This window comes from Rhinolophus sinicus, linkage group LG05 (genome assembly GCF_036562045.2).
Source record: "Rhinolophus sinicus isolate RSC01 linkage group LG05, ASM3656204v1, whole genome shotgun sequence".
NCBI classification, from domain to species: domain Eukaryota; kingdom Metazoa; phylum Chordata; class Mammalia; order Chiroptera; family Rhinolophidae; genus Rhinolophus; species Rhinolophus sinicus.
The window spans coordinates 86,203,406-86,780,121 of NC_133755.1; the positions used below are offsets into that span (position 1 = coordinate 86,203,406).

Consider the following 576,716-nt stretch of genomic DNA (forward strand, 5'->3'; position numbering starts at 1 on the left):
TCCAAGGTCTTTCCCAGCTCTTGCGTCTCCAAGAACTCCACTGCTGTGGTCTTCAGCAAGAATTGCATTGAGGCAATCATGTCCACATCTGGAAAGTCATTTAAAAGGAAAGGCAACTTTGCAACATGTTCTTGACTTAGCTATTCCAAAGATGGAAACGGCAAGGACAAGTTGACAGGATTTGATCCCCTCACACGTTTGGGGGAGCTGGCCAGAGTGCTGAACTGACCTTGCTGGTTGCACAGCTCACCGCGCCCACACCCCGCGGCTCAGCAGCAGTACCCCCAAGACAGAGGCAGACAAGTGTTCTCAGCAAGCTCCAGACTTATGACATCAGGCATATAAACAGCTAGTGGAATTTCGGAGTACATTGCATTTGATAGTTCCCAGACCTGTTAGAGCTATTTTTTATTTAGGAGAGTTTGGGAATAGCTTTGGCGGGAGTGCACTGCAGTTCAAATGAATATTAATAGTGGTCTTGGAGCAAAGAAAATATTTCCTTCAGTTCAGTATCTGGTATGTATCCAAGAAGGAGAAATTTCCTTAGTACTAAAAGGCTTGGGGCACGGGGGTGTGACGAGCCTTCTGAAATCAGGAATCACCAGCATCAGTTGGGAAAAGAACTCTACTTACAGTTTAAATCAAATTGTCTGAGCTTCCCAAGTGCCTCTTAACTGAACACTCTCCCCACAATTCCTCCCCTCAACAATTTATTTCTCACAGATAATACCAATCTCTCTCTCTTTGTCGCTGTGCAGTGTATTAATGATTCTCAAAATCTTTCAGTTTATCCAAACCTGAAACACCTGCGCCAGAGCTGTGCCATTCACTCCCCAACCGTTAACCCACCAGTGCTCATCGCCCCTTCCCCACTCCAAAGAGAAAGCCAAACGAGTGATGCCCGTTGGGAAGCCTGCCTTATCCTGGGGAAGCAGGAATGTCCCTGCCCTGCACCTTTACATTTTCTCTGTCAAGGAGGCAGTCTGCACAATTCCTTTCTTTAGCCCGAGGTCCCACGTCCCAATTAACATAGACACTTCACTGAAGCTGAAGAAATTTTCTGCTTGATGTGTTTTATGTCCCATCATTATTTCCCCTGCACATCACATGCCTCTCTGAGGGGCACAGGAGAATGTGTCTGGTGCAGGCTACTGGGGGAGGGTTCCCCACCACTTAAAAAGGAGGAGATGGACTCACAAAGGAATTCATCCAAAGCCTCTCCCTCTGACTTCCCAGGAGGTCGGGACTCCCAACAGTTCTCTCCTGCTTTGGAAACTTCCTTTGCATCCATACCGCTCATTTCCTGCCTCGCAGGGTTGGCTGTTTCCCTCTCTCTGTGTCTCTACAGTGCTGCTATGTGTCTGCTTTCTCATCATGGCTGGGGCAGGAGTGATAGGTTCCTCACTATTTATGGGGTGAGACTGGAGGCAGAGCAAACATTCATTGGCTCAAAGTGTGGAGGAGTGCAATCAACGACTACCCCCCCCCACACACACACACCACCGCAACCACAATGATTGAGCTTGTTTTCATCAGGTGGGAGACATCAGAATTGTACATGAGCACATACAGACTATTCACAGCAATAAAGAAAAATGAATAAAGTCTATACAAGCTCCCAGGTGGGAGGATTTCAAAGGGGAGGAACCCAGGGCAGGGGAAGCCTGCCTCTATGGTAACAGTGGGGACTGGCAGTTGTCCCACAAGACTCTCTTCTTGGTTACATCCCCTAAAGTTAGAGGACGCACCCAAATGCCCATGCAAGATACAGAATCTGCTCTGAAATGAAAAGTATTTCCATGGTGAGGTGGAGACACTTGTCTCGACCCTTTGGGTTCCCAACAGTGGCAGGTAACCTATGCCCCAGGTGCAGACTCTTTCCTAAAGTTCCCCAGACGGGCCCCAGAGGATTCTTGAGCATCTCTAGAATAGAATTCAGAGCTCATATGTGTATGCAGGGCAAGGCTCCTCAGCAGTGGACCTGCTCTGGTTCCCTGGGCATGGCAGGGGCAGGCACCAAAGCCACCCAAATACCCAGGGGAGAGAGTGGGCACTGGCAAAGGAAACCTTCAGGCACCTGCTCAATGTGCATTCTCGACATCGCCCACAGCCATTTCTAGGAAGAGCTGCTGGCCGTGGCCCCAACAAAGCCTCCCAAAGAGAAGCTGGGTGCTGAGATGAGGGGGCAAGCTGAGGGAAACAGCAACCCGGACATGTGAACAGCATCCCTTGATGAGGAAGCAGATGGGGGTGGTGACCCCAACCCGAGGCAAACCCGAGCTCTGTGTGTGGCTGAAGTTCTATCAGCCTCCTTCACAATCACCTCCTCTGACAAGCCACAGTCCCACTAATACGCCATTGACCTCGAGTTTGAGTCTGGGGCTGATTTGCTGCTCTGTCTGGGGGAACCCCAGGGGCCTGTGGCTTAACGGGAAGAAATCCTCATTTTAGCAGCAATCGTTTTTCCTCTCTTCCCGCCACAGTGATCAAATTACCAGGCTGCTTCTCCTCAGAGAAAATGGATCGACGGGTCCCAGGAGGCACTGCCCATTTGCCTGTCTGATGGGTTGGGGAAGGGAAAGCAGGGATGTATGTGTACGTGTGACCCTCCCTCCCCCACCTGCGATGGCCACCCAGCAGCAGGGACACCATAGGGAGGGCGGGCGCTGGAGTCTCAGCTGCAGGAGGCCTGGCAGGTGGCTGCATACACACTGCTGCCCACCATGCCCCCACTGCTCAGGCTGCTGGTGGGACACTTGAGGGGCTTCATGCTGCTGTCCCTCTGGATGTGCAAGTGCTCGAGCCGCCAGCGCTCCCAGCTCTTCCGAAACTCCATCTGGACCTTCCGTGGGAAAAGGAGGGAAACAAAAGCCATCATGCAAACCGACTGCCCACAAAATGGCCCCATTATTACATTAGTAGGGAAGGGAAAAAATCCACTGCATTATATTAAGAGACACAAGTCAAGGCCTTCGGGCGCCTAAATTAATATCCCAATAAAATTGTTTATTGTTGTCTCCTTTTTTCCGCCTCTCCTCAGGAGAGAGATGGGCTTGATGATTTAATTGGTCGCTTCCATCTCTAAACTCTGTGACTCAGCTAAGTACCTTTTACAATCCATCACAGTATTATTTAACGGAAGAGAGTGAGAGAGAGAAATGCGGGGAGATGGGAGAGAGAAGTAGAGTGAATTGGACTTTAGAGCGCACTCTCCAGGTCGCAGCCTGGATGACTGAGAAGAGGGACAGCATGCCCCTAACCCTGGTGGCGCCCACACTGGACTCTTACCCAGGTCCCAGTGCCTCACGGGAGGAAGGAGGACAGGAGGCTGGGAGTAGCCGCTGCAGTGAGGAGGGGGCTGCGGACGAGGGCTTATCAGCCTGGATTTGAACTAATCCCATCCAGGGACTAGTTCCAACCCATGGGAGGTTCAGCCCAGGAGAGTTCAGTCAACCAGAACCCCTGCTGTGCTAGGCTTCCCCCCATCAGGAAAAGCCCTCTCAACAGGGCTGATGCTTGGGGACCAGGTTGTTGGGCAGACAGATACAAATCCAGCGAACACTGTGGAGCCCCACGTCACGTGAGGCCCTGAGGTGGAGCCGTGGCTCCTCGTGATGGCCAGTGATTCTGGTCCGCCAGAGGGGGCTGTTGGAACCAGCACATCTAGCCCAGGATACCTGGAGTGCTCTTCCGGGGGATGTTCCCCATAAGTCTGATTTCCAGAGCTTCTCTGAGGCCCCCCACCCTTGCCCCCAGGCCTCCCCACACGGGAATGTCTGGGGCCTGAGCCCTCCCTTTCAGGCCATGGCCACCAGGACAGCCAGCTGCCAGAAGCTCATTAACAATGTCCCCATTAGTCCCTATACAAATACCCCTCTTCTCTGCCTCCTGCAGGGGCTGTCACTCATATAGCTAAGCTCATCACGACACCTGGCGTGGCCGCAGGCCATCTCTTAAAAGAGCTTCTGTGCCGAGTGGAGCTGAGAGGCCCAGTGTCTGCCTGGCAAGATGGCCCCAGTATCGCAGGCAGTGTCGCGGAGCCCAGGCTGGAGGAGGGAGGGAGGTGGAGTGGACACCGCCAATAGTCCCCCTCCTCTGTGCCAGCTTGCTGCCCAGCTAAGGGTGTGTGGTATGTGTGCTGACAGATGGGGAGGGGATGCCTGAGGACAATGGTGACCTCTGCTTGTGCAGCAGCAGGGTGGCCAGTCTTGCCTCACAGCCCTTTACTGGTGAGGTGGGGAAGAGAGATGGTAAACTGAGGCACACCCATAGGAAGCCACCTTTGGGACTAAAAAGGTCTCATGGATACCAGCAGGAAATCGGACAGGACTGGGACTTCTCAGAGTGCTGAGACAGGTGTCCCCTCTGTCCCCACCTCCCTCAGCACTTTCTCTGAACCTCAGTTGTGGACCCTGTAATAACAACTGTCATTCAAATCTATCATGTATTGGGAACTTATTGCATGCCCAGCATTTTCCACGGATTATTTTAGTTAACTTTCACAGCAACCCTGTGAAGTAGCTCCTGTTATGACTCTCGCATAAAGGTGAGGAAACCGAGGTGCAGAGCATTCAAGTATTTCTCCCAGTCTCAGCCAGGATTTGAACCTAGATCTTGACTAACTCCAAAGCTGGTCCCCTAATCACTGGCCCTCTGTCTCCCGTGACTCTTTAGGTCATGCTTATTTCTGGCCTGGTCTCCCCCCAACTCAGCTGGGAGTACCATGAAGGCGGGCACCACATCTTCCTCATCTCAGGTGCCCTGACCCTGGTACCACGCCCAGCACACAGTAGGTACTTGATAGGTGTTTGTAAAATGAGCCGAATGAATGAACGAGTAATGAAATGAGCATCTGACATCGGGCTCCTTTGGTTACTGTGTTATTACAATGAAACACCAAAGACAGTAACGCAAATCCCAGACGCCCACTCCAGCACTTAGTCAGTGCACTTTCATTCCTGCCTCCCAGAGCCTCTCGTCAGGCATCAAGCCAGGCTCTGGAGTTTGGGATGAACTGGGAAAGCTCATTCACCTCCATTTGCACTTGGGGAGACAGGCCAACCGATTGCCTGGGTCACACAGCCAGGCAGTGTCAGAACTGGATCAGGCTCCGGAGTCAAGAGCCCATGAGAGGCCATGAGCTGCCACAAAACCATCCAAGTCTCTCCTCTCCTGGGCCCACTCCGCACCCACTGGCAGCTGGTGCAGGCCTTGGGACCCACACAGCACCAACATCCAAGCCCGCCTTTCTCTTTGGGTCACAAGTACCTGGCATTGCCATGGCAACCCGAGTCTGGAGAACAGCTCTGGGAACAGAGGCCTCAGCCCAGGAGCCACATGTGTTTGGTGACGTGTGTGTCCTTGTACCTGGAGGAGCCAGGGCGTAAGGCATTTCCAGGAAGGTTTCAGGGAACTAGGCAGTGCACTTAAACAAGGCAGACACGATGGGTCCTCAGAGCTGGGCTGGACCCCGTGGCAGGAGCCTGTGAGAACCTGAGGGGAGAGGCCACTGGGGACCTGGTGATTCAGGGGTCAAGTTATTTGCCAAGGGCAGAGTGAGGATATGTGCCCATCGTCCCTCCTTACAAAGTGGGGCCAGCCTGCAGGGTGGTGCAGGCAAGAGGGTGGGTGACAGGGTGAACAGGCTTTGAGGAATGGAATCAGGAGAAGAGACTGAGCCAGGGTCCAGGTGAGACTCTCTGCAGAAGTGGTGGGGAAGCCATTGCATAGGTGAATGCAAGTGGTGTGTGCGTGTGCGTGTGTGTGTGTGTGTGTGTGTGTGTGTGGTGGTGAATGTGTGAGGCAAGCATGGCTTTGGGAGAAGGGGGAAAAGTGGGAAAGGGGGTTGGGGTGTTGAGAAGGTGGCAGTAGGGAGCCTCACTCTCTTCATAGGCCTCTGCCCCGTCTGCCCCTCTCCCACCTAGGGATACCTGACACCCCTCCTGTCCCCCAGAAAATACAGCATCAGAGCTTAGGGCCGGGTAGCACATCACCCCTCTGGCTGAGAACCATTACTGAAGGGAATGCCACCCGGAGTGTCCTCTGCACCTGCCTTCCCTGCTTCCCTGGCCCATCCCACTGAGTCTGGCCAGCCCTCTGAGACCTGCCCATGGGAATAGCTTATTAACGGGCCACCCTTTGCATGGTGCTGCCTCCACCTCCCGAGCCCCAGCAGCCCTGAAACATTCGTAGGAAGCCCTCCCACAACCGGATAGCTCTACCACCTTCTAGCTATTGAATGGGGTCTGTTCATTTTACTTTGCTGAGCCTTAATTTTCTCATCTGTAAAATGGGGATAGCATCTGCTACACAAGATTGGATTTAATAAAACACTTGAGCACCTTTTACACAGTAAGTGCTCAGGAAATGTTTCTCTCTCTTTTAGAGATCTAAAGTCCATGTAGTCTGAGCATTATTACTTCCATTTTGTAGATGAGGAAACTGAGGTTCAGAGTGGGCATGGAGCTTGCCCAAAGTCACACAGCTCATTAAGTGATGGGGCCTGGAAAGGAGCAGAGACCTGATGCCAAAGCCCACATCCTGGAATCTTTCCTACTACATCACACTGTTTCTTTGAGCCATCTCACAGGTCCCTGAATCACCAAGGTCCCCAGCCACTGCTCTCCATGTCCCCACACCCATAGCAAAAGTAAAATTTGTATTTATGAGCTGACTTTTAAGATCTCTGAGCTCCGGGATCCCAGATTCAGTGAATAGAAGCCACAGAGTGCTGGGTCTTTGACGAGCAGTACCCCTGGGTCATCTGAGCTCCAGCCCCAGTGACACAAACCCTTACCTGGGCCTGAATGGAGTTAACAGAGTCCTCAGTTTCCCCCCTAGACTGTGTGGTGGGGGGGTGCCTACGCATTCTTCCCTGCTGGGGGTTAATCTTCTTGTAGAAATTTCCCCAGGTGGCCCTGGTGCTGCCTGTAGGACTGTTATTTGTTCCCCCTCAGGAAAGAATTGGTGGGGGCTGTGGTATGTGTGATATCCACTTTGAAGGCTTGGGGTTACTCCAACACAAGGCTGGGTACCTCGGAGCAAGGGGGTTGTCCCCAGGCACCCACAGACACATACAGCTTCTTTTCCCAGGAGCTGACCACCCCAGAGAGGGGAGGGCTGTGGTCCTGCAGGGCCTATAGGAGAGGGTGCAGGGGTCAGCAAGAGCCCTCTTCTCCCAGACTAGCACCCAGGAAACCACAGGAGGAACGCACCCCCTTTCCACAGTGGACCGGGGTCCCTGCTGGCCTGCACAAAGAACAAGGTGCTTTCTTCTTTCAGGTAGACTTCATTTGAATCCTGGCTCTGCCACTACTTCAGGCCAAACCTGGGGCATGTTTCTTACTCTTTCTGATCTTCAGTGTTTTCATGTGTGAAAAACGGGAAACCTGAAACCAGAATTTTACCAGGGATTTTTTGGGGAGAAGCAGTGACAATGACATGAGACAGTGATTATGAAAGCCCAAGGCTGTGACTTGGGCATGTCTGTTGAATCACCTTATAACAGTCACCACTATCTGTTCACTCAGGACCTCCTTAACATGAGGCTCGTCTTCCCCGAGCTCACATATGGTTAAGGTATGCGTGTGTGTGCGTGCGTGTGCGTGCATGTGTGTGCAGGCATGTGTGTGTGCATGCATGTGCGTGCATGTGCGTGCGTGTATGTGTGTGTGCATGTGTGCATGTATGTGTGTGCACACAGGTGTGTGCGTGCATGTGTGTGCGCAGGTGTGTGTGCGTGCATGTGCGTGTGCATGTGTGTGCACGCATGTGTGCACGGGGTGTGTGCATGTGTACGTGTGCATGTGTGTGCGCACATGTGTGTGTACAAGATGCCTCCAACTCTAGTGCCTCAGTTGGGTGGGGGGGGTTTGAGCTGAAAAGACTGATGGAAGTCCCCACTGCACTACTCCAGAACAGCCAATGGCAGCAGCCCAGCAGGCTCCCCACGTCCCTCCTCGGGCCTTACCTCATTGTTGACAAAGCAGTACAAAATGGCCACCATCAGCCCCTGGAAACGAGAGTCATGTCAGCAGGGAGGAAGCGGGAGGGAGGCACCCTGCAGGCAGGCCCTAAGCTGAAGATCCTTGGGGTCCAGACTCAACATCCCCCTCCTCAGATTGGGCAGCCCCAGAGACGGGGCTGGTGGGCGCCTTCTCCTTTCCTTTCTAGAGGAACAAGAAGGCCCCATGATCAGATATGGCAGAAGCTCTTCAACCATCCTCTCTTTGAGGAGGCCTGACCTGAGAAAGTACACCACCTCTGATCGCGGGGAACTTTCCCTGCCCCAGCCCCAGCCCCAGCCCCATCTGTCCACTCAGGAGACACAAGGCTCCAGTGCTGTGGTGTGTGTGTGTGTGTGCGCATGGCTGTAAATGCACACATGGGCCCACATGCTGGTGGCCATCCCATAAGCCTCCTGAGTGGCTGGGACCGTTTCTTATATTTCTACACCCCCATTGACACTTGTACCCCCTCAGCAGCATCTAACACTAGTGAAGAGGATCAATTCTTGGCTTTGGAAACCACGTGACCTTGCAAATCTTGTTTTAACAGCTCTGAGCCTCAGTTTCCTCCTCTGTACAATGGAGATAATCGTGCAAACCTCCTGGGGTTCCATGAGGATTGTGCACAATGTGTGTAAAGCAGCTGGCAGGGCACCCACCACCCACCCAGGAGCAGCCCAGTAGATGGCACTTGGAATGCCAGGCTCGGTGCCCACAGCTACATCCGGGATGGCTTCTTGTCCAATGTGCTTATCGAAAAGACTGGCCTGGGTGTCAGGACATCTGGGGGTTCCAGCTCAGGCTCTGCTCCAACCACATAACTGTGGGCAAAGGTCACTTTCCCGGGGGCGTCAGGCCACCCATCTGTGTGGTTCAGGCTAGTCTCTGCCCCACCCTCACCCTGGGACTTTGAGATGGGCCCCCAGCTGGGAGGTCACCTGGAAGGAGGTGAAGGAGAGCTCTGTGAGCAGCTTGATGAAGCGCAGCGTCCCCCGGGCGTGCTCGTCCATCACGAAGGCAAAGATGACCTCATGGGTCCCCAGCAGGGGGATGAGTGTCAGTGTGGACTTGGCAAGTCTGGGGGTGGGGCGGAAATGTCATTCTGGACCTCTCGCACGGACTCTTCTTCCCTTTCTATGCCCGCAACCCCCACCAAGGCCTGGGTCACAGATCCTCCCATCCCAAGTACCCTGGGACAGGCTGCTCGGAGGGCAGGAAGTAGAGGTAACCCCAGAAGTCCAGGAGCTACCCAGGTACAGGGCTGAAGGAAAGGCTTGGGGTCCCAGGCCAGGCCTGGGTGGGAGAAGGTCATGCAGTTCTCCAAGCCCAACACCCCAGGATCTCTGTCTCTGCTGGAAGGCAGGGCTGAGGGTTCCAGCAAAGCCAGCTCAGTGACATCACCTGCACTTGATGTCCGTCTTGCACATGAGATTGGCTTTCAGTTTGGACACCACAATGCAGATGACCCGGACGAAGATAAGGAAGTTCACCTGCAGGGCAGGTGGGTGGGTGGTGGGGGCTCTCCCCAGACTCCTGGTTCCCCAGGGCTCCCCACAGCACCACCCCCAGGTTCGCCATGACTCCCTCTCCCACCCCTACACCGCCACTCACCCCAATGGCAAAGAGAATGGGCAGCCGGATAATGAGCCAGTAATTCATGTTGGAGTTCCTGGTCCAGCAGCTGGACAGGGGAGAGACACACAGACTCCAGCTCACAGTCTAGGTACAGGCGTCCACAAGTATACCCGGGCATACAAAGTGACACATACAGAGCCGCCAAATACTGCCCCAATCAGTCCCACAGACACACACAGACACACAGACACACAGACACACACACACACATGGCCCCTTCATGAACCTACAAACACAATCTTTTGTACACTCAGCATCATACACAAAGTAACAAACATTTTATTCACAGTCATTGTAGAAGAAGCTGCAGTGGGGTATCATGTACCCAGCACCATTTGTCATCATATGATTCGGGGAGGGTGGAGAGGGGGAGTTAGAAAACTAAAGTCATAAATTAAGCTCTGGTCCCTCAGTTTCTCCTCCCAGGGGCCAAGGAACCCCATGGGGTTTGAAGATGGGGACCTTAGCACACTCACCCCGTGGAATAGGACTCACCCCTCATCCTCATAGAGGTACTTGACAATGCCCCAGGGGATAACAAACAGCAGGGGAACACCTAAGAGGAAAGAGGGAAAGAGAGAGGGGAGAGAGGCTGGCAGGCCAGAGCCATCGACCACGCACACCAAGGAGCCTCTCCACCCCTCCTCCCCGGCCTCTCCCACCGCCAGCCCTTCTCCCTGCCTGGCCCCAAACCACTTTCTAGTAGGTATGGAACCAGGCTGGTCTGGGTGCATGAAGAAGGCAGGCTGCAGGGACCACCCTCCTGCCTCCGACTCCCCAGACTTTTCCCTACAGAGAGGTCCCCACCACGTGTGGCTGTGTTAGTCGTCACCAGTCTGCCCCTTCCGTGGGCCAGGCACACTGCCAGTGTTTGCCCCTAGGGTTGTGGCTGCAACACAAGGATACAGACACCTGAGCAGCAGAGGGACAGGGCCATGGAGCAGATATGCTGGGTGAGGGGGGAAGAGGCCAACTCTCTGATGCCCTCCCCCCTCTGCCTCAGTCCACACGCCCAACTTAGACGACAACTTCAGGCACCGGAAGCCCTACCAGTCATCTGTTCCCTGCCCGCACGCACCTGCAAGTGGCTGGGCGGAGCCTGCAGTAGAGAGAGGAGCCTATTCTTGATGCGGCAGCCCAACTGACCCCACAGCAGCCCAGCGTAACAGCTCCAGTAACAACAGCACTTTCTAATTTGCTGAGACTTGACAGATATGGTAGCAGCCTCTAGGACGGCCCTCCCAAACCCCACCTCCTGGAATTCCCACGCTGGTGTAGTCCACATTGTATCAGGCTGTGTGACCAATGACACACAGCAGAAGTGTGGCGTGCCACTTCTGAGATTAGGTTATAAAAGACTGTCTTAAAAGGTTAGAAAAGGTTTGTCTTGGGCTCTTTCTCTCTCTCAATGTGATCACTTTCTCTGGGGGACACCAGTTGCCAAGTTGTGAGGACACTCAGATAGCCTATTAGGAGCCCCTGTGGCAAGGAGTGGAGGCCTCCAGCCAACAGCCAGCACGGTGCTGAGCTTCCTGCCAACAACCTGCTGAGCGAGCTTGGAACCCGATTTGCCCACCGCAGTAAAGCCTTGAGATGACAGCAACCCTGGTTGATAGCTTGACGACATCTCTGTTACAGACCCTGAGCCAGAGGCCCATAGCTGGGTTGAAGCCAGATGCCTGACCAGAGAAACTTCAAGATAATAATTATTGTTTTAAGCAGCTAAATTGTGGGGTTATTTGTTACGCAGCGATAGGTAACTAATATAACTGGTTACCAGTTCCTTGAGGGTAGAGACTCATTCATCTTCAGAGCTTCAGTGTTCAGCTCACCCCAAGAGCTCAGTATGTGTTTGTTGACTTAAAATCGGATTGTTCATTCTCACGTGACAGATGGAGATGGATTCAGAGCTCAGGAGGGTACAGGTGGGATTAGAACACAGGCCACAATCCCACACCCATACCAGCCCCCTCAACGGCTTTCTGCACCAACTCTCTCCATGCCTGTCTCTATTGGTGCCCCTCTCAGGGTTGGAGACGGGGGTGTCTGGGATAGGTAAAAGTGCATGGACATGGGTGTGTGTGTGGTTTGGGGGGGTCTCCCCCAGGAGCACATTTCCAGGGCAGAACCCACTTCATAGCCTTTCCTGCCATCGATCACCTGGAGCCTCAACACGTGATGTCATTCAGCAGCAGCTACTGGGTAGCTCGTATGCCTGCAGCTACTGTGCAGAGAGGGGTGGACGAAGCGGCAAAGCTCACAGCTGACCAGCATTCATCATCGGATAGCTCTCTCCTTGGCCATTTAGTTTTACACAAACCATGATGCTTTAGTAACAGACCTTCATGAGACTGGACAAGGAACGGATGCCCTCCAAAGGCTCCAGCACAGAGTGCAGAGTCCGCTACATAGAAGATACTCAGAGAGAATGGAATGAATGAATGAATGAATGAATGAATGAATGAATGAATGGACGAGGGAGTCAATATTTCAATGAGAGAAGGGAAACTCTCCAGGCAAGAACATGCCAACTCCTTGAGCCACACACATGTTCAGAAACCTCCTTGGGCATCCCAGGCACACGCTATCCTTTCTCTCTGAGACCCCACTCCGGGCCTGGGGAGCTCACTCATGTTACCAGCCAGACCTGGTGAACTTCATTCACTCATCAGCATTTCCTTAACAAAGTCCCTTTAAAAATACAGGCACAGCTCTGCCTCATGCAAACATTACACACTCCCTGCTGGCTTCATCTTTCTCCCATTTAGCAAATCAACAAGACAGACAAGAGAAAAAAAGCTCAAATTCAGACACAGAACCAGCTCCAAGAATTAATGAGGCCCTCGTCCGTCACTTGCCTCCCTCCTGCGCAGCCCCCTCGTGGTGGGTTATGGGGGTACCCGGCCACCCAATGACTGTGGCAGCAGCTGATGTGCCTTTTGAGGCCTCCCTCAACAGTGTTGGAGTCCTAATTTTAATTCTTCTGCTCGCACATGAAGCTAAACATTGTTTCCTAAGCACGCCAACTTGGCCCAGGCCTCCTGGCAGCTCAACAGCGCCGTTGGCTCTCTGTGCTTCTCTCTGCCCTCCTGTCTTTGTCCCTCTGTCTCTCCCTATATCTCCCCATCCAATTCCTCAAGAAAAGGATGCTCTGATTAGGGAAGGGGTCCTCCAGGTCCTGCCTTTGTGCCGCCCTCAGACCCTAAGCCCTGAGCTGGGGAGTGAGGTGGTGGGAAAGGACTGACGCCCCTCCCCCATTTCCCACTCCTAGACCTCAGGGCACCAACCATCCACCAACCACCCTGGCTCCTACGCACAGCACAACGTCCCTTTGATTGTTCCTGCCTTCAGGTCACCATGGTGACAGGCACTACGGGTGCTGACGTTATTTCCCAGAATGGACGGACGTGGTCCCCCATCCTGAGGACAGCCTTCCCAGAGCTCTCCGGGCGGCCTAACCCCCTCCCACCGCTAGTTAGCTGCAAGGGCCTTCAGCTGGCCACTGCCTGTTTGACAGCTCTAGTGGGATGAGGAGGCCTCAGAAGGGCAGGAAGGCTGAGCAGGGAGGGGCTGGGCACTGGGGGAGGAGAGAGGACAGTGGGGGTGGGAGCAGAGAGCTGAGTGCAGAAGCCAGGCCCCCCTGCCCACCTGTGCAGAGGCCTGAGCTTGCTCAGCTGGGCCCTCAGGAACTGAGAGATACAGCCTAGGCTAGAGAACTTTGTATGGCAGGAAGCGGGGCCCAAGGCCTGGGAGTCAGGAGGCCTGGTTCCGGCTCCTGCTCTGCCTGTAAGGCCCTCTCTGGGCCTCGGTGCCCTCAAGACACGGATCACATTAAAGCGCCTTTAGAGGTACTCTTCCACAAGGGGCTACACAGAAACACCAGCAAAAAGGGATGCGTGTGAAGACGGGCAGGGAAGCTGAGAGGTGCAGAGAGAGCACAGAGCCAGGGGACCAGTCAACCTGAGCCTCTTCCTGAGGGGGGCGGAACAGCCTTGCAAAGGGCCAGGGACAGGAGCCAGGATGGGATGGGGGACTTCCAGGGACAAGCTGGCTGCAAATGAGGAGGGAAGCTCCTGGAGGTTAGAGCAGCCAGAGGCAGGCAAATGAAGGAATGAGAAGAGAGAATGGATGAGTGACTAGCTGGAGGTGGAGGGCAGGTCCTGTGGTGTGTGTGGGGAGGGACACTGGTAGATTAGGGAGGGCCAGAGGGCAGGGCCTTCTTTGGCTCCATCCCAGGGGGGTTCCTGTGGGCCCTGCCAGAGTAAGCACTGTTGCACCTGTTTTCCCCGTAGTGGGGTGGGGGTTGGGGGCTGCTGCTGGTGGGTGTCCCAGCCCCTGCCCCATCCCACCCCTTTCTCATTGGAATCCCACATGGCGAGAGGCAGAAGCACAACCAGAAATGTTCCAGCAAAAAAAAAGACACAATGGTTCTCAGCAAACTTTTTTGGCTAGAACATTTCCAGCTGGGCTCCAGGCATATCCACGGTCTATCCTCTCCTCACCCGGCTTCCGGCCGACCCACCCTGCCCTACTCGGCTCTCCTGAGAGCCCTCTTCTTCATCATGTGACAGCCATAGCCTTCAGCCCCCACCCCAGTGACTTCCCACCCTGCGGGTCCTTTCCCTCAGGACCTGGGCTGCCCAGGACTGAATGAATGTGGGGCTCCATCTCCAGAGGGTCTTAGGATTGGGGGTGGGGAAGGAGGTTTCGAAGACAGTGCCACGACTGCCAACGGTATGGGAGGTGTACTTGGCCAGATAGAGTGGAGCCTCTGTTTCCATTAAGGGAGGAGGGTTATACAAACAGGGGAGGGTAACCATAACCCCTGTAGTATCTTGACAGCCCCATGGGCAGTCAGTGCTGTGCCCAGGAGAGAGTTATCCAGTGGGTCCTGTCCCTGGGCCCAGCTGTGTGTTCTGAGTACCAAGGTGGCCTCATGGGGGTCGCCTAAAGGCAGCAGTTTGAAGAGGGGCCAGGGTCTCCCCCCACATACCACAGGTCGGGGTGGTGGGGAGAGGTGAATGACAGTGGGCCTTACCCCATCCTATGCTCAGGTACAGCCTGAAGATGCGCTGCTCGGAGAGGACTGAGAAGGCCAGCAGCGTGTACAGGTACACACCCTCCACCAGAAGCCAGTAGTAATTGGCCGCCACGCAGTACTGCATGAGCAGGAACACCAGGCGGCAGCTCAGAGAGTCCTGAGGGCAGAGGAAGGGTCCCCCAGGGACGACAGCTCTGCCCCCTGACCGTCTTCCCCTCTCCCGGTCCCGCCCCAGCTGCTTGTCTACCAGGCTGAATGCAGGACAAGAGAGCTAACACCCCTGGGCCAGGGCTGGTGCTGAGAACTTGACTTCCTGACCTGTTTTAGCCCAAGGAACCCTCACTCTCCTGGGTGGAAGAAAGAATACTATCCTCAGTCAGGTAAGAAAACTGAGGCTCAGCTGCCCAAATTAGCTAGTAAGTGGCAGAACTGGGATTCAAGCCCAGGTCTGTCTTCAAAGACGACTCCCCTGCATCAGGCTGAGAACTCCCTGAGGGCAGGGTCTGTGTCTCCCCCCGAGGTTCCCCAGGGTGGACTGTCTCTCCCATCAAACTGGGGGCTCCCTGAGGACCAGGCCTGGGCAGCTCTTGCCTTTCTTTGTGCCAGGCCTGGGTGCGGGGGAGGCCAGCCTTCCCTGACCTCCCGCCCTCTCCAGGCCCTTCTTGGACACACCACACACCTGGTAGGAGAGGAGCCCATCCCACTGGTGCTGCTGGGCCGCTGTGCTGTACATCCACTTGAGGGCTGCGTCCTTGACGAAGACGGACAGTGCTCGGAGGATGAAGGACGCAAACAGATTCAGGTGGATGTAGTTCCGGGTACAGTGCAGGTGTCTGTGGGAGAAAGCAGGGCCCTTGCCTGGCAAGATGACCACCAGTTCTGCTCCACAATCCCTAATTCTCAGGCTAACACGCACTGTAGGCATGTTTCTGGCTCTGGGACTGTGCTCCTCTCTTCCTTTCTCTAAGAATGCTCTTTCCCCCCATTACCTTGAAAATCCTTTTGTTTAATTCAAGTCCTGCCTCGCCATGAAGGCTTAAACTGTGTGGTCACTGCCACCCGCCCTCCCTCACCCCCCATCCATATTTTATCCTTTTGTCTGTGGCATCTTCTTTTCTACAAAGCATGTGTATATAACCCAAGTGATTTATATGTGAGGACCGCTTTCCTGAACGGGGACTTTGCTTTGCTTTTGGATGACAAGGCCCATGTCTTATCCGCCTCCAGGCTGCCTTACAGAGGCACGCTGGGACTTAAGCACAGGGTAAGAATTCAAAAAGCATTGGATACAATTTCAATATCCTTTCATGTGAAAATGCATAGCAAACAGGAAATATGAGGGCATTTCTTCACCTGAAAAGCGCTATTTACCCAAATTGGGAGCAAACATCATTCTTTACTGAGAAATTTTAGAAGCATTCCCTTTAAAATCAAGAAAAAAGAAAGAAAAAAGGATCATCTAGCCTTAAGAAACTATCATCACATCTATTTAACATTTTACTACAGATCCTCGCCACTATAATAAGGCAAGGGAAAAATGTATTAGAATTGGAAATAAAGAAACAAAATTGTTCTTATTTATAGATGATAGATGATCTTCATAGAAAATCCAAGACAACTGACCCATAAATTACTGGAACTACTAAGAAAGTTCAGCAAGGTTGCTCATCTGTATGTTTATATACATACAATAAACAATTAAAAAGTAAATTTTAAAAATTCATTGACAATATGTATATATTTTAAACGTTTATTTACTTAAGTGTGTTTTTCCAGGACCCATCAGCTCTAAGTCAAGTAGTTGTTTCAATCTAGTTGTGGAGGGTGCAGCTCACAGTGGCCCATGTGGGGATTGAACCAGCAACCTTGTTAAGAGCACCACGCTCTAACCAACTGAGCTAACTGACCACCCCTCAATGACAGTATTTTTAAGTGGCTACCTAAAAATACGTCTAAGATGGACAAGGTCTCTACGAAGAACACAATAAAACTTGCTTAAAATCATTCAAGAAGACTCAATGGAATATAACACCACATTCATAGGTAGAAAGACTCACTATCTTGAAGGTTTCAATTCTCCCTACATTAACTGATAAATTCAATACAGCTATAACAAAAATTCCAACAATGTTGGTTTTTTTTAAAATAAAATTTAAAAACTTATTAAGAAGAGCCGAAGGCCAAGAATCATTCAGACACCCCTAAAGAAACACAAAGTAGGGTCCCTTGCTACACTGAGAACCAAAAATGTTAAGAAATATATACTAGCTATGGCACCATGGTATTGGTGAAGGGACAGATAAAGAGACCCAACAGATGAGGATGCAAATGACAGAAACGCACCCAGGCAGAGATGACCTTTGCTGCTTGGCAGAGTAGGCAAATGGAGGGGGAAGGACGGGCTGGCAGAAAATGGCCCTGAGACAATTAGCTATATGTATGCATGGGAAAATGAAATTAAATCTTAATATTCACCATAGAGAAAAATACATTCCAGGTGCATCAAAGAACCATGAGGGATGAGCAACACTTATGACCCTAGGATAAGGAAAGATTTCGCAAATAAGACCATGACGAAATTTGGTCTTTGGGAAAATTGATATGTTTTTTGATCAATTGACAACATTGATTTTTATCAATTGATAACATTTATTGTTTATCAATAAAAACAGATAAATCGCCATATTTCATTCCATTAAAATTAAGGACTTTTGTGTATAAAAGGCACCATAAAGTGAGTGAAAAAAATCAAACCATAGACTAAGCGAGGCTATTTCCTGGATTAGTATCCAGAATATATAATGAATGCGCAAGATTAAAAACAAAAAAGCCAGAGGGTAAGGGGGTTTGGGGGTGGGAGATGAGGGTAAGGGGGATCAAATATATGGTGATGGAAAGAGAACTGACTCTGGGTGATGAACACACAATGGGATTTATAGATGATGTAATACAGAATTGTACACCTGAAATCTATGTAACTTTACTAACAATTGTCACCCCAATAAATTAAAAAAAAAAGCCAAATAAACCAATAAAAAAGTAAGCTAAGGCTATGAGCAAGCAATTCTCAGAGTAAAACATAAAAAAACATGCTTGATCTCTTTAGGAGTCAGGGATATGCAAATTAAAATCATAATGAGATATTTCACACACTTCAGATTAGCAGCAACTCATATGTCTGAAAATACTAAGTATTGGCGAGGATGTTAAGCAAAGGGAACTCACGTTTATTACTGGTGAGAGGGCAAACTGGTATGATCACTTTGGAGAACAAGTTACCAACACCTAATAAATTTGCAAAAGCACGTTGTATTCAGACTAGGCAATTCTACCCACAGGGACATGCCCCTGGAGAAATGCACAAGGGGGTCACAGGTAAGAACGTTCATTGTAGTAAGGTTTACAATTCAGAAAAAAACAACAATCTCCAAATGTCCACTAAAAGGATAATAGATAAACTGTGACATCTCATATAGTACAGTACAGAGTGACAGTTAGCACGAATGAAGCAGAACTACCTGTATCAACGTGACCGAGTCTCACAAAAACATATTGTGGGGCCAAAAATAATATGTCTAACAGGAGACTATATGTCCAACATAACATTCAAAGTAAGCAAAATCCACGCTATATACTTTTACAGATACTTACAAATGCAGTAAAAGTACAGAGAGCTGCATGGGAATTAGAAGCAGCCTCGTTAGGGGTTCCTTCTAGGGGAAAGGGGCAGGGAGTGAGCGTTACCCTGGGAAGTATAACTGTGTGGTCCTTAGGCCGGACGGGGGATCTCAGTATCAGCCACTGTATATTCGGGTCACTGAAATACTTCATAATAAAAGGGGGTAATATTCATTGAGTGCTCATTTATTGAGTACTGACTATGTGCCCAGAATTGATGGCGCCAGCTGCCATGGGGTGACAGGAGGAACGCAGCTTTCCTGTTCCTGATAGTGGGTGTCTGAGCTCCCTGCCCTCAGAATCCCTCCTGCCCTTGAAGCCAGCCTCCAGGCTTGCCCCCACCAAATGCAGAGGTGGTGGGAAGAACTTGGTACTCTGGAAGGAATGGTTCGTCTAGGAAGACCTTTTCCACGGGGGCTGCTATGCTCCAAAGACAGCTGAATCTCTAAAACCCCGAGGTCTTGTCTAGAATCACACAGAATTCCTGATTATTTCGGTTACACATGTTCACTAGAGAGGAATTCCCCTAATCCTATCATCCACTGCTAAGGTTTGGAGTGTGTACTTTGTGGGTGTGCTTGTGGTGTTTGTTTTTCCTTTTTTGCAGTATTATACGCACACATTTACCCAGTAGAGGTTCGACTAAGTACACAGTGTCTTATCCTGTGTTTTCAGCCTCATATTTGAAGGTGTGGGCTCACTGGAGATCTTTTAAGACCCTGCCGCATTGTTCTTTGGTTTGGTGCCCCCTCCTCTATTTGGGGACAGAGAGGGAGTGAGGATGAGGCCGCACCCTCTGGGCCCTGGGTCCCCTACCTGAAGCCGAGGAGGATGGCCGAGGCGATGACCAGAGCAGAGAAGGACAGAGCGTAGCCCACTGTGTAGATGATGTAAAGAGACAGGAGCTGGTCCTCCGGGGAGCTCTGTGCAACGGGGACACAGTGTACACGGTGCACCCCATGCCCTCCTCTCCCACATCCTTCTTTCCCATGGGATAAGGTAGATGTGGGGCCCCAAGTCAGGCCCCACCAGGGATCCCAGAACTAAGAAAGAGAATAACCAATGGAGATGGTTCCGATTTCCACGGCGCTGTTCCAAGGCCAGAGAGGTGAACACACACCACCTCTGTCCAGAAAGCACTCTGTGCAAAGCCCCCAGAGGCCGGGGGACGGACAAGATGACCACAGCCCAGCCCAGTCAATGCCCAGGGTCCTCACTCTAATGAAGCTGGGACCCTGCTACCCATCGCTGGCTCAGTGTCCCCATTTTCAACTCACTCTCTCCCCTCGCTTGGACTCTTCGCATTCCGACAGGTCCCTCCAGGGCAGGCTGGAGTTGTCCTTGTACAACCACAGGCCATCGGCTGTGCAGAACCGGTACACGTGACCCTGCAGCACTGAGGCGAGAGACGTGGGAGCTGAGCCTTGGTCCAATGCCACATGCCTCTTATTCCTCTCCACCCTGGGGTCACCACGCTCCCCCAGGACTGACATATTGGGGTTAGTTACACCTCTTACACATACACACACAAACCATATTACCCTCCCCCCCCACACACACACACTTGGGCCTTCCTGCCCTGTCATATGCCCATTTGGCCCAGGGACAGGAAAGGCAGTCACTAAGGTGAGGGCCACCCAACCCCACCCTCAGCCTTTCCTCTCGGCTACCCTGCCATGCAGTCTGATGAAGCCATGTCTTTGAGATGAGATGACTCGAGCCCATTTGCACATCCCTGCCACAGCCTCAAATCACACTACTGACAAGGTCAGGCATGGACCAGTGTGGCCCTACCAGCCCACAGCCACCTGCTGTGACTTCTGATTTTCAGGACTCAGTACTCCCCTCCCTCCAACACTCCTCAAGTACAGCAGATCCAGGGAACAGAGTGGGCAGGGAGTTCCTGAGAGGAAGTGAGAGACACCACCATGCCTCAGTGACCCCAGTTTGAGGGAGGAGACACCACCATGCCTCAGGGGCCCCAGTGTGAGGGAGGAGACACAGCTCTGCCCTCGGGAAGCCCCAGTCTGAGGGGAGACATGGCCCTGCCTCAGGGAGCCCATCTGAGGGGAGACACAGCCCTGCCCTCAGGGGGCCCCAGTCTGAGGGGAGACACGGCCCTGCCCTCAGGGAGCCCCAATCTGAGGGGAGACACAGCCCTGCCCTCGGAGCCAGTTTAAGAGAGATACAGCCTTGCCTCAGTTAGCCCCTGTCTGAGGGGGGAGACACAGCCCTGCCCTTAAGAAGTCCTAAGCTGATGAGAGAGACACAGTCCTATTCTCAAAGACCACCTGATTTAAAAGGAATACATAATCAATGGTAGGGACACAGCCGTTGGAGACCCGCCATTAAAAGGCAGTGAGACTCAGCTCCTTCCTTCAAGTATCTCCCAGTACTTGGAGATGGCGACTATCCTTAGGGATCTCCCAGTTTGAGAGGGGGGGAGAGATCCAGCTGCAGTCCTCAGGGAGATCCCAGTCTGAAGGAGAAAGGAAGCATTGTCCCTGTCTAGGGAATAAAGACTGTCCCAGAAAAAAACCCAAAAAAGTGCTCAGAAATGCAAACCAAGAGAGATCAAACACAGGCCCCGCAGAGCTGTGCCCATTCACATTGCATCTGGGCATCTGGATGCTGAGGCCGTCTCCCTGCCATGCCCTACTGTCCTCCTACCCAGGGAGGTGGGTGACCTGTGGCCCCCAGGTTTGCTGAGGGGTCACAAGAGGGGATGAAAGGCTTACCATCTCCCTGCAGGAAAATGTGTCTGAACCCAGGGCTAGAAAACTGGGGCCAGCGGGGTGTGTGTGTGTGTGTGTGTGTGTGTGTGTGTGTTTGTGTGGTGGTGGTGGTGGGGCTAGTATTGGGGGAGCAAGGAGGGAAGTTAGAACCAGGGCAAATTTTCAAAGATTTTAAAATTCTAAGGGACTGAAAATTTTAAAGACCAGCTTTCCCAGCTGTGGGAGGAAGGTGCAGTGTGAGGCAGGTTAGAATGGAGAAGCCGCCGAGGCCCTGGGTGGCAGTGGCTGAGCAGAAGTTTCCAGGTGGAGAGGTAGCAATAAAAACTCTGTGGGAAGAGGCTCATTACATGTGTGCGTGATGGGAGCGCTGCCAGCCCCAGGGCCCACCCCGCTAGGGCACAGGAGGGACGCTGCCATCTAGGAATAGGGGCTCTAGTTTACAGTTCACAAAGCCTCCGCCCGCTCACCCACCGTTGTGAAGTGCAAGAGACCTTTACTGCAGCATCTGGTGACAGCCCTGTTCCCACCCTGTCAGGCCCCTGCAGGGTCTGCCCGTCAGACCCTCGTCCTTCGTGAACGCTGATTTCCAGTCACCCACTGCAGCCCCCTGCTCGCTCTTCTCTGTTCTCCTACTCCCTGCCATGAACAAACCCTGAACCAGGCCTCTGTTCAGGAGACAGAAGTATCTGGTAATACAGTGACGTAAGTCAGCTTGCAGCATCACTCCTTCTAGAAGGACCTGCATTTTAAAAGAGACTTCACCTGGAAGAGAAACAAAAACCTGAAAGTCTAATGGCGGGACTTCCGGCAGGCAGTGGGAAGAGCCGTGTCCCCAGATCCCCCCACCCCCAATGCATTTATGGACAAAATCAGGCAAGGTCAAAGGCAGAAAAGGGAAGGGACCTGGTCTCATTTTAGCCACTGGAGGGCCCCTCTCAGGCTCCCGAACGTGTCTGTTATCTGCTGGGTGGATGCCTGGGATTCTTCACCAGGGGACAAGTCTTCTGACACGTGGCCAAACCAGTGGTCGATAACCCCAGAGCAGTGATGGGGACTCCATGGGGAATGAGATACACTGATGTTGGAGCCTCCTCTGGCAGTCCGTTTTGAGGTGAGAAAAGAGGGAGGCAGAGGGGCCATGGAAGGGAGAGACATGGTGGCGGGGGCACAAACTGTCAAACTACCCATTTACCCAGGACTCGGCCCACGGCAGTGTGGCCCTAATGACACCCACTTGCCACAGCTGGATCAGGGCCTGCCACTCCGTGATTGCTGCTTCCCGCCCTTTGTGCCCCTTATACACACCCTCCCTGCAGGCTCTGCATTCACAGAATATGTGTTTGAGCTCCTGCTGTATGTCTGACACCGTTGCACACCACAATAGGCACAGTTAATCCCATTTTGCAGATGAAGAAGCTGAGCCTCTACCAGGCCAAGTGACCTGCCCAAGGTCATCCAGCCAGGAAGTAGTGTCAGGATTCAAACCCCCAGCTTTTTGCCTCCAAAGACCAAAAGTTAGCAGCCATTCTCGCTGCTGTCAACAATGGCCATGTGCCATTTCTCCACTGCCCTTCCCGTAGGCTTGGATTGGCCAGTGTCCTCCCAAAGGTCAGAGCCTCTGTTCAGGGCCCGCTGGGGGGACGGGAGGTGGTATGTGAACAGATGTCTGTGTTACTGGCAGAGTGTCAAGGGATCACTTCGTCCCTGAGTCTATATGAGTGCATCTGTCAATTATCCTTCATTAGCACCAAATATTAAAAGCCAGGCCTGGCTCCTGGCTGGGCTGAGGTCCCCAGACGCCCATTTTGGCTGGAGGTAGAGTGGGTCAGGGCACAGCCCTGCTTATCAGCCCAGCTTTATCTGGCCCAGGAGCTGCTGGTAAATCAGTCAGGGGTTTGGCTCCGGTCTTGTCAACACCAGGAGGCAGCCGGCCACATGCCAGGAGGCCCAGGGATACTTCATTAAGTCAGACCCTGGTGCTGGAAACAAAACCCCCAATTAAACAGTTCCCCTCCCGGAAATTGCAGCGGCGTCTGTAATCAAGCTAACAGCCACCCTTCCACGTGGATGCGGGCACACGGGGCTGAGGAGAGCTGCTCATGAATCCATTAGCTCCTGCATCCTGGCAACAACAGTGGCTGGCAAGGATGACTGGGCCCCCATCTTACAGACTGGGAAGCTGAGATTAAGGGAGGGTAGTCACAGGCCCTCCTCAAAGTGGTGGAATGCAGGTCCATGGCAGGGCTCGAATGGAAGGCATCAGCTTGGGCTGAGGCTAAGAGGCAGTGCATTGCGTCATGGCCCATGAGAAGGCACTCAGGTTCTGAACCACACAGACTCAAGTTCAAATCCTAGTTCTGCCTTCAGCCAGCTATAGGATCTTGGGCAGACCTCCCTGGGCCTCAGATTCCTCGTCTTAAAATGAGAACCATTATGACTTCCCCGTTCTGCAGTGTGAAGATTAGGAGATAAAGCACTCGAAGTGCCTGGAATATTGGGAGCCTTCAAAAACATTGTCACCATGGGAGTCCTGCTGCTGCCCCCACCCTGATTTCTCAAAAAGGCACCCCTTCTCTGAAGCTGAAGCTCAGGACACCACCTCAGCCAGAACCCCTCCAGCGCCAAGCTCCGGCCTCAGTCTCCCTTCAGCAACCCCGGCCTGCCAGGAAAGCTCCCAGTTCAATATTACTCAAGAGGCACCTGTCAGAGTTTCCAAGAATTGTGAGTGATAGACTGACTACTTTGAAAGCATTTTATGACTCTCGTGTAATTAGAACTAAGCTAACAAACAGGTAGAGCTCAGGAAGGAATGTAGCTAAAGAGAACAGAATGATTCGTAACAAACAAATCAGCTGTTTGTGGGTAAACAGAGGCTGTGGGAAGGCCCCCAGGCAGCAACTGAAGCCACTCCAGCCGACTGGTTTACAGAGAAAATCTTGTTGACACCAAGCATCTCCTTTGAACTCATTCCTTCCTTGACTCATCTGCTCCTGCCCTCTCCATGCAATCCAGAGTCCCAAATTCTAAATTATAGGGGTCTGAATTCAAGAGCTGCCTTCCCTAGGCCATTGTGTAGCTCAGAGGCCTGAGGCCTGGCCCCACCTCCAAGGTGGTGCCTGGATGTCCTCCCTTCACGCAGGGCCCTCCATCCCCCTTCTCCACCTGCCTGTTCTTTTAGGCCTGACCTCATGTCACCTCTCTGGAAGCTTCCCTGATGCCACACCCCAGGCAGAAAAGGTGGCTCTGACCTCCCTCAGCAGCACCTCCTGCGCCCTTGAGTTGACCTCTTCAGCCTCGTGGCGAGAGGTCATCTCTTCTCCCCAACACACACACACACACACACACACACACACACACACCTATGGTCTCACTGGCATTCCTAGCTCCTGACACAGACCTAACCCAGGTGTCTGGTAATTGTTTGGAATTTAATTATTTCACTCATTCCTCTGCCCTGCTCTGTACCCAAGAAGGCTCACCCCTGTGGACAGCATCGCTTGGCTCCCTGCGCTCTACTGGTTTGACTAATGGAGGACAGTGGCAGAAAGTAGGAGAGTGGAAGGAGAGAAAAGCTGGGGTATCTCTCCCTTGTCCCTTCCTACCTTGATTCGGAGGTTCCGGCAATGGCTTCACCCCTCTGTGGCCACAGCCCTGCTGGGTGACCTTTCCATCACCATGACCACCAGCTGTCATGGGAGCCCCACAGTCCCATTCCTGCCCCACTCAGGTCTAAGGATGCTAAGCTTCCCACAGACATAGTCCAAAGACCAAGGTGCTTTATGTACCTTATTGGCCCTTTAGCCCTGTCCAGCCTCTGAAAGTGGCCCCTCCAGTAAATTCTCTTCAAATTCCCAGCTGAGTATGTTTTCTTTGCCAGGACCCTGTTTGCGACACCCCCTGTAACTTCTTCCCACCCCTAACTCACACTGAAGTTTCTCTACAGGCTCCTCCATTGATCGACCCAAGAAAGCTCCAGGACTGCCCCCTTCCTGCTCCCACATGCCCTGGGTGGGGTGAGGGAAGCTCCCATGCCAGCCTCTGCCCAGGGGATGGCCAGGCCAGACCAGAGACAGTAATTATGCTGAGGGAGCCCGTGCTCGGTGTCTCTGTGGATCCCTAACTCAGGGAGAGGGGAGAGGGAGGCAGAGACGGTGATTCTGAGTGTCAAAAAAGGGAGTGAATTAGCTTGGTGACTGGGGGGGTGGTGGTGAGGAGGCTGGCAGGGGGCCTGTGCAGTGGCCGTTATCTTCATATAGAAAGCAATAAAACTGTGTTCGCTCATAAACGGGCACCACCAGGACCTATTTCCTGCTCAAATAAAATTAAAGGTGATGGATGGAGCCCAGAGCAGCAGGCAGAGCTGGGGGCATCTTAGTGCTGAGTGATGAACCCTGTCCTGCGCCTGGCTCCCAGGGGTCTAGAAGGACAGCGCAGGCTGGCCAAGGAGCCAGTCTCAAACCTTTGGGAGGCAGGGAAAGTGGGTATTGCGGGAGATGGGTGAGGTAAGTAGGGTGAGCAGAAAAAATTAACAGCGACCATTTTCCAAGGATCTGTAACCCCCATCACCTGGCTCTGTCCCATGTCCTAGGTGAGCCAGCTGAGGCACAGAGCGGTCTGGGAATTCACTCAAGCTCACACAGCCACTTAGAACACTAGCAAGCAGAACCATCAGATCATAAGACTCAATTCTTCCATCGACAGGGAGAGGGCAGGCAGCTCACTGCCAGCAGAGGCCCAGGCCATTCAGCTGTCTCCATGCCCAGGAACACGTATATGCATACATATACACACACACAAACACACACACACGCATGCATACACATTCAAGGAAGCGTGGTGTAGCAATGAAACACTGAGTCTAAATCATACTCGTGACTGAGTCCTGGGTCTGCTACTCACAAGCTGTGTGAGCTTGGAAAAGTCACTTAGCATCCCTGTGCTCAGTTTCCATCTCTATAAAATGGGAGGATAATCAGAGTACTGGCCTCATAGGGTTGTTGTGAGGATGAAATGAGTGTAGGTATGTAAAGTGCTTACAGCACTCCACAAAAGTGCTGTGTGAAGGCACCCTCTGTGTCCTAGCCAGGTGCCTGCCCATTTTCAGGCTGACTCTCCCAGCGCCCCTTCAGGGAGAGGCGGGTGTCCTGGGAGGGTGGAGAAAGAGAGAGTGCCTCATTAGGACTCCTGCCGGCGCTTCATCTAACCTGAGTCCTGAGCTCTGAGGTGAAGCTCAAGCCAGGCCCGTCCAGGTGACCTAGTGTTCCACTAAGGGGCCACCTCCCCCAGGAAGACAGCTGGCTTTCCACAGTATGACCTCATTCTCACACTTGCTTCTGGGCTGGTTTCTGCTTGGTCCCTTCAAGGCACAGTGGTTAAGAGCACAGGCTGGGTTCAAATCCTGGCTCTGCCATTTACCACGTCATTTGGAGGAAGTGGCTTATACTTTCTGGGGCCTATTTTCTCATCTGTACAAGAAGCATAACCACGGGGTAAAGATGAAATAAACAGCCGGCTCTTAGGGCTGTTTGGCACAGAGCAGGTGCTCCATAAATATTAGCTATTATTGTAATTATTAGTATTATTATGAGAGAGTGTCTTTTTCCCCCTCACCGAGCTCCTTGAGGCAGGGTGCTTGTCTCCTGTTAGTCTCTCTGGTGTCTTAGATAGATGGGAGGGGTGGGGTGGGGGGCCACACTAACTACTCCTCCAGTCAAAGGTCCCCCTGCAGCTCCTGTAAGTCTCTGTACTCCAGTGACCCTCTCACTTACCTGGTCACACCTTTCCCAGTGCAGGGTGTCCCTACAGTCAGGAGTGAGGTCCTGAGGGACAACCCCACCATTGCCCTGGTCACTACTCCCACCTGGGTTCACCTGACTAGTGAACCTCTGAAGAGTCAGGACGTGGCCAGGTAGGGGGCACCTACAAACACCCACCATACATACATATATATACATCAGAGCAATGACACCTCTGGGTAACGCCCCTCCCTGAACCCCCAGTATCTGTTCCCACCTGGCTCCTTTCCTGACTACTGGATGAGGGGTTCACATTTCTCTCTTAAGTCAAACCCCACACTTCCCCCCACCCCACCTGTTAGCACAGGCCCCAGGCCCAGGTTACACCTGATACCCCTCCCTCTCCCCTCAAAGAAAGACAGGCCGACCACGCATAAGGAGACCGAAAGTCCTTCTGGGGTGGGGAGGGCTGTCTCAGTGGAAAGGAAGCAGCATGCCCCCGGCCCCAGCTCCACACCCCACCCTGGCCTCCTGGACTTGAAGAAAGGCAGTCCATGTGCAGGGGAAGGGACTCACCGCTGTTGGCCCAGGGCAGGTACCAGGGGCAGCTGACATTCACGAAGGAGCCGGGCAGCCCGTCTGGCCAGCAGGCATAGTCATCAAAAGTCCGGTTGCAGAACAGTCCTGGGTGCAGGGTAACAGTCCTGAGTCCAGGCCTGACCATGGCACTGCCCCTCTTCTCCCCTCCCCACCATGGAGGCTGGCTGGCAGGGCAGAAACCTGCACCCTGTGAACTGCTGCTAGCACTTGCTATATGCCACTTTCCTCACCCGGCAGGTGCCAAGCAAGGGGACTTGGCCACTTACCAACAGTGAGACTTTGAGCACATTATTTAATGTCTCTGTTCTCTCATCTGTAAAATGGGGGCAATCCTGGTCCCACAGGGCTTTGTGGGGACAAACAGTGTATGCTACATAGATGCCTGAGAATAGTAAGTGCTCAATAAACTATAGGCCTATTCTTAAATTATACATCACAGGTGAGGAGGAAATGGTACCTCACATGGCTGGAATAAGCTTCCTAAGATCACCGTGTTATGATTGTGGGTCAACATTTAAACCCAGGCCTGTCTCCAATATTGTGCTCTTTAAAAACTACTCCCCTCCCCAAATACATTTACTCCTATAAATATGTTGATTGGGTGGGCCTCCAGCCCCTGCGCAGGCCGTGAAGTGCTGAAGAGGACACAGAATGGAAAGGCCAGGTCCCTGCTCCTGAGGGACCCAAGCCGGGGACAAGGGGGAATAGACAGCAATGAGATGGCAGCCCAAGGCAAAGGGCAGACATGGCATCCCAGAGAAGCAAATGATGCCCAGCCGTGGCTTTGGGGTCTTCAAGCCTTCAGGGAGTTGGTTGGTTGAGGGCCCCACCTGGACTCACCTGTGGCTGGGGGTGGAGCCTCAGTCAGGAAGCGTTGGCACTGGCGGCGATATTCTCGCCATTTCTGCACTGTCTCTGAGAGGGACACAGTGGCACCCTGGGGGGAAGGGCAGAAACGGGGGGCCTTTGGATGCAGCCAACCTCTCTTCTACCCCTGCCCCACACACTGGGTTTCTTGATCTTCCAGGGACCTCAGAGCCCCAAACTCCACCAGGCATTGGCATCTCTGAGAGAAGGGGAGAACAAATTGCCGCCGCAGAGGGCTCCGGGGAAATGTTTTTACATCTTTATTCCTCCCAGGGGACCGGTGCACAGCCTGTGTGTAGCAGTGCCCAGCAAATGTCTACTGACTTGATGCTGTTGGGGGTGAGTGGGGGAGGGGGAGGGGAGAGTGTCGCATCATGGTCTCATCTGACCTCACCTAGGACAGAGCTCCTGAGGGCCTCGAGCTTTGTGATCGCCATGGGCTCCTTTCCCAGGGCCCATCAGCCTGCCTGTAAACTTCTCACACTTTCAACCATTCTAGCAGGGGAAATGCAGGCCCAGAGTGGGACAGGGACTCAGTGAAGGTCACACAGCACCCCAAGGAGAAGAGCTGAGGCCAGATCCCGGAGTCCCCCAGATCAGTGACTGTGATGGAGTGTTGGAGGGTGTGAGGTGTGGAGGGATTCAGTGCCTCAGAGCCTGGTAATGCGACTCCATTATATCCCTCAGACACAACCAATGATGCCAGTGGGGGGCCAACACGGACCCCCCCCACCCCATTTCCCCTTTTAACATAACAACACAGATCAAATATTCAAATCAGCTTCTATCAACTGGAGCAGGAGGAGTCCTGAAAGTTCTAGAACACGGAGACCAGGCCTACAATGGGCGGGATCCCCCGATCTGTGAACAAGGGAATATAACCTCAATTTTCAGATGAGGTGGTAACAGAACTGGCTTTTTAGCAGAGACCCTAATGGAGAATGGTCCCTTCTGAACATTTTTGTGCACTTCCTTTAGATATGTCTTGGGACTGTGTTTCTTTTTCATTCGTATTTTTTCCTGACTAGGCTCAAGATTATAAATATTCTTCATGTAGAGGCTGCAGATGCTGAAATGACCAGGGAGCCTCTTGTATAAAATTTAGGGCTTATACATAATTTAAAACAAAATTTGACTTTTTTGAAATCACAAAAATATACACGTGTGCTGAAATCTAAATAGCTTGCTTTTGGCCTGGTGGTGCTTAATCACTTGCCGGATCTGGTTTCTGAGTAACCCTTCCCCAGTTTAAGCTGAGTTCTGTTTTATAAGACACCACCTGTAAAGACACCTGCTGCCATGTGCTGGTCCCTACAGATTAGGAAGCCCCAAGGAGGGGACCAAGCTTGCTTAAGCCCCAGACACATTCTTGGAGTGAGTGTGCTGAGGCCGGAGGTGGGGCTACCTGAGGGCAAAGTCAAGTGTAATTGTTAAATAAATAAGTTAAGTAAGTAAATAAATAAATAAAATGAACAAGAAATCAAACTCAACAACAGTAAAGGCAGTGGCATGATTTTAGCTATAACTGAGGGGTCACCGTCTTCACCAGAGCCAGGCCTGGTGGATCAACCCCCACCCCACCCAAACCCCTTTTCCTTCTTCTCCTAGTCCCTGAATACAGCAGCTACTGGTGCTGGGAGCGGGGAGAGGCTGGGGAGATTGCCCCTTGGTCTCTCTTTCTAGGAGGAAAGCAGGCAGGAATCAAGGTCACTGCTGGGAACTGGGGCAGAAGGTATACCTGGGCCAGGGAGTGGGGACAAGGACACCCATGGAAACCAGAAGTCTCAGGGTGGGGGTGGGGTGTAGGGTTAAGGCTAAGGTCAGCACCATGAAGGCCAGCCTGGCCCAACACCCAGGGAGCTTCGAGACAGAGGCCTCCCTGTCACCTGCTCTGAGCAGCGCTTCAGATATGAAATTATCTTCAGACTGGGGCTCCCTGAGGGCAGGGCTATGTCTCCCCTCAGACTGGGGCTCCCTGAGGGCAGGGCTGTGTCTCCCCTCAGACTGGGGCTCCCTGAGGGCAGGGCTGTGTCTCCCCTCAGACTGGGGCTCCCTGAGGCAGGGCTGTGTCTCCCCTCAGACTGGGGCTCCCTGAGGGCAGGGCTGTGTCTCCCCTCAGACTGGGGCTCCCTGAGGGCAGGGCTATGTCTCCCCTCAGACTGGGGCTCCCTGAGGACAGGGCTGTGTCTCCCCTCAGACTGGGGCTCCAATTATAAAATGAATAAGTCATGGGGATATAACGTACAACATAAGGAATATAGTCAATAATATGGTAATAACCATTTATAGTGGCAGATGGTCACTAGACTTGTCGTGGTGATCACGTCATAAGTTATATAAATGGTGTATCACTACGTTGTACACCTGAAACTAATATATATTATGTCAACTGTAATTAAAAATAAATTAAAAAATAAAGTACTATGAGAACACACACACACACACACACACACACACACACACACACACGGCTGTGTCTCTCTCCTCAGAAAGAGAGCTTCCTGACAACAGGGTCCTCTGTCTTCTTCTTGCACCAGCTGAGTCTCGAAATACTGCTCATCACTGCCCCCTGCCCCCCAGCACAAACTACCCAGACCTCAGGCCTCTCCCCAACCTGGTGTTTATGGAAGCTATGTTGAGCCAGGCTCTGGGTGGTGGTGGGGGGTATGAGGGGACACAAACATACAGGACACAGCCCTGGCCTAAGAGAGTCCCCAGGCCACCTGTGGCGGGGTGGGGGGGTCAAATGCTTTTCTGAACAGAACGGAGAAGGCAGTGGGGGAACATGCGCAGGGAGGGATTGGGGCAGGGCTCAGTGTAGACTCCAGAGCCCTGGGGGACTCTGAGGACAGTGAGCTGGGGTGAAGCGGGGTGGGTGGGGGAGAGCCTGGGTTAGCAAGGGTGGAGGGTGGGCATTTCAGCAGAAGGCCTACACGGATGCTCCATGGAACAGAGGAAAGCCTTGGACTGATATGCAGGAGGACCTTCTGGGTCAGGGAGAGAGCGGCGGGCAGGAGCTGGGACAAAGGCCTGGATCTGGTCTGGGCAGGGCCGGGGCCACCAGGGCAGCAGCGCCCGGGAGCTCAGGTGAGCACAGAAACACAGAGGAGGCGGAACAGCCCTGGCTTTGGACTCAGACCTGGGCCTGACCCGGAGTTAATAAATAAGTCCCTCATAAACTAAATGTGTGACCTTGTGCAAGAGTTTTAACGTCTAGCCTCAGTTTACACATGTGCAAAGTGAGAATAATAGTCCCTCCCCACCTAGGCTTGTTGCAAGGATTAAGTGAGCTAATGCTTAGAACAGCCCCTGGCACATGGAAAATGTATAGTCAAGGATTAACCAACTCCCAAAAGGAGGAGATGAACACATCATCTGCTTAATTTGTGACATCTTCCAGCAGCGACCAAAGGTGGTAGCAAAGCCAAGTGGGATGCTCGGGACTCCACGCTGATGGACAGGGAGCTGCAAGGAGAGGCAAGGCCCTGTTCAACCAGCCCCTCCCCCATGACATTCTCCTGTGATGTGACTCTCTGCTCCAAGCCTGGTGAGGTGGTGCTGGGGCTGTGGAGTGGTGGGGAGGACACAGCAGGGGGTGACCCTGTCCCTCACAGGGCAGCAGAGCTGGCCCGGAGAACAGGGCGGCAGTGGGGGCCTGCAGGGCCAGGGTGAGGGCATGTTGGCAGGTTTTAGAATCGGGACTTAACCAGGCTTCATGGGATCTCTCTGAAGGGGGTGAAGGCAAATGGCAACAATGCCCAAGGTGGAGGTTACAATAAGGAGAGGGCGTCTCTCAGATTCAGGAGTTTGGAGAGGAAGCAGGAGGTGAGAAAGAGGATGCCAGGAGGGAGTGGTGTGCAAGCACTGAACAGAGTCACAAACTACCCAGACCTCTGGCCTCCTGGTTTAAACCCCAGCTCTGTTTGTTAATATGAGACTGACTGATTAGACACCCTTTAATCTTCAGGGGCCTCAGTTCCCTCACCTATAAAATGGGCACATCATTCTTCTCAAAGAGTTACTGCACAGATCCATCAAGCTAAAGTAGGTGAAAATCTTTATGAATTGACAAGCCCTGTACAAGTGGGCAGTGTGGGGAGGAAGAAGAGCAGAAAGGGAAGTAGATGAGTAGTCGCTTCGAGGTGATGGCCTTTCCCACACCCTGGGAGGGCATTCTCTCTCCAAAGACTGGCTGATAACCTGAACAATTACTCATACAGTTTTAGTTCGCAATGTGACTGCATCAGATTCTTTCCTTTTCTGGGAACTTTTTTGATTGAAGGGGAGGAGGAACGAGACCTTGCCTCTCTGGGCCACTGAGGTGGGAATAACGGGAGAGGGCCTCCCAAAAGGAGAAAGACGGCTCCGAAGACAACCATCTTCCTCGAGGGCTCTTCCTGGGACTCCAAGCCTCCTCCAGAGCCCAAAGCATCACCCCAGGCCCCTGCATCCTGGAGGGGTGGGGCTCTTAGACCTCCCCCCACTTTTTTTAAGAGCTCCTGATAGGTGAGTGGAGGGACAGGGAAAGGAAAACTGCACACACATTCTCACCCACGCTGTTGAGCACTTGCTGACACACTGACACATTACCTAGAGTCTCTCTCACACATGCAAACCCACACAGATGTCAGGTACACACTCACATGCAGAGACTTTGCCCCTAAATACACACACACACACACACACACACACACACACACACACACCTTGACTGACATACACTTAACTCACCCTGTCACATACATATATACAGAGAAACAGCCACTCATTCTGTCACAAGCACCTCTCTCACCCACACACGGACACATACTGGAAGACACCCAGTCACACACTGTCTCTCTCACACACACACACAGACCTTCCCATAGGTACAGCATCACACATAGGGTCATAAACACACATACACTGTCACAGACAATTATATGCTGAGATGTTTCACACACAGTGACACATACAGGCAGACTGCCACACATAGGATTATATACAACTACACAGAGAAACAGGCTCATACCCCTCACCCCTTGGTCTCTCTCTTTCTGTCTCTCTCTACCTGTCTGTTATTGTATCTCTATATCTCTCTAACACACACACACACACACACACACACACACACACACACACGGGAATCTGCCTAGAGTAGAGGCAGGCCACAGCTAACGCACTGGAGAGCAGGATGTGACTTCCTGCTTGCTCCTGCCCCTGCACCCACCGGCCGTCCCTGTCCTCACTGACCACTGTGCACCCTGGACTCCCTCCACCCTTCACTGGAGTGCAGAGGCCAGGCCCACAGCCCTACTCTGCTGTCCTGGAGAAGGCTTTCAGATTTCCGAGGACAAACAAGTCAGTTCCCCCAAGCGACTGAAGCTGCTGTCTCAGGGCGCCAGTGTCTCAGTCCTCTCCATAACCCTGTATGGTCGAGCTGGTGACACCTATTTCTGGATGACAAAACTGCGGTTCGGACGGTCAAGTGTCCAGCTAACAAAGGACCCGATAGTTGAATTCAGGTTTGTCTCGTTCTAATTTTGGGTGTCAAAGGACTGCCTGTCTCCTCAGTAGAACAGCTCCCTCAAAGGGGTCTTGGAGAAGGAATAGGGCTAGAGGGTGGGTGGTCCTTTCCAGCAGCAAGAAAGTGGCCCAGGTCTGCTTCTTTAGAGCTCAATCAGCCATCGCGCTGCCTGCAGGAAGCTGCTTCCAGCCTGGTCAGGCCTGACAGAGGAGAGCTCACTCTGTGATCTTCCTTCAGTCCCGCTGGGATAGGCTGGAATTAGGCACCAGCCCAGCCCTGCACCCCTGGTTCCTCTCTAAACCACTGGGTCACTTTATACAGAAAACCCTTCTTTTCTGAGCTTTTGTCCCCCCCATCAGTGACACGCAAGGGAGAGGGGAGTCTTACAAATCTCATGAACAGAAAATAGAATGTGAAATTTACCATTTTTAGAGTCTTATACACGGGCATGAGGTTGTGTCATAATTATTGCAGTCTAACCTCAAAGTCCTGGTCGCTCAGATCTCCACGGTGGCCAGGGATGCGCAGGGTCCCCAAGGAGAGCATGCCCCAAAGCTCCCCTCTCTCTGCTCAGAGACCAGCTCATCCTGCCCTTCTCTGCTCCGCCCCTGCCCCACCTGTTATGACCTCAGGATATTCGGCTTTTGCCCTTGGCCCAGGGCTGAGAATTGAGGGGATCAGAAGACATGGCAGGTTCAAGAAGCCTGACTCCTCTGGGTAAAGGAGGAGCAGACAGGCAGCCCCCAGAACCACTCCTCTTCCCTTAATCCAAACCAGTTTTCAAACTTGACCTGGAACAGGATGGGACCCCTAGCCCAGCCCAGCCTAGAGGAGGGCTAAAGGTGAGAGAGAAGCAGGTAATGGGTCTGCAGTCCTGGCTCCAGAAATATCCCAAGTGCACAGGGAAGCCAAAGCCTGGCTGAGGGGTTGGGGGAAGGTGCTATGGGAGGGAGGGTGTCTCCTGCGGCTGTCCTGGGGTACAGGGAGAGGGAAGACATCTGGAAAAGAATTTGGGGCCTGAAAATGGCCTGGCCCCTTAGCTGGGAGTTACATCCGTCCACATTTGGATTCTTAAGGGGCAGAGTCATCCTCGGCCAAGGCAATGGCCCCTCACCCTGCCTCCCACCTGTGCTGGGACACATTTCAAAGCCTGTACAGGTCCACTCCCCAAAGCTCTCGGTGTTTTAGGTCTGAGGGTAGGGATGGGAGGCAATGGGAAGAGCCAGTTCCCTGACACAGGACAGGCCACCCAAGCCTGTACCCCCTCTCTGCTCAAGCATCTCACAGCAGCTTTGCACAACTTCCCTGTCCAAAAGCAGGCTGACCATGGATGGCCCCCAGCCCCGGAGCCTGGAGGAGGGAGGACAGTGAAGGCCAAGGAGAAGGGCTTTGGGGTCCACCCTGTGGCCTGCTCTCCAGTGACACGGAGGAGGTTACGGTATCTGTGTGTCCCAGTATGTGCTCTGGTGTGTGTTGTCAATCAGGGGGGCTCAGAAGGAGGGCTCAGGCCAGTGTGTGAGGGGGGCCTGGCTGCTTCCAGAGGAGCAGGAGCCTCCGGCGGTGTGTTTGCCGCAGGGGCTGGGGGTGGGGTGGGGTGGCACTCGAGTTCCATCTGGGAGGTCACAAGGAAGGACAACAAGCTGCCACCGCAGGGTCCCTGGGGCTATGAGTTAAAGGCTGTGCCGGGGGGCTGGTGAGGGGGTAATGGAGCTGGGTGTCCACACCCTGGCTCTCTCTGTCCCCCAGAGTCATCTCAGGGTCTTTGACCAGCGAGCGGGCAGGCTGCGGGGAGGCACTGCGGGGCAGGGTCAAGGCGCAGTGGGAGACGTTGAGGTCAGGAAGGGGGCGAGCCTGGGCTGGGGCAGGGCGGCTGGCACGGGTTTCCGAGGAGAAGGAGTTGGGAAAGTGTCTGGGGAGCCGCGGCACAGAAGTCAGCGCCAGGCGGCCGCGGGGCAGCTGGCGCCCTGGCAGAGGGGCCCCGGCGGACAGGAAGAGGGTGCCGCGCCCGGGATGGGGGAGCCTCCCGCGGGCTAAGCCGCCTCGGTCACCCAGCCCAGAACGCCAACTCCCCGCTCCCTACTCCCCTCGAAGCTTCGGGTCCGTCTGCCTGCGGTCGCGGAGTTTCGCTCAAGTCCCGCCGCCCCAGCCAGGACCCGCCACCCGCTGCGCTCCCGCCTCCCCCCTGCCCCGGGCTCCTCGGCCTCACCTGGGGGCGGGGGCCGGCCCTGCCCACCGCCCCGAGCAGCAGCAGCGCCAGGCGGAGCGGCCCGGGGGCGCCGGCCATGGCGGGGCGCTCAGGACTGAACCATCGCTGCCACCTGCGGAACCGCGCGCGACGACTGATCCCGGGCAGGCGGCCAGCGGCGGGCGCGGGGGAGGAGCCGGCGCGGGGCCGCCCCGCCCGCGGGAGGGGCCTGGCGGGGTCCCCGGCCTTCAGCCCCGGCCGGCGAAAGCCTCCCGGCCACCCCGTTGCGCTGCTCAGCCTGTCCCGGCGGGTTGCCGCCCGGCCCTGCGCCCCCCACCGCCGCACTTCCTCCCAGGTGCCGCCAGCTAAGGAAAGCCCAACCGCCCCACACCTACTCAGGGTACGGAAACTTAGGCCGGGGGAGCCCATGGGACTGGTCCAAGGTCACACCGTCACTCAGACCCTTCCCAGAAAGTGTCACGCTAAGAACTGCGAGTGACTAGAAAGACTAGCCGGGTTACTTAACCGTTTTCCAAGACCTCTTCTTATTCCCGAGCTCTGTCCCGCAGGCAGCCCTGGGACAACCAAGGTTGGGGAAGGAGAGGGGAGACAACAAATGGATGGATGGAGCCCTGATGGTGGGGAGTGGTTCTCCCACTTCTGCAGCCCCCACGGCCCCTGCTCTGAATCACTGGGCTCTGAGAATCCTGTGTCGGTGCGATAACATGTGCCCATGGCTCTTCCCTGTGATTCCTGCGTCTTTGTCTCCTCGTATTTTACCTGCTCTTGTGTCCACCCCACCCCCAAACGCAGCAGGCTGTGGGAGAGCGTGCTAAGAAGATAAGGAGGCACTGACTTTGTTACCTAGTAGTGCCTGTGAGGATTGGGGGTGGGAAAGAAGGATTACCTTCCACACCCCGCAAAGAACTTCGATGTCACTGTGGGGAACAGGGGCGGCAGCAGCCCTCAGCCCTGGACCTGCCATGGGACATGTCTGGAGCATTCCAAAGGGAGAGGGAATCTGTTGGAGTAGCTGTTCCTCAGGGAAAGAACAGAACTTTTCAAAGCCCAGAGGAGGCTGGCTCTGTCAGGGGAAGGGGCGAGGGGACTGGGAAGAGGTGGGAGACAGCTAGTGGCATGAGCCAGGGACTCCCGTTCAGCAAGAGGGGCTTCCTCCCCAGCTAGCTCTGTCTCCACTACCCTGGAGTCATTTATTCCCTCCTCTTCCCAGAAGTCAGTTTGACAGTCACCTCTGTGTGTCATTTAGCATTAGTTTGTTCATCTGCACTTGACAGAAAAGCCCAAACCACAATGGCATAACTGAGGGCGGTATCATGTAAAGCTAGGCCAGAGGTTCAGCTCAGGGTTGGAGCAGTGGCTGCCTGGTCCTCAGGGTCCCAGGCTCTTCTAACTTCCACCATTCTCATGGTGCAAGGCTTCCTTCCACGTGGTGATCCATGGTGGCTGCTCCAGCTCTGACCAGGATATCCAAATTCCAGCCAGCAAGGAGGAAAGGGGAGAAGATGGGTACACCTCCACCCATAAGGCACATCCTGGAAAATGCAGTTGTCAGTTTCGCCCACTGGGCAGAACTAGACACGTGGCACCCTTAGCTCCAAAGGAGGCTGGGGAAAGTGACTTTTATTCTAAGTGATCTCTGGCAAAGTTAATATTAGGGCTTTTATTACTCTAGAGGAAGGCTAATGCGGCTGAGCCTCGAACAACGCTGGGGTTAGGGGTACTGACCCACGCTGTTGCAAATCCACGTATAAATAACTTTTGACTCACCAAACACTTAACTCCAGTCATCCCTCCGTATCCACAGGGGATTGGTTCCAGGACCGGCCACAGTTACTAAAATCCATGGATGCTCAAGTGTCTTCTATAAACTGGTATAGACCAATGGGTACAGTTGGCCCTCCGCATCTGTGGATTCGCAACCGAGGATAGAAAAATAGTTTTCTTTTTCTTTTTTTTAAATTAAGATTTATCGGGGTGACAACGGTTAGTAAAGTTACCTAGGTTTCAAGTGTACAATTCTGTAATAGTCAGAGGAGAAAAGTTGAGAACCGTATGATTTCACTGATATGTGGGATATAAAACTGAAAGCAACAAAGGAACAAGACAAAGAAAGAAAAATACTGTCTTCGGTCTGCTGTTGGTTGAATCTGCAAATTCGAAACCTGGAGATGTGTAGGGCCGACTGTATATTTATTGAAACAATTCTGTGTATAAATGGACCTGTGTAGTTCAAACCTGTGTTGTTCAAAGGTCAAGTGTATATATCTAGATAGATAGATGGATGGATAGATTATAGATAGATGATAATAGATAGGTAGGTAGATAGATAGATAGATAGATAGATAGATAGATAGATAGATAGATAGATGTTGGGAAACAACTTGCCGGCTCTGTGATACCAGGGTTGGGGCATGGGGAGAGGAGAGGAGAGCGGAAGCTAAGGGGCTAGAGAAAGTATTTACACAGAACTCTGCCTTTACTATGAACATACCAACCTCCAAATTACATTTAATCCAGAAGTACGTATCTATGGAATACCTGTCATGTGCCAGACACTGAACTAGGCCCTCAGGGGTAGAGTGGTGCTAAGTGGTGCCACAGCATCTATCTTCAGGGAGATTCCATTCTAATGCAGGAGAAAGACATTAAATAAGTGTTTTTTGGAGCCATTTAGCTTACAATTACACTCAGAATTAGCACTGCTGGGATAAGCAGATGCTGTATAAGTCCTGCCCTCCGCGCTTTAAAAGACCACTTTCTCTCTGCGGGGTCGGGGCTTTCTGTGACTGGGAGGAGACTTTTGTGTTCAGCCATTGCAGGGCAGGCACCCCTAGGAGCAGTTCTCAAGCGTGAATGGACATGAGTGGATGGATAAACACCCCAGTTCCTCACCACTTGGACAGGACAACTCAGGTGTGTACGACAGTCTCCCAGAGGTCCCAGAGGGGTGGAGCCTCAGCTTCCCACAGTGCTAACCTGCCCCGTAATGCACCCAGTGTTGGCTTCCTTCCCTGGCCAGTCTCACTTTCTAACAGTAGGGGACTAGTGCTTCCTGAGGACACCTCCCAAATAAAAGTAAACTACTCGTCTGAAATCCTCATCTCAGGGTCTGTTTCTGGGAGAGCCCAGCTGAAGACAGTGGGCATATGAGAGTATCCAGGGATGGGAGCTGGGCCCCTAAGCCCAGAGGCATTTGGGTGGCAGATTATTTAACTTCTCTTTTTAACACTTGGGGGTCCAAAGCCTCTGAGTTTGCTCTGAGGCTGCCCCTTATTTCGTATGTGCCAATGTGGATTGTAATTGTCTCCTTCTTATTACACCGAGGCTCCAAGAGGGCCAGCATGCTGTATTTCAGCACTGGCACAGGTCTGTGCCTCGTAAGTGCCCAGTGTTCACAGACACTTCCTGGTTCTGTCTCCGGTATGACGGGTGATACCAGGCGCCTGCCATGCCCTGGTGCTTCTGTGGATGTGCCCTGCAGCTGCTGGGAGCTTGTGTATTAGGCATTTGTCAGTATTATTCCTCCAACTTGTAAGGTAAGTAAGCTTCAGAGCAGGTCCAAGGTCTGGTTCCGTTTTTCAAACAGCTGCTCTCCCTCCCTCCTTATCCAGTCTCCTAGAGGATTGTTTTCTCCAACCCTTATCTGACCTTGTCCCTGAGCCTAGCGATTGTTTCCCCAATCCTCCAAATTCCTTAACATCTACGGATTCTCCTTAGATCTGCTCCCCACTTAACCTCCCAACTGTACCTCTTGCAAGTAATTCTCCCATCTCTTTGCACACGTGGTACCTTCTGTCTGAAGTGTCCTCACCCACCCTGCCTGCCTGCGCTCCTGCTCATGCTTTAGGACCCAGCTCAGGCAGCTGCTCGTCTAAGAAACCTTCTCTTATCCCTGCCCCTCAGTGCCCCTTTGGACAGCATAGATGCTTTAGTCAGCAGTGAGAGCCCTGGAAGTCTCCCTGAAACATGGTTCTCCCTCAGGGTACCCCAAATCCTACCCACCCTCAGAGCCTCCGCGGAGGGGTCACCCCCACCTAGAAGCTTTCCATGATTGCACCCCACACCCCAATTTTGCAGGGCCCTGGTCCCTTGTGCTTACCGCCATCTGGGCACTTTGGAACCCTCTTGAATGCTGGTTAATTCCTCGGCTTCCCTGAGTAGGGATCTTGTTTTACTCACTTCTATACCCACAGTACCCAGTGCCGTACTTGGCACATACATACGAGGTGTTCAGTGACTCTTGTTCAAAACAACAGATGGAATGAATTGAAGCACTTACTGTGTTCTGTCACTATCTCATTATGACTTTCCCTCATTGGATTGTGGGCTCCTTGAGGGAAGGATGTTTCCATCTTCGTCTCTGGATATCCAGTGTCGGCACAGGCCCTAGCTCATAGCAGGTGCTCAGTGATGTTTTCCCCCATGGAAATGTGTCAATCCAAATATCCATTGAAGTGTCTGGCACATAGTAGGCGCTCAAAAACTTATCAAAAGGAGGATGTGCTGGGAGAGAGAACAGATTATATACTGGGGAGTACGGTCCTCTCCTCTCCCCACACTGTTATCAGGGCCTCTCGCTCAGGCCCTGCTGTAGTCTGAATGTTTGTGTCCCCCAGCCCCCAAATTCATATGTCGAAATCCTAACCCCCCAATGTGATGTTATTAGTAGGTGGGGCCTTTGGGAGGTGATTAGGTCATGAGAGCAGAGCCCTTGTGAATGGGATTAGTGCCCTTATAAAGCAGACCCCAGAGAGCTCCTGCGTCCCTTCCACCATGTGAGGACAGAGAAAACATGGCCATCGATGAACCAGGAAGTGGGCTCTCACCAGACACCAAATCTACTGGTGTTACGATCTTGGACTTCCAGCCTCCAGAACTATAAGAAATGCATGTTTGTTGTTTATAAGCCACCAAGTCTATAGCATTTTGTTGTAGTAGCCCAAATGGACTAAGACAAGCGGTCCAAGAAGAGAGGGCAAGAAGCTCTGTAAGAACAGAGATTTGAATGGATGCAATACTATTTCCTAAAGTAACAATAACCATGAATAAAAACAATAGCTACCGCTTCTCAGCCCCCTCCACCCCCACCCCTGCACCGAGCCAGGTGTTGCTGAGTGCTTAGTGTGCCCAATCTCCTCCGGTGTTATGACCAAGTACTGTTATGCGCATTTTATGGCTGAGGAGACCAAAGCTCGGGGATGAAAAGTGAGTTGCTCACAGAGCAGGGCTGGCATTCGTCGTAGGCCCACCTGCCCCCAAAGCTGGTGCAGCAGCTCCAGCTGGGTCTGTGGCAGAGCAGAGGGTGCCAGTTTCAGCTCTGCCAGGCTGTCTTGGGAGCACCTCCCCTGTGGCTTCCTCCTCTGCAGCCCCGAGTTCTGGGTCCTGCTTCTGAACCCCCATGCCCACAATGCCCACAGCTCCTCCTGTGGTCTGAAAGTGGGGCATCTGCAGTTTCCATTAAGAAAACTTGGTTTGACATTATCTTCAGAAATGGGAAGCGGAGCAACCGATGTGTGCATCTGAGGGAAAGGTCCTGCAAGGCCCTGTCCATTTGGAGACACCCGAGAGCAGGCCACCCACCCTCCTCTGTCTCTGGCTGAGGGAAACCCACTCCTTAGTAGGAAGTCCCGGCCAATGGATAGGACAGAACCTTTCACATGGGGGAAGATGGAGAGGGAGGAAGGCGGGAAACTGAAAGAACAGGCAGAAAGAAAAAGGGAAGGAAGGGAAGGGCAGGGGAGAAAGAATCGCTAAAAAATAATCTTTTCCAAGTTCAAGTTACTTTCCAAGCTCCAAGTTCCTAAGAAACTTCTTTATTTTCCAAAAGTGAAGACCATACCCCTCTTCTGGGTGACTGGACAAGGAAAGAGCCCACATCTTTTAGTGGAATATAAACACGCGCGTGTGCGCACACACACACATTTTAGAGTCTTTTGGTCTTGGGTTCAAATCCAGTTCAATCACTCACTGAATATTTCCAAACCTCAGTCTGACGATCTGTACAATGGGGATAATAATAAAGGCCAACTTTAACTGAGCACCTGCCTTGAGACAGGCACTGTCCTAGGAGCCCTGTGAGTGTTCCTTTAATGCTCACCACCGCCTTCACCTTAGTCATCACCAGTAGTGAAGACCTGCTGCTGGGAGATGGCAGAGACCACAGGAGTGAGCTCAGGAATCTGCCTTCTGCCAGGAGCCAAGAGACCATGGCTGCCAGCAGCTCCCGGGGTCAATGGCATGTGTTGGGAGGATTCCCCTGTGGGCAAAGGCTCCGCCCTCTGTCTCCTGCTTCTTTTCTCGGACCATGTCCTTTGCCCCTGACCCAGGTCTTCTGGGAGTAGCCCTGGGTTGCAGAGTGGCATCATTTGAATCCCGATTTTTCTAATGAGGAACCTGAAGCACAAAGCAGTGAAGTAACCAGCTTTGAATGAAGATGGTTCAAAATAGCCCAAGACAGCCTAGATGCAAACCCACCTGCAGAATTGGGAGACAATCAAGAAGATCTCTGGCCCAGAATCTGGCACAAAGCAGTGTTCAGTAAATGGCAGCATTGCTGCCACTGGTATTTCTCCGGCCCTCCATCTTCCCAGCTGTTGGTGCACCAGCTGGGCCAGACCTCAGTAAGGCCACAGGTACAACTGCTGATGCCCAGGGGCTCCAGCTCAGTGCATCCCTTCCTGGCCCAGGTGGCCACAGCCTCGTCTCCTGGCTCTGGAAGAGCCTGGGTGGACCGAAGAGGCCCTGTCTCCAAGACAGTATCACGATCATAGCCCCTATTCACCAATCCAGCTGAGTTTCCCAGGTGCTGGGTCCTGTCCAGCTCTGGGCAGTCAGTTGGGAGGATTTACGGCCTCTCCAGCTACGGTGATTATTGCTGTCTTAGGTGGAGGCAGCACGCTGTATATCCCAAGTGTCACGGCATCGTTTTCATTACTGACTCCTCTGTTGAGAGGAGAGGAATGCTCCCTCAGGGAGGGAAACTAAGTCCCACAGAGTCAGAGGATTTGCTTGAGGTCAGTTAGTAAAGTGTTGACAGGGTCTGTACCCCTCTGGACCAAGGAAGAGAAAAAAACATGTGGTGAGAACAGTACAGGTCCTCTCTCTTCTCCACATGGGGAGGAGGTGAAAGAAAACCCAAGAGAGGGAGACAGTCATGGGGAGAGGGCCTTGCTAAGAGTAGTAGAACCAGTGAGGGTGTCAGGTGTTACCCTAAGAGCCATCTGTTCTCTGAGCTGGCCGAATGCTTCCCAAATCTGGGCACACACAGCTTGTGTTGTTCGTTTCCTGGGGGCTGCCATAACACAATACCACAAACTAGGTGACTTAAACAACAGAAGTTTATTCTCTCTCAGTTCTGGAAGCTAGCAGTCAGAAATCAAGGTGTTGGTAGGGTTGGTTCCTTCTGAGGGCCGAGAGGGAGAATCTGTTCCAGGCTTCTCTCTGAGTTTCTGGGAGCCCCGGGCACTCCCTAGCCTGTAGATGGTGTTCTCCCCATGTCTTCACATCGTCTTCCCTCTCTGTGCATGTCCGTCTGTGGCCACATTTTCTTTTAGTGTAAAGATGTCAGTCATATTGGATTAGAGCCCGCCCTAAAGATCTTATTGTAATTCAATTACCTCTGTAAAGACCCTATTTCCAAACAGGGTCACGTTGTAAATTACTGGAAGTTTGGATTTCAAGACATCTTTCTTGGGGGATACAATTCAATCTATAACACACTGAGACCACATCTCCCAGTCTCCCTTGATGTCTAGTGACCAATGGAATGTGCAGGAAATTGATACAGGCCATCTCCAGGCTTGGCCCATAAAACCTCCCACACAACTGTCCATACCCTGTCCTCCTCCACCTTCTAGCTGGACACATACGGTCCAGTGGAGACCTCTAAGGCTCCAGGGGACAGTGGAACCACAGACAGAAGGAGGCTTGGTTCCTGAATGACTATGCAGGGCAGTTTCCTGCTGACCTGCATTGGATTGTATCATGTTAAGCCACTGAGATTTGGGAGCTGTTTGTCACTGCAGTTAGCTTGCCCTGACAAACATGGCTGGCACGTGTCCTGTGCTTGTCTGGGGCAGGACTAGTCAGTCCAAGCAGAGGCTTCTGAAGGTCCTCTCTTTGTAGCTGCCGTTAGGTGAACGGGACTCCTTGCTCTGGGCCCATCTCCTCCCCCACTCCCCTCATCTTTGTCAGTGGACAGCAGCATCAGAAAGGAGATTCTAGCTCTGTGTGGCCGTGGCTCCTGGGCCTGGAGAGCAGACCTGTTAATTTGTATCCATCTGGCTCCTCTCTATCCTTCACCTCTGGCTTTTCCCACCTGGCTGCCTTTTTCTCTGGAGAGAGGGAGGGGGACCGGGGAGGGCGTGGTTATGACAGAGCCCACATTGTCCCTTCACAGAATTAAAACTCTGTAGGAAAAGAGGAAATGTGCCAAATTTCACGCATTTGGAAATCAAATGAAAAGGAAGCAGCACACCGGCTCTCTCACTGTGGCCTTTCAACACGTCTGTCCTGGCTGAGAAACCCACTGCGACCAAAATGAGAAATGAAACCCACGTCAACCTCAGTCTAAAATAAGAGGTGTCATCAGACTGACATGCTAACCGGCCCACCGGCAAGCAGCCTCCTTCTTAGAAACTCCCCAGCTGTTTCCCTCTCATCGCATCCTTCAGACCAGCCACAGGCCTCAGGTCTGGGGAGGAAACGATCTGCAGAGGGGCCTGTGGGCCCCAGAACTTCTGTCTGGAAAGAATGGCTCTGGAGCCGGATTGGGGAAGTTACACTGGCTTTCAGGAGCTGGGGTTACCTCCAGGGCTGCGTCTAAGTCCCTGCAAAGCCTCATCACAGTCCCCCAAGCCAAGGGACAGTCAGCACGCAGGGCAGGCAGGACACCCGGAAACAGCCCTGACTCTCGTCTCAGAGTCTTCTGGACCTCACTCTTGCTGACACTCAGGCTGGACAAAATCACCTCCCTCAGTTCTGTATGAAAGGAAGGTGACAGCCCACTCACTTCCTTCTCCTAAACAGAAAACAAACACGAAATAGAAAATTGGAACGTTGCTGAGCTGACTCCCCCCAGTAAGCTGCACCATTGCACCTTGGTTCTCTGAATGTGAGCTCAGTGGTCCTCTCCAGCCACCAAGGACCTCACAGGTCTCAGTCGGGAGCCAGCTGGAGGCAGCTGCAGCCATCTAGGACTGACTCTGCAGATGTCTCCTATATCTCCACAGGATCACAGCCCAGAAGTTTCCACTCCAGTCTGTGGTCATTTCTCTCAGTCTTGTCTGACCTGTGACATGGTAATGCTTCAGAATTCGAGACGGGCCTTGGGGGAAACTCGGAGTCACCCTCTGTTGTTGTGGTCTGATCTCTAGACCTGGCCTCCAGTGGACCTGTGGCTTTGCCTGGCAGGTGACATTTTCTGAGGACTCAGGCTATTGCATTCTTTCCCCTAACAAGGCCAATGCAAGAGTCACTTCCTTCCCTGTTCTGAAAGCCCTCATTCCCAATGCACTCTGATTTCTGGCTCATTTGCCAAACGGGATGTCAAACAAAGCTGATGAGCCTACCCAGCACTTAATGGCTCAGAAGTCCGATCCGCTGTCATCCAGGTGCTCTCAGGGGGAGCTCCTCAGGGGTGTGGGCTCGCAGAATTAATTCCAAGCATGGCAGTTGTGCCGTATGAAAATGCACAAACACTTCTCCGAGACGAAAGCTGATGGCACTGGTGCTGTGGGAGGGGCGGGACGCAGCAGGCGTCCTGGAATGAGAGGGTGTGGAGGCTTGGGCAGCGTCAGCCAGGGTTGGGGTCTCAGCTGTGGTCAACACCAGAGCTGGGACCCTGGAACGTGTGGCAGCAAATCGAGGACAAAGAGTGGGTCCTTATCATCAAGCCAGGTCACCAGGTCCAGGACATGAAGATGAAGTCCCTGGAGATCAATCTCTTTTCTCTGGCCTTCAAGGAGTTTCAGATCATTGACATTTTTCTGGGATGCCCCTCAAGGGCAAGGGTCTGAATATCACGCTTGTGCAAAAGCAGACCAGGTTCAAGGTGATGGTAGCAACTGGTGACTGCAGCGGTCATGTCAGTGTGGGCGTCAAGTGGCACAAGGAGGCACCCACTGCCATCTGCCTGGCCTTCATCCTGGCCATGCTTTCCATCATCCTGGTGCAGTGGGACTACTGGGGGGATGGCAGTAGCCAGCTCCACATGGTGACACAATACTGTGGCTCTGTGGTAATGTACCTCATCCCTGCCTCCCAGCATTGTGTTGGACCCTGTGCCCAGGAAACTGCTGCTGATGGCAGGTCTTGGCCAACTCTGCCAGCTTTGCCAAGGTCATTTCAATGTCACGCCCACGACCCACAGCTCTGACCTCTGGAAGGAGACTATTCCCCAAGTCTCCCTATCAGGAATTCACTGGCCCACACCAGAATATCCAGGGCAACCTCATGGTGCTTTTACACAAGAAAACTCAGTGTATTAAACCTGAAAGTAAACCAACGAACAAAAATTCCACAAGCATGCAGTATGGGCCGGGACTACGCAGCAGGTTCTCTTGCAGGCTTCCTACTACCACCTGGGTTAGGGGAGAGGCCTGGGTCAGGGCTTGGGAAGACCTGGGCTCTCACTCTAGTCTTCCACTCTTTTTCTTGGTGCCCTAAAGCAGATTGGCCCAACTTCTGAGTCTCACTTTCCTCACCTGTATGACAATCTCTGCTATTGCCCGCTTGCATGTGTGCTCTGAAAGTCAAGCGAGCTAATGTGTGCAACCAAGCACATTAGCTTGGAAACTACAAAGTGCCATTTGGATATAAAGAACCGTCACGGTCATCCCCACACCGGTCTTGACCCCTCAGGGAGCTGGCATTCCTCCCAGTTCTCCCCCTCCCGTGTCCCGTGCTATAGCCAACGTGAATTTGTTGTGGTTGTTTAAACTTGGCCTGACTTTGTTCACATCCGGCTTTTGCTTCTGCGGTGCCCTCCACCTAGAATGTTCTTCTTCCCTGTTTCCTTTTGGCAAATCCCATCCATCCTTCATGGCTCAGCCTAAATTCTACTTCTTTCAAGGATCTTGCTCCATCCTCCCCAAAAAAAGTCCAGTCTCTCTCCTCTGAGTGCCTATGTCACTTCACCTTTAGCACAATGACCCTTCTCTGACTCACGTGTCTCCGCCATAGCACGCGCCTGAGGGCACGGTCCCTTTTGCATCTCACCTGAGGGTTAGTATGGCACTTGTGCACAGGAAGCGCTGACACCATCATCTTGGGTTGTGATGAGTTGGAAAGGACCTCAAGAGGTAATCAGTGTGATTGGGGCCCGGAGGCAGAAGATTAGCGGCCAAGCTCGAGGGAGCAGGTCTAGAAACATTTTTTGACAGAAAAGCCCAACTTCAAAGCCTAGCAATTTTAGATTATATTTGCACTGGAGGCTTTTAAAATAACAAAACTTTAGATTTATGTCTCCATGAACAGATGTAGAAGGGAAATCAATTCCTCATAGGATTGGCTTATTTGTTTTTTATCGCAGTGCTAAATATTAGGCACCAAGTGATGAATTAATACATCAATTGACATAGGGACACATCTCTCCACTCCCTTTGATGAGAAAGGAGTAAGGAGCTGCCCGAGTTTCTTCTCGTGGCTGGATGTGGCAGATGTCTACGCTGTGTTAGTCAAGTCAGAATTGCCCTAAAAGACGCTGATGAAGAAGACAGCTGTAATCAAGACGGCTCTAAAAGAGCCCAGACTTCTCCCCAGAAGAAAAGAAATGCTCACACACATTGTTTCGGGGGACTTGTAGTATGGAAGCTGGCACCAGCTTGCCTCTGGCTCTGGAGCTTTTCTGGGGCTGTGGAAGGCTGACAGGAGAAAGGGCTTGGGAGCACCCTGGCCCCTTCCAACCCACGTCCTCCTCCAGGATGGGAGGCAGAGAATGGGGAAAAATCCCAGCCTGGTGCTGAGGGAGGTTCCCTCTGGGCTGACAGGGGCCTGCCCTCCCCAGGTGACCACCTGCCACCCTGCCATGGCTCCTGGAGTGAGTAATGTAAGCAAATGAAGCATGAGCATGACCTTCCTCCTGTGATGGTCCGTCCCTGCCCTGGAGGAGCTGAGGGCAGAGCGGGCAGGTGAGCCTGAGAGGCAAGGGTGGGACTCATCTGCTCATCCCTGGGCCACCTGTCCCACAGCCCAGGGTTCCATGGGCAGGGGAGGAACCTGAGAGGAAAGTGAGCTGTGGAATCCACTAGGGGACACCGTAGCTGACGGCTGGCAAGGACTGCTTGGGCTTCCGGAGAAAGCAGACCAGGCAGAAAGAGCAAGTCTATTCTCTAAAATGTTCCATAAACATGGAAAAAAACTAAAAGTGTCTGCTTTTCCCAGGAGAGGGGATGACACATGAAAGACAAAGCTTCTGACGTGGTCTAGCAAAACGCCAAACCGTTGGTTCTGAGAGAGAGAGAGAGAGCTATTTTCTATTTGTCTGGCAACCTCTCATTCAGGTTCTTATCACGATGGACACTGGGTGTCCTTTGGGAGGACAATATAAGAGAAACAATAGAAAGGGGAAGGGTTTGAATAATCAGGAAGGAATACATGGAAACCACAAATGACAGATGGGTGTCCTTATCCCCTCTGATACAGGTAGAAATCCCCTATGACATGTCTGCGGAGGCTGAGGCTCCAGTGACAGAAATACCCATGAATCTGTCATTTGAGAGACTGGAAAAGAACCCCCCACATTTATAACCCCATCTTGAAGAAGCTGTGAAGCTGCCGGGAATTTAGAGGCTCAAGCATCGAATATCTGCATCGGGTCAAATGAGGATTTTGCCCGGAAATAGAGAGGAGGGGCCGTAATTAATCAGCCACAGCCTGAGTAAGAATGAGTCGATCGCAGCTTCTGTTGGGAAGGCAGGGAGCCGCCAGGGCAGCACACACGTGTGAAGCGAAGAGAAATTTCACTGCTCCTGAGGACACCTGTTCAGTTAAAACTGTTTGTAAACAACTGTCACCCTGTCACCCTGACACCTTCCCAAGGAGGGTGATTTTGCAGGCACTGTAGTATAAAAGCAGCGGTGAGCCCCTCCCTCCCTGGCTCCTTTTGGGGAGAATGGAACAGGCCACAGGAAGCTGCTACACCAACAGCTTCTAAGGAACTGGTATTGATTCAGGGTAGATGGAGAACGTTTTCATTATTTGAGCATTACTCCAAAGGATTTATATTTATCGCAGAAGGTTGTATGTCAATCAAGGGTTGAGTGTTCAAAGACTATGCTTCCCTTTTGCATTCAAAGCCAGATGTTGGAGGAAAGAAACAAGGGAGTTGACTAATTTTCTTCCATGTGCTCAAGGTACAAAAGACATTTTTTTTTTCTAAGGCAAAGCACAGTTGTAGCCTTCAAAGATTTTTAGGGAATTTATGGCTATGAGAAAAACAGCAATTAAGTCAGATGCTTTTAGATTTCAGTTGTCTTTGTGTTTGGGGTCTTTTCAGAATCTGTCATCAGGCAGAGACCCCCCACTTCCCTAGCCACTAGGAAGGCACAGGAATCACACCTTCCTCTGGTCTCTTTCCCGCCACTTCAGGCACTCCAGAAAACTCTCTTCACTTCGAGGGTGTGAAGTCTGTGTGCAGATGTCAGAAATACTCTTGCTGAATTTAGGCTCCTCTGAGGAGACCTTTATAGAGGAAGAGAGGGAACACATGTTCATGATTTGTTTTCAGATCCAAGGAGGTGAGGAAAGAGGATGAGAGATGAGAAGGAAGAGAGTGCGGAGGAAGAAAGGCAGTGCCATGGATGGCTGCCCCGGTCTCCCCTCAGGCCTCAGACTCTCTTTCTCCAGCTGCCAGGAGTATTGGCTGCGATGGGTGTCCAGCTGCCTGACCCCCTCAGCCCCCTCACCAATGTCAAACCTTTTGCAGGGCCAGCTCCGTTCCACAGTTCCTGGGGGGTTGGATGCGGCGCTTGCTGTGACTACATCGCACCCCACTTCTCCCTCTGCCCAGGCCTGCCTCCTTCACTCCCCCACAGGCGTTGTTCCCAAGAGCTCTTCCTAGGAAATCTGCACACAAATCTCCAGCTCAGAGTCTGTTTCCAGAGAACGTGACCTAGGGAGAGGGGTGACATTTTTAGTGTTTTTAATAGGTGGACAATTTTTATCAAATATAGACAAAACTCACACACCCATGTCTACATAGCCCTGGATGACGTTTGGTGGATTCATTACCTAGTCAATATTAGGCATGGTTTTGGATTGATGCTATACAGGCATACCTTGTTTTATTGCACTTCGCTTTGTTGTGCTTTGAAGATACTGCATTTCTTACAAGTTGAAGGTACGACCCTCCACCAACAAAAAGATTATAACCCGCTGAAGGCTAAGAAATGCTAAGCATCATCTGGTTAGCATCTCTTAGCAATTAAGTACTTTTTAATTACAGTGCATACATTGTGGTTTTAATCACGAGGCTGTTGTCAACGTAATAGACTACAGTATAGTGTGGTATAGTGTAAACATAGCTTTTACATGGGGGACCAAAAAATAGCTAGGGGACCAAAAAATTCGAGTGACTCACTTTATTGTGATACTCGCTTTATTGCGGTGCTCTGGAACCGGATATCTCTGAGGCGTGCCTGTATGTCACAACTATTCCTAGAATGTTGTCATGTGACATCTTTTTATATCGAAAGCAGGACCATTTTTATTTATTTATTTATTTAAACACACCTTATTTATTTATTTATTTTTTAAAGGAGGGCGCAGCTCACAGTGACCCGTGCAGGGATGGAACTGGCAACCTTGGTGTTATTAGCACGATGTTTTAACCAACTAGACCACGTGTCTTCTCACTTGGAGTCTAGAACTAATTTCTCCAGCTTCTTCCAGGGAACAATGCACCTGCTGGTCTAGAATGTTCAAGAACTGCCCAGAAACTGCATGTTACATGAACATACTAATTCAAGTTCAAAATCCCTGAATTTTAAATGTACATTTGTTTGCACACATATAAATGCTGGTATCTACCTGATAATCTTTTTTCTTTGCACGTTACCCTTTCCATTCAGATCATGGAAGCTGCTCACGTTAACAAGGCAGAGAAACATAAATGTACTACTTTCTATGCACAACTATGAATTTTAGAGGTTTATGCAACAGACTCTGGCTTTTTAAAAACTCTAGTGCTGCCTTGCAAAGGTCATCAGGGCATGGACTGAAATCATTCAGTGTATGTTCAAATCCCAGCTCTGTCTCTTACTAGTTGTGAGAACTTGGGCAAATTATTTAGCTTTCCTGTGCTTCGGTTTCCTCATCTGTGAAATGGAAAGATAATATCAGATCTCCTAGGGTGAGAATATGAATCACACAGGTTAATTCATGTCAAGTGCTTAGGCCAGTGCCTAGCACATCGTAACCCTATGCCGTTGTCACAGACCTCATCGTGAGTACACAGACCTTCGAGTCTTTCTTCAGAGACCCTGGCAGTTATTTATAAGCACTTGGATAGGAAAATAGCTCTTTCCCCAAATTGTAATGACAGAAGAAACATCAAACCAAACTTCCCAGGCTATAAACTGCTGTATCTTTAAACCCTTACTGTTTATTATTCATCTCATCAACCTGGTTTTGGAATTCCCAAACTTTACCTCCACACGGTCTTTCAAATGACTTGCTTTATGTCCATTCTAATTGTCTTCTCTCTAGTTCCAATCCTCACTTCATCTTGTTTGGTCTAGAGCAATAGCCTCCTAACTGACCTACTCACTTCCATTCCTGCAGGAGTCCAGAACCACCCATGGTTCCCCCACTGTCCTCCCATGGAATTCTAGACCCGCCCAACATGGCCCCCACTTGACATTCCTTCCTTCTCCATCATTTGCCTGCATTTACCAGTCAAAATGGGTTACTTGCTGTTCATTCATTCTTTCATTGAGTCACTATTTATCGGGGTGACAAAAAGCCAGACTCCGCTTCCAAGAAGCTAGCTACAGAGTGGGGAGACAGATACATGTTATTAATTCTTAGGATTAAAATTGCTAAATTCAGTTGCAACCAAAATGCAGAAGGAGCAATAAACCCTGCCTGAGGAAGTGGTGAGGGGTTTCACGGTTTCACCCTCACAGAGGGTGAACAAAAAATCGGGTGGTAGAGAGAACTTTACAGCTTTATTGAGGTATAATTAAAGTACAATCAACTGTATATGTTTAAAGTGTACAATTTGGTACATTTTGACACTTGTGAAACCATCACCATAATCAAGAGAATGAACACATCTATCATTCCCCAAAGTTTCCTCCTGTTCCTTTACAATCTTTCTCATGCCTCCCCCGCTCCTCTTATAAACACTGACCTGCTCTGTCTCTATAGATTAGTTTGCACTTTCTAGAATGTTATGTATAAATGGAACCATATATATGCACTCTTTTTTGTCTGACTTCTTTCACTCACCATAATTATTTTGAGATTCAGCCATATTGTAGTGTGTATCAGTTGTGTCATATTGCTGAGTAGTATTCTATAGAATGGGTGTACCACAGTTTGCTTATCCATTCACCTGTTGATGGACACTTGGGTTGTTTCCAGTTGTTGGCTGTTAATAATAAAGTTTCTATAAACGTTCACATGTAAGTCTTTGTATGGACATCTCCCATTATTGCTCTTGGGTAAGTATCTAGGAGTAAAATGCCTGGGTCATATAGTACCTATATGTGACTTTTAAGAAACAGCACACCTGTTTCCCAAAATATTAGGTTGGTACAAAAGTAATTGTGGTTTAAAAGGTTAAAAATAATTGCAAAAACCGCAATTATTTTTTGCATCAACCTAATAGTTGCACCATTTTACGTTGCCCCCAGTGTGTATGGAAGTTCCAGGTGCTCTATGTGGGACAGCTTTCCTTGATAAGAGAACAACGTGAGGATGAAAGTAGGTGTGCTGTTCATTAGACAGTCCTGATGGCAGAAGCAAACGAGCAAGTTGAGTGATGGTAACCACAAAATGGAGATATTTTAGGTGAGCTCATGATGGGCTTTGGTATTGGGAATGTACAGTCCAGTGACAAAAACTCACCGACGGCTCCTGAGACTGGGATGATGTGGTCTGGCCTCTGCCTCTGGATGTTTCATGCCGTTTACCATTTTCTCCCTCACGCTGTTCTCTTTCTTAGAATATATCATCTACTGTCTTGTACCAGCTTGGTACCATCTATGGGAAGATCAAGACCCAACTGAAATGTGACCTTTGTTCAAGTTCATCCCTTGCTCCTGAATTTCTTTAACCATTCTCTTGTCCTTTACCCAGGGCCCTGAGTCACAGTCACATTATAGGTGAGTCCCTCTACATCTCAGACCTCTGATGGCAGAGTGGGGCTTGTTCACGCAACATGACCCACTAGATCAATCCCTTTCAGAAGATGTATCTTTTGATGCTTCTCTTTGGGTCTAATTTTTATGTGAAGACTAAACAAAAATAATATTTCAAATCTTGTTCATTTTGCAGAGACCAAGATGAGAATATGTGGACTGCTTCCAAAGAGGAAACAAAAATTACTCTGCCTCTCTCCCTGCTTCAGTTGGCTTAACCATCTTGTCCCCAATTCTTTGCTTTTTTATGCTCACCAGGTCTCCCTCACTCAGTGCGGCAAATTATGTAATTAGCGAAGAGCAACAATTTTGCCGAGAAAATGATTATGCGCTGTGGACATTCAATGGCTCAAAATGTCTAAGGAAACCATTTAATGGGCCTAAAGAAAGAGAACAGAACTGAGCCCCAGCCATCTCTGCAAAACTAGGGATGGTGGAGAGGAACCCACCGTAAAGAACACCATTTTCTTGGTCTTGGGTGCCAGGTACCTATCTCCGGGGGGCCCTCTGCCTCTGTCTCTCTCCTCTGTGTAGACACAGAGCAAAATAACCAGTAGTAGTGAAACATTCCCAGGAAATGGTCTGTGGCTTTAAACAACCTGATCTCTACCCTTGCTAGATTCACTTCTTTTCTATCTCTTTCCCAGTTTTCCATAAAATAGTCAAGTTATTAGAGAACATTACACCTAATTGTTATGCTCTGCAAACTTACTGTGATATCCAGGGGGTTAGATTATGCAGTTTGCCTTCAGTTGTTTTAACAGACAGGAATATGAATAAAACGTGTGTTTTATTTGGGGGCCTGCTCTTACGTTGCACTTCCTCTGTGCCCATCCGGAGCAGCATGGGGGTCCAAATTCTAGCCTCAGTTCAGGAGGACATTCTTTCCAGAGAGTGCCCTTAGTTGCCTGTTGGCCAAGGAAAATACCAAAACTCTTAGGCGGGGCTGGGTTACTTTACTTTTTAAACTGCTCTGGAGAGTTCTACGGCTTTGATGTGGAATCAGTATCAGGAGCACACCAGAAGCCGCTGCTATAATTTGCATTTCATATCATATTTTCTACCGTTTGCAAGTGCATTAGACAATGGTGGAATTTCCCCTGGGGTCTTCCCTAGACACCTCACCTGGGCTACTGCTCGGCCATCTTATTTTGTTTATCACTGGCATCTCTGATCAGAGCGACAGAAGGATGAGAGGGGAGCAAGAAAACGTGAAAGGCTTCCCTCCTTCGGAACTGACAGAGGGAATGAAGCTTGTGCATTTAGCTGGGGGCAGGCAAGAGGATTCTAGCTGGGAAGACCAGCAGAGACGCTTCTTTGCTTTCCTGAAGCTGCGTGAGCATTCAGTATAGGACCTCATCTGTTTTGTTAAATTGACAATTTCCTTCAGCAGGAAATAAAGGTTCAAACTGAGCTTCAGACCTAGCTACAGAGTGAGAAATAGCTTCACTTTTTAAAGACTTTGCTCTTTAAGGGCATTTGGCATGTAACCTGATTTCACTTGATGAAGTTTGTTTTTCTGTCTCCATTTGCTGCCTAGAAATGTGTGCTTCATTATCTCCTGCAGAGTTGGGGTTGGGAGGGAAGGCTGGAGACTCCGAGTTCCCTGGGCCTCCAAAGCACTTACAAAGTAAGACAATATAATATTAAATAAAGTTAAAATAAGTGACAAGAGCCATCATCCAGGTGGGTTTTCTGCCTCAAACACTTCAGACCACAGAGCTGTAAATCTAGGGGTACTGAGAGGACCCCTCTAGGTTCCGTTTCACGAGCTCGGAGAGAAGACCAAACTCAAATGAGCAAAGGCTAACACATTAGCCCTAACACAGACATGGGTGGATTTTATTGGCGGGGAAAGTGGTTTCTATTTGAGAGAAAAGTTTGCATCTACTAGCTTCCCATTAGGACGCAACAAAGGAATACTTTTCAACTTTAAAAAAAATTCAAACCTTCCAAAGTGTTCTAACATGAAGATAGGACTTTATCTAAAAAACAATGATAATGGAATACAATTGCCTAGAATAACAAGCATGACTTGAGAATTGTCTGTTTGACTATTGACATGAGGGAAAACACACACACACACACAGCATGATAGAAGACCAACTTTTTAATGTAGAAAGAGTAACCAAGCAACGAGCAGGGCCGGGAGACACCAGCTTTGAGGGTCTCGGTAGCACTGCCCATCATTCGTTGTGGCTTCTGGTGCCTCCAGCAAGCGGAAATGAGCTTACTTGATGTCACACAAAAGGGCCACTCCTCTCAGGATCCAGTGATCAGGGGACAAGACGGTTCGCAGATACACCACGGTGATGAAGGTCAGGTCAGTCCGCCTCGGCTTCTTGTAAATGGGGCACACGTACAGCTTGGGGTCCTTGGGCGCGATGGAGTTCACGGCAAAGACGTGCAGCACAGGCAGCTGCGTGAAGAGCACCTTGGGCGTGGACTCCGTGATCTTGCTGTTGCGGCGGTCCCAGGCCGCGCCGTCCATGTACAGCCCGTAGATGTACACACCTTCCTGCAACAGGCAAGCGGAAGGGAATCGAAGTTTTAAAAAACGAGGCGCTGTGAGAGGAGCATCCATTACCGTAATAAAGGCCGTCCGTTTGGAAAGAAAACACACGCCAGTTTCAGATGCTACCAAAAGACGAAAACAGCGCGGGCACCCTGCGTTAGGGACATGGGGAGCCCAATTTCCCCTGCTGCCTGTCTTGAGGCTCTGAGAGCTGTAGAAATGGCCCTGTTATTGGTTATTTGAGCCTGGAGGTGGCCTGCCTGGGACAACAGAGCCAGCGGAGCCACATCTCCTCTGCAGGGAGCGACGGCTCCCAGAGGCCTGGTCTGAGTTAAGGAGCACGGGAGCACACAACAGGGTTTGGAGCTAAGTGCCACGGGGTGTCTCTGCCTGTGACCAACCTATGGCTCTAACTTCATCTCTGTCACAGGATGAAGTGAGCTTTGTGCCGCTGGGCCTGGCAAGCAGGAGAGTCAGAGCCCCCTCCCCTGACACACACACCAGAGGCAGGTGTGATAGAGCAAGAGGGGGTGTGATGGGCAGGGAGGGGAGAGTTGGGTCCGCATTGGCTGACCATCATCCCCTGCCTCTCTCTCACCCAATAAGACCTGCCCCTGAGGGCCTCATCATTAATGTGGGAGACAAGACACACACAGAAAAATGTTTTAAAAGACATGAGTGTAGCAGCAGCACACACTTGTTCGAGGGGCTGCCTGGTGAACAGCACTGAGGCTGAGCTCAGTGCCTTCTGAGGTGAAAGGCCCCTGTGGGCTGGAGTGTTCAAGGGCCTGTGTGGGGGGTATGGCCCGAAGGGTGGGGGCATCTGGGAAGACAGAAGAGAGGGTGGGCGTCCCAGGCAGGAGCAATACTATGAAGAAAGGCGGTATGTGTGTGAAAGCCGACCCTGAATTTCACATAGCAGTGCGTTCAATGGTGATAAAATAAGTTAGGGCTCGAGCAGGGTAGTCTAGACACCAAGATGAAGGGTTTGAACTTTGTCTTGTGGGCAGAGGGGAGCCGTAGAACATGTATTCAGTAAGACAAGAACGGCTAACGGGAATCCTGAGGGAGAATCCTATCATCACGTACGCTCATAAAATATATTTATGTAGAAGATGGTGACCATTTTTTCATTTCCAGTAAGGACGGATAAAGGGAAGCAAATGTAGATTATAATAAAAGAGAATGGATTTAATTGTAAAGTGTTTTCTAACAGGATGAGGACCATATTTTTTGAACCAAAAACTGAGGAACACGAATTGACACGAAAAGCATGGGCAATCCCAGAAAATCAGGACATATGATTCCCATCATTAGTTACTGTGTGACAATTACTACGTGAACAATCCGACAGTAAATTGTGTCCCTTCTAGGCTCCTGTCCCAAGAAGTTATAGTTAGAGGGTGTAGTGGGTTGAATAATATCACCCCAAAATTTGTGCCTGTCTAGAACCTCAGAATGTGACTATTTGGAACTAGGGTCTTTGCGTATGTAATTGGTTAAGGTCATACTGGATTAGTGTGGGTCCAAATTCCAACATGGGTGGTTTCTTCTAAGAAGAGGAGGGGACACACAGATACACACAGGGAGAGGGCCACGTGACAATGGAGGCAGCGATTGGAGGAACGCCAAGGACGGCTGCCAACTAGTGAAAGCTAGGAGAGAGGCATGGAGCAGACTGTCTCTCAGGGCCTTCAGAAGAAACCAACCTGCCAATATCTTCATTTCAGATTTCTGGCTTCCTGAACTGCGAGAGAAAAAAATTATATTGTTTTAAGTCACCCAGTTTGTGGTGCTTCGTTACAACAGCCTTCGGAAACGAATACAGATCTTGGTAGTCAGAAATGGGGTGCTGCTGTAACACATACCTAAAAATGTGAAAGTGACTTTGGAATAGCATAATGGGGAGAAGCTGGAAGAACTCTGAGGCACATGACAGAAAAAGCCTAGATTGTTGGTGGAAATACAGAAATTGAAGGTGCTTCTGGTAAGATCTCAGATGGAAGGAAGGACCATGCAGTTGGAAACTGGAGGAAAGGCGATCCTTGTCATAAGGTGGCAGAAAGGGCTAGAAGTTGGAAATCATGTGGTCCATCCCCTTACTTGACAATTGAGGGAATGAAAAAGAAATGATAAGGGGACGAAGATTTATTGAGTGTCATGGGCATCTGCCACTAAAGTTTCAATGATCCCGTTTAATCTTCATAACCACCAGTTGAGGCTCAAAAAAGTTAGAGAACTTGCTAGAGTTCATAGAGCTGGTAAGTGTCCAAACAATGGCTCCCAATGGTGTCTGCTCATCTCGAGCCCCCCTCCCCCATCTGGGGTCCTGCAGCTAGGAAGGCCCCAGCACTCAGGACCGCTGGTCCTGGTCGCCTCTACAAGTGCTCTCAACACTCCTCCATTCTGTGAGCAGCCCACAGCAGTGGCTGCAGATGTGTGGAAAATCCTTTTCAGCAAACACAGGTGTAACTTATAATTATAAAGAAACGCAGCCTGGAGAGTTCCCTGCGTTTGTCATTCATCCCCACTCCAGCAAATGGAGGCAGCTTTGACATGGAGGTCTTCTGGTTACCACCAAGGGAGCCCTGACTGCAAAGCCAGGGGACTACCCTGAGGCACTCACGGGTCAGTGTTAGGCAGAACCTGACTTGCAGGCCTGGCTCCAGCACTGTCCCCGCCATTGCCGGGTGGTGCCTACCACAGGGGGTGATGTGATCTCCTCCTTGGTCTGGCGCAGAACTTCATTGTGGATGGTCACCGAGTCCAGGGCCCAGCCTTTGTGGGCACGGGTTACCTCCTGCCTCATTGCTGTGAGGAAGCCTTAAAAAAACAAACAAATAAAGAAATGACTTCCATGCTTTGTTATAGTTCACTTTCAAAATCCGAAGGGGGCACTGCTAATTGTTATTTGCTTATCAATCTCTAAAGCCGTGCCCATCCAAGAGGAGTTGAGATCAAACCCCAGGGGGGACATTTCTTTCAGTGTTTTGTTTCTATGGGGACCTGTGATGAGCTAAATAGTTCTTGTCAGCTGACAGCAGGAAAGCAGCACCCTCTCTGCCTCAGACAGAGCCTTGGTTTGAAATTCTCCTGGGATTTCAACCACTCAAATCCTGTAAGGGTTGTAACCCAATCCTAGCTCATAGCATCTATTTGAAGATACAATATCTAGGAATAAGACCGGAATGGTAAAATATTCTGAGAACAGCATTCTGATTAAAACTTGAATCAAACCATTATCAAGCTTCTATTTGCTATAATGGAACAATTTCATTTAGTCTAAGGAAATAAGGCGTAATGCCAAAATAGAAAACCCGACTTTCAATTTGATCAAACAAAGCAATCACACCGGAAAGGAAAACTGCATGTTTTAATATGCGTAATACAGTTATTTTAAGACGATACATGGTTGCGCATACTGTGGCCTTTCTTTAAACTTAATATTTGCAAACCATGCCATTCAATTCAATAAGAGAAAACTTTCTTGGAGAGTAGTATTTGATGTTAGAAACTATACCCTAAACCTCAAAATGGACTTCAAAATCTTAGGACAGTTTTTCTGTGACTTACATATTACATCTAGGCCTCCATGTTAATATTGAAGATCATGCCATGCCAAGTTACGAGGCATAATTACAGGCACTGAGCTAATATCCCTTGGAGTTGGAAAGAAAGAATAGGCCCCTAGCCTGGCTTTGGGAGAAGGTCAGGTTTTCCCTGTTGCCAAGTCCCTCTCAGGTTATTAAATTAGACACTTGGGAAGGCACTCATTCATTTGTTCATTCCTTAAATCTCTTGGGAGTGGCCACTGTGTACCAGGCACTGGTCCAGGTGGGATGACCACAAAGAGGCAGAGGCCTTCCATGGACTTGGCATTCAAGCAGCTCAGTCCAGAGGGAATGTGGAGGGAGGCAGGACATGTAACACAGTGTTGGCATGAGCAAAAGTGTGAACGAAATGAACCACTCAAGAATTGAGAAAATGCAATTGGAGGTGACCCTTGAAAGGTCCTTAGGAGATGGCCAGGTGGGACAATTCCAGTTGGAGGAACAGCCTGTGTGAAGGCATGGAGGTCTAGGCTAAAGGTGAGGCAGTAATGGCAGATGAGGTTAGAACCAAGGGAGACGTCAGAGTCTGGACTCGATTTTGTGGATGATGGGAAGCCACTGAATATTTAAAGTAGGCAAGTGATTTGCTTGTATTTACATTTTATAAAATTAATCAGGGTCATCACTAAAATAGGATTTAGGCACTAAAGGAGAGTTCTTGCATTAATCCAAATGAAAAGTTAATCAACCAGAGTAGCTGATTGAAGGACTTTTATAGCTGATTCTGATAAAGCTACAGTTTCATGAAACCAAGAAGGCCTAGTAGGCAAGGATAATTTTGTGACATGAAAGGTTAACTGCAGCGGGCAGGAAACACGCGGAAGTTTGCCTGGCAGCAGCTGGCCAGTGCCCACCCACACTCTATGTGCGGAGTTCCTTTAGGTAATTTGATCAGCATGTGATTATGTGGACTTCTCTTTTAAACACTGGAGACCCCATCCTTTAGTAGCAAAATAAACACGTTGTGTGTTTGCCAGGCAGTGGTATATATATATGACCACAATAATAAAATCCACTTCCCCCTTCTATGTCACTTCATGAAAATGTCATTTTCATCATTTCACATTAAGCGTGCATCCATGTACTGTATTGGATTCTGTGTATCCAAGTAGAGTACTTGGAATTCAATTTTAGGACATTTTGAAATTCATCACTGGTCTACGCGTGTACAAGGTCATCACGTACGAGACACAAATCCTGCTCTTCACCGTCCATCTGCACAAGTGGAATAATTGAATTTTTCGCAAACATTTTAAGTTCCAACTAAATTGCAAACTTGACCCCACTCCATATGGCACTCAGGTCGATGTCATGGGTGCCAGATGAGGACTGAGCAGGATTCTCTCTTATGTAACAACCGGTGACAAAGCCTTCAGTCTTTGTCAGAGAGCTCTGAGAGACTGTAGTGCAGTTAAGGAGAGGCGCTCTGCGGCTGCTCCCTCCTGACTTTGACAACAAGCCTCCTCATGTTTAGGAAGCATTCTCAGTGTGCCAGTAGGTGGAATCTAGAATACACATTACCTTGAGCTATTAAGAAAGGAAAATGTTAAATAAATGTATCTGAGGCCTGAGAGTGAAGGAGGAGAGAACTGTCCCCTGGGCCATCCCTACCAGAGAACATGGAGAAGATACTATTTATTTCAAGTCTTGATAGTTTCAATTTGGCTTCCTAAAAAAAAGAACACGACCTTGTGGAATTCAAACTGTAGCGAATGCCCTGAATTGTTCATTATTGAATTTAAAAAATGAATGACCATCTTTTCTGCAGACTGATATCAAGTCTAATAGAATCAAAATTTGTTTTCTGAAGCCTGTATGATTTAAAAATACTTGTTTGTTTTTCTTTAAAGCTTGAAAAGCAGTACTTTTGTCTTGGCACCTTTTTGTTTTAATAATTCTTAAACCAAATTTCAATCATCCATAGTGGAAAAGTGATTCATACACTCCTATGTCTGCCTCTGAAGTGAGAAACAAAAAGTTGGGGAAAGTCTTCAATCACAATAACCTTTTATTTTTCCTGAGATTTAACCACCCACCTGAAAATAGGTGATTTGATTATTCAAACATCGGAGTTACATGTGGTCTAAGTGAGGTGCTTAAAAATTTTTTTTCCCTTCAAACTCATACAGCATAATGATTTCTTAAAACACTTGTCAAGCTTGTTCTTTAAAAAATTCACTTTTAAGCCAGGATTATACTCTGGAAACAGATCTAAAGTCATACTTGGTACTTCCATAATAGCAGTACCCCAATATTTCAGCAAAACAATGACTGACATTTGACTTGTGCAATCAGTTGGCGTACAGAAAGCTGCAAAATGCATTAAGCATCATTTCAAACAAGGTTTTAGAAAAGATGAAAGAAATAACAAATCAGGAAGATTGCTTGTCTTGATTTTGTGAGGAGTTGGTTGGCACTTTGTAATGATGGTGCTATAGGCAATGCATCGTTTTTCTTTAGTAAACGAACCAGTCTTTACGTAATGGGCCTTAGGTTGTGCAGTATTTCCTGTCTTATCAGCTACCAAGCCTCCCAGGAACATCTGTGAAAATGAAGAGGAATGATGTTCCTGCTAAAGTTCACGACAGGCAGTCTTTCCCCCAAACGAGAAGCAAATGGAGTTCATTGGTAAGTTGAATCAAAGGTCATAAATCATTAAACAGAGATGGGGTTGATCCATCTAGTTGAGTAAAAATGCACTGGGCACCTTTCGTTATCTTTGCTAGATGCTGTAAGGCAGGAATCTTCAATTGATTAAACATTAGACATACCAGGGCAGCCTTTAAAACTCCTCAGTCCCAGGCCACAGCCCAGATGAATAAAATCAGAGTCTCTAGAGGTGGGACCCAGGCATCTGTACTGTTTCAAGGCAGGGCTTCTCACACGTCAGCGTTCATAGGTACCTCCTGGGCAGGGAGCTCTTAGTACAAGGCAGGTTCTGATTCGGTAGGTGGGTCATGGGTGGGGCCTGAGATTTGGGGTTTCTATCAAGCTCCCAGGTGGTGCCACTGCTGCCGCTGATGGACCATAGAACTGGGCAGCAAAGGTCTAACACCGAGGTTCTGCACACATTACAACCACAGAGGGAGCTTTTAAGAAAATCAATTGTACAGACTCTGGAGGCCTCCTCCCCAGAGGTCTGGGGCCCCAGGCGTTAGTGTGTATTTAAAGCTCCCAGGTGATTCTTCTGCACAGGCAGGGCTGAGAACCACGCTCTTTTCACAAAGACAAGCCATTGACAGGTCACTGACCCACATCTGTTTTAAGAACAAATGTGACAAGTGGGAAGAGAAATGCCTCATGATACAAGCAAAATATTAAGAAGGCTGTCAGTAGTACAAGCCAACTCTTTCCAGAGTCCTGAGACTCATGTCTTCTCTGAAATGTCATTTATCTAGTTGGCTCCAGCAAACTCTGAGTACAAGCGGGAGAGCTACAGCTAATTCTCTTGGCCAGGTTGGGATCAGCTAAGCCCACCGTGTCTCATGTTCCAAAATGTAATTTCCTGCACTGCTCTATCTTCTCCATGTGCTAACTTTATGCTTCCTTCCCCTCGACCCAAACTCACACTTCTCCCCTCCCTCCAAACCTTTCCACCGTTCCGCCTGGAGTGGTTCTGTGGTTAACAAACTCTTCAGTATTTTCCATCTCTTCCTAGAACATCTTGCCGCAGAACCTGGTTCAACTCTGAAGACACTGTCCTTCCCAACTGTTCCTCCATCCTTTATGAGAATCTCCACTGCTTTGACAACCATTCCCTCAGGCCACATGTCCCGCCCCTCACTGTCGCTGCCCAGTGCCCATCTGGCCCCATTCACTGAGCATCCTGCCATCATCTGGGTCTCTTCGGTATCCCATTGGGCACCTTGACCTGTCAGTTCCCTGAACTTATAATTTCTGAAGACCTGTTCTTGAATTCCACCCCTTTATTCACTTTATTTCCTATTCTAGAACCATCCTTTTCATCACCTGCCCAGCAAAACCCCAATCCTGGATGAATCCAAATGCCCCCTTCTTATGCCTATAGCAGCTGCTGAACAACCCTGAAGCAAACACACAGCTGCCATCACGGTTAACCGTCAGCAGCCGCGATGGATTCTCTAACCACCAGCAGTTCTTCCTCGTCCCACGCATTAGCCCTCTTTCTCAAACGTCAGCCACTCTCCTTAAATCCTTCTTCCAACACTTCACCTCCTTCTTCAAAGAGAAAATAGAAAGCATTAGGTGGCAACTCCCATATTTTCTTGCCACGAAACCTACAAACTCTCTTGCATCTACACTAATTCTTTCTTTATTACTCTTGTTACAATGGGTGAGGGGTCCCTGCACCTGCATGAATTCCCTTGGGCCTCTTTAACCCCTCTGAGTATCTCCTCTCTCTCTGTCTCTCCCTCTCCCTCTCCCTCTCTCCTGGCTCTGCTCCCCTTCTTACCAGTATTTGAGTAAGCTCAAGCTTCTATCATTAAAAGAAGAAGAAAGAAAATCCTTTCTTCTTACAAGTAATCCTCCAATTTGCTTCTCCTCTTCCAAGAGAAAATTCTTGAGAGAATTTTGTCCACACTCACCCTCGGTCTCTCCGTCTGCTGGTCTCTCACTCATTCACCCTGAAATCTGCCTCTACCTTCCCACCCACTCCATGGAGGCTTCTCTTGCCAACAGTCTCCTTGCTGATAAAGCCATCGGACCATTTTTGGCCCTATCTTACCCGACCTCTGGAGGCATCTGTCACTATTTCCTACCCTCTCCTCTTGCCTCCTATGATACTATACTCTCCTGGTTTCCTGCTTCCAAGCTCTTTGGACGTAAGGGGACCATTCGCAAGAGTTCAGGTGATCTGGATGATGGTGATACACAAGCAAATAGAGCAGAGTCCTGATGAGGCTGGCTGGAGAGGAAGACGTCCAGGGGTAGCACTGGTGAAGCCCACAGGAGGATGGAATACGCTGCATTAGCACTTGGAAGTGAGGAACCAGAATCTCACTCTGGGACTTTTGATGAGCCCGCTTTCTCAGTCAGAGGAAGAGATGAGTAGTTGCATCTATAAGAATGGCTGAGGTCATCAACGAAGGGCCGGGGCCAAGGGCAGAACTCGCCTGGGAAGAGCCCACCAAGGGATGAGAAGCAGCCCTCTGAGAGGTGGGAGGAGAACCAAGGGAGGTGCTGGACAGAAGCCGAGGTATGAGAGAGATTCCAGACCATCATCTTAGTCTAGTCCAGGGGCATGAAGTTGGCAGGAAGGTCACTAGCTTTAGTGGCCTTGGAGAGAGCAGTTTCAGTAGGATGGCAGAGGCTGGCCAGATCTCAAAGGTCTAGGTGGTGGGTGAGGAAGGTAACCAAGTGCAGAAACGAGGACTATAAAGGGTGTGGTTGTGCCCAAAGCCGGTGCATCGGATCCTTGCACACACAAGGGCCAGGAAGATGGGCTGTTATGCATCTGGAGGCATTTCTACGATGTCCCTGTCGTTCTGCGATCTGGGGACAGGCAGGTGAGTGCTGTCACTCAGATTGAGGTCCATTCTCTCGGATTCCCTCAGATGCTAGGGGCAGCGCATTCAGCAAAAGGTAGCTATGGGGCATGCTTAGAATTGCGACTAGATTAGAAATCCCCAAAGTCCCTTCAGTTCTGAAGCTCTATTAACCTTTGGTGCACTCTTCTACCCAACAAACCTCAGGCTTTTATAACTATCCTCAAGACAAGCATTCGGAAATTGCTGCTAGCTGATGACACTGCCCTGAAAACAAACACACAGGCAAGAGGTTGTCGATGATTTTTACAGTAACAAAAGAGAGCAGGACAAAAATTATCCATCTCCTTGCCTCAGCAAAATCCCATGAAACCGCAAATCATGATTTGTTCTAGTCAATGAGAAGCTGTCACCGATATGTCACAAATGACTGGCGTGCCCTATCAAGTCGCTGAGAACAAAACAGAAAAACTAGCGCCATTTGGCATCCAAATGGCGTCAAGCTCCAGACTGAGACAAACATTTGGAAAATAATGATACCGCATGACCAACCTAATCGAGAGGTGTAAGACCTGGAGAACACGGTTGGCCTCTGCCTCCATTTCATCAGCAGCACTTGTCACACTAAACAGCAGATGGCAAAGCATGGCTATCAATTAAGAGGTTCTGAAAGGCAGGTAATGCCCTGGCTGAAGTCATACTCTTTACAACTGACAGTCTTTGGATTTAAACACATCCACACATATCTCACACACACACACACACACACACACACACACACACGCGCGCGCGCGCGTGCATACACACACACACCAGAATCTAATTCATGTGTGCACAATACTTTGAAAACGCACACCTGTGGGAAAAAGAGACCAAAGAAATCCTTTGAGAAATCCAAGAAGCATAATCTTAAACAGTATGGGAATATGTACCAATGACTGCTGGGAAAACCCAGTAGAACACAACAGGTTCTCCTGGGCCTGAGTAATCCGTCGGGAGGCAAATCCATGCATTGCCAAAAGCTGCGCCACTGAGCAAATATTATAGGGTCATGGGCACAGACAGCTTGTCCATTTTAATAATCAAATCTAACCGCCACATGGCTGAGCTCATCAATTGCTACAGAAATGATTGTGGAAGGGGCTGAAAATACTAGATTAGCTCCACGGTGGCTGACTCAGCCTCTTCAAATATGACTGACAAAATATCAGGCCATCAGCACGCAACCAAGCAGCACGGCAAACAGCATGAGCTCAGACATGGAGCCGGGGGCCAACGGGGCCTGACACCTGTCCTTGCGGCAGAAGCGCGATGGGAGACACATCAGACACTATGAGATGCACACCGCATTACACGGACACAGAGTAAATGGTCATCTATGAACAAAACATGTCAAGTATTTTAAAACATTTCAAATATCCACAGGTGATTTTGGCTATACACATTTGTAATGCAACTATGGCCTCTTTGCAAATTGTACTGTGTTTTAAGTGTGTGCTTCTTAAAATAATTAAGTAAACATTTATTCAAATATTTGGAGCCAAAGAAAGAAATTATTTCATTAATGGGGACTGGGTTAGAAGATATAAAACCAGAAGGTACATTCATGTTGAGAAATCAATGATTGGTATTAAAATAGTAGCCAGAGAGCTTCCAAATCGAAGGGACTTCATCTGCTTGCACACCGCCTGTGAGCATGCAGCAAGTGGCTATAATCTTTATGTTTCCCAGACTTGGCCACGTGATACAGAACGGAACGTTTTAGGGTGGTGCAAAAGTTATTGCGGTTTTTGCAATTATTTTTAACCTCTTAAACCGCAATTACTTTGGCACCAACCTGAAATTTTGTCTCTCATGTCAAGGGAAGGAAAAGGAAGCAGAGAAGTGATTAGTATGCAGGGAAAGTCGTCTCCACTCTTCCATGTGATGAAAGAAAGCAACCCTAGATAAGAGTATTTGTGTCTGTGTGCTCGTGTGTGTAAAGGGTAGGATGCTTGAATAAGCCGGGGGCTTGCCAAGACATGGGGTGCCATGAGACGAGGAAACAAACTAACTTGAAACCAGAAATGAAGAAAAGTGAAAGGATTAGGACTATTAACAAAAAAAGATAGGTTAAAACAAACAAACGAAAAACCGAAATGGGTACCTGCATTTGTATTTAAGTATTGCTCTGGCTTGTAACACTTCTTACCAAATAGTAACAATTAGTTCCTGTTAATGCTTTGCTATTGTAAGTCACATTTTTAGTGAAAGAAAATCACAGAAGGAGGTTGTGATCAATGACTTAGTCATCTGTGTCTGTGGAAAGACGGGATGAACCAATCCCATGCCCCTCAGTTTCTGAATATCAAAAATACACTTAACAACCCCGCAGGGTTTTAAATCACTGCTCCTTACCCCTTCCCCAAACTGCAAGACTGCCAACACACCCCACCTAGGTGTCCCAATAGCACTCGCTGACAAACACAGTGTCCTGCCTTTCCTCCCAACCAGTCCCTCGTGTGCTGCCCTCAGCCCAGCCCCTGCCACGCCCTGCTCTCTCAAAGATTCCCATCTCATCACTTTACCACCTCTGTTCCCTCATCTGCACCTGGTTACCATCCCAGGCTCTCTCCCTTGGACCTGGTAAGTGTCTCATTGCTCTGGGTCCCCCTCTTCCAGTCTACCCTCTACCTTCTCCAAGAATGATCTGATCGTTGGTGACTTCCCATTGCCTGTGTGATGCAGCCCAAACTCCCCTGGAGGACTTCACGTTCCCGCCTCACTCCCCACCACCCTGCTCCTGCTTCCTGAGCTCCAGCCACACCATCTCCTTCTTGCCCTGAACAGTCCTTGTATTTACTCAAGCCGCTGCCTGGAATGGCCTTTTCTTGCATCCCTGCCTCTGCAAACCCGACTCTCTGCTTCCTGTAGGAAGTCCTCCTTGGCAAAATTCATCTCTCTGCTCTCAGTACTAGTGTGGTACTTAGTTCTCAACGGGTGGGTTTTGGGGGGGTGACATTTATTACATCACATTAAAGTTGCTGATGGATCTGTCTTACCAACCAGATCATGGGCTCCTTTAGGGCAGAAATCAGGTCTCAAATCTCTATCTACTGAAACATCGACAGAGAGGCTGGCAAACAGGAGGTGGTTAAACAATCCTAATTAAGTTAAATGCTATTTCTTCAGGCTGCCAAGCTGGGAATTACCTGGTGACAACTTACTGAAATCGAGGGCTGGTAAGGAGGAAAGAGACTCATAAGTAGACCCATGAAGTCTGAGAACCATAATAAAAAATTTTCCTCACTAAATTTAATGGAAATTCTGGGGGGAAAAATAGATAAGTGAAATCTGGAGGCTGTCTTTTACAAATCTAAAGTCTATTGACATAATAATAATATTCTATGCATAATTTGATAAGCTCATAGAAACCACCATGGTTAAGTGTTGTAAATTTAGAAAATGTTAAGGCACTTGAAAACGCATGATGTGAATGAATGTATGTATACAGCTACAATTAAATGCAAATTTTTAAGATATACGAAAGTATTATGCATACGAAGAAAAGTGCACGAGTCATAAATGTACAACTCAATGCATTTTTACCAAAGTAACCAATATCCAAATCGAAGAGTGGAACATTTCCAGACCCCGAGATCTCCCCTGCGCCCTTTGCAATCACTGCCCTCACCCTCAAGGGTAACCACACTCCTGCCTTTTCACACCACAGATCTGTTTTGCCTGTTTTAGTTCTTTGTATAAACGGAATTGTAGAGTATATACACATTCCACATACATCATAATGTATACGTTCTACATACATTACAACGTATACTATATACATACATTGCCACGTGTTCTGATTGGCTTTCTTCATTTAACATCATTTTATGAGATTCCACCAGATTGTGGTGAGTAGCACCTACATCCTAAAGCTGTAAGTGTGAATGTTTCTTAAATTGTACTAGTGGAGCTATAAGGTGCTGAACTGTAAGGAACCCACCATCTCTTCATTTTGACCAAGAATTACTTGAAGTAAACTATTCATATTGTAGTCAGACAAAAAGTTACTGTGTTTCTGGACTTTATGAACTCTATGACATCCAGTCAGTAACTGACTCAGTAAATATATCTAGAATGAAGGAATAAATGCGGCAGAATCACAAAGCACTTTTTCAAAGGAAAAAAAAAAACGGGGTGGGGGGGACAGATTCCGGAAGTTTACCGAATTAAATTTTGCCACATGATCATTTTTGAAATCAATCTAATTTTCTGAATTCTAGGAACAACTTTTACATATTTTGAGGCTTCATTTTTGTTATTTTCATAAACATTTAAAAACGAAGCCTTGACTCAAACTTGGTTTTACTATTTCACGTGTCCTAACCATAGACTGATGGCTTGTTGACGTGAGTGAGAAGAAAAATGAAGGTTTGGCTACCATATTGTAGAAGCAATGTGGTAGAAAGAATTTCAGAATGCATTTATAAAACAAATATGGAAGGGTCATCTGTGGTCTCCAACCTTTGAAAGCACGTGTCCAGCTCTCAACAGGCTAACCTGCTATATGGTGTTGTGTAGGATACATACATCACACCGTGATACTATACAACCGCCCACATCCTCCAGGTTTGTCCACTCTTCTATGAGCACATACCTTGGGGATTAAAGAAACCAGTCATCCAGAACACATTGGGCCTCCCTTCAAATATCCAAGTAGAAAACTGAGCATTTCTTTCCAAAAATTCAGTGAACCAGAAGCCCAGCGTGGATGAGTCCCAGGATACTCTTCTCCAGATCTGAGGGATGCGAGCATCGTACATGTTGTCCAGGGCGTCTCTCAGGTTCTAAAAGAGATCAAGTTGAAATATGAGGAGAAGCAACATCCACAAAAGGGGGAAATAACTATTGAGATAAAAACAGCTCACCTCACTCATAATGATTGTTCCTTCGATGGCCAATTTTAGGTCACTCAGGCTACTGCGAAGTATTGAGATGACTTTTTGCATTCTGTCAATTTCTTGTCTCAGAAATATATTCATTGAATTAAGATGTCCCATCTTTATCAAACGAGCTTTCACCTAAAACAAAATAGACAATATAATGAAGGAGATTAAAAAGTAATCATCTGTCACTTCTCTTTTAATAACTTCTCCTTTCGCTCTTCTTTTTCTTCCTCTAGATGTATCTCCAGTGGACGAAATGAACCCTAAAGAACCAAACTTGCCATTAAATCCCCCCATTTTCTGGGCTTCCAAAACTACTGGTCAACTGAAATGATTTTTATTTCCTAGTGATTGTACTTAGTTGATAATTGGAAATATACTTTAAAAAGATGACATAAAATTGTACCTTTTCCCCCTTTCAAATGATTAAGTACTAAGTGTCAGGTAATTATTCTTTTGTAATTTTAACATTCATAAGAGTACAGTTTGCAATACTTTTTTCACAGTGCTTACAGAGTCGTTATTAGAAATGTCACAGAAAATTAATACAGCCCAAATCTTTACAGAACAGTCACCAGTGAATGTGACTGGCTGCCGTTTCCTAAGATCATTGCTGCCTGGGCTAGGGTGACGAAAGTGAGGCTTTCTAATCTAACCAATGAAAATATTTGATTTTGCGGGCGGGTCATTAAGCACCTATCATTTGTTCCTTTTGGTTTCCCACTTATTGACCATTTTGAAGAGATCACTATAAAAGCCTCTGGTTGTGGAAACAATAAAATACAACATTTACTGGAAAATAAGCCGATACATATACACATTTCAATTTAGTGACATCTGCCTAAGAAAAGATTGACTCTGATTACTGGCAAGAACGCATAAAGAGATTTGAACTTTCTGCTGGCCACACTTGAAGAGCTGCTGGCGTAGGAGGGGTAAGGATAAGCACAGGGAGTGAGAGACAATTTAGTGATGATCCAGCCTGAAGAATCACCAGAGACCAGTAAGCTGTGGGATTCTCTGCTGGAGACACCCACTGCCCCTTCTTGAGTCACGGAACGTTACAGATCGGTGATCAGCTTCCGACTTGTCTGGACCACCCTCCTCATTTTTCTGGCGTGACACAGAAGTTCCCAACTCAGCAATGGACACCTGTGCTTTATGGCAGCTGGGAAGCACTTCTAGTAAGCGAGAGGTGAAGAGGGGATGCACAAACTCAGAGGGAAGCAGTGATGTAAAGCTGAACAGCCAGGACGGGACTATCTGTGTAGGTAGCGCAAGTGATACTAAAATCCTGAGCAAACACGCCAGTGGAGGTCCCTTACTCTGTCCGCATACCAACCTTCTGGCATTCTCCTAAATTTGGTTCTAGAACTTATTTTTTACAGGCTCCACTATCCTGTTCTCATCCTGAGCCCTTCAGCCTCAGTGGCATATACATCATTCCCTTTAAATGTAAATGTCGTGACTACTCTGTGCAAACTCACACTTAAGGAAAGGGGAAATTATGGAAATACTTTTGCAACCCTCACAAGTGGGAAAGTAAGCCCAGGTATTGGTGACAATGTCAAATCAATAGCCCAGGTAACTTTAGTACCTAACAGCCCAAACAAGCAGGGCCTTGCCCTACTTAGGGTTTTAAAAGAGAAACTTGACTTGCAATAGAGACATGCTTAAGAAAAACTTAGACTCTAGAAAATCTGATTTTAGCACTGATTTTATATTGAGTATGATTATTGTTCTAGCCTGAAATTGTCTTTTTCTTAATAAAATGAAAGATTTACTATAGTCTCGTATAAGATTTCCTCTATGTTTCTGGGACCACATAGTAATGTAGTTTCTACAGTAATGTGGCTTCGTGTTTACTACGGAAGTCAAAAGTATAATTATATTCCAAGTTGCAAAATTCACTTTACATTTCTTCTAGAAAATAAAGGATATTAAAAAGTAAGTGGAGTAGAGTCAATGGAATTGTAACAACTATATACAATGCCAAAGGGGCAGTAGATTGGGGGAGGGAGGTTATCACTTGGTGAAGGGTGTAAATATCTATTATATTGTTTTGTACACTTGAAACTAATAATAAAAAAAAGTAAGTGATCTTGAAAGAGGAAGCAGTTGTTGATCTCTTAACACGAACTCTCTCCCATATAGCAACTCACTTGGTGACATCCCTCAATCTCAGTTCCTGCCAGGATAGTGCCAGAACAGAGATCTTGGTGAAATGGCCTCCACCAAACCCGGACAGCTCAAATTGTCCCAAGGTTTTGAAACCCTCCTCTGGTGACATCAACCTGTGGTCTCGTCGTACAGAGTAAATTTTATCTCTCTTTCACATGCCAGTTTTTAAAATCTTGGAAGGCAGGTATTATGCTTCATCTGTCTTCTGAAGGTCATTTACAATGAACCATTGAAAATATGTACTTAAAATATTTACTCACTTAAAAAAATATTCTCACCTCACTATAACTATCTATGTGAAGTCATTGATTTCAGAATCTTGGCTAAATGTCTTGGTACTCATCTACACAATGGAAACAAAAATTGTGTTAAGAGGCAAGAAAATGTTTTGTTTTGTTTTTAATTGTTGGGGGTACTCATTACAGGTTGGAGGACTAGGGGCTCCTAGCTGACAAATTTTTTTTCTCAAAGCCGGGGATGCAGGACAGGACAGATATAGGACCACAGTTACACCTGCTATAGGGCATCAGCCTCTCACATTTTGGTTGAACAGCTAAACTCGACTCAGCCAAGCCTAGGACTCAGGTGAAATTCTGACCATCACCAGTGAGGGGTGGAGGCTAAGAACAGGAGAGAGGAGGCCAGAGTCACACCCATGTCCTCTTGCATGAAGACGGGACCATGTTGGAGGACCTCTCACAGAACTTTCAGGTCATCCAGAAATTTGACCACAATTAAAGATTTATTTAGATCAGTAGTTCTCAAAGTGTAGTGTGGGACCCCTGAAGGTCCCTGAGATCCTTTCAGGGGGTCCACAAGGTTACATTTTTTTACAGTTATACTTAGGCATTATTTGACTTTTTTACTCTCCTCCTTTCAGTAGTGTACAGTGGAGTTTTGCAGAAGCTATGTGACAACAGATTGAATGCAGAAGCAGATGTAAGGGCCCAGCTGTCTTATATGAAACCAGATATTAAAGAGATTTGCAAAACTATAAAACAACCCCACTCTTCTCAATTATTTTTCTGTTTTTTAAAAAAATATATGCTTTTTAAAAATAAAAATGTCATTGATGTTAACATGTAATGGGTTTATTACTGTTATTTTATAGTAAACTAATAAATATTTTTGAAATTTTCCAGTTTTGGTTTCTAATATATTAAATATCAGTAAGTATAACCCACATAAAAAAGCTATTTGGGGTCCTCAATTATTTTGTAAAGGGTCTTGAAATAAAAGAAATTAAGAAAAACCCCAAGATTAATAAATAAACACCTGCGAGGTTCAAGAAGTAGAAAATTATTGCCACCCAAACTGGGGAGTGAATTCATTTAAATAGCTTGCTTTCCTATTACCTGGTTGAGGGGACTGGAAAATGAAAAGTATGGAGGGCAGGAAACAAAAATTAGGGGTAAATTTAAAGGATGAACAGAGCAGGCTTAGGTAAGAGAGGGAGGGAGAAGTTTTGTGGGGACAAAGCCCTGGAGAGAAGTTTCCAGGCTCTCGGCCTCACATGGAAAGGTGCTGGCTCGGGTAGTAGATGGCTGTCAGCTGTAGCCCGTTAGCCAATTGGCTACTGATATAACTGCCTTGGTTGCGCTGGGGAGTGGGAGTTGGTAGAAAAGAGGACAGAGGGTTGCATGTCGTGTGAATCCAGCCTCCAGTGAGACCATAGTGGTATGACTCCCCTATCTATGGCTTTGTGGGTGTTCCTTTTTGGCCTCACCACATCCTGCGTTCTTATGTGGGGAGCGGGAGCAGAGACCCCGCAGGCCGCCCCGCACGACAAGTTTCCAGCCTAGAGGGTTAAGATATCTGGGGATCCAAAGACAGAGGAATCCAAAGATGGGAAAAAGGTACAGAAAAAACAATTGAAAGAGAAAGTGGGGTAGAAAGGAAATGGAGGAAGGTGTCAGAAAAACTGCAGATCATAATTTGTAGGATGCTTGAGAAGGGTAAGGAAGAAAAGACCAAAGGGTACAAAGAAAGAGCTGAAAATGAAGAAGGAGTGAGCAGAGAGGAAGGGACTGAAACACACTGTCCCAAGATTGGGCTCAGCACCGTGGAACCCAAAGGTGGCCCTGTACACGGGTGTAAGGGCACAGCTTACCTCGTGAGGAACGTAATCAGGAGGCAGTTTGCTCAGCATATCTTCAGATAATCTATAAACAATGGCTTCCCGGGTCTCTCCTATTCCACCTCCGCTCTCTTTGGGTTGAATGTTGGTAATTGTTTCAAGAACAGCAGAAGCAGTGTTACTCTGATACCTGATAAAAAGAAGGAACTGTTCAGAATGTAGTAGGGAAATGCACCTTCAGAGATAATTAGCACAGCTAAATGAGATGATGAATCACTCAAATCAAATCCAGCCCCCAAAAGGGAAAATTTACCACCAACCTATAGGAATAAAAAACTAGCGATCCATTCTACTGTTTCTAATGGGACATCAAGAACATCACAGAAATGTAAAGCTCTCCCTCTTCAGGAAAAGAGATTCCACAATCGTCCTTGATAGGCCAAAGCAGTGCTATATAATCTTGCTTGTAGCTAACCTGAATACCTCATGCTGGACAAAGCCCACCTCCTTTTATTTTCCCCGCCTTATGGACTGGTCATAAGACACTACCATTGTATGAAGGTTGGATGATTAAGTTCGCAAACGTTCTACCGTGTGCTTACACAGTGGAAAGTTCACAAACTTAATTGTCTGACCTCGTATGACAGCTTGTTAGATCAAAGAGCACCGTTCATAGTTCCTCACTGAATTATCAATTATTAAGATTTCTTTGGTCTTTCAGTTTTATTTTCTCACTTTCCACTTGCTTTATGATTTCTAAGGTGTCTTAAGTGCAGCCACCCATCTTTAAAATAATCCATATATTCAATAAAGATTTACTATATACCAGACATTGAGCTAGGTGCTGGGATATGGCAGTGACCAGGTCCCCCCGCCTTGGTCCCTTTCTCTAGTGGAGAAGGGGGACCTTAGACAATCTCATCAGAATAAGTGCTGTGGAGAAAAGAAGAGGATGCTTTTAGGACACTATTGTCTGTCTCTCTCTCTTTTTCTCACTCTTGCTTTCTAGCTCTCTTTGGGTCGACCAGAGGCTTTGAGGTACATGAACTTAGTTTTCATCCCACAGTGGTTGAGTCAACCAGCAGTTTTGACACACAGATGGTATATGCATGTGTACGTGTGTGTATATGTGTGCATGTACATGGATATGTGGGTGTTGGAAGTGATTTACACTGGAAGACCAGGGAAGCTCTCTCTTCAAATATCATATGTAAGCTGAGACCTGAAAGATGAACAGGTTGGCCAGGCAAAGTTGGGTGGGGTGGGAGGCTAAGAAAGGACATTTGGGTAAGAGGTAAGGCCTGAAGGTGAGAAGGACTTTGTGAATTTGAGGAACAGAGACAAGGCCCATGAGGTTGTAGCCAGTGAGCTAGGAGGAGAGATAAGGATGGTGATGGAGCAGGGGCCGGATCATGCAGGTCACATGGGCTACTTTAAGGATTCTGAACATTACCCTAAAGGTAATAGCCAAGCACTGAAGACACCCCAAGCAGGGTGTGGCATGAGCACATTTAAAATTTTCTGTCTTTTCTGAACGCCTAATTTGCCAACTATTAACATCACATAATTAGTTTTGGGTTAACTATTTTTTTTGTTTCTAAATTTTCTCTCTTGTCCAGATGTAAATTATATTTGTACCTCCTTTCATAGGTGTTAGAGGCAAATCTAAAAGGAATTCAATAAATGCTTGAGATTAGTAATTTGTTTTTACGTTTTATTTTCTTGGACATAAGATAAGACTTTATGGCTATATATATCAAAAATTTAAAGGACAGACCTTTAATTTAGCAATTTTACATCTAAGAGTTCATCCCAAAGAGAAAATCAGACATTTCCATTTCTGACTGTATAGTGCAATTGTTACTCTGAACAACTCTATATAAAATAACTAAAAATTCTGGATAAGATATGAAGAACAGCTTTTTAAATACATTACTGAACTGGCAAGAAACTAAGAAGTCCTCAGGGTCCAATGAAATACAAAGTGAAAGCTGGAATTCAGAGAGATATGCCAGATTTTACCCTGGAGACATCATCTAATCCCTGGTGTTCTGGAGCTGCTGTCTGGATAGTACAGTGAGAGAGAGGGAAGCCCTAGATCCAAGGTGGAAAGTCTAATAGGAAACTCCTACATAAATCTGGGACACCCATTAGGCTATACATTCAGTATAAGGGTAAAGTATTAATGACCCACCTGTTAGAAGGGGATTGTAGGTAAATTGGTCTACCTAGCTTGACACTGAGTAGGAAAAAAATCTTTCCTGAGAATTCTTAATTCACCAGATTTGTGACATTAATTAACATGCATTCATATTACCTATGTGATTTGAAAAACCTCAAGCCAAACATTTATTTTAAGATGGACCCAGGAAGTCCCAGGTGGCACCTGGTGGAAGCAGACACAAATCTTCCCTGCAACAATATGCCTTCACTCCAGGTCTCAAAGAATATAACAGTTAATTTCCAATAGACTTGAGCTCATAGTCAAAGTTACAAAACTGACAAAGAAACAAGGCACTGTGAGCAAGAGTCAGTAGAAAGAACAGAAAGCAGAACCAGACCTGCAAAGATCTCAGATAATGAATTTTCAGACGCACATTATAAAATGTTTTTGCTACATTGAAGAATTTTAAAAGGTGACTGAAAATGTAGAAACCATAACATGAATAGCACATTTGAAAAAGAGCCAAATAGAACTTCTGGAAATTAAAACAGAAAATAAAATTTAAAACTGTATTATTTTTTTATTGATGCTACAAAAATTACCACAAAATCAGTGACTTAAAACAATACAAATTTATTCTTATAGTGACACAGGTCAAACTGGGCTAAAATCAAGGTGTCAACAGAGATGGGTTCCTTTTTGTAGGCTTTTGGGGAAGATCTGTTTCCTTTATTTGAGTTGTTGGCAGAATTCACTTTCTTGTAGGACTGAGGTCTCCCATTCCTTGATGGCTGTCAGGTGAGGGTTTTTCCTAGCTTCTAGAGGCCAGCTGCATTCCTTGGGTCATAGCCCCCTTCCTACATATTTAAATCCAGCAAAGGGAGATTAAGTCCCTCTCTTGCTTTGAGTCTTTACTCCTTCTGTTTCATCTCTCTGATCCACTTTTTTGTCTCCCTCTTCCATTTTTAGGAGTTCATGTGATTAAACTGGACCCACTTGGATAATATAGAAAAACATCCCCATCTAGGGATCCTTATGCTTAATAATATCTGTAAAATTATTTTACCACATAAGGTCACATGTACAGGTTCTGGGGACTAGGACATGGATATCTTTGGGGGTCCACTAATCTGCCTACTATAACAGTTAATAGTGGATTAAACAGCAGATTTAATAGAGCCAAATAAAGTATAACAAAACTGGGAAATAGATCTGAAGACATTATCTAGAATGCTTCAGAGGGGAAAATAAATAGGAAATATGAAAGAGAAGTTAAATATGTAGGCTAGAGTGATGAGCTCTAACATACATCTCAGAAAAGTTTCAGAAAGATAGAAGAGGGGGAATGAAAAAGCGATAATATGTGATGAAATAACAACTGAGAATTGATGAAAGATCTGAATTCTCAAATTCAGGAAACTCAGTGTATCCTAAGTAGGATAAACAAACAAACAAACAAACAGATAGATAGAAATCCATATAAAGACATATCACAATGAAACTGTAGAACCCCAAAAAACAAAGAGACTGTCTTAAAAGCAGTCAGAAAGAAAAACAGGTTATCTAGAAATAAATGACAATTAGACTGATAGCCAATTCCTCAAGAGCAGAAATAGAAACCAGAAGAAAATAGACTAGTGTATTCCACCTGCTAGGATAAAAATAACTACAAACATAAAATTGTATTCCAATCAAAATTATCTTTCAAGAATGAGGGTAAAAGATTTGAATAGCTATTTCACCAAAGAAGCTGTATTAATGGCTAGTAGCCCATAAAAAAGATGCTTACTTCATTATTTATTACGAAAATGCAAATTAAAACCACCATGAGATACCACTTCACACCTACAAGAATGGTTATAGTAAAAAAAAATAGACAATAACAATTGTTGGCAAGGGTGTAGAGAAACTTGAACCCTCATACATTGCTGGAGGGTATTCTAAAATGGTGCAGCCACTTTTGAAAACAATTTGGCAGGTTCTTAAAATGTTCAGGATAGATTAATCATGACTCAATAACTACATTTCTAGTTATCCATCAAGAGAAATAAAAAGATGTGTCTAAACAAAGACTTGTACATGAATGTTCATAGCAGCATTATTCATAATATTCAAAAAGTGGTCACTACCCAAATGTCTACCAACCAGTGAATAGACTAACAAAATGTGGTCTATTCAAATGTTGGAATACTATTTGGCAATAAAAAGCAATAAAGTACTGATACATGCTACGACATGGGTGAGCTTCAAAAACATTATGCTAAATTAGTGAAAGAATCCATCCACAAAGACCACATGATATATAATTCCAGCTATAGGAAATGTTCAGAGAAAGCAAATCTACAGTGACAGAAACAGTTTAGTGGCAGCCTGAGGCTAGGCGTGGAAGTGGAAATTGATTACAAATGGGTACAAGGATTCTTTTGGGGTGATGAAAATGTTCTAACTGAAATTAGATTGTGGTGATGGTTGCACAACTCTGTAAAGTTACTAAGAATCATTGAACTGTCCATTTACAATGAGTGAATTTATGATAGGTAAATTATATCTCAATAAAGCTGTTTTTCAAAAAAGGAGGGCAAAATAAGACATTTCACACAAGAACAAAAGATTTTACCATCAACAGGCCCTCACTGAAGAAAATGCTGAAGGATACACAGAGGGTGCCAAAAAAATTTATACACATTTTTAAAAAGGAAAATTGTATTAAAATTGTAATACTCAATGTATATCAATAACAAAAGATGAATGCAAGTCACATTTGACTTCTGCAATTAAAAGAGGTGCTCAAAGTGGTTACCATCAGCACCAAGACACTTCTGATTACAGCGAAATACTGCTTGAGCAACGTTGACCGAAGTGTCCACTTGTACACATTTTTTGGCACCCTCGGTATTTCAGAAAGGAGAATAATTATTCTGATGGAAGGTTTGAAGTGTAGAAAAGAATGGGTCAATGCATGGGTAAATCCAAGTAAACATTATGGTATAAACAAGTAATGTGTTTAATGGTGGGGTTAAAAACAAGATAAAATTAAAATACTGAAATAACAGGAGGAGAATGACTGTAGTTCAAGTTATCTGAGAGGTTTTGATTGCGAGGAGGGTAAAGATACTACCGTATTTTGCCATATATATATATATATATATATATATATAAAAATAAATATATATATATATATATATATAATGTGCTCCCGTGTATAATGCGCACCCATGTTTTTGGCCCAAACTTTCAGGGAAAAAATCTTTTGTTTTAATTTTTTAATTCAAATTTTTATTTGTTGACATTTAGGTATTTGCTTTTGTATTATAAAGGAATTTTAGCATTTATTATTTTAACATATTATGGTACAAGAAATTTTATGTACCGGTAACAAATTTATGATATTTATGCGTTATAGAAGGCCAAGAACTCTTCATCGTTGCAAGTTCACTGTAAGTTCAACAAAACTGATTATTGTATTCCAGGGTATTTTTCATATGGATATCATGATTGACTTCTAGAGTTACACTTTCAACTCATAAGTATAAACAAAAGGATTAAAAACACTTATGTAGATACGGAACTAGTGCTACCCATGTATAATGCGATTTGGGCAAAAAAGTGCCCATTATACACGGCAAAATATGGTAATTTTAGGCTTAATTTAAAATGGATGTTAAAATGTCTATGGTAACCAGTAAAAGAATAGAAACAGAGTTACATAACTTACAAATTAGCAAAGGGGAAAAACAGAATAAGAAAAACTCATATTTAGTAAAAAGTCAAAAAGGAAGAAAAGAAACAAAACAGAAATAGTGGTGCGAAAAAGCAACATTCTATATTTATTCTTTATATTTTATACACATTATAAATACTCTTGTACTTATACAATATGTTCTCAAAAAAACAGATAAGTGTACAAAGATAATATACAAGACTGTTTAGAGCAGTATTTATAATAACTCCCAGTGACACTCTATAAAAATCTATATAACTAGTAAAAATGATGTACCTCTATGTTTATTGATAAAATAAGGTTACTGAATTGAGATTATTGACTAAAATAGCATGGTACAAAAAACAGGTATGATCTAATTTTTTTTGTTGATAATGCTGTGCATATAGACAGAGAAAAAACCTAGAAGAGTATTTTGATAGTGGGATTTTTGTATAATGAGCTTTTGCTTCAATTATTGCTTTCTATTTTCTGCATTGGTTATTTTTATCAATGAGAAAGTACAATTTTTGTAATAAAGAAGATTAAAAGCATTTACATTTTGAAAAATAAGGGAAAAAAATAACCCCCAGAAGCAAAGCCAACCACAAGTGTCAAGAACTCAACGGAGATGAATTAGTGACAAATATTTCAGGCTCACTGGAATGCATTTTACAAATCCCTACTAATCCCACCCACCCCTTCTGCATTTTCTCACAGCATATGGAATGAGAGAATTATACCTCTTTCTCTCTTCATCCCCAGGTGTGAGTTAAACCACCTTTTGTGGAAATGGCCCTAACAGGCAAAATCCTAAGGATAACTGCTCAAGTTTTCCAGGCTTCTTTGCTTATGAAAAAGACACATTTTGTGCAAACTGGGGGAATCCTGAATTGTTCAGCTGACCTCTAATTTATTTAGGAAATCAGCTGAGCAGCAGAGGAGATGCTTCTGTCTTCAGCATTTTTATCTGATTATCAGGTAGAATACCACATCTGGACCCAAACCTGCGTATCCAAACAACTGAAACCTTTCCAAAGTCATGGCTAAGGTCAATGCACCTGCCACATGCTTTATTTACATGCTGGACTTTCAGTCCATGATGAACAGTGATTATGAGGGGCCTGCATCAGACCTAGTAAATGTTTGCAATCCAACCAGACTTGGGGAATTAACTCCACATTATCTTTAAACATAGGAATTTCACAATAAAGACCAATAAGGTAAAGACTGATTTTTAATAAATTAAAATTGACTTTGTGTAATTTTACATATAATTTTAAATTTATTTTACTATTTTTTGGTGAGCCACCTCTATTCAGATGTTGGGGTTTTAAAATGTCCCAAAGGACATTTATTTAATAAGTTGAAAGATAAGTATATCAAGCACACATACAATTGAATGTATGAATAGAGAACAAAACGTTCTAGTAAAGTGGCACAAAAAGGCATTTGCAATCCATTACTGATTTTTGAAGTATGGCACTGTTCCAGCTTTTAAAAGTCATATAAAGTATACACATAACTCTAAGGGGGGGAAAATCTTATGAAAATAGCTGATGTGACAACAAAATGAAGTTATCAAAAGCCAAGGATCCAGATGTTATTATGTAACAGAAATTTATTCAGAAATTTAAATATGTATGTGACTCGTCGTACCCCATAACCTCATTCTAGCATTACGTTCTAGTACACAGTAAAGACAGAATATGTGGGTGAATTGCTATGTTAGAGAAGATGTAGGTATCACCATCGGCTGACATCTTACAGGTAACGTTAAATCTCTGACTTTATCATGAACTCCGTGTATCCACATTTCCACTGACGCCTAAGAGCTCTGTTTCTTAAACAAATTCCAAACGCACTTGGTTGTTTCAATTCTCCTGTTCCCTCCCCTGAACTCTTCCCTGTCCTATCTCCTTGAACAACATCAATGTGTTCACTCAGCTGCCCCCAATCTACAGACTTCAGACATGGCCTCCTCCTTCATGTCACTCTCCGGCTCTCCTTGGTTTCCAAGTCCTATTTTCAAATCCATCTAGAAATTTCCAGCACCTTCATCCTCCCTGCCTTTAGAACTGTCCCAAGCTCATCACACGATGCCCCAAATCTCCAAAAGCTACTTTCTGCATTGGCGTCAGCATCATGGGTAGGTTACTTTTTTCTTCAAGCCCTTCCCCCACCAGACTCCAGGCACATTGGACTTGTTTCCCCAAATATACCACACACTTTGTATCTTCATGCCCCTTCCCTCCTGTATGTGCCCTAATCTATGTCTTATTTTTCCACTTGTGCTAAAAGTGTCTTATTATTTTTTAAAAATTATATGTATTTAAGGTGTATAATGTGATGATCTGAGACACGTATACACCCTCACTGCTCTTTGTCTTCCTCTTTCCTTGCATTCTGTTCTCTTGTCTCTGGCTGCAGTCACTTCCTCCCAAGCTTTCTCTAACCTGAGAATTCCTGCACATCAGTTAAGGCACAACTCAGATGTGGCCTCTCTCACTAGCTTACTTTGAGCCCTAAATTGAAATGTATTGCTCCTTTGCCTTTGTTTTCATAGTGTGTGTGTGTGTCCTGATTTTAGAGCTTACCGTACTGAATTACATAGTACTATTTGCCATTCATTTCTTTTCCCTAATAGATGATGAGCTTCAAGGGCAAGGATGGCATCTCACTAATCCCCAACGTGGCTAGAACGTAAGTTTTCAATATTTGTTTGTTGAATTGAGGCCAGTTGGCTTGAATTTTATTAAACCTCAAATATAAAGCAGAGCAATTCTCCAATATTTAAAGGGCATGAAAATTTAATGATTTTTTTCTTCTTATGGTAAAAGTAGAGTATATTGTCATTACTATTTGTCTATTCCCTGGCACCTTTCCACAAGCAAAGATATATATATATATATGTATCGCAGATCTTCAAAGGTTCAATAGAAGAAAACCACAGTAAACGTCCATATTCATACTAAGAAAATCAGAGTTCATTCTTCCTACCTGTTCTAAGTACATATAAAAAGGGGAAAGACCCCATATCTGGGGTTCTCAGGTGCTCTCTTGGCTCACCTCCAGCTTGAATCTCTCTGGAAATGCTCGGCACCAGTGGCTGGGTGCCAGCAGTATACAGCGCCGTGGTCACGGCCACCCTGCTCTTGGCTGGTGGGCACTGGCCGCATTCACCGGCGCCCCAGGGAGGGGCCAATGGAGATGCTGCTGCTGCTGGATGTGACCTAAGAAATCACTTCCATGGTGGGTCATTTAATTTATCTTTCATGAGGTGATCTGAGAATAGCCCTTAAGACCTGGACGTGGGGAAGAATCCCTGAAAAGCTGACCCAGATCTTCTCCCCACTGCACTCCAGGCACAGAATGCCAAGGCTGTGTGTACAATTTACATTTCCTTTTCCACAATGTGATTTTATGTTTGCGAAGACAGAAAAGGCAGAGAAGCCTACTTAGCTAGCTATAATGGAGAACTGCAAATATCTCGATATGCCTCAAAACCCAAGGCCTTTCAGGGAAACAGTTCCCATAAATAAATGCTCTGAGATAAAGAACAAGAACTGTAACTCTCCCTTAGCTCTGGTCCCGAGTTACTTCTAGAAGAATTTCTCCTTTGAGTAAATGTACGAAGATGCTCATATTGGTCTTGCGGTTGGTAGTTTTGGGCTTATCCAGGTCATCTCTGTTGGGTGGTCATGGATATAAATGCGATGAGCACAATTTTTTTTAAAATCTGAAATTCCAAAGTGTCAGTTAACACATAAAGGACCACAATGAAATTTAAACTGCATAGAGATGAATATAAAAGTTGTAATACAACATTTGATAAATTTCACAAGGTAGAAAAATATGCATAACTGCTAATGAGAAAAGGAGTGAAAAATAACTGTTTTTGACACTGAGATAGTTGCATATGCAATGTCCTTGGTACCTTATAAATCTAGATAATACAATGTGATTAAACTATGCATTTTATGGTTCCTGTCACCAAGGTACCTAAGCTCTTGGGAGAAATTTTACTTATTTTAAATAATTTATTCAGCTTAATTTCCCACCTTACCCCTACTCAAGGATTCTGCATTCTTAAGCAAGGACTGAGGAGAGGGACTTGTGTCCCCTTTCCCAAATCTCCCTCTCCTCTCAAATTTACGGATGCTAACGTGAAACTGCAGATTTTGATAAGCAGGGACATAGATTCTTTCCAGCAGCCCAATGACAGCCCCTGAGCATATCTGGAAGCAAGAATGCTATTGAATGATGCGAACAGTCAGGTACATGAATAGGAATTTCTCTAGCTGGAGACATTCACATAGATTCAGCCAGTATATCTCAGAGAGTCTGCTCCCTCTCGTGTCTTCAACTGTTATCTCTGCACAAATGCACCCAACCCTCCCACCTGGGCTCCAGTCCACATTTCTCACCCCCCTCAGATACAACTCACTGTCTTTCCTAACGCAACACGCCCCAAGCAGGACTCTAACTCTTCCTGAAATACACTCCTGTTCCCAGCTCCTCCATCATCCCAACTCCCAGACCAGAAATGGCAGGGAAACATTTGATTACGTCCTTCATGTCACACACAACTTGGAGGTTTAGTTACATCTTGCTGGAGTGGGAAGGGTGTATTTGGGAGTGAGACACTAGGGGTAGATTTTAGCTGGGAAGCTGCGTCTCTTGTTGCTTACTGCCTCCTTGTGGCTAGTGAGGGAACAACGAGGGATTGGAGAGCAGCCCTCCAAGAAGAAGGTTCACTTGCCAGGAACAGTGAGGCTAGGATTCCAGGCACCAGGTATTTCAGAGCTCAAAGGAAGGAAGCATCAAACCCAGGACAAAGCTCACCCAGGGACCGAGAACATGACCAAACGTAGAGCTGCAAAACAGAGCCTACTGCCTAAGCAGGAGGCAGAAGAGGGCCAGGTCTCTGGGAAGAGGAGAGCAGGCGCGGGTGGGGAAGACCCTATGACAGACCAAGTGGGAAATTAAGAATGGAGATCCGAAGAGGAGAGCCACAGGTCTTACAGGCCAGCTACCTGTCGGTAACAGAAATAATCCTCCATTTGAGGCAGAGGTCTAGCACTTTTTATTTGACCTCACTCAATGTGATGAGAGATTGCAAGATCCTGACACTTTATTTTGAGGAAAGATACCTGCCAGCAATAGCATATTGGTCTGTGGACATAGTTGTGAAGAGACACTTGCCAAAAGACAATGAAGGCTGGCTGTGCCCTCTCTACCCCACAGGTAGCAGCAAGGCATGAATGAAAGCTGTAGAAGGGTCTCAGCCATTGCTCTATTCATTAAATCTTATCAGTTCCCTTTTTGGACGTGCCCTGCAGCTTCATTCTACCCTTCCCATCCCATCATCATCCCTAAGCTGGGCCTGGATCATCACACACAGAGTCTTCAAGATGGTCTGTTAGTCCAAATTGCCCTTAAATGTAGGAAAATGTGCTCAATTTCACTCAAAATAAGAGAAAATCAATTAAAATTATGCTGAGATACCACTTGTCATGTCGGCAAAAATTCAAAACTTCACAGATACTGTTGATGAGACTGAAGAAACAGGCACTGTCACCTTGTTGGTGAGAGTGCAACATAGCACAGCGCGAAGTAAGGGACTTTGGCGATGTTCACTAATGCTTCATTTAGCAATCTCACCCATAGCAATTTACTCTGAAAATACATCTTTAACAATATGAGAAACCACAAGCATGGGATTATTAACTGAGAAATTGGGGTGGTGGTGGTAGCAAAGTATTGGAAATGCATAGGTAAGTGCCCATGCAGAGGTGAATGGGTGAATGAACCATGACACATACAAACAATGGCGGAGCCCGCAGCCCTGACAGCCACCGGCCCCGCTGCACGCCTGCCTCGCGCCTTCCCCAGCGCTCCCGCCGCCAAGATGCCTGCACCCGTCGTGCCGTGGCGAGTGGCCAGGTGCTCCCGGCCGTCCTGCTCTGCTTTGCACTGCTGACCATCAAGCTGTATTTGGTGGCCGTCATCACTGGCCTGGTGAAGCTGCAGAAGAAGGCTTTTGCCAACCCCGAGGATGCCCCGAGACACGGAGGCCTTTGGTATTGCCGGGGCGACAGGACGCGGACTACTGCCTCACAGCCCCCCGAAATGACATGGGGACCACCTACCCCTTCCTGTTCCTGGGCCTCATCTACTCCTTCCTCCACCCTGTGGAGGCCGGGGTGCACTGCCTCCCCGTCTTCCTGTCCGCAGGCACACACCCGGGCCTACCTGGGAGACTCCTGGAGTCCACCCACTCCCTGGCCTGCAGAGGGGCCAGCTCCCCTGCGCTCCAGTGCCATGCAGATCATCTGGGAAGCAGCCTGTCACAGGCTGACACCGCCTGGGCCGCCAAGACGCTGGCCACAAGCCATCGGGGCTGTACTTGGAGGGCTGGGCGTCCCTTCTAGATTAGTCCCTTAAGGAGATAGTCCCCGGGACCTGGTTTCCTGGCAGCCTACTGAACACCGGCTCCTAGTCCAGCCTGCCTGTGTGTGTGTGTGTGTGTGTGTGTGTGTGTGTGTGTGTGTGTGCATACTCATATGTGTGCACACACGTGCAAGTGTACCCTTTGGATTCATAAGCAAAAAGAGACACAGAGAAGATAAACCAGAAACTAATGCATTTGGTTGCCTGTAAAGAAAGGGGGAAATGGGGTGGAAATGAGACTTCTCTAAAAACACCTTTCATCTAGTTGTGACTTTTTAGTATATGTGCTGCCAAAGCGAGCACTAGTTGTGACTTTTGAATCGTGTTCATGTTCCATATATTTAAAACAATCAACAAAATGGGAAAAAAAATCTAAAATGTAATACAAATAGAAACAAATGAATGTACCTGTATCAATTGATAGCACAACCACACAAGAAAAAAAATCTGAGTGATTTTTGAACATAGTACCCATAGTACCCTGTGCACCCTCAATGAGATCTATTCTAAGGGCAAAAAGAATAGCAAAGAGATCTTGACCTGCACTTAGTACATTTGTTGTTGGTAGTGGTTTTGGTGGCGTTATTTCGGAGAAAGCGAGTAAATGTGTTGAAGTTGGTGGGAACCGGAGCTCTCACGATGGGAGAAGACGATATCAATATGGAATGAAGGAAAACAAGGAGGAGCCCTGATTGGAGTTATTAGTATTAGCTTATGATATTTTTAAAAATACCTATTTCCTAGCTCTGTCCACTGAGAGGGGCTACGAGCGTGCGTGCGCACACACACAAATAGATGTGGCTATACATGGATATAGCTGTAGATATATAAATATACAGAGGTATAAATATAGAAAAAGAAAAAACAAATGGAACAAAAAGTTAATAATCAGTGAATTTAGGTAAAGGGCATATGAGTGTTCCCTGTACTTACAACTTTTCTGATGGTTTGTAGTAGTTTAAAATAAGTCAAGGGAAAAAAAATGTTTTGTTTCTATCATTGCCTCCCATCTGGAGTCCATTTGGGTTGCCCTCCTTTGGACTTTTTCTAGCTCTGGTTTCTTTCTTGAGAGCTGGTGAGCCAAATTGGCATGGTAACCCAGGCACAGGCATGCCATCCCTTTAAGGCAGGGTGAGCTGGTGTCAAGCTTGTTTTATGTACTCCTTGGCAGGAGCCTGTAGCACCTGACAGGATCAGATTTCTAGGAACCAGCTCTCATGGCTCCTCATGCTCTTGCCAAGGATGGAATCAAATTTCAGAGCCCTGTATGTGAACCACTTCATCTGCTAATTTTCAGGTGCATTAAACGTATTGGCTGTTTTTCTGCCCACTCACAGGAACCATCCCCCATTCACTGGATTCTTCACGATGTAGAAGAATTTAGTATTGCTGACCCATTCGACAAACACTCCCTGAGCATCGGGCACTGGTTAGCACTGGAGGAACAGTAGTGAACACAGACAGAAGTTTCAACATAACGGAGCTGATGTTCAATGATGGCAGATAGACGACAGCAAACAAGTTAGTAAATACAGAGTATTTCAGTTGATGATAAAATCTATAGAAAAAAACAAGCAAGGAGGATGGAGACAGATGGGGCCTGGGGAGTGGTTTGCAATTTTTAAATAGGGCAGCCAGGGAGGGCTTCTTGCAAAGGTGACAGAGCTTTAAGCAAAGACAGGAAGAGGTGAAAAGTTGAGCCACAGTGTTATCTAGGGGAAGGACTCGCCAGGAAGTGCAAGTATCCTGCGGTGGGAGCTATCTGGCCTGAGTAATAGGAAGCTAGTAGGAGCTGGAGCTGGTGGCCACAGGGGGAGGGCAGAAGGAGACCAGGCCGAGAGGTGGGGTGGATGGAATGATTGGGCCTGTAGGTCACTGCTGGTCTTTGACCTTGACTTGGAGTGAGACAGAAGCCTTGGGAGGGTTCTGAGCAGAGGAATGACATGGTCTGACTTACGTTTTTAAAAGTCAACTAAAGCAAAACTATTTCTCTGGGTTTTCTGTTTCAGATGTTTAAGTTGATTCTCCAACGAATCCCTGATGAATCCTTTTTATTTCTTCACTGTTTTCCTTTCTCTAGCTAACTTATGACAACTGTTATTTTTCAAATAACAGCTAGAGCTGCCACCAAAGAGCCATCGTGATTCTGTCATGGGGTCTGAAAGGAGTGTTAACCATGCGTGGGTCTTTTGAGAATGAAAAGAACATGAGAGAGATTAGAGGAAAGGAGAAGTTAGAATCAATGTGGGTGACAAGAGAGGCCAGATGGCCAAGCCTCATGCGAGAGTCGAGGTGCGTGCCCAGGGGTGGAGAGACAATGCAATGGTAGCACCCTGGGACCCGGGAGCTGCCTGGCGAGGGCAGAGAACCAGGTGAGAATGTCCATGCCCCATTGCAGGCTTGTGAAAATTGCAGCAGCAGGTAAGTGACGGAGAGAGACACAGCGGACTCCTTCTCAGTCATTACAGGTTAGAATGACCAGAGGAGTCTTGGTTTCTTTCCATTTCCTGAAATCACTCTCCTGGACATAAACTTTGTGGTCTTTCATCAATGGGCCAGAGGCAATGACCATCCAGAGGAGAATCTGAATTTGAGCTTCTGGGAGCCCTCTCTGTGGAGCTGGGTGGTCCTGCTTTCAGGTAGGGACCTCTAGAAAGATGAGGGGTGAGACCTCATCAAAAGGAAGAGTCTGAGAAGGGGCTTCGGACTCAGTGTGTTTCTTTATCCCTTCACTCATTGCCTTGCACCTCAGTGACTGGGGCAGGGACCTCATGCTGAGCTGCAGCCCAACCCCCACCCCCCAGCCTTTCCTCCCAGGCTCTGCATCTGTGCCCTGTGCTCCTCTGCTCACTGCACTGTGTCCTCCACGGGCAGTTCATGACAGATGGTTGCTGGTGACAAGTAAGGGAGACGGACCATGAGAGGGCGGATCAAGCAGGAAGATAACTCCTCATCCTCCTCTTTCTACCCTCCTGGCCCTTTTAGATTCTACTTATGACTATTATTTTTTAATGGATTTTCTTGGAGGCAAGAGACAAAGAGCTGGGAGACTACTGTCCTATCAGTGGAGATCATCAATACCAATAACAGCAAATGGTTTTATGACACGACAGAGGAGAAGTAATCAATGCAAAAATTAGAGCTTTAATGCTGTCATCAACTCCTGCGCACCAGGATTTAGTGAGGGGAGAGCAGCCAAGATATGACAAGGTTGTAATTGGGAGACAGGAAATGACACTATTTTTCACAGTAAGATAAAAAGAAGAGAAAGAAGAGAGACTAGGAGAGAAAATAAAATGCACCGTCTTTACCAGGCTGAGTTACAAATGAGTCCTTCAAATTAAAAAAATGCCAGGAACTTACGTGATATCAGCATTGGGGTGAAGCCCAAAGACTTCGGGGTTATCTAGGGAGGGCAGTGACTGGATGTATTCAAAATACTGGTCCAAGGTTTTGCACAAGGGAATTTTATATCCAGTATAAAAGCAGAATGATGGTTCAAACATCTTCTCACTGAACCAGACCTATATGGGAGAGAAAATAGAAGAAATAAAAATCAATAAATATCTTAATGAAAACTGCCACTGTAAAAAGAGGAAGGGTCACCTTATTTCCATTTTAATCATTTTTAATATCGAGGTTGAGAGTGCCTAAACAAAACCACTAATAGAATAATTAGCACACAGATGAATAAAAGAGAGAGGCCCCAACAGAGAAACAGCGAAGCCCAGGCCTGTGTTTAACACCAACGAAGCTATTCACTAAGGGTGGAGAGCAGAGCGCCGGCCTTGCAAATCTACTTTCCGCTCTAGTAACCTGACAACCCTGGACCCTAGTTTTGAACAGGCTGCGGAGTGGATGGGGCCACAACCACATGCAGAGAGGATCTGGCATTGTCAGCACTCCCCTTCTCTCCCATCAGGGGCTCCCATCAGGGGCCAGGCTTCTGCTCACCTCGGCTCACAGCGGCACTGAGCACTGCAAGGCCAGGACAACATCTTACAAATGTCTCTCCTCCCTCCCTGAGCCAGAGAGCTCCTTCCCTTAATTAAGTTCTGTCCCTGGCCCCAAGAAGCAAATGTGTCCAACCATCTTATTGTTCGCCATGAGGACATACTTTTCTCAATCCATATGAACTGATTATCTGTAGTGTAACAGTGAGAGAACAAATATGTACTTGGTGTGAATAGACTTATTCCGAAGAGGGAGAAAAAAGTGCTGAATGCCTGTGAGCCAGATCTGAGGCAATGACTTCAGCACCTAACAGAGCAATTTTCCCAGTTGGAAGGGAAATAATGGGAAGATTGGGGGAGCAGAAATGCAGGCAGGCTGCCTGAGTCACTCAGAGGACTCGATGTGGAAAGAGATGGGGCCTGTGACTTATTTCCGTCAATCACATTTTCTCTAGTTCCTTTCCTCCACACCCTCTTCCAGCTCTTTTTCGGCCAAGTGATTGCTCTGAATATGGAATACGGTGTACTGGTTCTCTCTTTTGCTTTACTCGCCACACTTCTGTCCTATTCAACTCCTGTGCACAAGGCACTGAGCTTAGAATGGGGACAAAAAGCAAAGATGAGACACAGACAGTCCTTTCCTTCAAGGAGCTTGTGACCCAGTAAAGGGATAAGCCAATTACATAATAGCCACAGTACAAAGTGCACTGAAGTAAGAGCCAGAGGAAATAAAAATAAGCAAAGTGCTAGGGAGGCTTAAAACAGGAAGAAAGAACAGGCAGAAGGATGTCAGGCAAGGCTTTATCTAGGAGGTGATTTTGGAGCTCAACCTGGAAGGATAAAATTTTGACAGTGGAACTTGTGACTGGGGAGAGCACACAAGCTAAGGCATAGGACCACTGATGCACAATGTGAGGCAGGTCAGGGAAGTGATGAAGTCTAGGGTAAATATATGTGATGGGAAGAGATAGGGCAGGAAAGGGGAAGTGAGGTCATATTATGAATGACTATGGATGTCGGGATGATTTAAGGAATGGGGAGCAGTTGAAAGTTATTAAAGAGAACAGTGCTATGATCATGGTCATTCATCAGAAAGATTATGCTTTTAGTGATGTGGGAGGTGAAGGCCGTGGGGTCTTTGGCACATAAGACAACAAATGACCACAGTGAGTTCTGTGTTGCCAGATGACATAGATCTATAAAAGCTAATCGAAGTATCTTCCTGTTTTTCCATTACTTTATATGCACATAAATAGCTAGATTCACAAACACATAAATAGCCGAGTTTCATCCAATTTGAAGGACATTTTGGGGGTATAATCAAAATACAGAATCTGAAGAATACCTGGAATTACTTGGGAGACATTAGAAGAAGGTACCTTACAAAGATAAGCAGTCATATTCCAAGGACAAGAAACAAGGTCCACTATTGTTGGCTTTAGGGAGACACACCATAAGATGTTGAGAACAGAAAAAATGAGTAGGCTTCAAAGATAAGCCCCAAATTGTAAGTCATAGGAATGGAGGACCCAATTTGAAGGCATTGATATACAATACAATTACTGATTCATATAGGGCAACCCTAGGTAACACGGTCAGGGTACAGTGGCCACAAAGAGCTTAGGTCAGCTGCTTAGAAGATAAGACTGAGGCTGAAATTGAGACATCTTTTTTTCTCCTTTGAACCTCAGATACAGAGGTGAGTTTATCATACTCCTTTATTTTATTATTCTCATGAGTTTAGGCTCCTTTTATTTTACTTTTCCCCCTTCAGCCTGATATCCACTCCGTCTCCTTCCCTCTGGGGGCATGTACTTGACATATGCCCTTGAATATGTATTTATCCTTGTGAAATACACATGTATTACTTTATAGATCTCATTTGATCTTTTTAAGCTCCGTGCTCAACAGTAATTTTTTAAGAACTATGCATGATGTCATGCAGATCATTTCTTCCAAGGGCTGCATTGTATTCCACATGAGGCATTTATAACTTTTAATTCATCTATTCCCCAGTGACAGACTCCTAGGTTGCCTTCAACTTCCCCCACACAATATCACCATGACATTTTTATACATATCCATTTGTGGACTATTTCTAGACATTTCTGGGACGTAGCTACCCAGGATACTTAATTTCAGTCAATTTTTCCCAGTTGCCTTCCAGGAGGTCTGTACCTGTTTAACCTCCAGCAGCCAGGATGCTGCTTTCATACATCCTTACAGACACTTATTATCATCCGCCTTTCTCCACATATGGCTTCAAGAAAAACTTGCAAAAGTAAGTAAGGGTTGAAAGAAAAATCAGTGTTCTGGTCAACTTCCAGTTTACCAAAATATTCCCAAAGCTTTAGCTTTTAATTTTGTTGAAGTTTTACTTTTGTTGAAGTTTTGTTTAGGGGGGAAAAATCGTTGAAACAGAGAATTACCAATACAGATTCTAATAGAATTCAAATAACCATAATATACTCACACATCTGATTTTCTCCTACTAGGTAATGTATACTAGGTAATGTTTCTTTAACATGTAAACATTTTAAGAAGAGTTTGAGTGTGGTGGGTTATTTATACTAGTCATGCTTGATGTGAAAGCTATAATTGCTAAGGAATAATGTTCTCTAGAAAAGGTTTACCAATGTGATATAAAATCCACATGGGTTTTACTGGGCACAGAGGGAAAAAAAAGAACACTTCATCAGTTTTCAATTATCCTAATGGAAGAGATGAAAAAACTCAAATTATGTTCATTTTCCAATCGCTTATTTTAGGGCTTGGAATCGCTTTGCACTCAGAGGAAGAGGCAGGGAAATTATGTCCAGTGTTTTCATTGAGGAGGGGAGGTGGGGAGAGGCCCCGGCCATGAGCAGCTCATCTGCACAGGAGAAGATTCACAGGCCATTGAGAGTGGACCACTGTTCTGCTCTGGACAACAAGCAGATTGCTAGTAGGTTTGGTTTAGGGTTAGGTTTTAGTTTTGTATTGTTGGCTGATTCTTTGCAGCAGCTTGGCTGTATTCATTTTTGCCCCCTTAAGTCTGGCTAACCTATTACAAACAAAAAATATTCTTGTTTCAAAGGAAACTGTAATAAAATGTATGTTCATGCTTTTTTGCCCAAATAGACTTACTCTAGCAAAGCAATTAAGTAGCCTTTTGTCAAAGTCATCTGTCACTCTGCCTCCATATTGTACTTCTCCAATCATATACCGAACTGTACTCCATGACACACCCTTTATTAAAAACACAAAAGAATTATTTATTGTCAATTCACACAGATAATTCTAAACATTTCAGGTCTTTCCTAGAGGAAAGATCTGGAAAAAGAAGCACTAGCTAGGCTGCATTTAAAAGTACTCATTATGTATATTAATAACTCTTTTGCTGTTACATGACTGGAACTGCTAGGGTTTGTTCAGCAAAGAAAAATCTATAGCACTAAATATCAGTGAATATGTTGCTCATTGATTATTTAAAATAGAGGGGAAAAAACTTTTCTTTTTTTAAACTCTGTAGATGTAATCAACTATAATGCTCATTACAGTGATGCCAAGATGTCAGAGAAGAAAAAAAGTTGTGTTTAGTGAAGAAAGTAGAAAAAAAACAAGTCATCAACATTTCACTATGCTTCCTTATACCTTCTGAATCAGTATGAGAACAACTAGGAAATTACTCATTCACAAGAGTATTTTTTACAATGAAATCCTTTGATGTCTCATTCTGTGAGCTATAACTACATCAAAGTATTTTTTAATTTCCATGGCAATTTTATACTAGTAATACATTTTATATATTAATAGCTTTTATTTAAAAATCACTTCAATACATTTGGGGTAGGAGAATTAAGAATGCTTGATTTTTCTTTATTTTATCTTAGTTAAAATTTTGTTTTTCAGCTTTGTTGCCTTTCAAAGCAACTATTTCAAGATAATTCATATTCGTATACACCAAAATGATGATCACAGAATATGAGCCCAGGTGATACAATTTTTCATCAAAATGTCATACTCAATTTATTATCCCTTTGTAACTTCAAGGAAAAACTGATGGCTTGATTCCAGGTTTCCCACCTGCCCAAGTAAAAATTAATCATGGCTTACTATCACCATACTGGTACTAAGGTATCTATAATTATCTTCAAGACCTACTGGGAGAAGAAAGAGAAAGACAGACAGTAGGAAATGGCTATTTACTGAGCCCTTATTATGCACCATATACTGTGCTTTCACGAATACTAGTTCATCTATTCCTCACAGAAACCATGGCCGTTTTATAGATGAGGAAACAGGCTCTGAGAGACGCATAAACTTGCTCAAGATTATAGAGAAAACAGATTTCCAACCCTTATAACACATTGTGAAAGGACAACTGGTTTTGCATTCTTACTTCTGCGACTTTGAAGAAGTCCCTTATTCCCTCTTGTCTGTTACCTCATCAGTAAAATGGGGATAATCGTAATGGCTTCTGTGTCTACCTCACAGAGCTGTGAAAATAAAAAATGAAATTCTGCCTATACGAGCACTTTGAAAACTGACGTGCTATATAATGATCAGTGACCATTATTAGAAATTGTCGCTGTTTATATACATAAGCTTAAACATCTTTAAGATATGCGTTAGGTGAAAAGAACTTTCATATGAGCTAGGAGATAGCACTTTCACTTCTGAGGAGGTACGAGTGAGGTGAAGGAAGAGAAGTTGGATTTAAGGTGTACACGTTCTCTTTAAGTGCACTGTGACACTTGGGTGTGATATGAGAAAGGCTGTGTTTCTCAGCACACTGAGTTTTTTCATTAGTGGTTTGCCTCTGTTGTGTACGTGTGCAGGAGAGGAGCCGGGGGAACACATGTGAGATAGAGTTCAAATGCATTCCTATGGGCAGTAGGGGTGTGAGTGGAAATGGCTGGACCAGTAAATAGCTGATTGGAATGAGCAGTCCCTTTTCAGGTAGGTGGGGGGACCTCAACAGGTTCACTGACTATCACAGATTGAAAATGTCTGTAGAACCTTGATTTAAGGACAGAATAAAAACAGAAAAAAGAAAATTTCACTCACTTTTTTAATATCGCATTCATCAAGGTGATTCTGAATAAACTGAACACTGGCTGTAAAGTCAGCAGAATTGAATTCATAGGGAATATTCCATCCTAAGGGACCAAATTTGCGTCGCTCCTTAAAAACACCAAAGAAAAGTAAGTACACATACTGAGACTTTGAAATTGTATGCAGCTGATTCTTTTTTTTAAATTATCATTGAAATATAAAGTACAGTAATATTAAGGCGCTATATTGAAATAAGTTGATGTCGTAAAAGAACAGTACACAATTTTAAATATGTTAACTATTCAAAATATCATTCCATGGCTCTATAGCCAGATGGCTTACAAGAACAAATCTCCAAAGATTTGCCAAATTGGAGTTCTTGGGTTTAAAAAAATAAAGTCCAGGTCTCTATTGCCAACTCCAAAAAAAAGAAAGCATTAGGAGCTCAATAAATATCTGCTAAATGACTTTATTTAGTGTAAATTGGACTCTTGCTTGGAAGTTTCAAATGTTAAATGTAAGGGTTTAAATTTTTGTTTTTCAAGTTGAATAACTTAAGCACTCAAGAGCATTTCGACTCCCTGCTAGTTTCACTTTGTAATTTTGCAATTTCAGATTTTGAAAACTAAATAGTTCTACTGCAAAACGTGAGGCATCTGTCTTAAATTTTTCACATTGTCTTCATTTGTACTGTCCTATGAAACACTGGTTAACTGTTTCAGACTTAGCATAAATTTTAGATTTAGCATATGCCAAATTAAGCATAATAATCAAATTGATCTCAGATGAAATGATTCAATTGCCTTGGTATTTTGGAGGCCATTTTAAAGTCATGCAAGTGTTCAAACTGGTATTTCCAGGTCCTGATCACCTAGCGAACCACATAGATGAGCTCAAATGTTGCTATACCATCAGCTTTTCCTGGCCTGGCACACAACCAGACTCTAGGGATGGTCCAGTGATTTCTTCAGATTAGCTCCTGGGCCTTTGACCCTAGTGCCTTAGGTTAGAACCCATGTGGAGAGTAGAACCCTGTGTATATAGGGGAAGTTGTAATTATACTTCTCTACTTCTAAATATATACTTTTCTGTCTCTTCTGCCTTCCCCAACATGCACACACATGCACATCCACTGTTTTCATAAACCATTCCAAGCCTTTTTTCTGTAGCTGCTTAATGCTTTACATCCTGAAAATACCACCAGGCAAAGGACTCTAAATGAGTTTTAGTTTGGAAAAGTTCATGGACAGGTCAAAGATGAACTTCAGAAAGCAAGAAGGTTTTAATTACTGAATTTCAGGATACCATTTTAAAATATTAAGTAAACCATGAAAATTAATTTGGGTCCAGGGGTCTGGCCCTGGGAGATGAGACTGAGGGCAAACACAAAACTCTTGAAAATGTCTACTACCATTACTTCTAGACCTGTACTTCTTTAGGTTAGGTTGTCAGGCCTTAGACATTTGTACGGTGTGACTTCCACAGCTATCCCTTAGCTAATTCCATCAGAAGTCAACAACTAGCCCAAGAAGAGCCAACCAGATTCCTTCTCCCAGGAACTTGGACTTAGGGTTCAGAATTGCTGTTGGAGTTTATCCTAGTCAGAGCTTAACTTAGGAGACTTATAAACTCGGGCACTGCGAAGCACAATCTTCCACCTTGAACACAGAGAAGGTGAGAAGGAGCAGAGGTACAGCCTCAACTGAAGGAGAGACTTGTGTTATCCCAGGTGCAAGAAGAGGAGCACTGGCTCTTAATGGTGTCAGCTTCTCTTGATGGTTTTCTGCTTCCTGCTCTCAGCACTCATGTTGCTGCGATGTGTTTTCCTAGTTGTTTCATGTTGAAATATTTGTTTCTGTAACCAGATTTTGAGCCTTGACAATGAAAACATGTCTCCCCTTTTGTACCTGTATTTTGGGGTAAGGACCATAGCTGTCTAATGAACATTAGTGGATAATTATCAGAATGAAAGGCACTTTTCCTCTCACCCTGGGGGGGTGGGTGTCAATTATGAGGCTGTGACAGGGTTTTGAATTTCTTGAGTGGGTCCCAGAAACACTGAGGTCAGCCTCCTCCAGGTTATTCTGAGAGCAAGGGTGGGTTGGGAGAAATGAAAATGCATTCCCTGGAACTTCTCCTACTGAGATCTTCAAAGAGAAGAATGTTAATCTCCTATTGGTGAAATGCAAATGTTTGCTCATTTTTAAAAAAGAGATAATCAAATCTAAAATAGCTTTACCTATGTTTGACTTAATTTTTAAAACTCACTGTTCAATTAGACAGGAGATTGAATAAAGAATAACTTCCCTTTCAATTACTGAAGCTGCTTAAATTGGCTCTATGGAAACATTCCCATTTATATGCACTGAGCAATTGCAATTCAGTTGCTCCTTAAAATGTAATCTTTGAAAATTGCCCCAAATGCTGAGATTTGCCTCGCTTTGTGCTACTTGCTGTCAATTTTCATTCACAGTATAGGTTGGGTCACTAAAGTTATAGACGGTTTAGTTCGTCTTGGGAAAAAAAATTGGTGGGTGTCTTTTCTTTCACAAATAAAATCATTTCACTTTTCTTATCTTTTTTTTTTTTTTGTATTCATTGACCTCTCTAAGTGACAATAAAGAAAAAAAACTCCGAATTATTACCTTGGGATACTATCAGGATAGTATCAACTACTATCAAACTACTGGGATCTAAGAACTCATTTGAAAGCTCAAAAGCAGGAGACTTTGTTAAAATTTGGAACATTTGGAATAATGAATCTCTTCAGCCCAATTATTATTTTTGAAACTATGGAATGAGTCTTTTGTGATACAACAGAAAAATATTAAAATCGATGTGTTTTCCTAATTCGAAAAGATATATGCACCCCTGTGTTCACTGCGTCATTATTCACAATAGCCAAGATATGGAAGCAACCTAAATGCTCATCAATAGATGATTGGATAAAGATGATGGGGTACATATTTATAATATTACTCATTCATAAAAAGAAATAAATCTTACCATTTGTGACAACATAGATGGACCCAGTGGGTATTATGCTAAGTGAAATAAGTCAGAATCAAAAAGACAAATACCATATGATCTCACTTATATGTAGAATCTAAAGAATAAAATAAAAAAACAAAACAGAAACAGACTCATAGATAGGGAGAACAAATCAGTGGTTGTTGGATGGAAGAGGGGGTTGTGGGCAGGGTGAGAAAGGTGAAGAGATTAAGAAGTACAAATTGGCAGTTACAAAATAGTCACGGGGATATAAAGTGCGGCCTAGAGAATATAGTCAATAATGTTGCAACAACTATGTATAGTACTGGGTGGGCACTAGACTAATTGGGGGGATCACTTTGTAAATTATATAAATGTCTAACCACTATGTTGTACACCTGAAACTAATATAAAATAATATTGAATGTCAACTGTAATTGAAAATTTAAAAAAAGACAAAAAAAATGATGTGGTTTCATGAAGTTTTAACCTAGTTGAGAAAATAAGACCAAGAAACAAGGGAAGGACAGTGTGATAGTGAGCATAATTAACTGTCAAAATTTAACAGATAAGAAACCTGAAGAAGACATGCAATCAGAGGCTTCCGGGAAGAATAAAACTGAAGAATGAAACTGAAACTGGTCTCTGCTGAAGAAGGAAGAAAAGACTGCCAGGCTTGGCAAGGGCCATGAGCAGACAGGAACGCAAAGCTTGTGCTTCATCCAGAAGGAGGTTGCTGGTAAATGCTCTCCAGCAGCAGAGGGCAACCTCTGGTGAGCAGCCGGGACACATGCCCACGGGATGATTCAGGGATGCAATATAGGCCGATAGGAATGTCAGGATGAATAGCTCAAATCTGACTCAAAGGAAGGGCGTTATTACCCGTTATTAAGTTGGAGAGTGAAGATGGTAGCAAGACTTTTCTACTCACTACTTAATTTAACCAGTACAGTGCCCTCTTTTTATTCCAAAGAATATACACAACACAGAACTACTAGTGAATTATGGGAAACTCAGAATCCTCCTTAGAACACTAAAGAAGAGTTGCTCAATGGAGTCATCGTTGTAATGATGTCAAAACTATTTCCAATTTTATGTTAGATTCTGCCTCATCTCAATGATCCCACTTTCTATGGTCCAATGCAGAAACCCTTCACTCACACCTGAAAAACAAGGCTCTCTTTGGAGCATCACACTCTACTGATTTAACACCTGGACCGAACTCAAAATGAAAAAAATGCAATCCATACTAGACAATGTAAGGGAAACTTTAGTAGGTAAAAGTAATTAACAGAAATGGCCAGAACCACTGGGAAACACTACAGAGGAAAATGTGAAAGATCTTTTCAAAAATCTGTATCATAATATTGTAATTATGTTGAGGACATTTAAACTAAGAACTTTATGATCACACCTCCCAAAGCAAGAACTTTATACAGACTATCAAATTTGAAGGGAGTGTTTGTCAAGGCTCAAACTTTGAGAAAGAAAACAAAATGTAGGAGAAGGAAACACTTTTCTGAATGAAGAACTGCTGACAGTGGAATTTCCTGGGCCATTTTTATTGAATAGTTAAATTATTTTTAAGAGCTGTGATAAAACTTGCAAGTTTACAACTGCCAGTGCAGGCCTTTAGAGCTCCTAATCAATGACTTTAGCAAAAACCCTCAGAGTTGTGTGTAAGCCATTAGAAAAGTCCCAAATGTGATCCCAAATCAGTCCCAAATAGAAAAGTCCCCAAAGTCTCAAATGTGTGCAAGCCAAGGTGAGGGGGAGAAAAACTCCAAACCATGAAAAGGACATAAAAATGACTGAAGACAGGTCTCCCTTAAAGGCAGTGGTTGTTTGGCAGTTATTCTCAATTCCGGTTGCATATTAGAATCATTTGGGAGCACCACCCCCCCTCCCTGCCACCACCTCCCAGGGACTCGGGGGCCCAGAAAATGGCCGAGAACCATCGCTTGAGATGTTCACTAGGTTCAATGCACTGGGCAAACAAACGGTGGTACACGGACCCTCAATAGGACAGAACCAGAAAACATTATTCTGAACTTCTGTAGGGCGTGTTGCGAAGAGACTAGAAATGCAATTGCTGAGTTTCAAAAGACCAAGACTTTGGAGGAAGATATATTTAAAATTCAAATCCTGAAGGGGTAAAGGCGAGCTTGCTCTGAAACCCAGCATGGTGCTATGGTGGATTTCCTGGGAAACCATAAAGAGATCATTTTGAGGCCAGAGGGAAGCTTCCCTGGAGAGTCATCTTCAGGAGGATGCGGAAATGTTCTCAGGGCAGAGTGGCCAAATGAGCTGAGGCGTGCGCCCGGCACTGGGAATGAAAGGCTCCCACGGGGAGGGCAGGCGGCTGCTGGCAAAGGCAGAGACCTCACCCGAATGCAATGAGAGTGAGCGGCCGCTGCTGTAGTAACTTCCTGGCCTACACAGATGGTAAGTTCCTGGAGGAAAGGGGAGGGAAGCCAGGGGTCATTTGGAGGAGCAGAGCTTAGTGCAGACTGCCCATTCCCATGGTGCCACCCAGGACACCCTCTTACTGGGTAAGCCTGTTCCCACCTGGACGACAAAACAAACTGTACCCTCCGCTGCTCTTCTGCCCAAGGAAGTTGTCCTTGACCAGCCAATTGACTTTCCCTTCTTATCGGAGAGCACGGGTGTTCATTGTGCCTTCTGCAGCAGGAGTAGGGCCACATAACACATGAAGCCCTTGAGCTGTGGTGAGGTGATGGCATGATGCCAAACCATGATTCAGTAAGAGAAATTATGTCAGGGAGCAGGCAGGTTGGCTATTTTACTACTAGGTGCTGCATTCTGATGTGTGATAGACTCCAGCATGAACTGCTTCCCAGCTCAGAAGCTTCAGATTATGTGACGTGAACCATTTTTCTGTTCTTTCTATCAGTCTCTGCAAGGATAAAAGTATATACATCATGTTTGCATAAAGCAAAGTGTATCTGGGTTAATTTAGGGGAATCAATTAATCAATGAACAAATCAGGTATTCGGCTATTATGTCCAACACGAGAAAAATATAAGTTACAATGTATCCAGTTCAGAACAGACCTTCCTATTATCAGCTGTGTCTGGAACGCTAACGTTGACATGCATCCCTTGGGCATCTTTACTACAATGCAGACTCTGACTCAGCAGGTCTGGGCTGGGCCTGAGGGCCATCTCTTAAAAGCTCCCGTGTGAAGTGGTGCTGGCCCAGGACTGCAAGCCCCTAAAGAATTCCAGATTTTTCTATCAAGCTGGCTCTACCCTAACCAAGTAAGAGGAAATATTTAGCCAATAGCACAGTAAACATTTCTGAAATTGATAAAATAAAAAATGAACAGGGTTAAATATGCTTGAATTATCTGCACTCCTTGTGTAGTCATTTTTCCCATTTCTAAAATTCCCATTTCTAACAGAATTTTAGAAATGGGAAAAATCTTGAAAGATCACCTCCTTCTGCCTCTAAATGCACAGATAGGTAGGTAGAGGCCCTGAGAGGAGCATAACTTCACCAACTTCACAGAGCTAATTGATTTCAGAGAAAGTAGTCAAGTCTAGGCCGCCTGACTCTCAATGAAGGGCTCACGCTAGCACTACTACGATTGGATTTTAAGAGATTTTCAAGCTTTTTTTCAGAGACATGCCATTGTTAGCTTCATGGTCCTAGCAACGGAGGCTTTTTTTTTTTTTTTTTTCTGTTTTAACTCCAATAGAAGTATTTTAAGTGCAAGCACACCTCAGCCCCATGACTGGACCATGGTCCGTTGTTCTTCTGACTAACACTTGGATAATGGCCACTAAAAACACAGGATGCCGCGCTGACCATATGGAATATATCCCAGTCATCTCTCCGTGATAAGCATGATGGAAGAGTTGAATCATCACTACTAGGCACAGAATCATAAAATATGTTATTTGTGAATTGGGAATTAAATAACAGCGTTAAAGCAATATTTGTATTAGCGTGTGATAAGGTCCAGCAAAGCGAATAATTCCCAGATAAGAATGCATGAAATAGGCTTTGGTGTCATTTACAATCTGAAGGCCACAAGGGGACTTGCTATAAATAACCACCCACAAAGAGTTTTACCTGATTTTAACTCTCTCAGGGTTCAGGGACAGATAAACACCAGCTGTCCCCTCTCCACAGCCCTCTCTGTTGGGCAGTATGGAACCCTATAAAACAGTAGTGACAGTGAACCTGAGAGCAAATACACCCAGCATTTTGTGGGGTGAGCACCCAATTCCCCTCCTCCCTTGGGCAGGGCAGGGAGAGAGGAGGCGAGCTTCCAGCACCACTGTGAGCAGCTAAAGCACGGCGCCTGGGACAAGCCAGTTGATTCATTTTGTCCTCACTCCAGTCTCAGGGAGGGAGAAATGCAGGAAGGGGTTAAAGGAGCCTTTTCCTCTCTCTGGGAAATGTAGGAGTGAATCAAGTACATTAACATTAGACGGCTTTCGAATACAGAACAAAATTCAAAATTCACATGGAGAACAAAGCATGTGATATACAGATGATGTATTACAGGGTTGTACACTGGAAACCTATGTAATTTTACTAACCATTGTCACCCCAATTTTAATTAAAAAAAACGTAGAACAAAGCAATGAAATGAAAAGATCCCATAGACAAGTTGCCGCGTAGCCATAAAGTCAACAATTACTATTTAAGTACATGGGAAAAGCAGACAGCAAACAACCTGGAAAAAGACAGATGACACTGTGACTTTTCCTCCCGACTTCACTTTCACTAGTGGGGAGCAGGGTCAAAACATACTTGCATCTGAGGTAGCCACTGTGGGGCTTAACTCTGAGATCTGCTGCCTACCAAGTGAACTTAACCTCTCTGACTCTCGATTTCCCCAGGTTTGAAATGGTGATAATCCTGCCTTGAAATGTGGTTGTTTGTATTATATCAGTTGGCGTATGTAACACTCCTGACCAGTATCAGCACTTTGGAAACCAAGCTCCTACCTAAATCATCTGTTTGTTCAACCCGCAAATGTTTATTGAGCTCTGGCAATGCCTCAGGTGGTGCTGTGAGACAAGGGAGATTCAGCTGCTACAGCAGGACAAAGTGTTGGCCCTTGAGAGGCTTACACTACAATGGAGGTGGGGGAGGACATGTGAAGTGCATACATGAACATCCCAGGGCAGGTGGGGAAAAGTGGCATGAAGGAAGAAAAGCAGGGTGAGGGGATGGACAGTGCAGCAGACACCCCCTCACGGAAAGCAATATAACATTATTAGCACCCCTGAACGTACAAACTGCTCTCAGACGTTACCTGCACCGTGGAGTGTAAAAATGCGACTGTGTAAAGCATTGGCTTCCACATGGGTAAGTTACTGATGTCCAGAAGGTCTTGATTAATTCCGGCAAAGGTTCTTTTCAAACCTGCTCGGACGCCTTGGGGTGGCTCGTTAGTGAATTTGAGAGAACTCTGTCGTAAAAAGCAAATGGTAGTATTGTTTCTATAAATTATTGTAAAGGATAAAATAGGAATTACAATACGTCAGACAACAACATGCTTATGGTACATAAAATGTGTGCTGAAATTCAGCCCTGTGTAAACTAATATCATTGATCAGAGGTGAAACCCAATAAATGAGTCCCGAGTGTTAGAATTCTTCTATAGAAATATATTTGCTACATAATCTTGGTGATTACAGTATAAAATTTTGCACTGCAGATTCTACTGGACCAAAAAGCCCTGTTGTGTTTCCATCTTTCGATAATGCCAATTACGCTATCTTAATTCGTATAACTTTCAAGAAAAAGACACTTATTTCATAGTAACAAACCTGCAGCAATGTAATTGGAAATCGATCGTGGGGCTCGGTGGTTATCCATACTCGGAAAGAATCATCATTGGCTTCAGTGGTAATTATTGTCTCTAGCAATTCTTCCATGAATTCTAGGCCAAGGTGACAATTTTGCAGTAATACCCAGCCACCCTGCATTGCAAAATAATTTAGTATTAATTTCTTATAACCTTTTTGCTATGATTTTAATAAAAACAAAACGTACAAATTACTTTTAAACCTTTGCTTAGGGCATGTGAATACTGTTTTGAACATATATTTTTAACAAAATTATTATATGTCAATACAATAATTTCTTCTGCTATTGGTAAAGCTGGTTACTTGGAATCAAGTGGGTTCAACATGATTTTACTCTGCCACCCATGGTTCATAAGAAACAGAAATGAAAACTTGCAGTCAGACTTGAATAAGTACAGTGTGTGCACCATCTAATGGTGAGAATGGAGATTTTGGAATTTGTAACTTAAATTGTCCTGCGTAAGGTAAATCAGAAATGACTTACCCCAATCCAAGTCATCCACAGTCACAAAGAGAGGTACACATTCCTTCATGAAAGTTGGAGACAATACACTTGGTAACACTTGCTACCATAATACTAAACCTCATTTCTTTGTCATCACTCTTCCCATACATTCCTGAAACCACAAAGCTTACTAAGCTATCTAAATACTTGATAACACTATCTTTAACAATATAAGTCACATAACCATCACTGCTGTATGAGAAAATAGTTTATTAACCAGACGACATTTTCATACCCTTCTATAATGAGATCAGGTAAATACAGCTACAAGACATTGAGCACAATAAGATTTGTGTATTATGCTTTCTACTGCAAGAGAAAATACAACATAGTCTGGCTTAAGCAGCAAAGGGGACATGTTGGTCTAGACAACTGGGGTGTCCAGTGGAAGATGTGGACTTCACAGTTGGTTTGTGTCAGCATGGACCCTGTTACTTTCTGGTTCTCCACTCTGCATTCTGCATTGTCAGCTTTATCCCAAATCTTCATGTGACAATGTGGCTGTACCTGTTCACATTCTTTTTTCTAATAATGTCATTATCATCAGTACCATCCCACCTCAAGAAATAGAACATGGAAGTTATAAAAGTTAGTATACCAAAGAAGGTTCATGTGAATGCAGTACTTAAATTAAAAAGTTTCTCACTCATGGAAACTAAAGAAATTACTTAAGGCCCAAAGTTCAACTGTCAAATCACTCAATAGAGTGAATCATTTGATCTGAGTAAAAATAATTATATATAATTGCTTTGATATATATAAATTAAAGACAATATATCATTGGAATTAATTAAGTGATAAAGATTAAGGCTTAGGGCACTTGAGAATTAATGACTAGCTTAAAAATTTGATGGCCCAAGTAGAGTTTTAGCTCATTAACCCTCTCTAGTCATTAATTCCCGGGAAAAGCTGCACCAAAGTTGCTATGGACGTTATGAGATCAAAAGCTTAAAAATAAACCAAGTTCTTATTTTATTTTCATAAACGGTACAATTTCTTATTACAGCTGAAATTGCTATCTACCAAGCATTTCTAGAAAATTAATGTCCTGTGTATTTATTAGATGTGACAAAAAACATTTCTCAACATTCCATCCAGCTTGCAATAAAAACCATTATCAATATTTAAACACCACATCCTCAAATATTTATCTGCCTGAAACTATCCATTAATTAAAAATGAAAGTCTAACCAAAAATTTGAACTTAACTGTCTCAATCTGTCACCTCTTAAGCACTATCTATTAATATTGATCGTGAAATTCCAAGACAGCTGGAGCTGCATACTTAGGAAACAGAAAGTGTGTCTGCCAGATTGTCAAAAAAATTTAGTGAAAATAAAATGGAGCATATACTACACAAAATGGAACATGCTTTTTGTGGGCTGACAGGAGCAACCCAGCTTGAGGTTTAAAATTCACAGGTAATCACAGGTTGACTCTATATACATAAACAAAAATGGCAAGAAGGATTGGGCATCACAGGCAGAATGCTTCACCCCTCGCTGTGGTGGACCCAGGTTGACCAGATGGCCAGAGAAACAGCACGCACAGTGCGTTAGGAGTCGCGAGCCCTCGCTGCGTACCTGCTGCATGGACATCTGAATCAGCTTCCGAGCATGTACTTCCTGTCCTTGCCCCATTGAGATAGTTCTGCATTCTGTAACACAGGAGAAGGTTCACTCTGATCAAACAAAAATTTTATAATGATTGGGACAAAAATAATTTCTGAATGGTCATAGTCTCTAAGAAGGAGCCTATTCAAATGGGTCTGACCTCTGGCTGTGTTGATGAGAGAGAGGAGTGGAGCAGAAACTGGAGGAACCACCTGGAAAGGTAAGGGCAAGGAGAGAGAGACAGACAAAAGGCACAAGCTTGGGCTTCTAGAGAGTTCTGGGGTCTTTGGAGATAATGAGAAGAAAGACTGATGGTGGGAGAGGCAGCTACAATACGTATTATCAAAGGTATTCAGAGGATTTTTAAATTTTGCCGTATGTTTTGACTATAAACCTCCTTTGGTGTTTTATAGATGCTTCAGTAAAGATTTAATTGGCATTTTATTCTTTTAAGATGTCAGGCTTGCAGTGTTGTCTGTTTTGGTTTTGTTTGCATGTTTGTCCATTTTCTGAGATGGAACTCGAGGCAACTCAGCCCTGTGAGGGGTAACTGCTTCTCAGATTAAATCACCACCTTGGAGCTGAGTATGGAGAGAACGTGAAGATCACTCTGAGATCAGAAGTGTGATTATAATTCAGGGGACAAAACACTATTTAGGCTTATTAGTAAATGTGATGTCCCAGGCAGAGAACCACATTTGTGTCCTGCCACATGAATTTACTAAATTGAAGACGTCTATGAATCATGCTTATGAAATTCGAGTTGGAAATTAACTTTTAAGCAAATCTTTGTGGACCTGGATTTTCTTGAGTTTGAGAGGCATGACCTCAGCACAGGGAAAGGAGGTCGCTGCAGGCATTGTGAAACAGCATATGTTTTTACCCTGCTTTATGGGATGAGTTTGAATCCTCAGAAAATTGGGCCACGGTGGCTGGGCAAGCAATGAGGCTGGTTTGAGAACTGCTCATAGAGGCTACAAGGACTGGAGAAATTCATGGGATGGGGAGGGAAGTATGTCAGGAACCAGAAAAAAAGTTTTCGGGATACACCATTAGGGTTTGCAGGGTGCAATATTAAGGGTTATTTGTGGACTCAGGGCCACAAGAAGAAAGTTGGCAATGGGCACCTGACTAAGGAGAAGAAAGGGAGGTGGGACTCGAATGGGAGGATCCTCTGCATTGTACAGAAAGACAGTGAACCCTTCTCATTTTGGAAGAACACACAAATGCTGAGGAGGTCACTGGGGAAAGGCGATATGGACAAAAAGTATTAACACAGGAACGTGAGCCACACTCTATCTCCTTTCTTTCCAACTCTTCTGAAATACACCTTCTGAGAGGAAGAACTGTTTTTTTCAGGTGTCCTGAGTTCTTTATATTGATCCAGGTAAGGGGTCAGGAGGAGACATTGCTTTAAAACATACCGAGAATCTGACCACTTCACGACATCTCCACTTTTATTCCCCTGGTTCAAGTGACCATCACCTCTTGCCTGGAATTTTGCAATAATTTCCTAATCTCACTCCCACTCTAGTCCCCTACTAGCTTTTATTCCCACTGCAGACAGAAGGATTCTGTCAAGCCCTAAGTCAGATTATGTCCATCTGCTCAGAACCATCTGATGGCTTCCCATTTCATTCAGAGCATAATCCAAAATCCAATCCAAAGTTCTTACCTACAGCCTCTAAGGCCCTACACAATCAGCCCCCACAGCAGCCACACTACGCAACACACACACACACACACACACTCGCACACACACGTTTCTTGTCTCACAACTCTTCCCCTCATTCATTCATTTTTCTCCAGCTGCACTGGCCTCCTCACAAATGCCAGTGTCACTGCTGTTCCCTCTGCCTGAAATGGGTTTCCTTGACAGGTGTGTTGACTCACTTCCTTTACATCTCAGGTCCTCATCATACTTTCAATGAGGCCTTCCCTGACCATCCCATCTAAAAGAACACACCCACCCCATCACTCGGCCCCTTAGCCTGCTTCTTCCTTATATGCTTTTCTTAGCTTATTACATAATTGTTATCGATTATTATCTGTTTTGCCCCCACACTAGAATGTCAGTCAGTTCCATGAGAGAAGGGACGTAGATCATGGTGTCTTACCCAGCACATAGTCACTTAGTAGACACTTAGTATGGCACTTAGTAGATACTCAATAAATATTTTCTTAGACTTTTAAAATTGATATTATAAATTTATCCTTTTAAAGTATACAATTCAATGTGTAGTACATTCATGAAGTTGTAGAACCATCACTACTATCTAATTTCAGAACATTTTCATCAGCCCAAAAAAGAAACCCCACACTCATTAGCAGTCACTCACCATCACCCTCTCCCACCGCAGCCACCACTAATCTACTTTCTGTCTTTATTCTAGACATTTAATATAAATGGAGTATACAACATGTGACCTTTTGTGTCTGTTTTTACTTAGCATATTTTTTAGGTTCATCCATGGTGTAGCATGTATCACAACTTCATTCCTTTTGATGGCTGAGTAATAGTCCATGGTATGTATAGACCACATTGTGTTTATCCACTCATCAGTTGATAGGCATTGGGTGATTTCCACTTTTTGCCTAGTATGAATAATGCTGTTATGAACATTCATGTAGAAATCTTTGTGTGGACATGTTTCCAGTTCTTCTGAGTACATATACTTAGGAGTAGAATTGCTCAATCATATTATAACTCAATGTTTAACTTTTTGAGGAACTGTTTTCCAAAGCAGCTTCACCATTTCACAGTCCCATCAGCAATGTATTAACATAAAGGTTCTGATTTTTCCACATCCTTGCCAACACTTGCTATAATCCATCTTTTTCTTATTAGTACAGCCATCTTAGTGGGAGTGAAGTAGTATCTCATAGTTTTGATTTGCATTTCCCTAATAACTAATAACACTGAGAATCTTTTCATGTGCTTATTGGCCACTTGTGTATCTTCTTTGAAGAAATGTCTATTCAAACCCTTTGTTCATTTTAATTTCTTAATTTTTTTGACATTCAATATTATTTTATATTACTTTCAGGTGTACAGCATAGGGGTTAGGTATTTATACAATTTATGCAGTGATTCCCCTAATTAGTCTAGTATCCACCTGACATTATACATAGTTGTTGCAACATTATTGACTATATTCTCTATGCTGTACTTTACATCCCCATGACTACTTTCTAACTACCAATTTGTACTTCTTAATCCATTCACCTTTTTCACCCAGTTCTCTAACAAGCCACTCCTCTGGCAACCATCACTTTATTCTCTGTATCTATGAGTCTGTTTCGGTTGTTTGCTTGTTTACTTTGTTCTTTAGATTCCACGTATAAGTGAGACCATATGGTATTTGTCTTTCTTATTCTTACTCATTTCACTTAGCATAATACCCTCTAGGTCCATCCATGGTGTTGCAAATGGTAAGATTTCATTCCCTTTTATGGTCTAGTAATATTCCATTGTATATATGTACCACATCTTCTTTATCTAGTCATCTATTAATGGGTATTTGGGTTGCTTACATTTAATGGCTATTGTAAATAGTGCTTCAATAAAGATAGGGTGTATATATCTTTTCAAATTAGTGTTTTGGATTTCTTCAGATAAATACACAGGAGTGGAATTGCTGGGTCATAAGTTAGTTCTATTTTTAATTTTTTGAGGAAACTCTAAACCATTTTCCATAGTGGCTGCACCAATTTGCAATCCTATCAACAGTGCATGAGGGTTCCCTTTTCTCTGCATTCTTGCCAATACTTGTTGTTTGTTCACTTATTGATGATAGCTATTCTGACAGGTGTGAGGTGATATCTTATTGTTGTTTTGATTTGCATTTCTGTGATGATTAGTGATGTTGAGCATCTTTTCATATGTCTATTGGCCACCTGTATGTCCTCTTTAAGAAATGTCTATTAAGTCCTCTGCCCATTTTTTAAATTGGATTTTTTTTTTTTTTTTTGGTGTTAAGTTGTATCAGTTCTTTATAAATTTTGGATATTAACCCCTTATCAGATGTATCATTGGTGAATATCTTCTTCCATTCAGTAAGTTGCCTTTTTGGGTGAGGTTATATATCAGGGAGTCACCAGGGTGGAGCAAGTGGGTAGAGTGAGCAGAGCTCACGAGGCTAATGCAGATTCAGATTTGGCCATGTCGGGGAGGGCTCAACATAGGAAAGGTGGTGTCTGGTTGCCAGCTGCATGGAAAGAAGATTCCACACAGGGAAAATGGCGACTTTTCATCCAGTCCTCACCTTGAAGCCAAAAAACTCAGTCTCTCCCTCTGTGTCTCCGACTCCTCCAGAGTCATTTTACCTCCTCTGTAGCCCACAATGAATGCCTGTGAATGAATCTGTGCATAGGCCCTTTAAGAGGAACATCTGGGTTTCCTGCAGCCTTTTGTCTCACCCAGATGGACAGAATGCCTGCTGATTTTCACAGCCAGATGTTGTGGGGGCTCCTCTTCCCGGCACCGATACTTCAGGCTGGGGAGTCTGGTGTGGGTCTGGGGTCCATCGCTCCTCCAGGGGGTAGATCTGTGGCCAAGACATTATTCCTGATTCTCAACTGCAACATGCAGGTCGGGGACCAGCCTGTTTCATGTCTCTGCACCTCCTACCAATCTCATTGTGGCTTCTTCTGTATATTCTGAGTTATAGGACTTCTGTTCAGCTAGATTTTAGGCAATTCTCAAGGATGGTTGTTCTATAGTTTAGTTGTAATTTTGATGTGGTCGTGAGAGAGGAGGCAAGCACAGTGTTTATCTACTCTACATCTTGGATCCTCCCCAGCCCTTTTGCTCATTTTTTTTTTTTTTTAAAGATTTTATTGGGGAAGGGGAACAGGACTTTATTGGGGAACAGTGTGTACTTCAGGACTTTTTTCCAAGTCAAGTTGTTGTCCTTTCAATCTTAGTTGTGGAGGGTTCTGTTCAGCTTCAAGTTGTTGTCCTTTCAGTCTTAGTTGTGGAGGGTGCAGCTCAGCTCCAGGTCCAGTTGCCGTTTTCTAGTTGCAGGGGGCGCAGCCCACCATCCCTTGCGGGAGTCAAACCGGCAACCTTGTGGTTGAGAGGACATGCTCCAACCAACTGAGCCATCCGGGAACTCAGCGGCAGCTCAGCTCAAGGTGCCGTGTTCAATTTTAGTTGCAGGGGGCGCTGCCCACCATCCCTTGCAGGAGTCAAGGAATTGAACTGGCAACCTTGTGGTTGAGAGCCTGCGCTCCAACCAACAACTGAGCCATCCGGAAGGCAGCTCAGCTCAAGGTGCCGTGTTCAATTTTAGTTGCAGGGGGAGAGCCCACCATCCCTTGTGGGACTCGAGGAATTGAACTGGCAACCTTGTGGTTGAGAGCCCACTGGCCCATGTGGGAATCGAACCGGCAGCCTTCGGAGTTAGGAGCACGGAGCTCTAACCTCCTGAGCCACCGTGCCGGCCCTGCTCATTTTTAAATTGTGTTATTTGAGTTTTTGTTGTTGAGTTGCAAGATTTCTTTATATATTTTGTATACCAGATCCTTATCAGATGTAAAATTTGCAAACATTTTCTCTCAATTTGTAGGCTGTATTTTTCACTTTCTTGATGGTGTCCTCTGAAGCACAAAAAGTTTCGAATTTTGATGAAGTCCAATTTATCTATTTTCTCTTTTGTTTCTTATGGTTTTGGCTTCATATCTAGAAAACTACTGCCTAACCCAAGGTCACAAAGATTTAGACCTATGTTTTCTTTTCAGAGTTTTACAGTTTTAGCTCTTACATTTATGTGTCTGATTAATTTTGAGTTAATATTTGTATATAGTGTGATATAACAGTTGAATTTCTTTCTTTTGAATGTATCAGTTTTTCAGTACCAATTATTGAAAAAATCCTTTCCCCTACTGAACAGCCTGGCACCCTTGTTGAAAATCAACTGGCCAGATAAGTAAGAGGTTATTTCTGGACGCTCAATCCTATTCCATTGTTCTATATATCTATCTTTATGCCAGTACCACATTGTCTTGATTATTGTAGTTTTGTAGTAAGTTTTGAAATTGGGACATGTGAGTCACACAGCTTTGATCTTCCTTTTCAAGACTGTTTTGCTATTTTCGTTCCCATGTATTTCCATATGAATTTTAGGATCAGTTTGTCAATTTACACAAAAAAGGCATCTGGCATTTTGATAGCTGTATGTTAAACCTGTAGATCAATTTGGAGAATACTGCCATCTGAACAATATTAAGTCTTTTGATCCATGAACATCGAATGTTTTTCCATCTTTTTAGTTATTCTTTAATTTTTTTCAACTATGTTTTGTAGTTTTCAATGTACAAGTCTTGCAGTTATTTGTTAAATTCATTCCTGGGTATTTTTTATGATATTGTATATAGAATTGCATTTATAATTTCAATTTTGGATCTCTCTTGCTAGTATGTAGAAAAACAATGGATTTTAAAATATTAACCTTGTGTCCTGAAATTTAGTTAAACTGATTTGTGAGCTCTAATAGTTTTTTGGTGGACTTCTCAGGATTTTCTACACACAAAATCATGTCATCTGTAAGTAGAGATGATTTTACTTATTTTCCAGCATGGATGTCTTTTATTTCTTCTTCTACTCTGATTGCCCTGTCTAGAACCTCCAATACAGTGCTAAAAAAAGTGATGAGAGCAGACATCCTTGTCTTTCTTCTGATCTTTGGAGGAAAGCATTCAGTCTTTCACTATTAAGTATGATGTTAGCTGGGTTTTTTGTAGGTGCTTTTTACCTGGTTGAAGAAGCTGCTTTTTAACCCTAGTTTGTTAAGTGTTTTCATTATAAAAGAGTCTTGAATTTTTTTTTTCAATACTTTTTCTGTAACTATTGAGATAATCATGTGGTTTTAGTCCTTTATTCTATTAATATGGTACATTACATTGATTAATTTTAATGTGTTTAACCAACCTTGCATTTTTGGGATAAATCTGCCTTGTCATGATATATAAATCCTTTTTGTATAGTGCTGGATTTAGCTTGACAGTGTTTTGTGGAGGATTTTTTGCTCCTGTATTCATAATACTGGTTTTCTCTTCTTGGATGTCTTGGTCTAGATTTGGTAGTAGTGTAATATTGATCTCACAGAATGAGTTGGGAAGTGTTCTGTCTTTTATTTTTTGGAAAAGTTTGAGAAGAATTGGTGTTATTCTTTAAAAATTTGGTATAAATGGCCAGTGAAGCCATCTGGTCTTGGTATTTCCTCTGTGGGAAGATTTTCATTACTAAATCAATCTCTTTACTTCTCATAGCTCTATTCAGATTTTTTATTCTTGAGTCACTTTCAGTAACTGCCTCTTTCTAACAATTTGTCCATTTTATGAAGGTTATCTAATATGTTGGTGTATTTGTTCATAGTATTCCCTCACCAATATACCTTCCTAGAGATTGTCACTCTAATCTTTTTTAATATGCACAATCCACAATCCCTTGCCTCATTTTAAAATTCAAAACACTCTGAAAACTAAAAGGCTTACCACAAAAACATTTTAGTGGCAAAAGCTGACCTCAGTGAACATGAAGCTATTTATCATTATCTTTATGGATATTAATATTCTTGTCTGCAATGTATTATATAATATATGAAATATTACCTTTCTAAAAACTGAAAAACTCAGATATCTGAAACATATCTGGTCCCAAGGGTTTTGAATAAGGGATTGTATACCTATTTATATTAAAAATTATATATATAGTTATAAAAATTAATATATGCCAAAAAATGTATATCCATGACTTGTATTCATCTTTTGTTATCAGTATGTGTTGAGTATTACAATTTTAATACAGCTTTTTCCTTTCTTAAAATGTGTATACAGTTTTTTGTCACCCTCTGTATATAGTATGTATTACATACACATACACTCATATATGGTACACTCTACCTCTTAACAGTATGTTGTGAGTATTTTACTGCCATTAAATATTATTGAAAGGCAGTTTTTAATGGCAGCACAGTGTTCCATTATGCTGATTATTCAATCACGACCCTTTTGTATATTTAAGACATTTCCAATTTTTAAACATTATAAGTAGCACTATATTAAACATATCTGCATATAAATCTGATGTGTATCCCTCAATATTATCTTAGGAGAAATTCACACATGTATAATACTTGGGACAAAGCATACAAGCAATTCTAAAGAGTATTTGTGATATATATGTATGTGTGTGTGTGTATATATATATACATATATATGTGTGTGTATATATATATATTGCCAGAGTTTCCAGCTGAAATGGAATGTTGTAATTTCTAACCCATACCCTTATCTTTGTCTGTGCTTTAATTTTATTTATCATGCTTTTGACATACAGAAGTTTTAAAACTTTATCCAAACTATCTATCTTGTCCCTCTGGTATTACGATGAAGAAAATCTGAGCCACCACAATAGTACATAAATACTCAATACTTGCTTTTCATTCTTTTGTAGCTTAATTTAACCATTTAAAACCTTAATCAGAAGATGGGGGAGTAGATAAATGCTGTGCTTACCTTCTCTCATGACCACATCAAAATTATAACTAAACTACAGAATAACCATAATTGAGAATACCCTGAAGTCTAGCTGAACCAAAGTCCTACAACTAAGCACACGCAGACGATCCATCTTGAGACTGGTAGGAGGGGCAGAGACACGGAACGGGCTGGTCCCACATTTGTGTGTGACCATTAAAAATCAGGAGGGATATCTTGGCTGTGGAGGCGCCCCCCCAACCCCCCAGAGAAGCAAGGAGGTCTAGCATCACATCAGGATCCCCTATCCAGGGTTTCAGAGCCAAGGAGAGCAGTCCCCATAATACCGGCTGTGAAAAACAGCAGAAATTGTGGCTGAGGAGGGTGACTACAGTTCCAGGAGTTCCTCTTAAAGGGCCTGTGCATGGACTTACTCACTGATGGACGCACTTGCTTGAGATCCAGTGCCAGGGCAGCAATTCAAAAGGTGCCAGGGACATACGGGGAGCAACTGAATTGTCTGGCTTCAGGGCAAGGACTGGAGGGGCAGCTTTACCTCAGATGGAGGAGCTGATGGAAGCCATTGTTTTTTTTGTGTTTTTTTTTTTTTGAGCCCTCCACATCCCATCATGCAGACACAGGCAGCTGCCATATCTAAGTCTCCATCTACCTGGCTCACTCTGTTCTTTCACCCTGATTCCCTGAGACTCCATCCCACCCAAGCCACTTCTAGTGGCTTTTCCATACAAACAACTTGCTTTGGCTTATAAGATGGACATTCCTAAAATCTCTCAAAGGTTCACAAAATCCAAACAAGCAGCATCTGGCTTGAGTGTGTCCTGTACATCTGGCTGAGCAGCCCTTAGCCCGGCATTAGTGACAGCCAGCCTTGGTTTGCTGTTTGGCCTCTCAAGTCACCTCCATGCCTGTGTGGGTGGCAACCATCTGTGGATTGCTTTGTGGCTCATGTCAGGTTGCTCTGGGCAGGGCACAGGCTGCAGCTGAACTTGGCCTGCAGTGGGTCCCCTCCCAGGAGGCCCCAGGGCTGGCACGCCTGGTGGCCATCTTTGGACTCAGCCTGAGCATCACCCAGACACTTCCAGGGATGCCACACCCAAAAGGAACACTGGGGAGGCACTAGAGCCCTGCTAAAGTGAATCCTGGTCTGCAAGGCAGGCCCTGAACAATAGCTCCTCCACTGTAGTCATGGCCAGTCCTCATAACCAATCATCCTAAGGGTCAGTCCCTACCATTTAAGGGAAAATATCAAGGCTCAACTACAACAGGAGGGCACACACAACCCACAAAACAGACATACCTGGATCACCTGGCTCTGGTGATCAAGGAGTCTGCACCACTGGGCCTCACAGGACACCTATTACATAAGGTCACTCTACTAAGACCAGGAAGCATAGCAGCCTTCACTAATACATAGAAACAAACACAGGGAGGAGCCAAAATGGGGAGACAGAAAAAACATGTCCCAAATAAAACAACAGAACAATGTTCCAGAAAAAGAACTAAACAAAATGGCAAGCAATCTACCAGACGCAGAGTTCAAAACACTGGTTATAAGGATGCTCAGTGATCTCAGAAAGAACTTCAGCAAAGAGATAGGAAACATAAAAGTAGAAAACATAAGAACCAGTCAGAAATAAAGACTACGATAACTGAAATAAAGAATATATTAGAGAAACACAACAGCAGATTAGATAAAATAGAGGATCGAATCAACAATTTAGAAGATAAGGTAGCAAAAGAACAGAAAATAAAAATCCAAAAAACTGAGGATAGTTTAAGAGGCCCCTGGGACAGTTCAAGCATATTAACATTCACAACATATGGGTACCAGAAGGAGAGGAGAGAGAGTGAGGAATGGAAAATCTATTTGAAGAAATAATGATGGAAAATTTCCCTAACCTGGCAAAGGAAATAGACATGGAAGCTCAGGAAACACAGTGTCCCAAACAAGATGAATCCAAACAGGCCCACACCAAGACACATCATAGTTAAAGTGCCAAAGATTAAAGACAAAGAGAAAATCTCAAAAGCAGCAAGAGAAAAGCAGTTACTACAAGTGCGCTTCCATAGACTGTCAGCTGAGTTCTCAACAAAAACTTTGCAGGCCAGAAGGGAAATAAGGAAATATTCAAAGTGATGAAAAGCAAGAACCTACAACTAAGATTATGCTACCCAGCAAAGGTATCATTTAGAATCGAAGGACAGATAAAGAGCTTCCCAGACAAGAAAAAGCTAAAGGAGTTCACTGACAGCAAACCAGAATTATAAGGAATCTTAGAGGGACTTCTTTAGGAAAATAAATAAATAAATAAATAAATAAATAAATAAATAAATAAATAACCAATAATAAAATGGCAATAATTACATATCTATCAACAATTACTTTCAATGTAATGGATTAAATGCTCCAATCAAAATATAGGGTGGCTGAATGCATAAGAAAAACAAGACCCTTACATATGCTGCCTACAAGAGACTCACTTTAGATTGAAATACACACATAGACTAAAAGTAAAGGAATGGTAAAAGATATTTCATGAAAATAAGAACAAACAAAAATCTTGGGTAGCAATACTTATACCAGACAAAATAGCCTTTAAAACAAAGGCTAATAAAGAAGAAAGAAATCTTACCATTTGCAACAACATGGATGGACCTAGAGAACATTATGTTAAGTGAAATAAGTCAGAAAGAGAAAGACAAATACCATATGATCTCACTTATATGCGGAATCTAAAGAAAAGAATAAGTGAATGAACTAATCAGAGACAGTTTTGTAAACATGGAGGAAAAACAGAGGGTTGCTAGAGGGGCGGGGGGGTGGGGATAAGGGGAAGGTGAGAGGTTTTGAAAAATAGTCGGTAACCACAAGATGGTCATGGGGGTTTGAAAATTAATTTGGGGAACGTACAGAGGGATAGTGGATGGGGGGAGGGGGGTGCACAGTGTGAGGGATATAAATGATAAACGTCTAAGTTTTGCTTTGTCTTGTGCACCTGAAACTAATTAAAAAAAAACAAAAAACAAAGGCTAGGGCTGGCCTGGTGGTGGCTCAGGTGGTTGGAGCTCCATGCTCTTAATGCCGAAGGCTGCCGGTTCAATTCCCACATGGGTCAGTGGGCTATCAACCACAAGGTTGCCGGTTCGACTCCCACAAGAGATGGTGGGCTGCACCTCCTGCAACTACCAACGGCAACTGGAGCTGAATGGCGCCCTCCACAACTAAGATAGAAAGGACAACAACTTGACTTGGAAAAAGTCCTGGAAGTATACACACTGTTCCCCAATAAAGTCCTGTTCTTCTTCCCCAATAAAAAATCTTTAAAAAACAAAACAAGATGGTCATGGGGGTTTGAAAATTAATTTGGGGAACGTACAGAGGGATAGTGGATGGGGGGAGGGGGGTTCACACAGTGTGAGGGATATAAATGATAAACGTCTAAGTTTTGCTTTGTCTTGTGCACCTGAAACTAATAAAAAAAAAAACAAACAAAACAAAGGCTATAATAAGATACAAAGAAGGACTCAGTAATCCTACTTCAAGGTATTTATCCAAAGAAATCCAAAATGTTATTTCAAGGTGATGTGTGCATCCATATGTTCATCGCAGTATTGTTTACAATGGCCAAGATGTGGAGGCAGCCTGGGTGTCCATGGATGGATGAATGGACAAAGAGGAGGTGGTACATATACACAATGGAATATGTCTCACCCATGGAAAGGAACAGGTCTTTGCCATCTACAGCAGCATGGATGGACCTGGAAGGTATTGTGCTGAGTGAAGTATGTCAGACAGAGAAAGACAGATGCAATGTGATTTCCCTTATATGTGGAATATAAAGAACAAAACAAACAAAGAAAACAGAAACAAATTCATAGATACAGAGAACATTTTGATGGCTGCCAGATGGGAGGGGAACTGGGAATGCGTGAAAAGGGCAAGAGATTAGGAAGTACAAATTGGTTGTTACAAAATAGTCATGGGGATGTAAAATAAAGCATAGGGAATATAGCCAATAATATGGTAATGACTATGTATAGTGCCAGGTGGGTATTAGACTAATCAGGAGGATCACTTGTAATAAATTATACGCATATAAATGTTTAACCACTATGCTGTACTCCTGAAATTAAAATAATACTGAATGTCAACTGTAATTGAAAAATAAAAAAGGGGGGAAAAGATGAAGGGGAATAAGAGATTCAAATTTCTAGGTATAAAACCAATAAGACATGGGGATGTAATGTACAGCATGGGGAATATAGTCAATAATATTGTGATAGCGTGGTACAGTGTCAGATGGTTGCTGGATTTATCATGGTGATCACTTCTTTAGGTACATAAATGTTGAATAACTATTGAGAACACCTGAAACTAATACAATATTGTATGTGAGCTATATTTTAATAAAAACCTTAAAAAGAAACCTTATTCTACTTAGAATTAACCTTGAGGTTTAATGTGAGGTAAAATTCTTACTTTTTTCTAAAGTTAACCGGCTGTCCCAACACTGTTTATAGGCTAATTCATTTCCCCCCATTGATTTGAAATATGAATCTTGTCATAGACTAAGCTATTACATACACTGAGTCTAATTTGGGGCCTTTTATTTTGCTTCATTGATCTGTTTATCAACTGAGCCAGTTTAACACTGATCAAATTATTGCCATTTGATAAAGTTTTAAAAATCTGGTGGTGTTCATTCCCCATTATTCTTTTTCCTTTTCAAGCTTTCTTGACTATTCTTGTCCATTTATTGTTCTAGATGATCTAAGACCCCTCTATTATCCCATTAGAAAAAAAATACTGTTGGAATTTCAATTAGACTTGCATTCAATTTATAGATTAATTTAGAGACTATTGACATCTTTACAATATTAAATCTTTATTCTGAGAATGTGGTTTAACTCCCCATTATTCTATCCTACTTTTATGTCTCCAAGAAAGTTTTATAGTTTTCTTCTAATGAGTATTTTAAAAATTATTTCTTAGTTTTACTTTTATTGCTATAGTGAATGGGATTTTTACATTTTATTTTACAAGTATGCTCCATTGATTTTTAATATATTTATTTTGTGACCAGCCCTTACTAAACTATCCTGTTAAGTTTAATAGTTTTTCACTTGATTCATTTGTGTTTTTTAGTTAGACGATTACACTGTCTGAGAATAATGATGATTTTTTGTCCCTCCTTTCCAGTAGTTATATCTTTTATTTATGATTCTTACAATACCCTAGCTATATTTTCCACAACAATAGTAAATAGTAGTGGGTGGTGGTAGCAGACATCTTTATCTTCTTCCTGACTTTAATGGGCATGTCTCTAGGCATTCATCAATAAGTATGAGGTTGATGTTTGAAGTTCATATTCATTATCACATTAACAAAATATTCTTCTATTCTTACTTTTTAAAGGCCAAATACAAATGTTGAATTTTTATAAAATGCTTTTTTACACCTGGAGAAACTAAAGTCTGGAGATAAGGCCTTTTAGCATCTATCAAGGTAATAAAATGATAGCTTAAGGGAAAGTCACTTATTGTTGTGATAAGATTTCTTACTATGATATCTGTCTTTCTTATTTCACCCATGCATTCCTACTTGGTCAAGGCACATCATTAATATTATTTTTGTGTTATTTTTATAATGTTACACTAAATTTTTCTTGCTTGCATTTACTTAAGATCTTATATTTCTATAAGTAGGATCAATCTGTGGTTTTCTTCTTTTATCCAGTTATTATCTTAGTCTATTTTTGATATCAGGTTAATACTATTCCCTTAAAAGGAAGAGGAAAATGTATCCTTTTTTTCTACATTCTGAAATGGAATATAGCATAGCAAAGGTTTTTTTTAATTAATTAGGGTGACAATGGTTAGTGAAATTACATAGGTTTCAAGTGTATCACATTGTATGCTCACCCCCACCCCAGAGTAAGCTCTCCTTCCATCACCACATATATGACCCCCTCTACCACTCCCCCTCCCCACAACTCCCTGGTAACCACTAAACCACTGTCTGTGTCTATGAGTTTTTGTTTCTTTGTTTGTCTTCTTCCTTTGTTGCTTTCAGTTATATATCCACATATCAATGAAGTCATATGGTTCTCGACTTTTTCTGTCTGACTTATTTCGCTTAGCGTAATAATCTCAAGATCCATCCATGTAGTCGAATGGCAGTATGTGAAGGTTTTAAAGGATATATATATATATATATATTCATCCAAATCCAGTCTTTGCTGAGGTAAAAAATTTAAAACCTCTAATTTTTCTCATCTTGATTTTTACTGGTTTGTTTAGGTTTTTCTATCTTTTCAAAGAAAATGTTGTAAATTTGTTTTTTTATAAACTTGTCAATTTAATTGAGATATTTCAATTTATTACCATAATTACATACCATTCTCTTATTATTTTAATTTTTCATCTGTATACATTGTTATGCCCATTTTGTAATTTATACGTTGGTATATTTGTGAGTTTGTATTTCATTTGGTTATTCTCTTTTATTTGTGCTTGGATTCTACTTTCTTTTTTTAATTTTTTTTTATTATTATTTTTTATTAGTTTCCATGCACAAAACGATGTAATAGTTAGACATTTATCATTTACATCCCTCACACTGTGTCAACCCCCTCCCCCCATCCACTATCCCTCTGACATTGCACACAGCCATTACATTTCCACTGTCTCCATTCTTGGATTCTATTTCCAAAGCCACCTTCCTTTCAGCCCCTTTGTCTTCACCCAGGCTCCTAGTAGGGTTCTTACGCTAAATCCATCTGTTTTCTACTGTTTGCCCAGGTACCCAGAGCTTTTGTGCAAAATTATCTCCCATCCCTCAAGTTGCTGTCAGGTAACTAGTTAATTCATCCAATAAAGGCAGTGAGAGGGAATTAAAGAGAAAGACTACTGAAGTGGGATTGGGAAGCCCTGAGATGAGTCCTGAAATGGATTGGTCACCAACTATCTTTCTGGCCTTATCTCCAGATCTTAGTTTCTCCAGGTGTATAATGAGGTAAATGGATTTCAAGATTTCCAGAGTCTTATTTACCTTGAGTATTCTATGATTATCTATTATCCATATATCCATATGAAATATTTCTAGTTGGGACTAGATTAACATGTTATTCCATCTATATAATAGTTTCATTTTCACACCTATTTGTGGGATTTTTAACCCAAAGCAATGAACAGGGTATGAGTTCCTAACATTCCTAAAAATGATTTACCTATGAATTCTGTATAATTCATTGGGTCCTTCAGTGTTAAAATCAAATCTACTTTGTTTCTGCTAACAAAGTAACCAATAGAAGAAGCTTGAACAATAATTGGAAAAGCAAAGTATTAGCAAGAAATTACCAACTTGCCAAGCAAAGCAGTATAACATGTAACAACACTAAAGGTGATAGCACAATTCTGGCCTTACGTATTTATTTAAGGTCATAATTTCTCAGTTACAATTTCTCCCACAAAAGACCTTGAATTTTTAAATTCTGTTGTCTAAACCTTTGTCTTAGACAAAAACATTACTAACATCTGAAATGGTAACTCTAGTGGAACATGCTCTTCTTCTAGAAACAGTATCTTCTTCTAAGAAATGCCCCCTACTCTAGCTCCATATATGTGATTCCTGCTATAAACCCATCTCTACAGCAACAGTTCATTGATTGGCACAGAGAGGAGCACATGATCAAAAAAACCCAATGAATTTCTTCCCTAGATATTTGGACTTGTGACTAAGGGAATAAGGGGAGTTTCCCTGGGAGTGCTGAACTTAGTGAACATGTAAGCCCACGAGCCACCAGAGGCCATGAGTTCTGTCACACAGAGATTGCTTTGTGGCAACACAGCAAAAAAGTAACCTATATACAGAGAGAACTGGGGCATAGAAGCTGCTGGACAAAGACCCATAGATCCATACAAAGATTTGTAAATTACAAGGCTGTAAGAGAAGCACCACTCTTAGACCAATGCAGAAGACTAGCATGCTGCAGTCCTCTAAATATCAGAGCAAAACAGCCTACTTTAAAGGTGGTTAATGAGACTTAACCATGAGTAGTTGCCAAAAGAGCCATTCAAACATGGATCCGTATAGAACATAGAATGGTGTGGTAACAATGACCAGAACAAAGTGAAGATGACAAAAGTGTGAGTGAACACAGATCATGCTTATGGTAATAAGCTAATGGTTTCCAGTAACTTGTTAGTGGAGAGGGAGATGGCAAACATCTGGAGATAACTGAATTGATTTTATATCATGTTCATATTAACTATATAATAAACACAGTGTAAGTTTTATTGCATAGGGTAGATTTAGTGATTCATAATCAATCACTTTTATAATGTTTATAAAGACATGAATGAATTAACCTGACAAGTTATTGTTTTGCCAATGAACCTGGAAAATCCCAATGGCACTTCCAACAACATTCAGCTTTTCAGAGGATGAAGAGCAGATTAAACAGCCATCGTAGAAGAGGATGGCTCAGTCCTATCAAGGTGGTTTCTGCATCATGCAGGTCCTTGTCTTTTAGTCCTGATGACCCAATCACTGCTCTCACCACTTATGTATTTATAACTCCTTGCCCTGTCTCCTCCCTCCAGAATAATTTTCCTTCTATTTCCCACCAACCCACCTGGTAAAATGTACTTAACATATCATCAGTGTGATGCTTTCCCCTCTAGCCCTGCAGTCTGAGTAGTTCTGGATCTTGGAACCGGGCATGACTACGGACCTCTGTTGTAGTCCTCACATGGTCTTCAATTACATGTTTCCATGTCTATCTTTCCCAGCTACACTGTATTCATCTCTGAATGAATACTCCCGGAATCTACCACACTGCCTGTCTGCTTAAATGGTTATTGAATGAAAGCACGAATGAGTGCATCCCCAATTACTATGCATTACAATAATGGTTATAGTGTTTTAATTTGAGACAAAAAATAGACTTTGTTGTAATTTTATATAGACATGGCAATAAAATGTGCTCTTGTATGTTCATTCTTGCTAGTATACAATCCACATAGCACAGCCACCTGCTTACAACCTAAAGAAAAATAGGATGTGGTAGGTGAGTGTGTTCCTTGCTGTACAAAGATATTGCTATCAGTCCCTTACTCTAGGAGCTCTGAAAAGGGAGGAAAGAGAAAGGAGTTTACTGTTTTTTTCCTAACTCAGTTTTATGGATCTATTTCTAGAATCAGGTATGAAATTATGAAAGGCAAAATTTGAGGCAAGTATGTGAAGGTTTTGCTAAATTTCACAGATTGCTGACCATACCCAGCTTCAGTTTCTTGGCCAATGCGTCAATTTGAACCGTGGGATCGGAACCCATGGACAGGAAACATATTAGAGGTGTTCGTGTATCACTTTCTTCCCAAGTTTTCTCCAGATTTAAGATAACCGGTTCTGTGTACTTATCCTCCAAAGATTCTGCAATATACTTTCTTGCTTGAAAAACAGTACGGTCTGGGCACCAAGACCTAGAAATGAATACAAGTTAGAGGAAAAAATTTAGTCTGTTCGGTTTTTTATTCCATCGAATTTTAAGCATGTAAAGAACCTTTTCATTAGCAAAGGACAAAAACATAATTCTCTCTTATGCAGATCTGTGTAAGAGGGGGATGGCAAGGTTTTCTATCCTTGGGTGAGTGCGAATTTAATCGTGTGGTTTGGGGCTAAGCATTGGCAAGAAGTAGGGCAGAGCCAGTGACAACATTGGTCTGTTGCCAGTCTGGAAGGGAACTTAGAAGTCAGCTTAGAAGTCTCATTTTCAGAAGCAGCAGCAACTACTCTGAAGCATTAATTGGTTATTTTTTAAAAAACACATCGATGATGATCCCGGGTGAGCTTCGGATAAGCAATTCCTCATTGAAACTAATAAAAGGAAGGGGCACATTTATCCTTTGACAAAGATTTACCAAGTGCCCACGACACATTAGGCCCCATTCTAGGTGCTGAGGACTCAGCAGGATGCAAAGGGAGCTGTCCTCTGTCAGCTCCGCACTGCAGTGGCCGACCAGCCGCACATGCTGAAGCTCTGCAGTCTTAGGGGGAGGGGGAATTAATGTGTCAAAGGGGTCAGAAGTAGGTTGATCAGAAAGCATTTATTTAACACCATCTGTGTACCTTGCACTGTAGTAGGTTCTAAACACAGCGACACATTAAACAATGCCATTTCATATTTGATATCTTAGATCACAGACAAATTCTACAGATTACACTATTCACTTGACAGAGATTCAATTGTAACATAATGGATAAAAGATAGATATAGCTATTCCAATAAAAACAAGCAGCTCTTTCACACGCTGTAGACCATGAAGTCACCATTGCTGACTGCTGTATGTGATCACTCTCAGAAAGTGACAATATCCAGGAAACAACTTTTTGTAAGAAAGACAAGCTCAGGTATGTAACATTAGGAAAGACGAAAACGGATCCAAAATCATCCAGCATCTTTTTGTTATTCTTTTGGTGGTCTCATCTCCTCCCAACTCCAGCCGCCTGCCTTGCCCACCAATCTCACACACACACACACACACACACACACACACTCACACACACTCACACACACCACACTGATCTTCTAATACAGAAGCCTTCTTTGAGCTACTGGATATTGAGAAAACATGACAAGTTGAGAAAGAAAATAAAAGAAAAAAGAATTTTCTTCCCTAACATCAGTTTCAAAGTTTTACTTCCATTTTAATAGTCAAAACAACATTTATATATTTCAATAGTGCAATATTTATGCTTTTTTCTCAGATGAAATTGAATTTCAGCTTATAAACTAATTGCTTTGTGACTCTGGGAGATGTATTTTTTAAAGAAGTAAATTCAACAATAAATAATGAATGAAGTAAATAATACGAGCATATTTTTCATGCTTTTTTCCTAAAAGCACTATCATCCATACGATGTCAAAACATACCATTCCCTGCACCATCACCATTTTAGTTGCTTGTCACGGAACTAAAGAATTGCCATCCAAAACTGCAATTTGGGAGCACACACATTTCTTATAATAACTACTGGGACACAGTGAGGTAAAACTCACCGAGGTAAGATCTATGATTTGACAACATGATAAGTGATGCTTCTAGCTCTGCTAATACCTATTCTCACCTGATAAGTAAAAGTTTGCGGCAGGTATCCAGTGAATCATTATATCCATCAGGGATAATTTCTTCCTCTGGAGCATCTTTATCAAACCAGCTTTTCCATCCTTTCTCATTACGAGATATCTAAAATAAACAAGTTCAATTTTCAAGCCATAGGAATATGTGCAATTGGAATATATTGGAGAGGATTCTGATTAACATTAGAGGGTCATTATAGGCACATAATTTTTCAAATATAACCACACAATTCATATTGTTCTTCGGAATCAATGACTCAAATAGCATGGATATTACTATTCTCCTTTCAGTTAACCATTGTTTTTCTACATTATTCACTAAAATTAGGACCATGAATCAATTACACTAAATGATTGGGCAGGAAAAAAAGACAGACCAGGGTTTCTCAACTTCAGCACAACTGGCATTTGGGGCCAGATTCTTTTTTTGTTGAAGGGGCTGTCCTGAGCATTGTGGGATGTTTTGCAGCATGCCTGGGTTCTACGCTCTCGATGCCAGTAACAGTCCTCCCCCAAGTTTGTGACAATCAAAAATGTCTCCAGACATTGTCCAGTGCTCTCAGGCAGGTGGGGAGTGGCACTCAGTTGCCCTTGAATTGAGAACCACTGATATAGACCATTCTGATTGCTGTACCAGAAGTCATGTGTGACATGGAGCCTTTCTGTTGTGATCACAAAATACCTGCCTTTCCATTGGATGCCGAGTGCCATACAATGGAAAGGCAGGATCTTCAATATGGGAAGTAGCGCCGCAAAACTTAGTAACAATATGTGACAAGTTTCAACTTGTTCTGTGTAGTCAGTCAGGTGTGAGCTACGGTTGAGAGAAGGTGTGTTTTAAAGTGTGCCATCACTTCTGGTTCCGTGTCACACATCACTTCTGGTTCAGTGGCTCTCCCCACTTGCCTGCTCCCAAAGAATCTGCCTGGCATGCAGCTCCCAGGGCCTGGGTACTGCTGCAGCTCCCCCTACTGAGCTGGTACCTGCTCATTGCTACCCACAGCGCACTCTCCACAGTATTTTGGAGGCCTCCTCCCCAATAGTGGCTAGAGAGAAGGAGGTACAAGAAAAAAGGTGTTTATTCCCAGCCTACTAGCCTTCCATCTGCTGATTTTGACTCTACCACAGTAGAGCTTCCAGAGCGAGCTGCATCTGTGATGGGCAATGGGATAACTTCCAACCCCTTGCCGACCACTTCCATTTCCCACTCCCTTTCCAGCCAGTCCTGTTATCAAAACTACTGCCCGGTGTTAAACAGTTGGCCTAAGATGACATGGCAGGGCAGCTGCTGTTTGAGGCTACTTTTGTTTCAAGTCCCAACACCCACTCAGCTGGGAGATTGATCTTCTTCTACTTCCTCCCTTCCTTCCCATAGACAGGCCCAAACCACCGCCAACTGATGGCAGATCCCCAGACAGAGATGCACGTTTCCTGAGAATGAATCCTCCCCTCATGTCTGGCCCACCCAGTGGTGTGAAAGGAGTTAGAGAGCAATAACTCCTGCTGTCAGGGAAAGAGCATGAGGTCAAATTACAGCTTTGCTACTTATGGGCCATGTGGCTTTGGGCGAGTACTTAACCTCTTCGAATCTCAGTTTCCTCATCTCTAAAGTGGCGTCAATAATATTTCCCTTGCACGGTGACTGTTGTTGCAAAGTACTTACCTCATAGTAGGCAGCAGTAGCTATCAGATTCTATACCAGCAGTATTTAACATCTAACTGACAGTGGCAAACGATAATGCATCTCTCTATATCAATATAGCTTGTCAGCTATGGGTTTTGAGTGACTTTTCCAGTGATGCGTGAAGGTCTCCCTTATCCAGTCTCCCAGCAGATTAAGACCACTTTGGTTTTCAAGGTTATTTGTTTGGGCTTGGGGGACCCATCTGTGGCTGTGCTACAAAACAAAGCTTACTGTCCACCACAGATGGAATCCAGGGACTTTATCCATTTGACTCTGATCGAATCAGGTATAAATAGGTGGAGTCTACCCAATGTTCCAGAGAGACCACTACATGGACACACCTAGTTTACACTGGGGGAGGGGTCGAGGGGGAGGGAATCACATGATGACAGCATGAGGCCTCTGCCAACTTGCAGTCTACGTACCACCTCATTTGTCCATAACCCCCAAGCACAAAAAAGATGACTATTAGCTACGACACTGGAATGGTAGGCCCTCCATCAGTGACAGGGCAGAAACCAACAGACCCAGGTAATAAACAACTATCTTTATTTTGAGTTGCATAATTGTTTTCCAGTTAGAGTTGAATGGACAACTAATCCACAATAACCAACTTACATTTCAAATAAGAAAACAACAGTAAATCAGGACTTATTTTACCATTTTGTATTTTCACCATTAAAACAATTGATTTTTTAAAAAAGGACCTCAACCTCTTAATTTGCGTGAAGTTCAAATGTGCACAAATTATTCAATCATAGGCAGAAGTGAAAATGTAAAAACGTCAATAGTCTACAATAAAGGGGTCCACCCACTGGGTCTGATTCTGACAGCAATTCAAGCAGGCTTATGAATGCCCCCCACACAGAAGGAAAAGGCAGCAGCCTGCACCTGTGAAAAGGTTCCTGTGACATCCCCAGAGAGCCACAGAGCCTTTGAGCTACACTATCGTGTTAACTCCTTTAGGTGAAGGACTCATCACCAGGAAGCCCCAATTAAACTGTCCCAGATGTGGGTGTACACATCTGTACTTTTATCCATCACTTTGTTACCTGGTTCATAATTTCTGCAAATTGTGGGAGTTTACTCAGCTCTACGAGATTCAGCCAGGTCATATCGAGGATCCAGCGAAACGGTTTGGGAGGACAGGCTTTCAGATCCAGAGCTGCGCCCCCTGGGGAAAGGCATCAGTGGGATCAGGTCAGATTGTGCTTCAGTTTTAGAAATTTACTTTCTAAGTAATAAAAACGAGATAACCATATTACAGAAAACATGGAAAAACTGGAAAATAACCACATTACAGAAAATGTGGTTATCTTTTTGTGGTACATTTCCTTCAAGTCTTAGTGTTTTATTTACTGATTTATACCATGTTATAAGATACAGACTGCAACTCAGGTGATTGTGGTTGTTTTTTATTTATTATTATTTTTTTAACAATCTGAAATGTATAATTTTGATATCAGTGAATAGGCTGATCTTTTCGAGTGTGATTTTAAAAATCTCTTAGTCATCACTCCTCCAGAAGTTTGGAATTCAATACTAATTGTTACCAGGTCAACAAGATGGGTAGCTGAATAGATTGATATAATATACCTGTACATTTTTAAGGGGGTAACTAATGTTCAAATCATTGATTTATTAATTTATTGAAAACATATTTATTGAGCACCCTCTATATATCTGGCATATTCCAGGCACTGGGAAAGCAAAGAAAGCCAAACAAGGCTCTTGCTCTTACACAGCCTAGTGGAGAATGTGAATTATAGTGTTGGATCATATTTTGAAGCAAACCACAAGTCAAATGAGCATACCCAATGTGACAGTCTTTCACCAAGATACATGGCTATATTTACAATGTCAAAATTCCTCCATTGCATGTCTTTAGTAATATTTCATTAATATCATAATAGTTCCAGCTCTGTTTTTTAATTCAGATGTATGCAAAATAGTGATTCTGGAACTTTTAGTTTGAATATTTTAAAAATATTTTAATTAAAATATAGCTAACATACAATATTATATTAGTTTCAGGTGTACACCACAGTTATTCGACATTTACATACCTAAAGAAGTGATCACCGTGATAAATCCAGCAACCATCTGACACCGTACCACGCTATCACAATATTACTGACTATATTCCCGATGCTGTACATTACATCCCCATGACTTATTTGTTCTATAGCTGGAAATTTGAACCTTTTATCCCCTTTTACCTTCCCCCTCCCTTTAAAAATTTTCAACTACAGTTGACATTCCACATTATTTTATATTAGTTTCAGGTGTACAGCATAGTGGTTAGACATTTATATAATTTATGCTGTGAGTCCCCTGACGAGTCTAGTACCCACCGGGCACTATACATAGTTACTACCACATTATTTACTATATTCCTTATGCTGTACTTCACATCCCCATGACTATTTCACAGTTACCAATTTGTACTTCTTCATGATTCCAGAACTTTCAAATCCTGAAGAACTTCCTGAAGAACTAACTCATTGACTCCCTCCACTTCATATATCAACTCTTGGGCAACAAAAGCGGTGGCAGGAACTGCAGGGCTCTGCTCCCTGCTCGGGCATCTCCCTGAGAAGGTGAATGAGCTGCAGTACTCCTTTCATGAAAATCCCTTTGCCCCACCAGTGGGGTTAGTGATTCTGAGTGCCACACGTTTAGAACATGCACACCTTCCTCCCACCACCCCACCCCATGCCACCTAGTGACAGAGAAACATTACTCTGCACTGTTTCTGCTAAAACTGAGTATACTATAGAAGCGACCTCTAGAGTCACCTGCAGACTTGAGAGAGTCTGCTTCTCTAACACAGGGACAAACTCTTCCTTTTCTTATTGGTTGTATCAAAAAATGAAACAAAACAAAAAGTTTTCATGTGACCATAAGCTTTAAAGACATCAGCAGAGGACATCTGAGCTACAATAGTGTTTGCAAACATACTGTGCATCTAAACCAAACCAGAACGATCACAGTCCATCCTGTTCTCCCCAAATATCCTGGTTCTGACACTTGCTGGCTGCATAAACTTGGACAGAGAACTCAATTTCTCTGTTTCCTCTTCTGTCACATGGGTGCAATAATAGCATCTACCAGACTGGTTGCTATGAAGATTAGAATCAATTATTGTATGCAGAAAGCTTAGGACAGTCTTGGCCCATGGTAAAAGCTATGTAACCATTGGCTGTGATTTTGACATTAACTCTCTCTGTTTTCAAAGGCTCAGGTCCCATCCAACCCAGAAGCAGAGCACACCCCTAACGTGTCTTTTGTCCATGGTTGACAACAAAAGAAAGATGATATCTTTCTAAAATAACCAGGCAGGGGAAACAGGTATATCAGTTACTCATGATGCAGGATTGTCCCTGGTATTTATTTCATTTTTCAAAGTGTCTGACATTCTCAATTGAAGCAGAAAATCAAAGGCACCTACCAAATAGTGCAGAAAAAAAGGAGGAATTGATACAAAGTGACAGTCACTCTTAGGATATCAAATATTTCTCCTATGATAAATCTGTCTTTCTTCTTTCCCCCATAAGCACTGAGTTCAAAATGATAAAAAATATCAATGATCTAAGGACCATATTTATTAACTTTGTAAAAAACATTAAAAACCAAATCATGTCATGCTTTAAAAAATAATTTGGTCAAAATGTAAGCCAGTTCAAAACTAATACAAACGGTACAATAAGCCAGTTTAGCTTTTTTTTTTTAAACTGTTTTACTCCTGAGCTGACTATACTTCTGTCAATCAACCTATTATACAGTCCAAATTAATCTTCCTAAAGATTAATTTGCTCTATTCATGCTACTTCCTTGCTCATAAAGCATTCACTGGCTCCCTATTGCCAAACAAATTAAATCCAAACTCCTCTCCCTGGCTCTCTGCGTCTTGTACAGTCTGGTTCTCCCTGACTCTCCAGGTTTATGAACTGGGGTCACAGATGTGCTCTCACCACAACCCAGACGTGCAGCTCGCTTTATTTTTCTGCCAAAGACCATTCTCCTCACCAATTCTTTCCCTGCTCTGTTGCTGTGTTTCTCATCTCCTCTGATTTACATACTTTGTTTCTTTCAGGTAATAGCTCTGGTTTGGCTAGGTTTGCTGGGTGGGGAGAGGTGAGGAATGATGGGACTATGTCTTGATGTGGACATGCCTTAGATCTGCATGCTACCCTCTAGTCGCCACTTGTCTCAGTCACAGGCTGGATCCCTATACTGTATTCCCTGAGCAAATCCTCTCTGACCTGTGGCAACCTGGGGCTATTATCCACACAGATTGGTCCTTTGTCTCCAGTTACAAAGTCTCCTAAGCTTTCTGGTTTGAACTCCCAGCCTCTGCTGTAAGCCAGGCCTCTCAACATTTCCACATCCACACTCCTGCTTGCCAAAGCTCAGGCTTACCCATCTAGCCAATCCCTTCACCAACGCTGTAATGCAGCTTCCATGTTGAATGTGGCTCTGTGCAGAATGCAGGGGCATCTTCTATCTGGATGCTTCTCGAGCACCCTCCTCTACCCACCTGCCTCAGGAGACAGGGAAGAGACAAGGATCTTTGCGTCGGACCTCCTTCCGCTCTGACTTCCTTGTCCTTTCCACGACCCACTGTGGACCAAGAGGCCACGTTTCCCACCTCTTTCTGTGTCCTAGCTGTCTCCTTTGCAGGGGTCATAGCAGATGGGATTCAGGAAGCAAAGCCAGCTCACCAACAAGAAAGGATCCAAACGTATACTTCCCATCCCACTTACATCCCACAGATAGATAGGAGGCTTTCCTAAGTTGTGAGGCCCATTTTGCTCCCATTGCTGCCTAGATTCCCACACTCTTTAGTGCCTCAAACACTAAGGATGTGGCCCCAAGTCCAAGTGAGGGCTTCAAGATGACTGAAGTGACTCAAAATAGCTTTCTAGATTTGGTAAATTCAGGCCGATTTTACTGAAATGTTACAGACACCACACGCCCGTACATCTAGACCCTTTCTCTAGAGCCTGCCCCATCTCTCCCAGGTGGCACTTATCGATTCCCCTGGGCCTGCACAGCCTCTTGCACATGGAGGTACCAGGTGCTCACTCTCTGGGATCACACTGCTAGTCAGCGGCAGAGTCCATTTCGTTTCCCTGGTTCCTAGTCCTGCACATACTTTACGGTCTCACTCCTACATACACTCTAGGACACCAACTTCTCCAGATGTATTGGACCCGAGGGAAAAATATGAACCAGATAACATATTCCATTTTCTTTTGAATGACAAGAAATAAAACATCAAAGAAATTTCAGTGATTATGCAAAATTCTTTACAAAGTTTCCAAAATGGAAATTAAGAAGTAAAGTAAGAATGATAGAGTAGGGGTGGCTGGACGGCTCTGTTGGTTAGAGCACGAGCTCTGAACAACGGGGTTGCTGGTTCGAGTCCCACATGGGCCAGTGAGCTGCGCCCTCCACAACTAGATGGAAGGACAACGACTTGGAGCAGATGGGTGCTGGAGAAACACACTGTCCCCCAATATTCCCCAATAAAATTTATATAAAAAAAGAATGATAGAGTAATAAGAAGTTACAGGTTACTGCCTCTTGTTATAAATTGGATGATGAGGGTAAAAGTGTATCACGTCTTATCACCTTGTAGTATGAACTTGGCAATACTCTACATTTTCTTCCTAGATGATATCTGTTCCCATGGCTTTGGTTATTTCTATGCTCTATCTTCTGACTTCTAAATTGTCTGGCCTATCCTTTGCAACCATCTGCTGGCTATCTCAAATGCAATATGTCTGTGTAGTCATCAGGCCTGTTCAAAACATTCAGTTTCCCCTTCTCCCAAGCAGATGGGGGATTGCATTTCTGTGCTCTTTCTGAAGTTGGATGTGGCCATACGTCTTGCTTTGGCTCATGAAATAGAAGTGTAAGTGATATGTGTCACACATGGGGTAACTTTTAGGAGCCAGCATCCCACTCCTCCACCATAGTAATTATGAAAGCAATTTCGATTCCTGGGTGACCATCACAAGCATGTGGGACAGCGAGTGAATGAGAAGTATGCCTTTGCTGTGTTAAGCCATTGCAATTTTGGTATTGTTTTTATGGCCACAAAACCTAGCCTGCCCTGACTAAACCGAGGTCACAAAAATCACATTCTTTATTTCCCTACTCTAACACTCCTCAAACAAGTTCCTCCTTCAACCAACCAGACTGGAAGTCTTTGCACAGACCAGAAGCCTTAGACTCATTTCTGACCCATCTCTTGGCTCTGACATCCAGTCCATTCTACCCTTATATCTGTTTCTTCCTTTCCATTGCCATTGTTTTTACCCAATGGATGGGGAGATTAGAACAGACTCCTTTGATCCTCTTTTCTCTAATCCTATACTTGTCTGCAAAAGTCATCTTCCTAAAGGGCAATAAAAGGTTGCTAAAGGACCACACTGCCACCTCACACAACTCATTATTTCACCAAATCAAGAAAATCCTTCCTTTAGGAATCAAGGCTCACATTTACGTACTGTACTCGTTTCTTCTCTCATGCTGTTCTGTCTCAGTATGGGATGGTCCCTTCATTTCTATCTATCCTTCAGGGTCCATTTCAAATGCCACTTTCTTCCTTTGGGGGAGGGGACAGCCAGAAAATGATTTATTAAACTACATACAAAGAGCAAAAAAATAATAATTGGAACATTTTCCCAATGTATCACATAATCAGAAAAATTAATGGCTTAACCTGCAAAGCTATATTTTCTAAGGAGCTTGTATTGATCTCATGAACCACAAGTAATCTCTCCCTCCTTTAAACACTAACACTTTGTTCTTAGCTCTCTAATAACACTTAGTTTATTTTGCCTCATTTTGCAGTTATTTTTTAAATTATCTTTATTCCCATTATGAGACTGTTACTTCTTTTAAAGCAATGTCTGATTTATACTTGTATCCTGAACAGTAGCATGGTGGGTTTGCATAGTATGCTCAATAAATATTTGTTTCACTGAATTGAATGAAAATACTTTGGTCGTCTTAATTATACTTTTAACATGGAGATAAGCAATGAATAGGATTAACTTCAAATCTGAAATACAAGTGCGCCGTTTTTACAGTTTTAGAAGTCATTATGCTCCCTTGCTTAAGGAATTAATTGCTCTTTTGCAACAAAAAGCATATCATCAGCATCACTGTTCCTCTCTGAAGATCGATCTTCAGTGTCATGAGGAGTATAAAGAGGAATTTGTGATTTTCGTACAAGCCTCTGACGGAGTATATGAAAACTTCATATGTCAGGTACTCAATAATATTTGTAATTCTCTTTTGAGGTAGTGGAGACTTCTCAGATCTGCAAGGCATTTTAAAAACCAAAGAAGTGAAAAGCTTTTTCTAAGCAAGTATGTACAAACACACGTTTTAAGTGACTGCTCTGGAGCGAGGCCCCACCTGGCCATGGACTGGTCAAACAACTTTAGGAACTGGGCCAGGGAGGTCTGGTACATGACGTTGACCATGCTCATCTCCGTAATGAGGAAGTAGAGGATGCTCCCGCGGGTGGCCGCGGGCCGGAACTCTTCCTGAGCGGTGTTTATCTTGACCTCCGTTTCCGCGGCCACATGTAGCTTTTCACTGACCTCAGCTGCTGTCAGCTTCGTGGTTCGGAGGACACCAATGAGAGATTCATCATCTACCAAGGAACCTAAAAACCAAACAGGAAGACTGTAGATCATGAGATGGGCAAGCCGAAAGGCGAGATGCATTACTTCTGAAAGCATCCTGTTAATTTTCAACTCCACTTCTTCAAAGCCCACGGGGTAGTGGGCAGAATCTTAAGACACCAAAAGGCTTCTAGTACAACTACTATCTGATGCCTGAATTCTTCTAAACGTAGTTGGCAAGGGGTTCCCCCCAACTCTGCCTGGAAATCTGCAAAAAGGCGTCCTCAAGGCAGCCCATATGACTGGTCTTCAAATGTGTGAAGACAAAATCATGTCTCCGTTCACCCCGGTGGTTTCAGCTGTTCCTTATGTGCTGTGGCTTTCACCTCCATTATCACCGTATGGGTTTCCTCCAAAGCGTCATTGGTTTGTCCAGCCAGCTTTTCTCATGGTGGGAGTTGACCCAAATGTTACACACCAGCTTGCAGCTGAATGGTACACTCTCTGCTCCTGCTGTAGTGGAACAGTCCCTGCCACTGAGGACTCTGGTCCCTCTGTGCCTCTAACAAGAGTAAATTGGGGGCTAGTGGAAGTGTCTCACCAGGAACAAAAATCCTAATTTTAGTTTTAGCCTTCATTAGTGTTTTTAATAGAAATAACACATCTATGATGATAACTTCAATTTTAAGATTCAGAAAGACACTTTGGACATGCTGAGCTAATGGTTGCGATATCTGCAAATAGCAGTGTTCCGGTCTACCCTAGAATGAGTGCTATGGGAAGGTGCTGAGTCACTCTGGCGGGCCTGCTACAGGTATTATGGAAGTCCAAATTGTGATTAACCTCCAGCACACTCTGGCTGGGTTGGTGAGGAGCCCTCAGCTCTCCTTGCTAGTATTTAGAATACCCAGAGGTATCCAAATGGTGGGAGAAGTCACTGGACCAAGAGATGGACAACTTCACCAGCTCAGGCAGTGCAAGTAAGGCAGAACACAAGGACTTTTCCCCAAGGTCACCTTAAAAGTGGTGCTAGAGAGTGTTGTGAGACTGATGCAGAATGTACTTCGAGGAAGTTAAGATTTTTTTTTAATCCAAGGATTAAAGTGCTGTTGGCAAGTATTCATTATGAGACTGCTAATCAATGGTGGACTTCAGGTTGCTCTAATTTGTCTACTATAGAGCAATATAGTGTTTGTTGATTTTTTTTCTTTGGATAAAATATTTTCAAATATTCAGAGAGAGTCCATCCCCAAATCAGAGTGTGGTATGATGATCTGACTGCCCAGAGGAGACTCTATTCCTGACTTCTAAAAGGGAGGCAAGTCAGATCAGAGTAAGCTGGGCCTTGGGTGCTTAAGTGCCTTCAATTGAGTTTACAAACGTCATAACCCACTGTGGTAAATGCATTTCAATGACAAATGAAAGAGTCAATCTAAAAAAAACGTAGATTGAGCACATTAATTTCCTTTGGGCAAGCAAATTAGCCTATTATGAGCTACCTACCTCTACTGGGAGTCCTTATTTTTCTCAGGAGAGAGCAATTATATCAAGAAAACTGTTGTTATTCTCAAATGCTCAGACTCCATTTGCTAAGTCAAAAATCAGATTCTCTGTCATCCCTCTTTAATGTCTAGATGGAAATTGCCTCACTGATTTTTGCATTGACAACTATTTCCTAACATCTGTAATCATAAGGGCATTGAAAAGAGGGCATAACATACCCCTATTCAGAACCTATTATTTGCTTACTTCTTGATAACACACTACCTTTTGTAGCACTTAATTTGTAGAGGAGGTTATCTTCAAGTTCTTTCATCTTCCGCTTGTTAAAAGTCACATCCTCCAAAAGTTTAACTCTCTCAGACTCTAATTCCTGTTATTAAGAAACAAAAAGTAACATTACAACTTTAATTACCAGTTATTATGGCAAATTCAATTTACTAGTGTTTATTATCAATTTTTAAAAGTTTAAACCAAAGTGCCTTTTGCATGACAGAAGAAATTACTATTATTAGGCAGGCAGATCTATCTTTCTGTATCTTTGTTTCTCTGGACAGTTTTTAATCAATTATCAAGAAGCCAAGAGGCTATGCAAGCCAAGTGTGAGCTCTTGGCTGGGTACCTGCCTATGGGTACTCCAGGTACCTGGTTTGCCACAGCCAGTTGCCAATACAAATCCATTTTCCATTGCTTTGCAGCTCCTTCCTCCAGCAGAGTTAAACTGATGTTTGGAAGGTATTTTTTTCCTACATAAATTATGTGTTTTTTAAATTATATTTTTTTTAAATTTCAGACTTTCAGAAAAGTTGCAAGACTTATCAATGAATTCTCGTATACCTGTCACCTCAATTTACCAAGTAACATTTTGCTTTATTTCACTCTTTGTGAGATATATATGTATGTATGTGTATATATATACATATATATGTATATATATATATATATCTTATCATTATCGTTATTATTATTATTGCTGAACTATCTGCAGATGTTATGATCCTTTATCCCTAAAAGCTTTAGCCAATCTCCTAAGAACCAAGACATTGTCTTACACAGCCATAGTGCAATTTTCAAACTCAGGAAATTTAACATGGATATAATGTCTTTGTTATATACAGTAAACAGTATATACAGTATACAGTAAACTGAAATTGGCTCTATAGCATTGTTTATAGCACTGTTTTTCTGATCTTATACACATCATATATTGTACTTAGAATTATATTAAAAGGTGTTTTTAAACTACTTAGTTGAGAATGTTTCTTGAAAAATGCTTCAAAAATCCCACCACTTTCAGAAAGTCTTCCTAAACCAGTTCGTCAATCAAAAGCCACAGCACACCATTCATCTGCATATCTTCTCTGACTTGCATCACAATCTGTGTGTAGATTATGTCCCTCTAATTAGATTCTGTGCACCTAGAGGGCAGCAACTTCTATTCGTTCTCGTACCCTTGCCAGCCCTTGTCTTGAGGCTTTGCAGAGAAGGGACTCAACCCAATAAACATTTGTTAAATTGAAGTGTGCTGAATATGGTTCAACAACTTCATTTTACATTTGGAGAAACGGAAGACCCAGAAATATGAATTCCAAATAACATCCCAATGTAATAGGCCCAGCTAGTTACTGGCAGAGACAGGCCCAACACCCTTTGTTCTCCAACTCCAAGACCAGTGTACACTGCCATTGTACTATGAGGTTTGCAGGATTTTGTTGGGTGGCGAGGAAGGTCATGGCTGTTTGCAGGGAAATAGCTAATGAATTGTTTTCATTAAAATAGGCACCCCAGATGGCAGTATAAAAATATGTGCACAGAAACAAGTGTCATGGTACAGTGGACATCTGTGAGATTTACAGCATGACTGGTCAAGTTTATCCAGGAGGTTTGGCAGGGTGGGAAGTCCATGTGCTCTTATAGGTTAGGTTAAAACCCGATTCTCTCCAATCTTCATTTATTCATCTGTAAAACGGGAGTGTAAGAGCAGGAGTCAGGAGGGTTACACATTATGGTCAGGATGTCCTCCTGCAGATTACGTGCGCATTTTGTTCCTTCCAGCAGGTTGGTGTGAGCACCTTAGTGTATCTCCTGAAGAAAAAGCTAAGGCCCAAAAGAATGGGTGTGGGATGCTCTGGGGACATGGACTGTAGCCTTCCTTACACAGGGGAGTGGCCCGCCTGACAGAAGTTAGCACAGCCTGCATGGGGGTTCCGACCAGTGTGGCATCACCCAGAACAGACCACAGCACCAGGCAGACCATGAAGGAAGGACTAATTTTCAACAGTTGACACCATGTAGCCCTAAGAGGTGATGGAGGCAATGAATTGAGGGGCCCACGTCTTCTCTGCCTGGTTGTGGAAGTGGAACGTATTTCCTTTCTGGGCTGCATAAGCCTTGAATTGTTTGTTGTTAACTAAGATCAAACAGCAAGTCAGAGTGGAAGCTGGGACTGTGCCCCTTTCCTTCCATCAGGCTGGCCGCCTTCCTAGGGCCTGCCCCAAGCTAACCATCTCTATTAACGAGGTAGCATTTTCCACCTCATTTTACTGAGTCTCTCTCCTTCTTTGGTGTATCATTTCTCTTTCCCTTTTTGAATGTCTTTCCTCTGTGCTTGTGACCATCGATTCATACCTTTTGCCTTTCCTCCTTTCCTTGTCCAGTCTTTCTCACCCTCCCAGTTTATGCCTCTCTGGTCTTATTATTTCTAATCTTGCCTTTTCCTTGAACCCTTACTACTAAAATTAATCATATTTAAGCAAATATAAACATTCTCTGATATTATGCAAATATATTTTATATGTGCAAATATATGAAATTATATTTTATGCAAGTATATTTTATGCATAACATTTACTATTTTCTGAGCTTTATCTTAAAATTAGTTTAACCTTGTAAAATAATTTCCCTGCTTTAGTGCAAATTTCATGTAATTAAAATAAAAGATTGGCTCTCTATATTATTAGATTCTCAGGCAGTAGTAGTTGAAACTACTGTAGTGGTAATAATACTCATTCAGAGGAATTTCTTTTTCTCCAGGATCATTATGTTATTGAATTTTTCAGGTATAGCACAAACTATCCATCCACAGGACTATAGATATTAATGTCAATATACCCAAAGGTTTAAAGACAGAAGTAGGAAGTGGAAAGAGTGGTGTGTGTGAGTGTGTGTGTGTTTGGAGTTGGAGAAGAGGTGAGTTGGTTACATGATTTCTTGACAGGACTTGAGACTGTAAAACAAATATTTATGTTAACAAAGGTAAATAGGAGTTGCTTAATTATTTTCCATATGCGTAACAATTTCTCAATACATTTAAAACATTTATTATAGTTTATTATAAGTCCTAAGTTCTTTACCTTGAGAGATTTATTACCTGTTTCTCTGTTAGAATTACTCTCCTTAGTAATTGATTCTCAAGTCCTTTCATCGTAACGGTAAAATCAATGACTGATGTTTTAGCATTGATCTCAGGGGTAAAGGCAGGGTTTGGTAACTTTGTAGTAATATAAAGTTTAAATGTATCCATGATATCGCATTCCTTATCACCGATTTTTACCTATATCAATTCAAATATAAAGTTTAAAAAACTTAAAGGACAGGACAAGGAATATAGGTTCAATTTAGGAAAGAATTTACCATAGGTCAGTGCTGTGAAACTTGAATGAATTGCAAAGGAAAGTTGTAAAATTTATACTAAAGCCTATTCCTTTAGAATAATTTAGATTTGTGGTCCTGCTTGAAGATGTTTTTAGTCATGACACCAAGCAAATTAAATTAAAAATTTATCCCAAATGTTGAATAAAGGAAAACTCAGTCAAAGATTTGACTGTTTTTCTCCACTTGAGAAAATTGTTTCTTATTATGGAAATTATCATGTGAATAGACAGTGTTATTTCTTTTTGCATTTCAGTCATATCTGAAGCAGATTTGACAACTGAAAGGGTTAATGAAATTTTCAAAGAAAAATTGACAACATATTTTTTCAGAAATATAGCATTTATCTTAAACACTACAATCTGCAGTATATTGAAAAACAACAGGTTTTGCTATGGAAAATTCTGATGGAAATTATAACATTTTAAAATGACTTAAACCTTTAATTAACCTTAATCCTGCACGTGAATGAAAACCACACCACTAAGGGGCTGCCACACTCTCAGGTACCCATGCTTTCACATTGCAGAGAAAAATATGGGGTCTTTGAAAAGACCTTTAGAAACAGTGATTTTACAGCCTTCTCTGGCAGTTAAGTATGGCATACTTATATAAAAGAATCCACACTATGAAGAATTTTTTCTAAATAAATCTATCTTTCTTTAATGAGAAAACTTGCATTCGTTACTTAGTCACTAATAATCATAAAATTAAGTTGTCCAAAGTGAAATATGCAATTAGAAATGCTGTCATTCAATAAAAAAAAAAATATAAGCCAAAGAAGCCTAAAGGTAGAGAATGACATCAACTAAAAAAGAAACACATACTGCAAACAATTATAACCAATAACTAGGAACAGTATTCCATTGCTTCCAGCAAAGTCCATGACTTTAGACTGAAAGTTAATAAAGAGAGAAATGAACAAATCAATGTCCACAGATTTTATTAAAATGCCATTTTCTCCAGTGAGAAAATACAGGTTTTATTATATAGATGTATATATGGCTTGCAAAATCAATTTTATTGAAATTGCTACTCTATGTGTGTATATATATATGCAAATTAGTGTGTATATATATATGCAAAGTCATATATATATATATATATACACACACATATAGTGTGTGTGTGTGTCTGTGTGTGACACTCATATCTTATTATTATGACTAGACAATGTCTTTCCTTAATATGTTATTTAGTTTTGGCCAAATGGCTACTCTTACCAAGATACTATGTTTTTTGCATAAACACTGAATATGAGTTTGGAAATTATTTATTTTCCAGTGTACCAAATACTACCACCTGAAAGAAATTGCCTTTACTGCTATGCTCAAAAAGGTAAGTAGATGTCACCATTGTTCTTTTTTCTTTTCTTCTTCTTTTTTTTTTTCAAAGCTCACCTTGAAACTGGTGCCTGATTTAATGAAATTCTTTTCTAATACATTATCCAGGGCTGGATCCAGCTCTTCACGAATGTCCTCAATGAGAAGGGGTCGGCCCAAGGAAAGGCTGTCCTCCAAGTGTGTGCGGAAATATTTATGGTTCAGAGATGTCACCTAAAAATAAAGAGTTCATCACTATATAAATGTTAGAAAGAATGTGCCCCTTTCTAAGTGGAAACTGAGAGGTGACTGAGAATTTTGAGGACTATATAAGAAGCTTTGTTTATAAAAAATAAAAGTAACAAATGAACATTAATTTTCAAAACTTGGTGAGTCATGATCATGATTTATGCAAGTCCTGGAGGTATAATGGGTTCTCTTTGATTGAAAGAGGAGAATCAAATGGTATTCCTCAGCAGAGTTACAGATGGAAGAGCAGCAATCAAGGATCAATCCTTTTAAACTTACATAGCTAAAATTACTCAGCGAAAGCAAAGTAATTTGCATATTTGTGATATGCACTTACCTTCTCAGCACTTCTATGAGATGAGTAAGTGATAAGAAAAAAAGAGCATAAAAGTCAGAAATGATATATTGAGTCAAACCAAGGGTCCATCCAGGTATCCTGTCTCTAACAGTGGCACAATGGAGGAGTATGATACTTTCCATAAAATCAACCTAAAAGACTACATATTCACTTTTTATATGTTTGTAAGATATAAAGAATATTCTTATAAAATATAAGAAAAAAATTTTTAGTTAGAATTTTGAATGCCTGGCAGACTCTCCCATTTGTAGATCAATGTTTGTTATTAGTTAAAATAGACACACTGGGCTGGATGATCTTTGCATGAGCCAGTTGGCTTTGAACTCTAACTTCTCCTTTGATCCTTCTGCCTGTCTAAGTGTGAGGATTCCCAAAGGTTCAGTCCTCAACTATCTATCTCCTTATAGTCTATCCTCTGAATTTAAGTACAGCCTTTATGTTACTGTTGATGCTGATCTTAAGACACAAGGAAGATCCATTGGGAGAGCAAGTGATGAGGAGAGTGAAATTAAAAGACATCATCTCTCACTTGCTATGAAAAAAAGATGTGGAATTAAAAAATTAAATAAGTCTACCTTCTTCCTATTTTGGTTACAAAGGAAATAACAAAAAACCCTGCACATGAAAGAATTTTTCCCCTGTATGGATAGCATTTTTAATACAAATGCTATGCTGTGAAAGGCCTTTACTATGAGTTAATAAGGTAAATGAATCTGAACAAACAGCTTTAACTAGCTTATTAAACAAGACAAAACAAGGTCCCAATAAGACTAAATGTTGTCATGCTCATTTTTCCAAGGAGTAAATTCTATTTTTGTGATTTCCTTCCCAAGTGTGATGTTTCATTTTAGGTATCAACTTGACTGGGATAAGTGATGCCCAGATAGCTGGCAAGCATTATTTCAGGGTATATCTCTGAAAGTTTTTCCACAAGAGAGTAGCATTTGAATTGGTAGACTGAGTTAAGGAGATCACCTCCACCAATTTGGGTGATCATCTTCCAACTCACTGAGAACAAAAAGATGGAGGAAGTGTAAGTTTGCTCTCTGCTTGAGTTGGGATGTCCATCTTCTGCACTTGTATATCACTTCCTGATTCCTGGGCCTTCTGTCTCAGACTAGGACTCAGACCTTTGGCTCTCATTGTTCTCAGGTCTTTGGTATTTGGACTAGAACTGCACCACCGGCATTTCTGGACCTCCATCTTGCAAATGACAGATCATGGGACTTCTTAGCTTCTATAATCCCATGAGCCAATCTCTCATAATACATTTTTTATATATATCTATATATTTATACCTATACATAGTTATGCTATTATTTCTGTTTCTCTTGTGAACTCTAATACAAGTAAAGAAATAATAATTTTCAGATTGTCAATTTATTTAAGATTATTTTTTACCATCTTCAATATCTTTTATAAACTTGAAATAATATTTTAGAGTCATAACTTCAGGTTCAGTTCACTTGATTTTTCTTGTGTAGAAACACTATGTGGTAGTCACCACCAGAGCCTGGGTCATCTGCACAAATACTCAAATGTTGGGATCTTTACAAGGTAGTGAATTCTTTATAGGGAAACCTGGGAATACCTTCTCTTTCCAGAAGTCAGAACTGTAGGTTCTGGAGATGACATTGAAGGTGGCCTTGGCAAAGCTGCCCAGGTGGAGTGTGCCGTGGACATACAAAACTTGTTGCTGTTGTTTTTCACTTATTTCTGTTTCTCTGAAGAATTTTTGCTTCATTTTTCATTTTGTTTTCCTTCTCAAGTTGAGAAAAAATAATTTTGTTTCATTTTGTTTTTATTTATATTTTTATTTATGTGCTGGTCCATATAGTTAGAAAAATAACATCTTCTGAGTAAGAAGAATATAGTTCTGTCTGCTTATATTCCAGCAGTTAATAGTTTTTAAAATATGGAAGTGTCTCCAGCATATTTCTGTTACTTCTTAAAGAGGAAGTGTCTCCAGCATATTTCTGTTACTTCTTGGGTGTGAGTTGCATCGGGAAGGACATTACTGAAGGCTAGCAGGAGGCAAGAGGAATGGAATAAGGGGCATGTACAGTGAGCTGGATCCAGACAAGGTTAGGACTGGCATGAGCTCCTGTGTGAACACAGCTCCTCAGAAGCTACTACATTCCATGGCCTCTATTTCCCTTCACTCTTCCCCTTTATTTCCACTCTGATCCTTACTAGGATTCCTCCAGGTTTTCTAAGTAAACATAGACTGATGCATTGTGTTTCAAAGTATTAATGAGGTGGGAGTATCTAGGGGTGCTCCTGAGCACTGAGCAGTGTCCACTTTCTGGCTAAGCACTGATCTCAGAAGGAAACCTTTCAATATCCCACGATTAAATGCAGTGTATTTTGTAGGCTTTATATACATACTCTTTACCTGATACTCTATTCTTAGTTTTCTGGAAGTTCTATCATGCATTGGTATTGAATTTTACCAAGTGTTTTTTCTGTATTTATCAAGATGACGAGGGATGACATCACAAAAATTGCAGTGTGAGGTGAGCCTCTTGAAATCTCACCTGGAATTTACAACAAATTGAACAACTATAACTCCACAGAGGACTCCCTGCAGAGCAGACAGGCAAGACAAAGAGGCACACTACTGAAATCACCTAAAGGTGGGCAAATTGCCTGAGTGGGGGAGGAGGGAAGGGAGAAGTGCAGAGACAGGCCATGTGAGTGCAGGACGTAGACTTAGCTCAGTGCTCCGAGCTCCCTGCATCCCGGAACTACCGCAGCTGTGGGAGAGGGAAGAACTTGGACTGCTAGGGCTCTGCTTATGGCCCACAGAGCTGAGGGGACAACATATAACACAGCTGAACCCAATGCTCAGGAAGAGACCTCCGAGCAAAGACTGAGGGAAGAAGACTAAAAACGGTGGTTTAAGCCCTCACTGCCACAGAGAACGGAAGCCTTAAGCACTGAGACTAGCCGTCCCCTCCCTACCCTCCCAGAGCATGCCCTGCCCCCACCTGCCCAGTGCTAGAAACGGAACAGTAGCAGTGTCAGACCAAAAGAACAGAATATTTGCAGCTCTGAGAACTGTGGTCCACAGACACGGAGTCACAGCCCAACTAGTTCAGACAAAGGGGAGAGAGCCATGGAAGCAGGACCGGCTGTGGTGGTGGTCGCTGCCATTGCTCTGGGCCACCTCTCACAACTCACCCCGCCCCTGTCCCTACCTATCTGGGCGGACCCCTGCAGGAGTAAACAGAACTGCTGAAACACACGGGCTCTGAATCTGGTGCAGTAAGAGATTTGGAACTTCAAAAGCTCTCCACATGAAGGTGGCGCCCTATGACACACGTGAACAATGTTCACAGAGGAGAAGCCCACCTTCCAGGAAATTCCACCATTGTGTGAGGAGCTGGAATGGTGCACAGAAAATATAACACTACACTGTGAGAGAGAATAAAAGACCGCAGTTGGACAGAAAATAAAACATTCAACCAACACCTACTGGAAAACAAAAGAAAGACTCTTTCTATCAACCTGTTGGAAAACCCACTCCTGTAGATGTCTAGGAAGAGAAATAATAAATCATTAATTGCCATGAATAACCAAGGTAACAAGACAGCTCAGGAAGAAAATGAAAAATCTCTAGAAAGTGAACTTAAAGACATGGAAATATGTGACTTAAATCTTAAATATGAGAATTCAAGATTGCAGTTCTTAAAAAACTCAACGAGATGCAAGAAAACACAGACAGGCAGTTTAATGAACTCAGAAACACAATCACAGAACAAAATGAACATTTTACCAAAGAAATTGAAATTTTAAAAAAGAACCAAATAGAATTTCTGGAGATTAAGAACTCAATAGAAGAAACAAAGAATGAAATAGCCAACTTAGGTAGTAGAGTTGACAAGATGGAGGAAAAAAATCAGTGACATCAGTGACAAAGATAGAAATTTGGAAATGACATGGATGGGAGAAGAAAGAGACTTGAGACTTAAATGAAATGAAAGAACTCCACAAGAACTTTCTGACTCCATCAGAAAGAGCAATATAAGAATAATGGGCATACCAGAAGGAGAAGAAAGAGAGAAGGGAAAAGAGAGTATATTCAAGCAAATAGTCAACGAGAACTTCCCAAACATGTGGAAAGAAGTGGATCCTCGACTCCAAGAAGCAAATAGAACACCTAATTACCTCAACCCCAACAGGCCTTCTTCAAGGCCATTGTATTGAAGCTGTCAAAAATTAACGACAAAGAAAGAATCCTCAAGGTAGCCAGGGAAAAGAAGACAGTAACCTACAAAGGAAAGCCCATTAGATTATCATCAGAGTTTTCAGCAGAAACTCTACAAGCCAGAAGAGACTGGAATCAAATATTCAAACTATTGAAAGAGAGAAATTATGAGCCAAGAATAATATACCCAGCAAAGATATCCTTTAGATATGAAGAAGGAATAAAGACCTTTCCAACATACAGAAACTGAGGGAATTTTCTAACACATGACCTGTACTACAAGAAATATGAAGGAGGCTATTTGACCCGCATCAATAGGGATAATTTGTGGCAACCAAAACATATAAGGGGGGAGAGTAAAGGCCTGACTGTAATATGGGAATGGAGAAAGTAAACATTCTGAAGAAAATGGAATATTCTAAATATCAAACTTTCTTTTACATAAACTAAATGGTAACCACTCAAAAAAAAAAATCAGAACTGAAATATATAATGTAATAAAAGAGGGGAAAATCATAGAATACCACCAGACAGAAATAAGAGACAACAACAAGAGGCAAAGAAACAATGGAGACACAGTCTTACCAGAAAACCAAAGACAGAATGACCACCATAAATACAAATGGACTGAACTCACCAATAAAAAGGCACAGAATAGCAGATTGGATCAAAAAACTAAACCCAACCATATTCTTCCTCCAAGAGACACATCTCAGCTACAAGGACAAACATAGACTCAAAGTGAAACGTTGGAAATTGACACCCAAAGCAAATGGAATCCAGAGAAAATCAGGTGTGGCCATACTGATATCAGATGAAGTAGACCTCAGGATAAAAAAGGTAATAAGAGACAAAGATGGACATTTCATAATGACAAAGGGGACTATAAAACAAGAAGACGTAACAGTCATCAATATTTATGCCACAAATCAGGGATCACTGAAATAAATATACCAAGTAACTACTAACAGAACTAAAGGGAGAAATTGACCAAAACACAATTATACTGAGGGACTTAAATACATCATTGACAGCTATGGATAGATCATCCAAACAGAAAATAAATAACAAAATAGCAGCCCTAAATGACACATTAGATGAAATGGACATAATTGACATTTATAGAGCACTTCATCCTAGCACATCAGACTATACATTTTTTTCTAGTGTACATGGAACATTCTCAAGGATAGACCATATACTGGGACATAAAACTAGCCTCAGCAAATTTAAGAAGACCGAAATTATACCAAGCATATTCTCTGATCACAAGGCTTTGAAATTGGATATCAACTGCAAAAAGGAAGCAGGAAAAACCACAAATATGTGGAGATTAAACAACATACTTTTAAAGAATGACCAATTCAAAGAAGAAATAAGAGGAGAGATCAAAAGATACATAGAAACAAATGAGAATGAAAACACATCCTACCAAAATTTTTGGGATGCAGTGAAAGCAGTTTTAAGAGGGACATTTATATCATTACAGGCCTATCTCAAGAAACAAGAAAAAACCCAGATAAATAACCTCATACACCTTAAAGAACTCGAAAAAGAAGAACAAACTGAAACCCAAAGTCAGCAGAATAAAGGAAATAATAAAAATCAGAGCAGAACTAAATGAAATAGACAACAAAAAGACAATAGAAAAAGTAATGTGACAAAGAGCTGGTTCTTTGAAAAGATTAATAAAATTGACAAACCCTTGGCTAAACTCACTAAGATAAAAAGAGAATAGACACTAATAAACAAAATCAGAAATGAAAGAGGGGAAGTTATCATGGATGCCACAGAAATACAAAGGATCATCCAAGAATACTATGAAGGACTATATGCCATCAAATTCAATAACCTAGAAAAAATGAACAAGTTTTTAGAAACATACAGCCTTTCTAGGCTGAATCATGAAGAAATGGAAAATCTAAATAGACCGATCACCAGTACAGAAATTGAATCAATCATCTGAAACCTTCCAAAAAGCAAAAGTCTGGGACCAGATGGCTTCATTAGTGAATTCTACCAAACCTTCAAAGAGGATCTAATGCCTGTTCTCCTCAAACTCTTCCAAAATCCTGAAGAAGAGACAATACTCCCCAACTCATTTTATGAGGCCAACATTACCAATACCAAAACCTGGTAGGGATAACACACAAAAAAGAAAACTACAGACCAGTATCTCTGATGAATACAGATGCAAAAATCCAAAACAAAATTCTAAGAAATCGAACACAACAATGCATTAAAAAGATTATTCATTACGAACAAGTGGGTTTCATCCCAGGGGCACAAGGATGGTTCAAAATAGGCAAATCCATCAATGTGATACATCACATAAACAAAATAAAGGACAAAAATCATATGGTTATAACAATTGATACAGAAAGAGCATTTGACAAGATACAACATCCATTTATGATTAAACCACTTAATTAGGGCCGGCCCGGTGGCTCAGGTGGTTAGAGCTCTGTGCTCCTGACTCCGAAGGCTGCCGGTTCGATTCCCACATGGGCCAGTGGGCTCTCAACCACAAGGTTGCCAGTTCAATTCCTCGAGTCCCGCAAGGGATGGTGGGCTCTGCCCCCTGCAACTAAGATTGAACATGGCACCTTGAGCTGAGCAGCTGCTGAGCTCCCAAATGGCTCAGTTGGTTGGAGTGCGTCCTCTCAACCACAAGGTTGTCAGTTCGACTCCCACAAGGGATGGTGAGCTGTGCCCCCTGCAACTAGCAATGGCAACTGGACCTGGAGCTGAGCTGCACCCTCCACAACTAAGACTGAAAAGACAACAACGTGAAGCTGAATGGCACCCTCTACAACTAAGAGTGAAAGGACAACAACTTGACTTGGAAAAAAACTCCTGGAAGTACACACTGTTCCCCAATAAAGTCCTGTTCCCCTTCCCCCAATAAAATCTAAAAAAAAGAAAAAAAAAAAAAAGAACACTTAATAAAATAGGTATAGAAGGAAAATACCTTAACATAATAAAGCCCATATAGACAAACCCTCATCTAATATCATAATTAGTGGTGAGAAACTGAAGCCCTTTGCTCTACGTTAAGGAACATGACAGGGCTGTCCCCTATCACCTCTGCTTTTCAACATAGTGTTGGAAGTCCTCGCCAGAGAAACCTCAGGCAAGAGAAAGAAATAAAAGGCATCCAAATTGGGAATGAAGAAGTTACTTCATTGTCACTCTTTGCAGATGACATGATGCTATATATAGAAAACCCTAAAGACTCCACCAAAAAGCTATTAGAAATAATCAACAAATACAGTAAAGTTGCCGGCTACAAAATCAACATGCTACAAAAGTCCATTGCATTCCTATATACTAACAATGAAATCTCAGGAAAAGAAATAAAAAAACAATTCCTTTTGCAATTTCAGGAAAAAGAATAAAATACCTAGGAATAAACTTAACCAAGGATGTGAAAGATCTATATGCTGAAAATTACAAGATATTTTAAAAAGAAATTGAAGAAGACAAAGAAATGGAAAGACATTCTGTGCTCATGGATTAGAAGAAACAACAGTTAAAATGACCTTATAACCCAAAGCAATATACAGATTTAATGCAATCCCCATCAAAATACCAATGGCATATTTTAAAGAAATAGAACAAAAAATCATCAGATTTGTTTGGAACCACAAAAGACCCCAAATAGCCAAAGCAATCTTAATAAAAAAGAACAATAATGGAGGTATCACACTTCCTGACTTTGGCTTGTACTACAGGGCTACAATAATCAAAACAGCATGGTATTGGAAGAAAAACAGACACATAGACCAATGGAATAGAATTGAGAACCCAGAAATAAACCCACATAAATATGGACAGATAATTTTTGACAAGAAGCAAAAAACATACAATGGAGAAAAAGCAGCCTCTTCAATAAATGGTGCTCGCAGAATTGGAAAGCCACGTGCAAAAGAATGACACTGGACTGCTATCTGTCACCATGTACCAAAATTAATTCAAAATGGATCAAAGACCTAAGCATAAGGTCTTTGCATAGAAGAAAACATAGGTACTAAACTTATGGACCTTGGTTCAAAGAGCATTTTATGAATTTGACTCCAAAGGCAAGGGAAGTAAAAGCTAAAATAAATGCATGGGACTATATCAAACGTAGAAGCTTCTGCACAGCAAAAGAAACCATCGACAAAACAAAGAGGCAACCCACTGAATGGGAGAAGATTTTTGCAAACAGTGCCTCCGATAAGGGGCTAATATCCAAAATATACAAGGAACTCATACAACTCAACAACAAAAAACAAACAACCCAATTGAAAAATGGGCAGAGGACCTGAAGAGACATTTCTCCAAAGAGGACACATAAATGGTAAATAGACATATGAAAAAATGCTCAACATCACTAATCATCAGAGAAATGCAAAGAAAAACCACAATGAGATATCACCTGACCCCAGTCAGAATGGCTATCATCAACAAGACAAACAGTAAGAAGTGTTGGAGAGGTTGTGGAGAAAAATAAACCCTCATACACTGTTGGTTGGTGCAGCCGCTGTGGAAGGCAGTGTGGAGGTTCCTCCAAAAATTAGAATAGGTTTACCATATGACCCAGCAATCTCTCTCCTGGGTATCTACCCAAAAAAATCTGAAAACATTTATCCATAAAGACATGTGCGCTCCAATGTTCATTGCAACTTTATTTATGGTGGCCAAGACCTGGAAACAACCAAAATGTCCTTCAATAAATGAATGGATAAAGAAGTTGTGGTATATATACACAATGGAATACTATTTGGCAGAAAGAAAAAATGAAATAGTACCACTTGTGACAACATGGATGGATCTTGATATTATGATGCTAATAAGTCATTATGAAGATTATGAGATTATGAAGCAAAATAAGTCAGACAGAAAAAGTAGAGAAGCATAGGATTTCACTGACATGTGATGCATAAAACTGAGAACAACAAAAGAACAAGACAAACAAATAAAGGAAAAAAAACTCATAGACATAGACAATAGTTTAGGGGTTAACAGAGGGTAAGGGGGTGGGGACTCTAGAAGAGGTTAAACAGGGTCTAATATATGGTGATGGAAAGAGAACCGACTCTGGGTGGTGAACACACAATGTGAGATATAGATAATGTATTACAGAATTGTACACCTGAAATCTATGTAACTTTACTAACAATTGTCACACCAATAAACTTTAATTAAAAAAAAAAAAAAAAAAAAAAAGATGACCAAATGATTCTTCTGGCTTTTTCTTTCTTTCTTTCTTTCTTTTTCTTTTTAATATTGCAATGATATATTTTGGTTAATTCCTTTAAATTCAATAGATATCTGAATTTCTACTCTATATAAAGAACTGTACAGAAAATATAAAGATGGTTTAAAACTATAAACCTGGTCAGCAAGAAGTTTGTGATACGGGGTTTTGAAAATTAATTTGGGGAACATACAGAGGGATAGTGGATGGGGGGAGGGGGGTTCACACTGTGTGAGGGATATAAATAATAAACGTCTAAGTTTTGCTTTGTCTTGTGCACCTGAAACTAATAAAAAAAAAGAAGTTTGTGATATAGTAGAGATAGAAGACAAACATGCAAAGAATAATTCAGGAAAGACATTAAGTCTAAATCCACAACAGAAGTGCTAACAATACACTGTGAGGATTCAGGACAGGCTTTCATTTCAGTACCCAGAAAAGTCTTGATTAAGGTAGTGTTGGATGTGGACTTTGAAGAATATTTAAGATTTTTATAAGGGATGTAAATGAAGTGGGCAGTAGGGTGGAGCAAGATATTCTCGTTAATGGAAATAGTACAAGCAAAAATATGGATCCAGGACGCTTAGAATTGGGAACGGTGTTTAGGAAACAATGAATAGTCCATACTGGTAGCTGAATAGAAATATCAGTGGTAACAGGGTCCCTAAGGGAGCCAGGAGGGCTGGAATCCTGCCCTTTGTCTACCCCTACCTTAAAATGAACACCTTCCTAGACTCCAACCCCAAACCTGGACTCTAGTATGTTACGCAGTACCAAGTGTCTGAGCTAGGTCAGCACAAGGGGCCTAAATCACAAGTTCTTCCTTTGCTGCTTTCCTATAAGCCAAGACCCCAGGTCCAGAATAAAAGCCACATGTAATACTGGCAAAAGGAACAGAGCCAGGGAAATGGGCAGGGGTGGAGGGATGGGGGTGAGATCAAGAGAGAGCACAAAAGAGAGAAAATACCAAAGCCTTTGCCCTAAATCCCTGTTAAAAAACTCAAGGGTGTATAATCAGCAAACAATTGTAGAGGTGACAATTTATGGCTGGTAGATTCAATTGAAATTTTGGGAGAATTTCAAGATTCCTTTCCCATGCCTGGTACATACCTGCAGGTCATTTTCCTTTTCCTTTGATTTAATCCAAGTTTTGCCTTGAGTTTGTGGATCTATGAGGAGTGGGTATCTGGTGGCCTTTGTCACAATAATGCCATTCTGAATTGAGAGGTCATCTCCTGGTAATCCCTGCAGCCCCCACTCGCCAATCTGAATAACAGGAAATGGGTATGGCCATTCGAAGGAGAACAAGAATGCTTTCATTAGTAATTAGAAGTATCACAATCTAAAAGAATTTAAAATTTGGACATATTTTTTTCCACTGAGACTATGCAACAGTTTACCTAGAAAAAAAGATGAAATGTGAACCCAATAATATTAAATAAAAACAAAAAACAAATTTATCATCTAATAAATCCTTCCTCTAATAACTCAAGATTAGGTTTAGTCCTTTATGCTGAATTTTCATACTTACAAGGAAATGCTGTTAAATTGATTGCATATGAAACCTGATTTGAGGAGTTTGAAGCATGGTTGCTGAACATTCAGAGAACATAGGGGCTTGAAATACGGCGACTCTGAGTGGGTGGGATCCAGACTGTCGGGGCAGGGGAGATAATGACTATATGGAATGAGAGGTCAGAGAAGATAAACCCTGGTATAAGCCTCTGAAACTTCCATTTCCTGCCCTAGGTTCTGCTTACATGGGGTACAGGGGATTGCATAGCTGGGGACAGAGAAATTAGGGGAGATGAGATATTATATTGGCAGGAGCTCATCAATGACATTAAAAAAATTTTTTCCTTGCCAAATTAAGGGGAATTGCTAGCCTGCTTCCACACGGTCAATAAAATCACCCAAGATCCAATGAACCAACCAGCCTACACCTTCGTTAAATTATCCCAGCACCTCCAAAGGCCGTAATTTATAAAGAGCATCCTGGCCCACTTTGCCTCGCCAGGGTCCCATTGTAGCTCCAGTGCATTATCTAGGCCCTGTCAGGTTCAGCTCAACATTGTTTGAATTGGAAAAGATTAATTTTTTAACTTTGAAACAGAGATAATACTAAATTAACAGCATGGCATCTCTAAGGAAACAGCAACTGGGGAGTATATTCACAAATCAGAAAAGCAGCTCATGAATACAAATTGCCTGGAAAGCATTTAATACCACAGGAGCTCTGCAAGATATAGTGAAAATTGACAGAGACATCAAATTCCCAACAAGGAAGGTTAGTGTAGCAGGACACGCTGTTACTCAGTGACACCAGAATTTTCTGTTGTGTTCTGCTGCTGGACCCTAAAAAAGAGATGGTTAATGATCAGAAGAAGATTAACACCAGTAGTCATGGCTTCGTTAATGTCTACATTTGCCTAGGATGTTTGAAAGAGAGTGTGACTTAACAGGACTGCTATAAATAATGGAGGGCTGTCAGAGGGGTTCAGTATCAGGAAGTCAATAACTCACAGTGACCTTCTAGCTCATAACAGCGCAATTGGTATTAATATGAAAGCAAGATGTCCAAAAATGCAAAGGAACGTTTATACAACAAAGAAAATTCATTTTTGGAGCTCTTAAGCATTTTCAAAACCACCTTTTTAATTAAATGGAAAAAAAAAGAAAGAAAGTGTACTTTGATTTCTTCGTAAGTAAGAAATAAAACAAGACTGAAATTCAAGTTAATACTATGAGGAAAGTAATACTTACTGTTGGAGGATCCACCAACATTGAAATAAGATTCAGGTTTTCAGTGAAAGGAATCTTCCGTGCCCTCAACTCTATCTCCCACTGATCTTTAAGCAACAGGTTCCTAAATATCTGATTGAAAGGCCCAAGGTAGGAAAGGAATCCGGTGCACAACAGAATATCACCTACGAGTCTGTTAAGAAAAAACAGAAACTGAGTCACCTGACACAGTTTAAGCTCTCCCATTGAGGAGTGTGAAAGGCCACAGTGCAGTTTTGTTGTTACGAGGTGAAATTCTTCTTTACTTAATGCATAACACTTGGTGGCCAGACATAAAGAGACCATGCACAAAGGAGCCCCCAAGACCGACAAAGGATGGAAGTGACCACATTTGGGGACCATCAGGGAACAGGAGAGAAGGTCCTGCCTGCAGCCTGTAGGTCCAGAGCCTCGACACACAGAGGAGACACACAGAGGAGGCAATTGTGCGGCACCCACCGCATGCCTGGCCCTGCTCGGAGTCAGTCTTGGTTAAACTGTTTTTCCCTTCTCATTCCCCTCTTAAAGTTTTCTGAGGACACCCATAGGGAAGAGCTGACAATTGGAGCAAAAGCATCTAGGTTGTTCTGGCAAAACCAAACCATAGGAGGAGCACTCTCGTACTGAAAATCCACATCGCTGAACCAAAATTGAGATTAAAAATGTCTCACAAAATTTTCTTCCCTCTCTGTTTTAAGTGCCTAACTTAAGCTGGAAGCACTTTCTTAGGTGACAAGATTCAGAGATGGATATATAGAAGTGAAGGGGAAAAGCACTTCACAGGGAGATGGATTTTATGTTCTCTAATGTCACACGCAGGTGGTATTTGGGGTGGTGACTAAGCAGGAGAACAATTATAACAAAGACCAACATTTATACCTATTAATCTGAGCTTTGAACTCTTTACTTTGCTGAGTCCATCGGATTTTTTCTCCACTCAGTCCATCGATGAGAGCGGAAGCAGCCTGCATCTTTTTCCGGCACATATCAGCATCATTAAGCAAATCCTACGTTCATAAGGGAAGAATGTTTCAAATAACTTATTTAAAAATATTGTAATCAACCTGAAGCTGAAGCTGAACAATAATGAATGTCAACTACAATTAGTTACAAGAAGCGGAGTACAGCATTAGGAATAGAGACAGTGGAAATGTAACGGCTGTGTGCAATGTCAGAGGGATAGTGGATGGGGGGAGGGGGTTGTCACTGTGTGAGGGATATAAATGATAAATGTCTAACTAATACATTGTTTTGCGCACCTGAAACTAACAAAAAAATTGCTTAATCAAACATCCATTATATTCACATGCAAACATACACGGAGGAATTTCTTAATGTGCAAAATAAATATAATCTAAAAATACAGTGTGAGTGAAACTTTACATATTAAATTTTGGTAATTCATTCAGAATATTTTACCTTATAAAATTTCAAGAAAAGCAATTATGTAAGAGAGAATCCAAATCATATAAATTAAAACAGTATTTCTATTAAATATTTTCAAAACAGTGTCAAGTCAATAAAATATACCATTGTAAGTCTTGGGTTTAATAATAATTCTGAGTTCCTTGCAGTTTACAAAGTATTTTCCCCCAGAACACTTCTATACAACAGGAGTGTGCTGCAGCCAGCTCTTATCAGCTCTCAAGAGCCAATTGCTAAATTTTCAGGAAATACGTGAGCTGGTGTTCAACACAGCCATTATTAACAATTAAGTTATATAAACTTACAATTAAATAAATTATATTAAAAGAAAAGGTAACAAATAACCCAAACTCATCACTTCCTAATTATTTACTATGTTTTAGTATTATCTATTTAAGTCCATTGTGTCCGCATGGTGGAAATAATGTATAATGGTGTGCTGCTGCATATTTTTCCAAATCTGTGTTCAGTGTCATCACATTGATGGCTTAAAATGGGCAGTGATGGGAATACCTAGACCATGGGAATCAACAAACCCGGTGAATCAGGGCTTTCTTCTCCCCCTGGCCCCTGCTCCCCACAAGCTGACTATGGAACATTTATCAAACCACCACTGATTACAACCAATCCCATGAGGTTGTATTAGGATCCCCATTTGACAGATAATTCTAGCTCAATTGCCCTCAAATGCACAATTAATAAACGCATGAGCTGGATCTAAAACCCAATGTTCTAACTCCAAAGTTAGTACTCTTTGGTATAACATCACAGCTTGCTCATATAGAAAATGATTCTTTAAAAAACACAAAAAAGAATTTGAAGTGTCAAAGATCCAAAATAAGTAGACATAGTTAGTAAGGGCATTCAGGTAAATATTTTTTTCATCATAAACATTTGACTAATTTCTAAATACAACACATACTGTATAAAATTTCAGTATGTCATTTCAGTAATTTTGTGTTTTTAATCTCACCATTTTCTCATTCATTGCTGCGTCAAATTTTGCTTGTACTTTATCCAACTCGGCTTGTTTCTCATCAAGCAGTGCCTGTGCCTTCCCCAATTCAGCATTAGCAACTGCTAAGCGGCCTTCTTGCTTGGCCAGGTTAGCCTTGAAGGGAAGAAAAGGTGATTAGTGGAGAGCTGTATTAGCGCTGCGAAACATTTGCTTTTAATTGATAAATACATAATTTGATTTTAATCGATAAATGTATCAAATTTAAATTAGATTTTAATTGATAAATACATAAATGAGATAATTTTTGCCCTAGATGGTATTCTGAGGTTATCTGTTGCAGTGTTTACAGCTGGGAAAACCAAAGGTCTTGGAGATATTTCATTAAAGTTCTTTTATTTATTAATGTTCAATATAGAAAACATGGAAAACACAGCAACATATAGGAAGGAGAACAAAAATTACCCATGATACTTCCCAGAGATAGTCTCTGAGTATTGTGTTAAGAAGTTGATGACTGGCATTTTGATATATTTCCCTACCTAATGTAGTCTATAATCAGTTCCCCATGTCCTTAAACACCTTTTCACAAACATTAGTTATATGGCTGCATAATATCCCACAATTTGGATGTATTATCATTTACTTAATCTTTTCTATACCTTCAGACAGTTCCTTTTCCCTCCCATTTTAAATCATTACAAATAACGCTGTGACAAATACTTTTGAGTATGTAAACACTTTGGATGGTTTCTTTGGCAAAGATTCTTTGAAGTGACATTACTATAACAGTTTTTCATCCTTTTTCTAAGTCCTACAACATGGTAATTATCTGTTTCTTGTAAATTTAAAGTAATTAATCAGCAAAGTAAGATAGCCCCAGAGCCTTCTGGTGTAGATTTTGGATAACTTTCTCATTCTCTTTCTCAATATTTCATTTATTTGAATTTAGCCTTTTTTTCCCAGGAAATTCTAATGTATTTATATATATATCTGTAAAATTTGCTTTTCAATTATTTAAATCTATGTATCTGTGATTATATGGATTTATCTTTCCATTCTCATTTGTTCTTCTGTATTTTCTTCTTGGTTAGACTTTTCAAGAACATATCTATTATATTTTGTTTTTGCAAGGCATCAGTTCTTAGATTTACTCATAAATTCTGCTACTTTTCTCTAATTTTTAATGTTACTTTTATTAGCTCTATTTTGCTTTCTTCAAATTTTGTGTTTATGTATAAGTGAGTATGTAATGGAGTGTTTAGTTTCTGTGATTCATTTAAGGGCTAAGAACGTACCATTTTGGCCACATCATAACTAGCTTTGGCAATCAGTTTTTTGTCATCACTTTCTAAATAGAAGTGACTAGCTTTTCTAAATGTAAACTTTAAATTTTATTGCTTATTATCAGAGAATGAGGCCTCAGCAATTTTTGCTTTTGGAAATTGGAGCAAGGTCTTCTTTTTAATATTCAATATGATCAATTTTTCTAAATGTTTCTTGGATACTAGGAGTAATTTCATATTCTTTGTTTATATTGAAGCAAGTCAATGGAACTATTGAACCTTACAAATAATATAGTATAAAATCTCTATATAATTATTAATTTATGTCTACTCAAGACTGGCTACATAATTTGCAGGGCCCAGTGTAAAATGGAAATGTGGGGTCTCCTGTTAAAAAATTATTAAGAACTTCAAGAGGGTGACAGCAGAGCATTAAGCCAAGCGTGGGCCTTCTAAACATAGGACGCTCTGTGCACACCGATAAACGTAGCCCTATGCCTAGCAGATCTGTGGTAGATTGATAGTATGTGCCACTAGCTCAAATTACAATAGTATTTTTATTAATCCCCACTTAAAATATTAATAGGTTTTGCTTTATGTAACTTGATACTATTTTATTTATTGCATAAACATTATTAGAATTAAGTCTCGTCGTGGATCAAAATTTTTATCAATAAAAAAGAATGGCTCTTACAAGTGCTTTTTTTCTTGAAGTCTACATTTATAGTAATATTTCTCTCTTGGTATCTTTTTGTTTGGGTATATTTGCTATATTTTCTCATCATTTCCCTCTGTTAAAACTTTTTTCTTAAATTTATTTTCTATTTGTCTCAAAGCACAGAGTTTAAAGAAGCAATTGCTTATTGTGAAAACCAGTAACCCCCTGCCCACCTACTCACCATTTTCCATTCCACAGAGCAGCTACTTTCAACAATTTTAGCTTTATGGGGCTGGGGGTGAGCAGTGGGGGTAGTGTTTGTCTAGGTGGTATATTTTATGACTCCTTTGCACTCCTGAGAATGGCCTTCTGTTCCCTCAGACATGATGGATGGTCTGGGCCAGTATATATGAGCGTGTGTGTGTGTGTGTGTGTGTGTGTGTGTGTGTCCTTCGATACTTAAATTGCTTGCTTGAGAATGTCTTTTCTGTTCCCTCATACGTGAAGGGCAGCTTGACCAGTTTTTGAATTTTTGCATCCCAGCAATTTCCTCCTCAATACTCTGCACGCGTTTTTTCATTATCTCTTAGTATTAATACTTAGGGTTTTGGGATAGCAGTGACATCCTGATTTCTCCTCTTCTCTAAGCAACTTTTAAAATTTTGTTTGTTTCTTAGATGCATATAAGTTTCTCTTTCTGTCTTTGAAATTGAAAACATTCCAGGTGTTGTTCCTAATTTTTATAAATTCTGTTTGGAATACAGCAGTCAAATCCAGTTTCCAAACCTCATCTCCAAATTTTAAAGAAATGGCAAGTTTTCTTTCATGACAGCTTGATTATTATTCCTGATAAATTCAGTCCCTATGTTAACAAGTTGGTTTTGGTTTCTTGTCTGCGATGCCAGGAAACACGTAACAGATGTAAAAAGAATGAGAAACTCTGAGAGTACATACAGAAAAAAAGAAAAGCTGGTAACAGGGACATCTACCTTTGTTAGTCAAAATTATGCTTTGCCTTTTAATGACTAATTTTATTAAACACTTATTTATTGGGAGAAGGAGGGAAACTTTTACCTTCAGAGGCAATACTTCTCTATTGATACCATAAAACGTTGCCATAGCAAGTGTCCAAGACAGCAGACCAGCCACATTCCCACAGACTTTTTTGGCACTTTCAAAAGAGTAATCATCCATATTAAAATACGGCTGCAGGAACTCAACTGTCTCTTCATTTATTGTGTCCTTGGGGAACTGCTGAAGGCTCCACAGGAAGCCTGTCGCACTCATCAGCTGAAAAACAGTATTACAACATGTAAGTTCTGGAAGAAAAGAAATACTTTTTTTCTGAGTTAGTATGTACTTCTAAATTGAATTTTTTTCAAAGAAATAATAAGTGATTTGCTCTAAACATACAAACCAAGACTATGGCATTAGTAAACCAAATCTGTAAATTGTAAACTGTTTTCCCATTTCCATGGTGAAAGAGTAACAATAAAAGCTACATAAGCTTCCTGCCATGTGAGTGCACCTAAATGCCACTGACGACACAGATCTCCTTTTGGAGACTAGGTTGGGTTGACATCAAGACTGATTCTGAACAGATTTTATAAAAAAAAAGCATTCAGTTGTAAAATTTTTCCGTAGTTACATTTTGGGGAGATGCCGATTAAGATAAACTATTCAATACACAATGAATGAGTTTTGTCTGCCAGCTTGTCTGGTCTATATTAAGTACCCTAGGATGAGGGCACCTGAGGCCCCTCATAAGGCTTATAAAGATGGATTTTACTTACTTTTAATGACTCTGCCCATGATGGCTTGCAGCAAGGCTTTTCTGGATCCATAGTAACAGGGTCAATTTTCTTTTGAAATAGCAACAGAACGCAGTCCATGATTCTCATAATAAGATGCGGGGGCTTTGCAAGTTTCCTGACTGTGGCAATATCATTTGGCTTGATAGTCTGTATTTGGGTTTAGAAATCAATATTGTTTTATTGAGTAGTATTCATAGTCATATGAAAATCTAATACTTGTATCTTTTTCATTAGTTTCAAGTGTACAAAACAACCTAGTGATTAGATATTTATATACCTCACAAAGTGATAACTCCAATAAGTCTGTTACACTTCTCACACTGCACATAGTTATTACAATGTTATTGACTATCTTCCCTATGCTATACTTTATACACCACGTCTATTTTTCAAAATTATAGTTGACATTCAATATTGTTTTATATTAGTTTCAGGTGTACAACATAGTAGTTAGACATTTATATAATTTTTCTAACTTATGAAGTGATCCCCCCTATAAGTTTAGTATCCATCTGACATTATACATAGTTTTTACAATATTACTGACTATAGTCCCCACACTGTACTTTATATCCCCGTGACTATTTTTTAAAATTATAGTTGACACTCAGTGTTATTTTATATTAGTTTCAGATATACAGCACAGTGGTTAGACATTTACAAAATTTATAAAGTGATCCCCCAATAAGTCTAGTAACCATCTTAAACTTAACCAAAACACAAACCTAATCCTAACCCTAATGCTTTTTCTGCATCTTGACATGATCACATGATTTTTATCTTTCATTTTGTTTATGTGATGTATCACATTAATTGATTTGCGGATATTGAACCAACTTGAATACCAGTAATAAACCCCACTTGATCGTGGTGGATGGTCATTTTAATGTATTGCTGAATTCGGTTTGCTAATATTTTGTTGAGAATTTTTGCACCCATGTTCATCAGGGATATGGGCCTATAGTTTTCTTTTTTTGGTAATGTCTTTGTCTAGTTGTAGAATCAGGGTAATGGTGGCCTCATAAAACGAGCTTGGGAGCATTCCCTCCTCTTGAATTTTTTGGAATAGTTAGAGAAAAATAGGTGTTAAGTCTTCTTTGAATGTTTGGCAATATTCACCTGTGAATCCATCTGGTCCAGGACTTTTGTTTGTTGAGAGCTTGTCGATTACTGATTCAATTTCATTAGTAATAATCAGTCGGTTCAGATTTTCTGTTTCTTCTTGATTCAGCCTTGGAAGATTGTATACTTCTAGGAGTTTATCCATTTCTTCCAGATTGTGCAATTTGTTGGAGTATAATTGCTCAGAGTATTTTCTTTACATTTTTTGTATTTCTGTTGTGTCAGTTGTCACTTCTCCTCTTTTATTTCTGATTTTATTTATTTAGGTCTTCTCTCTTTTTTTCTTGATGAGTCTAGTTAAAGACTTATCAATTTTGTTTGTATTTTCAAAGAACCAGATCTTGGTTTCATTGACCTTTTATTTATTTTTTTAGTCTCTATTTCGTTTAATCTTTGCTCTGATCTTTATTTTTCTTTCCTTGTATTCACTTTGGGCCTTGTTTGCTGTTCTTTTTCCAGTTCTCTTAGGTGTAAAATTAGATTGTTTATTTGAGATTTTTCTTGTTTCTTGAGGTAGGCCTGCATTGCGATGAATTTCCCTCTTAGGACAGTTTTCGCTGTGTCTCACACATTTTGGGTCATTGTGTTTTAATTTTCATTTGTCTCAAGGTATCTTTTAATTTGTCCTTGATCTCATTGTTAACCCATTCATTGTTTAGTAGCATGTAATTTAGTCTCCATATGTTTTTATGTTTTTCAGATTTTTTTACTTGTAATTGATCTCTAGTTTCCTATCATAGTGGTCAGAAAAGATACAGGTCTAGTGTGTCATTTAAGACTGCTGTTTCCAGGATCCAGATCAAAATGGCGGCTTGAGGTGAGCCTCCATAAAGCTCCCCTGGAATTTACAACTAACGGAACAACAAAAACTCCACAAAGGACTCCCTGCACAGCAGACCGGCAACACGAAGAGGTCCACTACTGAATTCACCTAAAGGCGAGCGAATCGCTCGAGTGGGGGAGGAGGGAAGGAAGAAGTGTGGAGACTGAGCCGCGCGGGCGCAGGATGCAGACAGCTCAGTGCTCCGAGCTCGCTGCTTCCCGGAACTACCGCAGCTGCGGGAGAGGGAAGAACTCGGACTGCTAGGGCTCCGCTTATGGCCCACAGGGCTGAGGGGGCAGCATATAACACGGCTGAACCCAATGCTCACGGCAGAGACCCCGGAGAAAAGACTGAGGGAAGAAGGCTGAAAACGGTGCTTTAAGCCCGCACTGCCGAGCAGAGAACGGAAGCCTTAGGCACTGAGACTAGCCGCCCCCTCCCTCCCTTCCCAGAGCTCGCCCTGCCCCCACCTGCCCGGTGCTAGAAATGGAACAGTAGTGGTGTCAGATCAAAAGAACAGAATATTTGCTGTTCTGAGAACTGTGGACGGCAGACACAGATTCGCAGCCCAATTAGTTCCGGCAAAGGGGAGGGAGCTGTGGAAGCAGGACCGGCTGTGGTGGTGGTCACCGCCATTGCTCTGGGCCACCTCTCACAACTCATCCTGCCCCTTGCCCCACCTATCTGGGCGGATCCCTGCAGGAGTAAACAAAACTGCTAAAACATTCGGGCTCTGAATCTGGAGCTGGAAGAGCTTTGTAACATCAAAAGCTCTCCGCATACCCACCGGGACACTGCACGCTGTGACCTAGATGAACTATTAACAGAGGAGAAGCCCGTCTCCCAGGGAATCCCCCTATTGTGTGAGAAGCTGGAATAGTGCAGAGAAAACATAGCACTACCATGTGGGAGAAGAAAAATAAGCTGCAGTTAGAGAAAAAATAAAACATTCTACCAACAAGTACTGGAAAACAAAAGAAAGACCTCTGCCTATCAACCTGTTGCAGAAGCAACTCCTGTAGATGTCTAGGAAGAGAAATAATAAATCAGTAATTGCCATGAATAACCAAGGCAACAAGACAGCTCAGAAAGAAAGTGAAAAGTCTCCAGAAAAGGAACTTAAAGATATGGAAATATGTGACTTAAATGACAGAGAATTCAAAATTGCAGTTCTTAAAAAACTCAATGAGAAAACAGAAAGGCAGTTTAATGAACTCAGAAACACAATCAAAGAACATCATGAGCATTTTACGAAAGAGACTGAAATTTTAAAAAAGAACCAAATAGAATTTCTGGAGATTAAGAACTCAATAGAAGAAATTAAGAATGAAATAACCAGCTTAGGTAGTAGAGTTGACCAGATGGAGGAAAGAATCAGTGACATCGAAGATAGAAACCTGGAAATTACACAGATGGAAGAAGAAAGAGACTTGAGACTTAAAAGAAATGAAAGAACTCTACAAGAACTTTCTGACTCCATCAGAAAGAGCAATATAAGAATAATGGGCATACCAGAAGGAGAAGAAAGAGAGAAGGGAACAGAGAATATATTCAAACAAATTGTCGATGAGAACTTCCCAAACTTGTGGACAGAACTGGACCCTCGAATCCAAGAAGCAAATAGAACACCTAATTACCTCAATCCCAACAGGCCTTCTCCAAGGCACATTGTATTGAAGCTGTCTAAAATCAACGACAAAGAAAGAATCCTCAAGGCAGCCAGGGAAAAGAAGACGGTAACCTACAAAGGAAAGCCCATTAGATTATCATCAGATTTTTCAGCAGAAACTCTACAAGCCAGGAGGGAGTGGAACCAAATATTCAAACTATTGAAAGAGAGAAATTATGAGCCAAGAATAATATATCCAGCAAAGATATCCTTTACATATGAAGGAAGAATAAAGACCTTTCCAGACATACAGAAGCTGAGGGAATTTTCTAATACACGACCTGCACTACAAGAAATACTAAAGGAGGCTATTCGACCACCATCAACAGGGACAATTTGTGGCAACCAAAACATAAAAAGGCGCAGAGTAAAGGCCTGAACCGGAATATGGGAATGGAGAAAGTAAGCGTGCTGAAGAAAATGGAATACTCTAAATATCAAACTTTATTTTACATAAACTTAAGAGTAACCACTCAAAAAAAAAAATCCAGAACTGAAATATATACTGTGATAAAAGAAAAAACAGAGGGAAACATCATAGAATACCACCACACAGAAATAATAGACAATAATAAAAAGGCAAAGAAACAATGGAGACACAGCCTTACCAGAAAACTAAAGATAGAATGACAAGAAATCCTCACATATCAATAATCACCCTAAATGTAAATTGACTGAACTCACCAATAAAAAGGCACAGAGTAGCAGATTGGATCAAAAATGTAAACCCAACCATATGCTGTCTCCAAAAGACACATCTCAGTTACAAGGACAAGCATAGACTCAAAGTGAAAGGGTGGAAATTGACACTCCAAGCAAATGGTACCCAGAGAAAATCAGGTGTAGCCACAATGATATCATATGAAACAGACTTCAGTGTGAAAAAGATAACAAGAGACAAAGATGGACATTTCATAATGGTAAAGGGGACTATACAACAAGAAGACATAACAGTCATCAATATTTATGCCACCAATCAGGGAGCACCGAAGTATACCAAGCAACTACTAACAGAACTAAAGGGAGAAATTGACCAAAACACAATTATACTAGGGGACTTAAATACATCACTGACAGCTATGGATAGATCATCCAAACAGAAAATAAAGTAAGAAATAGCAGCCCTAAATGACACATTAGATGAAATGGACATAATTGACATTTATAGAGCACTTCATCCTAAAACATCAGACTATACATTTTTTTCTAGTGTACATGGAACATTCTCAAGGATAGACCATATATTGGGACATAAAATCAGCCTCAGCAAATTTAAGAAGATTGAAATCATACCAAGCATATTCTCTGATCACAAGGCTTTGAAATTGGATATCAACTGCAAAAAGAAAGCAGGAAAAAACACAAATACATGGAGATTAAACAACATACTTTTAAAGAACGACTGGGTCAAAGAAGAAATTAGAGGAGAGATCAAAAGATACATAGAAACAAATGACAATGAAAATACATCCTACCAAAATTTTTGGGATGCAGCAAAAGCAGTTTTAAGAGGGAAATTTATCTCATTACAGGCCTATCTCAAGAAACAAGAAAAATCCCAAATAAATAACCTCATGTTACACCTTAAAGAACTGGAAAAAGAAGAACAAGTGAAACCCAAGGTCAGCAGAGGAAAGGAAATAACAAAAATCAGAGCAGAACTAAATGAAATAGAGAACAAAAAGACAACAGAAAAAATTAACGTGACCAAGAGCTGGTTCTTTCAAAAGATTAACAAAATTGACAAACCCTTGGCTAGACTCACTAAGATAAAAAGACAGAAGACACTGATTAACAATATCAGAAACAAAAAAGGGAAGTTATCACGGACACCACAGAAATACAAAGAATCATCCAAGAATACTATGAAGGACTATATGCCACCAAATTCAATAACCTAGAAGAAATGGACAAGTTCTTAGAAACATATAGCTTTCCAAGGCTGAACCATGAAGAACTGGAAAATCTAAACAAACCAATCACCAGTAACGAAATTGAATCAGTCATTCAAAACCTTCCCAAAAGCAAAAGTCCGGGACCAGATGGCTTCACTAGTGAATTCTACCAAACCTTCAAAGAGGATCTAATACCAATCCTGCTCAAACTCTTCCAAAAAATTGAAGAAGAGACAGTACTCCCTAACTCATTTTATGAGGCCAACATTACCCTGATACCAAAACCTGGTAAGGACAGCACAAAAAAGAAAACTACAGACCAATATCTCTGATGAATACAGATGCAAAAATCCTAAATAAAATTCTAGCAAATCGAATACAACAATGCATTAAAAAGATTATTCATCACGACCAAGTGGGGTTCATCCCCGGGGCACAAGGATGGTTCAACATACGCAAATCCATCAATGTGATACATCACATAAACAAAATAAAGGACAAAAATCATATGATTATATCAATTGATGCAGAAAAAGCATTTGACAAGATACAACATCCATTTATGATTAAAACACTTAATAAAATAGGTATAGAAGGAAAATACCTTAACATAATAAAGGCCATATATGACAAGCCCTCTGCTAATCTCATAATTAATGGAGAAAAACTGAAGCCCTTTGCTCTACGTTCAGGAACACGACAGGGATGTCCCCTATCACCTCTGCTTTTCAACATAGTGTTGGAAGTCCTTGCCAGAGCAATCAGGCAAGAGAAAGAAATAAAAGGCATCCAAATTGGGAATGAAGAAGTTAAATTATCACTCTTTGCAGATGACATGATGCTATATATAGAAAACCCTAAAGACTCCACCAAAAAGCTATTAGAAACAATCAACGAATACAGTAAAGTTGCTGGCTACAAAATCAACGTACAAAAGTCCATTGCTTTCCTATATACTAACAATGAAATCTCAGAAAAAGAAATACAAAAAACAATTCCTTTTGCAATTGCAGCAAAAAGAATAAAATACCTAGGAATAAACTTAACCAAGGATGTGAAAGACCTATATGCTGAAAACTATAAGACATTTTTGAAAGAAATTGAAGAAGACACAAAGAAATGGAAAGACATTCCATTGGATTGGAAGAATCAACATAGTTAAAATGGCCATATTACCCAAAGCAATATACAGATTCAATGCAATCCCCATCAAAATCCCAATGGCATATTTTAAAGAAATAGAACAAAAAATCATCAGATTTGTTTGGAACCACAAAAGACCCCGAATAGCCAAAGCAATCTTAAGAAAAAAGAACAACAATGGAGGTATCACACTTCCTGACTTTGGCTTGTACTACAGGGCTACAATAATCAAAACAGCATGGTATTGGCAGAAAAACAGACACATAGACCAATGGAATAGAATTGAGAACCCAGAAATAAAACCACATAAATATGGACAGATAATTTTTGACAAAGAAGCTAAAAACATACAATGGAGGAAAGACAGCCTCTTCAATAAATGGTGCTGGGAGAATTGGATAGCCACGTGCAAAAGAATGAAACTGGACTGCTATCTGTCACCATGTACCAAAGTTAATTCAAAATGGATCAAAGACTTAAGCATAAGACCTGACACAATAAACTGCATAGAAGAAAACATAGGTACTAAACTTAAGGACCTTGGGTTCAAAGAGCATTTTATGAATTTGACTTCAAAGGCAATGGAAGTAAAAGCTAAAATAAAGGAATGGGACTATATGAAACTTAAAAGCTTCTGCACAGCAAAAGAAACCATTGACAAAATAAAGAGGCCACCAACTGAATGGGAGAAGATTTTTGCAAACAGTGCCTCCGATAAGGGGCTAATATCCAGAATATACAAGGAACTCATGCAACTCAACAACAAAAAAACAAACAACCCAATTGAAAAATGGGCAGAGGACTTGAAGAGACATTTCTCCAAAGAGGACATACAAATGGCAAATAGACATATGAAAAAATGCTCAACATCACTAATCATCAGAGAAATGCAAATGAAAACCACAATGAGATATCACCTCACCTCAGTCAGAATGGCTATCATCAACAAGACAAATAGTAACAAGTGTGGGAGAGGCTGTGGAGAAAAAGGAACCCTCATACACTGTTGGTGGGAATGCAGACTGGTGCAGCCATTATGGAAGGCAGTGTGGAGGTTCCTCAGAAAATTACAAATAGAATTACCATATGACCCAGCAATCCCTTGCCTGTGTATCTTCCCAAAACATCTGAAAACATTTATACATAAAGACAAGTGTGCTCCAATAATCATTGCAGCTTTGTTTACGGTGGCCAAGACGTGGAAACAACCAAAATGTCCTTCAATAGATGAATGGATAAAGAAGTTGTGGTATATATACACAATCGAATACTATTAAGCGGTAAGAAAAGATGATATAGGAACATTTGTGACAACATGGATGGATCTTGAGAGTATGATGCTAAGTGAAATAAGTCAGACTGAAAAAGCAGAGAACCACATGATTTCACTGATATGTGGTATATAAACCAAAAACAGCAAAAGAACAAGACAAACAAATGAGAAACAAAAACTCATAGACACAGACAATAGTTTAGTGGTTACCAGAGGGTAAGGGGGGTGGGGGTGGGGGATGAGGGTAAGGGGGATCAAATATATGGTGATGGAAGGAGAACTGACTTTGGGTGGTAAACACACAATGGGATTTATAGATGATGTAATACAGAATTGTACACCTGAAATCTATGTAATTTCACTAACAATTGTCACCCCAATAAATTAAAAAAAAGAAAAAAGACTGCTGTTTCCTTACTGATTTTCTGTCTGGAAGATCTGTCCATTGGTGTCAATGAGGTGTTAAAGTTCCCTACTGTGATTGCATTACTTTTGATCTCTGCCATTATGTCAGTCAATATTTTATATGTTTAGGTGCTCCTATGTTGGGTGCATAGATGTTTACCAGGGTGATGTCTTCTTCTTGGATTGATCCATTTATCAATATGTAATGTCCTTCTTTGTTTCTTATTATAGTCTTTATTTTAACGTCTATTTTGTGTAATATAAGTATTGCTACCCCAGCTTTTTGTTGTTTCCATTTATGTGAAACATCTTCTTCTATTCATTTATTTTCAGTCTATGTGTACATTTCGATCTGAGGTGGATTTCTTATAGACAATATATGCCTGGGTCTTGTATTCTTATCCATTCAGCTACCCTAAGTCTTTTGATTGAAGCATTTAATTGACTTATATTTAAAGTGATCATTGATAGGTACACAGTTATTGCCATTTTATTATTCATATTTTTATCTTTTATTTGTTTGTTTCCCCCCTTCTCCTTAAAGAAGTGCCGTTAACATTTCTTGTAATACTGTCTTGGTGGTAATGAATTCCTTTAGACTTTTCTTCTCTGGGAAGCTCTCTATCTCTCCTTCCATTTTAAATGATAGCCTTGCTGGGTAGTCTTGGTTGTAAGCCCTTGGTTTTCATCACTTTGAATATTTGCTGAACCTCCCTTGTGGCCTGCAAAGTTTCTGTTAAGAAATCAACTAATGGTTTTATGGAAGCTCCCTTGTAAGTAACTAGTTGTCTTTCTCTTGCTGCTTTTAGAACTCTCGTCTTTAATCTTTGCCATTTTAACTATAATGTGTCTTGGTGTTGGCTTCTTTGGGTTTACCTTTTTGGGATTCTCTGCACTTCTTGGCCTTGTATATCTATTTCCCTCACAGCTTAGGGACAATTTTCAGTCATTATATCTTCAAATAGATTCTCAATCCTTCGCTCCCTCTCTTCTCCTTCTGGTACTACTATGATGTGAATGTTGTTACGCTTGATGTTGTCCCACAGGTCCTTTAAACTACCTTCATTTTTAAAAAATTCTTTTTTGTTATTGTTGTTCTAATTGGGTGTTTTCTGCTACCTCGTCTTCTAAATCACTGATTTGATCCTCTGCTTCATTTAATCTGCTACTGATTCCTTCTAGTGTGTTCTTCATTTCAGTTATTGTATTCTTTCTGACTGGTTCTTTATTACAGTTTATATGTCCTTCTTTATGCTTACTATCTCTTTGTTGAAGTTTTCACTAAGTCCCTTTAGTATTCTTATAACCAGATTTTTAAACTTTGTCTCTGATAGGTTGGTTATGTCCACTTAATTTAGTTCTTTTTGGGGGGTTTTCTCCTGTTCTTTTTTTTTTGGACATGTTTCTTTGTTTCCTCCTTCTGGCTGCCTCTCTGTGCTTGCTTCTACTCGTATGTATTAGATAGGTCTCCCCTGTCTCTCAGTCATTGCCAGATGTAGTAGGCCTTATGTAGTAGGTGTCCTGTGTGGTCCAGTGGTGCAGTCTCTCTGATCACCTGTATTCGAGGAGTGTCCCTTGTGTGTGTTGTGTATTCTCCTGTTGTAGTTGAGCCTTGATTGCTTTTAGAGGGTCAGTAGGTGGCACTGACTCCCATGCTGACTGCCTGTGAGGACTGGCTAGGCCCACAGCATATGCACTGCTGTGTTCAGGATGACTCCTCGGAGGGGATTTGCCCCAGTGGGTTCTCGTGCCTGTTGAGACCACCCTGTGGGTGTGCCACTCGTGGGGCTAACCAGGCAGTAGTCTGGTGTGGTCTGAGGCTGGCCTCTGGGAATATTGTTTCTGGTGACTCTTGAGAGGGTCTCCTGTAAAGGCAAGTTTCAATCTCGCCTGTGACCAGCCTGGGTCTACCTGCTCAGAGCTACAAAGCTATATGCACTTTGTTGCTACCTGTGTTGTACCTGGAGGCATGTGGGGGTGGCCTCACTGTGAACTGTGGCTGGCTGCTACGGGTATTGGGCTTGGGGCAGCTTAGCTAAAGGCCCAGGATGACCCTAGGCCTGCTGCCATTTGCTGGCTGCCCATAAGGCTCAGCTGCTAAAAGAGCCTCCTTAGGTGCACAGTCTCGGCTGTTCATTAAGTGTTAACAGTGCCCTCGGTGATGTTGCCTGAGTTGGATGAGGCGTGGTCCCAGGGAGTCATGGGGTGTGGCTGGTGGTCTTCACAAATTTAATGTAGATTCAGTCTTTGTGGCAGTGCTGAGCCTGTGGCCACTCTGCAAAACACCCTGAGAACACCGCAGCCAGTCACTGCTTGCCTCGGGCCTACAGATACCGAACAGCCACCTAACAAAGGCTGCAGCATAAGCTGGGGCTGACTGCTCACTGCTGAAAGTTTTCCAGGCGACTGTGGGGCGTCGGCTGCTAGAAGCCTCTCACAACTTGTGGCACAGTGCTGGCTGTCTAGGAGGTGAGCGTGCCCTGGGCCATGCCACATTAAATGGGCAGGACAAGGACTTAAGCAGTCAACAAGGTGGTGTGCACAGGGATTTTACCAGACCAACACAGTCTCAGGTTTGGCATTGTGGGGGTTGGTTCAACACAGGAATGATGGCACCCTCCCATAAGCTACACATAAAGTGGGCTCCACACAGAAACAATGGCGGCTGTCCCTCTAGCCCTCACCCCGAGGCCATAAAACTTAGTCTTTCCCTCTATGTCTGTGGCACCTCTTGAGTTGCCACCCCTTTGCCAGAGCCCAGGTTGAGTGCATGCAAGTAAGTGAGTCTGTGCATGGACCCATTAAGAGGACACCTGGGTTTCCAGCAGGCTTCCGTCTACTGGGACAGACATGGAATTCTCGCTGATTTTCACAGCCAGATGTTGTGGGGATTCCTCTTCTTGGCATGGGACCCATAAGCTGGGTAGCCTGGTGTGGGGATGGGACCCCTCACTCTTCATGGGGGCCTCCACTGCTGAGGTATGGGTTTGGAGTCAGCCAATTTTGTGTCTCTGCCCCTCCTACCAGTCTCAATGTGGTCTCTTCTTTATATCCTCAGTTATAAGGGTTCTGTTCAGCTAGTCTTCAGATGACTCCCAAGATTGATCGTTCTATAATTTAGTTGTAATTTTAATGTAATCCTGGGAGGAAGCATTCTATAATTTAGTTGTAATTTTAATGTAATCCTGGGAGGAAGCAGGCATAGTGTTTACCTATTCCATCATGTTGGGAAATCTAATACTTTTAAATAGTTGAAGTAGAAAAATTTTAAATGTATTTTCTCACCATATCCTGACATTATCTCCTCAAGGCTTTGCATTTCAAGATTTTTTTCCCCTAATCATTTTCATAGTTATTCTTGGATTTTCATCTGTTTGTTTTAATTCCTTTTTCCTCTGTTACCCTCAAATAATTACTTAGAATATCACAACCATTCATTGTCTGCCCCCCAGACCTTTGTTAGTAACAAGCCTCATTGACATGTATCATTTAGATAACTTCCATCTTCAAAGCACAGAGTCTATATTATGTGTGCAGAGGTCCCCCTTGAGGAGCAGGGAGTCCCAGCTCCATACCAGGCTCCCTAGCCAAGGGTTCTAGAGTTGGGAAGAGAAGTCCCCATAACTTCTGGTTGTGAAAGATCAGTGGAGATTTTGGCTAAGTGAGATAAAGGCAGCTGGAGTCCCAGGCGATCCTCTTAAAGGGCCCTCACATGGACTTACTCACTGACAGACTCACTCGCTCTGAGCTCCATCTCTGGGGCAGCAGCTCAAAAGGCGCCAGGGACATAAGAGAAGGAAATGAATTATTTGGCTTCAGGGAGGAGGGGCAGCTTTCTCCTGGACTGAGGAGGTAGCAGAAACCATTGTTTCTTCATTGAGTCCTCACCCCTCCCAGTGTGCAAATGCAGGCAGCCACAATATCTGAACATCCATCAACCTGGCTAACATTGTTCCTTCACCCCACCCTGATGATTCCCTGAGACTCCACCCTGCCCAACTTTTAGGCACACCCAAGCCACTTCCAGTGCAAATGACCTATCTTGGCTCATGCTGCAGACTTTCTTAAAATCTCTCAAAGGTTCACAAAACCCAAACAAGCAGCACCTATGTTTGGCATGTCCTGTAACTCTTGCTAAATAGTGCTAAGCCTCACACTAGCCACAGCTGGCCTCAGTTCATGGGTTGGCCTCTCAAGGCACCTCCAAGCCCAGCATGGGTGGAGGCCATCTGCAGATGCCTTTTGTGGCTCATGACAGGTGGGCCCAGGCAGGGCACAGGCTGCAGCTGAACCTTACCTCCAGTGAGGCCCCTTACAGGCACCAGAGCCTGCTAAAGTGAATCCTGCTCCACAGGGTCCCTACACAACAGCTCCTCCACTGTAGTCACAGCCAGTCCTCACAACCAATCAGCTAGAGGGTCAATCCCTCCCACTGATGTACAAACAACAACAAAGGCTCAACTACCCAGGAGGGCACATGCAATCCATACAAGGGACACTCCTGGAGCACCTCACTGAGGTGATTAGGAAGACTGTACCACTGAGCCCCAAGGACACCTACAACATAAGGCCACTCTAAGACTGGGAGACATAGCAGACCAACCTAATACATAGAAACAAACACAGTAAGGCAGCCAAAATGGGAAGACAAAAAAAACATGTCCCAAATGAAAGAACTGAACAAAGCTCCAGAAAAAGAACTAAACAGAATGGAGACAAGTAATCTATCAGATGCAGTGTTCAGAACATTGGTTATAAGGATGCTCGGTGATCTCAGGGAGAACTTCAATAAAGAGATAGGAAACATAAAAATGCAGATAGAAAACATAAAAAACAACCAGTTAGAAATTAAGATTACAACAATTGAAATGAAAACTACATTAGAGGGATTCAATGGTAGATTTGATGAAGCAGAAAATCGCATCAGCAAGGTAGCAGAGAACACCCAATCAGAAAAGCAAAAAACAAAAAGAATCCAAGAAAAAAAAAGGGACAGTTTAAGGGGCTTCTGGGACAAAATCAAGCATACCAACATTTGCATCATAGGGGTACCAGAAAGAAAAGAGACAGAGCAAAGTATTGAAATTGTACTTGAAGAAATAATGACAGAAAACTTCTCTATCCAGGCAAAGGAAATAAATACACAATACAAACCCAGGAAGTGCAGAGAGTCCCAAACAAGATGAACCTGAAGAGACCCACACCAAGACACATCATAATTAAAATACCAAAAAACAAAACAAAACACCAAATGTTAAACACGAAGTGACAATCTTAAAAGCAGCAAGAGAAAGGAAGTTAGTTACCTACCAGAAGCTGCCATAAGAGTGTCAGCTGATTTCTCACCAGAAATTTTGCAGGTTAGAAGGGATTCACAGGAAATATTCAAAGTGATGAAAAGCAAGGATCAGCAACCAAGATTACTCTACCCAGCAAGGCCATCATTTAGAATTGAAGGACAGATAAAGAGCTTCCCACACAATAAAATGCTAAAGGAGTTCATCACCACCAACCAGTACTACAAGAACTGTTACAGGGACTTCTTTAAGACACACACACAAAAACAACAACAACAAAAAAAACATGGGGCTGGCCCGGTGGCTCAGGCGGTTGGAGCTCCGTGCTCATAACTCCGAAGGCTGTCAGTTCAATTCCCACATGGGCCAGTGGGCTCTCAACCACAAGGTTGCTGGTTCAACTCCTCGAGTCCCGCAAGGGATGGTGGGCTCCGCTCCCTGCAACTAAGATTGAACACGGCACCTTGAGCTGAGCTGCCTCCCTGATGGCTCAGTTGGTTAGAGCGCAGGCTCTCAACCACAAGGTTGCCAGTTGGATTCCTTGAGTCCTGCAAGGGATGGTGGGCTCTGCCCCCTGCAACTAAGATTGAACACGGCAACTTGAGCTGAGCTGCCGCTGAGCTCCTGGATGGCTCAGTTGGTTGGAGCGAGTCCTCTCAACCACAAGGTTGCCGGTTCGACTCCCTCAAGGGATGGTGGGCTGCGCCCCCTGCAACTAGCAATGGCAACTGGACCTGGAGCTGAGCTGCACCCTCCACAACGAAGACTGAAAGGACAACAACTTGAAGCTGAACAGCACCCTCCACAACTAAGATTGAAAGGACAACAACTGGACTTGGGAAAAAAAAGTCCTGGAAGTACACACTGTTCCCCAATAAAGTCCTGTTCCCCTTCCCCAATAAAATCTTTAAAAAAACAAAACAAAACACACACACACACACACATAGAAAAAAAAAACACCAAAAAAATAAAACAACCAACCCAAAAATCTGAATAATAAAGTGGCAATAACTACATATCTATAAACAATTAATTTAAATATAAATGTAGTAAATGCTCCAATGAAAGGACATAGGGTAGCTGAAATGATAAGAAAACAAGACCCTTACATATGCTATCTACAAGAGACTCAGTTCAGATTGAAAGACACACAAGGACTGAACATAAAGGGATGAAAAAATGTTTCACGAAAATAGAAACAACAAAATAGCTGCAGTAGCAATACCTATACTAGACAAAATAGATTTTAAAACAAAGGCTATAACAAGAGTCCAAGAAGGACCCAGTAATCCCACTTCAGGGTATTTATCTAAAGAAACCCAAAATGCTACTTCAAAGGGACATGAGCATCCATATGTTCATTGAAGCATTTTTCACAATGGCCAAGAGGTGAGGGCAGCCTGGGTGTCTGCCAATGGATGAATGGATAAAGAGGAGGTGGTACATATATACAATGGAATATTGCTCAGTCATGGAAGGGAATGAGATCTTGCCATCTCTGGCGGCATGGATGGACCTGAAGGGTATTCTGTTGAATGGAGCATGTCAGACAGATACAGACAGGTGCAATGTGTTTTCTCTTATATGTGGAATGTAAAGAACAAAATAAACATATAAAACAGAAACAAACTCATAGATACAGAGAACATTTTGATGCCTGCCAGATGGGCAGTGGGTGAAAATGGGGAAGGGATTAAGAAGTACAAATGGGTTGTTAGAAAGTTTTCATTGGGATGTAGGTTATAGCATAAGGAATATAGTCGATAATATTGTAATAACTATGTATGGTGTCAGATGGGTACTAGATTTATTGGGGTGATAGATAGGAGGGGGTTTGGGGCCAGCGTGAAAATGGTGAAGGGATTAAGAAGTACAAATCAGTAGTTACAAAATAGTCATGGGGATGTAAAGTATAGGGGATATAGTCAATAATATGGTAATAACTATGTATAGTTCCAAGGGGGTACTATACTAGGCTAGTCAGGTGATCATTTCTTAAAGTACATAAATGTCTAACCACTATGCTGTACATCTGAAATTAATATAAAATAATATTGAATGTCAACTGTAACTGAAAAATTTAAAAAGGGGGGGTGGGAAGGAGAGGGGGAATAAGAGGATCTAATTTCCAGGTACTGTGTTTCCCCGAAAATAAGACCTAGCTGGACAATCAGCACTAATGAGTCTTTTGGAGCAAAAACTAATATAAGACCCAGTCTTATTTTACTATAATATAAGACAGGGTATAATGTAATATAATATAATACCAGGTATAATATAATACAATATAATACTGGGTCTTATATTTTTGCTCCAAAAGATGCATTAGAGCTGATTGTCCAGCTAGGTCTTATTTTCGGGGAAACACGGTACAAAACAAGTAAGCCATGGGGATGTAACACACAGCATAGGGAATATAGTCAATAATATTGTGATATCGTGGTACGGTGTCAGGTGGTTATTGGATGCATCTTGGTGATCACTTCTTTAGGTATATAAATGTTGAATAACTATGGTGTACACCTGAAACTAATATAATATTGTATGTTAGCTATATTTTAATAAAAATCTTTAAAAATTAAGAGGTATACATAGTACATATATGTGGAGATATTCTAACTACAACTTGACCGTTAAACCTTTAATATGTTAATTAATAATAGCTCTAAAGTTTGAGGCTTCTTTAAGCCTGGATATCCCATAAGTTGGGGTACAACAATGTACTTTAAAGTTTGATACCTGAATTTATATACCTTTAATGAACTGCTATTGGTGGAATAATTACTTTTGTCTTTTGGGATAAAATTTGCCTCACATTTACCTCATCTGTAATGTAGCCTTTCTATTATAATTATGTTCAAAATAGGTACAGCTTTTTATTGTTTCAGGGAAACATATATTGGAACCAACAAATACATCCTTCATTAATACACAATGTCTTACAGCAAAAACAAAAACAAAAAGAATTCAGTTCAGTTTTCCGATTACATGTAACGAAACATGGTGCCTGCCAGGACTCGTGTTGGGAGGGATAGTAATACACTACTCACATTCAGGGCTGCTTCTGCTTCTTCCAGTGCAGGTTTAGCCGCCTCGAGTTTGGTCTCAGCTTTTACTTTTTCACTGTCAATTTCATCCACAATTTTTTGGGCTTTGTCTTTCACATCCTGCACTTCATTTTTTACTTTGGCTGAAGCTTGAGCACTCACTGTGACTTCTGCTAATACCTGTTAAATTGGGGAAACACATGAGAGCAAATAGAAACCTTTGAGCAAAATTTATAGAATTGAGTAGTGAGAGAATATTTATTCAATATAATATAAAACATGAATAAGAGCAAATTTATTCCCCAACTAAGTCATCTGTATTTTAAGGTGTATTAAAGTAACTCCTTTGAGCAATTCCTGGCAGTCTGCTTTTTCCTAAGCTTTCCTCGGGTTTAGAATAATGTAAGTAAATATTTTAAGTTTTCAGAAAAACGCTATTTCTACTCTATGTAATTTCTAGAAAGTTGAAACAATTCAAGTACATGTAATGGGATAATGTCAGAAACCAATTAAGCCTCATGTAAGAACAAGAAAAACAGCTCATATTTTTCAAGTGCCTACCCTCACTCATTTCCGCAACTGGCTAACGGTCAAGACTGAAGCATCTATTCTTAACCAACTTTCAGTGAGTGGAAGCTGAAAGCCGTCTGAGACTGATGGGGTCAGAGATAAAGGAGCAGCATCTCTACCACCTTGGGAGCAGTATCTTTTTTTTTTTTTGAACTCTACCAGCTCTTTCTCTTATTCTTTTCCCTGCTTGGCACAAACTTCAGATGACACTTGAGCCATCTATACACCTATAGCATGCAGAGACCTTAACAAGAAGACCAAATATAACCTTTAGTCAAGCAGAAATTTCATAAACAGATGACAGAGAACAAGAGGGACAACGTCAGAGAAGAAAGAATAGTCTTACGCCAGGTGGAGAATATAATAGTTTATTCATGTCTTGGTATGAGTTAAACGGAAATATCTAATGGTCTTTGTGAACATTATGTTATTGAAATAGTCTGTACATTTATACCGTTTACTTTTTAGTAACATTTTTAAATGCTTTTTTTTTTAATATGGGAAAATGTTCCTCACTATTAGTGATAAAATCAATGCAAACTCACTTCATCTGCTTTCACAGAAGCCACTGCCAATTCCTTCTCCTTTACTGCAAGATCCTGAGAGAGTTTTGCAACGGATTCACTTGCCTCCATAAGCTTATCAAGACCTTTATAAACACACATATACACTCTTAATGAGTAAATGAATATCCCTTCATCAAATATTTATTCAATATTTGCTACTTATAAGGCATCGTGTAAGTACTACAACAAATGCAAACTATTTATGGACAAAGTTTTAAAAATACACATATATTGGGAACAATAATACTGACCATATTTCTAAGAGTTTCAGGAGTGGGGTGAAGAAAATCACTCTGGTTGAAGAATATGATCAAGATACATTTAAGGGAAAGTCCTGGTGCCATAGTGAGTAACATTAATTTAGTCAAGGAACTTAGTTGACAAATTTATGCTCCCCTTGGCTTTGCAAACACTTTGTAACTATCATTTGTTTGCCTTTGAATCATATAGCAGCTGAGATGGCAAACAATACACATGATCTATTAACATTTTTGTCATTCTCTTTGCTATAAATATGAAAATAACTGCTAAAGCCTGTGCAACTGGCTCTGTGACTTTCAGTATTGTAGAGCAAAACAAGTAACTGAATTTCTCACCTTCAACTGGGTTCTAGACAGAAGCGTTTTGGTAAATGTTTGGCATCTGGTCTCTTGAGGGGGAAGGGGAAGCACTCAGTTATGTGTTTGCCAATTTCCATGGTGTAAATACCCCCACCATGGCTGATTTCAAGCTACCAAGAGATTCTCAGTAGCACACCATTATATAATATTTCTACCATACAGATAGAATGAAAACAACCTCAAGAATATTAATAATAGTAAAATAGAGTAAAAATAACTAAAAAAATGTTAAGTTTGGGATATTTATTGCCTTCATTTTAAATATTTATTTAATTGTAAGTTTATGTGATTTCATTTTTAATAAAGACTATTTAGCAACCAGATCATAAAATTCCTAAATGTAACAATCAGCTTTCATGAGTCAGTAGAAACAAGTAGCTTCAGCACACCAATGATTCTGGAGCATCCCGTAGAAAAGCTGCAAGGAGGTAAGTCATGAAAGAACAACAGAAAGTTTCTTTCACTGTGTATCCATCATCACTGTAATTTCACCGATCTTGGAGCTCAGTTATGCTGTGTGACCAAGTTTTGTGTAGGAAAAATGAAAAGAAAGCACTGGGTGTTTGGGGCCAAATGGTTTCTAGATACATAATCTATTCTAATTTCTACTTTTCCTACTTGTTTTACATGTACTGCACACTCAGAAAACCATTGCTCAGAGAAGCTCTTCTTGCTTTTACTTGTTTGCATTTGTTTCTGTTGTGCCTTTTCCTTTGTTAGAAGTTTGAGAAGCATTAACATGGTAAAGTGAATACAAATGGAGGGAAACTGTAATGCAACCAAAAATTGAAATTGTTGTCAGTTCCCAAGAGCTGGTTTTCCCCATCTGCAAGCAGCAGCTCTGTGACTGTGGTGACTCACTGCTCAACAGGGTAGGCCCAGAGTTCAAAGGACAAGGAGAAATGGTTCTAGAAAGAAAACAAGCCACCTCTGCTTAGATTTTCTCCTGCCCTGAGTTTCTTGACAGGTCAAGAGACACTTAAGAGCATTCCTTTAAAATAATCTATTACTAACAATAAAGTTAGTATTTCATGTTTAAACACAGCAATACCCACCAAACAAAATATTGGAATTTATATCAAACGAGCCCTTAAAAGAAATTCCATTCTGCTTACCAACATTCATACGTTCAGCTTGTCCATTAATATATTTCACCTTTTCAGCATAAATGTTTTTATAACCATTTACAAATGAGAGATAAGATTTGGGAGTCACGTGTGCTCTTCGACGGTATCTGAAAGCAAAACAGAAAAATGGTCTTCGTCTTTGTCATTCTGGTGTGCTACAATGTCAGGACATAAGCTCTTCCCACTGGGAAATCAGTGTCACTCCAGAGCCTGAGTCACAGTGGGAGGGCAGGAATTGTGAATGGCTTCCCTAGAGGTGATATAGAAAGAACACTAAATATCTGATGCTTTGACCTCTTAGGGGTCTTCGATTCCACCCTTACCCCACTCAAGGCTTGTTTCCTCATCTGAAAAACTGAGAAAAGGATCACTGCTTTATACCTGCCAGAATTTTGTGAAGACAAAAAATATACAAACGGAGTATGTAAAAACACTTTGTAAACTTTAAGGTTCTGTACAAACATTAGGGATAAGTGAAGTGAATTCGTACTATGATCTGCTTTCATTCAAGTAGGAACCAGCTGGGCTCACTGAGGTGAAAACTGGTTTCCCCATGACTCCCTGGATCGTCCTTAAAATCAAGGCAGCCACATTTGATTCAAACATTTAACTCACTATGGCCTTTATTACAGTAATTATATCTAGCAATAGAAATAAATAAAATAAATAATTATATACAGGAGAATCTCAAGTAAAAGAGCTCCTTACATACTATTAAAGTCATCTTACCTCTTATATTAATTTTTCAATTTTGGGGTTCTGAAGACTTTTAACATTAAAAATATTAAGGATTTGGGCATGTATGTGACTACTATTAAAGTGTTATATAAATATTATATTCAGAATAAATTTCTACAACCTAAGAGGACATGAAAAATTTGAAAAATACACCAAATTTTTCAAAAATAAAGACGCAGTTTTTTGCGGCTGTACAGAGGTAAAAATTTCTTTCCAAAGGTGATGGTAACAAAAGGAGTTCAACTGAAGCAGAAAGAAAATCTTCCTAATAGTAATAATTAATACTCACAAATTCACCAAGAATATCCAGGAGATTATCTTGAACTATTCAAGAGGGGTGGTCTGGGTATGGTTTTAGGTAAAGAAAATGGTCTAGGATAAACACTTTTGTGAGATAGGAACCCCCTGGAAAATCAATTAAAGTGTTACCCAGACTCTCTATGCAGAAAAATAGGCAGAGTCTTTTGGGCAGGTTCAGCACCCTCTGAAGTCCATCCACTAACCCTAAGGGAGAAGCCTGTTTTTCCAGAAATCCACGTTGGCTCAACTATTCACATCTGTCAACTATACACAGTGACTATCATGCTTTTGGGGTGGTGGGGGGAGAGTTGTATTTTCGAACTGCTGACACCAGCTTTCACATATGAACACCATTGCTGCTTTTAGTGAGTGGACTGTCCTATAGTCAATTAAAATTTTGTTTCATAATTATTTGGCATAAAAACATGGTCAAACATGCATGACATGGTCAAACATGCAAGACTAAGTGATGCAAATACAAAACCTAAATGTATCTTTAACAGAAGGCAGTAAAGAAACTTTAAAACAGTATACTTCTTTAATCAAAATAAATGCATTTCACACAAAAAAAATGCATTTGGATGATAAACTAATTTTAAACATTTTATAATGAATTAGTTCAGTCATTCTCAAAAAAAAATTAAGTAAATGAAATTAAGTGATTCATTAAACATGTGTTACTTTGAGGCCTGAAGGGAAAGAGATGCTTATGTATAGACACTAATTAATTTTTAAATCTCATTTATTTATAATGTTTTCAATACATAATCACTAGAAAATCAAAGCAAGAAAAAATATAAGTGCAGCTGGGACTTTGTGTTCAATAAGAAGAGGGTTTTTTTTTACTGGACATGCAATTTAATTCTTCTTTGGCGTAAACTTTGTGGTTCTGTAGTTGTCATGCTTATGCAATGTCACTTACCTTTGGAAATAACTTTCACAGCTCTCTGAAACCATGTCATGGAAGAGGCCCATTGTTTCTACCACTTGCCTTTTAGTCTCATTAGAGCAGACAATACTATAGCCTGAAAGGAAATAGGAGGCCACGGCCACCAGAGCCTCCTTAGGCCAACGACTGAACCAGTCCATAGTGCAACCTGATATCAAGCCAGGAAATTTCAAAGAACGGGCACGGAACTTCTCACCAACCTATGGACAGAAAAGTCAGAAAGCATAAGAAACACAGATTATAAATTGGCTGGAGAGAGGTTTATTGCATTCTGAGACAGCGATGTAACATCACAATTTTTAAAAAAAATATCTCAGTCTGTATTAATAAGTAAATTAAGTCTCCAGATGAAGGGAGGCAATATTTCTACACTCTTCTCTGTCCTAAGACTACTTCTGCATTCTTGGATTCGATTCTAGACGCTACCTCTTAAGAGGAAACTGACAAACTAGAACTCCTATAGACAGAAATGACCAGGAAAGTGAAAGGCCTGGACACTAGAGCAAGTGAGAATAGCAGCAGGAACAGGAGGTGTTTGGTCTAAAAAGGAAACAATTTTGTAAGTCTGCAAAAACCTTCTCCAGGTACCTGAGGAGCTGTATGTGGGAGAGGGGTTGGGTTCAATTTATATAACCGAAACAGAATCACAGGGGGAAAGACAGAGACACACATTTCTACTGATTATAAAGAAGACCTTTCTGGCTATTAGACCATCTAAAAATTATGCAGGTACCTTGTAAGTTAGTGAGCCCACCCTCTCCCCCCAAGGGCAGAGCTGACCAATGGAAATTTCTGTGATGATGGAAACCCTCTCTATATGTGTTTTCCAGTATGCTAGCTACCAGCCATACGTAGCAGTTGAGCACTTGAAATGGAGCTACGGGGACTGAGAAATTGGCTTTTATTTTTACTTAATTTAATTAATTAAAATTTAAATGGCCATACATGTCTACTGGCCACTATATGGACAGCACAGTGAGCTACAGATAATCCAATGTACATAAGGGACACACTAGCTGGTATGTCTAGATTGCAGCGAGAGCTGGACAAGATTATATAACCAAATCCCTTACAACTCAAATCTGTGTCTCTAAGTAATTAATAAAAGAGTAGACTATGCAATAATTTCGAATAAGATGGATATGTTAAATTATTATACTTTGGTATGAGATTTCCATCAGTGGGCATTAATGGTAGTAAAGGGTTGATTTTATTTCAATGTAACATACGCATATTATTATAGTTTCTGAGCATTTCAGAGAAGGTTAATAAACTGTATAAATATGTTTAAATAAGTAACTCCTCCTACATAGACATAAATAAAATAAAAACTCACTGGAGAGAAGCAGAGAACAACATGCAAGTTCTTCCTTGACCTTGAAATGAAGTACTCATACAGATTGTCAAAGGTAGGAGGATGGCGGGGCAGCTCCTTCTTCATCACGGATATCAGCCCTTGGGTGATTTCATCCATCTCATCCCGAGCAAACAAATTTGAAATCTTTGAAGATTAGACAAGAAAGCGTTCTGTATTTTACTTACTTTTTAAAAAAGATTTTTATTAAAATATAGCTAACATACAATATTATATTAGTTTCAGGTATAGACCATAGTTATTCAACATTTATATACCTAGAAAAGTGATCACCATGATAAGTCCAGCAACCATCTGACACCGTACCACGCTGTCACAATATGATTAACTATATTCCCTATGCTGTACTTTATATCTCCATGACTTACTTGTTTTATACCTGGAAAATTGAATCTCTTATTTCCCTTCACCTTTTCACACTTTTTAAATTTTTCAGTTACAGCTGACGTTCAATATTATTTTATATTAATTTCAGGTGTCCAGCATAGTGGTTAGACATTTATACAATTTATGAAGTGATCCACCCTGACTAGTCTAGTACCCATCGGTAGGTCATTTATATTTAATCTTTTATATTGATGGTGAAATTTACATTTACCACTTTGCTATTTTTTCTTTATGTTTCCTGTTCTTCTTTGACTGCTTTTTGTATGTTAAATATGTTTTTAAGGAGTATAATATTCTGTTTATTTTAATCATATTTGGAGTTATTTTGCCTAAATTGTGGAATAGTTTTGCTGGATTTAGAATTATTTGTTGAGCAGATTGAGCAGTTAAATTAGGAGCAAATTATGTTTCCTTTTGCCCAAACAGCTATCACTAAAAAGCTATCTCTCTACCATTCCAATCATCTGTTCAAAATGTCCTATGATGTCCTCTCTTCTCTAACTTATAGTCAGTCTCAGTTCTGGCTCCAAGGTAGTTAACCAGCACATGCACCAATAAGCACCCATAGACACCATCGTGCAGGGAAGAGTTCACACAGGAAGCCTGATTTTGAGAAGAGTGTGGTTGGCTGGTATCTGGAAACTTGGCTTTTGGAACGCCTCTTCCATTGCTAATTTATAAGGTTGTTCCAGTGTGCCTAGACTATTTATACAAACATTGGGATGTATGCTGTACATCTGCATTCCTCTGGGAGTCTGGAATTTTGGCAGTTGTGGCTAGGCAGGGAGTGACTACATGGCCAGCCTCCCAATAAAACCGTTGGACTCTGAACCTCAAACAGACTTCCCTGGAACAGAAACACAGTGCATGTGTTATGGCGCTTCACTACCAGAGGAAAAACACATTCTGTATGGCCCCTTTGGTGAGAATGCAGGCAGCCTGCACATGGGTTTCTCCAGATTCCACCTGATGTGTCTTTTTCTTCACTGATCTGGCTGTGAATCCTTACTGTGTTGCTTTAATAAATCTTAGTCGGGATTACAAGTATATGCTGAATCCCACGAGTCCAAGCACGTGAGTGATCATGAAAGTGCTGGTACAAGTGGTGTCAGAAGTGGTGACACTTACATTGACACACAGCTAGTGGAACTCTTTCAACCCGTCTATACTCCTGACTGCTAGGTAGATGGCTGGATGGATAGGTAGGTAGGTAGGTAGGTAGGTAGGTAGGTAGGTAGATAGATAGATAGATAGATAGATAGATAGATAGATAGATAGATAGATAGATAGATAGATGATAGATAGATAGACACTTTGTTCCTCCTAAAATAAGTTATAGGATCAAATTAAAGATTGAAGAGAAAAATTAGCCATCAAATTTAACATGGAACAAAGCATACACAAAAAATCTACAAGTAGGCAGCATTAATTTGACAGGAACTTCAAAAAATTTACCAAATCTCACATCACTTTAGAAATTCATCTCTAAAATGAAAAACATGTGCTAAATGACCTCTCTTGCTGAAGGTTGCCAAAGGGTTGCTGCTTTTTCTACCCAAATATAATTTACATTTTCTAAATAAAAGCTTTTTCTCTACTGTTGAGACCTACCTCCCCTGAAGATAGCAGGTTGTTAAGATATTCGAGAAATGCCTCATCTTTTATTTCATTGTCAGTAAAGATGAAGGTAATGCCTTTTCCATCAGCACCGGCAACTTTGTACAAATATTTTAAGTCGTCTATTAGATTATTCACATTATAAGACCTAAAAAGAGAAGTGGTAGAAAATGTAAAGTTAAAAATATATATAGTCATAATTTACCTCAAAATACAATATAACCCATGATGATTAGAGCATAATCTGCTTCTGCTCTAAGAGATATTAAGTAGTAATACCTACTAAAAAACACAGTGATTAGAGTGAAATATCTATATGTTATCATTCAAAACACATGTTTTTTGAGAAGTGAGAAATGGGGGATTTACCAGAAGTGACTCATGAAGAGTAATTGGGAATAGGGAAATGAACTTTTATTCCCTGCAATCTGACAGTCTTCATTCAGCAACAGATTTTGCCCAAGGGAATACATGCATTATATCTAAAACTAGTCTGAAATTTGGGTGAGTTTGGATTGGTAAAAAGTAGAGATAAGTTATAAATTATAAAATTTATCTCTACTTTTATATTATATATAGTGGTAATTTGGGCATCTCACTAAGTGTCTTGATATAGAGAAAGCCTCAAGAAAAAAAGATGCCTTATGCAATGTGATATAAATAATAGAAATCTTCTAATTATGTGATTATGAGATTTTGAAAAGAAGAACTTGGTTTCTGTTTTTCTGTTTCCTCTGTTTCCTACTAAATGTGTGTGCTACCAGAGGCGAAGTGTAAAAATAAAGCAGACATTTTCTGAAGTGTTGTATATAAATCTTCATAAGTTGATGACAAAGACTATAAAGAAACCTTCACATAAAGAGGTTTTACAGGGCAAGTAATAGGGAGTTTCATGTACGCCATAGGGTGTAATGGAAAGACTATGGGCCTTGGAACCAGAGGACCTTTGGAATCCCCATTCCAAAGCTTTACAAAACTTCCTTCACATTTCTTAGCTGTTTCTTCATCTGCAAAATGAAGATAATATCTATTTTTAAAGATTGTTGTGGGCATTAGAGATGATGTAGCTTAAATGAATGAATAGCTTATTTTTAAACTAGGAGTATCAGCTACCCCCTTCTGGGTGACACTCCAGTAAAAAGTCTTACTGACTTCAGGAAAAGGGATTCCATCAAATAGAGAACATACATCCCTTTCAAAATAATTCCCAAGAAGGGAATTCATTAAAAAGAAACTGGTAAGATGGTTTGCTGAGACATAGCTACACCCGTGAGAGCAACACAGCCCACATCCTTCCTGGAGAGGTGCTGTGGCCCCGTGTTGTCAGTGTAATCCTCTCCCTGGCTAGTCTCTGAATCAACCAGGCAATGAGGTCACAGGGTCATTTTGGCTGTTTTGTTTTATAATTAAACTGACTGTTATGTATTGTTCTACACTATATAGACACAGTCAGTACACACCTCTCTCTGGGTCCTGAACTCTCTCTCTTCTTTCTTTCATAGCTAAGCTTCTTGAGAATTTTCTAAACTTGTTATCGCTTCTTCTTTACTTCCTTAATAGGATGTGACTTCTGCACCCATCCACTCCATGGAACGTTTTGACACATTGACTGTTACCACTTTTCAAGCTTTAACTCAATAAACATTTTCAGGCTAATTCTCTACCTCCCTGGTTTCTGAAAACCACTCTGGATTTCCTCCTCTCTGGCTTGCCTGTCCTTCTCACCCCACCCCATTTGCAAGCTTCCTTCGTCTATGCTGGGAGACCCCAGAGTTCTTTCCTCAGCCATCTTTTCTTCTCATTATGCATCCTATTCATGCTCCTCATTACCTTAAAAGTGTTCTCACCACTGAGACTTCTATACTTTTATCTCAAGAACCCTCTCCCGAACACCACACCCATGGGTCTAATCACCTATGGAAACTGTTTGGTAGACATCTCACATTCAGTACATATTGAACTAAATTCTCATTGTACCCCTTTAAAACTGGTCATTTATTCATTTGTTTGACACAGATTTTTATAGTGTAGGTTAAAAGTACCCACTTTATAGTAAAGGACAAGACAGAGGTTACAATGGTCCATCCTCAGAGAGCTTACGGACTAGTGAAAAAGATAGAATTGTGAACAAGCACTTTTTTTTTTTAATGCAGTGTGATAAAGGCCACTAGAAAAACTAGGGTGTAATGCTAGACTCTTTCTTCTTTCCTTTTCTTCACCCATATCCAATCAATTGCTACATCTTATCAATGCTACCTACTTTAAAATGTCCTCACTGACTACTTCTCTCTACTCTCACTTTTCCTGTTGTTTTACAATGTACCCAGGATTCCATTTAATCAGTATGGTCATACATGCAGACATGGAAAGGACTGTCACAAAGGAAGTTTACATTCACAGATCTCTAGAAACAGAAGGAGGCATGCCACGCCGCCTAGGACCACATGGGGAAGCACCAGGTTGGTCAGGCAGCAGGAGTGAGGCGTAAGCATAGGCAATGACAGCGTTTATTGCAGTTTCCGTGAAAAAGGCAAAGGCAGGAAGGTTAAGCAGATGTTTGGGATTGGTTAGTTTGAATAATTGCAGAAGGCTCTGGGGTATAGATGCTGTCCCCAGTTGACTGGCCCTTGACTTTGGGTTGATTAAGGTAGAGGAATATTGCTTCCTGGAGTGTAAAGCCAGATCGAGGCAGTGGTTCAGGTTATGAACTCTGGACTGGGTGGTTTACATATGAAAGGCACATTTCTGGGCCACCCCTGGGATGAGCCGTCTCTCCTCAATCAGCAAGGTCCCAGTGCCAGAGCATCAGGAATACAGAAAACAAGAAAATATAGTTAATACACCTGCCTTAATTTAAGCCTCAGTCATTTCTAACTAGAATGACCATAACACCACCTATCCCTGGATCACAAACTCAGATACCTACAGGAATAACACAGGTAATGCCAATGAGTGAAGCAGGGCTGGTGGGGGTCTCTGGTAAATTGCAGCATTGCAGGTCCTATCTAAGGAAGCAGCTGCTGCTCAGCTCAAGCCCCCTGGGAATGTAGGCCAATGTTGCCAGATCTTTCAATTATTTTAAGAAAAGTCAGAAATATTTTTGTTTGATTTTTCCATGATCTCTCCCAATTTTTAAATGTTGACAACTGATTAAATTTAATTAATCTCTAGATATTTGATGTTTATGTTTTATAATATTTTTTTTATTTTCCAATTATAGTTGGCATACAATACTGTATTAGTTTCTAGTGTACAACTCAGGGATTAGACATTTATATGACTTATGAAGTGATCACCCTAATAAATCTAGTATCCATCTGACACCATACATAGTTATTATAGTATTATTCACTATATTCCTTATGCTATACTTTACGTCCCCATGACTATTTTGTAACTACCAATTTCTACTTCTTAATCCTTTCACCCTTTGCACCTATCAGTTCGACCCTCTCCCATCTAGCAACCATCAAAATGTTCTCTGTATCTAGAATTTATTTCTGTTTTGTTGGTTTATTTTGTTCTTTAGATTCCACATATAAGTGAAATCATATGGCATTTGTCTTTCTCTGTCTAACTTACTCTATTCCACACAATATTCTCTAGGTCCATCCATGTTGTTGCAGATGGCAAGATTTCCTTCTTTTTTATGGATGAGTAATATTCTACTGTATATATGTACCACCTCTTTATCCATTCATCCATTGATGAACACCGAGGCTGCCTCCACATCTTGGCCATTGTAAACAGTGCTGCAATGAACATATGGATGCAGACATCCTCTCGAAGTACCATTTTGGGTTTCTTCAGCTAAATACCCTGAAGTGGGATTATTAGGTCCTTCTTTGTCTCTTGTGATAGCCTTTGTTTTAAGTCTATTTTGTCTGGCCTAAGTGTTGCTACCCGAGCTTTTTGTTTGTTTGCTTGTTTCCATTTTCATGAAATATCTTTTTCCATTCCTTCGCTTTCAGTCTATGTGTATCTTTCGATCTGAAGTAAGTTGCTTATAGGCAGTGTATATAAAGGTCTTGTTTTCTTACCCATTCAGCCACCCTACCTTTTGATTCGAGCATTTAATCCATTCACATTTAAAGTAACTGTTGACAGATACATAGTTATTGCCATTTTATTATTCACAGTTTTGATCTTTTTTCTTCTTCATAAAGTCCCTCCAACATTTCTTGTAATACTGGATTGTTGGTGATAACTTCTTTAGCTTTTTCTTGTCTGGGATGCTCTATATCTGCCCTTTGATCCTAAATGATAGCTTTGCTGGGTAAAGTAATCTTGGTTGTAGCTCCTTGCTTTTCATAACATTAAATATTTCATACTAATCCCTTCTGGCCTGCAACGTTTCTGTTCAGAAATTAGCTGACAGTCTTATGGGAGCTCCCTTGTAGGTAATTAACTACTTTTCTCTTGCTGATCTTAAGATTATCTCTTTGTCTTTAACCCTTGACATTTTAATTATGATGCGTCTTGGTGTGTGCCTCTTTGAGTTCATCTTGTTTGGGACTTTCTGTGCTTCCTGAGCTTGTATATCTATTGCCTTCACCAGGTTAGGGAGGTTTTTCATCATTATTTCTTCAAATATATTTTCAATTCCTTGCTCTCTCTCTTCTTCTGGTACTGCTATGATGCAAATGTTGGTACACTTGATGTTGGCCCAGCGTTCCCTTAAAGGATTCTCATTTTTTTGAATTTTTTCTTTTTGCTGTTCTGATTGGGTGTTTTCTGCTACCTTATTTTCCAAATTGATGATCTGATCCTCTGTTTCATCTAATCTACAGTTGATTTCCTCTGATGTATTCTTTATTTCAACTGTAGTAGTCTTCATTTCTAACTGGTTCTTTTTATGTTTCCTATCTCTTTGTTGAAGTTCTTCTTGAGATCATTGAGCATCCTTATAACCAGTGTTCTCAACTCTGCATCTGATACATTGCCTGTGTTCATTTTGTTTAGTTCTTTTTCTGGAATTTTGTTCTGTTCTTTCATTTGGGACAGATTTGTCTCCCCATTTTGGTTACCTCACTCTATTTGTTTCTATATTTGGTAGAGCTATTATTTCTCCTGGTCTTAGTAGAGTGTCCTTATATAGTGAGTGTCCTGTGGGGCCCAGTCACACAATCTCCCTTGTCACCTGAGTTGGGTGCTTCAGTGGTTTCCCTTATGTGGGTTGTGTGTGCCCTAATGTTGTAGTTAAGGCTTGGTTGCTATTTACATATCAATGGGTGGGACTGATCTTCAGGCTGATTGGTTGTGAGTACTGGCCATGACTACTGTGGAGGAGATGTTGTGCAGGGGCTGAACCTACAGAGCAGGATTTGCTTTACCAGGGCTCTGGTGCCTGCCCAGTCTGCCCTTTGAGTGTGTCATTTATGGAGGTATTTGGGTGTTTCTCTGGTGCAGGCTGAAGCTGGTGACCATGTGTGTTGGTTCAAGGGCCTCTTGGGAGGGGCTCTGGTGCAGGCCAAGATCAGCCATTACCTGTGCCCTGTCCCAAGCCATTTGGTATGAGCTACAAAGTAACCTGCAGATGGTTGCCCTTGTGCTGGGCTTGTAGGTGCCTGGGAGAGTCTAAGCAGTCAACTGATCCTGGCTGCCACTAGTACAAGGTTTGATGCTGCTTTGCAAAAGGTATGTGGTATACTGAGGCCAGATGCTCTTGTTTGCATTTTGGGAAACTTTGAGAGATTTTTAGAAAAGTCTGCAGCATGAGCTGAGACAGGACATTTGTATGGAAAAACCACTGGAAGAGACTTGGGTGGGCCTGCAAGTTGGGTGGGGTAGGATCTCAGAGAATCACCATGGTGGGGCAAATGGTGTTAGTCAGTTTGAAGGAGACTCAGATATGGTGCCTGTCTGTGCCTGCACAATGGACAGGGAGAAGGCTCAACAAAGGAACAATGGCTTCTGCCAGCACATCTGTCTGGGAGAAAGCTGCCCCTCCAGCCCTTGTCCTGAAGCCAGACAATTCAGTTCTTCCCTGAATGTCCCTGGCACCTTTCGAGCTGCTGCCCCAGTGCTGGAGCTCAGTGAACTCACAATGAGTCCATCAGTGAGTAAGTCCATGCACGGGCTCTTTAAGAGGAACACCTGGGACTCCAGCTGCCCTCCCTCTCAGTCACAATCTCTGCTGGTTTTCACAGCCAGAAGTTATGGGGATTTCTCTCCCCAGCTCTGGAAACTTGGGATGGGGAGCCTGGTGTGGGCTGAGACCCCTCACTCCTCAGAAGGGACCTTCTCCACAGCCTAGATAACCCTCCCAATTTTTAACCACCACAGGTGGGTGTGGGACCAGCCTGTTACTTGGCTCTGTCCCTCCTACCAGTTGCAACATGGCTTCTTGTGTATATTCTCAATTATAGGACTTCTGTTCAGCTAGACTTCAGAAAATTCTATGGTTGTTTTGTAGTTTAGTTGTAATTTTGATGTGGTTGTGAGAGGAGACAAACATAGCATTTACCTACTCTGCCATCTTGACTATAATTTTCCAGATTTCTTTGCTGTTTATGTTTTCTAAGTGCTCTTGTAAATTGTACCTTGTTAAATTTTTATCTATTTGGCAGCAGAGTGGTGTCTATGTGTAACTTGAAAAAGTGATTTAAAATGTATATGAAAATACAAATTGCCAAATATTCACAACAACGTTGAAGAACAAAAAATTTGTCCGAAACATAATGAAAAGCTACAATAATTAAAACAGAGAGTAATGGTGCAAAGATAAATAAATAAACCAGTAGAATAAATTATAATCATATATATGATCAGTTGATTTAGGGGAAAAAATGACACTGTGCTGTGGTAAAAAAAAAAAAAAACGGTGACCTTTTCAATAAATGAAGCTGGATTGTTTGCATATCTTTGTTGAAAAAAATAATCTCAATTCCGACATCAGACTTTAGGAGAAAATTAATTCAAGGTGGATTACAATTTTAGATGTAAAAAATAGTAAATTTTATCTTTAAAAGTGAAGGAAATCACAGGAGAATATTCATGACATTTGGGTAAATGAAATATTTTAACAGAATACAAAGAGTATTAAAATAAAGGGGAAAAATGATAACTTAAGTTTCACTGAAATTAAGATCCACTAAGAGAGAAAAGACAAATCAATGAGTGGGAGAATATATTTGCAATACAGACTCTGACAAAGAAATTATAGCCAAAATACAGAAAGAATTCCTAAAAACCAATAAAAGAAAGAAACACACTCCAATGGAAAAGAAAAAGGGCAAAAAACTTCAATGATCATTTCACAAAACAGGCTGTTGAAATGGCCAGCAAGAGGTGAAAATGTACTGAACATTATTAGCAATCTGGGAAATGCAAACTAAAGCCACAGTAATATCTCATTGCACACCCACCAGATTTGCTACAGTGAAAAAGATTCACAATGCCAAGGGCGGGCAAGGATGTGGAGGAATTGAAACTCATGAACCGTTGGTGGAAGTGTACACTGGTAGAACTACATTGGAAAACTACTCCACAGATCTACTAAAGCTGAATATATACATACTCTATTATTTAGCAATTCTCTCTCTAGGAGCATATTCAGACATATACAATAATATTGATAATATTCATAAAATAACAGCTCTATTTGCCAAAACAACCCATAAATGTTTATCAACAGTACAATAGATAAACAAATTGTGTAACATGCAATAAAGTGGAAGATTATACATCAATAAAAATGAACTACTGGTACATGTAGCATCATGGTTAAATCTAAAAAAAAAAAAAATGCAAGTAACAGAAATGACACAAAAGACTAAATCCTGTATGTTTCTATTGCTATGAAGTTCAAAAATAGGTAAAACTAATCAATAGGCTTAGAAGTCAGAATATGGTTACCTTATGACTAGGACAGGACATGAGGGGTACTTCTGGGGTGCTAGTAATGTTTTATTTCTTCATCTGTGGGCTAGCTACATAGGTTTACTTACTTTGTGACACCCATGATTTGTGTACATTTCCTTATGTATGTTCCACTTAAATAAAGAGGTTATTTTAAAAAGAAATAACAAAATTGTTATTTTTTTTTAAAGTAAACGTTTTACCTTAGGGAAATTAATTATAGAAAAACATATTGTAGTGTGTAATTTTTTCTTACCTGGTTAATGTTATCTGGAATATTTGATATCCAGCTATAAAAGAGGCCAATCTTGAAAGACTTTGTTTTCCAGAACCACCAACACCCACCAGCAATGCATTTCCACATGATGTTCTAATTATTCGCGAAATCTGTTTTGAAATGAAACAGTATTTATCCAAAGATGGACTTCAACTGTTTACATTTTCTTGCACTAAATGGGTCCAAGGTTTGACCATATGTTTCTATACTATATTAAACTTTTCCCTTTAATGCTATATCTCAGAATTTAAAAAATTAAAATTCATATTAATTTGATTCAAATTCTTTCCCTGCCCATCTATAGTTACATCATGAAAAAGAAACCTAATTGTCTTTCCTATTTCAAAACTATTTTTGTGTGTGTGTGTCTGTATGTGTGTGCGTATGCGTGTGATTTTTAAAATTTTTCAATTCAATGGGTGGTGGAGCTGCTCTTGCCAATCTGCAGAAAGAAGTGTAGAATCGTTTGCTAATTATTCATCAGTCTAACGCACTGACTTACATAGACACCAACCTCTACAAGGAAGGCTAACTCTATCATATCTCTCCCGATGAAAATTCTTTAAAAGTACTAAATTCTACTTGCGACGGGGGCAGAAAGACATGTGTAGAAAAAGACTTAGAGAAACAGCCTTTATAGGCTTGTTTTGCTTTTCTATGGTTGATTTCCTTAGTGAGCATAAGGCTCCAATCGTGGTTCTGTCTTACGCAGGCCTCTTGAAGGCATTGCGGAAAAAAGCTGTCTTTTACATTAATACAAAGGAAGAAAGTCTAGATGGATTACTAAATTAATTATCACTACTAAAAAGAATTTTTTTAAGTACAAATTTTATAGATGAAAGTTCAACAATGATACCTTGATATTGGTTAATTCTATCACTATATATTTAAATGTATTAATCACTTATATGGTTTTTCACCTAGAATAGCATCCCAAGCCCCTAAGGCCTAGCCACAGTGGGTACTAAATAATTACTTGTTGAATGGATGAATGTGATACAGGCCAGAAATTCACCAATGTTGCAAAATGAAACTGTATAATAAACACAATGCTAAAGTCCCTCTTTATCAAACCTCTCTACTCAGTGTTCCAGCTCCTGGAGAAACACCTTGTCAATCTACAAATTGTACAAATAACTCCTTTTGATAGCATCTCAGACTTGGATCAAACCATACTCCTTTTTGGTGCTGCCTCTAATTGGATTCTATTTTCTCACCAGTCCCGTACACTCGCCTTACCCCTTCTCTATCAGTTTGCTCCTAATCTGTGAGCCAATCATGAAATTGACATTTTTTTTAAAGCATTAACTTTTCTTCCATTATATCAAAATATAATTTGGGAGGGAATATTTCTTCACAGGGTTCTTCAACTTGCTTTCTAGGAAGATAAAACCGACTCAGTGTGCCAAAAGCTCTGAACACAAAACCCATCAATTTGCTCTTGAAAAACATTTGCTGTCACATAGGTGAATTCAAATGAGGGGTTTCTGATTAAGCCTTTGTTTTCTAAGACAATGAACTGACCCATCCTATGGACACTCTTCTATACGCTACCTGATACCATATATTTATTATCTCAAAAAATTTATTTGTGAAATTTGCTAAGTGTTTACATGATCGATTTACATTAGTAAATAGTCAATAGATAGAACCTTAATAAGATGAGTCATTGCATCTTTGAAAAACACCAGATCAAGAGATGTCCCTCTGATTATTTCATTGAACTGTCTCTGGTAAAACTGGAGTTTTTCACACAGAAACTCAAAGGATGGTATCTATGAGTGGGGAAAAAAGAGAGAAAAATAATATTTAAGATCCAAAATTAATGAAAGTAGCAATTGTAAAGACACTCAAAAGTAATTATAATTTTTTTTAAACCTAGTGGATTTCCAAAACTTGGTCATAGATTAGTTGACTTTTAGTTATTTCCACTTTCAGAAGCCTGAAACTTAACTTTACGATATGAAATTATTCCTGACTATTCCCTTCAAGAACCCCAGCACCAATTCCTATCCATAGTAATTAACTCTTTCACTGCATTAATTGATTTCAAGTTCTTTCAAAATGTGTCAAAAATCCACGAAAAAATGAAAAGTTGATATTTTGACTATTTTATGCATTTAATAACATTTTGAGCTACTTTGCACAATGACATTATTTGGTTTTAAACCTTTGTTATATGGTAATAAATTTACCATTATGTTGAATTTTAGCAAAAAATACTCAAAATATATTTAAGTATAGATAAATTAGAATCTAATGGCACTGATGACATAAAATATTTATTACAAAATGTTACACAATATGGCATACAAAACATCTTTGTTGTTGATAGTACAAGCCACAGGAAAACATATCCGAATGTGACAGCAAAAGAGTTAATGTTGAAATGTAACAAATATTTCTCTGTTTTTATTTGCTTTTTAATATTGTTTGTGGATTTTTAAAAAACTATACAGAAGTTTTAGATTGCTTGTGTAGTCAAACTGTTCTGAAATAAATATTCACATACGTGGCAAGAACCCATTCCTTTCCATGGCTAAGCAATATTCCACCGCATAGGTGAACCACTTCTTCTTTATCCATTCATCCATCGATGAACAACCAGGCTGCCTCCACATCTTGGCCATTGTGGAAAATGCTGCAATGAATATATGGATGCACACGTCCCCTCAAATAGTGTTTTGGGTTTCTTCAGTTAAATACCCTGAAGTGGGATTACTGAATCCTTCTTTGTCTCTTGTTATAGTCTTTGTTTTACAGTCTATTTTGTCTGATATAAGTATTGCTGCCCAAGCTTTTTTGTTGTTGTTTTTGTTTCCATTTTCATGAAATATCTTTTTCCATCCCTTTATTTTAAGCCTGTGTTTTGATCTGACGTGAGTCACTTGCAGGCAGCACATGTAAGGCCAAGCTGCAAACCAAGTCTGGTACCACTAACGCCAGACTTGGGGCTGCTCAGCCAGAGATGTGTATGGGACATGGCAAAGCAAGATGCTGCTTGTTTTAGTTTTGTTAACTTTTGAGAAATTTTAGGAAACTCCACAGTATAAACCAAGACAGGCTGTTTGTATGGAAAAGCCACTGGAAGCAGCTTGGGTGTGTAGGCTCTCAGGGACTCATCAAGGAGGGGAAAACAAAGGGTGTTAGCCAGACTGATGGAAACTCAGACACAGGAGCCACCTGCACCTGCACACTGGATGGAAGGGAGGGCTCAACAGGAAATACTGGGTCCTACCAGCATTTCTGCCTGGGAGAAAGCTGCCCCTTTAGCCCTCGTCCTGAAGCAAGACAATTCAGTTTCTCCCCGTATGTCCCTGGGGCCTTTCAATGTTCTGCCCCAGTGCTGAAGCTCAGAGTGAGTGAGTCCATCCTGGAGTAAGTCCACATGCAGGTTCTTTAAGAGGAGTGCCTGGGACTCCAGCCACCCACATCTCACTCAGCCACAATCTCTGCTGGTTTTCACAGCCAGAAGTTATGGGGTCTTCTCTCCCCAGCACTGGAACCCTGGACTGGGGAACCCAGTGAGGACCCCTCATTCCTCCAGGAGGGACTTTGGCAGCTGATTTTTAATGGACACACATCAGTGGGGAACCAGTCCATTCTGTGTCTCTGACCCTTGTACCAGTCTTGAAGTGGCTTCTTCTGTATGTTCTTAGTTGTAAGACTTTGGTTCAACTCTGAACTCTGAAATTTGAATTCCGTGTAATTTTCACATGTCACACAGCATTACTCTTAAAATGTAAAAACCCTTCTAAGCTCACAAATTTAACAAAAAACAGACAGTGGCGGGATTTGGTCCATTGACTATAGTTTGCCAACCTCTGCTGTAGAGAATAGTTATTGAGTTTTATATTTATATCATACTCGGTCATCTTACTGAATTCTTAGTACTTACAAGTGATTTTAAGTCTTCTTGGATTATATTAAGAGATCATAATATCATCTGCAAATAATGATCTTTTTGTTTTCATCTATCTGATAATGACATTCATTTTTATTACTCTTTATTTTTAATTCTTTTATTTTTCAAGTCTAGTTGACATTCAATATTATTCTAGTTTCAGGTGTATACATGGATTTTCTTTTTGTCATTTTGTTGCAGTTTCTAGAACTTTCAAAGTAATATTGAATAATGGTACTATCAAGCATACCTGTCTTATACCTGACTTTAATGGGGTTGCTGCTAAATTTTATTGAAAGAAATATTTTACTTGGTATATGATGACACAAATCACAACACATAACTATGTAAAAGTTATGGCAACTCCATAGTGAGATTCTGGTACAGGGAGAAATATCGTTAGGTGAGTGATCAAAAAAAACCTCTTTTTTAAAGGTGAGAATAAATACCAATTCATAGAGTTTGGGTATTTCAAATAGAGTGTCTTCAGGTTCATCACCAGTTGGTTCAGGCATTTCACGGAGAAAATCTACAAAGTATGGTTCGGGAAGAATATATGACGTCATATCTGAGCTAGTAGTTTCTTCAACTGCGCGAATAAGTTGTACATTAAACCACTGCTCATCTTCATGAGTTATAAATCTGAAAGAAACATACAGGAGTACAAATGCAAAATATGAAGTCACCTTTTCTAACTGAACATGGTTTCAATCTCCCTCCACCTCCTTTCAGCCCCTATCCTGCACCTCCGTCATGTCAAAACAGAAAAATATTCTGCCTTCTGACTAGAAGGACATAACCCCATCCAAAAAAGTTATAACATTGATAGTCTTACTTATAGAAAATACCGACAGAGTCTCTTCTTGACCAAACTTAGGCTCCGCTGAATCCTCTTCCCAATTAGGCCTCGACTTTTGGACTTCCATGTCCTTTTCTGCATCACCCAATTTTAGCAGGAATCCTGTCAAGTTCACGTAGCCAGAATTCCCTACCCCCAGTATCTGATCACCCTCCTTATCTGACCAAATTCCTCATTGTCCATCATCCCCACCCCCGGGGTAATAGCTGATCACCTGGCTTGCTTTCAGCAAGAATCCTACTACCTAATAGGATTAGCAAGAATCTCCCTGTACCTCTGATATTTCCTCTTTAGTGATTTTCTATCCACCCCCCCCCCCCAACCTTTTTCCTCAGCTATAAATTCCCACTTTTTCCTTATTTCTTTAGGAGTTGGGCCCAATCTCTCTTCCCTACTACAAACCTCCATTGCAGGACTATCATGATAGTCCTGCAGAAAGACTGTGTGATTTTTTGTCTTAACAAGTGTTGTAAATATTTTTTCTTGAATAATACAGATCAGTCATGTAGGTGAGGTCAAAAGTCCCTACAATTTACAATAGGAGTGTAGAAGTAACAGTCAGTAGTGAGTGAGCATTCTCTTTCTGGGTTTATGGGCATACAGTGCACAAAGCTCCTTTTCAGATTTACAATATCGGGGGAAAGAGAGGAAGAAGGGGACTAACATTTGACAACTACCACCCATGTGTGAGACACTGTGGTAGGCCCTTTACAACTCTCTGGACCGGCATTATCATTCAGAGGAGGAAACAGGCTCAGAAAGATGACTGAGTTGACGCACCAGTTTTCACCATGGAAAACTTACACAGAGATCAAATTTTTTAGAAAATGTACATTAGTAAAATTTGCCTCTGAGTGTTATCAACTCTCTGATAATGTGGTGATTTAAAAAGATGTCCTGTTGAAATAATACTCAAGTGAATTGGCAAAGCATTTCTTTTTTTAAGACGACCAGCAGGTGGGAAATAACACTGATGTTTCATGAGCACCAGAGCAAATTAGGACACTATTCCTTACTCTACTGATTTGAGTAGCTAATGCAGGAATTAATCTAGTAGTATACAGTTCTTATATAGTACATTAAACTCAAGCGGTAACATATATACCTGTCTGCAATTACTCTGTTGCACTCATGTTTGAAAAGTGACAGGAGAACAGAGATTGAATCACACTCCTCGGCTTTTATGGTTAACATTCCTTGCCAAATTCTGGAAAGATCTCGAAGATTGAAAATGTAATGAAATTTAGAAGGAGTTGGGAGCATCTTCACCTAGAGATGAAAAAAAAAAAAAGTGATACTCTCAATTTGCTTTTCAGATAAAACTAAAAGTGGAAATGCTTTTAGAACTATTTTATTTCACAAATCTTATTTAAATAAAATAGGCTGAGGAAATAAACCAAGATTAAGTTTATATATTTGTCAAAGCACTAACAGCAAAAAAGCACATATCATAGATCAACATAGAATTTAAAAGACCATAAGCCCTTGAATAGGGTGGATTCAAGTATAATGCACTCGATATGGATTCCAACCCCTGTTCTACCACAATTAGTTGGATTTGAACAAGTCACTTTCCCCTGAGTTCTTAAAAAATATGTGAGCTTTGGGAATAAGCATTCCTAATCATTATTAACCTTATTAGTGTTATATGGAAATATGTCAACAAAAAAATGAAAGTGAGCTCATTGCCATACAGTTAGGAACAACGAATATTCACTTCTGAATGCAGAGATTGCTTTGATAAGGTCCTTAATGCGCTTGGTTCCCACAAATATATTTATATATCATAATCTAGATTTCACTGAGGGGATCCAAACTCAGTCAACATGGTTCCATGTATCTGTATATCTATAGTAAATTGACAGGTAAGTCTGAAATGAAGCTGCTAATTATTAGGTGGTTTTCTTGGGTTGCCTTTGTTGGTTTGAAGACTAATTTACTTATTATTTCTACCAACTTCTAGAATTCAGACAGGCAAAGCTGTAACGAAGACACGTTCTTGTACAGAGAGACCCCAGTTGGGGATAAACTTGAGGTGTACTAGGTGAGGAAAGCATTGCTGGCCACGTATAAAATTGTTATTGATGCCATTAGCATCGTTTTTGAAAGTGAAACAGTGATAATTCTGGAGATACAAAGCAGACTCTCCACATGATTAATTCAGGAAAGCAAACGCTTTCTTTAGTACCAATTCATGGAATATGTCCTTTCTATATTGAAATAGTACCCTATTGAGTCTGTAGAGTAATTTTTACAGGCTAATTCAGAGTGGAAGTTAAAACAGCAGGTAGCAATGGAGAGGGAATGAAGAGAAGTGTTATTTCTCTCTTAGCTCATTTCCATGCCAAGCTAAAATGTTCTTTATATTCACCAAAATGTAAAACATACACTTATATTACAAATATGCAAAAAATAAAGGGACAAAGCTTTGTGAATATTGCTTTTTCTTCTTTGCTGCAGTTATGATCGCAGCCATTGGTAACTGAAGCCATCATTAAACAGAATTAAATTCCTTTCTTTCCCTCTTCTCATTTATTAACCTGCTTCTTTCCTACTCTTCTAATATTTTCCTTTAATTTTTGTCAATTTTTTTCTTTTCTCGCCTGCTTCTGCTTTAAGACTATGTAAAGTAATACAAAGGTGAAGTGATATACAAAGTGAGTGGATTAAAAGAGTGCTTTGTGAAGATAGGCAATTTGAAGAAAAAATATAAAGAAGGCTGCTTATTTGGGGGTGGGAATAGAAGGAAAATTCATTTATGTTTCAATGACTATTTTTCAGCACCTCCCATCACCCTTAGGAAGATAACATGCTAAATAGGACAGCTAAACCTGGTGTCATCAGGGAGCTTCCATTCCAGTTGGGGAGCCTGAGGATAAATAGGAAACAAACATATTGATAAATAAACATACAGGCAAATAACAACAATAAAAGTCATGGCTAGACAAAATAAACTACGGTCAGGAGACAAATAATGCCTGAGATGGGGCCGTGGAAGTTATTTTAGAGAAAATAACCCAGGAGAGCACCTCTGAAGGCGAGAATGATGAAAATTAGTCAAATGAAGTATAATGGCGCAGAGGCATGAAAAACTTGGGGTTTTCAAGCAACAGCATGAGAAGAGCAGCATAGCTGGAGCAGACTGATGGAAGAGAAGAGAGGTAAGCAGGGGCCAGCTCAGGCTCAAGTTCACAGGCCAGAGCAAGGCATTGGGAACCTACTGGTGGTTTTAAGGAGTAATAACCTCTGATTTACTTTTTTAAAAAAGCATTTTTGGACTATGTATAAAACAGACTATAGGGAGGACAAAAAGAAAGCAAGGAGATTGGTTAGGAAGTCCCTGCATGAGGATAGGTGATGGAAGCATCTATCAGGGTTCACAGTGAGATGGCACTAAGGACTCAGCTTTGGGACATATTTTGAAAGTTACAGAGACTTGCTGATGGACTGGATATAGGGGATGTAAAAGACAAATCAAGGATGACACCCAGTTTTTCTGCCTGAGAAGCAGGATAATTGTTGTTACTGTTAGATGCAAAAGTCTGAGAAAGGATCATACTTAAGGACAATTAAGAGTTCTATTTGGGGGCGGCCAGTTAGCTCAGTTGGTTAGAAAGTGTGCTCTTAACAAAGTTGCCGGTTTGACTCCCATATGGGAGGGTGGGCTGCGCCCCCTGCAACTAGATTGGAAAAAACAGCGACTGGACTTGGAGCTGAGCTGTGCCCTCCACAACAAAGACTGAAGGACAACAACTTGACTTGGAGCTGATGGGTCCTGGGAAAAACACTGTTCCCCAATAAAAAGTCCTGTAAATACACACTGTCCCCCTTCCCCAATAAAAAACCAAAAAGAGTTCTGTTTGGACATGTTAACTGAGATGGTTATCAGACAGCAAAACGGTGATGTCTACTAAGCAGTTAGAAATGTGTCTGGGGCCAAGCAGAGAGGCCTGGGATGGAGGACTTTTGAAGTCACCAGCACAGAGATAGTGTTTGAACCTTGAAGCTGGATGAGACTACCTGGGTAAAGGATGGAGACAGAGAAGTCCCAGCATCCAGATCAGGTAGAGCACAGTATTTAGAGGAGGGAAAAGAAGGGGCTTAGAAAAGGTAGCCAATGAGATAGGAAGAAAACCCAGAGGATGCAGCCCCTCTGAAGTCCAGTAAAGCAAGTGTTCAGCGGGATCGTTTATGTCAAATATTACTGAAAAGTCAAGCAAGAGGAAGAAGAAACTGACCTTTGGATTTAGCAAGACTGAGGCCTTTGGTGACCTTGCTGAGAGCTATGGAAATGAAAGCTTGGGCAAAATGGGTTAAAGAGGTAAGAAAGTGGAGCCAGTAAATATGCACATAACAAAGGAAGCTTTGACAGAAAGATACTAGGAAGGCCAAAGCTTTTCAGAAAAATACGTCCAAAGGTACATTAAACTGAACAATAGCCCCACTTGAAAACAGATGGCTCTTACCACAGAAAAGCATCTCAGACACGCAGCTCTCCCGCTCATTTTGGAGTTTCTTTAAGAGAGGCAGAACAGCACGTGCAGAGACCCCGTGTTGACAAGGAGTGGGCCTTATACAAGGAACTGGGGGGCGGGGGGGCTGCATGGAAGAGCATTTCATAAGAAACACTCCATTCCTCTTCTGATAAATTCTGTATCTAGAATTCTGCCAGTCTACCTAGGAATCTGAAAGGCTGGCCCACTCGAGGCTTCCCCACAACATGAGCTTCTGCCCAGATGTGTATAATTGGCCTAATAAGTGAACTATGACAACTAATCTGTACCTCCTTTGCCATTTTGGGGCAAATACATCAACTTTGTTTTTTATCTCAGACCTATACTTCGGTGCTTTTTCATGAGTCTGCCTTAAGCTGTCTGGTCTGCTGAGCTTTACTTAGGGTACTGACTTGTGTATTAAAATCTAGCCTACTTTAAGCACACTTCCATCAATTTACTAACTCCATCTCCACCTTCAAGAAATACACATTTAGACTTGGGTATCTAAGAATCTCTGGAACTCCAAGTATTCATTCAATCAGTAAACATTTGTGTCTAACACAGTTTAGTGGTGGCTGGGGGGAGACAGACATACAAAGAATTACAAATCAGAGTAACAAGTGGAAAAGCAGTGTTCTCATTGTATCAAAATTTTACTTTATCTTGGATGTCTTGTCTGGTTTATAATAATATGTCATACATAAGGAAAGCACCAATCAGTCAGAATATTTGCTCCCTGGAAGGAAAAAGTGTCATAAATCTATTTGGGCACCTAATTTGTCTTTTCCTAAAAAGCAATACCACATATAATGTGACGATAATTTCATGAGCCACAAGGGAGGACTAGCCTGAGTAGTTGCCTGTTTTTTATTATTGAAAACAGGTGATTCTGTACCTTAGTCCACTGCCACAGCACTCTGCCTGCTGAAACTAAATTTGAAATCATCTCACATATTTCAGGTTTGAAATGTCTGCAAGGGTCAAAGTATCCACAGCCAATGACTCCTGAAAAATAAACAAGATTGAAGGTACAAGCTTACTAAATGACTATAAGGTGAATGTTTATCCCTGTAATTAAATCATTACAAGGCTGACTAGGTGACATTAGGAATTTCTCTTAAGGAATCAGCTAAGACTGTGAGCAGTGGGGCCTATGAAGCTAAGTATGCAGTGTTAGTTCATTGAATCCTCCAGCGCCTTATGAGAAAGAATCTGAGCTAGATATTTTATTATTATTATTATTATTCCCATTTTAATACGAGTTACTTGCCCAAGGTCACACAGCTTGTGTGTGGTTGAATCTGAGATTTGAACCCAGGTAGCCTGGCTCCAGGGCCTGTAGGACAGCACTCACCCGGAAGTGTACCTGAGCTGAAAAAGACTTAGAGACTACGTCCTCATCTTACAGATAAGGAGACCAGGTCCAGACAGGTAAAGCAAGTTGTTCAAGGTCACATGGATTGGTTGTTGATAGAATTGGAATCCACACCCACATCTCCTGACCTGCAGTCAGTCAACACTTTGGTGGGGCTGGTCATCTATTGGTTCCTTGGAAACATCCAGAACTGTGAAAGGCTGACATAATCACCCTCAGGAAGGACTGAGTTATAGGTTTATAGACTATTCTTAAAGTCTCAATATGTGTTTGGTTTTAGACTACAAAACCAGATTTACTCTACTTTGCTCCAGTGAGACTGTGTTGAGTTCCGAGCATGGTATTTTCAGGAGAATATGACTATGAGTATCTGCTCAGAGACGCAGAGCAGGTTTATGAAGGATGGAGCCGCTAAAGAACTGGGCTTCATTCACATAGATCGAAGAAGAGTGGCCTTGAGGGAACCTGAAATTGTCCTCCAGTTATAGCTTGCTGTGCTAGATGCCTGTAAGGCCCTTTTGCTTCCTGAAATCCTATAATTCTAGATCTCCAACTTCCTGTGGGACAAATGTGTAATATAAGAAGCATGGGATCTGGAATCAGAAAACAGGATTAGCAGCACACATCTACCATGCACTGGCTAAACGGCCTTGATTGGGTAGTTATTTCTCTTCTCTGAGCCTCAGTTTCTGGTTTGTTTCCATATGTAATTTTCAACATTAATCATATACAAGAGTATATAAATAGTTTAACAAATAAGCAATCACCCACGTGCAGACAAGGATTGAGAAACGCAGCATGGCCCCAGTACACGTTTGTCCAGCCCTGTCCCCGAGCCCTTCCTTCCTCCAGAAGTAACCATTACTCTGACTTGGTGAGAATCGGTAACTTGCTTTTCTCTGCCACTTACGTTTCTGAACTTTAACCTTTTGTTAACCATAATTTTTGAGATTTCATTTAATGGACTCATATATTCCTCTGTGACTTGCTTCCTGCACTCAACATGGTATTTCTGGGCTTCATCCATGTTGGAGCATGTAGGGGTGTGTGCTCATATTCACTGCTGCATAGCATTACACTTTAGTCTATGCCACCATTTATTTATCCTATTTTATCGTCAATAAATATTTGGGTTATTTCAAGGTGTTTGCGCTGATGAACATTGTTCTACAAACATTCTTGTATAAGTCTTCTGGCGCACATATGCAAAATCAGCTACAGGTGGATCAAGGACTTAAATATGGAAGACAAAACTATCCAATGTTTAGAAGAAAATATAGGAGACTATCTACATGACCTCTGGGTTGGAAAGGGAAAAAAGGACACATTGGTATATAACTAGAAGTGGAATTGTTGTGGGGGTACACATTCTGCTTTACCAGTAAAAATGTCCAGTCATTACCCAAAAAGGGCTGGCAGCAACTGACACACTCACCAGCAGGGATGAGAGTCACAGTTGCTTCACATTCTCATCAATGCCTGATTTTGTCAGAATTTTTCATTTTTGCAAATCTAGTGGGTATAATATAGTATTTCCTTGGTGTTTTAAATTTGCATTTTCCTGAATATTAATACTTATCATTTTGACATTTGTTTATTGGCCATTTGGTTACCTCTTGCAAAAGTGTCTGTTTTTTGCCCATTTTTATATCACATTATTTGCTTTTCTCTGATTGATTCATAAAACTTCTTTAAACACTCAGACTATTACATTTTTTTGTTCTGCTATATGTGTTGAAAACTTTTTCCCCTCTGGGGCTTGTTTTACTCTATTAATGTTACTTTTTAGATGAACATAAGTTCTTAATTTTAATCTAGTCAAATTTATCATTTTTTTCCTTTATGGCTTATGCTTTCTGAGTCTCATTTAAGAAGTTTTCTCCTACACAAAAGGTATTTTCCTCCCAAACATTTATAAGTGTTGCTTTCCATATTTAGGTCTTTAATCCATCAGTATTGATTTTATGTTTGGCATGAGGTATGAGTCCAATTTCAATTATTTCCCTATAAAAATTACTAAATATTCCCAGTACCACCTATTGAAAGTCTACTTTTTTCCTTCTGATCTATAGTACTTGCTATCAAATAACTAATGTCCACATATGCATGGGTCAGTTTCTCTTGTAAGTCTTCACGAACGTAATTTTTGATGGTACGGTTTATGTAAACCTAAATTTGGCATCAAAAATTTCAGTTTCATTAATATATCAAAGTGCTACATTTGACTTAGCATATTATACTGTTAACCTATGGTCAATGTGCTATCATTTATTAGCCCAAATTTCTGAGTAATTCATACCAAGAAAACCAAAACACAAAGGATGGCTCACCTTTAAAGCTGACCTTCAACAAGACTATTTCTAAATATTCCTGAGTCTCAAATTAAGCTCTAAACGTGTCTTCTTATTATGTAGTCCCTCTTTTATGGTATTTAGCTCTCTATTTCAGATACTTAATCCCTACTTCAGACAGAGCCTTTTTATCTCTTAAATAAGATTTTTCATGGCTTATGTCCACTATGCAATGCAATAAAAAAAGTAAACACCTAGAATAGTCATACCAAAAATTTTGTCTATTGAAGCATTTGAAGGCAATGTGCAATTAAACACAGTAAACTGTCGTTTTAAACGTTGTGGAATATCATTTCGACCACCTCCGGGGTGGATCATTGCTGCTATGAGCTGTACATCCACAATAGTGGTGAAGTCTCCAGGTTTATCCAGGCTGTACATTCCTTCCATTTCCATCATTTGTCGCACAATCTCATTAGTGATCTGAAATGTTATACAGCAATATTTTAGTAACATATCACTATCATATTCCTCCATAGCTCCTATAAAATAGTACAGATGAGTTAGAAGAAAATACTCAGCTCTTCTCAATGAAGTGTTTGTGAATGTCAATGATCATCTTACACGATGCCACCCATGAAGTCTAAGCCATATGTTAAATGTGTGCGGCAAGTCCAAAGTACTCTTTATCACATTGATAGAACGAATTTTCAAATAAATTTAGATAAGTGAATTTATGGACTATTTGGTACAATTACAACAGTACTCAGAATTACAAGTTTTACTATAGATGCCTTCACACTCAAAATTCAACACTTCAAAATACTTTAAATCAGAATGTGGGATGGTTTTACTCCTGAACTTTCACTATTATATTACTGAATGTTTGGTTGTTGGTTTTATGTCCTCATTTTATCTTTTCTGCAGCCTCTAACATTTATAAAACTCTCTTCTTACTGAATATTTTTCCTCTCTTGGTTTCAGAGACTCAGTTCTTTCCAGGTTCATTCTGGGTAGCTTCCCAAGCCACACTTTCGCCACCCATCCCTCACATGTAACTGTTCTACAGGGTTCCTTCCTTTACTCTTCTCACTATTTCAGGAGATTCCATCTCAACCCTACACCCTAAGAAATCTCAACTCTGTAACCCTAGCTTCAAATTCCCTTCTAAGTTCCACACCTGTATGTCCAAATTCCTACTGGGCACCAAGTGGATGTCACACAAACACCTCAAATAAGGCAGTCTTTCATTCAACAAACATTTAATGAATGACTACTGTGTGTCTGGCTCTGTTCTAGCATAGACAAAAATCCCTATCTTCAAGAGCACACATTCTGGTCATAGGAGACAAAATGTACACATGTATGTTCGTATGCATGTATGCATATACATAAAATGGTACATTATAAGCGTTTTGGGAAAAAAAAGCAGAGAAAGGACACAGGCAGTGCTCAGGGGTACAACTGAATATGGGGAGCAGGGGAAGCTTCACCTCACATCACATATAAGCAAAGACTTGAAGGAGGTGAGAAAGGAAACCATTTATATATCTAGGGGAAGAGTATTCCAGGTGGAGTAAACAGCAAATGCAGAGGTGCTGAGTAAACATCATACCCAGTGTATACAAGGCTCAGTAAATGTGGTTGGAACAGTCATGAGGAGGTGAGATCAGACAGGGTAGGGTCTTTGGGTTACGGTAAGTATTTTGGCATTTATATTCTACAAGTCTGGATGGATTCTGAGCAGAGGAGTGTGTCATGGGATCACTCATGTTTTAATTGGTTGCTGATCTGAGAATAGATTAAGGGGGCAAGGGAACCAGGGAGGTAATGAGAAGGCATTTGTAGTGATCAAGAAGGGAGATGGTGGTTTGCACAGGTATTAGCAATGGAGGTGATAAGTAGGGTCAAATCTTGGATGTAGTTTGAAGATAGAGCCAACGTGATTTCCTGACAGAATGAATGTGCAGTTGCTATTTCTTGAGATGGAGAACACTGCGGGAGGAGCAGGTTTAGGGAGCAACAGGAATTTGACTTGACATGTTAAGTTTGGGATCCAACTAGACATCCCTAATTGGATAAATGAGCCTGGAATTCAGGAGCTCTTCAGAGTGCATAGATGATATCTGAATATGCCTCCACTTTCCTCACCTTGTTGGAACTGCTGAGAGGTCTATCTGGCTTGGAACTCTGCTGAATGGGAGAGGAAAGTGGAAAGAAAAAAGGAAAAGGAGGCCTTTCCTGGGAGGTTATGGCCTCAGAATGACACTTGCTCAGGTATGCACCTGGGTATAACACATAGCCTCAGCGGGCCAGAGACTTCCTAATCTTAACGGTGCTTTGAGATGATCCTGACTAAATAAATTCTGAAGGATCTGGCAAAAACAAACAAACAAAAACCCCCCAAAAACCAAAACAAAAATAACTTCAAAACCTATCTGAATGAGGACATATCCTCCTAGGCTTTAAGAAATAGCCAGTGATAATTTTTCAAGGGCAATGACCTAGCAATCTGTCAAAGATACATACAGAAAACAAGACAGCTTGAATCTGAACAAGAACTATTTAAAACCGTAGAAAACAGAAACAGACCCACATAGACTTCACATGCTAGAATTAACAGACACAGAAATTAAAACAACTGTGCTCAACATGTTTAAAGAAATAAACAACAAATTTGAAAATATATGTAAGGAATAGGAAATTATAAAAAATGACAACATATTTGAAAGAAAAGAGAATCAAATAGTAACTAGAATTAAAACTCAATGAATAATTTGACAGTAGATTAGACTAAAAAAGAAGATAAAATTAGTGAAATGGAAGGCAGAGGTGGAAATAATCTAGAATATAAGCACTGAAGAGAGAGAAGTTTGGGATGTATACAAGAGAACTACAGACACATAGAGGGCATAGAAGAAAGTCTAATATACATTTGGACAGAGTCTGAGAAAAGGGAACAAAATGAGACAGAAGAGATAAAGACTGGAATTTTCTAGAATTGATGAAAGACACCAAACCACAGTCACAAGTCCCAGTGAATCTCAAGCAAATAAATACAAATAAATATACACCAAGGAACATCATTAAATATATATATATATATATATATATATATATATATATATATATATATATATGTAATGTAAAGTGAAAGTCTTAAAAGAAGCAAGTGAAAAAAGGCAGATTAACTTCAGAGGTGCAATGCTTATGTGGTAGCTGACTTCTCAATATCAGCAAGGAAAACAGAAGACAGGAATATATTCAATGTGATGAAAGAAAATAACTGCCAACTTAGATTTTTACATTCAGCAGCAATGTCTTTCAAATAAAGATGGAATAAAGACACCTGCAGACAAACAAAAACTAAGAATTAGTCATTAAAAGACTCTCTCTAAAGGAAGTTCTAAAAGCAGAAGGGACATGATACCAGAAGGAAGGCCTGAGATGCAAGAATAAATAGAGCAAAGAAAGTGGTAAATATGTGGGTAATGCAAATGAAAAGTGAATATACAAAAGAGTAAAATAATGCTTCATGGGAGATCTTTTTGAAAAGAAAGATATAGACTTAAAATACAAGTCAACAATAACATGATAAGTCAGGAGAAAGATAAAGGAAACTGACATGTTCAAAGGTCATGGGATATACAAAATGGGAATAAAGGGTTTGTTTATCTTTATTTTTGATGATCTGTGCATGCAGAATGGACTGTCTAGAGTCACCACTAGAACGTAGAAATTGAGTACAGTATATAGGTAGCAAACAAACAAAAGGAAAAATATCCATTTCCTTACAGAAATAGGAAGAAAGCTGCAACACATCTATGCTCAGCTGAGGGCAAGGAAATGGAGGTGTTGGCGGTCTGGGAAAAAGAAGCAAGTATGAAACAGTCATCTCCCAGAGCAGAAGCCTGAATGGATACGCAGTACAAGACAAAGACATAAACATGAGACATACAGTGATTGGGCAGCATGAAGAGCTCAGTTGAGGCCCATGATCATGATTTTAAAGTGAAACCAGGATTGTGTGGTTTTCTCCAGTCAATTTAGGCGCATAGGTCAGGCGGATGGAGAGTAGACAGAAAGTTTTAACAAGACTTTAACATGGTTTAGGCAGATGATGAGAAGGTGTATGCTACAGTGATTATAATGATGGATCATAGAATTTCAGCTGGGAAAAGAAGTGAGGAAATGAGAGAAAATGATGGAAGGAAAAATAAATAGTAGTTCCATCTGGAGTCTGGACAGCAGAGGGAATAAGCTACAAAGAGTGGACATGGTAATCAGAGAATAAAATGCTTGAAGTTGAGATAATGAAGGAGTCATATCAATAATGAAAAAAGTGCAGGATATGACTGCATGAATGAGTCATTCAGACAGGGTGGAAGACACCATCATTGGAGGAGGAAAGGTCAAGGAACTGAGAGGCCAAGATCACGTTAGCAGGTATTGACATCACCAAGAATTATGAAAACAGGCTACATAATTTGCGTGGCACAGGGCAAAATGAAAATGCAAGGTTCCTTTTACAAAATTATTAAGAATTTCCAGAAGGCAACAGCAGAGCATTAAACCACATGCAGAACCCTCTGAAGGGCGAGTTCCTGTGAAACTGGCCAGGTGACCGGGACAGTGCTGGAGAGAGTAACAGTGGTTCCGGAACTGAAATCTTCAGGGGAAGAGGGCATGTTATCTAAGGGTCTGATATGACTGCAACAATGTGATATATAGATGATATATTATAGAATTGTACACTTGAAACCTATGTAATTTTATTAACCAATGTCACCCCAATAAATTTAATTAAAAAAAAGACTGAGAATTTTTACTAGGCTTAGTAAGATGAAGGCTATTAACATTTTTATATATAACTAAGAATACCAATTAAATATCATACCTGATCTCCCCATTCATTAATGACTGGCATATTAATATCATCAATAAATACAGTCATTTTTCTTCCTCCTGGTGGCCCGTATGTGCTTCCCATTCGCTTATCCACATAGCTTTCAATTGTTCTCTGGAGACAAAGCAATGATTTGTCTTATGCATTAAATTTCAATCCAAATCAATAATGTTGTAAAGATTTTGCAGGGTGTCAGATGGGCACTTGTCTTATTAGGGAGATCACTTCACGGATAGTGTAGATGCCTGACCATTGTGTTGTACACCTGAAGCTGAAGCTGAATAATACTGAATGTCAACTATAATTTTTATATATATATATGTGTGTGTGTGTGTGTGTGTGTATATATATACATATATATAAATGTGTGTGTGTATATATATATACATATACATATATGTGTGTGTGTATATATATATATATATATATATATATATATATATATATATACATATATGTTCACAGGATGTGGAGTACAGCGTAGGGAATAGAGTCAATGGAAATGTAACAGCTATATACGATGTCAAAGGGTAGTAGATTGGGGGAGGGAGGTTATCACTTTGTTAGGGGTATAAATGTCTAACTATTACATTGTTTTGTATACCTGAAACTAATTAAAAAATGAAAAAAATTTCAATCCATATTTCTAAAAATTATGAGTATGTTTTCCAGAGTAAAATATAATTTACTTATTTAATATGCATAAATGCCACTATTAAAATACACATTGTGAATTTAAAAAATAAGCTTTTGGAATGTTAATCATTACTTTATGTTAAAAGAGATACACTCAAAAATTCAGCTTCAGCCTCAATATTTGGCTAGTAATCCAAATTTTAGGCTATTAATAAATTTTAGGCTATTAATCAAAATACGCTATTTGGACTTGGCTTTAATCTCTGCCTTAGGAAGGTTAAATAGCTGAATGCCAACTGCAGCACCATTTCTTCTGATATATCTATCTATATAGATATAGCTCAGTGTTTTGTATGCATATACATTTCAGTGTAACCACCACTTAAAATATTTAATATGTGGAATACTACAGCAAATGATGGGTTTTACCTGAAACATCATTGGTTCCGTCGCAGATGAAAAGTTTAGACTTTTGGATAAGTGTACTTCAGGATCATATTTTTTCAAATAGGCCTTAACCATTACAGTTTTTGCAGTTCCCTGCTCTCCTATGAGCAAAACAGCCTGCAATCACAGGGTAATCATGTTTATAGGTGTTCTACAACATGTTTAGTTTTAAATATCTTATGGTTCTAGTAGCCATTCTTTTATTCTATAAATTAATACAACTCATTTTTAAAGACTTTTTAGAATTACACCTACATCAATGTAAATCCTAATTGAATTAAAGATTTAAATGTAAAATGCATACTATAAAAGTGCTGGAAGAAAATATGAGTGAATATTCACGTGCCCATGGGAGTATGGAAGGATTTTGTAAGCAGACACCCACTTTGCTTAGCGAGCTAGGAGTCAGCCGTTCAGAGGATACCGAGTTAGAAGTATATCCTGGGACCTGGGGTTCATTTCCCAAACATGTTTTTCTCAGATGACACTACCTCCATCCCATTGTGCTGGAATTTAATTTTTCTATCTGATGTGTGTGGAAAGGCATGTGTTTCTTACATGTTTTATGATCATCCAAGAAACTATCAAACTTACTTTATTTTGTTTTGCAATGGTGTCTATCAAAAAATTTGTTCTAATATTGTCAACATTTGGAACCAAAATTGATGCATATTCTGGAATACTGTCAGTTGGATAAAAATATGGCTGAAGTTTCTTATTCCAGTGCTCCCAATCACCTATACAATAAGTAAAATTGATCTTAATAAAACTGCATTCTTCAGAAGTAATCAGAACACAAAAATACAAGTGCTATAAACAATCAACAGAATCATGTAAACATTTTAAACATTTTCCTAAACATATTAACATATCTACTTATCTAATCTCTTCTCTAATATCTAATCTAATATCTGCTTATCTAATACATGTGGCATTTGATAATTAAATTTGTTTTGACTCTTTACAAGGTTTTTTATTTACTAAATCATTCATCTAGAGAGATCTGGCCTGAGATTCAATCAGAATCAGCTAGTACTAAAACCAATGACATGTTTAGTATCTAGTAGGAAACCACATCAACTGAAAGGATGGAAAAGACCAAAAGAGGGATTACTGATTACTGGACCAAGGATGTTCGCCATGAGAAACAGGAAAAACAAATTTGGCCCGAAAACAGTGTCATAGAGTCCCCAGATTCTGACTTACAGTAACTACTAATTTACTGATTGGTATTATTGTTATAATAATAATTCTTATCACATTTCATCAATGTGATAAAAAACTTTATTTACATTTTGGCATCTCTTGAATGATACCTTACAATCATTGTTGGCTAGGCAAACCTGGTCAGAGCTATTCATATTGTTGCCATTTAAATTGAGTTACTTGCATTGCTGTTATTTCACTGTTGAGTTTAACTGCCACTTAAAATGTCTTCAAAAAGATTATGCTATGATTTGGGATTGTACCAAAAAAAATTACCTTGTACATAGACTGTATGGAAAGAGAGCAAGGGTTACATTTGACAGTAGCAAAGCAAATATTCATCATTGCAAGAATCAATCCAATATCAAGTTTTGTTGTAAAATAATCAAGTCATATAAGTGCATGTTTAACTTTTAAGAAGCTGCCAAACTGTTTTCCAAAGTAGCTGTACCACTGTGTAGCATATGAGAGTTCCAGTTGTTTCACATCCTTGAAATATTTGGTATTATTAATCTTTTTAAATTTTAGCCATTCTAGAGGCTAAATATCCCCATGTGGTTTTAATTTGCATTTCCCTGAAGATCAATGACATTGTGTATCTTTTCATGGGCTTTTTTCACCATTCATAAATCTTATTTGGTGAAGCACCTATTTAAATTTATTATCCATTGAAAATTTTTTGGATTGGCTGCCTATTTGTTATTATTGAACTGCAAGAGTTCTTTATGTATTCTGGATAAAATTCTTTTATCAGATATACATACATATGTTTTCAAATATTTCTCCCCATTCTGTGGCTAGACTTTTTATTTTCTTAACAGCGACTTAAATAGCGAAAGATTTAAATTTTCATGAAGTCAAATTTATTAATTTTTTCTTTTATAATTTGGGCTTTTTCTGATCCTATCTGAGAAATCTTTGCTTACTCCCATGAGATAAACACTGTTTTCTTCTAGCAATTTTACAGTTTTAGCTCTTATGTTTAGCTTTATGATCTATTTTGAGTTCATTATTAAGATATATTTTTGTGGATAGTGTGAGGTAAGAGTCAAAGTTCTTGGGATTTTGTCTGGTTTTTTTTTTTTTTTTTTAATATTTGGCTAATCCATTGTTCTGGCACTACTGGCTAAAAACCCAATCCTTTCCTCTACTGAATTACCTTGATGTCTTTGTAGAAATCAACTGATCACATATGGGTGAGTCTATTTCTGAATTCTTATCTACTCCATTCATCTAAATATACACCCTTATGCCAATACTACATTGTGTTGAGTACTATAGCTTTATTGTAAGCCTTAAAATTAAGTCATGTGACTTTTTAAAAAACTTATTTGCTTATTCTAGGTCCTTTCCATTTCCATATAATTTTATAATTCATTTCTAAATTTCAACCAAAAAGCTTATCGGGATTTCCACTGTGATTACACTAAACCTATAGATCAATTTTGGAATGAAATAACACTTTAACAATCTTGAGTCTTCTAATCTATAAATATTATTTCTCTCTCCAGTTATTTAGGGCTTCTTTAATTTCTCTTAGCAGTTTTGTAGTTTTCAGTACACGATCATATACACACATTTTGTTAAATTTATCTGTAAGTATTTCATTTTTTTGGATGCTATTTTAAATGGTATATTAAAATTTCAATTTCTAATTGTTTCTTGTAAACTTATAGAAATACAATTTATTATTGTGTATTATCCTTTTATTCTGTGACCTTGCTCAACTTGTTTACTAGGTCTAATAACTTTTTTGAGGGTTCCACAAATGGTAATATCATCTGCAAATAAAGAGAGCTTTACTTATTCTTTTCCAATCTGTAGGTATTTATTACTTATGTTTGTTTGCTTATGGTCTTCTTGCACCTGCTAGAACCTCTAGTTAAATATTGAATAGAAGTGGTGAGAAAGAACATTCTTGTCTTGTTCCTAATCTTGGTAAGGACGTATTCAGTCTCTCACCATTAAATATATAATGTTAGCTTTTTTGAGGATGTCCTTTATCAGAATGATAAAGTTCCTATTCCTAGTTTACTGAGAGTGTCATCATGACAGGGTATTAAATTTTGCCAAATGTTTTTTCTGCATTTATTTAGAATACTGTATGGTTTGTTTTTTAATCTGTTAAAATGTTGAACTATACTGGTTTTTTAATGTTAATCCAAACTTCCGGTCCTAGAATAAATACCCACTTGGATTTAATATATTATCCTTTATATACATTGTTGGATTTAATTTGTTAAAATTTTACTAAGAAATTTGTGTCAATATTCTTGAGGGATACTGGTCTATAGTTTCTTTTCCTTGTAATGTCTTTCTCTGGTGTTGGTATCAGAATAACACTGTCCTTATAAAATGGGCTAGAAAGTATTTCCTCCTTATCTAGTTTGGAAGAGTTTATGTAGAATTGGCATTATTTCCTCCTATGTAGTTGGTAAAATTCACTAGTGAAGTCATCCGGGCCTGGAGTTTTCTTTCTGGAAAGGGATTTAACTATAAAGTCAATGTTTTTTAGTAGAAATATGGATATTTGCCTATCTATTTCTTCTTGATGTTGTTTAGTAGTTTGTATCTTTCAAAGAATTTGTCCATTTCCTACATGCCCTGTCTGCATTGTCAAATGTATGTTTTTTATGTTGTTTCTAATATTCATTTCTTATTTTTTAAAATGTCTATAGGTTCTGTAGTGATGTTCCCTTTTGCATTCTGGACAATGGTAATTCATGCCTTCTCTTTTTCACCCCTGTTATCTCTACCAAGAATTATAACACTTTTATTGATCTTTGCATGGAACCATCTTTTGGTTGGCTCTGGATTCTAAGGGAATTCACATCTAGATTTAAGGATGAATTTAATTTTAGTTTGCATTTTGAGTTGAACCTCCCTTTTATGATCTCAAATCTTTAATGGCATCTAATCACATGCTGTAAAATTACTGGTCATTCTGGTTAAAGATGGCTAGCTGAAAAAAAATTCATTTACCTCAGTTTCTTTATAAAGGCCCTTTAAAACACAAACTTCCACTTAATCCTCATTTTCAAATGATTCCCCTTCCCTCAAATATGACTAGTGTCCCCCAAGCCCAGGGAACCCTGTGTATTACATTCTCCATACAATAATTCTTTAGTTTTTGGCCAGTGTGGGATAGATGCAGTTGTCTAGTAGTGTGGTTTGGAAAGAGGACCTGGAGGTGTGTTTCTTAAGCAGACTTACAATCAGCCCTCTGTTGTTTACCTCTACCTTCACCCCAGTTTCCAATGCCTGAACGCTTAGAAGGTTCTATAATGTACACTACATTGTTTCTCAACTATTCCCACTGCTGGTTTAGGGCTTACCTTTTTGACCGGTGTGCTAAATCAACTGCCACTTACCTTTCTGCTTTTTTGCTTTCAGAATGTAGTTATTGCTGTCTACTCTCCTATTCTTTTAAGTTTATGCATTTAAAAAAATACCTTTGCTCTTTTGGGGTTTTAGGAAGAACCAGAGATAAATACAGTTTTTAGGAAGCATTATTTTCTTCTCTGAGACTTAGAAAAATGGGGAGATTGGCTCTGGATAAAGGCACCAAGCTCAAGGGCATTTCTTTTAGAGAGAGGTGAGCTAGGCCATACCACACACTGCAGGCTGGGTCTACTACACGTATGTAGGACCCATCTGATTGGTTCATTCTCTACTTATTCTGACATTTCCAACAGGGAAGTTGTGGGATTGATCTGTTCCTGCATCATGAAGAATCTGTGTTCTCTACACTGCTATCTTTCCCTGTCAAGCATTAGAAAGTAGATAATGTAAGAGTATTGCTAACTTATTTATGCCAGATTTCACTTAGGCCACTCCAAAAGGAGAAGTCAAAAGTCTCTATAACCAGTTCCCAACATGGCCAGTATGCAAAATTATATTATTCTTTGCATATATGCCCTTTAAAAATGTATTAGCAATTATGTTCTTCATATATAATTGGTTTAGTATTTCCCTATAGAAGAGTTTATTATATTTCCCATTTTAGGAAAAAAATGTCATTTCATTTCAGGTATAAGTCACTGTGCTTACCATAATCAGTAACATAAAACTCATACATGGTTTGATTTGTGCCTTTAGGTATTTTTGGTAAGTCTAACTTGCTTTCATGATTTCGTAAAAAGACTTCAAGCTTGTCTCTGCTTTCCAATTCCAGAATGGCTCCTAAACTCCACATTAGGCCAAACACAAATAATTTATGAAGATGCTCGACACATGAAACACCACCTTCTTCTTTTGAGGGAATTAAACCTTCCAGAAGAGTGAGAGACTGAAAATATTTAAAATACAATAAAATGAAAATTTATATTTAAATGTTTCAAATAAAAATTTTAAATGATAATACATTTAGAAGAAGGAGGGAAAGACAGCAAATAAATCTCTGGACATTGCGTGATCACTGTCCAACAGCCATCAGCATTTCAAAGAAAAGTCATCCTGCTTTGCTGGGCTGCATGGCCCAGCAAAAAGGACTGCTAACCCGGTAATCTGGAGTTATGGTTTCTACTCCCAGCTCATGCCACTAACCGTTCTGAGTCTCAGTTTCCTGATCTGAAAAGCAAAAAGCCTAGACTAGATATTTTCTAAGGTAATTTCTGGTTCTAAAGTTTGGTTACTCCCAATTTTCTAGATCAAAGATTTTATTTCTTTTTAACATTTTGCAGGGCTCAGAAAATTGTGGCCGCAGGGTCCTGCCACCTGTTTGACAAATAAAGTTTTACTGAAATAGAGTAACACTCATTCATGTACACATTGTGTCTGGCTGCTTTTGCAATAAGACAGCAGAGGAGAGTGAATGAGACAGAGAGTTGTACAAAGCCTAAAATATTCACTTATGCAAAGCCTAAAATATTTGCCCTACATGCCCCTTTAAGAAAAAGTATGCCAACCCCCATACGGCATCAGAAAGAAATGTATCTACAAGTAAGACATCCTCAGTCTTTCAAAACATTATTTCAAGATAGGATTTTCACTTATATTATGCATTTTAAGTAATTGCTAAATATTCATTGATTTCTGCCTTATATACTATTTCTAACCCACCCACCCTAACTGACTGATGTCCCTTATGCTAAGAGAGAATCAAAGCCTAGAATTGATAATGAGAGATCACTTACAGACCAGAATCAGGAGAGCCCTTAAAAATCTACACTTAATTCTGTTTTTTACCCCCAAAGACTAATAAGGAAAACTGAGTATGGAAAAAAAGAAAATACTATAAACTACTTGGAAAATTGTTTAAAGGTTTCCCTATCTCAGGGGTGTCCAAACTTTTTTCAACGTTTTTTACCAAGGGCCATATGAGGTAAAATACACAAACAGCCGGGCCACTCACTCGAGGTGAAGTATGTATTGCCTCACCTGGTTTATTTAAGTAAACTAAATATATTTTTAGAATTTGCTGCGGGCCAATTAACAATGGATTGTGGACCGCAGTTGGCCCCCGGACCACAGTTTTGACACCCCTGCCCTATCTAGTATACACTAAATTTGCAAAGCCAAGATTGCCATCCATCTTCTCCTGATTGCTACCAGCTCTTTTTTGTACTTTTCTGTAGAACTGCCAACTTTATTTATGTTGCCTACTCTCATTATTGGACACACTTTCTGAGAAGGTTACTAAGCTTGACAATGAGAAAGATGGTTCGTTACCCTTCCCCTGACAATACCCCCCCTGGGAAGTGAAAAACAGAAAAGAGATAGCAGTAAGAGCACTAACGAGCTCTTTAATAGGAATCCAACTTCTCAGAGCCTTCACAGCCACATGATAAAAAGATTTCTATGGACTGCATGAATTTTCTATTTCAGACGTCTCTAAACTGCAACTTAGTGAAAAAAAATCTCAAATCTAAGTAGTGAATGTACAAAAAAAAATCTTACTTGCATGATATAGTTGCACTCTAAGAGTTGCATTTTTGGATTGAGGTTTAGTTTCATAAATGTATGTATATCTTCAAATATTTTATCATACAGACTTTGGAATACAGAAGCTTCCTGTGCAGTGCGCTTGTTCAACCATGCCTGCAGCAAAGAAACAGAATCTCTGTTTATTAAGGAAGTGAAACATAGAAAGACACTGAGCATGCTTCTGGGGGTCTCTGTCCCCACCTGTAATATCGGCCTCCAGCTGAGAGCAGAACTGCTGATGTAGACCATGCCCATCCTAGAAACTGTGGCAGGAGAGGCGTTCTCAATATTGTGGACTTCAAACAAAAGCTTACAATTAGGGGACATGGGGATGCGATCTCCGTTAGCTAATGTGAGTGTCTTATTGTCGTCCAACACAGAATTTAAATTCTCAATCCAAATGGCATCTACAGGGCCATCTAAGATAAGGAATATGTTTTCACCTGTGAATAATTAAAACAAAATCACTTTTCACCTGAAAATAATTAAAACAGAAAATTATGCAAATAACTATTATTAATCAACTGGCAGGAAAACATTGACCACAAAGGAGAGCTTATGTGTACCTTTTTTAGCTTTTAATGTTTTTCTCCACAGAGTAGAAAAAATCCCATCTGTCCAATCATTGGTAGCAGTGTCCAGTCTGCCAAACATCTGAGGCGCAGTAATAGCTTTTGGATTCATTCGCATTTCTCTGTGAGGCCGGCCGCACTCTGTTAATGCCTTCATTAGGATTGTTATAACAGTTGTCTTCCCTGAACCACTAGGCCCAAGAGTCATCAAGCCATGACGCACCAGCGATGTTTCATATAACTACGCAATGAAATGAAACAAACAATTGAAAAATGTAACTTGTAAGCCTCTTGCGGACATTTGTAGAAGTAGTGTGCTGAAATTTAAAAAGCTTTTTAATCAGTGCCTCACTGAAGTAACTAGTTCACTATTTAAAAGATGAGAATATATAAATGTTTTTTGTTTTACTGGACGTGGAAGGCAAATTAACACTATGTTATAAAACGACACAACTGATAACGTAATGAAAATATGGAACTTGAATTACATTTTGGAAATAAATAATTCAGGATCTAGTTTTTGCGTCTCAAACTATAATACTAGTGATTTTGTTTTGCTGATACATAGCAAACAGTTTTCCACTTTGTCTGCATGTAATGTGATGGTATCGCCCCCTCGTGGTGGAAAGCAGCAACACAAATCATTATGGTGACGATCCAAGTTGCACATCCGCCTTCTGGTTCCTCAGAAACATAGCGTGAGATGAGGACTCTTGAGCAAGTGATGTATTCAGGGGTTGCTCCCAGGAGAAATTGATAACGGAGTGGGAGAAGCAGAACAGGAATGGGGAAAAGCCAAGCAAGGTGTGGTGGAGGACAAAAATCCTGTAGAGGGTAACCCATTAGTCCTTCACTGAGGAGACGCAGGTTTGGGGGTGGGTGGGAAATAAAGCCCCAGGCATGGCAACAAAGTGGCTCCAGTTCTCCAGAAGGGAGTGGTGAATGTGGGTGAATGTATTAGAATCACACGGAAGCTGAGGAAGTGCACATAGAAATGGTTCAAGGACATGGACAGTGTCTGTTAAAACATCCTGTCTATTGTTTTCTTAATGAAAATAAGAAGTCACGGGTCTCACAGCTGGTCAGAGGTAGAAATTGAGTTCTTCTAACATTTTAGATATAAATATATGACTACTGTTACCCAGTTTAAAAGCAACAGAGGCACTGGCCATAACATTATATCAAAGAGCAATGTTATTGACATCAAAAAAGAACACAATATTCTAGCCCCTCACCCACTGAGATGACTAGGATTTTAGCACTCAGCATACTTTATGCATATTAAATATAAAAGGTGTTCTCAGAAATTAAAAAAGGTTTTTAAATGGTTTCCAATATATGGATAATGAAAAATACTTAAACTTTTAAACTTTAAACATGTCCTTGCAAGATTTGGATATGTTTCATATACTTGCCCTTCTTATAATCTGGCAAAAACAGTAAGTTAAAATAAGAACTGTTGGTGGGAATGCAGATTGGTGCAGCCACTATGGAAAACAGTACGGAGGTATCTCAAAAATCTGAAAATGGAACTACCTTATGATCCAGCAATCCCACTCCTAGGTATCTATCCGGAGAAATTCAAAACTCCAATTCAAAAATCTTCATGCACTCCTATGTTTATTGCAGCACTATACACAATAGCCAAGACATGGAAACAACCGAAATGCCCATCAGTAGATGACTGGATTAAGAAACTGTGGTACATTTATACAATGGAGTATTATGCAGCCATAAAGAAGAAAGAAATCTTACCATTTGCAACAACATGGATGGACCTAGAGAACATTATGTTAAGTGAAATAAGTCAGACAGAAAAAGGCAAATACCATATGATCTCACTTATATGCAGAATCTAAAGAAAAGAATAAGTGAACGAACTAATCAGAAACAGTTTTGGAGACATAGAGGAAAAACTGAGGGTTGCTAGATGGGCGGGGGGGTGGGGATAAGGGGGAAGGTGAGGGGTTTAGAAAATAGTCGGTAACCACAAGATGGCCACGGGGTTTTGAAAATTAATTTGGGGAACGTAATCAATAATGTAAAGATTTTGTAGGGTATCCGATGGACACATGTCCCATTTGGGAGACCACCTCAGGGGTGATGTAGATGCCTGATCTCTGCACTGTACACCTGAAGCTGAACAATAATGAATGCCAACTATAATTATATATATATATATATATATATATATATATATATATATATATATATATGCATGTATATGGTTACAGGAAGCAGAGTACAGCATTAGGAATAGAGACAGTGGAAATGTAATGGCTCTGTGCAATGTCAGAGGGATAGTGGATGGGGGAGGGGAGATCACATAGTGTGAGGGATATAAATGATAAACATCTAAGTATTGCTTTGTCTTGCGCACCTGAAACTAATAAAATTAAAAAAAATAAGAATTGTTATTTTTCAAATGCAGTTCTTAACAGTCTCCAAAATTTTGGCTCATTCATATTCCAAAAGCCTTGAAAAATACCCCAAAGCATCAAGTTTGTAGAGATTTAATCCTGCATCTTTGCAACAGCTTCTTGACTCTGCTGATAAAGTGGTTGGGTGGTTGTCATAGGTGAAATGTGATGGACAGAAAGTCACCAAGAGATGCAGAAAAAGATTCAAGTTTTAGTGTCAGTGTGTGAACATGTCCAAGCACAAAGTAGGAGCAAAGTAACACTACCAGATTCCTCAGGTTCCATGCCCCACAGAGGCACCCAGCCATGGGCGATGCTGCCGGACAGGCACAAGAAGCCAGCTGGATCATTCCATCTCCCTGGGTTTTCATAACTTCATATCGCCTCCCAAGTGTTCTTGAGATTCTGGTTACCACTCAACCTTCTCACCAGGTACAGGTAACCTCAATAAATCCATACTATTCCACTAGGACCAACACATCCCCATGAGGACTCTTCTTGTATCTACGTGTTTTCATTTTGTTTCAACACTTACATCAAGACTAATATCGTGAGTTCTCCTCAAATGGCGATCTTTAGTAACACACGCCTATCATTATACTGATAATAGACTAAAATTTCTTTACCTGCACAAGTTTGAGATTCCAGGGTGGATGGTTAATCAAGCCTTCTTCTTTGACCTGGTTGGCTACTGCAGCTTGTAGTTCCACATAAGTGCTACTGTCTAGGTGTAATCCTGGAAACAGGTCATTAATTAAGCTGAGGAACAGGGGCTCATCTTCATCAACCTAAGATGGCATGGAAGAAATTTACTCATTCAGTCAACAGATGTTTATCAACCAGCTAGGAAGCACATAGCTTATCATTTCATGCCTAGAGATTTATTACTCTCCGAACCAGACTTGCATCCTGTAGGACTTTCTCCTGAACACCACCACTGAATCCATGTTACCTACACCATTGCACCCAACGCTCCTTGGCATTCAACGTCTCCTCAGGCTACTGCTCCAAGGTTTGGGCTCATTATCATATGAACGCTCTGTTTCTCACAAAAAGGTATATGCATGAACCTTAAAAAACCCTTAACCGTCCCAACCCCATGAGAACAAAATATTAATATTTCATTTAAATAAGAAAAATACCCATAATCCTGTATGACTTGCTCACCCAACATCGGCTGGAAAACCGTCTGAGTTCTGACTACTGCAGGTGTAAATACACTGACTCTAATACTTATTAGCTATATCTTTCATGTCTAGAGCACCCTGTTCCCAATTGCCAACCCCTTCCACTTGCTCTTTTCTGGGGCTCCCCTGATGCTTTCTGGAATTCTTGTCTGTAGTTTTAAGAATAACATTATCTAAGGGAGACCGTGAGGTTTACTGGAAGGAGCAGAGAATTTGGCATCAGAAAGTCTTGTGGATTTTTGTTCCATCTTCTCAACTGACTGTGATGGTGACGGATTCTCCAAACACTCTGAGTCTCGGCTCCCTCATAAGTAAAATGGCGGCTCCCTCATAAGTAAAATGGCGATAAGCACCCTCGCCACCTGTATCCCACAGAGTGGCTACGAGACTCAAAAAAGACAATACCCCTGAAAAGACTCTGGAATAGTAATGAACCACACGGAAGTTAATTATTAGTTTTTGTAACGAAAATGTGGGCTCCCTAGGAACCATTTCTTTTTCAACCTTGTTCTCCCAGGGCATGGACACAATATAGCGAGGCCCTTGAATAAACACCACATACACATGTCCATCAGCTAATTCAAAAGAACTTGGTTATCATTGTGACAAGAATGAAAGCAGTGAAATAGCTATTATAATCTCCATGGCAAAGTTTTCAAGGCATTTTGGAAAACTGAAATAATGTTGATGCTTTGGGAAAGACATACAAGCTAATCATATACAGACAAAGCAAAAAATTCTCATGATTCTCTGTGAATCCAGATTTTCATGTTTAGAGTATGTACTACATTATGAATAATGATAAAGGACTGGACTGAAGCCCACTGAAGAAGGCTGTTTTACAGCACACAACTGACCAAAGGATGAATTTCCAGCCCACGGTGGTCACCCAAGGCCATGGGGTTTTCTGCCTTCTGGAAGCACAGTGGTAGCTTTGCACACCCATTGTCCCTACAATTATTAATGCTCCTAGCTTACCATGAGCCCACCCCCACTTGTCAGCTAAGTAGAAAGAAACCATGTCAAAATCTTGAAAGAGAAGTGAATTTGGAGAAGAAAGATACCAATTTAGAAAGGTTCATATCTCTTAGTCCTCTCATGACAGTGCTAAATTCACTATCTTCCGGTCTGGCTCTTTTCTGAGATCCAAGTGTCCTCAACACAGATAGAATATTTCTCAGCCCAAAGTCATAATGAACCTAAGATGGGAAAAGAAGGAAAAAGGATGATTTAATTGAAGAGCTCTACATGTAGACACACTATATACATACAGGCAGATGTTGTGATGCATATATACTGTAGTTTTGGCGTGGCTAAGCTGCAAAGTTTTATTAGCTCAGTTCTTCCACCTTTCCTTTGATTGAAAAATGATCATCATTCCATTGAAAAGATCAAGCTGATGATACAGTGTCACACTTTAAATATCTTTCAAGAATAAGACAGTCTGATAAGTCTGAGAGGCAAACAGATTTAAAACATGTAGCCAAACATGTTATATGCTGTGTGATTCCATTTCTATAACCTTCTTGAAATAAAATTATAGAGATTGAGGAAAGATTAGTGGCTATAAGTGGTTAGGGATCTGGGAGCAAGTTGGCTGTGGCAATAAAGGGGTAGTGTGAGGACACCATGTGGTGATAGGTCAGTCCTGTGTGCTGCTTGTGGCTGGAGTTACACGAACCTACACATGTGCACAACTGCATAGAAACACACACACACACTTGAGTGTATGTACAATCGATGAAATCGCAACCTCTGTGGGTTGTATCAGTGCTGATTTTCCGGTTTCGTCATTGTACTATAGTGACAAGATGTCTCCATTACGGGAAGCGGGCTAACGAGTACGTGGGGCCTCCCTGTGCATTTCTTTGCAAATGCCTGTGAATCTATAATTATTCCCAAATAAAAAGGTTTTCAAAATACATTACCAACAGGTCAAAATCATTATAAATATATTTTAGGTCGGCCCGGTGGCTCAGGCGGTTAGAGCTCCGTGCTCCTAACTCCGAAGGCTGCCGGTTCGATTCCCACATGGGCCAGTGGGCTCTCAACCACAAGGTTGCCGGTTCAACTTGAGTCCCTCAAGGGATGGTGGGCTCCACCCCCTGCAACTAAGATTGAACACAGCACCCTGAGCTGAGCTGCCTCCTAGATGGCTCAGTTGGTTGGAGTGCGTCCTCTCAACCACAAGGTTGCCAGTTCAATTCCTCAAGTCCCCCAAGGGATGGTGGGCAGCGCCCCCTGCAACTAGAAATGACAACTGGACCTGGAGCTGAGCTGTGCCCTCTACAACTAAGACTGAAAGACAACAACTTGAAGCTGAACGGCACCCTCCACAACTAAGATTGAAAGGACAACAACTTGACTTGGAACAAAGTCCTGGAAGTACACACTGTTCCCCAATAAAGTCCTGTTCCCCTTCCCCAATAAAATCTTTAAAAAAATAAAAATAAAAATAAATAAAAATAAAATCAGCATGTCTGTTTAAAATATATATTTATTTATTTATTTATTTATTTTAGAAAAGAGTCAATGAGGTTTGTTTTAAAGCTCGTTGATTAGTATTTATCAAGGTAAAACTGCAAAGAAACATGAGGTACCTGCTTAGTAAGTTGCTCCTCACAGAGTTTGTAAAGAACATAAAATTTCTGAGCCAACGTAACATTTTCAAGAAAACCACAGCTTGCAAGTTTAACTCGCATAATGATCTGAAAAATTAATTCAGTGAGATTTTCAACAACTTTAGTGAAAAGCAAGTAAAGAACATAAATTATATTATGCTTTTAAATCCCAGTACATACCTGTCTATCAGGAACCATCATTGCAACAGTTCTAAACTGAATTTTTAAATTTTCTGGTAGTTCCTGGCGCCCAGCGTATCCAGGATTCTAAAAGTTAAAATTATTTAAGTTTTAATTATTGATTTAAATTTTATTTCACGAATACAAATACATTTCAAATCCCTAATTCAAAGTCTAAAGTGGTATTGAAAAAAACATTAGATTCATAAAAGCTTCTTCCTTTCTCAAAAATGTATATTGGACCATCTATTTTTATTAATGTCACATCACTCCCTTTTATACATTTCCATTTTTATTATTTAATAAAGACACACACACACCACCTTGTGTAGCAAAAATTATGCATCTATTTATCAATTGGTTAAGAAAACAGAAAAGAAAATGAAAGAAAGGAAAACTGCATAAATATAGGGATAATTATGATTGAAAATGTTATTAAAAGAGGAAGAAAATTCAGGATTTCTTACTGATTATTTTACTTAGGTAATTTTAATTTCCTCTCTTCAATTATTCTTTTCAGTCAGAATTACAGAGTTCTTTGGCTGACAAAATACTGCTAAAAAAAAATTATGGAGGTGAAGGGAAATAAAGGACGGAATGATGAGAAAAGTATTGAAAAAGACATGAGTAGACGTGAAAAGGAAGCTAAGGCCTCATAAGTAGCTACAGGATGAAGACAGGTCAGACCCCAATGCCCAAAGTCCCAGGAGTAAGGTTAGGGGTTCAAAGATAAGTAAGGCAAAGAGAGGTCAGTTATTTTAGGAAAATACACTAAGAAACCTTGAATCCCTGACCACTTCCTGGATACTGTCACTAGGCCAGATACCTTGCTAAGTGCCAGGAATACAGAGATTGCTACTTGCCTATCAATACTCCTCCTTTTTTCCTTCCTTAGTCACAGAATGCCAGTTGCAAGCTGGGTGCATCACTTCCCAGATTAAAAACTGCATTTCCCAGCCTGCCTTAAAGCTGACTGGTTAAATTCTATACCATGAGATGCAAAGAGACACACTGTATGAAATATTGTTGTTTGTTTGAAGGGAGGTGATTCAGTTAGTTGACTGCAACAAAACAGTCAACTAACTGAATGCTTCTGTAGCATCTTAGGTCATAAGGTTGACCTTGAAGTTGGAAACCAGGATACAGTAGAAAACACAGAAGAATCTTAAGAGTAAATCCTTACATGTTAAACCACTATTTTTTGTGTCTCAGTTATTCACAGCCTAATCCAGTATCTAATTGATACTGCCAATATTATTCTTAATCCAGGGAGAATTTAAACTTCTTTTTAAATTCTTCTGCACCACAGTTATTACACTGAGTAAATTTCTTCGTTCCATTTTCTAAGTTATAACTGATCACTTCAGGATTATTATTTACCCCCAACTGCTTTACTAGATGTTTGTTCACAATAACACTTATCAGAAACTTTCCTGATTTTGCTTCCTATGATTTATCTCCTGGGACACTTTGTGTTATCTTTCAACTTGGAGATTCAAATGAATAGAGAACATATTAAAAATTAAATAAAACTGGTTCAACATTTTAACTTCACTTCTCCAATTCATAGAAACTCCTATTTATTTATGCCTTTGGTTTTCTATCTTTACAATATTGTATCTCCAAGTCCTGCTCTCCATTACATGGTAACTGAATTTGTTACAATTCTTTGGTTTAGGACCTTTTTGGAAATTTTAAATCATTTCCATCATCCTGTATTAAGTTTCAGAGAAAAACCAAGTGTAGACGTTAAGTAGTCAGGTGTTGATGTTAGACAGACAATAACAGCTGTGTGACCTGAGCAAGTTTTAAAATCTCCCCGAGCCTCAGGCACCTCAGTTCTAAAATGTCCATTGTATAGGACTACACTTTCCTGGTCCTTTCAAGTTGGGAGTGGCCCTGTAAATTGCTTTATCCAAAGACTGTGACTTATGTCACTGGCGGGCAGAAACTCTAAGAGCCAGAGCATAATTCTTCATGTTCTCTTGTTCCTTTGCTACAGCAATCGGCAGTACCAGAGTGAGGACCTATAAAGCGGACCCACCCTCTCCACCCCTACCTACCCCATCAAACCACAGTGGACAGAAATAAATCTTTGAGGTTTTAAGTCACTAAGATTTGGAAATTGTTACTATAGCTATCCTGTCTGATACAATGCGTAAAACATTTAGCCCATTATCTCATACATAATAAGTACTCAATAAACAGTAACTATTATTATCATTAATATATTATTGTTTTATCTTCCATCTGGGCTATTTTTACTACTCAGAAAAATTATATGATAAGAGAGAATAGCTCTTGACCCCTGGATAGTCAGTCATTTATCTACTAATAGATATTTTCTTTCACTTAAGTCCAATCAAATTGCATTTAAAACCTGTGTTCTCACCATTGTTAAGAAGATTCCAAATTCTGGATTTAAATCAACACAATCACCATCAGAAAAAATGAACTGTTTTTTTCTCTCTTTTCTTGCTGTCAAAATAATATAAATTTGTTGGGCTGCCACTGATAAGACAGGCAATTCAATTCTGTTAAACTCATCAAAACAGCCCCAAGAACCTGACTGTGCAAGACCTGGGATGAAAAACAATTAATTTGAAAATTTTTACTTCATATTAGCAATCATTTCTCCAAAGTGCTCTCAAACAATTATATACTGAAATACAACTTATATAAAGTTTCATATCTGGCTGTTTAGAAAGATGTATTTAATTTCAGATATAGAAAGGTTTCATTATGTGTACATCACCACCAAGACAATGAAAATAGCACTCTACCAAAATGAAAGCATAGACATGTCATACGCTGAGGGATGCTGAAGGGTGAAAAAATTTGAACCAGTCTTGAAGTGTCACATCCAGTGGGGATGGGGCAAGGGGACATAATATTTGGGGAACCTGACACAATAAGCGATGCCCCACTCTAGGTCATATAACTCTGTTCATTTCTTATTAAGATGAGAGAACTGTCAGAAGGCTGAGTGAGACAGAGAATGGCCAGAGGGCTTTTATTTATTCCTTACAAAACCCAGCACAAAGGCAGGCCTGTACATTGTGACTATTCTGTCTATAATCTCTAAGGATGAAAATATGCATTATCTTCAGCTGCATGAAATACTCTTCTTTCTCTTATTATTGCCCCTTCTCCCTCCAGCTTTGCTTCTCTCTCCTTTGGGAATTTCCATTATACTGATGTTGGAACTTAATAGCTATTCCTATTATCCTTAAGTTTTTTTGTCAAACTTTCCATTTGCTTTGGAAATGTATTCTTTTGGCTAGATATTCTGATTGAAGAGAGTTGTTTTTTTCATTTACATTTTCAATATCCAATTATTCAATTTGTTATTTTTTTCAGAGTAGCCTGTTTTTCTTTAATTGGTTGTATGTGATAAATTCTTGAATCTCTCTAAGCTATTTGTTTTATTTACCTTTTCCTTTGTTTCCATTAATCAATTTAGTGATCAGGTCTCTTTGCTGTTTGGGGTGCCTCCATAATTCCTTCAAATATTTTATGAGACTTTGTTATGTCTGTATATGTGTGTATTTCCTCATCCTGTATGCAAATTCCTGTTTGCAGGGTGCTAGCCTGCCTCTGGTGATTTGGGAGAAAGGAGAGCTTCCCCTCTGGGTCTGGTGCTTGCAGTCTGACCGGAAGCATGGCATGCCTCTCTGGCACAAGCCCCTCTGGGCTTGATCTTTGTCAGGATTCCCACTTCAGAGAGCTGGGCTACTGCCTTTATATGGAGAAAAAACACTGAAGACAGATACCCCCCTTAATTTTTCCCTGCCTTCTGCCATAATTTTGGTACTTTGGGATTTACCTTGTGCTTTAGTCTGCTTCTCTCAACAATCCCCAACCCTCAAGCCCAGACTGATCCACAGAAGAACCTTCTTTTTTATTAGAAAATGATTCTCGGGGTTCAAAACTGTTTTATCAGACAGGCAATTATAAAGAATATGACAATGAATACCCACGTACTCACCTATCAAATCTTAACAATTTGCTTCAGATTTCACTCTAAAGAATAAAATCTGAGAACTACAGTGCAAGCCCATGTACATCCCTCTTGAAGCCACACTCCCTCCTTCTCCAGAGGTAACCTCTATCCTGAATTTGATGCCATTGGTTCCTATGACTGCTTTTAAACTACTGTTCTTATGCATATATTCATGAACACCATATATTTTGCTTGTTCAAAATTTATACGTGTGTATCTAGTTATCTGTCAACATCTATCTAGCTATCTATAAAATACTGTATATATCCTCCTAAAATTTGAATAATTTGCTCAATATTGTTTTCCTAAGATTTACTGATGCTGATACCTGTGGATCTAATTCATGATTTTTAAATGCTGTGCTGTACAGTATTCCACGGCATAAATATACCCGTTAAAAATCCCTTCTACTCTCAATGGATATTTGGGTTGGTCCTAATAATTTGCTATAACAATATATCGGTCTTGCTCACGTATCCTTGCAACCGTGTGAGGAGTGGAAATGCTGGGTCCATGAGCACCTTCACATTTACCACCTGTTGCCAAACTGTTCTCTGCAGCAGCTCTACCAATGTATACACACACACAAGTGCTGAGAGCTGCAATTTCTACACATTCTTACTAACAGTGCTGGATCTTAACCTTTTGTCAGCTATACACGCTCAAATATATTCTCCTAGTGTGTAGCTTATGTTTTGTTCTCTTTCTTAAATGGAGAAATATTATATAAAAACTGTGCAATTATATATATGTATATATATACATATATATAAATATAGATATAAACATCTATATGTATATTTACATATATATATGGTGTGATCAAAAGATACGGTGAATGTTTAAATAAAAAAATTATTACAGTAAAAGACACATTGCCATTAATCCCCCTCAAAATACTCTCCCTCGCTTCAAACACACTTATCCCATTATTCTTGCCACTTTCTGAAGCAGTTCTGGAAGTCCTCTTTCGTGAGTGTCTTTACTTCATCCTCCATCATGACAATGCTCCACATCACACATCGCTTCTGGTACGGCAATTTCTGTCAAATAAAGACATTATGGTGTGTCTTCATCCACCTTATTCACCGGATCTGGCACTGTGTGACTTCTGGCTCTTCCCCAAGTCAAAATGACCTTGAAAGGTAAACGTTTTGAATGGATTCAGGACATGGAGGCAGCCACAACAGTGCAACTAAAGATACTCATGAAAGAGGACTTCCAGAACTGCTTCACTAAGTGGCAAGAACAATGGGATAAGTGTGTTTGAAGCGAGGGGGAGTATGTTGAGGGGTGTTAATGGCAATGTGTCTTTTACCGTAATATTTTTTTTATTTAAACATTCACTGTGATCACACCTTGTGTGTGTGTGTGTGTGTGTGTGTGTGTGTGTCTGCTGGTAATATATAAAATATTATCAACAGACAGGTAACTAAAGGTAAGAGCTGGGTGCACAATCTCATGATATCTATTATAGGGACATTCTCATATCCTTAAGATTTAAAGGAAGGGCTGGAAGCATGAACTCGTGATATTTAATAGAGGAAAGCCCAGTGTACTTCTCCTCTCTTCCCTCCCACAGGGAGAGGTTGCTAGTCTGAACGTTGTGATAATCATTCTCTTGCTTTGCTTTTCTGTTTTTTCACTATCTAGATATACATAGCTAATTAATCTATTTTTTGCTTTACCTAATTTTGCATTTTACATAAATTTAATCATATTATGTGAATTATATGAGACTTGGTTCTTTCCCTCTAGTTGTAATTGCGAGACTGCCTTTGTCAATGTATCGTGTTGTAGTTACTCATTTTCATTGCTATATCGCGCTGCCTTACAGAATTTCATATATATTTTTCTTCCCTTTATGTGTGATGTAGAAGTATGTTCACAATGTATATATAATCAGTCCATCGTAGAAAACTTCGAGTTGTTCGCAGTTGTTTGCTGTTATAAGCAATGCTGTCGTGAACATTTACACACAGTCCCCAGTGCATAAGTGCAGTTTATTTGAACACACACCAGGAGGTGAGATAGCTGTTAAAGCACATGTATGCTACTCCCACCCATAGTGAATGACTGTTTCTGTTGCTCTACACTTTGCCTATGGGCAAAAATGTCACACTTAAATTTCTGTTAACTTGGTGTGTACAAAATGGAATCTCTTTAGAATATGCAATTCTTTGAATGCTGGGCATTTGGTTTTCTTCATTTGTGCAATGCCTGTTCAAGACTTTTCCTCATTTTTCTATTAGGTTATGTTTTTCTCATTGATACATAGGCATTATTCACATATTTATACCTATCCTTTGTAGGTAATATATGTTGGAAATGCCTTTTTCAAATTTCTAACATGACTTTTCTGTTTTTGGTATCCATTCATGAGCAGATATATCAATGTACCAATCTTTATGGTTTGTGATTTTTATATTAAAAAATCCCTTTCTACTCTGAAAACAAAAATATTTTCTTTTATTACCTTCTGAAAACCATGTAGTTTTGCCTACCACATTTAGGCATTTAGTTTTGAGAACTAATTTTTATATATGGTTTAGGCATCCAATTTTCACATATGTATGTTGGGGTCTGATTTCCCTTGTTAATATCAATCAACTGTTGTTCCAGAACAATTTATTGTAAAGTCTATCTCTTCATCGCTGATTTACAGTATCATCTTTGCCATATGTCAATTGTCCTTGACCCATTTCTGCATTCGCTATTATATTCCACTGGTCTATTTATCAATTCCCGCACCAAACCACACTCTCAAACTACATTCTAAATGCTATCTTTCTGAAATGTTCATTTTCTAACTGTTCTTTGTGGCTTATCAAAATAAATTTTATGTGTTGATTTCATATTCTAGGAAACTTGCTAAATTCTAATTTTCTATAGATTTAAAAAAATTTTTCTTTACAGTCTACCATAACATTTGTAAATAATGAAATTTTGTATTTCTTGCTTTCCAGTCTTCGTATCTTTGTTGTTGCTGCTGCTGTTCCTCACTGCATTGGGTAGGATCTGAGGCACAATGATGTGCAGAAGAAGCAATAACGGGAATCTTTGTCTTATGCCTCATCTCAAAGAAAACGCTTTCAGATTTTCAAGTATGATACTTGTTGTGGACAATCTTTATCAAGTGATCCATGTGGATGAGTATGTTGGGGAAGAATGTAAGGGATGGCAAGAGTAAGGGATCTGAGGAGGGAATGTCCTCTGGGTGTTTGAGAAGTATTACAGAGATCACTATAGGTATAGTAGAGAGAGTTGGGGAGAATATTAGGAGATGAGGTCAGAAGGTCAGAACAATACCGTGGGGCAGAGCAGGAGCAGGTGTGATTGTGTAAGACAATATTAGACTTTGTGAGGATTTCAGCTTTTCCTCCGAGCGAAGCCACTAGGCAGCTTTCAGCAGAACAGTATTATGACCTGACCTAACATGTAGGATTGCTGTGGTGCTGTTTTGGGACTAGAATGGAGGGGACAAGGGTAAACCCAGGAAGACCAATTAGGAGGCTCACTGGAATAGTGCACGTGGGAGACGATGATCGGCTTGAACGAGGATGACAGCAGTGGGATCCCAGGTGATCAGATTTGGGGAGTCGTCTGAAGTTGGACTAACAGTGTTTACTGACAGTTTGGATGACAATTCTCTCATACTCATGAGAGAAAGAGAGAGTAAAAAATAAGTCAAAGATTTCTGTTTGAGCATCTGGAAGAGTGGTGCGGCTATTTAGTGTGATGGGGAAGACTGAGAATGGAGTAGATATGGGAGGGGAGAACAAGAGTTTGGACCTATTAGATATTTAAGTGGAGATGTCAAATAGTAGATAGATATCAGTTGTTTATATGAATCTGGAATTTCAAGAAGTCCAAACTAGAGATGTAAATTTGATCATATAGATAGTATTTAAAGTTTGGATCTACATGAGATCACCAAGAGAATCCATGTAGATAGAAAAAAGGACCATAAAGGACTGAGTTCTAAGACTGAAATGTTCTCCAATCTTTTTCTTTGTCCATCTGAAACCACCCCCTACTATCTTTTAGGGTTTCTCAACTTTTTCCATCTGCTTCTTGTTTTCCAGTGTTGCTTTTAAAAAATCTTTCACTTCAGTGGGATTGAATGTACAAAGGAAAGTCACGTGTCATCAGTTTGTTATCTTGGATCTTATCTCCTCCACCACTGTTTCAGGCAATAATAAATTGATTCCATTTTCATAACCCAATACACATTCAACTTGTGGACTATAATGCCAACAATAGTATTGAACCATACAAAATTGATGATATCCAGCCATTTTTGACCAAGAAAAATGGCAATATCATATGCACTAACTCATGCTAATTTTGGTTATGTGGGAAAATATCACGTTAGATTTATATCAGAAAATAGTATTAAAGTGCAATAAAAATAAATTCACCAAAAATTTTAGTATTTGACACTTGCCTTTAAAAATCCTTCCTAGCCCTCTGAAATCCATTTGATCTGAGCAGTTAAACACGACCACGTATTTTCCCAAACATCTTCCCATGTCTTTCGTAGTTTCTGTTTTGCCAGTGCCCGCAGGCCCTGCAGGAGCACCTCCCATGTTCATTCCCAAAGCCTGTGCTAAGGTGATATAGCACCTGCAAGTGTTATTCAGATAAAGCTCTGTGAATATGAGATCACATTTGTTACAGTAAAGCACAAGCAAAAGTCCAATGTGATTGGAATGGGCCTGTTTGTTCCAGAATTTGTGCAGCCCACATAAAAGAGACAGGCACCCAAACAAGGCCGGAGTACTTGACACCCGTTAGAAGTAGGATAGTGGTTGCAAACATTTCTTGGTTCAAACTTTAAACCCCACAACCCTGACTTAAAGCCTTCAGGCCTCATTTCCATTGTGGTCAGGATAAACCCCAAATCAGAGAACCAAATAAGCAGTGGTGTGCTGGCAAATGTTCAACAACCGGCTCTCCAGGAAAAACATGTGTTTATCGTGTTTGCTGATTTCTGCGGTATAAATACTCCCACTATGGCTCATCACAAGCTACCAATGTGACATCACAAAATGGGGAAGAGGTGCATGTAGTTGGCTCTCACAAGCTGGCATGAGCCAACGGCGGCACAACACTGCAAATAAATTGTTTTACTGTGAAGTGTTTCACTCATTCAGATAAGTGTAAAAAATAATCTAATGAATCTTCTTGTATCTATGATCCAGCTACAGTTATACTTGCTTCAGATCTAAGTAAAGCTTCGTGAGACATGAAGCTCTACATATAAACATCAATGGAAGAGAAAACACATTGACAAATCTATGCTGCAGAGGTGCTGGGCATTAAAGGGAGGTTGGATGAATCAAGAGGAGGCCGAAGACAAAATTTGATTGTGTTATAATTTTACCTGGCAGCAGCCCTATTTAGAGTAATGGCAGAATTAATTGTTCTCTGACCCAATTTAAGTCAATCCTATAAACATTTATCATTTTCTATGCACAGCACATTGCACATGGTGCTGTGGGATATATATAAACATGAAAAAGACCCAGTTCTTGCCTAATGTCATATACTGGAAAAAATTATAAGGGGACCTGCCATTAACCAATTATCCAGACCTGGTCAAGATACTTCACTTTATGTCTCAGATTTCCACATTTGAAAAACCAGGAGACTAAGACAATCTCCAAGGTCCCTTCCTTCTTTGTAATTCTAATGACTTCCTTTATGGTTCTAGAGATCTTTTTTTTCCATCTTGCAATCTAAAATTTATTACTAAATTACCCATAGTCAAAATTTAAGCTTACTTTTATTCTTTTACCATTTTTTACTTCATAAACATTTAATGTACATGCATGTTTAAGTAACAACTTACTTTGAGGAGCTAGCACAGACCTAACATGACAGCAATAAGCTTTGTTAATATTTCAAATGCAATTTTAGAACAATTTTAAGCACATTATTTAATTTAAAAACGGAATAACAAAAATTGAGTTTCCTACCTATCTGTTAATGGAGTGATAACAAGACGATCAGTGCATCCCAGAAATTCATTTTGGTAAATAAAATCAACATCTGTAATAGACACCACAGTTTGATCCAGATCTTCTTTAAAATAAAATCTACTCTGTTTTAGCCATTCAAAATCAGTAGCTGATTTGATATGCATTTTTACCTAAAGAATATGAAATACAAAGAGATTGCACACTACATTGCAATAACATAAAACACAAACATATGGGCAGTTTTTATTCAACCATTCATGAACTGATTCTCATTCACTTAATAAGTATTTACTGAGTCTCTCCTTGGGCCCAACACTGTGCTGGTTAAACAAAGACAGACATAGTTCCTGCCTTCTGGAGCTGTCAGAAAAGAACAGAAGACAAATAGATAAACAAGCAATAACAATAAAGTATGAAAAGATATTCAGGGTTCATGACAATATGTAGCAAGAGGACCTAATGTAGCATAGGGCATCTGAGAGGGGTGCTCAAAAAAAGAAACATCGAAACTAACACCTGGATAAACAGTAGGAATTAGCCAGGGAAACAAAATGAAAGAGGTGATAGAGGTTGGGAGGGCAAAATGCTGTGGGCAAAGGCTGAGATCTGGCTGGCATGTTCAAGAAACTGAAAGAAGTTCACTACAGCTGAGGCATCCCGGACTCTGGAGAAAGCGTAAGAGTTGGGGCTTCACAGGGCATGGGAAAGGGGTTGGGCATCGTTCTCATGGCAAATGGCAAGCCTGAAGGGATTAAGCAAGGAGATGTATGGTCAGACATGCACACATGCCTTCCTACATCAACACTATGGCAAACCAACCAATCTGCCCAGGCAAGCAGTACTGGGCTCCCACCGCCATGATGCAAGAGATAGAAACCAGGTAAACACTTTTGGGAACAACATCCCTCCACAACCACATCCTGGGGTGCCTCATGACTCCATTGGCAAACTTGGAGAAACCCTAGTCCTGCCCACTCGGGGGAATCAACATAGGAAAGTGGCAAATGGTCACCTTCACTGCTTTTAAACCCAGTGGCCCTCTTCCAGGTCATTCAGCTGACACTAATAAATGGAACTCGGGCCACTGTGCAATGTTCAGATCTCCATCTAATGTAGTCTCCATGCTATTTACAATCTTATTTTTTGTTGTTGTTTCATAGTTTATGACCTTGCCTCCCCTTCACTTAAGAATTCTGGCTTCCCTCCTAAAGCAGTGTGTTCATGACCTTAAAAGAGCTCCTTTCGGGAACACAAGCCAACCCCAGGGACTCTAACACAGGCCCCACAGCCATGGCGATGCAGTCAGTCGGCTGCTTTCAACAATCTGTTAAGATGGTGAGGAGGAGATCAAAGAGGATGAAGAAAGAACAGCTAATATTTACTGATTTCTTACTGTGTAACAGGCTCTTCTAAGCATTATGCATGGAAAAATAAAGTGCAAATATGCTGGCCATGAAATCTTATTTTAGTTGGGATGCAAACTGACCATGAGTTCAAGTGTTTAAAACCAAAAGAAAATAGTTTCGTGGTTTTAACTGTGTATAGGTATTAAAAACAAACAACAATCCATTCTGTATGTAAAGTAAAGCTTTGCTCAGCACTTAAATTTAAAAGAAATTTCTTCCGTGAGACTTCAGCTTTAAGAGTCAGTGGAAGATGTATAGACAACAGCCTCAGTAACCTTAGCAGATACAGTAATGGATTCCATAGGAGTTTCTTGAGATGGACTTCAACAAAAGCCAAAGTATAAGGGCAATTGCAATTCAGTGAAAGCAAATCTATAAAAGGTCAAAGAAACACGGTCTAAATATGCAGCTTCCTGATGACTAGCTTGACCCAAAGATCCAGAGAGAAATCCTACAACAATGTTTCTTGGACTTTCATATGCATATCAATTAGCTGGGAATCTTGTTGAAATGTAGATTCTGATTCAGTAGATGGGGTGGAGGGTAGTGGGGCGAGAAAGCTGGAGATCCTGCTTTTCTATAATAAAAAACAAGCTCCCAGGAAATGCCAGTGCAACTGGTTGGCATGCAATACTTTGAGAAGCGAGGATCTAGATTCCAGTGGAATAAATAGACTGCTTTTCCTTCAATCTTCAATAAATTTAGCTTATCTAATCAGAATTTTTGATAGAAGTTTGACATAGGTAGACTGTGATCACATTCTCTAAAACAGGGCCCCAAGTCGCATGGATTATATGGCTCTGTATGAAGGAAAGAGATGCCTTTAAGGCTCATCGAAACAAATAAAAACAATGGTAGTTAAAGACAAACATAGTCAAATGGTGGTAAATCAAAACTACCTGAGGCCCCTGCCCTGTAACATATAACCACCTACTGCTTTATGAGAACTTGGTTTTGCTCAAGGCCACTGGTTAGCTTTAGAGTTTTGTTTCCAACGGGAATTCAAATTCAAATACTACTCCTCTTACGCCCACCCTGCAGAACCTTGCCCAAATCAAGCCCGTGATGCCCTGTTGTACACTATCGGTTGGAGAGATAGCCATGTGAGTTCTCTGAAGCTTGATTCTACTCGATCTGGACTTCTTTCCCAATTGGCCCATCGTGACCAATCTCACCTAAATTATATCATGTTCCTGTCATTTGGTTTAATGGGACAATTAGTTAATTCACATCACATCAGTTGGTTCCAGACTTTCAGAATGCCAAATGTGAATATACACATTCGGTTGTTTAAATCACCAAATATAGATATTTGTGGACATGATATATATGAAGACAGTTGTGAAAAAGGGCCAGATAGATGCAAGGTTCATATACGTTAGATAATAGCATAATAATTGTTCATTATTAGGAACTCTAAATTATTAACTAGTATACTAAATTACTGTAAATTAAGAAAAAAGATACATTACCAAGTCATCAAAAATATCTCTCTGATGCACATGGATGGTAATTAGAGTTTCAAATTTCACTCTTTCAAACTTGCTTAGGTCATGTGTTGTTTGACTAATTAGAGTATTTAGAATATCCAAAAATTTCTGGTTGGTCACTTGCATGATTTTCCTGTCATCTTTTGCATTATGTAAAGCCTCTTCTGAATCATGTGTCCACAACATTTGAATTCCCAGGAGCCCAACCTACAAATTCAGCAGACAAATAAGCCAATTTTTAAAACAGATCCTGCAATAAAATTTGGTGGTCACTTATTCACATGAAGGTGAACAGGATTTTACTCCTGTTAAAGTAAAAAACGGACACGCATTTCTCCACTCCCAAAAGTTGTTTTCCAAACATCTCTTCACAACTTTTTAAAAAGATATGCTGCCTATCTCCTTTCTTGATCTTTACTCTAACATCCATATCTTCACATACACCTACCTTTCTATCTATATATCAGTCTAAAGGAGAGAGACACAGAAAGTGAGAAGGGGAGAAGCTTGCCCTTTGTCTCCTGATGAAGACACAGGGAAACTGTGAGTGACTGTCACCTTGCCTACAATTTTTGCCCAGGAAAGGGAGTAAAAGCGATCAGAATACCCCCACCCTCACTTTGTCACTGCAGCAGTTGTCCCTTTGGGAGCTTTTGTTCATCCACAGAGTAAAGGAACAGATCCAAAATCATTTGGACCAAAAAGGAACCCCACATTTGGCAGAGGACTGAAAGCAGTGTGAGTGGCATGTGGATACTACTGGACATGGCATTTGATGTCGGTAAAGCAGGAATCAAACCCTTTCCTAATCCCTGTCCCCTGAGGAACTTTGATGTTTTTCCTGCTAGAACAGTTGCCAATCCTGGAGTCTGCAGGTGAAGGTAAATGAAAACACCTGGCTAAGGTGAGCAACCAGATACAGAGGAAATAGCCGGTGTCAGGAAGCTCCCAGTAGCGAGCTGTTTCTGGCCCTGATGGCAGAAGAGCACAAGATAGGAAAAGCAAAGAGACACACAATACAGAAACAACAATGTAAGGCTGTCTGATTTAAAGACAAATAGACCCACAAACCTTGAAAAAAATCACTGCATATTGATTTTGGTATATTCTAAAAATTAATCTTTAAAATGACTACCCTGAGTCACCAAGAAAGGTTTAAATTATGTGTTTTACTTGTGTAAGAAGCAGGGGATTTAATGGTGAAAACTGGAGGATGTCTCATTAAAGTAAAAAACAAAATAAAAATGCTCATTCTCATATTATTTGATGCCTGTTAATAAGCACATTAAAAAATACTGGAAGGGAATACACTAAAATATTTAGTCATCATTTCTAAGTGATAGAAATATGGGAAATTTTTATTTTCATTTTTATATTTTTCAAATTTTCCCAAATTTTTGCAACAAGGATCCATTGAATTCATAATCTTAACAATGTGTTTAGAAGAAAGCAGAGATGAAATGTAAAACAATTTTAAATAAAAAATTAACATTGTAGTGGACAAATTTCAGTTATTTGGAAAAATTGCTTTGAAGAGTAATGACCTTATATTCATTCAATATATATATTCAACATATACTAATTTGCTATACAGTTACTCTTTAAAGCAATTTTCCCAAATAACTGAAATTTGCCCACCACACTTGTTTCAAATTTTACCTCTTTATTTGTATATGTGTATGTATGCACACTAAAGAAAATCCTGAAAGCTAGTCAACTTTCCTGCTATATCCTGTTCAACTTCACCATTGATTTGAACTTACTCTTCAACTTTTCCACCTTTAATGCGAACTCCTCTATCTAAACTACACTGAGCCTCTCTTTCAGAATACACAGGGTAATCAAGCTCTCCTGGGAGAGGAAAAATATCTTGATTTTGTCTAAGGAGTGACATTCTCAGCTTATCCAATGAAGTATTTTATAAAGATTTATCACAAAGGTAATAATCCTAATAAAAATATTAAAGCTTGAGAAGGCTATTATACAATATTTTGAAAAATCACAGTATTAAACTATTCTCCTCAATAAAGACTGTTTCTATATCTGTACTCGTGTCATTTGAGTAATTAATTTCTTATCATTTCAGCTCTCTCTACAGTGTGTGAAGTAAGTCATTCAGGATTTGGAGTACGGTTTGGTAGGAGCAGTTGGAGAAGAAACAGTTTGGGCAAAAACTGCCTACATTTTTCTTGGATGTCTCTTGCCTTCTATCCCACACTATCTCTGACCCAGATCACAAGTCATTACTTTTCATTTATCTTGGCTGAAAATGTAATAAAACTATTGACTCGTCATTTTCTATATCCGGTTTTAATAATACGTGGCACTTACAGTACACTTCTAAGAGCCATCGGATTTGAGAGAGCTGTTCAAGAGAATACCTGCTCCAACGTCAGCCCCTTCCAGGTCTTCTCTCATTAAAAAGTTAGTTGCAGGAGAAGCCCTCCTTTAACAGATTATGCCAATTTTTAATCTTTAAATTGAAGGGAAAATAAACAAGAGGCAAGATGGATTTCATTTGAAGAAAAGATGCTCATTCCTTTTATATATATCCCTATCTATACGTGTATCTATATCTACCTATGTTTTTACATATAAGATGAAATTTTCTATAAGTGGTTTAGTCTCAGTGTATGGTCTTAATGATGAGAGAAAAGGGGGATGGGAAGAGGGGGTCTCAAATGGTGCATGTGGACAGCAGGTGGTTGGGAGCTGAGGGAGGGTGGGCCTCCCCAACTAGTTCAAAGCTACAACAGGCTCCACACCATCAGGCTGACTGACTCCTGAGTATCCTTTCCCTTAATTTCCATTTCTTATAATCGTTATTTAAACACTGTGTATTCTCACCTGTGCTGGAAAGTGACTGAGGAAAGGTAAGAGCTGAAATCCCGAATCACTGATTTGATAGAACGCAGATCTAATTATGTTATGTAATGATGACATCTGCATTTTTAACAATTCCAGAAGCCAAATCTCTACAGGACCTTTGGCCATAACAGGACTATCCAACTGAAAAAAATATATTACAAATTGATAATAGCTTGGTATTTTTACAAATGTCCCACACTTAACTTGATAAATCATAGTTATGCCGTGCCAAACAAATAGTTTTATATTTTACACAAAATATTTAAAACATGAGTCAAATCAACTAATACTGGAGGTGGAAGGAACATCATCTGGTCTAAAACTTTCATTTTGTAAGTGATAAAATGAGTCTTAGAGAAGTTAAATGAATTATCCAAACTAGTTTGTCACAGTAAGAGCTGCAGAACTAGAACCCAAGTCTATCCCATCACCCTTTTCTTTCTTTTTTTTTTTTAAATTTAATTTTATTAAATTTATTGGGGTGACAATTGTTAGTAAAATTACATAGATTTCAGGTGTACAATTCTGTATTACATCATCTATAAATCCCATTGTGTGTTCATCACCCAGAGTCAGTTCTCCTTCCATCACCATATATTCGATCCCCCTTACCCTCATCTCCCACCCCCCACCCCCCCGCCTGGTGCAGCCGTTATGGAAGGCAGTGTGGAGGTTCCTCAAAGAATTACGAATAGAATTGCCATATGACCCAGCAATCCCTCTCCTGGGTATCTACCAAAAAAATCTGAAAACATTTAGAGATAAAGACACGTGTGCTCCAATGTTCATTGCAGCTTTGTTTACGGTGGCCAAGACATGGAAACAACCCTTTTCTTTTCATAAGAGAATTGCATTCTCCTCAACGTAAATTTTTAAAGAAATCCTAACAACGGAAGTATAACCAAATTAAATTACAATAATTTTTTCTCCTTCTCTTGATATGACGGCCAGGATACGATCATAGTCCTTTGCATGAAATGTCACCTCATTTATGTTGTCAGATACTGCTGGGAGATGGGGCTGTAAGAAGCACGAGACAGCAAAACATCATACATGAGGCTAAACACAAAAGCCATTGAGATGTTTTAAAAAGTCTTAACATATTTTACGTTTGTAAAAGATTAAGAATTTACTTCATCGTCTCAAAAAAAAAAAAAGACAACGTTGACCCTTGACTCAATTGGAGGCCCACTTTTTAAAATCCAGCCCCACAGAATGTTTCCTCCAAGCCCTTCAATGCCCCTCTAGACTATGGAGATTGGACTAATTAACGACTGTCGCCTTCCTCCAGATAGAGACTAAATCACATGGTCCCTCCCAGCTCAGTCTTTCGTACTCTCTTGGCTCCACTTCTGCTTTACACAGCTTTTCTCCTCTTTTCTCATCCCCACAACTTTCTGGAAACCAACCAGGAAGGTTTCAGTAGCTATTTTCCAGATTCCCAAACCAGAAACAGCCTGGTTTAATGCCTTCCACTCCCAGCTCTCTATAATTTTTCTCTTCCTCCTGGAAGTATTGCCCTTGGAAATGGCTAAAAGCATTAGAGAAGCATTCTAGACAGGAAAAAGGACAGATCCAAACCATAAGCTCTGTTTGATTTAAAAATATTTAGACTAAAATACTCATAATAATGAGTTACATTTACTGAGCACACATCAGTGCCAGATACTTTTCAATACGTAATCTCACATAATCCTATGACAATCCTATGAGGTGGGAACCATTAATAATATCCTGATTTTACAGATGAGGAAACTGAGGAGTAGGAAAAATAAGAAGGTGACCGAGGTCACCAGGCTGGTGAGTAGCATAGTTGATGACCCTTGCCTCAGGTTGATGGACACCAAATACACAGAAAAAAAGACATTTTATAATCAACATAATTTTAAATACTCTTGTTTCTTGCCTCCACTTTTAAGATGTTAACTTCATTTTTATTACTGATTATGTATGCTAGGGGAAAAAAGATTTAGGTAATAGATATTTAGCTCATACCTGTATGGTATGGGAATCACTGGCTTGCCCAAGAATTTCCAGGAGGACTGGATCGGATACAAAGAAAAATCTTGGAAATAGTAATCGCTTCTTCTCCAAATACCTTTAAATAAAGTCGCGTTACCAAATGATTTTTTTCTGAATTATTTATTTTATTTTATTTTTAGCCATGAAATAATCACTAACATCTTCAATAAGATAATAGCAAACACCTATCATCATTTCCCATTTGCTTCTGAAATATTTGGTTAAATCCAAAGTCTATGCTACACCATGGATACTACTTGGGAAAACGAGTGGATACAAGAAAGGGTTTCAGAGCAAGCCTGCCCCATCCATCATCTTCCTTCTCGTCAAGAGTTCTTCTGTGAGCTTTCTAAGAGTATTTTGAACCCCAGGCTTAAATCCAGGGTGAACACATAATTTATCGCCAAACCAGCACATTTTGAAAATGAAAGTGGGGACAACTAACCATTAAACTAGGACAGAGGCATAAACTTAGACAAACCAGGATATATGTTCACCTTATTTCAAATAGAAATTGAAAATGAACTGCTTTTTAAGAAAATGTTCATGAATTCATCTGCTTAATTGTTCTCTTATTGCACATCTCTACAGCATGCCTGCAGTGGGCTGAATGGAGCCGCTCAAAAGATAGGTTCAGGTCCCATTTCCTGGAAACTGCGAATGTAATATTAATTTGGAAAAAGGATCTTTGCAGATGTATTGAAGTTAAGGATCTCAAGAAGAGATCATCCTGGATTAATCAACTAAACCCTAAATCTAATAAGTGTCCTCATGAGAGACACACAGGAAGAAAAGGACATGTGAATTCAGAGATAGAGATTGGAGTTATGTAGCCACCAGCCAGAACTCCGAGGACCACCAGAAGCTGGGAGAAACAAGGAAAGATTCTGCCCTAGAGTCTTCAAACGGTGCTAACGTCTTGATTTCAGACTTCCAGCCTCCAGAACTGTGAGAAAATAAATTTCTGTTGTTTTAAGACACCTAGTTTGTGGTAATTTGTTACAGCAGCCCTACAAAACTGATACAATGCTTTAATTTGCCCACCCCCAGGTTGAAGGTATCTTTTTTTCTTTTTTTTTTTTGCAGAAAAATTAAATTTAGGGTTCAATCCCCACACGGGCCACTGTGAGCTACGCCCTCCATAACTAGACTGAAACAACTACTTGACTTGGAGCTGATGGGTCATGGAAAAACACACTTAAGATAAATAAAAGTTAAAAAAATGATTAATTTAATTTAAGTTAAGTTAAAAAAAATTAAATTTATGTGAAATGTTAGATTCCTATCACTACCAACCAGAAATGTTGTTAATGATACTATTAACTCGTTTGGGATAAAACAGCAGCACATATAAAATGATAGGTAATTTAAAAATTAAACTCTTACCCTGTAAGTGACTTCTGACATACTTCCAACTGTTCGTGTAAATGAGGTAAAAGTTGCCCCATGGTTTCATCTCCAACACAGCAACTAATCACATTGGGATTCTCGTGAGCTCGCTGCATTATCTTTATCCATGACTTATCAATATTCTGAAAACGTTTTGCTTCCTAAAAACAAATATATATTCAGTAAAAATTAGCATTCGGATACTTGAATAAAGCAAAGTACTCACTTTATAATTTCCTAGAGTTCTTTAAACCAGCCTCTACTAGTCTGGGGCTATATAATTTAAAGGGAAAATTCTTTTTTTCATCAGAACAACAAAAACCAAAAGTCATAAAACTGCTTATTGAAATACTGCTTTATCACAATAGGGTTTATCACTTGTTTGCTTACATTTAATATGTTTTTCAAAGTACTACATGATTAACTTTCAAAGCTATCAACTTCAATCTCAAATCTACTCTTTCAGCACTCTGGGTGGTTTGATGAGAAAATTAAAGAAGCATGAAAATAATTTGATCTCAGGATCCTTGGAATAATTACAGCTTAATAATATCCCAGGGAAGAAAAAAGAAAACAGTAAAAACCCAAAACAAAGCTTCATTTACATGTTTGCAAATGAAAATTTTCTCTTTACTATGGGTGATGGTAAGCTTTGCATTCAATTGCAAAAACGCCTCTAGAAATTGGCATAATCTTGCCTATTTCAAAACTTTTAAGTGCATTTTTAATGCAACTTTCTGATTAAAAAAAGATTTGTGTTTCTAAAATGTGTTACAAAGGGAAATGAGTCATTTTCAAAACTCTTTTATCCTTGATTTTTAATCTATATAGATCCAGTTTAGAGGTGTGGAAATTCAGAAAAAGCAGGCTTAATTTCATAGGAGAGAAATTACCTTCGCTGAATAAAGCTATTAGTGAGGTATTGGCATTTATTTAATAGGCCCCAACAGAGCTATTTTAATGATTTTTGTTACATGCTTCTAAGGTGAAGTTTCCTTGCCTCACGGTATATTTCTAATTTACTATTAGTCAACTTACTAGTAGTTAATTGCACTTACAGAATACAAATTAATTTTAATTCTACCCTCAGAAGGATATTGTGAGGTTAGCTCTTGAAAGAGATGAACTACTGAAATTTAACAATACCACACTTGAATATACCTCACATCTTCAAACAACCTGGAGATTTTTCACTGTTTGAAAATATGTGATTTTCCTCTTTCTGCTAATGTAATCAAAGGTCACTTTTTTGTTGTTGTTGTTGTTTATTGTAAAGGGCCAGATAGTAAATATTTTAGGCTTTGTAGGCCACGTGGTCTCTGTTATAACTACTCAACGCTTATGCTGTAATGCTAAAGCCTTCAGACAGAACATAATGAATATGTCTGTATTCCAATAAAACTTTATTTACAAAAACAGGTAAGCGAGCCATAGTTTGCCAACCCCTGGTGTAAATAACCAAGACATGACCAACCACACGTCTTTGTGAAGACTTTTGCAGAGACATACAGACAACACACACCAAATTATTGTATCAGTAGTTACAAAAACCACATTTACCTGAGGCAGCTGTTTGGCAATATCTCCACCTACAAAAACAGCTTCAAGATAAACCCAAAGGTTCTGGACTACTAGCCACTCTTCAATTATATCTGAGGAAGTGGACAACTTATACACCCAATTCTGTATATTTTTTTTAAAGGGAGCATTATATCTAAAAAGTAAGAACAAGAAAATATTATATTTAATGAAGATTCAGAATCTAGTATGGCCTAACAAAATGAATTATAGGAGAAACACTCTTTTGGGAATGAACTTTTTTTCCTAAAAGGCAGTCCCTAATAAATTTCTTATAGCTAATGACATTTGTGCTTTTTTTATGTGTAAAACTTTTATAGTGATTTCACTTATTGTTCCCATGTGTTAGTCACAGAATCGGAAAATGGGTCCAGTCTTATGGCACAGAGGTCCAGTAAAGGAACTGTGCTTCTGGGAATAAAGTGAAAACAAAGAACAAAATGGTTTGCCGAGACTTTTGTGAGACAAAAAAAGTGGGGACCACGTGTGAGAACAACACATAGGACACTATTTGTTACTGGTCTGTGGAACTATTACCATAAGCCTGAGTCAGGCTTGAGGTCTGATGTCCGCTTACAGATATGCTCTTCCTTCCCACAGATTGCTAATGCCACCAGGCACTGTACCGAGATTCTGCAGTACTAGAGATCCCGGATAGCTACCCCCAAACAGCATGATTCCTGTTTTCTGACCATAAGGGCTACCAAAAGGGTTTATGAGAATACTAGATGTTCAGAAAGCTGGGCACAAAAAGGAAAGACAAAAATAGAGTAGATGCCATGGAGGAAGTGATGGGAAGCTCCTTGGTAAAAACCTAATCACCTACAGTTGGATTAAGAAGCTGGGTTCAGTTTGCGGCAATTTTGATGTGGTCAAGTCATTTTGATGTGGTGTGGCGGCATGTCCTAGCGAGTGGCACACATTGACTGGGGTCCTAAAACTTTTCTTGATCCAGGAAAGGGTGACGTGATGATGCTGACATATAGAATGGAGCTCTTCTGGGTACAGTCTGATGCCTGAGTACAACCTATAACTTCTCTGGAAGCCTTTTTATACATAGATGTATAAAGGAAATTGTACAAAAATTGTCCCAGGAGGTAGGTGAGCTATTCAGGCAGTAAGAGGCATTTCTCTCAACACTCAATGTATACTGTCCATCTGGGCATTGGTCTACAGCTAAAAGGCAGTCAATATGTCAAAAACAGCTTCAAAATCAATAAATGCAGGCTACATTGATATAAATGGGCATTTCAGGGAATTGAAGCATTTAAATATTTGGGGCCAAAAATGATCCTGTCCATAAGGAAAAAAACAAACAAACCAGTTATCTTTGATGATATATGTGTTTCCAACATGAAAAGGGGAGATCTGAAATGAAATCCAGCGTAACCAGTTTCTGTCCTTTGGCCAGGTACCTGCATTGCGTAGTGGAACCTGTCATGACTGATGGGAATATCCATGGAGCCCCAGGGGAATCAGGGATCCCCCAGGAAAGTGTCACAATCCAGGCACTATCTAGAGTCAAGTCTCACGTGTGGAGATACACAATTTCCTTCTGAAGTCACATGCAGGTAGCCCTAGAGCTCCAACAGGCACTGCCTGCTATAAGATTAGTCAGTGGTTAGTTCTGGAAAAGGCTTTCTAGTGCTATGAAGTTCTCTAGGGGGACAATCTCCCAGAATGTAGTAACTTCTTAGCTATTCTTACATTCCTTCTTAGCAGGGCCTCAACACTGAGTTTACAAGTACTATGAATAGGTACTACACTAATCAGGTTACATGCAAGTTAAATATTTAAGAAGAAAAGCCTTTAAATCCTGAATTTATTGGCCAATTGACACTGTGCAGGTTAATCTACAGTCTTTCTTCTAGAGGTCATCATCTAGGAAATCAAAATGGCAAAATTTGCAATGAACTCTGTAGCAGTAGCAGCCCAGGAAGTCTAGGATCCACTGAATATCCTATGGTCACCTTTGTCAGGATTATTCAGATTCCCTGCAAGCAGAGGGTGCACCTAGGACCTTAACCCCACTAAGTTCAACCCAGAACTCCCTGAACTAGGAGCTTTGTGGATTAGTGCATTATCCAAATACAAGACTGCCTCTGAGGCCAGAGGTCATGCAGGATGCCATTCATTTACCAGTGATCCCAACCCAGAGAAGGGGCATTAGAATCCCCATTACCTTGAACATTGATCTCTGTTAATGATGGGGTTGTGACACATTCCTTAGGTGTGTTAGAGTGAAGAACACTTGAGAATTACTGCATAGTCAGCCAGTGGATTAGAGGCTGCTAATGGCCAGACCAAGACCTGACAGCACGCTTAATCTGAGTCCCATTGGAACTTCCAAAAGCTGCATGAGATCTGTCACCTTTGAGTTGGTTCAGTAGTCCAATGCTGGACAGGTTGCCTCATTCAGGCCATAGAAGACCCAGCACAGATAAAGTGACTTTTCACCATAAAAAGTGAAAATTGGTAAGAGCGAAACCCCTAATGGTATGTTCCTTTCATGTGTTGCCAGCATGCTTTTCCTGGGCCATTGGGTGAAAGAACACTTGAGCAATGATGACAAATCAGAGGAACGAGAGAGAGAGAGAGAGAGAGAGAGAGAGAGAGAGAGAGAGAAAGAGAGAGAAAATGAAGAGGTCATCTCAGTGGGGGGTCAAGATGTTCAAGAGAGAAGCTGCCAGTTTGGGGGAGAGTAATTATGGGAACCAGCAGAAAAAAATAGGAAGGGGAGACGAATACCATGAAAGAGAGATGGAGGCCATGATAATTAGGGGGAAAAAGGTAGTTCATAGAGGGACAGACAAGAGTTAGCACTTTCGGTCAGAATCTCATGTGCTACAACTGCAAAACTGGACTTTTACCTAGTATTTTATAACCCTAATTACTAAATTAAAACCTTCCCCCACAAATTATAAAATTACCTGTTGCTTAGTAAGGAACCTAAGATCATTAAACTATCCTCCATCAAGGTGATAATTTCCCCTGATTCACTTCCTTTGAGCAGGAGCTCGCCCTTTCCCTTAAATGCTGCAAAACTCAGGTTCTGGTTGGTCCAATTCTCAATAACCAGAGTCAGCTTCGCTTCAATATCCTTCTCCTTAATGGCAGATATGCAAATATCCTTCAGAGAGAAATCAGAGAATATGTCGCATTACAAATTAAGTGCACTGTACAATCATAGAATTTTTTAGCTTGGATCTAAAAGTCATTTAGTCATTTTTATTGCCAAGAAAACTGAGGCTCAAGATCATTGTGTTGCAAGTCCAAACTAGAACTTTCTGAGACTCTGACTACTAATTATTTTACTGAAATCCAGTGTATCCATATATGAGATAATGGAACTTAAATCATCATTTTTCTTGATTATATTTTAATTGGAGTTTTTTGGCCAAATTGGAGACAATTGCAGCTGCTCTATCTCAGCAGCTTACTATGAGAAACAAATCAGAATACATGTGAATCTTTTGAACTCTTTAACATATAAACATTGCTATATTCCTGCTTGTCCTGACCCTAACACGAACATCTCATTTACTTAAAAGTCAATTCTATTTTTATCTTACAGATTTTCCTGTTTATCTGAGAATCCTTGATACAAAAGTCTCACAAGGGAAAATAAAAGTAACATATTTTTCTCCATCATGCCTCAATTTATTTTCATATTAGAATCACAGAATCACAGAGCTGGAAAGGAATTTAAGGGTGCAAGGTATTTCCACAAGTAAATATAATACAAATTAGTATGTGATAAATGTTGTGAGAATGGTATGAACTGTTATAAATGCCAGAGGGAGAAATGACTTCTGCCTACAGTGAATAAAAGGCCTCAAAGAGAAAGGAGTGTCTGAGAATAAGTGGGATTCCAATGGGGGGTTATAGGAAGGGAGGAGACATACTATAGGGAGGGGAAACCCTTCCTTCCTTTAGAGGCAGTGGATCCAGTAACAGCAGAAATCCAGCTTGGCTAACAACAGGGCATGTGGGGCAGAGCAACAGGATGCATGTGGGGAAGACAGCACTGAGAGTCTGTTTGGGTGTATCAGTAGTTAATAACTGAATCCTAGAATTCCTTGGAATTGTAAAATGAAGTTTTCAAAGTACAGCCTATGAATGGCTATATCCTTAAGTGTAAAACCACTTATAAGAATTAGATGGTAACCGAAGTTTTTAACTCTTTGTTTCCTTTAATAGTATTTCAATGACATTCATAAATAGGACAACAAATTCTTTGAAAACAAAACGTATGTACGTTGTTAAAAATGCGGGGGGGAGGCAGAGAACACAAAACCATATATGAATTTCTGGTTACATTGTGCAGTTCCTTGCCTCCAAAAACATAGAATAATGGTTAAAATACAAAAAGAGAAAGTAAAAAACAAGCGTAGCTAGTCTTGAAAACAAGATAAACATCTCTATGAACCAGAAGTAGAAAAAGTATGTAAACCAGTGGGTGCAGCTGAACCCCAGGCCTGTGGAAGCCTAGCCCTTGATTCCTATGGGATAAAAGAGACTAAAAGTGGCCATTATGAAAGGGAGCATCAGGGCCAATGTCTAGATCCCTCCACTGTGTAAGAAGGCTGCCTCCAGCTGCCATCTGGACTTGTGTCCATGGATTCACTACTAAACAGGACTTACAAGAAATGTTAAAGTGACTTCTTTAAGCTGAAATGACAGGGCACTAATTAGTAACAGAAAAATATATGAAAGTGTAGTCTCGCTGGTAAAGATAAATATATAATAAAATTCAAAATAATCTAATATTGAAGGTCAAAAGACAAATTAGTAAAAATATAACTGCAATAATCTGTTAATGGATACACAAGATAAAAAGATGTAAATTGTGACATCAAAAACAAAACATGGTGGGGGATTAACATGTAGAACTTTACAATGCATCTGAACTTGGGTTGCTATCAATTTAAAACAGACTATTATAAATATAAGTTGTTATATGTAAGTCTCATCGTAACCACAAAGCAAAAATGTATATTAATAATAGACATACAAAAGAGAAAGAGAAAGCAATCTAAGCATAACACTATGGAAAAATCATCAAATAACAAAGAAAGAGAGCAAGAGAAGAAACTAATGAATTACAAAACAGCCAGAAAACAATGAATAAAATGACAATAAGCACCTACTTATCAATAATTACTGCATTGTAAATGGACTAAATTTTCCAATCAAAAGACAGAGAGTATACATACACCATGATCAAGTGGGATGGCTTCAATGGTGAATGGATTAAAAAAAACAAGACCCATATATATGCTGCCTATAAGAAACTCATTTCAGATATAGAACATACACAGACTAAAAGTGAAGGAAAACAAACAGATATTCCATGCAAATGGGAACCAAAAGAAAGCTGGGGTAATTATACTTGTATCAGAGAAAATTAACTGCAGTAAGAGACAAAAAAAGGTCATTATATAATGATAAATGGGTCAAACCAACAACAGAATACAGCATTTGTAAAAATCTATGCACCAAACATAGGAGCACCGAAATATATAAAGCAAATATTAACAGAACTAAATGAAGAAATAGGCAGCAATACAACAATAGTAGGGGACTTTAATACCCCGCTTTCATCAATGGATACACCATCCAGTCTCAAAATCAATTAGGAAACACAGGCCCTAAACTACACATTAGATCAGCTTAAGAGACATATGCAGAACATTCCATCTAAAAGCAACAGAGTAGAAACCACGATTAGACACTACCTCCCACCAGTCAGAATGGCTATTATCAAAAATTCAGCAAATAATGTGTTGGCGAAGATATGGAGAAAAGGGAACCCTTGTGCACTGTTGGTGGGACTGCAAAATGGTGTAACCACTGTGGAAAACAGCATGGGGATTGCTCAAAATACTAAAAACAGATCTACCATATGACCCAGAAATTCTACTTCTGGGCATTTATCTGAAGAGAACAAAAACATTAATTTGAAAAGATGTACATACCTTTATGTTCACTGCAGCATTATTTACAATAGCCAAGATACGGAAGCAACCTAGGTGTCCGTTGATAAATGAATGGATAAAGAAGATGTGCTATATAGAGAGGTTGCCAAAAAAAATGTATACACATTTTAAGAAAGGAAAACTGTATTAAAATTGTAATACTCAATTTATACCGATAACAGAAGATGACTACAAGTAACATTTGATGTCTGCAATTACAAGTCGTGCTCAAAGTGGTCCAGACACTTCTGAATATGGCAAACTACTGCTTGAGCAATGCTGACCAAATTGTCCACTTGTAAGTATTTTTTGGCATCCCCAGAATGTCAATAAATTTATGACAAAGGAGTCAGGAATACACAATAGGAAAAGGACAGTTTCTTCAATAAATGGTGTTGGGAATACTAAAGAGCCACATGCAAAAGAATGAAACTAGACCATGACTTTACACCACACACAAATATGAACTCAAAATGGATAAAGACTTGAATGTAAGCTCTGAGACTACAACATTCCTAGAACACAACACAGGTGTAAGCTCCTTGACACTGGTCTTGGCAGTGATCTTTTGGCAATGATTTTGATACCAAAAACCAAGGCAACCAAACCAAAAATAAACAAGTGGAATTACAACAAACTAAAAGGTTTCTGCAGAGCAAAGTAAACCATCAACAAAATGAAAAGGCAACCTACCGAATGGGAGAAAATATCTGCAAATCATAAATCTGATAATGGGGGGGCCAGCCCAGTGGCTCAGGCGGTTAGAGCTCCATGCTCCTAACTCCGAAGGCTGCCGGTTCGATTCCCACATGGGCCAGTGGGCTCTCAACCACAAGGTTGCCGGTTCAGCTCCTCGAGTCCCACAAGGGATGGTGGGCTCCACCCCCTGCAACTAAGATTGAACACGGCACCTTGAGCTGAGCTGCCGCTGAGCTCCCAGATGGCTCAGTTGGTTGGAGCGCGTCCTCTCAATCACAAGGTTGCCGGTTCGACTCCCGCAAGGGATGGTGGGCTGTGCCCCCTGCAACTGGAAAATGGCAACTGGATCTGGAGCTGAGCTGCGCCCTCCACAACTAAGACTGAAAGGACAACAACTTGAAGCTGAACGGCACCCTCCACAACTAAGATTGAAAAGGAAAACAACTTAACTTGGAAAAAAGGCCTGGAAGTACACACTGTTCCCCAATAAAGTCCTGTTCCCCTTCCCCAATAAAATCTTTAAAAATAAATAAATAAATCTGATAAGGGTTTAATATACAAACTTTTATATAAAGAAGTGATATAACTCAATAGCAAAACCAAAAACAATCCAATTTAAAAAGTGGTCAGAGGATCTGAATAGACATTTCTCCAAAGAAGATATACACATAGCCATAGCCATCAGGTACATGAAAAGGTGCTCAACATCCCTAGTCATCTGGGAAATGCAAATCGAAACCACAATGAGCTATGACCTCAAACCTGTTAGAATGGCTATTATCACAAATAAAAGAAATAACAAGTGCTGGGGATGTGGAGAAAAGGGAACCCTTGTGCACTGTTGATGGGAATGAAAATTGATGCAGTCACTATGGAGGTTCCTCAAAAAATTAAAAATAGAACTACCATTGATCCAGTAATTCCACTTCTGGGTGTTTATCTCAAAAAAATGAAAACACTAACTTGAAAAGATATTTGCACCCCTATGTTTACTGCAGTATTGTTTACAATAGCCAAGACATGGAAACAATCCAAGTGTCCATCGATGGATTAATGGATAAAGAAATTATGCTATATATACACAACATAATATTATTCATCCATAGAAAGGAGAGAAATCCTGCCATTTGTGACAACACAGACAGCTCCTGAGTACATTATGCTAATGAAATAAGTCAGACAGATACAGAGTACAGATTGGTGGTGTTGCCAGAGGTGGGGGCAGTGAGTGTATGGTGGGTGAAATGGGTGAAGGGGGTCAAAAGATATGAACTTCCATTTATAAAATAAGTCCTGGGGATGTAATGTACAGCATGGTGACTACAGTCAAGAATACTGTATTGTATATTTGAAAGTTGCTAAGAGAGTAGATCTCGAAAGTCCTCATCACAAAAAAAAATGTACCTATGTGTGATGATGGATGTTAAGTAGACACATTGTAGTGACCATTTCGCAATATATACATATATTGAGTCATTATATTGTACACCTAAAACTAATATAATATTATATGTCAATTGTATCTCAATAAAACCAGACACCATGCAAACAAAAAGGACTGATTAAAAATCTTGGAAAAGAAAAATATAATAATCTTAAATAGCTAATAGACTAATAGGGAAAAATTTCCAATTAGAAATTTGGAAAAATATTCTGAGGAATTCACCATGAACACAATACAGAAATAAACATATTTTTTTAAATGGAAGTGTAGTTAAGGAGGATAGGAAGATAGACTGAGGAGCCCCAAAACTAACATATTTCAAATAATCTTATGACCTCCTTGAGTTACAGAATTATTTTGCAAAACCAAGGGATGTTCAGAATCATTCCAAATTTTGGGGGTGCATATCGGGCAATTAGTATAGCCTTGAATAAAATGTCTGTATAATTTTGTGTATTTTCAAAAAAGAAGAGGAGATGTTCTTTAATGAACCGTCTTATACTTTTATGTACCTCAATGTCATCCTTATTTTTAAGGAGTGGTGCTTCCATAATATTTCTGAGACAAAAAGAATCTGATTCCACATCAAATGGGGTTCCAGTTAACTCAGAGATTCGATCCCAGTGTCTCTGTTTCATTGCCTTATTGGTCATCATTTCTAGCAGAGGACATGACTCACTGAAATCATCAATTCTTTTTTTCAGATCCAAAAAAGCTTGCCAATCTTTAAGTCCTCTTGGAAGTTTACGACATCTTTCAGAAAAAAGAAAAAGAAAAAATTATTTCCTCTACACATTCCTTTGAACAAGGTGTTATGCATTTATAGCAATATATCAGAGTATAAATTCATTTGTGAAATACCTATAGGATCCTAAGAAGATAAGCACTATAAAAAGGCAAGCTTAATTCAATTGAAACTTACCTGTTTTGAAATTCCTGCAGTTCTGCATTAATTTTTTCAATGTCTACATCTCCCCAAAGTATTTCATAATAACCACTAATATTGCTCATTACAGTATCATACAGTCCATACAGCTTCTGCAGCAAGTTGAGTTCCTTTCTGAGAAACCAAATAATTAAATCATTACATAATGCATATTTTAAAAATAAATTCCATTATAGGATAAGCAGAATTTATCCAATCAAATATTTCATACTTTATGTGTATAGTGTCTTATAGATACCAACATGCATACAACCCTGTCAGTTTCCAAACAGAATTTATTAAAAATCCATAAATTAGGTCAAATTTACAGCTCTCAAATATTCCAAATCATACTATGACCTGACATTAACAAGTGGTTTGATTATTATTACCATACCAATCATTGCAAACAATGTGAACAAAACTTGATTTAAAAAAATCAAAGTGAAGGCTAAAGTATTATTATTTTTTCTTTCAAATGCAAACTAGATTTTTATAAGAACATCTCCTGTAAGTCTGACATTAAACATCACTTGCCTACCAAAAGTTTTCCCTCCTGTGCCCAAATGGAGTTTTATCCAAAGCAAGAATAAAAGGAGAGATTCCTTTTATTCTTGTTTTGGATAAAAGCTCTTCATTGTACAAATAAAAGTTCTCCATTGTACAAAACACCAAAAATTGACCACTCAACAGAGTTGGTGGATTTTTCCAGGAATTCCTCAACCGTTAGTATACAATGAGGGTCCAATGGACCAAATTTTAGTTTTTGAGTTTATTGCTTATGTAGTCCTGACTGTTTGCAAGGATTGATATTCACAACTATTTTATTATAGATAATGCAGAGACCAATACTAAAATTTGCTTTTGTTTTTAATGGAGTAAAACTGATCTTGTTTTGCAATTACCATATGGCTACATTGGACCCTTTTATAAATTTAAGACACATTCTGGAATCCTAGTTATCTTGTTTTTCCATTTCTTGTTTCACTTTGCTAATTCATCATCTTAGGGATTATTTAGTTATTAATCACTGATTATTCCCAACTGTGCTAAAAATGACGAAAATAGTAAGAAAAGAATGATGAAATCTCTAAGGATGAAAAAATCACTATTGCATCATCCTTCATGTTTCTTATTGTGCTGCCCAAAGTATTGTACCATCTTTCAAGAAAGTATAAAAAAAGAACTCTGTAGATACCATTTTTGTAACCTTTTGATTTTTGTTTAGCTTTCACTTAATATAGTTAAGAACTCAAAATTTTCATTTCCTACCTAAAACAGCAAAGAAAAGAAAATTGACAAATGAAGGTGCTTCTTAAGTATTAAACATAAAAGAATCAGAAAACAGCACTCTAGACTCTAATTTTGATAGTGAAACTGATTGTGTAAGTGAAATCTCAGACTGTGAGTCTTCAGATGACAATAATCTAGATGTATTTTACTAAACTCGTTAATTTATGAGTGAGCAATATATTTCAATAGAGGCAAGGGCTTCACCACGCAAGATTTTGCACCAAGAACCTAGACCATACCATTTTGTGAAAAAGGTAAGTGACAGTGTTTTTTCATTACTTATGATGTTCACATAAATTTTATTTGATATATCTCTTAAGTAGGCAAATGTTGGAGACGGATGTGTATTCAAAGGAAATGGATGATACGGCAATGCAAAAATTCACTGAATTAATCATTCAAATCTAAAAGTAAAGATTTTTGTATTTATAGTGCAAAGAAGATGGTGATCCTCCCCTCAAAATTATGAATGTGAGTTTCAACAGTCCAGCTTTAACAAAGCAAGTCCAAGAAAAATCAGAAGTAATGGTAAGCTAGAAGCTACTGGAAATGGATTCGAAATCTGGAATCAGTGTTTATTGGATGGGTATGGTCCATGTCAGCTGATGAGCAGTAGGTTGCATTCAAAAGTCGATCTCCATTTTGTGTATGTACTGTATCTTCACACCAGGACAATATGGAGTAAAAGCTTGGGTTTTCACTGCTTACATTACTATTAGGTTTTCTAATAAAATTGCTTCTGTCAACTATTCATAAATTACTGAAAAACATAAAAATAAAAAGGGCCCATTTGTCCAAATGGTAAACATGATTATTTTTCCTAGAATACTGAGGGTTAAAATAAAACATTGAGTCTCAGACTGAGTATGTAAAAGAATTTAACTAGAGAGTTTATAAAAATGTAGATCTCTTAGTTCCCAATCCCAGAGATTCTGATTCAGAAAGTCGGGGGCAAGAATCAGACATCTGTAATTCTAACAAAATTGGGCATTGAGTTAAGCTTGGTGAATGACTACTTTAGAAAAAGAATACAAACCATCTACCTTAAATGGCTGAGGCATTAATTTACCTTCAAACAACTTCATGTCTATTTTGCCATGACATTTTCATGCTGTCACTTCAAAAGAAGTCAACATAAAGTTCTTTTCTAAAGCCAAGATCCTAATAAGCTAATACCACTGTTTTAATTTTGCCTCTGAGGAAATCTATATCTAAAATTATATTAAAATATACTTGTTTAACTCTTAGATCCACTGTTTAAAATCAATTGTTACTGTTTAAAATCAGCTAAGTTCCTTGCCCTTCATTCTCAATGAATTCTTTGTCTACCCAATGGAGAACACAGCATAAACGCAGTAGGAAGGGATCTAGAGCTGAGGATGACTATTTCTTTAAATAAACAGAAGTCATCCAGAATTCCAGTGTTTCTGCACAATCATTGACATTATTCAAAAATAGTGAAAGAAAAAAAATAAAGCACAGGCTAAATATAGGCCATGAACACACAGAATCTTTGCAATGTATTTTCTTTTCTACTCCTCTAGAATGTTTCTTCTCTATCCAAAGACTATGTTTACAATGGATCAGGAATAGGCAAGAATAAGGGGAATAGTTAGGAGTGTTCCCAGGGAGGCCCTTCTCTGCATAACAACATGATTCTTCTAATGGACAGTATCTAATCATTTGCATGCAACACACAATCTCTAAACTTACCTGACTTTGTGTAAAACCTCATAGTCAGTCACAGGCAATCCAAAAAGTTGTTCACCAGATGAATATGTAACAAATTTCCTCCACAGATCATCAAAATTGGCCTATAAAAGGTTTTTGAATTGCAGTAAAATATAATTAATTCAGATCCCATTAAAGTAGAATTTATTATAATTGGAATAAAAGCTACATTGAGGTTTATTTAATACTATCTATGAAACAAGGATTTGTGAAGCACTTTTATACTTTAACCAGCTATCAGAGGAAAAGTTAAGCACTTAGGAAAATTAACTTTCAAATATTATAAAAGTATCCATTTTATATCAAATTATTTCTTTAATAAATTAAATGATCCCCAGAAGACCTACATTTCAAGTTACCATAAATACATCTGAACGTAATAAAACTGTATTTTTTAAAAAATTTGTAATTCAGGCTTTATCACTAATTTAGACTGGTCATCTCTCCTACAGGGTTCAAATGAATGAAGCGTTAGCATAATCCACCCAACCCTGTTTTATCTCTAAGCAATCATCTATAAAATGAAGGGTTCCATTTTAACACCATTTGAAATAATGTTAACAATTTAAATCATCAAGTCAATAATGCACATGTCTTTTGAATTGGAATCTGAATCTCCCATAGTTAGAATGTTTAAGCACAAAAGCCAATAGAAATAATCCACCTGTGACAAGATATGTGTACTCTACTTAAATGGCGTAACATAAAACGATCCTAAATTCTCAGCCCTGAAAAATAATGTATGTTGTATCAGACCTCACAATGCTCAGAGAGTGACATAGATCTGACAGACACATTTGTGTATTTTACAGGAGCCAAATCAGGAAGGTATGAAGACACTGCAGGAACTCCAACCAACTCTTAATCCCTGGAGGGCAACGGCCATATTTTGCACTTTTTATATTCTCTGGTGGTTACTATAGTGGTCACTCAGTATACTTACTCAGTGAAGAGTCCATGGGACTATGTGAACATCAGGAAAGGAGAAATGAAAACTTCAAAGTTAGCATGCATTAAAAGAATGACATTTACAATTTTGTTCATGTGGTGAAGACTATTGATGGATGCCAATCACTCGCCCTTCTTCCATTTGGTTCCCAAATAATGTCAAAAGACCCGCAGTACCAGACAAATGGGAACAAAATATCAGCGTTGTCAACAGACCAGCCGAGCGCCTGGTAACTCCCCACATCAAAGCACAGTTGCATCAGCAAACACCACAGGGACATGAGGCCTGGTGCGAGGGTCTTGCCCTTCCCCAGATCTAGATCTTAGCAACTGCTTTTCGGGGAGGGCAGAGGGGAGCCCCTGTTTTTGAGGAGAGCTGGATCTGCAAATCTGATCCCAAGTCACATATCCAGATGCATGGCCAACAGGCTGCTTGGCTCACACCCCCAGGCCTAAGCAGAACAGAAGACAAAAGAAGGCCAGAGATGGGCCCTACCCTGTCCTTTCAATGAAGTGACCATACCCTTGGTAATAGGATGACACATTAAAGTCCCAGTTGTTGACCAACAAATTGGTAATTCCTGAGGGAAAGACAAGGAAGTGGGGATACCCTCAAAATGTACCCAGGTTCCAACCACTTCTCAACTCCAATGCCACCACTCTGTCCAAGTTACTCTCACCTCTCACCTGGATTGCTGCAATGGCCTCCTTCTTAGTCTCCCTGCTTCTACCCATGACTGTCAATAATCTATTCTCAACACAGTAGCCAGGGGGATCCACTGAAAACAGAAATAAGATCACGTCTCTCTCCTCACTCAGAGTCAAAGCCAGTGTCCTTCCTGGAGCTGGCAAGGCTTCTGGTCTGCCCCTCCTTACCTCTCTCTGGCCTTACTGCTACTACTCTCTCCTCATTCCTTCTGCTCCAGCCATACTGAGCCCCTTGTTGCTTCTCACATATGCTCTCATTCAGGGCCTTTGCACTTACTCTGCCCCGTTACTCTGCCTGGAAAGCTGCTCCTCTGGATATCCGCCTGGCTCAGTCCCTTACTTCTCTAGGTCTCTACGCAAATGTCACCTTCTCAGGAAGTCCTTCTCTGGAGACTCTATTTTAAATTTCACCTCTACTTCACATACACACAGCCCAGCACTCTATGGCCCTTCCCTGCTTTTTCTTTTGCTTTTTTTTTTTTGTCCTTGGCATTTATCTTCATCCAACATTACTATCTCTTTTCATTACTCATCTTGCTTTGATTGCTGAGGGGTTCCACATGACTCAGTGAGCAGCCACCTGGTGAGCTGGTCAGTTTTAAGTCCTGGCTCCTCCAGAGAGGCAGGCCATTCCCTGGGACTTTGGATCCAAACCTGAGGACTTCGGGTAGCAAAGGATCAAAGCCTCCTCCAGGGTCCAGCAGAAAGTGCTGGCAAGGGTGATGGGGGGAGCTGGTTTTAGTCCAAGAGTGACCACCACAGTTCTGGGGAGAGAAGAATCCTAACAGTGACAAGGGACAAGGCTTTTTGTCTGAGGACATCACATTTAAGTGCAAGGTTTGTGCCTGCTGCAACCCTTGTCAACACAAGCAACTACTGTATAAAAATCCACAAGAGCTGCTGGGCTAGACCTACCCTCCCTGGAACCAGGCGGCACAGACACTGGGCTCTGTGACAGATGATTTCGTCTACTTTGCATACATTTATTCCACAAGGGACCAGCTACAATTCCTGGTTATTCCAATGATCCTGGAGAAACACCGTCTGATCAGAGCCAGATTTTTTTTATTTTAAAACACTCAAATCAAGGGAGATACTTGAAAGTTAGATGCCATGTGATAAATTCCAGTTGTTCATGATAGAAAAAGCCTGAACTATCCCTACCACTCTCAGAAGAACCTGCAACATGAGATTCCATTGAACTTGACTGAACCTTTTTGGTAAAAGGGTGCATGGAACCAGCCTAAACCATCCATGGAACATACACATAAAGCAACAAGAACAAGATTACTGACTCGATTTATTTGCTTGGGGTGAAAAAATGAATTATCAAGTGATATAAAGTAGCTTCTGGCATAGATAAAGGGATTTTTAGAAATACCCACCCAGTATGTGCCAAAACGAGGGTATAAACTACAGAAAGTTTTCATATGGCTAGATCTGCTGCAAAATTTGGGTATTCTGAGTAAAGAAGAAAACACTGGTTTCTGGACAACAGCTCTGTGTCTCCTGGCGGGATGACCACAGAAGCGGGCTGAGCATAAATGCAGGAATTAGGGCCCGGTGAAGAAAAAGTGAGGTCTACAGGGGGCTACAGAACAGAGAGATGTTTATTATTGTTACTGAACTTTAAGAAGGAAAGACAAGCTGTTTTTAAATGCTGATTGGAAGAGTCAATAAACAGGAAGAGGTTAAAAATAAAGAAGAGAAAAAGGGTTGACTTAAGAAGAGACAAGGGACAAAGTCAAGGGCCGCCATGGACAAGAAGGGGGGCACACCTCTCCGAAGTTTACATCACAGACCCTAAATTTCCTCGGTCAATTTGGAGACAAGGTCATCTGTTCAAAGAAATCTCCAAACTACTTCTTCTCCCATATTTATACTTCAGTGAACAGCTCTACCTTCATCTGTTTGCCCAAGCTAGAAACCTTGATCTTTGCCCCTCAACCCAGGCTCCAAACCTATCAAGTCGGTCTCTACCAAACTCATGATCCATCCAGTTTTCTTTATTCCAAGTGCCACCTGCTTGGTATCAATTTTTACAATTTCGTGTTTGTATCACTGAAACCGCCATCAGACTGACCATCCTCTCTCCAAACCGTGCACCATACCAATGTCAGAGAAATCTTCTAAAAACACGACTGTTTTAAAAATTCAAATCTGACCATCTCGTTTCCCGCTTAGAGCCTTCCAGCCCTCAGGGCAGGCTGTGAGCTCCTTATTATAGCTCGTAAGACCCTCCCCTTAGTGACTGCTGCCCCTTCCCTCATTACTATGCTCTTTGCCCGCTGCACCCAAGTTACACTCCTTACATCTCCCTAAAGCTCACTGCTTATCTACTTTTTTTTGAGTCTTTGTACAAACCATAAATTCTGCCTAACTTGTTTTCCCCTGACTCTAATGAGTCCTTCAAGATGCATCTTGCATGCCTTCTCTTCCAGAAAGTATTCTCCGTCTAACCCATCAGCCCCCATCTGGGCTGGGAGCTCCTCACATCTGTTTCCATAACACGAGTTCTCATAACTAGATCACAGAGCTCAACACACAGTGTTGTGATTCTCTCTCTAGTTCTCTGTCCCCCTACCAGGTTTTAGCAGCTTAGAGGTAAGAACCATTTCTTAATCATCTTTCTATCGACCAAGTCACACGGTAGGCATCTGACACATAACTTTTTAATGACTAAGAATGCAGGTGGAATAAGGCCCATAAGCAGAACATGAACATAGCGGACAGCCACTGCAGGAAACAGGAGAGAGAACAGGAATAAATCACCGAATTGCCTGATACTCTTGAGAAGCTCGTATATGTAGGAATCCATGAATCTGTAAAATATTCATCCAAATGAGTATGTGATTTTTCTCTGGATGTGCTCAGTGATCTGAGTGTAGAAAAAGATGGTGAATGGTTGGCTTGAACCAGTGAGTACTGTATGGTCTGATGTAGAACCAAAGGAGCAAGGAAGTTGAAAGTGATAAATACAGAAGAAAAACTTACTGGATACAGAGGGAAGACAGGGAAACCATTTGTCAGTATTTAAAATCCGATTTGCTATATTTTATTATTCTCTAATTTTTTATCACTTTACATACAAATGAGATGCTTGGAACTAGAATAAGGTAAAAACTTAAGTTCAAAATCAAAGTCTTATTCTCTAAAAAATACAGAGATATTCTGTGGAAAAGATCATGGATGGACACAATAAAAGGAGTCCATTACATTAATTAGAAGACTAGAATATAATTAAAATCGGCATGCACTTTAAACATTAACATTTCCATTGTAAGGTGAAATGCATAATGATTTCCCTAAAATCACTTAAAAAAATAAGAACACACTGTCAATGTAACAAAACAAAACAAAAATGTAGTTTTACCTGAAATATCTGTAGCCTGTTGCTAGCTTCTTGGGGTGGTATATTCGGAACCATGGGTCCTTCCTGTAATGAATAATGTAATCTCCATTTTAATTCCTAATCATATGAGTATGTATTTATCAATTTTGGGGGTTTATTATCTATTCTTTCCTTTTAAATAAATAAACATTATTTTTAATTAAAATGGTCTATTTTGTCCTGTACATGAAGTTTTCCTTTATTATTGTAAAAGCTTTGTTGAGATAGTTACATATTATACAATCCCTCATTTGAAATATACAATCAAATGGTTTTTGTGTAATGAAGGTGTGTAATCATGACCACAACCAATTTTAGAACATTTGCATCACTCCATCTTCCATTCATTTTTAAAAGACCTTGACATAGCTAACAAAAAATGTGACAAAATTTCATCCTGTATGAAGTTTGTACCACCAGAACTGTTTCATATGATACTGTGGTCACGCATTAGAATAACTCATATATACTGTGCTTCCCCAAAAATAAGACCTAACCAGAAAATAAGCCCTAGCATGATTTTTCAGGATGACATCCCCTGAACATAAGCCCTAATGCATCTTTTGGAGCAAAAATGAATAGAAGATCCGGTCTTAGTTTCAGGGAAACACAGTAGTTATCTATTCTATTCTGAGGACAGCCTCTTTTCACTAATTCTTCAACCCTATAAGGAAATAGAGACTCACACAGGTTGAAAGCTTGGAAGAAGGAGTAAGCAGTCTCTGGTGGCATGAGCCAGAAAATATTTGCAAAAAGGACAGATAGTCTGTATAATTAATATTATGGATGGCCAAAATAATAGACCAGATTCGCAGTATAATAGAATGATAGGGCAATCAAATATTTACTAATCCAACTAAAAGAGATAAGTTTCATACATGTAAAAAAGAAAGGTTTGGAGGTGACATCAGAAGCATAGCAGTGTGAAGTGTCCCCTTGATCTCTCCCATTTAAGTTACAACAAGTTAAACAGCTATAATTCAACAAAAGATTCCCTGAGCAACACTCTCTGGGGCCCAGAGCATCCTGCCTTAGGACTGCTCCCATGCGGGTGGTGCCCCAAGACCAAGGTGACCTGGTCACAGAGAAGACACCCACCTCCCCAAGGAAAGCAAGGTATTTCCCACCACCCATCAGAGATCTGCAAGAGAAAATAAAATGCACCACCTACTGGAAAACAAAAGAAAGATCTTTTCTTATCAACCTGCTGCAGAGTTCACTCCCATTTTTCTAGGTCGAGAATGAATCCATCAAGCACCAAGAACAGCCAAGGTACCAAGGCAGTCAGAAAGAAAATGAAAAATTTCCAGCAAATGCATTTAAAGACATGGAAATATGTGACTTAAAAATGACAGAGAACTCAAAACTGCAGTTCTGAAAAAATTCAATGAGATGCAAGAAAACTCAGACAGGCAGTTTAATGAACTCAGAAATAAAATCAATGAGCAAAATGAATACTTTACCGAAGAGATTGAAACTTTTAAAAGAAACCAAACAGAAATTCTGGAGATGAAGAACTCAGCAAAAGAGATGAAGAATGAAATAGCAAGCTTAGGAAAGAGACCTGACCAGATGAAGGAAAGAACTAGTGATATCGAAGACAGAAATCTGGAAATGACACGGATGGAAAAGAGAGAGACTTGAGGGTTAAAAGAGATGAAAGAACTCTGCAAGAGCTATCTGACTTCATCAGAAAGAGCAATATAAGAATAATTGGTATATCAGAAGGAGAAAAGAGAAAGACGTGAACAGAAAGCCTATTCAAACCTATAGAAAAAACTGGATCCTCGAATCCAAGTGGCAAACAGAACACCCAATTATCTCAATGCAAAAAAGGCATTCTCCAAGGCACATTATATTAAAACTGTCAAAAAGTAATGACAAAGAAAGAATTCTCAAGGCAGCCAGGGAAAAAATGACAGTAACCTAGAAAGGAAACCTCATTAGATTATCATCAGATTTTTCAGCAGAAACTCTACAAGCAAGGAGGGAGTGGAAACAAATATTCAAATGACTAAAAAAAAGAAATTACCAGTGAAGAATAACATATTTAGCAATGTTATCCTTTAGATATGAAGGAGTAAGAAAGGTCTTTCCAGACATACAGAAGCTGAGAAAATTTTCCACCACAAGGCTTGCATTATAGGAAATACTGAAGGGAGTTATTCTACCTGAAACAAAAAGGCAAAAGGATACAAAACTATGAGTAAGATGACAAACAGACAGACAGAAGTTGGAAACTGCAACCTTTGTTCATAATAGGACACTATACACTTAAATATAACAAAAGGGTTAAAGAAGGCAAAACAGAAAAAGAGAAGAAGACAATAACTTCTGCAACTCAGGAATAAACTCACAGCATAGATGGGGATAGTTTGTGACACCAAAAAACATAAAAGGGTCGGGGGTAAAGGTCTGAATTTACAAAGGGGAATGGAGATGAGATGCATACTAAAGAAAAAGGGACTATTGCATATACGAAACTTTCTTTTACATAAACTTAATGGTAACCACACACAAAAAGAATCCAGAATTGAGACACATAACATAAAAAAAGAGGAAACAGACAGAAAAATCATAGAACACTACCAAACTACAATTACATACAGCTACACAAGGGCAAAGAAACAATGGAGACACTAAATTACCAGAAAACAAAAGATAAAATGGCTATAGGATATCCTCATGTATCCATAATTACCCTAAACGTAAACACACTGAACTCACCAATAAAAAGGCACAGAATAGCAGACTGGATCAAAAAACAAAACCCATCCATATGCTGCCTTCAAAAGACACACCTCAACAGCAAGGACAAATATAGACTCAAAGTGCAAGGGTAGAAAATGGTACTCCAAGTAAATGGCATCCAGAGAAAAACTGGTGTAGTCATACTTTATCTGATAAAATAGACTTCTGGATAAAAAAAGGTAACAAGACACAAAAATGGATATTTCATAATGATAAAGGGAATAATACATCAAGAAGATATAACATTTATCAATATATATGCTCCCAATCAGAGAGCACCAAAATATATAAAGCAACTACCAACAGAGCTAATGGGAGAAACTGACAAAAACACAAATTATAATAGGGGACCTAAATACTCCATTGACAGCTATGGATAGATCATCCACAGAAAATCAATGATGATATATCGGCCTTAAATGACACATTAGACCAAAAGAACATAATTGACATTTGTAGAGCTTTTCATCCCAGAACAACAGATTATACATTCTTCTGTAGTGCACATGGGACATTCTCAAGGTCATATGTTGGAACTCAAAATTAGCCTCAACAAATTTAAGAAGATTGAAACCATACCAAGCATATTCTCTGACCACAATGCTTTGAAATTGGATATCAACTGCCAAAAGATAGTGGGAAAAATGACAAATATGTGGAGATTAAACAACATGCTACTAAAGAATGACTGGACCAAAGAAGAAATAAAAGGAAAGATCAAAAGATAATTGAAACAAATGAGAATGAAATACATTGTATCAAAATTAGTGGGATGTGGCAAAAACAGTATTAAGAGGGAAATTTATATCATTACAGGCCTATCTCAAGAAACAAGAAAAATCCCAAATAAACAACATAACATTACATCTTAAAGCGCTAGAAAAAGAAAAACAAATGAAACCCAAAGTCAGAAGGAACAAAATAATAAAAGTTAGAGAAGAATTAAATGAAACAGACAACAAAAGACAACAGAAAAAAACTAATGCAACAAAGAGCTGGTTCTTTGAAAAGGTTAATAAAATGACAAATCCCTGACTAGAAACTAAAAGAAAAGATGCAAATAAAATCTGAAATGAAAGAGGACAAGGTATGACAGATAACACAAAAATACAAAGTATCATACAAAAATACTACAAAAGACTATATGCCACTAAATTCAATAACCTAGAAAAAATATATAACCTTTCTAGACTGAATCATGAAGAACTGGAAAATCTAAATAGACTGAGCAACAGTAAGGAAATTGAAGCAATCATCAAAAACCTCCTAAAAAGCAAAAGTCTAGGACCAGATGGCTTCACTAGTGAATTCTACGAAACATTCAAAGATGGTTTAATATCTGTCCTTCTCAAGCTTTTCCAAAAAATTGAAAAAGAGGTTATACTTCCTAACTCATTTTATGAGGCCAACATTTCGCTGATGCCAAGATCTGGTAAGAATAACACACACACACAAAGAAAACTACAGACCAATATATCTGATGAATACAGATCAAAAATCCTAAACAAAATACTAGCAAATTGAATACCACAATACAGTAAAAATATTATACGTACATCACGATCAAGTGGGGTTCATTCCAGGAGAGCAAGGATGGTTCAACATATGCAAATCAATCAATGTGATACATCACATAAACAAAATAAAGGATAAAAATCATATGATCATATCAATAGATGCAGAAAAAGCATTTGATGAGATACAACATCCATTTATGATTAAAACACTCAATAAAATGGGTATAGAAGGAAGGTACCTTAACATAATAAAGGCCACATATGACAAACCCTAAGTTAACATCGTATTTGATGGTGAAAAACTGAAAGCTTTTCCTCTAAGATCAGGAACAGAACAAGGATGCCCCCTCTCACCACTGTTATTCACCATAGTATTGAAGTCCTAGCCAAAGCAATCAGGCAAGAGAAAGAAATAAAAGGCATTCAAATTGGGAATGAAGAAGTTAAGTTGTCACTTTTTGCAGATGACATGTCATGATTTTGCAATGACTCTATATATAGAAAACCCTAAAGATGACACCAAAATAAAAAAAAATATATTAGAAACAATAAACAAATACAGTAAAGTTGCAGGACACAAAATTGGTGTACGAAAATCCATTGTGTTCCTATATACTAACAATGAAATTTCAGAAAAAGAAATGAAAAAACAATTCCTTTTGCAATTCCAAAAAAAAAAAAAAAAAGAATAAAATACCTAGGAAGAAACTTAACAAAGGATGTGAAGGACCCACACACTAAAAAGAACAAGACATTATTAAAAGAAATTGAAGAAGACACAAAGAAATGGAAAGACATTCCATGTTCATGGATTAGAAGAATCAAATAGTTAAAAGGGCCATATTACCCAAAGAAATATACAGATTTAATGCAACCCCCAGCAAAATCCCAAAGGCATTTTTTAAAGAAATAGAACAAAAAATCATCAAATTTGTATGGGATCACTAAAGACTCTGAATAGCCGAAGCAAGCCTGAAAAAGAACAAGGCCAGAGGTATCACACTCCCTGGCTTCAAATTATACTACAAAGCAACAATAACCAAAATAGCATGGTGTCGGCAGAAAAACAGATACACAGATTAACTTAAAACCAAGAAATAAATCCACATATAAATGGGCAGATAATTTTTGACAAAGGAGCCGAAAACATATGACAAAGAAAAGAAAGCCTCTTCAATAAACGGTGCTGGGAAAACTGGAAAGCAACATGAAAAAGAATGAAACTGGACTGCCATCTGTCAAAATTAACTCAAAATGGATAAAATACCTAAATACAAGACCTGAAACAATAACTTGCATACAAAAAAACATTAAGTACTAAACTTATGGACCTTGGGTTCAAAGAGGATTTTATGAATTTGATCTCAAAGACAAGGGAAGTAAAAGCAAAAATAAATGAATGAGATTATATCAACTAAATATCTTCTGCACAGCAAAAGAAACCATCAACAAAACAAAGAAGCAACCAACAGAATGGTAGAAGATACTTGTAAACAACACCTCTGATAAGGGGCTAATATACAAAATATATACAGAAATCATGTAACTCAACAATAAAAAAAAATCTGATTTAAAAATGGACAGAGGACCTGGAACAGACACTTCTCCCAAGAAGACATACAAATGGCCAACAGATAAATGTATGAAAAGATGCTCCACTTTACTAGCTACTAGGGAAATGCAAATCAAAACCACAATGAGATATCACCTCACACACAATAGTTAGAAGAGCTATTATCAACAAAACAAGAAATACAAGTGTTGGAGAGGACGTGGAATAAAAGGAACCCTTGTACACTGCTGGTGGGAATGTAAATTGGTGCAGCCACTATGGAAAACAGTATGGAGGTTCCTCAAAAAGTTAAGAATAGAATTACCATATGACCAAACAATCCCTCTTCTGGGTATCTATCAAAAAAATCTGAAAACATTTATCCATAAAGATATATGTTAATTGCAGCATTATTCACAGTGACAAAGACATGGAAACAACTAAAGTGTCCTTCGGTAGATGAATGGATAAAATAGTTGTGAGAGACACACACACACACACACACACACACACACACACACACACACCGGAATATGACTCAGCCATAAGAAAAGATGAAATACTGTCATTTATGACAACATGGATGGATCTTAGATTATCATGCTAAGAGAAATAAGTCAGACAGAAAATGTTGAGAACCATATGACTTCACTCATATGTGAAATACAAAACTGAAAGCAACAAATGAACAAGACAAACAAATAAGCAAAAACTCATAGACACAGACAATAGTTTAGTGGTTACCAGAGGGTAAAGGGAGAGGAGCGGAGGTAGAAAAGGGTAAAGGGGGTCAAATATATGGTGACAGAAGGACATCTGACTCTTCATGGTGAACACACAATGCAATATATGGATAATATTAAAGAATTTTACACTTGAAACCTATATAATTTTATTAACCAATGTCACACGAATAAACTTAATTTAAAAATAAAAAGAAATTTTAAAAAAGAAAGTGTTATATAAGGAGCACCAAGGGCTTAAATGTCTTATGAATCCAGATCCATTATGACCACTAAAAGAAAGTTGAACATTTTAGGGAAATATATCCAACTTCTGAGTTTAACAACAAGGAGGTAGAATCAGTCGTTATACCTGGTGGAATAGTTTGTGGGAATAAATGACCAAGCATGATATTTACTATTTACTTTCAGTGACATTTTTGGTTCTCTAAGTGTGAGTGAAAAAAAAATCAGTTACATAATATCCTGGTATTAGGGCATGTATAGTTTCTTGGAGCCTTTTGACAATTGTATTACATTTTCAACTATGAGAATTCTGGCCCTGAGAAAGGGTAAAACCAGACCCTTTGCTACTTCCATGATCTTCGAAGTTGTTTCTCCTTTTAACAGTTAAATCTTCTTTCTAACTCTATAAAACATGCTTGAAGGAGAACTATTCCCTTTTTGATAGCTGTTAATATGCAAATATGGCCTCTTACATACAATGTACAAATCACAGTGTATTTCTCAGGGTTCATCACTTTCATTTCATATAAACATACTAGTGAACATTTTAATACACAGCATGCAAATACTTAAAGTACCGTCTCATATGCTTCTGCAAAGTTCATTACATCCTCACGAAAAACTTCCACAGACTCAAGTAGATTACTTTTAAATTTTGGCTGCACTTGAACAAGGTCATCTTGTACAGAAACCTAGAATAAAAAAGAATACTCAATGTGAGAATAAAATTAATGTATTAAACAAAAAGTACAATTATATTCCAGAAAGTTTGTTATTCCACAGATGTCCTATATGAACAAAAATGTCTCTATAGTGTCATTTGTAAAAAACAAAAACAAAACAAAACAAAATAAAAATAGAGCAATAAACAACTCAAATACACCAACAGAAGATTCAAATAAATCTAGTTCATGACCCAAGAGGCAAAGCCATCTTCTCTAACTGTCAGGGAAGTTTTCTGGTTGACTCATCTCAGGCTATCTCTGTGGCCAAGGAAGCAATTACTTCTATAGGTACAGTCTGGGTCACATGCTTTCTCTTGGGCCAGCCCAAGATCTGGGATTAGCAATGTCTAGTAGATTCACATGGTTGCTGTGTTTGGGTCTATTCCCTAAAAGAAAGTGATATTACTCTGGGTATAAAAAAAAAATAGCAAATACCCTCCACAATGGTCTTCAAAGCTTCTGCTTAAAGCTTCAATCATAATACCTAGCACTTAATTCATGCTTACTATCTGCCAGGCTCTTTACATATGTTAACTCATTTAATCCTTGCAACAACCCTGTGTAGCAAATACTAATATTACACTCATTTTACAGGTAAGAGAAATGAGGCACAGAGGGGCCAAGTAATTTCCTCAAGGCTATAGCACCAGACAAGGTCAAGATTCAAAACCTGGCAGTGGGGTTCCAAAGCCCCTGCTCTTAACTGCTCTCAACAATAGCATCTATCTTGGTTGGAACATATATTACTTTAAGCTGAATAGTGATTATAATATAGAATTGTCTATCTCTACTAAAGGATGGGTTAGTGGGTTTAACACTAATAGTTGAAGACATAGAACAACTCGTGAATTTTTTTCCATTGAACAAGAGAAAGTTGGGCTTCACTAAATCTCAGTGGAATATTCCCCACTTCCTTCCTAAGAGTCACTCTCCTGACTAACCAGCAAGCATTTTTCAAAACAAGCAATTAGTCACTACGTAATATGAATTTAAATAAGAAATATTTTATATACATTACCTCAAGTGAGCCTTATTTGTATAACCACATATAAAAAAAAAATCCTAAAAATATTCCTAAATAACCACATAAAGAAATTAAGAAACAAAGGTTATTACCTTGCATAAGATTACTCAACTGGGTGATGGCAAAGATGGAATTACAAGTCATGACCCCAATTTTAGCACTGTGCCCTTGCTACTAAGACATGCTTCAATCTCAGTGACAAATCTTTCCACGAATAAGAAATTTTAAGCCATTGTTAATTTAATTAATATTCAATAAAATTTTTCAGTACAATTAAAGAATCTGGACCCTCCCTTAAAGTTCATTTTTAATGTCTAACTTGTGGTGTGTAAATATTTACCTACTTCAAAAATGCTTAAAGAGAAATATATACCTATAAATATATACAGGGAAAAAAATCTCAGATCGGTAACTAACAATCCACTTTAACAAACTAGGCAAAGAATGACAAACTAAACACATAGCAAACAGAAGGAAATAATAATTTTTTAAAAAATAGAGCACAAATAAATGACATAGAGAACAGAAAAACAATAGAGAAAATCAACAAACCTAAAGTTTCATCTTTGAAAAGATCAACAAAGTTGATAAACCTTTATCTAGACTAACCAAAAATACAGGAGAATGGACTTAAATTACTAAAATTAGGAATAAAAAGGGCTATCACTACCTATCTTACAGAAATAAAAAGGACTATAAGGGCACAATCAACAGAGTGAATAGGTAACCTACAGAATGGGAGAAAGTAACTGCAAATCATTTATCTGATAAGGAGTTAATATTGAGAATATATAAATAACTCCTACAACTGAACAACAAAGAAACAAACAACCCAATTAAAAAATAGATGCAGGATTTGAATAGACATTTCTCCAAAGAAGATACATAAATAGTCAATAAGCACATGAAGAGAGGCTCAGCATCATATATCATTAGGGAAATGCAATCAAAGCCATAATTAGATACCATCTGACCCATTAGGATGCCTACTATCAAGGAAACAGAAACTAACGAGTTTTGGCAAGGATGTGGAGAAAGTGTGGAGGAAGGAACTGTATGCACTGTTGGTGGGAATGTAAAATGGTACAGCCTCTATGGAAAACAGTATGGCAGTCCTCAAAAAAATTAAAAATAGAATTACTACCGTGTTTCCCTGAAAATAAGACCTAGCCGGACAATCAGTTCTAATGCATCTTTTGGAGCAAAAATTAATATAAGACCTGGTCTTACTTTACTATAAGACTGGATATAATGTAATGTAATGTAATATAATATAATATAATATAATATAATATAATATAATATAATATAATATAATATAATATAATATAATATAATATAATATAATATAATATAATATAATATAATATAATTATAATATAACACCGGCTCTTATATTAATTTTTGCTCCAAAAGACGCATTAGAGCTGATTGTCCAGCTAGGTCTTATTATCGGAGAAATACGGTGGCACTGAGACAACTGGATATCCACTTGCTTTTGCATGAAGTTGGACCCAAAACTCACAACATATATAAAAATTAACTCAAAATGTAGCAGAGATCTAAAAAAAAATTATAAAACTCTCCTAAGAAAACATAGTTGTAAATCTTCATGACCCTGGATTAGGCAATGGTTTCCTAGATACAATACCAAAAACACAAGCAACAAAAGAAAAATTAGACAAATTGTACTTCATCAGAGTTAAAAACGTTTTACTTCAAGAGACACCATAAAGAGAAAACACAACCCCACAGTGACAGAAAATATTTGCAAATCCTATGATAAGGGACTTCTATCTAGAATATATGAAAATACTCTTACAACTCAAAAATAAAGAGATAAATAACCCAATTTTAAAAACAAGCAAAGGATTTAAATTTACATTTATCCAAAGATATACAAATGGCCTATAAGTACATGAAAAGATTTTCAAAGTCATTAGCCATTAGGAAAAATAAAGTACTGGTACATTTGACAAGACAGATAAACTTTGAAAACACCATGCTAAGTGAAAGAAGCCGATCACAAATGACTGCATACTGTATGATTCTATCTATATTATATGTCCAGAAAAGGCAAATCTATAGAAACAGAAAGTAGATTAGTGGCTGCCAAGGGCTATAGAGAGGGGGAAAATAAGAAGTAATGCTAATGAGTATGGGGTTTCTTTTGGGGTGATGAAAATATTTTAACATTAGTGATGTTGTTTGTGCAACTCTGTGACTACAGTAAAAATCACTGAATTGTATACTTTGAAATGGTAGATTTTATGGTATGTGGATTATGTCTTGATAAAGACAGTAAAATAACATATTAAGCTTTTAAAAAGTATGAAATACATTTTTCTGGAGACGGTGACTTAAGTAAGTCATTGTAAGAATTAAATAAGAATTTATAAATTAAAAAATAAGAATTAAGTTTGTACTTACAGCTTTGCTCTGCAATTTGTTGAAAGAATATCTCAAGGTATCAACTGCTTCTGATTCTTCCTTGGTTACTTCTACTTCAAATCTGTTTAAAATAGCATAGGCTTCCTGTGGAGTGAGGGTGGAGTTCAGAAACATCACAAGGAAAGCAATTGCCAAATGATTGAGATGTCTTCTAGAAACACATTCCCATGCCTTCAAGGAAGAGAGCATATTCCAGAAGAGTGGTTTCCAAAATTAAACGTGTATAAGGAGCACCTCTAGATTCTCAGTGACATTGGTGTTTACTCTCGAGTCTAGGCCCTGAAATCTGCATTTAGTAAGTGCCTGGGTGATTCTGATGGAGATGTAAGCAGAGCACACTGAGATCCTAGAAAATATCCCTGGACTCATTTTCTGCCTCTATCTCCTCCTTGATCTTGTGTCAACACCATGCCAAATATTTTCTAATGCTCTGATAAACTACGGATTGGCTATACAGGGAATGAAATGAAATAATGCTGTGGGAGACACCCCGAAGGAAAAGAAAACTTGAATGATTAAAGGAATGGATTGGCAATTGGTTTTACCAAAAGAATTTATGCTGAAGAATTGAACTTCTGCAGTCAGGAAAAAAATTGATATGATAATTTAAGGAATGAGTGGTCAGCACCCCAAATTCCCAAATACTAGGATTTAAAGAAGTAGTAAGTTCAAAGATATGAAGTTCATTAGCTACCAGAGTATAAATTCTAAATGGGTTCAAGAGAGCAATGCTCAATCATGAGCACTGGGGGCCAGAGGAGGCAGTGGGAATGCCGATTCCCCAGGCATGCAGGCGATAAGGGAGTGCGTTGTCTATAGGAGATTTAAAAACCAGTAATAAAATGGATTAAGAGTCTGGTTTTTATTATGTCCATGAGACAAAAATTCTAAAAGTTAGATGTAAAATATTTGTGGTAGACTCCTAATCTCCAGTACCTGTGAATATGTTACCTTACATGGCAAAAGGGTTTTTGTAGATTTGATTAAGTTAAAGAACTTAATTACCCTGGAGCTCATCCTGGGTTAAGTCGGTGGGCCCAATGTAATCACAAAGGTCCACATAAAGCAGGAGTGTCTAAACTGCAGCCTGCAAACCATTGTTAATTGCCCTGCAGCAAATTCCAAAAATATATTTAGTTTACTTAAATAAACCAGGTGAGGCAATACGTACTTCACCTTGAGTGAGTGGCCCAGCTGTTTGTGTATTTTACCGCATATGGCCCTTGGTGAAAACCATTGAAAAAAGTTTGGACACCCCTGATAAAAAGGAAAGAGGGGGAAGCAGGAGAGTAGGAGTCAGGACCAAAGCAGGGTAGGAGTGATGCCATTGCTGGAAGGGGGCCATGAGCCAAGGAGTGCGGTCAGCCTCTAAAAGCTGATAAGACCACAAAATGGCTTCTTCCCCAGAGCCTCCAGAAGGAATGAAGCCCTGCTGACATTCTTGACTTTAAGACCCATTTTTATTCAGACTTCCGATCTCTAGAACTGTAAGATAACACATTTGTGTTGTTTTAAACCATTAAGTTTATGGTAATTTGTTATATCAGCAATAGAAAAATGAATACAGCACTCTTCCCTAAAAGCATCTTCTGCTGATCTAGGTTCCAACAGTTTACTGTTCAGCCAAAGGGGGCTGCTCCCACCGTGCTGCCCATGGGATGCCACTGGCCACGAGTGAGGCCTGTAGCTGGTTTCTAAGGACAACTTTGGGGAAGTTGCCTAACATGTTGGGACTGATGTGACAGAGTGCAACCATTCCTTTCCGTCAAATGTTGGTGCCAGCAAAACAAAAAAACAAACAAACAAAAAATGAACTCTGTCTGTACCAGTAAAGCATTATTAATATATTAACGCTTTGTGTACTGTACACTGTTGATAATTGTCAAAATACCTTCAAGGATACCAACCTCACAAAGGAGAAATAGGCAGACAGTACCATAAAATAAATGAAGAAATATGTAAACAGAATCAAATTTTTAGTGTGTCGCTAAAAAAAAAAAAAAAAAAGCACTTCAAGAATGAAAAGTGCAATCGTTTCTTACTTCAATTGGTCCCAAAGTCATGTCCATTTGAATTTCATTATCACGGATACAAGACAAGGCTTCCATTGCAAACCTGACATCATCTAAATCACGAATAGGTCTAGATAACTTTTTCAAGTAGTCATTAATAAATGCTATCATGTCTGACATTTTCTTTTTGTATTCTTCATTCAGATATCGGCAGAGTAACATCTTCCATGCCTTAGCCTCAATTGATAAGGCCAATTTCATTGGTTCTGGTGAAGACAAGAAAAGATCAAAATAGAATACAACTGATATTCTGAAAGGATTCATTTTATGTGTAATCTGAGCACCTATAACTGCACTGTCCCATTTGATAGTCACTAGCCACATACGGCTATTAAGCACTTGATAAGTAGTCTGAATTAAATGTGCGGTAAGGTTACTAGATTTTGAAGATTTAATTCTTACATCCATGGAGTATGATATGCTGTGCATGAGGACGCTAAGTCTATGGAGAAGAATTTCAGAAATTACTTCTCGCCCTGTCCAACGTGAATCTTGCTGTTTCTGGCCATCCCATTAGCAGTCCTCACTCATCCCCCATTTTCTTCTAGGTTACCCCATACAGTGGAGTGTCATATATTGTTTGTCTGCCAAACCTGCCCATTTTCCTATTATGTCACTCCCGAGCTCATCCACAGGGATAGAGAATATGTATAACCTGACCCTGCATCTGGCCTAACTGATTGTCGCAATCTTGACCTTTTAGATACTTTCAGAATCCATTCCGACCTTTCAGAATCCATTCTTGAGAGTTTGGAATGGTGCCCTCTGGCCTGGGAAGCAGAAAAAGCCATGCACAGAGGGAAGAAGAGAAAGGATTTCCTCAGCTTCCTACACTGTCCCTGGTTCTGGTCCATTCCTAAAGCCCAGTTGCATCTTGGATTCTGGGATATACCATTTTTCCCTCAACATAGTTCAAACAGGTTTCTTTTCCTTGAAAACAAAACAGATATAACAAGTCCACTCTAGCTTATCAATCCTTACCCATTCCTCTATTCTCTCCTTCCAGTACCCCTAAAATCCCCAGCTCTACCAAGCTTGGAAAATAACTACTCCCCTCCCACCTTCCAACAGTTAAACCAAGAAGCATAAGGCGCTGAGGAAAGTGTATCCCGAGAAGAGACACACAGCCCTCTTGTTGATTGAGGTTGTGAGGGCAATAACCTCCTGGGCCTCTTTTCTCCTTTTCCTTAGGCCCCAGGGATTCAGCCCACCTTCCCGTTTCTTTATAACTATTGTCACCTATTCCATTTTTCCGTTTCCTCTCTCTAAAGTCAAGTGCCTGGGCAACTAGAACACTGCTACAGGTGATTTTTGTATTAAGGATCATAGCGATAACCTTACGAGGAAACAAATACTGTGTTTCCCCGAAAATAAGACCTACCCAGAAAATAAGCCCCAGTTAAGATCTCAGCCAGATGGACACATTTAGTACATTATGACGATGTTCCAGAAGAAGATGACATGATTGTAATTGAATAAATTTAGATTGTTGTACATGAAAAAATAAGACATCCCCTGAAAATAAGCCCTAGTGGAGCAAAAATTAATATAAGACCTGGTCTTATTTTCGGGGAAACAGTAGGACATTAAGATAATAGGTAGAGTACAGTTTCTAAAACGCTACAGAAGTTCTTGTAAGTATTGCTCCTGATATAGTTTCTGAATTCTAGCTAAATAATCCCCTCAAGTATTTGTGCTTCTTCTCCAAATTAAATCCCTTCTTGATAGATATTCGTAGTCAGTACTTATTAAACATCAACTATTTGCCAGGTACTATGCTAAGTGTCTCATATGAAGTAGTTCATGAGGTGGGCACATTATTATCACCAGCAGAAGAGGGATCAAGTACCCTTCGTAGTCAAATTTGAGAGCCACAGTTACCCTGATTGCTTGAGGATAGATCTGAAAATCTACCTAAGGTGATGTAAACTAGATCATTCTAATATATTCTGAGAATATAATCACCTCACAAACTTAAGGCTGGTTGTACCTCTCTAACCATGTCAATAAGGAGCCACCACAACCAGTTTTAAACCCAAACCATAGACCAATTCACCTCAGCTCACATACATTTGCAAGCCAATCAGTGTCAGCCCCTCCCTTCTGAATGTCAACCAATCAGATGGAACATACTCAATAAGCCGGCCACTTGAGTGCTGACCAATCAACAACAGTGTCCCCTGAGCAAGCATCCTTCTGCAGACGATGTTAACCCCTATAGGCCCACACACAATCCTTGGCCTCCATGCTGCCCGGCCACCCTCTATGAAATGCTCAGCTGGGAACATTGTGCCTGTCCAGCATACCTCTCCCTCACCGTAGTAAGCAAAAAAGTCATCTTGGGCTTTTTACGTCAGACATTAAGTGGTTGTCTCATCATCCTTTGATACTCTAATCCCAAATGGATTCACTTCTCAGGAAACCTCAAACCAACTCCTGTCTCTGGTACACAACCCCTTCCTCACAGTAACCTGAAAGAGTTTTATCTGTACTTTCAGTTGTTGGACTGCCAGTTGAGAAACTTTGCAGAATATTAAGTGCATTAAGTCACCTTGGTATAATATTATGTATAAAATAAATAATAATATATAACATACATATTATAATACATATATGAATACTATTAGTGTTCCAGAAATATTTAATATTTATAATATTGTACCAAGGTAGCTTAATAACTGCTTTCTAAGTAAAGTAACATTTCATGTGAAAATACAGATATTTTGCATATTTTTTAAATACCTGTATGTAATTCAAGTGCTCCTACAACAATAATAGGCTTCAACTCATCAATCTCCTGTTCAAAAGTAGCATAGTGCAGAATTTCCGATCTGATTTCAGTCAGAGAGGGATTGTTAGCCAAAAACTCCTGTAGTAAGGAAACGTTTTCTTTAGTTTTTTGACAGTATAAATCTTACACTCATAATAGTTAAATTAGAAAATTGCATTTGCTTATATACGTTTCCACTCGTATGTGCTACCAGTAAGGGAAGGGATGAATTGGAAGAACCGGAAAAGGAGGCTATGTGAGGGAATTTCACAAAGGAACATGAATGGTTATTCAGAGTTCTCAAGCTTCCTTGAGTCTCTAACCAAAAATACAGCTCAGTCTGGGTAAATGTGATACATCCTTGAACACCTGGCTTCCTGACACGTCTGGAATGTAACTGGTACTCAATTGTTTCAGCTAATTAAGCAAAATCTGCCTGAGCCTCATTATTATCAATTGCCTCAAAGTGTCAATGTGAGAATTACGCATGATGTAATGTGTTAGGTGCTTGGCATTTACAAGTTCTTGACTTCTGCTCATGAGTTCCTGTCATTATCCCTGATATTTTCTTGGTGCACCCCCACAAGTTAGATATTAACAGTTCAAACCCAAACTGCATCACAGGTAGCAGAAACACACCTTCACTTTCACATCTCGGTCCTCTGTCCAGAGTGTCTTGTACTTCTGAAAGTCCTGCAGGGCATCATTAGCTGCCTTTCTTAGAGAGTTCACACAGGAAGAAAGGAGGAGGACCAACTTGGAAATATCCTTGTGCTCTGCTACACCCAGATAAAAGTTCTTCAGCTTCCTTGCAGGAATAACATCTTCAATCGATTCTGAAAACACATTTATATGTATATATAATCTATATTCAACTTGAAATATTATCAATTTTATTCTTTATAGACTTTTTTCAACCTGTATTTTCTTAAAAGACTCTCCCTCCCTGTAATTAAGAGCTATTCTCTTGCTAACTTCACTTATTAAACTATTGTGCCTTATTAAATTATTTTGAGGTCTAGAGTTCTTGAATGTGGAAAAACTGTGTTATTCAGAGAAGAGAACTGAAAGACACTGATTAAAACCCTCCAAAAAACTTTTTTAAAAGTCCTCCAAGGAGGGGCGGCCAGAGAGTTCAGTTGGCTAGAGCACGAGCTCTGAATGACAGGGTTGCCGGTTCGATTCCCACACAGGCTAGTGAGCTGCACCCTCCACAACTAGATTGACGGAAAACAACTTGGAGCTGACGGGTCCTGGAGAAACACACTGTTCCCCAATAAAATTTTTTTTTAAAAAAAGGTCCTCCAAGGAAAGGTCATGAGTTGAAATTGCTGCCTTCCGGATAGCATGGTGGTTAAAGGAGAGGCACTGAATTTGTTACCCAAATACTTGTGAGAATAAAATAAGACAACATATGTTCGTCTTCAATCAGCATCTGCTATAGGTATATAGAGATTGTCCATTCACCATTAATCACCATTATAAACATCTATTGCCAAAATCTGGTTATGTCACTACCTTGATTAAAAATGTTAAGTGTTCTCCATCAGAGACCATATAGATACTGTTGTTTGGCTCAAATAGTACCTTACTTTTAAAAAATAGTTAACAATTTCATGCAAAATTCCAGATTTCCTGCTTCTCTTTTTAACATGGTTTAATCTGGTAGTACAGGGTCCACCTTCTTGCACGACAATAATTAAATGAAGCTAAGCCATGTCTCTTAAAGGGGCATGCCAGCTGAATTTACCACAGTCTCCTCTAAGGCTAGTCAATCATTTACTCTTTTTTTATATTTAATCAAATTAAATCAAAAGAAAATACAAAGAATTGGCTTAAATACACACACACACACTCGCATGCACACGTGCACACACACAGCAGGTGCCAAAGAAAAACTGTATTAAAATTGTAATACTCAATATATACCAATAACTAAAGATGAATACAAGTCACGTTTGACTTCTGCAATTACAAGAGGTGCTCAAAGTGGTTAAAATCAGTGTCCAGGCTCTTCTGATTATGGTGAACTACTGCTTGAGCAACCTTGACCAAAGTGTTCACTTGTATAGTTTTTTCGCACCCCTGGTGTGTGTGTATACACACACACCAGGGGTGCCAAATATATATATATATATATATATATATATATGTATACACACACACACACACACACACACATATATATTAGACTATGTAATAGTGGGTATGTAATTTAGAGGTTAAAGATTAAGATACATTTAAGATCTGTAAGTTTTTCCCATATGGATAAAAGTTTCTAGTGCCATTTATTAAAAGTAAATTATTTCCTTATTGATTTGTATTTCCACCTGTGTCATAATATATGTATGTGTGTGTGTGTGTGTGTTTGTTTCTGCTGCCTCTGTCCTGTTCCATTGATCTATTATCAATTCTTGGACCATTAGAAGATTGTGTAAATTAGTCTGACTTTATAATACTCCTTGTTATTTGTCAGGGAAGGGCCCCTTACCTTCTTTTTCTTCACCAATGTTTGGCTCTTTGCATTTCCATATAATTTTATAATAAAATATTAAAATTAAGAAATTATAGAAAAAAATTCTGTTGTGATTTTGTTGGAATATTGAATTTTTAAATTAATTAAAGAATTGACTTCTTCATATTATGAATTTATTCCAGTCTTCCATTTTGTCATTCAACAATAATCATTTTCTCAAAAATGCTATGCAAATATTTTTACATTTATTTATAAAGTACTTTCTGGTTTTGTGGATATTAAAAAAATCTTTTTTTGCTATTATATTTTTTGTAGATTTATTGATATATAATTGACATATAATTGTATTACATCTTAATTGAATTATTGCTCATTACAGAAAAACTCTATATTTGTATATTGGTCTTTATATACAAACATTACTGAACTTATTAGTTATAACAGTTGTTTATAGGTTCTTTGAATTTTCTATGTATGATCTTTAAATAAGGACAATCTTAGGCTTCTTTTCCAATTATTATTCTAATTTTTTATTCTCTGATTTCATAGTGAAGATCTCCAGTAAAATACTGAATAAAAGTGATGACAGCAGGCTTCTTTATCTTTCATTTTAATGGGGAAAAAAATGCTGCTAAATTTGTCCATGAATAGCATTATCAGAAAATCCCTCATAGTCCTAATTTGCTAAGAGGATGTGTGTGGGTCAGTGAAATATTTTCATATATACCAAAGCATATTTATGAGTTCTGACAATTAAGTTCGCGAACTTGCCACAGTGTGCTTATATTGGCAGCACTGTACAAACAGCTCGGTAAGGTTTCAGAACCTTGGTATATCAGTGTCTCACAGCTGTGTTCATATCGATGTGTGGCGGAGTCTTGCTGTGGCATTCATTATTGTTGTGTGCCGTCACGAGAATGTCTGAGCTTGAATTAGAGCAACGAACAAACATTAAATTTCCTGTTAAACTTGGCAAGAGTGGAAGTGAAATCAAGGACATTTTAATCCAAGTTTATGAGGATAATACCATGAAGAAAACAGTGTACAAATGGATTAAACATTTTTCTGAGGGGGAGAAAAATGCATCACTGATGAAGAGAAGTCAGGGCGGCCAGTAATGAGCAGAAGTGATGAAAGCATTGCAATAATTTGTTGAATTGTGCTTCAAAATCATTGGCTGACTGTGAGAAACAGAGCAGACCAATAAACATTGATAGAGAAACAGGAAAGTCTTAACTGAAAATTTTGGCATAAGAAAGGTATGTGCAAAAATGTTCCCGAAGGAGCTTACCAATGAACAAAAGCAAAGGAGAGTCGAAGTTTGCCAAGACCTTTTGGAGAAGCAAGACAATGTTTTGGGCCAGGTTATCACTGGTGATGAAACATGGGTGTACCAATACAACCCTGAAACAAAGCATCTAAGTGCACAATAGAAGTCAGCCAATTCTCCATTATCAAAAACGGCCAAATCGAGTCAAAACGATGTTGCTAAACTTTTTTGATATCAGAGGGATTATTCATTATGAATTTGTACCAGTTGGACATTTACTATTTACAAGTGCTGAAAAGGTTACGTGAAAACAATACTTTAGAGGACTTCCGGAAAAATGGCGGCGTGAGGTGAGCCTCTGTAAAGCTCCCCTGGAATTTACAAAGAATCGAACAACAAAAACTCCACAAAGGACTCCCTGCACAGCAGACAGGCAAGACGAAGAGGCCCACTACCGACTGAAATCACCTACAGGTGGGAGATTCGCGCGAGTGGGGGGAGGAGGGAAGGGAGAAGTGCGCGGAGCCGGAGCCGCGCGGGCCCAGGACGCAGACCTAGCTCAGTGCGCCGAGCTCGCTGCTTCCCGGAACTACCGCAGCTGGGCGAGAGGGAAGAACTCGGACTGCTAGGGCTCCGCCAGGGCTCCACAGGGCTGAGGGGACAGCATATAACACTGCTGAACCCAACGCTCACGGCAGAGACCTCGGAGAAAAGACTGAGGGAAAAAGGCTGAAAACAGTGGTTTAAGCCCACACTGCCGAGCAGAGAACGGAGCCTTAGGCACTGAGACTAGCCGCCCCCTCCCTCCCCTCCCAGAGCTCGCCCCGCCCCCACCTGCCCGGTGCTAGAAGTGAAACAGTAGCACTGTCAGATCAAAACAACAGAAAATTTGCTGTTTTGAGAACTGTGGACCGAAAACACAAATTCATAGCCCAACTAGTTCCAGCAAAGGGGAGAGGGCTGTGGAAGCAGGACCGGCTGTGGTGGTGGTCGCCGCCATTGCTCTGGGCCACCTCTCACAACTCACCCCATCCCTGACCCCACCTATCTGGGCGGATCCCTGCAGGAGTAAACAGAACTGCTGAAATATACGGGTTCTGAATCAGGAGCTGGAAGAGCTTTGGAACATCAAAAGCTCTCCGCATACCCACCGGGACACTGCGCCCTGTGACCTAGACGAACTATTAACAGAGGAGAAGCCCATCTCCCAGGGAATCCCCCCATTGTGTGAGAAGTTGGAATAGTACAGAGAAAACATAGCACTACCGTGTGGGAGAAGAAAAATAAGTTGCAGTTGGAGAAATAATAAAACATTCTACCAACAAATACTGGCAAACAAAAGAAAGACTGCTTTCTATCAACCTGTTGCAGAAGTCACTCCTGTAGATGTCTAGGAAGAGAAATAGTAAACCAGTAATCGCCATGAATAACCAAGGCAACAAGATAGCTCAGAAAGAAAGTGAAAAATCTCCAGAGAAGGCACTTAAAGATACAGAAATATGTGACTTAAATGACAGAGAATTCAAGATTGCAGTTCTGAAAAAACTCAACGAGATACAAGAAAACACAGATAGGCAGTTAAATGAACTCAGAAACTCAATCAAAGAACAGCATGAGCATTTTACGAAAGAGATTGAAATCTTAAAAAAGAACCAAATAGAATTTCTGGAGATTAAGAACTCAATAGAAGAAATTAAGAATGAAATAACCAGCTTAGGTAGTAGAGTTGACCAGATGGAGCAAAGAATCAGTGACATCGAAGATAGAAACCTGGAAATGACACAGATAGAAGAAGAAAGAGACTTGAGACTTAAAAGAAATGAAAGAACTCTACAAGAACTTTCTGACTCCATCAGAAAGAGCAATATAAGAATAATGGGCATACCAGAAGGAGAAGAAAGAGAGAAGGGAACAGAGAATGTATTCAAATACATGGTCGATGAGAACTTCCCAAACTTGTGGACAGAACTGGACCCTCGAATCCAAGAAGCAAATAGGACACCTAATTACCTCAATCCCAGCAGGACTTCTCCAAGGCACATTGTATTGAAGCTGTCTAAAATCAACGACAAAGAAAGAATCCTCAAGGCAGCCAGGGAAAAGAAGACGGTAACTTACAAAGGAAAGCCCATTAGATTATCATCAGATTTTTCAGCAGAAACTCTACAAGCCAGGAAGGAGTGGAACCAAATATTCAAACTATTGAAAGAGAGAAACCATGAGCCAAGAATAATATATCCAGCAAAGATATCCTTTAGATATGAAGGAAGAATAAAGACCTTTCCAGACATACAGAAGCTGAGGGAATTTTCTAATACACGACCTGCACTACAAGAAATACTAAAGGAGGCTATTCGACCACCATCAACAGGGACAATTTGGCAACCACAACTTAAAAAGGGGGAGAGTAAAGGCCTGAACCGGAATATGGGAACGGAGAAAGTAAGCGTGCTGAAGAAAATGGAATACTCTAAATATCAAACTTTCTTTTACATAAACTTAAGGGTAACCACTCAAAATAAATCCAGAATTGAAATATATACTGAAATAAAAGAAGAAACAGAGGGAAACATCATAGAATACCACCACACAGAAATAATAGACAACAACAAAAAGGCAAAGAAACAATGGAGACACAGCCTTACCAGAAAACTAAAGATAGAATGACAGGAAATCCTCACATATCAATAATCACCCTAAATGTAAATGGACTGAACTCACCAATAAAAAGGCACAGAGTAGCAGATTGGATCAAAAGACTAAACCCAACCATATGCTGTCTCCAAGAGACACATCTCAGCTACAAGGACAAGCATAGACTCAAAGTGAAAGGGTGGAAATTGACACTCCAAGCAAATGGTACCCAGAGAAAATCAGGTGTAGCCATAATGATATCAGATGAAACAGACTTCAAGGTGAAAAAGATAACAACAGACAAAGATGGACATTTCATAATGGTGAAGGGGACTGTACAACAAGAAGACATAACAGTCATCAATATTTATGCCCCCAATCAGGGAGCACCGAAATACACCAAGCAACTACTAACAGAACTAAAGGGAGAAATTGACCAAAACACAATTATACTAGGGGACTTAAATACATCATTGACAGCTATGGATAGATCATCCAAACAGAAAATAAATAACGAAATAGTAGCCCTAAATGACACATTAGATGAAATGGACATAATTGACATTTATAGAGCACTTCATCCTAAAACATCAGACTATACATTCTTTTCTAGTGTACATGGAACATTCTCAAGGATAGACCATATATTGGGACATAAAATCAGTCTCAACAAATTTAAGAAGATTGAAATCATACCATGCATATTCTCTGATCACAAGGCTTTGAAATTGGATATCAACTGTAAAAAGAAAGCGGGAAAAACACAAATACATGGAGATTAAACAACATACATTTAAAGAAGGACTGGGTCAAAGAAGAAATTAGAGGAGAGATCAAAAGATACATAGAAACAAATGACAATGAAAATACATCCTACCAAAATTTTTGGGATGCAGCGAAAGCAGTTTTAAGAGGGAAATTTATCTCATTACAGGCCTATCTCAAGAAACAAGAAAACTCCCAAATAAATAACCTCATGTTACACCTTAAAGAACTAGAAAAAGAAGAACAAGTAAAACCCAAGGTCAGCAGAAGAAAGGAAATAACAAAAATTAGAGCAGAACTAAATGAAATAGAGAACAAAAAGACAATAGAAAAAATTAATATGACAAAGAGCTGGTTCTTTGAAAAGATTAACAAAATTGACAAACCCTTGGCTAGACTTACTAAGATAAAAAGAGAAGACACTGATTAACAAAATCAGAAACGTAAAAGGGAAGTTATCACGGACACCACAGAAATACAAAGGATCATCCAAGAATACTATGAAGGACTATATGCCACCAAATTCAACAACCTAGAAGAAATGGACAAGTTCTTAGAAACATATAGCCTTCCAAGGCTGAACCATGAAGAACTGGAAAATCTAAACAGACCGATCACCAGTAACTAAATTGAATCAGTCATCCAAAACCTTCCCAAAAGCAAAAGTCCGGGACCAGATGGCTTCACTAGTGAATTCTACCAAACCTTCAAAGAGGATCTAATACCAATTCTGCACAAACTCTTCCAAAAATTGAAGAAGAGACAGTACTCCCTAACTCATTTTATGAGGCCAACATTACCCTGATACCAAAACCTGGTACGTCAGCACAAAAAAAGTAAACTACAGACCAATATCTCTTATGAATACCGATGCAAAAATCCTAAATAAAATTCTAGCAAATCGAATACAACAATGCATTAAAAAGATTATTCATCACGACCAAGTGGGGTTCATCCCGGGGCACAAGGATGGTTCAACATACGAATCCATCAATGTGATACATCACATAAACAAAATAAAGGACAAAAATCATATGATTATATCAATTGATGCAGAAAAAGCATTTGACAAGATACAACATCCATTTATGATTAAAACACTTAATAAAATGGGTATAGAAGGAAAATACCTTAACATAATAAAGGCCATATATGACAAGCCCTCTGCTAATCTCATAATTAATGGAGAAAAACTGAAGCCCTTTGCTCTACGTTCAGGAACACGACAGGGATGTCCCCTATCACCTCTGCTTTTCAACATAGTGTTGGAAGTCCTTGCCAGAGCAATCAGGCAAGAGAAAGAAATAAAAGGCATCAAATTGGGAATGAAGAAGTTAAATTATCACTCTTTGCAGATGACATGATGCTATATATAGAAAACCCTAAAGACTCCACCAAAAAGCTATTAGAAACAATCAACGAATACAGTAAAGTTGCGGACTACAAAATCAACGCACAAAAGTCCATTGCCTTCCTATATACTAACAATGAAATCTCAGAAAAAGAAATACAAAAAACAATTCCTTTTGCAATTGCAGCAAAAAGAATAAAATACCTAGGAATAAACTTAACCAAGGATGTGAAAGACCTATATGCTGAAAACTATAAGACATTTTTGAAAGAAATTGAAGAAGACACAAAGAAATGGAAAGACATTCCGTGCTCATGGATTGGAAGAATCAACATAGTTAAAATGGCCATATTACCCAAAGCAATATACAGATTCAATGCAATCCCCATCAAAATCCCAATGGCATATTTTAAAGAAATAGAACAAACAATCATCAGATTTGTTTGGAACCACAAAAGACCCCGAATAGCCAAAGCAATCTTAAGAAAAAGAACAATAATGGAGGTATCACACTTCCTGACTTTGGCTTGTACTACAGGGCTACAATAATCAAAACAGCATGGTATTGGCAGAAAAACAGACACATAGACCAATGGAATAGAATTGAGAACCCAGAAATAAAACCACATAAATATGGACAGATAATTTTTGACAAAGAAGCTAAAACATACAATGGAGCAAAGACAGCCTCTTCAATAAATGGTGCTGGGAGAATTGGATAGCCACGTGCAAAAGAATGAAACTGGACTGCTATTTGTCACCATGTACCAAAGTTAATTCAAAATGGATCAAAGACTTAAGCATAAGACCTGACACAATAAACTGCATAGAAGAAAACATAGGTACTAAACTTATGGACCTTGGGTTCAAAGAGCATTTTATGAACTTGACTCCAAAGGCAATGGAAGTAAAAGCTAAAATAAACGAATGGGACTATATGAAACTTAAAAGCTTCTGCACAGCAAAAGAAACCATTGACAAAATAAAGAGGCCACCAACTGAATGGGAGAAGATTTTTGCAAACAGTGCCTCCGATAAGGGGCTAGTATCCAGAATATACAAGGAACTCATGCAACTCAACAACCAAAAAACAAACAACCCAATTGAAAAATGGGCAGAGGACTTGAAGAGACATTTCTCCAAAGAGGACATACAAATGGCAAATAGACATATGAGAAAATGCTCAACATCACTAATCATCAGAGAAATGCAAATCAAAACCACAATGAGATATCACCTCACCCCAGTCAGAATGGCTATCATCAACAAGACAAATAGTAACAAGTGTTGGAGAGGCTGTGGAGAAAAAGGAACCCTCATACACTGTTGGTGGGAATGCAGACTGGTGCAGCCGTTATGGAAGGCAGTGTGGAGGTTCCTCAAAGAATTACGAATAGAATTGCCATATGACCCAGCAATCCCTCTCCTGGGTATCTACCCAAAAATCTGAAAACATTTAGAGATAAAGACACGTGTGCTCCAATGTTCATTGCAGCTTTGTTTACGTGGCCAAGACATGGAAACAACCAAAATGTCCTTCGATAGATGAATGGATAAAGAAGTTGTGGTATATATACACAATGGAATACTATTCGGCAGTAAGAAAAGATGATATAGGAACATTTGTGACAACATGGATGGATCTTGAGAGAGTAATGCTGAGTGAAACAAGTCAGACAGAAAAAGCAGAGAACCATGTGATTTCACTGATATGTGGTATATAAACCAAAAACAACAAAAGAACAAGACAAACAAATGAGAAACAGAAACTCATAGACACAGACAATAGTTTAGTGGATGCCAGAGGGTAAGGGGGGCGGGGGGTGGGGGGTGGGAGATGAGGGTAAGGGGGATCGAATATATGGTGATGGAAGGAGAACTGACTCTGGGTGATGAACACACAATGGGATTTATAGATGATGTAATACAGAATTGTACACCTGAAATCTATGTAATTTTACTAACAATTGTCACCCCAATAAATTTAATAAAATAAAATTTAAAAAAAGAAAAAGAAAGAAAAGGCTACGTGAAAAAGTTAGATGAAAACGACCTGAACTTTCGCCAACAATTCATGACTCTTGCATCATGACATTGCACCAGCTCACACAGCACTGTCTGTGGGAGAGTTTTGAGCCAGTAAACAAATAATTGTATTAGAACACCCTCCCTACTCACCTGATCTGGCCAAAGTGACATTTTATTTACCCGAAGATAAAGGAAATATTGAAAAGAAGACATTTTGATGACATTCAGGACATCAAGGGTAATACGATGACAGCTCTGACGGCCATTCCAGAAAAAGAGTTCCAAAACTGCTTTGAAGGGTGGACTAGGTGCTGGTGTCGGTGCATAGCTTCCCAAAGGGAGTACTTTGAAGGTGACCATAGTGATATTCAGCAATGAGGTATGTAGCACTTTTTCTAGGATAAGTTTGAGAATTTAATTGTCAGACCTTGTAAAACATTTGTTAAAGTAGAATTTAAAGTACATAAAACATGTATTGAAGAAGAAGAAAAAGAATTCCAATGTACTCAGCACCCAGGTTATGAATAGAATGCTGCCAAGATATCAGTAGTCCTCTCTAGGCCCCTCTCTAATTACATTCCCTTAGCCCTAGAAGTAATCACTACACTGAATTTTCTTTAAAAAATAAACTTGAAGATAAATCAATGTACTTATCTCTAAAAATGTTTATTTTTTAAAAAACTGAGCCATAAGCACAAACCTAGCTGTGAAAGGAAAAAATTTTAATTGCTCAAGTTAGATGAAGGCTCCCAGGAGAAAAGCTAAGGAGTCTCTGGGTCTAGTCTTGCTTCTGCTTTCTACAGGTTTACAAAAGCCCTTTGAGGAAGCCATGTGGTAGAATCATAAGTTAGTCCTATATAGAAAACAGAGGTCTCATCATAATCAGGGTATCTGGCAGGGTTATGTTTATGAGCCCAGAAATGGATATACAGTAGGAATATGGCCAGGACAGTGGGCTAATCTGCATTTTCCTAGATCCCAATACCCTCCCTCCAATTTTCAGTAGAGGGGCAAAGCAGAACACTTCCAAAGAGTGAAATGAGTTTCCTCAGCTGACCTAGAGCAGTGAGAGCAGAGCTGCAACTTCATCAGCACATGGTGAAAGCAAGCAAGCCCAAACAAGAATATGAACCCAGTTCACCCAGGCATACAGCATTCAAGTTAAACAACAGTACAATGGCATCAGGCACCTTGGTGAGGGCAGCCAAAACTCGTCTGCCTCTCAAGTTATACTGGTAACCATCTATGCTTGGCATACAATTGTCATTGTGTAATCATCCTCTATCATTCATTCCCATGTCTTCTTATTTTACTTGCTTTATTTTCTCATTTTGAAAACATACAACCTTCAATAACTTTGTGGGAAACAGTGTATTGAGGGTAAATTTTTTCAGACATTCAGTTTCTGAAAATGCCTTAACTCTACCATTATACTTAGTTGATAATTTGGCAAAGAATATAATTCTTATTTGCAAGGTGGTTGATATTCCAACGATTCTTGCACCTACTCGTTTTTAGCTTTACATTTGCCTGCTATAATTAAAAAACATTAGACTAAAAGTCAGACAATTGAATTCTACTCCTCTTATCCGGATTCATCCGTAGACCTGTCACTAGGGTTGTGATTTGGGACAAATTATCTAACTTCTCTGAATAAAGGATGGAACTAATATTTATTTTGCCAGTTATTTTATGTATATACATAGATCCATTCAGATGCCTTTTTTTAAAGATTTTATTGGGGAAGGGGAACAGGACTTTATTGAGGTACAGTGTGTACTTCCAGCTCTTTTTCCAAGTCAAGTTGTTGTCCTTTCAAACTTAGTTGTGGATGGCACAGCTCAGCTCCAGGTCCATTTGCCGTTGTTAGTTGCAGGAGGCACAAGCTTACCGTCCCTTGCAGGAGTCGAGGAGTCAAACTGGTAACCTTGTGGTTGAGAGGACGCGCTCCAACCAACTGAGCCAGCAGCAGCTCAGCTCAAGGTGCTGTGTTCAATCTTAGTTGCAGGGGGTGCAGCCCACCATCCCTTGCGGGAGTCACCGGCACCATTGTGGTTGAGAACCCACTAGCCCATGTGGGAATCGAGCCAGCAGCCTTCGGAGTTAGGAGCATGGAGCTCCAACTGCCTGAGCCACCGGGCCGGCGCCATTCACATGCTTTTCTCCCATACCTGCTTGCTTCTGATTTTCCAATGTTGTCCCTTTCAGGTCCTGCAAATCAGTCTAGCCGCTTATCACGCATATCTTTGCTTCAGATCATTTTTCCCTTCTTCTAAAGGGTATACTACTTGAATCTCTGCCCACTGCGGGAAGTTCCCCCCTCTCTGTCCTTAAAGGCCACTCCTAAGTAGGCAAAGTGCAGTGGAAGGCCACTTTCAGCTCATACCGAAATATCAAACCAACTCATCATCTACCAGGCCTGAGGTTCTTTTGTCCTCCATTAGCTTTGTAGGAAATACCCTATGAAACTATAGATGTAATCTAGAGAGCAGTGTTGGTGCAACGTAGAAAGGTGGCATGAGGATCTGGGCTATCTGTTCATGTAACTTACATGGTATATTATTATTTTTAATTTGCATTTCCTTGGTTGCCAATAGAGGTGATAGAGTTTCAGAAAAATAATTTGACTTTATTTTAAATTCCACATACAAATGAGATTATGCAATATTTTTCTTCTGTGTCTGGCTTATTTCACTGAGCATAATGTCCTCCAGTTCATCCATGTTGTCACCAATGGCAGGATTTGCTTCTCTTTATGGCTGAATAATTTTCCATTGTAAAAAAGTCAAACTCATAGTAACATAGAGTAGAATGATGGTTACCAGAGTCTAGGGGTGGAGGAAAAGGGGACATATTGATCAAAAGGTACAAACTTCCCGGTAAAAGATGAATAAGTTCTGGAGATCTAATGTACAGCATGGTGACTATAGCTAGTAATAAGGTATTCTACCTTATTGAAATTTGATGAGAGTAGATCTCATGTGTTCTCACCACAGACACACACACACACACACACACAAAGGTTAACTATAGGAGGGGATGGATACGGAAAGAGAAGGACACCATAAATGTAAATGGACTGAACTCACCAATAAAAAGGCACAGAGTAGCAGATTGGATCTAAAAACTAAACCCAACCATATGCTGCCTCCAAGAGACACATCTCAGCTACAAGGACAAACATAGACTCAAAGTGAAAGGGTGGAAACTGACACTCCAAGCAAATGGTATCCAAAGAAAATCAGGTGTAGCCATACTGATATCAGATAAAACAGACTTCATGATAAAAAAAGGTAACAAGAGACAAAGATGGACATTTCATAATGATAAAGGGGACTATACAACAAGAAGACATAACAGTTATCAATATTTATGCCACCAATCAGGGAGCACCGAAATATACCAAGCAACTATTAACAGAACTAAAGGGAGAAATTGACCAAAACACAATTATACTAGGGGACCTAAATATATCATTGACAGCCATGGATACATCATCCGAACAGAGAATAAAGAAATAGCAGCCCTAAATGACACAATGGGTGAAATGGACATAATTGATATTTATGGAGCACTTCATCCTAGCACATCACACTATACATTTTTTTTCTAGTGTACATGGAACATTCTCAAGGATAGACCATATATTGGGACATAAAACTAGCCTCAGCAAATTTAGGAAGACGGAAATCATACCAAGCATAGTCTCTGATCACAAGGCTTTGAAATTGGACATCAACTGCAAAAAGAAAGCAGGAAAAACCACAAATATATGGAGATTAAACAACATACTTTTCAAGAACGACCAGGTCACAGAACAAATAAGAGGAGAGATCAAAAGATGCATAGAAACAAATAAGAATGAAAATACATCCTACCAAAATTTTGGGGATGCAGCGAAAGCAGTTTTAAGAGGGAAATTTATATGATTACAGGCCTATCTCAAGAAACAAGAAAAATCCCAGATAAATAACCTCACGTTACACCTTAAAGAACTAGAAAAAGAAGAACAAATGAAACCCAAGGTCAGCAGAAGAAAGGAAATAATAAAAATCAGAGCAGAGTTAAATGAAATAGAGAAAAAGACAACAGAAAAATTAATGTGACAAAGAGCTGGTTCTTTGAAAAGATTAATAAAATTGACAGACCCTTGGCTAGGCTCATTAAGATAAAAAGAGAAGGGCCCGCCCGGTGGCTCAGGCGGTTAGAGCTCCATGCTCCTAACTCCGAAAGCTGCCAGTTTGATTCCCACATGGGTCAGCGGGCTCTCAACCACAAGGTTGCCAGTTTAACTCCTCAAGTCCCGCAAGGGATGGTGGGCTGTGCCCACTGCAACTAGCAACAGCAACTGGACCTGGAGCTGAGCTGTGCCCTCCACAACTAAGACTGAAAGAACAACAACTTGAAGCTGAACAGCACCCTCCACAACTGAGATTGAAAGGACAACAACTTGACTTGGAAAAAAGTCCTGGAAGTACACACTGTTCCCCAATAAAGTCCTGTTCCCCTTCCCCAATAAAATCTTAAAAAAAAAAAGAGAAAAGACACTAATAAGCAAAATCAGAAATGAAAGAGGGGAAGTTATCAGGGATACCACAGAAATACAAAGGATCATCCAAGAATACTATGAAGGACTATATGCCATCAAATTCAATAACCTTGCAGAAATGGACAAGTTCTTAGGAACATATAGCCTTCCTAGGCTGAATCAAGAAGAATTGGAAAATCTAAACAGACCGATCACCAGTAAGGAAATTGAATCAGTCATCTGAAACCTTCCCAAAAGCAAAAGTCCAGGACCAGATGGCTTCACTAGTGAATTCTACCAAACATTCAAAGACGATCTAATACTTGTCCTACTCAAACTCTTCCAAAAAATTGAAGAAGAGACAATACTCCCTAACTCATTTTATGAGGTCAACATTACCCTGATACCAAAACCTGGTAAGGATGACACAAAAAAAGAAACCTACAGACCAATATCTCTGATGAATACAGATGCAAAAATCCTAAACAAAATTCTAGCAAATCGAATGCAACAATGCATTAAAAAGATTATTCATTAACGACCAAGTGGGGTTCACCCCAGGGGCACAAGGATGGTTTCACATATGCAAATCCATCAATGTGATACATCACGTAAACAAAATAAAGGATAAAAATCATACGATTATATCAATTGATGCAGAAAAAGCATTTGACAAGACACAACATCCATTTATGATTAAAACACTTAATAATAATTAAAATAGGTATAGAAGGAAAAGCCTTAACATAATAAAGGCCATATATGACATCCCTTCAGCTAATATCATAATAAACGATGAAAAACTGAGGCCCTTTGCTCTACGTTAAGGAACATGACAGGGCTGTCCCCTATCACCTCTGCTTTTCAACCTATTGTTAGAAGTCCTCACCAGAGCAATCAGCAAGAGAAAGAAATAAAAGGCATCCAAATTGGGAATGAAGAAGTTAAATTATCACTCTTTGCAGATGACATGATGCTATATATAGAAAACCCTAAAGACTCCACCAAAAAGCTATTAGAAACAATCAACGAATGCAGTAAAGTTGCTGGCTACAAAATCAACTTACAAAAGTCCATTGCGTTCCTGTATACTAACAATGAAATCTCAGAAAAAGGAAAAAAAATCCTTTTGCAATTACAACAAAAAGAATAAAATACCTAGGAATAAACTTAACCAAGAATGTGAAAGACCTATATGCTGAAAACTGTACATTTTTAAAAGAAAGTTAAGAAGACACAAAGAAATGGAAAGACATTCCGTGCTCATGCATTGGAAGAATCAACATAGTTAAAATGGCCGTATTACACAAAGCAATATACAGATTTAATGCAATCCCCATCAAAATCCCAATGGCAGTTTTTAAAGAAATAGAAAAACAACAAAAAAAATCATCAGATTTGTATGGAACCACAAAAGACTCCGAATAGCCAAAGCAATCCTAAGAAAAAAGAACAATGCTGGAGGTATCACGCTCCCTGACTTTAGCTTGTACTACAGGGTAACAATAATCAAAACGGTATGGTATTCGCAGAAAAACAGACACATAGACCAATGGAATAGAATTGAGAACCCGGAAATAAACCCACATAAATATGGACAGATAATTTTTGACAAAGAAGCAAAAAACATACAATGGAGAAAAGATAGCCTCTTCAATAAATGGTGCTGGGAGAGTTGGAAAGCCACGTGTAAAAGAAAGACACTGGAATGCTATCTGTCACCATGTACCAAAATTAATTCAAAATGGATCAAAGACCTAAGCATAAGGTCTTTGCATAGAAGAAAAGACAGGTACTAAACTTATGGACTTTGGTTCAAAGAGCATTTTATGAATTTTACTCCAAAGGCAAGGGAAGTAAAAGCTAAAATAAATGAATGGGACTACACCAAACATAGAAGCTTCTGCACAGCAAAAGACACCATCGACAAAATAAAGAGGCAACCAACTGAATGGGAGAAGATTTTTGCAAACAGCGCCTCTGATAAGGGGCTAATATCCAAAATATACAAGGAACTCATGAAACTCAACAACAAAAAAACAAACAACCCAATTGAAAAATGGGCAGAGGACCTGAAGAGACATTTCTCCAAAGAGGACACACAAATGGCAAATAGACATATGAAAAAATGCTCAAGATTACTAATCATCAGAGAAATGCAAATCAAAACCACAATGAGATATCACCTCACTCCAGTTAGAAACGGCTATCATCAACAAGACAAATAGTAACAAGTGTTGGAGAGGCTGTGGAGAAAAAGGAACCCTCATACACTGTTGGTGGGAATGCAGACTGGTGCAGCCGCTATGGAAGGCAGTGTGGAGGTTCCTCAAAAAATTACGAATAGAATTATCATATGACCCAGCAATCTCTCTCCTGGGTATCTACCCCAAAAATCTGAAAACATTTATCCATAAAGACGTGTGCTCTAATGTTCATTGCAACTTTACTTATGGTGGGCAAGACATGGAAACAACCAAAATGTCCTTTGATAGATGAATGGATAAAGAAGTTGTGCTATATATACACAATGGAATACTATTTGGTGGTAAGAAAAGATGAAATAGTACCATTGTGACAACACGGATGGATCTTGAGATTATAATGCTAAGCAAAATAAGTCAGACAGAAAAAGTGGAGAACCATGTGATTTCACTGATATGTGGTATGTAAAGCTGAAAACAACAAAAGAACAACACATATGAAGGAAAAAAAAACTCATAGTCATAGACAATAGTTTAGGGGTTACCAAAGGGTAACGGGGGAGGGGGCTCTGGAAGAGGGTAAACGGGATGTAATACATGGTGATGGAAAAGAGAACTGACTCTGGATGGTGAACACACAATGTGAGATATAATATATTACAGAATTGTACACCTGAAATCTATGTAACTTTACTAACAATTGTCACCCCAATAAACTTCAATTAAAAAAAAAAAGAAAGCAAGAGAAAGAGAAGTAGTAGTAGTAGTAGTAGTAGTGTGGCTTTCTAGTAGTAGTAGTAGTAGTAGTAGTAGTAGTGTGGCTTTCTATACAAGAAAGTGTCCAAAACATGTCCCTGGAATTTGGGGTCAGTGTCACATCATACTCATAATTACTTATACATACTTTATGTACAAGGAACACATGTACAAGGAATATTCCTTTATGTACAAGGAATAGCTTATACGTACTTTATGTATAAGGAACACATGACCCAGATCTTCTAAGCACCATGCTCTAGCAAACTAAGTTTATCAAACCAAACACATGCTGTAAGTTGTATTAATACTAAGGTTTGTTTTAATTTTTAACTTTGAATCTAAAATTATGATAGTAGAACACTGATGAAAATCCTTGTTCACCTATGACAAAAATCTGGAGAAAAATGTCTATGTGTTACGTTTAAGATGGAAGATGGAGAACACTAGTTATTTTTTTAATCTTTTATTATTATTTTCAGGTGTACAAAACAACATAATGATTCCATATTTAAACACCTCACAAAGTGATACCCCGAACAAGTCTACTATCCATCTGACATGTACATACCTATTACAATACCATTGACTGTATTCCCTATGCTTATATACTTATATCCCATGACTATATGTATATATTTTTAACTTATACTTGACATTCAATATTATTTTATATTAGTTTAAGGTACACATCGCAGTAGTTAGGCATTTATGTAATTTATGAAGCGATCACCCCAATAAGTCTAGTGTCCGTCTGACACCATACAGTGTTACAATATTATTGACTATATTCCACTGTCTTCCACATCCCCGTGACTATTTTGTGACTACAAATTTGTACTTCCTAATCTTCACCTGTCTCATCCATTTCCCCAATCCCCCTCCCCCCGATCAGTAACCATCAGTTTGTTCTCTGTTTCTCTATGCCTATTTCTGTTTTGTTGTTTGTTTATTCTGCTCTTTAGATTCCACATATAAGTGAGATATTATGGAATTTGTCTTTCTCAGTCTGACTCCCAGGCTGACTGACTATGAGGACTAGCTATGCTCACAGTGTATGAGCTGCTGTGTGGGGGCTGACCCCTCAAAGAGACCCCCTAGGGCTCTTGTACCTGTTGAAATGCCGCTTTGGGTGTGCACTTTGGCAGGCTAACGAGGTAGTGCTCTGGTGTGGTCTAAAGCTGGCCCCTGCATGTGTTATTTGCGGTGTCTCTTGGAAGGGGCTCCTGTGCTGGCCAATTTCAGCCTTGCGTGTTACTGGCCCACAGCTACCTGGCAGGAGCCAAAAAACTTTATGTGATTGGCCGCTGCCTATGCTGGACCTGGAGGCATGTGGGGGTGGCCTCGATGTGAACCTTAGCAGGCTGCCACCAGTACTGGGTCTGAGGCAGCTCAGCAAAAGGCCCTGGGACCCATAGGCCTATTGCCACCTGCCAGCTGCTCGTTACAAGTCCATCCCATATCAAAGGCCCAGCCAGTGAAAGAGTCTCCTTAGGTGCAAGGGCCAGGCTGGTTGATCCAGTGTTGAGAGTGCCCTCGACGATGCAGCACTAGCTGAGCAGGGTGGGATCCCAGGGAGTCAAGCAATGTGGCCTGTGGTTTTTACAAAGTTAATGCAGATCCAGTGCATTACCTGTGACCATTTCGCACAGTGTCCTGAAGACAACACAGCCAGCCACCGCTCACCTCAGGCTCACAGATCCCCAAAAGCTGCCAAAGAGAGGCGGTGGCGTGAATTGTGGCTCACTGCCCACCACCACAAGTTCCCTGTGCAGCCGCAGGCTGTCCCCTGCTGTAAAAGGCTTCTGCAGCTTTTGGGGTGGGGCTGGTCACCCAGGTACCAAGAGAGCCATCAGCAATGCAGCTCTAGATGGTCAGAGCAGGGTTCCAGGGAGCTATGGGGTGTGTGCAATGGTTTTTACACCGTTAATGCAGTTTCAGTTCTTGCACCAGTTCTGGGTCCATGACCACTTCACAAAAATGCCTTCAGAACACCGCAGCCAGTCACTGCTCACCTAGGGCTCACAGATCCCTGAGAGCTGTCCAAGTGAGTTAGGGGTATAAGGTGTGGTTCACTGCCCACCACCAAAAGTTCTCTGGAGAAGCCACAGGCCTTCCACTGCTGTAAAAGTCCTCCACTGCTTGCTGGGTGGGGCTGGCCGCTCAGTAGCTGAGAATGCCCCAGGCGATGTAGTACTAGTTGTGCAGGGTGGGGAACCAGGGTGTCACCAAGGTGGGCACATGCATGGATTTTACCAGACCAACGTGGTTTCAGATTTGGCCCTTTGGGGATGGTTCAACACAGAAAAAATGATGCCCTACCTAGGTGAGGAGCGTTTCTCACAGGGAGAACGGCAGCTGTCCCCCAAGCCCTTGCCTCAAACCGCACAACTCGGTATTTCCCTATTTGTCTCTGGCGTCTCTTGAATTGCTGCCCCTCCACTGGTGACCAGGTGAGTGCTTGCAAGTGAGTAAATCTGTGTGTGGGCCCTTTAAGAGGGCATCTGGGTTTACCAGCCACCTTCTGTCTCACCAGGACAGGCAGACAATTCTTGCTGATTTTCATTGCCAGATTTGGGGACTCCTCTTCCTGGTTCAGGCCCCCTGGGCTGGGAAGCCTGGTGCGGGGCTGGACTTGTCCTTCTTCCAGGGGGACCTGTGTCACTGAAGAGTCCCTCCCAGTATTCAACCACTATCTGTGGATTTGGGGTCAGCACGTTTTGCGTCTCCACTCCTTGTACCAGTCTCAATGCAGCCTCTTCTTTATATACTTAGTTACAGGGGTTCTGTTCAGTTCGTTTTCAGATGATTCTTGAGGTTGATTCTTCTATAATTTGTTTATAATTTTGGTGTGATCCCGGGATGTAGTAGGCATAGTGTTAACCTAAATCACCATCATGGCACCATTTGAACACCAGTTTTCTTAATGCAAAATTTAAGAAACATAAAAAATTACTTTTAAAAATTATATGCTGTCATACCCAGAAAAAATCAGAAAGAGCATTTACTAATTGTTATAATTCTAAGATTCTATTGGTCTGAGATTTAACATTCTTACTCTCTTCCTTCTTAAACTGTTTTCCTGTGCTTGAAACGGCCAGGTCAGCAGTGGTACGGGATGGACTTGTAACAACAGTCTTGATGGGACGGGTCTGTTGTTGCCCCCAGTGAGCCACTCCTCTGCTGACCTCCAGGGTTAACTGGATCATACGGTTAATGGCTTGCTGAATGTCATCTAAACTAGGAACCATTACCTGTGGAAAGAAGGAACAAGTTCCTGTTACAGCTGGCAAATACAATCTATCCCTCTGAGTCTCACCATCCCCTTTCCACACTGAGTGGGGAAAGCCTCAGCTGGCCAAGGAAAAGGTTGTATTTGAGAAGAGGGATGTGAGTGAAGTGCAAACTGCATGCAGACTTTCTCTATCCTGAAGTTTTCCTATTCTATCAATTCCTGCAGAAAAAAAAGGTCAAACATAGTACTTGTCATCCTTTCCATGTGACAGTGGCTAGATGCAGCCCAAAATTGTGGACTATATGATTGATGTCCATGAAGCAAAATAACTGAAGAGACTATACTGCCAAAATTCTGATCTCAATTCTTTGAAATGTGCCAAATAAGCAAACAAGGTGTCCTTCGGGAGGCCAGACCATGTATATGTGGTGTTAGGTAAGTCACAGATTGCCCCTTCCTGATCATATCCATTAGCCCCTCAAAGAATGCACCTCAAGTCATCCTGTGTGCCTCAGGGTTCCAGATGCCAATGAGCAGCTGGCATGGTGGTAGAGATAAGTTCCATGAGAAAGCACAAGAGATCCATGATGCTCAGGGCATAGTCTCTCTCTTTCTTTCTATTCCGCCATTGTTAGTGGGTTGCCTCACAGTCATGTGCTTGAGGTAGGGATTTGGACTTCTGAGATGGTCTTATTTAGGTAATTTAATGTTTGAAGTAAGAAAAAGCAATGTTTTTGGAATCATTGCTAATTGATGGCTGAACAAATGCTAAACTGCTATACCAACCTCAGTGTACCATGAGCTATGCAGTGCAATCTTTTTATAATTGATATAAGTAACATTTTGATTTTTGTTAAATACTGAGGTGAAGTCAAAAAATACATAGGACTGAGAGGTTACCACAAATGAAAGTTCAGTACTAATGCTACACTTCTCAAATACATTCCCAAAATATCATTGCATTAACTTGACTATTCAATAATACTTACCACGTTAGGAATCGCAAGATGTACTTCAGTTTTTATAAAGGAAATAACATCTTCTGACCACTTTCGTCCATATAGGCTGTAATAAGATGGACATTTAGCTGATAAACTTTAACCTATGGTTTCATAAATCTCTTGCTATGCCATAACACTCAATCCTAAAAATAAAGACCATTTTCAAACTACTGAATTACATGAAGAGAATGTTATTTATAATGGAACCATAAATTTCAGAGACCTAAGAAAACATAGCAATTTAATATTCTTAGAAGTAAAATATGAGTCTCATATACATTTTCTAGTATTTTAATGTCCTCTCAGTAATAAACATTTAATAAGGTTTACTAAAAGCACTCCTTTTTCCCAGCCCCATAACAGATGCTGCACGAGATCATCAACAAAAGCATATACTTTCATGTACTTTTTTATATATACTTTTTTGAAAGATTAAACAGGGGGTTGTTGGTCAAAGCCTTCCCAAAACTGCCTTTTTAAACAATCTCACTCATGCTCAGATAGAAGTAAAGACGTATAGACATATGAGTGCAAGCAATGAAGGACACATATCAAAGCTGCAAATTAGTTTGCTTATCTCCCTCTGCCTTGACCTCTGGCCTCATCCCAGATAAAATTATCATAAATGTAAACTTTCCATAGCCAGAAAAGCTATCATTACTGAAAACTACACTTCCATTTACAAACACAAACAGAGGAAATGGGGAGAGGCAAGATCGCAAGAAACCTAAAGCCTCCGCAGTTCAAAGTGGAGACCCAACTTTAACACTCAGGACCAGTGGTTCCCAGATAAACATATTATTACAAGTAACTCTTTGAACTAAAAGTATGTAAACATAGGAAAAAAACCTTTCTAATTCATAGTTTCTCTGTGTGCCCAACAGATTAATGGGAGAAAATGGCCTACATCTAAACATATAATTTGTGAATTGCAAGAATAAGATGGGAAATCCTGCAAGCATCAAACAACAAGTTGTTATTTAGAAAAGAAAATCAAATTAGCAGCAGAACTCGCATCTGAAATGTAAACAAAAGAAGGCAATGAAGCAGTATTTGTAGAGTGTGAAAGAAAGAGATGATGATTCAAACTGACCAAACTAGTATTCATGTGTGAGGGGAAGAGAAAGACATTTGGGGCAGGGAGGATTCTGAAGTATTATACTCATGCATACCTCTTCAAAAATTACTTAAGTACTGCAGGATTTGTAATCAATATGGCATAGCAAGTTCAGGCTTCAAAAATGCCTCTTTGGGCCAAATACATCAAATCATGAATAGAATATAAAGGATGTGAGAATGCGCAAATACAAGATAAACGTCAATCAGAAATGGATCAGAAACACACAAACAGCTCGGCCAGGGTCTAGTCAGGAAACAGGCAGTGACAGTGGGAGGTTGGCTCTCGTGGTCTATAGGGGACTGAAAGCATTCCGTGTGAGATGGGACCTCAGCCAAGCTTGCTAACTGAAGCCAGAAACAAAAGTGAAGTCCCCCCACTTGTAAAGAGAGGCAAAATAACAACAAAATTTAGTCTGTCAACCCATTGCCTAAACTAGAGCTTTTCCAGAAGTTGTGAGCCTGGGGTGACAGAAGCAAATCCACAGCATCCCTAGTAAGCGACTAAGCAGGGCCACCTGTGTGCTCGCCAGCGGAATCTGCCATAGCCCAGGATCTCTTCAGGCGGCAGTAAACGTGAACCAATGAAACATGGTTCTGTATTCAAGATTCCAAAGGTCATGTGAAGTCAAAAGTGAAACTCCTCGTTAGGGAGAGAGGGAAGGAGAGAGAGAAACACACAAAAACAAAATGTCCTGCTCAAAGAGGGCCTTCAAAGTAAAATCCCAATGAGCACAACTATGTTTAGCAGTAAGAAAGAGAACTGAAAAAATAAAAAATTGAAAACAGAACCTCACTCCAGATAGAATTCAATGTATAGAAGTATGAAAAATTCTAAAACAAGTATATTGAGAATGTTCAAAAAGATAAATGAAGGTATATTTTAAAAATAATAATAAAGAATAGCTCAACTAAAAAGGTAGAAATGATACAGTATCTGGAGAATAAGAAAAAATATTAACTGAAATATTTAAGATGCAATAGATGAGATCATCTTTAGACTAGATACAGAGATGCTTACACATAATGTAGCCCAGAAATGCAAAAAGACAAAATATATGACAGGGAGTTAGGAGTTAGGAGTTAGGGAGGGAAGCCTCAACATTTGAGATGACCGCACGTCCAGGCTTCCCAGGACAGTTCCGCGTTCAGTCTGTCCTGACACTCATCTGAATAGTGCCTCTCCACTCAAAAGAGGGTCCTAGTCGGGCCAATAAATTATATGGTTAATCCATCCCACATTCAACTACTAGGAATTCCATAAGAACAAAATGAAGGGAATGTCCCAGAAGCAACAACTGAAGAGGAAATTGCTGAGGATTTTCCAGGATTAAGAAACACTATAGACCCTCAGATAGAAAGTCACTCTACAAACAAAACAGGATTAAATAATAACTACACACAGCGAAAGAAAACTGCAGAACATCAAGGATAAAAAACAATCCATCACCATATATTTGATCCCCTTTTTCCCAATATATGGTGATGGAAGGAAAACTAACTCTGGATAGTGAACACAGAATGCAATATACAGATGACATATTATAGAAATGTACACTTGAAACCTATGCAATTTTACTAACCATTGTCACCCCAATAAATTTAATAAATAAAAAAATATTTTATAAAGGAAAAAAACAATATTCAGTTAGACTTATTACAAACTTCTCATCAACCATAGACAGTACTTTTTAAAGCTGGAGCTAAATATGTGTATTCTAAATTTAAGGGTAATTGCTTAAAGAACTGAAATATAGGAAAGACAATAAAAAGGGAAAATTATCCATCCCAAAGATAACAGAGATAATGAAATGAACCAAAGAAAAAGGATAGTAAGAAGAAAACACAAAATAAAATGTCATAAAGTAAAAGTAATTGTATCAAAAAGTCATGGTAAATGAAAACAGACTGAGTCTATTTAAAAAGGCAGAGATATTTAAATTGAATAAAAATAATCAGGTATACGATGCTTTTAAGAGATAAAACAAAAACTGCACAGTAAGATTTAAATGAAAGGATAAAAAAAGATATACAAAAAAAGCTGGGGAAGTAAAATACATACTAGACTAAAAAAGAATATGAGGAATCAGGACTAATACGGATGGAGAGGTTCACCAAATAAAAATAAAAGGAACAGCGCTCTAAGCAGATCTAACTACTAAGACCCAGTATGTATCCAACAGCATAGCCTTAAAATACATAAAACAAGAACTGACCAAAATAGAAGGAAAATTTGACAAGTTTACAATCACAAGGGAGATTTTAACAGTGTAATTAAATTAAAATTCAGCAATGAATAGCCAAGGAATAAATCTAACAAAAATGTGCAAGACTTTTACACAGAGAATTATAGAACTTAATAGAAATATTAAAGAAGACCAAAAAAATCCAAGACTCTAGTAATCCATAATTCCTGATGGAAGATTCAGTACTGGAAGGATGCTAATTCTCTCCAAATTTATCTATAGATTCAATGTAATTTAAATAACCTTCCCAAAAGAAAAATTAATTTTCAAAAACTTTTGCTTGGTAATTAACCATATGGAAAAGAATATACTGGTTTCCTGCCTCTCACTAAATACAAAAATCAATACCACATGGATTAAATCACTAAATGTAAAAGATGAAACGTTTAGAACATACTATGAAGTAGGGAAAGAGTGATTTTAAAAAACATAAAAATCACAAATTACTAAGACAAAGACTGATAAAAAATGTTTTAAAGGATAGGTATTTGCTATATTATCATCAACAAAGTAATACACTAAGAACATCTATGAATAAATCCAATCCAATCGAAAGACAGGAAAAGAGGAGGGTGGGGGAGAGAGAGAGAGGAAGAAGAAAGAGGAGGAGGAAGAAGGAGGGGAAAAAAGGGGAGGGGAGGAAAAGAGAGGAGAGGAAAGGAAAATACACATTTTAAGGAAGAGAAAGAAGCACAAATGGCTCCTAAAAATAAAACATGTTCAACCTCATCAGTAACCAGTAACTTAAATCCCAATGAGATGCCACTGCACACACCCCAAGGCTGGGAACATTTTTTGAATTGAACAATACCAACAGTGTGCAAAGAAGGAGACTCTCATGCTAGGCCTTCCCTGGTAAAGTGAGGCATACATATACCCCAGGGCCCAGCCATTCCGCTCTTAGCAGGTGGAGCAAGAAACAGGTATAAGAATGGTCATAGAGGCTCTATTTACAATAGCCCAACTGGAAACAACCAAAATGATCATCACCAGTAGAAGACATAAATAGATTATGTATGCTCCAACTATATAGATGTGAAAATAAGTTATATCAACATAGATGAATCTCAAAAACGTAACAGTGAACATAGTCCAAAACAGGCAAAATTAAATGATATATTGATGAGGGATACAAATATGTGTTAAACCGTAAGGAAAACCTAGACAATGACGAACATCAAGTTCAGGATAGAAGTTGCCTTTGGGTGAGCAGAGAAAAGACCAGTAAGGGGGATGGTCATGTTCAGTGTTCTTTGTCTTGGCCTGGCTGCTAGGAACTTGGTTGTTCATTTGCTCACTCACTATTCTTGTAGTATTTATTACCCTATGTTTTCATGCAGCCTTTTCTTCAATGCTATATTTTAAATCTTATAATTTTTTTAAATTAATAAATTTATAAAGAGAGGTGCTATTATAATATTAGCATGTGATGACAGCATCATCAGATATATTTAGCATATTTTCAACTTGCCTTGCAACAAATATTCTTCTTTTCATTGTGTCCAGAGATAACCGTGTAGCTTTTTGAAGACTGTCTAGTAATTGATGAGTGAAGAAAGCATAGACCTCTTTACATTCCTGTAATAAGAAATCATATTAGAACTGGGACAAAAAATAAAAACTCTAACACTCCCCAAAGCAAGAATACAATATTTGAAGAGTCATGTGAAAGATGAAAAATAATGAACTACACAAGTTCATTTATATTGTAGAAATAAGTTCAATCCTAAATTACTTGCTTATTTTTCAAAACAATATGTGAAAAGTTTGCTTTCATAAACACCCTAGCAAACCTTAAGGACCGACTGAAAAGTCAAAATTCAAGAACAGTTTATTCAAAGTAAGAGTAGCTTGCTCAGTACTCACTAATTCACTCAACAAAACTGAAGCACTTATTAAGTGGGATGCACTTCTCAAGGCTTAGGGGAGCGGGCATAAGAGGATATTTAGTCCCATCCACAAAATGCTCAGCTTGGTAGATAAATGTATTTTAAAATGTAAAATACCAAACTATATGGGATGAAACTTCCACCATCTTTGGACCATGGTTTGCCCCTCTCTCCAAGCCCCTCTTCCCCTGCAGAGAAGTAGCAAGTTTACTGGTTGAGAGTGCAGGACAAGTATAGAGCATGGGCAGGGGTCGGGGCACCACGTCTGGCTTGCACAGTGAGTCACACATCCAGGGCCTGTCTCTGCCCATACTATTTCTTTCCATTCTGCACCCTGCCCCTCTGAGACCGGCAGGGTGAGTTGGGTCAGAAGGGAGGTCAGGTGTGAGCAAAGGAGACTAGTAGGTCAGGGACGGTAGATGATCAGGCTAAAGCACCGGCGTGGGCTAATCAAATATTTATGTTAGATAGACCATTCTGAAAGCAATGTGGATTTGAGAGGCAGAGGCTATTTAGGAGGTGACGGCACTGAGGCAGCTCCAAGTGATTCCCCCAATCCAAGAGGCTCTGAGGGCACTCAGTCTTGCTCTAAGGACTCCAGCCAGTGTCAAAGGCAGTGCAACGGGAGGAGAAGGACTGCTAAGCTGGGAGTACACTTCTCTCCAGCAGACCGCTGCACACTGATAATGGCTGCCTGGTACATGGTACTGAGAAGAAATCCATGGCTACACTCAGCAGAAAAGTGTGTCCCAATCCATTGGTGTTCTTATCCTTGAGAAAGAAGGTGAAAGTGGAACAAAACTGTGCCGTTTATTTCCAAAACTGTATGTATTAGAATGTGTGTTAAAAAAGAAACAGTGTAAAAGAATGTAAAATAGAGAAAGAATGATAAGAAGATGACTATCATGAATTAAAAGAAAACTGACAGGAGCAGGAGAAAGTAAGAATTAGTACAAATGTGGGAGTGGCATTCAGGGTTGATGCATAACCAGAAGGGTGAGGCCTAAGAAGGAGCAGGAAACCCTGTGCCTCCTTCTCAACCTTCATTCTGAACACATCTGAACGCAATGTGAAAATCTGCCTACCCAGGGTCTCTCCGGGAGGAGAGTCCACAGGCTATCCATGGCGCTAGTTAAAACTGCAGATCCCTGAGCCCCAAGTTTATCAAAATCTGGGCTTGCAATATGGTAACTCTATTAAACACAATAACTGAGAAAAACATTCTCCACTCTCAGTCAAACAGATTGGCAGCACAATCCCAGAAGTACTATATAATAAAGCATGGTCAATCACAACAGCGGGAGAGAACTATACAAACGCAGTGGACAGATCACATTAAAAGTTGATGATGTCGGGGAAAACTGTAAGGAATGCTATCCTGTCAGATTCTACAGTGCAGAACTGAAAATTGTATTTTCTGAATTCCGTTATAATTCCAAATTAGTTACAAATCCCCACAGGTTGGTTGCAGAATTGCCTGAATAAAGCACCATTTGGGATTATCTACAATCCTATGAGTCATAATTCTGTGAAATTCAATGAGGTTGTTTCACAATAAATACCTTTTTAAATTCATCTTCTTTGTCATTAACAGCAACCGCAGTCACAATATTAGTCTCTTCATCATGGCTTTCACCCTCCTCTGCTTCACTTCCAAAAGCAACATGTTTCCTCGGTTCTATAGATAAATAAATAAATAAATATATATATATATATACACACACACACACACACACACACACACATATGTACATATATGTACACACACATATATATATACATATATATGTCATATATATATGATATTTAATCTTGAACGTCTGGCTTATTCTATATGGCCAAACCTTCTTAGAAAACCTCTCTTAAAAAGTATATTTTTTTAAATTGAAGTTTATTGGGGTGACAATGGTTAGTAAAGTTACATAGGTTTCAAGGGTACAATTCTGTAATACATCATCTATATATCACATTGTGTGTTCACCACTCAGAGTCAGTTCTCCTTCCATGACCATGTATTTGATCCCATTTACCCTCATCTACCAACCCTCTCCTTGAAAAGTATTTAATTTAAATTTTTGCAATTTATTCCTGGAGAATGATTCTTTGTTAAATTTAATTTATTGGGGTGAAGGACACTGGTTGTTCCCATGTCTTGGCCACCGTAAATAAAGCTGCAGTGAACATCAAAGCACATACATCTTTATGGATAAATGTTTTCAGATTTTTTGGGTGGTGAACACACAATGTGATATATGGTGATATACTACAGAATTGTACACCTGAAACCTATGTAACTTTATTAACAATTTTCAACCCAACAAACTTTAATTAAAAAATTTATTGGGGTGACATTGATTAGTAAAATTACATAGATTTCGAGTGTACATTTCTATAATACATCCATCTGTATACTGCATTGTGTACTCACCACCCAGTCATTCTTGAATTCAATTTAAATCACCCATCTCAATAGATTGTCATTCTACTAAGAAATATACTCTTTATACTCTCTTAGTATCTAGAATTAGGATACATTTGAGGAGGGTCTTACATATCATCTTTCTAAAATATCTGTTTACTTTTTGAGTTTTCTAACTTAATGAGCTGATATTTTTGTGTTTTTGACCCTTCTGACAAAAACTAATTTAAATGGAAAAACTCTAAGGAAAGAAGACATGCTGTGGATGCTTGCTTAAGCTCAGAGTGTCTCATCCTCAGCACCATTGACATTCTTGGTTTTGGGGGCTGTCCTGGGCATTTAGGATATTCAGCAGCATCCCTATTATCTGCCCAGTAGATGACAGTAACACCTCCTCATGCCGTGTGACAACTGAAAATATCTCCAGACATTTTATAATGCTGTGCAAAGAGACAGAGAGAGAAAGAGAGAGAGAACATAGCAGACCACAGAGTCCCATCCACGGAGAGGTTGGTCCTTGGTTGGCATCTGGGAACTTGGATTTCAGAAGGTTCCCACCATTCTCTAACTGATAAAAAGGGCTCACTGTGCCTAAACAGTTTATGCAAATGATGCGCTTTATGCTTTCTTTCTGGGAGTCTGGAATTTTGGTACCTGCTAAGCAGAAGGTGCCTACCTGGGAACATACCTGTAACTCTTCTGATACAAACATTATAGCTAGTGAAATTACCTGGTATATGTTTTGCTGCTTTCCCACTGTACTTAACTTCATAAATAGTCTCAAATATTGATATGAGTTCTTTGACAGCTTCTTCCACATGCTTACTTTTGTGGTTTAGAACATCAGCCCATTCTTTTGTGTATGTCTATTAAGTAAAGAAATGACTATTAATTTCCAGATACTTAAAAAATACTGTGAAAATGATTAAGATGACTTTAATTTATAAAACTGTAATTAACACCACTTGAAAATAACTAGAGATCATTGCCAACAGCATAATGTTTCTGATCCCAAACTGTCAATGGCTAAAGGCACAGCTGCTAAGGCCTATGCAAAGAGAAGAAGAAAAATTCAGTCTTTGACCTTCATCAGACTCAACCAGACATGGACATCTACATTCACATTTATACGATCAAAAGAAAGAAGGCTGAAGGAGCAGAGAGATGATGATGTGAGCATCAATCGTGCCAGGCATCAATTTAAAAGCTACATGTGTATTAACTCATTTAGTTAAATGACAACCTCTTGGGATAGGTAATGTTATTGTCCCCATTTCACAGATGAGAAAACCGAGGCTCAGAAAGAATAAGAAATTTTTCCACGGTCACACAGTGGGTGGTAAAGATAAAGGTTTGAAACCAGCTTTGACTGACTCTAAAAGACTGTTCTTTGCTTTTCTGAACTTTTTTAGTAGTCAGCAAAAACTTCACAAAGAAGTTGAGAACTAGTTAAATTCAGAAAAGAAAACAGGCTTATAGAATTGAATAGGTCTTTTGACATGTTTACAACATCCATACATTTTAGGAAAGAGAAAAGTAAAGGGGAGCAGCCAGCTTGGGACTTCCAAACCACTTCTGTGAAGGAACCCAAGCCTGTCTAGCAAACCTCTCTCCAGGCAAGCCTTGGGCGGTCCTTTATGCCCCATGTACTGCCCTCATGTGTTCCTTTCTTGGCGACTGGATTGAGAGAGAGGTACTTCTAAGTTTGTCATTCCCATTTATACCACCTCATCTGTATCTGAACCCATCCACATCTTGTTTCAGTCTCAGGGAAAATGGTGTTCCTCCTCCCGTTGGAAGACATTCTCTGATCTTCCTCACTCCCACCACCTCTTCTGACTTTTCTCCATCATTCATTTCTAATTTACTCAACACAGTGTTAAACATTGCAATGATAATGGTGGCTGAGAGCCACTTCAGTCTAGCAGGAAAAATGAGTGTTAAGAAAGTGGACACTTATACAATGGAGTATTACGCAGCCATAAAGAAGAAAGAAATCTTACCATTTGCAACAACATGGATGGACCTAGAGAACATTATGTTAAGTGAAATAAGTCAGAAAGAGAAAGACAAATACCATATGATCTCACTTATATGCGGAATCTAAAGAAAAGAATAAGTGAATGAACTAATCAGAAACAGTTTTGGAAACATGGAGGAAAAACAGAGGGTTGCTAGAGGGGCGGGGGGGTGGGGATAAGGGGAAGGTGAGAGGTTTTGGGAACGTACAGAGGGATAGTGGATGGGGGGAGGGGGGTTCACACAGTGTGAGGGATATAAATGATAAACGTCTAAGTTTTGCTTTGTCTTGTGCACCTGAAACTAATTAAAAAAAAAAAATTCGATTTATTAAAACCCATCAAATATATTTAAATACATGACTCAATAACAATTTAAAAAATCTAATTGAAGGATAGTAGGGAACCAACTCATTATCCTGAAAATTGTAAATAAAGCAAAACAAGGTATTTATCTTGCCTTCCTTGTATGAACAGCTCTATTTTGTAATCAAATAGTGGATTAGGATAAGCTTCTTAATTTTAATTAGCAAATAAAATTGATTACTAAATTATAGTAAAAAAAAAAAAAAAGAAAGTGGACACTTCCAGGAGACCCTGGCAGATTGAACAAATGTTGTAAACACTCCACACCAACCCTGCTTGCTTTGAAATCCCTTAAGAAAAAAACCAGACATTAACTATGACAGACTGAACACACATGTTTATCTTGGCACTCCCTTGGTATTTCCAAAAACCTCACAAAACTAACATAATATTTTTAAAAGAATGTGCCCACAAGAATAAATGAGAGGGTACCACATAAATTCTTCTGTATGTTTCCAATACTATATAAAAATAGTTAATGGGATTCGACAACTGAATATCTACTTGCAAAAGAATGAAACTGAATCTTTTCCTTACATCATACACAAAAACTAACTCAAAATAAATCATAGACCTAAGTGTAAGAGCTAAAACTATTAAACTCTTTTAAAAAACATAGGCATAGATCCTCATAATCTTAGATTAAGCAAAGTTTTCCTAGCTATGACACCAAAAACAGCAACAAAAGAAAAAGAAGATAAATTGGACATCGTGAAAATGAAAAACTTTTGGGCTTCAAAGGACATCATTATGAAAGTGAAAAGACAACCCACAGAATGCGTGGAAAAAATTGCAAATCACATAGCTGATAAGGGACTAGTATCTACAACATATAAACAACTACAACTCAAAACAAGGACTAATAACACAACTTTAAAATGAGCAAAGGATCTTAATAGACGTTTCTGAAGAAAGGTATACAAAAGATTAATAAGCACATGAAAAAATGTTCAACATCACTAGCCATTAGGGAAATGCAAATTAAAACTTCAGTGAGGGGGTCGGCCCGGTGGCTCAGGCGGTCAGAGCTCCATGCTCCTAACTCCGAAGGCTGCAGGTTCTATTCCCACATGGGCCAGTGGGCTCTCAACCACAAGGCTGCCAGTTCAATTCCTCGAGTCCCGCAAGGGATGGTGGGCTCTGCCCCCTGCAACTAAAACTGAATACGGCACCTTGAGCTGAGCTGCCTCCCGGATGGCTCAGCTGGTTGGAGCACGGGCTCTCAACCACAAGGTTGCCGGTTCAACTCCCGCAAGGGATGGTGGGCAGCGCCCCCTGCAACTAGAAACAACAACTGGACCTGGAGCTGAGCTGTGCCCTCCACAACTAAGACTGAAAGGACAACAACTTGACTTGGGAAAACGTCCTGGAAGTACACACTGTTCCCGAATAAAGTCCTGTACCCCTTCCCCAATTAAAAAAAAAAAAAAAAGGAAGACCCTGTAAGAAACACACTTAAAAAAATAAATAAATAAAAACAAAAACCTCAGTGAGATACCACTTCACACCCACCAGGATGGCTGCAACAAAAAAGACAAATAATAAGTGTTGACAAAGATGTGGAAAAATTGGAATCCTCATACACGGCTGGTGGGAATGTAAAATAATGCAGCTGCTTTGGAAAATAGTCCAACAGCTCTTAAAAAGGTTAAACGTGGAGTTAACCTAGCAATTCCACTCCTAGGTATATATCCATGAGGAACGAAAACATGTCCTCACAAAACCTGTACATTTATGTTCACAGCAGCATTAGTTATAATGGCCAAAAAATGGAAACAACCCAAATGCCCATCAACTGATGAATGAATAACTAAAATGGGGCATATCCATACAATGCATTATTATTCAGCAAAAAAAAAGAAATGAAGCACTGATACACTATATGAATAAACTTTGAAAATACAGGGCTAAGTGACAAAGCCAGTCAGAAAATACCACAATCGTTATTTTCCATTCGTATGACACGTTCAGAATAGGCAAATCTGCAGACAGAAAACAGATTAATGGCTGTGTAGGGCTGGGATGGTTGAGAAGAAATGGGGAATGACTGCTAATGAGTATGGGATTTCTTGGGGTGATGAAATGTTCCAAAATTGTGGTGATGGTTGCACAACTCTGTGAATATACTAAAACCACTAAATTGTACACTTTAAATGGATGAATCGTATGGTATGTGAATTGTATCTCACTAAGTTTTTAAGAAATAATAATTAGTGCCAGAAATAATTTGAGCCAGGAATTGGGGAAAGAAAATGGAGATGGGAAATGAGAGATGGAAAAGTGAAGGCAGCATGTGTGAGAATTTGGAGAAGTTTTGGTTGTGATTGAAAAGTGATGGAAGATGTGGGAAGGTTTTTGCTTGTTGGCAAGGAAAAGATGAGAACATATTAGACTGCTGGTGGGAAGGGTCCAGAGAAGACGAAAAAGGTATAGTTTGGAAGAGAGGGGGCAAGATTGGTGAAGCAAGGCTGTCAAGCAGGCAAGAAGGCACAGGATCTATAGACCACTTGGCTCCAGCTTTTACAGGGCTCTAAAAACACTATCTCCTCCCCTGGGCTCTTCAACCCCAGCAGTGGTGATGACTTCTACCTGTGGGGCTCCTGAGGTGTGTCACCTGCTGGGATCTTCACTGATACTGTCCCATACACAATATCCCCTGTGGGGAGCCATGGTTACAGCTAACTCTGAGCCTTAACAGAATGGCTCGGTTTATGCTTAACCTATTTCCTCCCCCTGAGGCAATTGTCTCTGCCTGCACCTGGAGGGTGCTTGCAGGCTGCTCAGGAATGTGGTGGGAGCGGCCAGTTCCCGGACACAGAAGGCTGATGCCTATCAGGGCAATTGATAAGATAATCATCTTTTGTAGTTTCAGTGATTTTGTAGTTTCTGCTCTAAAGTTAAAGATTTACTGTTAATGAGGTAATGCATTTTTGTGATTGTTAAACTGCACAGCCACAGAATGTATAAATTCTGGGGACAGAATAAACTTAGTGGCTTCAGCATCACTGGGGTCCGCGATCGCCATCATCATTTGTGTGAGTGTCTTTTTTCATTGCCACTCCCCTTTTCAGGAACCGTTCGACTCGTGGCGGCTGGCTCGCCACAATCCCCAACCAAAGAACACCTGCAAAAAAACTTATATTTGACCGTTGCTGAATCGGATCATCCTAAAAAATCCTGACAACTCACTGGGTTGCCATAAATGCCAGGGATAAGAAGCTTAGATGTACACAACACCCCCACAGAGAAATTTCCTGCGTCAATTGGCAACCCAGTGGTCCAGCCATCTTCTCCTGTTCAACAAGTGGCAAAATAATGTCACTGCCAAAACTGCTTCTATAGTATGCCACTACCAGTTGAGGCCACAGGTAGTAAAGCATTCTTTCCTGATAAGGACCCTACCTCTTCTTGGGAAGACTAGTCCTTGAAGATTACAACGCAGTGAAGAACAGACTGAAATACTGAGGGGCAGTCAGGGATGTCCTGGAAGACAAATTAATTTTCTGGAAGCTTTTTTCTATTTTTTTAAAATTGAGATATATTTCATAGACCACAAAATGTACCCTTATAAAGTGTACAAGTCACTGAATTGTAGTCTATTCACAGACTTGTGCAACCGTCACTGCTATCTGATTCCAGAACATTCTCATCATCCCCCAAAGAATCCCCATTCCCATTAGTAGTCACTCCCATTTCCCCATCTCCATAACCCTGGCAAACATTAATCTACTTTCTGTCTCTATGGAGCCATGTTGATTTTGTTGATATAATTTTTAATACCTTTCATATATTGACCAAGATTCTCCTATCATAACTTGGGTCTTAACTATTTCCCTGACTGTCTATTCCATTTGTATATCTATCGAGACATACATGTCAGTCAGGGTCCAGTCAGGAAAACACATGCCACACCAGCTAATTTAACCAACACAATGAAAGAATTTAATATAGAGTTGGTTAAACAACTGTTGAAGGACCACAGGGCAAAAGGGGACACAGGTCAGAGATAGTAACCACAAAAGGCAGCTACCACCCCTGGGGCCTGTGGAAACAAAGAGAGGAGGATGGAGTTATTAGAACCTGGAGCTGGGAAGTGAGGGAGCTCCCTGGCTGGCACTGCTGCCCCAGGAGCTCAGAGAGCAACCTCAAGGGGCTGGTACATCTGTGAGCTGGTTCTGGAAAAGCGGAGAAAAAGCTGGGGCCTGGGACTCATTGCCGCTGCCAAGGTGAAGAGCTGTTGCCCGTGTGACAGTGTCAGGACAGGAGGCAAAACAGGAAAAAGCAGGTCCCTTCCCTGTCCTTCACCCTCCTTATGGCATCACTACTGGCGAAGCCTAAAAGGGACCCAGTTCGCCAAGGATGAAGATAGTTTGCAGAATCCCAGACCCCGCATCACACAGCAGAAGGTCCAATTTGAAGTTGGTGGACAATAGCTTTTTACTAATTAACATAATCTGTCCTAAAACCTCGCTTAGAGGCTCCAAGTCAAGAAACACTTCCCTGATGGCAAACAGCTCAGATTCCCAAACATGGTCTGAAACCACTGGGTGGCACAAACTAACCTGGTCCCCCCAAACTAACATTAATATGGCATGTTTCCAAAACGGATTTCTTCCCAGACTCCCTGTCATTACAAATCCTATTCTGCCTTCACCATAGTGGCCCACCTGATGATAGGTTTGTGGGAAGACAGCCCACTCTTACTGGCTCTTAGATCCTGCACGTGACTGGGGCATATCGACTGGCAAAGGCACACTTCAAACTTCCACCTCCTGTATCTTGACTTACAGTTTTGAGACTTACAATTTATATAATAATAACTTCTTCTGTGTGACATCAATGTAACCACATTTACACTCGAGCGCCCTTAATCTATCCGTTTCCCTCATTTGTGTGATCTGTTTCTCTTTCTATGCATGTGAAAGTTCTTTGTGTGTTCAAAGTAAATTTTCTCTGGCAGTATATAAATTTCCCCCGCTGAGCAGCTGACAGTGTCAGAACAGTTTTAGGTACATACCAATAGAAGATGATTTTCATTGTAAATGAGACAAAAGGAAGGAAGTGGACATAGAAATTCCCCTACTCCTTTATGCCCTGTGTATTTACAAGTAAGACCTGGTATCGGAGTGCACATACTGAGATACCAGGATGAGCAAGAAGAAAACCACAGGCAGGAAATTACCCCTTGCCCCAGGGCAGGAAATAGGAAGCTTCTTTGGAAATTTTCAATTGCTGAGAAAAGACCAATACAGCATTCCAAGGGCTCTCTGTCCTAGAATAACATGAAATCCAGGAAACAGAGCAGAGAGAGTCCCAAATCAACAATTTTGCAGCTGACCTGGAACATAATTGACCCAGGATGAAAGAGGGATACAGAGAGCTCTGAAGGGAGGTCTCTTGAGGGGATAGGGTTGGGAGGGGGTGACACTCCGATGTAACAGTGTATTTGAAAGAAAATGTGGGGGGGGAAAGGCAATTAGAAATCCCAGGAAAAATAAAAAGTTGTATAAGAAAAGATATATTACACGTATACTACATGATTCTGCATTGGCCAATATTTACATAGGCATAATAATGTCTTGTTATTTAACTAAAAATAATTTTATAACTATTTTGAGAAGATAAGGGAAGAATGACAGAGGATAGGGTCAAAGAGTTAAATGCTCACTTCTTAAAGTAGGAAGAAAATAATTTATAAATTTTCTAACTCAAAAAATAGTACCCCAAGTATATTAATTAGAGATGCAGAAATGATACAATAAGAAATAGCTAAAAGTTAAAAATGGGTGCCTTTCCTAACACCCAGTTGTGATCTCCAAATACAATTTGCCTCTGCTACCAGTGAAAGGAATGGGCTCACTGGAGAAATGGATGGTCGCAGATCTGGGGCAGGAAATGTATACGATGAGCTTAAAATATTATATAATTCCAAAAAGCAAAGAAGCTTTCAAAGATGAATGGATTCTTATGAAAAACACAAAAGCCGGCCTTAAGGATGCCACTGGACAAAGATGGGGAAAATGTAAACATCAAAAAGAACAGTGACTGCAATGAACTGAGTCCCTCAAATATATAATTCATAAATTCATAACATTTGAACACTTGAAAACTCAACAGTTATTTTAGAAGTTCCTAGTGAGCCAACTCATTCCTTTTGGCATAGGAACTTCCCTCCTCCTACTCATTCTAACTGCTGTGTAAAAGGGAAGTTGGAGCATTGAACTTGACTTTTCTGTACAAATTCTATTTCAGAGTAACCAACCAGTTAATGAGGGAAATTTCTTCTTTATAAAAATATTTTATCCATAAATGCCAAAATTTTAAAAAATCAACATTTTGCATCCTTCAATAAAATAACAGCTCTAGGTAACAGGAATCAAAGACTGCCAAAACCTTCAGTAAACACTTAGATGAAAAGTTGGTGGGAAACTTTGCAATGATAGATAAAGCTGACTACACCTGAGCCCATTGCTCAGTATTACTATCTCTAAAAGGGAAACTATATGACATGATGTGCCTCCTGATGTGACGCAATAGGAAAAACATACTGTCACCTGTGAACTATTCTGTCAGAAAAAGAAAAAGAAATTGAACTTGAACTGAATAAGCTTTCAGATTTAATTAATCTACAAGTAATTCAATGGATAGAGGAATGTGTTTGGGTTTTTAAAATTTTTTTTTTATTGGTTACAGGTACAACATAATGATAAGACATTTAAACGCCTCACAAAGTGACAACCCCCCTCCCAGTCTACTACCCCTCTGGCGTTGTATACGAGGTCAGACAATTAAGTTCACAAATGTGTTGCAATGATGTTGCTAACCTTTTTTGATATCAGAAGGATTATTCATTATGAATTTGTACCAACTGGACAAACAGTTAACCAAGTTTACTATTTGGAAGTGCTGAAAAGGCTGCATGAAAAAGTTAGACGACCTAAACTTTTCACCAACAATTCATGGCTCTTGCATCACGACAATGCACCAGCTCACAAGGCACTGTCTGTGAGGGAGTTTTTAGCCAGGAAACAAATAACTGTATTGGAACTCCCTCCCTACTCACCTGATCTGGCCCCCAATGACTTCTTTCTTTACCCGAAGATAAAGGAAATATTGAAAGGAAGACATTTTGATGACATTCAGGACATCAAGGGTGATACAACAATAGTTCTGCAGGCCATTCCAGAAAAAAAAGCTCCAAAATTGCTTTGACAGGTGGACGAGGTGCTGGCATCAGTGCATAGCTTCCCAAGGGGAGTACTTTGAAGGTGACTGCAGTGATATTCAACAATGAGGTGTGTAGCACTTTTCCAGGATGAGTTTGCGAACTTAATTGTCCGACCTCGTATAGCTGTTACTATACCACTGTCTATATTTCCTGGGGTATACTTTATATCCTGTGACCATATACATATATTTAATTAGAGTTAACATTCTATATTATTCTACATCAGCTTCAGGTTTATAGCACAGTGGTCAGGTATCTGATCAGTCTATAAAGTGATCCCCCTGATAAATCCAGCACCCATCTGGCACCCTACATAATCTATACAATATTATTGATTATACTCCCCATACTGTATTTTACATCCCTGTGACTATTTTGTGACTACCAATTTGTACTTTCTAATCCCTTCCCCTTCTCTCCCACCCCTCAACCCCCCTCCATTTTAAATCACACTACTAGGATACAATCACCAAAATCTAGAATATGGGAAATTCTAGAGGACAAATGAAATAAAACAAAAAGTATTTAAAAAAAAAAAAAAAAAAGATGACAAAGAGCTTGGAATACTTTTCTCCAAAGAAAATATACAAATGGCAAATAAGCACATGAGAAGACACTCAACATTCAGAAAATGCAAATCAAAACCACATTGAGACAGCACTTCACACACATTAGGATGGCTTTTATGAAAAGAAAAAAACAATTTAATGGAAAATAACGAGTGTTGGCAAGCATGTGGAGAAATTGGAACACTCTTGCATTGTCAGTGGGAATATAAAACGGTGAAGCCTCTGTGGAAAAATGTTTGGCAGTTCCTCAAAAAGTTTAACATAAAATTACCATATGGTCCAGCAATTTCACTTCTAGGTATATACTCAAAAGAACTGAAAGTAGAGAGTCAAATAGATAATTATACATCAATGTTTATAGCTGCATTACTTATGATAGCTAAAAGGTGGTAACAACCCAGATGTCCACCAACAGATGAATGGATAAACAAAACGTGGTCTATCCATACTATAGAACATTACTCAGTCATAAAAAGGAGTGAAGTTCTGATCGTGCCACAATATAGAAGAACCTTGAAAACATTATGCTAGGTGAAATAAGCCAGACACAAAAGGACACTTAAATGAGGTACATAGAGTAGGCCACTTCACAGAGACATAAAGTAGAATACAGATATTACCAGGGATGGGGAAAGGAGAGACTGGGGAGTCATTGTTTAATGGGTACAGAGTTTCAGTTTGGGATGATGAAAAAGTTCTGGAAACCGATAATGGTGATGGTTACATAACATTATAAATGTACTTTCCCACTGAATTGTGTGCTTAGAAATGATTAAAGTGCTAAATTTTATGTATACTTTACCACGCTAAAAAGTTGCAAGAGGGCTGGCCTGATGGCTCAGGCGGTTAGAGCTCCATGCTCCTAACTCCGAAGGCTGCAGGTTCAATTCCCACATGGGCCAGTGGGCTCTCAACCACAAGGTTGCCAGTTCAACTCCTCGAGTCCCGCAAGGGATGGTGGGCTCTGCCTCCTGCAACTAAGATTGAACACGGCACCTTGGGCTGAGCTGCCTCCCGGATGGCTCAGTTGGTTGGAGCATGGGCTCTCAACCACAAGGTTGCCAGTTCAATTCCTCGAGGCCCGCAAGGGATGGTGGGCCACACCCCCTACAACTAAAATTGAACACGGCAGCTTGAGCTGAGCTGCCGCTGAGCTCCCGGATGGCTCAGTTGGTTGGAGTGCATCCTCTCAACCACAAGGTTACCGTTTCGACTCCCGCAAGGGATGGTGGGCTGTGCCCCCTGCAACTAGAAACGGCAACTGGACCTGGAGCTGAGCTGTGCCTTCCATAACTAAGACTGAAAGGACAACAACTTGAAGCTGTTTGACAACCTCCACAACTAAGATTGAAAGGACAACAACTTGACTTGGAAAAAGAAAAAAAAAAAGGCCTGGAAGTACACACTGTTCCCCAATAAAGTCCTGTTAACCTTCCCTCCCAAAAAAAGCAAGAAATAAAGGTGGATCAATGAAAAGAAACTTAAGAGATATATTAATCAAATGCAATGTGTGAACAAACCTGTTTGGCTCCTAATTCACACAGTCCAACTCTAAAAAGACAGTTTCTACAAAAGATAAATATATTCATAACCAACGACCCAGCCATTCCACTTCTGGATATAGACCCACCAAAATAAGTCCTTAAGTCCACCAAACAAATGTGCAAGAATTCTCAGTGTACAATCAAAAGCCATAAACCATCCAAACACCCTAAACAATACAATGGATGAATAAATTATAATAAATTCATACAATGGAATTTATTATATTTAGCAATGAGAATGAAAGAACTATTGTTTCACGCAACTACACAGATGAATCACACACGTAACAATGAACAAAACAATCCAGACATTAAGAATATATGCTGCATGATTCCATGTATATGAAGTTCAAAAATAGGCAAAACTAATATACAGTGATGGAATCCAAAATGGTGATTACTCCTGGGGGTTGTTTATTGCCTGGAAGCACGTGGGACTCATTTGTGGTGAAGGAAATGTTCTATATATTGATGGTTATGATGTGTCATATGCAAACATTCACTGAAAGGTGCATTTATGATTTGCACATTTTGCTGTATATACAATATATGTCAATAAAAATAAAAAAAAGATGTGGGCCTAACACAAAAAGTAAGCTGAAACCACAGCTTCTATGGGAACCTCTTTTTCCCTAACCAAACACCAAATAAAGCCTTGGATCCCTCACAAGTGTAGGAGGCTGGTACTGAGACTTATCCAACCCCTTTCCCCACATAACATCAGGCAAATCAATGGTTATGCTCTCGAGGAAAGACTAAACCAATGGGAAAGTAAGCTATCTTGGCTGAGGCTCTGGGGAGGAGGGACAAATTCTCCCTTGGGAATTTATAACTACTAGTTTACCCTTACATAGATTTAGGACTTGAGCTTACACTACCTTGTCGTTTTAGCAATTCTACGCTCTGGAAAACTAATATAAAGTTGCTCCAAGTTGGTAAAACTCCTAGGCACCACACAGGAGCAAATAAAAAGGGACAGGTTCTAACCCCACGTTCATTACATTTGGACATGTGTTCATTAGCTCACAATCCATAATATTAAAAACACAAACAAGCCACCCTGAGCAAGAGTTGGTAGAAAGAGCAAAGAGCAGAATCAGACCCTCCAATTTCTTCAGATAATGGCATTGTCATGAAATATATTTTAAATGTCTAAATACAAAATAGAATAAAAAATATGAGAAAGGAAAAATACTATGTAAAAAGACCAGACATATTTGTAAAAGAATAAAAAATAACTTCTAGAAATACATAAGTAAATTCGGGTAAACAGAAAACACAAAGAGTAGAGAATATACAAAGCATATCCAAACATATTGATACCTAGAATAAATATAAATAAACTAAATTACCAGTTTTAAAAAAAATACAGAGATTTTTTTCAGAGAAAATGAAAAACAAAATCCAGCTAAATATTATTTATAAGACAAAGCCTAAAGTAGGAAAACCCAGAAAGGTTGAAAATAACAGAATAGAAAAAGGGATATCCGGAAAATAATAATCTGAAAAAGCTGGTGCAACTATATTCATATCAAACAGAACAGATTTCAAAGATAAAAAGCTTAAAAATGGCAAAAGGAAAAAATAGCCAGGAAGATACAATCATTTTAAATTTGCTCCAAAAACAGGATGTTAAAATGGAGCATTTAGTGTTGTCTCTGTTATTAATACAACCAAGGGCCCCAATGCTGAGAACAAACCATCTAAGATGCTACAAAATGTAAAGAAGGAGGTTCTTAAAAGGTAGCAGGGGAGGCAACCCTCAGCCTATTCCCCACATTGATCAAGAAGGGAAGATTGATCACCAGTAGAGATTTGGTAGACATAAATATAGGGAACTTCAAAAGAACTACTCAGAAAATTTGACACATGTCATCTAGAATTTGGGGATGGAGAGGCTGACCTGTGCCTAAGTAGTCCTAAGGCAAGAAGCTGGCTGGGTACCCTAACTCCTAAAGACAGAAGACGTGTCCTGGGAAGAAGCTGCATTTATACAGAAAGAGGGGCAAAGGCACCTGTTTTTCATAGGCCACTTTGGGCCCCTTGTGATGGAGCCACCCTTGGTTGTCTTGAAAGGGACATTAGCAAGGTGACCTAAACTGGCGGCGTGGGTGTAGCTGAAGCATAAGGAAGGCAAGAAAGAAAAAGAGTTCAGTTCAAGACATAACGTGAGTGCTTTTGAGAGAGATTGTATCAATATACCAGGCCTCAAAAATGATTAGACAGGGTTTCTGTCTTTGTACTTTCGAGCCAATGAAGGACAAATAGGTATTCAGATAATTTCAATATAATGTGATGTTGAGGAGACTAGGTTTTATGCCGGGGGGACTGGACATTGAAGGACTTTAGCTGGGGAGTTTCACAATCAGATTTGGTGGCAATGAAGAGGATGGATATAACAGGGCCAAATATGGAGCACAGAGACCAGTTACACCACAACGTGAATTACTAAACTCAAACAGAGCCAAAAGGGCCTGACCTAAGAATGGAGTAGGTACCAAAAAGAAGAGGTAATTCAAGCAAAATCTGAGTAAGAAGCAAAACCTGGCAGAAGCCTTAAGGCTGACTGGATTAAGAAAATGGGAGTGAGGAAAGGACTCTAAATGACTCCCAGATTTCTGGGTGACTTAAAGAAAATGTTTGTCATAGTTAAAAACGTGAGGACAGATGATATTGCCCTGGGAGTGTGCGCAAAGGAAGAGCAGGGAACCACTGATAGAAGCCCAGGAACTCCAGCATGAGACTGAGGACGTGAGTAAAATAATGTCTCGGTGTGGCCATCGGCTGGGGCTGCTGAAGCCTTGTAAGTCTTGGAAGCTGAGGATATCAACAACAAAAAAGCTAGGATATCTAAATGCTGACACAGATTTCTACTTTTAGATTGTAAATTTACGTTTTAGGTTTCTCAGCCAGTATTTCTATGATTAAAATATAATACATAAATGCATACCTCATTGAGTGCCAACATATCTTCTACTTTGGTAGCTCCACTTTCAGGCAGGGAAATTAATACAGTTTTGTCTATCTCCTTTAGAACTGTATCAATGTGTATTTCACACAAGTCATTGATCTACAAACAACAAAAGGAAATGTGGAAGAAAACTCTTCTTTCATCCAGAACGTACTTGCATTATAAACTAATTTAGATGGCTCTATCTGGAAACTTGCATCCAGAGCCAAGCATAATTTAGTGGAAATCTTAGGAGTACATCTACAAAGAAAGCTTGACATGGAACTAAGTTTTATTGAGCAGCAATGTGTGCCATCACCTCATATATGTTATTTCCTTTACTCTTAATTCCAGTCCATGAACCATCACTATCCCAGTTTTACAGCTAAAGAAACCAAGGCTCAGAGAAGTAACGTAACCTAAGGAGGAACACGTAGCTAGTGAAGGGCAAAAAACCATACCTAGGTTTATCCAACTGCCAAACCTCTGAGTTTTGTTTGTTACAACATGCTGTCACCAAAGACAGACTAGCGTATCTAAAAAGATATGCATATTCTATATAGCAAACATATGAGAAATCAATAGACAGTTTCCAGTTAGATGACTGCCTCATTGAATTGATATGAGATGCATTAATATAACAACCACTCCATTCTGCCTCTCTCGCAGTCTACAATTACCCTATTTTCTAAACTACACTGTGGAGTTGAACCATCACTTTAACATAGTAAAGGCAAGGTAACTCAGAGACAAGAAAAGGCAATCTAAATGAAAAGGGCCCAAAGCCCTTAAAGAAACATAAAGCATTATTTTTTTTAACTTAATGGATATCCTTTTAGTTAAAAGTCACACCCTTTAAAGGGCTTTCATAGATATTCAAACTATTATTCATAGCCTGAGTAAGAATATATGTAGTTCATAAAAATTTATGTATCATACCTTCTTTAAAAGTTGATTGAACATATCCAAAACTGAGTCAACTTCTTGAAAAAAGCTTTCCAGTGTTAAAGACGACCATGTTAATATTGTGAGCCCCTGTCTCAACACAGATTCCACCTGGCAAAAGAAAAATATATCAGTTTCCATTATTAACAGGATCATCTGCATTTATAAAAAAGGCTTTATTTTATTACCTGGAAATATTATAGGTTATACATCCGTAGTTGTAGTTCCCCTCCATTATACTTGGCAGAGGTGACTTTTTTTTTTTTTTAAGATTTTTTTATTGGGGAAGGGGAACAGGATTTTTATTGGGGAACAGTGTGCACTTCCAGGACTTTTTCTCCAAGTCAACTTGTTGTCCTTTCAGTCTTAGTTGTGGAGGGTTCTGTTCAGCTTCAAGTTGTTGTTCTTTCAGTCTTAGTTGTGGAGGGCGCAGCTCAGCTCCAGGTCCAGTTGCCATTTCTAGTTGCAGGGGGCACAGCCAACCATCCCTTGCGGGAGTCGAACCGGCAACCTTGTGGTTGAGAGGACATGTTCCAACCAACTGAGCCATCGGGGAGCTCAGCGGCAGCTCAGCTCAAGGTGCCGTGTTCAATTTTAGTTGCAAGGGGCCCTGCCCACCATTCCTTGCGGGAGTCGAGGAATTGAACTGGCAACCTTGTGGTTGAGAGCCTGCGCTCCAACCAACAACTGAGCCATCCGGGAGGCAGCTCAGCTCAAGGTGCTGTGTTCAATCTTAGTTGCAGGGGGCAGAGCCCACCATCCCTTGCGAGACTCGAGGGATTGAACTTTCAGGCAACCTTGTGGTTGAGAGCCCACTGGCCCACGTGGGAATTGAACCTGCAGCCTTCGGAGTTAGGAGCATGGAGCTCTAACCGCCTGAGCCACTGGGCCGGCCCCAGAGGTGACTTTTTATTAACGTTTTTTAAACCCATGTTTGGCTACCCATGAAGCAATCATGGATTCCGAGAAAGTGTTTATTATTTACATTTAGTTGTTTTTCAAAGGCAACAAAACTTAGGTAAGGAATCATTCTGTAGGAATAACAGAGCTATAAAGCTGAACCAGAAAGATAGAGGGTCTAGGCAAGAATAGATGTTCTAAAATCCATAATCTATAGAACTGTAATCTAATTTTAAACAAGGAAATCAATATAAACCTTCAGTATTACCGACCTTTTTCATTTTAGGGGTCATCAGATTGACAAACACAGAAGGCACTTCCTGATATAACTCATCACAATACTGCAGAAGACCCTGTTAAAAGTCAAAATGGCATGTTTTACAGCAACTTATTTTAAAGCAACAGTCGTATTTTGATTCATACCCAGGTTTCATTATACCTGTTTTCCTCATAGTCCTGCCTAGATGGAGGGTATGTACTTATATTTATACTAACAATGTACTTTTCCCCGAGTTGTAAATTACCTGAGCTCAATGGAGTTTTCTAGTTTTACACTTTTAATATTTATTAATTATCTTTCTAAACTTATGCTATTTTAAATAGTTTGGATAATTATCTTTTTGTGATGTCTGTCATACATTTTTCCCCTTTCTGTTCTTTGTCTTCTGACATGTTAAAGCATACTTATCACTGATGCCACACTCATTTTCTTGAATCAAAATCAATGTACACACAATCAAAATTAAGCTTTTCTGTTTTCTTTTAGATATCTTTTAGAGATGAACCATAATGATCAATTTTTGACCATTTTGTAATTTATTGCACTGTGACAGGAGATGTGGACTCAAGTTAATCCTTCCCCAAATTAATAATACTAAACTGTTTTGATGTTTACTTAATAATTTCAAAGGCATTAATTCCTTTCCTTCTTTTCTGTTACTTGTAGTTTAACTTTTATGTATACTTGACACTTCGCAAAGGATTCTGACTTTCATAATAACATTCAATACTAAGTAAATCCTGTAAGATGCAATGCAAGCGACATTAACCTCAATTTATAACAGCACTTTGACACTCAATTCTCCAAAGCCACAACTAGCCAGTACAAAACTTTGATGCTGAAGCCAAAGTTGCCACAATATCAACATTAGCCAGAAGTCTAAATCTGATTTCTTATCATCTTTTCACCTTTGCTTTCCAACTCCAATCTTTCCTTTTGTTTGCACATTAGTATTTTAATGTTGTCAAGATTCAACAATGGCACAGGATAGAGAAGCCAAAAATAAATCCACACATATATAGATAATTAATTTACAAAGGATCAAGATGATACAAAGGAGCCAAAAATATACAATGGGGAAAATAATAATCTCTTCAATAAATGGTATTGGGGAAGATCCAAGATGGCGGAGTAGATAAACACCATGTCTAGTTCCTTCTGTGAACAAATTAAAATTACAACCAACTTATAGAACAACCAACCTGGAGAACCATCTGAAGTCTGGCTGACGATATAAAGATGAAGCCATGTCGAGACTGGTAGGAGGGGTGGAGATGTGAAACTGGCTGACCCCAAACCTCAGTGTGATAGTTGAGAAGCGGGAGGGATATCTCAGCTGCAGAGGTTCCCCCAAGAGGAGCAAGAGAATGCAGCCCCGCACTGCCTTCCCAGTCCAGAGTACTGGTGCCAGGAAGACAAGCCCACATAGCATCTGGTTGGGAAAAACGGGGGACTCTGACCATCCACGTGGGAGGAAGGCAGCAGGAAACCCAGGTGTCCTCTTAAAGGGCCTGTGCACAGACTGTCTCACTCCCAGGCACCCATCTTGGGCTCCACCAAAGGGGCGGTGACTCAGGGGCTGTCATGGACATGTGGGGGACAAACTGGGTTGTGTGGCTTCTGGACAGGTGCTGGGAGACAGTCAGCATTTTCCCTGTGGGGGAGTCCTACTCCTGTAGATGGGCGCTGTCTTTTCTGTATTGAGCCCTCCCCCTATGCTTACAGCCAAATCTGAATCTGATTGATCTGGTGAGCTCTGAGGCTGAACCCTGCTGACTCACTGAGACCCTACCCCACCCAACTCCCGGAATGCTGGAGACACTTTTCTATGAGAGCAGAGAGCCCCAACTGCATTGTACTCTTTCTTCAAAAACTATCAGCGTCCAACAGACCCAAGGCTGGCAGCAACTGGCCTCAGTGTGCTCTGAGAGTTTTACTAAGTAGCTTCAAGATCAGCACTCTCACCAAATCAGAATTTACATTAACCTAGTGAACATAACTCTTCCCAATCTAGTGGCTCCCTGAGACCCTGCCATACTACAGAAGACTTCATCAATGCCTGAACCTTAAGGGAGGTGGCAGGTGGCAGCAAGTCTTTGGATGTCCTGGTATTTGGAGGTCTTTGGGTGTCCTAGGTACCCTAGGCCTGGTAATGCTGGCAGCCATCCTCAGTTTGCAGTGTGGCCTCTCCCACATGCCTCCAGGCACACCACAGGCAGCAAATAACCTCAGATCATTCTGTAGCTCTTACCAGGTAGTCCCTGGCCAGTCACAGGCAGTGGGAAACCTGGGCCTGCACCAGAGCCCCTTGCAAGAGGCCCCAGAACCAATGTACTTGGAGACTGGCTTCAGACCATAGCAGAGCACTGCCCAATTAGCTTTACAAGCAGCACACCCAAAGGGTGGTCTAACAGGCACCAGAATGCACTGGGGTGAATCCCACTTGCTGGATTAAGCCACCCAAACAGCAGCCTGTAAGCTGTGGTTGTGGCCAAACCCCAAGCCAAGCAGCCTGAAGATCAACCCCACCTACCGACATGCCAATAGCAACCAAGATTCAACTATAACACCACCCCAACTCCCCTTTCCCCTGGCAACCATCATAAATGTTCTCTATGAGTTTGTTTCTGTTTTGTTTGTTCACTTTGTTCTTTAGATTCCACATATAAGCAAAATCACATTGTATCTGTCCTTCTCTGTCTAACATACTGCATTCAGCACAATACCAACCAGGTCCATCCATGACACTGAGGATAGCAAGAACCCATTCCCCTCCATGGCCAAGCAATATTCCATTGTATATATGTACCACCTCCTCTTTATCTGTTCTTCCATCGACAGACACTGGGGCTGCCTCCACATCTTGGCCGTTGTAAACAGTGCTTCAATGAACATATGGATGCACATATCCCCTCAAAGTAACATTTTGGGTTTCTTCGGATAAATACTCAAAAGTGGAATTATGGGTCCTTCTCTGTCTCTTGTTATAGTCTTTGTTTTAAAGTTTATTTTGTTTGGTGTAAGTATTGCTACTCCAGCTTTTTTCTTTTCTGTTTCCATTTTCATGAAATATCTTATCCCATCCCTTTAGTTTCAGTCTGTGTGTCTTTCGATCTGAAGTTGAGTTGCTTGTAGGCAGCATATGTAAGGGTCTTGTTTTCTTATCCATGCAGCCACCCTACATCATTTCATTGGAGCACTTAATACATTTACATTTAAAATAATTATTGATAGATATGTAGTTATTGCCATTTTATTATTCACCTTTTTATATTTTTTGTGTAGTCTTAAAGAAGTCCCTCTAACATTTCTTGTAATACTGCTTTGGTGGTGAGGACTCCTTCAGCTTTTTCTTGTCTAGGAAGCTCTTTATCTGTCCTTTGATTGTAAATGATAGCTTTGCTGGGTAATCTTAGTTGTAGGTCGTTACTTTTCATCACTTTGAGTATTTCCTGCCACTCTGTTCTGGCCTGCAAAGTTTCTGTTGAGAAATGAGCTAACAGTCTTATGTGAGCTCCCTTGTAGGTAACTAACTTCATTTCTCTTGCTGCTTTTAGGATTGCCTTTAACCTTTAGCATTTTAATTATGATGTGTCTTGGTGTGGGCCTCTTTGGGTTCATCTTGTTTGGGACTCTCTGCACTTCCTGAGCTTGTCTATTTCCTTTGCCAGGTTAGGAAAGTTTTCTGTCATTATTTCTTCAAATAGGTTTTCAATTCTTTGCTCTCTCTTACTGGTACCACTATGATGCAAATGTTGGTAGATATTGTCCCAGAGGCCCCTTAAACTGTCCTCATTTTTCTGGATTCTTTTTTCTTTTTACTGTTCTGATTGGGTGTTTTCTGTTACCTTATCTTCCAAATTACTGACTCAATCCTCTGCATCAGCTAATCTACTGTTTCTTCCCTCTAATGTATTGTTTATTTCAGTTATTGTATTCCTTATTTCTGCCTTGTTCTTTTTTATGTTTTCTATCTCCATTTTTATGTTTCCTATCTCCTTGTTGAAGCTCTCCCTGAGATCACTGAGTATTGTTATAATCAGTGTTTGGAACTCTGCATATGGTAGATTGCTTGTCTCCATTTTGTTTAGTTCCTTTTCTGGAGTTTCGTTCTGTTCTTTTATTTGGGACATGTTTCTTTGTCTCCCCATATTAGCTGCCTCCCTGTGTTTGTTTCTTTACAGAGGACTGCTATGCCTCCTGGTCTTAGAAGGGTGGCCTCATTTAGTAGGTGTCCTGTGGGGCTCAGGAATGCAGTCTACCTGGTCTCCTGAGCCAGGTATTCCATGTGTGTCCCTTGTGTGTGTTGTGTATGCCCTCCTGTTGTAGTTGACACTTGGTTGCTATCTGCACTTCAATCATAGGGATTGACCATAAGGCTGATTGGTTGTGAGGACTGGCTGTGAGTACAATGGAGCAGTTATTGTACAGGGTCTAACCCTACAGAGTAGGATTCACTTTAGCAGGGCTTTGGTGCCTGCCCAATCATCCCTTTGGGTGTGGTGTTCTTGGAGATGGCCGGGTGATGTTATAGCTCGGTCCAAAGTTGGTCACCAAGTTTGCCAGCCCCAGGTCCTCCTGGGAGGGGCTTCACCTCAGGTCAAGTTCAGCCACAGCCTGTGCCCTGCCCAGGACCACCTGGCACAAGGCAGAAAGCAATCTGCAGATGGCTGCCACCATGCTGGACTTGGAGGTGACTCAAGAGGCTAGGCCACAAACCAAGGCTGACTGTCACTAGTGCCAGACTTGGGGCTGCTCAGTAAGAGGTATGGGACATGCTGAAGCCAGATGCTGTTTGATTGGGTTTTATGAACCTTTGAGAGATTTTAGGAAAGTCTGTAGCATGAGTCAAGACAGGCTGTTTATATGGAGAAGCCACTGGAAGTGGATTGGGTTTCCCTAAGTTTAAGTGGGGCAGGGTCTCTGGCAATTACCGGGGAGGGGTAGATAAATGGTGCTAGCCAGGTTATAGAGACTCAGATATGGGGGCCACCTTTGTCTGCACACCAGGAAGGGGGAGGGCTCAGCCAAGAAACAATGGCTTCCGCCAGCTCCTCTGTCTGGGAGAAAGCTGTCCCTTCAGACCTCAGCACAAAGCTAGACAACTCAGTTCCTCCCCTTATGTCCCTGGAGCCTTGCGAGCTGCTGCCCCAGCACTGGAGCTCAGAGCCAGTGAATCCGTCAGTGAGTAAGTCCACGCATGGGACCTTTAAGAGGACTGCCTGGGACTCTAGCTGCCCTCCTCCTGCTCAGCCACAATCTCCACCAGGTTTCATAGCCAGAAGTTATGGGGACTTCTCAGCACTGGAACACTGGACTGGGGAGCCTAGTATACAGTTGAGACCTCCTTGCTCCTCTGGGAGAGACCTACACATCCGAGATATTCCTCCTGATTTTTAATGGTCACATGTGGTTGTTCTGAGCCCGTTCAATGTCTCTGCCCCTCCTACCTGTCTCAAGATGGCTTCTTCTGTATGTCTTTAGTTGTAGGGCTTCATTTCAGCTATACTTCAAGCGATTCTCAATGATGTAGTTTCGCTGTAATTTTGATGCGATTGTGAGAGGAGGCAAGTACAGCCTTTATCTACTCTGTCATCTTGATCAGATATCTGATATATTTTTGTTTTGGGGGGTTTTTTGGTTTTTGTTTTTTTTTAAAAAGGACTTCAAAAATAACTAGAAAATATAACCTATCTTACCTGCAAACGCAATTTGTCTGCTTTCAATTTACTTTCCAATTTTAGCAATCTCTTTGCTTGTTCTGGAACATCCAGCTTCATTTTTATCATGCACTTAGTTTCCCGAACAACTTCCAGAATTTTGGGATCAAAATTAACCATCAACTTTCCTGATTCTGGATGTCGCACAAAAAGTGTGGCTTGTAAAGCTACAAATAAATAGTTATTGACATTAGTTATTCTGGATTTCTTTTCTGCTTCCGTCCCTGTTTCCCTACCCGTCTTTCCCACTGGGCTACTGACTTATTACAAGCAAAATAATAGTTCTGGCTATCCCAGGTTCTTAGGGACGTATCTGACACATGGTCAGTGCTCCAAACTTAAATAAATGCAGTTTCTGTAAAGCCATAAAACCAGATCAAGAAAGAAATGGACCAAGAATGGATAACCTTTGTGCTATGAGCTGCAATAACTTTCTGAGTGGGACTAAGAGAGCTGTAATACAGTGTTAGTTTATTTTTATAGATGGTGATTTAACCCCTGGGAAAGAACTAGAAGATGTGCACAGTTACAAAATATGACACACCTCATAGATTTCAAACCCTTTTCCATGCCTCACCCCAACTAGCTTCTTTAAGGAGGTGTATCTGAATGAATTCTCCATTCTGAATTTCTGATAACTGGGCTCAGTATGAGTAAGAAATATTTATTAAACACCATTGCACTGTGAACTCCTGGAATAGAGGAAGAATTTTTTACACTGTATCTGAATCACTACACGAACATTATTAATATAAACAGGCATTTTCAGATATGCCTTTTATTATGAATTGAAATACATAATCCCAATGGTTCATGCTGAGCAACCTTAGATTATTTGTTATCCTAACATGAATTACCTTTAGAGGCATAATAATAACACACTTACAGACAAGCACGCACTAGCTTGAATTATATCTCATATTAACAAACACTACTAACGTGAGATTTCCCATGTATCTTCCAAGGATCACATTACTGTACAAAATGTGTCTGCATCAAATTTCTAATAAAATATCTGTGTATGCCTTTGAAGTTAGTAGACTTTTACTCATCAGATAAAGTTAGTCTTAATATGGCTCCTAATGATGCCGGTTTCATGAGGATTTCAACTAAAAATTTTACCCAATACATTTGTAACCTTTTTAAAATTGGGCTAGAAATAATTTACCCTCCCAAGTAAACTCCAAAGTAACTTTTGAACATTTGATGAAATCTGTCTTCCTTAAGGCTGTACTGAGCTTTCTTGAAAGGACAAAATGTCAGCAAGACCACTAACAATACTGACAGCCGGGAAGTCTGCTCCAGGGCTGAGTGAACATCCATCCCACGTAAATCATCACCAGAGAACTTCATACTCATATAAAGCAACCAACTAAAAGAGGCCGATACTAGGTCCCCAGTCATTATTCTGAGTTTCTGTATAGTTAAACATCATCACATCACTATAACACCAAGAAGCCTTCCAGAGCAATTCATTCCCACTAGCCTGTGTTTACATGAAAGGCAAATCTGAATCATGGCCTTGCCACTTCCAAGTTGTGTGATCTTGGGAAGTCACTTAACCAGTCAGTGCTCCAGTTTCCTCATCTGTAAGATGAGGATAATAGTTTCTCACAGGGTTGCCATGAGGATTAAAGGAAGTCGTACATGTGGTGCTTAGACAAAGCCTGGCACATGGTAAGCATTACATGTTAGCTATGCTGTTATTTAAAGGATGCAAAGATGAAATAGACAGAGAGAGTATCCTTGGAATGTGTAGGGGAGATAAGACAGATCAACAAGCAGTAAGTGTCATGAGAAAGAACTGCAGATGAAGTGTGTGGAGGACTCTAGAGGAAGAGCACATTATCTTCTGCCAGGAAAATAAGGAAGGGATTTATGGAACAGGTGGCTGTTGAACTTGTTTTTGAACATATACAGATAAGAGGGGGAAAAACAGCAGGACAAAAAAAAAGAGTAGAAAACTAAATGGTATTGCAGAAGCTAACATGTACATGTTCCATGTGTCAGTTGTTAAACATTCTTTTACTCTTTTCTATAATGTGAATGTTAAGCTTCTCTTGATGCTCCTTTGAGAGTGTTGCTCTATTAGCGGGCTTTCATTAGGATCCATAGGGTCCTTCCATTCACATTACCCAGAAACAGCTGGCCTGACAGAAGTGGCCTATTAAAGGTTTAACTATGGTGTCAGTTGGGGAAGACACCCTGCTGGCTTGGGGCACTGCCCTCCAGGATGCAGGTGCAGTGAATCAGTGGCCTGTATATAGTGCTGTGTTCCCAACAGCTAAAATACATGGGTCTGGAACCAAGAGGCAGAAGTAGGAGTGGCCCCTCTCACTGTCACTCCCAGTGACCCAACTGCAGAATTTGTGCTTCCTGTGCCTGCAATTCTGTGCTCTGCTTAAGTGGCGATCCTGGGGTGGGAGGCAGAAACTACTGTACCAGGGGACACAGTTAGGGTTCCCCCAAGCTTATGGGTAAGAACTTAAGGATAAGGTGGGACAAAGCATAACCACGGTTGAGCCCAACAATAACAACACTTCAGATGATGCCCCCACAGATGGATGATGGCTTAGAACCACCATCGCCCCACCTCACACTTCACTGACCCATGTCTTAGCACCCCTCGCAGGTACTTAGACACAGGCCTAATACACTTAATTTACTGGAGCTCAACATTGAAGTTAAATTCAGCTATAGAAAAAGAAAGAGAGGAAGGGAGGGAGGGAGGGAAAATGGAAGGAGGGAGGGAGGCAGACCAGCAAGCTGCAATTCTTTCTCCCTTGATTGGGGCTAAGATTTCAATCTGTAACATGATAAAACTAAATATGAAAACTTTCCTATATCTATGGAGAAATGTCTACAAAGAGTCTTAACACTTCCTTTTAAATGCTGTTTTTCCAGGGAAGTCATAATCTAAGTATATCAACTTTAAGGTCATGACAATGTTTGCTTATAAAATCAGAGTGTTATTACTAACTGTAAAGAAATAAATAATTGTATCACCCCCAAATCTAAATTGAACCATCATAAGATTATATAAAAGGGATGTGAAACTTCTCCAGAACCATGAGCTCATTCAAACTCGCCTAACACCGCCCCCACCCCACCCCGCGCCTGCGCATCACCGCACAGCCCTCTACACACCGTACTGCAGCTGCGACATCTCTCTGACCCACGCCGTGTGATAGACCACCTCAAATTCCACCAGGACGTAGGAAATTTTGTTATACTGACGAATGATAGCTTTACCATCTGTATTTGACAAAATTTCTGAGTTTTTCTGTTTTTTAAGGGAAAAAGACTTATTTTTAAAAGACTGCTGCTTGTTTTCAAATCCAAATCATAAAGCTGCTTATATTTAAAATGGCATCAAATAATTATGCTACCCATTTAGATGTTTTCCTCAGAGTAAAACAGAGATGAGGAAGGCTATACGAGCTAGAGATGGAAGGAGGGAAACATTATCAGTAGAAAGGGAAAACCGGAAAAGGGAATACAGGACTTAACAAGAAAGGTCTCCAGCCCTGCAGCCAGACCCAGGCATTGAGAGTCTCTACCTCCAACTCTCTGTTCCTTCCCCACTTTTCTGGACAAGATACAATGGACTGATTTTCCTTGAACTTTGGAAAATTCAAAAGTTTGCAAATTCCAGCACCTCCCTCCCCCAAAATAAAGTAACCCTATATCAAAGAAGAGGAACGAAATTTATTTCTGTAAACATTGAATGTTTTATGTTGTGAATGGCATTAAGTCAGAAATGGAGCAACCTCTGCTCTGCCACTACAGAGCAACCAGTGATCAAGTGCCCATCCTGTCTCTTGTCTAAAGCCAGCATTTTCATTTTTTTTTTAATATTAAGAAAAGTAAAATAAATGACAGTCGCCAAACAAAAACCAAAAACTTAATATTTAATAATGCTTAAATAATGTTACTTGTAAGACTATTGCTTGGTAGTTATTTTGTTCCATATTTAGGTATAAGACACACACCAAGTAGGCTGTGTCTGCTTTGCTCCTGTCTTTTTAAAAAAACAAAGTAAAAACAAAACAAAATGCAAAAACAAAAAACAGAGCAGACAGACTGGCAATTTCAGAATGCTGACAAGGCCCGAGTATTCTAGTGTTTTTCAGAAATCTAATCCCCTTAAGGACACGGAGAATGAACATGCTTTATTACTCCCTTCTCTAGGTCTCAGTTCTTCATACAGGAATAGATGCTCCAAGGGTATCTCAACCTTAACTAATATATATCAGTGACTCATCTGTCCACACATAAAGGTAAGCCTCAGCGCTTGGCCTGTACTTTACTGTCTTCAAAACAATTATTTTTTAAAGCCTTTATAAAGTGTCCTGTATTGTTAAAACTCATAGAGTTATGAGATTCACCTCCTTAAATGTAACTGTAATTAAACGGGCTTATCTACCAAACATGAAAAAATTGCCTTGGTGTCTCTCAGGCATATTTATAAACTAATTTTTCTTCACCCAGTAAAAGAATTAGCTCTAACTACTTCCTTGGACACAAATATTACAGCATAAAATATAGTTCTTGTATTAAAAACCACCATAATCCACATATTGGAAACTTAACCATTGGCTTACAAAGAAATAGTTGATGGGCTCACTTATCCGACGATAGAGCTGTCTCACCCAAAGAATTTTTCCTGCTATAGGGGGCATGTTGCGAGCCAGAGGGGGATCATCTTTTTGAGAATGATAAAGCTGTAATTAAAGGTCTAGTATTAATGTCTGAAATTCAATACAATGGAAGAGGCAAAAAACAGAAAGCTACATTTGTATTGATGTTTAGCATTATTCCCATGTTTCGTACCGAGGAGGTAGGTAGTCAGTAAATATATAAATACACTTCAGAGATAATAACCTGAGGTTCAGAAACTACATTGTTTACAGTATATGACACTTAATCCTCTCTTAACCCTTATGTCCAATTACATGTTATTTTTTCTGCCTTTTTATCCCAAAGTTAAAGGAGATATTCAATAGCGAGAACACATTGCTACATTATATCTTCCATGATAGTCTTCAGAGCATATATTTCCACACATAAAAATATTAACTTAAATGGGCTTTCCTATACACACATGAATGCTGTCACACAAAGACAGTTCTTTTTTCTCATGTTTTTTAATTAAATGTATTGCGGTAACAATGGTTAGTAAAATTACAGAGGTTTCAAGTGTGCAATTCTTTAATACATCATCTATATATCACACTGTGTGCTCACCAGCCAGAGTCAGTTCTCCTTCCATCACCATATAGTTGACCCCCTTTACCCTCCTCTACCATCTCCCCTCTCCCCTTACTCTCTGGTAACCACTAAAGTGTTGAAAGACAGTTCTGAAGAGCAAAGGGATGTAAATGTGGGTGTCCAGTGACATACACTGTCAGCACCTTCCCACATAGAGAGGGGAGCACCAGAGCTACTTAGCAGTGAAAGGTTTGCTCCTGGAAAGCTTGGTACAAGATAATCATGGCAAATACTTTCGGAATACATTTCTTTTTGTACTAAAGTACGCTTCTATTTATAAACATGATACTTGCCTTCTTAATAGCTTCAAGTTCAGCCACGTAATACTGAAGAATACACTCAATTGTGTGATTTATTTCTAATTGAAGACAGGGAATGTTCAGCTTCTGGAATCTAAAAGTAATTGAAGGTGAGTAATTAAAAAGTAAATGAGAAACATACTTAAGAATTGCTGCAATCCTAAAAATCCATTCATTTAGTCATATGACAAATATTCATACCAGGCTTCATACATTTGCTAGGATACAGTGAAGAACAAGATAGGTGTGTGGTTCCAGCCCTCGTGGAGCCTACAGTTATCTTATGGGAAAGAGAGAGATCAGACAAGAGTTACATAAGTAATTATTTAAATTACAAGGGTGCCAGAAATGCGTGTAACAGGGAACCCAGCACCTCTGGGAAGTCAAGAAATACTTCCCTGAGAAATACTTCCCTGAGAAGTGACATTTAAACTGAGATTGAAAAGATGAGTGGGGAGTCGGCTTTGCAAAGATGGGAAGGGAGAACACTCATTATCCCTCTGTCAATATTAATGCTTATATGATTCCAAAATAATAATAATAATAGTCACAATAATAATGATGATTTTTGTCAGCCAAATATCACTTTCACTTAGAGACTAAGTGATACACAGGAAATACCAGAATCCAAATGTTCTGATAATAAAGTGAGTTAACACCAGCATACTATAGGTTAAAAAAAAAAAGGGCAAAGACAGAAAGAGAAAGGCAGAGACAGAGAGAGAAATCACCAAGAAAACAGTACCTGCCATCTGTCTGTACAGTACTATCACTTATCAAAATTATTTTGTCTGTTTTGACTTATGATGGTCTGTCTCATAAGGTAAGGTCTCACTGGTATTATCCATCAGAGAGACATGGAAGTATAGCAAAGCTGGGCCCAAGCCCAGATCCACTGGCTCTCAGTAGAGAGTTCCCAAAGGGTCCCTAACGTGGGTCATGAGCCCTCCCTCCTGGGAGAAAACAGCCCCTAGTCCAGCTTGTCCCCCTAATCTAGGCTTTCCTTCCCTTTAGGGGAGCACTGTTGTCGGGAGTGGTGGGAAAGGAAGCTACGGGAGCACTCACGAGGGAACATGGAAAGTTGAAGATCTACCACTCTTCATTTCACTTTCAGAAATCCTTTCAGTACACAGAATTAAACATTACTTGCTCCCTTTCCAATAACACCTATCAAATTAACTTCAAATATATTACATAGCTGGGGGAAAAAAACATGAAAAATATTTTATTTTCTCATTGAAAGACTTTCTGCTACCAAAAATATGCAATGAAAAATATCATATTTCAAATTTTTAACAGTCTGTTTAATGGTGATTGAAAGATTAATGTTTGTGAGTTTTAATGTTTGCCTAGGAGAGGTTTCCAAGAACATCTTATTTGAAATTGTATTTTCAGATATGGAGTTATCCCAAGTAGAAACTATACTGCCTAATAATTATAAATACCTTTGAAGCAGCTGAAGAGCCTGCTGAGAAGAGAAGATTTTTCCAAAAGTACTGTTCATAAATGCCTGTATTTGTACCTAAAATAAAACACTAATATTTAAATGACTTTTGACACTAAGGAAGAAATTCATTTTGTTTAACAATAATTAATTTTCCTACAGAATCAAAATAGCCTTCAGCACACCTACCATCTAAGCATCTAGAACTGAACTGTCCAGTATGGTGGCCACTGGTCACATGTGGCTACTGAACACTTGAAATGTCACTACTTGGAAGTGAGATGTGTTGCATATATAAAATATGCACTAGGTTTCACTTTTGTACCAAAGATAGGAATGTAAAATTTCTCAATGATTCTTATATTGATGACAAGTCAAAATGGTAATATTCTGAATTATGCTGGGTTGAATAAAGTATATTATTAAAATTAATTTCTTCTGCTTCTTTTAACTATTTTTCATACAATGGCTAGATACAATAAAATTACATGTGGTTTGCATTTGCTGCTTGTTATCTACTGGAAATTACTGACTAGAGAATTTATGAAAGGAGTGAACAGGCCTTACACCAAGCATATTTCTTTGGTATATTGAGAATTTCTAAGCATACTGCTAGAGCAATGTAATGACACTATAGACACCCAAGGTCAACAGGTGCCATTTTCCAACTCTGCTGCTCTCAGAAACCTCTTTAACATGAAGAAAACATTCCTTTGAGACCTGTACCATCCCAAGCGGTGAACTCCAAACTCCTGGTACCCAACCAATGGAACTGATGCACTCTTTGCAAGTTCCTTTCACTCACAGATTACACTGTTATGGTCTACTAATCTATACCACATCCACTACTCAAACATTGGGAAAGGAAGGCAAGCTAAAACACTGACAACTCTTTCAAAATATTAAAAAGTTAATATGGCCTCTAAATATACTGAAAGCTAAAGTTTGTATCTAAGACCACAGTAGAGCCTTTACAACATGTAATCTTTATTAAACAATCATAAAAATAATTTAATTTTAAAAATCCACATTCCCATCACCATGAAGATGTAATTCACAAATCTTTCTAGAAGCAAACTCTACCCTGCCCAACTAGCCAAACACTAAAAGTAATATCTAAAATATTAATTAATTTATAATAATATCAGAGTCTAACTTTCCAAAACTGAAAGGAAATATATGCCAAAAAGAAAAGGCAGTGTTATTAGAATTTTAGGATCTTTCTTATTTATATTGTCCAGATTACATGCAATATAGATTTTAAAGAATCTTTAAATAACACACACACACACACACACACACACACACACACACACACACACAGAGGGTGCCAAAAAAAATGTATACACATTTTAAGGAAGGAAAAAAACTGTATTAAAATTGTAATACTCAGTATATACTGATAACAAAAGATGAATACAAGTCATGTTTGACTTCTGCAATTACAAGAGGTGCTCAGACTGGTTACCATCAGTGTAATTTTAATACAGTTTTTTCCTTTCTTAAAATGTGTATACATTTTATGGCACCCTCTGTACACACACACACACACTTTTCCTCACCTACGTGGCAAAAATTTCAGACTCAGGCAGTGGAGAGAGTATATTCTTGTCCCTCCCTGTGTCTCCAGGATATTGTGCAGCAAAGAGGGGATCTCTCCCTGGGGCTAAACCTGGTTTTATAGTAGTTTTCAGTAAGGGAGTAACTGAGGTCATATAAATACAAAAGGTGAGAAAGACAGATGTTATATCTCACCAGACATATTTGTTAACTACCTTCATCCCTCCAGTGGCCCTGAGGCTCTGATAAACAGGACAAGGACCTTTAAGAGCTGTCCCCTAAACTGCAGAGAGAATATGGCCGTCAAGGGCAGGGCCAAGTGGAGAGTGACCCCCCCCTTCCTAATCTGTCCTCAAATCGTTTCACACTTGAAACAAAGAATAAGGATGACAAATATTCCCTCATTCTGGAAGAATGACATTGGCTCCTTGGCACAACAAAAATCGAATACAAATTTTAGTGTAAACTGAAAATGAATGCTAGCTACAATCGTCCTTTGGGTTTCTGGTTATTCACTGACATCTTTTATTGAATATGCTAATTTTTCATTTTTATAAAGGTGGAAAATATTTTGTGGACTACTTGAAAAATTATTCACACTAGGAAATATTTTTGATCAATTTGCAAGAGTAAGGTAATAAAAAATAAATATGTGAATTCCAGTATTATTGATTACATTTGAGCTTTACTAAAGTAAAAGTATGTATAATTACTTACCTCTAAAGCACTGATTTTTGCCATGAACTCTAAGAAATCTGTGTCAAATTCTGTCCTTCTTGGATCCAGGATGTCATATTGCTTTTTCTTAACCCCTTGATATATATTTTTGAATTTTATTGCCATAATATCTATTCCCTCTATGGTAGAATTACTCAAGGCTGAGAATGTTTGCACAACAGTTATCATTTCTGTAATCTTAAAAAGAGAAGTATTGTTTTATTTTACAAGTGGGATATTAGCACTCATCCCTAGAATAAGCTCTTAATGAATCATTGATTTAAAAAACAAACCAATAAACAGGTCCTAGACTCATTTAGGTAAAACCAACCAAAGGAGATAAAATAGATAAAATAGAAGACAAATCTCTGTCACTAATCAGTACTACTCTATTTAAGACAGATGGTGTTCTAAACTCTCCAGAGAGAGTTCACAACCTTTTTCAGAATTTGATCACTTTGTCTTTGAGAAGGAGGAAAAAAAGAATTGGAGTAAAAGCCCTTGGAGATGTCTACACAGCTTCATCCTTTTATTCTTGAGAATTTTCTGAAAATCACTTCACTGGATCACTGGACTCAGAAGCTTTACCAATCTTCTTGGCCTTCCCCTCACTATCCTTCTGATATGTCACACTAGCAGAAATCCACGTCTGTTTTCCCTTTCCCCTGCACTCAGGTGGGAAGGCCCAGAAGACTGAAGAATGACTGCCATCACTACTGACCCCTGAAGAGCTCTGGGAAACCCTCACAATGGACTTTAGTGCAGAAATGGCTGTACCCATCTCAATGTACCAACACCACCCACTGCACCAAAAAAAACTCTTTTCATGTTAACTGGCTACTCAGTTCCTTACTCTTCATCGATAATTCCCCATTTTGATTCCTGTTTTGGAGAACAATGCTCAAAGCTCTCCAGGGTGGGCCCATTTGTCCAATGGTCAAACAGAAAATAAAATGTTTCAAGGGAGCCCTCCAACTACTACACACCAAGAAGACAACACTACCAGTCCTTCTACAGAGCCAGCAGAATTCACATAAAGTCCTGCAAATGTCAACGCAAAATGACCATTTTCTGAGCAACTGTCATTCTTCTGCCACTATTTCCATACACTTCCAAAAACCATTGTCATCCTAGAAGCCAGTCCAAACCCTCAGGAAATACAGACCACCTGGAATTTATAGCATTTATGCTCTATATAAACATGAGAAATAGCTGGGTCTCCCACTAATACGTACACTCCATTCACCTTAAAAAACAAAAACAAATTTTAAAAAACACACTGAAGAACTAAACTACCTACCTGCTCTGTTTTTCTATCCCACTAAGACTGCCCTTTATCCTTTTTCCTACCACCTGACCCCAATGGCCAGAGACTGGGATGAAATTCCTGTCCCTAATATGTCCTCTATTTTGTCCATGGCTGGATGAGACCATCAAGAGGCAGAGAAAGCAGTCGGTGCCAAACTGAGCCACTGCCTCCCGCACCCCATGGCAGCAATGTAAAAGCCAATTACGGGAACCAACCAGGACCGAGCTCCTGCTAGTTTGTCCCGGCCTTGGCTTTGGAACCAGTCTCTCTTTATCAGCTTTTGACCCCTCAGTGTTGCCAAGCAAATTATAATCCCTTTTCTGCTCACCAACCTTGGCACCCTTTCCAGCTCTCACCATGTTACGATTCCCTCATCTCCACGTCATTAAGTCTCCCCCCAGCACTATGAGCTTCCCACCCCTTCACTTGTCTCCCACAAGGTGAGAAGAAAACAAAACTAAACTCTGGGACACATAAACATTCACCAAAATTTACATGGAAAGAAGAGGAAGAATCAGCAAAGAAAAGTGTACACACTTAATTCTGCCTCCTCAGCACAGACTAACACTCAATGCACCTCAAGTGTCCACCCACTAAAAACAAGGGTGCATTTTGGGCACCAAAAGCTGACACACTAGAACCTCCCTCACTTATTCAGTAATGATCCCCAATATCTCTGCCTAAATCTGAGGTCTCAGCTCTCCAACCCCAGTCTCAGTCCCGTCTATCCTTTGACTGTGCCTCTTGGTTACCCTGACATCTGAATCATACCCTTCCCAAATAGGCTCTGACTTAGCTTGTCCAGCTGACTCTCCTCTTCACTATTTAAGAATTCACAGGGGTACCCTAACAGTGGCCCCTACTGGGCCCCACTCATCAGGGAAAGCCCATTCAGGCAGCTCAGTAAGTATCTCTACAAGATTTTCACAAAATCATGGCCACACTTCAAGGTAAGTTGTATAGCCCATTCTTTGAGAGTCTGGACATCACGTCCACCACTCACACCTGGGAGAGATGCCAGTCAGCCGGAGACTTCCCGCAGGAGAGTTGGGATAACACACAAATTGAAGGCACCTCATGTAAGGCCTAGAGGTGCTGCATTAGCTCTGGTTTCTGAGCCCTCGTGGAACAAGGGGTTTTGTGGATTTTTTAGTTTCAGGTGTACAAAACAGCATAGCGATTAGACACTGATACTACCTCACAAAGTGATAACCTCAGTAAGTCTATTACCCACCTGACACTGTACATAGTTATTTCAATATTATTGACTATCTTCCCTATGCTAGACTTTATATCCCTGTCACTGTTTTTCTTAATACTTGACATTCAGTATTATTTTACATTAGTTTCAGGTATACAGCATAGTAATTAGACATTTATATAATTTATGCAGTGATCTACTTGATGAGTCTAGTACCCACCTGGCACCATACATAGTTTTTATAATATTATTGACTATATTCCCCATACTGTATTTTACATTCCCATGACTCTTTTGTTAACTACCAATTTGTACTTCTTAATCCCTTCACCTTTCTCACCCAGCCCCCCCAATCCTCTCCCATCTAGTAACTGTCAGTTTCTTCTCTGTATCTAAATGTTTCTGTTGTATTTGTTCATTTATTTTGTTCTTTAGATTCCACATATAAGTGAGATCATATGGTATTTGTCTTTCTCAGTCTGAATTATTTCACCTAGCATAATTCCCTCTAGATCTATCCATGTTATCGCAAATGGTAAGATTTCACTCTTTTATTACGAATAGAATTGCCATATGACCCAGCAATCCCTCTCCTGGGTATCTACCCAAAAAATCTGAAAACATTTAGAGATAAAGACACGTGTGCTCCAATGTTCATTGCAGCTTTGTTTACGGTGGCCAAGACATGGAAACAACCAAAATGTCCTTCGATAGATGAATGGATGAAGAAGTTGTGGTATATATATACAATGGAATACTATTCGGCGGTAAGAAAAGATGATATAGGAACATTTGTGACAACATGGATGGATCTTGAGAGAGTAATGCTGAGCGAAACAAGTCAGACAGAAAAAGCAGAGAACCATGTGATTTCACTGATATGTGGTATATAAACCAAAAACAACAAAAGAACAAGACAAACAAATGAGAAACAGAAACTCATAGACACAGACAATAGTTTAGTGGTTGCCAGAGGGTAAGCGGGGCGGGGGTGGGGGTGGGAGATGAGGGTAAGGGGGATCGAATATATGGTGATGGAAGGAGAACTGACTCTGGGTGATGAACACACAATGGGATTTATAGATGATGTAATACAGAATTGTACACCTGAAATCTATGTAATTTTACTAACAATTGTCACCCCAATAAATTTAATAAAATAAAATTTAAAAAAAAAAAAGAAAAGATTTCACTCTTTTTAGGGCCTAGTAATATTCCATTGTACATATATACCACCAAATCTTTATCCAGTCATCCATTGATGGACATTTCAGTTGTTTCCATATCTTGGCTATGTTAAATAATGCCACAGTGAACATAGGGGTGCATATATCATTTCGAATTAGTGTTTTGGTTTTCTTTGAATAAATCCCCAGGAGTGGAATTGCTGGGTCATAAGGTAATTCTATTTTTTATTTTTTGAGAAACCTCCATACTGTTTTCCACAGTGGCTAAACCAATTTGCAATCCCACCTACAGTGCACAAGTGTTTCCTTTTCTCCACATCCTCACCAACAGTTGTTGTTATTTTACTGACAATAGCCATTGCGACAGATGTAAGGTGATATCTTATTGTGGTTTTTATTTGCATTTCTCTGATGATTAGTGACACTGAGCATCTTTTCATGTCTACTGGCGATCTCTATGCCCTCTTTGGAGAAATGTCTATTCAGGTCCTCTGCCCATTTGTTAATTGCATTGTTTGGTTTCTTGGTGTTGAGTTGTATACTTTCTTAAATTATTATTACTTTGGACATTAACCCTTATCATATATATCACTGAATATATTCTCCCATTCAGTAGGATGTCTTTTTGTTTTGTTGATGGTTTCCTTTGCTGTGCAAAAACTTTTTAGTTTGATATATTCCCATTTGTTTACTTTTTCTTTTGTTTCCCTTCCCTGAGGAGATACATCAGTAAAAATATTACTAAGCATAATGTCTGAGAGTTTGCTGCCTATGTTTTCTTCTAGGAGTTTTATGGTTTCAGGTCTTACATTTCAGTCTTTAACCCATTTTGAGTTTATTCATATGGAGAAAGAAGATGGTCCAGTTCATTCTTTTGCATGCATCTGCCCAGTTTTCCCAGTATCATTTATTGAATAGACTATCTTTACCCCAGTGTATCTTCTTGCTCCTTTGTCATATATTAAATGACCATATAGGCATGGATTTTTTTTCTAGGCTCTGTATTCTGTTCCATTGATCTATGTGTCTGCTTTTACGCCAATACCATGCTGTTTTGATTACTATGGCACGTAGTATAGTTAAGGTAGCGTGCTACCTCCGGCTTCATTCTTCTTTCTCAAGATTGCCGTGGTTATTCGGGGTCTTTTATGGTTCCATATAAATTTTAGGATTATATGTTCTAGTGAAAAATGCCATTGGTATTTTGATAGGGATGCAATGAATCTATATATTGTTTTGGGTAATATGGACATTTAAACTATATTAATTCTTCCTATCCATGAGCATGGTATATGCTTCCATTTATTTGTATCTTCTTTAATTTCTCTCTTCAATGCCTTAGAATTTTCTGAGTACAGGACTTTTATTCCTTGGTTAGATTTATTTCTAAATATTTGTTTTGCAATTATAAATGGGATTGGTTTCTTAATTTCCCTTTCTGGTAATTCATTATTGGTGTATAAAAATGCAACTGATTTCTGAATATTAATTTTGTATCCTGCTACTTTACTAAACGCACTTATCAATTCTAATAGGTTTTTGGCCGAATCTTGGGTGTTCTCTGCATATAGTATCATGTCACCTGCAAATAATGACAGTTTTACTTCTTCCTTTCCAAGTTGGATGCCTTTTATTTCTTTTTCTTGTCTGATTGCTGTGGATAGGACTAACAAGTCTATGTTGAATAAAAGTGGTGAAAGTGGACATCTTTGTCTTGTTCTCATCTTAAAAAGAATGCTTTTAGCTTTCCCCATCAAGTACGATGTTAGCTGTGGGTTTGTCATATATGGCCTTTATTATGTTGAAATATGTCATATGTGTTCCCACTTGCTGGGAGTTTTTATCATAATGGGATGCCAAATTTTGTCAAACACTTTTTCTGTACCTATTGATATGATATGATTTTTAATTTTTAATTTGGATTATGTAGTGTATGAAGTTAATTGATTTATGAATATTAAACCAAACTTGCATGCCAAAAATAAATACCACTTGATCGTGGTATATGATCTTTTTAATGTATTGCTGAATTCAGTTTGCTAATATTTTGTTGAGGATTTTTGCATCTATATTCATCAGAGATATCAGCCTATAACTTTCTTTTTTTTGTAATGTTTTTGTCTGGGTTTGGGATCAGGCTGATGGTGGCCTCATACAATGAGTTTGGGAGCCTTCCCTCCTCTTGAGTTTTTGGAATAGTTTGAGAAGAATAAATGTTAATTCTTTTTTTGAACGTTTGGCAAAATTCACCTGTGAAACCATCTGGTCCAGGACTTTTGTTTGTTGGGAAATTGTTGATTACTGATTCGATATCATTAGTAGTAATCAGTTAAGATTTTCTGTTTCTTCTTGATTCAGCCTTGGAAGACTGTATGCTTCTAGAAATTTATCCATTTCTTCCAGATTGTCCAATTTGTTGGTATATAATTGCTTGTAGTATTTTGTTTAAATTTTTTGCATTTCTGTGCTGTTTGTTGTAACTTTTCTTTCATTTCTGATTTTATTTATTTGGGTCCTCTCTCCTTTTTCCTTGATGACTCAGCTTAAAGGTTTATCAATTTTGTTTATCTTTTGAAAGAACCAGCTCTTGGTTTCACTGATCTTTTGTATTGTTAAGCCTCTATTTCATTTATTAAGTTGGTGCAAAAGTAATTGTGGTTTAAAAGGTGAAAAACAAATGGAAAAACCACAATACTTTTGCACCAATCTAACAGTTCCGCTCTGATCTTTATTTCCTTCCTTGTATTCACTTTGGACTTGTTTGCTATTCTTTTTCCAGTTCCTTTAGGTGTAAACTTAGATTGTTTATTTGCCATTTTTCCTGTTTCTTGAGGTAGACCTGTATTGCTATCAATTTCCCCCTTAGGACAGCGTTCACTCTCTCCCATAGACTTGGGGTCATTGTATTTTCATTTTCATTTGTCTCAAGGTATCTTCTGACTTCTTCCTTAATCTCATTTTCAATGCATGAATTGTTTAGTATCATGTTATTTAGTATGTTTGTGTGTTTTTCAAGTTTTTTGTAATTGATTTCTATTTTCATACCATTGTGGTCAGAGAAGACATATGATATTATTTTAATCTTCTTAAACATATTGACTTGTTTGTGGCCTAACATGTGATCATATTGGAAAATATTCCAATATGTCATTCAATATTTGTTATATATATTAACGTGCTCCTGTGTTGGCTGCATAGATGTTTACTAGAATGATGTCCTCTTGGTGGATTGATCCCTTTGTCATTATGTAATGTCCTTCTTTGTCTCTTAGTATAGTCTCCATTTCAAAGTCTATTTTTTCTGATATAACTATTGCTACCTCAGCTTTTATTTCCCATTTCCATTTGCATGAAATATCTTTTTCCATCCCTTTACGTTCAATCTGTGTGTGTCTTTCAATCTAAGGTGGGTCTCTTATAGACAGCATTTATGAATGGGTCTTGTTTTCTTATCCGTTCAGTCACTCTGTGTCTTTTGATTGGAGCATGTAATCCATTTACATTTAAAGTGATTACTCATAGGTAGTTATTGCCACTTTTCTGTTCATATTTTTTATCTTCTGTTTGTTTAATTTCCCCCTTCTTCTTCTTCTTCTTCAAGAAGTCTCTTTAACATTTCTTGTAACACTGGGTTGGTGGTAATGAATTTTTTTGGCTTCTTTTTGTCTGGAAAGCTCTTTATCTCTCCTTCAATTTTAAATGACAGCCTTGCTGAGTAGAGTAATCCTGGTTGTAGGCCCTTGCTTTTCAGCACTTTGAGTATTTCCTGCCACTCTGTTCTGGCCTGCCAAGTTTCTGTTGAGAAATCAGCTAATAGTCTTACGGGAGCTCCCTTGTAGGTAACTAATTGTCTTCTCTCTTGCTTTTAGATTCTCTCTTTGTCTTTAACCGTTGCCATTTTAATCATAATGTGTCTTGGTGTGAGCCTCTATGCATTCATCTTGTTTGGGACTCTCTGCACCTCCTAGCCTAATATGTCATTTTCCTTTACCAGGTTAAGGAAGTTTTCAGTCATTATTTCTTCCAATATGTTCTCCATTCCTTGCTCCCTTTTATCTCTTTCCTTATGATGCAAAGGTCGTTATGCTTGATGTTGTCCGGGAGGTCCCTTAAACTATCTTCATGTTTTTTAATTCTTTTTTCTTTTTTTGTTCCTATTAGGTGTTTTCTGCTACTTCATTTTGTAAATAGCAGATTCGATCCTCTGCTTCATCTAATCTGCTGTTGTTTCCTTCTAGTATATTCTTCATTTCAGTTATTGTATTCTTTATTTCTGACTGGTTCTCTTTTACGGTTTCTTCTGTCCTTCTTTATGCTTACTATCTCTTTGTTGAAGTTCTAAGTTCCTTAAGCATGCTTATAACAGTGTTTTAAACTCTGTGTCTGATAGGTTGGTTACCTCCATTTTATTTCTTTTTCTGGAGTTTTCTCCTGTACTTTTATTTGGGACATGTTTCTTTTTTTCCTCATTCTGGCTGCCACACAGTGTTTGCTTCCATGTATGAGGTAGGTCTCCTATGTCTCTCAGTCTTGCCAGGTGGCCTTATGGAGTAGGTGTCCAATGGCACAATCTACCTGGTCACCTGGACTGGATGCTCCAGGAAGTGTCTCTTGTGTGTGTGATGTGTCTTCTCCTGTTGTTATTGAGCCTTGACTGCTTTTGGCACTTTACTGGGTGGTACTGACTCTTAGGCTGACTGGCTGTGAGGATTGGCTATGCCCACAAAATATAAGCTGCTGTGTAGGGGCTGACCCTTCAGAAGGGGATTTGTCCCAGCAGGTTCTTATGCCTGTTGGGACCACCTTTTGGGTGTGCCACTTGTGGGGCCAATTCGGTAGTGCTCTGGTGTGGTCTGAGGCTGCGGTATGGGTATGTTGTTTCTAGTGCCTCTTGGGAGGGGCTCCCATGCAGGTCAATTTTAGCCTTGCTTCTGACCAGCCTGGGGCTACCTGCTACCAAGGCTGTATGCAGTTGGTTGCTGCCTGCAATGGACCTGGAGGTGTATGCCGGTGTCCTTGCTGTGAACCAAGGCCAGCTGCCACCAGAATTGGGCCTCGGTCAGCTTAGCAAAAGGCCCAGGGCCCCCACTAGGCCTGTTGCCACCTGCGGGCTGACCATAAGGCTCAGCTGCTGAAAGAGTCTCATTAGGTGCACGGACCAGTTTGGCTGACCTGGTGTTGACAGTATCCCTGGTGATGTCACGTGAGTTAAGTGGGGTGGGGTCCCAGGGAGTAACTGGGTGTGGCCAGTGGTTTTCACAAAGTTAATGCAGATTTACGTTCTGCACCAGCACTGAGCCTGTGGCCACCCCACAAAATGCCCTGAGAATACTGAGGCCAGCCATCACTCACCTTGGCCTGCAGAACCCTAAGAGCTGCCCAACAAAGGCTGCAGCAGAAGCTAGGGCTAACTGACCACCACCAAAAGTTCTCCAGGCTGCCACAGGCCGTCTGCTGCTGTAAAATACTTTCACAGTTTGGGGGTGAGGCTGGCTACCCAGGAGCTGAGAGTGCCCCCTCACTAGCTAGGCATGGCAGGGTCCAAAGGAATCACCAAGGATTTTACCAGACCAATGAGGTCTCAGATTTGGTCTTTTGAGGGAGGGTTCAACACAGGACACATGGTGCCCTCATGTAGGCAGGTTCTACACAGGGATAATGGCAGCTGTCTCTCTAGCCCTCGCCATTAGCCATACAGCTCAGTCTTTCCCTGTATGTCTCTGGAGTCTCTCAAGTTGCTGCCTCTACGCCAGAGCCAAGGGTCAGTGCTTGCAAGTGAGTGAGTCTGAGCACAGGCCCTTGAAGAGAACATCTGGGTTTCCAGCTGCTTTCCATCTCACTGAGATGGACAATGGAATCCTTGTTGATTTTCACTGCCAGATGTTTTGGAGACTCCTCTTCCCAGCACAGGACCCCTGGGGTGGGTGGCCCGGTATGGGTCTGGGACCCCTCACTCTTCAGTGGGACCTCCCCTGCTGAGGTGTCCCTCCCGGTGCTCAACTACTATGTTTAGATATGAGGTCAGCCCATTTTGTGTCTCTACCCCACAAACCAGTTTCAATGTGGCCTCTTTTTTATATCCTTAGTTATAAGGGTTCCATTCAGCTAGTCTGCAGATGATTCTTGAGGTTGATTGCTCTATAATTATAATTTTAATGTGATCCTGGGAGGTGGCAGGCACAGCCCTGACCTATTCTGCCATCTTGAACCTTCTCCTCTGCATGAGGTTCTTCAGACTAAAGTAAAGGCAGGGCTTCTCCAGAGGTGGGGCAGGGGAAGTAGCTAATGCATTTGGCCATTACTGCCCACTCCTAGCATCAGGAATGCTTGGGCTGCTATGTCACAAATGGATGCCCATGATGCCCAGCATTAGAGCTGCCACAAAGATCTTTATTGCTAATGGGTTAACCATTAAGTTCCAGCCCTGAAACTTTATCAAGCATAAAAGTGTACCCAAGTTGGCTGGGATTCTGGCTCCTGGATAAAATATGGGTAACTAGGACCCACCTCCAGGTTTTTGTGGATTCAAAAACATTAAGTGCCTTTGTGGGCAATGTCCTGACCAATAAGGCCTATTTATTAATTTGACCTATGCCATAATTCTTCTGATTTTATATGTGCTCCCTAAGAAATCCCTGTTGTTCACAAAACAGCCCCATACAATAGTTTCCTAGATATGGCACCAAAAGTATAAGCAACAAAAGAAAATTTTGATAAATTAGACTTGATCAAAATTAAAAGTTATCACACTTTAAAGGATACCATTAAGAAAGTAAAAATATAATTCAAAGAATGGGAGAATATATTTGCAAATCATTTATAATAAGGGACTTACACCCAGAATATATAAATAACAATAAAAATACAAATAACTAAATGTAAAATGTGGAAAAGACTTGAATAGAAATTTCTCCAAAGAACTACAAATGGAAAATAAGCACTTGAAAAGAATTCAACATCATTAGTCATAAGGGAAATACAAATCAAAACCACAGTGAGATATTACTTCACGTCATTAGGATGGCTAAATTAAAAAAGACAGATAATAACAAGTATTGACAAGGATGCAGAGAAATTGGAGCCCTCATAAATTGCTTATGAGAATGTGAAATGCTACAGCTACTTTGAAAAACAGTTGGGCAATTCCTCAAAAAGTTAAACATGGACTTGCCACATGGCCCAGCAATTCCTCTCTTATGCATATACTCCAGAGGAATGATAATGTATGTCCATACAAAAATGTGCACTGAAATGTTCACAGCAGCATTATTCATAATAGCCAAAAAGTGGAAACAACCCAAATGTCTATCAACTAATGAATGGATAAATAAAATATGGCATACCCAAACATAGATTATTTAGCAATAAAAAGGAATGTAACAACATAGATGAACCTTGAGCATTATACTAAGTAAAAGACGTCAGTCACAAAAGAACACATATCATAGAATTCCATTTATATGAAATGTCCCAAATAGGTATGGTACATCTATAGAAACAGATTACTGGTTGCTTAGAGCTGGGTAGAGGGGGGAAATGAGGTATGACTGCTAGTAACTAGGTTTCTTTTAGTGAAAATAAAAATATTTTAAACTTAGATTGTAGTAATGGTTGCATAACCCTGTGAATATATTAGAAAATGTTGATTTGTATACTTTAAATGAGTGAATTGTATGGTATGTGAATTATAGCTCAACAAAACTGCTAAAGAAACAAATGAAAAACAGCCCGACAGAAGTATGTATGAAAGACCACACTCAGTAACTTGGCTCTCTTTCGCATTCATATTTTCCTATCCTGGCTGTGTCAGGGGGTTACAAATGAAGAATAGGGTTCTGGACACATCTAATAAATGTGTCCTTCAACCTATGCAACTTCCAACAAATGATGAATGGGATCCTAAATACTACCAGGACCTAAGGAGTTGGCAGGATGGTGGAGAAGTGGGGAGGGTGGTACCTAAATGGTATCTTTATAGAGTTTGCAAAGGCTGACTCCAAGAAGCCTGTGGTATGGGCTGCCCTATATGCCCTGAAAAAAATATCACTCTTCCCCAGCCACTCTTCATAAATGAATCAAAGGTGCAGAATTTTCTAACCTATGGCTGCCCAGCAAAGACATCATCCACACAATGTTTGTGTATACACCCTATATACTGGCCTAGAAAGAGAAGGTGCCTATACATCCAGATATGACAGGACTACTGGTTCTGAACCCAGACTACCTGGGTTCTGCCAGGTATTGCAGGTATTTAATCTAACATTTGTTCTTGGCATAATACAGTGATTAAGAGCAGAGGCGTTTAAATTCAAACTCCATAGGTAGAGGTAATATTGAGGTCTTGAGAAAGGTAAAAGTTTGTAATAGCTTTTGTGTGACTGGCAGAATCAGGAATAAAGAAATAAGTTATAATAAAGTACAGTGAGTAATATCAAATGAGTCATAGCAATAGTGACACAAGAGATCTGGAACAACAGTTCTTAACAACACTACCATGTTTCCCGGAAAATAAGACTTAGCCGGACAATCAGCTTTAATGTATCTTTTGGAGCAAAAAGTAATATAAGACCCAGTCTTATTTTACTATAATATAAGACCAGGTCTTACATGATATGATATGATATGATATGATATGATATCATATGATATGATATGATATGATATGATATGATATGATGATATGATATACGATATGATATATGATATGATATGATATAATGTAATATAACATAATATAATGTAATACCAGGTCTTATATTAATTTCTGCTCCAAAAGACACATTAGAGGCTGATTGTCTGGCTAGGTCTTATTTTCGGGGAAACACAGTATGTAAAGCACTAAATAACCAGAAAGGTGTGGTTGGGTGTGGGTACTGCAAATGCACAATGCTTACCTTCTCCAGTCTTTTGCAGAAAGCTTCAAATTTTCCAAATATGTACATTTCTGAAACCTCGAAAGATTTTTCCCCTGAGGATTCTAAAATCTGTTTTCTTGTTTTGTGAAAAGATGTCTGATATTCCTTGAACAGAAAAATACAGTCCTGTGAAAAAATTAAAAATGGGGGAGAAAGAGTGGTGAGACATTTGTTCAGGAGTCCAAAATTCAAAAATTCTATCCTTACATCAGCCTCTCAACAGGGACTATTGCTGTCAACATCAAAAAGTCAAGTTCTCTGCCTAAATATTGAAAGGCCTATGAAAATATTTTTTTATTTACATCATATTTTCATTTTCTTCATTCTATCTTCCCTTAACTCTCATCCTTATCAAAGTATGGCATACACTATTTTACATATTCTTAGCTAATTAAACTCCCAGGAGGCCAGAAATTATCTATTGATTCTATCTATCTATTATCAATCATCTTAGTTGGCATCTGTCTTTTAATAAGAATTTTTTATATGCATGTATATAAAACATTAATACTCTGCAATACTAATTTATCATTCAAACATCATTTCTCCACAAGGAGATCATAAAGTCTTTGAAGAGTGCATTGCTGAAATTCTAATATTTGACTACAGCAATACCATTGGCTGGCTCCACCAAGCTAGTGAATCTATTAGAAATAAAAAAGAGGACATGCTTACTAAAGTCCAACAGGAATTCACTGTCATGTCAAGCTAACATTTTTTTAAAAATCATTTCAAAAAATGTTAAACTTTTTCAAAGTCGCCAATGGACAGTTGAATCTTTATCATAATGTCATCTCTCTGGTTCTGACTCTTCCCCGTATAAGAATCCTTGTGATTACAACACAGATGAACCTTGAAAACATTATGCTAAATAATTGGGCCTACTTAGATAGTACAGTATACTCTCCTCATCTCAAGGTCAAGTGATTGGCACCTTATTTCATCTGCAACCTTAATTCCCCCATCATTTAACAAAACATATTCATGGTTCTGGCAATTAGCATGTGGACATTTATTTCTGCCTATTACAGCCACTAAATCAGAATTTTTGAGTGGAACTCAGGACTCCATATTTTTAACAAGTTCCCCAGTGATTCCTATAAACATTCAAATTTGTGAATAATTGACCTCATACCTATTTCTAACTATGACACATCCATCCTTTATCTCAATACCTAAAACATTACTGTTCTGTCTTCAGGGTCCCTGATTTTTCACTTATTCAACAAAAGTTTATCAGTATCTACCATGTGTCAGGAACTACTTGAGCTGCTAGGATTATAGATAAGATCCCTACTCTCATAAAATATACTGTCTAACTGGATGGTACCTTCCTCTTCACTAACCAATTCCTTCATGTTGGACAATAACGTCTTTTTTTTTTTCCATTTTTATTGGGGAATATTGGGCAACAGTGTGGTTTTTCTAGGACCCCTCAGTCATTGTCCTTCAATCTGGACCCATCAGTCGATGTCCTTCAATCTAGTTGTGGAGGGCGCAGCTCGGCTAAAAGTCCAGTTGCCGTTTTCAATCTTTAGTTGCAGGGGGCGCAACCCACCATCCCATGCGGGAATTGAACCAGCAACCTTGTTGTTAAGAGCTCGCGCTCTAACCAACCGAGCCACTTGGCCACCCCTCCGGAAGCTCAGTGGTGGCTGGTTGTCTTCAATCTAGTTGTGGAGGGTGCAGCTCACTGGCCCATGTGGGAATCGAACTGGCAACCCTGTTGTTCAGAGCTCACGCTCTAACCAACTGAGCCATCTGGTCGCCCCTAGAGAATAATGTTTTAAATAACAATTCTCATTTCCTTCAATTCACCTGAAAATTAATTCATAAACACTATATAATAAAAGTTTCCTGAAAAAATCAGATCTAATAAAAACCACATTAAACTACAAATCAAAAAAACCAAACTTCCATTTCTAGTTCAGTAAGTAAATATCTAGTGACCTAAAGGATATTTTTTAAATTATGAGACTAAATTGCTAAATTCTATGTGAAGAGTTCTGGTTCCTGCCAACTGATTATCTTGGGGGGAGTGATTTCTGACTCCTACCTCAAAAATTAACCCTGGAAAAACACATTTTGCGGTGTATAATGCATGCCCACATTTTGGGCCCAATCTTTCAGGGAAAATATCTTTCACTTTAATTTTTTAATTCAAATGTTTATTTGTTTATATTCAGATACTTGTTTTTTGTATTACGAAGGAATTTTAGCATTTATTTTTTAACATATAATGGTACAAGAAATTTTATGTAATAATTACAAAACACAAGAAAAGATACAAGGTACAAGAAATTTTATGTACCAGTAACAAATTTATGGCATTTACACATCATAGGTGGCCAATAACTCTTCCTGGTTGCAAGTTCATCCTAAGTTCAACAAAACTGATTATCGTATTACAGGATATTATTTTGCATACAGACATAGTTATTGATTTCTAAAGTTATACTTTTAACTCATAAACATAAATAAAAGAATTACAAACATTTATATAAATACGGAATTAGTCCTACCAATATACAACGTGCATCCTTATTTTTCCCTCACAAATTTAGGCAAAAAAGTGCACATTATAGACAGCAAAACACGGGTATACAGGGTAACACAGAATTCAGCAAGTAACAGTAACACAACAACAGAAGCAAGACACTGCTGGGAAGACAATGGGTTGTTTTGAATCTGGAGATAGGGTGAACAAAAACCATTACGAAAACAAAGATAAATAAAATAAAATACATCTTTATTGAATAAAAGGACATATTAAAAAATAAGATAAAGATCAGTAAGAGAATATTATCAAAAATATGCCAATAAATTACAAAATTTAGACAAACTGGAGAATTTCCTCAAAAATATAAATTTATCAAAATTAGCTGAGTAATAAATTCAAAGTATAGTGAAATAGTTCACTTTTTAATGAATCAGTAATGTAATTGCAAAGTAATATGGTAAGAGATTAATATCCAGGATATATAAAGAACTATAATTCAACAACAAAACAACCAACCCAGTTCAAAAATAGGTAAAGGATTTGAATGCACATTTCTCTGAAGAAGATATACAAATACCCAATAAACATATGAAAAGATGCTCAACCATCACTAGCCATTAGGAAAATGTAAATCAAAACCACAATGAGACACCACTTTATATCCATCAGGATGACTATTATTTTAAAAAATGGAAAATAACAATCATTGGCAAAGATGTGGAGAAACTGGAATTCTCCTGAATTGCTAGCGGGAATGTAAAATGGTGCGGCCACTGTGGAAAATAGTTTGGTGGATCCTCAAAAAATTTAATATAAAATTACCACATGGTCCAGCAATTCCACTTCTAGGTATATAACAAAAGAAGCAGGAACTTACACAGATAATTGCACACCAATGTTCATAGCAGCATTATTCACAATAGCTAAAATGTGGTAATAACCCAAATGCCCATTCATAAAATGAATGGATAAACAAAATGTGGACGTTAATTACTCAGGCATAAAAAGGAATGAAATTCTGACACATGCTACAATACGGATGAACCTTGAAAACATTATGCAAGGTGAAATAAATCAGACACAAAAAGACAAATACTGTATGATTCCACTTCAATGAGGTATGTACAGTCGGCAAATTCATAGAGACAGAAAGTAGAATACAGGTGTTTCCAGGGCATAGTGGGGAAAAGAGATTGGGGAGTTATTGCTTAATGGGTACAGAGTTTCAGTTTGGGATGATGAAAAAGTTCTGGAAATGGATAGCAGTGATGGTTGCACAGTAAGTATTGTGAATGTGCTTACCGCCATTGAACCATACACTTAAAAAGTTAAAATGGTGTATTTTATGTTATGTATATTTTACCACAATTTAAAGTTTTTAATTATTTGAAAAGAAATGATAATTGAAAAATCCTCCCCCAAAGAAAACATCAAGCCCATGCAATTTAACAGATTTGTTCTATCAGACTTTTTTGTACAGTATTTTTAGTTTTTTGTTATTTTTGAGGTAACATTGGTTTATAACATTGTATGTTTCAGGTGTGTAATATTATATGTATGGTATATGCATACACAATGCTCACCACCAAAGATCTGGTTTCCATCCATCACCATAAATTTGACCCCCTTTACCCATTTCGCCTACCCACCCCCACATCTTCTTTAGCCATTGACCCATTGATGAACATTTAGGTTGTTTCCATATGTTGGTTACTGTAAATAATGCTGCTGTGAACATTGGGGTACATATATCTTTTCGAATTAGTCTTTTCATGTTGTTCAGAGAGATGCCCAAAAGTGGAATAGTTGGATCACATTGTAGTTCAATTCTCAAATTTTTGAAGAACCATTATACTGTTTTCCATAGCAGCTGCACCAATTCCACCAACAGTATATGAGAGCTCCCTTTCCTCCACATCCTCTCCAACACTTGTTATTTCTTGTCTTTTGATAATAGCTATTTTAACAGGTGTGAGACGATATCTCATTGTGGTTTTAGAACTGACATCAGCATCATGGTGGCATGAGAAGACCTCCAGGTCTTTTCCCTTGAAGTTACAAGTTAAACAGCTATAATTCAACAACACACAAACATGTCTGAGAGATCTGTACATTCAGACAGCTGAAGGTGGGCATATGGGAGCACGCAGAGGAGGCAGAAGGAAGGAAGGGACAGAACTGGCAGACAAAGTCCATTGCTTGCCACAGGCACAGCCCATGCAACAGTAGTGAAGGGTCAGGGTGCAACCCCCACTGGGCAGACCAGAGGGGCAGAGGCAGCAATCCAGCCTGAGTGGCAGGTACACACTGAGGCTGAGCCCAAGGTCAGGGGCAGAGAAGCAGGTGCAAAGGGTGGCAGCGGTTGACATGCTGCCATCACTACTGCGGGAATCCTCCCCCTGCCCCCCTGCTCCTGTCACATGGCTAGCATTACAACCCTCACTCAGCATATTATGAAAGGGCAAAAGCAGTATTCCAACCTAAGTAGTCTGTATTCATTGTTGTTAAGCCCACTGGAAAGAACACAGCCACAGTCCCATGAACCTGCTTCCCCCTGTCCACCCACACCCACCGATCATGGCAGAGCCTGACAGGGGCAGCTGAAACATGCCAGAAAGAACCAGGAGGCTGGCAGCTTCTGGCTACAGGAAAGTAGCACCAGAACACACAGGCCAGGAGACCCATAGCCTGCCACATCCTACCATGAGCATGGTGCCCTGAGACCTATTCAACTGGGACATAAAGAGGACGCCCACCTCCTCAGGGAATACAGGACACTTTCCACAGCCAAGGCAACACCAACCCACAGAAATCCTGGACGTGCAGGTAAGAGAAAACAAAACCCTGTGCTATAGCACCACCTACTGGAAAACAAAAGAAATACTTGTACTTAGCAACCTGCTGAACAGTTGAGACAATACTTAAAAAATACAGAGGGTGCCAAAAAAATGTATACACATTTTTAAGAGAGATAAAAACTGTATTAAAATTGTTAATACTCAATATATACCAATAACAAAAGATGAATACAAATCACGTTTGACTTCTGCAGTTACAAAAGGTTCTCAAAGTGGTTATCATCAGCGTAATTTCAATAGCTTTCCTTTCTTAGAATGTGTATACATTTTTTTGCATCCTCTGTACACATTTAATTCCTTCAAATGCTCAGGCAGAGAAATAATACATCAAATAGCATGAATAACCAAGTTCAGAAAAAAAATTAAAAATCTCCAAAAAATAAACTTAAAAACATGGAAGACTGTGATTTAAATGACAGACAATTCAAGATTGCAGTTCTGAAAAAACTCAATAAGATACAAGAAAACTCATAAAGGCAATTCAATGAGCTCAGAAATAAAATCAATAAACAAAGGGAATACTTCACCAAAGAGATTGACATAAAAAAAGAACCAAACAGAAATTCCGGTGCTGAAAAACTCCATAAGAGAGCTAAAGAATGAACTAGTAAGTGTAGGAAATAGAGCCAACCAGATGGAGGAAAGAATTACTGACAATTAAGACAGAAATCCAGAAATGACTCAGATGGAAGAAAAGAAGGAATTGAAAGTGAAAAAATAAAAAACCTCTCCAAGAATAACTGACACCATTAGAAAGAGCAATATAAAAATAATGGGTACACCAGAAGGAGAAGATAGGGAGAAGAGAACAGAGAGCCTATTTAAACAAATAATTGAAGAGAACTTCCCAAACCATGGAAAGAGCTAGACCCTCAGATCCAAGAAGACAACAGAACACCTATTATTTCAACACAAAATGACCTTCTCCAATGTACATTACATTAAACCTCTTAAAAGTTAATTACAACGAAAGAATTCTCAAGGCATCAAAGGAAAAAAAATAGTAACTTATAAAGAAAACCTCATTAGATTATCATCAAATTTTTCAGCAGAAACCCTACAAGCTAGGTGGGAGTGATATCAAATATTCAAAATACTGAAAAGGAGGATTTTCGGTCCAAATGGTGGAGTAGGTAAACACTGTGCTCACCTCCTTTCAGGACCATATCAATTACAACTAAACCATAGAACAACCATCATTGAGAATCACCTGAAGTCTAGATGAACCGAACCCTACAACTACTGATATACAAAAGAAGCCACCTTGAGACTGGTAGGAGGGGCAGAGATGTGGAATGGGCTGGCCCCACACACAAATGTGACCATTAAAAATTGAGAGATGTATCTAGACTGTGGAGGTCCTCCCCTGAGGAACGATGGGTCCCAGCCCCTCTGCAGCCCAGGGTTTCAGTGCCAGGAGAAAAATCCCCATAACTTCTGGCTGTTAAAACCAGCAGAGATTGTGAGATGAGAGGGTGGCTGGGTGAGATGAGGGGGTGGCTGCAATCCTAGGCACTCCTCTAAAAGGGACCATGCATGAACTTACTCGCTGACTGAGATCCACTGCTGGGGCAGCACCTAGAAAGGCACCAGGGACATACAGGGAGGAACTGAATTGTCTAGTTTCAGCGTGAGGGCTGATGGGGCAGTTTTGTCTCCAACGGAGGAGCTGGTGGAAGCCATTATTTCTTTGTTGAGCCTTCCCCCTCCCAGCATGCAGACACAGGCAGATGCCGTATCTGAGTCTCCATCAAACTGGCTATCACCTTTAGCCTGACCTGCCCAAGTGATTCCCACACCCCACCCAACTTTCCAGCACACCCAAGTCACTTCCAGTGGCTTTTCCACATAAACGGCCTGCCTTGGCTCATGCTATAGACTTTCCTAAAATCTTTCAAAGGTTCACAAAACCCAAACAAGCAGCATCTGACTTCAGCATGAAGTCAGCATCCGACCTCTGGCTGAGCAGCCCCAAGCCCAGCACTAGAGACAGCTGGCCTTGTTTCACAGCTTGGCCACTCAAGGCACAGTGCAGGCTGCAGCCATCTTTGGATTGCTTTGTGGTTCATGCCACAAAGGCAGGGCACAGACTACAGCTGAACTTGGCCTGCAGCAGGTCCCCTCCCAGGAAGCTCCCAGGCTAGGAGGCTCAGTGGCCAGCTTCAGACTGGGCTGGAGTATCATGCAGCTGCCTCCAAGGACGACAAACCCAAAGGGCAGATGGGCAGGCACCAGAGCCCCACTAAAGTAAACCCTGCTCTGTAGGCTCAGCCCCTGCACAACAGGTCCTCCACTCTAGTCATAGCCAGCCCTCACAACCAATCACCCTGAGGGACAATGCCTCCAATTGATGTGCAAACAATAATCAAGTCTCAACTACAACAGGAGGGCACAAACAACCCACACATGGGACACACCTGGAGCACCTGACTCTGGTGACCAGGGAGACTGGGCCACTGGGCCCCACAGGACACCTACTACGTAAGGCCACACTACTAAGACTGGGAGGCATAGCAGCCCTATACAGAAACAAACACAGGGAGGCAGGCAAAATGAGGAAACAAAGAAATATTTCCCAAATAAAGTACAGAACAAAACTGCAGAAAAAGACTAAACAAAATGGAAACAAGCAATCTACCAGACGCAGAGTTCAAAACACTGGTTATTAAGGATGGTCAATGATCTCAGGGAGAACTTCAACAAAGAGATAGGAAACATAAAAAACAACCAGTCAGAAATGAAGAATACATTAGAGGGAATCAATAGTAGATTAGATGAAGTGGAGGATCAAATCAGTAACTTAGAAAATAAGGTAGCAGAAAACACGCAATCAGAACAGCAAAAAGAAAAAAGAATCCAAAAAAGGAGCATAGTTTAAAGCGCCTCAGGGACAACATCGTGTGTACTAATATTTGCATTGTAGGGGTACTAGAAGAAGAGACAGAGCAAAGAATTGAAAACCTATTTGAAGAAATAATGACAGAAAACTTTCCTAACTTGCCAAAGTAAATAGATATACAAATCCAGGAAGTGCACAGAGTCCCAAACAAGATGAACCCAAAGAGGCCCATACCAAAACACATCATAATGAAAATGCCAAAGGTTAAAGAAGACAAAGAGAGAATCTTAAAAGCAGCAAGAGAAAAGCAATTAGTTATCTACAAGGGAGCTCCCATAAGACTGTCAGTAGATTTTTCAACAGAAACTTTGCAGGCCGGAAGAGACTGGCAGGAAATATTCAAAGTGATGAAAAGCAGGACCTACAACCAAGATTACTGAACCCAGCAAAGCTATCATTTAGAAAGGAAGGACAGATAAAGAGCTTCCCAGACAGGATTAAGCTACAGGAGGTCCTAACCACCAAAACAGTATTACAAGGAATGCTACAGGGACTTAAGACCAAAAAAAAAATAAAAAATATGAATAAAATGGCAGTGACTGCATATCAAACAATTACTTGAAATGTGGATGGATTGGATGCTCCAATCAAGGGATAGTGTGGCTGGATAGATGGGAAAACAGGACCCTTGTATGGCTGCCTGCAAGAGACTCAGTTCAGACCGAGGGACCCCAGTGGACTGGACGTGAAGGGATGGGAAGGGGATGTTTCATGAAAACAGAAACGAAAAGGAAGCGAGCCGTGGTAGCAGTACTTGTACTGGACAGAGTAGACTTTGGAACAAGGGCTGTAGCAGATGACAGAAAGGGACCCAGTAATCCCACTTCTGAGTAATTATCTGAGGGGACACAAGGTGTTGCTTCAGGGAGACATGTGTATCCATATGTTCACTGCAACACTGTTTACAATGACCAAGATGTGGAGGCAGCCTGGGTGTCTGTCGATGGAAGAATGGATAAAGAGGAGGCAGTACATATATACAGTGGATAGTACTTGGCCATGGAAGGGAATGGGTTTTCGCCATCTGTGGCAGCAAGGATGGACATGGAGGGAATTGTGCTGAGTAGAGTATGTCAGACAGAGAAAGACAGATGCAATGTGATTTCATTTATATGTGGAATCTAAAGAACAAAATAAACAAAGAAAACAGAAACAAACTCATAGATACAGAAAACATTTTGATGGTTGCCAGATGAGAGGGGTGTTGGGAATGGGTGGAGGAGGGGAAGGGATGGGGAAGTACAGATTGGTTGTTGCAAAGTAGTTGAGGGGATGTGTGGTATAGAGTAGGGAATATGGTCAATGGTATTGCAGTGACTGTGTGTGGTGTCAGTTGGGTACTAGATTTATCAGGGTGACAGATGGGAAGGGGGTTGGGGGACAGGGTGAAGAAGCTGAAAGTGTTAATTAAGAAGTACAAATTGATGGTTGCAGAGTGGTCATGGGTATGTAGGGGAATATGGTCAGTAGTATGGTAGTGTCTTTGTGTGTGTCAGGTGGGTACTAGACTACTCAGGGATAGCTTCTTAAGTTGTATGGACATCTGAGCACAGTGCTATACACCTGAAATTAATACAAAATAATACTGAATGTCAATTGTAATTGGAAAATTAAAAAGGGGGGGAAGGTGAAGGGAAATAAGAGGTTCAAATTTCCAGGTATAAAACAAGTCATGGGATGTAACATACAGCATAGGCAATATAGTCAATAATATTGTGATAGCGTGGTCCAGTGTTAGATAGTTGCTGGACTTACTGAACATTTCTTCAGGTACACAAATGTTGAATCGTATACACCTGAAACTAATATAATATTGTATGTCAGCTATATTTTAATAAAAATCTTTAAAAATATATTGAGAGAAATCACCAGCCAAGAGTAATATATCATTGTGGTTTTGATTTGCATTTTCCTAATAATTACTGATGTTGAACATCTTTTCATGCACTGGTTGACCATCTGTACATCTTTTTTGGAAAAATATCTGTTCAGATCCTCTGCCCATTTTTAAATCAGGTTTTTGTATTTTTTTGTTGAGCTGTATGACTTCTTTATGTATTTTGGATATAAACCCTTTATCAGATGTACAATTTGTAATAAATATCTCTTCCAATTCGATAGGTTGCCTTTTTGTTTTCTTGATGGTTTCCTTTGCTGTTCAGAAGCTTTTTAGTTTAATGTAGTCCCATTTGTTTATTTTTGTTTTCGTTTCCCTTGCCGTTGGAGTCAAATCCACAAAAACATCACTAAGACCAATGTCAAGGACCTTAGCACTTCTGTTTTCTTTTATGTTTTTTATGGTTTCAGGTCTCACATTTTGAGTTAATTTTTGTGTATGGTGTAAGATAGTGGTCTAGTTTTGTTCTTTTGCATGGGCTGTCCAGTTTTCCCAACACCATTTATTGAAGAGACTATCCTTTCTCTATTGTATGTTCTTGGCTCCTCTGTTGTAAATTAGTTGTCCATATATATGTGGGTTTTCTTTCCGGGTTCTCAATTCTGTTCCATTCATCTGTGTGACTGTTTTTATACTAGTACCAAACAGTTTTAATTATTGTACCTTTGTAGTATAATTTGAAATCAGGGCATGTGATACCTCTAGCTTTGTTCTTTTTTTCCTCAGGATTGCTTTGGTTATTCAGGGTCTTTCGTGGTTCCATACATTTTTGGATTTTCTTGTTCTATTTTTGTGAAAAATGCCATTGGGATTTCGATAGGGATTGCACTGAATCTATATATTGCTTTAGGTAATATGGACATCTTAACAATGTTAATTCTTTTAATCCATGAACACGAAATATCTTTCCATTTCTTTCTGTCTTCTTCAATTTCTTTCAACTATGTCTCGTAGTTTTCATAGTACAGATCTTTCAATTCCTTCATTAAATTTATTCCTAGGTATTTTATTCGTCAGTTTTATTTTTTAAACGCACACACAACAAAGATTGTTATTAAGTCATTTTGTGACTCTGCCCGCATCAAGCACTTTCTCTTAAGCATCCTTCTTTGCTTTTACCATCTGAACATATTCCTTATTGTCTAAGTGTTTTATAAATTTTGGATAGTAACCCCTTATCAGATGTATCATTGACAAATATCTTCTCCCATTCAGTAGGCTGCCTTTTTGTTTTATTGATCGTTTCCTTCGTTGTGAAAAAATTTTTAAGTTTGATGATATCCCATATGTTTATTTTTTCTTTTACTTCCCTTACACTTATTCAGCTCAACACTGAAAAAACAAGCAGCCCAATTAAAAAATGGGCAGAGGACATGAACAGACATTTCTCTAAAGAGGACATACAGATGGCCAACAGACATGTGAAAAAATGTTCAATCTCACTAATTATTCGAAAAATGTAAATAAAAACCACAATGAGATACCACCTCACTCCCATCAGAATGGCTATCATCAATAAATCAACAAACAACAAGTGCTGGCGAGGTTGTGGAGAAAAAGGAACTCTGGTGCCCTGTTGGTGGGATTGCAGATTGGTGCAGCCACTTTGGAAGTCAGTATGGAGGTATCTCAAAAAACTGGAAATGGAACTACCTTATGACCCAGTAATTCCACTCTTCAATGTCTATCCAGAGACATCCAAGATGCTAATTCAAAAAAATATATGCTTATGTTTATTGCAGCGCTATTTACAATAGCCAAGACTTGGAAACAACTGAAATGCTCATTGGTAGATGACTGGATTAAGAACCTGTGGTACATTTATACAATGGAGTATTACTTGGCTATAAAAAAGAATGAAATCTTACCATTTGCAATGATATGGATGGACCTAGAGAACATTATGCTAAGTGAAATAAGTCAGTCGGAGAAAGACAAATGCCATATGCTCTCACTTATATGTGGAATCTAAAGAACTGAATGAGCAAAGTAAACAGAAGTAGTCTCAGAGATATAGAGGAAAAACTAATGGTTGCTAGAAGGGAGGGTGGTGGGGATGAAGAAGAAGGGGAAGGGATTAGACTGCATAAATTGGTAACTACAATATTGCCACAGGGATATGAAAGACAGGAAATATAATCAATAATGTTGTAAAGATTTTGGGGTGTCAGATGAGCACTTGTCTTATTAGGGAGATCACTTCATGAAAGGGGTAGATGCCTGACCACTGCACTGTACACCTGAAGCTAAAGCTGAATAATATTGCATGTCAACTATAATTTAATATATATAGTCACGGGATATGGAGTATAGCATAGGGAATGGAGTCAATGGAATTGTAATAGATATATACAATGTCAGAGGGGCAATAGATTGGGGGAGGGAGGTTATCACTTTGTGAGGGGTGAAATGTCTAACTATTGGATTGTTTTGTACACCTGAAACTAATTTAAAAAAAAAGTTGCTTCTTGTCATCTCAGATAGTGCTTTTTTTGTCCTGTCAGATATCCTTCTGCTATTTTTCTTTAATTAAAGTTTATTGGGGTGACAATTGTTAGTAAAGTTACATAGATTTCAGGTGTACAATTCTGTATTACATCATCTGTAAATCACATTGTGTGTTCACCACCCAGAGTCAGTTCTCCTTCCATCACCATATATTTGATCCCCTTTACCCTCATCTACCACCCTCCTCCCCCCTTACCCTCTGATAACCATTACACTATTGTCTGTGTCTGAGTTTTTGTTTCTCATTTGTCTTGTTCTTTGGTTGTTATTGGTTTATATACCACATATCAGTGAAATCATATGGTTCTCTGCTTTTTCGATCTGACTTATTTCGCTTAGCATTATAATCTCAACATCCATCCATGTTGTCACAAATGGTCCTATTTCATCTTTTCTTACCGCCGAATAGTATTCCACTGTGTATGTGAAGTTGTGGTATATACACAAAATGGATGAATGAATGGCTTCTGCTATTTTTTTTCTAATCTTTCAGGTTGTTTATTGGATATGTTTTCAAAATGTATTCCAAAAGCTTCTGTGTTCTGTTGTCCAAGAGGTTAAACCTGTGCCTGCACTTTCAAATTGTTTTGAAGATCTTGTATTGTCGGCTTGAGGCATTATCCCATGTCGTCTTTTTGATGAAGCTCAAGTTTTGGAGACTCTTTGCTTTGCCAATAACATCTCTGGGAGTTCTACTGATTCCAGAAGAAGAATGTGTATTCACATAATTGGTGATAACTTCCCATCTTGAATTTGTTCTAACAAGGAAGAAGTTCACAGCTTTAATTAGTAATTGCAGATCTTCTTCTGACCAATTTTCACTGCCATTTGCACCTTTCACAGTTAATTCTTCTGCATTCTTAGATGCTTGTGACATACAAGCGTTGCTTTCTCTTTTTTTCTAATTTGCTCATATATTTCTTCTGTCCGTTTTACCAGAACAGCCACCCCTACTTCTTTTGTAGATAATAATGTATTTCATGTAAGTACTGTAAACTGGCTAGTTCGAGCTTATCATAAAGCTTTTTCACTTCATCATCAGTTTAAACTGTGCCATCTCATTATCAGAAAAGTGATTCAGGTCTTCCATGAATGTTGAAGTTTTTGCTGCCTTTCACTTTTTTATGGAGATATAATTGACAGATAACATTACATTAGTTTCAGGTATACAACACAATGATTTGATATTGCCTTTCCCTTTTAAAGGTTTTTCTCTATCTCTTTTCCTTCTTTGCCAATAATGCTTATCTAACTTCCTCTTCTTCTTTCTCCTTAGCTATACAAGCAGTTTCTAATCCAGCTCATCTTTGTTTTTCTTTAGCTTCTTGCTCCCTCCATTTTTCCTTCTGTTTGTGCTTTATGCTCTGCTCCTTTTTTGGCTTTTTCTTTGAACATTTTTATCTTTACCTCACAGCTATGTGCATTATCAACTAAGTTCAGTTCATGTCTTCTTTTTTCCTTTGTGCCCTTGTTGCTCTGTTCTGCTTTGCAATCTCTCTTCCCATCATGACATTCTGCTTTTTTCTTCACTTAAATTAAGTCTCTCCAAGAATAAAAATTATACCAGAAGAAATAAAATGTCTCTACATCTTCAAGTGGTAAATTCTTATCACCAAGTTTAGGAACTTTTTTTTTTTGGGGGGGGGGGTGCTATCTGGAATTCCTTTCAAACCCTGATGGAAACACTTCAAAGAAATTGTTATTTGCCTCACTTTTAGAAGGAACTGAGTTATCAAAAGTAAGATCTGCACTGTTAAATTCTCCTTTTACACTGCATCAGACATCCAGTAAGCTTTAGTTATGCAAGTGGGGTAGTCACTATCTACTTCTTTCATTGATTCACCAGCTGCTTTTGGTGATGTTTTAAAACCATTGCTTTAGGAGCTGCACTGACCTGACTCTGTGTAACTTTGTATCTTACATGGCCAACTCCAAGCACCGCATAATGGTCCTAGTTCTTCCATTGTTTGGAATCAGGTGTTTCAGCAATAGAAACTATCCTAACTGCAATTCTTCATCTTCTGTTTCCTCTGACAACTCTATCCTCCAGAGTGCCAGAGGTCAGAGCATGGAGATGGCAGTCTTCAGGGCCAGCCCTGTGAGAGCAGTAGTTCACGTCCTGGGTGGAGGGAAGTGGGCACCCTTTTTGGCTCTACCTCCCAGTCCCAGCCTCATGCCTTGGCTCCACCAGCACACGAAGACAGCCAATGACCATTTCCAGATGGAGCCTTCCTGCTGTGGTCATTTCTTTCAGACTTTTAAAAAACATGTCACTTAATTTTCTACAAACTTAGAATAAAATGGGGGGAATACTTCCTTCTCTTCCTCCACACCTACTCATTCTGATATCTTAGTGAGTGCCAGAACACTGACAAGGACAGTCTGAGAAAGGAAAATTACAAGTTATCTCCCTCATCAATATAGTTGCAAAAAATCCTGAACAAAATTGTAGCAAACTGAATTGAAGTATTTAAAATGAGATACTAGGGGGCAGCTGGGTGGCTCAGGTGGTTGGAGCACTGTGCTCCTAACACCAAGGTCACCAGTTCGATTCCCACATGGGCCATTAAGCTGCACCCTCTACAGCTAGATTGAGAACAACCACTCAACCTGGAGCTGGGCTGCTGTGAGCGGCCAGTGTAAGCTGCCATGTGCTGCCTGAGCAGCCGACAGCCAGCGTGAGCTCAGCTGGGTAGAGCGTAATGATCGTAATACCAACATGGGCCAGGGAGCTGCGTCCTCTGCAATTACACTGAGAAACAACAGCTTGACTCGGAGATGGGGGTGGGGGTGAAAGGGGAAAAAAATAAATAAAATAAAATAAAAAGAGATCCTACACCATGACAAAGGTGAGTTTATCCTGTAGACATTAGGATTGTTTCATTTTAGAAAACCTAAAAATATCATCCATCACATTAACAGATTGAGAAGAAAAATTTTATAAGCATCTCAAAATATATGTGCAGAAAAATTTTTTTCAAAACTCATTCATAACTTTAAAAAATATCACCTAGTACTAAAACTAGGAATAAAATTGTCTTAATCTAATCATCAATGTATTAACACGTTGCGTACGGATCATGAGAATCTTCGTTTTTTTCTGAGCCATGCATTAAGGACGGATAACGAGAATTCTCGTTTTTACTGTTGACTCTTTTTACTTTGCACATTTTATTGAATTATTTGTGTTTCGTTAATAACAAAGGAAGCTGCTTTCTGCAGTATCACACCAGGAGGGATTACTAACATCATAGGTGAGTAAATCCTAAAAAATTCCATAGAAAAATAATAGATGACATGGAAGCATTTACGCTTTAAAGAGAAGAGTGCATTTTAAAGTAGTTTCTTTTAAAAACCTGCCGGAACAGAGGGGTATGAGGGATTTAAACCCCTCCGTACGCAACGTGTTAAAAACCTATGAAAACATCAGACTAAACTGGGAAATATTAGAAACATTATCTTTCAAAAGAAATCAAAATCAGATGCCAACTGTCACCATGTCTATTTCAGGATGTAGGGCAGTCCTAGCCAATGCAAAAAGGCATGAAAATGAAATTAACGGGCTGGAATGAAAAGTGGGGGCCAGAGTATACAAAAAAGCACACAAGAGGTGTCTGATAAAGGCAGCCAGGGAGAAGATGAGGATTCAATTACACCCTAAAAGGAGCACTAAATATAAAGGGAAGTAGACAATTTTAATGAAGTCCTTTTTATATTCTCATGCTACTTTGTACAATGTTTGATCAAAATTAACATGCTTTGTGAATGCACAATGTAAACAAAATTGGGCCAGATGATAAAAGCTTTACTGTATGAAAATAAAAATACTTATACAAACCTGAATTTTCTTTAGTACAAGTGGTGTTTCCTGATCCCATACATGGTTAATTCCTCCATCAGTAATATAGGCTTTACATGCTGTCACCATTTGATTTGTTACCTAAAATAAATGTAAGTTCAAAATAATTATAATTTTTTAAAATTACAAGCATAAAAATGATAAATAGTAAACTTATAAAATGAATTAATTACAGTACATTAAACAGAAAGAAATACATATTTCAGTCACAACAAACAAACAAAAAACCCAGTCACATTTACCTACAGTATTTAAGTCAACATAACTGGGACCACAAATTTCAAAGTCAACTATATTTTCCACTCGTCTATTTCTCCTCTAATTAGATCTTGATCCAGTCGAAGTGTAATGCTTCACCATCCTTCAACATGAAAACTAAATATAAAGTTAATCACCTCTTACAATCCCACCCCTAGTAATGAAAAAAAATCAAGATAGCTATTTAAAGGGTTCAGAGGTTAGATCAAGAGGGCAGGCAGGCTGACACACAGAAATTTTGGAGAATTCCTGAAATATGGAAAGCATATGAGTTGGATTCAAATCTAAGGAAGAAAAAGAAAGACTAGAGAAAACCAGAACCCAATTCTGGAGAAGATTATTGTGAAGACGGAACAGTTATGGGAGATTTTCAAGATGGGAGACAATGTGAGGGGACCCTTAGTTATATCCCTGCACACTGAATTTGGAGCAACTTGTACAGCAGGCAAAAGTGACGTATGCTGAAAGAACAAATATCAGTGTGAACTGGAGAGGTGTGGTTGTGCCCATGGTAGCTACCGCACACCAGGAGGACATATCAGATAAAATGCTATTCACACTTCCCGCCTAATGTAAGTCACACCCCTCCCCCACAAGAGACTGACTACAAGAAACAGAACAGGGTGGCGAATTAGGAGTCTCCCATACAAAGATGGCCAGACAACCAAGAATCACTAAGCAACTGAAGAAAACATAGTAAGAGAGGCAGTGAACTCAACAAAGATTCGGAAATACAGAAAAGATATATGTAAAATCTTTTAAAATATCTTTTATTAACTAAATTAATTCCTCAGAAAGATATGAGAGGATTTTACACCATGAAAAACAGAAAACTTGGAAATTGACATTTTTATTGTCAAAATTTTTTAAATCTATTGATGGACTGACCTGCAATTGGGACATAAATGAAGAACAAATGAGTGAGCTCAAAAGTCAAATGATAGGGGTGGCCGGTTAGCTCACTTAGTTAGAGCACAAGCTCTTAACAACAAGGTGGCCAGTTCGATCTCCACATGGGCCACTGTGAACTGCACCCTCCACAACTAGATTGGTAAAACAATTTGACTTGGAGCTGATGGGTCCTGGAAAAACACATTTAAAAATAAATAAAAGAAAAAAAATGGTCAAAGGACAAAGATGGACCAAAAAGAAATAAGAGAAATGGAAGTTAGGTTCAAGGGGTGAGAACAAACTGAACAGGTAGATAAGGAATAATCCAAGGCAAAATAAGTAATTTACAGGAATGAAGAGAGACGAAAGTCTTTGGGTTGAAACAACCTAGCAAGTATAGAACAAGATAAATGTGAAAAGAAACTCATCATTTTGAAATTTCAAGCATGAAAAAAATATCCTAAAAGCTTCCTAAGAGAATAAAATAGGTTTCCTACAGAGGAAAAATAATCAGATAAGCATCAAATTTCTCATCAGCAATACTGGATGGTAGACAATAGCTTCAAAGTTCCAGGAGAAAATTACATTGAACTTAGAATCCCAGTCAAACTAATATTTGAGTGACAGGACAAAATGAAGCTATTTTCAGACATGCGGGGATTCAGGAGGTTCACCACACACAGATCCTCTCTGAAAGAACCACTTGAGAAGGTTTTTTCAACAAAAGAAGTAATGAATCCAAGACGGAGGAAGATGTGGAAATCACAAAACAGGTGATCAAAGAAACTAGCACTACTTAGATTTTAGTATGAATACTTGTTGATTCATAATATTGAAAAAATATTAACAATAATATGGAACTAGAAATCTCAATGTGGAACATAAATAGGAAGGAGGGAGACAAGTGACAGGGAAGAATCCTAAGGTCCTTGCCTTGTCTAGGACACAGATAATGATTAAATCTATCCTTTGATTTTTTTTTAGAAAAAAGTTGAAATGTGACTGCTACTTTATATACTTATGTTCTGTTTGCATCATTTACAAAGAAATTCAATTTGTATGTTTCTTGGATGATTTTTCAATTTAAAATAATTAATCATATGGCACAACACGTAGAGATTTTGCACCAATTACAGTGCTGGTGGGGGTAGCTAAAGAAGAATTGTTAAGAGTAGGCACAATTCTTAGCCCTTGAGCAAAACTATTTGGGATGAATAAATTATAAAGACACCAGCTACATTTAAACCAAAAGCCTCGGGGCTTACCTCTGACAAGAAGAAAAGCAGCCCTTTAATTATGTACAATGGACCTTAGTCAAGACCCTTCTTTTCTTGTCCACTGGGAGTATTAAAACTCAGAACTCTGAGAGGCACCCAAACTTCCCATTTCTCTTTCTGGCTCAGAGGGAAAACACTGTCAACTTTTTCAGAGTTACATGTGTGACTTCTTCCCTCAAAAACTTACCTTGATAAACAAAGAGGTCTTTCTCTCTGAGGTATTATAATACCTTGACACACTGTGAATCATTCTGATGGCATTAATCAAATTTTGTATTCCATGTGCCATGGAAACCTAAAATTGAAATACATTAAGTGAATTCTATCATATGTTTACAGGTTTAATGACCAATATCCTCCAATATTCAAAACTCCAAACTTACATAAAATAGTATAACATTTTAATCTTAAAGTCATATTTTTACCACATGCAATGATGTAACCTTGACTGGATCCGAGAACAGAAAAAGGACATCAGTTTTGGCAAAGGTGCCAAGGTAATTCAAGATATTAACAGAAGAAACTGGGTGAAGAAAATTCGGTACTACTGTTGCTTACAAGTTTATTTAAAAATAAAATTTTAGAGGTGAAAGTGATTTTTAAGGGTTAGTAGTTCAAGCTGCTCTTTTTAAAGATGGAGAAACTGGTATCTTGAGGGGTAAAGTGACTTATTTACGGTCAGAAAGCTAGTTAAAAACAGAGATTAGACTAGAACTCATTTCTACTTATGCAATTAGATTCACTTCTCAGCCAACCTACTAAGTGCCACTAGGTTCTAGAACATTGGGCAAAACCCAGACACAAGGAACCAATTCCTGAGGAGGTTGTGGCACAGAGGAAGAGCTGCACACAAACCTGTTAAACAAGTAGAACGACATAGAGCAAAGCAGATCAAGTGCAAACAGATACAAAACAATGGCTAATGTATACTGAGTGTATACATTATGCGCCCAGCACTAGGAAAAGAGCTTCACGTGTCATCTTAATCTATGCTTACAGGACCACTTAAGGTAGGTTTGATTTCATCAGAGCTAAGACGTCACTAATTGCAAGACTATACCGTTATTTTATAAGATACTGAAGAAGGAAACAAAGGGCCCAAAATGGGGCATCTCACTCCCACCTAAAACTAAGCCACCAATGGGGCTACACTCCCTCTGTAAAGGTAAGCATGAAATAAAGGTGCCACGGAGAAAAAGACAGGAACAAAACTTAAATGTCCCAATCCCACTCCTTGGGGAGAGAGGGAAAATAAATTCCCCTGAGAATTTGTACCACAAGCTTGTATTCATTCACTGCAGTCTGAATTCACACCAGTGGTACCAAAAAAAAAAAAGGAAACAACTAATAATCTAAGATCGTGTCAAGTTACAGCCACAATGATTTATAAAACTCTAAATATTACCATTATTCCCATTTTGCACATGAGCAAATAGAAAGGTAGGGAACATAAGTACCTTGTCCAAGGTCCAGTACCTGGTCCCACAGCTGTAACCTAACCACACTTATGTGCCTGAGATTTTGGTACCTTGCTTTAACCATGATGCAAATCACAATGGAAGAACAGGTAAGTTCAACGGCATTCCTGCCCTCAATGAGCATGCCTTTTAATCGTTAGGACAATATAAAATACATAAAAGATTTTTAAATGGTGATGGAATAAATAAAACCAGGAAGAACAACTACTGATTCATGTGCTACTCTTCTATGTCCTAGGTATGAGGTATAACTATGACATAATTGTATCAATTGTATGTGGCTTGTAGGAATTAACATCATTACTTCATAGTGAACCTTGTATATCAGAATTCGTATTATATATGCTATCAAAAAATTCGAATAAAAATGTGTCCAGAAAGAGTCCCTGCCACCCTCAGTGAGGCAAGTCTACAAAGTACCCCTAGCTCCAGTGAAGAAGGCTCAGGGATAGCATCAAATGATTTCATCAGGAAAATGCCTTTCATCTGAATTTTTTTTATTATTAAATTTATTGAGGTGACAATTGTTAGTAAAATTACATAGATTTCAGGTGTACAATTCTGTATTACATCATCTATAAATCCCATTGTGTGTTCATCACCCAGAGTCAGTTCTCCTTCCATCACCATATATTCGATCCCCTTACCCTCATCTCCCACCCCCCACCCCCACCCCCCTTACGCTCTGGCAACCACCAAAATCATCTGAATTTTAAACATCATTATTTATAATAGTAGCTCCTTGAGTGCACAGTTCTAATCTATCTATGCACAGTATTCAGACATTTTATATGTAAAATATGTAATAGTAGATATGTCTAAAGTGTAAAACTAGGATGCTAAAATGAAACATTAAACATAAAATTCATAAAATTTATCCAGAAATGGAAGTATGGGTCCTCTGCACTTTTCCTGCTCAACTGACAGTTACAAACTAAACAGCAATTACTGTTTGCTTTTCATAAGAATAAAGAAAATGAGAGGAAAAAAAAGAATTTGTGAAACTACAGAAATAGTGGGTGTATGAGGGGGAAGCAATTACATGACTCAATACTAGTACTTCTCTAATTTCTAAAGATAATGTTTGAAACGTTCCTACATAAAAGCATGAAAAAAGCTCAGTAACAATAAAATAACAGTAGTAGTAATAATAATAATAATAATGTACATCTGTGACTAGAACAACTGAACAAAGTTTTGTAAATTACTAGGATGAAAAAAATACCAGAACTAAAAAGGTATGAAAATTATGTGAATTTAAGCAAGTCTTTTGAACCAAGAAGTTGAAATTAGTATACCTTAAAATTTAGAGTTCTTGATAATAAAAAGCACTGTATCTTTCTTTCAAGTTTACTTTTTATAATGAAAAGCTTTAAATATATAGAAAAGTGAAGAGAACAGTATAATGACTACCTATACCCATCGCCAGATTTGACAAATGTTAGCATTTTGCTATATTCACTTCATCTGTTACTTTTTACAAGAGCTACTTGTAAGTAGTCCTTCTAGAGTAGGCTTTAGGTGTATGTGTATTTAATATTTGCTTCATGTGAGTAGCCCCAAACGCTTGTGACATGTGATAATTCTAATTTTTCTTAGACATAAATTTTAATTGCACATTATAAAGCTGGGGAATCAAGTCATTGAGCTAGAGTGAGCCAAGCCACAGTCATATTTTTCTATTTCTCTATAATTTGGGTTTTCTTACTCATGGTCATATACACAAAAACATCTAAGAAGTGATATAAAATGTTCTTATGTGAAACAGATTTTAAAAAGATTCCCAACAGAAGTCCAATTGCTGGTACTAGGGGTAGAAGTGAACAGAGAGGGAGGTTTAAGAAAGGCTTAATTCTTCTTTGTGAACAATAAGTTGTAAATAAATTAAAGGACATCATCTCTTTATGGAATCAATTAAAAGACTGTTTCTGAGAAGTGTTTCCATCCTCTCTCATGGTGCTTCCTGATGGATGATGTTTTCCCACGTGATAGTAAGAACCACACCTGCCCAGAATTCTTAACCCCACACCTTTCCCTTCCCACTCACATTAAACTCCTTGGCTACCAGTGCCCTCTTGGAAGGGGTATGAACTGCCCCTACACATCCCTCTTCTCCAAACCAAAGTGATGTGGGATATAGACTTTTCCTCTTTCCCTGCCTCTAGGATGAAACCAGCATTTACCCTACCCCAAAAAGGTTGCTTAGCCATGCCGTAAGGCCAGTGGTGCCAGGTATGTGGAAGATTTGACTATCTCTTCAAAAATTAGAATGGAAAATGCTGAATATGTGAACCAGACACTAATATAAGTTATTTTGAGAGCATTTTAATTTACAGAATACCTTGAAGAGGCAGCATAGTAAAGTGGGAATAAATACAACCCATAATGCCAAAGAGGGCTGGGTTCAAATTCAGTCTCATCACTTACAGTTGTAGAAATACTCAAGTTTCCGTTTCCTCATCTACAAGATGAGGATTGTTATAACTACAGAATGAAAATATATGGAAATGCCTATAACAGATGGCCAGTATTCTCAAGACTGTGGACATCGTTAAAACTCCAACTGCCCTAAGTTATCAGTAAATACTAGTTTCCTTGACTTACCCTCTCTGTCTAAAGAAAGGATAGAGGGTTTTCTTTAGTTTTCATATTTCATATGAAACATTATGAAATGCCAGATAATTTGTAAATTAAAAACAAATACACTTTAGAAAAATAAAAGCAAATGAAAGTGCTAATGTATTCTTTAAAGGAACTCTATAGAAATATTATGAGAAAAGCAGGTGAGAAACTAGAAATGGATCCTGTCCTGCATCACCGATTAGCTGAGTGACGCTAGCAAAGTCATTATCTCATCATGCGTCTTGGTTTCCTAATCTGTAAAGTGGGAAATATCTACCATGGTAAGCCACCTCTCAGATGGCCCCCAGTGATGTCTACTTCGTGGTATTTACACTCTTGTATAATCCCCTTCCCCTGAGTGTGCACTGACCTTCCTGACTTGCTTCTAAAGAATAACATACAACAGAAGTGATGAAATGTCATTTGTGAGAAACTAATATATTTGTCTTGTTTAACAAATAAACACATAGTTATGATGCTATATATTTACATGTGGGTTAAAATAACAAATATTTAATTCATTCATTACGAATATGTAATAGGGAAATGTATCTTTTAAACAACTTTTCTGTAGTATAAGTTTTTCCCAATACACACGTTATTATTTTAAAATGCAGTAATTTTTTAAACTACACTTTTAAAAGCATACTTACAAGATCATAGTTATAGAGAGGGTGACATACTTTTTCTAGAGTGTACAAATATCTGACATTATCTTTTGATTCATTCGCTGTGTCTGTGATTCTTGCATCCAAATCACGCCAATTCTAAAAAAAAAAGTATAAGAATTCTATGAAACATCGAAATACATCAGTGTACTAAAGTTTAGTCAAGAAACACAAACTGTGGGGCAGCTGGTTAGCTCAGTTGGTTAGAGTACTGTGCTCTTAACAAGGTTGCTGGTTCGATCCCCACATGGTGATGGGCCCTAAAAAAACACGCTTAAAAAAAAAAAAAAGGAATGCAAGCTGTCTTCCCTAATCTCACATATATAAAATAGTAGATACTTAAAGATGATTTATATATCTTTTTAAATATTATTTAAGACTTACAGTTATTATAAACACCTTAAATTGTTTTACTAATGCTAAAGATTCATTACATTTGTAATGAACATCCTGTCTGTAGGCTTAAACTGAATCTGCTTCTATCTGGAGTGACTATTTTAGGTTAGCTATTTGTGACATTACATTATTCTGGATCTTCAAGAATGGGTCAAGTTATTAAAACAGAACATTATTCCACGAAAATATACCTATCAGCAGAGTGAACTTTTCATGTCCAGCAAGCCTGTGTACACATGCCTGAGGAACATGGTGGATTGCACCATCCAACATATATAACAAATGATTAACAGCTATAGTGATAAAGAACTTGTAGAATCAGTGGATTTTTTAACTAACATGTGGATTTTTTTAAATGGAGGAAAGATGTAAACAGCCAATTAATAGAAGAAATGCAAATAGTCAATAAACTTTTAAAGATTAACAACTTCATATTAATAAGGAGAGGCAAATACAACAAGCCATTTCCCAGATGCCCAATTGGAAAAAAAAAATTAACCGATAATAAGTATTGACAAAGTTTTGGAGTATACAGCCTAAGGAAACACTTGCATGTATGTGTATAGAAGCTTTCACTGCAGCAATGTTTGTGAACACATAGAAAAGAAAGAATTTCCTCAAAAAGTTAAATATAGAGTTACATTTGACCCAGAAAATCTACTCCTAGGTATACACCCCAGAAAAATGGCAACTCATCTTCACACAAAAATTTGTACAAGAATGTTCATAGCAGCATCATTCAGAATAACCAAAAAGTGGAAACCCAAATGTCCATACAATTGATAAACAAAATGGGATATTATCTATTCAGTGGAATGTTATTAGCTGTGAAAAAGAACGAAGTACTGTTTCATACTACAACATGGATAAACCTTGAAGACACTGTGCTAAGTAAAAGAAGCCAGTAACAAAAGACTACATATTACATGACTCTATTTATATGAAATGTCCAAAATAGGCAAATCCATAGAAATAAAAAGTAGACTGCTGTTTACTTAGGCCTGGGATAGGGAGAGGGAGATGAGTAGAGATAGGAGGTGACAGCTAAAGTGTACGAGGTTCCTTTTTGAGCTGATTAAAAGATTCTAAAATGATTGTGGTGATGGTTGCACAACTCTGTGAATATACTAAAAACCATTGAATTGTACACTTTAAATGGCAGAAATAAATAGTATGTGAATTATATCTCAAGACTTTTGAAAGAAAGAAAACAATCTGTCTACAAACAGGAAAATGATTACATAAAACCTGGTACACTAACATTTTGGCAAACTACACAGCTCAGTCTAACAGCCATAACTCTCTAAGATATGCTATTGGGGAAGGAAGTTGAAGAATAATATAGCATCACGCTATTTATATAATAAAAAATTAGAAACACAAAACTGCAATTTCATATGTACTTAGTGTACTCATATAAATGCTACATAAGATGTATTTTTAAAAAACACAAATAAAGAGCTGTGGTTGTCTCTAGGTGTTTATCATTTAGAAACAGGAGTTACAGGGTGGGAAGGTGTATGATAACTAAAGAGATTTGTTTTACCTGTACTATTTAAATCTTTTACCAAAAAAGTACTCATGCATTACTTGTTTTATATATGTATAATAAATGTTTTTAAAATTTAACATCTTAAATAAAATACAAATATTATATATGTGTATACTCATATATATATACGAGTGTGTGTGTATACATATATATACTTTTATATACTTTATATGTATATATCCTTTTATATATATACATGTATGTATATATATACTTTTTTTTAAGGAAGAATAAAGAAAAAAGGACCTGGAAAGAATCAAGCCACACTGTTAATAAACATGACCTCTAAGAAAGGAGGTGTAATAGTGGGGATGGGATAGATGATGAGAGGGCATTCTGGCTTTTGAATTGCTCCGTCGTTCTTGAACTCAATGAGCTTCTATTGATTTACAATTTCGAAAACAATTTAAAAATAAATGGTAATCACTCCACAGTGGTATTGTCAAAATTGGTGTGTGAAATATTAAGAACTAAATTTTCATTTCTATACAAGTTCCTTTCCCATTTCTGGAAATAATTGTAGTATATGAGGAAGCTTTATTCAAAGTTTAACACTTTCAAATACATGATTTTGGTACATGAAGCAAGAAGCAGTTCAAGAAGGGTGATTTTCCAGTTGGTTGTTCTGAAGCATACCAAACTTCAAAAAACAAGGCCTTTTACCTTTAACAGTTTGGAGTGTGCAACATTAAGCACATTTATGACAGCCTTACAACTTGGCCCTTTAATCTGTTCAATGATATAATTGAATTTGGCTGACACGCGTTTCCAGTGTTCTAATTCAGTGAGTGGACCTGAGTCGTCAGCTTCTTTCCTCATTTGCTCACTCTCTATAAGTACCTGCAACCAAAAAAATTCACAGAATATAGAAATGTTAATTTTTCATTAAAAGCTCATTATTTTCATCTTTTCAAAGGAAGCTAGAAGTACAAATAACATTTAATGCTGAATAACATTAAAAGCCGTTAGCAAACTAAGGATAGACGGGAACTTCTTTAACATTATAAATAGTACCTATCTACCAAAATCTACAACAAACATAAAAGATAAAGTTTTAGGAAATATCACTTCAAACCCAAGGACAAGACAAGTTTGCCCCTATCACCATTCATTCTATTCAACCTAGTAATAGAGGTCCCAAACAAGGTAAGTACATAAAAGAATTCCAGTAAGAATTGGAAATGACAAAACAAAGATGGAATAATCACAGATGATATGGTTGGCCACATTTTAAAAATTCAAGAATATCTAAAGACAAACTTTTACAATTAATAAAGTGAACAATTCAGTAAGGTTGCTGGATGTATACATAAATATCAGTAGCATCTCTTTATAAGCCATCTAACAATCCACAAATGTAATTATAAAAAGATAGCATTTGCTATTACAAATAATACCAATGATAAGATATCTAGAGATTAACAAAAGATGTGCAAGACCTTTTTGGAGAAAATTAGAAAACTTAGTTTCAGTACACAAAAGAAGACCTAAGTAAATGGAGATATATCTATATCTATATCTATATCTATATCTATATCTATATCTATATCTATATCTATATCTATATCTATATCTATATCTATATCTATATCTATATCTATATCTATATATATACATACATATATATATATATACCAGACCGACTAAAAATCTAATGTTAAAAACAAAATGGTAAAACATTTAAAGAAAATATAGGAGACGGGGGTAAAACTATAAAGAAAAGCATGGCACTAAATATCATAATTGTTAAGAAAATTATTAACACTGGGGGAAGAAAAGGGAGTCAAAACTGGGAAGAGGGGGGCTATAAGGTGCTGGAAATTGTCTATATCTTTAGTTTCCTAAATAAAACACAAAAAGCAAAAGTTTCTAGTCACTGGAAGTAGCTAAATTGAGGCGGGATCACCATTTGTAACCAATAAATTTATGTTAAAATGTAAAACTTCTACATGACTAAAGATGGGATACCAAATGAAAATGCAAGACACAACGTGGGTCAAGAAAGGATTAACATCCAGAAAATATGATTTAAAGTCCAACAATTCAGTAAGATATCATGAAACAATCTGAAATATAAGTAGGTAAATGATATGAACAGGCAATTCAACAAAGAAGAAGCCTACACAGCCATTAAAATGCTCAATCTCAGTTCTATTCAGGGTAATGCAAAATAAATCGAGATACAATTTCATACCCAATACACTGGTGTGGGGACAGAGCCCCAGAAAGTAGTTTACAGGCTCTCAGCCTCACGTGGAAGGGTGCTGGCTCGGGTGGTGAATGGCCGTCGGCTGTGGCTGATTGGCCGTCGGCTGTGGCCGGTTAGCCGATTGGCCGCTGGTATAACTGCTGTGGCTACGGAGGATTGCTGAGCAGAGCCGAAGAGAGCGGAAGAGGAGGGCCGAGGAGAGTGGAAGAGGAGAGCAGAGAGAGAGAGAGAGAGAGAAACAGAGTCTAGAGAGTGGAGAAGAGTCGTCAGTCGGTCGGTTGGCGGAAAGGCGGATGGCAGGTCACGCGTCCGGTGGGCCCAGCCTCCAGTGAGACCATAGTGGTATGACTCCCCTACCTATGGCTCCCTGGGTGTTCCTTTTCGGCCTCACCATATCCTGCATTCTTGTGTGGGGAGCGGGAGTAGAGACCCCGCAGGCCGCCCCGCCTGAAAGATGGCGTGGCGAGAAGGCCTCCGCGCACGACAAATGGCGCAGCGAGCAGGGTCTCCCGCACGACAAATGGCGCAGCAAGCAGGGTCTCCTGCACGACAACTGGCAACAATTAAAAATCTGACAATACCAAGTGGAATGAAAGATTTGAAGAAATGGGAACTTTCATATGCTTCTGTCAAAAAATATAACCAATATTTGGAGGGCTTTGCAAGACCCAATAAAAGATCCATTGCTCTCAGCAATGCCACTGGGAAACTCATGAACACGTGCATAGGAGACTTGAACAAAGATATTTATTAAATATGTATTATTATTGCTTGTAATAGCAAAAAAAATAGAAACAACTATCTTTCTGAGGGAATGGATGAATAAACTTCTCTATCTCCTTAAACAAGATACAAGACATAATTTAAATGTCTCCTAGATGTCTGAACATCTATGTAATAAACTGATTTCTTCATAGAGGAATACCAGACAGATGTTAAGTGAGTGAATTAAATTTCCTTGTACCAGCATGAATGAAAGAGAGTATTAAATGAGAAAAAAACTGTAAAAGGATACTTACTGGTATTATACCATTTACAGAAAGATTTTAAACACAAGTATATTTTCTATACATATATAATTTATTTATATACGTAGTATAAAGCTTATAAATTTGAAATGCAGTGAAAATGTAAAACTTTCAAGAGAATGGAAGGAGAAAATAACATCAAGATAGTAGTTTTACACTTTCATTGTATTTGCAAATTTATAAGCTTTATATTATATATATAAATAAATTATATCAGAAGGGTAGTAGACTTGGGGGAGGTTATCACTTTGTAAGGGGTGTAAATGTCTAAACATTATGTTGTTTAGTACACCTGAAACTAATGTAAAAAATAAAATTAAATAAAAAAGATAGTGGTAATATCGGGAAAGGAAGGGAAAGGAAAGGGTTACAGGCTTTAGCGAAAATAAAAAAAAAGATCTGAAGCAAATATGGAAAACAGTATCTGTTTAATCTCAGTTACAGAGGTGTAATATTGTTTTCTGTACTTTTCTAATGTTTATAATTTTTCATAAACTGTGATGTAATTTTTAAGAATATGAATGAGGTAAAATACATGGTTGATTTTTTAAATTATTTATTTTTATTAATGTACAGTTAACACACAATACTATATTAGTTTCAGGTACAAAACATAGTGATTTGACATTTATATATCTTACAATGTGATCACCCTGGTAAGTCTAATAACTGTCTGTCACCGTACAGTCATCATATTGTTGACTAGATTCCCTGTGCTATACATTACATCCCCATGATTTATTTATTTTATTACTGGAAGTTTGTATCTTTTATTTCCCTTCAGCTGTTTCGCTTGCCCCCCAACTCCCTTCCTATGGTAAACATCAGCTTGTTCTCTGTATCTATGAGTCTGTGTCTGTTTTACTTTACTTTGTTTGTTCATTTGTTTTGTGTTTCTATATATTTTTTATTTTTTAATACTTTTTATTTTAAAAGATTTTTATTAAAACATAGCTAACATATGATATTATATTAGTTTCAGGTGTACATCATAGTTATTCAACACTTATATACCTAAAGAAGTGATCACCATGGTAAGTCCAGCAACCATCTAACACCGTACCACACTATCACATTACTGACCATATTCTCTATGCTGTACATTACATCCCCATGACTTATTTGTTTTATACCTGGAGATTTGAATCTCTTATTCCCTTTACCCTTTTCCCCTCTTTTTAACCTTCTGAATTACAGTTTACATTCAATCTTATTTTATAATAATTTCAAGTGTAAAGCATAATGGTTAGAAATTTATATAATTTAAAAAGTGATTCCCCTGAATAGTCTAGTACCCACTGGCACTATACATAGTTATTACCATATTATTGACTATATTCCCTATGCTTTATTTTATATCCCCATGACTATTTTGTAACTAGCAATTTGTACTTCTTAATCCCTTCACCTTTTTCTCCCTACCCCAACTCCCATCTATCACCCTGTAAATCTAGTAGCCATCTGACACCATAGTTATTACATTATTACTGATTACACTCTTTATGCTATACCTTACATCTCCATGAATACTTCATAACAACCAATTTGTTAATCCATTCCCCTTTTTCTCCCACCCTGCCACAACCCTCCTCCCATTTGGCAAGTATCAAAATATTCTTTGTATCTATGAGTTTGTTTCAGTTTTGTTTATTTTGTTCTTTAGATTCAACATATAAGCAAAATCACATTGTATCTGTCTTCCTCTGTCTGACATACTCCACTCAGCACAACACTTTCGAGGTCCATCCATGCCACCACAGATGGCAAGAACCCATTCCCTTCCATGGCCGAGCATGTCTGTATCACCTCCTCTTTTATCCATTCATCCAATAATGGACACCCAGGCTGCCTCCACATCTTGGCCATTGTAAAAAATGCTACAATGAACATATAGATGCACACATCCCCTCCAAGTAGCATTTGGGGTTTCTTTGGATAAATACACAGAAGTGGGATTACTGGGTCCTTCTTTGTCTCTTCTTATAGCCTTTGGTTTTTTAAAGTTTATTTTGTCTGGTATAAGTATTGCTACCCCAGCTATTTGTTTCTTTGTTCCCATTTTCATGAAGTATCTTTTCCAATCCCTTTACTTTCAGTCTGTGTGTCTTTCTATCTGCAGTGAGTCTCTTGTAGGCAGCATATGTAAGGGTCTCTTTTTCCTATCCATTCAGCCACCCTATGTCCTTTGATTGGAGTATTTAATCCATTTACATTTAAAGTAATTTTTGATAGGTATATAGTTATTGCCATTTTATTATTCATATTTTTTACTTTTTTTTTTGTCCTAAAGAAGTTCCTCTAAGATTCCTTATAATTCTGGAATGGTGGTGATGAACCCCTTTAGCTTTTCATGTCTGGGAAGCTCTGTGTCTGTCTGATTCTAAATGACAGCCTTGCTGGGTAGAGCAATCTTGGTTGTATGTCGTTGCTTTTCATCACTTTGAATATTTCATGCCAGTCCCTTCTGGCCTGCAAAGTGTCTGTTGAAGAAATCAACTGCAGTCGTATGAGACCTCCCGTGTAGGTAACTAACTGCTTTTCTCTTACTGCTTTTAAGATTCTCTCATTGTCATTAACCTTTGGCATTTAATTATGTCTTGGTGTGGGCCTCTTTGGGTTCATTTTCTTAGGGACTCTCTGCACTTCCTGGGCTTGTATATCTATTGCCTTCAACCGGTTTGGAAAGTTTTTAGTCATTATTTCTTCAAATAGGTTTTCAATTCCTTGTTCTCTTTCTTCTCCTTCTGATACTGCTATGATGCGAATGTTGATATGCTTGATATTGTCCCAGAGGCCCCTTTAAATGTCTTCATTCTTTTTTCTTTTTGCTGTTCTGATTGGGTGTTTTCTGTTACATTACCTTCTAAATCGCTGATTCAATGATCTCCTTCACCTAATCTACTGTTGATTCGTTTTACTGTATTATTCATTTCAGTTATTGTATTCTTCATTTCTGACTGGTTCTTTTTTTTATGGTTTCTATGTCCTTTTTAATGCTTACTATCTCTTTGTTAAAGTTCTCCCTGAGATCATTGAGCATACTTGTAACCAGGCTTTTGAACTCTGTGCCTGGTAGATTACTTATCTTCATTTTGTTTAGTTCATCTGGAGCTTTGTTCTGTTCTTTCATTTGGGATATGTTTCTTTGTCTCCCCATTCTGGCTGCCTCCCTATGTTTTTTTCTATGTATTAGGTAGGGCTGCTATGTCTCCTGGTCTTAGTAGAGTGGCTTTATGTAGTAGATGTTCTGTGGGACACAGCTCTCTGGTCACCTGAGCCAGGTGCTCCAGGTGTGTCCCTTGTGTGGGTTGTGTGTGTCCTCCTGTTGTAGTTGAGCCTTGGTTGCTATTTGCATGTCAATGGGAGGGACTGACCCTTAGGCTGATTGGACGACTGACCCTGACTACAGTGGAGGTGCTGTTGTTCAGGGGCTGACCATACAAAGCAGGATTCACTTTAGTTGTCTCTGGAGCCAGCCCAGTCTGCCCTTTGGGTGGGTCATCCTTGGAAGCAGCTGGGTGATGCTCTGGCTCAGTCTGAAGCTCACCACCGAGTGTGCTATCCCCAGGGCCTCCTGGGAGAGGCCCTGCCACAGGTCAAGTTCAGCCACAGCCTAGCCCCATACCTGGGGCCACCTGGCATAAGCCACAAAGCAATCTGCTGATGTCTTCTACCTGTGCTGCCTTGGAGGTGCCTCTAGAGGCCAAGCCACAAACCAAGGCTGGCTACAGCTAGTGTTGAGCTTGGAGCTATTCACCAAGAGGTACAAGACACACCAAAGTCAGATGCTGCTTGTTTGCGTTTTCTGAACCTTTGAGAGACTTTAGGAAACTCCACAGCATGACAGGCTATTTGTATGGAAAAGCCACTGGAAGCAGCTTGGGTGGGCCCTCAAGTTGGGTGGGGCGGGGTCTCAGGGAATCACCACGGTAGGGCAAATGAACGGTGATAGCCAGATTGAGGGAGACTTAAATATGGCAGCCACCTGCATCTGAAAGTTGGGAGGGGAAAGAGCTCAACAAAGAAAGAATGGATTCTACCAGCACTTCTGTCTGGGAGAAAGCTGCCCCTCCAGCCCTCACCCTGAAGCCAGAAAACTTAGTTCTTCCCTATGTGTCCCTGGCACCTTTCGAGTTACTGCCCCAGCGTAGGAGCTCAGAGTGAGTGAGTCTCTCAGCCAGTAAGTCCACATGTGGGCCATTTAAGAGGACTGCCTGGGACTCCAGCAGCCCTCTATCTCACCCAGCCACAATCTCCACTGGTTTTCACAGCCAGAGTTATAGGGACTTCTCTCCCCGGCACTGGAACCCTGGGCTAGGGAGCCTGGTGTGGGGCTGGAACCACTTGCTCCTCCAGGAGGGACCTCCGCAGCCAAGATATCCCTCCTGATTTTTAACCTCTACACATGGATATAAGACCAGCCTGTCCTGCATCTCCACCCCTCCTATCAGTCTAGAGGTGACCTCTTCTGTATATCCTTAGAGGTAGAACTTCTATTCAGCTAGACTTTAGGTGATTCTTAGTGATGGTTGTTCTGTAGTTTAGTTGTAATTTTGATTTGGCCATGAGAGGAGGCAAGCACAGCATTTACCAACTCCACCATCTTGACTGGCCAGAGTTGAAACTATGAAGATTCTACCATTAATCTACGAAATCCTTTTCATTTTAACCACCAATCATCTATTTGGTTTATCCAATCATCTATTTGGGGGCACTTAGGTTGCTTCCATATCTTGGCTATTATAATAATACTGCAATGAACATAGGCATGCATATGTCTTTTCAAATTAGTGTTTTGGATTAGTTTTCAGATAAATACACAGACTGGATATAGAAGATTTGGCACATGTATACACTCGAATATTACTTAGTCATAAAAAAAATAAATGAAATCTTACCATTTGGACCTAAAGGGTATTACACTAAGTGAAATAAATCAGACAGAGAAAGACAAATACCATATGATTTCAGTTATATGTGGAATCTGAAAAACAAATGAACAAACAAGAGAAATGGACTCATAGACACAGAGAACAAACTAATGGCTGCCAGATGGGAGGGGGGTTGGGGGCTGGGTAAAAAGGGTAAAGGGATTAAGAAGTACAAATTGGTAGTTACAAAATAGTCACAGGGATGCAAAGTACAATTGACTATAGTACAATATAGTCAATACTATTGTAATAACTATGTATAGTACCAGGTGGGTACTTGACTTACCAGGGATCACTTCGTAAATTATATAAACGTCTAATCACTATACTGTACACCTGAAATTAATATAAAATATTGAATGTCAACTGTAATTGTAAAATAAAAAGTAATAATAATAAAAAAGTTTTAACCATGGTTTATGGAATTCTTTCTTAATCTTATTACAAGCTTCTCCACCTCCTTAAATAGCAAATAGCAAATACTAGACATAATTTAAACTTTTTGAATGGCTGAAAGTCTATATAATTTGAATCTCCAAATTAAAAAATGAAAATGGATCTTAAAAATTAACTTTAAATTTAAAAATTTAAATGAAACAACCCTTTTGATGTTTGATTCCTGTTACAACATGATTCATAGTAATTCAGCCTCAAACTGGATACTTCTAGGGATGTAGCACATTCCATTTTCATCTCTCTCCTTATAACCATCACATACTCTCCAGTCTTACTTCTGCCTTCTAGGGTCATACAGTACAAGTTTCATTTCACATGAAATCCCATGAAATAGTTCAAAGTACCATGTTACTCCTAAACCCCCCCTTTTTCCCCAAGTCAAACATCTGCATGTACTTTCCTTGAATAAAACTATTCGTATCCTTGACCTATTTTTCTCTGAATTGCCCATTTTTTAATGACTTATAGAAGTTCTTTATGTATTATGGATACTAATTCTTTGTTATACATGTGGATAATATTTTCTCCCAGAAGACCATTTATCTTCTAACTTTGTTTATGATGGTTTTGGCTATATAAGTTACTAATTTTTTTTAATGTAGCCAAATCTATCAGTTGCTTTCTTTCATGGCTTCTGGATTTTGTATCTTAAGAAGATATTAATATAGTCTTGTGTTATGTTCTGCTTCATTTATGTTTTGTTTTTTACATTACTTTTTAAAGATTGGCTTCTCTGATTCAACATGTTTTTGAGGTTCATCCATGTTGTTTCATGTGTCTCTTTTTGAGTTTTAGCTTTTATAATTATGTCTACAATCCATCTTGAATTAATTTTTGTGTATGACTAGAGGTCAAGGTTTATTTTCCATGTAATTTTTTTAAAGATTTCTCCCATTTCCTGCATTGATTCTGCTTAATTGGAGGCCATTTGCTGCAATTACCCAACTTGATTTCTTTATTTCAAGTTGCTAAATCTCCTATGTCAAACTATTTTCTTGTTTGCTCATTTTTGTGAAAGATCTATATTATTAATCATAATAACTGGAGAGGATCTCCTCAGTCATTGTGTAGGACAGAGCTTGATTTCCACATGGGTTACAACTCGCCATTCTCCAGGGGCACAGTAGGTGGCTGCAGGAGTTTTCTGGTGGGCAATTACCTCTTGACACCTGGAAGCAAATTCTGTAGCCAGCACTCTAGGCTGGTGGAGTTTCCAAAGTCGTCCAATTTTTCCACTCCAATTGCACCTTCCTCCTTCCAACATAGTTCTAATGGAAGTAAAATTGGAAATGCATTCCTCTCTTACTTGGTCAAGATTTTTCTCCCCTAGTACTCACTTAACTGAAGAGTTTCTTTTCTAGTCCCACTGTCCTGTGCTCATGAACTAGAGATCTACCATGTTTCCCAAAAAATAAGACCTAGCCGGACCATTAGCTCTAATGTGTCTTTTGGAGCAAAAATTAATATAAGACCCAGTCTTATTTTAATATAATGTAAGACTGGGTATGATATGATATATGATATGATATATATTAATATGGGATCTTATATTAATTATTGCTCCAAAAGATGCATTAGAGCTGATGGTCTGGCTATGTCTTATTTTCGGAGAAACACAGTATGAGATGGCTCCTAGAGTCCTCTTTCAGTTTAGGGCAATTACATACTATCTGATTTTTGGCAGTGTTTATAATGTAAGTTGATACCTCTCAGAATGTTGACATATAACTCATTCCTATCACTGCTTTTGTTACTGCTAGAAAAAATTTATTTGGCCAAAGTAATACTGATATGAATGAGACTAGTTTGAACGTCTTTGTCAACACAGACATTTCCATTGATCAACTAAGAAGTATTTATTTAGTGCCTAGCATTGTAGCTATAGTCTCTTCATTGTGTCCTTTGCCTCTCTTGTTCGTGAAGAGTATAAATAATACATAAAGTATTAGAGATAAATGCTTGCTATTCCTGATTCCTCATTATTTCATTCTCAACCCATATAGTTATGATTTCTTCCTTAAGGTGATAAATATCTTAAAACTGATTTTAAGTGGTACATAGAAAACAATGATTTTATACCAGAGTCAAGAATAGGCTGAGTTTCTTAACAGAATCTAGGAGGAGACTCCTCTTCCCTTTATTTTTAGAGATAAATTGCAGTGACTAGGACATATTAATAGATGAGAACTATGACTCACATCTGATGAAATTACGTGAGTTAGCTCACCTGTTCAATCTGTTTGTACCATATCATCAGCGCATCCTCCAGCTGACGAACAGTTTCTGAATTGCCAGCTGCAACTGTCACTTCTTCAAAGGTATGCAGTTTGGAAAAATCAATGTTGTCTATCTTCTTTAACTTAACTGTTCCCTCAATACTTATTCTAGCACCTAAAAGGGAAAAGATAATATTGAAAAGAAGTGTTTAATGTCAATGTGTTAAATTTCACTGCATGGTTTTAAGCTATAATTACTAAAATGTTAGGGATTTAACACTTTATAGAAATATATATAATTCTAACTGATCATTTGATGGTTATTTGATGATTTGTTAATAAAATTGTTTTAACAATATGTAATAATATGACATATTTAAAAGAGAGTTTATAATAAAGCGTATGTTTTTAAACATGGTGAAATTTTTCACAAATAATATAGGAAGAGAATCCTCCTGTAATAATGGAAAACAAAAATGAAAACATATCTTACTCCTGCAAAGATCTCTGGAAAGAGGTTCTAATGGTCTGATATCTTAACATCTTCTTTTAAGATGGAAATTTTTTCTGTAATGCCTATTATTAATAACATATCTTATAGTTAATTTGCTCATGTTTAGTAATTTATTAAACGTTAAATTTTATACTTACCATCTAAAAATGAAAGGTATCTGTTGATTGTTTCAGCGAAAATATGTTTTTCTGATTCTCCTTGTTTGGACTGGTTTAAAGCACCCCAATTATTTGTTGCAAGGATAGCTGGCAAAAATATCTTTGTCAGCATATTCCTAATCCCAATTAGGAGTCCTTCTGATGCATCGAGGACAGTAAATAGTACTTCCTGAAAGGCCAGTGTTCAAACATTATTTTATATGCTAATCCCATTAAAGAACTGAAAATCATAACCTATTTTACATTACAGTAAGCATAGACAATATATTTTATAAACTCTTAGGAAAACTTAAATGGTTGTGAATATTAGAGTTCTAAAATCAACAAACTTATATTCTGCCCCATTTTAACCATTCACATGCTTGTTCATCAAGTAAACATTTGCTCTGGTGCTTTAATTTCTGGGTAGGGAAAGAGATATGGCCTATAGCCTACACAATGTGAGGGAAATGAAACTGAGCCTTCTGCATAAAGAAACTTCTGAGTTGAAAGCTGCCCTGTCTCTGAAAAGGGGATCAGGAAAACTGTGTCAATCCAGGGAAAGAGCAATGGAACTAACCCTCTGCGGAATTTTGGATGAAAAAAAACATTGGTTGAAAGGTTCAAACGTTGTTGTAAGATGAGTAAGTTTGGGGATCTAATGTACAGCATGGTGATTACAGTTAACAATACTGGGTTACAATACAGCATGGTAATTACAGTTAACAATACTGGGTTATATAGTTGAAAGGTGCTAAGAGAGTAGACCTCAAATGTCATCGCCAAAAAAAAATGATAATTATGTGAGGTGATGGAGGTTAGCAAATGCTGTGGTAATAATCATTTCTAAATATATAAGTGTATTAAACCAACACATCATAAACCTTACACTTATGTCAATTATATCTCAATGAAGCTGGAAAAATATTTAACTATGTACTGGGAAAAAAAGTAAACATACTTCATGAATATTTTTAGTATTTATAGCAGCATCACTGTGACAGCGAACAAAAAATATACACAGTCCTTTCAGTTTCTCCGGGGCTGCATTGTCTACATATAATCTCATCATTTTTGCCCCTTTGGGTACTCCAGCAATAATTCGACCACATTCTGAAAACAAAAGTCAAGAATTTAGCATACGATCACATAAATGATCAGATATGATAAATTACTGTGCATCTTATACTTTTGCTTCTTGCTTTACTTTATTGTAAGAAGATTTTGATATGATTGCGGAATAAAATTTTTTTTTTGTCTGATTTTTTGTCAATAATTAGAATTCTTAAGTTGCCGCCTACTCTAGCTCCTTTCCCTGAGCTCTGCACATTGGCTCCTTTTAGCCTGGCCTCACACAAACTTCTCTTATCCCACCCCTGACCTCTGGCCTACCTGATTTCAACTTATCTTTCAGATCTCAGCTGAAACGCAATGCCTCTGGGAAGCCTTCACTGACTCCTCCGAGAAGATCCAGTCGCCTAATAAATATACTCATAGCACCCAACTTATATTAAATTCTTCCTTGAACTAATTTCAATAAAAATTGATCTTTAATTATAAAGCTTTCTTTAATTTAAAAAAACTATTTAAAATATGACAATTCTGTTAGATGGCTGGTTGTAATATTAATTTGCAAAAATCGGAAGTCTTTCTGTTTGAAACAATAACCAATTTAAAATATGATATATGAAATTTTTAATTCCCAACACAAAACCACGAAAGCGTTTTGTGGATCCCGCCTTCCTTCCTTTAGGTTTGGGGATTCCTTCTGTCCTGTGATTCTGGAAAACACCAGTCTCAGAGCCCTTCACTGATGGGCACCTGAAAACTAGACTATTTAGACTCTCTGCAAGAATGTAAATCTTGAATGGAGACACACAAAGATAAAAAAGGATTTGAGAGATGTCAGTCTAGTGATGAATCCTAAAAAACTGTCCTGAAATTCATGGAAATGCTCTATTCCTGTCCTTTCCAAGGCCTGGTGGTTCAATTCTAAAATTTGTGAACTACCCAAACATACTCAACTAATTCTAAAATTTGTGAACTACCCAAACATACTCACACTATGAGTATATTTATTAGGAGACTGGATCTTCTCGGAGGAGTCACTGAAGGATTCCCAGAGGCATTGGTAGTTTGTGAACTACCCAAACATACCCAAACAAACACAGTATGTTTCATACTGTGAGTACTCACAGTTTCATAATTTTTTCTTACATAAGCCAGAGTCTATTTCTGTTGCTTGCAGCCAAAGAACCCTGACACAGAGTAAGAGCTTAAATGATCGTTCATGGAAGTTGGCACAGAGAGTTACCTCTACCCTTAATATCCTCCCTCCCTTTTTTCCTTGATAAGAGAACCTGACTTTGTCCCATTAAATAATGTCTACATTCCTAGGGAGACAACTGCTTTCTCAGCCTCCCTAGCCTCTGGGGTAAACATATGACATAGTTCTGGGCAATAAGACGTAAGACAAGTTTGGGCTTTCCTGACAAAGGGGAGCGGTGTGACTAGTGAGGCCCTTTCCCACAAGTGCCTTGAAACTGGACGTGATGTCTAGAGCTTCAACTTGAAATCATGTGGGGCAAACATCAACACAGAAGCCAACATGTTAAAAATGGCAGAACAAAAAGGAAAATAGAACCTGTTTTCTGATGGCATTGCTGAGCATTTGAACCATTGCTAGCCATTGCCTACCTTGTTATGAGAGAAAAATAGATCCTCTACTTGTTTAAGACACTAGTAGGATTTCCACGACTTAACAGCTGAACATTTTCCTGGCTGACAGATCCACCAATAGGGAAATGATATCTAAAAATCACAATGCAACTATACTATGGAATACTGTACGTTTTTTAAATGAGGTAAATCTATATGTAATGACAGAAAATGTCTCCGCTATACTGTCAAGTACAAAAAGCAATTCAAGTATAAAATATATGATCGGATTTTTAAAATGATAGGGATTTACCTGTCAGCACATATATATAAGAAAGACATGCAGGGGAATATTTACCAAGCTTATAAATGTTATCACCTTTGTAGGTAGCAAAAATAATGATTGAAATACATATATTCTTTCTTCTGGAAATTCCCCTTCTGAGACTTCTTCCTGAAAAGAATTCCTAATCCACATAAAATTGGCTTCAATGACTTCATTGAGGCATTGTTTAAAGGAGCAAGAAGTTGTAAACAACCTAAATTCCAGTAACAGGAGATGATTTTTGAAATTAATGTTACATTAGCCTAATGAAATACAATGCAACTGTTTAAAATTTGATTCTAAAAATGTATCTAGTGGCATGAAGAGAATAGTATCAAATTTTAAAAGCCACCATTGAATATGTAGAATTGGATCCCATTTTGTAATGTATAGATATCAAAATGGGATCCAAGTCTACACGTTATATACCCAACTCTATATATATACAACTATATATGACTACATATGTATATACACACACTCTACATGTACATTCTAATGTGTGTGTGTGTATTCATCAAAGAGTTAATAGTGCTTATTCCAAATGAGTGGGAATGTGGGTAGTTTTTATTTTTAATTATAGATATTTTCTATCTTTCTATAATTTTTAGGTATTGTCATTTTTAATGAGTAATGAAAATATGGACCATACAGTAATGCCCCAGGATAAGAATTGTAAGAGACAGAAAATCCACAGAGCAGATCTAGTCACAACTTATGAGCTTACCTATGTACTGGGGAAGAAAGACATATATATTAAACAATTAGACGAAAACAGAAGAATGTAATCGAGTGCTGTATTTTGCGACACAGGCTTTAAATGAGACAGGCTTGGAGAACAGCGACGTTTGGGTTTGGAACACTCTGGGAAAGCTCTGAGAAGAGAATGCATAACGTGATCGGGAATAAGGGCAGGATTTGGCTGAGTGGAGAGAAGAAAGGCATTTTGAGAGTTGGGAGGGCGGAGGAAAGTGCACTGAAATGATTCTGGTATATAGCGAAAACAATGAAGGGACTGGCTTAACGGGAGTAGCAGATTCACATCTCGAAGAAGAGGAAATCAGACTAAACCAGTACTGTGTGTCCAGGTTACTATGGGCCTTAGCAGATAAAGAGGGGTTGGACACGACCCAATAATTAGCAGCACAATGAAAGATCTACTCAGCAGGAGTAGTGTGAACTTCAGAGGGGGAATCTGGTAACGGAGATATGGTTTCCAATCTGGAATACTAGGGCAGGTATGAAATACGGGCCCAGCCTAAAGGCAGCAGAGGAGGAAAGCAAGAAAAGACCAATAGGAGGGGACACACTGAAGATAAAATCCACAAGATTTAGAAGATAAGGTGTCTAAGACGGAAAGGATGGTCCATTCACCTAATTATTAAGATAAAGGTTTCATGACCTGGTAAAGTGTTAATTATTTTAGGAATAATGTGAACAGTGAGGAAGGAAACTGACAGCTGCAGCAGACATAGATGCTGACCCAGGACAGAACCACAGGGAGCAACTGCTGAGTTCTTTGGTGGTTTCACGACTATTTCTAGTCATCTGAAAATGTGTGTACAAAATGGCTCCACCTCTTTCAGGGAAAACCCAATTAAATTCTAGTGACAATGTATATCCCCCGGGATGATTGCTCCTTAAATCATGATAGTAATGCCTGAAATATATATTTAGGCTGAAAATATATTGTTTTTAAAATGCTATTTTCTCCACATGTAAGCTTCTGGTAAATTTTCTTTATAAATATATGATTGTATAAGAGAGGAGACATACTGCACTTTAACATTTATTAACTCATAGCTAGCACATTACCCCGAGAACATTCTTACCTACACCAGGTGCATCTCCTTCCTGGTACAGTAATTTCAATGTCTTACAACCATCTTTCATAAAAAAATATACAAATGGTTCCACCTGTTATATAAAAGAGAAAATGAGGATCAATAAATAGGAACTTTCATAAAATGAACCAGGACCTGTGCTTGCCATTTTACATACCTTAATCTTCATCACTTTGTAGATTAAAAAAAAAAAAAAAATGAGGCTCAAACAGTTTATTCAACATACAAAGTGACAGGCGCATCAGAGGCAGGATTAGAATCCGAACTAATTTAACTCCAAAATTACGTGGAACACAGCGTGAATTGTACTTCAAAACGTACATTAAGAACCTACCTATGGGGGCCGGCCCGGTGGCTCAGGCGGTTAGAGCTCCATGCTCCTAACTCCGAAGGCTGCCGGTTCGATTCCCACATGGGCCAGTGGGCTCTCAACCACAAGGTTGCCAGTTCAATCCCTCGAGTCCCGCAAGGGATGGTGGGCTCTGCCCCCTGCAACTAAGATTGAACACGGCACCTTGAGTTGAGCTGCCTCCCGGATGGCTCAGTTGTTGGTTGGAGCCGGGCTCTCAACCACAAGGTTGCCAGTTCAATTACTCGACTCCCGCAAGGGATGGTGGGCTGTGCCCCCTGCAACTAGAAACGGCAACTATGGACCTGGAGCTGAGCTGCACCCTCCACAACTAAGACTGAAAGAACAACAACTTGAAGCTGAACAGAACCCTCCACAACTAAGACTGAAAGGACAACAAGTTGACTTGGAGAAAAGTCCTGGAAGTGCACACTGTTCCCCAATAAAATCTTTAAAAAAAAAAAAAAAAAAGAACCTATCTATGTAAGCAGGTAGCAACTTACATGATCCTCCTCACAGAATCTTAAAGAAGTAAATGGGTTAGTCCAACTGGAGTGTATAGAAAGAATTATTGTTAAGAAAAATCATTCTTAAAAGCTGGCTTGGGGAACAGAAAACTTGCCTTATTAACCAACTGTTTTGTTTGAGCAATTATTTGACGAGTTATGTTTTTAGCAATTGTAATTTGACCCATATTATAGCCAAACTAATATAAAAACAAATTATTATAATGAGTATTCCATATTTTTGAGCATGAAGTTCTTATTTATTTACAAGGCAGCACAGTACCTTAGTAAGTACTAGGTTGGTGCAAAAGTAACTGCGGTTTTTGCAATTATTTTTAACCTTTTAAACCGCAATTAGCACTTTTGCACCAACCTAATAGAAAACTAAAAACCCTCCTACCTCATTTGGGAAATATAAACTTTGTGAACCGGCTTCACCTAGTCCCACTGATTTCATACAGTGTGGGTTTCTCTTTACTTACTGACGACGGTGGGAAGTATCCCAGGTCTGGCAAAGACTCGCCCCCTAGCACAATGGTTCTCAAACTTGAGAAGCACCTAGGGAGCTTTTTAAAAATACACACTGCTGGGTCTGAGGATTTGCATTTCAAAAAGGTTGCAGGTGATGCTGATGCTGGTGGGACCAGACCCGTGTGGGAATCACCACCTAGGAGATGAAACAGAGCCACAGGGACGTGCAAAATTCTAACCCTGAATTTTCTACTCTTCCATCTCACATAAACTTGACTCTCCTATACAATTATTTCAGGTTGTCACCAGAAAGCTACAAAAGCTGTCAGTACAGCTATTCTTGCCCAGTTCCGTAAATACTTTCTTGCTGTGTCTGATATTTATGATGCATCGGCTTTGAAAGCATCCAAACACTCAAAATTAGAGCAGGAGACTGTGATCAAAAGACATTGCAATATCAAATGCAATGAATTCCCATTTTTTTGACACACTGTACTCCTGAGGTCAGCAGAGGAAATGTCATGGGCCAAAATCCTGACTGTGGATTAAAAATTCACTTATAATATGTAAGGTTTTACAAATAGTTCTTCTGAGCATCACCACACCTTGCACCAGGTAAGGAGGCATTATGCCCCTCTTGCCAAAGAGAAAACCAAAGCTAAAAAGAAGTTGAATGAAGGACTAAGAACACAAAACCACAGTGCAGAGCTCAGAACTGGACACCAGCCCGGGGCCTCCAGGTCTGTGCTCTTTCCACAGAACCTACTTGTGGGGACAGAGCCCCAGAGAGTAGTTTACAGGCTCTCGGCCTCACGTGGAAGGGTGCTGGCTCAGGTGGTGGATGGCCGTCTGCTGTGGATGATTGGCCGTCGGCTGTGGCCTGTTAGCCAATTGGCCGCTGGTATAACTGCTGCGGCCACGAAGGATTGCCGAGCAGAGCCGAGCAGAGCCGAAGAGAGTGGAAGAGGAGAGCCGAGAGAGGAACAGAGTCGAGAGAGTGGAGGAGAGTCGTCGGTCGGTTGGTTGGCGGAAAGGCGGACGGCAGGTCGCACGTCCAGTGAACCCAGCCTCCAGTGAGACCATAGTGGTATGACTCCCCTACCTATGGCTCCGTGGGTGTTCCTTTTCGGCCTCACCATATCCTGCGTTCTTGTGTGGGGAGCGGGAGCAGAGACCCCACAGGCCACCCCGCCTGAGAGATGGCGCGGCGAGAAGGCCTCCGTGCACGACAAATGGCGCAGCAAGCAGGGTCTCCCGCACGACACTACTGTTGCTACCTTGACTTTGGAAAACACTGTCACGTAAGTCAGGAAAGCAACATCTGTGACTCTCTTGAGGAGTGCTGAATGAAAGGAACAGCCAAACTGGAAGCGGCAGAAGCATGCAAGCTAATGTGGTAGTAACCTGTTATAGTCAAGGTCCTGTGAAGAAAAGGAGTCCCAACAAAAGGGTTTTCGAAGAAATTTTGTAACAAAGAGGCTACTTCTAGACGCCACAGCAGGGTCAAGCAAAGTTGTGGCACTAGCAACAACAACAGGACTAGGAAGAGGAAAGCAGTACCACCCCAAAGCCTGAAACAGTGGGGGAGGGGGAGAGTGGTGGCACTGGAAGCAGGCTGAGAACTGGAGCTGTGGCAGAGGGACTGCCCGGGGGGAGCTGTAGTTACAGGAGGACGCGACCGACTGTGGCCAGAAACAAGGCCAAGTGGAGAGGGGTCGGACTTCTCTCCCCTTCCACCTTCCAGTCTCCTGCTGGTGCCTCCCAGTGGCTGAGTCACTTGGAAGCCAGAGAGCAAGGGAGCACAGGAGAGGGATTCTAGAGAGGACAGCCTTCCAGGGCACAGAGAAGGGTGGGGCAGAATGGAGAATGGATCTGAAGGCAAACAAAATAACCATCATACCCTCTGCTGACTACTGCTTTGCGGTGCCTTCAGTAAACTGTTTTTGCTTTGGATTGTACACCAGGCTTCACAAAAGGGAAAACTTTATCATATACCCAGTTTCCTAAACCACCACAACAAACCATGCCACCCCGTGTTCCTTATTGCACCTGTCCACAAATCCGGATGCCAATTACTCTATGTCCTTGCCATTTCTCTTCAATCAAATAAGCACTGTAATCTCTCCCAAATTTTGACATTGGTTTCCCTCCTGGCTCTACTATTTTCCCTCCACTGTGGCTTTGCAATTCACAAACAACTCTTAAGGAAACACCTTTCCTCGCTTGATTCTTCCCTCAAGATCTAGATGTCCCATCCCTTACATCCTAAGCAGTGTGTGGCCTTAATGGAAGAAGCTAACCACATAGATCCAAAGCCTGAGACATATGGAATGACAAATGGATTTGCAGGCAAATGGCACTGTCACTTCCTGGCCAGCATGCTAGCCAGTGAGAAAAACTTCCTCCAAGCACAGACCGCCAGTCCAGAAAACCAGGTGGCAAATATTTAAGGATGAGCCAGCTCTCAGGCACCCATCTCCCTGACTTAGTCCTGGCAGCTGTCCTCCTCTGGAGGCACTAGCCAGGCCCAACGTCCATGCCTAAACCCTTTGCAGAGATGCTGGGATTCCAACTGTGGGGTCAGTCAAATTTATGGCCTAGCCATTTTTAGGTGAAACAGGGTTGATCACCTAACTAGTTTTCTCCCTTACCAAGTGCAGGAATGGTCCTTGGGACAGGCCAGAAGCCTGGGCCTACTGAGAAACACGTTTTTAGAAATTGGCCTTTCCTTTATCTCATAGTCATCTGCTCAGGGATGTGTACAGGGTTGTTTTGTACCACTTTCTTCTACTAGGAGAATAGGTAAACACATAACCAGAGTTGCCAGAGGAGCCCAAATAGTGCAGGAATGCCAGGAGAGTAAAAAAAAAAAAAAGACCTTGAGAACAACAAAGAATCCTCTTGCTGAATGGATGGTTATCATCCACAGTCCAAACAGGCTAGAGAATTTGTGGGGTCCAGTGCAAAATGAAAATGGAAGAGTGGCTGTTAAAAAATCATTAAGAATTAAGATGACAACAGGAGATCACTAAACCAAGAGCAGGGCCCTTCAACACAGATGCCTATATAACTACCCAGCATGCACGCCCATGAAGCCTGTACATTCCCTGTACATTCCCACAGGGAACTGTGGTGATCCAGGAAATCATACCCTCCTCCCAGTAGTTTGTGTGGCACCTCATTTTATGTACACATCTCCATGCATTTTTCTATCCTTTGCCATTAAAATAGCTCAAAGGTATTGATTTCTGCATCGATCACATTACCATCTCATGTAACATACTAAGGGAGCGGGAAAATGAGTAATCCCATTCATATTGTTAGGGAATTTCCAGTTATAGTTTTATAAAGGTCCTGGAAAAAATAAAGGGCAGACAACTCTCCAGAATTTGGCAGCACAAGCAAGGGAGAGGCTCTTTTAGGAACCATTCCATAGAATCGTGGCTCCTAGTACAAGCTTATGAGTTTTACCCAAGTTTACTGGTCCCTGTAAAAGCAAGGGTATGGACCCTAATGATGACAACTTCAACCCAATGTCACCCACCACCCAACTCTCTCACCAGTGCATTCAGTGAGACAATCGGCTCACCACCAGCATACATCTTGCTGGGGGTCTAGCCAGTCCAGTCTGATAGTCGATAAAAAGTTCAAGCAGCTTTTTATTAGTAGCAGTTAATTTAATTATTAGTAGTAATTCTATTGAAAATCAATTTAGAACCAGAGCTACCAGGAAGGAAGCTATGATGCTGCTTCTGAGAGCTGCTAGGAAAGTCACAGCTTATACATTACTATCATTGAGGTGGCCATATAAATTTATCATCCCTAACGGGGACCCTTTTAGCAGTGAAAAGAGGGACTGTTAATAATTAGGCCAGGAAAGTAGGCATAATCTAGAACTGTCATGCTGAAATATATGGTAATCACCTCGTTGTTTTCTACTATACTCATGCACTAGTCACTGTTCCCCAGCTCATATTTATGCCGTTTGTTTCTCTAGCGAAATGATCTGCATATGCAGTGCATACACCCTGTTCTTTTAAAATATGACTCTACGTGTGCATGACTCTCCCTCTAAGTTCTAAAGCCATTTTGAGTTAGAATTTTAGTCAAATTCTAGTTTCTGACTCTTCTCTTTCCTTCCTCCTCAACAGTAGACCTAATGAGAAATATCATTCAACTGGCAATAATATCAATATATAAAATAAAGTTTCTCTAGTCAGTAAAATTCCAGCCTTCTCTAAATGTTTTGTTCATGATAATGAACCCAGTTTCTTAAATCAATCACTTCTCGAAGATCAATTTAAAAATAATAACATTTCTCATGAAGATGGCGCTGAAAGCAAAGAAGGAAGCCCCTGCCCCTCCCAAAGCTGAAGCCAAAGCAAAGGCTTTGAAAACAAAGAAAGCAGTGCTGAAAGGTGTCCAAAGCCACCAAAAAAAAAAAAGATCAGCCTGTCACCCACCTTCCGAAGGCCCAAGACACTGCGGCTCTGAAGGCAGCCCCAATACCCTCAGAGGAGCGCCCCCAGGAGAAACCAGCTTGACCACTATGCCATCATTAAGTTCCGCTAACTACCAAGTCAGCCATGAAGAAGATAAAGGACAACACACGTGTGTTCATTGTGGATGTCAAGGCCACCAAGCACCAGATCAAACAGGCTGTGAAGACGCTCCATGACACTGACGTGGCCAAGGTCAGCGCCCTGATCAGGCCTGATGGAGAGAAGAGGGCATATGTTTGACTGGCATATGTTGACATTGACTGGCATATGTTTGATGCTTTGGAAGTTGCCAACAAAATTGGAATTATCTAAATTGAGTCCATCTAGGAAATTCTAAGTATAAAAATGTTTCACCATAAGAAAAATAATAATGATAAGACAAACTTACAGATGGGCAATCCAAAATTAATTCTTCAATAGCTACTAAGTCCAGGCCAAGGATTTCTGATAGAATTTCAAATATATATTTGTATGAAGGTTCAATTTTCAGTTTCCGGCCTTCCCTTGCTTCTCTAAATCTTGCCTAAAGAATAAAAATCAGTGTAAAAATGTAACCATGAAGAACACTACCAAAATATTTCATTTGACATAAAAGTAACATATATGAAAAATCTTATTAGAAGCAAAACCTGTTTCTCTTTTATTGTTTCCTGTAGATTTGGAATGACGCTCATACTTCGGCGAAATTTGGACGACCTAGTGGAAGGCTGAGAAAACATTTCAGAAATCACTGACTGACCCAGTCGGGGCATAGGCCTTGGGCGAACTCTATACGCCTCCAGCTCATCATTGCCTGGAAGAATCATACTTTCATCAGACGGAATGAGATTCAGAATATCACCTGCGGAAGGAGCAGGACCTTTTTCAGAAACAGGGAACCCATGTTCTCCAGAGACTGCCTCTCTTGCGGCGTCTTCCGGCGGTGCCTCTTCAGTCCGCGGCTCTTCCGGTGGCGGAGCCTCTTCTTCCGGAGGCGGGTAAGCCTGCTCTCTCGGATCAGTATCTTCTGAGCCCGGAGGGGCTGCCTCTCCTGGAGAGGGAGGAACTTCTTCTGGAGGGGGTAGGTCACCTTCTTCTGTGCTCATGTTAACTGTTCTTTCCTCCTGCAGGGCACCTTAAGTTTCAAAACCTAGAATCATAAGATTTTCTTTTAAAAAACTGTACAGTAACGTTTTCATTAAACGTTTTCATTTATTCCTCTCCTTGAAGCTAAACAGGTAGCGTAATCATCTATTTCTCCCTTACTATGTTATCTAAAGAAGCTAAGTTTACAGGACTAGAGAGATGGTTTTTTTAAGGGGGACACGGACGGACACACACACACACACACACACACACACACCTGGGGGCTTTGTCAAACTATAAGAGCTCCTCCTGATTATGATATGACACTAGGCGACTTTTGCTCCACATTCATCCCTGTCATAGTAACCACTGCAACTGATGAGAGGGCACGTGTCCTCAGGTTTGTAAGGACTGGAAAAGATTGAGAGCCACTGTATTAGAGGACAGACTGGTGACCACCACGTATTTCTTGGATACTGACTCATTCAAGAAACCAAGCAAAGAACTACATAGACTGAAATGTTCCTTGTTTGGAAGAATGCTGTGATACAATACAATTCACCAATCAGACACTCAACTATCTAGCCATCTCATTTTTATGAGCATAACCAAGAACCTAGCAAAAGCATAATATGTCCTCTTAGCAACCAAAATAAATATCCCAAGTCTAAACATAAAATTCATGCTAAAAGGTGATTGAGACTATATATTGAAACAATGGTATCATATAAAGTGTAAATCCAACCCACCCAATCAGAAAAACTCTAATTATAAAGGAGTTTGAAAGTTATCATGAGCACATAACCAGGAAAATTAGGGGGCACCTGTGGAACGGGAGAAAATGTGAGTTACAGAAAAAAAACACATTGTAGGACAATAATGAAGCCTCCATCAAAATAAACAAGTTTTCAGGATATGGCTAAGATCCAGAAACCAGAATAACTTGAAGAACGAAACAATAAATTTCAAAGCACATAGTACAAAAGAAGTAAAGAGGCTTTCTAGTGAGAAATTCTGAGAACACTGATGCAGACTTAGTCTAAGTAAAATGGTACTTCTTAGGGGGGACACCAGCAGCCCTCCATGAGACACGGAGCACGCATGTAACCTGCACCTTGCAGCTGCCCTCTCCAGGTTTTCCAAAGAACCCATACACAGCTCAATTGTTTTCTCTGATATCCCAAATTGGCCTACTCAAGAACAGAAATACCCAATGTGACTTATCTTTTAGCTGCCCACTAACCAAGATGTGCAAACAGGAATCATTGTTCCCAAACTGCAGGCATTTTTTTCTCATCCCTCTCTCCTCTCTCTTTTTCTTTCTTTTTTTTTTTTTTTTTTAATTGGGGAAGGGGAACAGGACTTTATTGGGGAACAGTGTGTACTTCCAGGCCTTTTTTCCAAGTCAAGTTGTTGTCCTTTCAATCTTAGTTGTGGAGGGTGCCATTCAGCTTCAGGTTGTTGTCCTTTCAGTCTTAGTTGTGGAGGGCACAGCTCAGCTCCAGGTCCAGTTGCTGTTGCCAGTTGCAGGGGGCACGGCCCACCATCCCTTGCGGAAGTCGAACCAACAACCTAGTGGTTGAGAGGAGGCACTCCAACCAACTAACTGAGCCATCCGGGAGTTCAGCCGCAGCTCAGCTCAAGGTGCCGTGTTCAATTTGAGTTGCAGGGGGCACTGCCCACCATCCCTTGCGGTACTCGAGGAATTGAACTGGCAACCTTGTGGTTGAGAGCCCATGCTCCAACCAACTGAGCCATCCGGGGGCAGCTCAGCTCAAGGTGCCGTGTTCAATATTAGTTGCAGGGAGCGGAGCCCACCATCCCTTGCGGGACTCGAGGAGTTGAACCGGCAACCTTGTGGTTGAGAGCCCACTGGCCCATGGGAATCAAACCGGCAGCCTTCGGAGTTAGGAGCATGGAGCTCTAACTGCCTGAGCCACCGGGCCGGCCATCGCCTCTCTCTTTTATAAGTGTTGGTGTTTGTCTTTGTTCCTTGGCCACAATCTAAAGTCTGTCCTCTTCACATGTGAGTGAATTTGCTTAGAAAAGAACTAATTAAATGTCTCTAAATTATTATTGGACACAACAATCTGCAATACCCAAGAGTTGTGTGTGCCTTACATTCTTACACTTGAAATTGGCCTAGAGTTGGTTATGCTATCTATTATGATAACTCATGAAAAAGGATAATGATACAACTTAGTGAAGTTATATCAACTGTCTGTCACTCTGCCCAAATTCATGCTTTTGAATTCTGCAAAACAATTAACTTTATTCAGGAAGAAAATTGTGACTTCTCTCAGAGGATATCAGTAGCCATGGTTGTCTGGTTTCTGAAACCAAAGTAAAATTTAATTTCTATATGAGTATAATGGTAAAACACATGTACTGATTGAGCTCAAGAGAACTGGAGAGCTTTTCTGCAGGCAACCAGTGCTCTTTCTTGAGCCACACAGTTACTTAAGCCACTACAGAGCCACTGTTATTTAAGCCATCAAGCAAAAGTTAAAACGGAATCATGATATTTTGTTTAAGAAATCAGAGAAGTATGCAATAAATCCTAATGAGTATTTCATCTAAAAATTGCTATTTTTTAAGTGTTGGCATATTAAATTTTCAGAAAATATTATTATCCAACACAATTCATTCCTGAAGACTCGAGATAGTTGAGACTCATGGTGCAAAATTTCAGAAGAAAAAACATCTTAGAAATCCTAAGTTCAATTCTCCCTTTTTACTGATAATGAAATTAAGATCCAGAGAAGTTACAGGTCTTACTCAAGTACACAGCCGAGAATGCTCTTTCTCCACCTCAGATCATACCACATCACTGCCCTATTTAAAGTCCTCCTCTGGGTACCAAATACAAACTCTTGTGTTCTCCAGGGCTTTCCTGACTCAGTTCAAATCACTCCAGTTTCTTTTATTGCCGGTGCACTCTGTGCTGCCTGCAATCACAGCAGCTCGAGTAGTTCCAGAAACAAGCACTGTTTCTCACCTCTAGGCATTGGCAAGGAGGTCCCAGCCTAACACGAAAGGCAAACATACCAACACTTATAGTTATGTCAGAACCAGCCAAACTGTGTACAAGAATCTGTAGTATCAGAGGAGAAAATGTGGAAGGGAAATCTCTACCGAGGAGCTGTCACTTAAGTCTTGATAGGATATATACGAGTTCCATGAAAGAGATTCGGAAAGTAATATTAATTGCCAACAATTATATGCCAGGTTCTGTGCTTAGTGAGATATATAACTGTGCTTGATAAATAAAAACACACACACACACATTTCGTAGGTCGGACAATTAAGTTCATGAATTTGTTGCACCGATGTTACTAACCTTTTTTTTTTATTTCAGAGGGATTATTCATTATGAATTTGTACCAACTGGACAAGCAGTTACCCAAGTTTACTATTTGGGAGTGCTGAAAAGGCTGCATGAAAAAGTTAGATGACCTGAACTTTTCACCAACAATTCATGGCTCTTGCATCACAATGCACCAGCTCATACAGCACAGTCTGTGAGCGAGTTTTTAGCCAGTAAAAAAATAACTGTATTGGAACACCCTCCCTACTCACCTGATCTGGCCCCCAATGACTTCTTTCTTTCCCCAAAGATAAAGGAAATATTGAAAGGAAAACATTTTGATGACATTCAGGACATCAAGTGTAATCCGGCGACAGCTCTGATGGCCATTCCAGAAAAAGAGTTCCAAAATGCTTTGAAGGGTGGACTAGGTGCTGGCATCAGTGCATAGCTTCCCAAGGGGAGTACTTCGAAGGTGACGGTAGTGATATTCAGCAATGAGGTATGTAGCACTTTGTCTAGGATGAGTTCATGAACTTAATTGACCTGGTATACACATATATACATATATATGAATGTATATGTATATATGCATGTATATGTATATATACAGAGGATACCAAGAAACATATACACATTTTAAGAAAGGAAAAAGCTGTATTAAAATTATAATACTCAATATATACCGATAACAAAAGATGAATACAAGTCATGTGTATACATTTTTTGGCACCCCCAGTATATACATATATATTTAATATTCAACATATATATTCGACAAACTATATATACTTTGAGCATTTTTTCCAACACTAATAAATCTAATTTATTTCCTTCTTTAAACATTTATGTTCTGCTAAGATGATGGGTGTCATACAGGGTGTCATGTGGGGTCTCTGGTCCCACTCCCCACACAAGAACGCAGGCTATGGTGAGGCCAAAAAGGAACACCCACGGAGCCATAGGTAGGGGAGCCACACCACTATACTCTCGCTACACTCCGCCACACTCCACGCTTGCTAGCGTAGCCACGGTAGTTACATCAGCGGCTAATGGCTAACCGGCAACAGCCGATGGCCGACTCGTCACAGCTGATGACCATCTATTACCCGAGCCAGCACCTTTCCATGTCAGGCTGAGAGCCTGGAAAATACTCTCTGGGGCTCTGTCCTCACAATGGGTTTCACTTCTTTTAAAAATAAACAACCAGCTAAAGGACTCACCCTTACCAATTTCAAAACTTACTACAGGTTATATCAAGACAATGTGATAATGGCATAAGTATAGACATGTAGAACAATGGAACAGATTTGAGAGGCTAGAAATAAAATCATACATTTATAGTCTATTGATTTTTACAAGGGTGGTAAGACAGATGAATTGGGAAATAATAGTCTTTTCCAACAATTAGTACTGGGACAACTGGAAAAACATATGGATGCTCATTTTAAAAAAATGAATTTGGATCTCTATCTCATATCATATTTTAACTCAAAAATTAACTCAAAATGGATGAAAGATCTAAATATAACAGTGATAACTATAAAGCTTTTAGAAGGAAACATAAGTGAAAATCTCTGTGACCTTGGATTAGGCAGACGTGCCCAAATCTTGGATTAAGGAATGTCTTTTTGTATGACACCAAAAGCCACAAACAATCAGAGAAAAAGTAAGTAAACTTTATCAAAGTTAAAAACTTTTATCAACGACACTATCAAGAAAGTGAAAAGACAACCCACAGAATGGGAGAAAAAAATTGCAAGTTATAGATTTGATAAGGATCTAGTATCCAGAATATATAAAGAACTCTTACAACTCAACAATAAAAAGACAATCCAATTTAAAATGGGCAAAGAATCAAAATATATATTTCCGAAAGAAGACCTAAAAATGGCCATCAAGCACATGTAAATATGTTCAACATCATTAGCCATTGGGAAACGCAAATCAAACCACAATGAGATAGCTTTTAACACCCACTAGGATGACTATATATTTTTAAAAAGACAAAAAAAAAGTGTTGGCAGGATGTAAAGAAATTTAAGTCTTCATACATTGCTGGTGGGAATGTAAAATAGTGCAGCCTCTGGGGAAAACAGTATGGAAATTTCAAAAAGCTTTTTGGCACCCCCAGTATATATGTATATATTACCATATGACTCAGTAATTCCTCTCCTAGCTGGAATTCTACTACCAATTCCACCCAAGAGAATGGATAACATATGTTCACACAAAAATTTGTACACAAATGTTCATAGCAGCATTGTTCTTAATAGCCAAGAAGTGAAAACAACACAAATGTCCAATTAGGTGATGAACGGATAAACAAAATGTGACATATTCATACAATGGAATATTATTCAGTCATCAGAAGGAATGAAGGACTATTACGTGCTACAGTGTGGATGAACCTTGTAAACATCAAAGTGAAAGAAGCCAGATGTAAAAGGCCGCATATTGTATGGGTCTATTTACATAAAATGTCCAGAAAAGGCAAATCCATAGAGACAGGATGTAGATCAGTGGTTGCCAACAGGTTGGGGGAAGGAAGAATTGGGCCTAACTGCTAATATGCATGGGTTTCTTTCTATTTCGGGTGATGGAAATGTTCTGGAATTAGAAAGTGGTTATGGCTGCACAACAGAGGATATAATAAAAACTACTGAAGTGTGTACACTTTAATGTGAATTTTATGTTAGTGAAATGTTTCTCAATTTTAAAATGCTATTTAAGAAAAAGAAAACATGATAAACACTGCAGTAAGGAAATGACCAATTTACTGACAGTCTATCTGGAGGTTTTAGCTGTGAAAACTTCCCCCTCCAACCTACGGTGGAGAGGGCAGATTTCGAAATTAAACAAAAGAAAGGTAAAAGAATCATTTAGGCACTCAGGAACTGTTACCCATCTATAGGCCCCAGTTTCCCCCTTTGCTCAAATAGCTATTTGTAATCTTTTAAAGAAAGGGTATTAAAAGCTAAAAATGCTTAAGTTAGTTCTGAATGTAACCAGTTAGGTTAAACAATATCTATGGTTACTAAGGTCAGGCTGAATCCATAGGCTTAGAGAAGGAGAATTGAAAGCAAATTAAAAGGAAAGGGGAACAGAAAAAAAGGAAAGAGAGCTGGGAGGAAGATAAAGAGAGTAGGAAGAGAAGAAAAAAGAAAAGCTTCTCCCTGTGTTTCTGTACCCCAGCCACAGCCACTACTCGAAGTGGCATGAGTAGTTATTACAGGCCCAAGGCTATGATACTCACTTTGGGAGTCAGAAAACAAGATGTGGCTCTTGTCCTCAAGAATTCACAATCTTATTGGGGAGATAAAGTAATATCAATGAATCAATCAATCAAGGGTGTACAAGTGTGGAGTTCTGCTGGAAAAGGAATTTAGAGAAGGGAAAATTAGTGTGAACAAAATAGACAAAGAAGATTTCATGAGAATTTGGACATAAATTGGCCTTGAAGGATAAGTAGGATTCAATAAGAAGGAGGGAAGAAATCTAGAGAGAAAAGTAAAGAGGTAAAGCTATGGAAAGCTATGAAGTCAAACAGGGGTGAATTTAGTGGCGGGGGAAGCTGGGTGGGGGGGCGGTTGGCTCAGTGTTTAGAGCACAGTGATCATAACACCAGGGTCGCCAGTTCAATTCCCACATGGACCAGTGAGAAACAATGGCTTGAGCTTGGAGCTGAGCCACCGGTGGGTGGGCGGTTTGCTCAGTGGTTAGAGCACAGTGCTCATAACACCAAGGTCATCAGTTTGATTCCCACAAGGGCTGCACCCGCCACAACTAGATTGAAAACAACAACTTGACTTGGAGCTGAGCTGCACCTGGAAAAACACACTGTTTCCCCAATATTCCCCAATTTAAAAAATATATATTAGGATTATGCCACATTGTAGTTATTCTTCCAAAAGACCACATATAGCAAGAATTCAGAATCAGTTAAGCTACTTTAAATAATAAATAATAAAACGTGGTTTTTATACAAGCACAGGTTCTTAATGTTAACATGTTAGGCAATAGGCCCAGTTCTACTTAGTGCTTATTTTTCCCAGCACTAGGTAGTTTTTGAAAATCTCCTAAACAAGAATTTGTCAGGTTTATAATAAAATACACTGAAAGAGGTCATTGTGAGTTGCTCTGCTCATATGGTAATCTAAAAACATAATCCATAGCCTCAATTCAGGTAAATATTTAAATGTTAACAAACAAATACTTTCCACCTCTATACACCTCTTCTTCGCTCAGTTTCCTTGGAATTTATGTAAATCTGTATAAGGAAAAGAAAAAGCAACAATGAATTTCTGGAACTTATTAGACTATTACTCACAGGGCACATGTTCTATGTAAAGAGTTCAATCTGTGCTCTATTAATTGAGTGCCAACATATATATTTGTTGAGGGTATGAGGGAAGCTCAGTACAGCATAAGCTCTTATTTTGTTAATATAGTCTTTACGGTTAGTAGTCTGTGAACACTGAATATAAGGAAACTGGTAACTAGGTATTAATCACTATCATGACTGAGAAACAAATAAATCCTAAATAATTTGTATGGTTTAAAAATGTTTAAGTAAATCATATCATATATCTAAGACTCTCAAAATGAATAAATAAATAACCACTACCATTTTGGGGAGATTTTGCTTTGAGGAATTGGAGAATTCTTCCTCTAACAAAATAATTTGAGATGCATTTTCTACATGGGTTTCAAGTGCCAAGTGGCATGTAATGAACCCTAAATATAAAATATCATGTTACCACTTGCAAAGACTGATGCAACTACTTAATTTTAAGTTAGAAAATGTATACAACTACATTAGTTTATAAGGAAGGATTCTTAAAAACTATCGCAAAATTTTGAATAGATTACATAGCAGAAATGGAAAACTCTTAGTAAATATAAATGAGCTTACTATATATATACACACATATATCATATACATACACATATATCATATACATTTGTATGTTCATATACATACACACAAGTTTGGTTGTTCACTTCAATGTGTTTGTAATAGCGAAAACAAACACACTTCATGAAAACAACCAAAATGTCCCTTAATAAAGAATCCATTAATTGGACTGTAATACCCTGTTCAATAAAATTTTAATGCAGACATTAGCAATAAAAAGAATGAGGGAGAGCTATATATAAAGATATGGGAAGATCTCCAACACATATCGTTACATTAAAAAAAGCAAGATACATATAGTACTGTAATGCAGGGTCTCAGCTCCTGCTCCCCGCATAAGAATGCAGGATATGGTGAGGACAAAAAGGAACACCAACGGAGCCATAGTTGGGCAGTCATACCACTATATTCTCGCAGGCGGCTGGGTTGGAGATACAGGAAGCAGGATCCACACGATCCACAATCCACCGCCCGCTCCTCTGCCAACCAACTGCCTTGCCAGCACAGCCACGGCAGTTACAGTAGTGGCTAATGACTAACTGGTTATAGCTGATAGCCAACTAGTTATAGCTGATGGCCATCTAATACCAAGCCAGCACCTTTCCACGTGAGGCCGAGAGCCTGGAAACTGCTCTCTGGGACTGCGACCCTACAGTACATAGCATTTAAAAGTGTATATATGCATATACATGGTATTTCATATATTCTAAGGTGCACATTTTTTAAAAGTTTAATTGGCAACATTTTTTTCTTTCCTCACATTTTTTTCCTTTATGCTCTTACATACAATGTGTAATTTTCATTTATGTAATTGCATAAAATGAGTAATAGCTTAGATTTGATAAAATACATTAAAAGCCTTCCAGGGAAGATACACGATAAATTACTAACAATGATCACTGTGAATAAGAAAGACTGAAGGAAGTAGAGGAAGAACTGTACTTTTCAATTTTATGACTTTCTGTATGGCTCTTTAAAAAATACACTTATGTATTTTTTACACAACCAACCCACTGACCGACCAACCCACTGACCGACCAACCCACTGACCAACCAACCCACTGACCAACCAACGCAGCTGCGGCATTTATTTCAGGGGCTAATTGGCTAACTGGTTACAGCTGATGGTCAATTAGCCACAGCTTACGGCCATCTACTACCCGGGCCAGCACCTTTCACGTGAGGCCAAGAGCCTGGAAACTGCCCTCTGGGACTCTGTCCCCACAGCGTGCACCTACAGATAGAGCCCAACTTGCGATAACAGAAAACGCCACAAAACAGCTACTGGCTTACAGGCAGTCAGCATTTTCTGTTCAAACAAGGCTATGCTGTCAGCACAGCCCCTATAAAACCCCCCTCACCCCCTCCTTCAGGGCTGCAAGTCTCCTTTAGACACGCAGCCCGGCTGTAGCTGTCTTTGCTCAGCCCAATAGACTTTCTCTTAATAAAATAGACTTTCTCTTAATAAACTTTCTTAACCTGCCTGACCCTGCGCGTCCCTTTACCTGCCAACCAATCAGGGAGTATTCTAGGCAAAAAGATGGGGTTAGTGAGGTGCAGAGGCAAGAAAACTGTAAAGGGCATGACTTGCTTGGGAAAAGTGGTAACTTCAGTACTGAGACTTTTGGGGTGCAGGGGAGTGAGTAGGATAAAGGAGCAGAAAAATAAGCCTGGAGTGATGGGTATTTTGTGTTTTACCTTTGAATTCTTAAAAGGGAGAGTAGGGCGTGAAGTCGCTTAGATGTCCAGTGAAGACACTAGGATTTACAAAGGGCAGCGGTTTAGCTGGGGGTGTGCAGTTAAGTGTTGGAAGGATTAGTTGGAAGGTGGGGGACTGAATTTTAGCACCGACTCCAGTCCCCAAAAGGGGGAGAGCAGGCCGGGCCTCAGCTGGGGGGTATCCAGCTGGAGGAGGGCTCCCCGGGCCAAAGCCCCCGAGCCCGCGCTCACAGCGCATTGCTGACCGCACACTCACCGCCGCTATCGGGTCACCGAAGCCGAGCAAACGGCCGCGCTGCTGGGGGAGCTGATCCTGGCCTCGTCCGAAGCCTAGGCTCTGCGGGCCGTTGGGAGTCCGACACCCGTTCGCCCCGGAGCGCTCCGCGCAGACTCCGCAGGGCGCTGTTTCTCGCCGGGGGCGAGATGCCCGGCGCTAAGCTTGCAGTGGCACGGACTTCCCCACCCCCACCCGCGCGCACTTATGGGCCGGGAGGCTCACCCCATCTAGCGGAGAAGTGAAACACCGTGTAGGGGCCCTCAAACCCCTGAAGGACAGCTGCCTAGAGATGGAAATTTCGCGGGTAGGGACTGGAGAGGATTTCAAGATATGCTTTGAGGGGACTGGCATGAAAATGCGTAAATATATAAAATAATGTTTTCTATAGCCTTTACATTTTCTGAAGTTGCTTAATGTTTCACTTGAGACCCTAAAATGTTTTCTGTTGAATTCGTTTGCTCAGAAACCTATGGCTGGTAATATAAAGGATATAAAGACTGAAGGAAACTGAATCCTTTTCAAAGTCCATCCCCCTTTCCCTTTCCAGTACATTTCTGCTTTTCCTGTAATTCCCAGACAAGGCGTGACAGGTGTTTGTTTTGGTTGGGTGTTCAAGTCAATCTCTGAATATAGAGCAGAGGACTGGGAAGGTCTGCCAACTGAAAAAAATAATGATTGTAAAAATCACAAGTAACTTTTTTAAAAAATCATGGTCCATCCATATTAAGAAACACCGTGCAGCGATTATACAGGATGAGGTTAAGGAACCCACGGCTCCCCGCACATCTTGCTGAGTATGCCCAACGTGGATGCCTACCTGTCCTCTGACCCTGAGCTGTTTCCTTAGCTAGGGTGCAGGCAATTCAGTAGGTGACAGCAACCACCGCGTGACTAAGGAGCAACTGCTCACTTCACAAGGGAGGGGGAGACAAGCTTATTTACTGCTTGCTACAAAATTTGCTGAGCCCTTAGCCCTGGATTCCTCAGCTGCCTTCCCATCCACTGCCTGCATCTGGGCCTGCAGTGTTGCCAGTGGGATTTGGGAGCAAAACTGGCCTCCCATATGATACTACTCCTGCTGTTTGTTGGGCTGTGAATATAGTCTCTCTATCTCTTTCGTCTATCTTTTGTCTCATTGTCTGTTTTGGGCATTTATGGAGTTGTGGCAGGTTTAATCCTTGCCATCTTCCCAGTCAGAGGTATATCTAGATATTCTAATTTAGTGAAAAACAAATTACAGAATACCATGTCCTTTAAAGAGCCTTAAATATATCCACATGCCTTAACCTACAAATTCCTGCATTTTGTGTGTGTGTTTTTTTTAATTAATGTTTATTGGGATGACTATTGTTAGTAAAGTTACATAGATTTCAGGTGTACAATTCTGTAACACATTATCTATATCTCACATTGTGCGTTCACCATGCAGAGTCAGTTCTCTTTCCATCACCATAAATTAGACCCTTTCTATCCTCTTCTAGATGGCCCCTCCCCCCTTACCCTCCAGTAACCCCTAAACTATTGTCTATGTCTATGAGTTTTTGTGCCCTCATTTGTTTGTCTTGACCTTTTGTTGTTATAAATTCCTGTTTTGAAAATATTTTCTAAAGAAATAATATAATATGGACAGAGCTTTTGTTCTAAAGATGTGTATTGCATTATTAGGTTTGTAGCACCATGATCTACATAATAGTTTCATTAACTCTGACAGAAAACTAGGTTTGAGCCATAGTGCCAAATGATAGTACTCCTGCAGGTGCCTGAGTTACAGGAAAAGTACACCTTCTTTAGTATTCTCTTGAGGCTTAATAGAAAGAAAACATCACGCAGCATGTATAAGATATTAAGTGGTTAGACTTCCCAAAACCTTGAGAATTAAATGTCCCTGAAAATACAATGAGGGAATGTATATGAAAACACAGCGCAGTAGTTTATGGTAATGGCTTAATCAAATGCTAGTTGTTAGTTATCATTCGTAGTATTAGTATTTGTGTATGTAGTAAAGATTTTTTTAAAATGCTGAATTGGTAATCAAGGGGACCTGAATTTACCCTGGGACTGTGCTATCCAATAATAACAACTAATTACTAGTTCCAGAACTCAGTTTGTGAAACTGCTCTAGTCCTGGGTGTCCTCGTTTGTAAAATAAAATGTGGGAAATGAGATGATCTCTAAGTTCCCTTCCTGTTCTAAAAAACTATAACTCCATGATGAGTTTGGTTTCCAGCCTCAACAACTGAGAGAAAGATGATACTAGTGACAGAAATTAAAATGTCAAGACTAGAAATGTCTAGGTACTGTAGGGAATATACAGTTAAAGTACACAGATTATGAATATTTGTTATGTTGTAATTGTCCTAATATAGCCACACGATCATATTATCAAGTAATTTTAGTAGCCAACCATTCAAATAAAATATACATAAATATTGAATAACTATCCACAGTTAATTCTCCCAAGCTTTTCTTCCGGGATTATTGGTTTGTGGCTGAAACAGCACATTAATATCCTGTTTAGTTGTCCATTCTATTTGGTTAAAAAAGAAAAAAGACCGCCAGTGCAGAAATCTAAAACACCTGACAATAGGGACCTAGGTAACTAATAGAATGATGTTCATTAAGAAAAATTAACAACCATAAAACTGTTTTAAACATACAATCTGAGCAGATTTTCTCATCTTAACTTTACTAATAAAAATGAAAAAACATGTATATGCCCCTTGTCATGGGTTGAATTCTGTCCCCCCAAAATATGTCCAAATCTTAACTCCTGGTACCTGTGAATGTGACCTGCTTTGGAAATAGGATCTTTGCAGATACAGTTCAGGATCTCAAGGTGAGATCACCTGGACCGACAGTGGGCTCTTAATGCTGTGACTGGTGTCCTCAGAAGAGAAAGATGAGAGATTTCAGACACAGGAAGATGACCATGTACAGACGGAGGCAGAGATTGGAGTTATGCTGCCACAAACCAAGAAATACCAGCCACCACCAAAAGCTGCAAGAGGCAAAGAAGAAGCATAGCCGAGCTGACACCTTGATTTCACTCTTCCGGCCTCCAGAATTGTGAGAATAAATTTCTGTGGTTTTAAGCTGCCAAGTTTTTGGTAATTTGTTAAGTCAGCTCTAGGAAACGGATTCCCTTCTACCAGAAAAGGAAACACTTCTAAACTCTTTGGAATTTGTCTTCTCAAATAGTTACTATTCTGAACCACTGACTTACAATAGTTTGACTTATGATTTTTTTGACTTTACGATGCTGTGAAGCAATACACATTCAGTAGAATCTAACTAGCTGTGATGTTCAGTAGGTTAGTGTATTAAATTCATTTTCAACTTCCGATATTTTCCATTTACGATGGGCTTATTGGAATGTAACTCGGCCGCATGTTGAGGAGCATCTGTCCTCCTTCCCTACTAATGCTTTTCCCTTTTGTTTCTATATGTGGTGCTTATTGCTTTTAAGCTTTAAAAAAGTATATTCTATAATATTTAAGTATACAGAGAGGTATAAAGGACAATACAGCTATTTATTTACCCAACATCCAGCTGAAGTTATGAAACAATGTCAAAACATTTAAATCCCCAGTATGTCTCTTTCCTATGCTTCTTCCACTACCCCCTGAGGAGATTATGTTCCTGAATTTGGAGTTGTTTATTCCCTGGTACTTCCTGATCCCATTACTAGGTGTGTATTTAGCCCTAAGCAATATATTATATTGTTGCACAGTTTAACGTTTTGCAAAAACTGAATTGTGCCATATGGATTTTTCGCAACTTTTAATTATTTCATTTCCATTTGTGAGATTTATCCATGTTGGAATATGTTCCTCTGATTCGTTCATTTTCACTTATGTATAGGATTCCACAAATAACACGATCTATTTTCTTGCCATTGGACGTTTAAGCTTTATCAATTTTTTTTTTCTATTCAAACCATGTCTCTTATACTTACGGTGTAGGCACAATAATCGTCTAGGATGCAAATGTACTAGAGGAACCCAGGATGTACTATCTTTAAGTTCCCTAGATACTGTGAAATTATTTTCCAAAGTGTTTATGATAACGTAGGTTTACACCAGCAAATGTATGTGAGTTTCAGTTGTTTCACATCCATACCAACACTTGACACTGACAGACTAAATTTTAAAATTTTTGTCAATCTGAAAGGCATCAGAGGAGTCTCATTTTTATATTAAATTGTATTTCCCTGTTTACCAATGAGTTGGAACACATTTTCATATGCCCTTTAGGTATTTGTGTTTCCTCTTTTGTAAACTGCTTGTTTTTCTCTTTTGTTATTTTTTTCTGTTGAATTGTTTATCTTTTTCTCATCGACTTGTAAGAGTTTTTACATAATGTGTATACTGATCCTTTGTGAGCTGTGTTTGTTGTCCACACCTTCTCCCACAATATGATTTGTCTTTTTACTTTTTATGGTGGGTTTTACTCAAGATACTTTTTTTTCTTTTATACTTTGTGTGTTTACATCGCATTTAGAAATTCCTACCATGAATTCTTAAAGATATTTTCTGAAGTTGTTAAGTTTTGCTTTTCACATTTATATCTTTTTTTAACTTGTGAAAAGATTATCATTCCATATAATAAATTATTAACATCCAAAATGTGTAAAGGGCTCCTAAAAATAAACAAGCAAATAAGACACCATATTAGCCATCTGTTGCCACATATATGCCTATAACACATGGGTCAGGGATGTGGGGGTGCTCTGAGGGTGTTTCTGGCTCCGGGTCTCCCAGGATCTGCAGGGTATCCGAAGCATCCACTTCCAAGCTGGCACTGGGCAGCCGGGACGAGGCTCAGTTCCGGGCCACAAGGTTCTCACCACAGGACTGTTCTGCTCTCCCTAGAGCGGTGATGGGACACAGGGAGAGGGAACAACTGGACAAGAGAGCAACAAGATGAGAGCCATAGCCCTTTATAACCTGATCCTGGAGAGGCTGTACCACTCCTTCTGCCATCTGCTGTTGGTCACACACATGGGAGGGGCCACACAGGCTGTGAGTAGCAGGACAGCAGAATCATCGGGGCCATCTGGAATGCTGGCTGTCAGATTAGCTGAAAGTTTCAGTTTGATAGCATCTGTCATTGACCACATGTAGGCAAATGGGTGTGGTTACACCTTGTCCTGTAAGTGTATCTTGAAAGGACAATTGGCAGTCACCTCTGATGCAGTAATGCCACTTCTTAGGTAGCTCTCCTGAAGAAATACTGAATCATGTTCACATAATTTGTGTTCAAGGGTACTCAGGGAAGGAACGCTGGCCTGGCACGGTGTGATTAGGCTTCCTCTATCTACATTTATATCTTTAATACACTTGGACTTCTGTTTTTCTTTATAGTATGAAATAGAGAAATCTACCGTTTTTCATTAACTATGGTGTCCTAGCACCAGTGATTGAAAACTTCACTCTTTCCCCCCTGATCTGCAGCACTAGCTCTGATCTATATCAAGTTTGTGTGTGTGTATGTGTTAGTTTTGTATTTCTGCACAGCAAATTACCCCAAAACATAGCAGCTATAAACAACAAACATTTATTATCTCATAGTTTCTGTGGGTTAGGAATCTGTGAATGGCCTAGCTGGGTAGTTCTGGCTCACGGTTGCTCACGAGTTCAAAATGAAGGTGTCAACCAGGGCAGCAGTCATCTCAAAGCTCTACTGGGAAAGGACCCACTTCCAAGCTTACTCGTGTGGCCCTGGGCAGGCCTCAGGTCCTCAGCAGCTATTGACCAGAGAAATTAGTTTCATGCCACACGAGTCTCTCCATACTGTTGCTCTCCATATGTGGCAACTTGCTTACCTTCTGCATGAGCGATTGGAGAAAAAGAAAGTGAAAGAGCGCTCCCAAGACAAGAATTACAGTCTTTATATAATCTAACCTCAGGAGTGACATTCCATCAGTTCTGCCATATTCTATTCCTTAGAACAAGTCACTCAATCCATATTCAAAGGGAGGCGATAAGACAACAGTGTGAATACAAGGAGGTGGGGCTCACTGGGGCCATCTTACACCTGCCTACCACAGTTTCCATTTATTGATCTATACCCGTGCATTATTACACTGTGTTACTGCAGATGTATATTAAGTCTTATTATCTGGAAGCGTAGGTTCCCCTACTTACTTATTCTTCAAATGTGCCTTGCCAATTTGGGGCTCTACAAATAGAATCTAGAATCAGTTTATTCAGTTCATAGAAAAACCCACAAGATTTTTATTGGAATTGCATTAATGATTTAATCTGTAAACAAATCAAATATTTATGACACTGAGTCTTCCTATCCATTTACATGGTTTATCTCTCACATATTCTGGGAAGTTCACCAGAGGAGTTAGAGGGGAAAAAAGTTTGAGACATCTTTTCAATAAAATATCTCAGACAAATTTCTTTTGTCTGGGTTTTCTATTAAAAAAATCAGTGGTAATATATAGTGTATGGAGGGTTTGTGTATTGCCTCAATTTCTAGGTTTAGAAACTTTAAGGTCTATCGCCATGTTGAAATTCTGTAGTTCTAGTACATTGAGTTTTGATGAAACAACCCTCAATAAGTTAGTACCACATAAGTTAGCACAAAATTTGTTCAAATTCTTATTCTGCCCACTTTTTTTGCAGTGGACATCTATGGTTCAGTTTGCTTATCAACTCTTTTCTTTTAAGAACAGCATCCCTCTTCTTTTGGGGAACTGTGTCAGCCCCCACTCTAGCCATGTGGTTCTTATCCAAGCTGCCAATGACAGTGCCTTGGCCACAGGAATAGCACAGGTCCTAGCCTAAGCCAATCATAGCTTCTCACTGGATTTTATCCAAATAGAATTCAGGGAGGGCGTTTACTCCCTTTTCGTGAGAGGTTGAGAGCTCCAAGTTTCTAGACTTGTGGAGCAAGTATGTCTGACAAAATGAAGCTGAGATGAAGAAAAAAGCTGAAATGAGAGATGCAGACATGTTGGTGGTGGCCTGGTGCTAGATGTCTGGTGCCAGATGCCTCCCTGCCCTGCTTCAGTTTGACTAGGTGAACCAATAAGCTCCCATTTTGCCTAACCCCTTGCAACCAACATTCCTGACAACCCTCTACCTTCTTGCTGACTTACTCTCCTATTTACTTAAAAACTCTCTTTCAAATCTCATTCCTCATTCATTTATTAACATGCAGTCCTTTTCTAAATTATGTACACAGTAGTCATGATCACCTAGTTTTTTAACAACAGGAAATATTTGTTGAGCATCTACTATGTGCTGGTTATCAAAGAACATAGTGATGACTAAGTCTTCCAATGAACACCGTTAAAATACTACTGTTTTTCCCCAAAAATAAGACCTAGCCGGACAATCAGCTCTAATGCATCTTTTGGAGCAAAAAGTAATATAAGACTGGTCTTATTTTACTATAAGACTGGGACTTGTCTAACGTAAGGCCTGGTCTTATATTAATTTTTGCTCCAAAAGACGCATTAGATCTGACTGTCCGGCTAGGTCTTATTTTTGGGGAAACATGATATGTGCCTTGGTAAAATTGACGTAAAACACATGGAAAGTTACAGACCTTTGTCTCATAAATAGTGGAACCATTACAAATCTCATTCGAACCTCACCAAAATCCTGCAAGGAAACTCAGAGAGGGGTCAGTTATTATTCCAAACTTCTAGAGCTAATAAATAGTGTACCTAGGTTTTTGACTAAGTCAGAATTGCCTTAATTGATCTTTGCTGCTTAAACTGAGACTTTCACTTTGAAAAGAATAATTCCCAATTTTCTTTCCATCAGATTCCAATTTCCCACCAAGTTGCAGCCCTGAGGTATAGGTGGTTACTGAACTTTAACAGTTAAACAGCAACAAAATTAAGTCATTAATCAACGCAGGGAAACCACTCTGCTTCTGGCAGGTGTTTTGGGGCTTGTTTTTTCTCCCCTCAAGCGGGCCTCCATATGCGCAAGGCACCTTGGGAGTTGTAGTTTTAGGGCACAGAGCCCTGTGGCTGGAGGCGCTGACTCACTGGGACCCAATCGGCAGAGAGCCAACTTATTCTACGCTTAGCTATTGGCTGGAAGTCAGAGGCTCCGCAACACCGACGAGCTGTAGCTACAGTAAGGGCAGCGCAGGATCCGGCGGAGTGAGAGCGGGTGCGGCGTTCCTGAGGACGGTCGAAAGTGATACAGCAGTGCGGCCATGGCAGATCCGCAGCCCATGTCTGGCGGCCTTACCGATCAGGCTGCCCTCGGTTGCTGCTCGGACCCAGATCCCAGCACTAAGGTGGGCTCAGAACCTATTTCTCCCGAGTCGGGGCCTTGCGTGGCTCGATTGGGGTTCTAGGAGTGGGCAGATCACCGAGCTCAGTTCGGGCTGGATTCGAACCCCACTTGACAGCCTCTGCAGCTTCGCCCACCCTGGGCGCGCCGGAGTGGGCTGGGAAGAGGGCTAATGGTGTCCAATGGGGGATACGAGAGAGGATCCATTTCTTTAGGTTGCTTCAAAGCCTGCAACCCAACTTGCATTAACTTCTTAATTTTGGGATGGTAACTGGAAGCCTCGACTAATCCAGGGTCAGATCCCTTGTCTGTGGGTGGGTGTATTCCCTGGGTCAATAACCGTGGCGGATAAAAAGAACAATTTCAGAACTCCCAACCCAGGTTCGAAGTCCCCATCCTTGCCGGCCTCTCCCAGCCTGGATCATTTTTATGTAACCACCCTGGCCCCAGGCTTAACTCCTTCAAACTAGTTGATCGCTCCGAATTTAACCGCGCCCAGCGTTTCGCATTTGCTTGGCTTTTACTGTGGTCACGGCCACACTTCTGTCCTCACTGTGCGTGGTGGTTCCCAGGACAGACTCATGGAGCTTAGATCCGAAAGTAATCTTAGAAGTATCTTCACCGATCGCCTCATTGCAGATCCACTAGAGGAATGACCTGTTGCATATGAAGGCTTTTGTTCCTCCAGCTTATTTAACATGTCTGTGTACCAAGAGTCAGTGTAACTCATTCAGGTGTGGTGCCTCTCTGCGTTGTCAAGGTTAGACGCGGCAGTCACCGGGAGGGTATACTCATCAGTGTCAGTGAACGCCTTTGTATTTATTCATTAGACTGGGGAATTTCTTAATTCCTTGAGGATTGAATGTACTTTATGCGGCCCTTTAAGAAGGGTGGATGACTTTGTCCTGCTTGCTGTTTGCCTTCAGGGCAAAGAGTCATACACCTCTGATTGCTAAAGCGTTTGACTAACACCTGGTACTTAGCCTAGGAAAAATCTTAGTGCAAAATTAAGGGGGAAGAAATATATATATATATATATATATATATATATATATATATATGGTTGGTTGGTTGGTTCAAAAGTAATAGCATTTTTTGCCATTTTTAACCTTTTAAACCAATTATTTTTGCACCAACCTAATATGTATATATATGCACATAGATAGTATAATAGATAGTATAATATATGTATATGACTATATATACATATATAATTTGTTATATCTACCTATGTATATATGTATGTATATATCCTTTCACCCCATCTTACTTTTATAGCCTCTGATAGTAATACCTAGTTATTTCACATAATACAGAGTCATTCATTATAAATCAATTTCCCAGATAACTGGGGATTTTATGTACTGGGCTATTAAAAGATTTCAGGGAGATCTTTATAAAATGTGTTAAATACATTTCCTTGCATTCTTAATTTACACTCTTTATAATCTAAATTACTCTTGGTGATTGGGAGTAGTTCATATGTTGAGACCAGTAATTTTTGGCTCTTGAAGTATGTACCATATAGGGAACATAAAGTGGAATTCGTACTAGCAGTTGGTATACATTGAGTGTGCCACACCCTAGGTTGTTGTCTTAAGTACATTATTTAATTTAATCCTCACAACAACCCTACCAGGAAAGCATAATTATTATCTCCATTTTACAACTAAAAAGACTCTGGCACATACCGTGTTTCCCCGAAAATAAAACCTAGCCGGACAATCAGCTCTAATGCATCTTTTGGAGCGAAAATTAGTATAAGACCCAGTCTTATATTATAGTAAAATAAGGCCAAGTCTTATATTAATTTTTGCTCCAAAAGACTCATTAGAGCTGGTTGTCTGGCTAGGCCTTATTTTCTGGGAAACACAGTAGTAACTTGCCCAGTAGGAGTCCATAGTCCCAGCCTCCGCCCTACTTAGCTTTTGGACTACAGCCTTTGGCACTAATTTTGGAACTTGGCATGAAGGAAAGTGAAAAACCTAAATGAATTAAATTCAGCCTGATTGCTGATCACCTGCTATATGTGAAGAAAGTTTGGGGGATACTGGGATGAACAAGATGAGGTCCATTCACCAAACATACAACAACATTAACATAAGATGGAACTGGGATTAATGTGCTGTTGAAAGTATAAAGCACCCTGGGAGCACAGGAGGTAGAGATTTTTGAAGGTGGCATCTGTTATGGTGTGTGCACAGGATGTTTGGAGCCTGAAGACCTTCATTTGAATCCCCAATTCTGTCACTGGCTGCAGTGATTTTAGGTGCGCACTTGGGCTTAATTTGTAAAAGCAGCAGAAAGAGAGTTGCTATGAGGATAAAGTGCACTGATGTTCTCTAAACTGTGAAAAGTGATATAATTCAAGGTTGTATTTCAACTATGGGGATCAAGGAGTGCATCAGGCAGAAGGTGGGGTAGGCCCATGCCTTGAAAGATGGGTGGGATTCCAATACCACATGGGAGACAGGATTACATGGGAGGGCAGTCTAGGTGGAGGAAACATCTGAGCAAAAATGTGAGATGGCAGAAAGATGCAGTGTGGTACCTGTTCTGGAGAGAGGACTTACGTGGTTTTGGTTGAAATTCAGGTCATCTAAGCAGTGGAGCAGTAGTAGAGAAGACTAGACTGGTAGGTTGGAGCCAGCTGATGAAGAGAGCTTTGAGTGTTACTTCTAAGGAAGTTGGATTTTATATATGAGGTCTGACAATTAAGTTCACGAACTTGTTGCAACGATGTTGCTAACCTTTTTTAATATCAGAGGGATTATTCATTATGAATTTATACCAACTGGATTTATACAAACAGTTAACCAAGTTTACTACTTGGAAGTGCTGAAAAGGCTGCGTGAAAAAGTTAGACGACCTGAACTTTTCACCAACAATTCATGGCTCTTGCATCATGACAATGCACCAGCTCACACAACACTGTCTGTGAGGGAGTTTTTAGCCAGTAAACAAATAACTGTATTGGAACACCCTCCCTACTCAGCTGATCTGGAAATGATGACTTCTTTCTTTACCCGAAGATAAAGGAAAAATTGAAAGGAAGATATTTTGATGACATTCAGGACATCAAGGGTAATATGATGACAGCTCTGGTGGCCATTCCAGAAAGAATTCCAAAATTGCTTTGAAGGGTGGACTAGGCACTGGTGTCGGTTCATAGCTTCCCAAGGGAAGTTCTTTGAAGGTGACCGTAGTGATATTCGGAAATGAGGTATGTCACACTTTTTCTAGGATGAGTTCGCAAGCTTAATTGTCAGGCCTTAGATGGGTTATGAGGAACCATTCAAGGGTTTGAAGCATTCTGTTGAATAGGTTGGAGGGATCCAAGCCTGGAGGTGATGAGGACACCTAAAAGCCTCCTTCAGAAAGAGAGATAAGTGAAGAGGGCCTGCTTTGGAAAGGAGAGAGCAGTGCTGGTGGGACAACTTGCTTTTTGATCATTTGCATGTCTGTCATAAAGCCAGACCAAAAACTGCATAGCTGCACCATGTTCTGTGCAGTCTTACTTGGCTAACTTTCTTCATGAGGCCAAATACTTCTTTTCCCAACTGGTAATCTGAAATTCATTCTTTTTACTCTCCATCAGTGTTCTTTGGTACAGTAATTTGGAGTCCCATCCCATCTGAGTGGTAGGTGACAATGAGGTCGGGGAAAACTTTTCGTGTCTGTGAGATTTAAGCTGAATTTTACCTGATACAAATAAGGTAGCCAGGTAGAGTTGGGAGCAGAGGTAAGGGAAGAAAGAATGGAAAGGAGGAAGAAAGAGGGATAATGGTCAGACGGACAAATGACTGTTCTAGGCAGAAAGAATCATAGTATATATAAAGGCACAATAACATCGGGGAACGGATGCAGGTAATTACAGGTAATACAACAAGACTGAAGTTATAGGCAATGGGACCTGAGGGGAAGGTACACCAAACAGTCGCTGGGATGCTCAAAGGAAATACGAGCACTCCCATTATGTTCTCGTGTTTTTCAAACCCTGTAAAGATTTCTGTTTGGTAAATATGTTTTATAATATATGTTTTATTGGTATATTGTACTTGTACATAATTAAAATAAATACACATTTATTGGGGGGGGTGCATGCTTTTTTTTTTTAACTGACAAGGGTATGAAATAAAAAATGTTTGAGATTACCCCTTTAGGGGAGTGGTGACAAACAATGAAGGTAGAGAACTATGCGTCAATCATATGTGCTTGCTGTTAGGACTTTCTCCTAAAAGCTGTGCGGCACCACTGAAGACTTGATTCTTAACCCAGAAATTACACAATTGGGTTTTCATTATAGAAAGATCATTCTGGAAGTGTTATAGGATCACTCTGGATTCCATTATAAGCCTACAAGAAGCAGAGAGACCAGGGGGGCTATTGCAATTGCCCAGGCAGGATGTAATGAAGACACAAGCAAGGTAATGATCGTTAGAAAGACAAGGAGAAAGATTCCAGAGGGGTGTAAGCAGTCATGTTGACGGGACACTTAGATTAGATTACGGAGAAGTGGAGAGGGAGGAATCTAGGAAGACTCCTGGTATCTGACTTGGGCTAACAAGGGATTCTGGATATAGGAAAGAGTTTAATTTGGCTGTGATCAATTTAATATTTTGACACAGGTGGAATTGATGAGTAGGCTCGTGAAGACTTAAGTCCAGAGCTGAGGTTAGAGGTTTGGCCTGGGGAATGCAGTTCGAGAATCAAAAGCAGTAGTTGACAGTAGAACCTCTGGGCGTGTTTTATAATAACAGAAAGAACAATAATGAGTGAAGTAGTTTGTTCTGCGCCATGCTAACCACTTTCTCTGCTAAGCACTTTCATGCGTTATCCCACTTACTTTTCAACTCAATCCTAGGAGCTGAGAACTATAGTTAACCCCCTTCTAAAGATGTGAAAACAAGTTTAAGAAAAGTAATGATTTACTCAAGGTAACAGTGGTTGAGTCAGCATTTGAACCATATTGCCTCTGAATAATTATTTCTCTCACACTTGTGCGTGTTTTTTTCTCCCTTTGCATGAGATTTGAAAGGCCTCATGTTACTGAGGGCTTCTAGAATTTTCCTGTTTCTCTTATCTGATGTAAGGTGTGTTTACTAATATCACAGGTCATTTTTAAATTTAAAAAGAAATACTTTCCTTTGTGTCTTTTAGCTTTTTCTGTGTCGCTTATCCATAGGGAAATTAAAGTATGTTGTTGGCTGCTGCCTTATAGAGTGAGAAGGAAAGGACCACATGAAACAAATTTAGATAAGATAGAATAAATGGAAAGGGAGTGGCTGAACTATTTTCTGGAATGTTTGTTGCATTCTGACACAGATTGAGTTGGGGAAGTAACACTAGAAGGAAGAAGGTCGTAAAGAGAAAAATATATCGCATCATACTGTACATCAACCATGTGTCCCTGTTGTCACACAGTAAAAACAATCTTGTCCCCCTCAGATACGTGTGTATTTCCAAAAGGATCTTTCACCGAAGGCAATTGTGATTTTGAAAAGTCAGGAAAAAACGAAACTTGACTAGTTTTCGTTTTATAGGAGATAAGACACTGGGAGTAAAGAGTTAAGCCCTTTCCCCTTTGATGAGAATCTGACCTTTGGTTAACTCTAGCTCTGTTTCCCAGGAAACAATAAAGAATGGTGTTTGTTGCTTGGGAATATTGCTTATGGTAAAAATAACTCGATTGGTAAATTGCATCTGGAAAGGGAGAATTATTAAATACCTAATAGGAAGCCCTAGCTTTGGGCTTCCCTGAATGTAGTGACTCATAGTCATCCTTTGTGTAGATTCTGGAAGCTGTGCCTGTGGAGTTGCTCCTGGAGATACTGGTTCCTGTGGTACATAGGGTTTCTACACCGGGGTGGACCTTCTCCCCGCACAAGAGCTGTCTAGACTTCTTGAAGGACTCCAGCTGAAGAGGAACACCTCATACTGCCAGATCATTCTGGAGGTGTTATAAGATCACTGGACAAGCTGTGTTTTCCTGACTGAAATCCTTTCAGCCTAGAGTTGTCTTGTGAGTCTGAGTATTTAGTTGAGCCTTAAGACTCCCTGGCTGGGGGTGATGCAACACCTTTGAAAATTCCTTGGGATAGAGTGTTGATGGGCTGGGCTCCAAAGGAAGTTGGCATCACTGCTATTAAGGCCAAAACACACACTTTAGGCCAAAGAAATTTAAACGTTTCTGAAAATTTGGCTAATGCCAAACTTAAGTTTGAAACTTCTCTTCTCTGAAGACCAAAGGTGATAGAGGCAATAGAGATTTTGATTTTGATTTTGAGTAAGGTGTCCTATCATACAAAGCTCCTTAGTAACTGTGTTAGAGAAATGAGTGTCTTTGTCACTACAAACAGAATTTGAGAGGTAGAAAACACAAAGGCGAGCAACTTTTTTGCCATTTTTTGACAAGTTTTGATATATGCTAAAATCAGACGTACAGTGACCAAACATATCCCATTTTGGGGCAATTGTATAAAATCCATTTGGAGATTTCTTCTGGAAATGGAGTATACATAGTTTTCCCTATTCCTCCTGCTAAGTACAGCTAAAACCTCTGGACATTATATAGAAATCAAACATAGGGAGACTCTGAAAGGTGGAAAGAAGAAGGCAGACTGGCTAGGAACCTTGAAACCCCAGGAACAACATGATGGTAAGTTTCCTTGGTTTTCTTTTTGCCTCAGATAGGCCAGACTTGGAGCTGAAGAAGCTAGCAACCTGGAAATGCCAATAATGGGTGTAGACTAAAAAAACCCAATGAAACCTGCCCTGTCTAGTCACAGAACCAGGAAATAGGCAGTATTCCTATTAGACTTTTAGACAATAAGTACTCTGCTACAACCAAACACTATAGAAAAAACTATGGCTGTAGCCTCACCTATGCCAGGAAAGGCTGACGGAGAACCTAGCCTCCTACCCACCAGGCTGTAATGTACCCAACTTCCCCCCTGCCAGTGATATAGGATGATATATGGATCTTGATGTGTTTGTCTGGTATCAGGTCTCACAGTCGCTGAAGAATGGAGACACGGACCAGAGAGGTAAATTAAAGCAATACACAGTTTTATTGCAAAGCACAAGAGGAAAACTCCCCGGAGAGAGGGGGGATCCGAAAGTGGAATTCTCCCCAGGCTAAGCTGCGCTGGAGACTGTGTGTCCTTGAGTCTATAATCTTTAAGCTGTTTACCCCGGGCTGACTGGGCCCCTCCTTTTCCCCTCCTGACCTGGGCTGGTGCTTTGACTGACTGCAGTCTGATGTGGTAACCCCTCCTGCCCAGTTCCCTTCTCTACATTTTTTCTGTCAGCTATTGTTCTCTTTGGCCTTGAGGTCCTCTGCGCGTGTCCCTGACTGCCCACGACTTTCCCATCTTACTTTGAAACCTTTGAAACTGTTTTTCTGGGTCTTGATGTCCTCTACCGCGGTCCTGTCTCTGACTGCCTATGACTTTCCAATCTCAATCCCCCCTGTGATGACCTAACCCTGACTGCGGTTAGGGGAAGGGGCGAAGACCGCTCTGGCTGCTTCCTACAGAGAAGGGGCGGAGTTTGGGCCGGCAGTGGGCTAGTTGGTCAGAGGGTGGTCTAGCAGTCTGTGGCAGATGTGTGGGTTTTAGAGGTCCATGCACGGCTCTGTGTTTAGTACCATTTGTAGCTTTATGGTTTCTAGGTGAGAAGAGATAAACTGAATGAGCAGATTGAGGATGCAGGGTCTGAAGAGAGCAGAAAGAGGAAGAGGGGCGAATAACTCTGGGCATGCAACTTGGATAGCATTTCCAAGGCAAAGCAGAAAGGTGGCGAAAGTGTTAAGGCTCACCTTATCAAGCCAAGCCAGAGTCTGGGTTTCATTGGACCAGGGAGGTTTTGTAGGACTGCTGGAATGAGTCCTAAGAATACGATACAACTCAATTCCAAGCTCAAGCCTGCCCATGAGAGAGACCGTGACAGGGAAGGGGTGTTAGGTCTAGGGCAGCACAGATGAGAGTGACAGAAAGAAGAAAAAGGCCAGTATTAGGGGAATGTAACCCCCTACTATCGTCCCTGTGGGGTTAAGTCCCATCATCCAGGCACTTATCTAAATGGCACAGGATTACTTTCAGATCTCCTTGGGGCTGGAGTATTCAGGGCTGGGATCTGTAGGTGTCCAGTGCTTGACTGGAGAGTGGTAGATCCAGGAGTCGAAATCTGGCACCTTAATTGCTGTGGGAGTGGAAAGGATTACCGTGTAGGGCCCTTTCTAGACCAGATCTAGACTAGGAGACCAAGAGGGAAGGGTTTTAATAAGCACTTCATCCCTTGGAGAAAACCGGGCTGCCTTTTTCTCTGGGTTGTGACCCTGATATCTGTTGGATGGCCTGTTGGAATTGGGCTAGAGAGGTAACATGCTGGATCAATTCTGTGGTTTCACGGTCTACTAGTAGGTCATTTGGTAGGAAGGGCCTGCCATAGAGCATCTCAAAACGGCTTAGGCCTCGTTTGTTGGGGGTGTTTTGAATACGAAGGAGAACTATAGGGAGCAAGATGGTCCATCTTTGGCTGGTTTCTTGGGATAGCTTTCGCAGATGTCTTTTAATAATGTCATTGGTCTTTTCTACCTGGCCAGAGGACTGGGGTCTCCACACATAGCGGAGATGGTAGTTTATTCCCAAGGCTTTAGAGACTCCTTCGGTGACCAAGCATTTGAAAGAGAGTCCATTGTTGTTTTGGAGGGACGTGGGGAGACCAAACCTGGGTATGATTTCTGTGATTAGAGCTTTAACTATCTATATAGCTTTTTCAGTCCGGCAGGGAAAGGCCTCAACCCAATGTGTGAAGGTGCCTACCCATACTAGGAGATATTTATATCCTTTTGCTTCGGGCATGTGGGTGAAATCTAACTGCCAGTCCTTCCCTGGATGCCAGTCCTCCCCTTTGTATTCCCCTCGGTGTCTGAAGATGCGTTAGGGGGTTGTTTCTATGGCAGACCTTACAGGGAGGTAAGGATGGTTTTTATAGTTCTGCAAATGTCTTTGCCTGTGAATAACGGTTGAGCCATCTGTAGGGTTTTGTCCCGCCCTAAATGGAAGGTCTGGTGTAGGGTTTTGAGGACCTTCCCCTGATTTGCTGTTGGGAGGTGGAGACGGTCATCTTCACTTTGTAGCCATCCTGTAGGCAGATAAGTGTAGCCCGTCTCCTTCGTCCACTGTTGTTCTTCCTGTGTGTATTGGGGCCTGATATGTGTTGACGACCCATCCCAGACTAGGGGAGCTATTGCGGGAGCTAGTTTGGCGGTGTTTTTGGCCACCTGATTTGCTAGATGGTTACCTTCAGAAACTTCATCATTTCCCTTTTGGTGTCCCTTGTAATGTATGACTGCCATTTCTCTGGGGAGGTGTACTGATTGGAGTAAACGATTAATCTCCTGATGGTATTTGATGGGAGAGCCAGTGGCTGTTAAGAAATTTCTTTCTCTCCAGATGGTTCCATGGGCATGTAAAACTAAGAAGGCATATTTGAAGTCAGTAAACATGTTAGCCCTCTTGTCTTTGCTTAGTTCCAAGGCTCAGGTGAGGGCAGTAAGTTCAGCTGGCTGAGCGCTGGTCCCTGGGGGTCGGACCTTTCCTTCTATGGTCTCATGCAAAGTGACTGCGGCATAGCCAGCTTGGCAGGCCCGTTTTCTATAAAAGAGCTCCCATCAGTGAAGAGCGTCCACTCTGGGTTTTCTCGGGGCAAATCCCATCTGGCCACATAGGTCTGTGCTAACATTGTTGACAGTCGTATGTGAGTTCCGTGTCATCCTCAGGGAGGGAGGTGGCAGGGTTTAAGGAGGAGCATGTCCCGATCTGTGTGATGGGCCTTCTAGCAGCAGGGCTGGTATTTTAAGAGACGAGTATCTGTGAGCCGCTGGCTAGTTTCAGTGTTTAGTAATTCCCGAATGTAGTGTGGGGTGAGTTTGAGAGCCTCCAGTACTAGGAGGGCGGTTGCTGCAACCGTCTGGAGGCAGGTGGGCCACCCGCGAGCTACCAAGTCCAGCTCCTTGCTTAAATACCCTACCAGTTGTTGGGCAGGCCCTTTTTGTTGGGTTAAGACCCCCAGTGCTATTCCTTTTCTCTCTGTGATATGTAAGTTGTAGGGCCCTCTGGTTGGGAGGCTCAAAGCCAGGGTGGTTAGTAAAGCCTGTTTCAAGAAGTTAAAAGCCTGCCTGCCCTCGGGGGTTCCAGAGCGTCAGGTGCGTCTTGGCTTCTTATTTGTCTTTGATTATTTGGTGCAGAGGTCTGGCTATTTCCTCATAGCCAGGGATCCATAGACGGCAATATCCTGTAATGCCAAGAAAACCCCTAAGTTGTCTGAGAGTCCTGGGGAGGGGGTACGTGGAAATGGGTTGGACCCTTTCTGGACTTCCAAGATGCATGCCGGAAAGTGCTTCCTCTGCCAGTTTCCCATGGCAGTATCAGGGTCCCTTTGGGGGTCATTGGTGGGTACTGCCTGCTTTCCTGTGGGGAAGGGCTCCCTGACAGGATCCCGTCCTGGCTGTTCATTATGGTGTATTAAAAATTGATTATCTCCGAATCACTCAGCGGCTTGTAGAGCCACTTGTCTTTCAGAGCTGGTAAGTGTCAGATTAAGGATTAACATGGTGTCTTTCCCTGAGAGTTCAAAAACTTGAGTTACGTTTTGAAAAGCCTCTATGTATTTGTCTTGGTCATCTGAAAACTTTCCTAGGTCTCCCTTTATTTGTTTGAGGTCTTGCAGGGAGAAAGGGACCTGGACTCAGACCGGGCGGAATTCTCCTGGCATCTCTTATAACGGCAAGACATTTGCTCTATGGGTGGAGTGGCCAGGGACTGGCGGTCCAGGGAAAGGAGGACAGATAGAGGGTGCTGAGGGATAAGTTGGCTCTGCAGGGGGAGAGGTGGGGGAGAGGCCTGAGGAGAGACCTCTGGTGGGTATGTTGTTCCTGTAACTAGACCTCAAGTGAGGGGGAGTGTTCTGTCCAAAGGCTTGGTGGAGGGCTGAAAGGGTTGGGTCAATTTTACATTTTTTTGCATAAGTTTGGATCGTCCCTCAGGGTAAGAAAAGCCTGAACATATGGAATTTCAGACTATTTACCTTCCCATCTACAGAATAGGTCTAATTGTATTATGGTATTGTAATTGATAACTTCCCTCAGGAGGCCAGGTCTCCCCATCTTCTAATTTGTATTGGGGCCACGCTATAGAGCAAAAGAATATTACACACCGGTTCTTCAGGGTCTAGGGGTCAAATTTATCCCAATATCTCAGGATGCATTTCAGAGGGGTGTAGGCGGTTGAGGGCTGATTGCCTATTCTGAAAAGGAGGAAGAAGAGGAAAAGGAGTCCCTTTATCTCACTTTCTCCCACTACTCTGCCTAGGGCGTCCCCTAGTTCCATGGGTCTAACCCGCTGCTTGACCAGGAGCTAGACGGTGGGGGGCTGCAGGTTGCCAGGATTAGTCATGCTTACCTGGGCCGCCTGACCCACACCCCGAGTGAGTCCTCCCCTACCCCCATGATCAGAGACCTATATAATACATGGCTGACGATGGGCCATCTCAGGGTGGATGGATGGATGGAGGCCCCGACTCTGGGCATACCAGAAATTGACGGCACGATCTATGTAGAAGCAACTCAGTTTGAAGAGAACGGTGATGAGGGTGTAAATGGCCCAGACCTGGGGGAAGGGAACCTGACTGGGGGAGAGGGACTCTAGGGAATCCCAGTCTGGATAGGGGCTGAGGAAAAGGTTACAAAAGTACCAAAAGGCCTCAAAGAGGATTCCTTGATGTAGAGAAAATCAGGGATATGGGAGGTGACCTTGATGACTGCTGGAGGGATGGCAAAAACAGGTATAGGAGAAAGGCAGCGAAATATTTGGGCCCCCCTGGATGGAGGCCTAAGTGAACGTGAGCCACCAGGCAAAAGCTGCTGAAGCGGTAGGAATGGGCCAAGGAACAGAAACACCAGAGGTGCTGGGTGGGAACCTCAGGACAACACCACCTACGATTGAGGGCCTGGACGAGTTCCCAGTGGGACTTGAGGAGAGATTCTGCCAGATGTTTGAAGAGAAGGTCCCTGGTGACTAAGGAAGTACGGAACAGGCAAAGGTCCATTTTCTTACCTTAGATATTGCTGGGAATAATGTGTCAGGCGGGTGAGGCAGTCTAATGGGGAAAGAGCCCGGACCAGTCTCACAAAACGTCAAAAGCAGGAAAGGCTGAAAAGAAAGCGGCAGTTTGGGAGGGAGCAGTCCAAGTAGTGTGCCGAGGACGTTCCAGTCCCCACGGCCGAGCGGCAGGCAGCCCATCGATATTCCCGATGTAAATCGCGATCAGCCGCCTCCGGTCCCAGAAGACCTGTCCTCAGAATCTTAGAGACTGGCAGCCATGCTAGTCTCCTTTAACTGGCTGACGGACGCCCAATGTTTGTGTGACAGGAGAAAGAGACGAAAATGATGAAGGCCTGTGAGTGGGCAGGTAGAAAGGCAAAGATAATGTTTACCTCTCCTTAATCCAGGACGAGCCCCCAAATGACATAGGATGATATATGGATCTTGATGTGTTTGTCTGGTATCAGGTCTCGCAGCCGCCCAAGAATGGAGACACGGACCAGAGAGGTAAATTAAAGCTATACACAGTTTTATTGCAAAAGCGCAAGAGGACAGCTCTCCGTAGAGATGGGGGATCCGAAAGTGGAATGCCCCCCAGGCTAAACTGCGCTGGAGACTGTGTGTCCTTGAGTCTATAATCTTTAAGTTGTTTACCCCAGCTGACTGGGCCCCTCCTGACTGCAGTCTGATGTGGTAGCCCCTCCCGCCCAGTTCCCTTCTCTACATTTTTTCTGTCAGCTATTGTTCTCTTTGGCCTTGAGGTCCTCTGCTGTGTGTCCCTCACTGCCCACGACTTTCCCATCTTACTTTGAAACCTTTGAAACTGTTTTTCTGGGCCTTGATGTCTTCTACCACCATTCTGCCCAGGACTTTCTTATCTCCCCAGGGTAGTACCAGGAAAAGGTGAGTAGGGAGCCAGAACTTGTATCTCGCCAGGAAGTAACAAGCTTTTCCCACCTTGCTGTATCGGTGGAGAAACATGGTAAACCTGAAATTCTGCCCCAACCCTGGCAGTGGAAATATTTTAACACAGTTATAAGTGGGAGAGAGTAAAAGGGTGTAAAGAGAGGTTAGGTTTCTATACTTGACTCAAACTGATAAAATGATGACACCAAGTGACTGTGATAAGTCACTTATACATAACGGAACACATAGAACAACCACTAAGAAAGCGATACAGAGGTACATGGCAAAAACATTCTAGGTAAATCAAACTAGAGTTATAAAAAAGTGTTCCAGTGACCTATAGGAGGGCAAAGAAAAAAGAAAACAGTGAAAATGAATGGCCAACTTAAGTACTAATATTTCAATAATTACATTCAATATTAATATACCAATTAAGACAGAAGTTGGCAGAGTGGGTTTAAAAACATGCCTCAGCTCATCTATATATGAGGTGATAGAACTGACTGTGGTAATACATAAGTCAAGTCATTATGCTGTCCACCTTAAACTTATACTGTACTTACTATGTGTCAATGACATCTCAATTAAAATGAAAGAAAAAATTAAGTTAAAACATGCCCCAACTATATGCTGTCTACATGAATCTCACTTCAAATATAATGATAGGCAAGTTAAAAGTAAAAGGATGGAAAAACACATATTATGCAAACATTCATCAAAAGAAAGCAGGAGTACCTATACTAATATCAAATAAAGTAGACTCCAGAGCAAGATAATGATCATATATAGAAAAGTACATTATATAATGATAAAAGTGGCAATTCACCTAGAGACAGCAATCCTAAATGTGTGTGCACCAGTTGACAGAACTGCAAAAATATGTGAAGCTGAAATTGACGTAATAAAAAGGGGAAATAGGCAAATCCATAATTATAATTGGAGACTTCAATACTCCTCTCTCGCCATCCGATAGAACTAGACAGAAAATTAGCAAGGACATAGACAAATTCAACACCATCAACATTTCAAATTCAACATCTAATCCACATTTATAGAACACTACCCAACAATAACAATACACTTTTCCCGCGTGCCCACAGAACATATACCAAGATCGTGTCATGTGCCCTAAAACCAGCTTCAACAAATTTAAAATAATTGAAATCTCATACAGAGGGTGTTCTTCGACCACAATAGAATCAAACTAGAATCAATAGCAGAAACATAATAAGATCTCCAAACACTTGGAAACTAAATAACACATTTCTAAATAATCCAAGGATCAAGAGTATGCTCAAGAGAATTTTGAAAAACACACACATTGAAAATGAAAAAGGAATCTCAGATAACAGTGGTAAGAGGGAAATGTATAGCATTAAATGCATACATTAGAAAAGAGGGAAAGTCTCAAGTCAGTAATTTAAGTTTCCTCAAGAAACTACAAAAAGAGCCAAATAACCCCAAGTAAGCAGAAGGAAGGAAATAAAAAAGAGCAGAAATCAATGAAATTGAAAACAGAAAATAGAAATCTGTTAAACATCGCTGGTTCTTATAAAAAAAAAACACAATAAAAGTGACATACTTGTAGCAAGACCGACAAAAAAGGGAGAAGGCACAAACTACCAACATCAGGAATGAGATAGGGGATAGCACTACAGACTGCAGACAGCAGAAACACAGTAAGGAGATACTAAAAGCAATTCCATATACATTGACTCATTCAGTTCCTTTTAGTTGTAGGACTGAGGTGCCGGTTTCTTTGCCTGCTGTCAGCTGGGGGGCATCCTTACCTCGTTGCCCATGTGCACCCACATGTCCGAGACAGCAGTGAGTGGCACATTGGATCCTTCTCATCCTTGAGATCTGGTTTCCTCTTCTGCCACCCTCTCTACTTTCTTTACCATCTCTCCGTCTCTTCTGATTCCTCTTCTGCTTTCGAAGACTCATATGATTACATTGAAAGCACTTGGATAATCCAGGTTAATCTTATTTTAAGGTCAACTGATTAGTAACTGTCATTCCATCTGCAAAATTCCTCAAAGCAGCATCTAGTGTTTGATAGAGTAACTAGAATATCTTTAGAATTCAGTCCTTGCCTGCAGCTCCCTCCAGAGACTGCAGTGCACCAGGTTTGGTGTGAGGAAGCAAGCTGTCCGCCCCCCTTACCCCCCCGAGGCCTGCCAGGGACCGCTGGTGTAATTGCTTGGGGTCCGCTCACACAGGATTTTGGCCCAGAGCCAGCCTCCTCAAGCAAACTCTCTGTAACTGGTAGAGAAGCCACAGTCACTCACATTAGCCGGGAGAGGAGAATATTTGCTGTTGTGTAGTGCTCATTTGTTTTAAACTCTGCTTAAACAAGAGTGTGAGGTGGAATGGGTGTTGCTGCTTTTATTTTGGTGTCCCTTCATCACAGTCACGAAGCGACGTTGTAGGTGTATTTGCAACTATGTCCAACAGAAAACCAAGGCTTAATGGCAAGTGGCTGTTGAGTGCCTGGATATCAGGAGATGCTTTTCTCAAACGGAGACCTTCAGGAGCACAGCACTTGACTGAGAGATGCCATCCAAATATTCCAGAGCCAACTGCCTTATATAGGATTATAAACTGTGAATGAAGAATTGTTCTTATATTCATTAAGCTCGGCTTACTAAGATAAAGTCGTTCTTTGTTTTAAATGAGAATTTTAATGCTTAAAATGAAACTAGTACGTTTTGGTTACTTTAAAAATTTAGCAAAACGAAAATGTAATTTCTTAATGATGCTGAATGAATCAACTATATTTGTATTTTATATGATGTGAGTTATAGGGGAGAGATGTCTGCGTGGCTGTGAAGCGAGAGTTCAGAATTTTCAGGCCTGTTTTGCCCGTCTGTGGGTAAAACAAGAATAAAGGTCTGTTAGGAAGCACAAGCGTAGTTAACAGACTCGTGGTCAAGAAGGTACCGATAATAGAAGGAGACCTGAACTTAGAAGGTTGGGACAATTAATTTAATCACCCTGAGTATGTTTCTCATCTATAAAATTGGGATATTAATACCTTATTAATAGGTCGTAATACGGCATAGTTATTGTACCTAATGAAGTCAAATCTGATGATGACAGACCCCTAGGAAAGAATTAATGCTAATAATAATTTAATGCCCTGAGTTAATAATACACTCTCTACCCTTTTATCAGTCAAGTCAAGCGTTTTGTTTCCTGGTTTTTAAATTGAACAGTTGCACAATGGTGTTAGAGACAGTAGCTTTTTATCCTTTTAGTTATTTAGGAGTCTGGGATGTTTTAACTCCTTGCTATGATTACCAATAAATAGATCTGGAAGGGTGTTTATGTATTCATTCAACAAATGTGAGTGATTAAACTCTTTATTTGTAACGTCACTGCCTTAGTTTGGGTCATCCAAAAGCGGACTGCAAATAAAGGTTTGGTTTAAGTAGTTTATTTGGGAGGTAGTCAAAGAAATCTCTGGAGTAGGGAACAGAGGCAATAAAACTTGTGTCACAGTGGATTACCACTGAGCAGCGGGGTGTCATTGCTGCTGAGAAGCCTCAGGGACTGTGGAACGTGCCTCAGAATTGTCCCAATAAGGGGCAAGGAAGCCGGGTTTTTTTTATCCATTATTGGTTGAGGGTATAAACTCCCTGGCACTTTGGACCTGCCCTACCCAGGGGCCTGCTCTTGTGACCAGAAAACACCCTTGGGCAGAGAGCCATAGGCAGGTGTAGGCAATAGGTGTAGGAATTGTTTCCAGGTGATCAGGCTGAGGGCACAAAGTTGCTTTCTTAAACATTATGTTACAATGGTGGACTGTTTGGCATCTTGTTACAAAAAGCACAATTAATGTGCGTAAAAAGTGATGAAACTTAAAGGTGTTTAATAGCTACTGTTTCTCCTTAGGATTTTCTGTTGCAGCAGACCATGCTGCGAATTAAGGATCCTAAGAAGTCATTGGATTTTTATACTAGAATTCTTGGAATGACGTAAGTAAACTATTTACTGGCGCCTGCAATGTTTAAATGCATAGCTTTGCAAGTATAGGGAATGTTTTTAGATCTATTTTTTAAAAATGTGTTCAGGTTTGTTTCATAAGTCACAAAAGTCCTTTTGGCCAGGAGTCTAGGACTAGGCTTTCCTGTCCAGGGCGTCTGTCAGGTTCCTCTTCTGTATTTCAGCCAGGCTCACTCGGCAACAAGACACCAACACTTGTATTTGCTCTAACTCCGGAAGCTGCCAGTTAATCCTTAATATGTCCAGACCCTTTTGTGTTATGGCCACCTTTATAGCCTCTTGTTCACTTCAGAAAAGACATACATATAAAGACATATTACTTAGAAAATGAATGAGTTTACCGAAAACTGGCCATCTGTCCCATATTTATAGGCTGTGTTTTCTTTTGCTGAACAGGTAATATCCACTGATCTTATAATTCTTAAAGTATATTCATTTATTTTTCTTGATTTGAGGTTTTTTTCTTTGTTTTTGATAATATAAAGACTAGAATGATTTTTAATTTACTATCTGGATAACCTCCATTGACACTGAGAAAAATTCAATTAATATGGTGTATGTCTGTTTTAGAAAATCTGACCAGTTCAGAAACATACAAAACGAAAAGTGATAACCTCCCTCTCCCAGTTCTTCTCCCCAAAGATAACTGCTTGTTAACAGTCTCTTGTAATTTTTTTCCAGAAGAATTAGTTTTTTATATATTTATGGCACATTTAAAGCACAGACAAAAACAGATTTATTGCACACTTGCCCTTTGTCAGGATTTGACATTTTTCTTCATTCCATCTCTACAGCATGCCTATGACGTAGCTCATATCTCCATTTTACAGATGAAGGAAGAGACCAAAGCTTAAAGACATTAAGTTACTATACCCAAATTCCACAGTGGGCACGTGGCACAGCTGGAATGTGAATCTCGGTCTGGTTGATGCCAGTGTTGACCTTATTTTCAAAGAGCCCCCGAATAGCGGCCTTGACATTATATGAAAGATATGCTTAGCTGAGGAAAGCAAGTTATGAACGGTTCATGTGCTCCAGTTCCTATCCAATTGGTCCTCAAGGCTCATGCGGTCTGCTTTGGTGGGTGTGGAGATCGCTTTTCAGGACTGCAGTATTTGAGGTGTTTATACTTTATTATGAACATATTAGAGTAAACCTTATTTGTGCTAAGCCAGTGCATAGATCTTAGTGGGCCAAGGCATAGCACATAGCAGTGATAATTAAAAGGTTTGGAACAGAACTCCAGACACTTTCCATTTGCTATGCTTGAATCGTTCCCTCTTATTGATTATGAATGCGGTCATCTTGGAGCATTTAGTCCTCAACAATCTAAAGGAAATTGTATTGTATGCATCCTCATTCTACCCTACTCCTTGCAAAATAATCTTAATGCACTTTGAACTCACTTTATAGGCCATAACTTCAATTAATTTTTTTAAAACCTCAGGATTAATAAGTCATTCACACTCTCATATCAGTCTCTCCTTTTCCACCGGCTCTTTCCCCTCAGCCCAAAGAAAAGTGTAACTCTTCTCTATTCTAGGATAATTCTTGCCCTCTGCTCTCTTGCCCTCCTTCCCGTCATCACTGACCGGCTACGTAGGTAGATCACGCTTGTTATTTCACTTGCTCACCTCCCATTCTCTCCCCATCCAGGGCAGCCCAGCTTCCGCTGCCCGCACTGGCAACTGCCCTCACAAGACCTTTCCCTGTCTGTTCTCAGTCTCAGTCTTGTTTGACCTTCCTGCAGGATTTGATTCTGTTAGCCGCTTTGTTGACATTCACGCCTTCTGATAGTCATCTGTCCTTCCTTATCTCCTACTGCCTAGCCTCAGTTTCTTTTCCTAGGAGTTTTGGCATAGTAAGAACTCAAGAAATTTATTTTATTTAACTGAATGCCATGTATCTGAAAGAACAATAAAGGAATGCATTATATTTTTCAAAAAATTAAATTTTCTTTTGGCCATTTATAAAAAGTACCATAATTCCAACTAAGTTTCATTTTATTTAAAGAACTGATGAATTACAAATGTTTACATTTAAAAAAAATTTTTTTATTTCACTGATATTTACAGGCGAATAGGGTTTCTTAATGAGGTGTTTTTTTTTTCGGTTTTTTTCCCCCTGCTTTTCCTATGAAAATAGCCTCCATGCACACAGGTGTTATTCTTAACAGAACTTGAATACTGTCATTCAAGTTCTGATTTTAGTTTGAGTCAACTTTTCCTGTTGTTAATTGATTCAGGCTTATTGTTTAATTTCAGGCTAATACAAAAATTAGATTTTCCCACTATGAAATTTTCACTCTACTTCTTGGCTTATGAGGATAAAAATGACATCCCAAAAGATAAAGATGAAAAAGTAGCATGGGTATTCTCCAGAAAAGCTACACTTGAACTGACACAGTGAGTATAAAATTTTATCCTTTTATATATTCTACATTTTTTAAAAGCTCGTTTTCTTTTACATTTTTTTCCCTTACCAACCTAATTCAGACCAGGTCTACTTAGTCACTTCGCATTTGTAACAATATGTTTGAATGTGTTTTCATGGATTTTTGGGTCTTCGTATTCTTGTGGTACAGGAAGGGCAAGTGAGATCATTTGCTTTTTAGATAGAGAGCCTAACTGAAATGGCAAGGTATTTGCCAAACTATAGCTAACAAATGTTTAGGTGCTACAACTAAGGTCTTTATAATTTCAACATTTAAAAATGTTGAAATAGGTATTCCCCCTTCTTTCTTTTTATTTTGTATGTTGTTTCTGTGCACTCGTTAACCACTAATAAACAGCATTTGTTTCAGGGTGTGTGATTTAGTGTATCCCCTGATTCAAAACAGTTCTGGAATCAGACAGACCTAGAACCAGATGAGTCTTGGCTCTTACAATAGCTCTGCAACCCTAAACAAGTTATATCTCCTCCGTAAGTGACAGTCTCATTTATAATGGAGATGCTCAAATATATAGCCCAGGGAGCTGTCATGAGGATTTAATGAAATGTAGAGTACCCAACACAATAAATGATAATTGCTATTATTATTGTTATTATCGTTATCCAGATGCCTGGATCTAGTTAAAACCATACTTTGCCTGTTTGCCATTTCTGTAGTTGAAAACTTAATATTTAAGGTAGCAGAGATTAGTCCAAGTATATTAAGTATCCTATATACAGGGTAAGATTTCAAAGACAGATTGTTGCAACTTTGTTTTCAGAATATCTGTTCTACAGGTCACTTGTAATTATGTTTTCTTTTGTAGCAATTGGGGCACTGAAGATGATGAGAGCCAGAGTTACCACAGTGGCAATTCAGACCCTCGAGGATTTGGTATGTTTGCCTGTTTGTATGGATATGGATTTGTGTGATTTTGCACTGCGTGCATGTTTATGATTTGTAATAAATCTAAAACATTAAGTATAATCAATTAATTAGGAGTATCGTGATTTTTATTTGCACATATAATTTTATTTAGGAGTTGTTTAGTCACAGAGTCGCAGTCTGAACTTTATATCTACTCACAGTGATTTTACTTTTCAGTCTCTGTGTTGTAGTATTTCCAGTAGACTTTCTAATTAAAAAAACAAAACAAAAACCATGGTTAATAATAATCTTGATGTTTTGCTAGTATATACTTCTGCCTTGATTTAAAATCTTCAATCAAGACAACAGGATTACAGGCTTAAATTTGCTGCTATGTTGTCAATGTCAACCACAAACCTTTTAAGTATGAGTAAATGATCACTCTTTTTTGGTGTGGTTATTCTTAACAGATTGAACTATATATGAACCAATATTGGGCTTATTTTAAATAATTTATAATTCAGAGCAATTAATTTATTATACCCAGCCAGTTACACTATGATTCTTATTCTTTCACATATTATAGATTATGAACCTACTTGATACAGTCTGTTTTTGGATGCCTTCTGTTTGAAATATACTAGGTGGGAAGCCACTTGTGGCACTTGGCTGCCCTGTTGTAATGATTTCTTCCTTTTCTCTGCCTTATTTTGGGGGTGGTCACCTAAGGTCACATTGGAATTGCTGTTCCTGATGTACGCGGAGCTTGTAAAAGATTTGAAGAACTGGGAGTCAAATTTGTGAAGAAACCTGATGATGGTCAGTCTGCTACTTGTTTTCTTCAAGCTTCTCTTTAGTTATAGAACATTTACTAAGCACCCACAGAGAGGGTACTGTTATAGTAAAACCTTTTTGGTTGCAAGCAGCTTTGAAGATGTCTCTTTCAACCAGCTTAAGGAAAGAAGGGAAATTATTGGAAGAGTATCTGCTTATTTTAGGGAACTGAAGAGACAGACACTAGGGTGGCCTCACAGGGGACTAGACACAGGATATGAGGCACCATCAAAGACAAGTTCCTGTTCCCACCCTTAGACCCTACCACATTCTCTCATTGGCCACCAGCTTTCACTGTCTCAGGTGTTGTCTAGCCACCCAAAAACAAATTCCTTAAGGTCTGTTTTATCTGCTATTAACTAGACCAGATCTCTTCAGTTAATAAGTGCCTGGTATTTTTCACCATTTACAAGCTTTGCATGTCCTTATGTTTTAAGTATGTCTCTTGAAATTGTATATATCCAGATTTTGTTGGAAATTACATGTAATTTATTTTACTTAGATCTGTTTCTGCCATCATAATTTATTATTTCAGTTTTCATTTGAAATATCCAGATATCCTCCCCAATAAGAAAAGAACTTGCTCCCATCTGTTCCTTTCATATTACTATTTCCCAGACTGGGATATTATTAATTTTTCTTGTTTCTTTGGCTTTGGCTCTTTTTAAAGATAATAAATATACCAAAGTATTTGATCACCTTTTCTCCATGTATCTCTTGTAGCATCTTTTAGATTTTTCTGTCCCTTTATTAAGTACCTCAGCCAAAATTGTTTTCAAAGGTTTTGTGAAGCAAAACTTTTGAGACTTTGTATGCCTGAGAACCATGCCTTTATACATGAATGACAGTTTTGTTGAATATAAAATGAGGTTTATTTTTCTTCAATCTCGCAAATAGAATTCCATGTCTCATTTTTCCATCCAGTGTTGCTGCTGAAAACTCTGCTGTCTAATTTGTGTTCCTTTGTATATTATCTTCTCTTGTTCTGGAAGCTATTTATATGTTATTTCTTTGTCTTGGCTTTCTTTCCGGGAGATTTCCTCAAACTAGCATACTAGTTAGCTAATTTTTCCTCACATGTATCCATTTGATATTCATCTTTTGTGTTCTCGTCTATTGCTTTATTAATTTCAGCTATTATAATTTTGTGTCCTAATTTTTCCTTGTTACTTTAATATTCTTGTTTCATATTCTTTAATATTCTTATTTCATTATATTTCATATTCCTCATCACTTTTATGTGTTTTAATGGTTCTTGGTCCATTGGTCTAACATTTATTCTTCTGTTTGACTCTATAATCCATTGTTTGTATTATGGTTATGTTCCTCAAATTCTTGTTACTTCGGTCTCAGAGGGTTTTTTCCTGCATCTATTAGCCGTTACAGTCCACAGGCAGTGTGAACAGAGGGGAAGGCCAGACCCCAATTTCTGAGGTCACATTTTTCCATTTCAGCAAACAACTCTACTGCTAGACCTACTGATAGGGTAGCTTGACAGAAATGAGCAGGAGAAGAAAAAATTTAGCCCCATTAGAAAGCCCCTTGCTGTGGCTCCTACTTGGGTCAAGACCCCTGGCAGCTGCCCGGCAGGACTCCAAGCTGACCGTACTTCTAAATCAAAGAGATATGTTGTTAAAAGTCAGAGGAGCAGAGAACTCATCCTGTTTTTCAGTAATACCTTACTAGCCCAACAGGACTCCAGGTTTTCACATACTCCAAAGATGTGTTTACACATCCCCCCAAACCAAAGGAATGTATTTACCCATGCCCCTAAATCAAAGGGATATGTTTACACGTGCCCCTGAATCATAGAAATGCATTGCTAAATGCCAGAGGACTAGGCACCTCAGGGGAAAGATGGATAAGAGAGGGGAGAGGGGGAGGCAATTCTACCCATAGAAATAAAAGCCTTCACACAACGTCAGGCCAGGCTGCTTCCCTCTCGGGTCAGCCCACTCCACGCCTTGGATACTTGCTTTTACTAATAAACTGCTGTTCTTGCTGCACAAATTTCTGTCTCTTGGTTGAAGTCTTTCCTTCAAGAAGACAAGAGCCAAGGTTATCAGTGTCATTTTCCCAGTAGCATTACTAACTAGGCTTTCAATCCCAGTTAGGAATTGGTAGAGCTTGGAATACACAGAATAGTCTTTAAAGAGTTTGTATGATCCAAGCATCTGAGTCTTTTGGCTGTGCCATGCTTCCTTCTCCCTCAGGCACCTCCTTATTTTCTTTTTCCTCTTTAAAATAAGACAATTTCTGTGACTACTCAACTGGTAACATAAAGTGATATCATGAAGATGAAGTAATTAACCTGGTACCTAAAAGATGTAGCCAGTCCTATAGTTTATTTCAGGAGAGTTGTTTCCAGCTATTCATTCTGAAAAATGTGCATTTGGGCAACAATAACAATACAGTTTTTTAAAGTTAAAACTGTAAAAAAAATAATGTACTTCATTAAAATGCAAATTAAAATTTGAAGTAATAAAAAATATATTTTAAACTTTTAAGTTTTTCAAAAAGTCTTCAATAATGAAAATCATTTCATTTTACAGGTAAAATGAAAGGCCTGGCATTTATTCAAGATCCTGATGGCTACTGGATTGAAATTTTGAATCCAAATGGAATGATAACTATTATTTAGTTCTGTGAAAATACTGCTGAGATTTCAGTGAAGACAGTGTGGGAGATAAAAAAGGAAATAATGTGATTCAAGATATTCAGATAACAGAAACATCTAGGACTGATGGTTCATTGTCTCAATTCAGATTAGTTTTAAGTCCATTTTCCTTTGCTATTTCAGCTGTGTTTTTCACCTATCTGTTCAGTCATTCTAGTAAAGTAGTTCCATCTTATGTCCTTGAGTGTAGTTGTATAGAATTAGTTTTTTAGGTGATAATTAGAATCATTCCCTTCAGAGGCTGCATTTTCCTTCTATGACTTTACCAGTCTGCCTTTGAATCATCATCTTCAAAAAAACCATTTAACATGTTTTTGTTTGGGTTACCTTCTGGGGTTTCAGTTCCTCAGAAATAACTTTTCACAATGGAAAGTAAAGAACACTGAACAAAAATGAAACTTTATGTGGACTTCAAATAGTATAAAGTGTTTCTTTTACAAAAGAGGAGACACTCTTGGGAGCAGTTCAGAATTATGCTGACAACGATGCTGATAGAAAAACTAATTTGTTGTTTATAAAGTGTTTTCAGAGTTCAAAGATTCAAGGACTAACCTCTTTATTTTGGGATGGGGAGGAAGATGGGAAATTATTTACTGGATGGTGGACACTGGATTAGGCTGTGTCATACTTTTATCTCATTTAATCCTCCCAACTGTCCTGTGAGAAAGAAAGCAGGCTAGATGTGTAAAATAACTTTGGAATTGAAGGCAATATAAATAGGCTCAAGTACCCAAGATTTCATCATTTTTAGTATTTAGCTAGAATTAGTACCTCACAATACCTCCTCCCCTAGTCTCCTGTTGTTAAACCTTCAGTGAGTTTGAGCATTATTCTCTCAGCTCGCGGGCCTGAGTACCTCAGTAAGGCAAGAAGCAGTGGAGGAAGTGTGTAGCACACAGCCTCTCTGGGATGCCCAGTTGGTCTTATGTGAGTTGTGCTTGTATTACAGAAAGCCCCTACCCCAAGGTCTTCCAGATGCCAGTAATCATTTAGGATAAATGACCATCAGTGATAACGTAACTTAGTTATGGGAAGTCAGCTCAGTGGTCTTCCCTACCATGATTGACATTTGACGGGTTTGAAAAAACCAAACCGATTTTGAAACTCTCTTCCAGCCCCAAGAATAAGAACGTCCAGTTGGTAGTTTTAACTATCTTTAGGTTTTCCGTAGATCTAGTGGAAGACCTTTGGAGAGGCCATGCCAACTGTGCTTACACAGCTGAAAGCAATTTACATTTTCTTTTTGGATGGAATGGATTTATGTGAGCAAATCGAACAAATAGCAGTACTTGTAGACTGAAATAAAATAAATATTTAAATAAGGCTATGTTTAATTTGTAAATTTCTGTCCAGCATTTTCTTTCTTAAAAGAAGAAAAAAGCTGCCCTCAGAGAGTACTGTAAGAATTTGAAGGAGCTTGCAGGCTCATTCTGAACTGAAACTAGACGTGATTCTATATATCCTGCTAGGCAGGTAGTTTTGATGGATAAGGAAGTATGGGAAAAGTGGGAAGAGGAAAGTAAATAAGGAATAAAAGATTGAGGGAGAAAAAGTACACAGGAGAAGAAAGGCCAAATATCAAAAAGTAAGTTGTGGGAACCAATGGAGACCGGTTTCACATGTTGGGTACAGAATTGTCAAATGGGCAGGTTATTAGATTCATAAATTCAGTCATTTAAACCTTATTTCCACAGAAAGAAGCCTTCTCTACTTGCTAAGTAAAACTTACCAAAAGATAGACGTTGCTTATTCCTTCAATTCATTTTTATGTGCATTAAAAATATATATATTGTATTACCAGGCTTTACTAGGAATTAGGACAGTTCACTTAACTTCCAAATTAACTTACCTGAGAAGTGGTGATTTGAAAGGATGGAGTTGAGCACAAGAAGTTTTCTTATTTCCCACAATTGGACAACAAGATTGTAGGTTACTGTCAAGGTAAAATCAGTCTCCATGAACCCTACACAGCTAAGCGTAGGACTCAGTTATAATACAAGTCATTTAAATTAGTGGCTGAGAGTCACGGCACCCCTACATAGTATTCTGACCAGGATTGTGTATAATATACATAAAAACTACTTAGTAACACAACTGCTTGTGAAGAGAGTTATATTAGCAAGGATGCTTGCTGTTGGCAATGAGAAAAAAACAAGTGTAACAAGCGCTTCAGAGGTTCTAGAATGGGTTCAGACATATCAAGAACCTCAGTTTCCTTCCATCTTTCCGTGCCTGTCATTCTCAGCATTTTCTTTTTGGGCTAATAATACTTGTGATTAAGGATGCCCACCATGATTCCAAAGGTGTCATGTATGAACCAACACTGTCCAGTGAAAGTAAATAACCTTTTGTTCTTTAGCAAAAGGTTAATCTTGTCTCTAATAATTGGAAAGGGAACCAGTCCACTGCCTTAGATCATATTTACCCAAGTTGCCTGCATGAGGGTGTACACTGGATCAAAAGTGAGATTTCCAGAATGGAAGAGCAAATAAGGGCTTCTGAGTAAGCATAAATCGAAACTGCAACAAGGTGAAATAAAATATTGAGGACCTAGTTGGTGTAGGGTGCTGTAAAAAATCATACATCTTCCCTCAAAGAACTTAGTTTAAGGTTGTGGTTCTCAACTATGTCAGACTCAGAAGACCCTTTTTATTATAGCATGGAGGTATTTAAACATCTATCCTAAAGTGAAATTCATATACAACTTCCCTATAATACATAGTTTCAAAAAGGGTCAGTCCAATGCTTTTATTGTAGTATAGAGGAAAAATGAAACAATTTGTAATAAAATATGCACTGTAATACCTAAAGATCCAGATAACTGCTACACTAAACTGAAGTAGTCAGGTGCTTGCTCTTAAATATGGAAGTAAAACTGTTCAATAGAGTACTGTTAACCCTATTTGACATTTTAAAATAAAGACTGAATTCATGATTCATTAAGAGCTAGTTATCATTTTAATTGCATACTAATAAGTGTGTTTCATTGGTCAATGACTATAATATCACTGTTGGAAACATTTTCCAAAATGATGATCAATTCTTGATAAAGTTTTGAATAAAAGAATAACACTCCTGTTTATAGGATAGTTTTGTTCCCAATGAATATTGAAATTATATATACAAATAACTAAAATAGAAGTTCTAGGCTCAGATAATAAAAAGCAAACGTCATAATTTTTAAAAATTGAAATAATTGACATAAAACATTGTGTAAGTTTAAAGTGTATGATATGTTAATTTGATACATTTATATATTGCAAAATGATGACCACAGCATTAGCTAATACCTCCCTCACATCACGTAATTACCATTTCTTTGTGGGGGGAACAGTTAAAATATAGTCTTGGCAATTTTGAAGTTTGTAATACAGTGTTGTTGACTATAATTACTATCCTGTACATTAGATCTCCAGGACTTACTTATCTGCTAGTCGCAAGTTTGTATTTTACAATTAAAAAAAATTTTTAGAGTAGTTTTAGTTTTGCCCATATCTCTGGCCATTGCCCTCCTTGTTCCTACGAAACCCCAAACACAGTTTCCCTTATTTAAAAGGTCTTACATTATTGTATGGTACATTTGTCACTATCAATGAACCTGCTTTGATACATTATTATTAACCGAAGTCTGTATTCAGATTTTCTTAGTTTTTACCTACTTTTTCTGTTACAGGATCCTATCCAGGATACCACATTACAGTGAGTCATCACGTCTGCTGAGGCTCCTTTAGAATGATGGTTTTTCAGACTTTCCTTGTTTTTGATAACTGACAGTTCTGAGGAGTACTAGACAGATACTTTGCAGTGTTTCTCAGTTGGGATTTTCTGAATTTTTTCTAACAATGAAACTGGAGTTACGGGTTTTTAGGAGGAAGACTACAGAGGTGAAGTGCCCTTCTCATCACATCTAACACATCACTGATGCTGCTGACCCGATCACCTGGCTGCTGTGCTGCTTGTCAGGTTTCTCCACTGAAGTTCTCCCCCCACCCCGTTCCCATCCTGTGCTCTTTGGAAGGAAATCAATATATGAAGCCCGCACCTAAGGTGTGGGAAATTATGCTCCTCCTCGAGGGAAAAAGCAGGTTTTTACCTAAATGAATACTCAGTGAGACTACAAAGTTGTTCATGCCATTACAGAAGTCTCACGTCCCTGTCCCTAGTAGTGAAACCCATCCGAAAATGCCCCACGAATTTCCAAAACAATCCCTAGGGGGCAGTACTGGCCTGTTGAAAACCATCCATCTAAAAATCAGCCAAACTAAATTAAAAGCACAAAAAAAGTCTTGTCAATCAGTAAGTATACATAATGTACTTCTTTTATATTTCTTTTCTGTAAGTTTTCACTCATTCATGACTCTAAGTATTGGAAATGTAGACATAAAGAAGAAAAAGTCTTTGCTACCAAGGAACACAAAGTCTATTTATTAAGAGATTTGGGAACAAACAGTCGCAACTCAACGTGGTAAATGTCAGACAAGAAACATAACCAAGGACTATGAAAGTACAAAAGAAGGAATACCTAACTCAAATTTAGGAATTCAGGGAAAGCTTCACCAACCAGGTAACACTATACCTCAATGGACTGGTTAACCACCTAGAGAAGGGGTGAAAGGGCATTTCAGACAGAGGGAGAGAATACGCAAAGGTACACAGATGTATGAGAGTTACAGACCCCTTCTCTGGCCACTGCCCTCCTTGTTCGCAGGAAAGCAGATATAAAACAAGATGTAACTTAGGGAATGTCCACATTAATACAGGACTCTGATCCAAGCCCCCACTGATTAGTCCAGGAATGAACTGATCCAGTTTAGTCAATGTGAACCCTTCCCCGAGAATGTTAGGACTGGAGCTGAAAGAGCTGTCAGTCTCTCCCTATTACCCAATTCTAGTTTCTTGAAAGTGGTGAACTTAAAGCATTTACAAAGGAATCTGAGTTCAGAATCTATGTTTTATGCATCCTTCCTTATTTACATATTTTTGTTTGCCACTAATTCAGCAGCAATTTATGTTAGCTCTTTTTGCTTTTGAGAGTTCTTCAGAATGTTCAACTTTACTTTTACATAAACTCATTGTCTTATGTAATATTTCATAAGATTATAAATTTATGAGGATAACTGGCTTGAACATACTGGGAATGGACACAACTGACTTGTAAGCACACAACCCACTGAGGACGTGAAAGTACACAGCCAACTAGCAATAGCTCCTGAGCCTGTCTGGGCGTCAGTTATTTACTGAGGAAACGGTGAGTCAGGTTAATCCAATAATTGGTGAAGTAGAAACTGGTTAAGAGAAGTTTTATAGTAAATGCATTGATATGCGTCCTATCAAAACGATTATAGAAGTTTTTTAAAATGCAAGAGTCTAGGACTGCTGTAATTGTCATGAAATGGGCACTTTCATAGACTTTATCCAAACTGTTGATAAACTATTTTGCAGTAGGTTTCAAGAACCAGTACAGACTTTGAAATGTTCAGATCCTTTGATCTGGTAATATTGATATGTTCTGGGAATTCTGTTTCCTAGAAAATAGAGATTTTAGTTTTAAAATTATATCCAATTTGCTTCCATCATTATTCATAATAGAAAAAAACTAGCAACAACTTAAATGTCCCAAAATGGGGAAAGAGATGAACTATTATAGCACCCACATATGATAGAATATTATCTATTTTAACACCATTAAATTATTTTCAAAGAATATTTAAAGATGGGGAGAAATGCTCATGAGATATTAAGTGAAAAAAGCCGTATGCCAACTAATGTACAATATGTTCTTGGTTTTGTTAAAGTATACAAAGAAATTACTAGAAAAAAATGCACCAAATTGTCTCCAAATTCTCTAAAATGAGCAAGTGTCTCTTTTATAATTTGGAAAAAGTGAGAAATACTGCTTAATTTCCTAACATTTACTTTTTTCACCTTTTGAGTAAAATGAGGTATTTTAGCAAACATGTTTTTTGTCTGCTACCTAAACTTCTATTCAGAATGGTAACTTCAGACTGAGTCCGAGTTGTTTTAAGATTTGTGCCTGAGAAGCCGCAAGCCCAAAGAACACGCCAGCTGGCTGAGTGCGGGACGTAGGTTCATTGAGACTTACTGACCGGGGAGAGTCTCCGGTGGCGGCCGGCGGGAGGGGCAGTGATCAGCCCCAAGGTGGAGGAGAAGCGAGGTTATACAGGTCCCGCAAAACAAAGAGCGTTCCGTGGGAGAAACGATCTGGCGGGCCCTGCAGGCCTGCTCTCGTGCACACTGCGTCCCAAGAAGCCGGGAGACCTTGCAGGCTGGGCAGCGTACAGAACTGGCTGTCTGCTAAGCAGCGTTCCCATGGAGCCAGGAGACCCTGACTGCCTGCCAGCTTATCTGCCTGTCCCTGTGCTAGGTCCCTACAGTAACTTATATTAAAGATTAGAAGATACTTATATATTAAGATATCTAAAGCTCTTTATATGGTTAAAAGGACAATATTCTAAATGAGCAAGTTCAATTCGGTGACATTCAAACTATTTAAACGCTTAGAGATATTGTTTAGTTTTTTTAAAAGTTGGAACAGGTAGTAACCCATGAAGAAAGTTAGTCGGCATTATCTTTTTAGCCCCACTACCTGCTCTTAGCTGACTTCCTCCGAATGAACTTTTCTTTTTGTTGCTTACATTCATTTTGATTTACCATAAGTCCATGGTACACCTTGGACACAACCACCACCCTGTGTGTATTTAAGAAAGTGCTAGTCAATGTATATTGCAAACCGATGTAGCGTAGTCTTCCTTCCAGGATTCTGAACAGCCTGACTATTCCAGGCATGTGCTCTGTACCAGCAGCACCTGGGAGCTAGTTGAAAATTAAGACTTTCAGGCTTCACCACAGACCTACTGAATCAGAATCGTTATTTGCAAAGGATCCCCCAAAGGTGATTCGTGTGGGTGAGAAAGTTTGAGAAGCACTGTTGGACAGACTCCTTTTTAAAGCCACTAATATCGGAGAACTCTATCTCCAAAAATAGGAATTATTTTCTCCCACGGTTATAAATATAGTAAGACACCCATTTGTTGTCATGACTATAAAGGATATGTATCTAACCCACAAACTCAAGGGTGTGAGAAGTAGAATTTTTAATTGGACATAATTTAAAGCCCCATTTTCTGAGGGGGTAGGTGGAACTGAATCTCAGTAAACTCAGGACCTCTCTGCTGCTTTTCTCTGAGGAAGTCTGAAGTTCCTCTAATGTCTAAAAGGTTGGAGGAAGGTGAACTTCTGATTTTCCATAGGTGAACCATCCTGCTGGCATTTGCTAAAATGTCAAGTATCCTACTCAGTCCTTTGTTGTAAATTTCTGTAACTTGCTTAGAACATTATTCATTCTTACGTGGAGGCTACTTCAGGTTTGGCATGTCCCTTGCTCCTTCATTCTGCTGTTTTCGTGCTATGTCAGCCTATGGGGAAATCACTGGGGCTAAGACCTCCACAATATTTACCCAGGGAGCTCTGGGTCATTCTGCTGCTCTTGCATCACATGAGACCATGGAAAACTATCTGTACAAGGTTTACATAAGGTCTTGTCTTGTAGACATCTCTCACTGCCATTTCTTCCCAGGAATCTTGCTGACTTCCAGGGGTTTTACCTGGGAAGCCAAATTGGGGCCCCTCTCCTTTTAGATCTCCAAACCCTTATATTTCAGGACCCTGTGTTCCCCTTTATCTTCACCCAGAGGTCAGAGGAAGGTAGGGCTTTTTCATAGAGACTCCCCAGGTTTTGGAGCTCTCCATCCTGACTCCCCTCCTTACAACCCAAAGTGTAAAGGTTCAGATTTTTGAAAGTCAAAGGCCTTTTTTCTTTTGTAACATCCCAAGGCTTATACTCTAGCCGTGCGATGCAGAGAGAAAAGTTGGTATTTCAAAATATCATGCCACATGAACAGGATACAATGAACTATATCCTATTATTATAACATATACTACAGTGGAGTGTGCTCAGCATGATTGGGGGGACCCTGTATTGAGAACACTAGTCTGTGTAAACTGTACAAAACAACTAGAGTACAATGGCACAACAAAATATCAACACTAGTAAAATAGGTTTACAAGGAATACTAACTACCCTATTGGGGGCTATGAGAGGCAATTACAGACATGAGAGACTAATTTGAAGAGTCCACCCCTAAATCGGTGGTTCTCAAAATTTGGCAAGCATCTGAAACACACAGAAGGCTTGTCAAAACATGGGAGTCAGCCCCGCTCCCAGAGTTCTGTTTCAGTAGCTCTGAGGTGGGCTCTAGAATTAGCATTTCTAACAAGTTCCCAGATGATGCTAAAGCTGCTGGTCGTGGACCACACTTTGAGCACCACTGCCCTAAGGGTCAACATTCTCTATGGATTTGCAGGTTTAATTCTACAGACTCACTATAAAATCTGTCTATTCAGCAGCCCTTCCTGAGTTCCCTTATCCTTTCACTTGCAGCCCCACCATTAATACGTGTCCCTTGGCTAAACCCAACCTCATTTCCAAAAATGACATAAATGGAATTCTTATTCCTAATAGTCGCTCTTCTGTGCATTTCTTTAAAGAAACACACTCCTCGCTGTTTCCCAACCACACCACTCCGTTCCTCCCGGCACTATGGGCAAACCCCGTTCCATTGTGAATGTTTTCCCACATTCTCAGCATTTTGTTTTCACCTACTTTCCTTGTTCATTAAAATTTCCAGCATCTGCTTCCAGAATCTGCATGACTCTGGTGCTTGTACATGGACTGTAGACGAGAGTGAGGAATTAGTAAGTGAATTTAGCAAGACTGCTGAATAGAAACAATATACAAAAATCTACTGTATTTCAATAAAAGAGCAATAAACAATTAGGAAATAAAATTTTAAACGATTTTATTTAAAATAGCATCTAAAACAGCAAATACCTAGGAATAAATCTAACAAGATATGCAAGACCTCTATAAACGAGAATTATCAAACTTTAATGAAAGAAATTTTAAAAGACTTAAATAAATGGAAGGATCTACTATGTTTATAAATTGGAAGAATCAATACCAAGAGGTAAATTCTCTCTAAATTGACCTTTAGAGTCAATGAAATCCTAGTGAAACTCACAGAAGGATTTTTATGCAAATTGACAAGCTCATTCTAAAATGAATATGGAAATGCAAGGGGCCAAGAAAGCAAAAGTAATAAAGCAAAAGTGGATTGCTTTCTCGACCAGGTGTCAAGACTTATTATAACGCTACGATAATTAAGGCAGAGTGGTATTGGTATAGACAAATAGACCAAAGGGAAAGAATAAAGTCTAGAAACAGATTCTCATGGAATGGACACTTGATTTATGACAAAGGCAGTGCTGCAAAGCAGTAGGTAAAGGAAAATGTTGCAGGTAGGTGCCCAGGAAACAGATTTGAAAACGGAGAGTCACGTACAGATGGTTTACTTGGGAGTGCTTTCAGGACTGTGCCTGGAAGGAAGTCAAAAAAGCACAACTGGCCAGAAGGAGAGGTTAAATTGTAATGCAGTGGCAACAGAAGCCTCAGCCAATTCCATGAGCTCTGAAGCTGGGACAGACTCATCGAGATGTTGCAGGTTGAGGCAAGGGGACCAGGCCTGGTCTTTGTACTATTATTATAATCATTGTTATCATTATTATTGTCTATTTTTTTTTTATTATTATTGTCTACTTGGTGCATCAAATTCTAAGAACTATATATTAAAGTCTCCTAATAAAATTGATACATAAAGGCTTATAACAAATCTTCATTTATTGGCCTTTTTATGAGAAAATATCCTTTCTTTTCTGTATAAATGCCATTGGCATTGAATTCCATTATATCTGAAATTAATATTGCCACTTCTGTTGGTCAATAGCTTCCCTCTTCTTCCACAATCACATCAATCTTGAAAAAACTTACATTAAAAAGTTGGTGTTCAGAGGGTAAGGGGGATCGAATATATGGTGATGGAAGGAGAACTGACTCTGGGTGATGAACACACAATGGGATTTATAGATGATGTAATACAGAATTGTACACCTGAAATCTATGTAATTTTAATAACAATTGTCACCCCAATAATTTAATACAATTAAAAAAAAAAAAAGTTGGTGTAGTGTCACATAGGTACTAGATTTATCAGAGTAATCACTTTGTAAGTTATATAAAGATCTAATCACTATGTTGTACACCTGAAACTAATATAATATTGTATGTCAACTGTAATTGAAAAATAAAAAACTATTTAAAAAGAATAAAAGTAAACTTAAAAAAAAAGTTGGTGTATATCTATCCTTCAACATCATTTTCTATGTTCGTAAGTAAATATAAACATATTGTTTATAAGCTGAATAATGGTCCCCCCAAATATCCAGGTCCTAATATCTGGAGTCTGTGAATGTTGCTTTTATGGAAAAGGGGATTTATTTGTACCTATGATTAAGTTCGGGAACTTGGGATGAAGACGTTTATCCTGGATTATCTGGGTGGGCACTAAATGAAATCTTAGGGGCCCTTTTAAGGAGACAGGAAGCTCCAAGAGGGACCTTCCATAGGTAAGCGCTCTGTCTGCTGCCTCTCATGATCACATTAAAATTACAACTAGATTATACAACAATCAACCTTGAGACTCATCTGAGGACTGGCTGAGCAGAACCACTATAACTAAGGACATAAAGAAGAGGCCACATCGAGACTGGGAGGAGGGGTGGAGGCACTAAATAGGCTGCCCCCACACCCACAGGAGTGGTTGAGCACTTGGAGGGACACCTGGTGGCACAGGTCCCCCTGAAGAGTGAGAAGTCCCAGCCCCACACTGAGCTCCCCAGCCCAGGGGTCAGGTGCCAGGAAGAGGAGCCCCCACAACATCTGGCAGTGAAAATCAATGAGGATTGTGTCCGTCAGCCTGGTGAAACTGAAGGCAGCTGGAAACCCAGCTGTGCTCTGAAAGGGCCTGTGCACAGAATCACTCGCTTGCAAGCACTCACCCTGGGCCCCGGTAGAGGGGCGGCAACTCGAGAGGCACCGGAGACATACAGGGCAACACTGAGTTGTGTGGCTTCCAGTCTTTGAAGGCTAGAGGGTAAGGGCTAGCAGGACAGCTGCCATTACCTCTGTGAGAACCTGCGTCATGTGTAGTCTACACGTGGGCACAGTCTTTCCTGTGTTGAATCCTCCCCGAAAGGGCCAAATTGGAAACCACATTGTCTGGTAAAATCCGCACACACACCCCCTTGGGGACTCCCTGGACACTGCCCACTAGTGTGGTATCACCCAGGGCACTCTCAGCCCCACCCCACAAGCTGCTGGAGGACTGTACAGCAGCGGATGGCCCCTGGTGGCCTGGGAAACTTTCAGTGGCAGGTGGTCAGCTCCAGCTCACGCTGTAGTCTTTCTTGGGTGGCTCTCAGGGTTCCGTGGGCCCGAGGCAAACAATGGCTGGTCATGGTATTCTCAGGGGGTTTTGCGTAGTGGCCATAGGTTCAGCAGTGGCACAAGAACTGAATCCATATTAACTTTGTGAAAAACCACCAACCACACCCCCTGACTCCCTGGCATTTCACCTCCTCCAACTGAGGCAGCATTGCCAGGGGCAGTCAACACTGGGTCAACCAGACCAGTCTGAGGACCTAAGGAGACTCTTTTAGCAGCTGAGCCTCATGGGCAGGCAGCCAGCAGGTGGCAATAGGCCTAGGGGGCCCTGGGCCTTCTGCTAAGCTGCCCCAGGCCCGATACTGGTGGCAGTCAGCCTTGGTTCACAGCAAGGCCACCCCCACATGCCTCCAGGTCCAGCGCAGGCAGCGACCAATTGCATACAGCTTTATAGCTTATACCAGATAGCCTCAGGCTGCTCACAGGCAAGGCTGACATTGGCCCCTCACAAGAGGCACCAGAAACCACACCCAGAGGCTGGCCTCAGACCACACCAGAGCACCACCTGATTAGCCCACAAGTGGCACACCCAAAGGGTGGTCTCAAGAGGCACAAGAGCCCACTGGGGTGAATCCGCTGTGAGGGGTCAGCCCCCACAGAACCAATCCTCATAGCCAGTCAGGCTGAGAGTCAGTCTCTCCCACAGAAGCTCCAAAAGCCATCAGGGCTCAATGACTACAGGCGAATACACACAACATATACATGGCATACTCCTGGAACGCAGGCACACGTGATCAGGGAGACTGCGCCAGCGGACCACATAGGACACCTACTCCCTAAGGCCATCAGGCAAAGACTGAGAAACACAGGAGATCTACCGAATGCATAAAAACAAACACAGTGTGGCAGCCAGAATGAGAAAACAAAGAAACATGTGCCCCCCAAAAGAACACAAACCTCCAGAAAAATAACTAAATAAAATAGAAGCAACCACCTCACAGAGACAGAGTTTAAAATACTGGTTATAAGAATGCTTAATGGGGCCGGCCCGGTGGCTCAGGCGGTTGGAGCTCCGTGCTCCTAACTCCGAAGGCTGCCGCTTCGATTCCCACATGGGCCAGTGGGCTCTCAACCACACGGTTGCCAGTTCAATTCCTCGAGTCCCGGAAGGGATGGTGGGCAGCACCCCCTGCAACTAAAATTGAACACAGCACCTTGAGCTGAGCTGCCACTGAGCTCCTGGATGGCTCAGTTGGTTGGAGCGTGTCCTCTCAACCACAAGGTTGCCGGTTCGACTCCCGCAAGGGATGGTGGGCTGTGCCCCCTGCAACTAGCAATGGCAACTGGACCTGGAGCTGAGCTGCGCCCTCCACAACTAAGACTGAAAGGACAACAACTTGAAGCTGAACAGAACCCTCCACAACTAAGATTGAAAGGGCAACAACTTGACTTGGAAAAAAGTCCTGAAGAACACACTGTTCCCCAATAAAGTCCTGTTCCCCTTCCCCAATAAAATCTTAAAAAAAAAAAAAAAAAAAAAGAATGCTTAAGGAACTTAGTGAGAACTTCAATAAAGAGAGAGCCAGCATAAAGAAGGACACAGAAACCATAAAAAGTACCGGTCAGAAATAAACACTACAATAACTGAAATGAAGAAGAAATCAACAGCAGATGAAACAGAGGATTGAATTAATGATTTAGAACACAGGTTAGTGGAGCAGAAAACACCCCAATGGAACAACAACAAAATAATGATGATGCTGGTGATGATGATAAAAACCGAACACAGTTTAAGGGACCTGTAGGACAACATCAAGTGTAACAAAAACGCATCATAGTACCAGAAGGGGACAAGAGGGAGCAAGGGATCGAGAACCTATTTGAAGAAACAATGACAGAAAACTTCCCTAACCTGGTAAAGGAAATAGACATACAAGTCCAGGAAGTGCAGAGTCCCAAACAAGATGAACCCAAAGAGGCCAACACCAAAACACATTATATTAAAATGACAAAGTGAGAATCCTAAAAGCAGTAAGACAAAGACAGCTAGTTACCTACAAAGGAGCTTCCATAAAACCATCAGCTGATTTCTCAAAACAAACTTTTAGGCCAGCATTATCCAGTAGAACCTCCTACAATGAAAGAAATGTTCCACACATGCACTGTCCAGCCACTAGCCACATGTGGCTACTGAGCTCTTGAAATATGAGGAGTCTGAGGAAGTGAATTGAATTTAAACGTAAAGAACCCACGTGGCTAGAGGCTACCTACCATATTGGACAGTGCAGGTCTAGCCTGTTAGTCCTTGAGAGAAACAACAGCATCTTCAATCTCCGTATGCCCTCTGTGCCTGGCAGAGTAATCCAATAAGTAAAAACAAACGTATGAAACAGGACTTGTACTAGTTCCAATTTTTGAGGTTTGTGGTATGTTAAGAAAAGAAGTACCAAACCAGGAAAACAAAAATTGTGGTACATTTTCATTGTTTACCTTATGTTCTTTTTAGTCTTTTGATGAGGACTTTTAAGATCTCCTTTCTTAGCAACTTTCAAATATGCAATACAGTATTAACTATAGTCACCACGCTGTATATTACAGTCCATGACTTATTTATTCTGTAACTGGGGAAATTTGTACCTTTTGACTCCCTTTACCCATTTCACCCACCCTCTACCTCTGACAACCACCAATCTGTTCTCTGTATCTATGACTTCGTTTTTGTTTTGTTTTTTTGTGTTTTTAGATTCCACATATAATAAGTAAGATCACATGGTATTTGGTTTTCTGATATTTCACTTAGCATAATGCCCTCAAAGTCCATCATGTAGTTGCAAATGGAAAGATTTCATTCTTTTTTTATAGCTCAATAATATTGCAATACACAAACACACCCCACATGCTGGTGCACAGAGGATACATCTGAATGCCATCCAGAATTTTCCTTAAAAAACAAACAAAAACAAGAAAATGTAAGTGGTCAAGTCTGTAAAGTTCTATCCAATAGAGCAGAAGGGTCTGTAAACTCACAGAGACATCATATATATATATATATATATATATATATATATATATATATATATGTATATATATATATATATATACACACACACACATATATATGTATATATATGTATGTATGTATATATATCTATATATGTACTTTTTCTTTACAAAGTTCACATTAGTTACCTATATTTAGACATCAGTAAATTTCAAATCTGGCAACCCCAGATGCTCATACCCCCACGTGGAAACCATCTGCTGGGCTATAGAGCATTTACCCACCCCTGAGGCATCTGAATGATTTCAGAGAATGAATAAGATTTGGGCTGAAAACATTCAAAGAAGAAATGATCAGTTACTTACTCTGGCTATAGGAAAACGTGAATAATACTTTGATAAAAGATACGGCTTTTAGAAAAGTGACTGGTGGGTAAATCTACCTGGAAGAATTACTTGCAAAACATACCCTTAAGTAAAGAAAGGACTGTGGTATTTAGTTACTGGATGTAAGCCAATTAAATTTCAGGACATGACATGGATGGATCTTGAGAGTGTAATGCTGAGCGAAATAAGTCAGACAGAAAAAGCAGAGAACCATGTGATTTCACTGATATGTGGTATATAAACCAAAAACAACAAAAGAACAAGACAAACAAATGAGAAACAGAAACTCATAGACACAGACAATAGTTTAGTGGTTACCAGAGGGTAAGGGGGGTGGGGTGTGGGGCGTAGAAGATGAAGGTAAGGGGGAGCAAATATTTGGTGATGGAAGAACTGACTCTGGGTGATGAACACACAATGGGATTTATAGATGATGTAATACAGAATTGTACACCTGAAATCTATGTAATTTTACAAACAATTGTCACCCCAATAAAAAAAAAAATTCAGGACATGTACCAAAATAACTACTTCAGTTTTAGAACAGGCGACCTTTCTCCATTCTATCTGATGAAAGGTAAACCACAAAAATGAACTATACATTAAAGTTAATTATAAAAGAATATCATCAGCATTAAGGAAGATAACTTGCTTATCTCTAAAGCAAGGTAGCATATGTCCTAATAATGCAAAAGTGGTTTCAAATTATTTAGACACAGGTTGAAAACAAGGAGGGACACAGCTTACCTGTTTGATGCTACTTGAAATACTTTCTGATCTGTGTGAACACCAGTTTGATTGATCTGTACTTTCAAGATCATAGCAGAAGTCCTAGTTTTATAAGAATTATGATTCAATATTGAACTCATGGAACTTAGCCTGAAACTAGTTCTTGACTAGAGTCCAAGCCTGAGAAATCATTTCTCTTTTAAAAACAAGGCTTACATTTTGTAGTTATAAAATAAATGTATACTCTCAACAATTTAGAAAATAAAGAAAAATTTAAATTATTTTCCCCCAAACATTTCATTTTGAAAATTTTCAAACCAACATAAGACAGATATGCAGGCCAGGGGTCCTTCCAGTTACTAACACTAAGCCACAAAATGTACTCAGAGCTTCTCGGCGAAGTGAAAGCAGGAAACAGCCAGTTATACAATTCACATTGCACATAAGGAGAAAACACATCAGTTACTTAAGGGCAGCCAAGTGTTTCCTGACATGGGACTGAGAGAGAAAATCCTCTTGTATTTATTTACAAAGGAATACAACGTGAGACCACACACCACAACCCGCCAGTAACTGCATTGCTGAGTCCTGTAACCTACCCTGTGTAGAAGCCCTCACTGTGAGCAGAGGGTGCCTGGTATGAAGGGACAGTGTGGGGGGTAAGAGCACGGACTCTAGAGCCCAACTACCTGGGTTGGAATCCTGGCTCCATCACTTACTAATTGTGCGACCTTGACTAAATTACTTAACCTTCTATGCCTTAGTTTCCTGACTTTAAAAGTATTGTGATTAGTATTCACCTACTTCAAAGGGCTGTTTTGAGGCTTAAATGACTTAATGCCCATAATGTACCTCAAACAGGACCTGGCGCTTAGTGAGCCTCTTCATTATTACAGTAAAAGCTAAAATAAAGGCGTGCACATGATGTAATATAATAGTACAGAGGGAGGGCACTTAGCCAACGAAGGGCCTGAGGAAGGTTTCCTAGAAAGAGGAGGCTTACACTGGGTCTCAAGCTGAGTCTTCTATTTAACTGCTGTTTTATGACCTTGGTCAACTTACTTAAACTTTGTATCCTCACCGGGTAAAACAGAGGTATGTCAGTTGCTGATACAGTAAGTTGATGTTAAATGAGGTAATTGTGGAGAGAACGTTCCATGACCTGATGGTTGTCTGTCCCGTGAGCTGGACCTGGGAAAGAACGAAGGTTGCTTTCTGCCAAATCCCCTTAGAGACTGTCTGATCATTATTCTGACATAAACAGCACCCCTCCCTTGCCGCCAGCTATGTGCTGGTTCCTTCTGTGTTTCCCCGAAAATAAAATTTAGCCGGACAATCAGCTTTACTGCGTCTTTTGGAGCAAAAATTAATATAAGATAGGTTTTATATAATATAATACAATGTAATACCCAGTCTTATAGTACTATAATACTATATTATTACTATAAGACCAGGTCTTATAGTAATAATATTATAGTACTATAAGAGTGGGTCTTCTTATATTAATTTTTGCTCCAAAAGATGCATTAGAGCTGAGTGTCTGGCTAGGTTTTATTTTCGGGGAAACACAGTAGGATAGACTGTTGTCCTGACCTGGTCAAGCATGCAAAGCAATTGCCTGTACCTGGTGGTGCTCGGGTACTACTTCCTGTGACTATTCCCCCCTTATCCTATATAATCCTTTGACCCCTGCCAAGTGGGGTGGGGATCCATTTCATCTCGCAGCTGCCCAACACATGCCTTGTATGTAAGCCTCCTTTAATAAACTCTATTAATTACCAGATTGGAGTGGCCAGCCTCTTTCATTGGTTGATCCCTGCCCTCCGCTTACAGAGGTCGGTTTTCAGTCAGAGGGCTTTGCCCTGGGTCTGCGTGTACTAACAATAATACGTGAGGATCAGGTGAGCAAATGTAACAGAGCATGGCATGGAGAGCAAATAAATGTTTCCTCTTGGATCTGGTGGAAAAGTAAATAAATTACTCTTGCATTCAATTTTTACACAGTTCTTTTTTTTCCAATTAAACAGTACATAGTTTACAAGCAGCTGAATATAAATATTTATTCAGATCATAACAAAATAACTTAGAAGGAATGTTAAATCATCATCATAGGCTTAGCACAACTCCCCTGGTTTGTTTTGTTTCATCACCATCGAAACTATCATCTTTACTCTTTCTTGACTGTCCCAGTTTCCTATTGTTGTAACAAATTACCACAGACTTAGTGGCTTAAAACAACACAAATTCATTACTTAAGGTTCTGGAGATCTGAAATCCTAAGTCAAGTCATTTGGCAGGGTAGCATTCTTTCAGGGGGCTCCAGGGGAAATACTGTTTACTGGCCTTTTCCAGCTCTTACATACTTTGGATCCACCTTAAAATGTACAGATTTTTAAACTCTCTCTTTCTGATGTCGGCTTCCATCGTCATTATCTCCTTCTCTGACTCTCCTACCTCCAGCCCAGGCGGATAATCCAAGATAATTCCCCCATCTCAAGATCCTTAAGTTAGTCACATCTAAAGTCCCTTTTACCATGTAAGCTTAATATATTCACAGGTTCTAGAAGATGAGAACAGCAACGTCTTTGTGGGGGGGCATTATTCTGCATACTACAACTGAGAAAGTTGGTATTAGATATTACCTGAGGACCAAGAACTTCCCAATGCCAAACTCTGGAATTAAATAGGTTTATGAATTTTGTAGCCCCGGACCAGACACCCTCAATACCACCCACAGGCCCTGCTCCTGGAGAAGCAAGAAGAACACCAGAACAGTTCTGTGAACGAAGCTTTCTTTCAAGAGAAAAAGAGAGGGATGGGGACACGTTCTTTTAAATTCACCGACCATAAAGTCAGTGCTCCAGGGAGGAGTGAGCTGGGGGCAGTGCAGCACAAACCAGGAATATTATATTCATGGATGTTACTCCATATGGAAGGAGGGAGACATCACGACTGGAGAATAAGTGTTTCCCCAATAAACACATCCATATTTGAACTCATCATCGTATCTGATCATCCTCCCAGATCATCACCAGCACTTTGTAGTAACTTAGATCAGAAACTTGTGGATAACCCGAAGACTCACTTTTCTTCGCATCTTGCTGAATTTTTCCACCACCCACCCCAGCACCCATACTAGAAACTTGGCCAACTTATTTGGCCCCTACTCAGTGCTGTCAATTCTACCACCTTAACAGCGCTCACATCTGTCCCTTCTACAGCCCTGCTCTCCCTGCCCATTTTCACGTCCATACATTTACTCATGAGCTCCCTTTGCCTGCAACTGTATCTTTTCCAGTTACTCTCTCTAACTCCCACACTCCGGTCCCCCACTTGGCCAAGCGTCAAGCAGAATTGATTATCCCCCATCAGCCAGGATCAGACTTGAACCTGGCTTTCTGACTCCAAACTCCATGCTCTTAACTGCTCTTGCTGCACTGTCTTCTCTTTTGAAGCTAACAAAGCACCTTGGCATGCATTCTTTCCTTTTAGCCTCACAACTCTCCAGCGTAGGTTCAATGGGTATTCTTATCCCTATTTACTCGGCCCATCACCCCCAGCTCCTGAGTCAACGAGTCCCTCAGCAGTCTTCCATAGAAGCGCGCAGTCACCGCCTTCCGGCTTTACTCCCGTGAGAGCCTCACTGCACTTCGCAGAACTACCGATGGGGTCCGCGCCCGTCTGGACCAGGCCAGAGCTCTCTCCACCGCAGGCGTCCTGTCACTTCGAGGCGGCGATCAAGGCGGGGACTGTCCCATTCGCATGACGAAATCCGTGACGCCATATAGTGACGTACGGTGACGTGACTTACCCGGAGCCAGGTGCCGGCAGGGCAGCCACACCCTGGGGACCCCGGCTCCGGAGGGCAGCGGGTAGGGCGGGCGGGGAAAAGCCGCCAAACCCGCCTGAGGCGACCCCGGGGCCCTAAACCCTGGCATCCCGCCCGCCCCGCGGCCGATGTTCGGTTGCTAAGTGACGCCAGCGCGCTGAGGCGCGTGCGCGGCCACGGCGGTGTGCGTGAGAGCGGGCGCGCGCCGCGGCAGCGGCGGCGACGGCGAGGACGGCGGAGACGGCCGCGGCCGAGGGGGCGGTGGCTACGAGGGGTGTGCGGAGCCGGCGGAGGAGGCCTCTGTGTCGGCGGTTAGGTCGCCGAGGAACATCGTCGGGGTGAGTAGCCGGGGCCTCGCGGGGGAGCTGGGGCCTGGCCGCACCTGCTGCGCGGGCCCGGGGCGCGGGGCCGCGCGCCCCCACCGCCCTCGCGCGCACCGCTCCACGCCCCTCCGCTGCTTCCTCCCGGGACGGGGGCTGACGAGGGTCAGTTCCTGGACGCGGGCGCTCCGGGAAGCGGCAGTGACGGCCGGAGAAGACTGTCTCGTTGTGAAAGGTGTAGTCGGAAGTGGGTGCCTGCAGGCTCGGGTGGCTCCGCCAGGCTCCCCAGCCCAGTCGAGTCGGAGAAGCCCGGGTTCCTACGGCAGCCTCGCCTCCTGCCTGAGACGTCGTTACTCAAGACCGAGAGGAGGAGGAGGACCCGGCGCTGCCGGGGCTGGGGCTCGGAGACTTAGGCGCTGCCGGGGCCTTCAGCGCCCCTGCTCGGGCGGGTGGGAGGAGCCGTTGTTGTGGAGGGAGTTGTGAATCAGTGTCTGCGCGCCGCGCGGACACACCCCTGACCGGGGGAGGCTTCCGTCGGGAGAGCGGGCGGCCCACCTGTTGCCGGGACTTGCCAACTTCACGTTATGTGCACGTGCTGAGGCGCCCCTGGAACTTTGTCGGCCGGGGCGTTTCGTCACGTTGTTGCTACAGATTGTGAGGCAAGGGGCGGGTGTCCATGTTCAGGGCTTACTTCCTCGTAGATGCAAATCAGCTGTTGTGTTTCCCAGCCCCGTGTGGTGCTTCTGTCATTAGAAGGGCCCAGGCGGTGTGGAGGCAGTGTTACTGCTTTATTAAAAGTAGCTCAGGCTTGCTATTACTTGGTAGAAAATACAGATTGTGTTCAACGTGCGGGCTGGAAAATGTGGATGGTTGGTCCAGCCTGAGTGTAAAGGCGCAGCGACCCTTGAGCCCAGTGCTCCCCTCTCAGATGTGTGCGGGTGGTAGTTACCATCCTGGGAGAAAGTAGAATTGGAGGTAGGGAGGAGGGTCAGTCTTTTCCGACTGTTGATTAAGGCAGTGCCTGGAACTGGGGGAAAGATAGACTAAGGCAGATCGACTATTCTGAAATTTTATCATGAGTTGTGCAAGAAATTACTTCAGCATTAAAATTCTGTGATTCAGTGTCTTAGTTGAGAAGCGGTAAAGCACGTTGCCTGAGGTTCTTACATCTTGGAACCACTAATAACCTCACTCTGGAACACTTAGAGTACTGGAGATTCAGTGTCTCTTGCTCTCTGGAGTATAATAGCTTTTAGGACAGGAATCACACCTGTTGTCATCATGGTGATACGTCCAGTGCTTACAAAAGATCTTAGGCAGAGTAGGCAAGCAGTAGATGTTAGTTATATGTCACACTTATATGTCACACTGTGTACGTGGTGCACCATTGTGTAGCAAGCATTTAGTTCAGATACATGCCCAGTGTTGTGCTACACGTGGGAGGAGGATTGTGGGATCACAAATGACGTAGAAGACCTGGTTTTTTCCCTTCAGGAGCAAACAGCATAGCTAAGAAAATAAAGCATATATAAGACTGTTTATGACACCAAATGAGGTCGTATGTAAACAAGTGCTATGTGAGCTGCTCCACTTTAAGTGCAGTAGAAATTTAGAAAAGATAAGACTTGTGGTGGGTGGGCTGAGTTAGTGAACACTCAGAAGAGGTTTGATTTGAGCTGGTCTTTGAAAGAAGGATAAAATTTGAATTTGTGTTGAGAAGAGATTAGAAATGTGTTGAGAAAATAGTGTGAGTTTGGCCATTGGGGTATATACTGCGGAGACTCATTGTCTGGTGAGTGGAGCGGAAGGTGTCTGATAGGGGAATATTGGAGCGGTAAGGTTTAGCAGGTCAGGAGAGAGAGTTTTCAGAGTGAGCAGGCTTATCAGCATGCCACTGATAACAAGATAGAGCCTGCTTGCTGGGTGGCATGGAGTTGTGCTACTCAGGGTGGAGTCTTACACAAGAACGCGTGTCGTCCTTACTTAAAATGAAAGGCTGTTACAGATGAACCAACATCAGGTGGTTGTGTACTTGTGATTTCTGTTACTAATTTGAAAAAATGCCTCACGAATGTGCGTGTCATCTCGTGTGTTTAGTCAGCAGCGCATGTCCCCATTTCTAAAATCTACCTGATGTGCTTGGGCCATTGCGCTGGAAATTTACTGAAGTGATGTACCCAAAGCAATTACCCAGCCACTCTCAGTGACACAGTTTTGCTGGGATTATCTCTAATAGTGGCCTGTGGGGTTTGCAGTTACTGCTCATACTGTAAGAATACAAATCATGATAGCTGGGAATGTGGACTAGTTGAAGAAGGATACTAATAATATTGACAAAAGTGTGTGAGGTAATTAAAGGTGCTGCTGCTAAATATTGAAACTTTGCTCTTTATAATATCTTTGCTTATGTGAAAATTCTTTTGAGTGGTATGTATGCCTGAGGTTGAATTGTTAACCTAAGATGTGTCAAGTTGCAGCACCAAATGTTGCATTATTTAACGACTCAGCAAATATTTATTGGGTGCTGGCTGTGGTAAGCACTGTGTTGAGTGCTGGGAAGACAGAGAATAAGACACACTATCCCCTGTGAGATGCTAAGTGTTGGTCAGAGGAGGCAAATCACTAACCATATGTTATGATAAGCGTTAATCACTTTTGGAATGAAAAAAATGCTGAAGGGGTAGATAATCATTTTGGCTGGGGAAAAATAGGTAAGAGTCAGGGAAGAGTCAGGGAAAACTTTACCAAGAAGAGGCTGGAACTTATCCCTGAAGGTTGAGTAGAATTTTGCCACATGTAAAAGGGGAAACAGTAGTTCCAGGCAAGGGGAGGGAGCATTAGCGAGTTGCCAAACACTGAATGGGGCTTTGGAAAACCTGGAGCTGTTTCTTGTAGGCTTGTTGTGTGGAAGAAGTGATGACACAGGAAAGGTGTGGTTGGAGCCAAATTATGAGGGGTCTTTCATTCCATTTTGAAAAGCCTGGGCTCTCCTTCCACCCCCACCCCCTGTAGGCCCTGGAGAGCCTTGGGAGGTAGAATAATCAGATCAGGAAGTTAAGTGGCATTTTACATACAGATTGCATTAGAGTGGCGAGTTCTGCAGACCAGTTAGGATGTAGGTGAGAGTTCATGGAGCCTGGAGGACACTGGGAATGGATGGATTGTTAGAGATATTTTAGATAGTGAATCTCTAAATGCTATGACCAACTAGAGGTGAGAGTGAGAAGTCCAAGAAGACTTATCCAGCTTGAGTAACTGGTGATTATGAGGACATTAAATTAGAAAACACAGGAGGAAGAATAGATTTGCAATGGAGAGAAGAAGAAATGATGGCGGTTAATTTTGAGGTCCCTGTTTGTAGTTTGTAGAGATCCACTAGGTAGTTGGAAATTCTAGTCCAGAGACAGTTTAGGAATAAGTGTAATTGAAGTGACAGCCTCCAAGGCTATGGCAGTAGTACCGTTTTAGGAGTTAGGATGGTGGGTAACGCCGCGGACTTGGGCGTCGGCGTAAAGCCGAGGTGAGATCCTCGTGACATCACTTCACTTATTGGTTGGGTTTGGTGACCTTGGGCCAGTTATTTATCACCTCTCTGCCTAAATTTCTTCTGAAGTGAGCGGTTATTAATAGTGTAAAGAATTGTTGTGGAGATTAAGTAAGAAAGCCTGAGCACAATGGTTAGCGCCATGTCGAGCTTAGAAATACTTAGTAAGTGACGGTGTTTGTTGGCAGTAGTGGTGATCGTCACAGTTGGAGAGGTAACAGAAGAAGCTGTAACTACACAGAAATGTGGAGAGTGAGAACTGGAAGGGAAAAGGAAGGGAACTTTTGGGAATGAACACTTAAGATCAGTGTGAGGTGGTTCTTGTACTTGAGCACACAGAAATACCTAGAGGCCTGGGTAAACGGTTTTCTGGGCCCCACCCCTATCGTTTCTGATTCAGGGGGTCTGAGTGGGGCTGGAGAACGTGCGTTTTGAGCAAGTTCTCAGACGCTGCTGATGCTGCTATCTCTAGGACCAGACTCGGAGAACTGCTGACTTAGACTAGGGGTGGAAGAAGAGAAAGCAACTGAGAGGCTGGGTACCAACGGGGCCGGGTCGATGGAGCAGCAGGAGAGCGTTTAGAAGAGGACAGGACGGCAGAGCCTGCAGACGCTCGGATGCACGGGCTGCTTCCCAAGTCCATACCTAGACCTACCTCATCCTTACTTCTGTCTTCTCCAGAATTTGGCATCCTGCTTGGTACATAGCATTGTTTCACTGAACCTTTGAAGTTTCTTAGTACTGTTTTGTGCATGATTGCACGTACGTCACCCCGATTTCATTCATCGTGTCTCTGCTGAGTCACAGAGAAGGCACTGTTTCTAATTTTATACACATGTGTGTGTGCTCAGTAAGTACAGACAATTTCTAACAAATAGCTGATGCACAGCTGGGTGCTTTGAAGGTGTGTTAGATGCCCTCCCCCCACCACTTTTTAATGTCAGAGTGCAGTTTGCAAAATAATTGTCAACAGCAAGTATCAAGATTATAATCTGTGTCTTATTAAGTACTTTGCAGTTTGATAGGAAGACAAATAATATACTCCCTGTACTGGGGAAGTTTACAATAGGATGGGCAAAGTGGGCAGAACCCAAAGGAAATAAAAGCAGGAGATATGATCACAAATGTAGATGGAGAGCAACCTGAATATAAGCACTTATTCCTTATTTGCGAATATACTTTGGGTCTCACATGTGTCATATATTGAGGATTTTGGCATATAGCACAGTCAAATTCATTCAGCCTTATGTATGTAAGGAGCCATGGAAACATACAGAGATGAGCAGAAATTCTAGTCAATCAAAGAATGTATAATTTGGTACAGGAGGAAAAAACGTCCACAATACTGCGTAGACTATGATACGTGCTGTGTAAATGTTGCTCACAGAGTAGGTTCTCCAGTGATTGTTGAGTGCCCAAGTGTTCAGTTGTGATCTCACCTCATAAGCTACTGCAGTGTTCCAGAAATGGAACATGTCATATACCCACATTAATCTCCTGGACAGCGTTTTGCATCTTTGTGTAATACAAATAAAATATCCTGGCAGTGTGTGCGTTTCTTTTCTTGGTTTGGGAAATGTACTTACAGGCCCCAGTGCCGATTTTCCGGTGCAGACATGCTGTATTTGTCCCAGGTTTTTTAATTGACTGACAAGAGACTTTACATAAATGTTGAGATGTCCTGCTTCTCTATGTATAGGTGCAAAGTCTTCTAGAGGCGGAACTTACTTTTCCATGCTAATGACTTTCAAGTAAATTCCGAACTCCTTTCTAATCACTTAGTGAAAAATATTTTCTTCTCACCCCAAGCAGTGTGTACTTGAGATTTACTGTATTTTAAAACAACCATAAGAATTGTACACCTGAAAACTATGTAATTTTACTAACAATTGTCACCCCAATAAATTTTAAAAATAAATTTAAAAAAAACAACAACCATAAATTCTTTGTTACATGAAATCCTATCGTCAGCTGAAATTGTCTCTGTTGTAGCACATGCTATAATTTTTCTGACTTGTGTGTGCACAGTATTTTCTGGAAATGCTCTAAAGAAAAGGTAGTGGTTTTTAAAATCTAAAGCAAGTTTTCATAATTACAAGGGTTTTTTTTTGTGATTTCTTGAAGTTTTGCATCCATTATCATGAGGTTTATTTCTAATGCAACTGAAATGCTTTCATTTTTATCCAATTTTATGTATATATTCTTGTATTTTTTTATTCACATTTATTTAATGGTTTCCATAATTAATCTTAAATAGAACCAAACATTTGTAGGTAAATTAATGTACTTTCCAAACTTTTGGATGAAACGTACTTGCCTAACCACTGTCTGAGGCCATGCATTGCATCTTCCATATAGGGTAATGACTTCGGGTTACATGGGTTTGATGAGTCTGTTAACTTACATTAAAGTCCTTTGGGAACTTTACAAGCTCTTCTTTTTGAATAAGGTCCTAAAGTAGATCCATTTTATTCCAAATCACACTCTTTACAAGATGTATACAGAACATAATTAGTCAGGGAAACGTTTCAGAACACATCACAGTTAGGTTTATATTCTGCAACTTTATATCTTTAGATGTTGACTATATTTTGACATCACCACCCCCATTTCAGAACACATCACAGTTAGGTTTATATTCTGCAACTTTATATCTTTAGATGTTGACTATATTTTGACGTCACCACCCCCACCCCCAACAGGTAGCAATTACCTGCTTACCTTTTTCTTGTAACCTTTAATTTTAACCTGCACAGAAAAGAATTCTCGTGTAACCTTCACCACATTCCTCCAGCATTCTCTCTCTTTATTTAAATGTTCATCCAATACAAAATAGGCAGTTTGGCCAAATGTTAACACTTTGCCACTTTTGTTTTATTCTTTTCTCTGTCTCTTTCCATATATATTGTTTCTCTTACTGTTGATAGTAAGTTGCAGATATAATGCCCTTGTAGCTAAATCCTTTCCTAAAAAAAAAAAAAGGAATATTCTTAGTAACCCCCTTCTAATCCTCACAAACCAGAAAATTACCATCAATGTAGTGCTATTAGGGCATCCACAGGCCTTGTCCCCAGTGGCTTATCCATGAAAACCCTTTCCAGCGACAGTGACAAAAACCCAGCCGCCACAGCAAAACGCTGCTCATGCAGTGACTTCAGTGGTTTTCCTTTGCTCTGCTTTCTCTTGACAGTTGCTCATCCTTGTCTGTGAGACAGTGACATGTTTGAAGAGGCTAGGCCAGGTTTTTTTCTTTTTTAATAGAATGTCTCTCATTTGACGTTTGCCTGGTGTTTCCTCATGATTAGAGCCACAGTAATGCATTTTGGCAGGAATGCCACAGATGTGATGTGGTTTTCTCTGTGTGTCATTTTATGAGGCCAGTGATGTTGACGAGTCTCATTACTGGTGATGTTAACTTAGATCATTTAGTGTAGACCGATTCCTCCTGGTTTCTCCGGGGTAAATGAACTGTTTTTCCTTTGTAAGTAGTGTGCCTTCTGGGGAAATACTTTGAGACATGTAAATATCTTTTACACGTTAACCTTTCATCCAGTACTTTTAGGGTCCATGGATGATTCTTTCCTGAATCAATTTGGCCAAATGAAAATTTTCTAGTTCTATCATTCCTTCTATATTTATTAGTTTACTTCCCCCAATTAATTAGTTAATACCACTATGAACTCGCAGATTCGTATGTTATCCAATGAGTTACAATTCTTTGTAAATATGTATAAATCATTTATTTTCTTTCCTCAAATTGTTCCATATTTAACCAATGGAAGCCCTTTCAAGCTGGCTTTTGTCTTTTTGATGTGTCCTCACTATTCTTTGAGCACTTGCTTATTTTTGGTACAACAGGATAGTTCAGGTTCATCTTGATTTTTCCCTGCCCCTGCCCCAGAATCGGGTCCAGAGAACCCTTACTGCAAAATTGTATCTAGAAATAGAAATCTCAGTGTTTGCACTCACGGCTATTGAGATATCATTGCTTCTAGGTCTTGTTAGCAGTCAGGGGGATGTAAAGTACAGCATAGGGAATATATAGTCAATAAATGGTAAAGCTATGTATGGTGTCAGGATGGTACTACATTCATCGGTGATCACTCCATAAGTTATATAAATGCCTTAACATTATTTTGTACACCTGAAACTAATGTAATATTGTATGTCAAGTGTAATTGTAAAATAAAAAATATATGTAAAAAAAGTTACATTATGTAACCCCTTCAGTGTGGTTATGTTATTCATTTGAAATACACTTTGGTTACTCTCTTTCCTCCTCATCTTTGTTGATTTTATTTGCTATGCTTTTTTTTTTTTAAAGAAAATTATTTAATTTATAGGGGTGACATTGGTTAGTAAAAATATATAGGTTTTAAGTGTACAGTTGTATAGTGCGTCATCTATATATCACATTGTGTGCTCAGCACCCAGAGTCAGTTCTCCTTCCATCACTTTACCCTCTTCTGCCATCCCCCATCACCCCCTTACCACTGGTAACCACTAAACAGTTGGCCTAGGGGAGATATAAAACTTAAAGCAACAATTGAGCAAGAGAAATAAAGAAACAAAATTCATAGACACTTACTGTCCTTTTTTTGAATATGTGAAAAGATTAACGTGGTTGGAAAAGTCAGAAGGCGTTCTCAGATGAGTGTCACCCATTCCTTTTGTTCCGTCTCCCAGTCTCCTCTTCCTCTCTCCTGCCCCATAGATAATCATTGTTTCTGCTTCCTGCGCTTCTTTTCTGCACAGATAACCACATGTATGTATATTTTAGTTTTTCATCTTCTTTCTTACACAAAAGGTGTGATGGGTATTCTTTTGCTTTTGCTTGTTACACATATATTCTGGAAACCACCCCACCTCGGTTCATAGAGATCTTCATTGTTTCATATTCGTGTGTGTGTTTTTTGTTGTTTTTTTCAATTTAAAGCTGCATAAAATCCCACTGTGAAGAGGTCACCTGTTTACTTTTATGGGGTTTCTTATATTTACACACTACTTTTAGAGCACTTTCCTCTTGTTGCCTCGTTCCACTCCTGCTTCCCTCTGTCTTCCCCATGTGAGGTTAGGTGCCTTTCTTAGGCTTCCTTCCTCACACTCTCCAAGCCGTAGATTAATTGATCAGATTAAATGTGCATTTCCTCGCCCTCAGTTCCTTGACCTAGTGAGTGGTCCATTATTCATCTAAGCCGCAAACCCGAGCGTCCTGAGCTCCCTCTCTCTCCCACCCTCATGTTCTTCTATCTGTTCATCATCCCTCATTTCCATTTTCTCTTCTCCATTCCTACTGCTTTTACCTTCATTGAACTCCTCTTACTTTCTCACCAGGATTATTGCATTAGAATCCTTAACTATAGAGCAGTGGTTCTAGGACAGCATTTGAGTCACCTGGGAATTTGTTCTACATGGAAATTCTGGGGCTTCACTCTGGACGCCCTGAATCAGGAGCTATGGGATGGGGCCCTGCAATCTATGTTTTAACCTCTGGGTGGTTCTGGTACGTCTAAAGTTGGAGAACCATGGACACAGAGTTTGTAATATTATAGAAGGAGCTTTTAGAGAAATTAGTGGATACCCACGTAGAGAAAGAAGTGAACAAGCTGAGAAAAGCAGGAAGAATTTAACCAAGCTGACCCGGCCACAGGGGGCCTCAGAAAAGGTGGAAAACTCCTGTGTTACCCTCCTGGTCTTCCTTTTCTGTCCTGTGGGGCCCATAGTTTAGGCCCAGGATTCTGAAACTCACATGCTTTCTTCTTCCTGCATCCAGCTTACATAGAGAACGTCTTTATATTTTTAAACTTTTGTTTCTGTTGTTCAGTTTAATACACATGAGAAAAGTCTATGGAACACAAATGTTCAGCCTAATTATTTTAAAGTAACATCCAATTTTTTGCCATTCAAGTTAAAACATAAAACACTGCCATTACCTAGAGAACCATCAGGGGCTCCTTCCCAATCACAGCCCCTCTCTTAAAAGTAACCACTCTCCCAACTTATATATTTAGTATTACTTCTCTACTTAAAAAAAAAAAAATTCATCCCCCTAATATACACTTTAAACACTTACAGCGTTTACTTTGCCTGTTTTTGAACTTTTTCTGCAGACATCACCTTATTTCATTGCAGTTCACTTTAGTATGCTTCACAAATGTTGCATTTTTCATAAATCGGAGGCAAAAGCCTCCATTTGCAAAAAGATTATGACTCGCTTTATTGCGAGACTCGCCTTATTGCAGCGCTCTGGAACTGAACCTGCAGTATCTCTGAGGTGTGTGTGTAAAAACAATCATACGTGTATATTCTTAAGGTGTTTGGTTTCTTTTTTTCTTTTTTAATTTTATTTTATTAAATTTATTGGGGTGACAATTGTTAGTAAAATTACATAGATTTCAGGTGTACAATTCTGTATTACATCATCTGTAAATCCCATTGTGTGTTCATCACCCAGAGTCAGTTCTCCTTCCATCACCATATATTCGATCCCCCTTACCCTCATCACCCACCCTCCACCCCCCGCCCCCCTTACCCTCTGGCAACCACTAAACTATTGTCTGTGTCTATGAGTTTCTGTTTCTCATTTGTTTGTCTTGTTCTTTTGTTGTTTTTGGTTTATATACCACATATCAGTGAAATCACATGGTTCTCTGCTTTTTCTGTCTGACTTGTTTCGCTCAGCATTACTCTCTCAAGATCCATCCATGTTGTCACAAATGTTCCTATATCATCTTTTCCTACTGCCGAATAGTATTCCATTGTGTATATATACCACAACTTCTTTATCCATTCATCTATCGAAGGACATTTTGGTTGTTTCCATGTCTTGGCCACCGTAAACAAAGCTGCAATGAACATGGAGCACACGTGTCTTTATCTCTAAATGTTTTCAGATTTTTTGGTAGATACCCAGGAGAGGGATTGCTGGGTCATATGGCAATTCTATTCGTAATTTTTTGAGGAACCTCCACACTGCCTTCCATAACGGCTGCACCAGTCTGCATTCCCACCAACAGTGTATGAGGGTTCCTTTTTCTCTACAGCCTCTCCAACATTTGTTACTATTTGTCTTGTTGATGATAGCCATTCTGACTGGGGTGAGGTGATATCTCATTGTGGTTTTGATTTGCATTTCTCTGATGATTAGTGATGTTGAGCATTTTTTCATATGTCTATTTGCCATTTGTATGTCCTCTTTGGAGAAATGTCTCTTCAAGTCCTCTGCCCATTTTTCAATTGGGTTGTTTGTTTTTTTGTTGTTGAGTTGCATGAGTTCCTTGTATATTCTGGATACTAGCCCTTATCGGAGGCACTGTTTGCAAAAATCTTCTCCCATTCAGTTGGTGGCCTCTTTATTTTGTCAATGGTTTCTTTTGCTGTGCAGAAGCTTTTAAGTTTCATATAGTCCCATTCGTTTATTTTAGCTTTTACTTCCATTGCCTTTGGAGTCAAGTTCATAAAATGCTCTTTGAACCCAAGGTCCATAAGTTTAGTACCTATGTTTTCTTCTATGCAGTTTATTGTGTCAGGTCTTATGCTTAAGTCTTTGATCCATTTTGAATTAACTTTGGTACATGGTGACAAATAGCAGTCCAGTTTCATTCTTTTGCACGTGGCTATCCAATTCTCCCAGCACCATTTATTGAAGAGGCTGTCTTTGCTCCATTGTATGTTTTAGCTTCTTTGTCAAAATTATCTGTCCATATTTATGTGGTTTTATTTCTGGGTTCTCAATTCTATTCCATTGGTCTATGTGTCTGTTTTTCTGCCAATACCATGCTGTTTTGATTATTGTAGCCCTGTAGTACAAGCCAAAGTCAGGAAGTGTGATACCTCCATTATTGTTCTTTTTCTTAAGATTGCTTTGGCTATTCGGGTCTTTTGTGGTTCCAAACAAATCTGATGAATTTTTTTCTATTTCTTTAAAATATGCCATTGGGATTTTGATGGGGATTGCATTGAATCTGTATATTGCTTTGGGTAATATGGCCATTTTACCTATGTTGATTCTTCCAGTCCATGAGCATGGAATCTCTTTCCATTTTTTTGTGTCTTCTTCAATTTCTTTCAAAAATGTCTTATAGTTTTCAGCATATAGGTCTTTCACATCCTTGGTTAAGTTTATTCCTAGGTATTTTATTCTTTTTGCTGCAATTGCAAAAGGAATTGTTTTTTGTATTTCTTTTTCTGAGATTTCATTGTCAGTATATAGGAAAGCAATGGACTTTTGTACGTTGATTTTGTAGCCGGCAACTTTACTGTATTCGTTGATTGTTCCTAATAGCTTTTTGGTGGAGTCTTTAGGGTTTTCTATATATAGCATCATGTCATCTGCAAAGAGTGATAATTTAACTTCTTCATTCCCAATTTGGATGCCTTTTATTTCTTTCTCTTGCCTGATTGCTCTGGCAAGGACTTCCAACACTATGTTGAAAAGCAGAGGTGATAGGGGACATCCCTGTCGTGTTCCTGAACGTAGATCAAAGGGCTTCAGTTTTTCTCCATTAATTATGAGATTAGCAGAGGGCTTGTCATATATGGCCTTTATTATGTTAAGGTATTTTCCTTCTATACCCATTTTATTAAGTGTTTTAATCATAAATGGATGTTGTATCTTGTCAAATGCTTTTTCTGCATCAATTGATATAATCATATGATTTTTGTCCTTTATTTTGTTTATGTGATGTATCACATTGATGGATTTGCGGATGTTGAACCATCCTTGTGCCCCGGGGATGAACCCCACTTGGTCCTGATGAATAATCTTTTTAATGCATTGTTGTATTCGATTTGCTAGAATTTTATTTAGGATTTGCATCGGTATTCATCAGAGATATTGGTCTGTAGTTTTCTTTTTTTGTGCTGTCCTTATCAGGTTTTGGTATCAGGGTAATGTTGGCCTCATAGAATGAGTTAGGGAGTACTGTCTCTTCTTCAATTTTTTGGAAGAGTTTGTGCAAGATTGGTATTAGATCCTCTTAGAAGGTTTGGTAGAATTCACTAGTGAAGCCATCTGGTCCCGGACTTTTGCTTTTGGGAAGGTTTTGGATGACTGATTCAATTTCGTTACTGGTGATCGGTCTGTTTAGATTTTCCAGTTCTTCATGGTTCAGCCTTGGAAGGCTATATGTTTCTAAGAACTTGTCCATTTCTTCTAGGTTGTTGAATTTGGTGGCATATAGTCCTTCATAGTATTCTTGGATGATCCTTTGTATTTCTGTGGTGTCCGTGATAACTTCCCCTTTTACGTTTCCGATTTTGTTAATCAGTGTCTTCTCTCTTTTTATCTTAGTAAGTCTAGCCAAGGGTTTGTCAATTTTGTTAATCTTTTCAAAGAACCAGCTCTTTGTCACATTAATTTTTTTCTATTGTCTTTTTGTTCTCTATTTCATTTAGTTCTGCTCTAATTTTTGTTATTTCCTTTCTTCTGCTGACCTTGGGTTTTACTTGTTCTTCTTTTTCTAGTTCTTTAAGGTGTAACATGAGGTTATTTATTTGGGAGTTTTCTTGTTTCTTGAGATAGGCCTGTAATGAGATAAATTTCCCTCTTAAAACTGCTTTTGCTGCATCCCAAAAATTTTGGTAGGATGTATTTTCATTGTCATTTGTTTCTATGTATCTTTTGATCTCTCCTCTAATTTCTTCTTTGACCCAGTCCTTCTTTAAAAGTATGTTGTTTAATCTCCATGTATTTGTGTTTTTTCCCGCTTTCTTTTTACAGTTGATATCCAATTTCAAAGCCTTGTGATCAGAGAATATGCATGGTATGATTTCAATCTTTTTAAATTTGTTGAGACTGATTTTATGTCTCAATATATGGTCTATCCTTGAGAATGTTCCATGTACACTAGAAAAGAATATATAGTCTGATGTTTTAGGATGAAGTGCTCTATAAATGTCAATTATGTGAATTTCATCTAATGTGTCATTTAGGGCTACTATTTCGTTATTTATTTTCTGTTTGGATGATCTATCCATAGCTGTCAATGATGTATTTAAGTCCCCTAGTATAATTGTGTTTTGGTCAATTTCTCCCTTTAGTTCTGTTAGTAGTTGCTTGGTGTATTTCGGTGCTCCCTGATTGGGGGCATAAATATTGATGACTGTTATGTCTTCTTGTTGTACAGTCCCTTCACCATTATGAAATGTCCATCTTTGTCTCTTGTTATCTTTTTCACCTTGAAGTCTGTTTCATCTGATATCATTATGGCTACACCTGATTTTCTCTGGGTACCATTTGCTTGGAGTGTCAATTTCCACCCTTTCACTTTGAGTCTATGCTTGTCCTTGTAGCTGAGATGTGTCTCTTGGAGACAGCATATGGTTGGGTTTAGTTTTTTGATCCAATCTGCTACTCTGTGCCTTTTTATTGGTGAGTTCAGTCCATTTACATTTAGGGTGATTATTGATATGTGAGGATTTCCTGTCATTCTATCTTTAGTTTTCTGGTAAGGCTGTGTCTCCATTGTTTCTTTGCCTTTTTGTTGTTGTCTATTATTTCTGTGTGGTGGTATTCTATGATGTTTCCCTCTGTTTCTTCTTTTATTTCAGTATATATTTCAATTCTGGATTTATTTTGAGTGGTTACCCTTAAGTTTATGTAAAAGAAAGTTTGATATTTAGAGTATTCCATTTTCTTCAACACGCTTACTTTCTCCATTCCCATATTCCGGTTCAGGCCTTTACTCTCCCCGTTTTTGAGTTTTGGTTGCCACAAATTGTCCCTGTTGATGGTGGTCGAATAGCCTCCTTTAGTATTTCTTGTAGTGCAGGTCGTGTATTAGAAAATTCCCTCAGCTTCTGTATGTCTGGAAAGGTCTTTATTCCTCCTTCATATCTAAAGGATATCTTTGCTGGATATATTATTCTTGGCTCATGATTTCTCTCTTTCAATAGTTTGAATATTTGGTGCCACTCCCTCCTGGCTTGTAGAGTTTCTGCTGAAAAATCTGATGATAATCTAATGGGCTTTCCTTTGTAAGTTACCGTCTTCTTTTCCCTGGCTGCCTTGAGGATTCTTTCTTTGTCGTTGATTTTAGACAGCTTCAATACAATGTGCCTTGGAGAAGGCCTGTTGGGATTGAGGTAACTAGGTGTTCTATTTGCTTCTTGGATTCGAGGGTCCAGTTCTGTCCACAAATTTGGGAAGTTCTCATCGACAATTTGTTTGAATATATTCTCTGTTCCCTTCTCTCTTTCTTCTCCTTCTGGTATGCCCATTATTCTTATATTGCTCTTTCTGATGGAGTCAGAAAGTTCTTGTAAGTTCTTTCATTTCTTTTAAGTCTCAAGTCTCTTTCTTTTTCCATCCGTGTCATTTCCAGGTTTCTATCTTCGATGTCACTGATTCTTTCCTCCATCTGGTCAACTCTACTACCTAAGCTGGTTATGTCATTCTTAATTTCTTCTATTGAGTTCTTAATCTCCAGAAATTCTATTTGGTTCTTTTTTAAGATTTCAATCTCTTTCGTGAAATGCTCATGCTGTTCTTTGATTGAGTTTCTGAGTTCATTTAACTGCCTATCTGTGTTTTCTTGTATCTCGTTGAGTTTTTTCAGAACTGCAATCTTGAATTCTCTGTCATTTAAGTCGCAAATTTCTGTATCTTTAAGTGCCTTCTCTGGAGATTTTTCACTTTCTTTCTGAGCTATCTTGTTGCCTTGGTTATTCATGGCGATTACTGGTTTACTATTTCTCTTCCTAGACATCTACAGGAGTGACTTCTGCAACAGGTTGACAGAAAGCAGTCTTTTGTTTGCCAGTATTTGTTGGTAGAATGTTTTATTATTTCTTCAACTGCAACTTATTTTTCTTCTCCCACACGGCAGTGCTATGTTTTCTCTGCACTATTCCAACTTCTCACACAATGGGGGGATTCCCTGGGAGACGGGCTTCTCCTCTGTTAATAGTTTGTCTAGGTCACAGGGCGCAGTGTCCTGGTGGGTATGCGGAGAGCTTTTGAAGTTTCAAAGCTCTTCCAGCTCCTGATTCAGAGCCCGTATGTTTCAGCAGTTCTGTTTACTCCTGCAGGGATCCACCCAGATAGGTGGGGTCAGGGGCGGGGTGAGATGTGAGAGGTGGCCCGGAGCAATGGCTGCGACCACCACCACAGCCGGTCCTGCTTCCACAGCCCTCTCCCCTTTGCTGGAACTAGTTGGGCTATGAATTTGTGTTTTCGGTCCACAGTTCTCAAAACAGCAAATTTTCTGTTGTTTTGATCTGACAGTTCTACTGTTTCACTTCTAGCACCGGGCAGGTGGGGGCGGGGCGAGCTCTGGGAGGGGAGGGAGGGGGCGGCTAGTCTCAGTGCCTAAGGCTCCGTTCTCTGCTCAGCAGTGCGGGCTTAAACCACCGTTTTCAGCCTTTTTCCCTCAGTCTTTTCTCCGAGGTCTCTGCCATGAGCGTTGGATTCAGCCGTGTTATATGCTGTCCCCTCAGCCCTGAGGAGCCCTGGTGGAGCCCTAGCAGTCCGAGTTCTTCCCTCACTCGCAGCTGCGGTAGTTCCGGGAAGCAGCGAGCTCGGCGCACTGAGCTGGGTCTGCGTCCTGCGCCCACACGGCTCCGTCTCCGGGCACTTCTCCCTTTCCTCCTCCCTCCACTCGCGCGAATCTCCCACCTGTAGGTGATTTCAGTTGGTAGTGGGCCTCTTCGTCGTGCCTGTCTGCTGTGCAGGGAGTCCTTTGTGGAGTTTTTGTTGTTCGATTCTTTGTAAATTCCAGGGGAGCTTTACAGAGGCTCACCTCACGCCGCCATTTTTCCGGAAGTCCCTGTTTCTTTAACTTAGTAGTACATTGTAGGTTTATCCATCTTGTTGAGTACAGCTGCTTTTGTCCAGTTTTACTTCTGTCTGGTATTCTACTTCATAACTATACAATTTATTCAATCTTTCTGTTGCTGATGGAGATTTTGGGAATTTCTAGGGTCTTTTGTGTTTTAGCTATTACATTCTTGTACTTACGTTTGAGTAGAATTGCTGAGCCATATGATATGCAGATCTTTAACTTTGGTAGATAGCATCAAACTTTTCTAGAGTGGCTAAATCAATTAAATATATGTTGTTTAATATATTTTTGAGCCTTTATATTAACACTGAGCTTCACTTGCATCAAGCCTACCGATCCTCACACTATGCGTTCAGTACCTTCCTCATTCCCAGAGATAGCGGGTAGCTTAATGAAGAAATCCCTTTGTAACACTTCAGCTAACATCAACTCATTACTATTTTTAAAAAATTGTTTTTTTTAAGGAGGTAATATTAGACTTTGTACAAAATTCAAAAATGGGATATACAGTGGAAAGTACGTCTTCCATTCATCCTTACCCTACAAATATTCAGTTCCTTCTTCTGGAAGCAGTCGCAGTTACCATTAATTCATTATTTTATTCAACAGCATCAGTTAGTAGCTTCCCAAGGGGAGTACTTCGAAGGTGACCGTAGTGATATTCAGCAATGAGGTATGTAGCAGTTTTTGTAGCGTGGATCCGTGAACTTAATTGTCAGACCTTGTATATATAGTCATTGAGGGGAGTGGTGGGGAGCTCTCACTCTTTGTAACTCCTCCTTCCATATAAGTAGTTGAATTTACATAAATTAAATTTGAGTGTAATGTAACAACTTTATGGTAAGAATTGACCTAATTCAGGTGGAATTAGGAGGGAGATTTCCAGGCAGATATCCTTTCATCCATTAAAGATGTGTTGACCTCATGTTGGGTGATGTTAAGTGCTGTGGGTACAAAGGAGAATCATTTCTGTTCCCTGCCCCTAAGAATTTATAATCTAGTGGGGGAGGTAGATTTAAACGTAGATGGTTGTAATATAGAGTAGTAAGTGCTAGGATAGAAATACAGAGGGTGCCAAAAAAATGTATACACATGTTAAGAAAAGAAAAAACGATTAAAATTGCAATAGTCAGTATATACCAATAACGAAAGATGAATACACAAGGCATCTGTATACATTTTTTTGGCACCCCCGGTATATCCAGAGGACTCTGAGCTTAGAATTTACATGCCTCAAATACTCAGCTATGAATGCTTCTGAGGAGACATCTTGATAAGCTCTGATGTGCAGAGAAGTTTTCCCGGTGAAGGCGACACTTCATTAGGCCTAAGGAATAAGGCCTTACCTGTACAGCAGGCGAAGGGAATGGGCATTTTTGGCAGAGAAATGGCGGTGCGTCAGGGTAAGTGGTTACTACGTTTGGTGTTACTGAAGCATAAAGTGAGGCACAGCGCATCTAGCTGAGAAAGAAGGCTAGAGTGGTAAGCGAGGGTCAATTCAAGGAGGGTGTATGTGCTTTGTCTGTGACTTGTATGTCATCCAGTGACTGTAATACCATCATTATGATTGTATTAGTACTAATATCACTAATAATGACCATTGGTTAGACACTGAGTAAATGCCCGAACTGTATTATGTGCTTTATAGCTATTATCTCATTTGATCCTCTGGGGCACTGACTAGTGAAAATATGGAGGTGCAGAGGAGTTGGGTAACTTGTTCAAGGCCACGTCTAACGGGTGCAGTGAGTGGATTCAAAGTGCATAGGTCTTCCTACTCCAGAGCCTTTTAGTCAGAGCTCCATTAGAGTTAAGGGGGGAGTGGCGTGGTTATATTTTAGATGGATTATTCTGTAAGCCGGATGGAGATGGAATCGAGGGGGAGAACATGGGAGGCAGGAAGATAGTTGGGAAGCTTTTGAAGTAGTCCAGGCGAGAGGTGATTGAAACCGGAAATGGAATAGAAGTTATTAGATAGGCGTAGAAGGGATGAATTAGAGGAATATTTAGGAGGTGGAATTAGAAGATGTAGTAATTGAATAGATCGGGTGGAGTCAGGGAGAGGAAGGAGTCAGGGGAGACTTACAGGTTTTTAGCGTGTTTACCCTGTAATGAGACTGCGTGTTAAAATGAAGGACACTGGAGGAAGAGACGCATTAAGGGAAGAGTGTTGACTTGAGGTGCTGGCAGGGCCCCACAGTGGAATCAGACAGCAGGCACATGAGTCTGAAATTCAGAAGGGAGCTCTGGCCACGAGATAGAGCTTTGGAAGTTCCTAGGTGGTAGCTGAAACCAGGAGGATAAGTAAACTCACCAGGAAGGCGTAGCCCTGGGAAACACACTCTTAAGGAGACAGTAGTGCAAAAAGAGACAGCAGTAAAAGGGAACCGGGAGAGGAGAGTGTCACAGAGGCTAAGGCAGTGGAGTCCAAGGAGACATGCTCAAGAGTGTCGCGTGCTCCCTCGTGGTCCAAGAAGGTGAGGATGGACACGCGCCTCCTGGGTATTCCAGTTATTACGTGGGAGGCACGAGGTGGAACACCTGGCTCTGAACTCTGCCTGGTCTCAATCTGAGGGAAGCTGGTTAGACTCAGTCCACCAAGTTGAAAATCTTTGAAAACTCGGGGGAGTGTCGACTGCATTCCTGAGAGTTGGGTTCCGCTGCTTCCTTTGTAGTGTCACAGTGAATCCTTCTGTTCCCAAATGGACTGTAATTTGCTGTAATTTGTTTTCGATGCAACAACACACGTATGTGCGAGAAAATCATCACCAAAGTGCATCGTGCTAAGTGGTATTTTGTGGAAAAAAATGATGGAAGAGATTGGTAGAAGAAACGGGGAAGGAAAATGATAGTTATGGAATGGCATTAAGTAGGAGGCCTTGTACTATGTCCTTTCATGTACTTTGTATATTTATCTCCTTGTTATAGCCACCCTGTTGGGGGTGGGGTTGTACCCAGTTTCTAAATAAGTAAATTGCGATTCTGCAGCCTTATCTTTCCTTATCCCAGCATCTGCCCCTGATGGCTGTGACTTTGGACTCAATTTCCTAATCTTTAAAAAGCTGTAGATATGATCTTTTAAGTTCTTTCCAGGTTTTGGGTTCTAGGAATCTGTGAATATTTACTAATAGTGTTGCTATTTGGCCATGAAAAACAAAAGCTATCCATGCAATCCTCCCCCTAGTGACTTGACTTAATAGTAACACTGTCAGGTTGTCCAGAATAAATAATTGATTTTGCCGTCACAAAGTGCGTACCTATTATATATGTGGGCTTAGAAAGCTACTGTAAAATAAATCAAGTAAATAGGCTTCGTGACAGGCTCTTCATCATTGCTGCTAGCCCTGGGCTCATGGGCCAATAGTTACCTGCAAGGTGCTGTGACGATTTTAAAGTGTGTAATAGGTTAAGTGCTAAGTAAGTACTTTTATTAATTTAGGAATTATTTTGGCATGTGGCTTTTAAAATTATTATATTATCATAAATCTTGATTAAGGCAACAAAACATATTTACTATGACCAGCTTCATAGCTGGGGTGAAATATTTTATAGTGTGTATAATGAGCCACTAGATGGTGATTCTCTGTTCACATCTGAAAAATGAAAGTTGGGAAATAAATTAGAAGCTTTAAATGTTTAATTGTGAAAATTAAATTGAAGGAACAGAATTATGTGTCCAGTGAGTGCGTAATTATTGAGGAGGAGGGGGGAAAGGAAGTCATGAGGCTTTCCAACCTGTTTAAGTCCATTTTGGAAAAGGTTAGGATAAAAATACAATGCTAATGTGACTTTCAAAGGCATGCTGTACAACAGTGATACATAAAGAAACAAAATTAGCAAATACTAGGTTCATACTAGGTTAAATACTCTCTCAATTTGGAGTCACTGTGTTCTAGATTCACTGATGCTGGCAAGCGGTTTCTCCATGAATTGGAGTCTCCTCTCAGAGGGCGTTTTGTAAATTTATAGGAGCTTTTTTGTTTTCTCACGTGCCTGAGACATAATTTTATTATTAATTATTTTCTATTGATTTCTTCCTTATAACCAGTGTATTTTTTTAAAAGCTTAGTAGGTTCTAAATGTATTTATTTCCGAATGATAGAGTTGGTAACAAGATGCTTGTTATAAAAAGTGGGCATTGGGTCAGATAAAGTTGATGGCCGTTGAATGAGTTTTCTGTTAACGTGGAACAACGTACGACTAACTCACAGCTTAAAACAACAGTCATGTAGTCCCTCAGTTTCTGTGCAGAAGGGCCAGGCAGAGCCGAGCTTCATTGTTTGCTCAGGGTCTCCCAAGGCAAAGGAGAGGGTTCATAATCACTTTTATCATTGGACAGATTCAGTGTGGATGCCGAGTGGACACCAGTTTGGAGCGGAAGCGGAGAGATCCGTTAGGCACTAAGTGATGGTCCCAGGAGATACGGGGTGGGGCGGACTAGAATGGTGGCAGGGAAACTGCCCAGAAGTCAATCGGTATCAGCTCATTTAGGAAGTCAGATCAGAAGACTTGCTGATGGATTAGGTTGGGATGTGAGGCTGAGGGACGTGTCATTCTGGTTCCATAATTGGATTCACTGGCAGGGGCACGTTGCTCGAGGACAGGATTTTAGTGAGAGAGGACGTAGGGAGGATGAAGTGAGTTTTGAAATACATTGGGAGGACCCAAGTGAAAATGGAAAGTATGTGTGGGAGACAGGTGTCTGGGATTCAGAGAAGATTCTGCTTACATGTGTATGGCCTTTTTGGTAAGTTTGAGGACTTAAATATGCCAGACACTGTGCTAGGATCTGGGACTGTAAAGACGAATAGGACGTTCATTCAGTATTTGTTGAATACCTACAGGTGCTGTGTCTTGGTTATTGCCCTGTGGGAGCTGCCTTCCCAACAAGACAAGTCAGGAACCAAATCCAGGACAGTATGACGGGCACTGAGAGAGGGGAACGGAAGCTGATTCCAGAGCATATGACAGGGGCACTGACCGAGATTGGCAGCATCAGTGAGGGCTCTTGCTGAAGGCCATGAAGCCTATTCTGAGCCTTGAAAAAGGAGACAGAATGAGGAGACGAGGGGATACAGGAAGTTGCAGTAGTGAAAGCCCTGGTCGTATGAGAAAAGGCAACGACATCTCAGAGAAGGAGTACTCTAAATCCCTGGCTTCCACCGTAGGCTGAACAAGTGGGAAGGCAGTGGATTGCTTACCTGGGAGGTTTCTATGGTGGTGAAGTTACTCTGATGAAGCGATTGTTGCTCTGCGACCCTTTTGGAAAGAGGAGAGAAGAACATTCATAGCTGGAAGGGACTTCAGAGAATAGAATTTTCTGCCATTTCTTCTCATTTACAAATGAGGCTGCCAGGAGGCAGCAGGAGAGCTGACTTGCTGATACCTTGGCAGCACATCCATGTCTCCCAGAGTCCCGGCTAAGGTTCTTTCCTCTGCGTCAGGTACCAGGAGCATCAGTACCCTCTCACTGCGTATCCCTACATCCTCTGACATCGTTCTATGGAAAGGGAATGTTCTGGAATACCCAGACGATGCCATTGAGTAGTGTTAGCCTCCATGTGGGCTGTGTGTTTGGGAGCTGATCCCAGCCTGGAGTGCGTGTTTTAGCTGTATGGCAGCAAACTAGGCCTGGTCCTTAATGGGTGGACTCCTTCAAATTCAAATAAAGTGCTCTCTCTGGGATGCCTGTATTTGTATCCTCTCTCCATTTCCCCACTTGTGTCTTTGTCCTTTGTTTTCAGCATGCAAATAGTAATATTACTATAGTAGTAGTAGTGATAGTAGTGGTTAATATTTATTGCACATTTATTATGTATCAGGTATCATAGTGATTGCTTTACCTCATTTAATTCTACCAACAGCCCTCTGAGGTAGCATTTAATTATTACCACATTTTACAGAAGAGAAAGTGGAGGTTTAGAAGGAGATTAAGTAATGTGTCTGCGGTTACACAGAAGTAAACTGTGGTGCTAAACTTCAAACTCAGACAGTGTGACTTTGGATGCTCTTTAATGCCTTTCCTACGTCAGTTTCTAAAGCAGTGCCGTCCAATAGAAATGTAATGTGAGCTACAAAATGCAAGCCATGTTTGTAATTTAAAATTTTGTAGCAGCCATGTTGAAGGAAAAAACCCAGGTAACATTCATTGAAAAAGATTTTGATTAAGTCCAGTATATCTAAAACATTATCATTTCAGCAGCTACTCAATATGAAAATATAAACGGGATATTTTACTAAGTCTTGAAATACAATGTGTTTTATAATTACAGCACATTTCAATTTGGACTAGCCACATTTTGGGTGCTCAATAACCAGATGTGGTGAGTGACTACCGTTTGGAGCAGTGCAGCTCCAAAGGGACAGGAAAGTGGATGAAAAGTTCTTCCCGTGTTCTACTGTAAGGGTGCCAGAGAGAACAATCCTACTGAAAATCTGCAGATGAGACCAACTGAAAGAGAAGAAGAGCAGTAATTCCTGGGTCTGACCCCAGTGAGGAGGGGGTGAGGTTGGAGAGGAAATTGTAGCGATCATTTGCTCCGTGGTCTCCTAGTTACAGGTGCTGCAGCTCAAGGAGAAGAGTATTAACATTTTGAGTTTGTATTTATGCGTAATGCTCATTACCTATTATTCTTCTCCCTGGAGCTAGGCTCATAGTAGGCCTTTGCCAATTGTTTGTGGAGTTGACTATTAGCTGAGAAGTAAATATCTCTAGAACTGAGCTATGTGACTTGTTTCCTTCATGAACTTCTGTTCTTAAACGTTTGCTTCTCGTGGGTCCTAACCCTTGTAAAGAGCAGCACAGGCTTATCCTAACAAACTAAATAACACAGAAATGTAGAAAGAATGGACAGACCTATCCTTTTTCTGTTCTAAACATGCAAACCTGTGCAGTGTCTGAAGCACATCAACAGGAGTTTTATATTTTTGTGATGGATAAATAGACTAGCTATTTTTCTGGAACAGGACTCCAGAAAAATAAGTAACAAATGGAGACAAGCAATCTGCCCAATGCAGAGTTCAAAGCAATATTCATAAGGATACTCAATGATCTCAGGGAGAACTTCAACAAAGGGATAGAAAAAATAACAATGGAGATAGGAAACATAAAGAACCAGTCAGAAATGAAGAGTACAATCACTGAAATGAATACATGGAGGGAATCTACAGTAGATTAGATGCAGCAGAGGACCAAATCAGTGATTTGGAAGATAAGGTAGTAGAAAACACCCAACAGATCAACAAAAAAGGAAAAAGAATCGAAAAAAAGGACAGTTTAAGGGGACTCTGACACATGAAGCGTACCAACATTTGCATCATAGGGGTACCAAAAGGAGAAGAGAGCAAGTAAGCAATTGAAAACTTATTTGAAGAAATAATGACTGAAAACATCCCTAATCTGTCAAAGGAAATAGACGTACATGCAAGTCCAGAAAGCACAGAGAGTCTCAAACAAGATGCATCCAAAGAGGCCCACACGAAGATACATCATAATTAAAATGTGAAAGGTTAAAGACAAAGAGAATCCTAAAAGCAGCAAGAGGAAAGCAGTTAGTTACCTACAAGGGACCTCCTATATGATAGTCAGCTGATTATTCAACAGAAATTTTGCAAGTCAGAAAGGACTGACACAAATATTCAAAGTGATTCAAGAAAGTACAACCAAGATTGCCTTACCAAGCAAAGCTGTTATTTAGAATCAAAGGACAGATAAAGAGCTTCCCAGAGAAGGATAAGCTAAAGGAGTTCATCACCACCAGACCGGAATTACAAGATATGTTGTTAAGAAAATATGTATGTTCTTGAAGAAGAAAGATAAAAAAAATATGAATAATAAAATGGCAATAACTACATACTTACCAGAAATTGCTTTCAGTGTAAATGGATTAAATACTCCAATGAAAACCTAGAGTGGTTGAATGAATAAGAAAACAAGACCCTTAGATACAAGGTTGGGCAATTAAGATCACGAACTCATCCTAGAAAAAATGCTACATACCTCATTGCCGAATGTCATATGGTCCCCTTCGAAGTACTCCCCTTGGGAAGCTATGAACCGATGCCAGCACCCAGTGCACCCTTCAAAGCAATTTTGGAACTCTTTTTCTGGAATGGCCATCAGAGCTGTCGTCGTATTACCCTTGATGTTCTGAATGTCATCAAAATGTCTTCCTTTCAATATTTCCCTTATCTTCGGGTAAAGAAAGAAGTCATTGGGGGTCAGATCAGGTGAGTAGGAAGGGTGTTCTAATACAGTCATTTGTTTACTGGCTAAAAACTCCCTCACAGACAGTGCCGTGTGAGCTGGTCCATTGTCGTGATGCAAGAGCCATGAATTGTTGACGAAATATTCAGGATGTTTTCCTTTTTCTTTTTCTTTTTTTTTTTTTTTTTTTTTTTTTTTTAAGATTTTATTGACAGAAGGGAACAGGACTTTATTGGGGAACAGTGTGTACTTCCAGGACTTTTTCCAGGTCAAGTTGTTGTCCTTTCAATCTTAGTTGTGGAGGGCGTAGCTCAGCTCCATATCCAGTTGCCGTTGTTAGTTGCAGGGGGCGCAGCCCACCATCCAGGAGTCAAACCGGCAACCTTGTTGTTGAGAGGACACGCTCCAACCAACTGAGCCATCTGGGAGCTCAGCAGCAGCTCAGCTCAAGGTGCCGTGTTCAATCTTAGTTGCAGGGGATGCAGGCGATAATCTCTTGTGGGAGTCGAATCATCAACCTTGTGGTTGAGAGCCCATGCTCCAACCTACTGAGCCATCTGGGCACCTGGGAGCTGAGCGGCAGCTCATTGACTTCATTCTAGTTGCAAAGGACGTAGCTCACTGGCCCATGTGGGAATTGAACCAGCCGCCCTGTTGCCCAGAGCTCGCGCTCTAACTAACTGAGCCACCCGTCCACCCCAGGATGTTTTTATCTAACTTTTTCACGCAGGCTTTTCAGCACTTCTAAATAATAAACTTTGTTAACAGTCCAGTTGGTACAAATTCATAATGAATAATCCCTCTGATATCAGAAAAAGGTTAGCAACATCATTGCAACAAGTTTGTGAACTTAATTGTCATGCGTTGTATGCTGCCTACAAGAGATTCACAGAAGATCGAAAGGCACACTCAGACTGAAAGTAAAGGAATGGAAAAAAATATTTCATGATCAACAAACAGAAAATCTAGTGTAGCAATACTTATACCAGACAAAATAGACTTTGAAACAATGGCTATAACGAGACACAAAGAATGACCCAGTAATCCAACCTTGGGTATTTGTCTGAAGAAACCCAAAACGCTACTTGGAGGGGACATGTGCATCCATATGTTCATTGCAGCATTGTTTACAATGGCCAAGAGCCTGGGTGTCCCTGAATGGATAAGTGGATAAAGAGGAGGTGGTACATATTTACAATGGAATATCACTGAGCCATAAAATAGTAGAATGAAATCTTGCCATCTACAAGAACGTGGATGGACCTAGAGGATATTGTGCTGAGTGGAGTAAGTCAGACAGAGAAAGACAGATGCCATATGATTGCACTTATATGTGGATCTAGAGAAGAAAGCAAACACGACAAACTCATAGATACAGAGAACAAACATGGTCACCAGATGGGAGTGGGGTTGGGAGGCTGGATGAAAAAGGTGAAGGGATTAAGAAGTGCAAATTGGTAGTTACAAAATGGTCATGGGGATGCAGAGTACAGGTTGGGGTATAGAGTTAATGAGATTGTAATAACTGTGTCTGGTGTCAGGTGGGTACTAGACTCATCAGGTGACCAGTTTGTAAATTACATACATGTCTAATTACTGTGTTGTCCACCTGAAACTAATATAATATTGTATGTCAACTGTAATTTAAAAATAAAACAATTACCAAGAAAACCTGTTATTGACTAAAAATTTATTCACATCAGTGTTCGCCCGTTTCTCCTCACGTTGCTTCTCAGTGAAGTGCAACAACTCAGAGGTCATCAGCGTCTGTGATTACTCATCCTTTTGGTTTTTGTAAAAGCCTCCTTTTGATAAACAATATCCTGTCACTTTTTAAAGTTTCCACTTCTTAAACGTTTTTGAAATATCATTTGTATAAAAGATAATTCTTGTTTTAAGAGAAGGAAACACTTCAGAAGTTTACTGAGTTGACACGTAAAACTTCCCGTTCATCCCTTTCGTCCCCTCACTCCCACTTCCCTCCCTGCAGGTTACGGGGTTTAACAGCGTGGTGTGTGTGCTCTTCTCCAGGTACACACCTGTTTACTTAATTTGTTCAGTAGATACTTAAGTGCCTTCTCAAATACATACACACACTCACATACACTTACATAAATGGATCCGATTGTACTGAGGCCTGCTCTTTTCACTTACAGCGTTTTAGTGGTCAGGTCAGATCATTCAGATCTAGTCCATTCGTATTAATGGCTGCGCTGTATGGATGCATTATAATTTATTTCCACTTGCCATATTAATGGATATTTAGTCCCCCAGCTTTTTGCTATTACAAGTACTGCTGAATTAATAACTCGATATATTCCTAGAAGCACAATTGCTGGGTTATAGGAAATATATATTTTAAAATTTGACAGCTTCTGCCAGACTAACCTTCCAAAACCTGAACCAGTTTATACTTCCAGCAGTTATGAAATCATTGTTTCCTCCTTATGTGATTTAGTCCTAGAAGTTTTAGAATTTGAAGGGACCGCAGAATGTAGCTGAGTCCTTCTCATCCATTTCCCAAGGTAGAAACTGAGTTTTGGGGACTGAAATAATTTGCCTAGATCTGACCCCGAAGAACTATGAGTACTTCCCAGCCCCTGACCTGTGTTCCCGTGGAGGCTTCTTACTTTAGACACGTTATATATTGCACGGTGCTACCGTTCTGTTATATTGTCTCTTCTTTTCTGTTGTTACTGAAAACAAACTTCCTTTTCAGTCTCACATTTTCCGATAGTATCAGGAGACTTCTGCCCTTTGCCATCTTGTTGTCTGCACGGAACATCTTTCATTTAATATCCCTAAAAAGCTACCTTCTTCCATTATTTAAAACCCACCTTACCCACAAGTTATATGGGTAACTTTAGTTTTAGCCACAGGTATAGCACAACAAAGTGTTTTATGAATCTTGTTTCCTCATGAGCAGCTGACCCTACCCTGTTGGCCAAGTAAAACATAAGTTTCTTCGTGTATAAACTCGGAAAAGAAAATAGACCACAGACATTTGTTTATTACAGTATCTTTGCTACATTTGCTCATTTTATCTTTATCGAATAATGTGATAGCATTTCAACTAAATGAAATCAACGTAATAATATTAAAAATTATTAATTACCTGAAGCTGAAAAATAATGAATGTCAACTCTAATTTAATATATATGATCATATATATGATGTATATACGATCACAGGATGTGGAGTACAGCATAAGGAATAGAGACAGTGGAAATGTAATGGCTGTGTGTGATGTCAGAGGGGTAGTAGATTGGGGGAAGGGGGTAATCACTTTGTGAGGGGTATAAAGGTCTATTACATTGTTTTGTACACCTAAACTAATAATAATAAAAAAAGAAAAAATATTAATCACAATTTATTTTTTTCTCTTAGGAATGAGAAATCATTCTGCTTCTAAAGTATAAATAGATTTTCCTCCTCTTGTGTCAATATATTTATTCCTCAGGAGCCTGTGTTACAGGCTTATTTCTCTTATAAAGGCATGGTCGTAATATCTTTTCTTGAGGGGCTGTGAGAATTTGTGTCAGTGACATCAGCGGGTCACATGTCAAGATTATAACCTCAGGTGAAGAATGAACTGATGAAATTCTAAGGAACAGGGATCAGCCTTGATGTATATTTTGATGGTGATAAAAGAGATAGAATTCAATATTAGATGTGAATTAAATTTGGTCCGTGAATGTTGTTTAAATCTGAGGATAGCAGTCTAATCCTAAAGTCATCAATTATTCAGGAGCATCTCAGGGGTATTAGTGCCCAGAATACGGAAGACCCATCCTGTACCCTTTAGAGTTTTTGTTCTAAAACAGAAGAAAAACCACATACATGATTGTCTTTTTTTATGGGTTTGCTTCTCCTACAGTGTAAATGAAATTTATATGTGCACTCGAAGAGGGTGAAAGGCAGGCCTCATATTTGCTTATTCATGGGGGTTTGTGGCAGATTTGGGTCAGATTGAATTTGGAACGTGAAAGGGTGACAGTTTTACAGGAATAGTCCAATTTCTTAATCTTAAAAGGCATGGGATTCTTGAACATTTTCCGTAAGTTTTCCTGTTCCTAAAAAGAAAATTTGCTTGACATGTGCTGTTCATTTGCTTGTGCTTGAGTACACCCTATGGATTTGGATTTGGCTGTGGACTTGGCTTTGCCGATAGATTTCGATCAGTGGCCGTCGTTTGGACAGTAACTCCTAAACTACATCAGGATGATTACCTCTGAGTTTCATTCTTCTTTTTTCCCCCATTGGAGTAAGAATAGTATGCTGGAGGAACAAAGACAATGCTTATAAAACTAAAGGGAAGAAACTACATAGGAACAACAGGAAGACTAGTATAATTTGTGAACATTTCCTTTAGATAATGTTCTAGAATGGCAACAAATAAACTCTAAATCAAGATTAGGAAGACTAATTTCTCAAGAGTTGATCTTTTTTTATTTCACAATTTCATGAACATCTCACGCCAAGATATCTGGGTTTAACAAACGGCATCAAAGTGTTCACAGTAGGACATTTTTATAACATGTACAAATGAAAAGCCAAAGTTTTAGTATAGACAGTTTTGCAACTGTTCACAGTAGCTTTGCTGTTAACAAAGAAATTAAATTGTTGCAATTGATGATTGTACTGTTTTAATGGGTATTCGTGCTATAATAACCTTTATTAATTAGGAAAGTATCGCGTAATTTAAATCTGGGCAAGAATATTACAAACCCATAAGTTGTCCCTGAAGAAATTAAACAGAAATGGCTTGTCCTGTATTTTGAAATATCATTACAACTAATAACCTCTGCACTCATCATGACTTTTTGTTTTTGGCTCCAGGTGCATGTATATTTTTCTGTTCCCAGCATACAATTCATGCAGTTTTCAGTGGACTTGGGACCAATTAGGCTGAGAAGCTGTAAAAGGACAGTTAAATAAACTGAGATGTATTGAGTGATGGCCACTTGTTAGAGTTGCAGTCTGACTTGTTATCCCCAAAAGTCATCCCATCTTATAGAGGTTGCCTTATAGGGAATTACCCAGTGGAACAAACAGGAGCTGAGACACCGACAGAAAGTTGGTGGCTGGATGGCATAGGACATTCAGCACTTAGGTTAATAAAATCTGATGCTAAGTTTTTGTACCTTATCCCTTTCTGAAGATGAGCTCAAGAAGATACCGTGTAGGGAAGAAGCAACAAGCCTCAGTATTTGGGGAAACTTAAAACATAATACACTGAAGCTCACTTGGGTAATTTGGTATTTATTTTGTTCTAGGATACCTGATTTGAATGTTTTTGTTTTTGTTTACAGGTATTTGGGAAAGATTGTTTCAATTAGAGATTGGATCCAGAGAAACTGAAGAAGGCTTGAATAGAAAATAAAAATAATACTGCATATTATATATTGGGCTGTTTTTGCTTGGGAGTTATATGCTGGGGGTACCAAAATAATGGGGTGCCAAATGATGTATACACATGACTTGTTTACATCTTTTGTTATCCGTAAATATAGAATATTACAATTGTAATACAGCTTTTTCCTTTCTTAAATGTGTATACATTTTTTTGGCACCCTCTGTATTTTGTGATTGAATTATAGAGGAGCTTCTCCCAACCACCACAGAATTAGATATCATTGCCAGACTGAGCCAGGAGTATTGCCTGGTCTAGGAAAACATTTCTCATGGCCCAGTGCCACTGGTGCGCTCGGATCAAAAACTATTGGCTAATTTCCGGTGATCTCATAGAATCACACACACACACACACATATAAAATCATATATGTATATATATATATATATATATATGTATATAAAATCTCATATATATGGATTTATATATATATACATATATAACCATATCCTTTGGCAACTAATTAATAACCAATAAGAACCAATCAAGTGAAGCACTGAGGGTATGCAAACTGTAGCATGCACAAATCCACAGCAGCATAATACAGAATTGATAAAGGGTTCTGATTTAGTGTTCTAAGAAGTCTGGCTTCTATACGATCTGTAGCAGCTTTGCAAAGCTCCCATTCCAATTATGAACACGCTTAAGATAGAATTACATTACATTTTTGGAAAGATACATATCATCAGTGTTTATTGAGTTGGTTGTGCTTTTAGTTGGTTATTTTTTTATTATTATTACAAATTACTGTTTAGCCTTCTCATTATCAATGTAATTTTGGTGTAGGTTTTTCAGTTATCCCTTTAATGTATATTGATGCATATTTGTATTAACAATATTCTTGGTCTGTAATTTTTCTATTTCTAGAATTAAACTACATTACAGTTAAAATATGAATTAGTCTCTCTATATTAGTAAAGCATATATATATGTAATAACCAAGTTGGTTTGGAAAATGACACTTTATTCTTATGATCGATGACATGTTTTCCCTGGTTTGAATAGGGTGTGTTACAAAAGTTTGAGAATTGCTGGTCTGAGGAGCTAGTTGGCAAGTCTAAGAGTCTGAGTCAGAATCATTTCTAATTCCATGTAACCACAGTAGAACTTGTGTAAGCTCAGGGCCTTGACAGACCTTGGTTTCTATCTACTATTTGTTGTCTGTGGCCTTGGACAAGTTGCCTAATTTTGTCTGTGTCTCATATCTGTAAATAAGGATAAAAACAGTACCGACCTAATCCAGTTCTTTGCATATTAGATACGATGGTCTGTGTGAAATGCGCAGGCTCTGTCTGGCTCACAGTAAATCATGACTAAGTAGTAACCGTTATTACTACGTGAGAAGTACTTTCTGAGCACCTACTGCAAAATGGTGAATTTGCTACTAGATTGTAATTTTGTTTTAAGCTTCTTTTGGGGTTAAAACATTCAACCAATGTGTATTTATTGAACATATGTTTTAATTCCTTTTGTATGGATGTTCATTGTTAATAATAGTGTATGCTTCAAATGATCTTGATTATTTCAAATTTGGGGAGTCAGTTTATTATTAAAATGTATGTAACATAACATTGTGTTGTAAATGTTTAAGATGAGTAACATGTTAATTGGATAAAGTTATATATTGTAATGATTACCATTGTAGCAATAATTAGTACTTTATCATGTTCCATAATTACCATTGCTTTTTAGTGGTTGGAATAAAGTTCTAGTCTCATAGCAAGTTTGATGATTATAATATTATATTGTGGATATTCACCGTACTCTGCATTAGGTTTCTAGCACTCATGGCAGGATCGCCTTATAAACTCTAATTTTAGTAGAGTTGTCATAACAGCCATTTCTTCTTGTTTGCTTGTGTTACCAAGATTACATTTTCTTCAATCAGTGGCTTCCTTGTAAGAACCTTTTTTAATCCACTTGTCATTTTGTGAGTGGTAATTTAATTAAAACTAGATAACATTTGGCAAATTCGCATAAGCAAGGACCCAGGTAAACCTGATATTTCCCTTGAGCAAAGGATGACACTGCCTTCAGTCCTGCCACTTTGTGGGATTCCCCCTCTGCTCTCAAGATACCGCCTTATCTTATGACACAAGTGACTGTTTTTGACACGCAGATCATGAGAGAGAGGCTGTATCCATCCACATTAAATATTATTAAAGCTTATTTTTTCCTCCTTTTTCTAGTTTAAAATACATATCAATAGAAGTGTTAAGGTTTTCTTACCAAACTTTTATGATTTGTTTTCACTCTCCTTGGGATGTGAGCACCCCGTTTTGGAGAGCAAGTAGCCAGTTATTTGAATATTAACTGTTATTCTGATACAAGAGTGTAGCAATTATCTGAGTTCCCATTGATTTAGTATTGTGTTTAGCACAGCGGTAGTTGTTTGGGTGTGGCATTAAGGACGATCGGGCAATAACTGTATCTGACTTTCTAAAAAATCATCAAATTATGGCTCCCTAGTTGTAGAATTGACATTATTTGTCATCTAGTCCTTCTTTCCTCAGTAGACTGTGAGGCCTTCAAAGGTAGCGAAGTTATCACTTATTAATCTTTGTGTTTCTGTCACCTAGCACTGGGCCTGTGTTATAGAGGGAGCGTAATAAATCTTTTATCAATGAATCATATACAGATTCAGAAACTAGTTTGTCCCTTGGCAGAGAAGTGGACAATCAATGTGGGAATTGGTAAATGGAGTTACTTACATACGCTCTCAATAAAATAATCTTGTCAAATATTTTTGTTATGATACAGTTCTTCAGTGTTTGAAGCTGAGCATATCCATAAACATTTATTTACAAACACATAATATCATAGAGTGACAACAATTTGGATCCGGACTGGGTGTTAGTAATCATTTCATCTTTCCCAGGCAAAGACATTTCAGGAATCCTGAGACGAGAAAATGCCCATGAACTCCCGTCATATTTCTCACGTTAGCACCTTACTGCCCAGGTGTTATTACTCTTCTGCAAGGTTTAGAATTGGATTTGCAGAATATCAGAACCAAGGTTACACCTACCAGTATGGCCATTCTACACCTGCTTCTTCAAGCTTTTGGCTGACATGGGTAGAGTATATATCAAAAGAAGTGAGGTATCCTTCCCACGGGAATGTAGATTGTGATGTTTTTTAGAGTGTTTAAGATGCAGACATGATACCATTTATCTCCCCAAGTGACACTCATTTAAAGTTTAAGGAATACTGCTTCAAATTACACCCCACTTGGTACCAAGAGCAGAAAGAAAGTGCTAAACCATATGCTTGTAAATGCCATCTCTTTCCTCAAGAGAAAGGTCTTTTATAGTTTGCAATTAAAGAGCAGAAGGTCTTTTTCCCCATAAAGGCCTTTCAGTCAGGAAATAGGCAGGTGGAGAGAGCGGGCTTCCCAGGGGAGATTTATACAACATTCAAGGACTCAGTGGCATCTCTACCTGGTGGAACTTGCTCTTTGTCATTTCCTGATTAAACTCTGGAGAGTAAACTGTAATTCTGAAAAATGTGGCAAACCCTTGTTAAAGAAGAGTTTGTAAACAGTTCTGCTGGAAGTGAGCTTTAAGTAAAGAAACTGATCTTTAGATCGCCGTGGTTTTTTCAAACTCCTGAAGAGGTGATTAAAACATTACAACATTATGCCCTACGTGTGGTGTTTCACTTTATTGATGCACATTGTTTATTATTATAAACAAATGGGTGTGGGTTTCTCATTGTGTCATAAACAGTCACTAACCCTGAGAATTTTTTTTTTAGTTTCCGGTGCACAAGACAAAGTAATCCTTAGACATTTATCATTTATATCCCTCACACTGTGTGAGCCCCTCTCCCCACATCCACTATCCCTCTGACATCACACTGAGCCATTATTACATTTCCACTGTCTCTATTCCTAATGCTGTACTCTGCTTCTTGTAATTATATACATATATATACACATATATATATACACACACACATATATATATATATACATACATATAAAATTGTAGTTGACATTCATTATTGTTCAGCTTCAGCTTCAGGTGTACAGTGCAGTGCTCAGGCATCTACACCATCCCTGAGGTGGTCTCCCAGATGTAACCCTGAGACTTTTATACTGCTGCTTTTGTCTTTTCTTATTTACTTTTTGATGTATTTGAATCCATGTAAGTTGGCCAACCACAAAAAATAGTGTCGTTTCTATGCCACCATCCCTGATAAATAAATCCATGTGAAGTCCCAGAACCCTCAGCTAATAATTGTGCAGGGTACGCGCAATGGTGAGGTTTCCTGGTTGAGATCTCCCTGTCCTCTCTTAGAGTAAGTCCCTGTTTCCCCTGCCTTCCTACTTTCTCCTTCCTCCCACCTGGAAGGAGCAGCGGGAGTGAATAGATTATCCCGGCTCTATCCTGTGAATGGCCGCAGGAGCGCCCCTTGGAGCGTTTTGCCTGCCTGGAGAAAGTCTGCCTTCGGTCTAGAAGTCATACCGACAATCCCTAGGGGAGGATCTTTATTGGGCTGTGTCAGACAGAGTGTCCTCATAGGCTGCACTGCCCGGTAGCTGACAGTCATTGCTGTTTGCCTGTCGTAGTGTAATGAACTTTCTGTCCTTGCCTTCAAGTTGTTTTCAGTTTTTATCTGTGGGGATAAGATGTAGTCCCTCTGCTTAGCGTTTTCTCTTAGTCAATCAGGCGCTACTGGTCGTGGCAAATTTACACACTTGCTGTCTCATACACAGGCGAATTTATTTTGTCATTGTAGTGGCCAAAGTTATTGAAATATTTGTATATAGTTTTCTGACAAATAAAATATGCTTGTTTAAAAATTTTAAACATTACAGAAATATGTAGCTCTCTATGTAAAACTTTTTCCACAACCCTGATCAAATTGGGTTAGCCCTCATTAACAATTTGGTGTTTGCTTTTTATTATTAACAAAATAAGATTTTACTATAATACTGTTTTATAGCTTGTCTTTCTGTATGCAAATACAGATATTTAAGATTTTTTTCAATGTCAGTAGCATTTAACTTTATTCTTTTAAATCATTGTATAATATTCCATTGTATAGACTTAGTTTACTCAGTTCTCTTTAAGTGGTCATTTAAGTTCTTCCAATTTTTTGCTGTTACAGAAAGTGCTGAAATTGACATCCTTATATACTTAATTTTGTGTTCTTCTGTGAATATTCAGCTTACTTTTTTAAAAGTGGCTTGCCAGATCTTTTAGTGAAAAAAAAATGCATATTTTCTCCCACTGAATTGAAATGCTACATTTGTACATACCGAATTCCTGTGTATACTTGGATTTTTTTCTAGACTAATATGTTCCAATGATATGTGTCTCTAATATGACATTGTTTTAATTACTCTAATTTATAATTTGCTTTCTCATCCAGTAAGCTGGATTCCTCTTACTCCTTTTTTTAGGATATATACCAAATGACATATTTATTCTTCCTGAAGAACTCTTTACCCCAATTTACTTTAAAAACTCTGCTGTGATTCTGGTTCCTGTATTAATTAGAGCTGTGTCAGCTTAAAAAAACCTCTTGATAAAAATAAAATTGTAATTTCTCATTCCCAATTTTCCAACGTCTGCCCATTTTTCAAATTGTTTTTTTAACTGTTTCCCTACCAAGAATGTTTTGTTGAATTTTGCTTTCTGTTAGTGAAGCATTGTTTTTGTTCACAGTGTAAAGTGCAATAAAATAATTAAGTATGCTGTTTTTAATAGTGTGATTTAGAGACGATTGGTCTCTTTACAGCATTGGATCTTTCTATCTCCAAACAATGTATGTCTCGTCATTTATTTTTCTTAATTCCCTCAATAGAGTTTTATAATTTCCTTTACATGTTCTATGAGGTATTTCTAGGTATTGCATGTGTTTTGCAATTACAAATTGCAAATTTGTTTCTCATATTTTCTAGCTGGTTATTTTGACATGGAAAGGTACTCTTTATTTTTAGTTGATAATTTTATGTTGTCATCTTAGTGAACCTTCCTTATTTTCTCTCCTATGTCTTCATATGATTCTCATGGGTATTTCATGTGGGCAATCAGATTTATCAGCAACAGTAATTATTTTGCCTCTTTGTTTCCTCTTCAATTTACCTGTGACTTGGTTTTCTTAATTGCACTGTGTTTTGTTCCTGAAAAATGCTAACAGTGAGAAGAGTAGACCTGTTTATCTTATTTCTAATCTTCCTAGGTATGTTTCTAGTGTTTTATTATTAACCAGGTGCTTACACCTGTAACAGTTAACTTGTGCCTGTGTGTGTCAAGTTAAGAAAGTATCATTTTATCCCTATTCAATTAAAACATAAAAAAATAAACTTACTAATGTGTATATAAAAAGATATTTGAGCTTTTATAGTGCTAATTATATGATTTATTTCTCCTTTGACCTTTTAATTTGATAACTTAATTATTTTTCCTGATAGTCTTCCATCCTTTTGAAATTGACCCACTCTGTCATGAATCCTTCTGCTTAATTTTGTTTTCTAATATTGTACATAGCATTTGTTTTCATTTCTCCTGGTTTTTGAGTGTGTGGCTATGGTACATCTTTGTTTCAGGGTTACACTGGCTTCATAAGAAGCAGCCGAAAACTTTACTTTTTCCTATTCGTACAGGAATAGTTTAACATTGGAATTACATGATCCTTGAAGTTTTGAAGAACTCTGTCCATAAAAGTTTGGATCTGGCATATGGGAGGTCAGGGGTCAGGTATACATTTGGGCAACTGTGGTAGGTTCTTTCCAAATCTAAGATTACATAAATGTACCCGGTAGGTTTGTAGACTCCTTGTTTCCAGTGCTTTGCTCACATTATTAGACCCTCTGATTGTTTCTGGGGATATACAAAAAAGAGTTAAGATAGTATTACTGAACTTTTATCTTTAAAGGCCTGCTTGCAAGGTAGACCCTTGTGTGGCATCAGGAAACAGATTTTAGAAGGGCTCCTGCCATGAATTGATGAGCTCACGTAAAGTGTTTGTACAAACAGTATCGTTTATGTTGAACACCGCTTTCCTTCTTGGAGTCTGGAATTCGGATCCTCGCTAGGCAAGGGCTACCTGCAGTAACCCCCACCCCCTCCCCCACTAAACACCCTGGGTATTGAGTCTCTATCCAGTTTCCTGGTTGGCAACATTTAACACTTGTCACTCCTTGCTGGGGGAATGAAGCACATCCAATGTAACTCCATTGGGAGAGGGTCCTTGGAAGCTTGTCTGGTTTCCCTCAGACTTTACCCCATGTGCTTTTTCTAAACCTTTGTTGATTTTGCTCTGTTTTCTTTTGCTGTAATCAGAGCCATAAGCACAACCATATGCTGAGTCATGAGAGTCCATTTCACATGACAGGCCCAAACAGTGATATTAAAAAGCAGTGGTAGGGTTAAAAAATATAACTTAAAACAACAACAACAACAAAACCCCACCTAATTTAACCATGTCATTATAGGTGTGGAAACAATCTCATGGGAACAATCACAGGGTAAAACAGTGAACTTAAATTCCACCACCCCCCAATTTAATTATGAAATTAAAATTGGTCTTTTAAAAAATTAAATTTATTGATGTGTGGTTTCTAACACAGGCTTTTTTAAATGCAAGTGGGTGGACCCAAAGTATCACTTTATACATAAGCTAGGGCATCAGGTGAAAATATTTTCTGCATACAAGCTTTGGCATTGATAACTTTGTTTGCACCATTTGCCTGTTTGCAATAAGATTCAACATGGAATTATATCCTAAATGAATTTTCTCAGCGGATACTTTGTTTCTCAGCGGATACTTTGTTGTGAGTAAGGGTTCTGAACCTGCAACAGTCTGATTCAGTGGCTCTTCTCAAGGCTGCTCATTAGAATCACTTCAGAATAGTGATTATACATTTCTGACCAATGACATCAGAATCTCTGATGAAGGGGCTCGAGCATCTTTGTTTTTTTTTTAAGTTCCACATGTGATTCCAATGTGTGGCAAGCTCATTGAGAATCACAGGTCTAATTAAAATTCTTTATATATGCCAATAAAAATTGCATTTATTCCATACTAAGTAGCTATATTCTATACCTGGCAATATTCGCTTTATGTCTCCAGTTGGAAAAGCATAATTAAAATGTAAATTTACATAATGAAATTATATGTATTAAGAAGTACAGATCTGGAGGACCTATTAAGGTGATATTTATACTTGTACATGTAGTATTGTTTATTATGTATTATTTGAAGAATTATAAATTTACTTTTAACCAAAAAATCCATCATTGTCAATCACTTTACCAGTCATTTGACTCTTAACTCATGATGTAGATAAAATTTTAAGAGATAGTTGTATCAGTGAATGTATTTACTGGGTGCAGGCACACCTTTTATTGCGCGTCCCTTTATTGCACTTCACAGGTATTGTGTTTTTTACAAATTGAAGGCAAGACCCTCCACCAGAAACCTAAACCAAAAACTGAAACAGTTTGAACCTTTTTCTAGATTATAGTCGATCTTCGATCCCGTTACAGCAGGAGTTTGCCAAGTATAGCCTGAGGGTTAAATCCCGCCCTTTTCTGGAAATCGTTTTATTGGAATATAGCCATGCTTATTCATTCACTTATTGTCTGTGGCTGCTTTTCGTTGAATAGTATTGTGACAGAGACCGTATAGCCTGCAAAGCCTAAAAATATTTACTGTCTGACCCTTGACAGAAAGTTTGCCAAACTCCTGTTAGATGTTGTATCACACATTATATGACTGATTTACACATGATTTGCTGACACTCCTAAATGGATCCTCTAAAGCTGCATTTGGTCTTTTATATACAGGTGACTGGATATGATTCTGTTTTTAGAGTTTTCAAATGGAGGTGGCAGTTGAAGGAAAGGAATTTGCTCTGTCAGTGGAAGTTGGGGGGGAAGGTGCTAGCCCTCGGGTGCTCCTAGGTAGGGGGCTAGGAGCTTGTGTACTGACTTAGGTGGGGTGGGTGTCTTGTTGCCTAACGCTTCCTCCAGGGTCCTGTCCTCTGCATCACAGCCCTGGCTGTCGCTCCCTCTTCAGGGGTGGGCGTGGAATAGCAGTAACTGGAGAGCCTGGACCATGAGGAGCTGCCACTGCAGTCACTGAGGATAAAGGCCATTTTCACACACTTTGCTAATAATGGATCTGGATGTGAAAGATTAAAGATTAGGAGTGGCTTAACCTTTAATCCTTCCCCGTCCAAATGGAGAGTTCTGGAAGGTGTGGAGGGCTGATGGAGACAGCATATCTGGCTCAATTCCCCTACTCTCTGGTGTGGCACAGAGTAGCTGGCTCATCTCTGAGCTGTCAGCCACGTCTCCACCCTGGGCAGCAAGGGGCTCGAGAAGGCTCTCCTCCACGCCGGGTACTGACACCTGAGAAAGCAGTACCTGCAAATGCAGTGGAGATTGAAGAGTAGAAACATTTTTAGCCATCGGAGCATATAACTCCCCTTTCTAAATGGAAAGATGTTAATCAAGTTTTAGCTCTTTGATTTCCAGTTACATTTGTAGATAGGAATTACACACAGAAGCAAGGAAGTGCTTGAAATGAGATTAAATAATGTTTGGCGTAAACAAGCGACATGATCATCAGCACAAGTTTGAGAAAAATACTTGGGGTTTTTCTTATTTTGAGGGGGATTAGGATGCTTGCTAGAAACTTCATTAATAATGTCATTATTTTTGTAAATCCAGGGATTTTATAATTTTTTAAACAAAATATTTAAGAAGGTTTCAGAACAAAGCCTCTGAAATTATTTGAAATGCAATGGTTTGTTCTGTTTGTGAGAGTCTAAATCTATTCCTGAATGACTGATATTGGGAGTGGTTACTAGTTGTACTTTACCTTATTAAATAGATCTGTGCTAACAGACGAGTTCTTCTGGGGGTTGAGTTTCTTTTTCCTGAGGTACTGAGAAATAAGGGACCTACCTGTGGGAGCAGCTCTGTAGATTGTGAGTGCTCTAAGTGCTGTTAGTGTTTGAAAACCCTGGCTTTGATTTTGGCTTTTCTGGTGTGATAAGGCAGTGAAGATAGGGGATTTAATGGAGGCAAGCTGAATTGCTTTCCAGAATAAATGGGTTAATAAAGACACCAGTAATGATGAACTCTCTCTCATGAGATTTTATTAAGTACTTTACATTTTTTCTTAGCTGTGTTTATGGTATGTGATGTCCTAAGTGCACTCCCCTCCCCCACTAACTCTCATCCCTTCTTTATATCCTAGATCAGTGACTATCATTTGTTCTACAAGATGAGTAACAGCCACCCTCTTCGCCCCTTTACTGCAGTGGGGGAAATTGATCATGTGCACATTTTGTCTGAACATATCGGTGCTTTGCTGATTGGAGAAGAATATGGCGACGTCACATTTGTTGTGGAAAAGAAACGTTTTCCTGCCCACAGGGTAATTTTAGCAGCGAGGTGCCAATATTTTCGGTAAGTCTGTAATACTTTTCAAAGATTGAAGTCAATTGTAGAAAACATTGGTATTTTCTAGTCTATGAAAAATATGTAACCAAGCATAAGAATAAATACTGGTAATCCTTCACTTCAACATCTAAATGAATTTCATCTTTGTAGACTTTTTCATTTTTCAAAATTGCCTTTTTTCAGGAGCCACTTCAGAATGATAAGGTCTGAAGGCTCCCAGGCTGGACTGGGTGCCCAGTCAACCGATTTTCAAGGCCTCAGGAGTATTTCTCAGGCTGTCTTTGTTGCCCTCACCTTCTCCTCACAGTTGGTGACCAGTGGAACTTAAACTGATTTATTGGCAGACTGGCTTCTTGTTGCATATAGACTGCCCTCTGGACTTGTTAATGCACACCCTAATCAGACTAGTGAGATCTAGGACCTGTACAAAGTCCAGCACATCTATCTCTAAGACAAGCAGTTTGATAACACCAAATGACATGAAACTTAAGTGTTTACTGTTTCATAGTTATATTAGAACTAAAACTAAACAAAATATTTATGTATTTAATTAATGTAAAAATTTATCTTGTATGTTGCTATTATGTGTTACTCAAACTCTTAATTTCCAGGGTAATAAATGTTAAACTGAGTTCTAATTACTCTACATTTTGCCTAATGTTAAAAGGGAATCATCACTGAATGATAATTTATTTTTGATACATCCATAGAGTCTATATCCAGAAAAATCATGGATTTGCATGGGAAACTTGATATTGGGAAAATTGAGGTGCCGATGGCTTAGAGAATATTTCCGTTACTTCTAGTGAAAACCAGCCTGAATTTTACCATCAGAATTAACCGACACAGTGAAACAACACCTAGACTCACACACACTGTAGTAAAGTGTGTCTCTTGGCAATATTTACTATTTAGCTAGAACTCTTCTGGTACTTTATGAACATTTTTAGAACATTCAATCTTGTACATAGAAAATGCCACTGTAGATGAAGCTAGGGGTCTAGAAAAGAGTCTAAGAGTCCTAGTGAACACTCCCCTGTCAGTCTTGATAATGGTCAACTCTACCAAGGCAGCTGGCCTTGGTCTGCTCATTTTTATCAGCCTCTATCCTCTGCACAATTTTCCCTTTGTGTTTCTTTCCCTTTTCTTACTTTTGGTTCACTCATTACTATTAAAGTGTTTTTTAAGAGTCCATCCTTTCTGAAGTCAGAGCTTTTTAGTTTTATGTTTAATATTTGTTAATAGTATATTCCATACCCTCTTCCAAAAATAATGAGACAACTGTATGTGGGTATCTTTTAGGTGATCAGTATTTTCTTTTTTCTATTTTTAATTTATTGGGGTGACAATTGTTAGTAAAATTACATAGATTGCAGGTGTACAATTCTGTATTACATCATCTATAAATCCCATTGTGTATTCACCACCCAGAGACAGTTCTCCTTCCATCACCATATATTTGATCCCCCTTACCCTCATCTCCCACTTCCCACCCCCGTTACCCTCTGGTAACCACTAAACTATTGTTTGTGTCTATGAGATTTGTTTCTCATTTGTTTGTTTTGTACTTTTGTTGTTTTTGGTTTCTATAAAACATATCATTGAAATCATATGGTTCTCTGCTTTTTCTGTCTGACTTGTTTCGCTCAGCATTATACTCTCAAGATCCATCCATGTTGTCACAAACGTACCTATATCATCTTTTCTTACCGCTGAATAGTATTCCATTGTGTATATATACCACAACTTCTTTATCCATTCATCTATCGAAGGACATTTTGGTTGTTTCCATGTCTTGGCCACTGTAAACAAAGCTGCAATGAACATTGGAGCACACGTGTCTTTATGTATAAATGTTTTCAGATTTTTTGGGTAGATACCCAGGAGAGGGATTGCTGGGTCATATGGCAATTCTATTCGTAATTTTTTGAGGAACCTCCACACTGCCTTCCATAACGGCTGCACCAGTCTGCATTCCCACCAACAGTGTATGAGGGTTCCTTTTTCTCCACAGCCTCTCCAACACTTGTTACTATTTGTCTTGTTGATGATAGCCATTCTGACTGGGGTGAGGTGATATCTCATTGTGGTTTTGATTTGCATTTCTCTGATGATTAGTGATGTTGAGCATTTTTTCATATGTCTATTTGCCATTTGTATGTCCTCTTTGGAGAAATGTCTCTTCAGGTCCTCTGCCCATTTTTCAATTGGGTTGTTTGTTTTTTTGTTGTTGAGTTTCATGAGTTCCTTGTATATTTTTGATATTAGCCCCTTATCGGAGGCACTATTTGCAAAAGTCTTCTTCCATTCAGTTGGGTGCCTCTTTATTTTGTCGATGGTTTCTTTTGCTGTGCAGAAGCTTTTAAGTTTCATATAGTCCCATTCGTTTATTTTAGCTTTTACTTCCATTGCCTGTGGAGTCAAGTTCATAAAATGTTCTTTGAACCCAAGGTCCATAAGTTTAGTACCTATGTTTTCTTCTATGCAGTTTATTGTGTCAGGTCTTATGCTTAAGTCTTTGATCCATTTTGAATTAATTTTGGTACTTGGTGACAGATGGTAGTCCAGTTTTATTCTTTTGCACATGGCTATCCAATTCTGCCAGCACCATTTATTGAAGAGGCTGTCTTTTCTCCATTGTATGTTTTTTGCTTCTTTGTCAAAAATTATCTGTCCATATTTATGTGGTTTTATTTCTGGGTTCTCAATTCTATTCCATTGGTCTATGTGTCTGTTTTTCTGCCAATACCATGCTGTTTTGATTATTGTAGCCCTGTAGTACAAGCTAAAGTCAGGGAGTGTGATACCTCCAGTATTGTTCTTTTTTTTTAAGATTGCTTTGGCTATTCGGGGTCTTTTGTGGTTCCAAACAAATCTGATGATTTTTTGTTCTATTTCTTTAAAAAATGCCATTGGGATTTTGATGGGGATTGCATTAAATCTGTACATTGCTTTGGGTAATATGGCCATTTTAACTATGTTGATTCTTCCAATCCATGAGCACGGAATGTCTTTCCATTTCTTTGTGTCTTCTTCAATTTCTTTCAAAAATGTCTTATAGTTTTCAGCATATAGGTCTTTCACATCCTTGGTTAAGTTTATTCCTAGGTATTATATTCCTTTTGCTGCAATTGCAAAAGGAATTGTTGTTTGTATTTCTTTTTCTGAGATTCCATTGTTAGTATATAGGAATGCAATGGACTTTTGTACGTGGATTTTGTAGCCTGCAACTTTACTGTATTCGTGGATTGTTTCTTGTGGGAGAGATTCTTTTTGGGGGAGTCTTTGGAGTTGTCATATATAGCATCATGTCATCTGCAAAGAGTGACATTTTAACTTCTTCATTTCCAATTTGGATGCCTTTTATTTCTTTCTCTTGCCTGATTGCTCTGGTGAGGAATTCCAACACTATGTTGAAAAGCAGAGGTGATAGGGGACAGCCCTGTCGTGTTCCTGAACATAGAGCAAAGGGCTTCAGTTTTTCACCATTAATTATGAGATTAGCTGAGGGTTTGTCATATATGGCCTTTATTATGTTAAGGTATTTTTCTTCTATACTTGTTTTATTAAGTGTTTTAGTCATAAATGGATATTGTATCTATCTTGTCAAATCTTGCTTTTTCTGCATCAATTGATATAATCATATGATTTTTGTCCTTTATTTTGTTTATGTGATGTATCACATTGATGGATTTGCGGATGTTGAACCATCCTTGTGCCCCAGGATGAACCCCACTTAGTCATGATGGATAATCTTTTTAATGCATTGTTGTATTCGATTTGCTAGAATTTTGTTTAGGATTTTTGCATCGGTATTCATTAGAGATATTGGTCTGTAGTTTTCTTTTTTTGTGTTGTCCTTACCAGGTTTTGGTATCAGGGTAATGTTGGCCTCATAAAATCAGTTAGGGAGTACTGTCTCTTCTTCAATTTTTTGGAAGAGTTTGAGCAGGATTGGTATTAGATCCTCTTTGACGGTTTGGTGGAATTCACTAGTGAAACCATCTGGTCCCGGACTTTTGCTTTTGGGAAGGTTTTGGATGACTGATTCAATTTAGTTACTGGTGATCGGTCTGTTTAGATTTTCCAGTTCTTCATGGTTCAGCGTTGGAAGGCTATATGTTTCTAAGAACTTGTCCATTTCTTCTAGGTTATTGGATTTGGTGGCATATACTCTTTCATAGTATTCTTGGATATTCCTTTGTATTTCTGTGGTGTCCGTGATAACTTCCCCTTTTTCATTTCTGATATTGTTAATTAGTGTCTTCTCTCTTTTTATTTTAGTAAGTCTAGCCAAGGGTTTGCCAATTTTGTTAATCTTTTCAAAGAACCAGCTCTTGGTTACATTGATTTTTTCTATTGTCTTTTTGTTCTCTATTTCATTTAGTTCTCTCTGATTTTTGTTATTTCCTTTCTTCTCCTGACCTTGGATTTCATTTATTCTTCTTTTTCTAGTTCATTAAGGTGTAACATGAGGTTATCTATTTGGGATTTTTCTTGTTTCTTGAGATAGGCCTGTAATGATATAAATTTCCCTCTTAAAACTGCTTTCGCTGAATCCCAAAAAGTTTGGTAGGATGTATTTTCATTGTCATTTGTTTCTATGTATCTTTTGATCTCTCCTCTAATTTCTTCTTTGACCCAGTCGTTCTTTAAAAGTATGTTGTTTAATCTCCATGTATTTGTGATTTTTCCTGCTTTCTTTTTGCAGTTGATATCCAATTTCAAAGCCTTGTGATCAGAGAATATGCTTGGTATGATTTCAATCTTCTTAAATTTGTTGAGGCTGATTTTATGTCCCAATATATGGTCTATCCTTGAGAATGTTCCATGTACACTAGAAAAGAATGTATAGTCTGATGTTTTAGGATGAAGTGCTCTATATATGTCAATTATGTCCATTTCATCTAATGTGTCATTTAGGGCTGCTATTTCGTTATTTATTTTCTGTTTGGATGATCTATCCATAGCTGTCAATGATGTATTTAAGTCCCCTAGTATAATTGTGTTTTGGTCAATTTCTCCTTTAGTTCTGTTAGTAGTTGCTTGGTATATTTCAGTGCTCCCTGCTTGGGGGCATAAATATTGATGACTGTTATGTCTTCTTGTTGTATAGTCCCTTTACCATTATGAAATGTCCATCTTTGTCTCTTGTTATCTTTTTCACCCTGAAGTCTGTTTCATCTGATATCATTATGGCTACACCTGATTTTCTCTGGGTACCATTTCCTTGGAGTGTCAATTTCCACCCTTTCACTTTGAGTCTACGCTTGTCCTTGTAGCTGAGATGTGTCTCTTGGAGACAGCACATGGTTGGGTTTAGTTTTTTGATCCAATCTGCTGCTCTGTGCCTTTTTATGTCTCAGTTCAGTCCATTTACATTTAGGGTGATTATTGAAGTGTGAGGATTTCCTGTCACTCTATCCTTAGTTTTCTGGTAAGGCTGTTCTCCATTGTTTCTTTGCCTTTTTGTTGTTGTCTATTATTTCTGTATGGTGGTATTCTATGATGTGTCTTATTACATTATATATTTCAGTTTTGGGATTTTTATTTTATTTTATTTTTTTTTTGAGTAGGTACCCTTAAGTTTATGTAAAAAATATGTTCTATTTAGAGTATTCCATTTTCTTCAGCACGCTTACTTTCTCCATTCCCATATTCCAGTTCAGGCCTTTACTCTCGCCTTTTTTATATTTTGGTTGCCATAAATTGTCCCTGTTGATGGTGGTCAAATAGCCTCCTTTAGTATTTCTTGTAGTGCAGGTCGTGTATTAGAAAATTCCCTCAGCTTCTGTATGTCTGGAAAGGTCTTTGTTCCTCCATATCTAAAGGATATCTTTGCTGGTTATATTATTCTTGGCTCATAATTTCTCTCTCTCAATAGTTTGAATACTTGGTTCCACTCCCTCCTGGCATGTAGAGTTTCTGCTGAAAAATCTGATGATAATCTAATGGGCTTTCCTTTGTAAGTTACCATCTTCTTTTCCCTGGCTGCCTTGAGGATTCTTTCTTTGTCGTTGATTTTAGACAGCTTCAATACAATGTGCCTTGGAGAAGGCCTGTTGGGATTGAGGTAATTAGGTGTTCTATTTGCTTCTTGGATTCGAGGATCCAGTTCTGTCCACAAGTTTGGGAAGTTCTCATCAACAATTTGTTTGAATATATTCTCTGTTCCCTTCTCTCTTTCTTCTCCTTCTGGTATGCCCATTATTCTTATATTGCTCTTTCTGATGGAGTCAGAAAGTTCTTGTAGAGTTCTTTCATTTCTTTTAAGTCTCAAGTCTCTTTCTTCTTCCATCTGTGTCATTTCCAGGTTTCTATCTTCGATGTCACTGATTCTTTCCTCCATCTGGTCAACTCTACTACCTAAGCTGGCTATTTCATTCTTAATTTCTTCTATTGAGTTCTTGATCTCCAGAAATTCTATTTGGTTCTTTTTAAAAATTTCAATCTCTTGCGTAAAATGCTCATGCTGTTCTTTGATTGTGTTTCTGAGTTCATTAAACTGCCTATCTGTGTTTTCTTGCATCTCATTGAGTTTTTTCAGAACTGCAATCTTGAATTTTCTGTCATTTAAGTCACATATTTCCATATGTTTAGGTTCCTTTTCTGGAGACTTTTCACTTTCTTTCTGAGCTGTCTTGTTGCCTTGGTTATTCATGGCAATTACTGATTTATTATTTCTCTTCCTAGACATCTACAGGAGTGGCTTCTGCAACAGGTTGATAGGAATTGGTCTTTCTCTTGTTTTCCATTACTTTTTGGTAGAATGTTTTATTTTTTTCTCCAACTGCAGACTTTTTTTTCTCTCTCACACGGTAGTGCTATGTTTTCTCTGCACTATTCCAGCTTCTCACACAATGGGGGGATTCCCTGGGAGACGGGCTTCTCCTCTGTTAATAGTTCGCCTTGGTCACAGGGCGCAGTGTCTGTGTGGGTATGCGGAGAGCTTTTGAAGTTCCAAAGCTCTTCCTGCACCGGATTCAGAGCCCGTGTATTTCAGCAGTTCTGTTTATTCCTGCAGTTATCCACCCGGATAGGTGGGGCCAGGGGCGGGGTGAGTTGTGAAAGGTGGCCCAGAGCAATGGCAGCGACCACCACTACAGCCAGTCCTGCTTCCACAGCTCCCTCCTCTTTGCCGGAACTAGTTGGGCTGCGAATCTGTGTCTGCGGTCCACAGTTCTCAGAACAGCAAATATTCTGTTCTTTTAGTCTGACACCGCTACTCTCTTGCTTCTAGCACCGGGCAGGTGGGGGCGGCGCGAGCCCTGGGAGGGGAGGGAGGGGGCGGCTAGTCTCAGTGCCTAAGGCTCCGTTCTCTGCTGGCAGTGAGGGTTTAAACCACTGTTTTTAGCCTTTTTCCCTCAGTCTTTTCTCCGAGGTCTCTGCCGTGAGCGTTGGGTTCAGCCGTGGTATATGCTGTCCCCTCAGCCCTGTGGGCCATAAGCGGAGCCCTAGCAGTCCGAGTTCTTCCCTCTCCCGCAGCTGCGGTAGTTCCGGGAAGCAGCGAGCTCGGAGCACTGAGCTGGGTCTGCATCCTGTGCCCGCGCAGCTCCGTCCCCGCACTTCTCCCTTCCCTCCTCCCCCGCTTGCGCGATTCTCCCACCTGTAGGTGAATTCAGTAGTGGGCCTCTTGGTCTTGCCTGTCTGCTGTGCAGGGAGTCCTTTGTGGAGTTATAGTTGTTAAATTAGTTGTAAATTCCAGGGGAGCTTTACAGAGGCTCATCTCACGCCGCCATTTTGATGACGTCCTTAGTGTATTCTTAAAAGAAACTCAAATACTCTTAGAAATTTGAAGGTCATGTTGAGTGAATGGAATATACTCCCATCATTTATTAACCTTGTTCTTGAGGTCTTTTTGTGGCTTATTGACCTTTACAGTACCTAATGGCTAAACTAGGCTGAACTCAGAGTCATTACCAGTGCTACCTGAGATTCTCGTGGCTGCCACTGTTCATGTGTGTAAGCTGAGTTAACTGTCAGCAGTTGGGAGAGGCCTCACCAAGTGTTGTCGCAGAGCCTATCACTTCCCAGATAAGGACCAGCTAACTGTACAGGAGGGATCTTTCCACAGGGTGGGTGTTCATATTTAGGGTTCCCAGGGACCCTCATCAAAACCACTTTTAAGGCATTGAGAATGCAAGTAAATACCATGGATCACACCAGAGTGGGAGTAAATCTTGGCGAGATCTTCCCAGGAAGGTGTTCTTTAATCTAGTACTAATTTAAAAGTTGTGGCTGGAAGCTCTCTGGATTAATGAAAACCTTCACGGGTGTTTTTAGGCAGGGTATGACCCAGTGAAGAGGTATGCTCAGAATATTCATGAATCTTTTGCTGGATGGTTTCAACTATTTTCCTGAGGCAAACAAGAATGCTGGATGCTGGGGGAGAGTGGGAGGCGTTCCAGACAGGCATGGAGGGAACCCTAGAGATGCTAGTCCTGCTCTGAGAAGGTTAGGAGCAGGGCGATCTCTTTTTGCTCCCTCTTCTCTTCCTGTTACTTCTACATATTTTCTTTCTCTCTCTTTGCTCTTCCTTTTCTGTACTCCTCCCTTGTTGTTCTCTGGTCACCCTTTCTTTTCTGATGGAGTGAAGGTTTAATTGGTTCATATTATTTCTCATAGAGTAATAGAGGTAGAAATTCAAATTCATTACCTGACTGAATTGTCTAGTTTTCATTTTTTAGATGAGCAGATAAGGAATAATGTGGGTATTGTTTTATAATCTGACAAATACTGAGAGACAAAAAAAGTCAAGTCATCCATAATTCAATCATCAATTTCATTTTTAATTTACCAAGTAACAATGAAAGTCCCTCCCTCCCAGCCGTCTAATCCCATTCCCCAGAGACAACCACTGTTAACAGTTTAATGTGAATTCCCCGGATTTTTCTCAATATAAATGGACTATACTATGTGCTATACTTTTTTTCCTTAACACATATGGATCTGCAAGTTACCTACTATATCCTGGACATCTTCACAAGACAGTATATATTGATCTCCCTTGATCTTTCTAATGGCTACACAGAATGTGTATATCACAGTTTTTTCAACCATGTTCCATGACATTTAAATCTTTCCTAGTGTTTCCGTTATTTCAGTATATATTCTTACACGTTTATCTTTTCCATGCTGCATTATGTCTGTAGAATTGAGTCCTAAAAGTGATCACTGAGTTGAAGACTATGCACATTTTATTTGAATAGATATTACTTAAATTACTTTCCAAACAGGGGTGCCCGTTTATACTCTCGAAGCAGTGCATGAGAGCCTGTTTTTCCATTGCTTTTACAGCACTGAATATTCACAGGCTTTTTAGTTTCTGCCAGTCTAAGACAGAAAAATGGCACCTGATTGTGTTTAATTGTTTTTATCTGGTTATATCTTTTCCTATAGAGTTTTACTTTTTAAATTGCCTTATTGGCCTGTGACATGTTTATATTGATTTCACTGTTTCTCTCAAAAGAGCACTTTCATCCTTCTATTTAATGAATATCTATTACACATCTTGAGCTCTCAGGGTATTTCATTAGCCCAGTTGTTTATAGAATTCTTTTTTTTTTCTAACTTTTATTTATTTAAGTGTGTTTTTCCAGGACCCATCAGCTCCAAGTCAAGTAGTTGTTTCAATCTAGTTGTGGAGGGCACAGCTCACACTGGCACATGTGGGAATTGAACTGGCAACCTTGGTGTTAAGAGCATCGCGCTCTAACCAAATGAGCCAACTGCCCCCCCCCCCCAGAATTCTTTCAAAATATTTTAAAAATTCTTTTTTTTAGTTTCATTAGAGAACCATTTAAAATGACTGCTGTGCATTTATTTACCTGAATCTTTGTGTCATTAAACACACTTAAAGTTTGTGTAATATTGATAACCATTATTTCATAATTTTGTAGCAAATCGTATTTGCAGTTTTTCTCATGCATTTCTTCTCTGATGTGCAGAGCGTTACTGTATGGTGGAATGCGGGAATCGCAGCCTGAAGCAGAAATCCCTCTCCAGGACACCACTGCAGAAGCCTTCACGATGCTGCTTAAATACATCTACACGGGGCGGGCGACACTGACGGACGAGAAGGAGGAGGTGCTCCTGGACTTCCTGAGCCTGGCACATAAATACGGATTTCCAGAGCTGGAGGATTCTACCTCCGAGTACCTGTGCACCATACTTAACATTCAGAATGTCTGCATGACGTTTGATGTTGCCAGTCTCTACTCGCTGCCCAAGTTAACATGCATGTGCTGCATGTTTATGGACAGAAATGCGCAGGAGGTGCTCGCAAGTGAAGGCTTCCTCTCCCTTTCCAAGGTGTGTCCTTGTCTGCAAGCAGTTTGCAGGCAGGCATTGTTTGATTTATATCTGTACTGGGAAATACAGTGATGCACTCAGGCGAAAAATAAAACTCATAAGTGTGGAAGAGGTTGTCTAACCACCTGCCTCTGGCTTCTGAGACTCTAGGTGGTATAAGAGAGGCAGAGTGCTTCTGTTTTCTTTTAAGGTTATTCTGGTAAATTCTATGTGCACAAGAGACTGTGATGCTGGGTGGTTGTTTTCAATGTGATGACAGTCAAATAGGCTCGTTAGTGGTGTGGCATACTGCGTTTTGGTTTTGGTTTTCTTTGACAGAGAATGCAGCTAATAGTTCTTTCCTGAGAGGGGACATTCATAAAGGAGATCCGGTGTATCATTGGGTGGCTTTAAGTTACTGTTTTGCTTTTGGTTTTTGCTGGCTCAAAACTCACTATTATATGGTGTTTTACACTGTATAATAGCTAGAATAAAACTGTTTTTCTCAAATCTTTCTCTGAACCCTGCTGGTTGTCCCTCCTTTCCCTTTCGCTATTTCTCCTAGGACCTGAATATTTTGAGTCAGAACACCTATTTGAATTGCTGCATATCTTGGTTGGAGTTTAAACTATGATTTTTATTGTCCTACTTTATTTTTAGAGGAAAGGGTCTTTGAGGGTTTCTGCAATGTTGCTGGAGGTCAGTCTGAAAATCTGAGAACCAAAAATACAATAGTGCAATAATAGTGGGTAACAAAAGATTTTTAATTTTAAATGCCAGATGTATCTTACTGACTTATAAATGCAAAGTCCCCTGAAGAACCTGTGTGGAATGACAGCTCCTCACGTTGCCATTTTTCTTTGTTTTATTAAAGATGGATGCAGATGTGTTGGAAAGACTAGATATGGGATGTCTACAGCTGTTTACACAGCCATAATGTGCAAGAGAGTATATGGCACAAAGAATATGGAAGGAAGATGGTCAAAAAGAGTTAATTGTTTAAATATAACTGATACTTGCAGTTCTGTAAGACTTTACTGATTGATCATGCACGTGGTTGAGCTCCGTAATAACTGGAATTTTTTTTTGTCGTTTTTCAGACAGCACTTTTACACATCGTATTAAGAGATTCATTTGCAGCTCCTGAAAAAGATATTTTCCTAGCCTTGTTAAACTGGTGTAAGCACAATGCAAAGGAGAATCATGCTGAAATCATGCAGGCTGTGCGTTTACCTCTGATGAGCCTCACTGAACTTCTGAATGTTGTGAGGCCTTCGGGGCTCTTATCTCCTGATGCCATTCTGGATGCTATTAAAGTTCGATCAGAGAGCCGGGATATGGACCTCAATTACAGAGGCATGCTCAGTAAGTACCTGTTTATCCTGATCTCACCAAGGAATTCGGTTTGCAGCTTAGGACAGTCTCAACTACAAAGCTATCGTGCAGGTGTTCATGGTATGTGTGGGCCTAAGAACATATACCTCTGCTTCCTGTGGAACCTCTTTCCCTGTGCTTCTCCTGTTACCTCCTGAGAACGCATAGCCACAGAGACCCCAAAATAGGTATTTCTTGCCATTCGTGGACAAATTTCTCCAGCTGCTTCCTAGAATAAATAATTTCCTGAAAAGCTGTTTCTCATCTGAAGACCTTTCCTCCTTTTCTCCATCAAATCAGTACTAAGTACATGCCATGTACTTATTATTTTAGCTACTATGAACATGGACATTCTAAATAGTAATACCTAACACTTATGTAGCATTTCTAACACTTATGTGGTGATTTTCTTATTAATAAAAACACTAGCAATTAATTATATTTATAAAGTGTTTGTATGTTCCAATAACAGTTCTACACAATCATTTAATTTTCATAGCAGTCCTTTGAGGTGGGAACTGTTATTGGTTCCATTTTACAAATGAGTAAATTGTAGCACAAAGAGGGTAAGTAAGTTGCCCAAAGTCACACAGAAAATTTCCTGGAGCTGAGGATCAGACCCGTGTAGTTAGACTCCAGAGGCTATGTAATTAACCACTAAACTGTGCTATGTATGTGCAAAATATAGTCTCTGCCTTTGATCCTTTTAATTTTATTGTGGAAATAAGACATTCCCCCATGGAAAGTTAACTACAGCAATGTTCAAGATGGGTGCATGCTGTGAATTTCTGAAGAGGGCGTGGCTTGGAATGATTAAGGGAGATTTCTTGGAGATCACGAAGCTTGGGGTGAGCTGTGGCCTTTGACTTAAATGGCATCAGGGTCTGGTGCATTACAGATGAGAGGACTGGTGAGGTTAGTAGAGGTTAGAATTTGAATGACCATGAACAGAAGAGCTTGACTAGAGTAGGAGGCTTATTACTGTGTTTTCCCGAAAATAAGACCTACCCCGAAAATAAGCCCCAGTTAAGATCGTCATCCAGACGGATGCATTTAGTACGTTATGACGATGTTCCAGAAGGAGATGACATGACTATATTTGAATAAATATAGATTGCTGTACATGATAAAATAAGACATGCCCTGAAAATACGCCCTAATGCGTCTTTTGGAGCAAAAATTAATATAAGACCCAGTCTTATTTTTGGGGAAATACGGTATGTTGATTAATAAGGAAGAAAGTCTATAAAGATTAGATCAGGCAAAATCATGGGAGTCTGAAACTAGATTGGGATTTATCCTATGCGCAATGAGAAGCTGATTTTAGAGAGGGGGAGAGATGTGAGTACAGTGGTAGTTTTGAAAGATTGACCCATGGTGCTGCACTCAATGATTTGGAATAGGGAAAAATGGGATTCAGAGAGACCAGTGAGGAGGGTATTTAACCTGTGCACAATTGATACAGCCTTAACTAGAGTGGTGACAGGGAAAATGGAAAATAATGGATATATAGAAGAAATATTATTTTAAAATATTAAATCTTGATGATTCAGGGGATTTAAATTTAAGGATTACATTTAGGAGGAAGTCACTTTATTTTATCAAATCTAAGAAACCAGAACTTCTGAGGCACCATTGTTTTATGTACAACTACGAAAGGAAACAATATTGCCAGTTAAACCATGAAATACCATCATGTCTGTATCCCAGTTTCAGAAATGTTAAAATTTGAAGAATTGTGTATCATAAAATTAATGAAATATAATAGTTCTTTGAAGAAGATCCTGATCTTATTTTTAGACTTACTGAGTTTGAGGGTTTTGGGGACATCCAAGTTCTTTCTCATGTTAGCCATTTTCCTGAGCAATCTTTTCTTTGACGATGGCTTTAGACACTCTCTTGAAGCATAGATTGATCTTAAATACAGAGGGTGCCAAAAAAATGTATGCACATTTTAAGAAAGGAAAAAACTGTTAAAATTGTAATATTCAATATATACCGATAATAAAAGATGAATACAAGTCATGGTTGACTTCCACAATTACCATCAGCATCCAGACACTTCTGCTTACTGTGAACTACTGCTTGAGCAACGTTGGCCAAAGTGTCCACTTGTGGACATTGTTTTGGCATCCCTGGTAGGTTCCCTGGCTAGGACTTCTCTCCTGACTCATCACATTTAGATTTCTTTTCATTGGGCTTAGAAGAAAAAGCATAGATTTTAGAGCTAGACAAATTTGACTTCAAATCCTGAATTAGTCACTTACTAGTTGTATGAGCTGGTATTAAATTACATAAGGAATTTTACCTTTAGTTTCATATCTCCTAGTGTTGTTATGAGAATTAATTGAAATAATGCATACAAAGAATGTGTGTAAGCTCAATATAGGAATCCACTGTTATCATATTGTCATTATTTGTGTTCTTCCTCATCTGTGTAGGAATTATCACTTTGTTTTAAACATTTTTGTTTACTTGTCTTTTGTCCCTGAAGGCAGAGATGATCTTTGAAAGAAAAGCCTATTGATCTTTATAGCCTCAACATTTAACATACTGAATGGCATGGAACAGACACTTGGTGAATGAGTACAAGGAGAAATGTCTAATAACACGGAAGCAGGTTACTGGTGTTTAGGAAGCAGTCAAAGCTGGTGATAAAAGAGTTGGAACCTGGGCTAGAGAATAGAGAAAGCAGTAAAGACCCCAGCCTGCAAGTTAGAGAAGACCTACAGCCAGGGGGCTGAAGGTAGAAAAGGAAGAATTAGAAAGGTAGGAAGAAAACTGGGATCGGGTTACAGAAGCCAACAGAGGAGAGAGCTTTTACAAGGAGAGGGTGGTCAGTAGTATCTTGTGATGCTGGGAGGTCAAGAAGAATGTGAATTGAGAGAAAACTTTTCGATATAAATTTGTATTGAGTCCGAACAAAAGCTTGGCTAAATAGGGAATTAAGCCATAGGTTTGAAAAGATAGTAAATACAGTGTGTTGACCATCTGCTGTGTGACTTGCGAAAGGTTGTAGAGAAATAGTATGGTAGCCAGAGGGAACAGGCAGGAGAGGTCCGGAAGGGATTGGAGGTGCTAGAGAATGGTACTAATTGAGGGTGAGCTTTGCATAAAGTGTGGGAGGATGGAAGGGGGAGAGGTAACAAGACAAGTAATACAGTTTGAGACGTTCTAAACATTCATTGTTGGATCCTCTTATATAAGCTCCTTTTTTCCCTTCTGGCCCTAGTTTTGATCTGAGGTGCTGGTAGGGCCCCATAAGTGGATTCGTTATAGGGCTCGGCTTGGGACATTGCTGCAGGATTACGGAGGTGCTTTGCACGTTTCACAGTCACTGGTAGCTTGGAATTGGTCAGCTGCTTGGTATAGGCGTCAGACCCGGGTTACAGTAAACCCATGAAATTACCGTGAAAGGGAGTAATCAACCAGCTGAGGCACACTCAGTTCTGGAATGACATACTTACTGTAATTATCGCTCATAAATAAATGTTCTTCATTTTGGAATAATTCAGTGGGAGCTCAAGGAAGAGATTATACAAATGTTTGGGAATCTTTTATTTAACTTCTAAAATTGAGAAATGATGAAATAGCAGGTCATTTTTCTGATTTTTTACTTAAAAGAATAGTAAAACCATAATATAAATACTGAGGAAGCATACCGTGTTTCCCCGAAAATAAGACCTAGCCGGACCATCAGCTCTAATGCGTCTTTTGGAGCAAAATTAATATAAGACCTGGTATTATATTATTATATTAAATAGACCGGGTCTTATAGTAAAATAAAGACCAGGTCTTATATTAATTTTGCTCCAAAAGACGCATTAGAGCTGATGGTCCGGCTAGGTCTTATTTTCGGGGAAACATGGTATCACTTTACCATCAGATCCTAAAGAATAGGTTATTTTCTAAGTAAATGTTACCCAAACATTTATATCATTATTTATTTCATAAAATTTCTTTACTGTTAGGGGAAAAAAGGGTCTAAAATTTTAGAACTGCTCTTGGACTGATGATATGGAAAGATAGTTCTGCTTATTGTGAAATTATTGAGCAAATTTGTTTGTTTCTTTGTTCTTTTCTGGATGCCGGTTCTTTGTCTTTGGGGACTTTTCATGAAATGTAGAGAGGTTCTTATTTTAGGACTAGGGATTAATGTCATGTTTTTCTTTGCGTTCATTCATATTGGTTCCTGGAAGGTTTAGTTCTTAGACTTGCATATCCTGAGGCTTTTAAACCAAATTACAGCGATTTTCCCCGTAAGGAAAACAAGGATCCAACGGCTATTTTAACTTACCAGTTAAGGTTAGTCTTTCTGGGAAGGTGGTTTAGACTAGCTTTGTACATATGTGATGATGAGCATTTGTCTAGAAACCTGGGGAAATTCGAGAATTACGTTTTAATGATATTATTTTTGTTTCCTTAGGGTATTTGAACAACTTGTGCTCAGGCCATTCTCTTAATGTTTAGTTTTGTCTTAGCTGTAGAGATATTTAGTTCTGCCTTGAAAGTTAGTGCTTGTTCTATTCAGGCTGAGTTATACTTTGTTTTACTTATTTCAAGTTTTAGACTTTGGGAAACAGATCAGCAATTTCTTGTTTCTTCATGTTTTTTAGCAAGGTTTGTATGACAGCTTCCATCCTCAAGATTTCCTTATTGAGTGAAAGTCAGTCTGTTCATAGGACTGCTTAGTTATTGATTAACGTGTGTGTGTGTGTGTGTGTGTGTGTGTGTGTGTAAATCTGTGCTGTAGGTACATGGCAACATGTTCTTATTCCGTTAACAGTAGCCCAGACCAAGGAAGTTTGCCACTGTGATATAAATTGTTGCTTTGTTTTTGGCCTCGACTGAGCTTCTTGAGGACTGTAATTATGTCTTACAGTGCCTGAACTAGACTTCTCAAAATATAGTAAATGAGTGAATGAATCCATCCCTTGCTTCTAAACTAGAATTTAAAATTTGTCTCACTTATCACATAAAGACAATAACAACAAGCCTTTAATACTTTTAAAACTCTTTGACTTCTATTACTACTGTATCTTCCCAACTATAGTTTACAGTATCTTCTTCTGTAAACTGAGGGGCTCACAAGTAACCGCTGCTGAGTATTCCTCTGTGGCAGGAATTCGTGTCTGAAATGTGCTCTTGTGTCCATGAGGTGCCAGCTCCTGGAGGGCTGAGTCCAGCGCAGTGACCAGCATAAAGAAGGCCGCTGAGGAATTATTTTCCCTTTAAATAAATAGGATGAAGGCCCCTTTCAGCTCTTATATGTTTTCATTCTTTAATCTTTATCAGTACCTTGCCTAAAGTTGTTGAGTGAAATTGATGCCTAAGCTGGAACCATAGTGCTGAGCTGACTCCCAAGGCTGGTGTTCTTTGAAAGTCTCCAGCGTGGGTTATGTTCTGTCTCTGTTTCGTGGTGTGTTTGAGTACCAATACTGTGCAGTATAGAAAGGAGGCCTGCCGAGAGTGGAGATGGCGGGCACGTTCAGGTAAGACAGGAGTTGTCAAGAAAGTCATATGTAATGCCACACGTGTTGGAAGAGAGGATCCATTCATTGTTCAGGGAAGTCGGGTTAGGGAGTAGAAGATGATTGAGGGGACAGAACTGGGTAAAGAGATTGCAGAGGGCAGAGAGTGAAGTGTGAATCCAAACAATCCGTTGGGTAAACAGCGTCTCAGCCTAGGTATAAGAGAGTTCAATAAAGAATGATTAATAACATAAAGCAGTTGAAGAAAAACACAAGATCATTAACCCAGCGCCACTCAGATTTTGGCATTGTGTAGCCAGGGGCAGGCACTGCTCCATTTCTCCTTAGTTTTTCTTCCTAATAATTGGCTAGGTTCTGCCTAGCTGTGGAACTTCAAAGCTTAATTTTTTTCACTTAATGTTTAGAAAATGCATCAAAAATGACAAAGGTAAAGAAAACTATTATTGTTATCTACTATCTCGTTTAATCCCTGCCACCCTACATTTTTTTTATCGCTATTTTCTCTACTGATAGACAAATATAAGCACTAAGAATATTTATGGTTTGAATTATTTTATTATGACTTGAATTTTCTCATGATCACTTTTTGTCTTAAATTCATCATTTAACTATAGAATTTGCCCTTACTTGGAGTTATATTTTTATCCTGTGAGGTACTCAGATTATAGTTACCATAAGAGAATTTCCACTTGTATAGATGTTTCCCATTTTGAAGTGAAAGATGCTTTCAGGGAATCTATATCAAGAACAGTCAGAAAAGTTCTCAAGTGCTCTTGAAATACATTTCAAAAGATGACTTAGACTTGTGTTAGAATTTCATTTCCATTTTAGACTTTTAGTTACAGTCACTTGAAACTCTTGTGCCAAGTATGTTATTCCTAGCTTGATAAATTTTAGAGGTTGAAGAAGTTTAGGGTTAGAGAAAATCAAAGGGTCGTGGCAGTTTCTAAATCGGAAAGCTCAATTCTCCCTTTTTAGTCTTGGCCTTGATTGGTGGTGTCAGATTGGAGGAGATAGTTCCAGTGGTCAGCAGCAGCATGCTTTGGGCCCCCACATCTTATACTCAGTAATAAGGGATTCCTTCCAGCACTGATAGCTGAAAAGCATAAATTTGAAGCTTGTGTTTGTTTGCTAGCTTTATAAAATGTTTTATGTCTAGTTTGGAGGCAGCAGGAGGGCAGGGCCCGGCTGTCTAGTTCACTGAGGTGGTCCCAATGCCTCACGCAGTACCTGGTACAAAATGAGTCCACAGTAAATGTTTTCTGACTCATAGAATGCTTTATACTTACACAGTACTTTAGCATATATTGTTTGTAGTATAACCTTCACCGTCATTCTGTGGGTGTGTTGGACAAAGTTTAAAGTTTCGATGAGAAATCAGATTCAGAGAGACTAAGAGGCCTGAGTCTCAAACTTAGGTTTTCTCATTTGAAGACCAACTTTTTTTTTTTTAACTGTATCAAACTATCTGCTTCTTTTCTGTGGGTCTTAAGTCACCTTAGAAGGAAGAGGTTAGAAAGAGGAGGATGTATGTTCTTTCCAACAGACACCGTTCATGAGGTAGGTGGCAGAGTAGGGCCCGTGGAGGCAGGCTGCCTGGGTTCCAATTGCAGCTCTGATACTTGCTGGTGGGCAAGGAAGTCCATCTGATCTTTCTCTGCCCCCACTTCCCATCTGCGAAATGGACATAGTAGGAGCAATATTACATTCAAAGGATTTTTGTGAGGAGTAGGTCAAAGGAATTAATAACATTTGTTAAATAAATGAAAAATAAACAAGAAGGATATGTATGACTACCGTGAGCTAGTAGAACCTAGGAAGTTACAAATCTGTGGCACTTAAGCTTCTGGTGGTAAGAAGTTGAGTATGACTAGGTTTGGTTTGATTTTGCTTCTGAGTTGCCTTAGTCTTTTGCAAGTTAGTAAAATCCAGCCCAACTGCATTTCAGTTGCATTTATTGTTGTCTTCTGGAGCCATTCTCTTACCTGTTTTCATTTGAAATTTTTTTTAAAACCCGCATGTTCCAAGAAATCTGCAATGATGAATTACGTACCCGATTTCCCTAAAGCCTAATTATAGTTCATACTTTCTCCTGTTCAAATCAGGTAGCCCGGATACATACATACTGTGAGAATTCAGTATTTCTTTATAGTATGTAAACTTGCTTAGTTCTCTTATTATTGTGTGCTCTTTAAAATAATAATAATGGCAGTCTTTTTTTTAGAGCTTACTGTGTGCTTTGCAAACATCATCTCATTTAATTCTTAAAACAAAACAAAGAAACAAACAAAACACCTGGAGGATAGATATTGTCCTGCTGAGAAATTTCAGTTCAGAGAAGATAACTTCCCCAGAGTGATGTACTTAATAAAGGTGGAGCCACTGTTTAAGTTTCTTGAAGCGCAGGCTCTTCGCATCTCTTTTATGCCGTCTCTGGTCTCTCCATGGAGAGTGTCGGTTTTAGAATGTTAGTACATGGAGGTTAGGTTCCAGATCTGTGAAGCAAAATTTGCATAGAGGATTTTAGAGTCTCAGTGGTAATTGGCCTTAATAAATCTGTTGGAGAATGGAGGGTATTTAATTATAACCATAATACTGATTTTGATGACAGACAGTCTGAATTTTCATTTTTAAAAATACTCAAGTAAAGTAAAAATGTATCTTTAAACGTATTTTTGTTTTTGGCTGGCTTAATTGATTTAGCACATCCATGTATGACCAGCAGCTCTGCTGTATTGGACCTTTCTTTCTCTATTGTTTTATCAAATGTCTGACATGTCTGCTTTGCCAGATGTGCTCCGTCCAGATGGCAGGTGTAGGTCATCTTACATGCTGTTTTTGTCCAGTAGGTATTAAATTAAAGCTACTCATAGTAGGAACTCAGCAGAACTGATTTGTTTGTGCTAGTACATGTTTTTTCTAGTATTACCAACTTTTTCTTAATAACTTTAGTCCTAAGCACTTTGTGTCAGTGACGGTGTCGTTAATTTAAACTGTGGGTGGTATCTTAATCCCCTTGGCCATTTTATCTCTTCTATCTCCATAGAATTGTCTTTGCCATTTTTAAATTAAATGCTCCTACTAGAATCAACTAGAATGCTAGAATTTTATCTTTTTCCTCAAAATATAGACTAATAAGTAACCAATAACCTTGCTTTTTCTATTTTTTTTAACTGTAGTACCAGAAGAAAACATTGCAACTATGAAGTATGGAGCCCAGGTTGTAAAAGGGGAGCTGAAATCTGCCTTACTAGATGGTGATACTCAAAATTATGATTTGGATCATGGATTTTCTCGGCATCCAATTGATGATGACTGCCGTTCTGGCATCGAGATTAAGCTGGGGCAGCCGTCCATTATCAATCACATCCGGATCCTCCTGTGGGACCGGGATAGCCGGTGAGTCATTAGCGTGACTTGGACAGAAACCGACACTGTGTTTGACTGAGATGGCCTGACTTTGTGGTCTGCTTTGGTTTTACAGATTTGATGGTGTATTTCTTTGTGATCACTTGGGCGTTTTTCTTGAAGTTTAGCTCTGGGGGAAGAGTTAAAGGGTATATTATATTCTTTACAAAAACAACTTTTTGGGCTTTTTTTTTTTGCTTTTTCTGCTTATAAAAGTAATGAGTATGTGTTTATTGTGGAAAATGTAGAAAATATAGAAAAGCACAAAGAAACAAAAAGGGCTAGTAATCTTACCATCCATTAATAATCTTTATATATATCTAATTGGTGTTTTTTGTTATGCATAGTATGTCGCACACACACACACACACACACACGCACGTGCGCAAAAACAGAAACCTGTAAAACCACACATAGCTTTACAAAATAAAGGTTAGATGTGTAAAAAGCTGACTTCACTTGTAAATTAATGCGTTGTGACTATTCTATCCTTTAAAAAATATTCCTCTACAATGTTACTTTTGATTGTTGTCTGGCATTCTACCTTATGGGTTCCCATTATTTATTGACTTGATTCCTTACTTTTGGATATTGCAACAACTTTTAAAATGCATTTTATTTTATGGATGAGGAAAAAATATGTTTTTTAGTGTGTGGATAAATATCCTCAAAACAAAAGAAATTTGTTAAAAATTTTGATGGATTCCAGTTACTTTTACAGTAGCTTCAAGATTCTGCCTTCTTTCTAGCCATTCTGATGCTTTCACTCACTGTAGTTTCTGGGGTTCGGCAATGATAGCCGAAGTACCAGTGCGGACTGGATGACCAAGCACTGAACTCTGTCATGGCTGCTTATCATTAACCTAAACCCTACGTACCAAGAAACTGATGTACAGTCTCCTAGGCTCTACTTACGCCTCTTTGAGTCAGGGCATGAAGAGCTTAATGGTGTTGGTGATGACACCTGCAAATCTTCCAAGTTAGTTCATTTCTCTTGTTAGCACCCTGGCTACCACTCTGGCCTTTTGTTTATTTTTAATAGTTTCAGGTGTACAAAACAATGTAATAATCAGACATTTACACCCCTCACAAAGTGATAACCTTCTCCCCCAATCTACTACCCCTCTGACATCATATATAGCTGTTACTATACCATTGACTCTATTCCCTGTGCTGTACTTTACATTCCATGACTATATATATACATATACATAAAATATGTACTTAAAGTTCATATATATAATTATAGTTGACATACAATATTATTCAGCTTCAGCTTCAGGTGTACAGTGCAGTGGTCAGGCATCTATAGCATCCATGAAGTGGTCTCCCTAATAAGACAAGTGCCCATCTGACATCCTACAAAATCTTTACATTATTGATTATATTCCCCAAATTTCATATCTGCGTGGCAATATCGTGGCTACCAATTTGTGCCTTTTAGACTCTGGCCTTTTAGACCATTTGAGCCAAGTCTGAAGTAGGAGTTAGCATTTCCCGTGCACAGGTCTTTGAGTTCCCCAGGTTCTCTCTGTTGGTTTCTTTTTTATTAAGAATATATTTTATGATACATATCTTGTTGGACATAATGTGATGTTTAGTTGGCAATATGGAGTTAATTCACATATCATTTCTAAGAGTTTGATTAATACTACGACTATAATAATAATACCCATATAGCACTTTTATGTGGTGTGCACTGTTCTAAAATCTTTACATATATTAACTCATTTAATAATGAAATTAGTAAAAAAAAATAATAAAATAAAAGGTTAGTACGTTTGAAACTGAAAGTAGTTATCATCATTTCCATGATTTAAATATTTATAGGCCATTTTGTTTTAGTATGTACATTACATTCACAGGGGACTTAAGTGTACCACATAGCAGTTCTTTTCTCACAGAAGTTGTTAACCATTCTAAGCAAAGGTGAAAAATTCAGAATCTTAAGCCAAAAAGATTCTGACATGTATTGTAAAATTATATCCTGCATTACTGATAACCCAGAGAGGTTCAATAAAAGGTTATAACCAGTTTGAGACTGAGCGATAAAATGAATGGGAGTAAGAGGACAGCAGAAAATGAGGGGATGACACAAAATAAGCTGACCTTTTCTGGTCACAACTGTTGGTTGCAGGCTGACATTTATGGCCATCTAAATCTTCTGAGATTGTTCCTGTTGATATTACAGTACAAGTAATAACTGCATCTCAAATTTAAATTTGGCTTTTGACAGGGGAATATAGATTTGTTCAGTATGGGACCAGCATGTAATGGTCCAGGGTAGCTGACTAGGGGAGGATGATAGGCCATTTTCATTACTGCCAGATCATTAGCTGGTAAATTTTAAGTTGTACCCAAAAGAAACATGTATTATCTCTTCACCCATGTCATTTATTTTTCTGCAGGCTGAATGTATGTATTAGAGTGGAAGGAGACTGTGAGGGAGTGGGAGATAAGCTGGCCTCTGTGGGGAACCATTGGAGGTGACTTTCCTCCTGAGAGTGGGGCGCTGAGCTCCTAGGCCAGGGAAGGGAGAGGGAGAAAGCACACACACTTGTCTTGTTCTGTCCTCTCTTTGTCATGGCTTTACTAGTCTGCTCATACGGTATGAGCAAGGCATCCTGGCCCTGTTGGAAAAGGAACAAATGTCTTGCATACCTGATATGTGCTAAGCACCGTGTTAGACCCTGGATGGATGAAGATCGGTATGGCATGGTCTCTGTTCTTAAGCAGCTTGTGATCTAACAAGGCAAACAGACCCGCTGAGAGAGCATGTCAGTACATTGTGGTGAACGCTACAATACAGGGGTCTATACGGATATCATTATTTCCCAATTTGATTGTTATGCAGAAAATGTAATTCCTGAATAGTGTATTTTTTTGTACCTTTTAACATTTTATTAAAGTATAATTTTGTATTGTTACTTTAATATGTACTTATTTCCTTTTGATTGATAGGTCTTATTCATACTTCATTGAAGTATCGATGGATGAACTGGATTGGATCAGAGTGATTGATCATTCACAGTATCTGTGTCGTTCTTGGCAAAAGTTGTATTTCCCAGCCCGTGTCTGCAGGTTAGTTCTCATGGCTAATAAGTGATTTAGATGTTTATTTAAGGAGATTTGGACTTTGAGAAACAGACTACATTTTTCTGTCTCATGGAAGAGGAGTTTTTCAGAGTATCAGCTACCAAATGCATCCCAACTAAAAACTTAGGGGAACTATAGAAAATTAAGCATCTTAATATTTAGAGTGTACTGTGGAGCTGTTTATCCGAAGTGTTTTGTACCATATAGATGTAGTAGACACGTAAAGGAGTACAAAGGGATGGTGAACACCGAGAAGTAGAAATGCTGTTTCAGTCACCTGCTGTACCTTAAAAGCAGTGTTACTATTAGAGGGTGCGTTCTTCCCACAGAAACCACAAGAGGTATTTCTGGAGGCTTCCCTGGCAACCTCCTGGCCAGGAGAAGACTTTTGGATGCCAGCGTGCATGTTCTGAATATTTGTGCTCTTTTTCTAGGCCAGTGGCTATCAGCTGAATTTGACAGAGCAAGTGTTCCTAGTGGGGCTGGTTTGGGGCAAGGGAGGCTGAGCTGGTGGGGCTCAAGGTTCTCACCCTCTCTCAGTCAGACCACCTTAGCTTTCATTGTTGTTATGTATTGCAGCCCCAAGTTAGTTTGTTTTTATAAAGTATTGATAAGCTAATATTTCATATTCTTCCTTTAGGTAAGCCTAAATTTCTTTCTGAAATTCTGCAAAACCTATAATGAATTTGGGAGTTGGGAAAGGTGGTTAAGGGCACCCCCCCAATTCTGTTGTGTTTATTTCTATTGTAATTTTCCCCTTGGAAATTGCCCTCAGATGTTCTTTACCTCAGAGTCAAAGGATCTAAAGCAGAAAGTGATTGATTCATTTATTTAGGTGTGGCAAGAAGAGACAGTGTTAACGGGGAATATAGAAATGCCCCCTTACCCAATCCCCTCCTCATGCTCACCTGTCACCTTGACTGACCTCCTACTGTGGCTGACCTGGAGCAGGTGGGCTGCCCCGTAGCATTTCTGCTCTTGGTCAGAAGACACCCTTATACTTTTTAAACTCATGATCTATCATCATCAGGCTGAACTCTTATTTCCGCCACAAGAACTCCACAAAACCTTTCAGCCTCTGGTACAGTAAAGAATGTTGTCTACATTTTTTTATTATGGGTATGACCAGATATAATATTGTTACCCAGGGATCCTCGTGTGTGAAAATGAAGAAAATCAATTTCATTTCCCCAAAGGGGACTAAAGTGTCTCAGGTCTGGCGGTTGCTCTTTTATCAGAGGAGTTTTGAATGGATTAAAATGAGAGGGACCAGAAATTGAGTGAAGATTCTGTACCTCAGAGCTGCCTAGGGATACTCTGATGGTGACAGAAGGCCCTGGCATGGAGGAGGTGATTGAGTCTGCATCGACTCAGTTTATTACTGTGGTATTGGATTAAAAAATAAACAATATAACAACCAAAGCGTCTGATGTGGACCAGAGGACCGTGTGTTTGTATTTAATGTGAAACAATGGGAACATGACTCCCAGAACAAATCATCGTGAGTATAATAGCAGCCATGACAGAGTCTACGTGCTTTACCCACCTTCGAACCGCCGTTGTGGGAGGGAAACATAGGCCCTCAGTTATGGTCTCTGGCTTTTAGAAAACGTACTTCCCCTTATTAAGCAATAGGCATTGTTTATACTCCCTTTTCCTTATTTCGTCTCTCCAGTGTGGCCTTGCCTTTGTGGGTGTAGCTTTTATATATTGCAGAGCCTGGCTGTGTTCATGGTGCTAGTTTTTGTCTTGCTATAGCCCGCTCCCAACTCTGGTCAAGAAAAACTGAGAAAAGGTGGTGGTAGAGATAGTGATAACGAGGAAAAAAAGGAGTCTCAGTATTCATATTAGTAAAAAGTTTTAAAAAATTTATAACCACTTTAATGTGTTATATTAATTACTACATTCCTTTGTAAACTCTGCCTTTTGTTTGTTTGGGGTTTTTTTTCTTGTTATAATAGGTCGGAATTTTGGTAGTATTTAAAATGAACTTAAGAATAAGTCCCTATTGATTACCCAAGGGTGTCTTATACTTGGTGTTTCTTATCTTCACAATCATTTAATTGACTACCTAAACAATGTTCTAAATACACTTCTTCCAGCAACTTCACTGGCACATATATATTTTTTATTTCCTTAGCACATAAGTGTTCAGTTTGTATTATGTTAGTTAATTTGCACATTTGTATGTCATCTTTGTTCTTCAGTGTCCTTCTCGTGTTTGTCTTGCCTCTGATAATAAAATTACAAGCTCTTGGAAGCAAAGAGTATGGATTCTAGTCTTCCAATATTTTTGCATAGCACTCAGGTTATGACCTTACACGCAGTAGGTACTCTGTAAACGGTACTGCAGGTTTCATGGGGTTAAGGCACTAATTGGGTAATGAAGAGAGATTGATGCAACAATAATATGTACATATATCCATTACTACTTTTTATCCATGTATTTGCTAAAATGTTTATCAATGCTGAAAAACTCTCTGGGGTGGGAAGGTGTTTTGTACGGTTTGCAAAGGTTACTTTCTGGTTTTCTTCTTAAGAAAATTGAATTTTAGGGTTCATCCCGAAGGATGTGAATGTCGTGTATTGATGGAAGATTATATCAGATACATTCAATAAAGAAGAGGTGCTCTGTGAATTGGGGAGTGTGAGATTACCCAGCCCTCTGTCTGAGTCAAGGCTGGACTGCATGTAAATCAGCATTGTGTAATAGAAAAACCATGGGTTTGGGGCTTAGATAGAGCTCTTCTCAAATATCAGTTTCATCTAATACTGGCATTGTGATCTTAGTAAAGCTGTGCCTCTCTGAGCCCTCGTTTCTATTCCAGTAAAAAACAGGAATAACAACCCCCTTCATGGGTCTGCAGTGGAGGGTTAGATGGCGTAGCACTCGTACAAGTACTGAGCACAGTGCCTGGCCCAAAATAGGCCCAGTAAATAGCTGTTTTTATTTTTCTGTTCTTACTAATTTTTTCGTAATTATTTTTTTTTCTGATTTCTAAGACTCTCAACTGATATTTGACCTTGGGAGAAAGAGATTCATCCCTGCCATCCTCTTTGGCCACGGTGGCTTTCGCTATGAGGAAGTGGTTCCTTACCTCGGAAGCCTAGTCTTTTCCATGTGTTTCCATATTGCCAGTCCATGTATAGCAATCCAGAACATGTGTTAAATGGGTCTCTAGCTAAATAACCTGCCCATTTGTATGTTTCCAGCAGTTTTCCGATCTTTTGGTTTTGGTAAAGCATTTTTTATTGTGGTAAACAGCATAAAAATTTCCATTCATATATCTTGTGGAATGCAATTCAGTCAGCATTTCTCCTCGCCAAAGTAGTAGACATTATTAGTGGCAATAGGAGCGTCGTCAGACTGCAAAAGCCAGAGTGATCGTTTGAACCGTAATAGTGAATGGAGGGAAGTGATCTGCTCTGTCTTTCTGGGTCATTTTCAGGACTGCATTGTGGGTTAAGAGGGGACTGCTCTGTGTAGCCAAAAGCTTAGACTAATAATCTCTCCAACCCTCAACTGGGGATGAAGAAAAACCACTTGTCAATTTTGGCACAGTGTTTCATATGCACTCAGAACCATGTTGTCTTATCAGCTTTCTCTTTCTCAGGAAAAGGCAATTTCTGCTTTACTCATAAATTCTCTAACCTTCACATTGTCTTCTTGGCTATCTAGTAAGCTCTCATCAAGCCCTTCCGCAGCTTTCTTAGGTGGTGGAGACGAGGACTGAACAAGAAAACACTAATAAGGAGGGGCAGATATTGAGTGCCTTGGGGTTTGTAAATTTTTTTTCTGGATGTTTCTCAACATGGTGCTGGTAATTTGGCAGCCATATAATGTTGCTGAAATATGAGAAGACTTGAAAACATGGGTGTGAAGGGTAGAGGTAGATTTCAGAGCCTGTATGTGGCTGGTAGCTGGAATTACAAAAGTGATCTTGGTGTAAAACCTGGGAGTTGAACCTCAAAGCGAAGTCCTCAGAGATATACCTATTGAGAGAGGGAAGCAAAGAGTCGGTGGCAGACATGCTGACTGCCGGGGCTGTTAGAGATATTAGAGGAGAGTCAGGTGGAGCAGAGTTCTCTGAAGACAAGCCCAGAAAGGGTGTTGAGAACTGCGGTACTTGACAGTTTAGAACATGGCGCAGGAGGGATAAACTCAGGTTAACACAAAACTGGGCTTCTTTCTTCCTTTCCTTTTGTTTTTCATTATCAAAATGGAAATGTCTTTTTTGTGATATTTTTCTTATAAAATTATAATGTGCGTTTTTGTTGTTTTTTTAAGATTTTTTTAATTGGGGAAGGGGAACAGGACTTGATTGGGGAACAGTGTGTTTTTTCCAGGACCCATCAGCTCCATCCAAGTCAAGTTGTTGTTCTTTCACTCTTAGTTGTGGAGGGCACAGCTCAGCTTCAAGTCCAGTCGCCCGTTGTTAGTTGTAGGAGGCGCAGCCCACCATCTCTTGCGGGAGTCGAACTGGCATCCTTGTGGTTGAGAGGACGCGCTCTGAGCCATCCGGTGTTTTTGGCTTGTTCTCTTTATATTGGTATATTGATATATATACATTGATTTTATATATATAATGTCATATATGTGTACATATAAACATATACTGTGTTTCCCTGAAAATAAGACCAGATCTTATATTAATTTTTGCTCCAAAAGACACTTTAGGGCTATGTTCAGGGGATGTCATCCTGAAAAATCATGCTAGGACTTATTTTCCGGTTAGGTCTTATTTTCGGGGAAACACGGTAGTAGATGTATTTATGTGTATGTCTTGCCTGTCGTGTATTGTGCAATTTGTTATTAGTTTTTTATGTTTTATTAGTACTTTTTGCCATACAGAATTTCACTTTTTAAAAAATGTCAAATCCATCAGTCCTTTTTATTTCTGGTGGTCTGGTACCATGTTTAGAAAGGTGTTTTTCACTCTAACATTAAAGAATGTTATATTTTTATAATTTTTTTCCTACTACTTGTGATTTTCATATCTAAATAACCCAGCCAGAATATTTTTTGTGTATATTTTCAGGCAGGGATAGTCGTTCAACTAAGACCATTTATTTATTTATTTTATTGTTTTCAATCCAGTTGTGGAGGGTGCAGCTCAGCTCCAGGTCAAGTCATTGTTTTCAGTCTAGGTGTGGAGGGCGCAGCTCACTGGTCCATGTGAGAATCGAACTGGCGACCTTGGTGTTATGAGCACTGCGCTCTAACCGCTGAGCCAACTGGCTGCCCAAGACCTTTTATTTAATCCTTGTTCCTTACCCCACTGATGTGAACGGCCATATTTATCATGTGCTGAATGCTAGCATGTACTCTATTCCATTGATTTCTTTGACTATTGTTCAATGTGTTTTAATTATGGTAATTACTCTTCCTTCTTTTTTTCTTCTTTTCTTAGAATGAGAAGTTATATGTAGCCAATGTGTCATGGAAAAAAAGAAAGGGTGTTACAGAGCATCTGCCCCCTATCTTCCGGTCTCAGGAGTCATGTTAGAGGCCATAAACGATGATAAACACTTCATGAGAATGGCTCTACCTTAGGTTCTAATATAGGTATGCTTCCCCAGTTAAGGAAGTGTATTTTTCTTCACTTACTCATCTGTTGATTTATTCACTACTCACTCGTTCCACAAATAAGCTCCTACTTTTTGCTATGCATTATACTTGATTCTGAGGCCTCTGCACAGAAGACTGCCAGAGTTTCTGCTCTTAGGGAATTTAGGAGAAACAGGTGAAAACAAATAGTAGGTACACATCAGGCAATTATGTGTTGGGAAGATGGTACTGTGATAGTGACCGGGGTCAAAGGGAGGAGGATGTTTATTTTAAATAGGGGGTCAGGGAGCCCCTAGAGAGGAGGTGATTGTTTTTAGCTGAGATGAAAGGAATGATATTGTCTGGCCATTGTTTTAGATATTTGTGCTTCCTTTGGTGTACATTTAATGTTATTCCGGAGGATCTGGTCTACTGTAGGAAGCCTCATTAGATGAATACTGAAACTGTACTGTTTTTTGGTAGAGAGCACCTTAATCTCCTTTATTGCCACCATACATTACAAGTGCCCCCCAATCCTTGCCATCCTTAGACGCAGCATAATTTTTTTAACCCATCTTCATTAGATTATAGTTCCTACACAGTGCTATAGATCTACAAGACATAAAACGAATGAGAAAATAAACATTGCTATTTATGGCAGCATGCTTTTCCTACCCTGTTAGCATTGTACAAAAGCATGTGTGTTTCCTCTTTCCTTTTTGTTCCTCCCACCTCCATAACCAGACACTGGTGTATGTATTTACTTGTAAAGACAGGCACTTTTGCACTAGGCGGTGGTCCGCCAGGGCGCTTGAGCACCATAGCGAGAATTACGCCGAGACTTCACTTCCTTGACATGATTGACGTCTTCAGAATTCAAGAAAAGCCTTATTTAGATGTAAATCAAAAAGGAATCATTTGAATTTTTAAAAATAGCCATTTAAGTTTATACCTAGTTTGAATTGTGCCTCTACCTACAACTTCGATATCATAAGTGAACGAGCATAGAGCAATCCTGCAGAGGAAGATTTTTTCTAAGAATGCAAAGCAAAATGTAGCCACATGGTGTCACTATATCATTACAATTTTACTTAGGCCCCCCCCCCAAAAAAAAAGGTTGAAATTGCTTCTTTTATAAAACCATATTTAAATATAAGTCATTCTGAAGTCTGTGATTTATGAAATAACATGTGAAACTATTTGTGCTATTTAAGCCTTTCTGCTCATGTGGAGCGTTAATTATGCCCAAAGTCCGTAGATGTACATTCAGGTGCTTGCCAGCTCATGACGTGTCATCTGCAAAGTACGGCAGACACGTGCGCTTCTGGAGGACAGTTACTCGGTTTCATACAAATAACTTTAGAAACTCTTCCTTTGGAATTTTGAAATAAATAGAAGAGTAACTCAAAGGAGATAGATCCATTAAATATTTATAAGGAGTCAGAAAGCAAAAGAAAGGAGCAATGAGGAAAAGAGAAAGGGTTATAGGACCTCAGGCGAGACACAGGAAGGGAACAGGCTACCGTTTGTTGAGCATCTGTATGGGCCAGACACGTGTCGCCCGCTTACATGATTCTCACGATAGCTCTGTGAGAGAAACACCACTAACTGTCTTGTTTTTACAGATGAGGAAATTGAGCCTCAGAGAAACTAAATTTGCAGGTCGGTCTGCATACACAGTTAACATCCCATCTTACATTGCCTCTGCAGGTGAAGGTAAAGAAATAGCTCTGTGTCAGAGCAGGAGGAGACATGGAGCCCTGACGAGGCTCTGGTTGCCTCTTTGGCAGGAGCTGTTTCCAGGAACACTGAGAGAGCGGGCCTGGCGTGGCCATCCTCTGGTGGCCGGACGGTGGCCAGATGGCACCCAGATGACAGGGTTACTGGTGCAGAGGAGGGTGCGGATAAACAACTGGGGAGGGCTTCGCTCTTAAAATGCTCCAGAGGATGTGTAGCAATCCTTTATCTCGGTCTGTTTTGTCAGTGTGCCAACAGAGCTTTGAATTTTTCTGCCCCTTAGTTCCCCATAAGGTCATTATAGATTTTATTATTACAGTGAACCTAAGGTTCTTAACTTCTGATTTGTTTTGCTTCAGCTGTGTTCAGAAACAAATTTCAGATATGATAGAATTTTTCTTCACATCTTGAATTGCTTTTCTTTTTAAGTTGTGGAATTTTCTATTTATTATTTTCACTTAGAATCCTCTTATTAGCTCCCCCCTCCCCGCCTAGTCCACTGTGTTTTATATTCAGTAAGACCTTTGAGACATGGCTGTTTGTGCTTAAATTATTCAGTTGGATCCAGGGTTTTTTGGTTTTATTTTGTTTAAAGGATAATTACATGTTGAGATTCTTTTGTGTGTACTATAAGAATTAGAACATGAGAAAATAGAATAGGGTTACCCTTTTGCTTTATATTTTATTTTATAATTTTAGAATATAAATTGGTGTCTTTTAATAAGCCCATTGCATGAGGTGTTATTACCACAGATAACCATTGTCCCTTTTTTATCCTTGAAGGGCAAGAACTATATTTGGTGGTGCTAATAGTTGCTTGCCAAGCACTTAGGTCCAGGATTAAATTCAGACAGCACCTCCCTAGTTGATCATCAAACATCCTTTTTCTCATACTTTTCCTTTCCTCAATTACTCAATTACATAAAGGATTTATTCATTTAGGCATTCATTAACAAACATTTGTTGAATACCTGCTATATTACAGGCACTTAGTTTAGGTGCCAGGCATAAAACGATGAACAACACACAATTGTTGCCCTCAAGAATTTTATGATATAATAGGTGTGGCAATTTTTTAAAGATTGATAAAGTAAAATATGGTGCAATGATAAAAGGGTGTGTGTGTGTGTGTGTGTGTGTGTGTGTGTGTGTGTGTGTGTGTGGTGTACAGGAGCATAGTTATGGGGGATCCTACTGAAGAGAGGGTTTGAACTGAGCCTTAAAGGACCAAAGAATCAGTCCTGAGCAGGCAAAATAAGAAAGGGCATGCTGTGTATGCAGGACACTTCCTGAACTTGCCCTGGATGTGGCCAGATCCAAACTCTTCTCTCAAATCTCTCCATCAATGGGTCTTTCTGCTTCTCTAGCTCATCCTTGGTTCTTATTAAAAATTCCCTGTTTTGTCTCACCAGTCAGACTCATCTATTTACCATCCACTGACTCATACCTCCTACCTAGTATGTCTCTAAGCTTGGAGACTATACGTGAATCACCATCCGCCTCCCTTTATGTGACCTTGTATAACTGTTTCTGGTATCTGGGACTTGGTATTAGTTAAAGTTATATTTTTTATTTAAACTTCTTTCAACAAGATGAGAAGACGTCCTGTGAAGAACTGTACGTTGTGTTACTTTTCACAAATAATATTCAGAGAATAGTAAAAATTCTCAAGAAGTGAAGAAAAAGTCCCTATTTTGGATCCAGGATTTGAGTCAGTGTGTCTTTTACTTAGAAAAATAACACATTTTTGTGGGCATTTCATTGTTGGATACATGCTGCATATAAGGAAATTAACATTCGTGTATCAGTTTTCCTATTGGAGATTGCCTTTTGGAATCTGTTTTGACACTGCGGCTCTCCCAACACTTATTTATGGAACTTAGGAAATCCGGAACCAGGAATCCAGGTACTATTGGCATGGGATTGTGGGTCTGTCAAGTAGAAAGCAAGAAGGAATAGAGTGCAGAGCCATCTGGGACCTTGGGCTCCCTCTTATGAGCCGAGGCCTCCAGCCTAGGGAACAGAGACAGAGGTTAGCTATGAAACTGGGAACAGGAACCAGGGAATTAATGTAAGTGGTGGGGAAGACTTTCCAGAACTTTCAGCATGGCTTCTGGAGTGAATAACAAAATGACGTTAATGGAATAATGCTTCATTTACTTTGCTTTTTGGAAGATGGAGAAGAGAGAAGGACAGCTAGGTCTTGGAGGTCAAAAAAACCCCAAACACTTGGACGCAGATTTATGTGTGAATTACATCATCATTTTCTAATCCTGTTTACTTTGGAAATGGTAACCTAAAGAAGATATTGGTTAAGTAATTAAAACTCTCTTAGTGGAGAGTTAGACCTATGTGTATTTAAATTGTACCCCACACTGCCGAGCAGTGATTGCTGTGACCTTTTATAGCATTTATAGCTTGAATCACCCAATTTAGCCATTAATTACATAATATATCTTGTATGCCTCTCTAATTATTTTGTGGTTCCTGGACCTCACTTTTTTTTTGATAGTAGTTGCTCATCAGATAGCTTAGTCAACCTTTTTTAGCCCTCTAACTTCTCTGAATGCAGGTAGCTGGATAATAATAAATTTTACTGGAAAAATCCCTTTAACACTGTTATTCCCTCCCCCATTGTTAGAGATACCAGAAAACAAGAAGATTTTATAATCTTTCTTCCCACAGAAAATATGCTTAAAGAGAACTGTACGTACAAGTCCCATGGTTAATAGAATCATCAGAGCTTTCTCAGTGATCATATAAACAGTACAAGTTCCCTAGATCAGGGTTCCTTCTGTGGATACAAGGTTAGCTCAGGGGAGAGTGGACCAGAAGTGAAACCAGATTGCTTGTCGGCTGCCAGCAGTTCTGGGCAGAGTGCCAGACGCGGTTCACCTTCTAAAAATTCATCTCCTGGTATGAAAATAGAGGGCTCGATCTCTGCAAGGAATGGTGGTAGCCTGAACACTTGGACTGCCTTCGGCCCCGAGTGCTCTACTGATGCGAGGAAAGGTGGGGGACCAATGATCACTGTGGACCTCGGCTTTGACCTCATTTAAGAGCTGTAATATTTTCTTTAGCAGCCTTACTTCATTATGTTTCAAATGATAATTTCCTAAGTTAATAATTGTTCTGCCAAATAATGTGGGTCATATACACATGAATATGTCCTGTCTGATAGGAAGCTGTAGGCTTAATTTCTAATATTCACAGGAATTCTAGGCACATTATGAAGCTATTAGAATGTAACAGCTGTTTTAGTTCATTTCACTCTGCAAAAGAAATGTGATACAGACTAAAATGATCAGTAATTATGTATTTTGAAAGCTAAACCTTGTTATAGAAAGAGCTAATTTATACATTAGATACTGATAAAACTACAGTATGATATGAGTTTCAAAGTTAGTGTTATCTCGTGCCTGAGACTGTGAAAGAGAATGTATGCAACAGACATTTTTCCTTCTTTGATATCCTCCTTTTGGATTGCCTATTGTAATTTCGAAGTTGCAAATCAACAGTAATGAAGAACTGCTTGATATTTTTCTAAAGAAAAAAAATTAGAAGGAATGTTAGCGGGAGTAGGATTTAGAAGGATTTTATTTTACTTCTGTTGATCAGTGCCTACCATCTGCCTTTCGTTGAATGTTGTAGAAGCATGCATGCGTTTCTCAGTTCGGAACAGATGATGTGCATGGTTTGTTGAGATATATGTGTATTCTGGATGTGTGTGTGTATATATACCTACAGTGCTTAAAATCACACTTGAAGTGTAAAACAGATAATGAGTCTCCATTTGGGGCTAATTTGCATATTCAGTTCTTGTACACAAAACAAAAGACTACAATGACACTGATTTTCTTTTCTACTTTGGAATCGGCACTAACCAGCTGTCAACAAATATTTTGATTAAACACTTTTCTTTATTGGGGAACTTTGGGGCACATTCTTTATATAAACATATTGTTTTCTTTGATTTCAAGGGACATATTTTCAGTATGATTCATGAATGCATCACACCGGTAAGCTGTCATGCACAAAAATATATTTTTCTCTGTAAACTTCCTTTTTACCATTGATTTCTCTAGGGCAAAAATACGGCTCAGAACAGAATATCCCAACTCAAAATATTTGCCAGAAATGGAGGTGGTAAATAAATATATAAGCTTGCTTTAAGTAAACTGAAAATTTAAAGTATAGATTCGTAAATTGGACTTTTCCAAGAGATTTTTAAAGAAGATTTAATAATTCATCTAATACATTGAAAATATGATTTGACTGCAGAAATTTTGTTAATATTTTGACATATAGTCGTCCAGTCTTTCTGTGTGTAGCCATACATAAACATATTATTTACAAAAATGGTATTATATAGCACGTACTATATTGAAACCTTGCACATATATGTTTATATTCATGTGGCTGTTGTTCCATGTTAGTACATATATATCTGCTTTATCCTTTTTAATCATAGCATAATATTCTAATGTTCTGGTGTTTACCTAACTAGTTTCCTACTAAGGAACTTTTAGGATGTTTCCAGTTTTGCTGTTAAAGAGCAGTGTAGTCTTTACACACTTTCCTGATTCTTTCTTCACATAATGAGAGTCAAAGGATATGATCATCTTAAAATGTGAAACGTTGATTAATGCCATGCAAAAGCATTGTACCAGTTTATTTCCACCAGCATCATATGATAGAACTTATTTCCCCACATCCTTATCAACAGTGGGCATTATCATTTTTAATCTTTTGTCAGGCTGATAAGTAAGTCATGATCTCTCATTTGTTTTATTGTGCAAATTTTGTATTATTTGTAAAGGTAACTGTATATCGGCTTACTTATAAGTATCCATATTTTCATAGAAAAGATGAAATTTGAGTTGACCTGAAAGGATGGGTTGAATTTTGACGGGGTAATTTTAGAGGGCATTTACCATGAGGTCATCTAGGAAAGTGGTTCTTAGTGTGTGTGTGTGGGGGGGGGGGGGATTTTGTCTCCCAGGCAGTGTCTGGAGACTTTTTGGCACTCAGAATGGAGGGGCACAGTGCTCCTGGCATCTAGTGAGTAGAAGCCAAAGACGCTGCTAAATACCCTACAATGTACAGGACAGACTCCACGACAAAGGATCATCCAGACTAAATGTCAGGAGTGCCAGGGTTGAGAAACTGATTTAGGAGCAGGTTGCAGCAATTCCATATGTGAAGGGGGCTTGAATTAGGATGTCTTTGCTTAAAATGGAGAAAGAGAATAGATGAGAAAGGCATTTCAAAGGCAAAACCAGTCCAACTTGGTGACTAATTGAATATGGAGGGGGAAAAAAAAAAGAAATTGAGTTAAATAGAGCTTCCGAGTTTGGAACCTAGGTGGCTGGGAAGTGGGCTGACGTTGGCAGACAGAAGTTGTGAGGGAGCCAGTTTGAGCGAGTTGTAGAATTATTACTTAAGAAATGCATAGTGACACTGTTTGCTGTTTCATCTGCTTTGCTTTTATATAGTGAGATTTTAATTTTATACTTGGTGCCAGGATTGTTTGGATTTTGGATTACAAAATCTGTAACTGGTACCAAACATTTGGTCTCAAACAATTTCCTCTTTCTGAAATGGTCTTTCATCTCTACGACTGAAATCATGTCTATTTATTTGGCAAGGTGATGTGCCATTTTCTTCAGGGAATCTTCCTTGATCTCCCCAAATGAAATAAAGTCTTTTTCCTTCATGTAGTCAACAAATACTTATCAGGTGCTTGCTACATGACAGGACTGTGCCAGGAACTGGAGCTACAGTGGAGAGCTTTAAACACACAGCCCCTGCCCTTGTGGAGTTTACAGCTTAGTAGGAGAGTCAGAGATTGAACAAAATAATTACATGTAAAAGAAGAATTATAAGCTATGATAAATACAAAGAAAGAAAAACACAAGTGAGCATTAGTAGTGTAACAAAAGAATATACAGAGGGTGCCAAAAAAAAATGTATACACATTTTAAGAAAGGAAAAAACTGTATTAAAATTATACAATGAATGATGCTAGCATTCATTTGATTAACGCCATCTTTTGAGTGAACGTCATACTACACATTGCTACCGTAATTCAATTCAACTTCGAAAACTAATACATAGATAACATCTGTTAAAATGTGTACATTTTTTTGGCACCCAGATAGTTTCAACTGTGCAAGTCAGGGGAGGATTTTTAGGGAAGTGATGTTTAAGTAGAGACCTAAGTGATGGGTAGGAGTGAAAGCATTTGGAGCAGAGACAGGTCGGAAAGCCTGGAAGAAGGAAAGGACTTGGCTTGTTTAAGGAAATGAAAAGAAATCAGTGTGGCTGGAGGGAGGTGGGAGGTGGAAGGGAGAGGTCGGTAAAGACCAGGTTGTTCAGGCTGGGCAGGACCACACTGAAGAGCTGGTGGCTGACCAGAAGTGCAGTCCCTGGGGAGGGTGGTAGGCACGGATGTGGCGTGCTCTGACTTAAAATTTGTAAAGACCTGTCTCCTTTGTGGGGAATAGCTTGAGGTGGGTGGGAGTGGCAGCAGGGAGACCAGTTGGGAGGCCTTTGCTTTGTAGTTCAGGAGCGATATGGTGGTTGGTTGTATAAGGATGGTGACAGTGGAGTTAGAGAAAAATGTATGGCTTTCAGGTGTGTTCTTTAGCTTGTGAGACTTCTGAGGAGTGTTATTGCATATACAGTCTTGGAGCAGAAAAAGGAGGTCTGGGTTCGATTAGAGGATGGTATTTGAAGCCAGGGGAGTTGATTAGATTCAAAAGAGATAGAATGTAGTAGAGCATAGAAGGAGAAGAAAAGAGGGCTTAGAACCGAATTTGAGGTGCTCCAGAATTTGATCGGGTAGAAGAGGGGAAGCCAACAAAGAAAATGGGGGAGGAGCAGCCAGCAAGAGAAAGACAACCAGGAAAGTGTGCTTTCAAGGAGGAACAGGTCAACAATGCCGGATGTTACTGGGAGATCAGGTGCTGAGGAATGAGACGTATCCACTGGCCTTGCATCGGGAACACAGACGTATCCACTGGCCTTAGCAGTAGCAGTTTTACTGTGGGGTCATGCGCGCGGGGGTGGGGGGTGGTGGGGGGGTAGTGGGTGGTGGTGGTGGGGGGTGGAAGCCAAATGGGAGTTGGTTAAGTAATTAAATGTGTAATTTGAAATAAAATTTAAAATGCATATACCCATTGAGACAGCACCCCCCACACTTTTTTTTTTTTACTTTTGGTAAAATTTATTCAAAAGAAATATGGATATAAGGATACTTATTGCAGGATTGTTCATAGAATCAAAAAACTAAACTACCAAAATGTCCATCAATAAGGGATTTCCATAAAAATTATTAGATGAAAAACACACAATGCAAATAGTGTGTTAATTATATTTCTTTTGTCAACAAACTACTTTATACGTGTATAAGTATATAAATGTTTGCATGGATTTATGTAAGTATAGAGAATGGTTGGAAGGATATACATTAAACTTTAATATTGATTATTTCAGGAAAATGAAGATGGGGTAAGGAAGTAGAAAGGTAGTATTCTATTTTTATTTATCTATTGTTATACTTGCTATAACATCATTTTTAAATTAAAAAGGAAGTTGAACTTTTAAAAAAGCTCTGGGAGGTGAGAAAATAGAGAAAGAATTGATAATTCTCTTTTGAGAAACTTTGCAGTAAATAAAGATACAAGATAGAAGCTAGAAGTGGATGCACTTTTTAAGAATGAGAGGTATTAAAGCACGTTTAAATGCTGATTAAAAGGATCCAGGAAAGAGATTGAAGAGGGAGAGAAAGATAGACAATGAAATGAAAGACACCTTAGTGTTGTGTAACAGGCGGAAAGAAAGAGGACAAATCCAGTTCCAGACTGTGAGTGCCAGTGTGATGGCTTCTCCCTCCTTTAGGATGTGTGGAACAGAGTCATGAACTAAGAGTGAGAGCAAAGTTGGAGGTTTGAGTAGAGTAGAGAAAGGTAGGAAGTTATTGCAGACAGTGGGAGAGTAAGCTTACTAGGGAAACTAACATGCCAGACAGGGTTGATTGTCTGTTTGAGATTGGTAGGCATGATGTGACAGTAGTGATTCCGTGTGTCTTGTGTGAAATTCAGTTGCTCAGGCTAATGTTCAGAGAATTGAGTGGCTGAGGAGTGGGTGGGAGCCTGGCTAGTCCAGTACAACAGAAGATGGGAGGGGCAAGAAAATGGAGAGTGTTTGCAAAGATGCAGAAGAAAAGCCCAGAGATAATTGCTGCTGGGGCAATAATAATAATTGCTCACATCCTGGGACTGTTTTCTACTTTGTTTTTGTTTTATGTTGACACTACTGTCTCGACTACCACTACTGTTTTTAAATGCATTTAAACTATGAAAAAGATGTAGCTATTTCCTGGCTTTCTTTATAGCTCTTAAAAACAGATCCTGGGGCTTACCTTTCAATATAAAACTTACGTAGTTATGTGTGCACCCAGAATTTGGAAAGCAAACTGAGAAAAAGCAGAAGGTTTAATTGCAACTGAGAATATGGCCCAGACGGCACTTACTGCCATGGCCCACCTCACACTTAGGGGATGGTGCAGTGTTTGCAGACTTTACAATTGCTTGGTCAGTTGAGAGGTGATTTTGAACATTGTCAGTGAACAGTGCTCATTAATTGACTATTATCCCATTGGTGTTATCAGTTTGTTATTTATGTTGTCATCTTAGAGAAGACATGACCAATAGATATGACATCTTTGGAACAAATTTTAGGAATGTGTTTTATTGCTGTCAAATGTATTTGAAAATATACTCTGCAGAATCTGGGTCTGAAGGACACTGGCTCACATGTTGATCTTTGGAGGTGTGGGGTTTGTTTGTTTTTAAATACAAATTGTTGTTGTCTTATTTTTAAAATGGCATTATCTATAGAACGCTGGAAATAGGGATGGGTGCCTTCTGAGTACTAGGTGCTGTTGCATAAGTTATTTTTTTCAGTCCTTAAAAGAATTCTTGGAGATTGGTTTGATTATTCTCATTTTACAGAGCCTCAGAAAGGTTAAGTATTTTGCCTAAGATCTCAAAACCAGAAACGTCTAGGATTCTTAACCCACATTTGGCTAACTTCAAACACTGTTATAGCATACAGTATCACTGAGAAAGAACCCATGCACATATTCAAATAACGCCTTTCCTTTTATTTGTAAGGCTTAGCAGATACGTGCTTGGGTATGGGACCTCACTGTTTTGGGGGAGCTTTGTTTATAATACTGGCTTTATCAAGGGATTCTGATAAAGGCCTCGTGACGATATCCTAACACTTTGTTTTTATAGATAGGTAGAACCTCATCAGAGAGTTTTGGAGGTTTAAATGCTGTCATAATGCCTGGAAGAAGGAGGAAAATTATTGTTTATTGGCTAAGATATGGTTTATAGCACAGGTAGTGCCCACAATTTCCCCGACACTGTAAGTATTTCGTTTGGTCTTACCAGGGAGCTAACAATTATTGTCCAGCTATTGTATTGTACAAATGAGGCAAGTGAGACTTAGCATAATGAATTTATAATTACACAGCTAGCACACAACATCTGGGATTGAAGCCCACGTCTGTCTCATTCTAAAGGTCTTTTTAACATGCAATGCTGTCTTTTCCATCTCTGTGTATCATCTTTGACATTATCTTTGTTTTTTAGTGAGACTTCAAAGATGAAAAAAATGGATTCTGAACTTCAGGATTCTGAAGTAATAGCTTTTACTGCAGGTTAATCAACACACACACACACACACACACTTTATAGGACAAGGATAATATCCATATGCTACATATTTTTTAATCTTCTAAAAGCATTTAGTACCCTCAGTACTATCCAGATTCTGGCAGCTGCCAGATGTACATTTGGATGCTTAAATAAGTCAAGATTTTAATTTTGCTGCGATGGTTAGTGCATGGTGCCAGATTAAAATAATTTCCATTATTAAAGAGTGTGATGCATACTAGGTATCGTTTTATTCAGTGTATTTATGCTGTGATGATAGGGCATGCAGACACGCAACATTAAAATGTAAATACAATGTGGACTGTTAGGACGTGCTTCTGGGATGTGCTTCTAGTCCCCCGAGAAACTTGCCCAGCTCCCGAAGACAGAAGCATTTCTGTGATGGCTGTGGCCTTTCATATATGGGTGCCCTTCTTATTTAATATTCATTATCTCGTGCCTTGCAGTCGCAAAGGTTGCATAGGGAAACAGAAGTCATCGTAATATAAAAATGTTCACTGATGAACTGGCCACGTGTAAAATTAGTTCCCACTCAAACATTCATCCCTGTTGAATACTATCCCTGCCCGTCCTGTTAGTTATCGTGTTCCACTGATTGTTGGGAAGATATAAAATCATTGTACTCGATTGTAAAGTCAAATGGCAGATTTTGCAAAAATATAGGAAATAAAAATTTAATGGAATCAAGAAAAGTAATGTTGAGGAACTGCCAGACTTGCATGTAAAGCTATTGGCAAATGAAATTCTGGCAGTGTTAGACCAGTGAGCGATTGAAGGAGAGAAAATCGGCCAAAATAATGACATGGTAGGCATTTCAAAAGAAGGATATGATATTAAAGATTAAGTGAAATTTGGTGATGTCCAAGTATTTTTGGAATAATCTCTGTCACTATAATTGTGCTGGGAAAGCTAGTCAGGAAATGTTAGAAAAACTATACCAAAAGGTTATCTAACAATTGTTTACTACTGCTGCTGCTGCTATTTTGGTTAACACATAGTTGCATTTATTATTTAAATTTTGTTAAGTGGAAGATAAAATACATTTATATTTGATTTCTCAATTTTTTTAACGTAATGAAACTTTTTTCTACATTCACTATGAAAGTTTGGTCCCTATTTTAAATGAATTGGCTTTAAATGTCCTTTTTCAGATCTGTTGTCCTCGAATGATGAGAAGCTCCTCTAATGGGTTATATACTTGTCTTCATGTGTCTGTGTATTGTTCCTCTCCAGTTAAGTTGGTCATGAACAGCAGCACCGAACACTGGCGGGCGAGTTGGAGATGGTGCCCCATCCTGAGTGAGGCAAAGAAACAGAATCTTGATGACCGATATACTTCTATCTTAGAGAAAGGGCTTCAGGCCACTCTAAATGAAAAGGCAATACATAAAACAGGATTTCCATTTGGGGGGTGGTTGAGGGGAATGCAGTCGTTTTGGTTTTGAAGTCTTTGTTTCTGTTCAGTAGCACTGCCCATGGCTGTAACGTTATTCAGATTCCCAGATGAATATATTTTGGAGCTTCCTAATCCATTTGAAAAGAAAAGCGTGTGTGTAACTAACTCTACCAGCCTTCATTGGCGCACTGGTAGACTTGGCAGGCTCAGCTGCAGCAGCCAGAGTGGGATCTGATGTACCCTGCAGCTGCTTGCACGACAGCCATTATTTCTGGAGATGATGTTCCTTTTTAGATTTTGTTGTTGTTAAGTCCTGGAGTCTGTGGAATACTTCATGGCAATGTTAGTGTCAGCAAATTCAGTGTTTTCTGGGTTTAAAATATGTGTAAAGAACATGTATCCATTGAAACTATAGTACGTAGTTGATTTTCTGATAACTTAAAACAACATGCAAGTCCTGTTCAAAGCAAAACCAGAGGACTGTTTTTTTGAGACCTGCAAAATAATGTGTACCTTAAAGCCATTCTCCAAATAGAGCTCATGCATTATGACCCCTATTTACATTCATGCTTCCCTTGAACTTAGGCCAGAATTATTTATCTGTGCAATTTAAGGAGCAACATGTTAGTTAAGTGCTTGATTTAGAGTAGCTGGCATTTCAATTTATTTTTCTTTATCCCTTAGAGAAGGGTTGAATTAGTCATTGTGTAGTTGAGATAAGCCACTTGATCTGGGGACAAAACATTTCCTGGTGTGGAGATGTCTATAGTCCCTGTGTGAGGGGCATGTCATAACTCTCTTAATAGTGGGGAGATTGCTTTTCACTGAAAAGTATGACGTGTGATTGGCTTCTTCTCCATTTCATGGCCAATCATGTAGGTCATATATCATGCTAACCGTAAATCTTAATTTGTATTTTTCCAAGGATTTTACTCTGAAATTCATCTTAGAGCTGAAAAGGTTCAATACCATATGGTTTTTTTTATTTTAGTGTGATTAAGAATGTATTTTCATTAAACTATGAGGTCCAACAGTTATGTTCACGAACTCATCCTAGAAAAAGTGCTACATACCTCATTGCTGAATATCCCTATGGTCACCTTCGAAGGAATCCCCTTGGGAAGCTATGCACCAATGCCAGTGCCTAGTCCACTCTTCACAGCTATTTTGGAATTCTTTCTGGAACGGCCATCATAGCTGTCGTCGTACTACCCTTGATGTTCCAAATGTCATCAAAATGTCTTCCTTTCAATATTTCCTTTATGTTCAGGTAAAGAAAGAAGTCATTGGGGGCCAGATCAAGTGAGTAGGGAGGGTGTTCCAATCCAGTTATTTGTTTACTGGCTAAAATCCCTCACAGACAGTGCCGTGTGAGCTGGTGCATTGTCGTGATGCCAGAGCCATGAATTGTTGGCAAAAAGTTCAGATCATCTAACTTTTTCACGCATCCTTTTCAGCACTTCCAAATAGAAAACTTGGTTAACTGTTTGTCCAGTTGGTTCAAATTCATAATGAATAATCCTTCTGGTATCAAAAAGGTTAGCAACGTTGTTGCAACAAGTTCGCGAACTTAATTGTCAGACCCTGTATACCATCTGCTTATTATAATATGAAAATAGGTAAATACAGTAGTCCCCTTTTATCCACAGGAGATATGTTCCAAGACCCCCGGTAGATGCCTGAAACTGTGGATAGTACCAAACGCTATATGTACTGTGTTTTTGCCTATACATACATACCGACGATAAAATTTATAAATTAGACTCAGTAAGAGATTAACAACAATAACTAATAAAATAGAAGAATTATAACAATATACTGTAATAAAAGTTATGTGAATGTGGTCTCTCTTTGAAAATACCTTATTGTACTGTACTCGTCCTTCTTGTGATGATGTGAAATAGTAAAATGCCTGTCATTGAGACGAAATGAGGCGAATGATGTGGGCATTGCTGGCTACTACTGTTGACCTTCTGACCACACGTCAGAAGTAGGATGATTTGTTTCGGGTGCTCCTGGGCTATTGAGCCATGACAACGTCAATCGTAGGAAGTCAGGAGCAGAAGATAATGATGGTTAGGGATCCTCAATAGTTGAAGGTGGTTTTTGGGGTGTTTTTGTTTTTTTCTGAAACATTTTAGAAGAACATTGTAATTGGAAGTTGTCTCTTTTTAACTCATCAAAGTGTCGCTGCAGAAGTTGTACTCCTTCAGTAATCATACGGGTGACTTTAATGTTGTATTCTGAGGATCGCATTGCGTAAGTTTTGTAAAATAAGTGTTGCAAAAATACAAGCACTGCAGTACCCTGGCGGTCAGTCTGATAACCCAGATGACTACCAAGGGACTAACGAGCAAGTATTGTATACAGTGTGGATACACTGGGCAAATGGACAGTTCTCATGCAGCTCAGGGGGTGTTTGGGGGTGGGGGTGGGGTTGGGGGGAATGGAGCAGCTCGGAGTGAGATTTCATCACACTATTCAGAATGACACACAACTTAAAACTCATGAATTCTTTGTTTCTGGAATTTTCCATTTAATATTTTTGGACTGTAGTTGACTGCAGGGAACTGAAACCATGGAAGTGAAATTGCGGGTAAGGCAGGGACTACTTAGATACATTGATATATATGTACATATATTTCTTTTTAACCTCCATGCAATTAGGTAATAAATATAAATCTCTTAGATTTGATTATTTAGAAAATACTTTAGAAAAATTGTAAATGTATTTGTTGAAGCAATAGTTCTTTTTAGGGCAGATTTAGCCATCTTTGTGACCAGTGTTTTTCTTGCAGTATGTCACATATACATTGAAATTTCAGAAAATGTGTTGAAGTGCAGTTATCTATAAACTGTGGTGTTTTGTGTTAGAAAGTTACAGAAATATGTTACCAGGTTGGAGTTACATTTAGCAGGCTGGGTAATTGATAGTTTCTCATTCCTGGTCCGTTGCCTGGCTCAGAGTTGGCATTCAATGACTGTTTCTTGACTTAGCTAATTAATTAATTGATTGATTCTTGCAATAATGTAGTCTGATGACTAAATGAGATTTAAGAACAGTCATGTGACTTTTAATATAATAATGTATTTTAATCATCCTTCAAGAACAGGATTTAGAAATAATTTTCTTTGTTATAAGTTTACAGTATTTAAAAGGTATGACATAGTCTCAAAAAGATAAGTTATTTTTTCTTACATTTACTATTTAAACCTCTGTAGAGTTTTACTGGTTTTTTTTGTTACTCTTTTCATTGAAGCTCATAGGTAATATTCTTTCTGCCTAGATCTCTGTGTTTTTAAACAAGCCTTTAAGGGTCCAGTTTATATATATACAATGCAGGGGTCACTTTGTCTTCCAGTCCATGCAGTCTGGGTAAGAGTGCCTCAAACCCCCAATTCCATGATCTTGGAAAGTCTAAAACTTCTCCCAAGATAGCTGAGAAATCCCAGGATTGACTTACGGCTCCCCTGACTCTGGTCTCCTTTATCCTTACGTGCTAAATTTGTGCTGCACTGTGAAGAGTGCTCTCCCAAAGAAGCATTAGTAACCGATGGAGACTTTTCTGAGGTTTTCACTGGGAGAGATAAGGAAAGGTTTAACATCATTCATCCCATTATTAATTGGCTTTGAAAATCTGTGTTAGACATTATTTATTCATTGAAACATATTTAATGAGTCAAGCATTGTGCTGGGCACTGGATAGTCAAGTGTGAGCAAAAAATAGATAGGTCCCCATTTTCATGGAGCCTGTGGACCAGTAGGGGAGCCAGGTAATCAAGCAGGCGCACAGATTGATGTAAAACTCTAACTGTGATAAGTGCTGTGAAAAAGGTACATAGTACTTGAGAACATTTACTGGAGAGTTTTGACCTTACTAGGGAGGGGCGTGGGTGAAGATTAAAAGTCCTGATCTGGCCTTCGCGGCCGTGGGGGTGGAGCGGTGAGAAGTGAGAGGCAAAGGCATGTTTCCAGAGTCTCTTCCCCATAATGTTGCTGTCTTTATTTTTTTCTTGGACACTTGTATCGCTCATTGCCCAATCTTGTTGGCTGTCTTCTCCTCAGAACTTTCAAGTTCTTCTTCCTCTAATAGGCAGAGCAGTCCTGCTAATCTCCAGGTCCTATCCAAAACTTAGTTTTTATAAAACACTCGATGTTCCTGCCACAATTTCACCCTCAGATCAAGGAAACTATTCTAAACCACACACTGGCAATGTCATTCAGTCATTTTTTTAATTCATTCATTCAACAAATATTTATTGGATACTTGTTCTCTGCAGTTTGCCTTCTAGGAGCTGGGGACATAATCCTCAAGGATTTTACAGTCCAGTTAGGGGAGCATTCAGTTAAACCTCCTTATAAGACAGTTGGGCTTATGAAAAGAAAAAAATATTCTTTTGTGACATATGAAGTAGTTATATATGTATATCATAGATGCATCAGAATGAAACACACCAAAAAAATTGTGACTTTCAACCTAAAATAAATTTTAAAATTTGAAAATTGCATATTGCTTAATTTTCCATACTATTAAATTACCAAATTAACTATTATGTAAATCTTTTAAAAATTTATTTATGTATAAATATTTTTTAAAGCAGACTTGCCTGTTGTTGTTGCATCATTTCTACCCAGTTGACTTCTAAAGGAATTAACATCAGATAGGTGGGTAATTCTGTAATAATTGGAAGTTTTTTACATTCCTGTTTTTTTCTGAGTCTATATGTTAGAAATTCCCATTTTGTTTGGTATTATATATTTTTAAAGACAGGTGGGCTGTGTTAAAATCATTCCCTTTCTGTAACCAAAAGGCATACTTCTTTGATAAGACTCAGGGAGCTTTTCCAGAGGGATCATTTGGTCTGGCTGTTGGGGAGAGGTAAACTTCTGTAGCGGAAAACTTGACACTAAGACTAACCCAGTGACCGGTAGATTTTGTGAATGTCTTCCATGTGCCCAGTGGTAAGAGCAGCTTAGAAATCTGCTGGATTCAGAACTTCTTCTAATGGCTTAGTAATCAGTCTTAGATCTTTTAAGTTGTATCATTCAGCTAGATTACTAATGGGAAGTCTTGCCATTATCTCTGTCTTTTTCAAGGGTAGAAGGCTCATTATCGATTGCTTCTTATACTAGATAGTACCTTACATTGTCTAGAATTTTTTAAAAAAGACTTTTTGCCCTTGATCTAGAGAGGCCATGTGTCCCACCCCTCAGCTAATATTAGGAACTGAGGTGTAAGGTCTGTCCAGATGTTTCTTCTCTAACACTCAAAATATCAGCCTAAAGATACTAGAGTTCAGGTAAAGTTGCAGAGGTGACAGGCTTTCTTTTTTATCAGTTTTGGTGACCAGCCTGCCCCCTCCAAATCTAGTCAGTATTGGGTGAAAATTATAGTCCCCTCACCACTATCTTGGAATTAATTGGACTTTCAGATTGACAGACCATGGTGTGATGATCCTGTTTGTCTTTTGCCTCCTTCATTTTCACCATACTTCATGTCTGGTGTCCTTTTCTAATATATTAACAATATGCTGATCTAAGTGGTCAGTGGCCAGGACATTGGCTGTAGTTACTAGTGGGTAAGGTTTGTGGATATTAAATAACCATGCAGCCATGGAGTCTTCTGTCTTTCATTTCCGTTAGCTTTGGGATCGGGCTGCCCTTGCTATCTTGTTCTCCCTCTTGAGGGTTTCCTGCGTCTAGGAGGTATCCTGCCATCACTGTCTCTTCCTGGACTGCTGGTGTACTCCCTCCTTGCACACCGTCCGTGTAGTAAGTTGAACCAGAATACTTCATGTAACCCAGGCATTCGTCTCACGATCATCTCATTCTCTCTTGTTTTCTCAGTACATGAGTCTGAGTGTACTGGACACTGACTGCCTCAGGTTTCTGTACTTGTAGTTGGCCTGAAAATGGGGAAATCCCAAGATACAGAATTGGATTTCAGGGAAGATAGGGGCTCTTAATTGCATCCTGATCCTAAGCCAAATGCTCTAGTCCGGCATTACTGGATTCCTGCTTGGTGGTATTTGGATGCTAAATTAACTAATTAGTGATAAAGTGATACTTTGAATTTCATTCAGCTCTTGATTTCTTCTTTTTAAAAATGTAAATATATATGGAAAAAATGGTAAATGGAAGAGCAGAAATTCCTGTCTTTGGCCACACACTATCAGAACTCCTAATAATTTCTATATTGTGGATGTTTCTAAAATCTATCCTTCTTCTTACTATTCCCTGCCCTAAATCCTGCCATCAATATCTCTCGCCTGGATCTTGCTGTTCTCTTTGCCCTTTGCTAGTGCATTCTCCACATTGCTTTCAGGGTCATCTTCCTAAAATGCAAACTGATCGTGTCATTCCCCAGCATAAAACCTTCCAGTGGTTCCTTCTTGTCTATACCGTGAAAGCCAAGCTCCTTTGCACAGAGTCAATATAGTATAATAGTTAAGAGTGCAATGCTAGAGTCAGTTTGCCTGGCTATATATTTGCCTTTTATTTATTAGCTGAGTGACTTTGGTAAAGTCACTTAACCTCTCTGCCCTCACTTTGTACCCCTGTAACAGAGAGATAACAATAGTGGCTTCTTTGTGGGAGGATTGCTATGGTGATTACGTTGTTTAAAAACAGTGTAAAGGAATTAAAACAATGCCTGGCACATAGTAAGTACTTAGTAAGTGTTAGACCTCTGCTTACTTGTCTAGTCTCATTTCCTGATGAAACATTTAGCCAACCAAACCAACTGCTTATAGATTCCAAATGTATGCTGTACTCATTCATTATTCTGTGTCTTTAAACGTGATGTATCCTTTGTCCTGAATGAACTTCACTCTGCCTGATGCCTGAGCATTACCTTCCCTGTGAAATTTCCCAGAGTAGTATGAACATGAGTACGGTGGCATTAAAGACTCAGCAAAGTACAGATTGCAGAGAAATGCCTGTCTTAAAACAGGTTATGCTCTAATGGGCAGAAACAGACAGTTAAATAAAATAAGTAAGTGAGGCAGGGAAGAAGGACTAGGGTGTTTAGGGGGTGGTGTTTGCAACTTCAAATAGGCACGGCGCATTAGAAAGGGGACATCTGAGTGGTGACCTAAAGATTAGGAAGCAAGCCCATGTGGTCGGAGTGTTCCAGGCCGAAGGCATTGTAACTGGCTTTGATGTGGAAACACGCCTGGTGTGCTCTACAAATGGTCAGGATGGAAAGGAGTGTAAGACAGTGTCAGAGAGGAAATGGGGCCAGATGGGTGGGGCTTGGTTGAGTAAGATGGGGAACCCGTGGAGGTGGTGAGCAGGGGGAGGGATCCTGTGATCTGATCCTTCTAACTGCTGGGTGGAGGATGGGCTGGGCTGGAGGGGGGCGAGGATAGAAAGAGTAATTTAGGCAAACGATGGTAGTGGCTTGGGGAGAGGAGAAGCTGTGAAGGTAGGAAAAAGTGCTTTCGATTCTGATAATATTTTGAAGGTAGAGCTGATGGCATTGGCCAATAGATTTGATATGGGGAAAAGAGAGGAATCAAGGATGACACCAGGGTGTTTGGCCTGAACGACTGAAAGGATGGAACTGCAGTAAACTGGGATGAGGAGGGCAGTGCAGAGTAGACTTTATGATAGCTCAGTTTGAACATTTTAGATTTGACATGCCTTTCAGATGCCCAGGTGGAGATTTTCAAGAGGCAGTTGAATATGTATCTGAAGTCCAAGGGAGAAGTCGGGCTGGATATATAAATGTGGGCGTTTTCAGCAGAAGGTGCTCATTAAAGCTGTGAGACTGGATGAGATCACCGGTGTTAAGAGGTTGAGGACAGAAGAAGGATCCAGCACATAAGACCAGGAGGAGCTGCTGCTGAGGCAGGAGACAAGTTAGGCAGGGACGGTATCTCAGAAGCCGAGGAACAGAGCGACTACTGTTGTGCTGCCGAGCGGTCACGTGGGTGAGGACTGATGATTGATGACGGGCTTTGCCAACAGAGATCCTGAATGCCCTTGTGAAGTAGTTTTGGGTGAGTGGTGGGATGAAAGCCTAATTGGAATAGGTTCAGAAGAGAAGAACTGAGAACAGCATATACAGACAACATTTTTGAGACACTTAACTGTGAAAAAGGAAAGAAGTAGGGCAGTGGTTCCCTCCTTTCCGGAGGCTTAGCTGCACAGTCACTTCGGTATCAGCTGTCTGGGAAAAGTTGCTTTTGCAGAAACCTAGTTATTGCCATTAAGCTTTTTTCCCTCTCCTGACAGCTGTCATGTTGGGTTGCTTCCCTCCTTGACAGGCCTGCGTTAGGACCTACTGAAATCTTGCTATCTTTCTGATCCTCAAATAGGATGCAAAAAACTGAGCCAGCCACTGTGTGGGAACAAAGATACTGTCCTCCAAAGCAGGTTAACAGGAGTGTCAGTTTGGAGACACAGCATTTCCTAAGACTTGGGGCAGTGCCACGTGCACAAGAAAAAGAGCAGATATTTATTGAGTGCTTCCCCTGTGCCAGCTGAGCCTGGGTGTTTCACATCATTATCTGTTTACCCATAATAGTACTTGGGGTGATAGAGCTTTATAAAGAAACTCTTACAGGTAAATAACTGGGATTTGTGACAAGCCTGGTAGCACTGTGTTTTATCTTACCAGTTTTGGTAGCTCATTGGGATGCCCAGGGGTGTTTTATGAATGAATGTGAGGTGCCAGACACATTTATGGAACCGGGCACAGAAGCATTTACAGGAATCACATTGTGGGCTACTTTTAAAAAATATTATGAACTTCTGGCGAAGAAGATAACTCTTTTTTTAACCGAGGTGCTAGATTTTGGGAAAAACACCCCAACCCAATGAAAATCATCCAAAAGATTTTAAATTCTTAGAATTTACAGGTCCCTTTTAACCGTGGGTTCTGTTGTGCCTTTCTGCAGTTATTGATTTTTCCTGGTGCCTTTTCTATAATGCCTGCCTGGCCATATCCATTTCCCTGTGGATTTATTGCTCATCTTTTTACTCTGTTCTCGTTAGAGGAATACTATGTCAGACTTTTATCCCTTCCATCAGCTTACAATAATTTAAAGGTACGTTGTGCTCCTGGCCCAAACCTGCTGACAGTGACCCTTCACAGTGTTTGAATTATTATGTGGTTTGCAGCTAAACACCTAGTCTACTATGGGTTTTGTTCTTTTTGTTTGTTTGTTTGTTTTAATGTATGGACCTCACTTCTTTGCTCATTTACATATCACTACGGAAAAATAAATGCCAGAATTGGGCAAAAAAGGAAATTTTGCTTTGAAATTTCTCTCTCTTTTTTTTTAAGGTGCCATCTAGGAATGCACTATTAAAAATTTTTGAATTCTGTAGGCACATTTTCATTTTAAAATAAGGGAAAATGACTTTTAAAAATGTGTTGGCAAAACCTGAAAAGAAAGCTCTAAAAAGAAAAAAAGGACTCTAGCCTGACAAGAGAACAGGAAGAAATGATTACTGATGATTTCAATTTCCAGTAAATTACAAAGCATACGTAATAGGCTTAGAAGAGAGATGATTCCTATGGCATACTTCATGCTGCCTTCACAGATAAGTGTGTAAATGAAAGGGAAATGAATTGTTTCAGCCTGGCAAATCTATACCATTTTGGTAGAGTGAAAATGAATGAAATTGAAATAATTCTATTACTCCCCACTGAAAATAAAACATATAAATGTTTTTGATGTGTTCCCAGAGAATAGTGTACTTGTACATTTGCTGCAAAGAAACATAACACTGAATCAGAGGTAACTGAATAAATATCAAAAATAAGAATATAATAGTGTTTTATATAATTTACACTATACAATTTGTAGCTAGGAGTGATGTTTTTTTGAAACTTCTTAGAACTTAGCAACTTTTTCACAATGGGAAAGAAACTTCATGCATGTATTTGTTAACAAAAATTGATTGGAAGCCTACAGTGTGCCAGGTGACATTATTATTAATGAATTCCCTGCCAGTAGGAGCTTGTATTCTAGAGGAGGAGACAGATAAAAAGCAGCACATAGATAATCGTATCATTTCACTTATCACACCGTCAGGGCTGTGAGGGAAAAGAGGTCCTCCCTGAGGAAACGGCGTTTAGGCTGAGACCTGAGGAATGGCAAGGAGGTAACCAGGCAAAATTGCAGCCCCTTCCCTACCCACACACACAGTCTCTGACACACATTCACCACCCTCCTTGTATCCCTGTCCCACTGTCTTTTTCTTTAGTCTTCATCATCTGCTAATACAGTATATTATTTATTAGCTTATTTTGTTTATTGTTTGTACCTCCCTACTGGATTATAAACTCCTTAAGGGCAAGGTTTTTTGGCTGATCCCAGCATGTTGAACAATTATAATGTATGCTGGTTGAATGACAGAACCATGTATATGGTGTCCTAAGCTGTAAAAGAGCCTAGCCTCTAGGTTAGTAGAAATGAGAAAGGGGTTGGGAATAGCTGTTGACTGAGCCCGTTTAAAGCAAGAACTATTATGATAGTATATTATTTATTTGACAAATATTTACTACTCAGTGCTAAGCAGTGGAGTTAAAATGTCAAATAAGACATTTGTGGCTCCTATTGTAGTAGAGTTTACATTCTAGAAGGGTTATATATATAACAGGTAAATAAATAAGCAATATAATATTAAATAGTAATGACTTCTATGAAGAAAATAAGACAAGGTGATAGAAAATGAAGGTAAGTTGCAAGGGTGTACTGCTTTATGTCCTATGGTCAGAGAAGACTTTTCTAGAAGGTGACATTTGAGCTGAAACCCGAATGACAAGGAACCAGCCACATGTGTATCTATGAGAAGAGCCTTCAAAGCTTGGGGACAGTGAAGAGAGAGAAGGATAGTACAGATAAAGCATGGTGAGTGAGGGGAGTGGCAGGAGATGAAATTGGGCAGCTTAGATCATGGGGCCTTGGAGGCCACGGTAAGAGTTTAGATTTTTATTTTGATTCAATGGAAAGTCATTAGAAAGTTTAACCAAGTGAATGATATGGTCTGATTCACATTTTAAGTGGGAACTTGTACTGGAATGGGTTCACAAACTCATTTGTTTCCAGTGGTCACATAGTGTAAAAGTATGTAGCAGACCCATAGAAACAAGAAAATGTTGAAACTGTTGATAAATGGCACCTTTCTTTTGGCCTAAGTGTTGGGATGTAATGGAGAGGTGGCTGGCAAACCAGACACCGCAGGCCCTGAGCCCCACCAAGTTTAGGCCAAGTGGAATTTTATGCCCAGCGTTGCCAGGTCTTTTAATTTTCCAAGAGAATTCAGGGATCCAAATCGTTTTGTTAAACTTCTCAATTTATTACTATTAGCAACTAAACCAAGTAGTTTATGAAAATGCTGTTGGCCAAACAGAACAGCCTTGCAAGTACAATAGAGTCTCATACATGATGACACTTTGCAATCTCTGGATTAGGGTGATGGCAGCAGAGACACAGAAAAGCAGATGGGATTGAGATATATTTTGAAGGTGGTAAAGATAAACGTGATGACAGAGTGAATGTGGAAGATGCAGAAACAGGGAGGAGAGGGAGGCCTCATCATTGACCTTGGATATCTGGCGTGAACAACTGAGATAGTGAAATCTGGGGAAAGGTATATTGTGGGGGCAGGAAGACAAACCTTTAGTATTGAGGCCTTTTAGGTTTGAGATCTCGTGAGTCATCTACATGTAGATTTCCAGAGAGAGTTGGCTGTGAAGGACAGGAGCATGGAAAACAGATCTTGATTGGAGATACAAGTTGGGAGTTACGTATAGTTGAGTTGAAGCTATGGGACTAGATGAGCTCAACGAGGGTGAAGGGCTGAGAGAGAGTAGAGAAGAGGGTACGTGTCAGCCTTAGAGTCATAACTGTATTCTCTTGGCAACCATCTCTGCTCTCCCTTTCCATATACTCTATATAAAGTTGTGAGTTAAACGTGTAGTTAAATTTATATGTTTCCTACTTGAGAAAATAAATACTGCTTTTGTCTTTTTAGTGTGACGATGATCCTAGGAACCTCAAGAATTCTAACTCAAAAGGAAGAGTTACTGATATACAACCGGAAGAAATGACTGGTTTTCTATTAAACATGCTAGAAACAGAGGAAGAGAGCAGGGCTTTGACTGATTCTGAGTAGAGAGTTCAGAATGCAGGTCCATCTCAGAATGAAAATTCTATAGTTGCCCTTCATGTCCGTGCTCCACTTAGAAAATTTCTCCTGTTGAAATTCTTCCCTCCTTCCTGTTCTTCCTATCTTCCTCAAATACTTGAGCACCTACTATCTGCAAGGCATTGAATACGCATAGGTAACATAATAGTAAAAAAACAAACAAAAACCCACCATGAAACTTACTGTGTGTTTTTAGTAATAACATCTGTTCAAACATTCTATTGTTCCGACATCCGTTTTGTGATTTTTTTCATGCTTTTTACATGGGAGGGAGCAGTGTGGGAGGCAGAATAAAAATGAATAATGTGCCCTTCACGTTAGGAGTCTTTCACCTGAGACCACCAGAAACATTGTCATTAAGTTTCTATTTACCATTTCACCTTTGTCCAACATTAACACAGCTATTGTGTTTCCTTGACTCGCTGCCCCTCTGATCAAGCTGTGACTGTATGTGAAAGAGAAGGACGGTGCTCAGTGCAGACCACCTGTGGGCGGTGCTGTGTGCCGGGGATCACCACGCTGGCATATGGCAGCCGAGAACCCAGCAGGCGATACATCACAGCTCTGCTTGGCTTTGGAGTTACATTCAGAGTCGTGATTTTCTTTTTTAAAAATTTATACTTAAACCTTTAGGTATCTTAACTTGCTTCCAGTGAGGCTCTGCCGAAGCTCTCCTGCTACTTAGCCCGTCTTTAGTGTCCAGAGATAGCAGTATTTTCTTGAGATAGACTTTTTATTTTATAAATCTTTATAAAGTGAGCCCTTTGGGTTGACCTTCAGGTATAAGACATACTGCTTTTGTTTAGTGCTTTAAAAAAGAACAAAAAGTAAATCTGAACAGAGCCTGGCTTTTCTTTTTGTTAGAATTTTGTATCTGCCTTTCAACCATATGAGCACCTGGAGGCATCTTAAGATGGACATGATTTTATAAATCTTAAAAATAAATGCTTTATAAATTTGGGATTTGCAAGTGTGTAATACGCTGTAGTCAGTGAATCTGTTATAATACGATAAGTTTTATTGTAATATAAACTAATTTATCGAAAGTATGTATGGCTCATGGATTATTAGCCTAATCCGTAAAATGGGCCCCACTGTGGCACATTTAATATTAATTTATTACAACTCCACTATGTGTAGTATTACTTAGTACTTATTCAATGCCAAAAATGTCTTAGGCACTGAACAAAATCAGAAGATGGAACTTGACACACACCAAAACGTTGTTTGTCACACTGACACAGCAGTAGGCAGAGGGAGACAAGTCCTGCTGTTCTGTGTTCCTCCCATGTGGGGCTTGCGCCTTTACTCTACTATTGGTCTCTAAACTATTTCAGTCCCATTTTAAAATTTGGAGTACATATAGGATCACGTGCTCGTGATCCACATGTCCTATTCATTGTGGGTAGTAATAGCGTCAACATTGAAGAGGAAAGCGCTAATAACATCAACATCCCTACGCTTCACTCTGAGAAATCTGTACGACCGGCAAGGCAACCACCAGTGGCTTTCTAGAAATCGGTATTTCCCTGAGCTTGTGAACTCAAGTATAGCACAAAAATTTTCATTCGTTGCATCTCCGTGAGTCCGATCGATATTAAGACTAATACAGAATTGTGTTGTAAATATCTTATTTTTAATACCTGTGGTCAAGTCTCATTCATCTCTTACAATTGGTCTGCTTTCCATTTTATTTGTGGTGAATTTTTATACCCACATTGATTTGATTCAACTACCGATTATGCTCCCATCATTTGGCTTGTACCCAGAGAACGCAAGTCATTTTTCACATATCCCGAGAAAAAGATAATCAAATAAATCTCTTTTAAAAATTAATAGATATTTCAAAGCCAACTGGAAGTGATTTACAGATTGTTTTTGATCATCTGTGCTCCAGTTAACATAAATAATCAAAAGTTGGCTGTGGCACAATATCATTCTTGACTAGAACAGTGGTCACCTGGTTATAAATACTTTCAGACCAGCCACATGTCCTAAAGGAATTCAGGCACCAGAGTCTCAGATTCTTTGCTTAACTTCTGCCCATCTTGGAAATTAGTGTTAATCCTGAGTTCGTTTGGTTAGAGGAATAAATACATTTAAATAAGGCTGATGTTGGTAACAGTCAGGTGAACTAACATATAAATGTTAGTTAATGACATTAATTGTTGATAATAGTTAAATGTGGCACAGATGATTAAAGATGTGGTAAACAAAGTGCTGTAGACTTAGTAAATTTCGATTAAAAAAACAGATGAAGATAATAATTTTACATGTAAAAATTACTCCTGCCTGTATATAAGAAATGTTAAAAGAATGTTATGTAGATAATACCTGTCACTCCTAAAATGTACTTGGATTTCAGAGTTAAAATCACAATGAATACTTCTATCATTTCTCCCCCGCCTCCCACTCTCATTTCCTTTTTATTGCTAGTGTTGACAATGTGTGTGCTCCTCAGAAACCCCTTAATTTCCCCAAAGTAATCTGTAATTTTCTCGTCTCTTGGGTTTAATACTATGGTCTCAACTAGTGCTTTTTTATCTGAAGAAACCAACGAATTCCTAGGCATCAGGTATGTAGGAATAGATTCATACTGAGCAACTTTTTTTTCTAAATTGGTGCCTCAGTACTGTGAATTTGCAAAAGTGGTTATGGGTTCTAATATGCAGTTCTGATGTTTAATTTTATCCATCTCTGTATCAGTAAGAGTACAGATTAAGTTATTGCATCAAAGAGACCCAATGACTTTGATAAAAATAGAAGGTATTTTTCTCTCACTTTACAATCTAGGGCTGATAGGCAGTCTCTCCTTCACGACCTCGTGGGACTCAGGTTTGCAGGGTGGCTCTGCCATCCGTTAGCTGTATCTTGCATGATTCCTCCGGTGGACTCTGTGATAATAGAGGAGTGTATGTCCAATGTATTAATACCAAGGCTTGGAAATGTTATTCATCACTTCCACTCAAATTCTGTTGATGAGAACTTAGCTACTGGCCACACCTACTGGCAAGGGAAGCTGGGAAATATAGTCTCAGTTGGGTAGCCATGTACCAGCTAAAATTTGCTGAAGAGGGGAGAATACATTTTGCCACTCCATCTTATATCTAGTGTTTTCTTTGTTCATACATAAAATTCAATGTCAATTCAAAGTGAAGCACTTCCCCCAACTTCCCATCCCTACCTCTCAAAGAGAAATAAAAATGAAAGAGATATGCTTGCCCTTGTGTTAAAATGGAAGATTAACCTGATACATTAGATCTGCAAAATCAGCAGAAATTGCTAGAATTGTGTGTTTTTTCCTGCCTAGTACTCTCCCCCCTCATTTGGTATTTTTAACTACAGAGGGGAAATCAGAATAGGGTGCAGACTGTGGATCGAATTATCAGATTTTTTGGACATGCTTAATTAGATTGAAAGACCAGTTGGAAATGCCTGACAGGTAGCTGGAAATGAAAAACTGAAACTCAGGAGAGAAGTCAGGGCTGGAGTTAGAAATACGGCAGTCGTCTCCTTAGAGCTAATATTTGAGCCATGAAAGAATCAAGATCTTCCAGAGGGAGATCAGGAAGAGCTGGGCCTACTCCTTGAGGAACATCTGATTTAAGGCAATGTGGCAAAGCAGCCAGAGAATTGGGAGAAAACCAAGGTGGTATTAATGGACATCAAAGAAGAGAAGAAAGTGTGTCAACACAGTTAACTCACTGTCAACTGAGTTCTGTCATATATGGCTCATATATATATATATATATATATATGGCTCATATATATATATATACATACATTTATGTATATATATACACACACATATATGTGTGTATGTGTATAAAGATATATATATATATATATATATATATATATGCACATATATATATGTGTGTATATATATATATCCAAAAGTGTACCTTAGAGGAAGGCTTTTTGTTCCTGCCTCCCCCTCCGGGAGTGGCCAGTTCCGGGAGGGTCCGGCAGTTACTGATATGAGTGCTGGCCATCCGGCCGAAGGGCCAATTCATCCGGATAAGCAATATCTACTGTTCTTGCTTGGGACCATTAGCCCAAGGTCTTCCAAAGCCTGCCAACGTGCCTATCACATCGTCCTGATATAACGTAGCTACTTCTTCACTTCATCTGTTGATGTGGGCGAAACAGAACAAAGACAGAATTCTCTCAACCCCTGATCAAACTAACCCTGAGCTAACCATCACCTCACAACACGGACAGAACAACAAACATCATTTCATATCTCCCCTACTCGAGAGAATGAGACCAAACGGGGAATTTACTCAACCCCTGATCACAGCGCAGAAATCCCTTCACGTGCAGGAACAGACAAAAGCTAATAGACAAAAGTTCACATCAACCAATGAAGGCAAGTTTTCCTCAGCATCTGCCCTACAACAGTGCATAGTGAGCAGCGTTAGAAGCTGCATAACTAACAGACTGAGGCCTACGCTAGTTCTTGGGTCTGACAATAAGGAGGTCATAGTAACTTGGTAAATGAAGTTTCAATAGCGTGTTAGAAACCAGATTTGGGAACTGCCATTTGAGATTGGAAGAAGAAGGAGGAGGAAGAAATATATGGTGGCTCTAGTAGGTTCACATGAAATTTTTTTTCAAAAAAATGTTAGGTGTGTACATTTTGAGGCACAGAGAGAGAAGCCAATGGAGAAGGAGAGTAAAGATTTGGGGGGAAGGAGGTGGAATGAACTGGCAGGAAGCTAGAACAGATGGGAAGTATGAAGCGGAGCCTATGGGCTTAGTGTCGGAAAGGAGGCCCATCGTCCTGGCCAATGGCAACCTGTGCCCCTGGCAGGGGTGGACATCTCGCAGGTATTTGGAAACAAAGGTGTGAATGAAAGATAGAAGGCAGGTAAGGTGTAAAAACCAGTATTTAGAAATAGGGAGGAAGTGGAAAAGGGTTTGTTAATAATCCCTGAGGACTTCAATTCTGTTATGAAAGTAGGAAACAAGATCATCCGAGAAGGTGTTCGTGAAGATGACGACGGTAGTTAACATCTCCTATGTGTCAAACACCGTCCTAAGTGTTTTCCATGTATTATCTCATTTAGTTCTCAAACCTATAAGGTAAGTACTATTTCCCCACTTAATGGATGGACAAATTAAGGCAAGAAAGATTAGCTAATTTCCCCCAAACTTTACATTTTGTTTCACTGTTGAAAATAAGGGTGAAGTGAGCATTTGAACCAAGCTAGTCTGCCTTCATGGATCGTGATGTCAACCCCGGGCTACCGCTTCCCAGGCCCGGGGGATGAATGGGAGAGTTCAAACATGCATGAACATTTAGAGCAGTTATGGTGGGAATGGTGATAAGGAAGCGAGCCATAGATATATTATTAAAACATCTTTAATAGTAATGAGTTTTTTAAAAATGACTTAATTTTTTGGTTATTCTAAAAGTAATATATGCTTATTGAAGAAAAGTTAGATAACAAAGTATACTTTTGAATATAACAATCCTACACCCAGAGATAACCAGTGTTGACCATTCTGTATATTTTCATGTAACTTTTGTCTAGGTTTATTTTTCTTTTTACAAAATTGTATCATAATGTATGTTTGTGTGTGTACACACACACATATAGTATATATATGTAGTTTTGTGGGATTTTCATTTAAAATTTTATCAAGAATATTATTTCATGTCATCAAATATACCGTAAATTTCACTATTTCTCTTTTGTTGAACAATCAGGTCATTTCCATATTTTGTTCTCATAAATAACGGTACAGTGGCCATCTTCCTTTGCCTACAGTTCTTATTATTACTTAGTGTTAGTGTATTAGTTAGGACTCCTTGGTTTGTAAGTGATAGGAACCCATCTTGAACTAACTTAGGTGAAAACAGAATTTTTGGCCTTAGGTAACTGGTGAGATGGCAGGGATGCAGATGGGCCAGGGACACCCCAGATACCTCAAACTCCTCCACCGATTCTTCCTGGCTCTTTCTGCACGTTTGTTTTCTGAAACGGTTCCCCTCCATCCCCTGGGAAACACGCCCACAGATAGCTTCTGAGCTGTAGCTCACAGTAGTGTCAGCAGAGGGGGTCTTGAGCTCACTTTCCCCCCAGAATTTTATTTTGAAATTTTTCAAACTAAAGGCTTTACCACACATGCATATTACCATACTTGCTTTATTATGTATCTGTCCATCTATCAGTCCTGCTGTTTGTCAGTGCATCTTTTAAAAATCCATTTCAAAATAAATTGCAGACATCAGTACACTTCCCCATAAATATTTCAGCATGCGTATTGTTAACTTAGACTTCACTATTTGTTTACATTTTTTTCTGTTGATGTAAAATTGTCATCCAAGAAAATGCACAAATCTTAAGTTTTCATTTGCTGACTTTTGACAAATTCACACACCTGTAACCCAAACCCTTCTGAGACTCACTTTTTATGATTCTAAGATTTTTTAAAAATCTCAGGAAATTGCCCTAGCCTGCTTTGGGTCTGGGGCCAATCCCTGAGCTCAGAGAGTGAAGGAAGCAGCATTTCCCGCATGTAAGAGGATGCTGGACAGATACAACTCTAGATATCCGTAGGAGAGAGCTTCCTGGAAGTCAGATTACACTAATTGAGTTTAGACAGCCTATCTTTATGCTACGCGACAAGCATGTTTGTTGGTTTCATCTTCTTTAGAAAACTGCTGCTACTGTCTCAGAGTAGTGATTTCTTTCTGTGCCTGTGCCTCATCAGTTTTTCTTTAGTTGATATAGTACATGTTTTATATGTCTTTAAAAAAAATAGATTGTAAACTCTTGAGGGCAAAGACCAGTTCTTTTCATATCTAACCTTATCCCTTATATAACATGTGATGGTAGCGACTCAAATTCTTCTCCAACCAGCCAGATTCTTTATGCATCTGTGAAGGTGCTTTTAGCTGCAAGTAATGGGAAATCCTGACTCAATGAGGCTTAATAATAGGGAAGTATACTTCCTTATGTAGAAGTACAGAGATTGGCCAGCTTCAGGGTCGGTTAACTGGTGGCTTAATGACAAGGATTTTGCTGTCTTTAGGCTTTACCATCATTTGTATTATATGTCAGCTTTGTCCTTAGACATGTATATGGACTTTTATGGTCATAAGGTAGCTGCTACAGGTTCAGGCCTCACATTCAGATGCAATAATATCTCTTCCTTTTTACCCCTCAAAAGAGCCAAGAAACCTTGCCCAGCGGCCCCCTAGCAGGCTTCCATGTTATTGGCTAAACTAGTTAATATTAACAAGCTCAGATCAGTTACTGGTGAAGATAATGGAACCATGGTCATTTCTGATCAAGATTTACTCCTAGATAGGGCATCCTACCCCCTTTTCACGTGGGAGAGGAGTGGTCAGACACTGATATAATAAGGAATCTGCCTGTAAGAAAGAAAGAAGGTAGCAATGTTGTATAGGCAACAGGTAGCACCTATTACACAGCATTGTTCCTTAATGATGATGCCTGATCTTGTCCTCTGAGGGTGTGGGGTGGGGGGCACACTGAAGAAATTCTATGCTTGATTCTGCTTGATTTTTGTTGCTGCCTGAATGTTGTTGTTTTTTTACCCTTCTTCTGCCTCCCACCTCCCACTCTGATTCAAGCCGTTGTTTCTCAGTGTAGTTGTGTAGGACACAGCTCCCTGGCCCATGCTGATATTATGAGCCTTGAGCTTTGCCCAGCTGAGGCAGTCGGTCACCAGTCATTGGTCGGCTACTGACAGCAGCTCACGGCAGCTCTTGCCGGTTGCCAGCCATTCACGCTGGCCACCGGCTGCTCATAGCAGCACACAGCAGCCCACGGCAGTTCACACCGAACTCCAGCTGCTCACAGCAGCCCAGCTCCAGGGAGAGCCGTTGTTCATAATCTTAGCTGTGGAGGGCGCAGCTCTCTGGCCCACATGGGAATCGAACCCACAACCTCTTTGTTAGGCGCACAGCGCTCCAACCACCTGAGCTGGCCATCCCCTGAATGTTTTCTTAATCAGTGACATATGATATTGTAGTGGCCTTGATGTTTTAAGTTTTAGGTGCTTAATATTTTTTCTACTTCATCCTAGAATTTATCAGTTTTGACTCGTATTTTATTTTGAAAAAATATGCATTTTAACAGTTTCTTTTTAATTTCATCTGGAATTAATTCCTTTAAGCCTAATGTCTAAGCCTGAGTTCTCTGGCAGAGCCTGAGGCAACGATTCAAGTGTTGATGCTTTCTTTGAGAGGTATAGGCATAGGTGTATACGGAAGGGCAAGGGCAGAAGGAAAAGAAGCAAGGAAAGGTGCAAAGAAACTGATTTGATGTACTGTGGAGCTAGCTCTTGCTTCACAACAAGCTGGGAAGAGACACAGCAGGTCACTCAGCAGGCACGTTCACTTGCCAACACGACTTCTCTGAAAGGGTTGCAGGGAGGAACTACCCTTGGAGTGGTCTTGGGAAAAGAAAAAGAAAAGGGCAGATTTACCTGCCTGGTTTCCTCCTGTATCCTGTTTTGAGTTGATGGGGTTTTATCTCATGGGAGTGACCTCCTGTCATCTCAGGCTGCCCCATCCAGGCCCTCTGTAGGTACTCAGGATATTGTATCCCATGCCCTGCAGTGTGTATTTCATCCAAACCCAAAGGTGATGTGGATAAGGCACGAGCTGAGAGAAAGAGGACAGATAGACACGGAGGTGACTGTACCTGAGAAGGTACTCAGGTTTGTGTCCCAGTACACCTAAGAAGGTTGAAGTTGAATATTTTTGCTATAGCATTACTTTGGTATTTAATTACTTGGAAATGTATTAGTTTCAGAAAACAAGCCAGCGACTGCTTTTGTGATCCAAGGCTATAAAGTTTAAGATAATCACCTTATGAAATGCTTTACTTTTCTCTGGTGTGGGAATCTCTTATAAGGAGTGTTGGCAGTGTTCCAGAGCCCACAAATCATATTGGCTGTTCTGGATCTAGGTCAACATCGATTGCTTCACAGTCATCTTAAAATATGGTTGGGGCTGAGTGGAGTGGCTCTGGGCACCCTTAGATTGTCCAGTCATTCCAAGTTTATCAAGATTGATGGATTCTTTGGAGCTCTGGACACTTGGAAATCCTCTGAGTGTGGGCTTTGAATTCTGAACGTTCTTACAAGGCCAGCTTCTTTTTTAAAAAAAGAGCCAATTTTTGCTTTTTATTCAGAGTGCAGAGAGAAAATTGTATTGAATTGGTGGCAGAAGAGGTACAGTCTGAAGAAACGAAGGAAAGAATGTCCTTTCTGGGTTGGTTTGGTCTTTGCATTCCTTATATGTTTCTTCCATTTTCTTGGGTTAAGGTCTCTTCGTTTTTTTTTCCATTAGTGTACTTTACTCAGATCGCTATGACTGCTTAATAGGTATTGCAGAGTAATGGTAGCTGTTTTTGTGTGGGAGATTAAAGGATGAGCTTGTCAGAGATGAATGTTAATTGGGTGCATCTAATAAGCCTGAGGGGACTTCCTGCTTTTGTGTCGTCATAGGAACCGAGGCAGAGTGTTTGGACATTCTTGGCAGGTTGCTAGCTGAGCGCTCATGCCCTGTTCTGAATTGCCTACAGTGGGTGGCACTGGCGTGGCACTGCGGGGCCATGTAGCTCTTTGAGCTGCATTGGAAGCATGAGAATTCTTTGCCCGTCTTTGGTTTGTGCTCCAAATTTTTGAAAGTGTCCTGAGAGGATCTCTGTGCTTTCACCAAACTTCAGCGTCTGGACTTAACCTAGGGATGTAGTCACATTAGGTCTGTTGGTGTCAAAACACACATTTCTACATGCATCTAATTAGTTGCCCCCTCTTCTTCCTATTTTTAAAAATTAGTGGAATGACTGAGTATTATTTATTCTAAGATAACCTTGAAAATGAAAGGCCCCCCCTCCCATTTTCTAGTCCCGTGAAGACGATTGCCTCTCTCTTCTATTCACCTTGGACACTTGTTACCTGCCGTGAGGTGTGAGGCTACTTATAGGGCTGATGTAAGATGGGATTTTTTTCCCTCCTTTTTGAGGCTCTACTTATGAGCAAGAATCATAAAAATTCAAGAATTGTGCCAAATGTTCTTTTGTTGATAACTGTGATTTAGTCAGTTATGTAACTGTAATGTATAATTTACACATCCTGAAGATCATCAGTCTCTGTACAGAGTGACTATATTTAACCCTCACTTCTTTGGAAAAGGAGAACATCAGCAATTATCTTTGAAACTATATTTGTGAGACAATGCACACTGATTCACCCTCTGTCTCCATTTTTAATTTTGGGGGCATTAAGTGGTATTTTATGATTTATTCTATGCTTTTCATGTATGAAGGCTCAGAGGAGAAAGAGAGAGCTTAGTAGCTGGTGACTGTATCTTGAGGCTTCCCTTGCTTATATTGTCTAAACCAAGAACAACTGACATAATACCACTTCGTCTCTATTAACGTGCAGGTCCCGAGAGAATGAAAGGGGAGATTTCTGTCCACTATTATCTTTTAGTTGCAGAAGGGGAGTTGAGAGAGAGGATGTTGAAATATTTAATAGTGAACAGTTCTACACTTAGTACTAAGAGAATAACACTGCCTTTTTCTGTATTGTGTTGCCACTCGTGCCTGTGTCGTTTGAAGACATTTTGAGAAAGAAAATGGTTAATGTTGATTTTCTTATATCTTAATCTTTGTACGTTAAGTTCAGTTTCAAGCTCAAATTCCATAATGGTGTCTTTTAAACAAATTCTCTTATTTACCACCCAACATTTTGCTTCATTGCGCTGCCGCAGGCTCTGTTTATATGAAGTTGTCATGATGTAGAGGAAACGTTGACTGTGTTCACATAGGACTGTGTTCCCTTAAGAAAGAAAGCCTTGAATAAAAAAATGACGTTCTCATTAAAGCAGCTCTTTAAGAGTAGGTGGGAGGAATTGCTATCGATCTAATGGATTTAATAGTTCATATACAAAGTCTGTGGAATAGAAGTAATATTCTGCAGCTGAGTAACTGTAGATTAATCCATCTTCAGACAGAATTCTGGAAGCATCTGTAAAACTGGAAAATTACTTTTCCTTTCCTTTTTTCAGGCACAACTGGCCTAAATGTATTTCCCAAATACTTTAGAATTAAATTATATCTACAAAGTAGGTCTATTAAAAATTATATGAAAACTTGAAATAAAGTCATAAAATATAAATGTTAGGTTCTTCTTGGCTGCATTGACTCTGTTGCTAGTTTGTTTGGAAGGGCTGTGGTGTTGAAGGGTAACCAGAGGTCACTTGTAGAAATTCTTTCTTTGTTAGGTGGTGTTGTAATAGCTAGTGGTGGTCTATTTTAGTTCATTTAGGTGAAGTAGTCCTTTTAAGGTGAGTGGTAAAGTCAGACATTTAAGCTTCTCTTCATGCTCTCTGTCGTTGACCCTTTTGAAACCTTTTTCTTTTATTCCACTCACTGAAAGCACGTCACCGAGCCCTCCTTCTTTGTCAGGAAAGGCCAACCATTCCTTTTCCCCTTCCTGCTCTAACCTTTAATGAGCGGTTGGCTCTGTGAAAATATGGGGGTTCCCAGGACCTGTGAGACTTTTGGTGCGCATGACCGACATGCTATGGGTGGAAATGAGGCGGGCCTTGTTCACGTCTCATCCTCATACACATGACGTATTCCATTCGTGCTGTACACCTATGAGATACTCAGTTTGGGGAGCATACCCTGTTTGAAGGTTCTCGGGAAATAAATAGTAAAATAATAGTAATATTAACAAGTACAGCTTTATTTATGAGAAATGAAAAAATGCAGAAGGAATCGGGACTTTTGATACATTTACAACTGAAGGAAGAATAGCCCCATATTAGAAATAGCAGCAGTATCATGTGTTTCTAGAGAGCAGTGCGGTGTACAAAGCGCTCTTCAGCTAAGTTTCGTGGCCTATGTGATAGCAGCGGATGAATTGTTTGGGCTCCCATGGCTTCTTTAGATCTCTGGTTCTAAATCTTCACACCAGCCATTTTAATTGGCATTGTTGCCGCATTGTATTATTAGACTGCTTGAATAGTGAGATAGTCTGCTATTGGTGGCAGCTGTTCTTCATGTTTAATCCTTTCCCTCTTCTGCTTCTCTCATCACTGTCACCTTCCAGTGTGAAACGTAGAGCCTATGTAGCCATCTTTATTTACTTTTGTTCTATGCTGGCATTTGCCTTTCACTAAATGAGGTTGTCCTTTATGAGACAACTGGCAATTTGTTTCTACAGCCAAGGATCATATACTGCATTTCGTAATCTAGGGTGTGTTAGTAAGATTTCAAAAATGAAACTATCATCTGAGTGAGCTCTGCGCTGGTGCCGGTGAGCTATAGATGACCCCCGACCCCGACAAAAAGCTACCACCTGAATGTGTCTGGGTGACGGCATTTAGTGCTCCTGCCCTCCTCTCCTGATAGTGTTACAATCAATGTGTGAATGTGTATTATGTGCATATGTCTTCATATTAATCTCTTTCCCCAAAGCAGAATCATTCCTTGGGTTCATTTTTATTAGCATTACTCCTAGTTTGATTTTAACATCAGCCCAAGGAGCATTTCTTTTCTTCCATTTACATCAATGTTGTTGAAAGCATCATGGAACTTTCAAACCAAGATGAGAACACTTCTTAAAACATGCTTTTATTAAATTAACCTTATAAGAAAAATTCTGTACGCCAGATAACCACAAGGTTCCTTGGGCTCTAGTGGGGTCCACAGTTTGGCATCGGATTACGGGTGGGACCATTAAGTCCTCAGAATTTATACTTGGAGTATATGGTTCAACCCCTCAAGAACCATTGTACTTCTTAACATTACCTTTTGATTGGATCCTTGTTATATTTTTGTTCATTTTGGTGCTTTTAGACTACACATACTTTAAAACCTTTTTATTTTTACATTACACACAGTATCACAAAGTTAAACTTCAGCCTTAGGCTACATGGAAATACTTAAGTCTCAACCACAGAATTCTGTCAGTATAGTAGGTAGTTAAACATCTACATAAATAACAGTTTATAATGCTATGGGTTCATTTTTTTAAATCATAGTTAAAAAATGACTTCTTAAGGGTGACGATGTTTCCTCAAATTTATTAAACTATTGATGACCGCCTCTAAAAGGATGATTTATTGGTTTTAGTTTTTTTGTGTGTGAAAGAGTCAGGCAAAGTAGTTTACCGCCAAGCAGCATGTCTGCTCTGTTATCAAAGCTGGTAAAGACTCTGCAGAGCATGTTATGTAGAGTTATTAAAGAAGAATTCATTTCAGTCCATGAAGCAGGCCCCCACCTTTGCGTGGCACTGGAGAGACCGCGGTGAATGAGCCTGTGTCCCTATTCTGAAACAGCTCTCACTTTACTGGAAGAGTGAATTTTACGTGGGTCATCTCGGTTGATGGCACCTAATCGGTAGTCGCCATATGGTGTTTGGTGTGCTACGTGTCCCACAGTCACTCCATGATTAAACGAGTGATGCGAACCATACTGTCCCTTTCCTTCTGTAAAACTTAGTGGATCGAGCTCAAAACCCCCACTCTGAGCTTTGAAGAGGGCCCCAGACCGTTTCATTTACCTTTCCTGTACTTGTACACACCCAAGGTTTAGGTTTTCCCAGATTATATCTCATGCCCTGCCTTTACATCTGTCCAGGCAAATCTTTATTGTTTCTTCTTCTACATGAAAAATGTCCAGACCTATGTGAAAAAAGTAAATGGTTTTCCTTCATACTTTGAATTGCGCGTCATGAATATGTATGTAGTTAATCATCATAATTCAAATGGGATTAAAAAACGCGTACACTAAAGGTATTTACAGAATACTACAGAAGAAGAACAGGGGAGGAAATGATTAATTATTTCTGGGGAATTCGGAGAATATTGAATTCAGAGAATTATAAAGAAGATAATATTTACGTCGATCTTTAAGGATGAGTAGGAGGGAAGGTTATTTTGGGCAGAGAGAATAGTATATATGAAAAGTTAGGGCATCATGAAAGAACACGGCAGGTTTAGGAACGTGGCTGGACTGGACGATGTGCCCGTGTACTTGGCGGTGCTGGTGCGGGCAACGTGCCACCAATAGGATTCAGACGGTAAGTGCCGAAATGCAAAACCAAGCTTATGGGTTCTTTGGAACGCTGTGTACTAGCACAGTACAAGCTGGTTGAGACACCTGATAAATATTTTTTTGAGGAAACATGAGGCTAAGAGTAGCTGGTGCTTTGATCAGGGGAGGACAATGTGAGTGATCCTTTAAGAACCATATTCAATCATCAGGCATTCGTTCAACAAATATGTACTGAGGCTGCTGTGCTCAGAGCAACAATGGAGATAACGAGATGCTTCTGCCCTGTTTGTGTGATGTCTCTTCCCCAAATTCAGGGTTTTATTAGATTTTTCTTTTGAGAAGTGTTAATTCTGTGCCATTTTATTATGTTTTATGCATGCTTGCTCCTAAAGCACTGTGTAGTTATTGCTCTCTCTAAAAGGTTCAGAACCATTTAAGCCACTCCACTGCTTTATTTCAGTTCTCACTCTGCATTTTGAGGATTGTACAGGTGCTCAATGGCTGGCATTTTCCTGCAGGTTGTGCCTTTCCAGCCAGTATTTCTAAGGTCAAGAAGGCGGAGCACACAGGGTTATAGATGTGAAAGCTGATTTGTACTGAACCTTTTGGGCCTAACATAGCTTAGCTGCCATTCTTTACTTAGAGTTGATGCAAAGAGAGTGTAGTTTAGCGTCAGCAAAAAAAACCCAACAAAAAACAACAACAAAAAAAACCCTGAATAGCACTGAAAGCAGAATAGAGCCTTTATTCTTAAAGATTGCACTCCTGGTAATATGTTCTTTTACACGTGTGTGGAAGAACATTCAAACCTATTTTTGAGGATTATTTTAAATTAATTCATTCCTTCCCTTCCTTCCACTCCCTACCTTGTTCCCTTCTTTGCTTCACTACATGTTTAAGTAACTTCTATGTGTCAGTACTCCACTAAGTGTTGGGTTAGAATAGTAAACATCATGCTCCCTGTCCTTAGAGAGGGTACAACAGTTACTCTGAAGCCAGGCTGTGCATACACGGATGCTGGGGTCCCTGCCCTAGAGGTTCTGATTCTGTACTTCTGAGGAGGGGGGTAGTAGGTAGAGTTACTGACGAGTCAGTAGGCAGTTATAATCCCTGAAGTGAGCAGCAGGATAGTGAGTGGGTGCCAGGGAGGGTGCTGGGGAGAGTCACGTCGCCTCAGCTTGGAAGATCAGGATTGGTGAAGGGGTGAGGAGGGTGTGGGTGCAGGGTGGAGGCATGAGCCTGATTCGGGCTTTTGGGGATAAGATGTATGCACTGCAAGAAGAGAGCCTGGGACATTGGGAATTCATGGTGGTTGGAGCACAGAAGAGGAGGCAAGGAGTAGTGAGAGATGAGATTGGAGAGGCAGGCAGGGTCTGGATCATTCAGGGCTTTGTCTGCCAGGTTTCAAGACATTTGCATTTTATCCTAAAGACAGCTGGAACCATTGATGGGTTTTAAGTAGTAGAGTAATATAAGGTTTATCTTGTTTTCATATAATCACTCCTGCTACTCTATGGAAAATGGCTTACAGGAAGATAAGAATATAATTTAAAGACTTTTGCAGAAGTCTAGGCAAGAAATGCCAGTGATTTGAGTCAAGGTAGTGAGTGGCAGTGGAGATACAGAGAAATGGACAATTTAAAGAAATAATTAGTTGTTAGACTGACCTCAGTTAAAGTAAATGTGTTGGGGGTGGGGTATATATGTGAGAGACATCAGTGTAGCAAGGACTAGGTTCTCAGCTTGGGGTCATGGGATTGGTCACTAGGATGGGAATCCGGGAGAAGGGGCAGCATTGCAGGGAAAGGTGATGAGTTCAGTTTAAACATACTGAGTTTGAGGTAGCAGTTGGGCATCGAAGTAGCGCTGTCCAAGCAGGCAGATGGTCTGACGCTTGGGAGTAGGATCTGGGATGAAGATAAAGATTTGGGAGACATTTCCATGTAGATAACAACTGAAACTATATGAGTACATGAGATGACTCGGCGTGTGTACAGAGAGGAGAAGGCCTGGCTTAGAACCCTTGGAAATACCAACATTTTAGGGAAGAAGGAGAAAAGGGGAGCCTTAGAAGGAGGCTGAGGAGAAGTGGTAAAAGTAGGAGGAACATTAAGAGGGTGAATTGTCGTATAAGGCAAGAGAACTTTTTAAGAAGGAAGGAGAGTGATCACCAGGCTTAAATGTCATGAAGAGGTCAAAAAGAAATTTCCATTTTCTTGAATAACAAGACTGTTATGTCAGAAGGAAGAACAGTTCCATGGCGT

At 40.2% G+C, this 576,716-nt stretch overlaps 4 protein-coding genes and 1 pseudogene across 5 annotated transcripts in view; 2 read left to right on the forward strand and 3 right to left on the reverse strand.

Annotated features, from left to right (window-relative positions):
- Nucleotides 1-1,509: 1,509 nt before the first annotated feature.
- Nucleotides 1,510-36,250, reverse strand: GLP1R (glucagon like peptide 1 receptor). 2 transcript variants are annotated; one of them, XM_074332878.1, is made up of 13 exons: nt 36,010-36,250; nt 28,271-28,367; nt 27,407-27,514; nt 19,638-19,756; nt 19,177-19,283; nt 15,362-15,515; nt 14,680-14,839; nt 10,137-10,197; nt 9,618-9,687; nt 9,408-9,496; nt 8,945-9,083; nt 7,970-8,011; nt 1,510-2,842 (listed from the first exon to the last, which is right to left on the reverse strand). In XM_074332878.1, the coding sequence occupies exons 1-13, from the start codon at nt 36,085-36,087 to the stop codon at nt 2,675-2,677; spliced, it is 1,392 nt and encodes a 463-aa protein (XP_074188979.1). In that variant the 5' UTR covers nt 36,088-36,250; the 3' UTR covers nt 1,510-2,674. The 2 variants fall into 2 exon arrangements, with proteins under 2 accessions (XP_074188979.1, XP_074188978.1); XM_074332877.1 differs by having other exon boundaries at nt 14,680-14,800; nt 36,010-36,169.
- Nucleotides 36,251-55,512: 19,262 nt separating this feature from the next.
- DNAH8 (dynein axonemal heavy chain 8) lies at nt 55,513-414,168 on the reverse strand. Its single transcript, XM_074332879.1, has 93 exons — nt 414,026-414,168; nt 403,390-403,889; nt 403,149-403,283; nt 396,921-397,005; nt 393,067-393,218; nt 392,106-392,295; nt 391,466-391,629; nt 381,278-381,454; nt 378,652-378,765; nt 374,086-374,193; nt 371,452-371,553; nt 354,931-355,077; nt 342,340-342,537; nt 340,064-340,140; nt 338,613-338,712; nt 337,653-337,772; nt 336,196-336,331; nt 333,028-333,215; nt 327,321-327,401; nt 326,143-326,259; nt 325,204-325,323; nt 311,259-311,394; nt 309,672-309,787; nt 307,692-307,798; nt 302,847-302,922; nt 301,681-301,876; nt 281,250-281,446; nt 280,583-280,709; nt 277,811-278,046; nt 275,748-275,852; nt 272,147-272,260; nt 264,763-264,825; nt 259,716-259,816; nt 256,707-256,844; nt 256,297-256,537; nt 250,594-250,793; nt 247,646-247,799; nt 246,083-246,246; nt 244,670-244,772; nt 243,590-243,694; nt 242,654-242,815; nt 239,789-240,013; nt 236,908-237,080; nt 235,374-235,552; nt 229,316-229,503; nt 226,924-227,010; nt 226,723-226,830; nt 225,187-225,321; nt 223,562-223,723; nt 220,510-220,756; nt 220,145-220,386; nt 219,917-220,057; nt 218,069-218,306; nt 213,407-213,549; nt 212,795-212,929; nt 211,721-211,843; nt 207,093-207,306; nt 204,053-204,162; nt 199,767-199,930; nt 198,252-198,444; nt 195,551-195,673; nt 193,878-194,008; nt 185,756-185,909; nt 183,719-183,883; nt 182,356-182,582; nt 180,384-180,502; nt 178,628-178,731; nt 177,516-177,692; nt 160,818-160,985; nt 160,099-160,314; nt 157,099-157,236; nt 155,580-155,707; nt 154,683-154,854; nt 153,030-153,185; nt 141,939-142,094; nt 140,258-140,440; nt 137,155-137,260; nt 135,176-135,428; nt 134,921-135,077; nt 133,441-133,462; nt 128,794-128,927; nt 126,045-126,163; nt 124,197-124,399; nt 106,385-106,458; nt 104,258-104,410; nt 103,741-103,896; nt 95,469-95,585; nt 89,830-89,990; nt 74,183-74,339; nt 69,874-70,026; nt 69,603-69,792; nt 58,589-58,710; nt 55,513-55,890 (listed from the first exon to the last, which is right to left on the reverse strand). The coding sequence occupies exons 2-93, from the start codon at nt 403,843-403,845 to the stop codon at nt 55,603-55,605; spliced, it is 14,097 nt and encodes a 4,698-aa protein (XP_074188980.1). The 5' UTR covers nt 403,846-403,889; nt 414,026-414,168; the 3' UTR covers nt 55,513-55,602.
- On the reverse strand, nt 368,127-369,788 carry LOC109458122 (dnaJ homolog subfamily C member 2; annotated as a pseudogene).
- Nucleotides 414,169-422,019: 7,851 nt separating the features above from the next.
- On the forward strand, nt 422,020-449,082 carry GLO1 (glyoxalase I). Its single transcript, XM_019751555.2, has 6 exons — nt 422,020-422,317; nt 439,224-439,306; nt 441,599-441,739; nt 442,592-442,659; nt 443,362-443,451; nt 446,019-449,082. Exons 1-6 carry the CDS (start codon nt 422,234-422,236, stop codon nt 446,105-446,107), a joined length of 555 nt encoding a protein of 184 aa, XP_019607114.2. The 5' UTR covers nt 422,020-422,233; the 3' UTR covers nt 446,108-449,082.
- A 16,256-nt stretch (nt 449,083-465,338) lies between these two features.
- BTBD9 (BTB domain containing 9) overlaps nt 465,339-576,716 on the forward strand; it is a 389,548-nt gene continuing 278,170 nt past the window's right edge. The window contains exons 1-6 of the mRNA XM_074332880.1: nt 465,339-465,785; nt 505,934-506,145; nt 516,087-516,450; nt 517,530-517,794; nt 526,475-526,694; nt 529,665-529,784. Coding sequence (XP_074188981.1) covers nt 505,961-506,145; nt 516,087-516,450; nt 517,530-517,794; nt 526,475-526,694; nt 529,665-529,784 — 1,154 coding nt within the window. The 5' untranslated portion in view covers nt 465,339-465,785; nt 505,934-505,960. The remainder of the gene's footprint in view (nt 465,786-505,933; nt 506,146-516,086; nt 516,451-517,529; nt 517,795-526,474; nt 526,695-529,664; nt 529,785-576,716) is intronic.

Coding starts and splice junctions, on each gene's coding strand:
- GLP1R (XM_074332878.1), bottom strand. CDS start 36,087: ATGGCCGGCGCCCCCGGGCCGCTCCGCCTGGCGCTGCTGCTGCTCGGG. Junction 27,515..28,270: donor GGCTCCACCCCCAGCCACAG/GTGAGTCCAGGT, acceptor CCCTGCACCCAG/GACTGTTCTGCAACCGGACT. Junction 8,012..8,944: donor TCTCCTTCACCTCCTTCCAG/GTGACCTCCCAG, acceptor TCTCGTTTCCAG/GGGCTGATGGTGGCCATTTT.
- DNAH8 (XM_074332879.1), bottom strand. CDS start 403,845: ATGAGCACAGAAGAAGGTGACCTACCCCCTCCAGAAGAAGTTCCTCCC. Junction 157,237..160,098: donor GAGAAGTATTGCCTCTGAAG/GTAAAAGTTTCC, acceptor CTTCCCTTCAAG/GCTAACCTGGCCAAGCAAGA. Junction 128,928..133,440: donor AGAGCATAGAAATAACCAAA/GCCATGGGAACA, acceptor GATCCCACTGAT/GCCTTTCCCCAGGGGGCGCA.
- GLO1 (XM_019751555.2), top strand. CDS start 422,234: ATGGCAGATCCGCAGCCCATGTCTGGCGGCCTTACCGATCAGGCTGCC. Junction 422,318..439,223: donor ACCCAGATCCCAGCACTAAG/GTGGGCTCAGAA, acceptor GTTTCTCCTTAG/GATTTTCTGTTGCAGCAGAC. Junction 442,660..443,361: donor TTCAGACCCTCGAGGATTTG/GTATGTTTGCCT, acceptor TGGTCACCTAAG/GTCACATTGGAATTGCTGTT.